The 576716-nt window shown below is 43.7% G+C and overlaps 4 protein-coding genes across 5 annotated transcripts in view; 3 read left to right on the top strand and 1 right to left on the bottom strand.

Annotated features, from left to right (window-relative positions):
- The window catches only part of PROSER1 (proline and serine rich 1), a 114844-nt gene extending 49832 nt beyond the window's left edge, over nucleotides 1-65012 (top strand). The window contains exons 6-14 of the mRNA XM_082244677.1: nucleotides 7492-7602; nucleotides 16511-16591; nucleotides 19216-19294; nucleotides 35811-35954; nucleotides 41009-41101; nucleotides 54876-54908; nucleotides 57518-59198; nucleotides 61664-61778; nucleotides 64472-65012. Coding sequence (XP_082100803.1) covers nucleotides 7492-7602; nucleotides 16511-16591; nucleotides 19216-19294; nucleotides 35811-35954; nucleotides 41009-41101; nucleotides 54876-54908; nucleotides 57518-59198; nucleotides 61664-61778; nucleotides 64472-64594 — 2460 coding nt within the window. The 3' untranslated portion in view covers nucleotides 64595-65012. The remainder of the gene's footprint in view (nucleotides 1-7491; nucleotides 7603-16510; nucleotides 16592-19215; nucleotides 19295-35810; nucleotides 35955-41008; nucleotides 41102-54875; nucleotides 54909-57517; nucleotides 59199-61663; nucleotides 61779-64471) is intronic.
- Nucleotides 65013-101258: 36246 nt separating this feature from the next.
- STOML3 (stomatin like 3) lies at nucleotides 101259-148726 on the top strand. 2 transcript variants are annotated; one of them, XM_082244596.1, is made up of 8 exons: nucleotides 101259-101439; nucleotides 107545-107611; nucleotides 124403-124506; nucleotides 124590-124662; nucleotides 129501-129583; nucleotides 134264-134467; nucleotides 143359-143493; nucleotides 148331-148726. In XM_082244596.1, the coding sequence occupies exons 2-8, from the start codon at nucleotides 107563-107565 to the stop codon at nucleotides 148517-148519; spliced, it is 837 nt and encodes a 278-aa protein (XP_082100722.1). In that variant the 5' UTR covers nucleotides 101259-101439; nucleotides 107545-107562; the 3' UTR covers nucleotides 148520-148726. The 2 variants fall into 2 exon arrangements, with proteins under 2 accessions (XP_082100722.1, XP_082100721.1); XM_082244595.1 differs by having other exon boundaries at nucleotides 101259-101445.
- A 9648-nt stretch (nucleotides 148727-158374) lies between these two features.
- Nucleotides 158375-473437, bottom strand: FREM2 (FRAS1 related extracellular matrix 2; the record flags this gene model as incomplete). Its single annotated transcript, XM_082244593.1, has 24 exons — nucleotides 158375-159855; nucleotides 161047-161193; nucleotides 161793-161980; nucleotides 164477-164603; nucleotides 169430-169564; nucleotides 171600-171727; nucleotides 174291-174395; nucleotides 180602-180794; nucleotides 205207-205538; nucleotides 209458-209589; nucleotides 211482-211785; nucleotides 215519-215677; nucleotides 218874-219004; nucleotides 223716-223898; nucleotides 223982-224146; nucleotides 225458-225655; nucleotides 226439-226648; nucleotides 232633-232782; nucleotides 283036-283287; nucleotides 299207-299332; nucleotides 315162-315392; nucleotides 341511-341657; nucleotides 429163-429252; nucleotides 468436-473437. The coding sequence occupies 24 exons, from the start codon at nucleotides 473435-473437 to the stop codon at nucleotides 159343-159345; spliced, it is 9348 nt and encodes a 3115-aa protein (XP_082100719.1). The 3' UTR covers nucleotides 158375-159342.
- Nucleotides 242516-281560, top strand: LOC309546740 (uncharacterized protein; the record flags this gene model as incomplete). The annotated part of the gene is made up of 3 exons (XM_082246436.1): nucleotides 242516-242610; nucleotides 243910-244564; nucleotides 281486-281560. 3 exons carry the CDS (start codon nucleotides 242516-242518, stop codon nucleotides 281558-281560), a joined length of 825 nt encoding a protein of 274 aa, XP_082102562.1.
- Nucleotides 473438-576716: the final 103279 nt, after the last annotated feature.

The following is a 576716-nucleotide window of genomic DNA, read 5'->3' as shown; positions in this document are numbered from 1 at the left end:
GCTACGGTCGGATCTCCTGTGTTGGCTCCGGCCGCAGTCCTTGACAGGGTCAGTCCTTCCGACCTCTTTTATGGACGATTGTCCCCACGGATGCCAGCCTGTTGGGCTAGGGAGGAGTTCTGGGCACGCTTTGCGCCCAGGGGACGTGGTCGGCGGGGGAGACTTCGCTACCGAACAACATCTTGGAGCTCTGAGCGTTCAAGCTTTGTTCCGGTGGTCATCTCAGCTTCAGGGGCGTCCGGTCCGGGTACAGACGGACAATGCCACGGCCGTGGCTTATATCAATCACCAAGGGGGCACGAGGAGTGCCCGGGCGGCCAAGGGAGTGGCCGAGATTCTGTCCTGGGCCGAATCGCATGTACCTGCGTTCTCAGCCTTTCTCATTCCGGGTGTGGAAAGCTGGCGGGCGGACTATCTGAGTCGCCAGACTTTGGACCTAGGGGAATGGTTCCTACATCCGGAAGTGGTTCACCTCCTGTGCGCCCGGTGGGGGACCCTGGGCGTGGATTTGTTTGCGTCCCGTCCCCACAAAGAGGTGGTAAGGTTCGTGGCCAGGACTCGCGATCCTCTGGCAGATGCCGCGGACGCGTTGGTGGGGCCTTGGCACCGCTGTCAGCTGCTGTATGCCTTTCCTCCGATTCAACTGTTGTCCAGGTTCCTCCGCAGGTTGGCGTCGGAACGGATGTCAGTCATTCTGGTGGCCCCGGATGGGCCTCGCTGGTCCTGGTACGCGGACGTCGTTCAGATGGTCGTCGAACCTCGCTGGCGGCTTCTGCTGCGAGACGATCTTCTGTCTCAAGGACCTATCTTCCATTCTGTTTCACAGTGTCTGGCTTTATCGGCATGGCTGTTGAAGACCAGGTCCTGAGGGATAGAGGTCTTCCTCAAGCGGTCTTCCATACCTTGTTAAGGGATCGCAAAGCCACTTTTAGGAAGTTTTCTCACCGCACCTGGAAAGCGTATATCGCTTGGTGCGAAGTGCATGGGTTTCACCCTCGTTCCTTCTCGGTGGCGAAGGTCTTGGCCTTCCTGCAGAAGGGCGTGGATCAGCATCTGGTGCTGACTACGGTCAAGGGTCAGTTGTCGGCCTTGGCCGTCCCTTTTTTCAACGACCTTTGGTGTCGCTTTCTAGGTCCGCACCTTCATTCAAGAGGTGCGACATTTGGCTCCCCCGAGGAGAGCTCTTTTGCTTCCCTGGGACCAAAATTGGTTTTGTCAGTGTTACAACAAACCTTCCTTCGAGAACATCTGAGAGATTTCTCTATCTGTGTTGTCACAGAAAGTTGCTTTTCTGGTGGCTATCACGTCGGTTCGCAAAGTGTGTGCATTGGCGGCCTTGTCCTGCCATTCTCCTTATCCGGGTACTTCATAGAGTTAAGGTAGTTCTGCGACCGACTCCGTCTTTTCCTTCCACTGTGGTTTTTTTCATTCCACCTCAATGAAGAAAATGTTGTGTGCATGATCCAAGCATCCTAAGGAGTTTGCCTTGCATTCTCTAGATGTGGTCCGGGCTGTCAAGGTCTACCTGTCCGCCACGGAGTCGATTCGGCAGTCTGATTTTCTCTTTGTTCTTTCTGAGGGACCTCGGAAGGGATCGGCCTCCTCCGCGGCGACCATTTCTGTGTAAATCAGACAGACGATTGTTCAGGCCTTTCCCATCACGGGTCCGGTTCCTCCTTTCTCGGTAAAGGCCCATTCTACTCAAGCCTTTAGTGCCTCTTGGGCTTTTCGCTATCAGGTGTCTGTGGCTCAGGAGTGCAGGTGGCTACCTGGTCGTCCGTGCACTTTTTTGAAAGTTTTCCAAACTTGCTGTTTTGGCATTTTCGGATGCTTCCTTTGGCCGCACGAGTTTGAGTGCGGCAGTTTTTTAAGGGGACATTATTTTTACTGTCCCTCCTTATGGGGTGTTCTTTTCTGGGTTTGTTCCAGTTTTTTCCTGTGGGCTCAGGTTGTTACTGGCCCGGCTATTTGCGTTACCTTCTAAATTGGTTGCGTTGCTTTCCCATCCCTCATACCTGCACTGCTTTAGGACGTCCCATTAGTGAAGGCTAATACCATCGGGCGGCAACTGTCAGAGGACGTAAGAGAAAATAGAATTTTTGTAAGAACTTGCCATAAAACATTTTCTGAGTCCTCTGACGGTTGCCGCCCCCACCTCTCTGGTTTTTGGATCTGGGGGTTGTTGCCTTATGATACTGCTTGCTACAAACTGAGGTAATATCAGATTGGGTTCTGGTAATGGCTGAGGGATGGCCCCCTAGTGGCGTACTGAGGTATAAGTTTTTTTTTTTTTTTTAATTAACCTGATAATCATCTGCCTAGCCTGCTCCTGCAGAGTGGGCCATTACCCATTAGTGAAGGCTAATACTATCGGGCCGCGACTGTCAGAGGACTCGGAGAAAAGAATTTTACGGTAAGTTCTTACAAAAATTCTATTTTTGTTTTCTAATTGAATGTCATTTGAAAATGAAGACAATGTGCTATGTCTCATCCAAATATTAATGTTTCAAAGCCTTTTTGGTCAGTGGACTTGAGCAGTAAAACGAGAACCATTTTGGTATAAGGGTTTTTCCTGCTTCAGTGGCAAAATTTGTTGTGCAACATGAGTGCTGTGTTTGGACCACCACTGATCAACTGTTTTAGAAAGGATATTATGGTTCTCTGAGGCTTCTGGGAGACAGACGATGATCTTCCATGTAGGTGTATGCAAATCTAGTAACAACTTGTGACAAGATGATCAACTTTTTTTCTTTTTTAAAGATTTAAGGCAGTTATTACTTAGTCCCCCATTAAACCTTTATTTCAATCCTACATTCTGTACTGTTGTGTTTATGAATCCTTGATTCATCTTCTAGGACTGAGAGCTGTACCACCATTATAGGAGGAGTGTAGCATATTTTTACGATATTGCAAAAAAACTTTTTATATGTGTCGAGCAGGGTTTTTCAGTCAGGGTGCCGCAAAGAGTCCACGGGGTGCCGTGACAAAATGACGCAAAGCCCTTTCTCCTTCGCTCATTGACACACAGCTCCTTCTCTCTTTCTCATTGGGTTATAATGCCCCTACAGGAGTAAGACACTAGGCAGGAAAAAGCTTGACTACGCCTATGGGGCAGTCCCTTGGGGTATACTCCCACTTCCTTCTATAGGTATTCAGTTTTTTTTTTTTCTGCCGAGTAAGGACCTAGTTCCTTGCTGGGATCTCTGATCCTGGCAATTTTTTTCCTTTTTAAAAGGACCTTTTTTTTGTTATTTTGTTCCTGTGAGAATCTACAGTCAACTGCCGGACTGGGTGATGGACTGGATAATCTAGATCCAGAGGGTCCCCCCAGTCTGGCCAGCAGGCCTCAGCTCCACACTATGATTGCCGCGTGGTGCCTTATTCTTCTTATTTTTGTAAAATATACTCTGTCATGCCACTACCATGTTATAAGTTCACAATGTCACAATATTTGCACCCGGCACGGAAAGCCCCTGTTTTTAACAGGGGTCTCTAGGAGCCAACAGGGGTACTACAATCCACACCCCAATCTGATCTCACTCGGGGACATTGGCCCAAATCTTCCGTGTAGGCGGCCAAGAAAATGTCTTGACGGCCTCCCGATGCGCACACAGCCTCGCGGCGCATGCGCAACAGGAAATCAGCCGCATGATTGACATCATGTCTAGGTACGTGCAGCGCCCAAGGCGCATGCGCGGACCGACATAAAAGGTCGGGAACCAGTGTCCATCCTCACTTCCCTTGCAGAGAGGGAGAAGGAAGGACAAAGGAGCTGCTGCCTGAAAAGTGCCAGGAAACCCCGCTAACAAAATGTGAGTTAACAATGTTCATCCACTTCACTACAAAAAGGAAAACTTTTTCCGCAACATTTATAATTATAAACCATATGGATGGATTATCCTGCATAGTCTTTTTTCCATCTTATATAGATGGATCATTTATTTCATTCCCTCTGCAGTGCCTTTGGCTAAGATGGGAATCTAGAGGCATCCCCCTCCTTTCTTTGGAGCTTCAACCAACTCTGGCTGCTCTTTTCTTTTCTTGCTTACAGCATAAATTCGTGAGTGCTTTTTTTCACACAATAATAATCCTTAATATATAACATGATCCGTTCTTAAAAAGATATACACATAACTTTAAAATATGTACCATTCCAGGACACATCCATTAAGGTTCTCGCTGCAAATAAGGGACAAAGAATTATGCATGGAACAGGCAAATAAACGTATGTATATATAAAATTACTCAGGACTGGTTCTGTCAACAAAACTGGACTAGCTTGGTCTTACCCTGGACTCAGCTTCAGCCAGTGTTTCTTTTTTGCAGGAGGCGATTCAGCTTCTGTTGACCAGCAGACGGTCATCCCTCTGAGCTTGCATGAGGGTGCTGGGCCTGTTGGTGCCTACCTTCGAGGTGGTTCTGTTTGCACAGTTCCACACGAGATTTCTGCAAAAAGAGATTCTGGTGAAATGGGACAAAAATCCACGGCCTCTAGAGGTGGCTTCGTTCTCTGGCACTTTGACAGGGAAAACCCTTCTCCCCCCCTGTACTGGACGGTTGTCACCATGGATGCCAGCCTGTCTGGTTGGGGAGGCTTTCTCGACACAGATTATTATTATTATTTCAGGTACTTGTATAGCGCTGTCAATTTACGCAGCGCTTTACATATACATTACACATTCACATCAGTCCCTGCCCTCAAGGAGCGTACAATCTAAGGTCCCTAACTCACATTCATACATACATAGTAGGGCCAATTTTATACAGGATCCAATTAACCTACCAGCATGCCTTTGGAGTGTGGGAGGAAACCGTAGTACCCGGAGGAAACCCGCACAGGGAGAACATGCAAACTCCAGGCAGGTAGTGTCGTGGTTGGGATTCGAACCAGCGACCCTCTTGCTGCTAGGTGAAAGTGCTAACCACTACACCACTGTGAATTCAATCGGACAATGCCATGGCCGTGGTCTGTGTGAATCACCAAGGGGGCACAAGAAGTTTCCTGGCGGCTTGAAAAGTAGCCGGCATTCTAAGGTGGGCAGACCGATTAGTTCCAGCTGTACACATTCCAAGGAAGGTACAGAGGTTTGTGGCACGGTCTCGGGATCCTCTGGCCGACGCCACAGATGCATTAGTGGCTCCTTAGATTAAGTATCGTCAGATTTAGGCCTCCCCCTCCCCCCCCCCCCCCTCAAACTTCTGTCAAGACTCCTCCTGTGCAGGATCAGGGTAGAAGGGATTCCAGTCATTCTTCTGGCTCCAGACTGGCCTCGCCAGTCTTGGTATGCCAATCCGATATGATGCTCCTTGGAGACTTCCTCTCAGGGAAGATCTGCCGTTCCCAAGGGACAATCTTCCATCCTGGTTTACAGTTGCTGGCTTTAACGGCTTGGCTGTTGAAAGCCAGGCGCTGAAGAGTGGAGGATTTGTCTGAATTGGTGATTCCTACGTTGTTAAAGGCTAGAAAATCTCTACCTCTAGGAAGATCTACCATCCTACGTGGAAGACGTTACATTACATGGGGTAAGTCTCTTGGGGTTCTCCCTCGCTCCTTTTCGATGACTCAGATCTTGGCTTTCCTCCAACGGGGGATGAGCAGTGCCTGGCCCTAAGTACCATCAAGGGCCAGGTTTCAGTCTTGGCAATTTTTCTTACAACGACGTCCATTGACCACACATTCTTTGGTGCGCACCTTTATCCAGGGAGTTTGACACTTTGGGGCTCCAGCGCTTCTCCATTGCCACTGTGGGACCTCAATTTGGTTGTCAGTTATCCAGAAATGTTCGGGAGGTTCCCCTCCTTACGTTGTCCCAGAAGGTGGCCTTTTTTAGGTAGCTGTTACTGCTGCGCGTAGGGTGTCGCAACTGGCAGCAGCGTCGTTCACCTTACCTGGTGGTTCACAGAGATGAGGTGGTTCTTCGTCGATGTCTGTTTTTCCTTCCGAAGGTCATCTCTAATTTCCATTTGAATTAAGACAACATTGCGTTACCTTTCCTATGTCCCAGGCCTAAACATCCTAAGGAAATTGCCTTGCATTCCCTGGATGTGGTTCGGGCAATCCGGGTGTACCTGGCAGCTTTAGGAAGTCAGACTCAGTATTTGTACTCACATATGGACCTTGGAAAGGGCTGGCCGCTTCTGCTGCGACCATTTCCAGATAGATCAGACAGTGATTCAGGCCTATTCAATTAGGGGTCCCTTTTAAGGTGCACTCTACTCGGGTGCTTAGTGCCTCCTGGACCTTCCGTCAGGCGTCAGTGATGTAGGTTTGCAAGGCGGCCACCTGGTCGTCCGTGCGCACTTTCACAAAGTTTTATAAGGTCAATGTGTTGGCATCTGCAGATGCTTCTTTTGGCCGCAAGGTTTTACAGGCTTCTATTTGGAGGACCTGGTCCTCTTTGAGGGTGTATTGTTTTTTTCAGGTGAGTTCCAGTTGTTTATGGTTGAGCTCCATGTTACCTGGTTGGCTACAGTTTAGCCTTGGGAATTTTTTATTGCTGTTCCCACCCCTCATGTTTGACACTGCTTTGGGACCTCCCAAGGGTCAAGATAAGGAGCTGTGTCCACCAATGAATGAAGATGTTCATTGACGGACACAGCACCCACCCCTCTGTGGAGTTGGCTTTCTTCTGACACTGCTTGTAACAAAACTGAGTGCCTATAGCTAAGAGTGGAAGTATACTCCCTGGGACTGCCCCATAGGCGTAGACAAGTTTTTTCCTGCCTGGTGTCCTACTCCTCTAGGGGTAGTATAACCCAATGGTCAAGAAGATAAGGAGCTTTGTCTGTCAATGAACATCAGAGAAAAGGATTTTACGGTAAGTCCAAAATCCCATTTTACCGTCCAATCATGAAAAGGTTACTCTGTTAACTTGTGTTTACAGAGCGCACGGAGAGCACACAGCCCACATCTCCTCCTGGCTCTTTCAAAACTGAAAGTTATGCAAGCCGCCTGCCCTAATCCTACCAACCAATTATGTCATCAGTTGCTAAAGTCAGGTGGGGTGCAATTTAAAAATCATGTCAGCACCTTTTTGCGTGTTATTACGAGCATAGAGCAGTCTATTAAAAAAAAAAAAAAGTAAAACCTATGGGAACACGCAAAAAAGCGCTCGGGCACACCTCCTTAATATGAATGAGCCTTCAGACTGTTGTGCCCCAGGATTGTGTGCAATTCTAAAGGGTGCTTTGAATGATTTGTACACTTTTGTGATTGGACTGTGGTTTTCTTTTACATGCTTGCGGTACTTGCCCAGGGGTCAAGTTTGCGAATGCTGTCCAGTTTGCAGTGTATGTGTTTCCTGAGGCTTTGAATTCTTTTTTGTGTATTTATACTCAGCAATCTGTTCCCAGTTCTCTTTATAAAAGAATATTTTAATACTTTGATATTAGTAATATCTGCATTTAAATATTGTTACAAGTATTGCATTAACCAACCAGTGCTGTATATTGTGTGGCTTTATTTGTTCTTTTGTGGCTTTCTTTCCTTAGGCATCGAAGAGTGGTTGCAAAGCTCCAAATGCTATGATTTCCTCCTGTGGGATGATCCCTGGAAACCCATACCCTAAGGGCAGACCTAGTCGTCATAATGGAATATTCCCCGTAAGAACACTGGGTATACTGTGTGTGTGTGCAGATCTTTTAACCATTGGCAAACTCTGGGTGCGATTGATGACTTTTCCAAATCATCCAACACCGCTTTGAAATGATCAGAAAGATTTTCCCAGTAAACTATCTGCACCAACCCAGAACTTGGGTGCATCTTTCCCTGTATTCTCTACACTACTATATACTGTATTTATAACAATACAGTATGAATCAGATCTTCACATTAAAGCATGGTTTAGGCTGTGTCATTCAGGGTGCCAGATAAGAATAACCTATTTCTGGACACATTTATTGCATTCGCTGTGCTTATCTGGCTAGTTCTGTCACTTGTTTTCAGCAGAATATATTTTTGCTGAATCTATCCAAATTCATATAAAGCCTTTCCTGTCTTGGGGTTACTGGTAACTGGCAGATACCTCCTTGATGAGTAATTAAACCTTGGCTTCTCCTTAACCACGCCAAGGTCCACTAATGTTTACTTGGCAATTCTGTTTAAAAAAAGAAGCAGCAAATGTACTTGTCCATTACTGTCATCCTCTCTAAATGAGAATGAGATGGGGATCTGCCCCATGACACGTGGAATTTCAAGCAAATTGAAAAATCTTTGTATGAGATATCAAGGCTTGAAATTGTGTGTTTTTATTCCCTAAGATGTATGTAAGCAGACTGCAACCACCACATCTAAGCTGCAACAAATTATGTTTGGAAAAATTAAAGGGGCCATATGTAGAACTATACTCCCATTTCAGAGATTTCCCTTCACTTCCTGTCCAATAGCTAAACAGGAAATGAAAGGAAATCCCTGCAAATTAAGGGAATCCCTTGGGGTCGCCCAGGTCACCAGAACTAGTGCCCCCATTGAAAGGTTTCCCCTCTATTACTTTTCTGGGGGCAACTCAAAAGTGGATCTTTTCTTTTAAGTCGGGTACACAAACTGCCGGATTGAACGGAAAAAACTGTCCACTCCGGTCAGAGCCGCTGTACTAATTATGCAAAGTTGTATAGTGATCCCCCTGCTAAGCTGTTGTGTTCTGATGGGGACCACCACCCCCGCTGCCAGAACACTCCAATCAGCGCTCTCCGACATTGGCTGAAAGTACTGATGTGGAGTCGATCGGCTGCTGGTTTTCCAGCATGCTCGTCCAACAGAAGCCTGCCAAATGGCCGGCTTTTGTCGAACAGACTGACAGTCTGACGTGTTTTTTTTTTTAAACCGGCCGATGTCTCCTGACATTCGGCCCGTGTGTACCAGGTTTTACTTTCATTTTCAATGATAATGATAAACAGGACAAACAGAGAGAGTGAATCTTTCTAATGGGGACGCAGACAGCAATAAAAGCTGACAAGTGTTCTATACATCTGCACTCTATCCAAAATTGAAAAAAAAGTTTTGACTTTTGTTCTACTTTAAGGGATAGGGGAAGGGGTTCAGAGCAGTGGAGAGGCATATGAAAAGCCCTGGTAGTGAGAGGGTGAAAAGAACAGAGTGAGGAGAAAGAAGGTTGGGTGCTTGTGTGCATAGTGGAAGATGTGCTTGAAGAAGTGTCTGGAAATTTGTGATAAGCTTGGTTGGAAAGACCTTTGTAGGTTAGTTTAAGTAGAACTATAGGCAAAAATGTTTTATTTATTTTATTTATTTTTTCAGATAGAGTAAGGGGGGGGGTTATAAATAATAACCCCTGTCAGTTTTTTTTTTCTCTTACGTCCTCTGACAGTCACCGCCCACTCATACAGTCTTCACCAATGGGTATTGACCTCTTATCCATAGGAGCAAGCTAGGCATAAGACTTGTTAGAAACAAAGCAGTTTACATAGACACACCTCTAGGGGGCTGTCCCTCTGGTCCAATACCCCCCTGCTATCAGCATTCCCAACTCAGTTTGTCTTCTGCCTAGTTAGGAGTAAGATATGCTATCCCTGTGCTGTACAGTCTCAGCCTTTCTTCTGTTTTATTACTTTTATTTTGTGCTAAGTGTTTTCTTTGCACTACTAGCTTTTTCTTTGTTCCTGCGCTTAGTCGGATCTTCGGAAGACTACAGCGTTTGCGGAGCTGGGAATCGGACTGGTTGTCCTGGTGTCCCAGGACAGAGAACCTTATGGAATCCCAGCCCGCCATCGAGCGTTTAGCAGGCTATGCGTACGCCCTGGCCTCGCAAACGACCTGTCCCTGTCCTCAGGGACAAATGCCTGCGAGGTGGCCACCTCGCTAGGATGCCTCAACTGCGGTTCCGTGCGTTGCTAGAGTCCTGTTTGGCTGACGGCACCCCCGCCACCTGTGGTGGGAGGCTTCCCGTCGCAGAGAGGCGCCCACGCCATCCTGGAACGGTGAGTACATTCTGTGTGGGGCCTCTGTCTGGGGATGACAGTCTGCTGTCTGTGCTCTCCCCTCATGTCTGTGTGTTTTGGGGCTTGCATTCCTCCTGGTCCCTGCAGGGGCACTATCGCGTCCAGTACGCTCTGTGGGGGGTTGTGGGGGTCCCTAATCCCTGTGGCACTATTACTGTGTTTTTTACTGGGGTACAGACGTGTGGGCGGCCCGCAGTGGTGAAAAACTGCGGGGCTGCCATTTTGGGTATGGGCAGCTGCTCTGGCTTCACTATGGGCACTTCAGCAGCCATTTTAGATGGTAGTGTATCGCGCCCTTCGGACGCCATCTTGTGTGTGGCGGTTTGCTTTATGCACGTGTTCGGCGACCATTTTCCCGGAGCCTCCCATTGATTCCTATGGGCAACCATTTTTCTTTAGTCCAGAGTCCTGTTTAGCCTCTAGCGGTGTGACATCACTTCCTTTCCTCATGCAGAGAGAGCGTGGTAACACTTCTGGGGGTCCTTTATTGCTGTTTTTTGGGGAATATCTCTTGGCTATTAGTCTTTATTCCTACCTGTGGGGTATTTCAGTCTAGTCCCTATTGTGGTGCATTGCGGTGGGGTTGCCGCTATTGCCATTTAAAGGGCCAGCGCCATAAAAGTTTTTATGGAGTCCCAGGACAGCAAATTTCCCCCAGCTTTGGTGGATGATTCAGGCACGTTTGAATCGTCTGCAATTACTGCTGCACTTTCGACTTTAGCGTCCAAGGTGGATCTATTGATGTCTGAAAGGGATTCTAGAAAAAGGCCTAGGCTTTCTCACTCTCTGATTCAGAGTCTGATATGGTTGCCATAAACAGTGTACCCCCTGAAGGGTCTCAATCCTCTCAGTCGGAAGGGGAGGCGGAGGATGAGGAGGGGGATGATTTTCCCCCCCTGGGACGGCCACAGAACGCGCTGCTATGTCTGCGCTTATTACAGCTGTTAAAGATATGCTACATTTAGAGGATGAGCTCAACCCACTGGGTAAACGGTCTTCCTTTGGGACCCGTAGAACCCAGAAGGCGGCACAGGTGTTTCCTTGTTCCGCTGAGTTTCACGAAACGGTGAACGAACAATGGCGCAATATGAAGCGCAATTTTGTGGTACCAAAACGGTTTCAACTCCATTATCCCTTTGCGTCTCCTACGGATTTGCGCTGGTCCGTAGCCCTAAGGTGGATCACACGGTGTCCAGATTGAACAAGGCCACTTTAATGCCCAAGGAGGATTCTCCGGTGTTCAGGGACCCTACGGATAGGCGGATGGAATCTCTTGCTCGCCATTCCTATATGGTGGCGGGTTCCTTGATGAAACCTATTTTCGCCTCAGTGATGGTCTCTCAGGCTGTGGTAGATTTGGCCAAGGTGCTCAGACGCACCCTTGTGGCTGATTCCGCCCCTCATATTACTGGTGGACCAGATTATTCAGGCTGTTCTGTACCTGTGTGACGCGGCCTTGGATGAGGCCCCTTTAGCCGCACGCCTATCTGCTGTCGCGGTGTTAACCCGTCATTTGGTATGGCTGAAGAGCTGGTCGGCTGACCAGACTTCCAGGAAGACGGTGTCTGACCTCCCTTATGCGGGGACTCGCCTTTTTGGGGACTTCCTGGACGAATTGGTTAAAGGGGTCACTGGGGGCAAGAGCACTCTGCTGCCCCAGAATCCCAAGGGTAAGTTTTTCCGCGGTAAGCGGGCCCTTCCTTTAAACCAAATCAGGGGTCCTTTCGTGCCTTCAAGGCACAGGACAAGGGCAAATCCTTCAAAGGCCATGGTGGCCAGAGGAAGCCTTGGGTGGGTAAGCCAAAAGCTGCCAACGCTGGCACGGTGGCCCAGTCCGCCTCGACCCGAAGGGACGCCCTCACCCGTTCCAGGGGTGGGGGGACGTCTGCGCGGTTTTCTCGAACCTTGGCTGCTCCGAATCCCGGACAGGTGGGTTTAGGAAATCATTCGATCAGGTTACAAGATCGAATTCCTTTCGCCGCCAGCGGACAGGTTCTTTCCCTCAAATCTTTATTTGACCCCAGATCGTTTACAAGATCTTCATCGGGCGGTTCAGGATCTTCTCACCCAGGGGGTTATCGTCCCTGTGCCGCATTGGGACAGGTTTCGGGGGTTTTGCTCAAATCTGTTCATTGTGACCAGAAAGGAGGGCAAGGTGCGTCCGATTCTGGACTTGAAAGCTTTGAACCGCTTCGTGCGGGTTCAAAAGAATCCCTCCATTCGGTGATAGCCTCCCTGAGCCCGGGAGATTTCCTGGCTTCCATCGACCTCAAGGATGCGTATTTACACATCCCCATATTCAAGGGTCATCAGAGGTACCTCCGATTCGCAATCGTGGAGGAACATTATCAGTTTGTGGCGTTACCTTTCGGTCTCACTTCGTCTCCAAGGGTGTTTACCAAAGTGCTTGCTCCTGTTCTGGCCCTGTTACAGGCGCAGGGAATTGCGATCTTGGGATATCTGGACGATCTCCTGTTAAGATCGAGTGCCAGCCCGAGTCTGTTGCGCGATCTGTCCACCACGGTTCAGACGCTTCAGGAGTTCGGGTGGACCATAAACGTTCAGATGTCGACTTTGTCCCTTTCTGTTCGACTCCCTTACTTGGGGATGGTCCTGGATTCCGCCCAAGCAAAAGTCTTTCTGCTGGAGGACAAGCTCCGGACTCTACAGAACGAGGTCAGGTCCCTCAGGGACAAGGAATCCTCATCGCTCAGGACCTGCATGCGATCCCTGGGATTGATGGTGTCAGCCTTCGAGGCAATACCGTTTGCACAGTTCCACACACGATCTCTCCAAGCGGAGATTCTAGCCAGGTGGGACAGGCTTCCTCAATCCTTGGAAATGAGGATATCTTTGAGTCGCCAAGCCAGAGAGGCTCTGTGGTGGCTCCAGTCTCCGGCTGTGACAGGGGGGAAGTCCTTCCAGCCGTTGTTGTGGACGGTGATCACCACGGACACCAGCCTGTCGGGCTGGGGTGGTGTTCTGGGCACTCTGTCTGCCCAGGGCACTTGGTCGGAGTAGGAATACTCCCTGCCGATAAACATCTTGGAACTGCGAGCGATCAGACTGTGTTTGCTCCGTTGGTCGAATCATCTTCGGTACCGCCCTGTGCTGGTGCAGACGGACAACGTCACTGTGGTGGCTTGCATCAATCACCAAGGGGGCAACAGGAGTGCCCGGGCGGCCCGGGAAGTGACCAAAATTCTGTTTTGGGCCGAGACACACGCCCCGGCGATTTCGACAGTCCACATTCCGGGTGTGGAGAATTGGCAGGCCGATTATCTGAGCCGCCAGACCTTGGACCACGGAGAATGGTCCCTGCACCTGGAGGTTTTTCAGATGCTGTGTGTGCGATGGGGATCCCCGGATGTGGATCTGTTCGCATCCCGGCTAAACAACAAGGTGGGAGTTTCGTGGCAAGAACGCGCGATCCTCCTCCAGACGCCTCGGATGCGCTGGTGGTGCCTTGGAATCAGTATCGCCTGATTTATGCCTCCCCCCCCCCCCCCCCGTTTCAGTTTTTGTCCAGGTTCCTTCGCAGGTTGGTCTTGGAACCGAAGTTGGTGATTCTGGTGGCCCCGGACTGGCCGCGCCGGTCTTGGTACGCGGACATCATACAACTGGTCGTTGAGCCTCCATGGCGGCTCCCGTTATGGGACGATCTGCTGTCTCAGGGGCCGGTCTTCCATCCTGCTTTACGGTCGCTGGCTTTAACGGCGGGGCTGTTGAAAGCCAGGTCCTGAGAGATCGGGGTCTCTCATCGGCAGTCATTCCTACCTTGCTTAAGGCTAGGAAGGCCTCGTCTGGTAAGATATATTACCGTACCTGGAAGGCTTATTTTGCCTCGTGTGAATCCAGGGGCATCCATCCTTTTCGGTGGCGAGGGTGTTAGCCTTCCTGCAAACTGGTGTGGACCAGCGTCTTGCGCTGACCACGATTAAGGGGCAGTTGTCTGCACTGGCAATCATTTTCCAGCGCCCCTTGGCATCAAAATCTCTGATACGCACCTTTGTTCAAGGAGTGCGTCATTTGGCTCCTCCTCGGAGAGCGCATTTACCTCCGTGGGACTTGAATTTGGTCCTGTCCATTTTGCAACGTCCTCCCTTTGAAAACATCAGGGAGATTTCTCTGCCTGTGCTGTCACGGAAGGTTGCCTTTCTGGTGGTGATCACATCTGCTCGCAGAGTGTCGGAGTTGACGGCTCTGTCTTGCCGCTCCCCTTACCTGGTGGTTCATAGAGATAAGGTGGTCTTGCGACCTAACCAATCCTTCCTTCCTAAGGTGGTTTCAGATTTTCGCCTTAACGAGGATATTGTCTTGCCTTTGCTGTGTGCGAATCCTAAGCATCCTAAGGAAGTTGCCTTGCATTCCTTGGATGTAGTCTGGGCGATCAGGGTGTACCTGTCGTCTACTGAATCCTTCAGAAAGTCGGATTCCCTTTTTGTCCTTCCCGAGGGCCCTCGGAAGGGTATGGCTGCGTCTGCAGCAACCATTTTGAAATGGATCAGGCAGACGATTGTACAGGCCTATTCTATTAGAGAATGGGTTCCGCCCTTCCCTGTCAAGGCGCACTCTACCAGTGCGGCGAGTGTGTCCTGGGCTTTCCGACATCAGGCATCGGTGGCCCAGGTGTGCAAGGCAGCGACTTGGTTGTCCGTACACACCTTTTCCAAATTCTAAAAACTTGATGTTTTGGCATCAGCAGATGCCTCCTTTGGCCGCAAAGTTTTGTGTGCGGCAGTGCCTTGAGGCGCCATGGTGTTGGCCGGTCCCCGTCTGTTGGGGTTGTTTTCCCCCTTGTTTGTTTGCTTTCCTGGGTTGTTTGCTCCAGTTGAGCTTTTGTTACCCAGAGTTTTTACCTTTCTGTTCAGATAAGGTACCTTTCTCTGACCTGGGTGCTGCGTTGCCTTTGTGACGGTTGCGCTTCCCACCCCTCATGTCTACACTGCTTTGGGACATCCCATTGGTGAAGACTGTATGAGTGGGCGGCGACTGTCAGCGGAACGCAAGAGAAAACTGAATTTTTGTAAATTCCCGTAAATTTACCATAAAAATCCTTTCTCTGAGTCGTCTGACAGTCACCGCCCCCGCCCTTCTTGTGGGGTTCTTTTGGACTTTTAACTGCTTGCTACCAAACTGAGTTGGGAATGCTGATAGCAGGGGGGCATTGGACCAGAGGGACAGCCCCCTAGAGGTGTGTCTATGTAAATTGCTTTGTTTCTAACAAGTCTTATGCCTAGCTTGCTCCTATGGATAAGAGGTCAATACCCATTGGTGAAGACTGTATGAGTTATTGCATTCTTTATTCTTTGTCTCATTGGAGAGATTTTCCCTTAAAGCGGAGTTCTGGCCTCAAAAAACACTTTGGGCCATCCGCTTGCTGAAAATCACCTAAAAAAGAAATGGATAGTCCTGTTTTTTTTTTTTTTTTTTTTTCAATTACTTACCTTGTTATTGAAGAAAATATACCTACCTTTCTTCCACTTCCTTCCTCTGCGGCCGCGACCCACGCCGTCTCTTCCTGCTTGCATTGACTCCTGGGAGCTGAACATCTTTGCTCCCAGGAATCAATGCGCCTGCACCGGCCCCGCTCGTCACTTCCGGTGTAGGTGCGTCATTCCCTGCTAAACAGCTTCTGGGCAGGGATGACGCACCTGCACCGGAAGTGACGAGCCGGGCCGGTGCAGGGCATTCTGGGACTGAAGAGGACACCCTGGCTTCAGCTGCCCACACCTGAGATGGCAGCGCTGGACAAGAAATTTTCAAGGTAATTTTTTCTTCTAAATGCGAAGTGCAACCTGGGACAGTTCAGAGACTATCCATTCTGAAATGCACTAGCCCAGACTGTCCCGGGGGGTATTTTTTATCTCAAAAACGTTTCCAAGGCCGGAACTCTGCTTTAATTTCTTGTCCCATTGCCAAAACGGGAAATGAGAGGAAATCCCTGCAGATTAAGGAAATCTCTTGGAATACCCCAGGTCACCAAAACTGGTGTCCCCATTGGAAGATTTACTTTTGATTACTTTTCTGGGGACAACCCAAAATTTGGGATTTTCTTTTACTTTCACTCTCAATGATGATGGTAAACAGGATAAACAGTGAGGGTGAACCCTCTCTCACAGAAGCAAAGATGGCAATAAAAACCTGACCGGTGTTCTGATCCCTCTCCACTCTATCCAAAAGTTAAAGAAAAGGTTTGGCCTTTAGTTATACTTTCAAAGAAATCATGAAACCGGATGGCAGTAATGAACACTATTATTCCATTTAGGGAAAAGAAACAGGGTCTCTTTAAAGCCCACTTCTAACTGCTCTCTTTCCGTTTTCATCACCAATACAAAACGCCATGTAAGCTCTATGCCAAATGGTGTTGGAGCTTACATAGGGTTGATCGTGTAATTCCCACTATCATAAGACAGTGTTTGGACCTGGCGATTGGCCACTCAGGCCCAAGCACTGCATCATGGTAGAAGTTCACATTGTCCCCTTTAATCAGAAGAATCTGGAAAAATAAATTTTCAAAGCCACTTTCACTGAAAAACACATTGTTATATTTTAGGGAACTCCGGTGAGAAAAGATGGAGAAGAAACAAATGAAGGAAAGGGAATTGCAGCACGGATTCTTGGACCATGTAAACCAGTAAGTAAAAAAAAAAAAAAAAATAATGCAATGAGCAGTTTGACTAATGATTGCTGACTAGATTAAGCATTGTTTTTGGTTGGGTATTCAGCAATTTATTATGATTCCTCACAGATATTTCCAATACCTTCTTGAACATCTCAGTTGGTTTTCTATAGGAAATGTTGCTATATTATTCAATCTGCTTTTGTTTTCATTTCTATTGCAAAGTGGTAGACAAGGCATCATGAGCCCTCTAAAGCACATATAATTGTGGTGTTTGCTTGTTGTTTTTTTTTCATTTCCATTTACTGACCTGTGATACCTCACAGACCTGTAAAAAGTTACTTCATTCAATGTATTTAACGTTACCAGCCATTTGCCTTCGAAAATATCAATCACTTTATGCCTGGTACACACAGGCCTAAAATCTGCAGGTATAGAACAGAAACCTGTGTGTACAGCAGCCTGTCTGACTGAAGCTGGCAAAATGAGCATGCTGGAAAAATGGCCGACCAGGGCCTGCAGCCAATGGCTGTGAGCGCTGACCGGTGTGTTCTGGCTGGGGGCAGTCCCGCTGTCAGAACACAATAGCTCAGTGGGGAGATCGCTGTACCAACATTGCATACTTAAAACAGCGAGTCCGTCCTTTTTATTTTTTAGAATCCTTGTTTATTGAGGTTTTATACAAAACAGTAATAATAAAAAAAAATAAAATAAAAAAAAAAAACATACTAAAGGCGTAGAAAAAGATCACTGTTGCAAAATCAGCCCCAGCTAAATGTGGACCAACATTAAGTCAATCTCGCTCTGGATAAAGTATAACAAAGTATCAAAGGATACATAGGACAAGGTGCAGCCAGCAAACAGCAAGGACACATAAAAGTGAAGAGTATCAAAGGAAGACCAGGTGTCATCAACCCATACATAATGTACCGTACAGCACCATATATATTAAAAAAAAAAAAAAGGTGAAAAGAAAAACAAAAGTAAATAGATGTAATAAGAGAAATTACAATAAACTATCATCATAATGGGGGTACGTCTATTAACTATCCATCGGGGAAAAACAATCCCCAAAGAATTACAGATAAGCAACTCAGTCTATAAGTATGAGATAATAAAATCAGCGCAATCTAAAGTGAAAAAAAAAACGAATATCCTAATGGCAGCATGCATTCAGTGTCTTCACTCAACACAAATAATAAACCAAATAACTAAATAATGCAGCGCCAAAGGTAAAATAGTGAATATTAGTGAATAATCAGAGTAAATACTCACATGCATAAATGAAGTGCATAAACCTTGTGACAATCACATATATAATATTAAGTGAAAAAGGTTAATAACTGGTAATAATCACAATACCATCCCCGTGCACTTAAATCTCATGAGATAACCATAACACTTAATGAATACAGAATAATAATAACTTGTGCATAAAAAGTAATGAGTCCAAAATTTAATAAAATATATCCTTCTGTGCCATGCAATAAATGGTGAAAAGTGCTGGTGCTTGACTCCACACACAAGTGCTCCGCTCACTTCACTCTCTGACTCATATATTCCAATGAGTCAGATACGCTTCTATACCCAGTGGTGTCAGGATTTATTAGGAAGACCTTCTCCCCTTTCTTATTCAAGGCTCCAAGATTTAGGTGAAATAAAGGCCAATATACCGTTCATATAAAACAAAGAAAACTGCTCTAGTGCTCTCTGAAAAACTTTTATTTATCGACAAAATCATAAGCAAAAAAAACTCACATCTCCATGCACTTAAGCAGTGTGAACTAATACAGGCTCGTCAGACAGGAAGTATGGATGACCTTCCTGGATGCGACGCCCCGTACGCGTTGTCACTGGAATGACTTTGTCAGCAGGGGTCTGCTGACGAAGAAGACGACCCCTGCTGACGAAGTCATTCCAGTGACACAACACGTAAGGGGGAGGAGCCTGCTCACAGACGTCGCATCCAGGATGGTCATCCATACTTCCTGACTCATTATTCACGAATATTCACCAATGTTTTGGTTGGCTGCTGTTTAGCCTTGGTAATTTTTTGCAGTTTCCCCACCCCTCATGTTTGACACTGTTTTGGGACGTCCCAATGATCAAGAATGACAGGAGGACAGGAGCTGTGTCCGTCAATGAACGAAAGAGAAAATGGCATTTTTGACTTACCATAAAATTTTTCTGATGTTCATTAACGGACACAGCACCCACCCCTCAGTGGAGTTATAATTCTCCTGACACTGCTTGTAACAAAACTGAGTGACTATAGCAGGAAGAGAGAGTATACCCCCTGGGACTGCCAATGGGTGTAGCTAGAAGTTTTTTTCTGGCTAGTGTCCTACTCCTGTAGGGGGCAGCATAACCCAGTGGTCTAGAATGACAGATGTGTTTGTCAGTGAACCTCAGAGAAAAGGGTTTCTTTATGGTAAGACAAAAATCCATTTTTTTTTGTTAAACAGATGACAGTTAAAATAGTTTTGCCCAGGTGCATGGAGCTAGGAAAGGAGTATAAAAATGTTTAGTATCAATTTTGATTTGCTTATTATCTGTAGAATACTTGTGTTTTAAATATGTTCTACATATGATATAGACCCTTTCATCTCATATATATTGTATTTGTTCCCCTCTTACAGGCTCCTTCTACATATAATCCGCACAAGCCAGTACCGTACCCAATACCACCTTGCCGACCTCATCCATGTATTGCTCCAAGTAAGAATAACTAATTCCAGTGTAAGCCGCAGTAAACTAAATAGGATTTTATTGTTTATACTATATCAACTAACAGAAGCAATTCTACAACCTGTATCATTTATTTCTCTCAACACGTTTTTATTATTGACAATTTGTATCTCTACTGTTCAGTAGGAGTTGCACTAAGCATGTTGCTTAGGCTTTTGGTTCATTGCCTTCCTCTTCTCCTCCTGTCGCTCTGAGTTTTCCTATATGGCACTATACCTCTCCCACTTTCTTATCTTCATTTCTATTCATTCTGCATGCTGGTTTTACTTGATATGTGTTCATCCTGCTAAAATCTTCATATCCCCCCAATAAGATATACAGTACTTCACAAATGTAGCAGAGTCAAGAAAACTGCTCCATGGTTACCATACATAACATTTAATCAGCTTGTGTTGCCTTGCTCAGAGTAAGCTCATAAAGCACTGGTTCACACCAGTGCGATTTGTCATGCAATTTGACAGTTCAAAATCGCATAAGTTCCATGCCATTGCTGGCAATAGAACTATTCAAATTGTTGCGACTCTGAAAAAGGGTTCTGTGCTACTTTTTTGCATAGACTTATGTTAAATGAAGTCACAAGCCGCAATGAAATTGGAAGTCCGCATTGCAGTGATCTGCGGCTTTGAAATCGACCTGAAGTAGTGCAATTTCAAAGCCGCACTGGTGTGAACCAGGACTAAGAGTAAGCGTGAAATAGCATCTTTCAGTTCCAGTCTTAGGACCATTTATACAAACCCAATTCCAAAAAAGTTGGGACACTGTACAAATTGTGAATATAAAAAGGGATGGACTAATTTACAAATCTCAAACTTATGTTTTATTCACAATATAATATAGATAACAAATCAAATGTTGAAAGTGAGACATTTTGAAATGTCATGCCAAATATTGGCTCATTTTGGATTTCATGAGAGCTACACATTCCAAAATAGTTGGGACAGGTAGCAATAAGAGGCAGGGAAAGTGAAATGTACATAGAAGGAACAGCTGGAGGACCAATTTGCAACTTATTAGGTCAATTGGCAACATGATTGGGTATAAAAAGAGCCCCTCATACTGGCAGTGTCACTCAGAAGTCAAGATGGGCAGAGGATCACCAATTCCCCCAATGCCACGGCAAAAAATAGTGGAGCAATATCAGAAAGGAGTTTCTCAGAGAAAAATTGCAAAGAGTTTGAAGTCATCATCAACAGTGCATAATATCATCCAAAGATTCAGAGAATCTGGAACGATCTCTGTGCGTAAGGGTCAAGGCCAGAAAACCATACTGGATGCCCGTGATCTTCGGGCCCTTAGACGGCACTGCGTCACATACAGGAATGTTACTGTAATGGAAATCACAACATGGGCTCAGGAATACTTCCAGAAAACATTGTCGGTGAACACAATCTACCGTGCCATTTGCTGTTGCCGGCTAAAACACTATAGGCCAAAAAGGAAGCCATATCTAAACATGATCTAGAAGCACAGGCATTTTCTCTGGGCCAAGGCTCATTTAAAATTGACTGTGGCAAAGTGGAAACCTGTTCTGTGGTCAGACGAATCAAAATTTGAACTTCTTTTTGAAAAACTGGGATGCCATGTTGTCCGGACTAAAGAAGACAAGGACAACCCAAGTTGTTATCAGCGCTCAGTTCAGAAGCCTGCATCTCTGATGGTATGGGGTTGCATGAGTGCTTGTGGCATGGGCAGCTTACACATCTGGAAAGGCACCATCAATGCTGAAAAGTATATCCAAGTTCTAGAACAACATATTCTCCCATCGAGACGTCGTCTCTTTCAGGGAAGACCTTGCATTTTCCAACATGACAATGCCAGACTACATACAACATCAATTACAACATCATGGCTGTGTAGAAGAAGGATCCGGGTACTGAAATGGCCAGCCTACAGTCCAGATTGTTCACCCATAGAAAACATTTGGCGCATCATAAAGAGGAAGATGCGACAAAGAAGACCTAAGACAGTTGAGCAACTAGAAGCCTGTATTAGACAAGAATGGGACAACATTCCTATTCCTAAACTTGAGCAACTTGTCTCCTCAGTCCCCAGACGTTTGCAGACTGTTATAAAAAGAAGAGGGGATCCCAACTTTTTTGAGATGTTGTGATGCCATGAAATTTAAAATCCACGTATTTTTCCCTTAAAATGATACATTTTCTCAGTTTAAACATTTAATATGTCATCTATGTTATATTCTGAATAAAATATTGAAATTTTAAACTTCCACATCATTGCATTCTGTTTTTATTCACAATTTGTACAGTGTCCCAACTTTTTTGGAATCGGTTTGTACATAAGTGCTGTGTGAACTCTTCTTGTACTTCTGGTGGGGCAGCTGAAAACTTTGAATGAGATTGAAGTCTTCAAAAGAGAATGTTCATTTATGGCCTGTGTTGAAGGGCTTTTGATCACATCAAATGGGTTTTGCATTCCCATACAAGCCTATGGGAATGCAAAGCCACTTGAAGCATGTCAAAAGGATGTCAACTACTATAGGTCAAATGCACTTCTTTTGAATGATCTTAAAAACATTTTAAACTGACATTGACATAAGACCAAAGCCCAATAACACAGACCCTTAGACAGGACATGTAAAGAGTGTATCTATAGGAAAACATCTGTATGCATGCACAGGTTTACACACAAACAACTATGTACAGCCATTCATGTCTGTGGGGAGGCTGTACACAACACCTGTGGCTCATGGGCGGGGAATATGCCCAAACTTTTTTTTTTTTTGTATGTCCCCAGGTGGCTGTGTGAATGACCCCTAGCTCTAAAGTGATGAACTGTAAAGACATTTAAAGCATTGTCTATTGATAATGTTGGTTGTTTTACGCTGTTTACTGGGCGCATGTCATTCTGAGGCTTGACATATTTGGTATCCATTACTCGACACCTCATTTTTTTTATTGCGTACCAAAAATAAAATGAGGATTATATTGTTTTGTTTATATAGATTTGATAAACCATTTCACAAATATTGGGCGGCATAAATTGTAGTTACCATCTTCTTTTTTTTTTTTTCCATTAGTCTTTTACTTTTATATATAAAAATATATATATATTTTAGGCATTTTATGTAATTTTTAAGTCAAACATGCATGCTTAAGGATGCGGGAAAAATCTTTTTTGGCAGAAAAAGGGTTAAAGCTGAACTCCAGCCTTACCTTCAGTCTCTCATAGTTGTGAAGCCTCTTCTCTTGTACTGTTACTTCTAACTTATAGATTTTTCATTTCTAGATTTTAAATTTTTTTTTTAGTTAAATTTAGATTTTAAATTTTCTAACATTTAGCTGCAAAAAGTCAGACAGAGCCCACCTTATTTCCTAGCTGGACCTCTAGCATCTAGCACTTTCCTCCCCTGATTCCCCTCTTTCATTTGTTGGAATACAGTTCTTTCTGTCATGGAAGCCCAGCCTATGTGGGTGTGTTATCTAGGGCCACTCTGCATGAAAATGTAGTCTTCCTAGAAACACCCACTCCTCACAGCTGACCACTGCCCCATGATTGCATTTTAATATTTGCAGAACTCCTCCCAAGAGCCGTATAAGAGTTTTTGACAGGAGTACGGAGGCTGAATGCAGTGATCTTTTTAAAAAGCGATATACAGCACCCTGCTGACCCCTCCCACCAGCCTTGATTCACCTGCATTGCATAGATAAGCACAAAAACCCAAAGATTACATCACTGGGTCTAAAATAAGGTATGTGAACAGTTTTATGTAAAGCAGATGATCATGTTTCATGTCCCCTTAAATAATTTGGATCAAGCTGGTCCAGATGAACGATTTGCTTCCCTAAGTGCTGCAGTGTCTCTAAGCACTGTATGTACTGCATATAACTTCAGCTACATGCAGTACACAATGCTGGGTCCCAGCTGCGAGACAGACTACCATTCTTACACCTAAATCAAAACAGAGTTTGGCTGAACGGCGCTCAGCCATTCATAGGCAGCTTCATATTCTGTGAATAAATACAAAGCTTCCTCTCATTGGCTGAGTCTGAGAGCGTGATGTCATCAGCCTGCCCCTCCCACTCAGCCAGTAGTAATGTGTCTTTACTTTTCTATAGTCTTAGGCCTTGTTCACGTGGGTGCAGTACAGCAGGCACCTGTGCGAGGGCCGTGTTTACCAGCAGAGGGATGCACAGGTGTTCCATGCTTTGTGCAGGCAGTCCCATTCATATCAGTTGGGAGGCAGCAGCTGCATGGACACAGCCGCTTCTGCCAATTTGACATCAGTGCAGGTGCATGGCCCCAAATACAGACAGTATGTATTCAGGGCCGTGCAAAAGCACTAACGTCAAGTTGAGAGTATCATCTGTGTCTGTGCAGCTGCTTTGTCCCAATTGAAATGAAAAGCACTGCCTGCAGAGGGATGCACTGAACACCTGTGCATCCCTGTGCGGGCTAACACAGCCCTCACGTGGGTGTACGCTGTAGTATGTCTGTGAGAACAAAGCCTTATTGAGGAAGAGCTAAAAGTATTGGAAATTCCTGTTGTGCAGAGCAGTTAAATATTGACCTTCTCCAGAAGTTGTAAAACTATTAGCAATGGGAATAGGGCAAGTGACTGTTCAGTGGTAGTGGAAATGCCGTACTGTATACTATGTGAGTAAAACCACTTGTATGTGCAATTCCAGAAATCAGATCAGTCAGCTGTAGGTTGCATACTATTCTCTCTACCAATGGCGTTGCTTCTATCTTTGGAATTGCAAATGGGATCATTGGAGGTACAGGCTTTTAGTTGGAGAGGTGATGGAATTGTTAATGGAGTGCAAGTGCAATGATCGCCTAATTCATGTTGCATTGAGAAGTGGTGGAATAGTTTATAGTGGAATAGTTTATTCATTCACAGCTGCTGTAAGGGAGGGGGTTCCCAATTGGCCCAAGTTAAATGTAACATGGTCCAAAAGGTGGAGTTAGACTTTAAGCCTTATAGCCTGGGCAGGTCCCTGCCTCATCCTGTTTCAGAAAGAAGAGCAGTGCATTGATGAGATCATCCTTCTGCTCCCCCTTGCTGCGTAAAGTATGTTCAGTGCTGTAATTGACAGCGCTGTGCAGTACAGCCCTAACTGGCTGCTATTGGCTCCCCTGAGTGATGCTCAGCAGGGGGTGGTTAAGATGATTCTTATACTTCTGCTAATGCCTATGTACGCATGGGTCGAATGTCCGGAGACGTTGGCCAGTTCAATAAAAATCGACCAACATTCGGTACGTGTATGGTTGGGTTCACATATGTGCGGCTGCAATTTACAGTCCGGGATCTGGTGCGTTTCTGTTCACCCGTTAAGATGCAAATTTTTCCCTAAATTCGCACCTGAACCAGGCCTAAAAACGCACAGGACACTCTTTGAAATTGCACCTCGGCCGCCCCTGACGTGTGAACTGGCTCCATTGAGAACCGGTCACACCTTTACATGTCATGTGAATTGGATGCTGTTTAAAACCCATCCATTTCGCATACATGTGAACCCAGACCTTTGTCAGTCGTTCCGATAGAGGCCGGCTTCTGTCAGACGAGCATGCTTGAAAACCAGCAGCCGACAAGTTCCCGGTCAGCGCTCTCAGCCAGTGGCTGAGAGTGCTGATTGGAGTGTTCTGGTGGGGGGCGTCCCTCCAGGTCCCCCCACGTCCCCCTGTCAGAACACAACAGTTCTGCGGGGTAGGTCGCTGTACTAACATCTGATCGATCGTTTCGTTCAACCCGCGGGGGAGAACGGAAAAAAAAACTGTTAGTGTGTACCAGGCTTTAGTCTTAAATGATGTATTTTAAATAGGTCTGGAGTTTGGCTTTAATCCTGTTGAAACGTGCAGGGGTCGAAGACTGTCTGTTTCCTTTGAGGCATTGTAGGACAGTGGGGAAGTGTTTTGTCTGTGGTTCTCATCAATGGAACACACAGGGCTAGTAAAAGGCTTTGAGCATTTGTAAATGAAGGTACTTCCTTCTCGTGCTGCATCTTTAGAATTTCAGAGCTTATACTTGTCATTAAAAGGGAACTCTCCTCACACTATCAAACAACCTGAAAGAAGGCTTTGGATGATCACGTTTTAGGTTTTGTATATTTTTCCTGCATCTTTTTTTCCTTTTATACCAAAATATATCAGATGTCATTTTATGTTCCTATTTTTACTTCACCATGATGCATAACTGCATGCTCCTGACATCATGATGAAGTCGTTATGCATGTTCCCACTGTTATCATTTACCGGGACAACAAGGAGAGGGGAAGGCAAGTCTGTATTAGGTCTCAAAGGCATGAACGCTTGAAACAAAAAAATACTTAGTGTAAAAAAAGAGGCATTTGTCATGAACTATATGTCAATATTAAAGCTTGTGCTTAAAGTAAACCTGCGCTGAAAAATATACAGCTTGGCACGACTAGCTTCCCTATGAAAATACTGGTTGCTTGTCTGATCTTAGTCAACAATGTGGAACAAGCATGCAGCTAAGAAAGTCGAAACCTATGTTCGGCAGACTTGTTCTGGTTTAGTGACTCAGAAGTATTAAATAGTATTACATACAGTGGGTACGGAAAGTATTCAGACCCCCTTAAATTTTTCACTCTTTGTTATATTGCAGCCATTTGCTAAAATCATTTAAGTTCATTCTTCTTCCTCATGAATGTACACATAGCACCCCATACTGAGAAAAACACAGAATTGTTGACATTGTTGCAGATTTATTAAAAAAGAAAAACTGAAATATCACATGGTCCTAAGTATTCAGACCCTTTGCTGTGACACTCATATATTTAACTCCCATTTCTTCTGATCATCCTTGAGATGGTTCTACACCTTCATTTGAGACCAGCTGTGTTTGATTATACTGATTGGACTTGATTAGGAAAGCCACACACCTGTCTATATAAGACCTTCCAGATCACAATGCATGTCAGAGCAAATGAGAATCATGAGGTCAAAGGAACTGCCTGAAGAGCTCAGAGACAGAATTGTGGCAAGGCACAGATCTGGCCAAGGTTACAAAAAGATTTCTGCTGCACATAAGGTTCCTAAGAGCACAGTGGCCTCCATAATCCTCAAATGGAAGACGTTTGGGACGACCAGAACCCTTCCTAGAGCTGGCCGTCCGGCCAAACTGAGCTATCGGGGGAGAAGAGCCTTGGTGAGAGAGGTCAAGAAGAACCCAAAGATCACTGTGGCTGAGCTCCAGAGATGCAGTCAGGAGATGGGAGAAAGTTGTAGAAAGTCAACCATCACTGCAGCCCTCCACCAGTCGGGGCTTTATGGCAGAGTGGCCCGACGGAAGCCTCTCCTCAGTGTAAGACACATGAAAGCCCGCATGGATTTTGCTAAAAAAACACCTGAAGGACTCCAAGATGGTGAGAAATAAGATTCTCTGGTCTGATGAGACCAAAATAGAACTTTTTGGCCTTAATTCAAAGCAGTATGTGTGGAGAAAACCAGGCACTGCTCATCACCTGTCCAATACAGTCCCAACAGTGAAGCATGGTGGTGGCAGCATCATGCTGTGGGGGTGTTTTTCAGCTGCAGGGACAGGACGACTGGTTGCAATCGAGGGAAAGATGAATGCGGCCAAGTACAGGGATATCCTGGACAAAAACCTTCTCCAGAGTGCTCTGGGCCTCAGACTGGGCCGAAGGTTTACCTTCCAACAAGACAATGACCCTAAGCACACAGCTAAAATAACGAAGGAGTGGCTTCACAACAACTCCGTGACTGTTCTTGAATGGCCCAGCCAGAGCCCTGACTTAAACCCAATTGAGCATCTCTGGAGAGACCTAAAAATGTCTGTCCACCAACGTTTACCATCCAACCTGACAGAACTGGAGAGGATCTGCAAGGAGGAATGGCAGAGGATCCCCAAATCCAGGTGTGAAAGACTTGTTGCATCTTTCCCAAAAACACCCCTTGCTGTATTATCAAAAGGGGGCTTCTACTAAATACTGAGCAAAGGGTCTGAATACTTAGGACCATGTGATATTTCAGTTTTTCTTTTTTAATAAATCTGCAACAATGTCAACAATTCTGTGTTTTTCTGTCAGTATGGGGTGCTATGTGTACATTCATGAGGCAGAAGAATGAACTTAAATGATTTTAGCAAATGGCTGCAATATAACAAAGAGTGAAAAATTTAAGGGGGTCTGAATACTTTCCGTACCCACTGTATACCCAGTGAAGTGACTGGCCTCAGGTGAAACACAGAAATGAAACAAATCCTCCTACATAAAATGTATATGTTTATCTGCAGTATTCTCTTCTCTACAACCATTCAAATTGCAGAATTTATAAAGCTCATCTGAGCATACAGAAAAAAAGGGGGCAGAGAGCTGCAGTTACATTCTGCAGAGCTCAGTGAGGAGAACTCTGAGAGCTGTCAGTCAGCTGGAGGTCTCTCCCCCGTCACTATTTTTCTGTTGGTCTCAGGAAAACTTGTCAGAAGTGATTCATGCTGATAGGTAAGGAATGAAGCAGCAGACAGAAATGACACTTAGTACTCTGTATTGGGACAAGTACACACTATAGAGGGATTTGATTTGTTCATATTTCCTGTCTGAGGTTTACAACCACTTTAAAGTGTTTGTAAAACGATCACCTTGTAAAACAACTTATTCAGTCTAAAATTTAAATAAAAGGCAAAACATTTCTATATACAGTGCATCTGGAAAGTATTCACAGTGCTTTACTTTTTCCACATTTTGGTATATTACGGTCTTATTCCAAAATTGATTCAATTCATTATTTTCCCCAAAATTCTACAAACCATACCCCATAATGACAACGTGAAAGAAATTTGTTTGAAATCTTTGCAAATTTATTAAAAATAACAACCAAAGAAAATCACATGTACTAAGGTATTCACAGCCTTTTCTCAATACTTTGTTGACGCATCTTTGGCACCAATTACAGCCTCAATCCTTTTTGAGTACGATGCTACAAACTTGGCACACCTATTTTGGGGAAGTTTCTCCCATCTGTCTTTGCAGGATATCCCAAGCTCCATCAGGTTGGATGGGGAGCTTCGGTGCACAGCCATTTACAGATCTCTCCAGAGATGTTCAATCGGGTTCAAGTCTGGGCTCTTGCTGTCCTGTTGGAAGATAAACCTTCGCCCCAGTCTGAGGTCCAAAGCGCTCTGGAGCGGGTTTTCATGAAGGATGTCTCTGTACATTGCTACATTCATCTTTCCCTCAATCCCAACTGCTGAAAAACATCCCCAAAGCATGATGCTGCCATCACCATGCTTTACTGTAGGAATGGTATTGGCCAGGTGATGGAGCGGTACCTGGTTTCCTCCAGACATGACGCTTGCCGTTCAGGCCAAAAAAGTTAAATCTTTGTTTCACCAGACCAGAGAATTTTGTTTCTCATGGTCTTGAGAGTCCTTCAGGAGCCTTTTGGCAAACTCCAGACCGGCAGTCATGTGTCTTTTACTGAGGAGTGGCTTCTGTCTGGCTGCTTTACTATACAGGTCTGATTGGTGGATTGCTGTACAGATGGTTGTTCTTCTGGAAGGTTCTCCTCTCTCTACAGAGAAACGATGGAGCCCTGTCAAAGTGACCATTGGGTTCTTGGTCACCTCTCTGACTAAGGGCCTTCTCCCCCGATCACTCAGTTTGGCCATGTGGCCCACACTAGGAAGAGTCCTGGTGGTTCCAAACTTCTTCCATTTACAGATGTTGGAGGTCACTGTGCTCATTGGGACTTTCAATGCTGTAGACATTTTTCTGTACCCTTCCCCAGTCCTGTGCCTCAATACAATCCTGTCTCTGACATGCACTGTTAACTGTGGGATTTTCTATAGACAGGTGTGTGCCTTTCCAAATTGTGTAAAATCAACTGATTTTACTACAGATGGACTCCAATCAAGTTTGTAGAAACAGCTCAAGGATGATCAGTGGAAACAGGATGCACGTGAGCTCAATTTTGAGTGTCATGGCAAAGGCTGTGAATACTTATCTACATGTGATTATTTCATTTTTTATTTTTAATACATTTGCAAAGATTTCAAACAAACTTTTCACGTTGTCATTATGGGGTATTGTTTGTAGAATTTTGAGGAAAAATAATGAAAGCGTCAACTGATCTTATCTGCAGTTGTGTACTGTGGTTTTTGAATAAAGGTGAGGATTTTTTAAGAGCTACTACTGGTGTGCGGGTCATCTTTCTATATATGCACTATATATGCACTCAGTGAAACGGCTGGGAGCTCTTTCATTGGTGAGTTGTATGGGTAGCAGCACTGTTGCTTCTGTTGTCATAATGAATTGAATCAATTTTGGAATAAAGCTGTAACCTAACAATATGTGGAAAAAGTGAAGAGCTTTCCGAATGCACTGTAGATATTATATATATATATATATATATATATGTGTGTTTTTATTATATTTATGGATTTTTCAGTTTTTATAAGAGATCACATTCTCTCTGTCCTCAGCTGCATAAGAGCTGGGGAGATGAGATACAGCAGGACACAGATCTTTACAGTGAAAGGCTGTGCAGGAGGGGCGTGTCAAGACAAGTCTGATCATTGGAGAGCAGACTGAGTTCCCAGCACAGCTAGAGAATTGACTACGGTGTGTTCTCCTGCTTAGTGTGGTCAGTTTTTAGTAGGAAAGTAGAGGGACTGGCAGGATGCCGATGGCGCCCCCCCTCTCTCCCCCTGGAGGATTTTGGGGTGGACATGGGCACCTCCATGGGACGGTTGGACCACCGGATTCCCCTCCTTCATCTGTCCCCCCATCCTACCTCCACCCCCTCTCCACTTATGCTGGGGCTGTGTGGTTGGTCTGGTCCACCTCCTAGAGTGGGGGCAGGGCGCTATGCTGGCGATGGGGGCGGGGGGATGCGCCGCCGGCGACCAGATTATCGGCTGTGGGGGGGGGGGCTCCTGCCTGGGCCTGTTCTCGAGGCCCAGGGATCCCTCCTGGGTCCCTGGTAGCCTTGTGGTGCCACCATTTTCTTCTTGTAGTCTGTGTGCTCAATGCACGGCGGCTATGTTTGTGTAGTCCGGTGGCCATGACAGTGGAGCCCTCTGGGTGGCGTTTTCGGGGCTGTCTCATGGATCCTTTCAGTTTGTGATCACCGCTCATGCAGTGCAGATTCTCCTGCGGTACCTGGTTTCTGCGGGGTGGTGAGTCTGGTGGGGTCCTCTCCCTCTCTACTGAGGATCGATTGGTGCTCTGTCACTGGCAACCAGGTGCAGCAGCAACTTTTCTGGCTCTGAGGAAGGGGGCTCGCTCCTGAAAAGCGTCAGCCCAGCCATAGCAGCCCCATGCGGCACACTGCATGCCATTCAGCTTTGTGTGGGACTTTGGCTACCTTGGAGATTTTATGTGCAATATTGGTGTGTGTATTATCACACCTGCCTTGTGAGTATACTGTATACTTTTTAATATTTTAATAAATGGTTTTAGTGGTGATGCACTAGGTCGGTGCGCCCCTTTTCTTTTGTCTTCTTTTAACCAGGTGGTCTTTCCTGAGCGGTGGGAGTTGTCCCTTAGCAGTGTTTTTTTACACTTTTTTTTTTTTGTGGGATCCCTCTGGTAACTCATGGAGTCTTTTGAGCACATCTCCCCACCTGATCCGCTCTCTGGGGCTGCGGGGCCTTCCGGGTCCCATCCATCGATGCACTGACAGAGGTCCTGGAGTCCCTTTTGTCCTGGGTGGAGGTGGCTTTTGGGCTATGGGCTGGCATAAAGCACCCCCCTTCTTCCCCTGCCTTAATCGGTCTCCTTAGATTCTCAATCTGATTGGGCCGCCGAGGACATGGCTCACCCTGCTGGGTCTTTGACCACGTGCACTGAATCCTCAGATAGTGAGGATGATCCCGCCTGCTTCTCCAACTGCGCACGAAATGGAATTGTTATCTGTGCTTGAGACTTACAGTTGGAAGCTGCGGCGGAGGCACAGGTTCCCTTTGGCACTCACAAGCCATCCAGAGCGGTAAAGAAGTTCTCTTTCCCCTCCTATTTTGACAGAATTGTCACTAAATAGTGGGGACGACCAAAGTTTCCCCTTGGGATCCCTAAGCTAGTTGCTAGGGGATACCCTTAAGAGTACCTTCTTTAGAAGTAGACTGGTCCACCGGTGGTAGACCCTCTGGTTTCCAGAATTAACAAGGCAACCATAATTCCAGTTGAAGAGTTCCCTAGTGGCTTGACTCTCTGTTTCGGCAGTGGTCTTCGGCGTGTCTTTCGGCTCAAATGCTGGTTTGTGGACCAGACTTCTAAAAAAAGGCCTTGACTGATCTTCCTTTCAAGGAGATTGCCTGTTTGGTGCTACCCTGGATGACGTCATTACTGGTCTCACAGGGGGGAAGAGTACCTTTCTTCCACAGGATACTAAGGGCAAGGACCCTCGTCGTAGACGACGTAGTCTTTGTCCCTCCGGGTTGACTGACGAGGGATCGGAGCCTTCGGGCCTCCTCTGGAGCATCCAAGTAAACTTGGTCTGAAGGATCAAGGCAGAAGTTATTCCGGTCATCTTAGTGGCCCCGGACTGGCCTCGCCAAGTTTGGTACGCCGATCTGGTGCAGCTGGTCGCTGACGTTCCTCAGAAGCTTCTTCTCAGGGAGGATCTGCTGTCCCAAGGACCAATCTTCCATCCTGCTTTACAATCGCTGGCTTTGACAACTTGGCTGTTGAATGCCAGGTGCTGATGGATAGAGGTTTGTCTTAGTCGGCGTTTCCAACGCTGTTAAAAGCTAGGAAACCTATTTCTTCCACATACGATGGTAGATCTTCCTAGAAGTACATTGCGTGGTGTTAGTATCTTGGGGTTCATCCTCACTCGTGTTCGATGGCTCAGATATTGACCTTCCTTCAACGAGAGGGTTGAGCAGAAACTGGCCTTGAGTAGTATCAAGGGTCAGATGTCGGCCTTAACGGTCTTCTTTCAATGAAGATGATGTCGGCCACGTACTCCCTGGTGCATACTTTTCCTCAGAGAATTAGGCACTTAACACCTCCAGTGCTGTCTCTGTTTCCGCCTTAGGACCTCGATTTGGTGCTCTCAGTCCTCCAGAATCCTCTTTTTGAGAATCTTCAGGAGATTCCCCTGCTTACGCTGTCCCAGAAGGCGGTCTTTTTTGGTCGCTTTCACCTCTGCACTCAGGGTTGTCGGAATTGGCGATGTTATCCTGTCGTTTACCTTACTGGTTGTTCAGTGGTTAGGTGGTTCTTCGCCCCTGTCCGCTGTCCCTTCCTCAGGTTGTCTCTAATTTTCATTTGAATGAAGATATTGTGTTTCCTTCCCTGTGTCCCAGGCACACACATCTGAAGGAAATTGCTTTGCATGCCTTGGATGTGGACTGGGCAATTAGGGTGTACCTGGCAGCTACAGCATCTTTTAGGAAGTCAGACTCACTATTCGTGCTCACGGATGGACCTCGGAAAGGGCTGTCAGTTTCCTCTGCGACCTCGGAAAGGGCTGTCAGTTTCCTCTGCGACCATTTCCAGATGGATCAGACAGGTGGTGGTTCAGGTCTATTCCATCCGGGATCAGGTTCCTCCTTTCCCTGTCAAGGCGCATTCTACTCATGCGATCAGTGCCTCCTGGGCCTTCCGTCATCAGACATCAGTGACGCAGGTTTGCAAAGCGGCCTCCTGGTCGTCGGTGCACACTTTCACAAAGTTCTATAAAGTGGATGTGTTGACACCTGCAGATGCTTCCTTTGGCCGCAAAATGTTTGCGGGCTGCTGTTTAGAGGACCTGGTCCTATTTGTGTGTGTATTGTTTTTTTTTTCAGGTGAGCTCCAGTTGTTTTGGTTGAGCTATAGTTAGCCTTTGGAGTTTCTTTTCTGCTGTTCCCACCCCCCATGTTTAACATTGCTTTGGGACGTCCCAATGGTTAAAAAGATCAGGAGCTTTGTCTGTTATTGAACAAAAGAGAAAATGGGATTTTTGACTTGCCTTAAAATCCATTTCTCTGATCATTGACACACAACACCCACCCCTCTGTGGAGTTGTAATTCTTCTGACACTGCTTGTAACGAAACGGAGTACCTATAGCAGAGAGAGGGAGTATATCCCCTGGGACTGCCCATAGGCATAGCCAGACTTTCTCTTACGTCCTCTGACAGTCACCGCCCACTCATACAATCTGCACGTCTGGGTATTGGCCTTCTCCACAGGCGTAAGCTAGGCAGAAGATTTTGTTAGAATATTCACAAAAACTTTGTATAGACACACCTACAGGGGGCTGTCCCTATGGTCAATACCCCCAGCTAGCTTCATTCCCAATTCAGTTTGCTGCTGCCTATCTTAGGAGTAGGCTGGCTTTTCTCTGGCTGGGGCTGCGGTCTCAGCTTTTTTCTTCTTTTTGTTTTGTTTTCCTGGGCTTTCGCTCCTGTTGAGCTTTCTTGTTGGCCAGTGTTTACCTTTCTGGTTCAGAAAAGGTTCTTTTCTCTGACCTGGGTGCTGCGTTGCCTTTCTTGACGGTTACGTTTTCCCACCCCTCACATCTACACTGCTTTGGGACATCCCAGATGTGCAGATTGTTTGAGTGGGCGGCAACGGTGAGGACGTAAGAGAAAATAGAGTTTTTGTAAGAACTTACCGTAAAATTCTTTTCTCTGAGTCCTCTGACAGTCGCTGCCCCCCACCCCTCTTTTGGGGTTCGTGGATCTCTATACTACTTGCTACCAAACTGAATTGGGAATGAAGCTAGCTGGGGGTATTGACCATAGGGACAGCCCCCTGTAGGTGTCTATACAAGGTTTTTGTGAATATTCTAACAAAATCTTCTGCCTAGCTTACTCCTGTGGAGAAGGCCAATACCCAGACGTGCAGATTGTATGAGTGGGCGGCGACTGTCAGAGGACTCAGAGAAAATAATTTTACGGAAAGTTCTTACAAAAATTCAATTTTTTCTGCCTTGTGTCCTGCACCTGTACGGGGCAGTATAAACCAGTGTTCAAGAAGATCAGGAGCTGTGTCCGTCAGTGAACATTGAGAAATGGATTTTATGGTAAGTCAAAAATACCATTTTTTTCTTAAAAGTACATGGTACAATAGGCACATTTCAGGAATATGAAATGCTGGGGTAGCAAACACTTGGATCAACATATCAGGTTGGCAACTAGCATTTTCAAAAGCAAGAATTTCCAATCTCAGCCGGAGTATTTTTTCAGTGCAAGTCTCTTTAATATAAAAGAATAAGTATCTAATTTTCTTGCATAGTTTCTAATTTTTTAAAGTGACCTTGTCACAAAGTTAAACAGTAGAAAAGGTTTCCCTGTAAAGGCATACAGTATTATAAAGGGATACAGTATTATACTCATCCACATTTCTCATTTTCACCACCTTTAAGATCTACAGTGCCCAGAGAAGTTTTCATCCTATACTCTTCCAGGGATATTCGATTCCTGGTCCCTGCTTAGAGCAGTTGGGTCCTTTAGTCTGCCCCTATGGCATTACAGGACAGAGTGGTGATGTAGGGGTCAGCAGAAGGAACCGTAACACTCATGGGGACCAGGAATCCAACACTTGTGAAAGTGTGTCGTACGAAGAGGATTCTGTAGGCACTGCAGCACTTGAAGGGAAGATGAGAAGTTAGTAGATTGTCCCTTCTCTAAAGTGGAACCACTTACAACAACTTTCCCCCCACTTCAGTCACTTCCTTACGATGTCCAACAGAAAAAAAAATGACTGAAAGGTGTGATTGTGTGGTCAGTGGCATCACATTCTTCTGTCCCAGAGAAGGATCTTTCAAAGTCCTGCTGTTGCTACCCATGACTGCATTATGTTGCTGTCCTTTTGCACCTTCTGCTGTATACAGTGGAGAAACAGTCCGTCCCCAAGTCCTGCATTACTTTACTGTTCCTCTATTGCAGGGATCCCCAAACTACGGCCCTACAGCTGTTGCGGAACTACACATCCCACGAGGCATTGTAAAACTCAGACATTCACAGACATGACTAGGCATGATGGGAATTGTAGTTCCTGAACAACTGGAGGGCCATAGTTTGGAGACCCCTGCTCTATTGTATACAGGAGCAGGGGGCATCTAAAACGCAATAAAGTAAGGTAAGCACTTGGTGGGCATCACTTTGAGGCATTATGCTAATTTTAGCCCAAAGAAGGTTTTCCTTTCATGAGGTCCTATATAGTAACAGGTGCAATTTAGGTTGAATGCTATGGGTAACATGGACATTTGTGTCCTACTATGATAAATGTATCAACTGAAGATCAGAAAAATTGCCTTTGTTGCTTATTTGTCCTTTTAGATTCTGAGTACACTATTCTAAATGTAATAATAGATTTACAGCTAAAAATTTGAACAGTACGGTATGGTTAGTGCCTTCGTTTCTAAAATCTGCAGCAGTTGCAAGGTATTTAATGACCGTGGTTTCCAGTGAATTTTATGCCGGTTATTTAGCCTGCCATGGGACACATTATTGTTAAGTAGGTTTTTACTGTCTAAAATGTCGAGCATGCACAGAACTGCATGAAATTGTGTCAGGGCTCTGTTTGTTTGTCTTGCTTTTCTATTTTTTAGATTACTATGGGAAGACAATGGCGGTAAAGAAGGAACAGTCAAACTTAAGTACCTCTGGAGAAGGTCAAAGTTTATCTGAAGGGGGAGGGGCAACAGCCAATAGTGCGAATTGTCGGGATTGGGCTAAGAAAAACGAGAACTACAGTAACTAAATTTATTCTGTTTACTGCAAATAATCACTGTTTTGCACAACACCAGCTACCACTGAATGTCTAGCAGATACCCCAGACACTACTGAATGATGGAAGGAAGTAGAGTGATGGGCCTTCAGAAATGAGACATCCTATTACTCTGAACCGTTTTTAGAAGATTCTATGATGCTTTCAGCTTTTAACCAATTACTTGAGTTATTTGATATTACAAATTTTCATTTGTAGGTTATTTTTACCATTTCTGGGTTATTTTTTTATTCCCTTTTGTAAATTTGGAATTAAAATGGCAATCTTGCCCTTTAATCAGATTCAGCTCAGTTCTAGCACATTCTAACAATCTGATTATTATCCAGTATCTCAAATTTACCTGTGCACTAAGTTTTGATTTATAATATGCTGTACGCAGTACTGAATTTCTATTTCTTAAAACCTAATTGATATAAGCCACAGCACTTGGTGCTCTTGGCGGTGTGACTTTTAAACTTCTTTTTTTTTTGTGGTGAGAATGGAAGAGCCTGGAGCTTTAGTGAAGAGATTTGGAATCCCAAAAATGTATCAGCATCTGGCCAGCAGTGCCCATACATAGTCGGATTGTCAGTTTTTTTGTGGACCTTTCATCATGCAAAGTGCAGTCTGTCATTGCAACATGTCACCGTTCGTGCTTTGTAGTTGTGGCTTTCCCTTACCTGATTGGTTATCATGATTGCTGCATTTTGTGCTGTTTTGTTAAATCGCAACTACTGGTAAGTTCAACATAAAAATAAAAAAAAAATAAAATTAGCATGTTACTCCCAGTATTGCACTCATCCAATTTTTGGTGAAGAACACTTGGGCATATTTATCCTGCGTTCATAAACGCTAGTCTTGCTAGTCATGCATTGTGCATTGCCTTTCCCTTACTTGATTGGTTGCCTTAAGTGCTGAATTTTGTGCTACCTTGTTAAATAGTAACTGCTGGTAAATTTGACAAAAAATATTGATCTGTGACTCTTGGATTGCATGCATCCATATTTCCAGTAGATCTAAAGTGAAGAAGAATACACAGGCATATTTAATCTAAGTTTATAAATGCTAATCTAAAGAACATCACATTCAGCAAGTGTTTCCAAAGCTTAAAACCGCTTTCTTAAAGTTCTAAAAACACGTTTTAGCTCCAGTCTGGGACTGTTGGAATACTGGCTATAATTTGAATAAACATTTAGTTGGTATCTCCTGGTGTTTGGAAAGCTTTGGGTGACTACTTGGCTCCGCTCCCCAGTTGCTTAGTAAATTCCTGTTGTTCAGACTAGCATCTTTAAGCTTAGTGGTTTAAAACTCTAAAAGTTTTTTACCTTTAAAAATATCCAACATGTTATATTTACCTGCTCTTTGCAATGGCTTTGCACAGAGCAGCTCTGATCCTCCTCTTCTCTGGTACCCCATCTGCTGGCTCCTCCTGTCCACCGAAATGCCTCCATAGCAAGCCACTTGCTATTGGGGGGGGGGGGACACACGTATGGGTTCGCTTCTAAGCCGTTCTGTGTCTGCCCCATGCTCTCTTGCCCCTGGCTGTGATTGACAATGATAGGAGCCAATGGCTCCCTCCGCTGTCTCTTCTGACCCAATGAGGAAGGAGAGAGCCGTGACTCTTGTGCACATCGCTGGCTCAAGATCAGGCTCCGGTAAGTTTAAAGGGGGGAGGGGGCTGTAGAGGCAGTTGCATGTAGAACCTTCAGCCTTTACAATCACTTGAATCCATTATCCGCATTAAAGTAAAAAAAAAATTGCTATCTCTCCCCAACCTCACCTTTACCTGACTCCTTCATTGATCCAGCACTATGCCCATGTGCAGATCTTCACTCACCTCTCCCGCTCTTACTGGCTTTGCTGGAAGCAGTGGGAGCCATTGGATCCTGCTGCTGTCAGTCAAATTGTGTAAGTAGGGGGTGGGGGCTGATACACGATGTGTGCGTCTATGGACGCACACAGCCTGGTTCGGGAGCATGCCCGCATCTGTGCCCTCTAAGCAAGTTTCTTGCCATGGGGGCACATGCTGAAGAGGAGTAGACAGCACTCAGAAGAGACCGTATGGGGCTGTTCTGTACAATACCTTTGCACAGAGTAGGTAAGTAAAAACCTGTTAATTTTTAGACTGCAGCCACTTTATATTTCCCGTGTATACTTTGAAGGGGCCAAGTTTTCTTTTCTTCCCCCCCCCCCCCTAAGCACCCTTTGCCCCTAGAATGGAAATTTCTAACACAGATAGTAAAGTACATGCAGGCTGTAGCTTTAACTGCATTTAGCAGGTTTCAGAAGAAATTTACAAAGCTCTAGCACACTGGGAGACTAACTCGGAGAGCTTATCTTTGCAGACACTTTCTGAATTCTTGGTAAATGCCTGTTAAATTGAGGCTATTCAGACTAACATTTATTGGATGAAATGCTTGTGTATATGTGGTCTTTTAAAAATATCAAACCGTTTTCTTGAAGCTCTCTAAACACCCCTCAGTTTTGTTTTTTTTCACAGATGTTAATGGAAATGCAGGCATTATTTAGCTGACATCACCAGAAGCTTTAGCAGGCACTAAACAATACTGGTTACTGGGTTGCACTATGCAGAATGACGAGGTTGTTCTTTTTAAATAATTCTTAAACATGTTAGTCAGACTTCCATTTACAAACTGAGAATGTATGTACTTAGCCTAGAAAAGGTCATGTTAAAGCACTCCGGGAAAAGAAAAATATCTTTCCTTAGTGAGCCTGCTCCTGCACTGCAAGGGTTGAATGCTCATTTTAGGTACTGGTAAGAAGCAGTTTAAATAAGTTAATCTGTCACTCCCCCAGCAGCTTGAAATTTTCTCTATTGCCCTGTGCTGTAGCTTGTGTACTGTTCCCTGGCGCCCTCATTTGCAGTGCAAGGCTACAGCCCTGCATTGTACTTGATGATGTCAGAGGATCCGAAAAAGAAGGAAAAGAAGCTGTAGGGACTAGTCTAACTGCACAAAGGGAGTTTGTAGGTGCAGAGGATTGGCCCCACTGGGAGCATTTTTATTTTCCCCCTAGAGTTCAGCTTTAGGGTCCATGTACACGGGACGTTGTTAAAAGTCCCTTTGAATGCTGGAATTTTTAGGACGTTTGAAACGTCCGTTCGGTCGCGTTTGTACCCGCGTTTAGCGGGCGTTTTGCGGGCGTTTGCATTTAGAAGCGTTCCTAGAGGTCAAAAAAATTATTCCCCTTTAAAATGTCATCGCGTTCGGTCATGTTCGAACGCGTTCGGTCGCGTTTTTGCGTTTGAAACGCTGGGAAACACACGTTCGAACGCAAATAATTGCGTTATAAAAAAAGTCCCTGAACGCAACTGCCCGCAAACGACTGCAAATGACCTGGTGTACATGGACAGATAAGATAAAATGTAGATGGGTTCAGGGGCTTCTAAAAAAAACGCCCAACTGCTCCTAAACGGCCATTTCCAGCGTCCCGTGTACATGGAGCCTTAAAGTCATATGTTTGATTTGGATAAAATACATAAATGCTATAAAGGTTTTTTTATAAGGCTTTCTGAGGCCTGTTAGAAGGAATTTCTATGTTGCAAACCCCCATAAATTGTAACTCCTTGATGTACTAACACAAATTCATTGTTGCCATAACAAATACTGAATTTAATAGTAATTTACGTTTTGAAACTAATACTGGTACGGTAAATTTATATCCTTCTGAAGATCTCAAATGTAATCATAGATAACACAAGCCTAAATAACGCAGTGCAGATTTAGTTTTAGGATAAGCAAAGATGCCTTTTATGTTTTTTTTGTATTGTCTGCCCATGTTTATGTAGCATTGGCGTGTTCATATCTTAAAGGCCAATTAAATCTGAGTGATTAAGGCTGGCCATACACGGGTTGCAGGAAAGAAATTTGCTCCATTTCTCCAATCAACAAAGACAGTGCTGATGCAGGAATCCCTCCTACCAGGCCATCATCTTCTCCCAGGGGTGAAGCTGTCTACATCGGGAGAAGAAAGTGATTATCGCTAGCGTCTGTAGCTTGGTCTACTTGGTACATTTAGTTTGCCCAATAATGGTTCGAATTTTGGCTGGTTCCTGCTGAACCAGCCGAGTTTTGAACCGTGTGGTCGGTCTAACTGTATTACTGTAATAAAGTCAGGCTACATATGCAGTGATAGCTCTGCTGTGATTTTCCTTTTTTTTTAAATTGACATGATGTATCAAGAGTTGAATGCCCTGTTTTGACAGCATGTAGGGAAGTCAGACCGGCTCTATAGCGCACTACAGCTGTGTGCCTCTCCAGCTGGCTGACATCCACCTACACTGCTCCAATCAACAGCACAGTTGCTGAGCTTTAGGCTTCTTGCACATGATACTCCTGTTTGAGCATCTACTTTTTCAGACTTTTTTTTTTTTTTTTGTATGTAGGAGTTTAAGTCGTGTATAATTGTACATTAACAATTTAGTCAATGCTTTAAAATGGCATGCTGTAGTATTTTTAAAATATAATTCTATAAAATCAACTAAATAAATGCTTATAACTTCTAAGGTTCTACAGATGTTTAGGGGACTGCCCATAGACAGTGGAGGTAACTAAATGCAAGCACCATCTGACTGCTGTCAGGACAAAAATGAAGCACTAAATGGAGTAAAAACCTGCAAGGTTGGCTCTCCTAAGGGAGAGCAGTAGCAATCGGCACAAACTGCTTAACCTCTCCAATCAGTGTTCCCTCCAAGAGCTGTTGTCCAGCAGGCTTTTGCCTGCCAACTAGGACATTGCTCAATCCAGCCCATTAGACACTCGTGGACGAATTATGTAAACGACGAGGGATAGGTCTAAATGTTCACTGTTTGTTTTTCATGTTTATTTGACATATTTCTATATAAATTCTCCATAGTACATTTCAAATTATGATTGTACTTTGTAACTTGATTTAGTAAAGTTACTTGCATAAGCATGTAAAGGCATAAATAAAGCTAGGTAGGAAATTCATAGCGTAGAACGTGAGCAAATAGAGAAATATGGAAACTAATTTTTTTTTAATGTTTTTTTCATTCTATAGGTGCATATATCAATGGTACTCATATTTCTGCTGTCAATTCTGGTACAGTTCCCCCACCCCCTTATTCTCCAAATGCTGCTTCACAGTCAACTGGTAAGATGACAACATTGGTGTGTTTTTTTATATATGTATATAAAGTGGGGGATCTTCTTAAAAGTATATGTAAACGAAACTTTCTAGTGAATGGCTGTGCAGGAGGGGGCGTGAGTAGAAATCAGATCATTGGAGGAGAACAGGCTGTTGTCTAAGCATAGTCCTGACCACTCATTGCTCTCATGCCTAATGTAGTCAGTTTTTAATAGGAAAGAAGGGGAACTGCAAGGGACACCAGGGATTTAACACAAATGAAGCAATAAAAAGAGAACCGGATACTTTTTTTTTTATACAAGCACATGGTACAGCAGGCACAAATCTGGAATATGAAATGTTGGGTTTGCATACTCTTTTTAAATAGTAACACAGTGGGGGATCTCTATACAGGCAGTCCCAGCATGCCATTTACAACACATGTTTAGACAGGATTAATAGATCATCAAATACATCAAAAATAAATTAAAAACATTAAAATGCAACCCGGAGGAGAGATGTTCCTCTAAGGATTCCTCCTGGTGTAGACAAAAATGAAGGACTAATTATTCCTGGGGATTCCCAACCTGTTTCCTCAGGGGAATGGGAAAAGGACTAAAAGTAAAAGAGAAAAATATACAATATCAAGTAAATAGAATATATACAAAACTGAACTATAGAGAAATGTTCACGAAGGACCAAAAAATAAAGCAAATCTTAGCAATGATGAACAACAGTGCTACCTTGCATATGAAGGGGCGCTCACCCAGCCAGTGGGGACAGACAACAAGGCAACGCCTCCCGGGCGGACAGGGAGGCTCCGTTGGTGCTATATAAGCAATAAACATAGAAAGTAATTGTAAAAAAAAAAAACAAAGAATGTTCTTAATGATACCTGTTCTCAATATAAATCAACCTACCGTGCAAAGGCAGTGGGTGGTTTAAAACGTGCTGCAGCGTAGAAGGACGCAAGAGATAGCCAAGGGTCAAGAGATGTCAGTGGGGAATATAAATTGCAGATAGCTTATGAGGCTCATAGCAGGCAGCTACCAACATCCATTAAAGGTCTCTTGGACTGAAGCCAGAAATATAAGCCCATGTATAGAGATTGATAGCCTTTGTAGTTCAGATTGAATCATATGGGTACATTCCAGTTCAGATTGAATCATATGGGTACATTTCTTAAGGACAAGATGGGTAGTCCTCCAAAACAGACATACTGATCTAAGATAGTAAGCAGAATGAAAGAGAGTAAAAATGTCATGTTCAAAGAATCACAGCACAGCTCCTGATCTTCTTAACCATTGGGTTATACTGCCTCATACAGGAGTAGGACACTAGGCAGAAAAAAAGTCTGACTACACCTATGGGCAGTCCCAGAGGGGTATACTCCCTCTGCTATAGGTGCTCAGTTTTTTTCTGCCTAGTCAGGAGTAAGGACCTATTTCCTTGCTGGGATCGCTGGTCCTGGCAATTCTTTCTTTCTAGATCGAATTTTTTTTCTCCTGGATTTTTTATTGTGAGATCTACAATCAACTACTGGACTGGGTGACGGGCTGGATAATCTAGATCCAGTGGTCACCCCAGTCTGGCCAGCGAGGGCGCGCGGACCTCGGCTCCGTGCTAAGTCGGCCGCGACATAGCCCCCACCGGACAAGGGCTGGCCTGCGAGTTAAACTCCTTGCGAGGATGCGTTCCTCCTGGCCAAAAGCCCTCTCATTTCGATGGAGCGGAGGTTCTGTCTGGAGCGGTGCCCGTCTGGTTCCTGGTATGGTAAGTAACTGTCCCCTCCTCTCCCCTGGAGGGTTTTGGGCTGGACTTGGGCCCCTCCATGGGACGGTCGGACCCCTGGGTTTCCCTCCTTCCTGTTAGGCACCCCCTCATCAGTCTGGTGGTCCCTGTGGGTCATTTCACCCCCATCCGCCCCCACCCCCGCCTTCACTGGCGCTAGGGCTGTGGGGCAACCTGGTCCCCTGCCTAGGGTGTGGGCAGGGTGCTGTGCTGGGGGGGGGTGCACTGGCGATCAGCTTTGGGGGGCTGCAGTTTTCTAAGGCGTAGGGAACCTCTTGGTGCTGCCATTTTCTTGTAGACTGTGTGCCTAATGCGCGGCGGCCATGTTTGTGTAGTCTGGCGGCCTTTTTCACTGGTTTGCCCTTGGAAAATTGCGGCGGCCATGACAGTGGAGACCTCTGGGCGGTGATTTTTGGCGGTGGGAACCCCTCCTTATCCCCTGGTGCTGACTACTGGATCTTTTCATTTCCTGATCTTTGTTCGTGCAGTGCAGATTCTCCTGGTAGCTGTGGTGCCTTGTTTCTGCGGTGTGGTGAGTCTGGTGGGATCCTCTCTCTACTGAGGTTCGATTGGTGCTCTGTGGCTGGCAACTGGGTGGGCTGCCAGAGAAGTGGGGGTTGTCCATTAGCAGTGTTTTACACTTTTTTGTGGGGTCCCCTGGTGACTCATGGAGTCTTTGGAGCACATCTCCCCACCTGATCCCCTCTTTGAGGCTGCGGGACCTCCCAGGTCCCATCCATCGATGCACTGACAGCAGTCCTGGAGTTCTTGGTTTCCTGGGTGGAGGTGGCTTTCGGGCGACGGGCTGGCAAAAAGTGCCCCCCGCCTTCCCCTGCCTCATCTGTCTCATCAGATCCTGAATCTGATTCGGTCGCGGCGGACATGGGTCACCCGGCTTGGTCTACGACCCCGCGCCCTAAATCCTCAGATAGTGAGGAGGATTCCTCCACTTCTGCAACTGCGTACGAAAAGGCGCTGGTGGACGCACTGATTGTAGCTGTGCGTGAGACCTTAAAGATGCAACTGAAGCTGCAGCGGAGGCCCAGGTTTCCTTTAGCAATCACAAGCCATCCATGGTGCCAAAGGTGTTCCCTTTCACCTCCTATTTTGACAGAATTGTCACTAAATAGTGGGAATGACTAAAGTTTCCCCTTGGGGTCCCTAAGCGATTTTGCTAGGCGATACTCCTATGAGGAGTCCCTTCTTAAGAATTGGACTGTTCCACCAGTGGTGGACCCTCCGGTTTCCAGATTAAACAAGGCAACCATGATTCTGGTTAAAGAGCCCCCAGGTTTTAAGGACCCTGCTGACCTGAAGGCGGAGTCTGTGGTCCGCAATATTTACACCCTGGCTGGTTTGGCACTGAGGCCGATATTTACCATTGCCCTGGTGTCGCAGACTCTGACCGAATGGGCTAGGTTTTTGTGCCGTGACCTGGAGGGGGGAGTAGCTCCCCCTGCCTTTGCTGAGCTGGCGGACCAGCTGGTCAAGGGGCTGCAGTTTTATCTGTGATGTCTCTTTGTATGCGGCTCCGATAGTGGCTCAGGCTCTCTGTTTCGGCAGTGGTCCTTCAGCATATCTTTTGGATCAAATGCTGGTTTGCAGACCAGACTTCTAAAAAGGCCTTGACTGATCTTCCCTTTCAAGGAGATTGCCTGTTTTGGTGCTACCCTGGATTACATCGTTAAAGGTCTCACAGGGAGGGAAGAGTACCTTTCTTCCGCAGGTTACTAAGGGCAAGGACCCTCCTCATAGACGTGGGCCCTTCTCGGCTCCTAAGAAGTTTTTTCGTCCCTCAGGGTCGACTGACAAGGGATCGGAGCCCTTCGGGGCCTCCTCTGGAGGATCCAAGCAAACTTGGTCTGGCAAGTCAAAAGCGGGCTTCTCCAGACCTGCGGACAAGGCCCCTTTAGCATGAAGGTGTACCCTCATCCATATCTGGGATGGGGGACTGCTTTGCTTGTTCCTGGACCCGTGGGCTCCCCTGGTACAAGTCAGGTGGGTCCACAAGCTCATTGGGTCCAGCTACAAGATCGAGTTTTTTTACTTACACTCCAGTAAGGTTCTTCCATCCAACGTGCGACTGTCCCTGGTCCGCTTACAGGCTCTTTTTGGGGCGGTGCAAGATCTTTTACGTTAAAGGGTGATGGTCCTGGTTCCAACTTCGGAACGTTTTCAGGGGTTTTTACTCATCCCTGTTTACAGTCCCCAAGAAGGAAGGCAAGGTGTGTCCAATTTAGAGCCTCAAGGTGCTGAACTGCTTTGTGCGGGTGCAAAAGTTCAGAATGGAGCTTGTTCGCACAGTGGCAGATTCCCTGCATCAGGGGGATTTTTCTTGCCTCCATTGACATCAAAGATGCTTAAATATAAAATACCACACAACACCCGCAGACAAATTGTTATGGTCCCCTGCGCTCAGGAAGGAAATGACCTAAAATGTTGGATAAACCCATTCGTTATACCATCTATTACAGATGAGTTGCTGCTACTTTAAAGGTAAAACATGAATCCTAACACACCAACTTGTCCTTAGAGAAAATATAGCATTAGTAGCGCAAACATAACATGGTCAAAATCGGCAAATTCGTTTTCCTCAAAAAGCATCCATAAAACCTAATTAACCACAGTCCATAAAAATGCAAAGTCTTGACAGAGTCTATGAGTAAATAGATGTAATATACTACAGAAGAAAGGAAACGGGTATCCCAGTGTGCAGCTGAAATAGACCACCTCACAATCCTCCACCAGTGTGTTAACTCCAGAGAAAGTGGATACTCACCAGAGGGCAATGCCTACCCACTCATGGATAAGGCACAAAAGCGTGGTTGTTTACCCCCAAGGATTCCACTAGAATGTTGCCATCACTTCCTCCTAATCTCATACACCGTGCTGGTCTCGGATTGGCATCCCCTAAGGTTTCCCCTGGATGTGCAGTCCCCTTTTTGAAGACAAACTTCACCTTGGTCGAATAGATGCCATGTTCAGTGTTTTTTATTGGGGCCTCATGCAGAGGATTCTTCTGAATCTGCAATAATGACCCTGGATGATGAACTTCAACTCTATTTGAATGATGATCTTCGTCAGTGGTGGAAAGAAAATGAGGCACGCTACAAAAGACTTGCTTCTCATGCTAGAAGATACCTTTCACTGAAATCACACTAGTGAGCATGTTTTTAGTGAAGTAACAGCGATATATAAAAAAAAAAACAGAAGCTGTTTACCTGGTGAACATGCTGAAATGTTATGCTTTCTGCACTAAAATATTGTTCTACTTAACGGAGTATTGAAAGTGAGTAGTACTAGTGTCCAGTCAACTGTCTTTTGCACTGAAGCTATTAGATTTAATCATAGCAGACAGTGAGTGCACTACTGCACCAGTTTATGTAAATGTTATTTTGGGAAGCCTTTAGTTATTATTTTCCCAGCACTTTATTTTTCACAGTTGTCTAGTGTCTACTCTGCTAGGACTCGTTCGTTCACATGATGTGAAACTGATGTACCCGCAAGTGAAAGCTGTGTGGTTTTCCTATCAGTTTTCATGCAGGTAAGGTTTAAAGAACGAGCCTTTCATGTTAAAAAATGTTAATAAACAAACATTAACATGTTCAGTACCAGATTTGTGTAAAAAATTCTTTATTTTTCAAAACTTTAAATGTACAAAATATCGGCTGATACCGAGACTTTGTGACCACTACTGCTCTGGTACCGTCCACAAAGCTGGACTGTCTGGGTCTGACTCTGGACTCGGCCTTAGCTAGAGTGCTCCTTCCTCTGGACAAACTCAGAAACTGCATGTTGTAATTCGTCTCCTGTTGTCCAGCAGATGGTTATCCCTCCGGACTTGCATGCGGTTGCTGGGCCTGAGGGTGTCTACCTTTTTTGAGGTGGTTCCTTTTGCACTGTTCAATACGAGGTCCCTGCAAGGGAGATTCTGGCCAAATGGGACAATAATCCGCAGTCTCTGGACAATCAGATTCGGCTGAGCTGGGGAACGAAATATGGTGGCTTCGTTCTCCGGGGCTTTGGCTGGGAAAATCCTTCCTACCCTTGTATTGGACAGTGGTCACCAGGAAAGCCAGCCTGTCTGGATGGTGGAGGCTTCCTCTGCAAAAATTCTGCTCAGGGGCTCTGGACACTGGAAGATTCCAGACTACCGATCAATGTCTTGGAACTCTGAGCAATCAGACTGTGCCTGGACCATTGGAGAAATCGTCTTCAAGGATGTCCAGTGAGCATTCAATCAGACAATGCCATGGCCATGGCTTATGATGTCAATCACAAGGGGGGCACAAAAAGTATCCTGGCAGCTCTGGTGGTAGCCGGCATTCTAAGGTGGGCAGAACGGGTTATTCCAGCCCTCTCCATCGTACACATTCCCGGGGTGGAAAAATGGAATGCGGATTACCTCAGTTGGAAGGCGTTGGACCAAGGGGAGTGGTCCCTTTATCTGTAGGTGTATCATCAGTTGTGTCTCCAGTGGGGCATCCTCGAGGTGGATCTGTTGGCGTCTTGGCTCAACAAAAAGGTGCAGAGGTTTGTGGCTCGGTCATGGGATCCTCTGGTGGAAGCGTTGGTGGCCCTGTTGGGTCTGTGTTGTCTGATTTACGCCTTCCCTCCTCTCCAGCTTCTGCCAAGACTTCTATGCAGGATCGAGGCAGAAGGGATTCCGGTCATCTTAGTGGCTCCAGACTGGCCACGCTAGGCTTGGTATGCCGTTTTGTTGATGCTGGTTGCCGACATTCCTTGAAAGCTTCCTCTCAGGGAGGATCTGCTGTCGCAAGGGCCAATCTTCCATTCTGCTTAATTCGCTGACTTTGATGGCTTTGCTCTTGAACGCTAGGTGCTGATAGATAGATATATAGAGCTTTGTCTGAGTCGGTGATTCCAACGCTGTTAAAAGCAAGGAAATATACATTTAGAAAATTCTACCATTCGTGGAAGTGGTACATTGCTTGGTGTGAGTCTCTTGGGGTTCATCCTCGCTCTTTCTCAGTGGCTCGGATCTTGACCTTCCTTTTACGGAGGATTTGCAGAAACTGGCCTTGAGTACTATCAGGTGTTGGCCTTAGCTGTCTTCTTTCAATGGGCTTTGGCCACATACTCCCTGGTGCGTACCTTTCTACAGGAAGTTAGGCACTTGGCCCCTCCAGTGCAGTCTCTGTTGGGACCTCAATTTAGTGCTCTGTCCTCCAGAAACCTGCTTTTGAGAATCTTCAGGAGATTCCCCTGCTTACGCTGTCCCAGAAGGTGGCCATCACCTCTGTGTACAGGATGTCGGAATTGGCGGCGTTATCCTGTCATTCACCTTACTTGGTGGTTTACAGTGATAAGGTGGTTCTTCGTCCCTGTTTGTCGTTCCTTCCAAAGGTTGTCTCTGATCTTTATTTGAATGAAGACATTGTGTTACCTTCTTGTGTCCCAGGCCAAAACATCAGATGGAAATTGCTGTGCATGCCTTGGATGTGGTCCGGCCGATTAAGGGTGTACCTGGCAGCTACGGAGTCTTTTAGGGAATCAGACTTCCTATTTGTGCTTACGGATGGGCCTCAGAAAGGGTTGTCCGCATTCCTCTGCAACCATTTCCAGATGGATCAGACAGACGATGATTCAGGTCTATTCCATCAAGGGTCAGATTTCTCCTTTCCCTGTCAGGGCGCATTCTACTCGGGCGCTCAATGCCTCCTGGGCCTTCTGTCATCAGGCGTCCGTGCACACTTTCACAAAGTTCTATAAAGTGGATGTGTTGGCATCTGCGGATGCTTCCTTTGGCCACAAGGTTTTGCAGGCTGCTGTTAAGAGGACCTGATCCTCTTTGGGGGTGTATTGTTTTTTCAGACGGGCTCCAGTTTTGGTTGAGCCCCTGTCGCCTGGTTGGCTACTGTTTAGCCTTGGGAATTTTTTGCAATTTCCCACCCCTCATGTTTGACACTGCTTTGTGACGTCCCAGTGGTCAAGAATGACAGGAGCTGTGTCCGTCAACAAATGAAAGAGAAAATGGGATTTTTGACTTACCATTAAATCCATTTATTTGATGTTCATTGTCGGACACAGCACCCACCCCTCTGTGGTGTTAGAATTCTCCTGACACTGCTTGTAACAAAACTGAATGACTATAGCAGGAAGAGGGAGTATACACCCTGGGACTGCCCATGGGTGTAGCCAGAAGTTTTTTCTGCCTAATGTCCTACTCCTGTAGGGGGCAGCATAACCCCGTCTAAGTAGGGAAGGAAGTCCCAGCGATTAGGACGCACGGTGCCAAATGCACCAATTCCAGAATTAAAAAGGTGACTAAAGTGGCACGCATGTGTTAATAATTGTCCACGTATAAATGGTACCCCTTTCCGAATAAAGGTGACACCAAGTCCCAAAAAAATCTTGCCGCTGCTCCCCATGTAGTCTTGGGGTGCTCCACATTGCTATCATTTCCCTCATAAATGCAGAAACTTCATGTAAACATGTTGCCCTGTCATATTGTCATAGAGCTTATACATCTTGACCCCATATCTGGCACGCTTGCTGGGAAGAAACTGTTTGAAAGCAAGGCGGCCAGAAAATGTAATCTGGGACTCAACGCAGACCGCTTGTTGGGGCATATACAAGGCTGCAAACTTCTGGTTGAAGTGATTTACGAGGGGCCAAATTTTGTGGAGCCGGTCATATCCAGGGTCACCCCGAGGACGACTGAGTTAATCTTCACTGAAGTGCATGAACAGCAAGATTTGCTTGTATCTAGTCCTGGCCATGGCAGGAGAAAGCAGGGGCATATAATTCTAAGTGGACCAATATCACCGCAACTCACTCTTTTTAGTAATGCCCATGAAGAGAGCTAGGCCAGAATGGTTTTCAATTTGGAAACCGTGATCAGTTTCTGTACAAATTGTCTGGCAAGAGTCAAATTTGGATTTGTGGCAATTAATTGATGGGCATATAAATTGCTTTGGTCCACAATAGATTTGTACAGATCTTCCGTGAAAGACAGCACATAAAAACCAATTGGGGTAAAATTGGCTGTTTCCACCTGAATTCCGGTTTGGTCAGTGAATGGGGGAAGTACGTGCGCTGCAGAAGTGGTGGGCTCCCAATCATGATTTGCAAGCGCATCAGGAAGGACACTATGGGCTCTGTCTTCGAATTATTGGTGCCCGCGGGACACTACTTGTGCTAGCCACCGCACCAGCTTGAATTGCACTTATGGGACTCGCCACGTCACCAAGCCTAATTCTGACAGTGAGGCTTCCCCATCACTCTCATCTCTCATGCTTCATCGTAAAGGCCTCTTCACTAGTGTACCTCTGTTTGGACATTTTGGCCAATACATTTATAGGCACCTAGTGTGACTGACAGGTAAAAAGCACCTGGTTGTCAAGGGCTGTTTGAACCGCTACCAAAAAATGTAACTGCTAGTGCTAGCAGAGATCATGCCTGACTCTGCTAATGCTGCGGTTTAGTGTGCTGTGTATTTGAAGTGACCGTAATCTGCTGATACTACACTTCTTGGGGGATGGGCAGAGGGGCTAAATGCAGGTGCTGGCAGGTGTCGGGGCTGATCCTGCAAACGCTGTGTTTTGGGAACCCTATACTAAACTATTGGGGACGCTAGTATAGTTCTGATCAGATCAGAGATATTGATCCATTTAGACACTATACAAGTAATGGAGGTGGAGGTGTTTGTGTCACTGGAAATCAAAGACTTAAAATGTATTACTAAATATGCGGCGTGCAACCTGACGCTGTCCTGTATTGGTTCTAAATGACGTTAACGCTAACTGATGTCACCTGTGACACGAATACAGTGATCAGAGAAAAGATCTGTACACTATAATAGTGACACGGCAATGAAGGGGTTAACTGGGGGTGAATCGGGGGGGTTAAATCTTTATTAGTGAAAAAAAGGCCAATGCGCTACCAGCGGGGTATAAGATGTGAGAGGGGTGGGGTTTATTTGTAGAATTGATCAAAAATAAAATCTGGAACAGACAGCCAATTCTGTAGTGTCGCCACTTACTATACAGAAATTTGAGGAGGGGGGAATCGGCACTTGTTTCACTATGTGTTCATATAAATCCAACAGGATATAGAATATATAGAAATGTGAATATTCCTACAACTGGATATGGCACATAATCCTAGCTGTGGTATGATGCAGGCTCCAATGGGTGTAAAGCAATAAGTAAAAGTAGTGGAACAAAAAAAATATACTGTGTGGCTTCAGTAAAATGATGACTCAAGCTAGTGGAGTATCAATATTGGCGAAATAATGTGTAAAACACAAGTCGCTCCGACCTAGAAAAAGGGTCCGGAGCTTCTTTGGGGCGACCAGGAGGCGACCGCCATAGACTTCAATGTTATGAAGTCCGTGGCGGCCGCTCCGAGGTCGCGGCGCGCTGCTCGCACCACGACCTTCGGAGGTCGCCACCTAAAGTAGCGTCGCGGTAGTGTGAACCGGCGCTAAGTGTTGAAGCAATATAAACACATATCCTCAGTGTATAATGCTCAAGCAATCAAATGAGTGTAATAGCATAAAAATAACAATAAATCAATAAAATATATAAATGTGGGGTGATGATCAATAAAAATAATAATAGTCCATGTGCAAAAAAGGTTGCTTCAAAGAAAAGGTGACTTTCGTGATTCTTCACAATAATCAAGTGACTTTCGCGTAACTCCAAAATGTGTCACCACAAGCTATATCCTCTTAATAGGTGTAATGGCCGCTCACCTCCAAAAACACTTTTAATCACTTGCCGACCGCTTCACGTCTATTTACTGCTGCACACCGCTTACAGGCAAAGTGACGTAGACCTACATTGCTCGCCCACGAGCCTGTAGGGGGCGAGCGCGCGCTGCCAGTGGTGCGCTCCCGCCCCCGCTCGTTCCCTGCTAAGCCAGCGCGTGTGACCGGTGGCTCTGAAGGCCGCTGGCCACTCGCGATCTCCCGCAGTAGAGGGAAAAAGACAGACGGCTGATGTAAACACAACCGTCTGTCATTTTCACTGAAGTAGGCACAGAGGCTATGCGATCCTGCTATATAGGATCGCATGGCTCTGTGGTTACTTCACTAGCCATGCCCCCTAACAGTTAGAATCACGCCCCTAGGGACACACTTAACCCCTTGATCACCAATAAAGTTAACCCATTCCCTGCCAGTGTCATTTTTACAGTAACAGTGCATATTTATAGCACTGATTACTGTAGTAATGTCACTGGTAACCCCAAAAGTGTCAAAAATGTCAGTCAGGGGTCCAATCTGTCTGCCGCAATGTTGCAGTCCCAAAAAAAACTCGCAGATCGCCGCCATTACTAGTTAAAAAAAAAAAAATCAATAAAAATTACATAAATCTTTCCCGTAGTTAGTAAACGCAATAACTTTTGCACAAACCAATCAAAATACGCTTATTGCGATTTTTATTTCATTTATTTTTTAACCAAAAATATGTAGCAGAAAACAAATTGGCCTAAAATGTCACCCGGCTCCTTCCGACGCATTGCGTCACTCAACACGTGACTTTATCAAGGGCCCTTGATAAAATCACATTGAGTGACGCAACGAGCTGGGTGACGTCACTTCCGGTCTATGGCCGAGACCAGAAGTATTGGAGCTATACCGCATTAGCGGCTGCTGACCTATTCTTACTCTGTTAAGTTTTACTTGTCTGTTCTTAAATAAATTACCCTTATATACTTCACCATGAGTACCTATTCATTTCTCTGAGTGACTGGAGGAATACTGAGAATATATGGAGGATTACTGCCCATTAGCAAACGAGGCGGCTGACATCCAATAGAAACAAAGGACATCCCAGAGGCCCCAAATAGAAGCCCCCACCTGTGGAGGAGGATTATAATATCCCAGCCCAGTGATTGATATCACAAAAGGCCTTTAAAGGTGTTTTTGGAGGTGAGCGGCCATTACACCTATTAGAGGATATAGCTCCACGAAAGTCACTTGATTATTGTGAAGAATCACGAAAGTCACCTTTTCTTTGAAGCAACCTTTTTTGCACATTTTTGGCACATGGACTATTATTATTATTTTTATTGATCATCACCCCACATTTATATATTTTATTGATTTATTGTTATTTTTATGCTATTACTTATTTGATTGCTTGAGCATTATACACTGAGGATATTTGTTTATATTGCTTCAACACTTATTGTTTTTTCATTGTATATGTTTTACACATTATTTCTTCAATATTGATACTCCACTAGCTTAAATCTTTATTAGGTTTAGGGTACCCGCCATACATCCCCTATCTGGGACTGCCGCTAACTACCACTAACTGAAGTCACAAGTGACACTAATCAGTGATCAGTAAATGATTATCTGTATACTATATGTAGTGACACTTTGACAGGGAGTGAAATGGTTAACGGGGGAGGGTGATCAGGGGGGTTAAATGTGTGCCTATGTGTACTGGTGTTAGTGTAGTGCTTGTGTACTCGCTGTCTGATGCTCTCTTCTCTCACGCTGGAACCGAAAAGGACTCCAGGAGAGAAGATTGCATCATTTCCTGTGCCTGTGTTTACATTACATTCTGCGGCGGTTGTTCAGCAACTGGGTTAAAAGGAGTCAAACAACTATGTTATAATAATGGCTTCATATTATCACTATCCTTATAAACAGAAAAAAAAATTGCCTTGATCAGTCATACTTTCATTATTAATGCCATCATTTCACAATTTCTGCCAGGGTGTGCTAACTTTTGAACACAACTGTATATCCTATCCCGTCAAGCACTAGGCTTGTGATGTGTGTGTGTGTGTGTGTGTGTGTGTGTGTGTGTGTGTGTGTGTGTGTGTGTATATGTATGTATGTATGTATTAGGCATGCACCGAAATGAAAATTTTGGACCGAAACCGAAAATGCAGAATGCCCTTGGCCGAAAACCGAAAATGACTTTTTCCCCAAAAATTTTTTAAAATGGATAGAACAGGGGCATACACCAAAAACAGGTAGTGACGTACACCTGTCGCTGCTACCCTGTCACAGTATATGTACTGTGATGGGTTGGCAAGAGGTTAATTTAATTACCAATGGTATTTGTATTATGAAGCATGAGGGGTTAATGTATTGTCACTGCTGGTCACTCATCTATTAGTGACCAACCAGTGGCAGGTAATTAAGCCCTTTGTGCTGCATTAGTGCAACCAGTATTGGTGCAACCAGTGTTAATTAACACGGATACTGGTTGCACTAATGCAACACAAAGGGGTTAATTACCTGCCACTGGTCGGTCACTAATAGATGAGTGACCAGCAGTGACAATACATTAACCCCTCATGCTTCATAATACAAATACCATTGGTAAGCTGCCTCAGCTCACCCCCCCCACTGCCTCAGCGTCCCCCTCCTCGGGTGTCCTTCATTCAAAAGTCCCGCCTCTGGCCGGCTGCACCGCCTCTAAATGACGTCCCTACTACGATCTGTGCATTAATGAATGGACATACCAGGCGGGGGGGGGGGGGGGGGGGCGGTGCGAGCGGCCGCTATAGAGAGAACTAATGTGATCCATCCCTGTTAGCTCAGCACGACTATGTGTGAATGAGAACAGAACTGACCTGACACCGGGCGGGGGGAGCGGCCGCTATTAGCTGTAACTATGTGAGAGCTTCACTTCCCTGACAGGCAAGTATCTTCGCTGACATATGGTATGTCCATTCACAATGCACAGATCGTAGTAGGGACTTCATTTAGAGGCGGACAGCCGGCCAGAGGCGGGACTTTTAAAACCTGCCCTGCGCTGCGCCCTCCTCCTTCCCCCATATTTATTTTCGGCAATGTTAACCCATTATCGGCCGAAATGAGATAGGCTCATTTTCGGCCGATAATTTCGGTGCATCCCTAGTATATGTGTGTATATGTATGTGTGTGTGTATATATATATATATATATATATATATATATATATATATATATATATGTGTGTATATATATATATATATATATATATATATATATAAAAAATTTTATAGTACTTCATGTCTTCTTTCTATGCCCATCCAGGTTCTGAAGAAACAAGAGCTACACCCACTCAAGGTAAGGATTGGAGTGTATACCGTACATTTTGTTAATTTTCTAGTTGGAATATAATCTGTTCTCTCTAATCTAATTTGAGGATGCTTTGCAAATGACAGCGTTTCACAATGTTTCATTTTTTTTGGACAAACCTGAAAACCATTTTGGTTAGAAAACATTAGAATTTTCCGAATGGTATCAGATGAAATTAAACTCTGGGGCACTTAAACTGTATTTGACAGGAGCATTAGTTCCTTTACTTTCCTTATTCCCTCAAATGTTCGAGAAGGGCTTTGCATTGGAGCTTGATCTGTTAAAGAGAAGTATGGACTTATTAAAAAAAAAAAAAAACATAATATTATACTCCCCTAGGTGAATGCAGCATCGATCCCATGCTGCATCTGTTCCCCACTGGCTCTGCAGTAACTTTGCACCTCTGATCGCTCAGTTCTCCTCTCCGCTCTGAGCAGAGCACTGACTGAGCCAGTGGCTCTCTGCTCTCCCCTCCAGCACTCAGTGGAGCGCTGGGCAGTGGAGGGGTTAGAGGTGCTGGCTCAGGCTGTCAGTGGATTACTCAGGGGCTGGGCCAGGTGCTGGTCCAGGCATCTGGGTGGATCCTAACCATATGGTCAGGATCTTTCCCCAGCCTGGACCGACTGAGTTATGTCAGCTGACAGCAAACTTTAGCCCGCTGTCAGCTGAAAACTGCGTACAGGAGTGCAGAACAAACTGCAATCATGTGACTTACAGGAGACGTATAGCCAAAATAGCTTTGGCTATACTTTAAGTTTTGAAATGTTGTCTGAGTTATACTACATTTCAAAACCCCTGCAGCATTGAAGCTCCTCTGCCACCTCCTCTACTTACAGAAGATCATTGAACCACACTACATGATGAAAATCAACATTGCAGACTTTACTTTTTTTTTTTTTTTTACCGGACTGCTGCTTTTATCTAGTCTTGGATTCTCATGCCTTAATCTGGTTTTACAAACACTTGACATGCAGTTAACCTGAGGTTACCGATATTGCCGATATTTCGGGAAAGTGCTGTACCGGAGTGATGCCTGCAGCTAGAGCCATCACCCCGGTAACGGCGTCCAAAGCCAACAGTCGGCTGTCTTGTAATGACAGCCGATGCGGCTGAGAAGCCACTCGGCTGTCATTACAAGGAGCAGGAGGGGGGACATGTCCGAAAATATCAGCCGATACCGATATCCGATGACCAAAATATCGTTATCAGAATTAAAAAAACTATATCGGTCGATCACTAATATATATATTATATATATATTCTATGTCTTTTAGTTCCTCTGAAGTGATTGTCAGAAATAGAAAGCTCATGCATGAGGGGTCATCCTTTACTGATGTTGAGACACCTAATGGAAAAGGTCACAGGTTTGCCACATTTTGAATGTTGCTTGACATATCATGTGTTGTCAGCAACATATCGCCACTACTGCAAGCGAAGGAATAACATAATACTTCATTCATATCTTCGAGTTTGACTGAGCACTGCTATTGCAAGTCTTGGTTGGAAGATCTAGCACGTTGCGTACAGTACTGTAAGTGCAAATGTATGGTTTGTAAACGATTCATCAAAAGTTAATTAACTGTAGGGTTGCACAATCCCAACATCCAGGTTGTCGTGTGCTTAAAAAAAAAAAAAAAATGGTGACCCTAATTACTATGTGAAAGCCAGTTTTGCTATGCCACATCATATAGCTTTCTGACTCCAAGATTGTTGTGAATATCTTCTGATCTGTGTTTATTGTATATTTGATTCATTTTATTTTCTGTTGCATTGTCCTCATAACTGTAGCTTGTCAGACAACCAAGTAGAGTTTAGAGTGTTAAGGCCCGTACACACGTACCGATTGTCGGCCGAAAATGTTCTGCCGCCGAACGATTGGCCGATTTTCAGCTTGTTAGTATGATGCTTCCGACAGCCGACAGCGCACTTTCGGCCGAACAGAATCTGTCGTGCAAGCATTAAAATTTTTGTATGCCGACACCAGAACAGCCGATTGTTCGCCAGTCAGTACAGAATTCGGCCGACAGACAGCAGATTTGCAAGACTGGGCATGCTCAGAAAAGAAAAAAGACCAGGAAAGTTAACCATCACATGACATCACTTCTGCAGTCGGCTGTTGTTGGCCGACAAAATTCGTGTGCAGTCTTTTGCAGTTTTCAACAGACAAGACAGCCCTCGGACAAAAGACGGCCGATCGTTCGGCCGACGATCGGTACGTGTGTACGGGGCTCAAGTCTCAGTTCACACTAGCGCGGCTTCAAAGGCGCCTGACTTTGAAGTCGACCTGCACAGCGCAACTTCATCAGGCTAGCAAACTTCTTATTTAAAAAAGTCAACAAGTCACTCTGAAGTCGCCGGCAAGTAGTGCAGGAAACTTTTTTTAAGTTAGAGTGACTTAAGTCGCTCCGATTAGAACAGTTCTATTGCACTGAATGGGGCATGCCTGCAGGAGACGAAGTCTTAGTGCTATTTTAAATATATTAGATTGTAAGCTCCTTGAGGGCAGGGACTAATGTATATGTAAAGCATTGCGTAGATTGAGGGTGCTATAAAGGTACCTGTAATAAATATAATGTGTACATTTTTTTATATTGCAGCTCCAGCAACTCCGCATCTTTCACCACATGGAACCAACACATCGGCTCCTCCAACACCATCTGCTACACCTGCTGGAACTCCAGCTCCTACAGCTTCTCCTGCTAAAGCCCTAAACCATCCCTCCACTCCTACAACACCTACCTTTTCCGCAATGAGCATGGCTGCTCCTCCGTCAGCCTTTTCAGGGCAAACCATATCCTCCATGGCATCTCCTAAACCATCTACACCAAGTCCAACTGTGATAAAAAGTGCACAGATGTCCTCCGGCACTCCCACCTCAGTTATTAGTGCACCATCCACACCAAGCCCTGCAGTTTTTCCTGGTCTTCCTTCTGCTGCTGTTACAACACAGCAGAGCTCCTCTTCTCCATATGCTACACTTGGGGCCAATGATCCTTTGCCACCTCTGTCACTTCCGGGCCTTCCATTTTCTGCCACTACCTCTACAGCCTCCATAAGCACCGCCAATATGATGCCATCACTGTTTGCTGGCCTCCCATTGTCATTAAATCCTGCTTTCCAGGGCATGGCTAGCCCAACGCTATCTGATATTGCTGGAGCTGCTGGACAGATGAATATAGGCAATCCATTGCTATCAGTCTTAAAAGGATTTTTAGCCAGTGATCCAGGATTACTGAATTCCCCTTCAATGCCTTCCATGCCTGCAGCAGGACTTTTGCCGATGTCAAGCCTCCAAAATGGTGATTCTGTCTCCGCTTTAAATAAATCATTTACTCCCCCTTGTTCTACGCCAACACCTCAAAGAACAGCTACTCCAGCTATGTCTGCATTTTCAGGGTCATCTTCTCCTTCGTTAACTAATCCCATTACTTCATCATCTACCATGCCAGGACAACCTCTTGTGCACAGCCAGTCTCCACTTAGCTGCAATCCAGTTACTCCACAGGGACAAAATCCACCCTCTTCCATGTCAGAACACAGTCTTTCATCTTCCCCTAATGCATCCACTGTGACCCCTTTATCTAAAGCGGAACAAGCTAGTCCATCGCCTTCTGCATTTAAAGGACCATCACGTTCGGCCACTCCATCCCACAGTTCCCTAGGAATACCAGGCATGCTAGGTCATGTGTTTCCACCTGGCCCTGGGAACCTGGCCAACTCCATAAACCCAGCTTTGTCAGGGCTTTCCTCTATTAACGGTAACATTGGTAGCCCAACCCTGTCTTCTTTAGGATTGGGTTCCTCCCCAGGAATTCCACCTGTATTTCCACCCTTCACTTCATTATCCAATGGATCTCCATTCGCAGGTAGTCCAGCTCTTACTCCTACTGTACCCATGTTAACATCAACAGCCACGGTTGCTTCTGCAACTCCACCTCTTACTTCTTCTGTATTTCCTGGCCTTTCTGTGTCTGCAGCTGCTGCTTCACCTTTTCCACTCAACCTATCCAATGCTCTCCCTTCGCTCTTTTCTGTACCTCAAGCACCCCTCGTATCATCAAACCCATCTTTTCCTGGTTTCCCAGTTTCTAGCACACCATCAGTCAACCCCGCTCTTCCCGCTCTCCCTTCCTTTCCCGGACTTCAGGCTCCATCAACTTTAGCAGCAGGCCCACCAGTGCCTCAAACTGTGACTGCCCCATCCCCAGCTTCTGTTCTACCTGGATTTGCTTCAGCTTTCAGCTCAAACTTCAACTCTGCTCTTGTGGCACAAGCAGGGTAAGTAGCTATGTAGACTTTGCAGCCGATTCTTATTGTAATCATAACTGTTAGCACATAGCTAATATAGCTAAGCTGTGATGCATGGAAATGCACAGAAAGACTGAGACCTTCATTGAGATGCAGAATATTACAGACGTGCTGCATTTTTCTGCAACTCTGCGCTCCTTTGTGGGTTAAATAGTTTTCTGTGTGCCCTTGCGGAGACCAGTGTTTTTCGAGTGCAGAAAAATGCACAAAGTGTGAATGAGTCCTTAACCACTTAAGCCCCGGAAAATTTTACCCCCTTCCAGGGCCTATTTTACGCTTCGGCACTGCGTGACTTTAACGGACAATTGCGCGGTCGTGCGACGCTGTACCTAAACGAATTTGACGTCCTTTTTTTTCCCCACAAACAGTGCTTTCTTTTGGTGGTATTTGATCACCTGTGCGACTTTTTTTGGTCATGCGCTATAAACAAAAAAACAGCGTAAAATTTGCAAAAATAACTTTTTCACATTTTTTTATATGAAATTCCCCAAAAAAAAAAAAGTAAAAATCTAAATATTTTAACAATTTAGGCCAATTTGTTTTATGCTACATATTTTTGGTAAAAAAAATCGCAAAAAGCGTATTTTGTTTGGTTTGCGCAAAAGTTATTGCGTTTACTAACTAAGGGAAAGATTTTTGTCATTTTTGTTGTTTTTTTTTTTAACGCGTAATGGCGGCGATCTGCAATTTTTTTTTTTTTTTTTGCGGTACTGCGACATTGCGGCGGACAGATCGGACCCTTGACTGACATTTTTGACACTTTTGGGGTTACCAGTGACATTACTACAGTAATCAGTGCTATACATATGCACTGTTACCGTAAAATGACACTGGCAGTGAAGGGGTTAACTTTTTTGAGCGGGAGGGGATAATTGTGTCCCTAGGGGCGTGCTTCTAACTGTGATTGGCTGTGGCTTGAGGTGTAGGAACAGTGATCAACGGTCCTACATAGTAGAACCGTATGATCACTATTCTTACACGGGAGAATGACAGGCGGCTTGTTTACATTAGCCGCCTGCCTTTCTCCCGCTCTAACGGACGGTCGCGAGTGACCGGCGGACATCCGGTCCGCCGGGCACACGCGCGGGGGGGGGGTGTCCGTGACCGAGCGTGAGCGCGCATCCGTTGGCGCGCGCTTGCTCCCCAGAGCCTCACAGGCTAGTGACGTACCCATACGTCACTTTGCCTGTGAGGGGCTGACCGCCGCAGTATATGTACTTGCGGCGGTCGGCAAGTGGTTAAAGTTTCTGGTACAAAGCATGGCAAAGTTATCTACAGATCAAATGTAGGCAATATTTTTAATGCAACACTAAAAGTATTTTACAAACAAAAATAAATGAAAACTAAAAACTATATATTTTTTTGGGTTACAAAAATGGAAATAAAAAATAAGCAGAGAAAAAGCTAAGGGGAGAAGGAAGCTAAGGGTTAAAGCAGAACTAAACCCTCCTATCCTTTTCAGCCAATGAAGCTGCCATCTTTGCTTCTGATTGAATTGTAACTGCCATAATTTTGAGCATGTAATCAGTTATGACACCACCCTTTTGATGGTTTGACTGTTTCGTTGAGGACACAAGCAAATGCGACAATTAGAAATTCCTGCCATACTGGCAATATAATTGTTTTTTTGAAACTGATGTGTTTAGACCTGTTCCATTTCTTTATCAGGTTTTCTTTAAACAATGTCTTACAGTATGCAGCTCAAATATCATTCCTTTTATCAGCCTTTGATTTATAATAGTAAATGCCATGTAACAAAATGTTGTTTTTTGATGAAGCTTCTGAATTGTTTAGAAGCTATAAATTTGATCACATTAGTGATCATTGCATACACGAAAGCCATTCAGAATGCTAGAATAAGGACCTAAACAATTCCATCACTGGCAGTGATACGTCAATGTATGTGTATCACATATGTATACCCAGGTACCTTTAGGGTACATAAGCTGACGTTTCCATGTAAAATTACAAAAATCCCTAGGACTCATCTGCAACTATGGAAACAATTGCAGTTGATTAGAAATGTCATCATTTTGCAATTAAAGGACCATAGGAGACATTACCAGTGGGTTGCATGTGGAATAACTAATGACCCAATAACAAGTGCTTTTGAGAATCAGACATGCTCATTGTGGCAAGTAGATATGTCTGGATGGGTGGCACAACTTCATTTTTATATAGAGGAAATTAAATGTTGAAGTAACCCTGGCGGGTAGTGACAGAGAAGAAGGAAGGGCAGACCTCTGACCACCCATTTTTCCATGTGGGGGACCTTCCCATCTACACTAGGTTCTTAATTATCTTACTAGATTGTCCAATGTGTAGCATGTTTTGGTAAGCAGGTATCATGGGTGCTATTAATACATTGGCATGTTTTCATCATGCAGCAGTTATACTTTATGTAACTCTTGTTTTTGTTTGTTGTATTTCTATAGGCCATCAGCATTTCCTCTTCTTTCTCTCTCTGGTCTTACTGGATTTCCCCAAAGTCCCTCTCAATCTCTGCAAGGACTGCAGCAGACTGCAGCAGCTCAGTCAGCATTGTTGCAGGTAGCCTACTGCTTTGTTTTCTCATGTACTTTAAAAGGATAAGTTCACCTTTTGTAAAAAAAAAAAAATAATAATGTGCATCTTTTTGCAGGTTAAAAAAAAAAAAAAATGTGCATTCATATTGTGCAGTATCCTATAACAATCAGAATTATTCTTACTTTCACGGTACCAAACAAATTAAACTAATTAAAGCGGTAGTAAACCGCAGCAAAAAAATAAATTGGGCCTTGGGCAGTTTAAGGTATAATGTGCTAGTGTGCACTGCATACTAGTGCAGAATGACAGACTTGCCTGAATTTGAAGCCCGATAGCAGCACTCTGTCACCGCTGTAGGTGCTTCCATCTTCACCAGTTCTTCCTTTCAGGTTTGTGGGCTTCAGCATTATAAATGGCTGAACCCCAATGACACTATTTACGGCACAGGGCTCCTTCAGCGCACATGCGCTGGCGACGTCACTGTCTGCGGTGCACGTTTTAGGAGATACTTACTGTAACTATAGGTAAGCTGCCTTATATAAAAATCAACTAAGGGAGTTTACTCCCACTTTAATAGTTGTGTTATGGCATTTCAAGATCTGTTTCTTGAGCGGTTTATTATTTAATTCTGAGCACAATTTAAAGTAGCACTGTATTTTAATTGTAGAAAAGAAGGGGTTTATGGTCTGGTAACATCAGTAAAACACCTCCATCCCGATACATACAAAGGAAAAATGGGAAATGGCCCGTGGGACTTTATATGAGGTGTGTACATATGGCTGGAAGTAGAAAATAAAAACCAAATGAAATAAAATAAAAGAGTAGCTTTTATTGCGGTAAATTAGAAGTGCGTAAAATACATGGTAGTAAATCACATAATGTATACATCATAATGGTACTGTATATCACAGTCTCACCAAAATAGCCATAAATACATATATCATAGTAAATGAGTATAGTGCATCCTGAACTGACGCGTTTCGCGAGCTGTACGCTCGCTTCTTCAGAGTAAATGCATAGGAATTATGTCTAAAAAGAGAGAGACATGCATATATTGGAGAAACAACAAAAAACAATGAAGTAGTAAAAATCAATGAAAAATATATATGAAAAAGTATTCTGTAAATATGAGGGACGCAAAAGGAGTGCCAAATACTTACAGGCCAATGTAACTGGAGTCATAATGGGCTAACTGAGGCGGCGGTGGGGAATGCCTGACCTGGGAGCTGAAGGGTCCAACTTGACCAAGCCAACAAGGGGGCCCATGGTAGATGGATGACAGATGAGTGTAGTAGGAGGAGATTGGACCTTCCAAATCTATCATAAACTGTAAATAAAGTAATCTAGTATATAATGTATAATTCTGGATATAGTTATCACATATATAGGTGATAAAGTATAATGTTCGATATAGGAAGGACATGTGATATGGTCAATTTGAAAGTAATAATAAGGATGAAAGATAGAAAGAATGATGCGGCAGAAGGGTGGATATGCACAGTACATAGGAATAGGTGTCAGACATGTGTTGGTCAACAATTGGTGGGGGTAGGAATGTGAGTAAACTATAAAGAGTAGAGTAACCTTCCAAATCTGTCATAGAACTATAAATAAAGTAGTATAGTATATGATATAAATTATATAGTCAATATAATTATATGGTCAGTAAATAATCATTATAAGGTAATAGTAAGAGTAAAATTGGAAGGAAAAATTAGACAAGAGGGCATTCCCCCACCGCCGCCTCAGTTAGCCCATTATGACTCCAGTTACATTGGCCTGTAAGTATTTGGCACTCCTTTTGAGTCCCTCATATTTACAGAATACTTTTTCATATATATTTTTCATTGATTTTTTCTACTTGTTTTTTGTTGTTTCTCCAATATATGCATGTCTCTCTCTTTTTAGACATAATTCCTATGCATTTACTCTGAAGAAGCGAGTGTACAGCTCGCGAAACGCGTCTGCTCAAGATGCACTATACTCATTTACTATGATATATGTATTTATGGCTATTTTGGTGAGACTGTGATATACTGTACCATTATGATGTATACATTATGTGATTTACTACCATGTATTTTACGCTTAATTTAGCTACTCTTTTATTTTATTTCATTTGGTTTTTATTTTCTACTTCCAGCCATATGTACACACCTCATATAAAGTCCCACGGGCCATTTCCCCCTTTTCCTTTGTATTTTAAATGTAAGCAGTGTAAGTCCCTGAATTTGATTTGGTATTAGTCTCTTGCATTTCTTGCACAGCAGAGCTCATAACTAGAAAAGGTAAAAGCAGCAAATACAACCAGTCAGTTGCTAGTGCCTATGTACTAACAAGGGACATACGGTTAGGAAGAGAAAGCAGAGTAACAGAAAGATGATCTCAACAGTTTGTTGCTTCACCTTTCTGCATTCAGCGACATGGTTGAGGATAGGTAGAACTGTAGCTTTAACAGAACCGAATCGTAAAAAAAAACAGGTCTTCTGCCATGGCAGGCAGGGCTGTGCTGTGGGTTAGTTGTGTAACTCTCAGAACTGGAATAAAAGAAATACAAATCCTTTAGCAGGTGAAAAGACACTCGTATATGTATTTCATTTTAGTATGCTGTTTACCTGGAGTTGTGCTTTAAGACCATTAGGTTTGTCACCTGCTATATTATGAGGTAACTATTTAGTACCCAAAGTGTGTGTTTTAACCAATTTATCTCTTTCCAGGCACATTCAGCGTCTGCTCTAGAAGGATTTGCAGCACAGGCAGATGCTTTTGCTGGTTTCCCTACTGGACCTGGAACTCCCTTTCCTCTACAGCCAGGACTGCCTCAACGTGGCTGGCAGTAATTTGAAAGCATTCAACACAAAACAAGTTCTTCCATTCACTAACACTGAGAAGCATAGCATAGTCTGTCAGTATTTTAAAACCCCTCTTAGCTTTTAGATTTCCATTTCATCCTTTGACAAAGACACATGCCTGAACATTGTGTGTTGAAACACTAGATATTTATTAGCAAATCCTGACCAAAAACCTCACAACCTTTCCATTACTGACCTTTTACAGAGGAGGATAAATCTATTTTAATAGTCTTCTTTTTTTATCACGTTTTTTCATATTTTATTGAATTGGTAGTGATTTTATATACAGTTGTGGTGCTTTTAAAGTATTATTTGTTGTGGGACATGGAAAGGCAGCAATTATGAGATAGCCCTATCCATATCCTAAGAGAGATCAGTGCAAATATCCCCAGGAAATTGAAATCTCCGTAAAATGCCCCCCCATTGTCTGACCCCACTCTGTGTGGTTTTCAGAGACCAGTTCCACCTACATTATAACTTTACTTTTAACATGATAGGTATGTTACATTTTTATATGAACTGTACAGAAATCAATTATTTTATTGTCATTTCTCATTGGATATTTTAACAAATATTACTAGATGTGATCTTTTGATTTTTTTAACTTAAGTGGAATTCCAGTTATTACCTAATGCTAAACCTTCTCCCACCCATATTCTAAAGCTATTCTATCTAGCTCTGTAATGAAAAGATCGCTATACTCACATCGCTGACAGCTCAGTCTGGGACCAGACCAGAGGGGCTTCAGTTTAGGTATACTTATACTGAAGCCGCTCCGGTCCCAGGCTGAGCTGTCAGCGGCAGCTTCTGTGTTGCAGGAGAGGCGGCCAACAACAGATGCCCCATAGTAAGTCTATTGGTGATGCTATCAGCCGTTATCCGCTTTCTCTCCTGCACAGAAGCTGCCCCAGGAGAGTGGACCCCAGAGAAGCTTCAGTATAGCAGAGTATAGCGATCTTTTCTTTACATGGTTAGATAGAATAGCTTTAGAAGGGTCTGGGAGTAGGTTTATCCTTTGTAAGGTAATGACTGAAATTCCACTTTAAATGACAACAGGTGGCATCTTTTCACATCCGTTTTCCATGTCGGAAAATGAATGCATACTTAATATTGAACTTTTGATAGTTAAAAAAAAAGTAAAAAAAAAAATTGAACTGTAATAGCTATTAGGATTGCGCAAATGATTTATCATGCAGGCTATTAAAACAATATTCAGCATGCAAAAACATATCTAGTAAAATCATTAAATTAAAATAAACATTGATCATGTGGTCATATTACCCATATTAAAAATTAATTCAGGGTAATTTTGGTGGTATAACTAGTAGCAGCCATTCAGAACATATCTTTTTATTAAAAAATACAGTGAAGTGAAATCTGATTGGTTAGTATGAGCTACTTAACGTTGCAAATCACCGCTCATGGTACAGTCTAAGCAGCATAAAGTCTAAGACAAATGTGCAAACATTCAAAAATCAATAGCAACCGATCATACCTCAGTTTAGTTTAGTCCGATCAGAAAAAAAAAAAAAGTGGTTACAATGGTTTCCTGTATTAGCAGTTTACTAGTTTTATATTGATTTACTAAACAAGCATGAGCTTTTACTAAAACACGTGAAGATAGTAATGTGCACCCAATCTGAAATCAGCCTTCATTGGACTGAAAGTGCACCCTAGTTACTATGAGCTAGTTGTGTTTATAAAACAAATTGTAGTTTACCTATAGAATCAAACTTCCAACAGTACTATTGAAAACCAAACTTATTTTGTAAAACGATGAACTTGGAATTAAATTATAAGTACAATTTTTAAATTCGATATATTTTAAATCCTTGTAATAAGCATTTTCAGAGAATGTGTATAATTGTACATCAAACGGTGTTTGTGATAGCCTTTAAAAAGGCGTAAATGGCATGGCGTGAATTGCAACCTTGTAAAATTTGATGTGTAATTAATAATTGAAAAGCAAATTTACTGAAAGGAAGATGACTACCCTTTAAACTACTGTAATTATACCTGATGTGGCCAGATAACAAAACCCTAGTTAATTTTTTAAAAAATCCCAGCCCTCCTGTGAGAGGGCTGTTATTGTTTATGGTGGCTCTATGCCTCTAGTGTCTAACTACATGGGCACTCATTTAAAAAGCTCTTTTCTCACAATGCAAGCAGGAGCATCCTCTGTTCCTATGCTGTGCAAGAGATATGGCAATGTTCCCAGACTTAATAGTCTGTAATTATCCAGTGCTGGGTTGCTTCCCCGTTGCAGGATAAAGGGCTCACTGGTTGGATCTTTGGTTTTAACAGTTTTTCATTTTAAACTAATATCATGAATTTTATTGAAATTTGACACTGTATAAATTTTCTCTTTTGCTAATGAATTGTGGGAATGACAGTGTAAACTGCTAACTATGTAACAGTTTATAGGGAATATTTAACCATTACCAACAGCCTCTACCGTTAGTAAAATCGTGGTAAATTAGAAGATCTTGCTTGTTTGCTGTAAGTTGCATCATTATTTTGTCACTACAAGCATGTTTAACTGTTTCTTAGTGAAGCATACGGGTTAGTTAAAAAAAAAGGAATCTGCTTATGGCACTCAGTCAGACCAACCAAAAGTCCTATTACTAGTATAAACTAAAGGTAGTCATCTGAATAATTGTAGTTGATGATGCCCACAGGCATAAGATGAAGGTTATCCAGTTCACCTAGTTCAGGTGACTATCTCTCGACTGTTTGTTTACAACCGAGCCTCTACTTTTGTGTGTAGGACCTATATGGTCTACCATTTTTCAAACACTTCTTAAATTGCCATCACCTTGAGCATTTTTAGAGTAGAGGGGGCATGTTGTTCAAGGTGGAGGGGTTAAAGAAGTTTTAAAGATTTGGCTACAGGAAGTAATGGTATGGATATTTTGGATAAAATGGGAGCTGTAGAAGTTGGCGATGTTAATTCTGGCGCAGGGGATATGTGGTTTAAACTCGGGGCTTTGACATTTATACTGCACTAGGATATGGGTCTGTTAAGCTACTACAAAGCTCAAATACACATTTCCATATCAGCTCAGCAAGTGCAACCAACTGTACTATAGAGTTTCTGATCTGTTAAACTTTACTTGAAAAAGGGACCAGAGAGCCCCATATACTTGTGATCAGACTGAGAACTACTGTTGAATTAAACAATCAAAAAGGACAGATCCTGCACATGCTGATATGCAACAAGTACAAAGAGGAGTACTTCACCAGCCCATGGCGCTGTCCATGTGTTCACCTCCTTTGTTTGTATGTTTTTTTGGCTGAAATGTCCTGGTTGCTGCTGCTCCTCTCTCACTCCACTGGGGGGGGCGGATCAAAACAATTCAAATCTGTAAAGAAAAGCGCACGCAACCTCGGGCAATATCGCTTTAATAAAGGACAATAACACAGTACATTGGAATTGCACTCACACTTTTCCTTTAAGACAATCGCTTTACAGCATTCCAACAGGAGCTACTCGCTCCTCCCGTCCCTCCAGATGGTGACTCTGCGGTCTCCTCATCCGCGGCTGCCACCGCTGTATCCCCGCTCTCCTTCACTTCCTGTGTTGCCTGGTCACCGGATGCCGGTTCTAGTGCGCCTGCACACTATACCAACGTGATCTCCGGCTTTGGCTGAGGCTCTCCTGAGGCGCCGTAGATCACGTTGGTATAGTGTGCAGGCGCACTAGAACCGGCATCCGGTGACCAGGCAACACAGGAAGTGAAGGAGAGCGGGGATACAGCGGTGGCAGCCGCGGATGAGGAGACCGCAGAGTCACCATCTGGAGGGACGGGAGGAGCGAGTAGCTCCTGTTGGAATGCTGTAAAGCGATTGTCTTAAAGGAAAAGTGTGAGTGCAATTCCAATGTACTGTGTTATTGTCCTTTATTAAAGCGATATTGCCCGAGGTTGCGTGCGCTTTTCTTTACAGATTTGAATTGTGTTGAATTAAACAGAATGTGTAACTGATCAACAACAGTAGAAGTATTACTATTCTCCCATTGCAGGTGTTAAAGGCATACAACATTTGTAATGTTCACAATGGTTCAGAAAGGTAAATATATGTGAAGATGTTCTGTTACTTTACCTCTATTCAGGGTATAATCTCTGAGACGTTTGTTTTACTACAATATAGGGAAACTACAGTTCTGTAAATAATCTGAGAAGCATTGTCCTTTGTAGTATTGTATATTCATTTTTAGGTTCAAGGAACAAACTGTTTTTAAATACTTTGTATGAAATAATGCCAATCTAGTAACAATATCCGATATAATAAATTTGATCAATTTGTAAACTGAAGTTTTATGTTATTTTTAAGTGATGATGGAATGGTCAAATGGAAATGTGGGGTTTATTATTATGATGATTATTTTATTCTTTATTTTACATTTTTTATTGATTTATTTATTTATTTATTTTTTTTATGTACTTTGGTTTGTTTATATTTTCCTCTCCTGCAAGAAGAGGAAGATACGTGTTTTTTTTCCCCAGTGGCCAGTCACCTGAAGGTAGCTTGCATACAACAACCTATGGTCTATAATTACGAGCCCTGTGTCCTCTAATGTACAAGATTAGGAATTTACAGGTGGGTCAAAATATCCTTTTTCTCTTTCGTTCATTGACAGACACAGCTCATGATATTCTTAACCACTGGGTTATACTGCCCCCTACAGGAGTAGGATACTAGGCAGAAAAAAAGTCTGGCTATGCCTATGGGCAGTCCTAGGGGGTATACTCCCTCTCTCTGCTATAGGTACTCAGTTTTTTTCTGCCTTGTCAGGAGTAAGGACCTAGTTCTTTGCTGGGATCTCTGGTCCTGGCAAAATTTTTATTTTAGATAGATATTTTTTCCTTTTTTCATGTGAAATCTACAATCAGATGCGATGGGCTGAATAATCTAGATCCAGTGGTCACCTCAGTCTGGTCAGCGAGCAAGCAAGTTAAATGCCTCATGAGGTCGCATACAACTGGGTCTCAGCCCGAGTCGCAATGTTCCTCCTGGCCGCCAGCCCACCCCTTTTCGATGGAGAGGGGTTCTGTCTGGAGTGGTACCAGCCTGGTTTCTGGTATGGTGAGTAGCCCCCCCCCCCTCCCCCCCTGGAGGGTTTTGGGGTGAACGCGGGCCCCTTCATGGGACGGTTGGACCCCCGGGTTCCCCTCCTTCCCGTTAGGCACCCCCTCACCTGCCATCCCATCCTACCCCCCCCTTCCACTAATGCTGGGGCTGTGTGGTTGGTCTAGTACATCTCCTGGGGTGGGAGCAGGGCGCTATGCTGGCGATATGGGGGGGTGCACCGCCGGTGACTGGACGATAGGCTGTGCAGGGGGGGATTGTACCTCATAGGGGGCTCCAGCCAGGGCCCCCCATCCTGCCTATGCCTTTCCTGAGGCCTGAGGATACCTCCTGGGAGCCTTGTAGGGCCGCCATTTTCTTGTAGCCTTTGTGCTGCAATGCACGGAGGCCATGTTTGTGTAAACCGCAGGGGCCATGACAGTGGAGCTCTATAGGCAGGGAATTCGGCAGTGGGAGCACCTCCTCATCCCCTGGTGCTGACTCCTGGATCCTTTATTTTCCTGATCGCCGTACTTGCAGTGCAGATTATCCTGGTGGCTGCGGTGCCTGGTTTCTGCGGGGTGGTGAGTCTGGTGGGGTCCTTTTCACCTTCCTCTGCTGAGTATTGATTGGGGCTCTGTGACTGGCAACCTCGTTTACTGCCAGAACGGTGAGGGTGTGCCTTAGTATTGTTTTACACCATTTTGTGGGGTCCCCCTGGTGACTCATGGAGTCTTTTAGAGCACATCTCCCAACCTGATCCCCTCTCTGAAGCCGTGGGGCCCTCCGGGTCCCAACCATCCATTGACGCACTGACAGCGGCCTGGGGTTCTTTTTTGTCCCGGATGGAGTTAGCTTTTGGGCGATGGGCTATCAAAAAAGCACCCCCACCTTCCCCTGCCTCATCTGTCCCCTCAGATCCATGCGCCCTGAATCCTCAGATAGCGAGTAAGATTCCTCCACTTCTGCAACCGTGCACGAAAAAGCGCTGGGGGATACATTGATTGTATCTGTACGTAAGACCCTAAAGATGGGAGGGAGGATGCAGCTGCGAAGGAGGCGCAGGTCCCCTTTGGCACTCACAAGCCACCCAAAGCGGCAAAGGTGTAACCTTTCCCCTCCTATTTTTTACATAATTGTCACTAAAGAGTGGGGATGACCAAAGTGTCCCCTGGGGTCCCTAAGCGTTTTGCTAGGCGATACCCCTATAAGGAGTCCCTTCTTAAGAAGTGGACCGTTCCACTGGTGGTGGACCCCCTGGTTTCCAGAATAAACAAGGCAACCATGATCCTGTTGAAGAGCTCCTGGCATTTAAGGACCCCGGCTGACAGGAAGGCGGTGGCTGTGGCCCGCAATATGTATAGCCTGGCTGGTTTGGCACTGAGGCCGGTGTTCACCGTTGCCCTGGTGTCGCAAGACTCTGACCGAGAGGGCTACGTTTTTATGCCGTGACCTGGAGGGAGAACAGCTCCCCTTGCCTTTGCTGAGCTGGCGGACCAGCTGGTCCAGGGACTGCAGTTTGTCTAATGCCTCTTTGGATGCAGCCCTAGTGGCTCGGCTCTCTGTTTCGACAGTGGTCCTTTGGAATGTCTTTTGGCTCAAATGCGAACCAGACTTCTAAAAAGGCCTTAACGGATCTTCCCATTTAAGGAGATCGGCTGTTTGGTGCTACCCTGAATGACATCATTAAAGGTCTCAGAAGAGTACCCTTCTTCCACAGGCTACTAAATGCAAGGACCCTTGTCGTAGACGTAGGCCCTCCTTCTCGACTCATAAGAAGTTTTTTTCGTTCCTCGGGGTCGACAAGGGATCGAAGCCCTTTAGGGCATCCTCTGGAGGATCCAAGTGAACTTGGTCGGGCAAGTCAAGAGCGGACTTCTCCAGACCTGAGGACTAGGCCCCTTCAGCTTGAAGGTGCGCCCTCACCCGTATCTGGGGTGGGGGGGCGGATGTCTTTGTTGGTTCCCAGACCCGTGGACTTCCCTTGTACAAGACAAGTGGGTCCACTAAGTCATACAGTCCGGCTGCAAGATCTAGTTTCCTTGTTACCTTCCGGAAAGGCTCTTTCCTTCCAACGTGCGACTGTCCCAGGGTCTGCTTATAGGCTCCCTTTCAAGACGTTTTACTTAAATGGGTGATTGTCCCGGTTCCGACTTCGGAACGCTTTTAGGGGTTTTACTCAAACCAGTTTACATTACCCAGAAATGAAGGCAAGGTGCGTCCAGTCCTGGACCTCAAGGTGCTAAACTGCTTGTGCAGGTGCAGAAGTTCTGAATGGAGTTTGTTCATATGGTGGCTTCCCTGCATCCGGGCAATTTTCTTGCCTCCATCAACGTCAAGGATGCTTACCTTCACATTCCAATATGTGTCGGTCACCAGAGCTTCCTCCGCTTTGCCGTAGGAGAGTAGCATTATCTTTTTTGGTGTTACCCTCTGGTCTCGCCTCTGCTCCTCGGGTCTTCACGAAAGTGTTGACCCCGGTGCTGGCATTGTTACTTCAGCAGGGGGTCCTGGGATACTTGGACAACCACCTTCTGTGAGCAGAGTCTCCTACTGCGCTGGTGGAATACCTGGAGATCTCCATACAGACCCTGAGGAAGTTTGGCTGGATTCTGAATCTTCAGAATCTTCAGAGGTCTGCCTTGGTTCCTTCCACGAAACTAGACTATCAGGGTCTAACTCTGGACTTGGCCTTAGCCAGAGTACTCCTTCCTCTGGACAAACTCCAGAAACTGCAGGCTGCAATTCACCTCCTGCTGTCCAGCAGATGGTCATTCCTCTGGACTTGCATGCGAGTGCTGGGCCGGAGGGTGTCTACCTTCAAAGCGGTTTGTTTGCACGGTTCCATACGAGGTCCCTGCAAGAGCGATTCTGATCAAATGGGACAAGACTCTGCAGTCTCTGGACAACCAAATCCAGCTGAGCTGGGGGTGCAAAAGGGTCCCTAATCTGGTGGCTTCATGCTCCGGCAAATCTTTCCTCCCCTTGTATTGGACGGTGGTCACCACTGATGCCAGCCTGTTGGGGTGGGGAGGCATTCTCGACAAATTCTGCTCAGGGGGTCTGAACTCCAGAAGAGTCCAGACTACCGATCAATATCCTGGAGCCCTGAGTGATCAGCCTGTGCCTGGAACATTGGACGGATTATCTCAGGGGATGTCCAGTGCGCATTCAAGCAGACAATGCCACAGCCGTGGCTTAAGTCAATCACCATGGGGGTACACAAAGTGTCCTGGTGGCTCTGGAGGTAGCCGACATACTCAGATGGGCAGAACATTTGTTCCTACCCTTACTGCCGTACATATTCCAGGAGTGGAAAACTGGCAGGCAGGTATTGGACCAGGGAGAATGGTCCGGAGGTGTTTCATCCATTGTGTCTCCAGAGAGGCACCCCCGAGGTGGATCTGTTGGCATCTCAGCTCAACAAAAAGGTGCAGAGGTTCGCGGCATGGTCACGGGATCCTCTGGAGGACACTACAGACTTGCTAGTGATCCCGTGGGATCAGTATCAGATTTACGCCTTCCCTCCCCTCAAGCTTCTGCCAAAACTTCTACGCATTCTTTGGAAGCTTCCTCTCTTGGAGGATCTGCTGTCCCAATGGTCAATTTTCACCCTGCTTTACAGTCGCTGGATTTGACAGCTTGATTGGTAAAAAGCCAGGTATTGAAAGATAGGGGTTGGTCTGAATCTGTGTTTCCAACGCTGTTAAAAGCTAGGAAAGCTACTTTTAGGAAGATCTACCATTGTATGTCGAAGATGTTCATCGCGTGGTGTGAGTCCCTTGGGGTTCATCCTCGCTCCTTCTCTTGACCTTAAAGAGGGGTTGAACAAAAATTGGCCTTGAGTACCATCAAAGGCCAGGTGTCGGCTTTGGCGGTCTTCTTTAAATTACCCTTGGCCACACACTTCCTGGTGCGTACCTTTCTTCAGGGTTTTGCCATTTGGTTCCTCCAGTGTGGTCTCTGTTGCTGCCTTGGGACGTCAATTTGGTGATTTCGGTCCTCCAGAAGTTTACCTTTGAGATTCTTCGGGAGATTCCCTTGTTTATGCTGTCTCAGAAGGTGGGAATGAAGACATTGTGTTGACTAGCAGCGTTATCCTGTTGTTCACCTTACTTGATGGTTCACAGAGTGAAGGTGGTTCTTCGCCCCTGTCCGTCATGCCTTCCAAAGGTTTTCTCTGATTTCCATTTGCATGAAGGCATTGTGTTGTCTTCCCTGAGTCCCAGGCCAAAGCATTCTAAGGAAATTGCCTTGCATGCTTTGGATGAGGTTTGGGTAATTAGGGTGTACCTGGCAGCTACAGAGTCTTTTAAGAAGTCAGACTTGCTATTTGTGCTTACGGATGGGTCTCGAACAAGGTTGTCTGCTTCCTCTGCGACCATTCCCAGATGGATCAGATACAGTGATTCAGGCCTATTCCATCAGGGGTCAGGTTCTTCCTTTCCCTATCAAGGCGCACTCTACTTGGGCGCTCCGTGCCCCCTGGGCCTTCCGTCATCAAGCGTCAGTGGGGCAGGTTTGCAAGGCGGCCACCTGGTCGTCGGTGCACACTTTCACAAAGTTCTATAAAGTGGATGTGTTGCCATCTGTGGATGCCTCCTTTGGCCACAAGGTTTTCCAGGCTCCTGTTCAGAAGACTTGGTCCTCTTGAGGGTGTATTGTTTTTTTCAGGTGGGCTTTAGTTGCTTTAGTTGAGCCTCTGTTGCCTGGTTGGCTACTGTTTTTAGCCTTGGGAATTTTTTGCTGTTCCCACCCCTCATGTTTAACACTGCTTTGGGACGTCCCAATGGTTAAGAATATCAGGAGCTGTGTCCAGCAATGAACGAAAGAGAAAATGTGATTTTTGACCTAACGTAAAATCCATTTCTCTGATGTTAATTGACGGACACAGCACCCACCCCTCTGTGGAGTTGTATTCTGACACTGCTTGTAACAAAACTGAGTACCTATAGCAGCGAGAGGGAGTATACCCCCTGGGACTGCCCATAGGCAGAGCCAGATTTTTTTTTTTCTGCCTAGTGTCCTCCTGTAGGGGGCAGTATAACCCAATGGTTAAGAATATCAGGAGCTGTGTCTGTCAATGAACATCAGAGAAATGGATTTAGACCCACACAACCCCAAGGCAAAGTGTCTCTTTTCCATTACATATGCTTTTCTGAACACAGAATATAACCTTATGTAACACTGTCTAAACCTACCTTAGAGAAGAACTTCATTAAAATAGTTTGGGCCATTCTAGAAACCAATTGCTGAGAAAGCATTTTGGTCAGAATCATGCATTGTACAGCACAGCTTGCAAACTGCAGCGGGTAAGATTATGGAATGCACAACATGACAAATAGCAGTGGTCAAGACTTTGTCTGGGGTATGCATTATACTGAGTGGTTAATGTAATGCCCTCAGCCACGTGTGCACCAGAGACCAAATAAAAATCACAGCAGTTGTTGCTCACTGTAAAAACATAATATAAATACAAGTTGTAAATTATCCATAATGCACAAGCCACTGTACAAGTGTCTCAACAGGATTTTTTTTAATGTGTTACTAGCATGCTAGATTAATGATGTAGCCACAGGCAAAGAAATGGCAAATTTCACGCTATTACAAGGAATACATGGAATAGCTCCCCCTACATTGGTATTGGTGGTTAAAGTACCCACGTTACATTGGTTTTCAGTGGTGTAGTGCCCTCATTACATTGGTTCTAGTGGTGTAAAGCTCCATGATATTGGTGGTCAATGAATTGCTTACCTGAGAGCAGAAAGGTTTTGTCTTGCCCTACAGGCTCTGGTACTGCTGAACAACATAGGCATCAGGACTATGCAGACACTGTCAGGAAGGAGATCTCTCTACCCAGCAGTATCTGTATGCTTGATGGTTCTCACTAGACCTGGGGAACATAACTTTATGAAGGGCTTGCCTGGTCTAGTGATGCCCATGCTGGGGAAGTTGTGCTAATGCTCGGGTCGATGGGTTAGACGCAAAAGAAAAGCCTTTATACGTACCTGTCCCACCACCTATTCCTTCTAGAGACTCAACAGTATCAGGTACCCTTCCTTAAATGGTCTCAAGGTGTGCACTGTGGTTCCACTTACCGATCATTATGTCACTACAGGACAGACTAATTTTAGGAATACAGTAAACCCCCCTCCATTGCGGGGGTTACGTTCCGGACCCAGCCGCGAAAAGTGAAATTCCGCGAAATAGAAAAACCCTATTAAAATGCATTGTAGGCATGATTTTTTTACTGTCACTGTACGTGTAGAAGCATTTTAAGGTCTTTAAACACACTTTTAAAACAATAGAAACTCATTTAAACACATAAAAGATACATAGAGACAGAGCAAGAGCTATGAAAAACACAAAAATCTTTAATTTTTAATGATTTATATAGTAAAATAACATTACAAAAAAAACGCGAATTACCGGGACCGCAAAAACTGAACCGCGATGTAGCGGGGCATTACTGTAGTTCACAACAAATGCAGTCCAGTGTGTTTTTTTTTTTTTTTTTTTTCTGCATCAAAAATACATACACAGTGTTTTCCATGTATTCCAATAGCCCTATTTCACACCAGTTCAGTCAGTTTATGGTGCAGGAAAAAAGTAGAACATGCTGCATTTTTTCTGCAGCGAACTGTACTGGGGCATAGCAAAACACATTACAAATGCACAAACGGAGTGTGGTGTGAACAGTAAGCAAAAACATATCCAGAACGCATCGACTGCTTTTTTTGTGGTGTGAACTGGCCCAAAGTCATATGTTAAAACTGATAAATTAAAACAGAATTTATAGTATATTTTATTAGAAATTATAGCACTTATGCCCTGCAGCACTAGGGTCCTACCTGCATCTTTTCCCTGTGCTGTTGAAACAGTGTGCAAAATCTACATAAAAACAGAGCGCAATGATTTGGAAATCTCATAAACCCATATTTTGTTCCTCATTAGAAGTAGATAAGGTAAGTTAATTTTGGAATTGATAGCACATCTCAAAGTTGGGACCGGTTCCTGTTTACCACTGTGTAGCATCACCTCTTCTTTTAATAATACTCTGTAAATGTCTTGTAACTGAGGAGACCAGTTGCTGGAGTTTTGGGGGAAGAATGTTGTCCCATTCTTGGCTGATATAGGATTGTAGTTGGTCAACAATCCTGGGTCGTCTTTGTTTTATTTTATGTTTCAAGATGCACCAACTACTTTCAGTTAATCATGGGTCTGGACTGCAGGCAGGCCAGTTAGGCACATGGACTCTTTTACTACGAAGCCATGCTGTTGTCATAGATGCAGTATTCGGTTTAGCAATGTACTGCTGTGAAATATGCAAGGCCTTCCCTGAAAGACACCATCTGGAAGGAAGCATATGCTGCTCTAGAACCTGGATATGTATTTCAATATTGATGGTACTTCTCCAGATGTGCAAGCTGTCCAGTCTATACGCACTAATGCACCCCCCCCCCCCCCCACCATCAGAGATGCAGACTTGAGAGCTGATAACAAGCCGGAAGGTCCCTCTACTCTTTAGTTTGGAGGACGTAGTGCCCATGGTTGCCAAAAAGTATTTCAGATTTCAAATCTGACCACAGAACAGTTTTCAACTTTGCAGCAGACAATTTTAAATGAGCTTTGGCCCAGATAGGATGGCGGCATTTCTGGATCATGTTCAGATATGACGACTTCTTTGCATGATATTACTTGCAAATTTGATTGGGGTTACTTACATTTTTGGCTGGCACAGCAAACTGTTCACAAAAAGTAATTTGTGGAAGTATTACTGAGCCCATGCAGTGATGTCCATCACAGAATCATAACAAAAAAGATATTGGGGGGCACACTCTAAAATGCACAATTCTCAGGTTGGTGCTGCTAAAAGACAAATATACAAATTGAACAATATAATAGCGCACACATACACAGAAAAAAATTGTTTTTCAAATTTTCCAAGGCTATTTAACCACTTTACGACCGCTCACAGTAATATTACTGCGGCAAAGTGGCTCGTTATCGTCTGACGACGTAGTACTACGTCGTCAGACACTCCCCCTTCTGGGCGGCGCTTGCGCGCCGCCGGAGGCTCGCTCCCGCTGTTTTCATTCACAGCGGGAGTCGGGCCAGGGGAGGAGCAGCGGCAATCGCCGCTGCTCTTACCCGATCGTCGGGGATCGAGTCTGGAGATATCTCCATAGTGACAGGGAGTGACAGATCGGACTGTTCAGCATAGCTGGACATCCGATCTGTCCATGACTCACTCAGTCACCTCCCCCCCCACACGTCAGTAAGCACCAGGCATACATTAACCCCTCCCTCTCCAATAAAATTAACCCCTTCCCTGCCAGTGTCATTTTTACAGTAACAGTGCATATTTATAGCACTGATTACTGTAGTAATGTCACTGGTACCCCCAAAAGTGTCAAAAATGTCAGTCAAGGGTCCGATCTGTCTGCCGCAATGTCGCAGTCCCGCAAAAAAAATCGCAGATCGCCGCCATTACGCGTTAAAAAAAAAACACCAAAAATGACAGATCTTTCCCTTTGTTAGTAAACGCAATAACTTTTGCGCAAACCAATCAAAATACGCTTATTGCGATTTTTTTTTTTACCAAACATAGGTAGCAGAAAACAAATTGGCCAAAAATTTTTAAAAAAATTGGTTTTTACATCTTTTTTGGGGGGAATTTCATATAAAAAAATGTTAAAAATATTGTTATTTTTTCAAAATAAACGCTCTTTTTTTGTTTATAGCGCAAAAAGTAAAAATCGCACAGGTGATCAAATACCACCAAAAGAAAGCTCTGTTTGTGGGAAAAAAAGGACGTAAATTTTGTTTGGGTACGGCGTCGCACGACCGCGCAATTGTCAGTTGAAGTCGCACAGCGCCGAATCGCAAAAAGTGGCCTGGACGGAAGACAGCAAAATCCTCCGGTGGTAAAGTGGTTAAAAACACCTGCTCTTATACAGTAAATATGGGGATTTGGTCACACCATATGGCCATACTGTGCTTAAGCCCACCACTATGTCAAAATACCCCATTTTCAGTGGGTCCTACACTATTCATAGAGAAGATAATCCCACTTCTTAAAACCATAGGGCATAACTCACTCCTGTCATGGGAAAAGTTTGCAGGCTGCAGACTCCTGCTGAAACTGCAATGAAGGGACACCACCTGGAACTACTCACAGGTGGACCATGCTAATGAGGTTTTGGTGTGGGAGAGTGGAGTGCTCCGCCAATAAGTCTGATCAGGACTATATATGAAACAAAAAAGATATTGGGGGGCACACCCTAAAACGCACAATTCTCAGGTTGGTGCTGCTAAAAGACCAATATACAAATTGAACAATATAATAGCCTCATTAGCATGGTCCTCCTGTGAGTAGTTCCAGGAGGTGTCCCTTCATTGCAGTTTCAGCAGAGGAGTCTGCAGTCTGCAAACTTTTCCTATGACAGGAGTGAGTAATGCTCAAGATTTCTTGATTCTTGAAATCTTTTGATGTTATATACTGTAGATGATATATTTGAAGAAGTATGGCCGAAACTATTTTGGTCCTATTTCTCTTTATGGATCACAGGAGTGCACTTCGTTAATTTAATTAATTTGTTTGACAATTTTTAGATGCACAGATTGCCAAACCTCTGCCCATCTTTACTTCTGAAACACTCTCCAAGATGCTCTTTTTTCTTTTTTTTTTTTACCCTATCAGGTTGCTGACCCTTGCCGATAAACACAATTAGTTGCAAAATGTTCTTCCAGTTTGCCCTTGTTAGTGCCACTTACTTTGCCAGCTTTTTGTTGCCCTGTCTCACCTTTTTTTAAATTGTGTTGCTGCAATCGATTTCAAAATGACCTTTTTTTTTTTTTAGTTTAAACATTTGATGTTTTTTATTATCTATGGTATGGGTTTATGAGACTTGTAAATCATTGCATTCTGTTTTTATGTAGATTTTACACCACGTCACTACTTTTTAAAAATTGGTGGTGTGATCTGTAATAAATAAAATGCGACAAGTTCACTTGATACATTCATCATGAAAGGAATTTTCACTCCGCATAACAGCCATGCAACAGGTATTTCCAAAAATAGGTCAGAAATGACAGCTCAAATCTATCATAAAATGAGACTTGCACTAACACTACTCAGAAGATGGCAGTTTGAATCTCCTAAGAATGCTGGTTGCCTGGCTTTATGCTTAATATGATTGTCAACATGACGTCAGAGCTATCATCACACATTGACATGTGATAACATACAAGCAGTAGTATATTTATGCAAAATAACGATTATGATAAGCCTTTAGAGGCATTTTAAAAGCAGTGTCATATATATATATATATATAATTTTTTTTTTTAATATATATGTTGCCATTTAGCGTTGACTTGGGTCTGGCTGCAGTTGGACGGCAGATTAGGTTAATAAACTCTGCAGGCCATATGGCCAAGCATTGGGGGAGGGGTCTGTATACATGACTGTGTCTTGATTTAAATGTCCCTATACTTCCACTGGCATCTGCTTTTCGATGGTTCTCTGCAGAAGCAGATTTTTTTTTTTATAAGATCGGAAAAATAAGGTGGATGTTCCCACAAGAGAAATATGCAAAGACTATCCTCCTCTGATGGGAGCAGCTAAGATCACTCGCAACAGGTATATTTGGCTATAAAGTAATTTACTGCAATTGTTTAATTCTCTCTTGTGTGGCTGTCTTTTTTCTTTTCCCACACATCTCTTACAATAGGCATCTAATTTTTGGTGTGCTTGTTAGGGACTCACATAGGCACTCAGCTCTGTGCAGCTCTCAAAACCATTTGTTTACTTTTTGTACTAGCGCTCAGGTGCGTGCTGGCAGCCCATATAAAATGAATAAATATGTTTCCGTTGTACGGACTCACCTGCACAGCTGAGTTTTACAAGTACGCAGGGATGGTCCTAGGATCCTGACAGACAGGCACTGAGAATTTTGATGATTCATGGCACATTGATTTTATATATTTTATTTTTATATTTTATTATATTTTATACACATTTGTGGGATAAATAGCAGTGCCACACCCATTCCCCATTACTACTTTTTTTGCACTGAGCGTCTGTCTGAATGATCCCTAAGGCCCATCCACCCATTGTAATTCAAATAGTGCAACATTTCTTACATTCTGTTTTTAAAATGGCTCTACTGTTCTTCATGCAGTTCCCGTGAAGGGCTGTTTCTTTAAAGCCACCTTACCATAACTGGTTTGGTTATATTGCTTTATTTAAAGGAGTCCCATGGTCAGAGCGTACATTTATAGTGTTAACATATAACATTAGTGTTGTAATAATAGACAATAGTTTTATTTGACAAACATAGGCTTACTTGAAAACGGTACTGTTGTGAGTTCTGCCTGTCTCCTGTTCTCCTCTTTCCACAACTTCCGGGATTCCCTGCATGCTTTGCAGCTTCTCTGCTGCTTACTTTCAATTTCCAACGATTACATATACCGTGGTACCTTGCTGGAAGTAGTGGTTCCTGTACTGACTCCGCCTACTTAAACTCCTCCTCTCATCATGTAGTTCAGAAGGCAGACTGTGTGAAATGTGTGACACAGCAGTGCCTACTCAAAGCGTATAGTAAAGACGTGCCATAGGAATTCAAGGAAGTAAATGTGTGGGGATCTTCACAAAGTAAGTTTACAATCTTCAATATTCTTCAGACTAGGAGTAGGCTAGAGATAATTGAAATACAATGTGGGACTGAATCTATGATTTTGCAATTTCATAACAGATAACACTTTAACCACTTGCCTACTGGGCACTTTTACCCCCTTCCTGCCCAGGCATATTTTCAACTTTCAGCACTGTCACACTTTGAATGACAATTGTGTGGTCATGCAACACTGTACCCAAATGACATTTTGTTCACACAAATAGAGCTTTCTTTTGGTGGTATTTCATGACCACTGTTTTTTTTTATTTTTTTTGCTAAATAAATGTTAAAAAAAAATTGTGGGGGGGGGGGGGGGGGTTCATAGCTTGTTATAAAATTTTGCAAACAGGTAATTTTTTTTCCTTCACTGATGTGGGCTGATGGGCAGCACTGTTGGGTCTGCACTCATAATCAGTGTAGATGTCCCTTTCATAGAAGCCGGTTATTGGCTCTTCTTTTCTCAGCGTGAGGAAAGGCATGTCGATAACTGGATTCTGTTTACATCGTGATTGTTGGCAATAATTCAGACTCGCATGGCCCTAGGCATCAAAGTTCAGATATCTGGGAGCACTCAATGAGACACAGAGACGGCAGGTACAATGTCACAGAATGCTCGGCTTTATTCAAACCAATGAACAACTTTTTATAGAGAGAGAAAAAGGGGAAGTCCCTTTTTCAGTATTATACATAAAAATTATATATCAATAGTTTGTGACTCTTCATCACGGGCTTCAAGTCATGTACTTGTATGCAAGCCAAAACAGATGAGATATAATTGACACTATATCGAATATGTTATCAGGGTCGTTTTGACCACAAAAGCAGAATGTTCTTGTTGAATCATTTTAAAGGGCATTTGCTTAGAAAGGCTTTTTAATTAAGCTGAGTCTAGGGTTTTAATCACAAGAGTGATGGGATTAAAATGGAGCTGAAAAAACCAAATGGAGGATAAATATTCCTTCAGTGATCAGCTGTGATTGGACACAGCTGATCACGTGGTAAAGAGCCACTGTGATTGGCTCTTTACCCCGATCTGTGATCAGCTGTGTCATGAGGACACGGCAATCGCAGAGCACTCCACAGCGGGTGCGTAGGTACTGTGATCACAGGAGGAAGTCAAATGATACCCTCCCAGCAATGTGCAATCGCGCTGTAGCTGTTCTTTGACTAAAGCATGGTCGGGAACTGGTTAAACAATGAAAAAGAACAGTTGGCGATAATAAATGCAGATCCCCTGTTCAGTCATCTTTTTTTTTTTTTTTTTTTTTAAAGGGATATGGGAAAGACAGCAGGAAGTACTTCACAGCGCCTTTGCTATACAATGTCAATTGTTCAACTGTAAGTGATTGCTTTTTTTACTGTTTTTTCTTGCTCCCAATCCCCCTAAATCTTTAAATTCCTTTTTTTTTTTTGTTTACTGCTTTGATCTGACTTCCTGTTAGAAGGTGGTTATGTTCATTCTCCATTGTCCTACTATTTGTGGGAATGTAGCCACCCTCTTTTGCTCCAAACATAGACTATGAGATTTGCTTCCAAACAAACGGAAGTGAGGGGTGAAAGGAAGAGCTTCAGGAATGGGACGGAATCTGGACACCCCGCCTGAGTATCTCCGCCAAAAACCTGCTTCCTAAGCTCTGGAACACAGGATCCGTGAATCTGGCTATAGTTACCCCAAGAACTCGACAGTACAAGTTTTGGAGTGATACCAGAATTAACTCTTTATTGAAACACATCCACAAAGGAAATATACACTCTGACAACTCCCCCCCCCCCCTTACCCAATCCACACAAACATACACATCCCATAATAAGCTTACTCAAGGCAGACAGGAACAATAGAACAATGGAATACAGGTATTCAACAATAACAAACCCCCACCCCACTAGCATGGTTCTATGAAATGCTTATGCAATATCCTAGCAATCTTCAATATAGCATCATATATTTCCTGAGGGATACTGTTCAGAAATATTGTCCCAAGTGAAAGAGCCCCTCACTCTTTCAACACAAACTCATATATAGAACCCAGGATAACTGGGGTAACACAAAAGGCTGATTCCAGTAAGGTTGTACAGCGAGTCTGATTAGTGCAGACCCAACTGGGGTTCTTGGTCACCCTGTGCCCCTACTAGACACAGGGTGACTTACACATAAGAGGGGCTGGGGAAGCTGGACAAGTAGTCTCCCAACCTCCCAGAAGCAATCTGGGTTCCACAAGCCCCCCCAACTAAAGTGACTCACATCACAAGGAGCCAATGAAGGACATTACAAAGAAGCAGAAAAGCACAGTAAAAAAACAATGTAATGAAAAGTGCATTACAGGGCCATTTAAAGAGGTTGTAAACCTTTTCTTATAACTTGTACCTATAGGTAAGCCTTTAATAAGGGCTCTTTCTCACGGTCCGCCTCTGTAGGCGGATCCGTGCTGTTCAGCAGGGGATCGTAAACACAGATCCTCGCTGAGCAGGAAGGTGACATCTCCCTCTCCGCTCTGTGTGCGGAGAGGGAGATGTCAGAGCCCCATGCATCTCTATGGGTGAATCGGATGAGAGCGGACCGCCTGTTCGCTCTCATCCGATCTGATCCCCTGGACAGATGGAAAATAGGATATCCACCAGCCCGGATTTCACGGACAGGATCGGATGCGGGTGTCAGCGGACATGTCTCCGCTGACATCCACTGCCCCATAGGGATGCACGGGGGATCCGATCAGATCCGCCTAAAAAACTGACAGGCGGATCTGATCGGATCACTTGTGTGAAAGGGGCCTAAGGCTTACCTATAGGTACTGTAAATATCTCCTAAACGTGCATTGTTTACACGATATTTACTTTTAACACATCCAATGATGTCATCGGCGCATGCGGCTACCTATGCTGTTCCAGTGCAGAGAACGGCTGCTCCGGTGCACATATACGGGAGTGATGTCATCGCACCTCTGGCCAATCAGATGGCCGGAGGACGCGAGCAGGGCGGCCGAACATGTCAGCCGTGTCCCTGCTGAGCAGGCGGCACTGTGGGGGCTTCGTTCTAAGGTAAGTATTTCATAATGAGCTAGTATGCGATGCATACTAGCTAATTATGCCTTTATCTTACAGGGATTTTTTTTTTTTGGGGGGGGGGGGGCTTTACAACCTCTTTAAGTAGTGGATATGGATTATTAGAATAAGGATATTGTTTACTTACACTTTAAGCAGTGGCCTTGCAGGGTCAAGCTTGAATACTTCAGAGTTCTGAAACAGGCTTGAAACAATTGGAATCCAGAATTTTTTTACCTTGTTCCTGACCAGTAACTCAGGAAATCTTGAAGCCAAAGCTTCGGGATAACTTACAGGTAGTTAGAACAAGTAACCGTGGTCAAAGTACAGTAACACATAGCAGTGGCTATGGGGGACGAGGCATTCGCTGTAAGCTCTGTGATTTAGTGGACCTATGGGCAAAACCAGAAATGACAAAAGTGATGAATCCTGTCACTAGCATCTACCACGGCCATTTTTTGCCATCCCTGTAAAATTGAAAAAGTTGACAAAAAAATGTAAACTCTGTGATGCATTGTAACAACACATTGTACCATCCCTACACCATCGACACCAGCCTGCAGCTTTTTTTCATGCACTCTGGTGTGAGCAAACCCTAAGATCTCGTTCACATAGGTGGCAGAGGGGTGGTAAAAAAAGGATGCTGATTGCCTTTTTTTTTTTTACTGCCCCTCACCACCATCCACCAAGTTAACAAGACTGGTGAATACGTCTGTATGTTGCCTGGCACAGCAAATTTTATATAGAACATTACTTTTGGCAGACGGTACTGGTTAAAGCTGTCTAATGCGGGCCACTTTGCCACGAGAATATGGACACTGAAGCTGGTTCTAATGGCATCTCTACCCTTTGTGGCATTTTCCCATTAGCTTGTTTGTATCATGAAATATAATTGTAAGGCTGCATTCACACCTGAGCATTTAGTGTATGCATGCAAAAGTGCTAGTTTTTCCCAGGGTTCACGAAACATGTAGAAGACATGTCATGCTTGCAGTGCTCATTGTTAATGACAATCCAAATGCAGCAATCAGACAAATTTTTTGCGCACATAGCTCAACGCAAGAAAAATTAGATACGCTGGCATGTTTCTTTGAAAAGAATGAGCTGCCTATGAATGTAGCGCAAAAAGATGTTCATGAAATGCAAGGTGTTAAAGCAGAGTTCCACCCAAAAGTGGAACTTCCGCTCATTTGCTTCCTCCCCCCCTTCGGTGCCACTTTCAGGGGGGAGGGGGGGGGTACCTGTTTTTGACAGGTACCCTTCCCCGCTTCTGGGAGATGGCACCGCGGCGCTGTCCCTCGGTAGTTGTGTCCCCTCCTCCTTCCCCCGTCACCGAGCCAATCCGAATGCGCTGTGCTCTTCACGCTGTAGGGACCCACCCGTGAAGCCGCAAGGCTTCACAGCCAGGCTACTTTACCGGCAATGGCGGCGGCAGCTCCCAACAATTGATGGAAACATCAGTTGCGGTGCCGACATCGCTGGAGTCCAGGACAGGTATGTGTCCTAATATTAAAAGTCAGCAGCTACAGTAGGTGTACAGTATTTGTAACTGCTGACTTTTTATTTTTGGAGGGGGAGGCTGGAACACCGCTTTAAGTCAGCCTAAGGCTACATTCACAACAGCAATTAAGGCCGGTGCGACTGCCAGCCCCGCTCCCCATAATCACAGGTTGCCAGGCTCTCCGCACAACCTGAATTACCTGTAGTGACCAGTGCTGGATGCACTTCATGTGCGCCCAGCAGCGATCATGGCAGCTATTTGCTGGCTCTGCGGAAAGCAGTGAATAGCTGTGGCCACCTAGGACCTATCATAGTGAATGGGGCCGACAATCGCACCTTCCCGCTTAGAGCCAAAGAGTCTCAGATTCCTGCCACTGCTATTCACACCGACTTCTATCTCTGGTGTGAATGTAGCCTAACAATTGGTGTTTATAATTTTATGACAAATGTTTATGCAGTTTAATTGGTTTTCATCATTGTATTCTCTGCATAAGCTATTTTGTATCGCCACACATCATAGCCACTTGCTGACCAGCCTATAGTAAAAATATGTCTTTACTTTGACACTAGCGGCCACAACCACGGTATTGTTTTTACGACGGCCGGTTCTCTTTCACGTAAAAGTGGTCCTATTGGCTGATTCGCCATGGGATCACTTTTAGAAGCTGCAGCCCTGCCACTTCCTGGTACTACCCAGGCTTACCTGACCCATCAGGTAAGGTAAAGCCGATGAGGAGCGGCGTCTGATGTCACTTCATCAGTGCACATCAGTGAAGGAGAAAAACCACTTATTTACAAAAAAAAAAAAAATGTTTTTTTTTCTTCAAAATTTTCGGTCTTAATTAAAAATAAACCCAGTGATTATTAAATATCACCAAAAGAAATTTCTACTTGTAGGAGCCTGGGCAGTAAGGAGGTGAAAGTGCCCATGTAGGCAAGTGGTTAAAGTGTATTTTGTTCCAAAAAATTGTGTTTGAAGGACCGCTGTGCAAATGCTGTGTGACATAAAATATTGCAATGATGGCCATTTTATTCTCTAGGGTCCCTGCTAAATAAATAAATAAATAAATATATATATATATATATATATATATATATAAATAATGTTTGGGGAATCTAAGTAATTTTCCAGCAAAAAATAATAATTTCAAACAAAAGGAGAAAAGCCAAGTGGATTTAGATTGTACAGACACAGGTCCCATTCACACAGTTCCCACTTGTGCTTTTTTATTGTGCATTTCCGTAGGTCACACATAGGGCAGCCCATTCACTTGAATGGCTGTCTTACGCACGGCAAACAGGCCACAGAGGCTCCTGCACCCTTTCAGGTGTTGAGGTTTGTGTATGTTGTTTTTTTTTTTTTTTTTTTTCCCGTGTGACAGTGTTTTTCTAGACTCAGAATGTTGGAAGGTATGCGTTGTTTAAAAAAAAAAAAAAAAAAAAAAAGTTTATACTAGCCCCTACGCTAAAGCGCATAGTACAGTCGCTTTAGGTTATTTTCTGCATGTAAAGGAATGCATACATTCTACATTTTTCTACACCACACTGCTTTGGCACCAATCAGCTTCATTGTGGTGTAAAATGGCACATAAAAAACAATGTAAAACAAGAACAGTCTGTGCTCCTTATAAGGTGATGTATGCTGTTTTCAGAAGAGCTTGTGCCAGCTATTGACTGTGGAAAATGGTGAAGGAGACTATTCAAGAACTTTGTGACATCATTGTGTACAGGGTTTGTATAGTGGCGGGTCTAAATGGACTGGAAGCCAGTATTACTATCCAGAAATTATACATTTTCATGGGAGAATGTTTTTTGTAGGCCTGGTTACAGAGATGACCACTGCTACCCCTAGCTGGCAACAAATATTTTAAAATACTAATTTGGGGCTCATTTACACAATGTATGGAGCCTGTCCTGACCTCAACCCAATAGAACACTTTTGTGATGAATTACAGTGGAGACTGCAAGCCAGGCCTTCTCGTCCAACATTGGTGCCTGACCTCACAAATGCGCTTCTGGAAGAATGGTCAGACGTTCCTATACACACTCCTAAATCTTGTGGACAGCCTTCCTAGAAGAGTTGAAGCTGTTATAGCTGCAAAGGGTGGGCCAGCTCAGTACTGAACCCCACGGACTAAGACTGGGATGCCATTAAACTTCATGTGTGTGTGTAAAGGCAGGCATGCCAATACTTTTGGCAATATAGTGTATGTGTTAAGTCATTGTAAAGGGGTTAATGTGACAGACCCAACCAGGACAGGGGCTTTTGGAGGGGACTAGGCAGGGCCGGCCCTACCATGGGTCCCGGTGGGACCATGGGACCCAGGCGGCACTAGAGAGGGGCGGCCCCCAGCCGCCTCTTCTCTTCTTCGGCTATTGTAAAAAAAAAAAAAAAAAAGGTCCGCGGATGGCCTGACATGCGCATGCGCCGCCGCTCGGGAAAGATCGCAAAAGTTCGGCTATTTCCAGGAATAGCTGAACATGTACGAGTTTTCCCCAGCGGCGGCGGCGCATGCACAGTGTGCATGTCAGGCCGGCCGCGGTGACGTGTTGGCGCTGGGCGGCGCCATTTTTAAATCCTAAGGCACCTTTGGAAACGGGTAAGTGAGACTGCTCCACAGCCACACTACTACCTGCCATTATGCGGGGCTGCAGGCATGCTACAGAAGATGCAGTGCTGCAGGCATGGTACATGCCCACAGCACTGCATCTCCTGTAGTATGCCCTCAGCCCCGCATTCTCTTGCACCATGCTCGCAGCCCTGCATTCTCCTCTACCATGCCCGCAGCACTGCATTCTCCTGCACCATGCCCACAGCCCCTGCATTCTCCTCTACCATGCCCACAGCACTGCATTCTCCTCTACCATGCCCGCAGCACTGCATTCTCTTGCACCATGCCCGCAAAAATTTTGAAAAAATAACAATATTTTTCACGTTTTTATATGAAATTCCCCCCCAAAAAAATGTAAAAATCACATTTTTTTTTAAATATTTGGCCAATTTGTTTTCTGCTATATATTTTTGGTAAAAAAAATCGCAATAAGTGTATTTTGATTGGTTTGCGCAAAAGTTATTGCGTTTACTAACTAAGGGAAAGATTTCTGTCATTTTTGGTGGTTTTTTTTTAACGCGTAATGGCGGCGATCTGCGATTTTTTTTTTGCGGGACTGCGACATTGCGGCGGACAGATCGGACCCTTGACTGACATTTTTGACACTTTTGGGGGTACCAGTGACATTACTACAGTAATCAGTGCTATAAATATGCACTGTTACTGTAAAAATGACACTGGCAGGGAAGGGGTTAATTTTATTGGAGAGGGAGGGGTTCATTTATGCCTGGTGCTTACTGACATGTGTGTGGGGAGGTGACTGAGTGACACAGGGACAGATCGCATGTTCAGCTATGCTGAACCCTGCAATCTGTCACTGCCTGTCACTTAGGAGATCCGCCCGCTTTGTTTACACAAGCAGGCGGATCTCCAAACTCGATTCCCCGACGATCGGGGAAGAGCAGTGGCGATCGCCGCTGCTCCTCCCCTGGCCCGACTCCCGCTGTGACTGAACACAGCAGGAGCGAGCCTCTGGCGGCGCGCGCGCGCCGCCCACAAGGGGAGGAGTCCAGCGACGTAGGTTTACGTCGCTGGACGATAACGAGCAACATTGCTGCAGTAGCAGCAATGTGAGCAGACGGCAAGTGGTTAATGAACGCTGAGACCGTGGTTTGGATTACTTCTCTAAATAAGAACAATAAAGCTTCCCTTCTGGAGTGGATGTAAAGAGGTAATAATATTCTTGTACAGGTGATGGTCAGGGAGAATATGGTGGCCCTACTGCAGACTGGGGTAGAGAGGCTCCTTTACTTGGGATAGAAATATTTATTAACTATGATCCTCAAGAGATCTATGAAGATAAATTATTTCACTGTATCAGACTGCTGGACTCTTGTTTGCCTTTTGAAAAAAAAATGTTATTGGACAGAATACACAAGTTTGAGTGTCTCCCATTGTTTTTTTTTTTTTTAACAGAAACGTTTTATTGATATAAAACAAATAATAAATTAACAGTGCCAACAAGGTATGGATACACAGGAAGTAAAGATAATAACAATCGATCCAAAGAGAGCAAATGCACAGTAATGAGAAACATGGCAATTGAACAGACATAGATACTGGCCTTCATCCAGAGATACAGTAGTAACAACAGGGCCTCAATAGTCCACAGTCCCCCCAGACCCTGGGTCCCCCGGGAGGGGGAGACGCCGAGGGGAGCTCCAGGAGGCCGAGCCGCGGGGGAGCAGAGACACACAAGCGCCCCTACAGCACCCCACGGCCCACAACCACACAGCAGCAACCTCACCACCTGGGCCCCAGAAGCAACGAACAACATAATGTGGTTAGATCTGCAGAGTTCTAGCTGCGATCCAAGCATCCCATATCTTCCCAAATTCTTGAGGGCATTGACGCCCCATATAGGTCAGCTTGTAGAGGGGCAGAGCCGCATCCACCAACGCCCTCCATTGTGCAACCGTGGGGGGGTCAGCACCCTTCCATTTCATCAGCAACGCCTTCCGGGCATAGAAGCAGAGAAAAAACAATAGACGCTTAGAGTATTTCGCCTGTGTCACCAGCTTCCCCATCCCCAAAAGGAGGACCCTAGGGTCTAAGGGCACCGGCACCTGCAGCACCGCGCTGAGCTCACGGACAACGCCCTTCCAATAGTCCTGAAGGAGCTGGCATTCCCATGTAACATGAAGAAAGGTGCCTACCGCCTGCTGGCATTTAGTGCACACGTCAGAGTGGGTGCTGTATATCCTAGCCAATCGCTGCGGGGTGTAGTATGCCCTATGCAAAAACTTCAATTGAATAAATCTATCTCTGGCCGAGATTACCGTGGGGATATAGTGAGGAATACATTGATTCAAATCGTCCTCCAGCAGTGCAGGAATATCCTGCCGCCACAGCTGGAGCAGACGAGGGTCATGTGCCTGCCGACCACACGTAAGTCTAAGGCCCCATACACACCTGCAGATTATCTGCAGACTTTTGTCTGCAGACTTACCTTTTCTATGTAGTGCAAGGGCCTGCCGGATTGCATACAAATTGAAAGTGTTTAGGTTTGACCTCATATTATATGGTTTTGGTAAGTCTGCAGACAAAAGTCTGCAGATAATCTGCACGTGTGTATGGGGCTTAAGGTAAATAGAGGACAGTAGTTTATCAGCATTACGCGTGGTCAAAAATCTCTCCACCACATGGGGAGCAAGTGTAGGAGACGTTGGAAACTGAGCCTGGGCAGCATGTCGAAGTTGCAAAAACCGAAACAACATACGTGACAGGAGATGAAATCTATCCCGCAGGGCCTGGAAGGTCAGCAGAGAACCCGAGGGCATTATGTGTTGTATCATAGTCACTCCATACTGCGCCCACACGACCAGATCAGGAATGGAGCGAAAATTAGGCAACCTGGGGTTACCCCACAAAGGAGTATAGGGCGAGATCGTGCCAGCCTCCTTCGTGGCCCCTAACATCTGCTCCCACACCCGCACCACCGTCCGCATAGGAAGCGTCACCTGAGGGGCAGCCCCGGCCCCCTATACACCAGGTTAGTCAACGCCGCATAGGAGCCCAAAATCGGCGCCTCAAGATTGACCGCCGGGTTGGACCTGGATTGAGCGAACCACCAGCGAACAGAGACCAGCATCGCAGCCCAGTAGTACTTCCGAAAACACGGCAGGGCCAGTCCCCCGGAGGAGAGGGGCAGCTGCAATTTCCGCTGAGAAATACGCGGAACCGACCCCGCCCAGAAGAAGGAGGAGACAACACTGTCCAGACGATGAAAAAAAGACACCGGTATGGGCACGGGGGGGTTTCTGAAAACGTACAAAAACTTGGGGAGAAAGGTCATTTTCAATAAGTTGATGCGTCCCATGGGAGTCTCATGAAGGTGAGAGGCAACCACCTCCAGATTGGTTTTGTAAAATTCTGTAGGGAGCCCGTCGGGCCCAGGCGTCTTGCCCACTGGGAGAGACTTGATAGCCTTGCGAACCTCCGTCAAAGAGATGAGGGCATCAAGGAGCCGGACCTTGGCGGGAGAGAGTGAGGGGAAATCTATACTCTCCAAGTACTCCGACAGCTCAGAGGGGGGATAAGTGACTCTGGACTCATATAGCTGAGCATAATATTCCGCAAACCGAGAATTGATTAGACCCGGGTCGGACAGTAGGGTCCGTCCCCCGCTCTGATATTGGCAATGCCCACGGTCCCCGAACGCTCCGACGCCAACCACGCCAACAGCCTACCCGACCTCTCCCCCTGCTCAAACACTCGTTGGGACTGGGAGAGGAGAAACCTATGGCAGGACTCCGCACGGATTAGCGCCACCTCCCTATAGGCCGCCTGCATGTCAGCATAAGCAACACTATCCCGCGAGGCCAGGTAACCCGCCTCAAGGGATGCCGCTGTGGACTCCGCCAAGGAGAGACGGGCTTGTGAGTCCCTCCGAACCTTAGCAATTGTGTACTGGTAACGTCCCCTGGCATATGCCTTAAACGCATCCCATACCATGGCCGGAACGGCCGTGCCATCATTGTGACCCCAGTAGGCCAGCAGCTCAGAGGATACCGGCGGCACTACCCACTCATCCGTGACCCAGAACCTAGACAGTCTCCACAGGCCCTGGCCCGCAGCCGTATCCGTCATAAAGCTCACCAGCACCGGGGCATGGTCAGAAATGCCCCGGGGCAAGATGGTAGCCTCCTCCACCTGCGACAATAGGGACGAGCCAACATAAACCACATCTATACGTGAAAATGAGGCATGCGTGGCCGAGTGGCAAGTGTATTGTCGTAGAGTGGCATGCTTCCAGCGCCATGCATCCCCCAACCCTAGGGCCTCCGCCCAAAGGGGGCCAGGGCCGAGTCAGCCGCCGGGTCACCACCTAGCCGGTCCACAGCCGGTTCTGGGGTCATATTGAAATCACCCACAAAGATCACATTAGGGGTAGGATAGCCAGCAACCACACCCTGAAGCCGATGCAAAACGGACATAGCCACAGGCGGCGGCACATACAGACCAGCGATAACAAGTTCAAGGCGATCACACATAGCATGTAAAACCACGTATCTGCCCTCAGGATCAAGATGGAGATCCAGCAGCGTGAAAGGTTGAGAACGGTGTATGAGGATACTAACACCCCGGGAGTAGGAGGAGAAGGTGGAATGATAATAGGACCCAACCCACAACCCTTTTTAAAGACATAAAGAGGGCCCCCGTGAGATGCGTCTCCTGTTGAATGCAAATGTACGGGTGATGTTTTTGCAGAAAGGAAAACACAAGGGATCTTTTAAATTTAGAGTTCAAGCCCCGCACATTCCAAGTTAAAACTCTAAACGGAGCCATAAGACAAGCAGAGGAATGAAAAACCGGGGGGCAGCTGCTGGATCACCTCTCGAGCCCGAGAACACACACCCCCCCCACCACACAGCACCCCCAAATGTAGGAGATAAGGCAGTAACAAAACAATGTGCATAATATTGACCCAGTACCCTGGTGGCAAACCTAGGAAAAAAGAGATGGTTAAACATAAAATGAGAACATTCCCAAAAGAACCCCACCCTGCCACACCCCAAAAACTCGGGTGAGCCTGAGACCCCAAAAAAAAACATAACCAGTGGTCAATGGGGGACCATGCACCAGGAAAGCGTCAACAAGTCCTGAGTCCACGAGCCTCCGCAGTGTTGCCCGGAAAATGAACAAGAAAAACAGGATAAACAAAAAAGTTTTGAAAAATAAACTATGACCATAGGAAAAAAGGACCAAGGCCACTAGTCCCCAACATAGCCCCCTCACTCCCCCACCCGCCAGTGCCCTAGGAGAATCAAAAAGATAAGGAGCATCCATCCAATGACAAGAGTCAGGGCAAAAATCCAGGGATCCCGGGTCCATCCGTCAGCCTGCCAGTCCAGGGACCAGGCCAACCAGAGGCCCCGCAAAGTCAACAAGCACCCAGGCAGGTAGGGAGGCAGCAAGGGAAGACAGGAGTAGGCATAGAGTCTAGGGGGAAGTGGCCACAAAGCGGTAGATGTAGACCAGCAGAGAACCAGCAGCCCAAAATCGTTCCAACCACCCCGCACAGCCGGACAGAAGTCCTAACGTCTGGGTAACGACTCCAGCCAGGAAGAGGCCTCCTCCGGCGAGGTAAAAAACTTGAGGGACTCACCGTCCTGAACCCGGAGGTGAGCCGGGAACAACATGCTGTATTTTAGGCCCCGCTGGCGAAGAGCCGCCTTGACCTGATCGAAGGACTTGCGCAGCTTCTGCGATTCAACCGAGAAGTCCGGAAAGATCATCAGCCTGGAACCTTCAAATCTCAAAGACTCCAGCCGCCGGCTCTCCCGGAGCACCAAGTCCCGATCCCTGAAGTTAAGCAAGCGTAGGATGAAGGTACGAGGGGGGGAGCCAGGGGGTCCCCGGTGCGCCGGCACTTCTCCGTGAAGTCTGCAGGGTGTGGATCCTCAGCGCCCTCCGGGAGACCCAGGATCCGTAAGTTGTTGCGCCGGTTCCGGTTCTCCGAGTCCTCGGCTCGGTACTCCAGGGCCTTAACTTTGACCCGCAGGGTGTGTAGAGAGGCAGAGTGGTCCTGCAGCACGTCCTCAGTATCGCTCACCCGGCGCTCCACCTCGGTCAGCCTAGTGCGGAATTTGTCCATATCTCGGCGAATCAGGCCGATGTCCATTTGGACCGAGTCAATCTTCCCCGTCAGTGTCGTTTGACAGGAGGCGATGGCTTGCATGAGGGCATTAAAATTCCTGGTCTCCCGCAGCGCCGGGTCATCCCCCTCGGTCTGAGTCGCCATGTTGGAAGGAGCACGAGGCCCCGCTTTCGCGTCAGCCGGGGTAGCCTGTTCCGTGGGCGGCTTGCGGGACACCGAAGACTGTCGGCCTCTGGTCATAGCAGTCCAGGGGGACTTGTTGGCGAACACAGGGCTAGCCAGAAGTCACAGGGCAGCATAAAAGCAGGATAAAAATCGGGCTAGGCAGCGGAGCTCTTTCCAACACGTCCTCTCAAGTCGCCATCTTGGACACGCCCCCCCGAGTGTCTCCCATTGTTAATTGGGTCAACTATTGTTTCTGTCTGTCTGCTAGTATTGTGTCCCCTCCACCTTGTTATCAAACCATTGTGAGATGTTATTTGTTTATACTTATGATAATGTGCAATGTACTTTGTTCTGAGCTTGGTACAGGGGCAGTCGCACTTCTCCCAGCCGGGCTTATGGAACTATTATAGGCCACCATTGCTACAACGCCCAGCTCATCTTTACTGTTTGCAGTATGTGTTTTCTAAGCTTGTAGACCGGGTGAGGGGGGGTTCTCCAATGTTTCTTCCTGCTGATAAGGCTGTCTACGCGCCTAGTTACTACTGATTGAATTATTTGTTGAAAAGTTGGAATGTACCTGTGTCTCATGTTACTGGATGTACAGTTTACCCCACCTTGTGTCATTATGCAAGGAAGGAGGAATTGTCCCAGAGTGTATATCTATTTGTGCCTGTGTTTCAATAAACAGTTTCATGTTTTTCACCACCCGACTAGTGACTGGGTGGGCTCCGGGATCTTTTACCAGGCAAGGGAAGCTTATACAATAGACATACTCCTCTTGAGTACCAGGGTCCATCATAGTTAACATTTGTGAGGTTTGTGCCCAAGATATCGCAATGGGCAAAAATATACCTCAATGAAAATAAAATATAAAGGTGGGAAAATAACTGTTAAAATTCAAGTTTATTAATGACCAGTGGCGGCTGGTGCTCCATGGGCCGGGGGGGGGGGGGTGGCGGTAGACGGACCGCACCATAACCCCCCCGGACCACACCAGGCCGCCGCACACCTTACCCCCCCCCGGACCACAGCGAAACAGGAGACAGGACAGGACAGGATCCCCCCGCACTCATCCTGCCTGGATGCAGCAGCAGGTGGCTTCGGTTTCTTCCCCGTCTTCTGCGTCTCCTCCCTCCTCCTGCATGCCCAATGGCATGTCTTCTCCTTTCCGCCAATCAGGAAATGGGTCTCAAAACCCGCTTCCTGATTGGCCAGGAGGATCCGTGTGACAATAGTGAATTTTAATTTGCTGTCACACAACTGGGTGGGCTTGGGGCGCACTGCTTGGAAAAGGACCATGCATGGATAAATTTACTTAAATTGATATCAAGACATTTCTTACATTTCTTATATTCAAGTGTATTTATGGCTAAACGTGTACTCCGGTATCACAAAAATGTTTGGATATAAAAAAGAAATACATCTATTTATGAATGGTCTCTTTCCATTAAGCCTTTTTTTTTTTTTTGTTACTTTTTCCTGTTATATGCCTTTATGTTTAAGGGGTGGGGATATAGCCACAGTAAACCTGGGGGAAACCCCTAAGCACTAGAACACTTTTCAGGGGATAAAGGTCTGTGACTTTTAGAGGCCATTGGAGCCATTGTGATTTCTGCGTTGGCCTTGTGTGTGTGTGTGTGTGTGTGTGTATATATATATACAGTATAATTATATATATATATATATATATATATATATATATATATATATATATATATAATCGAGCCATCCTCAGAACTCACCCTATGTGCACACTACTGTGCAATGGCAGGTGTGAAAAAATGCTGTATGTTAGAATTGCTTTCAGCAATAAAAGTGCTAATAGTTTTTTTTTTATTAATTAAAAAAATGGAAAATAAATGAACAGAAGAGAAATCCAAATTAAATCAATATTTGGTATGACCGCCCCTTGCCTTCAAAATAGCATCAGTTCTTCTAGGTACACTTAAGCCTTGTACACACGATCCGATTATCAGACAGATTTTCGTCCGTTATTTGTTGCATGCTGGTCTCACATCGAAAGTGAAGAGGTTACTTTCATAGGAAAATTCTCATATGAAAGAATTCAACTTCACAAGTAATGTCATGTGTTGATTTGTTTTGTATGTATTGTTTCTTTTCCGAGCATACGTAGTCTTGTTCCTACGATTTTTTTCAGACAAAAACTGTTCTAATTAAACGAAAATCCAGACTTGCACACGTACCATAAATATTTTATAGCCTGCACATCCAGTTTTTGTCATCCTGAAAATTCATGATCGGCTGTCGAAAGCACTATACTAATGATCCAAAAATCAGCAGATCGTTCATGGGACGAAATTTTACTTCCGATTTTCTTATATTGTGTACGGGCCTTAACACACAGTTTTTGAAGGCAGCCAGCAGGTAGGCTGTTCCAAACATCTTAGAGAACTAACCACAGATCTTCTGTGGATGTAGGCTGCCTCAAATCCCTCTGTCTCTTCATGTACTCCCAGACAGACTTGATGTTGTGATCAGGGCTCTGTGGAGGCCAAACCATCATCACTTCCAGGACTCCTTGTTTTTCTTTACACTGAAGATGGTTCTTAAAGCAGAGTTCCACCCAAAAGTGGAAGTTCTGCTTTAAGGCCGTCTCTCTGGCTCCTGTTTGTGAAATTGAGCTTTTGGTGAAGAAGGGGGAGCAGGTACCCGCTTCCACTTCCATTTCAGTCGTCTTAGGCAATCGGAAGCCGAAGTTCTCCTTTCCCCCTCCCTCCAGTCACAGAGAGTGCAGCACCGCTTGTGCATGCACAGTGGGCACACAGCGTTGAAGCCGCAAGCTGTCACGGCCAGGTGCCCATACTAAAGATGCCAGCATCGCCGAGGGAGGACATTAGGCGAAAATGGCTGGGGTGAGTGCACGGTTGGATCCTAGGCCAGGTAAGTGTGTGTTTACTAAAAGTCAGCAGCTAAAGTTTTTGGAGCCAATCACATGCCTCCCTGGTGGTATGGCATGATGGATAAGTATGTGCCTGTATTTCTCAGCATTGAGGATATTTTTGATCCTGACCAAATCTCCAACTCCATTTACAAACTTGCAACAAGCCTCCACCATGCTTCACTGTTGCCTGCAAACACTGATCATTGTACCACTCTCCAGCCCTTCACAAACAAACTGCCTCTTGCTACAGCCAAATATTTTAAATTGATCAGTCCAGAGCACCTGTTCCCATTTTTCTGCACCCCACATCCTATGTTTTTGTGCATAGTTTAGTCGCTTAGCCAGTGTTTCCATGTCAGAGGTATGACTTTTTGGCTTCAATTCTTACTTGAAGATCACTTTTGACCAGACTTCTCCAGACAGTAGATGGGTGTACCTGGGACTTACCAGTTTCCTCCAGTTCTGTGCTAATGGCAATGCTAGATATCTTCCCATGTCAAAGTGAGGTAAGCTTTATTTGTTTTTCATCTGTTACATTAAGCTTCCTTGGCCGACCACTATGTCTATGGTCCTCAATGTTGCTCGATTCTTTGTACTTCTTCAAAAGAGCTTGAACAGCGCATCTTGAAACCCCTACATTAACCACTTCTGGACCGGAAGGTTTTTCCCCTTAATGACCAGGCCATTTTTTTGTGATTCGGTACTGTTATTTTAGCTGACAATTGCGCAGTCATGCAATGCTCTACACAAATAAAATTGATGTATTTTTTCCCCCCACAAATAGAGCTTTCATTTGGTGGTATTTGATCACTTCTGCGATTTTTTTTATTTTTTTTTATAAACAAAAAAGAACAACAATTCTGAAAAAAAAAGACATTTTTTTTACTTTCTGCTATTCAACATTCCCAATAAAAAGAAAATGTACAAATCTAATTTTTTTCATAATTTTAGGCCAATTTGTATTCTGCTGCATATTTGTGGTGAAAAATCCCAATAAGTGTATATTGATTGGTTTGTGCAAAAGTTATTGCGTCTACAAACTAGGGGATAGATTTATGTCATATTTTTTTATTTATTTACTAGTTATGGCGACGATCAGCGATTTTTAGCGGGACTGCGACATTGCGAAGGACAGATAACACCTAACTGACATTTTTGACAATTTGGGGGGGGGGGACCAGTGACATTTCTTCAGTTATCAGTGTTAAAAAATATGCACTGTTACTGTACTAATGACACTGGCAGGGAAGGGGTTAACACCAGGGGAGATCAAAGGGTTAAATGTGTCCCTAGGGAGTGCTTTCTAACTTTGTGGGTGATGGGCTTGCTGCATGAACACAGAGACCTGTAATCCTAAATAAGAGGAACACAGGATCCCTGTGTTCATTACTGACAGAACAGCGGTTCTGTCTCCACAAGGAGCGATCGCAGGTATGTGCTGTGCGTTCCAGCCACCGGAAATGCTGACGAAACGCGTAGAGCGTCACTTCACTTCCGCTGTTGGTTGAAATGCATTTCCGGGAGCTGGAACGCACAGCGTTCCGGAAACATACCACAATACGAGAAAGTTGCGGCTGCTATTAATGTGATGTGAGGGATGTGTTGGAGCTGGAGAGAATCCAGAGAAGGGCAACTAAACTAATTAGGGGATTGGAGGACCTTAATTATGAAGAGCGTCTGCAATCGCTTGATTTATTCTCCTTGGAGAAGATACGCCTGAGAGGGGACATGATAGCAATTTATAAATATCTCAATGGTGATCTCGACATGGAAAAAAAGCTATTCAGTCATAGAGAGTGCATGAGGACTCGAGGGCATACATTGCGATTAGAGGAGAAGCGTTTTAACCTCAGGCAACGTGGGGGGTTCTTTACTGTTAGGGCTACAAGATTGTGGAATTCTCTACCACAAGAGGTGGTTTCTGCGGGAAGTATGGTGGCTTTCAAAAGACTCTTAGACGTACATCTCAAGGATCAGAACATTCAGGGGTATGTGAGATGATTACGGCCACATACACCTACACAGGTTGAACTGGATGGACTTTCGTCTTTATTCAACCTCACCTACTATGTAACTATGTAATTAATCCACGCTTGCCTTTTACCATTGTAATGTGAGTATATGTCTTATTTAATAAACACATTATTTGAAACAATACTTCACTATTCGAGCCCTTTCCTTCCTCCATATGGTCCGGATCCCCACTTAATCCATTACTTACTGATGCCATTTGTTTGAGTTTTATATATATATATATATATATATATATATATAGGAAAGCATTACCCTACAGCCGTGGGGGAGGATGTAACTGGAGACCTTGATTTACCATTAATGATGTCCCTGACCTGATGGAATCATTACCTTGAGTATTACTATGCCCATTACCCCTGTAGGGGTACCTATTTCTGGTGAGTGCGGTCTTTACTGAGAGGGGAGCACTATTGATTCCTCACCTGCACAAGTCACCTTTTGGATTACCTCAAGATTACCAAAATTTTGGGACTCCAACAATCATAAAATATTCAGTCACCTTATGGACTTTTGTTTATTGTGCACTTGGTCACTTTTGCACCAGTCCCTTTTAATTTATCAATCATTTATGTACTCAGTCACTATATTTTACGTCACTTGATTTATTTTGTTACTGTACTGCATTATTTATTTGAATATTTATTGCTTTTTCACTGTGATTTATCTATTATACATTAATAGAGGCACACTGTGTCACTTTCCTGATACTTTAGTGACACTGCACCTTGCACCAGTCACTTTGTTTATTTTCCAAGTCGTATACACACCCAGTCACTTTATTATAGTTAATTGAATTTATTGTATTAATTATTTTGTACATTTATTTGAGGATTTGTTTTACTGTATATTGTATTAATTATTTGTACATTTATTTATTGAGGATTTATTGATTCACTGTCCTCTGATTTATTTATTGCACCATTTACAGTGACATTTTCATAGTGATATACTTAGATAAATAATCAGCGAATGGTGAATCACTATTTATTCAGTCACTTATAGTGACACATTCACCTTACCCTTATTAACACGCATTGAGACAACTTTCAGATATCCTGATGACACTACACATTTTGTCACTTTAACAACAATATATTTAAAGCTTATCTAAATTGTATGATACCTATTTGATATAGTGATTTTTGGCAGTGCCATATACCTTCACTTTCTCCTCCATAATGTTATAAGAATCACAGACAGTTGTAGTTTCACACACAAAGTTTGACAGCTTCCCTGTGAAGAGTCAGGTTCTGTGCTTTTTTATATTTCACATTTACCTGACAAGTATTTGAATATTCTAGTTCCATGTTGTAAAGTTATCTCTGTATTTCGCAGTGAATAACGTGACTGCCTTCGATCCTATTGACGTGAAAAACCTGAAGTACAGGTTTCAGTACAGTATCATGTAAACATTTCCTTTTTGTCATCAGCACCACATTACATTAATTCTACATACAGAAGGTCACAGATTAGCCAATTAATATATTGTATTTATCATGTAACTTTTTTAGGCAATGCAATTGTTACTCTACCTTGAGAAGAGTAGAGTCTATATAGTTGGTTTATGATGCCATGGTGACTATGGTCTCTATAGAAATGAATTCCCCTATCTAAGTATGTTAAACAAACTAGAGGGCGGCTTTACTCGTGACAGCATGTTGAACCAGAGGCGGTACTACACCAAGCAAGGAAATTCTGACAGGAACAAGAGAAGTCAGATCTGCTGAACTAGAAGGTAAAGGTGAGTGCTACACTTTCTGAGGAAGTATCATTCCTCTGAAAAATTGCAATCTGTGTGCTGTTGTTCGTTTTTTTTTTATTTATAGTGTTACCCTTAAATAATTGTTATTTTTATATGTTTCCCTTTTTTAAATTGTTGAAAAAAAAATAAACTGGAAAAATTACACATTTTATTAATACTAGGAGCCTGGCACTGGTACTTTTCAGTTCATGACAAATTTGGTGAACCTGTCCGGTGGCGCAAGCATTTTTCTGTTATTACTAGATTAATAGGACTGGATATATCCATGACCCCTTAAATTGCCGTTTTGTGTATGAAACTTCCGGGCTTATTCAAAATGCTGTTTTAGCGCCTATGTTTTATTCTCTCAGTGGCGAAACAGACCCTTGGTAAAGCTTGGAAATCCCCTCTCTTTCACTTATAGAAGTGAGGTTGAAAATCACATTTAATGGGCTGAAGGACACTGATAACTGCATGGTCAGTACTTCCAATGGCAGGAATCTGGTTCAGATCAAATGTATGTGCACTGAAAGAGGTTGAAATAGATCAGCAGTACTGAAATGAAAAATAAATAATCGCATAAAAAAAGTGAAGACAGTATTTTTTGGAAAAAATAGAAGATGTTCATAATGCATAGTGTTTTGGCAAATTAAATGTCAACCAGCTAGGGTCCACACTTTGTGACAGGTCCTTTTTAAAGCCTGAACCCTATATGTTGGGGAAATAAGTAGACTGGCTATTTGTCAGTCAGGGCAGAAGAAGCGTTGGTTACTCTGGCTCTACAAGTCTCAGCTGACAGACGGGCATTTTCTTTCTGGTAGGTGCAACAACACAAAGACCCTGGTTGCCTTCCAATGGTCCTTTTCCTATCCTATTCTCACCAGCGTGCTCCTCCTCCCTCCCATACTGCACCAACCATCCACACTCATCCCAGTTCAGCATATGCTCAGCCAGGATACAATGCTGGAACCCAGAAAATACCCATAGAGAGGTGTACCTTCTGTGTATTCTCAATGCACTTTACTCTGTTTTACTCCCTAAGCTTCTAAGCAAAGCTTCCTTGGCTGATGGTACATTCCAAAGAAATGCCCCCCCCCATTGATGGATATCAATGTGCCCAATGTAAAGTACTGTAATGTTAAGTAGGTGGTCACAGTGTTATGCATTTCCATGGTGCAAGTGGGCTGACCGCCAGCACCATAACAACCAATGATGCCATGCTTCCGCCAGGCCACCAACAGCATGAAAGCACATGATGTTGTGCTTCCTGGCCACCATTGCTGACTTTTTGTTTGTGTACCTCCATATCTCTTGAAATGTATCCTCAGGTATGTAACACTGGTATTTTATTTGGAATGCATGTAGACATTTTTCTTTATATCTATACATCCCTCGGCTGGTATAAGGATTTAAAGGAGAAATATACTTTACCTTGGTAAAAGTTGCCTTTAAGGCTTGCCCCTCCGGAGTGCAGCCCACCTGGTCCAATACTTACCTCTGCCCCTCTCCAACTATCATCACTGTTAGGCTTTGCTGAGAGGCACATAGTCTTTCTCTATTCATCCTTTTCATCCTGCACTTTGACCCCATTCATTCCTATGAGGAGAATGGTTCTCTGGAGGACCACTGTAGTTCTCAATGAGTTCAGATAGAGAGAGGGGGGGAGAGATTGGCGCAAACGGACTGAGCGGGTTGCTGCAATAGGCTATGATGCGGGCAAATGGTAAAAGTCTGGTGGGATTGCTAGTACACTTTGATGGCTGCCGGCTTGTAGAGGGTGAAGCAACCCTGTATGAATCCAAAAAGAGAGAGAGAGAGAGGGCCAAGCGCCGATCTAAGTGCAGCAATATAGGCAATTTATTGGACACACATGAAGAATGTTACTCACAAAGGATCCTTTGTGAGTAACATTCTTCATGTGTGTCCAATAAATTGCCTATATTGCTGCACTTAGATCGGCGCTTGGCCCTCTCTCTCTCTCTCTCAATGAGTTCAGGTCCTCGTAGGACTGAATTGGACTGTGGCACACGTGTAGGGTAAAGAAGGCTCAGCAAGGATGCTTCCTGAAGAAAGATTGTGCAGCTTGAACAGAGTGGCTCAGTACATGGGATAGAGGTAAGTATCAGACCTGGTGTGGGGCTACATCTGGAGATGGGGAGGGGGGTGTATAACGATGGTTGCATCTCTACACATCGCAAGAAATGTTTTATTGCCCCTTTCTCTCGAATAACATGTAAATTGCAATTTTTGCTATAATGTTAATTACCAAAGTGCTATAATATTTTATTGAACTTCGATGTGACCTATGGTAGTAATAAATGTGATCCCTTAAAGAAAGATTTTACTCAATTCAGCCCTCTGTTCCTTTTGAGATCATTAGGACACACCCCTAACAACTTATTATCACTGCATGAATACTTAGAACACTAAGCTTTAAAGTCCATCTCTACCCAATTTTTTTCATTAGTCCCCCTCCCCCCATGTAGAAGGATTTCCATTTTTTTTTGTTTTTCTTTTACTTGCCTTTTTCTACAAGATCGGTAATCCCCTGGTTTGCCCCTGTGATGTCATCATAGGGGCCATAGAGTTCTTCACTCTGCCAGAACTAAGAAAATGAGTCCATGAAGGTGCCCTGCATCTGGAGGTAGTGATGCATTGCGCCCTCTAGGAAGGTGGATGAGTGGTGCCAATGCTGATAACCCTCCCCTTTAGCAGACATCAAGACAACACTGCAGTGAATTCAATACAGGCAAAATAGCATTGTCCACTTGTAGAAGAAAGCACCTTGGAGTTGCAGGATTGCAAGATATTTGAAAAGACAGAGCTTTTATTACTGGGACACACTCTCTCTCCTGTCATTATACGCCCAATTTTAAAATCTGAGTTAGAGCCATGGGCATTCTAAATTTTTGTATACAGCCTATTCCCCTCCAGATCAATTAATCAAATACAATCTAATCTCTAGTAATAGGTGAAGTAAATATTGCTCTCATTTTAATTTTCCAACTGGGAAACATTTGCTCCACTCTACCAGTACATCATCAACATACCACAGTCACTGGGCAAAATGTGCACCAAATGTCTGAAAAAACCTTGCTCCCACCAACCTAGATGGATAAAGGTATATGCTGGTACACACACCACACCCATTGCTACACCTTTGTTTTGACAATATTTTCCATGAAACAGAAAAAGATATTTGTCAAATTCCATCACACTGACCAAAATGTCCTTATGTTCCTCTAAATTCTTTCTTTCTAAGGTGATTCTACAGGCCTCTAAACCCATCCTTTGGGGGATGGATGTATATACTGACTCAGCATTCAACCCCACAAGAGTGACCTCTACCTCAATCTCAACATGCTTTCGTTTTTTTCTAAAACCTGTTTTGAATTCTGAATTTAGAGTGTCAGTGTACCTGGTGGTGGGGCCTGATGTGGAGAGAAAGTTGTGCTCTTACACCTCTGGTTTGGTGCCCTTGGTAAAGTGACAGAAGGCTCGAGAGCCTGGTGGTTCTTTTGGGGACAGCTGCAGATGAGAAGTCTGTGTGCACTCAGATGCAGGCTGGACCATAACGCAAAGCAGCAGGAACAGCAGGCTGACAGGTAACGGACTGACAGTCAGCAAGCACTTGGTGGGCTGGCAGATCACAGGCAGCAGACACTAGGCAGGCTTGCAGGTCACAGGTAACACACCGAGCAGGGTCAAGCAAGCTGGGTCGGCAAGTAGCAGGTTTGTCAAGAACAGAGCAGCAGACAAGAGAGTAGTTGGGTTCAGTCTGGAATTGGCAATGATAAGCAGGTAGGCAGAGACGTGGTCAAAGGGCAAGCCAAGGGTCAGGTCAGCCAGATTTCAAACGTGGTCAGATGGATCAGGACCGCAACAGAAAATCAGACACAGCAACAGGTATCAGATTAGCAGAACGCTGTTTATTATAAGGCAAAATCCTAGTGCAGCAGCGATGTTTAAATCATGCACAAGGTGCCAATCAAGTGGCAGACGTGCACGCATGTGCATTACCATAAGTTTGGCTAATAGATATTCTTCGTCTGCGCATAACTTTGAGCCTGGACACATTTTGCCTCTTCTGACAGTCAGCCTACTGACGGTTGTGCTTTTAAACATTAATACCTAATCTCTCAGCAAGACCCTTCAAACAATGGGGTGACCCCATGGATTCTTTGGTTGCTTGTATGACACATAAGCTATGATCTCTATCATACACATGCAACAGCTTCCTAATAACTGATGGTGCTAAAACTATACTTACAAGAATATCACACTTTAAATAAAACTTGTGGATCTCTTGGAAGGGGCTGGTGATTGGCAGTTAGGAATAGTCCTCCTCAAACCTCATTGCTAATTATACATAAAAAAACTGCATCATCTCCCATTTTTCATTTAATATTTAAGCCTGGTACACACAAATAGCTGTCAGCTCCGGTCGGAGTGGCTGTACTATAGATCTGACATTAGTAAAGTGATCTCTGCCGCTGAGCTATTGTGTTCTGACAGGGGGACGGCTCCCCCCCCCAGAATACTCCTGCCCATTGGCTGGGAGCGCTTACTGGGAGTCGGTCGGTTGCTGATTTTCCAGCATGCTTGTCCGACAGAAGCCGGCCAGATGGCCGACTTCTGTCAGACCGGCTGCCATACACACGGCCGAATGTCAAACTTTTTTTTATTATTAAACCTGCCGATGTTGCCTGGCATTTGGCTTGTGTGCACGGGGCATGACTGTATCCTTCTACACCTGTGATTACACAAGAAATATGGATGAGATGCATACCTTAAAGACTCTATGTAATCCCAAAACACATTAATAGAAACCTTCAAACTGCACACAGCTTGAGAAGACCCTTTACAACACACCAAACACTATTTGTTCATTGATGGCCAAACTCAAGGGGATAACTTCCTTTCAGCCTATATGGGCATAAAATCCAAGATGGCACAGCTGTCCTGCATCTTCCCCCTAAAGATTAATTTACATGAACTTGTTGATAAACAAATAGTACACTGGAATTCCCCCCAGCTATATTTCTGCCAGCAATGTTACCAAAACTGGATTACAAGTTGCATGTACAGGTGTCACTGAATGCATCATACCTTGTCATGTGGATTTACGTAAACCCATGTCCAATACTTTATAAGCTACCAATTCATACAAAATGTGGCCCACTGTATTCATTAAACCCTTCCTTCTCAATGTTCAGTAGCAAACATTTGCATTGCTCACATTGCCACAACGTAACATACACATATATAGTTCTCTAAATGCTGAGGTATACATCCACACCATCTGTGCAATCTTTTCAAGACTTGATATTGTTGATACGATGCACAATTTTTGCTATAGCACATCAGGCCCCTCTAGGGATTTTGCATGCCACTTCCTCCCCATACAATGTCATCTACTCCATACAATTAGCTGAAGTTAGCTTACGAATTCCAAATGGATAAACAGTGAGCTTATTGAAATGATAATCCAAGCAGTGACACCTTTTGTTTCACAGTTACTTCTAAAATTCTGCTTGGGCCACTGCATCACATCAACGCGTTTTGCTCATGAGCTTCCTCGGGATGTAGAAAGACTACCAATTTCACTTCAGTGTTCAAAACTTGGTTGCGAGGTTGATACTCAAATCCAGGAACATTTTCTTTTTGGGTACTGTCAAATTCACCTCTACTGGGCCTATCTGGAGTTGATAAATTCTTTTTACTTTTAACCCCTTAAGGGGCGTTATGGTAAGTAAAGGTAAAATGTAAAGCTACTGGACTGTTATCACTACCATAAGTAAAAGCAAAAGTGATTTTTTCTGTAAACTCAAGGATGAACTACATAGTGCCTGTGAATACAGCGAGAAGTGTATTAAAGCTTATACAGTGGTTGTTAAACATGTAAGTACTTAAATGTCTATAGCCTGGTCACCATTCGAATTGTATCTCCAAAAAGTGAAGCACACAAGCACTGTCAATATAACTGCTTTGTATGTGATATATATGCACTGATGATCTGTCACATAGCATATGTGGACATTACCATATGAGAGTTTTTATAATGTCAAGCAGCATGTAATGAATTCTCATCTAAAACAGGTAACCATTGACCTGAACATGGATAATCAAGCTCCTTCACAAAAGAGAGAATCAAAAGAACTGGTTGGTAAGTCTATACTATACTAACAGTGCAAAACTCCACTTCTACTATTATTTGTCATAAGCCAGTGCCTACATTTTACAAAATAACTTCACTTAAAGATTCTTGGTATTTTCAAAGATCCTCTGTTTCACATGATATCTCTCCGGCCATGCTTCATCTGACTTGCTATCAATTGATATTTAGTCCTACCATTTAAAGAGACCCTATCACTTTGCCCAAGCAGATGCCCGGCTTCCCTAGGCTTTTACATTTTCCCTGCCACACCTGCTCCACTGTCTGCTGCTTCTGGAGCTTAGATGGAGGTGATCTCATGCTTTCAGTATTTTGGACTGGTAAATGGCAGCTTAGGCCCAAGCAATATCACATGGGGGAGGTCAATACCTGCAAGACTCGCTTCATTAGCAAGGGCTCGACAGTGCAGGGAAGCACAGTGGGAGCATTGCTTGGAAAGCATAACTTCCTGGAGGGTATGCCCGGGTAGGTGAATTATTTTCACTGTCTTTTTGGCCTGAATGAGTTATTTAAGGTATAGAATCTCACCTGAGCCCAATCTCGATCCAGCGCTGTGCACGTCTGCAGCAGCTTTTCTCTCTCGGCTCTCATGGGCTTGACTGAGAGCAGCGGGAGCTATTGACTCCTGCTTCTGTCAGTCAAAACCTGTGAGCAGAATCTGGGAGGCGGGGTTGAACCGGACTGTGTGTCTAAATAGACGCAAACAGCCTGGCTCAAGATCAAGCACGCACAAGTGCCCCTATAAGGAAGCAGCTTCTTATGGTGACACTCAGGAGGGAGGAGGAGTCATTAGCACCAGTGGGGGACTCAAGAAGAGGAGGATCAGGACTGCTGGGTGCAAAACCATTGCACCGAACAGGTAAGTAGAACATGTTTGTAAACCTTTTTATTTTTAAAAAAAATAACAATCACTTTAAGTACTTTACCACTTTGTACATTTTAGATGTGTTTTACAAGTGAAATCTATTTACTATGTGTTTTTGTTGGAAACTGCATCAACAATACAGCAAGCAGGAGTTTTTCCTATGTACAGTACCAGACCCACAACTTGTCAGATCATTGATCTGGGTATGATGTGCTGCATGCCGGGACCTAAAGAGACGCTATTAAAGCTGAAGTTTAATCTCCTTATATTTAGTCTTCCTCCATAAAAAGCTTAAAGTGGTTGTAAACTCTTACATACACCCAGTGAAGTGACTGGCTTCAGGTGCTACACAGAAATGAAACAAATCCTCCTACATGAGTTATACCTGTTTATCCATTGCCTTGTCTTTTCTACATCCATTCAAAGTGCAGAATTTATAAAGCTTGTCTGAGCTGTCAGAAAAAGGGAAAGAGAGCTGAAGTTATACTCTGCAGAGTTCAGTGAGGAGAGCTCTGCGAGCTGATTGGAGGGAGGAGGCACACCCTCCTCCACTCAGCACACAAGGACAGAGCTGAGGATGTCAATCAGCTGCTGATCTCTCCCCCGGTCACCTTTTTTCTCTTGGTGTCAGGTAAGCTTGTCAGAAGTGACTCGTAACAAGAGCAGAGGAATGAAGCAGCAGACAGAAATTACACTTAGTGCTCTTAATTGAGACAAAGTACACACTATAGAGGGATATAATTTGTTCATATTTTATGTCTGATGTTTTCAACCACTTTAATAATAGGTTCCCCTTTTTCATTTTTTTTGGCTTGTTAACTTTTTTGTATTTAAATGAAGCTGTCCTATTACACACAGTGCAAACTTATATACACAATGGGCCAGTGGCAACAAATGGGAAGTATGTAGCATTTCTGGCAGTTCAAGTTTTAGCGAGAAATTTCTACCATGCAAATCTTTGATCCACTATTTAAAGCATGTCCAGAAAGAGAGCCAGAGAAGTAAAGCGCTGACAGAGGGTTTCTACCTTATTTATGTATTACAGGTAAAGCTGACAGCTTTACATATATATTGTACATTGACATAAGGCCCTGCCCTCAAGCAGCTTACAATCTAAGTCAAAAACTCACATTCATACCTTCACAAAATAGGGACAATTTAAACAGGAGCCAATTAACCTACCAGCATGTCTTCAGAGTGTGGGAGGAAACAGGAACACCCCGAGGAAACCCTTGCTCTAATATTTACAAGTGATACTTATAAATTATTTTATTACTCCTTTTGTGAATAAATGTGAAAATATAATGCAAAACATAATGTTTCCAACAATTGTTGTATGTTTATACATCATCTAGCCATAGAGGAGTGATGGCAGAAAAAAGACCAAGTGGTCCATTGAGTCTGCCCCATTTTTTAAAATTTTATTTACATATGTTTTTTGTTTACCGTATATACTCGAGTATAAGCCGACCCGAATATAAGCCGAGACCCCTAATTTTACCACAAACAAGTGGGAAAACTTATTGACTCGAGTATAAGCCTAGGGTGGGAAATGCAGCAGCTACTGGACCCAAATGGACCACTACAAGACACAAAACATGGGCTGCGGGCATGGTATAGGAGATGGCGCAGGTCATAGTATAGGCATTGCACAGGTCATGGTAAGGGCATGGCACAGGTCAGGGCACAGGTGATGGTATAGGCATGGCACAGGTCATGGTACAGGAGATGGTATAGGCATGGCACAGGTGATGGTATAGGCATGGCACAGTAGGTATAGGCATGGCACAGTAAGTACAGTCATGGCACAGGAGATGCAGTGCTGCGGGCATGGTACAGGAGAATGTCCTGTACAATGCCCGCAGCACTGCATGAGGAAATGCAGGGGCTGCAGAGGAGTCTCACTTACCTGTCGGTGAGCCGCTTTCGATTTAAAAATCGTGCCGCCCGGCGCCAATACTACGTCCCCGCAAATGCGCCGCGATGCTCGGGAAACCCCGAACACGTTCGGCTATTCTCGGGCATGCCGCACATGCGCAGTGACACGTTGGCGCCGAGCGGCGCCATTTTTAAAAACACAGTAAAGCCAGTGACTCGAGTATAAGCCAAGGGGGGCACTTTCAGCATGAAAAAACATGCTGAAAAACTCGGCTTATACTCGAGTATATACGGTAGATTTTTGTCTTTTTGCTACGGTTGCACAAATACCAGTATATTTTGTATCAGTGCCGATACTAAGCATTTGCACGAGTACTTGTGCAAATGCCCTGCTACCTGAAACTGATACATTTGCAGTGTTATTTGAGCCCATACAAAATGAATAAGCTCAAAACACACTGCAAAGAATTGCATGTGATTTGAAAAGGAATGCTGTGTGAACTCAGGCTTGTCATAATGACATCAGTCTAGGTTCAAGGTATGAAAGTATCAGTACTGATACTCACCGCCAAAAAATATTAGATCAGTGCAACCCTATTTTTTGTTAACTTTATATAGTATAGATCTATGTTTGTCCAAAGCATGTTTGACTCAATACCTCTGCTGGAAGTCTATTCCAAGCATCAACTACTACTTAAGATCACTACATAGTGGATGTGTATGGTTTATTTTTGGAAAATAGGGATATCATTTATTGTCACATTATTCATCTAGATCAGTCTCCTGGGCTTACACAAAAGAGAAACATTCAGACTGTTTGTGCCAGGGGGAACCCACTAAATGCGGTGTCTGTGTGAACATTCTGTAGACAACTGTGGACAAATCTTCATAGAAAAAAAATCTGACTACTGGAAAATATATGCAGTAAAACCATGGTTGCACTAAAAGTTCCTCCCATTAAAATGCCCCAAAAAAATATGAATATTAGATAGTCAACAATGTTCCAGGATATTCAGATTTAAACTCATATAGTGTATATATAGTATATTATAAAATACTACACTATATTCGTTTTTGGGTTCCACGTGTGATAAGTTGAAGATATTTGGGAAGCAAAGTTGAATAAAGGAGAAGACACACAGTTGGAGGTGGATTTACTAAAGGCAAATAGACTCTGCAAAGCAAAATGACTGTTTTATTTTTCTTGCACCTGATTGGGTATTCTTTACAAAGTGAAGCTTCACCATATTACATTTACTAGAGAAATTAGTACAACTGCACTTGCCAAGTGCAAAGTCTATTTGCCTTTATTAACCACTTGCCTACTGTGCACTTAAACACCCTTCCCATCCAGGCCAATTTTCAGCTTTCAGTGCTGTCACACTTTGAATGACAATTGCGCGGTCATGCTACACTGTACCCATATGAAATTTTTATCATTTTTTTCACACAAATAGAGCTTTATTTTGGTGGTATGTAATCACCTCTGGGTTTTTTATTTCTTACAAAAAAAAAGAATAAAGACAGAAAATTTTGGAAAAAAAAAAAAGTTTTTCTTATTTTCTGCGAGTAAATTTTGAAAATAAATTTTTCTCCTTCACTGATGTGCGCTGATGAGGCGGCACTGATGGGCACTGATAGGCTGCACTGATGGGCACTGATGAGGTGGCACTTATGGGCACTGATGAGGTGGCACTTATGGGCACTGATGAGGAGGTACTAATATGCCGCACTGATAGGCGGCACTGATAGGCGGCACTGATAGGCGGCACTGATGAGCGGCACTGATAGGCGGCACTGCTGGGCACTGAGAGGTGGCACTGCTGGGCACTGAGAGGTGGCACTGCTGGGCACTGAGAGGCGGCACTGATGGGCACTGATAGGCGGCACTGATGGGCACTGGCGGATGGCACTGGACACTGATGGGTGGCACTGATGAGCGGCACTGATGGGCAGCACCATCAGTACCCACACTCAGTGCCCATAGTGCTGCCAGTCAGTGCTCATCAGTGCCAAGATGAGCAGGCACTGATGGGCACTGACTGGCAGCACTATGGGCACTGATTGTGGGCATTGATGGGGGCACTGATGGCGGGCACTGATGGGGGGGCACTGTGTGTATGTTTTTACCTTTTAGTAATCAGGGCACTGGTGATCAGTGCCCTGATTACATCGCTGTTTGTCCCCGGCGCTGTGAGGCTCCCCCTCCTTCCTCACACTGCAGGCTCTGTGTGAGGAAGGAGCGCCGGCGACGAGAGATGATCTCATATGTTTACATATGAGATCATCGCTCATTGGACGGCCCGATCACGTGGTGAATGGCCGCTGTGATTGGCCATTCACCACGATCTGTGATCGGCCGTGTCCAAGGGACACGGCCGACACAGATTTTCCCCGCTGCGCGCTCGCGGGAGCGCGCGGGGGGGCGTGTCACTGGAGGCCGTTTAAAAACGGCCTCCCGAAAATTCGAGTCCGCGCTGCAGCCGTATATAGGCTGTAGCGCGGATGGCAGCAGGTTAAATCCAGGGCTTTTATTTCTGCCGGAACGTGGCGAAACGGCGTTCCGCCATCTCTGGCAACCCTGTCCTCTCCATGATGTCACTGTCTGAACACAGAAGGCAGTAAGGAAGTTTTTGCACTACTCGCTTCCTCCACCGACTTCTATGTTCTATTAGGCACTCAGGACATGAGTACAGCAGAGCATATGTCACTGGGTGCCCTGAGTCCCCACGTCGTGACCGCTGCATTTTTTAAAATTTCTCTGGCGCTTCCAGTGGCGGCTCCTGTCCTGTCCAGCTTTGCCCCGGCCCACCTCGCCTGTTAGATGTGTGCAGTTTAGAGCCGAATAAAGTTTTCTAAAACTCCTCCTTGGTTCTGTGCTACACACGTCTGACAGCCAGGGTGGGACGGGGCTGCACTGTGTTGTAAGAAAGCCAGCGCACAGCTGCACCAAGAGGAGGTGAGCGAAGGCTATGGCGGGAAAGGGAGAAGAGGTGGGGGAATGGTTGTGCACAGAGGCATCTGTGACAGCTGTGAACTGCAGTGGGGGTGAATTTGTGAAAAGGGAGGCGAAGTTGTAAAAATACATGACAGCTGGGGGGGGGGGGTACAAGTGCAAGAGCTGGGAAGGGGGGGTTGGCAGGTTGTTTAGAGGTGGCAGGGGGTGAAGAGGTGAAAGTTGGAGGGTTGAAGAGATGAGAGCTGTGGATTGGGGTAATCTGTAGATGGGGGTGCAGGAGTAAAATGTGCAAGGGGGGGTAAAACAAGCTGTAGTTGTGAAAAACAACAACAAAAGAAGGGCGCACCAACCTTGTGCATTACCACTAAAACGTTTATTGAAATCCAAAGACAACATACATTGTACTCACAAGCAAATGACGATGGCGCACATAAAACACAAGCCGGTCGTCTCCAAAATAGCCAGGGAGCCCCTGTGTTGGATGACGTGCTGGTGTCCGCAAACATCTAGCTGGGCTGTCTCGTTTCGAGGGAGAACCCTCCTCCTCAGAGCCAAAGCGTGCTACTCACGCGTCAGCCCAGCTAGACATTTGCGGACACCAGCACGTCATCCAACACAGGGGCTCCCTGGCTATTTTGGAGACGACCGGTTTGTGTTTTATGTGCGCTATCGTCATTTGCTTGTGAGTACAATGTATGTTGTCTTCAGATTTTAATAAACCTTTTAGTGGTAATGCACAAGGTCGGTGCGCCCTTTTTTTTTTTTTTTGTTGTTTTTCAGTGTATTTTGGATACCCTTTGTCCTGAGGGGGCGACAAGACCTAAGTGGTGCATACAAAGACCATATAAGAACACTATCCTTTGTCACACACCACCTGAGTGCAGGAGACTTTTTGTAAGCTGTAGTTGTGGACAGGGGGTGTAAGTCATGGATGGGGGGTGCAGAGTTGAGTTGTTGACAGTGTGAATAGGGGGCACAGAAGTGAACAATAGATGGTTACATTGGGGGAGAATATGTACTGCCTCTTGTGCTGATTTTCTCTTCTGTGCCCTGTGTGATACACACACCTCATCACTGCAGAGTAGTTTCCAGAGCTCTGTGTGTTATGCTCTTTTAAGTGCGGTACTGAGTGCCTTTTGGGCCTTGAGCAATACGCACATTTGGCACTGCTTTACTTCTTCCCGTGAAATTATGGGGTTGGGGGAGGGGGGGGGGGAGTTGGCTGGGGGGGGGGGTTGAGTTCCTGCACCTATTCTCTGAGAAAAAAAGAGTAGATCAACCCCTTGGTGATTTTTGGTGGTGGGTCAGTGATGGTCTGAGGAGGCATATCCATGGTGGGACGCACGGACCTCTACAGGCAAGACAATGGCACCCTGACTGCCATTTGGTATCAGGATAAAATCCTTGGACCCATTGTTAGACCATACGCTGGTGCATTGGGTCCTGGGTTCCTCCAGGTGCATAACCATGCCCGGCCCCATGTGGCGAGAGTATGCAGACAGTTCGTGGAGGATGAAGAAATTGATACCACTGAATGGCCCCCACGCTTGCCTGACCTAAATCCAATAGAACACCTCTGGGACATTGTTTCGGTCCATGCAACACCACTCAGTGATGCCCTGGTCCAGATCTGTGAAGATATACCCAAGGACACCATCTGTAGTCTCATTGGGAGCATGCCCCAAGGTTGTCAGGCATGCATACAAGCACGCGGGGGCCATGCAAACTACAAAGTACCATTTTGAGTCACTGCACAGAAATTTCAGCAAATTGGAATAGCCTTCTGCATCATTTTTTCACATTGATTTTCGGGGTGTCTTTGAATTCAGCCCTCTGTAGGTTGATAACTTTCAATTCCATCAAATGATGTGGCATCCTTTTGTTCCTAACACATTACCCAGTCCATTTCAGTAAAGAAATTCAGCATGATATTTTTCCCCATTGAGATCTAATGTGTTTTTAACGTGTTCCTTTAATTTAAAGCAGCGTATGTATGTACAGTATCTCACAAAAGTGAGTACACCCCTTACATTTTTGTAAATATTTTATTATATCTTTTCATGTGACAGCACTGAAGAAATGACATTTTGCTACAATGTAAAGTAGTGAGTGTACAGCTTGTATAACAGTGTAAATTTGCTGTCCCCTCAAAATAACTCAACGCACAGCCATTAATGTCTAAACACCTTTGTGAGATACTGTGTGTGTTTGTGTGTATATATGTGTGTGTGTATATATATATATATATATATATATATATATATATATACACACACACACACAGACACGTGTGTTTTTGAGCTTTGGGGTGCACACCCTAATGTCTCTGGGTATTATAAACCTGCTTTAAGCAAGTCAAATGTCACCTGTCAATGAACTCTAAATGATTTCAGAAGCAGCTCAAACTGATGGCATCATCACAAACCCCTAGGACAAAGAACCGGCCTCTCAAAGATTGTTGGCATTCCAGGATTCCAATAAAGGCTTGTGACATGGAAGAGCTTTTGACTTTCTATATGTTTTGTTACTAATCCCCCCATGTCTTTAAACATTTCTAGTTTAAAAATTAGATCATTTTATTGTACAGCCATGGCCAAAAGTTTTGAGAATGACACAAATATTTATTTTCACAAAGTCTGCTGCTTCAGTGTTTTTAGATATTTTTGGCAGATTTTACTATAATATGCTGAAGTATAATTACAAGCATTTCAGAAGTGTCAAAGGCTTTTATTGGCAAGTACATTAAGTTTATGCAAAGAGTCAATATTTGCAGCGTTGACCCTTCTTTTTCAAGATCTCTGCAATTTACTCTGGCATGCTGTCAATCAACTTCTGTGCCACATACTGACTGATGGCAGTCCATTCTTGCTTAATCATTGCTTGTGTCACGCATTGGCCAGGAGTCAATCTGGTGATCAGGTGTGTTCTGGGTCGTCTCCCTGCTGCCTGGGCCACTGGGTGATTCCAATTCTGGTCAAGCTTCCCATTATCAGCTACCTTTTGGTATGAAACTCTTGCTCCACCCAGTGGTCAGCTGTTGTCAGTTACCTGATCCTATGACCATAAATACCCTCTTCCACTTCCTGCTTGACTGCTGTTTGTTTTATGTCTTGTTGCTGACTTTGGCTTACCCTGACTACTCTTCCAATCACCCCTTTGGATTGTATCGACTCTGGTTATCGAACACTGCTTGCTCTTGACCTCTCTTCAGATCACACTCTTGAATTGTACTGACTCTGGTTAACAAACTTGGCTCGCTCTGGACTTCACTACCTTGGGGTCTGGCTTTTGACCTACTCCTAACCGTGAGTCTTTTTTCTCAATATTTTGGCTGCAAGACCCTATCCACTCCTCCGCCTGACTCCGGGATAACAGACTACTGGTCAGGAAAGCGGAGGAGCGTTTGGTGTCTCTGGCAGGCCTAACAGCTTGGAGTTTGTCAGAATTTGTGGGTTTTTTTTTTTTTCACCTGCCTCTTGAGGATTGACCACAAGTTTTCAATGGGATTAAGGTCTGAGGAGCTTCCTGGCCATGGACCCAAAATTTCAATGTTTTGTTCCCCAAGCTACTTAGTTATCACTTTTGCCTCATAGTAAGATGCTCCATCATGCTGGAAAAGGCATTGCTCCTCACCAAACTGTTCTTAGATTGTTGGAAGAAATTGCTCTCGGAGGATGTTTTTGTACCATTGTGTTCTTAGGTAAAATTGACCTAACTCCCTTGGCTGAGAAGTAACACATGAATGGTCTCAGGATGCTTTATTGTTGGCATGACACAGGACTGATGGTAGCGCTCCCATTGTCTTCTCCGGACAAGGTTTTTTTCCAGATATTCCAAACAATTGAGGGGATTCTTTAAAGAAAATGACTTTACTCCAGTCCTCAGCAGTCCAATCCCTGTACCTTATGCAGAATATCAGTCTGTCCCTGATGTTTTTCCTGGAGAGAAGTGGCTTCTTTGCTGCCCTTCTTGACACCAGATCATCCTCCAAAAGTCTTTGCCCCACTGTGTGTGCTGATGCATTCACACCCGCCTGCTGTCATTCCTGAGCAAGCTCTGCACTGGTGGTGCCCCAATCCCGCTGCTGAATCAACTGTGGGGGCCGGTCCTGGCGCCTGCTAGACTTTCTTGGGTGCCCTGAAGCCTTCTTCACAAATGCAGTGGGAATTCTTTTTATGGGATTAGGTTAATTTTCATGGCAAAGATTGACTTTGCAATAAATTGCAATTAATCTGATCTCTCTTAATAACATTCTGGAGTATATGCAAATTTACATCATAAAAACTGAGGCAGCAAACATTGTAAAAGTTATTTGTGTCATTCTCAAAATTTTTGGATACGGCTGTATGGGGAAAAAGTTAAATATGATGTCATCGGCTCATTAAAGCTGTACTAAAGGCAAAAGTCAAAAGTATTTGGATACCTGCCTTTAAAAACAGATGAATTTTAACTTTATTGGCAGCCCAATCTTAGTGCGTAGGGTTCAATATTGAGTTTTAAACTGTCTTTGGTGGGTGTCGGGGCAACAAGATAACTTCAACCGGAGAGGAATCACCCTGAAACATTCACAGAGCGATAGTGACTATTTATATATATATATATATATATATATATATATATATATTTAGTTTCTCACAAAAGTGAGTACACCCCTCACATTTTTGTAAATATTTTACTATATCTTTTCATGTGACAACACTGAAGAAATGACACTTTGCTACAATGTAAAGTAGTGAGTGTACAGCTTATATAACAGTGTAAGTTTGCTTTCCCCTCAAAATAACTCAACACACAGCCATTAATGTCTAAACCAAAAGTGAGTACACCCCTAAGTTAAAATGTCAATATTTTGTGTGGCCACTGTTATTTTCCAGCACTGCCTTAACCCTCTTGGGCATGGAGTTTACCAGAGCTTCACCGGTTGCCACTGGAGTCCTCTTGCACTCCCCCATGATGACATCAAGGAGCTGGTTGATGTTAGAGACCTTACGCTCCTCCAACTTCCGTTTGAGGATGCCCCACAGAGGCTCAATACGGGTTAGGTCTGGAGACATGATTGGACAGTCCATCACCTTTACCCTGAACTTCTTTAGCAAGGCATTGGTCATCTTGGAGGTGTGTTTTGGGTCGGTATTATGTTGGAATACTGCCCTGCGGCCCAGTCTCCGAAGTGAAGGGATCATGCTCTGCTTCAGTATTTAACAGTAAATGTTGGCATTCATGATTCCCTCAATGCACTATAGCTCCCCAGTGCCAGCAGCACTCATGCAGCCCCAGACCATGAAACTCCTAGCACCATGCTTGACTGTAGGCAAGACACACTTGTCTTTGTACTCCTTTCCTGGTTGCTGCCACACACGCTTGACACCATCTGAACCAAATAAGTTTATCTTGCTCTCATCAGACCACAGGACATGGTTCCAGTAATCCATGTCCTTAGTCTGCTTGTCTTCAGCAAAATGTTTGTGGGCTTTCTTTTGCATCATCTTTAGAAGAGGCTTCCTTCTGGGACGACAGCCATGCAGACCAATTTGATGCAGTGTGCGGTGTATGGTCTGAGCACTAACAGGCTAACCCCCCACCCCTTCAACCTCTGCAGCAATGCTGGCAGCACTCATATGTCTATTTTCCAAAGACAGCCTCTGGATATGACGCTGAGCACATGCACTCAACTTCCTTGGTAGACCATGGCGAGGCCTGTTCTGAGTGGTACCTGTCCTGTACACACTGCCAAACCGGAGCATAACCTAAGGATAGCTGATACTGGAGAACAGCATGGTCCCCTTCCTCTCTCTCTTATACAGAGCTACAAGGAAGCAGAGGACTCCTAGGAAATCTACCCCTATGCTGCGGTATACAGCCATAAAATACCTTGCCTAACACCCCTGTGTGGGGTTGGGCACTCTGGTGAGTGCAAATCTATTACACCCACTATTTTGAGCACTCTCCCTAGTGCACGAAGAAATCCGAACACTGCCACTAGAAGATTGAGCACCTTAATACATGGACTTTCTTTTTTTTAGCTGCTAGTTTTATAAATAGTCCTGTCTATGTGCACTTTTTATTAATTTTATTTTTACTTTGCCTCACTTAGCCCCTCCCCCACTTTTTGGATTTTTGGTATATTGGCACTATATATACCAATCACTTGTTCACTTACCAGTGTTCACACTTTGTGAAACACTGCACATCCAATCCCCCCTTTCTCTCCTTTTTATATTCCAATATATAGGAGACAAGTACTATATATATATTGGATATCAATTATCACTGTTGTCACTTGGTTTAACATATATGTACTCAGGATGTATTTATTAATATTGATATAGGTATCCTTCACCTCTTTGCACAATATCACACACTTATCGCATCTATACCACACAGCACTTTATATATTTATAAATTAATATTTATATTTTATATTGTGATAGATATTGGTGAATTTAATTTTTGATATATGAATTGATATTGGTGGTTTTATGATATTTTATTGGTGGTTTTGATATATTGATTGATATTGATGGTTTTATAATATTTATATTTGACAACTTTTATGCTTTTATATATATTTACATATTTATGATTCTGTGTACAATACGTCCCACTGATTAGATAGTAATACCACTATATATTCCCATCGGGCAACGCCAATTCCCTACCCCTCATATACTGATTCTTTTTTATACCCACTGTACATGTGTGTGTGTGTGTACAGTAAACCCCCGCTCCATCGCGGTTCAGTTTTTGCGGTCCCGGTATATTGCGTTTTTTTTTGTAATGTTATTTTACTATATAAATCATAAAAAATGAAATATTTTTGTGTTTTCCATAGCTCTTGCTATGTCTCTCAGTATCTTTTATGTGTTTAAATGAGTTTCTATTGTTTTAAAAGTGTGTTTAAAGACCTTAAAATGCTTTTACACGTACAGTGACAGTAAAAAAAACATGCCTACAATGCATTTTAATAGGGTTTTTCTATTTAGCGGATTTTCAGTTTTCGCGGCTGGGTCCGGAACGTAACCCCCGCAATGGAGGGGGGTTTACTGTATATATATATATATATATATATATACAGTATATGTGTATATATATATATATATATATATATATTGTGCGTGTGTGTGTATATATATATATATATATATATATATATATATATACACACATACTGAAAGAAGTAAGATTGAGATAATTATCAAAAATAAAAAAGACCTACTGGAGAGGGACCATGCATAGGTAATTGTCTTTTTAACTATAACAAGACGTTTCAGTGACACTTGTATTGAAGTATATTTGTATAGCCATAAATGCACTCAGGTAGAGGTATCACAGAGATGTCTTAACCACTTAAGCCCCGGAGGATTTGGCTGCTCAAAGACCAGGGCCTATTTTGCGATTCGGCACTGCGTGATTTTAATGGACAATTGCACGGTCGTGCGTTGCTGTACCCAAATTAAATTGACGTCCTTTTTTTCCCCGCAAACAGAGCTTTCTTTAGGTGGTATTTGATCACCTGTGCGATTTTTTATTTTTTGCGCTATAAACAAGAAAAAGCGTCAATTTTGAAAAAATAACAATATTTTTCACATTTTTTATATGAAATTCCCCCCAAAAAAATGTAAAAATCAAAATTTTTTTACATTTTAGGCCAATTTGTTTTCCGCTACATATTTTTGGTAAAAAAAATATCGCAATAAGCGTATTTTGATTGGTTTGCGCAAAAGTTATTAAGTTTACTAACTAAGGGAATCAAAATTTGTCATTTTTATTGTTTTTTTTTTAACTAGTATACAGATCGGACCCCTGACTAACATTTTTGACACTTTTAGGGGTACCAGTGACATTACTACAGTAATCAGTGCTATACATATGCACTGTTACTGTAAAAATGACACTGGCAGGGAAGGGGCTAACTTTATTAGAGATCCAGGGGTTAGGTGTGTCCCTAGGAGCGTGCTTCTAACTGTCAAGGGGCGTGGCTTGTGATGTAACCACAGAGACATACGATCCTACATAGCAGGATCGTATAGTCTCTGCTGTTACACAAGGGAGAATGACAGGCGGCTTTGTTTACATCAGCCGTCTGCCTTTCTCCCTCTCCAGCGAGAGATTGCGAGTGGCCGGCGGACATCAGAGCCGCCGGTCACTCGCGCGGGGATGGCCATGAACGAGCGGGGCGGGAGCGCGCCTCCGGCGGCACGCACTCGCCCCCGGCGGCGCGCGCTCGCCCCCTACAGGCTCCTGGGCGAGCAACGTAGTACTACGTCGCTTTGCCCAGGAGGGGCTGACTGCCGCAGTAAATGTACTTGCGGTTAAGGTAAATAAAAACACAACCATTCACGCGTGGTCCCTCTCCTTTATTAGCTTTTTCATTTTATTTTGTAACATGTATTTTTCCAATTTTTAAAGTTCTTTAATGTGTTTTCCTGCCTGTGATCTTGCAAGATCATGGGCACAAATCTTACCTCTAAAGCGGAACAACACATTGCAGCTATTCATTGCATATTCAACTCACTTCCCTTCTCAATCAGAGAAGAAAAGTACAAATGTTATACTATTGAAGTGATTCCAAATGTTGTAATAAAAAAAATAATAATCCTAATAAAAAATAACAATAGTTGTGCACAGAGCAGCCCTGTTTCTCTTCTTTTTGGGTCCTCCGCTGGTGGTCCTAACTTCTCCCCTACCTAGTGCTCCCAATAGCAAGCCTCTTGCCATGGGGGCACTTGAGTAGACTTGCTCCCAAGCCACATGGCTGTCAATGGATATTGTCAATTCACAAACAGAGTGGTGCTCTGCCCCGCCTCCCTGCTCTCTCCTCATTGGCTCACTGGCTGTGATTGACAGCTGCAGGAGCCAATGGCATCCACTCCTATGTGAGCCAATGAAGAGGGAGAAATCCGGGAGAGCCGCTGCTCTCATGCACATTGTTTGATTGAGATGGAGCGCAGCAAGTATAAATAAGGGAGGGCTGGGGGCAGCTGCACCCAGAAAGTTTTTTTTTTTTTACCTCAGTGCATTCTAATGCAAACCTTCTGCAATTAGAACCACTTTAAACTCAGCATTTTTGCAGCTTAATACATTGAGCACAGTAAAACCACCATTCCCCAGTAAACTATTTGTTAAGTCTTACCCCAGCATTTGCAGCTAACAACTTTCAATACTGCTGGCTAATGTTTTCTCAGTGCTGCTTCCCTGAGCTTCCAGTCTTTACAGTAAAGAGTGAACATTGTACAGCCAGTTAGCTTAGAGTAGGGAGGAGGTGCAGGGAGAGTGTCTTGTCATCCTAGACTGTGGAGTTGTGTGCTCCTATTGATGCACACAGTATATAGGGAGATACAACTCTAGTCCATACATGCAAGGGTGGCCCCATAGGATACTGCAAGAGAAAGGAGCCACCCTGAAACTGGAAAACTTGGGCAGTGGTCATGCACCAGCTTAAACTGGAATATAAGCAAGGATTAAAAAGAGAAAAAACTGCATACTTAGTAAATGATTAAATCAGCTGCTAAAAGTGCTTTAACAAAACAGGAGCTTAATTTCACTTTAAAGTGGTTCTAAAGTCAAAATATTTTTTACCCTAAGGCATTCCCTCCATTAAGGTAAAAAATGTCCCAGTAGCTGTATGTAGTTCTTGAGACCTCACTAGATCCAGCGCTGTCAAATCTGCATAAGCGCTCTCCCCTCTTTGTGCTCTCACAGGACACAGAGGCAGCAGGGGGAGCCATTGGCTCCTGCTGCTGTCAATCAAATCCTATAAACAGGGGGTGGAGCCAAGCCACACTGTGCATGTCTATGGATGCTCACAGCCCGCTCGGGAGCGTGCCCACATGTATGCCCCTATAGCACACAGCTTGCTATGGAGACACACTTAGAAGAGGAGCAGACAGTGACAGCAGGGGACTCCAGAAGAGGAGGTAAGGGGGCATTCTGTGCAATACCTGCACAGAACAGATAAGTATAACATGTTTTTTTTTTTTTTTGGTAGGCAAGAAAAAATAATTATCCTTTAGAACCACTTTTTAGTAAATAGGCTATGCTCTGAGAGCTTTATACGAAGAACAATGATGTGTAAAGGCAGGCCAGAGTTTCCCCTGGGTTTGCAAGGAAGAGGTGTTTTGCTGTTAAAAAAAACCAAGTTTTCTCAGTGGACAGTGACCTCTAAACTCCAGACAGAGTCTAATGGGGATCTAGGTGGCCTTGTTAGGTGCCATTTTTAGAAATATATTTGGAATGCATAGTGTGTGTGTGTATGTATATATATATATATATATATATATATATACATACATACACACACACAGAGAGTATATCTCCCCTTATGCTCTCTCTTATATACTACGGTATTCCTAGCTATCATGTACTGCCATCTAGTGGTGTTTTTAATAGTAAACTAGTGTGACGACGTTTACACATTTTTGCTAGTTTCTGTGTGCCTTGTTTAGAAAAGAATAGGCTCCCCAATCCATGAAAATCAAGTAAAAGAAGTGCATGCCCCTTTTTTAAAATACTTGCATTTTGGCATATGATTTTTCTTGTTTAGGTTAGCAAACTGAGTTGCTGTGCTACTAACAATGCCTTACACCTGCAAAAGAGATGCACATTTTTTGTGCATTGCGGGAACAGATACAATTTTGCACGCATTCCTGCAATGCACGAATGTGAACCTAGCCTAAAGTGTGAAGAGTCTGAACTCATATCATGCTTGATTCAAGTCAGTGACTCAATAGGTAATGTAAAAAGAAAAAGCCTTGGAGTGCACCTTCCGAAATGATTCCTCCCGTATATCTGTTATGACCAATTCCCTTTAACGTAAAATAATAATTACCTTTCCACTGGCAGGAAAAGTATATATTTTTTTACCATCATTTTATATAGATTTGTCTCTGATGACTTGTTTAAGGAGAAAGGAAAATTAAGCTACCAACTAGAATTGATTGGTGACCTGTAAGAATGACCGCCAGAGGAGGAATCAGCATGCTTTTATGACTGCGGCCTTGATTGTCTGTAATTTTTTATTCATCATGGTCTATAAGACAGTGTAAATAGTCCTTTATCAGTGGCATCTTTTCTCCTCCAGATGCCATAAAAGGTGGTATCGGTGTTTGTGGCTGGTTTCTGCTCATCTTATCTGCTTTGTTTGTGATCATAACCTTCCCGCTTTCCATCTGGTTCTGTGTTAAGGTAAGATAGTTTTGTTTTTACATAACAGTAATGGAACACCAAATGCATACAGAAAGTCACATTTTTGGTTGTGATTTTTATAGATAATTAAAGAATATGAACGGGCCGTTGTATTTCGCTTGGGTCGTATCACATCAGGAAAACCCAGTGGCCCAGGTAAGGACTATATCCATACATTCAAAGTAAAACCGCTGTAAAAAATGCCTGCAGAATTTTATTAGAGATCACATATTAATAATTATGTGTAAGTTGTACACCGCCAATTTAAAAAAAGTTGGGATGCTGTGTAAAAATAGACATAAAAACAGAATGCAATGATTTGCAAATCTCATAAACCCATATTTTATTCACAGTAGAAAATAGTAAACATATCAAATGTTTAAACTGAGAAAATGTACCAATTTAAAAAATAAATAAATAAAATACGGTAAAAAAAAAATTGGTAGCAACACATTTTCAAACAAAAAGGGCAACATAAAGCTTACAAAGTACGACCCCTAATTCCCAAAAAGTTGGGACAGGGCCATGTTTACCACGGTGTAGCATCCCCTCTTCTTTTAACAACACTCTGTAAACATCTGGGATCAGAGGAAACCAGTTGCTGGAGTGATGGGAGAGAAATGTTGTCCCATTCTTGCCTAATATAGGATTTTAACTGCTTAAAAGTCCTGGTTTCTTCTGTGTCGTATTTTTCATTTCAAGATGCACCACATATTTTCATTTGGTAAAAGGTCTGGACTACAGGCAGGCCAGTTAGGCACCCGGACTCTTTTACTACAAAGCCATGCTGTTGTCAAAGATGCAGTATTCGGTTTAACATTGTTCTGCTGAAATATGCAAGGCTTCCCTGAAAAAGATCTGGATGGGAGCATTTGCTGCTCTAAAACTAGGTTTTATTTTTCAGCTTTGATGTTGCCTTTCCAAATGTGCATGCTACCCATTCCATACGCACTAATGCACCCCTATGCCATCAGAGATGAAGGCCTTTAAACTGAGCGCTGATAACAAGCTGAAATGTCTCTCTCCTCTTTAGTCTGGAGGATGCAACGCCCGTGGTTGCCAAAAAGAATGTCAAATTTCAACTTTGCAACAGACCAATTTAAAAGAACTTTGGCCCAGAAAAGACAGCAGTGTTTCTGGATCATGTTCAGATATGTCTTCTTCTTTAGACGTTAGAGCTTTTAATTAGCATTTTTGGGTGGCATGGCGAACTGTGTTTTTTGGAAGCATATCTGAGCACATGCAGTGATGTCCATCACAGATACATGTTTTTTTTTTTCAAGAGAATTTATTCAAAGTTTTGCAAGGTACAAAAGGACCAAAAAAGTTAATCCGAATCACTGTCAATAAGAACGCACATGTACGAAAAAAAAATACATATTGGTTCCATTGAATGGCTAACCAAAAGGTGAGTTTTTAATTTACAAATACTGTGAGAGCTGGATGGATCACTATTAGGGAATGTGGGGGAGAGAATCTGCTCATGTGCTAAACACTCAGAGTGAGATACTGCAGAATGTAAACTTGTAGCTACGACCAGTCCTAAAATCCATAACTAGCTGAGATGTAAGAAAAATAAAGATGCTGAAGCCAATTAGGGCTAGGAAGGGGCCCACACAAAGGTCAAGTCAAGTGCTATCTTGATGAATGTATAGTTGTTGTAGTCCTCGAAAAATGCCTGTTTTTAATGCAGTGCTGTCTGAGGGCCCAAAGTTCACAGGCATCTCCAATATTGAGTTTCAGCCTTATACCTTGCCCACAAAGATTTATCCGAATTCTCTGAACCTTTTAATGATATGTACTGTAGATGATGATAATTTTAAAGTCATTGCAATTTTACATTGAGGAACATTATTATGAAATTCACAGTTTTTAAACGCAGCTTTTTACAGATTGGTGAGCCCATCTTTATTTCTGAGACACTTTGATTACTCTAAGATGCCCTTTTTATACCCAATCCTGTTACTAACCTGTAGCCAGTTAACCTAATTAGTTGCAAAATGTTCTTCCAGCTCTTCTTTGTTAGTACCACTTTACCAGCTTTTTTTTGCCCTATACCAACTATTTTGAGACCTGTTGCTGCCATCATTTTAACTACTTTACCACCGGAGGATTTTGCTGTCTTACGTCCAGGCCATTTTTGCGATTCGGCACTGTGCGACTTTAACTGACAATTGCACGGTCGTGCGACGCCGTACCCAAACAAAATTTACGTCCCAAATAGAGCTTTCTTTTGGTGGTATTTGATCACCTGTGTGATTTTTACTTTTTGCGCTATAAACAAAAAAAGAGCGTTTATTTTGAAAAAATAACAATATTTTTAAAATTTTTTTATATGAAATTCCTCCCAAAAAATATGTAAAAATCTAATTATTTTTAAATGTTTGGCCAATTTGTTTTCTGCTACCTATGTTTGGTAAAAAAAAATCACAATAAGCATATTTTGATTGGTTTGCGCAAAAGTTATTGCGTTTACTAACTAAGGGAAAGATTTCTGTCATTTTTGGTGTTTTTTTTAACGAGTAATGGCAGCGGTCTGCGATTTTTTTTTTTGCGGGACTGCGACATTGCGGCGGACAGATCGGACCCTTGACTGACATTTTTGACACTTTTGGGGGTACCAGTGACATTACTGCAGTAATCAGTGCTATATATATGCACTGTTACTGTAAAAATGACACTGGCAGGGAAGGGGTTAATTTTATTGGAGAGGGAGGGGTTAATGTATGCCTGGTGCTTACTGACGTGTGGGGGGGGGAGGTGACTAAGTGAGCCATGGACAGATCGGATGTTTAGCTATGCTGAACACTCCGATCTGTCACTCCATGTCACTTAGGAGATCCGCCCGCTCTGTTTACACAGGCGGGCGGATCTCCAAACTAGATTCCCCGATGATCGGGGAAGAGCCCGACTCCCGCTGTGAATGAAAACAGCGGGAGCGCGCCGCCTACAGGGGGAGGAGTCCAGTGACGTAGGTCTACGTCGCTGGACGATAACGAGCCACTGAGCCGCAGTAGCAGCACAGTGGCCGGAGGTAAAGTGGTTAAAAATTACCTTATTTTTTTTCCTAAAATGGTAAATTTTCTCAAGTTAAACAGTTAATATTTTTCTATTTTCTATTGTGAATTAAATATGGGTTTGTGAGATTTGAAAATCATTGCATTTGTTTTTTATGTAGATTTCCACAGCGTTCAAGCTTTTTTGAAATTGGGTTTGTACAAAATGTTGCAAAAATATTATAAATTAATTTAGGGCATTTTTCTGTTTTTAGTTACAACAGTTTATATATTTAGGTCAGGCTGTGCCAACATTACATATTTTATATATTTAATTAATTGAACCTTTCTGTTTACAATTGCAATTATGCATTAAAATCTAGGTACATGTCACTGGCCCAAACAAAAAAAGCAGAAAATGATGCAAATATCTTGCAGTAAAACAGCATCTACTGTCTTTCCTGTTTCTATGTTTGGTTCCTGGAAAAAGGGACACCTCTTAGTTCAACCCTACATAGTAAATGCTCTGTATAAATACTATACTTTAAATGTTATTTTAATATTTTACCCAGCACTCCCTTGTTTAAAATCTTTCTGTGTAGTACTACTTTAATTTGTGTAATCCAAGTATCTAATTTGCAAGTATCGTCCTTTAAAAGTGAAACTTTAATGCAGGGATAGGCAACCTTTGAGATGTTGAAATCAATCTGAACAACATGAAAGAGATCAAAGATCATCGGGGTGCAGCACCCCCTTTTTTTTTTTTCAGGAATTACCTAGAAAAGCCTGACTAAATAGTAAGGAAACCTAGAAAAATATAATATGAAAAAAATTCTCTCAAAAAATATAAACTTAGCCTACCTTTAATGTGGACAGTGTCCATCAGTAGAGCGGAGGACAGTGTCAGTAGGGCAGTAGATGGTGTGTGGACAGTGTCAGTAAAGCAGTTGTCAGTGTCGGTAGGGAGGTGGATAATGTCAATAGGGCAGTGAGTGGTGTCAGTCAGTAGGGCAGTGGACAGTGGCAGTAATGGCAGTAGATGGTGTGTGGACTGTGTCAGTAGTGGCAGTTGTCAGTGTCAGTAGGGAGGTGAATAATGTCAATAGGGCAGTGAGCGGTGTCAGTCAGTAGGGCAGTGTTAGTAGTTTTTCTTTTTCTTTTATTTTTGCAATTTTATTTATTTCTTTTTAAATTTTTTCTAACAGAGCTGTTGAGGGGCTTTGGTAAAATATCAGGGGTCCAAACAGACCCCTGGTGTCTCACTTTTGAGATAGAGAAAGGAGACTGAAGACTGTGTCAGCTGCACAGAATGAATGAACAGGAACTGCTCTGCGCATTCTCCCTGTTCATTCACAAAGTGAAGACAGCATGAGGTAGAGGAGGAAAAGCCAGCTCTCAGCTGCTGCAGGGGTGAACTAAAAGGGATCGGTTCCATTCAAAGGGATCAGTTCCTGCTCCTGTTCTCCTTCCTTCTGCACCGCTTTGCATATGTGGGAGGAGCAGTCCGGGGGCAGAAAGAAAAGGGCTCGATCTACCTGTCACCTACCCATGATTGACAGGTTGCCTACCCTGCTTTAATTGCTTAGAGCCAATTTTATTTGTTTTATCTGATATAATTTATTCTGTTATCTAGCTTGTATAAATTCAAACTATGTTTTACAAATAAACATTAAATACATGGCAAAGGATTACCAGAGCACTGCGGGTTAGCTAAAGAGACATTAGCTGTATGTTTTATGACTCTCTCTGGTTTCTAAAACTTCAGATTGAGCCATACAGTAGGGAATGAGTGATTTCAATATATGTGTAAATCTCAGCAAAATATTTTTTAATATGCTTTAAGGAGCCTAAAGCTTCATATGCTGGCTCAAAAGAGCAATGCAAAATACAAATATTAAACAAATATTTATTTATTTGATTCATAAAAAAGAAATGTTTTTATAGTCTTGGGATAGTATAAAATGTACATTTTACTGATAATCTTCTTTTGATATACAGGAATAATGTTCATTCTGCCCTGCACTGATACTTTCATTAAGGTGGATTTGAGGGTGATATCATTTGCAATCCCACCACAAGAAGTAAGTGTATTAATTGCCTTCAATGTATAAACATATTTCATGTTATCAATAAAATATGTCACAGCTCTGAAATCCGCAGTTATATTCCTGATGAGCTGGCCTGGTTGAGAGTATCTATAGGCTGTTGTGATTTCCTACAGGCTACTTTATCTCAGTACTAATAATAATGGCCACTGCGTAGCTTCTGGATGCAGGTTGATGTAGCTCATCAATGCTCCCCACATGGAAGGAAAAAAAGTTGCTAATACTTCAATGACATCAGTCTTCACAAAGCTTTATTACTCCAGTACTAGATCACAGGAGAGTCCACCTAGACCAGTCTTCACTCTGACATGATTCATCTAAAAAGGTCCTAATCCGAGAGTACTATGATCTGGGTTGATTCTATTGGGATCTAGTCCTGGAATAATAAAGCTTTGTGAAGGCTGACATCATTGGAGATTGGACAACTTATTTGTTGTTACTTCATCTCATTTATCAACATACACTACAGCCTGGACATAGTCTGCACTTGATATTTCCCAGTTTTTAATAGATGTATCCTATTATTAGATTTATGGAATATAATGATTTCCTAGTATATTTAAAGTTAAGACTTTTTTTGAGCTTGGACAAAGTAGGGCGGAGTTCAGACCCCTGTCAGTTTTTTCTTTATTATCTGTTACCCATTGGAGAGAATTCAGATCACTTCCTGTTGTGTGATCATTTACTTATATGGACAAAAAAAAGAAAAGGTAAACCAACATATTACACCCTTCCCACTCCCCGGTCCCCGCTGCATAGATGATTAGCTTTAACTGCACACCCAGCCGGTGCAGAGGTCCAGGAATTTGAAAGCCGAGGTCTTCTTCCCCTTCTTTCCTTAGGGATGCCAGGAGAGATAAGAACAATTTCAATTAATTATATAATCAACACACTTACATACATTAACAATAATTGAGAAAAAGCAGCTAGCACAATTCACTCGCAATAGATGGTAACAAATAAAATATACAAGTGCAACTCTTTTAAAAAAAAAGCCCATATAGGTTACTTAAGTAAAGATCAGAATAAGAGTCCAAAAGTGCAAAATCCAAATCATAGTGCCATGATAGATCCTCTACTGACACACACAGACCCTTACCATCAGGAATGGACCACTACTCCCATAGTGGTCAGATGCTCTTTGTGTGATTTACCAGGGATCACACAGCCACTGGATGGTATCAATCCTCCCGATATAAGGAACACTTCCACCACGTACACTCAGGCACATTAGGGATCAAAAATCAGCAGGAAAACTTCACAGTGTAGTAAGTAAAATTCCTTGTTTATTATGAACAAATTATATTTACCAGAGGAGCAGCATAAGTTTGCATATAAACGACTGAGTGCAATAGAATGTTTCCAACCGACAAAATGGCCAACCTCACGTGATCCAGCTCCACCCAACACGTTTCGTCATATAGACGTCATCAGGGGTGTGGTTTCGCGTACGTGCGACATCTTTATATACAATAGGAGTCAGAAATGAATCAGGTTCACTAATGATGCTTTCCAGAAATGGGAAACAACTAAACCACCAGAGACCGGAAGTGACACCACATCTAGCCCAATATAAACATACAGAATATCTCATAAATCCAAGACAGTAAGGGGTCAGCTAGTCCTGGAATATATATAGGTGTGGCCAAATGTAAACAGCACAATAAAACCAAAATAACATATACTATATTTTAGGATAATTATAAACTAAACATTGGCAGCATCGGAATTCTAATGTCATTAGCGCCGACTTGTGGTTGAAAACACTCACAACTACATAATTAAAACAATTCCTAATTCATATATTATACATTCTATTTAAACAAATTCTAATTAAGAGTGGTCACGTGCCAGTGCTGAGAAGTCAGAATCGCTCTGAAAGAAATTGCAGAAGACTGTGGCTTTCAAGTCTCTGGAATGCTGCACCAGCTGCATTGGAAGTGAAAACTGATCCTCTACGAAGGTCAATGCAGCCGGGACCATGGGGGTGGGGTGTGTGTAGTAGAGGGCTGCATTGGGTTTGGGCTCCCGCGGGAGCCAATGCAAATCTTGCGGGAGCGGGCGGTTTTACCTCTGCTGCGGGCGGTCAAAAATTTTGCGGAGACCCGCGGGTACCCCGGGAAATGGTGCAATTTGGTGTAACGTATTTTCCGGCGTATAAGACAACTTTTTTTTATAATAAAAAAGATACCCCAAAAATCAGGGGTCGTCTTATACGCCAGGTACTGTAGCTTTAGCTAGTTACAGAACATCCCTATTAAAAATGTTAGCCCGCTGGATGTGTATACAGTACCTTTGGCAACTTACAGAATGTCCCTGTGCTGTAATACTCTATGTACCGTGCTGAGCCAATCACAGCAAGCTGTGTATTCTATTAATGCATACAAAGCCTGCTCGGATTGGCTGAGTCAGAGAGGCTGCCTTATACAACCTTTGCCAATCGGAGCAGGCTTTGTATGTAATAATAGAATACACAGCTTGCCGTGATTGGCTCAGCGTGGTACATAGAGTATTACAGCACAGGGACGTTCTGTAAGTAGCCAAATCTTACTGTATACACATCCAGCGGGCTAAACTATTAATAATAGAGAAGTTCTGTATGTAGCAGAAGCTACAGTACATATTAGGGCACATCCAGCGGGCTAAAATATTTATTAGGGATGTGATGGCTCCACTGATGTTATGAAATGGTGTTGCCTCAGAAGATGGGGTAGTCTTATACGGCGAGTATAGGGCAAAACCGCAGGAGTGGACACAAACATTGTGGGTGCGGGCGGGAGTGGACACAAACATTGTGGGTGCAGGCAGGAGTGGAACACAAACATTGCGGGTGCAGGCGGTCCTGGTCATACGTTCAGCGGGTGCGGGTTTAATAAAACAGTCCCGCGCAGGGCTCTAGTGTGTAGTATGTTCACTTTTTCGTAAAAGGCAAACTTACACTTTCAACACAAAAAAGTACCTTCTACTGCTCTCTGCTTTCTCCTAATTCCTTTTTTTTTTGCAGCTGTTATCTGACTTCCTGTTAGAGGGTGGCTGCGTTCCTTCTCCATGATTCCACGTTATGTAGGAACACAGCTACCCTCTCTAGCTCACTTCTGAAATATGACTATGAGGATATGGGATTTGTAGTGTGCATAGAGGGATAAATTAGGGATAGACCGATATGGTTTTTTCAGGGCCGATACCGATATTTTAATCACAAGGTATCGGTATCGGCCGATATGGGCCGATATTGTGTACATTTAAAGTTTTGAAAAATAAAGACAATTTTTGACACAAATTTGGTACTGAACATGTTCATTTTTATTTTAATGCTTAATGGCTGGCTTGCTGGCACTCTGTGGTGGGTGGCTGGCTTTCTGGCACCCTGTGGTGGGTGGCTGGCTTTCTTGCACCCTGTGGTGGTTGGCTGGCTGTCTGGCACCCTGTGGTGGGTGGCTGGCTGTCTGGCACCCTGTGGTGGGTGGCTGGCTGGCTGGCTGGCACCCTGTGGTGGATGGCTGGCTGGCTGGCACCCTGTGGTGAATGGCTGGCTGGCACCCTGTGGTGGGTGGCTGGCTGTCTGGCAACCTGTGGTGGCTGGCTGTCTGGCAACCTGTGGTGGCTGGCTGTCTGGCAACCTGTGGTGGCTGACTGTCTGGCACCCTGTGGTTTGTGGCTGGCTGGCTGGCACCCTGTGGTGGGTGGCTGGCTGGCACCCTGTAGTAGGTGGGTGGCTGGCACAGAAGCCGTGGATAGCTGGCTGGTACAGGGCCTGTGGGTGGCAGTCTGTCTGGCACCCTGTGGGTGGCTGTCTGTCTGGCACCCTGTGGGTGGCTGTCTGTCTGGCACCTTGTCTCTGGGTGGCTGTCTGACTGGCACCCTGTCTGTGGGTGGCTGTCTGTCTGGCACCCTATGGTGGGTGGTTAGCTGTCTGGCACCCTGTGGTGGGTGGGTGGCTGGCTGGCTGGCTGGCTGGCTGGCTGGCACCCTGTGGTGGGAGGCTGGCTGTCTGGCACACTGTGGTGGGTGGGTGGGTGGATGGCTGGCACAGGGGCTGTTGGGTGGCTGGCTAGTACAGGGCCTTTGGGTGGCTGGCTGGTACAGTGCCTGTGGCTGACTGGTACAGGGCCTGTGGCTGGCTGGCTTGCTGGTACAGTGCCTGTGGCTGGCTGGTACATGGCCTGCGAATGTGGGTGGCTGGCTGGAACCGGGCTGCTGTGGGTGGGTGTATGGCTGTGATACACTCCCACGAGACAAGTCCCAACTCCAGACGAGGCTGTCCAAGGCGAGGGAGGCGGCCTAAGAAGACAGAATGACATCACAAAAATATCAGCAATATCAGCCAGTTCCGGGCCTGATACCGATATATCGGGAAAAGGGCATATCGGCCTTGCTGATAATTGGTCTATCCCTAGTGCAAATAACCACAACCAACATGCACTGCTTGTTTTCCGAAAAATCAGAAGTGAGAAAGGGAAAGGATAGGTTCAGGAGCACAGAGGATATTACAAGGACACAGAAAAACCCAGTAAGAAACATTTTCATGAAAAATAGATTACAAGGTCAATAAGAAGTGGATATGTATGGATTATTTTGGGAGAAAAAGAATATTGTATAGTGTCACTTTTAATGGTTATTTTTAGCAAAAGTTTAACTGCTTCTGCTTTCTTTTAGATCCTTACTAAAGACTCCGTTACAACAACAGTGGATGGCGTTGTGTATTATAAGATTTACAATGCGATAAAATCTGTGGCCAATGTGAACAATGTCCATGTAGCTACTGCCCAGCTGTCCCAAACCACTCTGAGGAACATTCTGGGGACACAAACTCTTTCCAGCATCTTGTCAAACCGCGAGGATATCGCCCACAATATTCAGGTAAGATTCTGCCCTCCTAATGATAAACTGTTTCTAAGTTTATTTAAGTTTTTTCTCTTTAATGGGAAAGGGTAAGAACGTCAATCAAGCTTTTTTTTTTCTTGTCCCCACTATGAAGATTTCGTGTTACTGTACCAGAGACACAAAAAGATGTGAGTAGGAATCACAGATATCCCAATTTTAACAGTTGTCACCAATACAGATGTCATAATTGGAAGATATCCCTTCTACTTCTGTGTCAGTGAAAACAGTAACATTTTAGGGTTTCCCTCACATTGTCCTGGTGACTACAAATAATTGCAATGGATCTTATATTGGTTCTAGTCCCCTGTCTAAAACTAGAAAGAAGGCTATAGATGGAGTTCTACTAAATTTTTTTAAAAAAAATTCAGTAAAGTTAGCCCAATTTTTTTGTATATTGTGAAATATGGTGATTAGATACTTAACATGTTATGCTTTAGAATTGCACTCACTCATGGAATGGCGACAAACTACAGTACTTAAAAATATTCAAAGGTGACGCTTTAAAAAAGGTTACAAGTTTACAGTTATAGAGAAGGTCTTTTGCGAGAATTATTGCTTTCGCTCTGACGATCGCAGCGATTTAAACACGGTTTACATTTTCCGGCGTTTTTTTACGTATGCATTTTCTTTGGTGCGCAAACACATGGGGACGGAGGTGCTTTAAACATTTGTTTTTCCTTTTTATTTCATTTTATTTTTTCACTATTCCTTTATAAAATCTGATCACTTTTATTGCTATCACAAGGAATGTAAACATCCCTTATGACAGTAATAGGCAGTGACAGGTACTCTTTATGGAGGGATCTTGGGTCTAAAAGACCCCAAATCCCTCCTTTGCACTTAAAAGTATTAAGAACGCCAAAATCGACGCCATTGGCAGCCGAGTAAACTGGAAGTGGCCTAGTTTCTGGGTTACTTCATCAGTGACCCAATCAAAGCTGAATCTGGATTCGTTTTGGACTCTGACCAGCCGGCCGACGTGCCAACTTGGTCGCTCGTGCCTCCCGGTGGGACAGGAAACCCAGGCAGAGCGGCGTAAGGCGGCGGGAGGGGGATGTCCCCTCCCGCCCCTTGTGATAACGACCGAGCGGCTGCTGAGCTGCATCGATTATCTCCAGAAAGCTGACCGCCTGCCCAAAAAACTGTACCACCCCACTACAACCACTTCTGCAAGCCGACGAACAGGTATGTCGGTTTGCGGGAAGTGGTTAAATGCATTTTGTGCTTTAAAGACTTCCCCAAGCATTCTATTTCACATCTCCCTTTACTGATGAGATAAAGTGCAACGTTACTTTGAAGTGTGTCAGTTTACAGTTTTGTTTAATAGTGTAATGAAAATTCAGGGTAAGAGCCCATTCACATTAGCGCGACTTGTCAGGCGACTTGTCAGCCTGACAAGTCGCGGTATGTCACGGTCCATTGAGTAGTAAAGGACCCGTTGTAATAGGAGCGACACAAGTCGCTCCGACTTAGAAAAAGGGTCCTGTACTACTTTGGGGCGACCTCGGAGCAACTTGCATAGACATCCATTATGTGAAGTCGCGCCGAAGTTGCGGCGCACGCGACTTCACAGGTCGCCCCCCGAAGTCGTTTTGCCTCAATGTCAATGGGCTCTAAGTGTCACTTTACTGAAAAGTAATTTCTAATGAGCAGACAAAAGCACAATGAGACCTCCAATTCTGATGCTTTCATCTATTGCAGGGTTTCTCAACCTTTTTACCTTCGAAGAACTCTTGGCAAAAAGTTTGAGATCTCGGGGAACCCCTGAAAATAATAATTATGGAATATTGGATCTGATCAGCAAGCTGTAGAACTACAGTAACAATAATTAACAAACAAATGCCTAACAGCGAAGGGAAGCTGTTGTAACATGCCTTTCCCCCCTTTTCCCTGCTAGCCCTGCTCTCGTCCATCCCAGGCGATATCACATACGAGAGCCTGGGACAGACAGAAGAGGAGGACCGGTGGGGAACAGCGCACTAGTTAACAGTATGCTTCCCTGCACTGCTCTGCAAATCCCTATTACAACATTTCTCAAATGGGGTTCCTCAGCAAATCAATATTGTGGCAGTGTGCATTGATACCTGATGCGTCTCCTCTGTAGTTACTGCTCCTATGAACTCAGGGGGCGGCATTGAGAGGAGTGCAGGAAGCGGGAACACGTGGCTTGATCAGGAGGGGACATCCTGTGTATGGCAGCGGTGAATGCTGACTGTAGAGATGGGGAGCAGAACGCATTAGCACGTGGCTGGATGAGTCTGAATGTAGCAGGAGGGGAGATCATAATAGCTTTAGGTACAGTTAGGACATAACATAAAGCTGTGTTCTCCCCTTCTCTGCAATCTGCATCACTGCTGCTATACACTGGATGTCATATCCTGCTTTAGCCACATTCTTCCTTTCTCTGATCAACCCTCAGTCTGTATTCACTGCTGCCTTACACATACAGTGTTCCAGCTCCCTGCCCCCCCCCCCCTCACTGTGCATCACACTGCTTCCATACACAGACTTATCAGGGGATCTCACCTCCTGATCCAGCCATGGGTTTGCACTCTGTGCACTACTGCACTACTACCGGCACCTCCCTCTGAGTTCACAGGAGCCGGACCTACAGAGGAGGCATCGGATATCAATGCACAATGACAGTACTGCACGCATTGAGATCAACACTAAAAACAACATTTGGCAGTATACAGCTTCCACAATGTTGATTTGCGGCAGAACCCAAGTTGAGAATCACCGATCTATTGTATTCAGAAGAGGTATCAAACCTGATGCTTTTACATTGCTGTTTATTCCCTTAGCAACAACAGAAAAAATACTAAAGCTAAAAGTGATTTTTTTTCCTCTTGCGGTACACATGATCTTTCTATTTGTACTACAGACCATTCTCATTTAAAGTGAAAGTTTTGGGTGGTCACTTGAACAGGAGTAAAGAGGAAATCTTCCATTGGAGACACTAGTGAGTATAGAAAAGAATCACCACCTTTAAAATAATCACATTTTGTTGCTTTGCAGCCTGAAATAGACATACACATTTTTTTTCTTTATCCAGCTGTAGTTACTCAGTGTAACCTACAACATCCAAGTGAAAGGTATAAAACCAACATGTCAGAAGAAATAGGGGAAAAAAAAAAAAAACAGAATAACTGGGTTGGAAAAAGGATCCCCCTCCTAAAAATGACTTGTAAACTCAATCAGGTGTAGCTAATCACCTTCTCAATGGCACACACAGCCATTTGACTTTCAACTGTGATCAGCTGTGTTATTTTGATTAGCTTTGATTAGAGCTTTCCTGGAGCATTTCAGTCCCTGGTAGTGCAACTGAGGTAAACAACTATGGCTTGGAACAGCACTGTCAAACGATCTCCAGGATAAAGTTGCGGACATGCACAAGTCAGGAGATGGATACAAAAAAATGTCAAAGGCTTTATCAATGCCTAGAAGCACAGTGAAGCCTATTATTAAGAAGTGGGAGCTATGTAGTACAACACAGACCCTCCCTGGATCAGGACGTCATTCCAAACTGGGTGAAAGAGCCAGGAGGAAACTGGTCAGAGAGGCTACCAAGAGGCCTATAGCAGCTCTGCAGCAAATGCAGGAATTTATGACAAAGCGTGGTCATTGTGTGAGTAAGACAACAATATCACAAATTCTCCACAAATGTGGCTTATATGGAAGGGTTGCAGGAAAAAAGCCACTCCTCAAGAAAGGCCACATGCAGTCATGACTGAGCTTTGCCAAAATGCACCTTGAAAACGATGAGGCCACATGGAAAAAGGTGTTATGTCAGATGAGACTAAAATTAAATTATTTGGCCTCAACACCAAACAATATGTCTGACGGAAATCCAATACAGCTCACCATCAAAATATCGAAATTCCTACAGTAAAGCATGGAGGTGTTGATATCCTATTATGGGGGTGTTTCTCTGCAGCAGGAAATGGAGCACTTGTCAGGATAGAAGGAAACCTGGATGGGGCAAAATGCCATTACATTCTTGAAGAAAATCTGCTGCTCTCTGCCACAAAGTTGTCAATTGGAAGAAGGTTTACCTTCCAACATGACAATGACCCAAAGCACACAGTGTTTGAAAGAGAAAAAGGTGAATGTCCTTGAATGGCTTAGTCAGATCCCAGACTTAAACACCAATGCAAATCTTTGGAATGACTTGCAGTCCACAAGCGGTCACCATCAAATTTAACTGAACTTGAGCAGTTCTGCAAAGAAGAGTGGACAAATATTGCAAAGTCTAGATGTGTAAAGTTAGTAGACAAATATCCCAACAGACTAAAAGCTGTAATTAAAGCAAAAGGTGGTCCAACAAAATACTGACATAATGGGGAGTGATCCTTTTTCCAACTCAGTGATTCTGTTTTTGAATTTTGTTTATTTTGTTTCTGACATGTTGGTGTTGTATCCTTCACTTCTCATGTTATACATTGCACTAGTAAATACAGCTGGATAAAACAAAAAACTGTGACTGTCTTCATTTCAGGCCTTTTAAAGGGGGCGATTCTTTTCTATACCCACTGTATTATGACCCTGAAGACAACTAGGGTTTTTCCTTACTTTGGAAGGATATCCTTTCTCTTCCTGTTGTGCCTATGGTACAGGAAGAGAACAGTAATCTCCCCTTTAGGACATAAATTGCAAAAAAACTGTCAGGGGTTATAACCCTCCCTTACACTATCCAAAATTAAAATATATATATTTTTCCTTCAGTTATACTTGAGAACACTACAGGCCAGTATAAAACGTGTTAGGCTTTCTACATTGTGTTGACCTGTACTGCTTCTACGTAGTCAGGTCCTTCTAGTTAACCACTTTACCCAAATGGACATTCCTGTACGTCCTTGGGTTTCAGTGGTTATATGGGGATGATGCCTGCACCTACAGACATCATCCCAGTATCATTCTTTTAAGCTTGCGATTCTGAGTAAGGCAGAATTGATCAGAGTTGGTAATAGGCCCTTTGATAACTTCTGCGAGTGGCGGAAGGTGGTCTCCTTCCCCCCCCCCCCCCCGCCACCACCGCTGCCTCTCCCGGATTCTAGCGTACGATTGTGGAGGCCGGAAAGCGAGGTGGCCTGGTACAGAGAGGAAGGAACTGATGTCGCTCCCCTCTCTCTGTAACCCTGGAAACTAGGAGCGACGAGTAGGTCGTTACTTCCGGTTCTGCCCCTTTGTTTACCTGACCACCAACAGCCACAGAAGCAGCCGATCAGACCGATCTCAGTCTGTACGGCTGCATGGGGGGGGGCCTGAGGAGAGATTTGGGGTCTAAATAAATCTCTCCTTAAAGAGGACCTGTCACGGCCCATGCTGGCACAAGGGATGTTGTTCATTTCTTGTGATAGCAATAAAGTTAGTACAAAAAAAAGTGTAAAAAAAAAACAACTTTGTATAAAATTTGTCCCACCGTTCTTACGCGAAAATGCAAAAGCATTCGCTACTCCCGCACGCATATGTAAACAGTGATCACACCACACATGTGAGGTATTGTTTCGAACATCAGAGCGAGAGCAATAATTTTAGCACCAGACCTCTTGTGCAACTCTAAACTTGTAACCTGTAAAGGCATGTAAAGCATTGCCTATGGAGAATTTTAATCACCGGAGTTTGCCCCCATTCCACGGGCAGACACAATTTTGAAGTGTAGATGAGTGTGGAGGTAATTGGCGCTGCCAAATGGATTTACACAATAAATGAATAAGTAAGGGGAGGGATGTAAAATATGTATATATGTAGTAAGCCAATATTTAACAATTATAATATGTAATACAGGATACAATGCCTAATAAAATCAATAAATAGATTAATATGTGAAATATATATATATATATGCCAATATAGTGACTTAATAATAAATTAATAAATAAGTGACTCCAACATTTCAAAAATATAATGCATACGTTTCCAATAATAGATATTACTATAATATTAAATAAATATTAAATAAGTGCAGATAAGTGAAAGTGACCATGTGCATACAAATCGGTCTTATTAAATAGATAGACCATATAAAAGGTGACTAATAAATAATTGATGGATAAATTGGATGGTGAAAAGAATGCATAAGGACTAGCCAAATACTAAAAAATAGTCAGTAAAGGTGCTCAAAAAATTATTATTACTGATAGTGGATGGGTGAGCAAGTGAATAAATTAAAAAATATATATGGGCAATATATTCTAAAATTTCACTACATAAAAGTGAAAATTATCAAATATAAAAAGACATCCAGTCAAAAGTTCATAAATAGATAAAGTCCAAGGAGGGTGGAAAAAAAGTGGGTCACGGGGTGATCCGAAGAAATGGGGGTGTTGGGTGAGGAAATCAGTGCTCCCCTCCTATTGTTCCCGCACTCACCAGAGGGCGGTACCCCTGCAGGGGTGACCAGCGTTACAGATATATCCACTGGGTCCCTCAAACGACTGACCAGATCGAGTACCTTGTGTTTTTTAACTAATAAATTGAAAAGGGGTTTACAGTACTTCACTATTGGAGTTTCTTTCTTCCTTACATTGTCTGGAACCTGCCCTAAACCTATCGAATATGGTACACTTATGAGGATTTATTGCCTACACTTAATTATACTGGAGAGTGGTAAAACTGTCTAATTGGACAAAAGTGGAATACGAGATCTGGTCAGTCGTTTGAGGGACCCAGTGGATATATCTGTAATGCTGGTCACCCCTGCAGGGGTACCGCCCTCTGGTGAGTGCGGGAACAATAGGAGGGGAGCACTGATTTCCTCACCCAGCACCCCCATTTCTTCGGATCACCCCGTGACCCACTTTTTTCCACCCTCCTTGGACTTTTTTATCTATTTATGAACTTTTGACTGGATGTCTTTTTATATTTGATAATTTTCACTTTTATGTAATGAAATTTTAGAATATATTACCCATATATATTTTTTAATTTATTCACTTGCTCACCCATCCACTATCAGTAATAATAATTTTTTGAGCACCTTTACTGACTATTTCTTAGTATTTGGCTAGTCCTTATGCATTCTTTTCACCATCCAATTTATTCATCAATTATTTATTAGTCACCTTTTATATGGTCTATCTATTTAATAAGACCGATTTGTATGCACGTGGTCACTTTCACTTATCTGCACTTATTTAATATTTATTTAATATTATAGTAATATCTATTATTGGAAACGTATGCATTATATTTTTGAAATGTTGGAGTCACTTATTTATTAATTTATTATTAAGTCACTATATTGGCATATATATATATATATATATATATATATATATATATATATATTTCACATATTTATCTATTTATTGATTTTATTGGGCATTGTATCCTGTATTACATATTATAATTGTTAAATATTGGCTTACTACATATATACATATTTTACATCCCTCCCCTTACTTATTCATTTATTGTGTAAATCCATTTGGCAGCGCCAATTACCTCCACACTCATCTACATATCGATATAGTTTCACTATATTTTGAGGTAGGCTGCAGCCATTCTTCAATTTTATTAATTTTTCCGTGGAAATCTTTGATTTATACAATTTTGAAGCGTGACATGTTCAGTATCAATTTACTCAGCAGAAAATCATCTTTTACATTATAAAAAAAAAGTGGGCTAACTTTACTGTTTTGTTTTTTTTTTTTAGTTCATGAAAGTGTTTTTTTTTCCAAAAAAATTGAGTTTGAAAACTCGCTGCGAAAATACTGTGTGACATAAAAAATTGCTACACCCACCATTTTATTCTATAGGGTCCCTGCTAAAAAAAAAGTTGATTTTTTGCATGTAGGAGCGAAGTGTCAGAATTGGCCTGGGAAGCAAGTGGTTAAAAAAAAACATTTCACTAGATCCCGTCCATATACACAATCCTATACTCAGTTAATCCAGAGGAAGGCAATAAAACCCCAAATAAAGCATGGTCCAATTCGCTCCAGTAAGGAATAACATAAAACATTAGCGCTGACTCAAAGCCTGCTAGAAGCTTGTTTAACCACCAAATCAACACTTGTTAGGCACAGATTTAATCCCTTGATTAGCCGAGATATTAATCCCTTCCCAGCCAGTATCATTAGTACAGAGACAGTCTATAGTATTATCGCTGATCTCTGTATTAATGTCAGTGGCAGCTAGTCATTTCCCACTCAGCAGCAGTTAGTGTCAGATTACTTGCTGCACTATTGCAGTCTCATTATAGGCACTGATCACTGCCATTAGTATTTCACGCAAACCGATTAACATACACTTATTAGGATTTGATTTTTTTTTTTTTTTCATTTGACCAAAAACCTAGTAAAATACATTTTGGTCAAAATTTATGAAGAAATCAGATTTTTAAAAGAGTTTTTTATTGGATATATTTTATAGCAGTAAGAAAAAATATTGTTTTTTTTTCATTCAAACTTTTCGGTCTTTTTTTAGTTTATGTAATAAAAAAAAAAATTGTGGTAATCAAATATCACCAAAAGAAAGCTCCATTTTGTGTGAAAAAATTATACAAATTCCGTTTGGGTACAGCGTTGCATTACCGCCCAATTACCAGTTAAAATAGCGCAGAGCTAAATAGCAAAAAATGGCCTGGTCATGAAGGGGGTGTAACCTTCCAGAGCTGAGCTGGTTAAGTGACAGTCAGCGCCACTATAGAATCCCAAACCAAGTCCCACAACCAAAATGGAAAAAAAAAAAAAATGCTATAGTGCTGTAACAAAAGTTATGGAAAGCCCTTGCATACATTATCTGCCATTTAGAGGTATGTACTGTATATTTTCTGTGCACATTTATACATATTTTATGGTAATAGGTTTATAAATGGAATAAAGGAATTGTGCAGCAAAGATGGACTAAATTATCCTGTCTTCTAGTCAATTCTGGATAATGCTACCCATGAATGGGGGGTGAATGTGGAACGGGTAGAAATGAGGGATGTTCGTCTACCAGTGCAGATGCAAAGAGCGATGGCGGCTGAGGCTGAAGCTGTTCGAGAGGCCAGAGCTAAGGTAACCATTACCAGTTGTTAGACAAAAAGCATGCCATTGTAAAATGTGCAGCATGGCATAGTAACATTACAAATAAAATACTGGGCTGGCATTTGTAAGCTACGTTATATACATGACATCTAAAACTGCTTCTAAGTCCTTAACTGTACAGTATGTCTGATATGTATTCAAGTAGCATGAGATGAACCCATAGTTGCCAATTTTCTAATTTTAAGTGCATGGATTGTTATGTGTAAAAAAAACTGGGTAATTGTCTTAAAGTAAGCAATTAAAATCTTAGTGGTTATGCACTAATGCTGGCCAAATATGGGTAACATTTTCGAAAGAATATTCTTTTGAAAATCCAAAATTTTGTGCGTTTTGTGATTCGATGGTGCCACCATTGATTTCGAAATTGCTACAGAAAAGAATTTCCGTGGCTGGGAATCTTCTTTTCTTTCCGGGAATTTTATTTTCTTGCAGTCATGCGCATTTCTTTTTTGATTATATTTCTCGCATGATTCTCCTATTATTGATTAGAAAATCGTTCCTTTTTTCAAAAAATTTCATTACTCAATTTCGATGACCGCACGGAAATCGGCCGTTGATGCAGCTTACTAATGGTGCAAAATTCTTAGATAAGATTTTTGACCCATGTATGGCCAGCCTTATGCTGGCCATACACTAGCTGAAAAATCAACCGAAATTCGGTCTTTTGGACAGTTGGTTTGTTCTTCAGCCAGTTAATGGGCTCAAGTCGGTAATCAGTAGTGACGTTTTTGAGCCGAAAAAAGGAAGGACAAGTTTGGAAATTTTCTGCTGAATGAACCAAACTGTTTGTACTAGGTATATGTGAAAAAACAAACAAAAACTGATTTATTTATGTCCATTGAATGATTTATCGGTCATTACATGATGGCACGGTCATCTGCTCTCACGGCCGAGAGTTCGTTTTTCGAAAATGAGTTTGAACGATTTTTCGTATAGTGTATCCGAATAACTTATGACGCCAAACTAACCCTGTGACACAATGTTTTACCTGCAACATTTACCAACACTGGTAAACTAAAACCTGAGTTATGGGTGGATGTAAAACACAAAAAATCATTGTGTATTCATTAATACCAATTTTTTTTTAAAGAGTATTAGAGGATGCTGTTTAAAATAAAAAATAAAAAACAGTTAAGTGTTCAGGGATGGGGGTGGGTGGGACAGGTAGTGAGGTGCTTTTTACCTTAATGCAGAAAATGCATTAGGTAAAAAAAACAACCCTTTTAAATCAGATTTAGTTGGGTATTTCCAAAACAAAGAGACAAACAGCTGCAAAAATATATAACACATAAGACTCTTGCTGTACAACCCCCTTTAAGTGTTGGTTCACACCAGTGCGGCTTGGAAGCCGACATCCCTGTACGACTTCATAGTGGCTTGCATGCGACTTCCTTAACAAAAGTCAATACAAGTCAATACAAGTTGTGACTTTGTCGCCTGACAACTTGCGGTACTGTGAATGAGGGCTAATAGTGCAAATGAAAAAGAAAATTAAAATATTTGAATATATCACTCAGCAGCTGGCCAGCACTGATGTGTTCCTTCATCAAAGATCAAATTCTCACTAAATGAAGTGCAGCGCTGCCTTGAATAAAGACACAACGTAATTAAGCAGTTAAAGAAAAATTCCTCAGCTTAATGGAAAATGGGTGTGAATGATCTAGTGTGTTCCAACAAAAAACAAAAAAAACTTTTTGATTTCCAACCTATATATAAACAACCATTTGGTATGTAATGGCATTTCCAATACTGAAGTGGGTGCCTGCCTTAAATAGGACCAAAATTATATTAAAGGAGGAGCAGGAGAAGTCAGTTCACTCCCAGCCAGCCGGATGTTGCAGTTGAGCAGCTGTAAAATAGATCCATGCATTCACGGCTGTGAGACCGCCTACAATTTTGGGGTACTGTAAAAACTCCGGTTTGATTCTAGGAGTTTTTGTCTTCCAAATTAAGTCTCACGAAATGGCATTCATAAAAAAAAAATGTTTCAATGGACTCCAAAGGGGAGAATTGTGCAAAAAAATATAGAAGCATCCATATCATTTTTTAACACGTTGATCCGGCCCACTACAGATAAAGGGCAATATTCAGCAGGTTTTACTTTGAACTTGGAATCTAATCAATAAAGGGAGGATATTTTGGGGATCATAATCCAAAGGGGATCAGTAGATAGTAATTCCAAGGTATTTCAAGGAAGTAACTACTTTAAAATTTGCCAAAGTAGAAGGTAGCGGCAAGAGGAAAGGGTCAAGAGGGAGCGGTATGGACTTCTCCCAGGTAATACAGAGGCCAGAGAAACACCCAAACTCATTGATGATTGAAATTACAGATGAAAGCAATGTGTGGGTATCGATGAGGAACGAGATATAACATAATCTTCTTTTTATGTGTGCCTCAGAACAAAGTGGCTGCAGAGGTCTTTTCTCCGTTTTAACTATGATTTTACTTTTTTTTTTTTTTTGTGCTGTCCTTGAGTCTATATTGCAGCTTTTTAAAAAAGTAGTATAATAATATAAATATATATATATACAGTGAGGGGAAGAAAATTATTTGATCCCCTTCTGATTTTGTACGTTTGCCCATTGACAAAGAAGTGATCAGTCTATAATTTTAATGGTAGGTTTATTTTAAAAGTGAGAGACGAACAACAAAAATATCCAGTAAAATGCATTTCAAAAAAGTTATAAATGGATTTGCATTTTAATTAGTGAAATAAGTATTTCTTAAAACATGACTTAGTACTTGGTGGCAAAACCCTTGTTGGAGGTCAGACAATTCTTGTAGTTCGCCACCACGTTTGCACACATCTCAGGTGGGATTTTATCCCACTCCTTTTTGCAGATCCCCTCCATGTCATTGAGGTTTCGAGGCTGACGTTTGGTAACTGGAACCTTCAGCTCTTACCACATACTTTCTATATGATTAAGGTCTGGAGACTGGCTAGGATACTCCAGAACCTTAATATGCTTCTTCTTGAGCCACTCCTTTGTTGCATTGGCTGTGTGTTTTGGGTCATTGTCATGCTGGAATACCCATCCACGACCCATTTTCAATGCCCTGGCTGAGGGTAGGAGGTTCTCACCCAAGATTTGACGGTACATGGCCCCATCCATAGTCCCTTTAATGCGAAGATCTGTCCCCTTAGCAGAAAAATACCCCCAAAGCTTAAGGTTTCCACCTCCATGTTTGACGGTGTGGATGGTGTTCTTGGGGTCAAAGGCAGCATTCCTCCTCCTCCTCCAAACACAGCGAGTTGAGTTGATGCCAGAGAGCTTGATTTTGGTCTCATCTGCCCACAACACTTTCACCCAGTTCTCCTCTCAATCATTCAGATGTTCATTAGCAAACTTTAGATGGGCCTGTGCATGTGCTTTCTTGAGCAGGGAGGCCTTGCGGTCACTGCAGAATTTCAGTCCTTCACGGCGTAATGTGTTTCCCATGGTTTGACAAGATTGTCCCATGTAGTTCTGGGCTGATTCCTTACGGTTCTCATGATCATTGAAACTCCACAAGGTGAGATCTTGCATGGAGCCGCAGACCAAGGCAGAATGGCAGTTATTTTGTTCCATTTGCGAAAAATTGCACGAACTGTTTTCACCCTCTCACCAAGCTGCTTGGCGATGGTCTTGTGGCCCATTCCAGCCTTTTGTAGGTCTACAATCTTGTCCCTGACATCCTTGGACAGCTCTTTGGTCTTGGCCATGGTGGAGAGATTGGAATCTGATTGATTGCATCTGTGGACAGATGTCTTTATGCAGGTGTCAAGCTGAGTTTAGGAGCACTGCCTTTAGAAGACACCTGGGAGCCAGAAATCTTGCTGATTGACAGGGGACCAAATACGTATTTCACTCATTAAAATGCAAATCAGTTTATAACTTTTTTGAAATGCATTTTTCTATCTATGGTGAATACCGGTGAAGTAGCTTGGGAGAAGCTAAGAGGTGAGTGACACTTCTTGCCCCCTGTATTGCCATGCCTTAGGCTGGTTATGCACTGATAGTTTTTTGTTTTGTTTAGCCTGCTGGATGAAAAAAAAGCAAACAGATTCTTCCACATCCACACTACACAGCATGGATTGTATTTTCTCAGCCACTGGTGGCAGCTGTCAGGATACCAGAACAGTGGCTGAATCTTTTTGTTTAGCCAACACTTTTCTGCTGGGCTCCTGTGAATCAAAATCAGAAGGGAGGGGGAGCAACAGGGCCACCAACAAAGCAAATTTTGTCTGGTTTTAGGAACTTACCAACATTTGTTTGACCAGCTTTATGGACTTCCCAGCTACTAGCTTCATGCAGGTGTGGGCTGTTAGGTCAGCGAATGTTGAAAGGGGAGCTATAATGTAGTCTGCAGCCTGTGCAGAAGAATTGAAAGGGGGTCTAGGAAGCATTCTGGCAGAGCAAGGACATATGAATTGCTATTCTGACTCTGCTAATATTTTAAATTGAGAATAGAGGGGTAGGGGGCAGTGAAATTTGGTACAAGGTACTAAGGTCCCCAAAGTACCTTGTTTCGGCATAGATTTTTGTCATGCATTGTATATAAACTCCTCGATCAGCCGGTATTGTAATGTAAAGACACAATATACAGCTGCTGCAGGTTTGTTGTGATCTTTCTAGAACTCTTTTCTCCTCTCCCCAAGTAAAAAAACTGAAACTGCTAACATATTAGGTCTGTGGTTTTACCTCTCCAGTGTGAAAAGAGCCTCCTTCCATCCTTCGTGCACTCATTCAATTGTGACTCATGCTTAAATATAACCTGTATATTATAAAGTATGTATTTTTCATATGCCTCCTTTGTTTTTTTTTAGGTAGTGGCAGCAGAAGGGGAGATGAACGCCTCTCGGGCTCTGAAGGAAGCTTCAATGGTGATCTGTGAATCTCCGGCAGCTCTACAACTGCGCTACCTCCAAACTTTAGCCACGATCGCCACCGAGAACAATTCCACCATTATATTCCCCATTCCCATTGATATGCTGCAAGGCCTTCCTAAGAAATGATTAGATCTAGTCCCAACTGTGGATTCAAGTACATTGTAAATAGTATGCTTGGCCATACCTCATAAAACAGGGATGGTAAATGGTCCCAGAAATAAGAGCTTGTATATATACATATATATAGTGTAAAAATATTGTGGAAATGTTTAATGGCTCTTGTTCAAATATTTAAATTGAGTTTACACATATAAACAGAATGGATTTGTTTCTTTAAAGCTCTCCACATTCTCCAAGTCAGTAAATTCAACAAATTGGTCTGATCCAGTAATAGTGGTTTAGATGGTGACCCTTTAAAGCAATTTATCCACATAGTTGGGTAGGTTTTTGCTAAACACTGGCAATATACACTCAGATTTTCCCCCAAATATTACATTCATTTAGTATGAGGGACTACCAAAACAATCTATATAAATGGTAAGGAAAACATTTTTCTGAAAATTTCCCTACCATTTTTGCCCTCACCCACCCCCCTTCACGAGCTAGTCAATCCCTTTCCTTTCAAACTCTCTACTTACCTAAGTCTGTTGGCGTGTCTAGCCATATCCAGTCATAATCTATTCCTTGGCCAGCCAGTCCTCTTTTTCCTGTTTTCTGTGACATCTAAGTGCCCTCTGTATGGGCCCTTTATTGCCTTGGACCACCTAAAACTTAGACAAGCAAGTTGAATCTCTTACTAGTCTGCTATCCATCAGGGTTCCCCTGGACACTGGTGGAACCATTTCCGCATCTAAGTCTCAGGCTTAGCTCATGATGTTATGAGTTACCTATCAAACCTCTGGACTGCTTTGATGACTGCATTAACAGTTATTTAAGCTCCACAGACTTTGTGCACCTAATACAAGACTTTTCCATCCAGCAGTATTCGTCAGGTTGCCTAATTTTCAAAGCCTAGCCCTAAAGTTGAGGGCTTTTAAGACCCCTAAAACTAATTGGCATGTTTTGTAGACACTTGAGTCATAACAAGGATGCAATTTTACATAAATTGACTCTTGACTTGATGCTCTCAATTTAGATTTTTGACTTAGAAAGGTGAAGAATCCGAAATACTGCATTTGAATTGCTGTGCATGCTGACTGACTATAGCAGTGGTCCCAGCATACCTGCTATGTGCTATTAGAAGACAAGCACATATCTTCCTGTCCATCATTCTCAAGAAGTTACCTGTCCATCTATACTTATACTTTACTTATAGATGATTCAAAGTTACCTGAATACTGTAGCTATCTGCAGTTTAATTATCAATAATCTCAATTTCACTGCATTTATTGATTACATTAGGACAGATTCACAGCAGAAGGCGGTGCAGGAAACCTGTGTTCCTTGTACGTTTCCTGCACTGTGTTCAAAAAGCACTGCAGTTGCGATATGCAGTCGGCGTCCATCAATGACCGTTCCGAACCGAAAAACAAGTGAAAAACCTCCTGTGCTTGAGAGCGTACCCCAGAGGTGGTAGTTGCCTAGATTTCCATCCTGATTTTTGTGGACATGCCGCGCCTTGCTGTCCTCTCAAGACCGGGGAAGTCTGGATACACTGAAACCATTAACAAGGCGGAGGGTGCACCAACCTAGTAGTGCACTATCCTTAAAAAACATGTATTTTATTATTACAAACGTTGGTAATATACTCACAAACCAACAGGTGTATCAAAGCTTGTCAAAATACAACAAATGTCCTTGATAAATCACATTTAAACTGGGCTAACGCATTTCGAGGGGCTTCCCTCTTCCTCAGGGCCTGAGAAAGAGGGAGGCCCTCAAAACATGTTAGCTGGTTGGATTCCTTTTGTCTTGCAATGAGTTGATATGTGATGTATTGAGGACGCATGGACATTTGTTGTATTATGACAAGCTCTGACACACCTGTTTATGTGTAAGTATATCACTTACCACCTTTTTAGGGACAATGCACTTGGCTGGTGCGCCCTCTGTTTTGTTAATAGTTTCAGTCAATCAATAAACCTCAAATGCAGGTTGCAATTGCAGTGCACAAGATCGCATGATACAGAAGTACCATGCGATGTGGCTGCAGTGCGTTTACAAAAGTAGTGCATGCCCTACTTTTGCTTCAGAGCGATCTCAGCCTATTCAAAATAATGGGCTGAAATCGCACCACACAGAACTGCATGTAAAATGAACAGGAACATGCAGCACATCCCTGTGCGATTCTCGGTGTGAACCTGCCCTTGTCTAGACATATATTTTGTTATAGGGTTATAAAAGATTTACAAAGGATTATATATTTTACTATTTACTATGTTGTAGAAAATAAGTTTACTAATAAAACAAATGTCCATATGTACAAACCTTAAGCGTAATTGCTAATTATAAATCTGCTGCTAATAAAGCTTTTTCATGTTTAAGATCTGTAATGAAATAAACATGAAATTTTTAATAGCAAACTATGATTCCCATTTATTTTTCTTTCAGCACATCAACTTCACAGACAACATGTTTACTTGCTGCCTAATATTTCCCAACAACGTTTACATGACATTGTAATAAAATTAATGTTATTCACCTAACCTGTCATTCATAAAGTTACCACTGATCTGTGTAAATGCCTTGTATTGTATGTGTGGCACCCTACAAGGTAGGTGCTAGGCAAAGTATAGTGGGCCTTGGCTGCCTTGGCATGCAGGGCCATGATTTTCAGCTGGGCTGTCATGTCTCCCAGGTGTGGCTGCTGAGAGGGGATTCTCCCCACTGGCTCCATGAGAGGATTCTTATTTGGTAGTGGAGGAAACCCAATCAGAGGCACACTCAGGCCTGTATCTACCCCAGAAGGCAGATTCTGCCGCAGAGGATTCTGGGAGTGGGTAGAAGTTTGAGGGGAGCGCATGATGCAGCGTCTTTGGCGGGAATCAGAGTCCCAGGAGGGAGAGTACGTCTGTCTCTCCTCCTGTCAGAAGGATCGGGTGTCTCGGGTGGCTTGCCTGAGAGTCCAGAGAGAGAGCTGAGCTGAGCTGCAGAGAGGATCCGGTGTGCCGAGGACCAGCAGAGAAAGAGGGGTTCAGTTCCAGGAAAGCATTCCAAGTTCATGAGTACTGTGAACTACCCCTAAGGGTCTGCCCAGCTTAAAGGGGACCACTCCGGTGAAGGTGCCTGTGATCCAGGAGCTAGCTAGCGGTAAAGGGGGTGCCTAGTGAGAGGACCCTGAAGTGTCAGAGGGGGTGCCCCTTAACTACTTGTCTAAAATATATCATTGAACAGCCATTGTGACCCATTATGGTTTAACTCAGTGGTTCACCCTCCCTTCATTCCACTTTGTACTACCTGGGTATTTGATAGCAGAGTCTTGTCTTTTTTTCTTCTCAATCATAATTTCAATACTGTTATCCATGACCACTAACCTAGTATACTGTACCATGCCCTGGTGCCATTATAAAATAAATGCAAATACTGTAAATGACCCTCATGGTAGATAATAACCACGCAAAAAAAAAAAAAAGAAGGGAAAAAACAGTTTATTGCAGACCACATGGTGGCTCTAGGTCCAACATACAAATTATTTTATTATAGCTTGAGTACAAACATTGGAAAACTGCTTTTTCTAAGAGAATGTTAGATATTCAGTGCTGTATGATAGAGAACACTTATGAAAACTGTTTTTATAAACATAGTTAGTACAGGACTGGATTGTATTATTACAAAAATATTCCTCAAGGTACAAAATTACATAAAAATACAAATTGAGGCACAGGTGCACTGAAAAATGTATGTGCAGTAGCTCACACATATGAAAGTATATATACAGGAAAAGCACCATTAAAAGTCAACTGTATAACAGTATTCATTGTATGGATCCATCAGGATTAAAACACATGGGGGTGGTTTTAGATATTTTGAAAGTGTAAAATGTGTCTCAGCTGTACTTAACAAACACTAGAGTCCCACATAAACCTTTAAATTGTGGCACAATTGAGGCATAGTTTTAAATGGCACCCTATGCACCTGCATTTCAGAGCACCACTATGTACCATGCGAAGCATCTGTGTGCTGTGGTACTGCCAGCTCTAAATAAATGGTCTACTGTAACCCAGAGGGCCTTAACACACATAACATCATGAGTCTGATCTAAGATCCCTTACTTTTCTATAGTTCATAAATATAATCTAACACCAGACTGGTTGGCATGAACAGTAGAGACCTTTCTTGTCTATCAGTCTTAAGACGGCCATACATGGCTTGAAATTCAGCCGATTCAGCAAGGACCGGCCCAAATTTCAATCTATGTATGGACAGGATAGTTGTACAGAAGTTGATATACTGATCACCTTTTGTTCAACCACCCTGTAGTTTTTATGCCGCCCGATCAACACCTCAGGCTATAGCCGGCAGCATTGATCAGTGTATTGTGGTAGCTTGAAAGTCTTCCCACTGTCAACATACAATAGCACAGCAGGGAGGACTCCCCCCATCCACCATGAATGTGTGGATAGGGAAATCAAGTCATTTAAAAATGGCTCATCTATAGCCAGCCTTACTGTTATCTGGGGACCCCCTGGTATTTAAAAACATAGGACGGTACAGATTTTGAGGGTGTACTAGATAAATGTAACCTATGCAGAGCTTATACCCAGGTAAATGTAAACCTGTCATCACTATACAGCTAGTAAATTGGAAGTGTACATTAAAAAGCACAGACCTGATAGGAGCCCTGAATTTTGGGGCTTTGTATTACTTAGTCACTAATTACAATTCTTGAAGTTGGAGCTTTGCCCTGTCTTCTGAGGTATTGGAAGTAGGCGGGACTTTACAGAGAATACTGGTCTGGCAGTAAATGTGCACTGGGAGGTTTCCCTAGTGTTCCATCACTACACAAATCCAAAAGGTAAGAATGCTATTTCCAGCATGTGTGGAGGTCCTATAGCTCCACAACACCACATAGAATGGGGAAAAGGTAAGTATAATAACGAAAAATGGCAAACTGTGAATTACTGGCTATGTGCTTACACTAGGCCCTGTAAGGTATTCAAATGTAACCAGGATAGAAACATTTTTCTATGCATTCTGATATTAACATTCTAACCTAAAAATACGGCACATTACATTTTTTCACTTATTCATGTAACAATGTTCCAAAATATTTGGGAAATTTTGGTAATGACATCAGCATGTGATGACTTTTCAAAATGGACAATGAGATCAGTGAGACTGCGACTTCTTTATAACCTATACCCCTGGTGCCTAACCTGTGGCCCTTTGGCTCTTATTGTGTGGCCCTCAGTGCCTCTACAGTCAGCAGTCTGTGTTTTCTTTACATAGATGCTTACTCAAACCATGGAAAGCACAATATTCTGTAGTCTTGATTCCACTATTTAAATTGTTTTGGTTTATTTCTTTCAAATTACCTTATGTTTTTTCCAAACTGTCCATCCCTTTTCTCTTTTTATGTTTATATTGTAGATCTTAAAATAGAAGTTCAGGAATACAAAGAAACAAACATTCATACTCATTTAGGGCCAATTCACACCCATGCGTTTTAGCGCAGATGTAAAATGCAGATCAACAGAAGGAGTTATGAAAAAAAATAATTTCCAATGTGTCCCATTCACACCAAAATGGTGCATTGCACTAAAATGTAAAAATTATGTCAACGGACATCGAAGTGTGTTAAAACACGACTAATATGGATGGAAATGTACATGCATTTTACAACAAGGACATAGGCGCTGAAGCCGACAGTACAAGTGGGAGGGGATGGGGGGGTACCTAGGAAAAGGGGAGGGGGTTCTTTAAAATCCAATATGCTGGGTTTTGCCTAGGACGTCCATGTGCTTAGGGCTATCCTTCTAGTGCTCTCTGTGAGAAGCCAGCTGTCACGGTGATGGAAATCCGACCAGAACGAGGCTTGGGACGCTGCAGGCGTGGGATGGTGACATCACCAATATGCGACCGGTTTCAGAGCGTGCTGCAAATGGAACGACAGCCGTGCTCCTTTTTCAAGCTCGTTCTGGTCGGATTTCCATCACCGTGACAGCCGGCTTCCCACGGAGAACACTAGAAGCTAAAGACGCCCCAGACACCGCTCTGCACGACTAAGGACTCTCTGGGATCAGACTTCTCACCACCGCCTAAAATTTGCTTGTCCACCCTTACCTTGATGTAATTTCCTATTGTTGTTTTATTTCATTAAATTGGATACCTGCACTTAGAGGTGCCTCTCTCTCCTTCAATTTTTATATGCATTTTAGTCAGTGTGAATTGGCCCTTAGGTGGCTACAGCACTGATCCCAACTGCAGCTGTCCCCCATTGCCTCTAAGACTGGGAACTGAGCAATCAAATCAAAACAGCTGATCACTCAATTCTCAGTTTTCAGTCTGTAGAAAGCCAGTAAATGTCAGTCACCAGCTCTCTACTCTGCCCTCCCAGCGCTCACTGGAGCACTGAGCTGTGGAGGGGGGTGGGAGCGGCTGGCTCAGGCTCCCAGCAGTGTGCTGGGTGACTGAGCCAGTTGCTGGTCTAGGCATATGGGTGAATCCCGACTTTAAAGTCAGGATCTTTTTAGAGCCCTATACCAGCTGAGTGACATCAGCCAACAGCAGGCTTTAGCCCGCTATTGGCTGAAAAACGGTCACAGGAATGCAGAATTATGTGCACTCCTGTGATCCATAAGAGAAGTATAGCTTTGGCCCTACTTCTCCTATAATTTATTTTATTTTAAAGGGGGCTTTGGGAAGCACAAATATGAAAGCATTAATTTTTATAAAGATCTTTTTCAGTCTCCTGTAACACGTCTCCAGTCTGACGGTCTCCTCAAGCATGTCTCTAGCCTCCAACTCTTATAGCATGTTTGGTCATGCGTGGTCTCTAACCATTTCCTGTAGTATATCTGCAGTCTTTGACACATCTCCAGTTGCATGTCTGTAGATTTTGACAACTTACTGTACTATTATATTTACTGAAAATTATGTGCATCCCTTTGGTGATGTTAGGGGCCACACTTGAGACCCCCATATCAGTAAGTTGACCACCACTACTCTATACAGACAAGGGGCTTGATTCATAAGCGCAGATAGCAATTGTGTCCTTCATCTGTTTTATTTATTCAGAGCATTATTGTCTTTTAAAGAGGACATTCAAACGGGGGTGCCTGACCTAAGTTTTAAATAGCAAGATCCTTATTTTTAACTGAATGTTTGTAGCCAAATCTAACTATGCCACTTCATGTGTTTGTCTACTTGACATTTATAGGCTTCATGGAGTGACTAAACATGTGTGGTTGGGCCAGTGATATGTTTAAAGCACATCTATACCCAACACTTTTTATTTAGCTTTGAATATATAGGGAGGGCTTAGAAATTCTGTTCCCATTGGTGAGACAGTTGGGCTTTAACAGTGTAAGACATTAAATATTCATTTTTTTTTTTTTTTTAATACCAGTGAAGAAGATAAATATGTATACAGATGGTACAATTTACATTTTCTTAATAAAAGATTAAACTAAAACAAGTGCTTACTTACTGTATGGCTATATAGACATAAATGTAGTGGACAGTGTGGCCCTATAAAATTAATGATAATGAGGGCATACTGGCTTGTTTGCTAAGTTAACATGCTAAACTTTGGACCAAACACAATTTTGCGTGACTGTCTTAAGGCATTCTACAAAAAAGCAGCTATTCTTTGTCTCCTGAGTTGCATGGGAAATGAAGGTGAATCTGTTTAGCATCGTTATGAGCAACTTCACTGCCCCAGTAATAGTTTGCAGACCATTAAATAATAGCTGCATCAACCAGAGGCTTCTCACACAAGCATTCCAGGCTATGCTATGCTCTTTAAGCAACCCTAACACAGGAGTTCCTTACAATTTACTGGTGAGTAATTAGAAGGTCCCTTTATCACACATCAAATTTTTAGTGCATTTTGGATAAGCTCCCATAGACAATGAAGTACGGTAAAGCCTAATGCTGCACTCACAACAGAGAACAATAAGGGAGTTGTGTGAAAATTTCCAATCACTTAAAGTTTTTTTAATTGATCATCTGTATTTATTCCCTGTTTTTGGCACCAAAATTGTTTGGCAACTAGACATCATGTATAGGAAGCTTTAATTACTCCTGAGACTTCCTAAATGTGTTTTGTTTAATGAGTTCCAAACAGTAAGCATAAGGTAATTCTAGAGAAAGAGTTAGTACAATCAAGGTAAGAGCTACATAACGTATAAACCAACTAGCCAAAAAAGGGAAACTACGTATTTAAGAAGAACATGAATGTCCTCAGTTATGATTTGGCCAACTGGACTTCCATACAAAGATCAAATGCCATAAATATGACTAAACAATGAAAAATGAACCTTGTATATAACAGTATGGAGAGGAACCGTAGACTTGGCACCATGCTACACAAGACCTATGCAATTCATAATATAAACTTAATGTGCACATTGTTACAAATATAATATGTTATCATTAGTTAACATATCTTTTAAGAGGCTCAATGATTTCCAAAATAATAATAAATTACTTGTTCCCAAAATGTAACTAGAAAACTCACTGGTCTTTATACAAGTATATAGAGGAACATGCAGAAGAAATTCGTTTTCATTACTCTAATTGCTAAATGTCGATTTATGATTGGTCACAATGGGATACTGCACATCATTGTTCTTTGCACTATGCTGTTAAATAAAGCCAAAATTACTAGAATGACCTGGTAATGTAATTATCAAAATTAATACAGCAATATTTTGATACAGGGAGTTGATTTGGTTGCCCTTGAGGGTCAAAAGGGAATTTGTTTCCTCCTCTGTTGCAAAATTGTTAGCAGCTGTCCATGTTAATTTCTTGTGCCTTCCTCTGGAGAAAAGTCCAGTTGCAAGAACCTGAAGCTGATAGACAACAGTCTTTTTTATTTAACACTATGTGACTACATTCCTAGTGTTGGTTCATTGGAACCTTGTCTCATGTTTATTCCTATAATTCCTACAGCATTGAGGATAACCCTGTAAAAAACCTACACATGCCTTCATCTTCCTGTACCATCATAAGCTTCTTTCCCATCATGGCCTTTATTTAGTAACATTATAGCAAAGAGCAATGGTGTACAGTAACCTAAAGCAAACACATATCTGCTTATGGCAATTTGGTATAATTGGACCAACAGGAGACGATTCCTGATTGGTTGCTAAGAGTTACTGGACCACTGTTCTTTGCCTTATCAAAGTGCACCTGCAGTTTAGCAGCAAACAACTGTATGTATGCTTTAAAGTTTCAGAGATGAGAAGACAGACACTGGCCTTTTAATTCTAGGTTTAGATGTTTTGAGTTTTTTGAGTATTTTCGAAGCATGATGATAAAGTATATCATAAAGCCATATTTTTTGGGGAAGATTTCCCCTTTACCTCATGTTCTTGGGAACTTTAGAGTTTTTCAATATCATTTTCAATTATATCACTTTCAATAACACTTTAAACCACTTCTTCCATACATTGAGCTCTAGCTGCAAAAATTAGTAATTTTTGCATCAGCATTTACTATGGGAGATCCATGGAGGTTAGGCTGTGGGAGAATTTGGTACTTTTGAGTAATTTGTTTTTTTAATGAACAATATTCTTCTACTTACATTATTACAGCATGGAGATTCAATTCTTATTCATTTGACTACTGCAAGCCTTTAGTTTTTATGGATCATTATTCTATATGCCCCCAAAAACAATTCTACTCTCCTCATTCCTCCTTACTGAAGATCAAATAGTTCCAGCCAAAAGTTAGCTGTATTATAAACAGCAAAACCCTGTGTGATCAGGTTTGTATATTTTACTTTTAACACACAAACTTCATAAAACTGATATTAGAATTTGCATGCAAAAGAATTCAGGTGGTTTGTCTAAAACAAATAGAATATTTTAAAGTTGGGAAAAAAAAAGAAAATAATGCACAGTAATGAAAATACAGTGAAGTTAATGAATTACGCTCACCTAAACGTGACATTCTAAAGTTGTGCCTGCCAAACCTAGACCTTGCCATAGAGACATGCAGGAACGGACTTGGATTGACACTGTCATAACACACACTAAATCTCTGAAGGAGCTTCTGTACATTTGTATGACATGTACCTGAGTATTTTGATGTACTAATAAAAAAAACCCTGAAAGAACCAAGTACAATGTACATCTCCTCCACTCACCTCCTTTATTCCTGAACTACAGGTGCACTTTAAAACAACCACTGTGTGAGAACAACCACATACGAAAAACTAAAATTACACTGTGAATAAGCCATGTCCTCTCCTAGACTAGCACCTTGTAGCTATTAGGAATCTTTGGCATACCATGGAACAACATGATTGTACATGTATGTGCGGTAACTGGACCATGTCATCAGTTTAAATATTGCAAAGGAAAAAATAATGAATTTAAGTATCTTCATACTCATCAAAATTCTCTTGGCAAAAACAATACTTATTTGAAATGTATAGTATCATCATTGAACCTCCAAGGTTAACTATGAATGAGCTCTCTCTCTAAGAAGACAGATGAGCTATCAGCACCTTTGCATATTTTCCATTTTTTTTAAATAATATAAAAGAAATACAATAGGATGATCCTCATTTATAGTAATAGTTCAGCGCCTCTTCATGTTCAGTGCATGAGTTCAGGTTGTCGAGTTTGTTAAACATCCATCTGTACAAAGTCAATGGTTTCATGCGCCTGTCTCATCTGTGCTCCTCATGGTCCATCCAACACATTAAATAGAGATGAGGTATTTAAGAGCAGACTGACCATGTGGCACAGGGTACGTATATGTGTTCTGGAAAGAGACCTTTACTGGAAATATAGTTATTTTGAGGCACTCTACTATGGCTTGATCAAGGCTACACAATGTCAAACCTCAGAGCTGTCGGTACTGTAACTACGATGAGGCATCATGGGCTCACTACTTCCTGATTCTTGACCTTCTTCCTTCTTTTTAGATTTCTGCTTGCGTCTAAGCAGGAAAACAATAATGGCTATTAAACAGACCACAAGTAGTAATATTGCTGCCAGGATGACCACAATGATAACCACGTTGACCTCGCTTTCATTTTTATTTAGCTCTCTGGGAATAATCCCATCAACAGTAATTTCCTTCTCTGGAGCAGTTGTCTTTCTGCTGCGTTCCAGTATTATGTGCTGAATATTGGTTCCTCTGTTATTCTCTGTGCCAATATCCTGAGCAATCGTTGGGGCTTCACTTACATCTCTTTTCTTACGTGCTGCTGAACCCCCTGAAGGACCAGCATTCAATACTGAATGGTACTGATAATCAACGCTTCTTTTTCCAATGCCTCTGTTTGCATTCTCTTTGGACCTTACAGTATATATTGTGTGTATATACCACTCTCGTCCTGTAGACACCTGTAGAACATTCAGAGAATATGCTTTTCAAAACATTTACACAAGTGATACACATTTGTCATGCATTTAGCAACAACAGACCAACAGGCACTCCAAAATTACTACTGATGTTACCACCTCAGCTACACTGTAAGGTCAAACGTTTGTTGACATCAGGCCATCACACCTCAATGAGATTGTCAAACATCCCACAAAACTATGAGCGATAATTGGGATTTAACACCTAATTTGCTGTTTTAACAGCTGCCACTCTTTAGTGAAAACTGTCCACTAGACTTTGGAGTGTGTCCGTGGTAATTGGTGCCCATTAAGCCTAAAGAACGTTTGTGAAGTCAGGTACTGATGTTGGATGAGTAGACTGGCACATGCTCCAATTAATCCCTAAGGTGTAGGTCAGGGCTCTGTGTATGCCACTTAAGTTCTTCCACACCAAACTGATTAAACCAATTATTTTCAGACCTGGCTTTGTGCATAGGGGCTAGTCTCTCCGAATTCCCCATTCCACCCACTTTGTCTTAAAAACACCCAGCTTCATTATCTTCAAAGTGGAAGTAATTATTTTTGAATTTGTCACAGCCACAACAATGCCTTGTAAAACTGACACACAAAAAAACAGCACAAATATGTTGTACATTTGGAACTGTAACCAAAACTGTTTTCATTTGGCACTGGATATTATAAAGGGAAGTTTTAATTTCAACGCCCAGTCTTGAGGAAGCGGTAAAATACAAAGCAATGTGTCAATAGGTTTGGCCATGATATCATATATGTTTTTAGAATACAATTGTACAATTTTATTATTTTGAGTACCTTTGATGGATGTTATATAAAAGTGTAAATTAAATATAATTTATTATGTCAAGTGTATAAGTCTAGTTTCTGTTGGATCTTCTCCTCTTAGGCACATTCAAAAGTCCAGCTTTTATTCGTATACTTTTTTGGGGTCTCTCTGTGTAGTCATTTTTTTATCTCCCATCCTTAAGTTGGTTGCATGCACTCAAAAAAAAGTCTAAGTAGTGAAGAGGAATAGTACCCATAAAGCCTTCATACTATGAAACTGTGAATTCCTATGATGAGGGTGGATGAGGAGGGTACAGGGGTGTATGTTTTAATGTAGAGGCTGGTTTCAGTAGTAAGATTTATACATATCAGTTCTGAGCATGACTAATGATTTTGTAAGCAACAACACACCTGGAACAAAGGAGTGGAGTCAATTTTAAATCCATCCGAACCCGGCTGTCTGACTAGAGGCAACGCCTCCGGATCATCTGCAGCAAGCCTGGCATTAAACTGCACACTGCCAAACCTGCTAGCCTGAGTTTCTGGCTGTGCTTTGTCCTGTAGGCAAAGTCAATTGACACAAATTAATACAGACATATACAAAATGTAGAAATACATAAAAATAAAAAACAAAGTAAACAGATGTAAATCTACCGCCATGAAACTACTTCTTATACCCATGACACCATATTGTATATTCTATCACTTTTTTTTTTTTTTTATATTTGTGGCTTAAAGCCAGAGGCTGAGCTTATTTACATATTAGAGTATTTTGATAATCTGTATTTTGTGTGAGGTAATTTAATTCTCAAAGCATCTACAGGGCGTATAAGTGCAGCCACACACATAAGAAGGCAGTCAGAAGGTCTGGTATGATCTTAGCACCCATATAAATAAGAATCTTATAAGCACTCATATAAATGTATTTTAGCCAGCCCTTCCAAAAACATTAGCAGACAAGTTTTTCCAACTTGTCTGAAAGATTTTGAGATGCAGTAGTGTCTGCAGTTACTCATAGACATAGGATCCACACCCAATGTAGCAGAAAACAGCTAAGAGTGACTGCAATCAATAATGTTGCTCAGTCTTATGTTACAGTAGGGAAGGTTGATAAGCCTTAAAACCAGCTTTGATAGTAAGGTTTCCATTAAACTCACCAAAATTTTAATTTGGTACAGAAGAGATGTCGAATCAGCAAGGCAGCCATATTCACCGTTGGATGGGTTATATTTTGGAACATAGCCATCTGCTCCAGTGCACAGGAAGACCTTCTCAATATTACAATAAAATGAATTACCCAGGTTTTGTACAGGGTCCACCATCACCCGACCATAAATGATGTCACCTGTAGAATAAATATTTAGTCAAGAGCTGATTTATACATTATATTAAGACAGGATCTTTACTGAAGCTCATAGGCCAACTTCAGTAATAACAACATTTTATGACATATCACATCTGTTTAATCACAGCAACAAACTGGCACTTTTTAAACAAATGAGAAAACAAATTAGACCCCTGATTTGTTTGGATCCCCTACTTAATATTTGGTCAAGTTACATCTGCTTTTGGAACTCAAAGATCAAGCCTGTCTGGAGGTATGCAAACACTAATGGCACTAAAAATGGAAATAATTTGCTGACACATGACTTATGACGATTTACGGCCTACAAAATCAACATAAAAATATCTTTACAGAGTACATAGGCCATTGGTAAATACAAATTTGATTACAAACATAGCAAGAGTGTCCAAACTCCATGCAAAGTAAATATAGGGGGAATGGAACTCAGAACCTCAACACTGTAAGGCAAGTGTTCTAAATGAACAGGGACCACGCTGTCTAAACTACTGGATTTGAGTTGGGAGGATAGCGACTGCCAGCAGAGTAATAGATGTAGTGTGATGTACTGCAGTATCCATGTCGTTATTGTTCCATAAAATCACAATGCTACTTAGTAAAATTACATTAATCAGGATGTTCTTTTGGATACCTTTTCTATTTTCTTATTTTGCTATATCCTGGGTTAGTTAGTGCTTAGAAACCTATGTAGGCTACAAATACTGATGCAGGTTTTAAATGTCTTAAAGTAATAGTGACTATGCTGCCCTAACTATTGTATAAGAGTTGGGAGGATAGCCCCAACCGGCCCAGTAGGAGGAGTAGTATGATGGGCATGCAGTATCCATGTTGTCATTGTTCCACAAAATGACAATTCCACTTTTAAAACAAACTTGTCATTAGGAAGATGCTAGACAAGTGAAATGAATACCTAAAAGCAGGTGACTTAGGTTGCCTGCTATATTTCGATGTGACCACGGACAACCAGGGCAGGGGCATAGGCCTGACTAATCTTTGTATTATTATACCAGACTACAGCCCTTCTTCATCATGACTAAATAAAGAGAACTCTGCATCTGTACCTTAGGAAGAGTACAACAATCAGGACATTCTTATGGCTTATTTCTCTGTTTTAGGATTTTTCTATATCATCGGTTACTTAAAAGATAGGTGCACCTTTGGGAACATGTTACATGTTCCCACTGCTGCAGTCACTCCCTGCTGCTCTCTCCCTGTGACAGCAGTACAGGGAGAAGTTCCCCATACTAGCTGTCACTTTTTGAAAATAGCATAGAGTTCTGTGACTGAATAAACCACAAGTCCTGACATCCATTGCAACTATCAGCTTGTAGTTCTGTAGCTGTTAAGTGCTCGGGTAGTTAATTGAGGCTTCGTTCACATATTGGCGTCTCAGATCGCGGGCAGAATCGCCATGATTCTGCCCGTGATCTTGAATCATCGCAAATCACGGGACACTCGTGCGATTCCCGTAAATTGCAATGGCACCCCGAACGTGGTGCGATTTTGCCGTGATTGTGGTAAAATCGTGGAAACAGAATCGTGGGGACGCCTGTTGCCCAAAAAAGTACAAGAACTTCTTTTGGGCAACAGGCGTCCCGTGATTATGTTTGCGCCATTTTACCGCGATTCATCGGGCCACAATCGCGGCAAAATCGCACTGCATTTGGGGTGCCATTGCAAGTCACGGGAATCTCATGGATGTCCCGCGATTTGCAATGATTCGGGATCGTGGGGAGAATCGCGGTGATTCTGCCCGCAATCTGGGACGCCAATATGTGAAAGGAGCCTGAGTCTTCCTGTCAGTGTGAAACTGCCTAGCCATATGATGTATGAGGCAGACAGCTCACACTGACAGTCTGCAGGAGATCATCTGCATCTGATCGCTGGTGCAATAAACACACATTTTTTTACTTGCAAAAACATGTACATTTATTTATTTTTTGTTAAAGTGAACTTGTCCTTTAACTTTTATGAAAACCTATATAGGTTCCAGATATCGATGTAGGTTTTAAATTTTTAAATTATTTATGTCATACCCCCTGTATAATGGGAAAAAAAACTTAGCTAGCCACAGAACATTTCATTTTTACAATAACTTCCTACAAAAAAAGATTTTAACTTTTCACAAGAAAGGGTCTTTACACATCACATGCAGTGGGACTGCATTGGGCTGCTTTTCCAGCGCAGTCAAGGCAGAATGCCTTGTCTCCTTATCTGCCTGGTTTATACCACTGTACTATGGTGGTGTGTGATGAAGTTCAAATTGAACTTCATGAAATGTCTGTGTAACATCTCAATACAGTTTAAAAAAAAGGAACTGTGCGATGGGCGCATCATTGCTGCGCTGAGCCATCCAGGCCATACTGCACAAAACGTACCCTAAGTGATTATGTACCCATTTTTAATTATACACAATACATTTAGTACATCAAAATACTGTTATTTCATCAAAAGCGTACAAGTCTACAGCTATTGTACCTTCAGAAAAGGCTATGTCACTTTCTTGGCCAAATCCCATTGATCCATCCGACAGCCAGAGAGACTTTTTAGATAGAAGTATCAGCTGGGTGTTCAAATTAAACTCTGCAGCCACTGGATCGCTGACCTAGGGAGAAATAGAAAATAATGCATCACCTGTACAAAATTCTGTGATAAGAGGCTTCTTAGGGATAGAGAGTGGTAAAGGTTCATGTCAGTAGGTAATGTATTCCTGTATTTAACATGGGTTTGAAATGCATATCAAACGCAGGTCAGCAAATTCCTAGTTGTAGGTAGGGCTTTGTTCAAGGTACCCGCTCAGGAAGAATTGCACACACAGGCCTCAGCCAATCAGAGACTTTATGGTTGTTGCTTACAGTGGACACAGTCAACCCAGCCCAACCAAGCATGTTGAATGAAAAAGAACTGACAGCTCAGACCAGAGCCGCTGTACTAACAATACGATGCTAGTAGAGCGATCATCCCTGATGTGCTATTGTGTTCTGACAGGGGACACTGCCCTCCCCCTCCAGAACACTCCGGTCAGCGTTCTCAGCTATTGGCCGAGAGCCCTGATTGAGAGCCGATCTTCTACCTTTTTCGGTCGTGACCCTTCAACAGAAGCCGGCTGAATGGGCTGCAGTACACATGTGCTGAATGTCGGCTGGTTTCTATTGAACTGGCTGATGCCGCCCGACATTCATCCCATGCGTACTAGGCTTTACACTGTCCCTACTCGTCAGGAACCTGACCCTGCACTAAGTACTGTCCCTAACCAACGGTTTCCTCTACCTAGCCTTCCACTCATTCAAAGTGCACCCAATGACATGGGATCCCCATTAAGATGGTCACCAAAACTCTCATGGGAATTGGATATCAAATCAGATATCTGCTTTCCTAGAGAGGGCTAACAGAATCCCAAGGGAACAATCTCCCTTAACAGACTCACCTTCCCCTGTAGCATCAGCATGGTCCTACCTATAGATGGAAAGAATTCCTGCACCTGCCTACACACTTACTACAATTGAGTTTTGTAGATGACACTGAAGCAATGTCAGGCCTGCTTGGTTTTGCACTGTTTCTTCACATGTAGCATGTCTACTTGAAGTGAGTTTGAACTGCAGGCAAAACAGACCAAACACAACCTTTTCTTGCCAAATGCTGAGCATTTGACAAAAACTCCTGTCAACATGAGTATTGTTCCCTGCAATGAGCTGCATATTTACTTGTGTATTCCATTATACAGTAAGTGTTACACATAATTTGAATTTTATTATTAAATGCTGTGTAACAGTATAAATGAAGAACCAGAGAAGCAGATTTGATTGTTTAAAATGCGCCTTTCATCAAAACTCTGAATTCACATTTCTCAATAGAGCACGTCAGCGGTAACAAAACACATTACTATTTTGGGCAGAAAAACACATCTTTTCTTGCTGCGAATTATAAATACCGCTGCTTGGCTTTCTTTGTAACTTATAGCCTAAGCCAGGGGTTTTCAATCTATTTTCACTAAAGGCACCCTTTAAAATCCTGCACAATCATGAGGCACCCCTATTCTAAAATATAAAACACTAAATAATAGTTTTACATATTGCAGCAGTATCCACAAACGTAGGACATCCAACATTAGAGGGGATTTATTCCTCCACCTTAGCTCATTGGTACTGACTACTATTCCAAACTTTCTCTTCTCCCTCAGTTTCTCCCCCTCACTCTATTAATACAACCCCAGTGCTGACAGAGAGCAGCAGGAAAGGGGCAAACAAGGACACCCTCAGGTGCCAAACGTCCTCATTATCAACCTATGTCGTCATCAGTTGTCATGATGCTGGCAGCTGGCACGCATGGTGCTAAAGAATGTAATTCTGCACAACAAAAATCTGTGGCTTTGTGTAAAAGGCAAACTTGATCCACCAACTAGTTTGTTGACAATTTTCAGGGCAGTTTTAGGCACCTCTAAAGAACCCAGATGGCACCTTAGGGTGCCGTGAAAAGTCTGGCATAATGCAACACAATAAATGAATGTTGCCTCTTGATAGGCATTGCTTTGCCCTGAATGTGGCGCCTCTCCTGGGGAAAATAATTTCTTTATGACGCCAACATTTTTTGGACAATTGGAAACAATTTTTAGGCATTTTGCCAAGGCACCCCTGAAAAACCCAGAAGACACACCAGTTGAAAAAGGTTGGCCTAGGCAATGATCACATGGTCTCTGGCTACCAGGAGCATTGCAAATATTTTGTGTCATTAAAGATTGCATAGAGTCTATTGTTTCAGTCAGACAGGCCCTGGATCAGCAAGATATACTACACACGTATTGAACTATTTTGGGTTACTCCTCATGCAGATACAATTGTAAACTATGCATTTACAGTGCATCCGGAAAGTATTCACAGCGCTTCACTTTTTCCACATTTTGTTATGTTACAGCCTTATTCCAAAATGTATTACATTAATTATTTTCCTCAAAATTCTAAAAACAATACCCCATAATGACAATGTGATAGAAGTTTGTTTGAAATCTTTGCAAGTTTATTAAAAATACAAAAAGAAATAATCACATGTACATAAGAACTCAAAGCCTTTGCAGTGACACTCAAAATTGAGCTCAGGTGAATCCAGTTTCCACTGATCATCCTTGAGATATTTCTACAACTTGATTGGACATCCTTGAGATATTTCTACAACTTGATTGGAGTCCACCTGTGGTAAAGTCAGTTGATTGGACATGAGTTGGAAAGGCAAATACCTATCTATATAAGGCCCCACAGTTACCAGTGCATGTCAGAGCACAAACCAAGCCATGAAGTCCAAGGAATTGTGTGTAGACCTTCGAGACAGGATTGTATTGGGGAACAGATCTGTGGAAGGGTAAAGAAAAATGTCTGCAGCATTGAAGGTCCCAATGAGCACAGTGGCCTCCATCATCTAAACAGAAGAAGTTTGAACCACCAGGACTCTTCCTAGAGTGGGCCGTCTGGTGAAACTGAGTAATCGAGGGAGAAAGGCCTTAGTCAGGAAGGTGACCAAGAACACGATGGTCACTCTGACAGAGCTCCAGTGTTTCTCTGTGGAGAAAGGAGAACCTTCCAGAAGAACAACCATCTCTGCAGCACTCCATCAATCAGGCCTGTATGGTAGAGTGGCCAGACAGAAGCCACTCCTCAGTAAAAGGTACATGAGAGCCAGCCTAGGGTTTGCCTAAAGGCACCTGAAGGACTCTCAGATGGTCAGAAACAAAATTCTCTGGTCTGATGAAACAAAGATTGAACTCTTGACTGAATGGCAAGCGTCATGTCTGGAGGAAACCAGGCACTGCTCATCGCCTGGCCAATACCATCCCTACAGTGAAGCATGGTGGTGGCAGCATCATGCTCTGGGGATGTTTTTCAGTGGCAGGAACTGGGAGACTAGTCAGGATCGAGGGAAAGATGAATGCAGCAATGTACAGAGACATGCTTGATGAAAACTTGCTCCAGAGCGCTCTGGACCTCAGACTGGGACGAAGGTTCATCTTCCAACAGGATAACAACCCTAAGCACACAGCCAAGATAACAAAGAAGTGGCTACGGGACAAATCTCTGAATGTCTTTCAGTGGCGCAGTCAGAGCCCAGACTTGAACCTGCTTGAACATCTCTGAAGGGATCTGAAATTGGTTGTACACCAACGCTCCCCATCCCTGATGGAGCTTGAGAGGTCCTGCAAAGAAGAATGGGAAAATTTGCCCAAAAATAGGTGTGCCAAGCCTGTAGCATCATACTGAAAAAGACTTGAGGCTGTAATTGGTGCCAAAGGTGCTTCAACAAAGTATTGAGCAAAGGCTGTGATTACTTATGTACATGGGATTTTTTTCCTTTTTTATTTCTAATACATATCTAAAGATCTCAATCAAACTTCTTTCATGCTGTAATTATGGGGTATTGTTTGTAGAATTTTGAGGAAAAGAATGATTTTAATCTATTTTGGAATAAGGCTGTAACATAACAAAATGTGGAATAAGTGAAGCGATGTGAATACTTTCTAGAGGTACTATATGTTCCAAAATGTTAGCAGAATATGTAATATGCTAAGAGACTTGTATCTCTTTCATATGGATATCCAAAAAACAATAAAAGACTATGGGTACCCCAATAACTGGATATGTGAAAAACAACAAAATGCTATGGATGACCTATAACTTCTTCTTATCCAATCATCATATATTTTTTTAATATGATGTATTGAATGTATGTCAGGCGATCATGTGCCAACTCTTTTTTATTGGACTGAGTATAAGCTAGGTTCACACTGACTTGGTGCGATTTGAATGGGTTTTGCATGCAATTTGGATTTATGGCCTGGGGTCTCTCTCTCTCTCTGGAAAGCAGCTCAGAAACACAGCACAGTGTTTACTGTTAGGGCTACAAGAGTGTGGAATTCTCTACCACAAGAGGTGGTCTCTGTGGAAAGTATGGTAGCTTTCAAAAGACTCTTAGACATACATCTCAAGGATCAGGACATTCAGGGCTATGTGAGATGATTACAGCCACACACACCTACACAGGTTGAACTGGATGGACTATTGTCTTTATTCAACCTCAACTACTATGTAACTATGTAACTATGTAGACTAGTACAAAACGCATTGGAATCGCATTGTCTTTTAACAGCTATGCGTTTTGCATGCAGTTTCCATTTAACTATATGGAGCACAAAATTGCACTGTATCGCTCCAAAGACGCACAGGACCCTTTTTACAATTGCATAGCGTTCGGACTGCATATATGCGAACGGCCTCTATGAAATATCATGTTATTTCACTTGTCACTTGAACACATCCAAAACTGCATCAGTGTGAACCAGGGCTAAGGGTCTATAAAAGTAGCACACAATAGTCAATTTAACCTGTGATGTCCTGAATTAGGTAACATAAGACATATAGACATATCCATAATTTTAAATGTAGAAACCTGTTGGAATCTGATGTCAACGTCGAATGTTATTGGCTCCCGAGGATTACACACGGCTGGCAGATTATATACTTGATATGGAGCTGTGGTACAGGGGATGAGTTTCACAGTGTACGTTCCAGAGTAATCCCGGACCTGTTGAGGACATTATAAAAGAGACGGTTATCATAAAGATTTTTGAAAACATATTTTTTTGTGTAACATAAGTTGCAGTTATTCTCGGTAAAAACCTTCTGGATGGAAGGCAAGTGATGGATTACTTTAAATCCTGATTCCAGCTTGCACCAAAAAAAGATATTTGATCCCTGGCAATGGCTAAAAACAAAAAAGGAGCTCTCCAGCTGCTTTACTCACCATATTTTTAGCACTGTCCTCTACAGACTCGGAGATGAAGTGATAAGGCAAAACTCCTCTAATGGGTTAAAAGCGAAGTATGGCAAAAACCTTGTTAGCTATACTTCTCTTTTGGGACACAGGAAAACTTTTGCTGGTGTACTCCTGTAACCCAAGGTGCGATATTGTCTGCTATCAGCGACGGGCCAGAGTTTTGGAAGATCATGACAATATGGTCAGGATCCACCCATTTGCCTCATTGACAGCTGGCTCTGCCTGTCAGGATGTGGCTGAGAGTCGGAGGCAACCATGTCTGTCACATCCTGGGCCTGGTTATTCAGTGAACAGAGCAGAGCCGGATGTGGTAACTGTTGCTGTTAACAGCTGCGAACAGACTGAAAGATGACTGATCATCTTAGAGCCGGCATGGGACAGCTGCAGCATCACAAACACGCTGCAGCAAAGATGACTGATCATCAATCAAATGACTGCACAGCTCTCCAGTGGCGTCACTGGGGGGGCAGAGGGGGCCATGCCCCCCCAACATTACACTGTGCCCCCCATGTGCCCCCCCAATCAAAATCCTGTTTTTATGTGTATTTTCCGGGCCAGCATCAGTGACGTCACTAGGTTGTAAGAATAGGCCCTTTCGCGGCTGCGGCGAAAGGCTTCCTCGCGGCGCCTATTCAGTCAGGGGCAGGCCAGCATAGGGAGGGTGTTCGTGTTGGAGACATGCTGGCGGCGTGACATCACGAGACGTATTAAGCAGCAGAGAAAGAGTGTGCACGCCTGAGCTGTCACAGTCTGTGCAGTGAGTGCACCAACCACCAGCCCAGGCCCAGCCCAGCCCTGCAGAGCGCCGCAGACACGAGTTGAGCAGCAGAAGAGCCAGAGCACAGGACAGGAGGAGCAGGCCCAGGGCATCCATTTTAGAGGTGGCAGTACTGGCGGGTGAGTTGAGCAGTGAGTCCACTGCACATTTACAGTCTCATACCACCCTTACACTCCTGCAAAGGACAATGTGACTTTTTTTTTTTTATTTATGTGTTATATGACATGTTAGTATGGTATTGCTTTTTGTTTTAATACTGCTTTACCACTTGTGTTGTAACATGCATCACTGCACATATCAACACGTCACTGGATCTTTATTGTCACTAAACTAAACATTAAATATTTCAGCGACTTTTATGTACAAAAGAAAATGTACATAAAATACTAAAAACCTTAAAGTGTTACTAGACCCAGGACCTTGCATTCACTATATCTGGTCTCCCACTGTAGACAGAACATGGAAAATGCAATTATTTCAGTAAATATAAATGGCTAAATACCTATAAATGCAATATATAGCAGTCTTGTGACTTCTATGAGTGTCTGGTTAAAGTTTGTAGGAAGAATTGTCATTCTAGGCTAACTGTCCTATGAGGCTGCATGACCCCTGGCCCTCTGTCTGGACATGCTGATTGGCCCTGTACTGATCACATGCACCCTACCAAGAAAAAAAAACTCTCTAGCAATACACACCAAACTGAGCATGTACAGAGTGCCCCCCCCCCCTAAGGCTTTGTACTATCAGCAGATGGATTGGGGACAGTAAAAGAATGGGAGGATCAGAGAAGATAGGATAAAACTGCCTTTTTACACAATGTGGAGGATTAACCCCCTAGGTTCCACAGTGCGTATAACAAGCATGCTTTACTACATATACAGACTGATTTTACTGTTGTGAGTTTAGTAACACTTTCAAAACATTTTGATTAGGTCAATATAAAGACAGAGTTCTGTACCTAAAATATGTATCTTTGCGTTGTAAAGAGGAAAAACCTTCTCTTACCGCAAATTCAGAAACAAAGCTCCACTGCTGAACTGGCTGGTTGAAGGTCGGTTCACTGCGTACAAGACTTAGTGTAAAGACCAGCTCAGGGTGATCAGCTGACATAACCATAGAGCTCAATGAAGTTCCTAGAATAAACAGACTTAGGTTATTACTTACATCATTTTGTATATTTACGCTCCAGCCAAAACTTTTTTCTTTTAGTTTTGTAAGGATTTTGGAAAAGTAAACACTTCTGTTAAATCAAGACTCCAGTTCATGGCCCCATTGGGGATCAGTTGTCACCAATAAAGGAACAGACAGACAGTAATGATAACCTCACAGATGTTGCAACCTTTTCCCAATTTTAATTTAAAAAGACAATTTGCAATGTGTGTCCCCACTTGGGAGATTTCTCATCACTTCCTGTCCAGACTGTCCAACTGAATGGACCAGTGTTGTTTTTGAATCTTATGAATTATGTAACTATATATTATATGTAACTGTGCACCTTGGATTCAGACTGGCACTTCAAGGGGGAGAAGACAAAAAATTAGTGATCGACCGATATCGTTTTTTTGTTGCCGATACAGATATTTTGACCAATGCGTATCGGTATCGGCCAATATGGGCCGATATTTTTGTACATTTAAAAAACATTTTTTTTTTTTTACTTTGCCTGTACTCTTGTGGAGGGATCTGGGGGCCTAAAAGACCCCAAACCCCTCCTCTGCACTTAAAATCATTCAAAACGCCAAGTTTCGCTGTTTTGAATGCTGTCATTTTTTTTAATCTGGCGCCGAGTACCCCGGAAGTGATGTCAAGGGTTTTTGCATGGAAAACCGATCAGAGCCGAATGCGGCTTTGATCAGGTCTTCGGCGGCCGTGCAGGCAGGTTGCCCGGGTCTCCTGGTTGGACAGAAGACCTGGGTGAGCCGTGGAAGGCGGTGGGAGGGGGGGACGTCCCCTCCCGCTCCTTGTAATGACAGCCGAGCGGTTTCTCCTTGTAATGACAGCCGAACATCGGCTATGGAAGCCGGTACCAGGGAGATGCCTCTAGCTGCAGACATCACTCCGGTACAAGCACTTTCCTGAAATATCGGCAATATTGGTCACCTTGGTGGCTGATTCGGATATATCGGGGAAAGTGCGAGTGTCTCACTAATGTGAGAGCTTGCATGCTTTCTCATACCCTCACAATCATCCAAAAGCCCCTCATTATTTTTCTGGGCAACTGGAAGCAAGAGGAAGCAGGCATCTTCCGTCACTACAAGGAATGTTGCAACCTATGGTTTACTGCTTCTAGCTAGGTTATTTTTTTATAGTGATAGAGTGACTTTTTATTTAAGTGAATATTTCAGATTCATTTACAGTATTTTTATGCTCCATGGGGGAATCTATACACTGTACATATAATCCTGCTTGACAAGCATTGTTTCCAGACTGAAGATTGTATATATTCCAGTTGACAAACTTTAAGCGGTTAATTTATAAAGAATTTGCCCAGTGAAAGTGCACTTACGTGTGTTCCATCTGAATGGGGCAAAACCAATTTATAAAGGCTGCATCCTGTGCTGATTGAATGTAAATTGTTGATTTAAAAAGGAAAATACTGCATTTGGCCGCTAGCTGGACCTAAGTATCATAGGAATTTCCAATGATACTTAACTCTTTCTAGTGGCTAGTTGCAGTATTTTTGTTTAAAGCGGAGTTCTGCAGCTACACATACTGTACACATACTGTAGCTGCTGACTTTTAATATTAGGACACTTACCTGTCCTGGAGTCCAGCGATGTCGGCACCACAGCCGATGTTTCCATCGGCTGTTGGGTGCTGCTGCCACCATTGCCGGTAAGGAAACCCGGCAGTGAAGCCTTGCAGCTTCACGGGTGGGTCCCTACTGTGCATGCGTGAAGCGCGCAGCGCATTCCTACTGGCTCGGCAGCGGAGCAGGGAGAAGGGGGCCGAGCTTCCGAGGGACGGCGCAACGGTGCCGTATCCCGGAAGTGGGGAAGGGTACCTGTCAAAAACAGGTACCCGTTCCCCCCTCCTGCCTGAAAGGTGCCAAATGTGGCACCGGAGGGGGGAGAGGAAACAAAAGAGCGGAAGTTCCACTTTTGGGTGGAACTCCACTTTAAGTCAATGATTTATATTTGTTTTTGCCCTTTTCAACAGAATGACTGTACCCACACTTTCACTGTGTGAATGGCTTTGTGAATTCTGTATAAATCAACTCTCTAAAGCTGGCCGGATGGAAAGAATGTCAAATAAAAATTTGTACAAAAAGTTTTAGAACATTCGTTTATCATTCGAAAGATTCTGTTTGCTTTTAACATTTGAGTTTGGAAGGAATTTACTTTACTGAATGAAAACCACTGTTAAAAATTTGTTTGATTGAGAAAAGATTTCCATTCTGTCCCTTCGAATTTTCTCGTCACTGCAGTTGAAAACGAACATCGATTTGACCCCCCTAATGATTAGAAAAATGAACAAACTTTCTTTTTCCTAAGGATTTTCTTAAGCTGGCCATAGATAAATATAATTTCTTTTAGGGATCCTTAAAAGGTTATCTTACCCAAAACTGGAAGCTCATTTTTGGTATATATTGAAAAATGAAATCACTTTCCTATGCATTGAATGCAAAGTCCTTTCCTAATGGAGAGTTAAGGTATGCAAACTGATTCTAGCTGAAGTAATTAGTTCTATTCATACCGGGATGTGACATCAAGAAAAGACCATTGAATCGAGCCTCAGTCTTAAAATTGACCACCAAGCGTCCCTCTTCATTAATACGCATGCTGGTTGGGTACAGAGAACCTGAAAAACAAACAAACAGTAGATGTAAATGTATAGTTCATTACTTTCACAGATAAAAAAACACTAGATTGAGCACTTAAACAACAGATAATGAAACCAAAACTCAACTATTTTGGCCATATAATGTGAAGGAAAGATTCATAGTAGAAAGGTCGAAACAAATAAGGACAAAACAGTAAAGGAAAGGACAGAGGGCAAGATGATAAATAGCATAAGGGCTCTTTAACACTGGTGGCAGTGCCAGTATAGCAGCAGCTGACAGGCAATAAGGAGGTGATCCTGTTTTCTCATAAATGTCCGTTATTTAAAAAAAAAAGGAAAGGGGATTTTGTATAAAGAAAACGTATGACAACCATGAACCAAGTTCTTGGCTTGCGGTTGCAGTGTGCTCCCATTGACTTCAATGGGTGAGTTTACCAGTCAGTGTCACCTGTCACACAATGCAGGCTGAGTTAAAAGTGCTGCCCCCCATTGTAGAATTTAGGTGGGTTGCCGGGTTGTTTTTACTGCCTCACAGCTGAACATGTGAAAGAGCACTTGGTAAAACAAAGAATAAGAACCTGGAAGAACACAGAGAATGGTACAACCATAAATAATACAAATTTAAGCGTTACTTCCCATAGGTTTTAATACCAATGTACGAGGAATATGCACTTGTTGTGATGTTTTTATTGTTTAACATTGTATCTATGTATAGATCAATTGGTCCCTTGTCCTTTTGTAAATTTTGATTTTTTTTCTTTTTTCCATTTTTTGGAGATATACATAATAAACTTGATGTTTTTATATATTTTTTTTGTATTTACTGGTCTCAGACGGTACCTATAAAGTCCCGACCTTTGCCCCACACTCTGTTGTATATTTTTTGCTATAGGGATGTGGTACCTTTAACTTGTTCCTTAGTTTATATAAAATGAGCCATTCTCTTTAATACACATTTAAGAAACACAGGAACTTTTATTAACTATAGGAAGCAGTGGGTTAAAATACTGGTTCACCGACAGATGGCAATGTTGCTATTCCAATAGATTCATTGGTGTACAAATGTTCACATCAACAATCTTTAACCCAAGAACATAATCAGTCTGCATGTCTCAAATCTGCCAATTAAAACCTCAAACAACATGAAGCTCTCACTAAAGTTTCTGTACATTTCTCTATGGAATAACTTTAACGGTCATAAACCGTAATAAAAAAAACATCTGAGAAATGACAAACAGAAAATTAAAATAGAAGCTTCATAAGTCTTTATAGGTCCCAAAAGATAAATGTCTCCTTATTACAATCACTATGTGTGGGTTTATTAGCATAAAACTATAGTTAAAAAAAAAAATGTTCAATTTAGTCCTCTTTTAAAATTGACAAGAAAAATATGGAACTGGCTGGAAAATGCGGTCTCAAAATACATTTTTCTTTGCTGGTTCCGGAAGGCAGAACAACCACCATTGAGGGAACTAGGGGTGATTGCTGGTTGGTATTTTGCCCCATCCTTGTCCCCTCATGGTAGCTATCAGCTCCAACAAGATCCAGTCCTGGAGATGACTTGCAAGTTCAATCCTCTGGGACTCACTATGCAGCTGTGACCAGAAGGTTTTGGTCCCAAACTAAGTATTTTAGGAAGGCTGTGATTGTCAGATTCAGGTGTGTAATCATTTGGGATAGCGGAGGTTTGAACATTTTTTATCAGGGGGCCAGGCAGGGATGACTTTGTTTGAAAGATCACATATCCTTTAAGTACTGTTTGCGTCCCCATTTAGATGTTCTCTCACTTATTTTCTGTGCACACCCATGACTGTCAAGGGGAATTACATGTTGTAGAAAGCGAAAAAAAATCACATCAACTAGTCAGACGGACTCCAAATACCGTCCTATAGAGAATGCCCTAAGAAAAGGGTCTAGGGACGAGAAGCAATAGTCAAAGGTTTTTTTTTATCCAAAAGTAAGTTCATGTATCAAAATACATAGAAAGTATAGGAATGGCAGTTTTGGGCATCCTGCACCTCCTTAAGTTCAAATATTTGTGAATGTATACATACAGTATCTCACAAAAGTGAGTACACCCCTCACATTTTTGTAAATATTTTATTATATCTTTTCATGTGACAACACTGAAGAAATGACACTTTGCTGCAATGTAAAGTAGTGAGTGTACAGCTTGTATAACAATGTAAATTTCCTGTCCCTCAAAATAACTCAAGCCACAGCCATTAATGTCTAAACCACTTGCAAAAAAATTGAGTACACCCCTAAGAGAAAATGTCCAGACTGGGCCCAATTAGCCATTTTCCATCCCCGGTGTCATGTGACTCATTAGTGTTACAAGGTCTCAGGTGTGAATGGGGAGCAGGTGTGTTAAATTTGGTGTTTTCTCTCTCATACTTGTCACTGGAAGTTCAACATGGCACCTCATGGCAAGGAACTCTCTGTGGATCTAAAAAAAAGAATTGTTGCTCTACATAAAGATGGCCTAGGCTATAAGAAGATTACCAAGATCCTGAAACTGAGCTGCAGCCTTGTGGCCAAGACCACACAGCGGTTTAACAGGACAGGTTCCATTTAGAACAGGCCTCGTCATGGTCGACCAAAGGGGTTGAGTGCACGTGCTCAGTGTCATATCCAAAGGTTGTCTTTGGGATATAGGCTATATATATGCTGCAGAGGTTGAAGGGGTGGGGGGTCAGCCTGTCAGTGCTCAGACCGTACGCCGCACACTGCATCGAATTGGGCTGCATGGCTGTCGTCCCAGAAGGAAGCCTCTTCTAAAGATGATGCACACAGCCCGCAAACAGTTTGCTGAAGACAAGCAGACTAAGGACATGGATTACTGGAACCATGTCCTGTGGTCTGATGAGACCAAGATAAACGTATTTGGTTCAGATGGTGTTAAGCATGTGTCGGCAACCAGGTGAGGTGTACAAGGACAAGTGTGTCTTGCCTATAGTCAAGCATGGTGATAAGAGTGTCATGGCCTGGGGCTGCAGGAGTGCTGCGGCACTGGGGAGCTACAGTTAATTGAGGGAACCATAAATGCCAACATGTACTGTGATATACTGAAGCAGAGCATGATCCCCTCCCTTCAGAGACTGGGCCGCAGGGCAGTATTGCAACATGATATCGACCCCAAACACACCTCCAAGACGACCACTGCCTTGCTAAAGAAACTGAGGGTAAAGTTGATGGACTGGCCAAGCATGTCTCCAGACCTAAACCCTATTGAGCATCTGTGGGGCATCCTCAAATGGAAGGTGGAGGAGCGCAAGGTCTCTAACATCCACCAGCTCTGTGAAGTCATCATGGAGGAGTGGATGAGGACTTCAGTGGCAACCTGTGAAGTACTGGTGAACTCCATGCCCAAGAGGGTTAAGGCAGTGCTGGAAAATAATGGTGGCCACATAAAATATTGACAGTTTGGGTCCAATTTGGACATTTTCACTTAGGGGTGTACTCACTTTTGTTGCCAGCAGTTTAGACATTAATGGCTGTGTGTTGAGTTATTTTGAGGGACAGGAAATTTACACTGTTATACAAGCTGTACACTCACTACTTTAAATTGTAGCAAAGTGTAATTTCTTCAGTGTTGTCACATGAAAAGGTATAATAAAATATTTACAAAAATGTGAGGGGTGTACTCACTTTTTTGAGATACTGTATATAATACAAAAGAGTGCTTGCAGTCTTTATTCCAATGGTACACAGATACTACATGAAGTGTGTACTTAATGCAGTATGTTCCTATGTACCGTTACAATTGAAATAAATGCTGCAATTTTGCAAATGAAAGGAGTTGTAAAGTTTTTTTTAGTTTAATGCTATTTATGCATTTACCTAAAAAACCTTCTATGTGCAGAAGCCCCTCTCAGCCCCCCCTAATGCTTACCTGAACCTCCTCTCGATCCAGCGATGTCCATGACTGTCTCAGCTGTCCGGGTCTCCCCTCCTCATTGGCTAAGACACAGCAGCGGCGCCATTGGCTCCTGCTGCTCTAAATGAAAGTCAGTTAGACATTGAAGAGAGAGAGAGGGCGGGGCCGAACCACAGCTCCGAGTCTGAATGGCTACACAGAGCTGTGACTCTGGTGCCCCCATAGTAAGCTGCTTGCTGTGGGGGCACTTAAAGGAAGGGAGTGGCCAGGAGCTCCCGTCAGGGACCTGAGAAGAGGAGGATCCGGGCTGGTCTGTGCAAAACCAACTGCACAGGGGAGGTAAGTATGTGATTAAAAATAATTTGCAGCTCACCCAAGTGGTGTGTGTGTTGTTATTCTCTTTAGTAAGTGTTCAACATTTCAGAGGGAGGGAATGTCACCATCACACCACAAATCTCCAAAACGGGTCCAAAGCCTTATTTAGAGATCACATCATTGTACTAGAAGCAATGTTTTGGACACCTTAGAGGATCCTTCCATCAGGCATGTGGACCTGTTCTGGAGACCTGTGGTGTGCTGCTGACATTGTCTCACTCTGAATGACTTCTGTTCCCACCGGTGGTTGCTGCAGCACTCAGTTACACTTACAGCGATTTTTCAGGAGCATGCACGTTGGGTTTAGGAAAGGAGCCAAAACATAAAAAATTAACAGTGTCCAACATTTTAGTGGGGCATGGCCCACTTTTTCAGGGCCTTGGCAGAGATAGGCTGTGTCCCACCAAAATTTCCTATATTTTTGGCTCCTTTTTAAGTCCAGCGGGTGCCTTGCTTTTCAGATGTACAGTGGGGATCGAAAGTTTGGGCACCCCAGGTAAAAATTTGTATTAATGTGCATGAAGCCAAGTCTGTGCATTTAAAACCTTTGAGATTGACACCACCTTGTCTTCCCAGACGATGATTGAGAACAATCCATGACACTGGCAGGTCTCAGCCTTGCAAAGGGGGCAGTGCATGCTATAAATTCTGCAGGGTGCCCAAACTTTTGAAAACTGCATTTTTTTGTTTTCTGTTATTTTGAAAGTGTAAATGATGGAAATAAAACTTTTGTTGACATATTATAAGAATGTATAATCTGTAATTTGATGCCTTTTGGAGATTTTTCCATCTTTCCTTGGCTTCTTTATGCACATTAATACAAAAATTTGCCTGGGGTGCCCAAACTTTCGATCCCCACTGTATATACTGTAAATATACCAATATATTTTGGGGACCATGCTTTGCTGAGGTCCCTTGGTAGTGTGCTTCATATGTACTTGTAAATATACACAACAAATTCCAACAGGTAGGCCCGGGCTCTCACCATAATGTGCAAGCACCCCCCTAGCAGAAACAGCTCCATGATTTTCATCCTCAAACACTGGACAACCACTGACGATGTAAATCATGACTTTATTCTCAGAATGCAGAGACTAAGTGGGGCCGAGGTTCCAGAGCACAAGTCTTCCACATTTGGAACCTTGGTGCCAAATGCACAGGACCCTAAATGTTGGTACCACTCCATACTGCATCCAGCTCTGCCCAGCCACAGCCTGCCATAGACTTTGAAGTGGGGCTTGGCACTGTGCCTGTCCTTTCTGGGCGCACTAAAATGCCGGGAGGGACAGACTGCAACTGGATGATTGTGTGCAATAGGCCTAAACAGAACTTTTATGCTGACTAGCTAGAGAATGTAAAACACACACACACACTCACACATACACTTATCATAGGTTGAACTGGATGGACTGTTGTCTTTTTTCAACCTCACTAACTATGTAACTATGTAATGTGGAGGAGAATCTTTTTGTTTTTTTCTGAGGGTTACATATGCACATATTCCTTTGCTAGTTATAACAAATTCTACTGGCTCCATTTTTTTCCTTATTGCTGTGTAATTCCCCATTGAAAGGCATTTCCATACAGTCCTGTTCTAGAGGACACATGTTAAATAGTTAACAAATGGGGAGACTCCCCTCCGGATCTGTCTGCTACCTGTACATGTAAACTAGAAGAAATCTGCCAAAAAAAGGACACAGACATCAATAAAATACTGACAGATCTTCTACGTCTTTCATACTCCAACCAAAATGAAGAATAAAAGTTTGTCTACAATTGGAATTTGAGACAAAGCAGAAAAATATTAGAGTGCAAGAAAAAAAAAAAAGTAGAAAATTGGAAGAGACTCCAGTCAATGCAGACAGAAAATTAAAAAAAAGATAAACAATTTATCTACAAAGTACATCTTGTTCAGCTATATGGCACATTCAATTATTTCACGGCATTCTAGAAGATAGGAAGAGGTTACCTTGTAATTCAGCTTCTGGCGGGCTACCGATACCATCCTTCCACAAGATGGCGGTGTCGTATACAAATGTGAGCCGCAGCTCAGAATGCAGATCGAAATGCTGCCAGCCACCGACTCCCACCGGAGAGTGAAACACATAGGACACGTACAGGGGCACCCGCAGGGTTACATAGGACTGTACAAGATTCAAGACCTTTAAACAGAAAACAGCACTTTAGATTTACGGCTCCCTATACGTGTAACATTACATTAACAACAACAGGTAGAAAAAATTCACCTAGTGATAGATGTAGATTTTTTATGATGAAGGATGGTTGTTACTTAGTTTCTGGAATAAATATTAAAGTTTTCTGTATAGTTTCAGTTAAACACAGCGGTGTGTTTAACTGAACATATTATTAATGACACGTTTTATTTCTGGTAATAAACCTTTCACTGCCTGCCCCAAGCTCTGCATTTCAGGTAGGTCAACCAATGTTACTATTTTTCACTTTCAAATTATACTGAAATATTTTATTAAAATTTCACAAATAAATCCCCTAACCATATATTTTCTGAAAGCACAGATCCTGGTAAATAGAAGATGATAATAGTGTTTTCGTAAGATTCCATGATAGTTATGCAAATGTTTATTAAAACAATAATTATATATATAAAAAAAAAAAAAAATTGGCCCTACTATGTATGTATGAATGTGAGTTAGGGACCTTAGATTGTACTCTCCTTGAGGGTAGGGACTGATGTGAATGTGTAATGTATATGTAAAGCGCTGCGTAAATTGACAGCGCTATATATGAACCTGAAATAATAATAATAATTTTGATTTAAACACACCAACATGTGTAAAAGATAAAAATTTCCCAAGTTAATAAATTACAAATACGTGTACATTTTAAAAGGGAAACAACCAGAAAAACACAAAATTAGAGAAGAATGTATAAATTTGCGATTTACTGATATCCGCATCCCCAAAAGACGCCTTCAAGAAAAAGCTTTATATACAATGAAATATATTTTCAGAAAAAAAACAACACAAATTAGCCATAACTTGTATAATAAGTGAATAGCATTGATTTGTCAGGGTTATTGGGGTGATTAAATAATAAAAACAATGGATATGAAAAGCCATGTATATTCCATCTTATGCATAGGGATTTTGAACAGCACAGCTTCCATCTTGTTTGGAGGTGAATGAAAGTATTCTGACAGATTATCTCACTACACTGCCAACTGAAAGTCAGTGGGATACATTAGGCAACAAGTAACCATGGTGTCTTGAAGTTGGTGTGCTGAACGCAGAAAAAATCATCATGGTTTGTTGTGTATGGGGCTGAGTAGCCACAGCCCGGTCAGGATGCCCATGCTGACCTTGTCCACAGCAAAAAGTGCCAACAATGGACACATGAGCGTCATGTGTATGGCTGGGTGCACGTTCTTCGCTTACCTGGGGAAGAAATGACACCAGGATGCAGTATGGGAGAGGCAGTGTGATCTTTTGGGCAATGTTCTGCTGGGAAACCTTGGTCCTGCCATTTATGTGGATATTACTTGACTTGTACCACCTACCTAAACATTGTTGCTGACCAAGTACACCCCTTAATGTAAACGGTATTCCCTGATGGCAGTGGCCTCTTTTAGCAGGATAATGTGCTCTGCCACACTGCAAAAATGGTTCATGGATGGTTTAAAGTACACAACAACGAGTTTGAGGTGCTACCTTGGCCTCCAATTTCACCAGATCTTAATCCAATTGAGCATTTGTGGGATGTGCTGGAAAAACAAGTCTGATCCATGGAGGCCCCACCTCTCAACTTACAGGACCCAAATGATCTGCTACTGACAGCTTGGTGGCCAGATACCACAGCATACCTTCAGAGGTCTCATGGATCCATGCCTCAATGGGTCAAGGTTGTTCTGACAGCAAAAAGGGAACCTACTCAATATTAGGTGGGTGATCATAAAATTATGATACAATTAACTCTACTAAAAGTATGCCCTTAGAAGTATTCATTAGATTATGCAGTATATATTATATTTATATATGTGCGTGTGTTATGCAGGTGTGTGTTGATTAAGTGCTGTTTTTTTTAAAATTATATTACCTTTAATTTGTTTATATATTGTTTGTCACTACAGGTCCTTTGGTGGTAATTTACGCATCAAAAAATATTTGTTTGTTTGAAATGTGCAAAACTTTTCCATGTGCACCTTGCTACAAAGGTCAGATACAAATTGGGGTGGTTTCAATCTTTTTGTATAGCTTTCTCTGCTGGATTTGGCATGGGACACAAGCTGCCATTGTGCTCTTACTGGGTGCCTAATGTGTCCCTGAGCCTTTAAGGTAAGGAGTAGTGGGCTCCCTTCAGGCACACCTGCTCTTAATTTATCCAATGTTATATACAGTATGCTCCAACTTGGAAACTCAAATTTAGAGTTAGGCCTGCAGTATACAGAGGAGCCTTGGTGAGGCACTGCGGCTATTACATATATTTGCAAATGTGTGCAACTAAGCCCCTTGTTTTTAACATGAATTGTTTGACAGGGTCAATTAGGTTTTTTTGCAGGCTGGCTGGTAAGTGTGCTGGGAATATTTTTTGTTTGTTTGAGACGGTTTACACATTGAACTGGTCCAACTTCGGGAGACATCGGGGTCTACAATAACACTAATGCCTACTTTAGGTGCAGGAGATTGGAAAAAACTCAATCTACTTTTCCTCTGGCACCATACTAAAACTAAGCTTAAAGGACAGAACCTAAAAATCCCCCAACATACTGTATGCAAAAAAAAAGTTTTGTCTAGTTTAAAGATCCAATTAATTAAACAAAATCTAGTTTACACTTTGCTCAAGCAAACTTAAAGTAATTGTAAAGTCTTGTTTAAAAATAAATAAATAAATAAACATTTTTGTGAATAAAAGAATATGGAGTGGCACTATATCAATAATACAATAATGAAAAATGCTAGTGAAGTATTGGTAAACTGCTAAAATAAATATATTAATAATTCACGTGCTTCAACACATATACCATGTATATACAAAACATATGATACAAATGTGCAAACAGATAGAACATCAAAACATGTTTAACAAATTATCTAATCAAAAATGTCAGAGTCCCAAAGTATATATAAACATCATAGGTGAAGCTCCAAAAAACATATAAAAGTATCCAAACTCCATAGCGCAATAGAGAATCAGCAAAAAATCGTTGAAGAAAAAAATTGTGAATTTCTGCCATTGGGTTAACTATGCATTCTAGAACCCCTGACTTACAGCACACATACAGAGTAATTGTACAGAGCAGTTTTATTCCGAACTGCACCCAGCAGTTTCAGGCTTGGTAGATATAATTAAAACAATATATTCGGGGGCAAGAGAGAATGATTTGCATGGCTATGCCCACTGTTCTAAAAAAATATATAAACCCCTTATTTTTTGGGATTATATTTTGTTGTAATTATATAATATATAATTATAAAGATTATGATTTGTGATTGAGGTAAGACATGCAGAAACCTTCTATTTTTTTTAATCCTTTATTTTGATGCAGACTAGAAGGCAAACACACCCACAGATATACATTAGCTACACATCATTACCAAAAGTTTGCAGGTATTAACAGGGTACAAACAGCCGGAAAAGCATCCGTAGACAAATAAACATTGTGTTTCACGTAACAGCAGAGAAACAACAGAAAAATAAAATCTGGTAAACTAGACAACTCAGTATAATAGACTAGACTTACATATAACTATGCATTGCTCCTCATCAGCTGGTAATTAATAAGGTCCCCATTTTTTTTTTAGTGGAAACAGAAAACACAAGGGGGAGTTGGGGAAAAATGAAGAAAAAAAAAAAAGAAAAAAAAAGGTGGGGTGGGGGGAGGGAGAGTTATAAAGGAGGGGAGTAAAAGGTAATAGGTTCCCCTTCCCCTCAGGTTAGAGACACTGGCCAACATTGGTTTAACCAGCATCAAGGGGAATGGTCTCCAAGAGTTCCTTATATTTATCTGGGTCCAGTAGAACCAGGACTGAGCCAAAAAAGTTTAACTATTATAAAGGTAACTATTAAAGGGGCAAAGGGTAATTTTGCCTTGACATTACCCTGCTAAGAAGATGCACATTCTGCCATAAATTTCTCCTGAAAAATATAAATGTGATTCTGCCTAAGTACTACTGTTTTTTAACCCAAGCGTGAGTTCATCTAAGATGCTGCCTTTGTTTGCTGGTCTTGTGATGAATTATTACTGTTGTGCTGCTTACTGTTCTCCTGTGAGCTTGTCGGAGAGGGGAAAGGAGGATAGCCCCTCGAAGCCGCACATCTAGGTGTTCTGTTGAGATAAATGGAGTGGTAACCTCAGCTTGGACTCCGACCAGGCCACGCCCCAACACATTTCTCTCCACCCCCGGAGCTTAGTCATGGGGAACCTTTTGGGCTTGCCAGAGAGGGGGTTGTACTTGAGGACCTACAGTGCAAGCATTTCCCTACTTCTGCGTCATTCATTCTGTGGATCTGTGCTTCCTCCACCTTTACTGCTCTTTCTTGGATATCCCCCTGCCAGTTATCAGGGAGCAGCTTTAATATGAGGAAGCAAACCCTGCTCTTCTACCAAGATAAACACCTCCACACACAGACCCATTGCAGAACTAGGCATGGTAAGCCAGTAATGAGGACAAGACCAGCCGCAGGGACAAGTCCTCTGCCCTCTCTTTGGGCACAGCTTCCACAGTACAGAACTTTAAGAGGGCTTAACTGTGCCCCATCCTGTTGGAAAACTATTTCGATATTTACAAGTTAATCAGTCATTCTGGGATCATTTTTGTACATAAATTGGCCTACAGGTTTGTTGGATGCTTGACAGAAATTTGTTCTATATATGACCAGCCTTAGACATGCAGATAAAAAAAGAAAAATGAATGTGCTGTAACATATTCTGTGATGTACAAAGTCACAGGAAAAGGAATGAATGCCCCTTTCTTTACAGTCTCAAAGATGGAAAAGTGATAAGAGTTCCTGTACCGACGCCTGGCTTATAGACACATTTATTTCCCAGTTGTTCTAGGTTTTCAGCAGTGTGAGGGCCAAAGAGAGATTAACAGGCTCTGTTGACTCTACAGTGCAGACTCCGTGGAGTCTAAGTAACTTGACTGAGCTTTGCTGCTAATCGGGGCAAGCACAGGTGCAGCGTGAACCCGTGGTAATCGCAGCTTTATGATGAGCAGTGTTAAACCATCAGCACACACACGGCTTCCTTTTCCACGAGAGAGTGTTGACATATCATGCCATACGTTATGCCCAAAGCACACAAAGGATTAATCCAACCTTGTGCATTGATATCCTGTAGTTTAACCTTAAAGGGAGTGCCGGGAAGTCACATTACCAATAAGCCAGGACAACTGGAAAAGCAGTGGGCCATGAGAATGGCACCTTTACATTCATTTCACCAGCATAGTGATGTATCTGCTAAAGCCTCCTATATTTAATAAAGTTTATTTGTTTCCCCTAGCAACTTCTCCACTGGAAACATTTATAAATCAGGAGATTCTGGACAGGTCTATATATGAGATATACAGTATATCTTTTTACAGGCTAAGGAGCCTTGCCCCTTTCAAAAAGCATTATATTAATGGCAATGCTTACCATCAACACTAGATGATGGCTAGTAGGAAGATCTGGAAGTTTTATGATTTAAAGACTGCATTAGCACAGCCCACAAATGTATTTAGTTTAAATGTCTTCATCAGCTTTACTCTACCAAAATGGGAGTGATTACCTCTGCTACTTGTCTAAGATGTTATATGTCACAATTGAACACTGCACATGTTCTTCTGAGTAACATTATAGGCTCAGGTCAGGGCCATCTTACCGAATGGGCACTCTGGGCAGTTTCCCGGGGCCCTACTTGCCCGAGGGGGACCCACCTGCCCAGCGACCCAGCCCCAGCCAAGCATTAGTCCCGATTCCCGTGTGCATCCCACCGCTGAACTTAGCAGGTGGCAAGCGCCTGTCGGCCCTGCACTGCTGTCAGGCCACTTGGGCCATGGAGGGGGAGCCCACAACTGCAGGAATGCCTGTCTGCCTCCACGGGAACAGGCACACACAGGACAGTCGAGTCTGACTCCCGTCCGTGTGTGTTCACCGGACCCAGCTGCCGAACGTGGAAGCTGTCATTAGCCTTATCGTTAATTTGCATTTTTATTCTCGTAGGTAATTGTGTAGGCACTGCATTGCCCGGGCCCTTTAATGCTCCTATGATAGCACAGGTTCAGGTGTTTAGATTTTAGGAGAGAAGCTTACATTTTGTCGGATCCAAAACCCCCAAAGGTTGGTCTGCTTGGTTTGGTGGATAATTATTATCTAAGGTATATGTAAACACTCATATTGTAAAACATCCCATTTTAAAATAGAAAGGACAGGCAAATAATTTGTGTACACATAGAAAAAAAACCCATTATAAATACCTTTTTCCCTTTTTTATAATAGTCTGCATACCCTCTGTTCTCAGCTGCATAAGAGCTAGGGGAGAAGAAACAGCATCACACTAGTCTTCCCAGTGAATTGCTGTGCAGGGGGGGACGTGTCAGGACAAGTCTGATCATTGGAGGCAAGCAGGCTGAGTTCCCAACTGACCATGCTGGACTCTCATGTAAAGCGTGGTCAGTTTTTAATAGGAAAGCAGAGGGACTGGCAGGAACACCAAGGATTTCACACAAAGGAGACAATACAAAGAGAACAGGAACTTTTTCATACAAGTGCATGGTACAGGAGGCACATATCAGGAATATTACATTTGGGTTTACATATTCTTTAACCAACAATCAGAAAGTTATTTTTTGAGTTATATTTTTTTATGCAAGGAAGACTATTTTATTATATTGGAAGAGTACATCGACTCTGAGCTTTACCCACCTAAAGAGGCTCCTGGATGTTCTAGTACGCGCGTTTAAAATAGTGTATAATAGTAGGGCCTGTTTTAAACTTTTTTTATAAGATTTGGCAACCTTAGATTGAGATTGATGAGCTAGGTAACTCAACCTGGCAAGATGATGATGGGACCATGCCCACTTCTCCCCTAGAACCAGGTTCATTTATTAAAGTGGTTTTAAAGGCTCAAGGTTTTTTACCTTCAAGCATTCTATTCTAGCAAGCTGCTTGCTTTCGGCGCACTTGAAAGGAGGGAGGGGCCAAGAGCACCAGTGAAAAGGAGGATCGGGACTGCTCTGTGCAAACCCCTGCACACGGCAGGTAAGTATGATATGTTTGTTATTTTTAAACAAAAAAAAAAAATCTGCCTTTAATATCACTTTAAATTGCATAAGTGAGCAATATGTTTTCTCTGCCTTATATGAAGGTGCAGAATGAATGGGGTGTGTTTGGGTATGTTTGGGTATGTATGAGCCCAGGTTAACACTGAGGCCATTTTGAAATTGTGCGAGTTTGGCTGAACTCACACAATTTCAAGCCAGCATTACAATCCCACTTTGGGGGTGATTTCTATGTCGGCTTCGCATCGATTCGGACGGTGTCATTGACATGTCAAATCGCATGTCAAATCTGACAAATGTTAACGTGGGCTATGTCATGTGTTGGCACACCTGCGATTGTTCAGTATTTTTGTTCTTTGGTTTGTACATACACAAATGCATAAATAAAAACACTTTTTTTTTTTTTAAATAAAGTTATACACAATAAACTACTTTTGATGGAAAAAAAAAGTATTGCTAGATTAAAATCTAACTAATATTCTAATAATCTCTGCATCATTGAACCTGAAATTGAAGTGAAGAAATCAATGACAGAGGAAATGCAAGAAACCTTATCCTCCTCCATTTCATGTTTCATTGCACATAAACAATTGCATAAATTTCACTAGGTGTAGCTAGCTTTTGCACCCATGATCTAATGTCAGACACTTCACAGCATGGGAGCCGAGTATAATCTGCGACCTGAGTAAAGGGAATGGACACACACACACCTCTACACAGTCTCACAAGGAAATATGGACAGCTGAAGCTGTCAATCACCTGCTGTGTTCTGGAGAAGGGGTTGGGCCACCCCCTGGGATCCCTTAGTGTTGGCATAAACTGTCATAAGTGACTCATGCAGATAGAAGACAGAAATTACACTAGATCAAGAGTGTCCAACCTTTTGACCTTCCTGGGCCACATTGGAAGAGGATATGGGGTTTAATGTGGAGAAGTGTAAGGTTTTGCACTTGGGGATTAAAAACATAAAAACACAATACACGTTAGGAGGGGAACCCTTGGGGGAATCAAAAATGGAGAAGGATCTGGGAGTCTTGGTTGATGATAGATTAGGCAATAGCATGCAATGTCAAGCGGCAGCTGCCAAAGCCAGCAGAATATTAGCATGCATAAAGAAAGGGATGTATTCCAGAGATAAAACTATAATCCTACCACTTTATAAAACTCTGGTCCGACCGCATCTGGAGTATTCTGTCCAGTTCTGGTCGCCAGTCCTCAGGAGGGATGTGTTGGAGCTGGAAAGAGTCCAGAGAAGGGCAACTAAACTGATTAGGGGATTGGAGGACCTTAATTATGAAGAGCGTCTGCGATCGCTTGATTTATTCTCCCTGGAAAAGAGACGCCTGAGGGGGGACATGATAGCAATTTATAAATATCTCAATGGGGATCTCAGCTTAGAAAACAAGCTGTTCAGTCGAAGGGATTGCATGAGTACTCGAGTGCATACAATGCGATTAGAGGAGAAGCGTTTTAACCTCAGGCAACGTGGGGGGTTCTTTACTGTTAGGGCTACAAGATTGTGGAATTCTCTACCACAAGAGGTGGTTTCTGCGGGAAGTATGGTGGCTTTCAAAAGACTCTTAGACATACATCTTAAGGATCAGAACATTCGGGGGTATGTGAGATGATTACGGCCACACACACCTACACAGGTTGAACTGGATGGACTATTGTCTTTTTGTCACCTACTATGTAACTATGTAACTATATGTCTTGGGCAACACACAAAATACACTAACAATAAGGATAGCTGATGAGTAGAAAAATTCAGGCAGATCACAAGTTACCGATCACTAATATAGATAATGTACATATCTGAGTAATTAAATTTATAGGGCAACATTAAACTAGTGCAATATTTCTCACTGTTTATGATAAATTAATTTGTTTTGTCCTTACGACACATTTCTTGATACGCGTCAAGGGGGTTGTAGGAGGGGGGCCTATGCCAAACACGGCATCCCTCCAGATGTGCCTGGGCCACATTCTTAGCCATTAGTTTACAATTTTGTGTTGGGCCGCATACATAGCCCTCTTGAATGTTGCAAATCACATTCGCGGTTATACACCCACAGACACTAGAGGGGAAAACTACATATCTATAATAAAAGAAATGATCAAAATATGAAACAGCTAAAATGTGAGTTGCATTAAAAGTTTGTTTTAAGTAAATTCTGCCATAATTGAAAATGTGTACTGAAAATAAAAGATGATTGCCCCCAGGGTAAAGACACTGGCAATCATTTAGGCTGGAAGAGAGTCGTCGGAGAAGAAGACCTTCTGCAAGGGACAGCTGCAGGAGACAATTCAGTAATGCTGTATTTTTATTTTTAAAATGCCTGGGCTATTTATTTACATTAAAAGGTTTGCTTTAAAGCTCCTTGTCAGAACTTTCCATTCATATCTCATGTTTTATCATTATAGTGTGTAGAAGACAAATGCAGAAGATGCAAAGAAAGCAGCACTTGGCTACATGTAACATGTCTATCTTTGGCCGATAGGTAGAAAAGAAATACCTCTGAAAACCACAAAAGATAGAAATCTGGTTCTGGAAGGCATATCAATCTTCTTATGTTATCATCAAAAAGTCACATAAATGCTTTTAAAGGTTTAACAGCCGGTCACTGATTTTGCAACTCTGATAACTGGCTTAATGAGCCGTGATATTTATTCTGAGACAACATAGGACAAAGTGCAGCCTGGACACAAAGATGTTTCACCTATGTCACAAGGTTTTCCTAGATATCTGTATTTGTAGAAGGAAGCTGAAAGTGACCCTGCGAGACATAATCTATTTGAAAAATCGACCTTCCTCTATAAAACGCAAAACAACCTTTCAACCATAATTTAAAACATTTAGAGCACTTTAAGAATAATAAACAACTCAGGCTAAATAAAAACTGTAAAAAAACATATGTATTAGCTAAGGGCCCGCTTACAGCAGGTTTTTGCAGCGATGAGCTTTAAAATGGGAACGGCACCCCGATGCACCCTCACAAAGCACCTACAGTTCCCTAGAAAAGACGTAGGCTTCACTAAATTTTCATGTTAGATGGGGTGCGCTGCAGCCTTTCATTTTGAATGAGGTGCCTGATGCAATGTGTAGCCTCTGCACATCACATTTGGTGCATGTGTGTGGTAGTGTTGGACAATTAGAAGTGAGATATTGGTGTTTTGAGGTTTGACCCAGAGTGGGTCTTCCTTCAAAGGGGTTGGCAAACAATGGCGGTGCCATGTAGAAATAGACCTTCTTCCGATTCTGGACTGCTGCCACTCTGATCGTCTCAAAATAGTACTTGCTGTAGATATCAAAGCTTTGGAGTGGGTGTAGAGAAGCATTGAGTATAAAACATTGTGACATTTAAGAGTTTCACTCCAAAATTTATTTGGCAGAGTATCAAAAGTGGCCAACACGTTTCAGGGGAAATGCCTTTCCCTTCATCAGTGCTTAAGTAGTAGATCAGAATAAGACTGTGTCTTACTAAGGGTGCTTTTTATTCAATATTTTCACTGACTTCAGTGCTATAATTATATATCAATAAGGTTGGTCTGTAAACTTTTATATACATTTCTGTGCCTATAAATTCCATGATCTTTGTTAAAGTGGAGTTCCACCCATTTTTAACAAGTTGAGCTGTATGTAATCCCCTTCAAATATGCTTTTGGCAATGTAAACTATTTTTTTTAAAGGAAATACCTTTTATCTTCTTTATTAATCTGCACTTCCGGGTCCTGCTGCTTTCGGCGATTACGTCACTCGCCGATTCGCAAGGGCTCCTGGGACATGTATCCCAGCAGCCCTTGCAATTCGCCTAGTGATCTCGTGTGATTTCCAGTTCTCAGGGATGTATTGCATTCAGTCTGCGCTCCGCCCGCCTCCTCTCAGTGACTGAAAGCATTACATCCCGTAGAGCTCACTGAGAGGAGGCGGGGCGGGGCAGTTTGTTGGATGTGTTATCCGACGATAGACAGAGAGCAGAGGGGACAGAATCATATGTCAGCTTCTGCCTCGCTCGCTGTACTACCTTTACTATCGCTGTACGGCTTCTTTTTATGGGAGATTCATAGTGAGAACTGGCGGGAATATTATCTGTTACAGGACAGTCACATTAAAGGGGCAGTCTCACCGCACGGGGACACTGATGTAAAAGAGAACTCTCATGGGGACACGGATGTAATATATGAATATTAAAGGGAAACTCTGACTGGAACATTAAAGGGGAACTCTGACTGGAACATTAAAGGGGAACGCTGACTGGAACATTAAAGGGGAACGCTGACTGGAACATTAAAGGGGAACTCTGACTGGAACATTAAAGGGGAACGCTGACTGGAACATTAAAGGGGAACTCTGACTGGAACATTAAAGGGGAACTCTGACTGGAATATTACAGGGGAACTTTGGCTGGAAAAAATAAAGGGGAACTCTGACTGGAATAATAAAGGGGAACTCTGACTGGAATAATAAAGGGGAACTCTGAGCGGGACACTGATGTAAAGGGGTACTCTGACAGGGACACTGATGTAAAGGGGCACTCTGAGCGGGACACTGATGTAAAGGGGCACTCTGACAGGGACACTGATGTAAAGGAGGACTCTGACAGGGACACATACGTGTCCCCGTCAGAGTGCTCCTTTATATCTAGTGTGTCCCGTCAGAGTCCTCCTTTACATCCATGTCCCCATCAGAGTGCCCCTTTACTTCTAGTGTGTCCCTATCAGAGTCCTCCTTTACATCTATGTCTCCGTCAGAGTGCCCCTTTACATCTAGTGTGTCCCTATCAGAGTCCTCCTTTACATCCATGTCCCCATCAGAGTGCTCCTTTACATCTAGTGTGTCCCTATCAGAGTCCTCCTTTACATCCATGTCCCCATCAGAGTGCCCCTTTACATCTAGTGTGTCCCTATCAGAGTCCTCCCTTACATCCCTTACATCCATGTCCACGTCAGAGTGCCCCTTTACATCTAGTGTGTCCCTATCAGAGTCCTCCTTTACATCTGTGTCCCCGCCAGAGTTCTCCTTTACATCCAGTGTCCCAGTCAGAGTACCCCTTTATGTGTCCCGGTCAGAGTTCCCCTTTATTATTCCAGTCAGAGTTCCCCTTTATTTTTTCCAGTCAGAGTTCCCCTTTAATATTCCGGTCTGAGCTCCCCTTTATTATTGAGGTCAGAGTTCCCCTTTATTATTCCGGTCAGAGCTCCCCTTTATTATTCCGGTCACAGTTCCCCTTTAATATTCCAGTCAGAGTTCCCCTTTAATGTTCCAGTCAGAGTTCCCCTTTAAAGCATAGTACTGCCCATGTGCGGGATTGCCTGCTGCATTCTGGGTAGCCAGAATGAACAGCAAGCAGGAAAAAGGTCACTAAGTTTTACACTGCGGCTTCAGATGCCCTTAGTAAAGATGACAACGCACAGGCAGCAATTTTAAAAGTAAGATTTTCACTAAACAAATACATTGTTCAACTCATAAATATGCAAATAGCGGTTTTGTCAAGCGAGATGTAATAATATTAATGGGCTATTTTTGTTTAAAAATGATTCTGAGGGTGGAACTCCGCTTTAATGTTACTGGCAACAAAAGTGAGTACACCCTAAGTGAAATTGTCCAAATTGTGCCCAAAGTGTCAATATTTTGTGTGGCCAAAGGGAGGGGATCATGCTCTGCTTCAATATGTCACAGTACATGTTGGCATTCATGGTTCCCTCAATGAACTGTAGCTCCCCAGTGCCGGCAGCACTCATGCAGCCCCAGACCATGACACTCCCACCACCATGCTTGACTGTAGGCAAGACACACTTGTCTTTGTACTCCTCACCTGGTTGCCGCTACACACCCTTGACACCATCTGAACCAAATACGTTTATCTTGGTCTCATCAGACCACAGGACATGGTTCCAGTAATCCATGTCCTTAGTCTGCTTGTCTTCAGCAAATTGTTTGCGGGCTTTCTTGTGCATCATATTTAGAAGAGGCTTCCTTCTGGGACGGCAGCCATGCAGACCAATTTGATGCTGTGTGCAGCGTATGGTCTGAGCACTGACAGGCTGACCCCCCACCCCTTCAACCTCTGCAACAATGCTGGCAGCACTCATATGTCTATTTCCCAAAGACAACCTCTGGATATGACGCTGAGAACATGCACTCAACTTCTTTGGTCAACCATGGCGAGGCCTGTTCTGAGTGGAACCTATCCTGTTAAACCACTGTATAGTCTTGGTCAACGTGCAGCAGCTCAGTTTCAGGGTTTTGCCAATCTTCTAATAGCCTAGGCCATCTTTATAGAGCAACAATTCTTTTTTTCAGATCCTCAGAGAGTTCTTTGCCATGAGGTGCCATGTTGAACTTCCAGTGAACAGTATGAGAGAGTGAGAGCAATAACACCAAATTTAACACACCTGCTCCCAATTCACACCTGAGACCTTGTAACACTAATGAGTCACATGACACCAGGGAGGGAAAATCACTAATTGGGCCCTATTTGGGCATTTTCACTTAGAGGTGTACTCACTTTTGTTGCCAGTGGTTTAGACATTAATGGCTGCATGTTGAGTTAACTTGAGGGGACAGCAAATTTACACTGTTATACAAGCTGTACACTCACTACTTTACATTGTAGCAAAGTGTCATTTCTTCAATGTTGTCACATGAAAAATTACTGTATTTATGTATATAATATATATATATATATATATATATATAGAGAGAGAGAGAGAGAGAGAGAGAAAGCATGAGAGAGTTATGAATAAAAGTTGTTTATAATAATTTTTTACTATATATATATATATATATATATATATATATATATATATAAATCTTTGTTTAAAAAAAAAAGTACATGACAAAGGATTCCTAGAGCACCAATGGTTAGCTTAAGATACAATACAGCAAGCACTGCTTGTTTTCGGGCCTGTTTTCGTAATGTCACTGGTCCCCCCAACAGTGTAAAAAAATGTCAGCTAGGTATACAATCTGTCCGCCGCAAAGTCGCAGTCCCGCTAAAAATAGCTGAGCTCTGCCATTACTAGTTAAAAAGAAAATAAAAAAATAATCTTTCCCCTAGTTTGTAAATGCGATAACTTTTGCGCAAACCAATCACTATACACTTATTGGGATTGTTTTACCAAAACTATGTAGCAGAATATAAATTGGCCTAAAATGATGAAAAAATTAGATTTTTACATTTTTTTTAATTGGGAATGTTTTATAGCAGAAAGTAAAAAATATTGTTTTTTTTTTTTCAGAATTGTCGCGCTTTTTTTTTTTAAATCACAAAATATAAAAAACGCAGAGGTGATCAAATACCACCAAAAGAAAGATCTATTTGTGGGAAAAAAAAGGACATGAATTTTATTTTGGTACAGTGTCGCATTTGTCAGTTAAAATAACGCAGTGCCGTATCGCACAAAATGGCCTGGTCACTAAGGGGGTAAAACCTTCTGGTCCAGAAGTGGTTAATTTTGTAGTCCTGAATATTAAAGAAAAAAATTGAAAACCACTAAACCTTTAGAATGTCCCGGCACTCAATTATCCTGTTATGTCAGATAGTTTTGCCCATGAAAATTGTTTTTGGGGGTCTATTTACAAAGGATTTACTGCATAATTCACACAGTGAATGTTTGAGGGACATTCTTTGACCCATATTTTACAGCATTCGGCTATTATTTTCTGAGGATTTAATTTGCTTTATGTGTAATAGGGCAAATGATGGACGAACCTTGATTTAATTTAAATGTCATTGGTAAACCTTGTAATTAGAATCTCTCTAGTATGTTGAATGCTGGTGGGTGAATCCTTTCAGAAAATGATGGCAGAATCCTCTGTAAGTGACAGATGCATAAGGTGAATCCTATTTATAAATGATGAGCAAATATAGCAAATTGTTTTTAAAAATGATAGCCGAATGCTGTAAAATACAGATAGAAGAATGTCCATCAAACATTCGCTGTACAGGTTGGACAGTGAATCCATTATAAATAGACCTCTATGAGTTTTTTTGTATTTATTAAAGGGTATGTTAAGCCTAACAATAAACTCCACCCACCATTTTATTCTCTAGGGCCTCTGCTTACAAAATATGTCATGTTTGAGGGTTTCTAAGTAGTTTTTTTAGCAAAAAAAATGCTGTGTTCTTACACGTAGGAGAGAAATGTTAGAATTGGCCAGGACTGGAAGTAGGTAAACACAAAGCAAAATTCAATCTGTTAATTGATCTCCTTAGAATAAATAAACCTGCTGAAGATAGTAGACTTGAGGAAAATGTTAACCCTAGAAATTTTACAGACTAGTGAAAAGCTAAGGTTTGGGCTAAACCCAATTTGCCCCAAATCCACAGGGAGTTGTCATTGATAGCAGGCCGGTGACCCAATCAGCAGGGACCGTGGAACTCCCATAGCTGCATGTAACAAGGGGCGGGAATGCTGGTGACATCATTGATATGGCTACATGGGCAAAATATGAAATATTCATTTGTGATTTTTCCCATTTACCCATTTATTTTTTATTATAAAGAACATAATAAAGACCAAAGACACAAATCACTATACATTCCATATATCACAATAGTGCTGTTAGTCTTTAAGAATGACATTAATGCCATGTGCTTGTAAATACCAACTTTGTACCTTGTACCTGCAGTGGGGTTGGCCAGGCAGCAAACACCGTCTAGTTGAGTAGGATATCTTTTGACCAGTATAGACCTCTTTTCATACTCAATAGTGGACTCATCAGTGTTGATCAGCGGGCTCGATAAAACGGATGCCCTCATCCACACTAACAAGGTGTATTGAGGAATTCTTCCCTCTGTGCCATTGTCCAGTCCAACTCAGAATACACTGATCAGTGGCGGCAGCAGATTGGCTATAGCCACTGACCGACAACAGTTCGACAGCAGTCATTAGATTGACTTCTTTCTAGTGGAAACAACCATACATGGATCAACATTTGAATTTTGATCTATCTATGGACAGCTAAAAGTTGCCTGTTGTTTGTAATGTTGGCCATGCTGATGAGAAAAAATGTGGTAGGGTCTGACCCAATGTTAATTTCATCGATGAAAATATTTTCATCATAGTTTTCGTCAACTTCGTGTTTTCAGTACCAAAATTTAAACGAAAATAAAATTCAGTTTTAATTCAGATGACTAAAATATGACTAAAACTAAAATGGCATTTTAGTCAAAAGACTAAGACTAAAAGAAATCAAAATTTGACATTGAAATTAACAATGATCACAAAGCAATATTCTTGTTTTTTTACGAAAAATTGGTTTTATTTATTAAGGTTTTACTTGATACTTGTTTTCATTATTATCAGAGAACTGTTAAAGTTTTTATATTCTGGTAATACACGTAATGGCATTACAGCTAATAGAATTTACAGTTTTTATTACTTTTTATATTTTAAAGTTGCACTTTTGTTTGTAAAAAAGCAATATTTCTGTTTGTTTATGATACTGGAGAATTTGGTTGACTAAAATACGACTAAAACGTTAACAATTCAGATGACTAAAAAAATAAGACTGAAACTAAAATGGCATTTTAGTTAAAAGACTGTCTAAAACTAAATTAAAATTTGATGTCAAAATTAACAGTGGTCAAAAAGCAATATTCTTGTTTGTTAATGAAACTTGGTTTCATTTATTACGACTTTACTTGATACTTGTTTTCATTATTAACAGAGAACTGTTAAAGTTTTTATATTCAGGTAATATGTGCAATGTCATTCAAGCTAATAGCATTTACAGGTTTTTATTTCTATTTTAAAGTTGCACTTCTGTTTGTCAAAAAGCAGTATTTTTGTTGGTGCATGATAATGTAGTAATACGACCAGAGCTGCACGATTATTCGTTAAAAAAACGTGATCTCGATTCACCCCCCCCCCCCCCCCCCCTACGATCTTAAAACGGCATTTCCTCAATTCTTACAGAGCTGTCCACTCACAGCTCTGAAAAAAAAGAAAGAGCCTCCAGCAAATGCTTATCAACATTGTTAAGGCTGCTAGATAACTATAAACACAATGTTTTACAATGTATCATTTTGTTCGTTTAGATCAAAGGAATGAACTTCCGTCTATAAGGGAGGACAGTTTAACCTCTTAAAGACTAAACGTTTTTTTGACACTTGTCACTTACAAGGTAAAATCAGTATTTTTGCTAGAAAATTATTTACAACCCCCAAACATATATTTATTTTTTCTAGCAGAGACCCTAGAGAATAAAATAGCGATCGTTGCAATCTTTTTTGTCACATTGTTTTTGCGCAGAAGTCTTTCTAATGCAGTTTTTTGGGAAAAAAATACACTGTAAAGTGGAGTTCCCCTCGTTTTTGTGTTTATTAAAATTCAGCAGCTACAAAAAGTGTAGCTGCTGACTTTTAATTATCACACACTCATCTGTCTCATGATCCAGCGATGCGGCTGCCCGAAGCCTTGCTCCTCTCCCTCTCGGTGGGGCTGGCATCTCTAGTGTGGGCACCCGGCTGTGACAGCTTGCGGCTTCACAGCCGGGTGTGCACTGCGAATGCGTGAGTCACGCTGCGCATCGTGAATGGCCAGGCAATCTTCTGGGACTTCTGACACATCCCACAAGATTGCAGGGAGGGAGGATGAAAGGAAAACTTCTGCTCGAGCTGCCTAGGCAGCCCGAGTGGAAGTGGAAGCGGGTGCCTGTCAAATCTAGGTACGCGCTACCCCCCAAAAATGACATGCCAAATGTGGCATGTCGGGGGGGTCAGGAGTATTTAAAGCGGAAATTCCACTTTTGGGTGGAACTCCGCTTTAATGAATTAAAAAAAAAAAAAAACTAAACAGTAAAGTTAGCCCAATTTTTTTGCATAATGTAAAAGATGATGTTACGCCGAGAATGGTGATATTTATTCTAAGCAAAATTGTGATTCTCATTTTATCCAGAATCCTGCAGCTCTTATTACGATTATCCAATTCAGCTCCGTAAGGTTTTACCCCCTTAATGACCAGGCAATTTTTTGCGATTCGGCACTGCGTTACTTTAACGAAAAATTGTGCGGTCGTGCAACACTGTACCCAAAAATTTTTTATTTTTTTCCCACAAATAGAGCTTTCTTTTGGTGGTATTTGATCACCTCTGCGGTTTTTAGATTTAGCGCTATAAACAAAACAAGAGCGACAAGTTTGAAAAAAACGCCAGATTTTTTAAGTTCTGCTATAAAACATTCCCAATAAAAAAAAAAATCAAATTTTTTTTATCAGTTTAGGCCAATTTGTATTCTGCTACATATTTTTGGTAAAAAAAATCCCAAAAGGCGTATTTTAATTGGTTTGCGCAAAAGTTATAGCGTTTTCAAAATATGGGATAGACTTTTGGAGTTTTTATTTATTTTTTTGTTTTTATCAGTAATGGTGGTGATCTGCATTTTTTAGCAGGACTGCGACATTGCGGCGGACAGATCGGGCCCCTAACTGACATTTTTGACACGTTTTGGGGACCAGTGACATTACTACAGTAATCAGTGCTAAATAATATGCACTGTTACTGTATAAATGAAACTGGCAGGGAAGGGGTTAACACTGGGGGTGTTTAAAGGGGTTAATGTGTGCCTAAATATGCTTAGTAACTGTGGGGGAGATGGATTCTGTGACAGGCACAGAGAGATCGGGGTTTCAGCTTAGCTGAAACTTCTGATCTCTCCTTGCTGTCTGACAGAAGACCCGCCTGCTTTGTTTACATAAGCAGGCGGGTCTTCTGTCAGTTTATCTGACAAACGCGGGAAGCCGGCAGCAATCGCCGCCGCTCCTCCCGTGCCGCCTCCCACTGTGTCTAAACACAGTGGGAGCGCGGCTCTGGCAGTGCTCGCGCGCGGCCGAGACCTCGTGCACGGAATCACGTAGTACTACGTGATTTCGTGCATGGGGTCTTGGCCACGTGCGCGTACTGCCGGAGCTGCGCTCCCACTGTGTTTAGATACAGCGTGTCTAACACGCGTGATTTTGCGCAGCCGAGCCGCCCTGCCGCAGTAATACTATGGTGGGCGGTCGGCAAGAGGTTGAAACTAAATCAATTCAGATGAATAAAATGTGACTAAAACTAAAATTGCATTTTAGCAATAGACTAACTAGAACTGAATCAAAATTTGATGTTAAAATAACACTGGTCTGACCCTTGCAACAATGACAATCAGATCTATTGCAACACAAAGCCAGTTCTTGGCAAGATTTACATATGTAAATGGAAGCCCTAAATATGGAACATTTATGTTGGTTGCTCTCTGTTTTTCCAGACACTGGCCTATAAATATCATATATTACATGCAGCTTTGCCTCCAATGTTACATAGTTAGTGAGGTTGAAAAAAGACATCAGTCCATCCAGTTCAACCTATGATGTGTGTGTGTGTTTGCTGTTAACCGTACATTGTATACCCCTGTATGTTGTGGTCTTTAAGGTGCCCATCTAATAGTTTTTTGAGACTATCGATGCTCCCTGCTGATACGACTGCTTGTGGAAGAGAATTCCACATCCTTACCGCTCTTACAGTGAAGAACCCCCTGCATATTTTAAGGTTAAACCACCTTTCCTCTAGTTTTAGTGAGTGGCCACGTGTCTTATTGTATCTCCTTTCTCTGAATAGTTTGTTCCTTATGCTCGGGTCGCCAATACAGTATTTGTACATTGATATCATATCCCCCCTCAATCGTCTCTTCTCCAGAGAGAATAGGTTCAGTGCTTGTAGTCTTTCCTCATAGCTGATGTCCTCCATTCCCCTAATTATTTTTGTTGCCCTTCTCTGGACTCTCTCCAGTTCCAGCACATCCTTCCTGAGGACCGGTGACCAATGTATGCTCATGGAAGCTGGCATGAATTCTAACATGCCCCTTTTAATCTCACATTACATTTATTTTGATCATACTCATAATCATGCTCATAATCAACTATAAAAAGGCTTTTTATTAGGTGACACATGATATTTGGACCTGTCATCTGCCAGGACTAATGTGGCACAGATCTGGCATCTATCAATACCTTTAAAAAACATTTGCCTTATTTTTATTTTTTTTGCAAACTTAGCTATGTGGATAACTGCCTTTGCCACTGCTAAGAAATACCGGGGGGGTGTCTTTGATGTTTCACATAGACGAGAGACTAAATAAAGCTCTGTCAGTAATGAGAATAAAAGAGAAGAGCCCAGCTCCCAAGACTGTGTTACCTGCTGCCACCACTTCAAAGAAAATAAACAGCATCAAATCATTTTCCATATACTGTATGTTGTGTTTCACGCATAGACATGAAGTCAGAAGCTATAAAAAGTGAAAAGAACTATATTTCTTCTCGTGTCTCTGCCTCGGGGTATGATATATTTAATCTTTCCTGTAATTTCGCAAGTAGGAACTTTTTGGACAGACTGAGGAATGTTCTCATATTGACACATCTATAATGACATGTCCCAACTAGGCATGGCGGAACACTCTTGGGAGGCCAAAGTGATTGGCCAGGAAGGTTTTTCCTAATGATTGCTATTTCCCCCTCATGTAAGCACCTCTCTGGTGCTCCATTCCTAGTAGCCACAAATGTATATATTTGCCTTAAATTGGCTGTAAACCCTCACATATTCCCAGTGAAGTGACTGGCCTCAGGTGATATACAGAGATGAAATAAAGCCTTCTTCATAAGTTATACCTGTTTATCTGCAGCAGTCTTTGCCCAACAGCCATTCAAAGTGCAGAATTTGCACAGGATCTCTCAGCTCTAAAAAGCAGGGGGCGGAGAGCTGAAGTTACAGTGAGGAGAGCTCTAAGAGCTGGTTGGAGGAAAGGGACACACCCCCATTTCACACAGCATAAAAGGAACAGAGCTGAGGCTGTCAATCAGCTGGAGCTGAAGAAAAAAGCGGGCTGGCCTCTCAGGTGAAGATGATTCCAATCAAAATCGGGTGCATGTCAGATCCATAATCTCAGCAACACAATACACACAAAGGCAAAGGTTATGAGTAAGCGAATGTAATTTCGTGAAACGCGTCAACCTCTTGTTCCATGTCCCTGATGTCTCAAGTCGTTTTTATAGAATTCTAACTGAGAATAAATTAATGTTTTTCATCATATCGGAGTGCGGTCCTTTGCCTTTGTGTGTATCAATCAGCTGGAGCTCCCTCCCTGTCACCATTTTTATCTCAATGTCAGGAAAAGGTGTCAGAAGTGACTCGTGCTTATAGCAGAGGAATGAGGCAGAGGACAGAAATTACACTTAGTGCTCTGGATTGAGACAAGTACACAATATAGAGCAGTGATGGTGAACCATGGCTTCCCAGATGTTTTGGAACTACTTTTCCCATTATTCTCCACTACACTGCAGAGTGCATGAGCATCATGGGAAATATAGTTCCAAAACATCTGGGATGCCAAGGTTCGCCATCACTGATATAGAGGGATATGCTTTGCTCTTATTTCATGTCTGAGGTTTACAACCACTTTAAGGGGAACTGTTGAAACTCTTGTTTCATCACAAAAATAATTTGGTGGCTGCATTAACTGAAGTCAAATTGAGTTATTTTTATTTTTTTCTATACAGCACAAGGAACATAACTTACATCTAATGAAGTGTGTCCCATGTCTGGCTGGCTGCTGCATAGCGTAGAAATCTTCTCCCCACTACTGCTGGGTCCTCCCCACAGCACTGATCTTCCAGCAATGCGGGGGTTACCATCAGCTGCTTCAAGTGAGTAAGAGCTGTGCCACTCACCCGTTCCCTTCTTCCTGCCTCCTCTATTCATAGAACTCATACTATTCTTTCTTAGGATGCAAGGCATTCAGTGAATAGAGAACGGTAAGTGAATGACAGGATCTGCCTCCTACAATCACAGAACACTTTGTATTTTGGGCTATAAAGCTGACCGTCGATCACTTCTACATGTGAATAAACGTTCTGCCATGATAGCAATAAAATGAAGTTAAAATAACTTTTAACAAAAATAGCAAAAAAAAAATATATTGAAAATCACCCACCTAAAAAAGCTTCCTGCCGGCTCTTACATGCACATATGAACACAAAGGTGTGTTGGGTGCGCATGTATAAAAAAAAAAGACAATTGCAACTCACATATTAGGTATTGCAGGAGTGAGAACAATAATTCTAGTTTTTCGCTGTTTTAGTGGCATGCACAATTTTTGAAGGTTGAAATATTTGTTATCTATTTACTAAATGTAAACGTATCTTTTTATTTTATCCAAAAAATTGGTATTATATTGTTATCTATTTACTGGATGTAAATGTTTTTTTTATTTTATCCAAAAAATTGATATTATTTTGTGTTTTTGTGCAATAAAAGGAATTGCTTATTTTTTACAAAAAATATAGGTTTGATAAATAATAGCACAATTATCTTTTGACATATAAAACTGCAACTACTACAGGGTCTCTGATTTCAAAACATACAATGTTTTTGGGTGTTAAGTAATATTCAGTGAGTTCAAATGTACAAATGTGAATAAAAAAAAAAAAAGGTCGGCTTTCAGCAATGAAAGTATTAAAGGTAGGGCTCAGGGTCAAGTTAAGGCCTAAGTTGTAGGATCAGGTTCAGTTTTACATTTCAGGGTTGGGTTTGATTTTAAGCTTAGCACACACTTTAGGTTTCAAGGAGGAGAGTGTTAAATATATGGGGAAGCCTAAGGGTTTAGGTCAAGCATGGCCAACCTGCGGCCCTGGGGCCACATGCGGCCCTGAACCCCAGGCAATGCGGCCCACTGCTCCCTGACAATTTTTTTTTTTTGCTGGGGAGGAAGGAAGTCGGGTCGGGGGCATGGACACAGTGGCTTCCAACTAACGGTAGGCAGAGGCTGCCTCGGAGGGGAGAGGGGGAGGCGAGCATGTGCAGTGTTTCTGACTCCTACCACCTCGACCACTTCAAATCACTGAATTGGTCATGGTGGTTAGAGTGTTCCTTTAATATCTCTCAGAAGAAGTAAACCTCTGTATACGGATTCCATTTAATTTCATCATCCTCGGTTTGTGTTAAATTAGTGCGGGGGGGGGGGGGGGGGTGGGCGCAGCGGCACGGGAAGGGCGCGGCGGCATTTTATTACTTATATACCTTAACTATAGTATATATTGCGGCCTGAGAAAATTTCTCTACACTCAATGTGGCCCAGAGAAGCCAAAAGGTTGGACACCCATGGTTTAGGTTAAAATGGTTCTAAAGTCCAAGCATTTTTTTTTTTTTTGTACCTTAACACATTCTATGCATTAAGGTAAAAAATGCTCCACTGCCTGTTCCCCATCCCCCCGACCTGTTTCTAAATACGCACCTGACTCCTCCACCGTTTCAGAATTTCCCTGTTTGCAGCCCCGCTGCTCTCTCTTCCTCTTTTCAGTCAATTCTGAGAGCAGCAGGAGGCTGTCAGCTAAATCCTAAGAGGAGGGAATGGGGGCATGGCTGAGCTGCACTGTCTGTGTCTATGGATGCGCACAGCCCAGCTCATGAGCAGATAAGTATAATATCTCTTTTATTTTAATGACTGTACCTGCATACTGCAGAGAAATTCTACCCCCTAAATCCAAGAGCACTCACAAACGAGTCACAAATATTTTATAGTCACTGTCAACTGTGGATGTTGAGTATTTTTAAATTTTATTTATGAAATGCAACTTCTAATATCAAAAGTGCTGCAGTTAAATATATTGTGTAGAACAGTGTTTCTCAACCTTTTTTCAGTCAAGGCACCCTTTAAAATTATGGGCAGTCTCAAGGCACCCCATTCTAAAATGTAAAAAACTATTCTATTAGCTTTACATAATGCAGCAACATCCACACACGTAGGATGCTCAACATTGCGTTTGCAAACTGGTACTGACTAGTATGCCAATGTTTCTCTTCTCCCTCAATTTCTCTCCATCAGTCAGCTAATGTCACCCCAGTCCTGAGGGAAAGGAGCACAGGAGGGTCAAACAAGGATGCTGTGGAGGCAACAGACATCTTCCTTATCAACTGATAACGTCATTGGCTGTTAGGATGCTAGTGTCTAGAGCAGGGGTCTTCAAACTATGGGCCTCCAGGTGTTCAGGAACTTCAATTCCCACCATGCCTAGTTATGTCTGTGAATGTCAAAGTTTTACAATGCCTCATGGGATGTGTAGTTCTGCAACATCTGGAGAGCCATAGTTTGAGGATCCATAGTCTAGAATGTTGTAATGGTGCATAATAAAAACTTGTGGCTTTGTGTAACTCAAAGGCAAGCTTCATCTAGCTGCTGGCTTGCATACAATTTTTCAGCATTTTGCCAAGGCACCCCTGAAGAAGTCTCAAGGCATCCCATGGTGCCTGGGCACCCTGGTTGAAAAAGGCTGGTGTAGAATATTAGACTATGCAGCAACATACCTGTCCATCAGTTCCAATTGTTCCTCCGCATTCAGTCAGTAGTTCAGACATATCATAATAGCTGGAAAACTCCCACAGACAGGCCTCCAGGTTCAGATTGCGGTAGAAACGCAGCGTATTGGAGCCGCGGAGCTGTGTGCTGTACTGGTAAGGTGATGTCTCGCCTATGACATTGGGGTTCTTGGTGGCATCTGTTAAAAACCCATAATTTGTTCTCACTTCATTGTAGTCTAGAAGATTGGAGCATTTGTGGTTTCCAACCCGAGTACCATCGGGGCTGAGCGTTAGCTCAAAGTTAGACATTTCCCTTGTTGAAATAACTGGCAGCATGCCTAAAATTGAAAAATACACACATATTAAATAACACATTAATTAACATTAGTAACATTATCTTGTGAATAAATAACTATCTGTTTCAAAGGATCTTATATCTTTTAGAAACAAAACTGTCCAGAACTCAATGTATGTCTGTATTCTTCCACTGGGATGGGAGATATACAAAGATAAGTCATATAAAATGCCCAGTGACAACTAGGAAGTGGGTTGTCTAGGTAAAGTCAAATAATTTAATTGTAGATTTATTGTTACTTCTGAATTGGCACAGCAAATCTACGCAACTCAAAAAGAAACAAGGCCCCAAAGTTTATTTTACAGTTGCAAGTCCACTCAAAATATAAATTTTTTTAATGGATTGAGGAAGGTTTAAGCTGTGTAGACACAAGTACAATTTTGTTTGAATGTTCCTATGGAAATTGTTCATCAGAGGACTGTATTTCGCCATCACTGAGACAATTAATTTCATTTGAAAGTTTTTAAAATCTCATCCAGACCTGCTACTTGAATGGAATCCCAGACGTATTAAATAATTTGCATTACAATATACACAATTTTTCCTGAACGAAAACCACTTTTATCGTTAGAAATTTGCTCGTTCAAGAAAAATGTTCCATCCTGATACTTCAAATTTTATTCTCGCAATGGCTGAATACGAACATCATTTTGAACCCACTAATTATGTGAAGATTGAAAAAACATTCAGTTTTCAGACAAAATTCTACTCATGTGTACCCACCATTTACCACTTGCCACCCGCCCACAGTACATTTACTGCGAGTGGGCGGCAGCTACAGGCCAGGTGATGTACTGGTACATCGGCCAGCACATGCCATGATTCTATGACCGCTGTGTTCACCAGACACAGATCACGGTTCTGCAAGGGGGGAGGGGCTGGGGTATCATGTGATCGCTATGACTAGTCACAGCGTCACAGAATACCCACAGCTATCAAATGGTATCTGGCCTAATCACTGCACCCTGTACTATGCAATTAGCTGTAGTCATTCACAGCATCACATGACAGCCACTTATGACAGGTAAAACTATTGCCTAAAATATTGATCATCACTGTTATAAGCAATAACAGTGTAAAAAAAAAAACTGATTATCCACCCAGAGTAGTAGTGTCACTATGATTAAAAATTGAATAAAAATGTATTTGTTCAATTATTTATTTATTTTACACACTGTCACCAGTCAGTATCCCCAATCACCGCCACACCAGTCATATGATGACACTGTACTGCACTGGTGACAGTATGTAAAAATTTGTGAAAAAAACAACATTTAATTTCCTAATTTTCCAAAACATTAGAACTGATCATTGTGATCATTTTTTCAAATTTATATATCATAGATGGTAGACTCTATAACTGTCACACAGACTAAATAATATACATTAATTTGGGTTATTTTTACCAAAGAATTGTAGCAGAATACATTTTGGGCTAAATTGATGAGGAAAGATTATTTGGAAACTAAGCAAAACGTGTTTTTCTTTTTTGTTTTTTTGGTATTTTTTTTTCTTTTTATAACCAAAAAAAAAAAACAGTGGTGATTAAATACCACCAAAAAAAGCTCTGTTTGTGTGAAAAAAACATTATATAAATCTAATTTGGGTACAGTGTTGCATGACCGGCAACTGCCAGTTAAAGTAGTACAGTGCTGAATAGCAAAAGAATAGGTCTGGTCATGAAGCATCTGTTAAGTTGTTATTGTTGTCAGTGTTGCAGTGTTCCCCTCACTTCCTGTCCTGGTAGCCAAGTGGGCATTCTTTCACCAGGATGAAATAGAAGGTAAATGCAGATCTCCAAATAAACTTCCCCTCTCTGCAAATAACTCATTATAGATTACTGTGTAGAATCCCCTGACGGCTCAATGACCCCCTTCACCTTAGTGTGTTCCCCTTAGAAAAATCCAGTGAATCAGAGAATCTAATCCAAACAGGGGTAACAGGAAGGTCATGATAATGCCCTAGTGGTAAGGAAGTGAGAAGAAATCTCCCCAACACAGAAACCACTAAATAATAAAACAATAAAAGCTCACATAAGCTTTAACATGTTAAAGTAATTTTAAAGTTTATTTTCTTTTAAAATAATAAACAGGTTTATACTTAGCTGCTCTGTGCAATGGTATTGCACACAGCTGCCCCAGACCTCCTTTTTTGTAGTCCCCTGTCTGGGATCTTGGCTCTCCCTCTTCTGTGTCTGCCCCATAGCAAGCCACTCGATTTCCATAGACATGCATAGTGAGGCTCAGCCCTACCCCCTGTTTTCTACTCACTGGATTTGATGTACAGCAGAAGGAGCCAATGGCTCCTGCTGTTCTCAGTAACGCCTGTGAGACCAGGAAGAGAAGGGGAGAAGACCTGTACTGAATCGATACAGGAGTCAGGTAAGTGTTAGGAAAGGGAAGACAAGAGGGGGGGGGGGCACACACACAGTGGAAGTTTCTTTTACCCTAATGCAGAGAATGCATTAACCTCCCTGGCGGTATCCCTGAGTGTGGCTCAGGATTCATTTTCAGTACCAAAAGCGGGGTAACCCCGAGCCACACTTGGGGTTACCCTGTAGTGATACTTACCTTGTCCCTACGATCCCCTGATGTCCCCCCGCTGTGTCCTCTGGCCAATGACCGCATTCGTCTTCCGGGTTCCCTTCCCTGCGAGCGCTGCAATGCAGGGGGGGGCGGAACCAGGCGGGAAATTCAAAAAGATAAACAAAACATAACATGATACATTGTAATCTGCTAGGATTACACTACTGTATCAAACCATTTCACCTCAGTTTTGTCCCTAGTGCTTTGTCCAGTGCCCTGCCTACACTTTTACTGTTTTATTCCTTTTATTTTTATTTTTTTATTTTATTTTATAAATCTATTATTTAATTTAATCATTTAATTTACTACTTCATTAATTAATAATTTATTATTAATTTTTATTCACTTTTACTGTTTTATTCCTAAGAATTACAGGCCTACAATATAAAACAACTGATTTCCATGCAAAACAATGTACTGCTTTGACATTAAAAAATACTGACATAATCAGACCGCCAGGGAGGTTAAGGTAAAAAACCTTTAGGCTTTAAACCCCTTTAATGTAATTTTGGAAGTAATTTTCAAGATGTTTAAATCTGCATCTTTCATTAAAATATTAGCTGGTGATCCTGCCATAAAGGATCCTGTGCACTTCCTGGTTTAGGGTGACAACACACTGGGGTTGGTTTAATAAGGACAAATAAACTGTGCACTTTGCAAGTGCAGTTGCACTCATTTTCCCCAGAGCTTACTTAATGTAGTGAAGATTAATTTTATTGATTATCCAATCAGGTGCAAGGAAAATAAAAAAACAGCATTTTTGCTTGCGCATGATTGGATGATGAAAATTAGCAGAGCTTCACCACATTCACTAAGCTCTGGGGAAAATGAATACAATTGCACTTGGAAAATGCCCAGCCTATTTGTCTTTAGTAAATCAACTCCTTTATCCCTCAGCGGTGCCCTGCATTGTCAGGCTTCTGCTAAACAGTACAAGCAGCCATTCCAACACTGGTATGGTTCACTGTTTTCTTCATCAAGAAACCCACCCTGAGAAACGCCATGCAGACATTGCTGGAGTGCATGCAGATAGCTGCAAAAAGGCTGCAAGAGATGGAGCACTGAGATTCAACAAATAACGAACAGTTATTAGGATAACGAAATTCTTGTGAAAACAAGAATTTTATATTAAAAAGAATGTCAATCGCTTTTGACGCAGAGTGTTGTAGCAAGCTAATTATCATTCAGTTATGGTTTACATGTGCTTTGAAAACCCTGACAAAGGATTTAACTGTATGGAGACACTTAAATGAATTATATTTCTTCCATTTTTCTATATTAAACAACTGTTACACTGAAAAATTATGTATGGCTTACCATCAATGTGAGGCAGAGTAATGGTGATTTTTATTAGATTTGGATGGTCAGGGTCATCTGGTCCTGTATATCGCATTTTAGCAGAGAATGGTTCTGCTCCGACTACCCCGGGCACTCTAGGCTGGCAAAGACCTGTGTGGGGAGAAACAACATTAAGAGATCATTCGACAATACCCAATTGAAACCTAAACTTTCCATAGACCCAATCACTGTCTAATGGATGCTGCCTCAACCTATGCAACATCTCCAAAATACACCCCTTCCTAACCAATGACAACACAAAGCTTCTAATTCACTCCCTGGTTATCTCGCACCTCAACTTCCTCCTCATTTGGTTACCTTTACATAGGATATTCCCTCTGCTGCTGCCAGACTCAACCACCTTACCACCCGCTCATTGTCTGCTACCCCTCTCTGCCCATCCCTCCACTGGCTTCCACTCACCCAACAAATTCAATTCATAATACTAACAACAAATTACAAAGCCATCCTTAACTCTGCCCCAAGCTACATCACTAACCTAGTCTCAAACTACCAACCAAACTGTTCTCTTTGTTCCTTCCAAGACCTCCTGCTCTCTATCTCTCTTGTCACCATCTCCCATGCTCACCTCCAGGACTTTTCAGAAGCCTCTCCCTTCCTACGGATCTCCCTACCAAATCTGTCTATCTCCTACTCTGTTTACATTTAGACAATACCTTAAAACCCTTCTCTTCAGAGAAGCCTATCCTGCCTCCATCTAACAACTGTACTATATTTCTTCCATCAGCTCATCTCCCACAGCTATTACCTTTTGCATCACTTGGCCCACCTTTTTAGATTGTAAGCTCTAGAGAGCAGGGCCCTCTTCTGTATTGAATTGTATAGTAACTGTACTCTCTGCCCACATGTTGTAAAGCGCTGCACAAACTGTTGCCGCTATATGAATCCTGTATAATAATATTATTATTGGACCCCGTACTGCAGTCAATTGGGTGAAAACTCCAAGCATGCTATATACATAGGTGCATAAACATCCACAATATTATTGGATTAATTAGTATGTCTGTGTATTCAGCATACATAAATGATATCCTACTTTAAAAATTATTCCATAGATCTAAACAATCGAAATAATTTTAACCTCCCAAGAATGATCTTTTGAGATCTGATTAGGCCCAGAGATATTGCAGTCATTGCCCCAGTCCAGGGCTGCTAATAGGGGGTACTACTAGGCCTCATGTAGGGGGCCCGGGCACACATTGGGGTCCGGAAAGCAGGGGGATCTGTGCAGCGGGATGGAAGGACAATTACAGAACAATGCACTGTGTCTGTGTCTCTCCCTCCAGCAGCTGAAAGTTGGTTTCTCTCCCTCTCACTGGTTTCAGCTGCTGGAAGGAGAGACACAGACACAGTGCATCATTCTGTAATTATCCTCCCATCCCACCACACTGATTCCCCTTCCTGGGCTGCCCACATCTCATTCCCCCCTGTGTGCCCTATCCCCTCCCCCCCCCCCAGCACTGCCGGCTTCCCTCTCCCGCTGGCTGCTGTGGGTGCACAGGGGGATGGAGAGCGGGGGAAGTGGCAAATAAATATATAATTTACTGGCCCCCTTCCTTTTCTGAATTGGACACAGTGAGTGGTTGTACCGATTGCTCCTGGATCCATTCATTAATGGGCATAGTTAGCTATGTATACTATGTTTCAGTTCATGAATAAACAGGAGCCTCTGTCTTCTGTTCATTCATCTTTGGTGCAACTGAGGCTACAGAGAAAAGATATGAAGCATCTGTGTCCTCAATTCCTCTTTCTCAAAGGTCAAACGTCAAAAAATAAACACAGATCGTTTTTAGAAAATGTAAAAAATGACTTTTAAAATTCGAATTTTTGTATTTCAGGTAGGGGGCCCTGTCAGGTAGGCTGTACGGGCCTCCGTGATTTCTAACTCCAGCTCTGCCCCAGTCTTCCCCTTCCAGAAACAATCATCTTGCTAGTCTCTGTAAAAAATAAAAAAATAAAAACAGTATTGCAGTATAGCTCACCATCATCTGTGCTTATTGTCACAATGGGGCTCTGAAGTTCCAGACCTTCATGTCCATCTGAGTTAACTGCACGCGCTGCGCACTGCACCCGAGAACCAGCTTGGAAATAAATAGAATCCAGAGTGATCATTTTTGAGGATGTGAAGAATGTGTCGAAGTCCACCTCTCTCATAGGACTCGTCACTCCATCCAGACCCTTGGGGGCACTGACCAGCCAGCGGTAACGGGTCAGCGTGTCATTAATATTTTCACTGGTGCATATAGAGCCCGTTTTATCATAGTCTGAATATTTAGGATTACAAGCCTGTAAGAAATAGAATATGTTCAAAGACACAAAAGAAAATAGTGCACCAAAACAGCACCTTGGTTCCTACATATGGCTAACTTGTGTAGCCTTCACGATAAAGAGGTCACTTTCAGTAGGAAGAAAGAGATCTTATAAAAAATGTGTGTTTTATTTCAATGTTTTGAGTTTACTGAGTTTTATTCTCTGAAGCAGATGTAAATTGTGAGGATAATGTTAATATTATTATACTCCTAGTTGCTAATTCTATTCTTTCTTTTAAAAAGAGGTCACATGACCGCTTTCTTTCAGTTTCTTACTGCAGTTTTTGGACGGGCATAAACAGTGCCTGGAACATTTCTAATGACATGTCATCCCTGGCATAAGAAAGAACAGCGCTCTACCATCTTACCCAATGCTATTGATAGGGGACACCAATGAAGAGCCTTGGCCTTCACAAGTCATTACAAATTCAAAGCTCCACAGCAAGAAAATCTTGCACTCCAGCATATATCCTCAAGTATGTTTTACAGCAATAGACAGCTAAAATTCAGTATGACAGGACCGCTAATGCATTTTAGCCATTAAGGCCTTACTCATAGCCACCTATTGCAATAAAACATACTTGACAATACCTACTGCAGTGCCAGTTTTTTTTTTTTTTTTTTTGTGGGAAATGTCATTAGTGCCTGGAGCTGTCACCTGTTATTGCTGGTGACAGCTCTCTACTGTACAGCTGAAGAGCAGCAGGGCTGTTATTGAAGCTGTGGCTGTAGGAGTAACCTTCTTCTTTCACAGTGGTGACAATACTAAGCCACTAGGAGAGGGAAACAAATAGTTGGAGAAGTGGGATTGCTGTTGGGAGTTGGATCATCCCTGGGATTAAATAGCACTTTGCTAATTGGCTCTTGATGACTTCTGAACATGAATTGCAAAGGCAAGCCCTGTATATACTTGTTCCTCCTGGGGTTAAGGGACGTGTGTAGGCAGATTTCTTACCCAAAATAACAGATAGTAATATATTGGTCTGCTCCTGCTCATACTGTGCATTTGCTATCAGTTTTGTCCATATTGTGCACCAACATTTTCCAACATGACAGAAAATGCCTAAGTGTTCAAACAGAAGCCCCTCAATTGCTCATGTTTGTTATTGTCTGCTTGCTACAATCAATGCTCAGATCTTAGGCCCCTTTCACACTTATGCGACCCGATTTTACGGTGCGATTTTGACGCGACTTTGCCGCGATTTTGACGCGATTTTGAAAGCAATGGCTATGGCTATGGCTCAAAAACGCAATCAAATCGTGGCAAAGTAGTGCAGGAACTACTTTGAAGTCGGTGTGACTTCAAAACGCACTGATATGCATGGGGCTCATTGAAAATAATGGAAAATGACTTGTCACGCGATTTTGCGGTCCAAAATCGTGGGACAAGTCGCACTAGTGTGAAAGGGGCCTTACTCATAACTACCACATGCAGTGAAGGTTTAGGAAGGTTCTCCAAATCCAGTTCATGTGACAGGATTCTCTTGATACTTTATAAATATTACCCAAGGACTGATTGTCAGATTATAAAAATAAAAAAGGAAAAAAACAAAGAAATATCAGACTGTGCAGGCCAGAGAGAGAGAGGAGCGTACAAAATTGATAAAATAAAAGTTTTATTTGTATCAAGTTCAAAAGAAAATGGATTGAATAGATGCTAAGCATCTATATATCTAAAAACCCCCTCCTTAGAATATTAGCATGCGGCATTATAACCAATTGTTGAGCACTATGAGTATTGGGTCTTCCAATGTTGACGCGTTTCGCCATTTGCATTATCAGGGTTGTAAAGACCACATAGTACTCATCTATGGGGAGAGACAACAACATTTACAATCATATACAGGTAACAATATTTTTATTTTATTTCATGCAGATCATATACTAAGACTGATGTCAGACACAGACTCAACCCAACTCCGATGACAAATACACATGCACATACTCTCCCTGGGTGAGTGTAGGGACCACAAGAAGAGACCTCAGATAGGGGACAACCATCCTATAATATTATAGAGTAATTATCTATTTGTTATGTAATTTAACATATGGATATGTAGTCCTATTGACAAAAAAAGGGGCACTTACTTTATAGCAACTCTCACATATGGCCATCCATTTAATCAGATTCCAAGGCAATGCGATTATTTTGTGGATTTTATCCAAACAGAAAGAGAAGCTCCTCTGTTACAGGTAAGTGTAGGCTCCTAGAACTATTACCCAAAGAGGACCCTGGAATTGTATAACGATAGGATAGGATAGGTTGTCCGACAACCAAGCTCAACAATCTTAATGGAGTAGGTAGGATATAAAGATAGACTCACGGTATGCTATTCTAATGGACTTTAGAGAAATGGCCTTACACAATTACCTATTCCATTTTGTAGTCTGCACATAGCTGAGCCTGGATGCAGTGACCCTATGTAAAAAATTTAATGGTGGATATCGACACTGACGTACCCTCTAGGGCGCATGGTGATGAGACGACTCAGCTTTTTGCTCTGAAGTTTGTGGGGCTTCATTTCAGCATGTTGGTGTATACAGACAGAATCTTAAAATGTAATTTTTGATGCTTTGAGCACATGACATATTTCATGGTGCTAAATGAATTGTATATAAATCCTTCTGTTATATAATTCCAGGGTCCTCTCTGGGTAATAGTTCTAGGAGCCTACACTTACCTGTAACAGAGGAGCTTCTCTTTCTATTTGGATAAATTCCACAAAATAATCGCATTGCCTTGGAATCTGATTAAATGGATGGCCATATATCTGATTAAATGGATGGCCATATATCTGATTAAATGGATTGGCCATATGTGAGAGTTGCTATATAGTAAGTGCCCCTTTTTGTCAATAGGTTTACATATTCATATGTTAAATTACATAACAAAGAGATAATTACTCTATAATATTATAGGATGGTTGTCCCCTATCTGAGGTCTCTTCTTTGATCCCGGTGCCCACCCAGGGAGAGTATTTGCATGTGTTTTTGTCATCGGAGATGGGTCCAGTCTGTGTCTGACATCGGTCTAAGTATATGATCTACATGAGATAAAATAAGAATATTATTACCTGTATAGGATTGTAAATGTTGTTGTCTCTCCCCATAGATGAGTACTATGTGGTCTTTACAGCCCTAAAGAAGCAATTGGTGAAACGCGTCGGTATTGGAAGGTCCAATACTCATAGTGCTCAACAATTGGTTACAATCCCCCATGCTATTATTTTATGTTTTTTTTTAGCTATATAGATGTTTTAGCACCTATTCAATCAACTTTCTTTTAAACATGATACAAATAAAACATTTATATTTTATCAATATTGTACGCTCCTGTCTCTGGCCTGCACAGTCCAATATTTCTTTGTTTTTTTTTTCCTTTTTACTTGTATATACTACAGATGATGGCCATACATGTCACAGTTATCCTTTAAATCCGATTATAAAAATGGCATAACCTCTAACTAAAACTTGTTTAGAAAGATTTCATCTAGTTGGAGTGGCCTATCTCAATACAGGACAAAAGCAGGTCAGGATCAGCACTCAAATTTGCTAGAATCTTACAGTGTAAGTGTAAGAAGTGTTTCTTACAAACAACTCCCAACTTTTATCTTGTTTAATGCAGGAATGCAAAATTATTATCTGCTTTAATGGATAAAATGCACCATTTGTTGTTTCAGACTCCTGTAAATGTCCTACATAATACTTACTGTAATGCAGGCAACGGGGTACCCAGCCACAGGGTTGGGGTTGTCTTTGGCTCTAGAGGTTTCATCATATATAAAAAGAGAAACAACCTGAGGAACTGAGGGGAACGTCACGTCTGCCATGCTGTTCATTTCCTCGATGTACACAATGGCTTTAGCCATCTAAAAATGTTAAATATCACACAACATTCAGATAAGGAAGGCACTCACAGACATTATTTGACTTTATATAAGATAAAAACAATTGCTTAGCTTGCACAGCGTGAATGGTCTACAAATTATCATAATATACCTTAAAGTCTATGTCTAACTATGTATTTGTTCTGGATAGGGTTGGAAATGGATAGAATAGTAAAGAAGCATGCTTACTTATATTAAATATACATAAATATATATAATTTTCTCTGTGTGAAGATGACTCTAGGCCCTGAAAGTTAAAGATCAAAGATCACCCGAAGTCAGACAGCTGCTGCTCCACCAACTGCTTGAGCACATGATGATAACACACGCTGTGTCCTTGATGTTCATAAAAGTATCACATTACTTAGCGCTGTAGTTAAAATGGGATGTAAACCACCACAGGGCCCAGTTTCTGATGGCGTTGTGGTTATTTAGGAGCTGGAAGACAACGTGTGTTATCAGCAGGAGTTCAGGCAGTGAACAGGGCAGTAACTGTCAGATCTCATCCAACCACTCATCCATGACTCTTCAGTCATCATATATAGAAAGTAAATAGAAGTATTTAAAACATGCAAAGTTAAAATATTGAAAGAATAAATGCTCAGATTCTTGCAAAAACCCAAGAGTGACCTTTTTTCTCTAAAGCACAACCTCAATCTAAAGAAAAGTCAACTGGCAACTCTTGCTTTTCACAAATGCCTGCCTATATGTGTGTCAGCCATGTTCAAATGAAATAAAAAAAAAAAAATGAAACTGTTTGGGGAATGGACTGAAGCAGCAATGAAAATTATATTAAAAGGTGCTTTACTCTACTGCACCAATCCCCAGTGATTTGTACTCTGCTTCAGAAATCAATACTAGTAAAAGGAAAGGCAGTTAAAAGCCATAGTTGAAGAATCTATGAAATCTGCCATGTTTTACTCATATTAGGCTTATACATATATTCTCTATTTATGACTTTTAAATTATAATTTATTTATATAAATATTTATGTGTTATGCTCATCATTTCTGTTATAAAGCATAATACAGAAAAATAAATGTTAATATTGATTCTGTATGGCCCATGCCCCTGCTGAATGACTTAAACAGCTGTCATACGAAAGATTATTCCATCAATTGTTGGAATATTCGCTGCTTATCTTAAAAGTTGAACTTACTCACTTTTTCTCTTAATCATTGCTTGTTCTCCACCCCTTTAGCAATTTGTTCATTTTTTTTTTTTTTTTTTTGTGCGGTGTAGGGGATACTTTTTTCAGCAGTGCAACCAGAACTTTAAACTTTCTGGCTCACGCCCAGGCCAGAATGATGTCCCCCACCCAAAGCCTCTTGAGATGATACATGCCATGGATCCCAGGCAGCTTTGGGTCTGTTTTTAACCCACTGTCCATGCACAGTGCAGTATCATCGAGCTGCTAAGAATCAGAAGAGACAGCCTAACTCCTAATGATGTCACTAAGATGGCATACTCTTTTTAAAATTGAAAACATCTTGGACTATTTTATCCGATTTTAATCTGGCACTCCTATCCATTTATTTCTACGGTTTGAACGACCCTTGGGTCAGAGCTATTGAGCTTGTTTAAAGTTTTCCTTCATCTGACTACTCATGCACGCCTAAAAGTTCCCAGCGCCTCCTTGAGTATGTTGTTTTGGAGACCTGGCAGTGTGGCAGCTTTAGTCCAGTGGATGAGTTCAGGACAGTGCTGGATTTGCTGTGCGGGTGAGAATGTTATTTTAGTTCACACCAGCAGAGCAGGCATGAAGGTTGTTAATAAAATTAGCAGAAAGTAAGTGGTTAAAGTGAGCGCTAGTAAAAAATAATGCATAGCTCCCATCTGTCCCTGATTTTGAGGGACTGTCCCTGATTTGGAACATTGTCCCTCTTTCCTCCTCATTTGTCCCTCATTTTGGTCTTGTCTATATAGTTGTATGTAAAATGCATTTTTTATCTTTCCAAAAAGTGTTTCTCAGTGCTAAATCTTTCATCCAGTTTCTAAATTGCTGCATTTGTAAATGTCAAAAGCCAATATAAAGGAAAAGTAGTGGTAAAAAAAAAAAAAAATGTGGATTTACCTAACCATTTTTTTGTATAATTCTCCTTTAAGGATGCGTGGCAGGGGGTGTGTCCTATGCCTATATGCTTTTACTAATAGGTGTCCCTCGTTCCCATTTCAAAAAGTTGGGAGGTATGAATAATGTGTGTAGCAGCTAACACAAAAGTAGATGTGAATATGCAACCTGCAATAAACAACGTAAAATAAAATTAAGTGCAGCGCTAATAATGACATCAGTGTTTAAACAAGTGATAATCCAGACTGTGAAAATCTTCCTCATAAGGTGATCAAAATATATTAGTTTGTGAACATGAAGTCCAAACATTGAATCCAAATGTATAATTAGCAGTCCAAAAGCAGCTCCATATATCGCTGTGTTTAGAAAAGATTCCTCAAGTGATAGACACAGAGTGCCAGAATACTCACCAGACACAAGCAAGCCGTGAAATGCAAAAAGTGAAGCACCTCATGTGTTACCAAAAGATATCTTCAATGTGCTCTCTCTCCACCATTCTGTGCACTCACCAGATGATGGAATAAATAAGCTCTGTATCGCTGTTCACCAACGATTAGACGCTGGTGGACAGCGATACATAGCTTATTCATTCCATCATCTGGTGAGTGCACAGAATGGAGGATGGAGAGCAAATTGAAGATATCTTTTGGTAACACATGAGGTGCTTCACTTTTTGCATTTCACGGCTGGCTTTTGGCTTGTGTCTGGTGAGTGTTCGGGCACTCTCTGTCTATACCTGGAGGAACCTTTTCTGAACACAACGATTTATGTAGCTGCTTTTGGACTGCTAATTATAAATTTGGATTAATTGTTTGGACTTTGTGTTCACAAACTAATATATTTTGCTCACTTTATGGGGAAGATTTTCACTGTTTGGGCTGTCACTTGTTTAAACACTGCTGTCATTATTAGCGTGCCACTTAATTTGATTTGACATTGTTAATAAAATTAACCGAGGGGGATTGAAGTTCCTCTTTAATGATTTTTCAATATGAAACATTTAAAAATACATGTGATATGTGTGGTAGTTTCTAATTACTAACTGTTTACATAAACACAGACTGAGCAACAGCAAAGAAAAGACATCTATTAATAGGGAGCAAATACCTGAATTTCCGCAACCATGTTTTCATCTGGTTTCAAATGTACAGTAAAGGCTTCCCTCATCTCTCTAACACCATCATATAGCACTTCAATCTCCACAATGTGCTGGGTTTCACCCTCCTTAAATTCAATTTCTAAAAAAGTAAAAAATAAAAAAATCAATGTAACAAGACCTCCTCCTAAAAGTGTTAATTTTTTTTTTTTGGTTAGACGGGAATAGAGGTCAAATGAGGTCATATTTTTAACATTTCCTGCCCCATTACTCCCCACCCCATGTAACATCATTTAACAATTCCAACCAAAACCTTTTTTGTTTTAGGTAATATTAAGAAACATTGAGATCCTCCATAAGGTTGTTGTTGCTGCTTGGGTGCCCATTAGGTACATTTCCTCCTACTTTCTCCCTAATGGTCAACAGGTCTCCTCTCCCAAAAGGTCAACACTTGGGTGTTTAGAGAGCAGCGCCCGATGTTCAAAAAAAATGTCCCACTTGATGATCTTTATAGTTTATTGAAGATAAAAGCATATAAGTAGAGCCAACAACAATTGCTGTCTCTGCTCCACATCGGCATACTACAGAGCCGCTGATTAAATGTACTTAACACCCTCAGAGTCTTCTGATTCTCCAAGAAATAGAGCCCTGAAGAAGGGAGAGGCAATTATCTTCAATAAACTATGAAATTTATCAAGGGAAAACAGCAGCGTTCCAAAAAGTGCAACAATATATAACATTCAGTTGTCCATACAAAGTGAAAACGTGTCCAAGTCCAAAATAAAACTTAATCTTAATAATGCAATACAAAAAATCAAAAACAGTCCAAAACTGCAAAACAATTGACCCATTGACCCATCCTCCGAATGACAAAATGCATCAAGGAGTGGCCTATCAGTGATGACATCACGCATGCCTGATCGCTTACCAGCGGTAGTGTTTGAAGCCGACAGCCTGCTCTTCACAAAATAAATGCCTTTTATGTTTTGTATGAAGGTAACTGTAGCCATATTTAAAAAAAAATACTGCTTTTTATATCATGATGGGCTTCACTATGGGAGTTTTCTTTTTGTATTATTGTGAGTCTCCCCTATACAATCTGTGATTCATAAGACGGCTACCCTCCTGGATAAACTTGCCGCTGCCTGTTTGACTATTATAATTTATGGTCCTTGGCATCTGGTAAGAAGCTTGGGTGTGAGGGTCCCGTCCTGCTGGTGACGGATCCCTTTACTTTCACTCTGCACGGATCATTCCTTCATTGGATTGTTTTGCACTTATGGACTGTTTTTGATTTTTTGTGATGCATTATTAAGATTGAGTTTTATATAGCACATAGATACTTTTTCACTTTTTATGTTTAACTGAATGTTATATATTGTTGCACTATTTGGAGCGCTGCTTTTTTTCCTTTATAATTTACTAACTGGTATCACAGTTTGCTAAGGGGCTGCTATTTTTCCCTTTTCACACCGAGCACGGATTATACATTATTTTACTTTTTATGAAAATCATCAAATGAGACTTTTTTTGGACATTGGTTGCTCCTCTCTAATCAAGTGTTCTCTGTGGTAATGCCCCCCATTGTCGTTATCAGAACCATAGCAGCCCTAGACCCCAACGGAGTCTATCACCTAACACCTACAAGTGGAATACAACCCACTAGTAGCAATTCCTTCTATACTCTCCACACAGTAATCTGCCACTAGGCAGACTCCAGTGGCACCAGTCCAGCACTGTCTTCCACTCAAATGTGATACCCACAACAAAAAGTCAGAGAAATTCCCCCAAAGTGAAGATAAAACCCACAGGTGATCCCATTGAGAGATATACTATTACAGAGACAGTGGTTAACGATGGGCTTTGCCCTTACTTTCTGTCTTGCTGAAAGCATTATCAGGACAGGAAGTCAGATCAAATGTCCACAAAAGTGACACAGAAAGCAGTAAAAGCCTGACAATAATTGCAATTATTGTCCATTCTATCAAAAAAAAAAAAAAGTTGGATGCCCACCATAAGGTATATTTTGTGTGAGGGCTCCTTTTAATGTAACATTTATAAATATTGCACCTATTCATGATATAATAAAAAAAGAGTAATTTTTTATAAGTTAACATTATTTTCAAATAACTATTAGGATTCATAATAATTATGAATAAAGAGAAACCTATTCCTTAATGTGGTTTAGTTGTTTTGTAAAATTCTTTCAAGCTTTTTAGTGGGAGTTGTTTAAACACAATAAGGATCCTAAACCTCTATCACTAGGATTATGTGTAAATATTGGGATTTCCTACAAAGAAATCGGGTCTTCAAGAATGACTTCACAAGGTCAGAAGGCTTTGTTTGGACAAGCTCCTACACAATAGGATATTTAATTTCTGACTTACGTCAGGTCTTCGACCATGGTCAAAAAGAAAAATGCTTAATCTAGCTTGCTGTTTTTCTTCTAAATGCTGACACTTTAATGTTTTAAAATAAATTCCATTCATTTGTTATATTTAGAAATACAAAAGTATTTTTTTTTCCTTTCGCCTAGTTTTTAGGAACTGCTTTAAAACAAACTACAAAAGCACTTTGATATTGAATTATTTACATTTTTTAATTGATGCTAAGTTATTTAAATGTATTCCCTCTTAAAACTTTGCTGGATCAGCAATATTACTTAGTTGCTATAAATATAAAGAAATTAAAAAGTATCAACAATCAGTATGACGTAATTGCTATTGCAATATTTTGAAGGGTTAAAGGCCATTAAACTAATTAATAAAAAAATACAAAATAATATTTAAAACACACTAAATTTAGAAGTAATAATGAATGTGAGTTAGAGACCTTAGATTGTAAGCTCCTTGAGGGCAGGGACTGATGTGAATGTATAATACTTATGTAAACTGATGGCACAATATAAGTATCTGAAACAATAAATATTATTGATAAGTAATATATTGCCCAGCTCAGTTCATTCTGATCATTACTGGGTTCAAATAGAAAGAATGTTCCCCCTGGGGGTGGGACTTTAACGGCAATCACACTTCCACGAAAAGTAAAATTAAATCATTTATTGGGTAACAACAACAAAAAAAAAAAAATAGATCAGGAAAAGATCTAATAATATACAATTTTACAATATGTACAAGGTTACAGTGTGTGGGTGTAAAACCATAATGGAATGAAAGTAATACATGTACTGTGTTCCAGATAACTACCCTCATTTTGGAAACACACACTTCGCAATTGGAGCCTTCTTCCTAACACTCCCCGGTAACCATCCGGCATACCCCACAAGGTATACCTCATCACATTCTACTATATACTCTAACTATGAACAATGGCTGCATATCATGCTAATATTAATACATATACTTCTAATCCCCCTACATATGCCAGCAGAGACGCCACTGTGGCCTCCTTGTCTGGCATCCTCGCTGAAGCCCCTTGAGAGGAGGATACCATCTGGCAGTACCCCTTGGTGCACCGACAACATCCTTCACAGCAGATCCTTCTATATTCTTCTTGATTTTATCTGTTGAGACTCTCTTGTCGCACCTCAAATATTCAATCGGTATGCACTTTATGATTACTTATGTTTGTATTGACTGACTATTATGTTATATCCTACTAAGGAGTATTATCTACATACATTACAATCTATGTAACTAACATAATACCATTTACTACGTTGTTTAGGAAATCAATATTCTCCATTTCCAGACCCCTGAAGAAAGGCTTATCCGCCTGAAATGCGTCAAGTTGGAGGATTTCCTCAATTCAGCATATACCTCACAGTATATGTATTACTTTCATTCCATTATGGTTTTACACCCACACACTATAACCTTGTACATATTGTAAAATTGTATATTATTATATCTTTTCCTGATCTATTTTTATTTTGTTGTTACCCAATAAATCATTTAATTTTACTTTTCGTGGAAGTGTGATTGCCATTAAAGTCCCACCCCCAGGGGGAACATTCTTTCTATTTGTTATGGTTCTCAGGGATGTTGGCAAACCACTTCCAGATTTTCTCTTAACTGGGGACACAATATTATTACTGGGTTTCAGAGCTTGTCTATGCAGTGCATGCAGAACGTGGCTAGTGGGATGGGCCAGCAGGATGCTGTATAAAGCTTCCGGAAAACATTACAGTACCTTGCCTCAGTAACTCCTCTCAAGAGCCCTTAGCCTTGATGTCAAAGTATCTTTTTTAGTGAATATGATCAAAAACAGACTGCATTTGCAGGCAGACTGCCCAAATTAATGCCCACATGTGATGCTGAGTCTCCAAAGACAGGACTGAAATGAAAAGGGGCAGCCCACACACCATTCGACCTGGGAACTTTCTCCAGCTAGAAGATGCTGGAAGTCCTCCAGCCAGGAAATGAGCCAGGCTCTGTCTGACTTTCTGGAGCTTATACTGCACACTGTGAGTGTACACGGAAATCAGAGTAAGCAATTTCAATTGAGGGAAGGAGGGAAGGAGCCTGCACAACTGTGCAAGACCGAAGGTAAGGCTGGAGTTTAACTTTTAGATACCAAGGCAACTTCTGTGCAATAATAAATGTAATCATTGTCTAGTGAACATATAACTGGATTAAATAGTGTCTTTTTAAATATCTTCTTGGAATTCAGCTTTAAATTAAAAGAAAAAACTTTGAAATACGTCACCAAACAGGTCAGAATTGTTCCTTAGGTTTCTGTTCTGCATTCCTGAACTATCTGTGTATTGTTACCATACCACATGCATTCACTTGTTGTATCATGAGATCAATAAGCTCATCCTGGACAAATACCAACATGTTGCTATGTGGGTGAGGAATTGATCAGCAGTCTATAAACAGAATGGAGTGTACCTTCTGACACGGGGTTGTAATCTTCTCCAGAGGTAGCAGAGCCATCCTTTGTGTGAACACGCACAATGGAGACCTTTGAAGTGTCTCCTAGACGAACAACTGGAATTTTTACAACTACGATTTGTCCGGGTTCCTTTGGCTCACTCACACTAAACTTGGTGTCTCCAAACTTTATGATTGCCTCTGAAAAATAAAACATTCATGAGTTAACCTAGCTATTATCTGCATTCTCGAAGTACCATTTTATGAGTGTCTTATGGTCTTACTGTCTGCGTCATCTTTAATCTTGATCAAAGTTTCATTGAGTTCACCAATGGATGCTCCAAAGGGGGAATCACTTTTTGGAGTGCCAAGGACTAGTCGCAGCTCTTCCTCCTCCTCGTGAATTGAATCGTCCACAAGCACAACAGTGCAAGGCCGTTCTGTTTCTCCTATAGACATGTAAAATTGTATACAATTTTAGCACAAGTAGCATGGTGTGTGTTTTCTAACTAAATATCTGTTTATAATACTAAAGATAAAATACCTTTTGCTAGTCATACAAAAAGCAATTTCAACCACTCTGACCTAGCTTTCACCCAAAAGTTTTTTAAGCCTAGGTGGCCCATAGCAAAGTCAGCATGAATCAATAACTTGATCGTAACTCTATGTAAGGACATATACGATTTTTATATGCTGCAATGTTTAATTAAACCTCTTCTTTGAATGTCATTATAGACTGACAAATGCACAAAAATGTAATGCACAGTTGTTGACACTAATTAACATACCCTTAGCATAAGCCATCGTAGGGACCATTATAGAGGAATTGTAATCTACAGATTGTTGGCAGTAAGGGGTTAAATAACCAATTACCAAACCAAACAGATCAAGTAATTATTTCATGGAAACTATAGGCGATAGGCTGGATTTTCAGATTTAAAATAGGTTAATAGAGGTAAAAAAAAAAACTGCTGTATGTTCCCACGGCAATTTTATAAATCGATCATCTAATTTGGGCCTAAAGGGTGTCAAGTCAAGCACAGCATGCTTTAATTTTTATTTATTTTTTTTAGATAAAAACTGTTTGCATCTGCATTTGAGAAATGTTTGAGCTGCATTCCCATAACCTTTTAGAGAAATAGAAAGCACTATAGGACATACAAAAACACATATAGCAGAAGCATCTAAACTAAACTAAATTACTTTTGGGTGGGTGCATACTTCCTATTAGGTGGATAATGATCCTAAGATATAAGGGGCATTACTATGTTATCTTATTTTGGACTTTAGACTATGGTTATACTATTATATGTATGCTAGGTGTTATAGGGTTTGATTTACTTAAAGGCAAATACACTGTTCACTTTAAAAGGGAAGTTGCACTTTAGAAGGGAATGTTCCCTGGAGCGGTAGGTAATGAGATGAAGGTCTTCTAACTTCTCTAATCATTTTTTTTTATTTTGCTTGCACATGGTATAAAGTGAAAATCCCCCACATTCACTAAACTCTAGGAAAAAGTCCCTTGTAAAGTGCAAATTTAGTTACAAAATGAACAGCCTAATTCTCCTTGGTAAATAAGTCCCATAGTTTATAACATCTATGACTTTGGCACTATGTAGAAATTAAGGAATCAAATATTTGTATACAGTATATCATAGTTGATAAAGAATAATCATTTTACCTCCTTTAAAGGTATGCTTTCATGTTAAAAGATCTAAATAAAGCCCCTTATCCTCCCTGTTTACCAATATACACAATACCTGGAAGGAAGGTGATGATTGAGCTATCTGTGTTTGGTCGCTCTTCAAAGTCCATCATCACTTGAGCAGATCCTTGTCGGGTGTAACAACGTACTGTAGACTTATAACTGACATCCCCACTTCTGTAGACCAGAGCTGTGATCTTCCCATCCTTTTCCTTGCCCATGTACATTGGTTCTTTGAACTGCACTTTTGGCACTTTGAAGAAGAAACATTGTTTACCTTATGTAAATCTCATATAAAAGCCTGTAATATTGTTGATTATGGTACATATACTATAGCCATATATTTGTGGAAACCTGATAATCACATGAGCTTCTTGAACATATCATTTCAAACCATGAGCATTAATATGGAGCCCCCCAAACCCATTTGTGGCTATTCTAGGAAGGCCTTCCACAAAATGTTGGAGTGTTTGTGTGGATTTGTACCCATTCGAACAAATCAACAATTGTAAGATCAGGTACTGATGTTGGAAAAAAAGTCTTTGCTCAAAATCAGTGTTCCCAAGCAAACTTGCTGAACCATGTGCTTACTGACCTGACTTTGTGAATAGAGCCAAAGGTATTCTGGAACATAAAAAGTGACTTCCTCAAATTTTTGCCACAAGGTTGGCAGCACACAACTGTCTAAAACTCCTTTGTATGCTGTAGCATTAACAGCAGCCCACACTGGAGACAGCAAACTCAATCAATTGGAGGGCAGTCAACAAGCTTTTGGCCATATAGCATATATTCCATGTTACTGAGCTATCCTCATCTATGATGCCACATAAAATGTACTACGATTAGGGCTAAAGTAGTTGCTTTGGCAAAACAAACAAATTTCTTCATGTATATTTAACTAATTCAGGATTTTCAGTTTGTTTTTAAGAGACAGCTTGTGCTTAGATAATTATACAAGGCTAAAAATGTGTAAAGTTCTACCTGGGTAAAAAATATTGATAATTTACATACATATAACATAAACAGAATCACTTACAGTCAGAGACTGTGTCATTGATGAACACTGTAGCTTTGCTGGGCTCTCCAAGGACAGCATTCATTGGCATACGCAGCACAAGCTCAAACTTCTCGATCCCCTCCAGTACTGGTTGTCCCAAGTCATCCAGAATGACCACACGGAATGTCTGCATGTTCACACCCGGTGCAAAATCCAGATTCCGACTGATACCTACATAGTCAATGCCAGCTAAAAAGAAAAACAACAAAAAAAGGTCACCAGAGTAGATTGGACAACTGTGTGAAAGTGATTAAAAATAATAAATATAAATTAACAGAAAAAATGACATGTTGACCAAAAGTGGACAGGAAATAAAAACTAAAGTTTTTCTATAACATAGTGAACATCTGGAAATTGTAATTACGCCTAAGCAGTAACTATACAAATGTACCTTTGCATTGAATTTCTTCAGAAAAATATCAGTGCACTTCCTGGTATGTGAGGGTGCCTAGTCTTGTGCACACAGTTCCAAAGCTGTATATCTGCAGTAAAATCGAATGCACTGCTGCCTGTGACCGCTCATTATCAGAGGAGCAGCTCAGACAAGAGGAAGCAAAGCCCTGCCCATCTACATGGATGGTTTGGATGCAGGTCGCCCACAGGCAGGGTCGAAACTAGCGGGGGGGCACATGTCCCACGTGCCAAATTAAGGGGCTCCAATGTCTGCAGTGCTGACACTAGCTGGGATTTGCTTGGATTGGGCTGGACTGACCCGGGTGAGCCACTGAGCTGCATTTAAGGAGAGCTGAGCTCACACACCAGCAGCTGTACTGTGAGCCCGCCCTGCCGCAGATCTCAGGGGAGTCAGGATCTGGGCTACAGGGATTCTGTCTACTACCTTGCTGCCTTAAAGACAGGGAAGGGCAGCATTTGCTAGAGCCAATCGGCTGTAGTTTCCTCCTGCAGCCGCAAAGGCAGATTCAGCAACTGCAGGCGGAAAATACAGCAGATGCCGATCGGTTCTAGTAAATGCCGCCCTCACCGCTCCTCTACTCCTCTCTTTGTGCTGCCTAGGTTCCCCATGTCCTTTTACTCCCCCCTCCTCTATGTGCTGCCAGCTCCCCCCTCTCATCTCCCTGCCTGCTGCTAAAATATGTCAGGATGGAGAGCGGGGGAAGGGGCTGGTAAATATGTAATTTACCGGCCCATTCCTTTTCTGAATGAACAGTGTGAGCAATTGGTACTGATCACTCACTCTGTTCACGAATAATTGAAGCATACTAAACTTTGTTTACTATTGTTCAATTTGTGAACGAACATAAACTGCTTAGCACAAAGCACTTTTTATTTCTTTATTGTCCAGTGTGCAGCTTAGGCTGCAGGGAAAGGAATTGAATAATCTGTGTCCTCAGTTCCTTTGCTCTGTCTCCAAGAGAAACATCAGGGGTCTGTTTAGAGCCCTGGTATTTCATCAAAGCCCCACAACGGGCTCCTACAAAATTGTAAAAAAAAAAAAATAGATCAAAATTGTAAAAAAATAAATAAAAAAATACATTGTCAAAAATAAAAACATAAATAAAAATAAAAAACTATTGACACCATCAAATGCCCCACTGACCTTAACCTACTAACACCGTCCACTGCCCTCCTGACACCAATCTCTCCTCTACTGACAGTGTCTTCTGCCCTACTGACATTGTCCACACATCATCCACTGCTCTACTGACACTGGCCACACACTGTCCACTGCCCTACTGACACTGACCAGATACCTTCCACTACTCTACTGACTGACACTGTCAACTTTTAAGGTAGGCCAAGCTCATATTTATATAATGACATTTTTTTTAGAAGTCTTAGTATATTTTATGGATACAAGAATGCTTTTGTTTATATATCCATGCTCCTTTAAGCCCCTCCAACTGTTAATGCAAATTTCCACACCCACTGTTCACTGTTTCGCGCAATGCGCTCTACATTGCTGCTCTCCTTGGGGCACCCAAAGCTGTCCCAGATCTTTTTATAATCCTATAGTGTATACTACAAAAAAATATATAAAATTGGCTTGAAGAAAAGGTGGCAACCCCAGTCGCCATGCCAGAAGAAAGCAGCAGTGCTTTACGTGGAGATTTCAAGCCTCACCCCAAGGCGTATTTGGAGGGGCGCAGCTGGGAAGGAAAGACAGACAAAGACCCGCTTTTTGGCTCACTTCTTCTTTCCTGGAGGTGCCCCTCCTAATCCCCTACAGAAGTGAGCCTTGAAATCACTATCACCAAAACTTTGAAATGACCAATTGACATATATATATATATATTCTTATTACCATTCCTACCATTCCATGGCTTATCTATGTATTTTTTTATGTATATATTACACTTTCCTTTCTGGGCAGGGGGCTGGGAGTGTGTTAATGGAGAACTTCTCTCTGGGGGGGGGGGGGGGGGCGCCGAAATGGGTCTTTGCCCCAGGTGAAAGAATGTCTAGCTTCGTCTGGTGGTCTAGCTTCTACTGGTGACTGGAACTTTGTTCTCTGTTTACTTTTTCTGGGCAGAGCTTCCAAGGTTCAGGGCTTCTTTAAAGCCAAGCACACCCAAAACAGATAATGAATCTACCACTGATTCTGAAATCTGAAGGCAAGACTGAATCTCCAGATTCATGGGTATGTTCTCATACCCAGTAACATAAGTAAGAAGGGAGCATATAGCAATGGTTTTCTATTCTGTTATTTTGAGCATGCATCAGTTTATTTTTCATGCAGATCCTGGTTTGCTTCAGCTCCTTCACATTTGTCAATTTGTATGCAACATTGCAAGGGATTCAATGTTCAGTTCCCGAGTAAAGCATTTCTAACTGTTGCTTCCAGAAGTGTAGAATAAAATAACATACAGTGAATCCAGCTAAAGAGAATATGGCACCACTACAGTACCCATGGCTGGTAGTGGAGAAGGACACTAAGGCTATATTCACACTAACCTCCTGCTTCTGGTTAAAAAAAATACAGGAGAAATTATCTGGGAAGTATAAACCAACTTTCTGCTTCCCAAATCAAGTTCTCCTGTGTTTAAATGTGCTTTGTGTTTACGTGTGTTTAGAATTTCAAAGAATCGAATATGCCCCGGAACCCACAGAATTCTATTTTTTTTAGACGGACCAACCACAGGTTGCCGGAAAGAAATTTGCTTGATTCCCCATTAATACAGACATAGGGGAATCCCCTTATATTCTCCCAGCGGGGGAAGTCGTCCCTGTTGGGAGAACACAGTGATTCTTGCATTATTTTTGATATAATCACATGTAAAATCTGGCAGGCTGGTTATATCCAAGTTGATAGATCGATCCACTTGGGTACATTCAGCCTGCCCATGCATGGTTCGAGATTCGATCCATCCATGGCAAGCTTAAATGCAGGTAAGAGCATAGTGTGAATTATACTATTAGATTATTACATGCATTTAAAAATGTTCTATAAACACATATTAATGCATTATAAACTAGTGTAAATGAGGCCTAAAACACTTAATTAAATAGTTAATCCACTTAAAGGATATGTTATTTTTAGTAACATATTACATGTTACACTCATTATATTCAGGGTGCAACATGTTATTAAAGTACCTGACCGCAGCTACCCCCCCCCCCCCCCCGGGATCCCCCCGGGATCCCCCCGGGATCCCACATTGTGACACTGTCACCATTCAAAAATGCCCACAAGTATCGTCCGCCATAGCGGCAGATGGCTTGTAGTTCTCAATGAACTGCGAGGACTCTGGTGAATGCTCTCGTAGTTCAATGATTCTTCCTGCAGTTTAGTAACTGTTTGCCTGTATGAGGTACGAGCAGACAGCTGACTGAAAGCCTGCAGGATCCTGGCATTGCACCTGCAAACTGCTGATCACTGGTTCAATGTTTTACAGGCTGCAGTGTGAAAAAATAAATGCACATTCTTTTTTACAAAAGGTGAACCTAGCCTTTAAATAGACAGCTGCATTTTTTTTTATTTCATAAAGGCTTTATTGATACTTCACAGCAATACAGATCAGCAGTGAGACATATAAAAAGAGGTGGTAAAAAAAGTTCAGAAGGACCGACCAGCCTTTGAGAAAGTGAAGTGCATAAGTATTGGAACAAATAAAACAGCAGTAATAAATATAGAAACACATAGGTTAACAAACAGAAAATTTACCAGGACATCAGGGGGTCACCCGGGTACACATGAAAGGGTAGAGACCAAGAGAGGAATGCAGTCTCCTACAGTCAAAGAGAGAGCACAGAAGACTCTCCCAGGGGTCCCGAAGTGGTTATTTTGGTCGGTATGTTGCCTTAGAGAGACGGGGTATTTGTGTTGTCAGCACATTCTCCTTGGTTGGCTATAGTAGGATTGAGTATGTCCCCATCATTAGGAAATGTGTAACGGTTGGGCACAGTGTTAGGGAAAGGTACCTAGGTAACTTTGCTAAGTCCTGTATCACTAAGAAAAAGTCAGAAGGTATAAAGAAGAATGGAGGAATGAGGGGGAGAAAAAAAAAGTGTGCGGGGGAGGGGGTAGAGGAGTGTGCACCCATCGCTCCCTCTCTGTCTCTCGACTCACACCTTAGCCTCCCAAGCATGTAATATAGTAGGAAAGCAGTGTGAGGGCCATAGGTCAGGTCCTATAATTGGTATGCCTTTATACAGCTAATTCTCTCCCCCAAGGTCCACTACTTATTCAGAGGGTTCAGTGGGTTTTGGCCATCAAGAGGGACTGATATATTGGAGTCGTGCATTTTTAAATAAAGGCATGTAATGATGTGCGAAGACCAGGAACTCATAATTACTAATTCGATTTCATTTTACTGTAACTAAATCTTTGAAATATGAAATCTGACTGATTGTCATGTATTGCTGCCTTTGTTCTCTTCTTGTAAAGATTCCCTTGTAAGCTACAGTACAGTTACAACAACAGCAAAGTGGCTTCGTGCTTTGCATACAATGGAATCTTCACAAAGCCATACTAATGTTCAAACTTGTATACACAATACTTGGTCAGGACATTTGGAAATCACCAGAAGAGGCTCTTTTGAAGTTGAAGCCCCCTGATTGCACTAACACGCAATTTCATCTTTTGACATTTATATTTACCGTGGCGAAGCAAACTCTGGTGAAAACATATGTTAATACCTCTAAAAATTAAAAAGACACAATGTGAACATTTTATTCTGTATACAATGGATGGTCTATTAGCTTATGCAAGCATAAAGAAAAGGGATGAATTGTAATAAATAGTATTTACAAAGCAGAAATTTAATTCCTTCCTAACAAAATCAAATTGAAAAAAAAAAGTGAAGTTAAATCTATATATATATTAATAATATATATATATAAATCTATATTTGTTTAACCTCCCTGGTGGTATGATTCTTTTGGATTTTAGGTGCTGAAAGCGGTACCATTATTTTGCATGTAATTCTTAAGAATGAGCAGCCCAAACCACCTGTATACATTTATTATATATATTATATTATTATATTATAAATGTATACAGTTGGTTTGGGCTGCTCATTCACAAGAATTACGTAGATATATATATATACGTATATATACGTATATATATATATATATATATATATATATATATATATATATATATACGTATATATACACACACGTATATATATTCACATACAAAAGTACAGTAAAACTGCAGGAAAGGGCACTGGGGGGCAAACTAGTGTGATTTTTTATTTTATTTTGAATGGTATCAGTGTGTTTGGTGTGTTTTTACATTTGAATTTGCCGCTGGTTCCACCCCCCTGCGAACGTCACGTCGCAGGAGACGGAAGCTGGGACACGGAGACGATCGGGAGGAGGATACGTCGCGGGACACCGCCAAGACACATCGCTGGATCCCGGTGACAAGGTAAGTAACCTCTTTTACAGGATCCAGCGATGCTTCTGGCGGTACCCCGAGTGTGGCTCGGGGTTACCGCTTTTGGCTCTGAAATGTAACCCCGAGCCACACTCGGGAATACCGCTAGGAAGGTTAAGCTTTCTATAAATCCATAAGACATTTCACAAATTAGTAGATACTTTTCGTATATTGAAAAGATAGATAGATAGATAGATAGATAGATAGATAGATAGATAGATAGATAGATAGATAGATAGATAGATAGATAGATAGATAGATAGATAGATAGATAGATAGATAGATAGATAGATAGATAAACAAGGAAATATAACTCTATGATGCTCACCAACTGCTGACACTGGTTCTGTCTTCTGTGAGCGCACGGTGACTGTGGCGGTTTTTGATAGGTCCGTACCTGTCCTCCAAACCCGCACTTCAATGTATCCCGCACTCTCATCCACGTACAACTCCACATCACCAAAGTAGAAAGCAGGTTCTAAAAAAAAAAAAAAAAGTAGAATTTGATTAAATAAACAAACAAAACAATTTATAATTGCCACTGTATTCATTTTTGCATTGCTAAATAAATGGAAATAAAAGAGTCAGAAAAATATATTCTACTAAAGTAAACAGTAAATTGATTGCTCTTCCTTGGGATGTTTGCACATCTGTAACTCTTCCACTATCTCCAAGCATATAATGCTTCATTCCTACTACAAGCGTTGGGTTGCATTGTTCAAGGCATTAAAAATGCTGAAAAAAATAATGAGAAAATACATTGCTTTTGGCTTTGTCAGTTTTCCAAAAAATATGCTGCTTTGAGGTGCACTGACAAAAAAAAAAAATCTGACATTTATTTATGGCAGGTAAACCTATAAACATCATCAAATGCTATATACTGTATATATATATATATATATATATATATATATACAGTACAACAATCTAAATCTCTCTCTCTGCACATTTTGTCATGTTACAACCAAAAACATACATTTATTTTATTGGGATTTTATGTGACTGACCAACACAAAGTGGCACTTAATTGTGAAGTAGAAGGAAAATGATAAATGGTTTTCAAAGTGCATTTGTATTCAGCCCCCCTGACAAAATGTGAAAAATTTCAAGGGGTATGAATACCTTTTCAAGGCACTGTGTATATATATTGTGTATAGATTCTATGCTACCTGGGGATAGAAACGAATGTGAATGATCTACAGACTTTGCTGCAGAAATTGTTTTAAGGTAAAACATAAGAAAAAAATATCAAATATCTGCTTGGAAAAGTATAGGGAGTGAACATCACTGTGCAGGTTTATTTTAATTTTTTTGTCTATGATTGCTTTTATGTTCCCATCATAATCCAAACTTTTGCCGAAGATGCCAAATGTCTGCATACAACTGATATGGTCAACCTCGTAGATTGGCAAGTCTATTGCAGATTAGGCCACCCACAGTTGAATATGTGATGTTGGGTGGCCTAATCTGCATATCTATGCCCGGTTTCACAGAAGGGTCATACAACAGTGTCCCGTTGCTGTGAGACCTCAGGTGTGATTGTTTATTTTATGGTACCCTAAATACCAGTTTTTAACTATTCTATTGCCAACTGCACTATTATAAAACATACCATTTTTGTCTTCATAAAAGACAATTTCTAGGACAATAGGCTGCATACATGCCAGTCAAGACACCCAAAACCAATTTGTAAGATGTGGACCCACTTCATCCGCCCTACTAGTTCATAATAGTAAAAGCAGATAGTTCCACACATACATGGTAATATTTAATTATGAATCTTGGCACTGATACATTTAAATGTCTAGAATGTTTAACCACTTTAGCCCCGAAGGATTTGGCTGCTCAAAGATCAGGCCCTATTTTGCGATTCGGCACTGCCTGACTTTAACGGACAATTGCGTGGTCGTGCGTGGTTTGTACCCAAATGAATTTGATGTCCTTTTTTTCCCCACAAACAGAGCTTTCTTTTGGTGGTATTTGATCACCTGTGCGATTTTTATTTTTTGTGCTATAAACAAAAAAAGAGCGTCAATTTTGAAAAAATATGAAATTCCCCCCCAAAAAATGTAAAAATCAAAATTTTTTAACATTTTAGGCCAATTTGTTTTCTGCTACATATTTTTGGTAAAAAAATTGCAATAAGCGTATTTCGATTGGTTCGCGCAAAAGTTATTGCGTTTACTAAGGGAAAGATTTATGTCATTTTTATTGTTTTTTTTTTTAACTAGTAATGGCGGTGATCTGCGATTTTTTTGCAGGACTGCGACATTGCGGCGGACAGATCGGACTCCTGACTGACATTTTTTACACTTTTGGGGGTACCAGTGACATTACTACAGTAATCAGTGCTAAAAATATGCACTATTACTGTAAAAATGACACTGGCAGGGAAGGGGTTAACTTTATTGGTGATCAAGGGGTTAAGTGTGTCCCTAAGGGCGTGATTCTAACTGTCAAGGGGCGTGGCTTTTGATGTAACCACAGAGACATACGATCCTACATAGCAAGGTCGTATGATCTCTGCCTTTACATCAGGGAGAATGACAGGCGGCTTTGTTTACATCAGCCGTCTGCCTTTCTCCCTCTCCAGCGGGAGATCGCGAGTGACCGACGGACATCAGAGCCGCCGGTCACTCGCGCGGGGATGGCCGTGAACGAGCGGGGGTGGGAGCGCTCCTCCGACGACGCGCGCTGGCCCCCTACAGGCTCCTGGGCGAGCGACATAGTACTATGTCAGGTTTGCCCAGGAGAGGCTGACTGCCGCAGTAAATATACTGTGGGCGGTCGCCGGTCGGCAAGTGGTTAAATGTAAAAAAGGAAAGATTCAACATTTCATTAAACTGTAGTGTATCTCCTCCATTCCATTTTTATCAGAAACCAACTGTGTTGGCTTGTGCCAACTCTAGAGAGTATGTATATATAAATATGGGAGGATTATCTCGGCACACTTACAGAAACTGATGAGTCAGTTCAATCTTTTAAATTCCTGAAATGATTCCCTAAATTCAGAAGCCAGGCTAAAAAGCAGCTGGCAAAGGCAAGGCTATTCAGCAATGCGAACCATGTTACTGCAATTAGGTGGATCTAGACAGGGATCTCCAGAAAATGGGGAGGCTAAAACGTTCACCTGTTTATAGCTAACCATGTGCATATTGTAGATTTATATTTGAATTATTCAGACGCAATCCAAGATTTCACTTACAGAGCAGCTGGGACATACTGTGGGGTTTCTGACAGAGGTCCCTATTTAATAGACCTATACAGGGATTGAGAGCCCTAACAACATATAACATATGGCTAAAAAAACATAACATATCCTATCATATGGTAAAAACATAACATATCCTATCATATGGTAAAAACATAACATATCATGCCAAGAATCAAATTTTGATTGCGCTGTGTCACTATGAGGAATCAAAAATCATCATTTTTGAGAACTTCCAACTTTATAGTTTGGAACTCTGAATCAAAAACAATTTGAACGGAATAGTTAAAGGGTTACTAAACCCAGGAGCCTGCATTCACTATATCTGGTCCCCCACAGTACACAGAACATGGAAATACAATTATTTTAGTAAATATAAACTGCTAAATACTTTTTCTCAGCAGTATATAACAGTCTTATGACTTCTATCAGTGTCTGGCTGAGCACTGGTTAAAGCTTGTAGGAGAAATTTTCATTCTACTTTGATGCTGCAGGACCCTTGACCCTCTGTCTGAACACTGCTAATTGGCCCTGGGCTGATCACCTGCACCTTCCCAAAAAAAAAAAAAACTCTCTAGCAATACACACCAAACGGAGCATTTGCAGTGTGACTCCAAAGGCTCTGTACTATCAGGAGATGGATGGGGGGAGGATTAGAGAAGACAGGATCAAACAGCCTTTTTACATAATGAGGATTAACCCCTTAGGTTCCACAGTGAGTATAACAAGCCTGCTTTACTGCATATACAGACTGATTTTACTGATGTGGGTTTAATATCACTTTAATGTAACTATGTGTTCTGCCAAAGCATTGGACATGTGGTCTCTCTCTAAGGGGTTTGTTTAACGCAGGCTTTCCGCCCGGCAGACTTGGTTTGGCTTAACGGGGATCGATCTGCCGATCCCCGCTGAGCAGGAGGATGATAGGTCTGGCTCCGCTCACTTTGCAGAGACGGACCTGTCAGATCCTCGCTCTCCTCTAGGGGAGATCGGATGAAAATGGACCAACTGTCTGTTGCCATCTGATCCTATCCTATCCGATCCTCCAGAAGGATGGAAACTAGGGTTTCCATTCATCTGGATTTCATGGACAGGATCGGATCAGATAGCAGCGGGTGTCAGCGGAGATGTCACCGCTGACTTCCGCTGCTCCATAGGGCTGCATGGAGCATCCGATCAGATCCACCTGAAAAACTGACAGGCGGACCTGATTGGAAAGCCTGTGTGAAAGGGGCCTAAAGCCCCTTTTACACAGGCGGACCGTTCAGATCCGCCTGTCCGTTTTTTTGGCGGATCTGAACGGTCCACCCATGCATCTCTATGGGGCATCGGATGTCAGCGGAGACATGTCCGCTGACACCCGATCCGTCAAATCTGGACGGATGGAAACCCTATTTTCCATGCGTACAGCGGATCGGATCGGATGAGAACGGACTGATGGTCCGTTCCCATCCGATTCCCCCATAGAGATCTATGAACAGTGCGGAGAACAGCTGTCATTCTCCTGCTCAGCGGGGGATCAGCGGATCGATCCCCCGCTGAGAAAAGCGGAGTCAGTTTGACGGACTTACTGTGTGAAATGAGCCTAAATGTTCATTCCTCCAAATCCTTTAAGAGATAGCAGGTGACTTTGTTCACATGACTAACCACCTAAGCAAGGAGTCTATTATGTCACAGCCTCATATACCATTTTGATAGTGTAACAGAGCAAGACAGGCAGGATATCTGAGGAATAATTTTTCAATTTACCTTCCATGTCTTCAAGATTGTAAGCTCTAACGAGCAGGGCATTCTAATTCCGCCTGTATTGAATTGTATTGTAACTGTATTGTCTTCCCTCATATTGCAAAGCGCTGCGCAAACTGTTGGTGCTATATAAATCCTGTATGATAAAAAAAGTCTGTACTTTTCCAAAGAGAAATCAGTTTAATTTGAGTCACCTAATATAAGTAAACCACTTTGAATTCTTCAACATAAATCCTTATTACCCACATAACCTAACCATCACTCTATTCCCAGGATTCATTCATCATGTTGCTGTGTTGAGTACTCCCCCTCAATGCCTTTTATAACACCCTGCATCATACTACTCATCAGTTACTCTAAGCATTCCAGCGGGGTTCTCTTCATTTTGAGAAAACACAGGTTCTTCTTTTATCGCTTACATTCCCTATGTGGTAGCTCTTCACCTTTACTTGTTTTTACCAGGTCTATCGCCATAAATGAAGAATATATAGTAAGTAAATGGATATTAAAGTGGAGTTCCGGCCACGGGGGTGAAATTTAGCTAAAAATACCCCCGGGACAGTCAGGGCTAGTACATTCCACAATGGATAGCGTCTGTACTGTCCCGGGTCGCACTTACCTTTTAGAAGAAATACTTACCTTGAAAATTTCTTCTCCAGCACTGCCATCTTGGATGTGGGCAGCTGAAGCCAGCGCGTCCTCTTCTGTGTCCTATTCTGTGTCCTCTTCTCCCAGAATACGCCTGCACCAGCCCCGCTCGTCACTTCCGGTGTGGGCGTGTCATCCCTCCACAGCTTCTGGGCATGCCCAGAAGCTGTTTAGCAGGGAATGAGGCGCCCGCACCGGAACTGACGTCGGGGCCGGTGCAGGCGCATTGATTCCTGGGAGCGATGACGTTCAGCTCCCAGGAATCAACGCAAAGAGGAAGTGACAGCGTGGGCCGCGGCCACAGAGGGAGGAAGTGGAAGAAAGGTGAGTATATTTTTCTTCAATAACAAGGTAAGTAAACAAAAAAAAAAAGAAATCGTAACTATCCATTTGTTTTTCAGGTGACCAATAGCAAGCGGATGGCCCAAACTCGATTATGTCGATTTTGTGGCAGGAACTCCGCTTTAAGGTGATTTATTCTGGAAAATAAGTCCTTTTTCAATGCAGAAAAGCAAAAGCCTTACAAATATACAGTATGTCTACAGCATTTATCTCTTGGCTGAATTGGAATGAGGATTTATTTTGGTGTTGGCACTGTGCAAGCCATCTGAAGAAGGATAAATGTCTCACAGCCTGTTCTTTTTTGTAATACCTTTTTCGGAGCGTGGAATAGAGGGCCTAATATAGGATTATTATTGTCTTACTTGTATATTATTATCTACAATGAATATTATTATATATACTATTACTTGTCAAAGTAGGAAACTTTCCTTGTGGTCACCACCAGACTTATAATGGAGAAGGACTGATCCCTGACCTTCCCACGAGGACCCATGAGAAAGGTTGCTATGTTCCCTGTTTCAAAGAGATCACCAGATTTCCCTAATTATGCTGAATATAGGATCGGTAACCACACTTATATGTAAATCCAAATATTAAAAGCTCATATAAGCTTAATGTGTTAATGCAATTTCAAAAGTCATTTTCAATTTCAACTTTAGACCTGCAGCTTTCATTAAAATAATACGTGGTGATCCTGGCACAAAGGACCTTGTTCCTAATATAAAGTGACAGCACATTGTCACTGTCTGCTCGTTGTGTTATTTCTGTCACATGGGCTTTTGATGGAGACCACAAGTGACCATTTCAACACACATTATGCAGTAGTGGCCCACTGTTGTCATCATGTGAAAACGTGGCCTGAGAAATGCTATGTAGTCATTGCTAGAGCACATACTTGTAGGCAAGAAGTGACTGTGAATACATTGCATGAGTTTAGCAGCACTGAGATACAATACAGGAAAAAAAATTAAGGAGGAGGGAAGTATTTTATTAAAAAAAAGAAGATGCCTGTTTAGGAGCACAGGTCCCTGTGTTTATTCCATAAGCCCTCCCACCCCCCCACACAGTTAGAAAGCAATCCCTAGGGAAACATTTAACCCTATGATCGCCCCTGGTGTTAACCTCCTTCCCTGCCAGTGTCTATATTACAGTAACAGTGCATATTTTTAGCCCTGATTACTGTAGTAATGTCACTGGTCCTCCAAAAATGTCAAAAATGTCAGGTGTGCGATCTGTCCGCTGCAACGTCGCAGTCCCGCTACAAATCGCTAATCACCGCCATTACTAGTAAAAAAAATAATCACTATCAGTGAAGCAAGCCATCATTAGGCTGAAAAAATAAAACAAACCCATCAGAGACATAGCAAAAACATTAGGTGTGGCCAAATCAACTGTTTGGAACATCCTTAAAAAGAAAGAACGCACCGGTGAGCTCAGCAACACCAAAAGACCCGGAAGACCACAGAAAACAACTGTGGTGGATGACCAAAAATTCTTTCCCTGGTGAAGAAAACACCCTTCACAACAGTTGGCCAGATCAAGAACACTCTCCAGGAGGTAGGTGTATGTGTGTCAAAGTCAACAATCAAGAGAAGACTTCACCAGAGTGAATACAGAGGGTTCCCCACAAGATGTAAACCATTGGTGAGCCTCAAAAACAGGAAGGCCAGATTAGAGTTTGCCAAACAACATCTAAAAAAGCCTTCACAGTTCTGGAACAACATCCTATGGACAGATGAGACCAAGATCAACTTGTACCAGAGTGATGGGAAGAGAAGAGTATGGAGAAGGAAAGGAACTGTTCATGATCCAAAGCATACCACCTTATCAGTGAAGCATGGTGGTGGTAGTGTCATGGTGTGGACATGTATGGCTGCCAATGGAACTGGTTCTCTTGTATTTATTGATGATTTGACTGCTGACAAAAGCAGCAGGATGAATTCTGAAGTGTTTTGGGAAATATTATCTGCTCATATTCAGCCAAATGCTTCAGAACTCATTGGGCGGCGCTTCACAGTGCAGGTGGACAATGATCCGAAGCATACTGCAAAAGCAACCAAAGAGTTTTTTAAGGGAAAGAAGTGGAATGTTATGCAATGGCCAAGTCAATCACCTGACCTGAACCCGATTGAGCATGCATTTCACTTGCTGAAGACAAAACTGAATGGAAAATGCCCCAAGAACAAGCAGGAACTGAAGACAGTTGCAGTAGAGGCCTGGCAGAGCATCACCAGGGATGAAGCCCAGTGTCTGGTGATGTCTATGCGTTCCAGACTTCAGGCTGTAATTGACTGCAAAGGATTTGCAACCAAGTATTAAAAAGTGAAAGTTTGATTTATGATTGTTGTTCTGTCACATTGATTTTGGTCCCTTAAATAGTGGGAGGCACATATACAAACTGTTGTAATTCCTACACCACACACCTGATTGGGATGTAAATACCCTCAAATTAAAGCTGAAAGTCTGTTTGTTTCAAATCCATTGTGGTGGTGTATAGAACCAAAAAGGTTAGAATTGCGTCGATGTCCCAACATTTATGGACCTGACTGTATGTAGCAGAATACATATTGGCCACATCACATCACAAAATGATGAAAAAATTAGATTTTTAAATTTTTTTTATTGGGAATGTTATAAAGCAGAAAGTGAAAAATATTGTTTTTTTTCTGGAATTGTCGCTTATTTTTGTTTATAGCGCAAAAAAAAAAAATCGCAGAGGTGATCAAATACCACCAAAAGAAAGCTCTATTTGTGGGGAAAAAAAGGACATCAATTTTATTTGGGTACAGCGGCACACAATCGTCAGTTAAGGTAACGCAGTGCCTGAATCGCAAAAAATGTCCTGGTCATTAAGGGGGGAAAACCTTCCGGTCCAGAAGTGGTTAAGTATGTAGGAAGATACTTTTTTCTGTTTTCCGTTGCCTACAAGTATTAGGAACACCCTGTATAACAGGAACACCCTGTATAACAGTGCTCACGCCGAGACCGTTGCCACGCTCTTGTTGTAGAGTTAATTTCCTGAAAGCTTCTTTAGCTGATCTCCAGGGGAAATTTAGGAGTTGTGATTAGGATAGAGTAGCATGGGTCACAAAGAGAGCAGTGTACAATGAATGTGGCTTCACAAGCACTTCATCTTTAATCTGTGAACTGTCTGGCAGCAAGAAGTTCAAATATTAATGACCTTCTTTTATAAATGTAGGAAGAAAAGCTTTATATAGTATGTAAAGTAGATTTCTTAGACAACTAGGGGGAAAAAAAAGGCAGGCTTAAGAGAAGAAGCAATTAGTAAGTTGAGAACGCCAGCATTTGGTGCACACCACGGTAAGGAACCTAAATCTCTTCTTTGTTCACTAATATCCTGTACTGATTACTTCTGAAGTTGCATCCCCTGTTCTGTACAGCATATAATCATAAAACAAACCTTTACTTATTTAGAGGTCGTGACTCCTTAAAGGGATAAAGCAACGGAAGCTCAGCGATTCTTCCTGTACCTTGTAATGACATCTGCAGGACTATCGTGCCAGTTTTAAAAGGTTCAGAATTGATAATATCCTATTGTCCTTTGGAAAATATGGATTCCAGAAGCTCTGTCTATTTATTAGGTTTAATTTAAAAAATGCTGGAACTCGCGCTTGGCTTACAGTGGTGAGACTGCTGCACAAAAAAGGTAGATAAATACTATACTACATAACTCTGTGGAAAAAATTATATTGTGGGCTATCCCAATCAATATATATTAGGATAATAAAAGGATCATAAAAAATCCTCTATGATCATGAATACCAAACCAGACATACTTAGTCCGTAGGGTTCAATATTGAGTTAGCCCACCCTTTGTAGCTATAACAGCTTCAACTCTTCTGGGAAGGCTGTCCACAAGGTTTAGGAGTGTGTCTATGGGAATGTTTGACCATTCTTCCAGAAGCGCATTTGTGAGGTCAGGCACTGATGTTGCACGAGAAGGCCTGGCTTGCAGTCTCCGCTCTAGTTCATCCTAAAGGTGTTCTATCGGGTTAGGGTTAGGATTGTGCAGGCCACCCCAAACTCGCTCATTCATGTCTTTATGGACCTTGCTTTGTGCACTGGTCCAAATGATTTGATGGAGGGGGGATTATGGTGTGAAGTCCTTTTTCAGGGGTTGAGCTTTGCTCCTTAGTTCCAGTAAAGGGAACTCTTAAGGTGTCAGCATACCAAGACATTTTGGACAATTTCATGCTCCCAACTTTGTTGGAACAGTTTGGGGATGGCCCCTTCCTGTTCCAACATGACTGCGCACCAGTGCACAAGGTTGATCCTGGACTTGGTTTCAGCCAAAGAAAGAGTGGGCAATTTCCAGGCTTTATCAATTGTTTGGCTGCCGTAAAAAACAGAAAGTAGTAATTTCATCTTGGAAATATTAAAAAATAATAATGTATATATCAATATATATTGTTTATTACCATAGGGGCCATGAAATGTTTTCTACCTGAAGAGAAAAGTTTGGAATATTTCCAGTTTATGCCATTTGAATCGTTTTTAGTGCTTTCCCCAACACTGCAGTGTTTTGAGGTTAACAGGCAGGGGGTTGCACAGGCTGGGATTGCATTGGCAACTATTATCTTGGATAAAGTATTAATATTGGATTAAGTATTACACTTCTGCTCAGCACTTTCTAAAAAGCTCTTCTCTATCCCTCCACAGGTAATCATATGCTGCTTTCTTATGCTGCTTTCAAAATCCACCTTTAACTGAAACAGAATCATTTCTCTAATGTGCTTAATGGTAATCATATGCTGCTTTCTTATGCTGCTTTCAAAATCCACCTTTAACTGAAACAGAATCATTTCTCTAATGTGCTTAATGGTAATCATATGCTGCTTTCTTATGCTGCTTTCAAAATCCACCTTTAACTGAAACAGAATCATTTCTCTAATGTGCTTAATGGTAATCATATGCTGCTTTCTTATGCTGCTTTCAAAATCCACCTTTAACTGAAACAGAATCATTTCTCTAATGTGCTTAATGGTAATCATATGCTGCTTTCTTATGCTGCTTTCAAAATCTTTTACCTCTGTCCATTGAACACTGATGTTTGTTTTGCTTTCTCTTGTCTCTACCCAAATTATGAGCTGTCCTTATCTTTATTACTCTGCCATTCTGCCCTCTTGCTATTCCTTGTAGTCTGTTTTTGGTGTGAGAAGTTTATTCTGTCAGCCATGTGTCCCTCCTATGCAATCCTAATTGATTAATTGGCAATACCTCCACCCAACTCAGTATAAATTTAAGCCCTTTCTAGGAGATGCACAGGCTGGGATTGCATTGGCAACTATTATCTTGGATAAAGTATTAATATTGGATTAAGTATTACACTTCTGCTCAGCACTTTAGCGAATGCACAAAGCATACAACTGCAAGCCAACAGACAGACTACAGGTGAGCTGAGACTCTATACTGCTTTTCCATCTCACATTCAGTTTACATCTCAATCTCACCACCCTGTATTATGCAATCCCTAATTCTCCTTCTCATGTTTGCATCCTCTCTCCTAAAACTTTCTCTCCTTCACCCCTCATCTCCGCCCCACAGCTTGTATATATCACCCTCACTCCTATCTTCACCTTTATACTGCACTCATCAACTCCTGCTGATTCTGAACCCACACACCAATAATATCTACAGGACACTGAGATGTGTCCCCCCTCATAAATCATACTCCCATATCACCTCCCTCACCCTTTTGCTTCTCCTAACCTCTGGAGATATTTCCCCAAATCCTGGACCCCCATCATTTACCTTTGGCAGACATACCCATCACCCCCTATCCTCTGACACCAGCCGAAATCCACACAATCTGGTTTCTATTCCTCTTCTGCCTCAAGCCAACCTCCCCTTCTCCTGCGCCCTCTGGAATGCCCGCTCTGTTTGCAACAAACTCACCTCTGTCCATGACCTATTTATCACAAACTCCTTCAACCTGCTTGCAATTACTGAGACCTGGCTTCAAGACTCTGACTCTCCTTCTCCTGCTGCCCTCTCCCATGGTGGCCTCCTGTGGACTCACTCTCCCAGGCCTAGTGGACGTAAAGGAGGTGGGGTTGGAATTCTGCTTTCCCCTCAAAGCACTTTTCAGGTTCTTCATCCACCGCCTTCTCTGTCTCTCTCCTCATTTGAAGCTCACTGTATTCGTCTATTTTCTCCAGTTTCGTTGAGAATTGCTGTGATCTATCGGCCTCCTGGACCGGTATCAGGCTTCCTTGATGACTTCTCTGCCTGGCTACCCTACTTTCTCTCTTCTGAAATTCCCACAATCATTCTTGGAGACTTCAACATCCCTGTTAATCTTAACACTCCTGCTACTTCTAAACTTTTGAGCTTAACCTCCTCTTTTGACCTAAAACAATGGACACATGCTTCTACTCACTCTAATGGCAACAGCCTTGACCTCATGTTCTCCTACCTATGCACCCCTCACAACCTCTCCAACATTCCATTCCCTCTCTCTGATCACCACCTCATTAGTTTCAGTCTCTCCTTGTCCTCCTCCTTACCTTCCAACTACCGAACAATTACCCGTAGAAACCTTCGCCATCTGAACCCTTCACTTCTTTTTTCTGCTACAGATGGTCTCTTCAACACAATCTCATCCCTCTCCTGCCCCAACATGGCCACTTCTGTCTACAACAGTTCACTGTCATCTACCCTGGATGCTTTGGCCCCCCTCACTACACACAGAATCAGGCCCCGACCGCTTCAACCCTGGCAGACAGACAATACCAGAAGCCTCAAAAAACGTAGTCGTGCTCTTGAGCGTCTGTGGCGTAAGACTAAGTCACAGCAAGATTTCTGTCAATATAAATCTGCCCTCCAAAAATACAGTTCCTGCCTACACACTGCCAAACAGACCTACTTTATCACTCTCATTAACACCCTCTCACACAGTCCCCGTCAACTCTTTTCTACCTTCAACGCTCTACTTCGTCCTCCATTGCCTCCACCCACTAACTTACTCACTGCCCAAGAGATTGCCAATCACTTCAAAAATAAGATCGATACAATTCGTGAAGAAATTTTTACACTAAAGATATCTCCCTCACCTTACACACCTTGTCCTCCTGCACAATCAATACTTCCCTTGTTTAACCCAACTACTGTAGAGGAAGTTACTAACATTTTTTCTAATGCCCACCTAACTTCCTGCCCTCTGGACCCTGTTCCTTCTCAAATACTACGGTCACCCTCTGACTCTATCCTACACTCTTTAACTCATATCTTCAACCTCTCCCTCTCCACTGGGATCTTCCCCAGCTCTCTAAAACATGCGCTAGTAACTCCCATACCAAAGAAAGCCTCGCTAGACCCCTCCAATCTTAATAACTTAAGACCCATCTCCTTACTCCCTTTTGCTTCCAAGCTCCTTGAACGTTTAGTCTACAACCGCCTGAGCAAGCACCTCATTGAGAATAACCTCCTTGATCCCCTTCAGTCTGGATTTCGCCGGCAACACTCCACAGAAACTTCTCTCCTAAAACTTACAAATGACTTACTAACAGCAAAGACCAATGGTCACTACTCGATACTCTTACTCTTGGACCTCTCGGCTGCCTTTGATACTGTTGACCACCCCCTCCTTCTCAAAAAACTCAGTTTGCTCGGTCTCCGTGACTGTGCTCTCCACTGGTTCGAATCTTACCTATCTCACCGCACCTTCAGTGTCACTTACAATTCCACTTACTCCTCTGCAACTCCTCTTACTGTTGGGGTCCCCCAAGGTTCTGTCCTTGGACCGCTACTATTCTCAATCTATACCTCCTCCCTGGGTCAGCTAATAGCCTCCCATGGCTTCCACTACCATTTCTATGCTGATGACACCCAAATCTACCTCTCTACCCCTCAGCTCACCCCATCAGTCTCCTCCCGCATCACTGATCTACTAACAGACATATCAGCCTGGATGTCTCACCACTTCCTCAAACTGAATCTATCTAAAACCGAGCTCATAATATTTCCTCCTCTACGTGCCTCTTCCCCAGAATTCTCTGTCAAGATCAATGGAATAACTATTAGTCCTTCCACACATGCCAGGGTGCTAGGGGTAACCCTGGACTCTGCACTGTCCTTTCAGGCTCACATCCAATCCCTGTCCAAATCATGCCGCCTTAACCTCCGCAACATCGCTAGAATACGGCCCTTTTTAACCAATGACACCACCAAGCTCTTAATTCACGCCCTGGTTATCTCTCGCCTCGACTATTGCAACTCCCTCCTCATTGGATTACCCTTACATAGATTATCCCCCCTTCAATCCATAATGAATGCAGCTGCAAGACTTATCCACCTTACCAACCGTTCAGTGTCCTCCAACCCTCTCTGCCAATCCCTTCATTGGCTTCCACTCACCCAACGAATAAAATTCAAAGTGCTAACAACAGTTTACAAAGCCATCCACAACTCTGCCCCCAGCTACATCACTAACCTGATCTCAAAATATCAACCTAGCCGCTCTCTTCGGTCCTCCCAAGACCTCCTGCTCTCTAGCTCCCTTGTCACCTCTTCCCATGCTCGCCTCCAGGATTTCTCCAGAGCTTCTCCCATTCTTTGGAACTCTCTACCCCAATCTGTCCGACTGTCCCCTAATCTATCCATCTTTAGACGATCCCTGAAAACCCTTCTCTTTAAAGAAGCCTACCCGGCTACTAACTAATAACGCTGTTTCTCTTGCTCCATCAGCGCATCCCCCACAGCTATTGCCTTTTGTATCAATTGACCCTCCCTTTTAGATTGTAAGCTCTAACGAGCAGGGCCCTCTGATTCCTTTTGTTCCAAATTGTAGTGTAACTGTAATGTCTGCCCTCATTTTGTTAAGCGCTGCGCAAACTGTTGGCGCTATATAAATCCTGTATAATAAATAATAATAATAATAATAACATATCCCCATGTGAAATAAAATTGTGAAATGCTAATGCACTAAGGTATATTGGTTTTATATATATATATATATATATATATATATATATATATATATATATGGCATTTACATTTACAAGGAAAGTAAAAATAAAAAATGTTATCCATCTATATCAGTCACAAGCGATGGCCCTAAAGCAGAGCTAAACTGTATTTGAGCCCCACAAGCCGAAAACCCTTTCATTTTTACTATTCAGAGCAAAGGAACCCATCCATCCATGTCTCCATGCTTTATTTTGTTGAGAAATCACTTTAAATAACACGGCCAAAGGGCAGATGATTCATGTAGAATTTACTACCAGGATTCCATCTGCCCTTAGCTCAGGCAATAAGACAGGAGGGTGTGCTTAGCTGAGAAAGTTCCTCCTCCAGATGGAAGAAAAAAATGTCCATGGCTCCTGGGATAAATGACAGAGTTTTGGCCTAGGCCAGAAAGCAGGAAGCAACATACCTTTTCATACCTTTCTGACCTACGATCTGCATGTAGGCAGTCTATTCATTTTATTGGGTTGCCCTAACTGCAGAAGTGTGGGGGAAAAGGTCCTGGACCCTTTTTTAAAATCATGCTGCATGGAACTGCATGGTGCAGCAGCTCCATGCGGTTTACCATGTGTGAAAACATGGGCGTTTTGCCAATGTGTGGGGGTCCCATTAGGAATTAATAACATCCATGTGCGTCTGCAAAAGAGCAGCGCATTTCAATGCACGTCAGGAACAATCGTGCGATAATGTGAAACTAACCTTAATTATGTTTGATTACATTTAATAAAAGCATGTTTTTTTTATTTTTTTTATCTGCGTTGTAGTGAATAAATAACATGTAATCACTGTGTCGTTTAAATACACGCTGTGATGTGGTGATTTGTGTAACAAAGTGTATTCTATGGTGACTCATTTTATTTTTATTAATAATAATGTAAGACTGGAAACGTTTTTTCCTCATTATTGTGTACTGCTGCATGAAGGATAAATATTTACTAAATGTGCTCCAGTTAACACCATAAATTTTAGGCAAAAAAGCAAAAAAAAAAAAAAAAAAAAAATGGTATCTGGGAAACTGCAGCAACAATTTGCTAAATCGTTCTGGCAAACTGCAGATCAGCTTAGAAAGATGTCAAACCAACTCCTTTTCACCTGATTAAGGAACGTGAGATTTTAGCAAACTAAGCATGCATAACTGTGCTATTCCTGACAAGTTATGTTGGCACATTAAGTTTTCACATTCTTGGGAAATAAATAAAAGGTTTACATTGTCTAGTAAATATAAAATATTGCACATGAGTGTGTCATATTTACCACATGTAGGCAGCAAGTGTACTCAAGTCCAGGGCTAAAAACCTAAAAACTGGGGGGGGGGGGGCAGGGAGGAATCTGCTCCGGGCACTGCATTGAGAGGGGCACTATGATACCTCACAGCCATTGGGGAACCTGCAGGACTGCACCAGGAAGCTGAACAATGTCCCGCCTTCCCGCAGATCCAAGCAGGTATCCCACAGCCAGCATACTACTGTCGCTGACATAGATCAGCTATCTCTCATCAATGCTCTGTTATTTACTATGGCTGGCCGCGTATGACAGGTAAACTCCCATTTTCATACAGTGGTTTCAGTGCTGAGTATGTGTTCTGTAACCACTCCCCTCCTCTTTCCGTTCTCTGCTTATGAGCTCACGATCATGCCTGAAGGATTTCTGCGTGCTGCCTTTGTGCAGAGTCTGGAATGGACACTCAGCTCTCCCAGCCATCAGCAGGAAGTGAGTATAGTGTAGCACCCTCTACTTGCTGGAACTTTGGAGAAAATTCAAGAAGAATGGGAGGGAGGTTAGGAGGAGCTGCCTGGAGTATTGAAGAGGACCCCAAACAATCCCTGGTCAAAGTGGCTGGCAGGGGGAGGAAACCTTCTAAATACTACAGAGGGATTCGGGAGGAAGCAGAAGATGGAGTGCTGAGGAGGCTGTCGAAGGCCCTTGAGGGGAGCCCTCTTGTCTGGAGGGGTTGACCTCAGACCTGGGGGTAGGGTGCTGGAGGGATCCTCTCAGAACACAAAGAGGAGACCTGTCCCGAGTCATGGGAGCAGAAGTGTGGACAGCAGGAGCAAGCGAGCACATCCAGGAGATCTCCAGGGAGAAGACAGCTGGCTGGCTGGTAAATGTTGCAGTCTGGGAGGACTGTGGGAAGATTAGCAAGGAGGGCTAGTGTAAGGGGCAGCTGCAGCAAGGTGAGCTGGCAGTGCTGAAGAGGTGGTGCTGGGATCAGTAGCCACAGGAAGGTAGCTGGACACTGGGACTCTTCCTAAACACCAAAGGGGCCCGCGGTCCCTGCCTGTAATAGGCTTTTGCTGAATCTGACAGAGTGCCCTGTCAGGTCACCTCTAAGTAGTGTTCAAGCTGGATCTGTAATTTTTGTTCGGCAAGCACGTTTTGTGCAGGAGGCAGAAAAGGAGTGTAAATAGAGACTGTATTTACTGTAGTTGAAGTGTCGCTAAAGAAGTTTACTCAAGTGGGCATCCCATAACGTTTCCAATCCCCATCCAAGTTCTAATCCCTCACTAAAACAAAAAACAAACAAAAACAAAGCACTGAAGTATTTTCTGCCTCAGAGTGCCTGTGAAGATGTGGTGTGCCAGGCTGTGCAGGGTAGGGGATTCTATTCTACTTGCAGCTGCTTAGGGGGTGTGCCACAAAAGTATAGTACAGCCTTCAAAATTTCAACTCGCCTGCTCAAATTTGTCGAGTGAAAATCAGCTGAGGGTGAGTGTGGAGCAGGGGAGAACTGGGCCGACAGTTTCCTGGCTGATCACCTCTTGCAGAAGCGGTGTGGCATTTTTTACAAAGGCATCAGAGTGGCCCAGGGGGGGCAATTGCCTCCCTGCCCCCTAGGCCGCTCTGATGTCCTGTAAAAAGGGCTGCACAACTTCTGCCAGAAGCGATCAGCCAGGAAAATGTTGGGAAGAGAGCTGGCCAGATGACACAGAGTGAGGATCTCCTGTTGTGCTGTGACACAGCTTGGTTCCGAAAAGCCGGCCAACTGGACCTGCTTCTATGATAGACAGCACACTGGTACATTGCAGGGAAATTGAATCAGTGTGCAGTCAGTCTCGCCGGCTCTCCTACCGTGATACCGATGCAGTGATAGGCTGCATTGATGGGCACTGATGAGGCTGCACTGATAGGCTGCATTTATGGACACTGATAAGCACTGATGAGGCTGCACTGATATATACTGATAGGATACATTGACGGGCACTGATAAGGCTGCATTGATGGGCACTGATAAGCTGCCCTGATAGGAACTGATGAGGCTGCAGTGATAAGCACTAATGAGGCTGCACTGATGGGCACTGATAAGCTGCACTATTGGGCACTGATGAGGCTGCACTGATGGGTACTGATATGCTTTATGTTAATATTGTTAAAGTTGTTGTTAATATTTATTTTTGTAACTTAATTCTGCATAAAACATTTAACAGTTTCATTTCATTTGATAATTTACAAGGGCGTGTTTAGGGGTGGAATTAGGGGCAGGGCAGGGTAGGGGTTGGCTGAGACAAATAGTGGTGAGTAACTCTTAAAGCGGTAGTAAACCGCTGGAAACCCCCCCCCCAAAAAAAAAGAAACCCGCAAGACAATAGCATAATGTGCTCGTATGCATCGCATCGTATATGAAATACTTACCTTAGAACAATGCCCCTGCAGCGGCGCCCGCTCACCACTGAGGGAGCCCTTCATTCCGGCAAGGAGCTCTGAAGTTCCGGCACGATATGACGCCAGCGGCTGCATGCAGGGTGAATATCTCCTAAACTGTGCAGGTTTTGGAGATATTAATTTTACTTACAAGTAAGCCTTATTATAGGGTACAAACGACCAAGCAGGGTATAAAACTGCTCCCTCCACAGCCCAGAGCTCCAGTGAGTGGGGGGGGGGGGGGGGGTTAGAGCAGAGAGCAGTGACTGACAGTCACCAGCTCTTTGCTCACAGAGCTCTGAAAGCCAAGCGATCAGTAGTCTTTGATTTTAGTCTTAGAAGGGGACAGATGCAGCATCAGACTTTGATTATGATTTTTGAAAAAAAAAGCACAATTTCTCTTTTAAAGTAAAGTAGTTATAAAAGTAATAAAATCAGTTATATAAAATATTAAATTAAAAACTTGTAAACAATTAAAAAAAAAGACCATTACTAGTATATTTTTTATTTAAGTCGGGGGTGTCTGCTATGATCCAAAGGGTTAACCTATATGATTAAATATATACAGTATTCTATTCTATACTGCAGGCTGATAAGACAAAACCACACATAAAATGTGTTTATCTTAAATACTATGTACAGTATATGCCAAGTTTGTCAATACTTGAAATGACTGTCAACAACTTGGGCTCATCTACTAATCAAAATTCATTTATATGACAAACTACATTAAATTAAATGTATATACTGTGTACCTACCTGAAAAGCTATTACCACATTTAGGTGCATTTGTGTAAAGTACCCTCATCTTGCTAGGAACCTGTGACCGCACTGTACATAGTATACTGAATTAAAGGTCATTACAGAAGTCTAAAGTTAGAGAGTAGAAGCTGTTTGTAATATTGCCAGCATGGTTTTGTTTGATGTGGTTTAAATTAGCTCTTGTGGTCCTGGGCAGTAATCTTAGCACCTTTCATCTTCTTTTCATTGTTGGCATAACTTGTACAATCAGAATGGAAATTAATCTTGCTGGAAGCATTGCCAGGTAGATGCAATTAAAGATCTACTTCTTTTTCTACTTGTAAAAAAAAAAAAATGTCTATTTCTAACCTCGGCACACCGCAAAATGTCGCTCAGTGAGGACATTCTACTCCCCAGTGACTTGCCAACTATTTTGTGTCTTTTGTATTGTGTAATTTATACTATTGTTTACACATCATTTACAGAAAACATTCACTATTTCCATGCTAGATTCCTGGGTTTAATTCAATCACCAAAAACCTCTGTATGAAAATTGCATGTACTTTTTGTTAGACTTCTGCAAAATTGTGTTTCATTTTCATTCGTAAAATACATATTTTCGTTGTTATATTCCTTATGTTGCATTAATTTGTTTTCAGATAATTTGTTATTTCTGTAGAGTATGTAATGTAAAGATGGTACAGCGCCACTAAATGGAATAACTAACTAAAGGAAAGGAGATGAACCAATGTCCATAAGTCCATGTGGAGGAAAAGGATTCAAATGCTGAAAATGTAGCCACAGATCCAACAAAAATTCTTGCAAATGGAGTTTCTTGGCAGAGATCACACAAATAATAAAGGATGTACCCTTACCAGACAGTTGGACCCCCTGTTAAGGAAGGTCAAACAGGCGTGTGAAGTCAGTCACCAGAAACGAATAGACAACCCAATTCCTCTCCGAACAGCCACAGAACATCCGGATAGGACCATGGGACCGGTAGACCTCAATGGACTCCAGGTGTACATAGAGGATGACATAGAAGTGGCATGACAACAGCCATGCTTACTTTCTTTCCGGATACACCACGCTGAATCAATGAAGGAAAGCGCAGTGACCAATACCAAGGCGTCAGCACAGCCTCACCACATCGAATCAAATGCGATGACTCCATGCGATGGATATTCGTTATAACGAATTGATTTGTGTTATTGTTTATTTCCTTTTTAGATAATTCTTTATTTATGACTATTTATTTGTGACAACGAATTGTATTTCTGAAAGTCGTTTGTTTATTGAATCTATTATCACCCACACACAATGACATTGTGTCTTCTGCTGCTTCTCAAAACTCATCTCCTCTGCTCAAATGCAATACAACACCCTTCTCAGCAATGCACTTTGCCAGTGGTTGTGCTGTGTCACTGCTGCTGGTACCAGGAGGAACCTGATGTTTAGAGCTTGAATCCATTAGCACAAACACACAATATCTCTTCTGCTGCTTCTCAAAACTCATCTCCTCTGCTCATATACAACACCCTTCTCACTCCATTCTCAGGAATGCACTTTGCCAGTATTAGTAATCCAACTTCCAGCACAAAATTAATCAGCTGATTGGGCTGTAAGATTTACTCAGAGTCAACCTGCTGTTTCATTAGACTCTTAACGACTTTTTGAATCATGCCAAATTAATTTGTTATTTCCGTTATAATTTATTTTATATTAGTTAAAATTCAGCCGAGTTGTGATTTGTTAAGATACAAATGGCACATGTCTACTTTTTGTGTATGCATCCCTGGTGCTACAGTTTCCTCCTACCACATATTAAAATAATAGTAGGTTACCTGGCTCCTATTCCAAATTGTGTACAGTGTGTGTGTAAGTATCTGCAGAGATGGGGGACTTAAACAAAAAGATCCTTTGGGGCATGTATTGAAGTAAGCATATGTATTTTGTAGGACATTCTACATTTGTTAGCACTGTGTTGATGTATTAAAGGCATATTGTACAAAAAAAACTGACAATGTTAAAAAATAATCATTGTTGTTTATTAGTAATCTTTATATAGTGTTGGCATATTGGAGTGTTTTGCATGAACACATGCATTTTCTTAAGTCTTTGCATCAGAGGGGATTACAATCTAACTTCCATTCAATGATCACAAACTTTATGAGGTCAAGTTATGGCACTTTTCCACTGCAAGTAACGGCTCGGCTCTACTCGGCCCTGCTTGGCCCGGTTTGCTTTTCCACTGCTGGTACCGCATGGTACGGTGTTGGAACGGTTCGGTACGGTATGGTATGGTTTGCTTTTCCACTAAAGTAGTACTAAAGTTAAGTGGGTGGGATGTGGGTGGGATAACAACGATTCTCTGACCAATCAGTGGCTAGTAGTGACTGCATGCAAAGGATTGTGGGATATGGTACCGGGTATGGTACCTATTGGAACCACAATCGAGGTGGTACTGTTTTTGAGAGCTGTACCGTTCGGTTCCATGCAGGGGAAAAGCGCCGCCGTACCGTACCGAACCGAACCGTTCCTACACCATACCATGCGGTACCAGCAGTGGAAAAGCACAAAAGCGAGCCGAACCGTTTGGTTCCATGCAATGGAAAAGCGCCATTAGAAAGAAAATCAATTAACCAAAAATTTTTTTGGACTTTGCAAAGAGTCCATGAAAGAGATTCACACCAACAACTGGAGGACAGACAGTGAAATGGCTAAGAGACCAAGATCTGCAGACCATTACTTATAACCCCAGTGCCATTTTAGTGCTACACTATATTGCCAAATGTCTGTGAACACCTGACCACCACACCTGTATGAGCTTGTTGGACATCCCTTACCAAAACCATAGACATTAAAGCTGAACTTAAATTGTGTGTTTGGACCAAGCTGGTCCAAATGAACTATTTGCTTCACTAACAGATGAACCCGCTGGGAGTGCTGTACAAACTTTATTTAGCCCTAGCTGGAATTTCTCCCCATTTGCGGCTATAACAGCCTTCACACTTCTAGAAAGGCCTTCCTCAAGATTTTGGAGTATGTATATAGGAATTGGTGTACAATCAGAGCATTTGTGAGTTTAGATATTGATATTGGATGGGAAGACCTGGGTCGCAATTGGGAGTTCCAATTTATCTTAAATGTGTTCAGTAGGGTTGAGTTTAGAATTCTGCCTAGGCCATTTCTTCACGCCAAACTCATCAAACCATTTTGGCTGGCACGCTTATTATCTGGTTCAGCGATGAGCCTATGTCACCTCTCTGCAACCAGTCTGTTCTTTGGATAATATATCAGTATCATTGCCTCCAGTGAGAAGGGAGCTGGACCAAAAAGTAGTAATGTTACACTAGGACAGTGATTGTGAACCTTGGCACCCCAGATGTTTTGGAACTACAGTTCCCATGATGCTCATGTACTCTGCAGTGTAGTTGAGCATCATATTAAATGTAGTTCCAAAACATCTGGAGTGCCAAGGTTTGCCATCACTGCACTAGGATGTACCAGAGTGATTGTGCTTAGCTTGCAGGGGTTTGTCCCACAATAATGGTTGGTCAATATAACATGACTTTTTGCAGGTAAAAACAGTAAACGTATATGTATTAGAACCGTGTACTTCTGTTTGCCTTAAGTTCCAACCTTTATTCCTTTTATTGAACATAGGAAAGTACAGGAGAAAAATGTTCTGAGGTCTTGAAATGTCATTCCCCTGTACTGTTCTATGATAAAAAAAAAAGCCTTTAAAAAGTAACTCCTGCTTATATTGTGATTGCATTCCGCTATCAGTGGAAGGGTTAAATGATTTCATGACTACATATAGATGTAGTCTGCAAATTAGGAATTTCAACTTTTAACTTTAGAGGCCATTTTGAATTCTTCTATTCTAAGTGGAAGCCCTGATCTTCTTCGTCCATTACAACTTATCTACTCTGTGATATTGAAGCACATTAACAGGATACTTATGCTGTCATCAATCAACTGTCCATGTGATGTAAAAAAGTCTGCTCATCATTCACATTATTGAAAATGTTATTTTTCAACCTGCTCATGGTAAGCTTCAATAAGCACTTAATGTTTAAACCGCTTTAACTCTTCAGTACAGTAAATTTCCTACGAAATCACTCTATGCTGAACATTTTCTTCAAAGGTTATGGTAATTGACAATAATAGAGGAGATATTAAATATAATGGACTAGTAAAGAACAAAATTATACTCTTACAGCTTGGCAGTTGGCATGGGTAATTAGAAATTCTGCTTATGCTTACATATAACTCCCAATTTCTTAAATTAAATATAATTTTTTGTTCTATGTCCACTGTCCACCTCTTAAATTGCATTTATAATAAGTTGTAAATGTCTTAACAAAAACTATATAATGTGAGGAATATATCAAAGTATTAGACTTTTTAGGGTTAACATATTACCAAAAATTGTACTTTCTTCAACAGCAATTAAAGCACTCATTGAAACTCATTATTAAATCAGGCAATATTGAAATGCCTGATCTGAAAATGCAGTATTACCCCCCCCCCCCCAAACTGTTTGCAAGAGATTGTTTTTTAACTAATCTTTAAAAGGCGTTTTCTATTTTAGAAAAAGGGGGACTCAACTTTTCAGATAATACCCCTGCTTGTTTCGCCTGTATTGCTGCCATCATATTGTGCACTTTAAAAAATAACATAATTATCAATTAAATGATTTTCTGCAGGGCTGTCATGATTATCCTTCCTTTACTTCCTGGTGAGCCACCAACCTAGACAAGTATATGTATCAGGTGTCACGTTATTATGTAAGAATGAGGATGACAGTCCTAAAGACTGCACAATCAACACCAAGGTTCTTAAATTTCTAAGCTGATAGGTTTCCTTTCAGTTATAAGAGGTCTAAAACTGGAAGAAGACCATCTCCCTATACTAAAGTACAGGACAGGAAAAAAAGGGTTGCAATAGAGAATATTACTCCCAGTATTTTTAAATCTCTTCAGATTAGATAACTTTCTACATGAAGAAAACTTGACATAAACCAATACCTTTCTCATTTATATATCAACTGCTGATGAAACCCAGAAAATTATTATCCACCCCACTCTCCCCCCAAAAATGCTGTCTTTTTCGGGTTTTTCTTCTCCTTTTGATCTGTTGCCCCCCATACATTCCTGTTTTTTTGCCTAGGCGGGGGGGGGGGGGGGGGGAGACCTACAAAAGGCAGCCTGCCACCCCTATTTCTTCTTTTTTTTTAACTTGTATTATTGTTTATGTACAAAAAAAATCACATGTACAATCACAATGCAAAGTTGTGGTACATCAAGGAGTTGACAGTATTTTCAAATGAAGTGGTATCGAGTCAAACTTCACGAGAAAAGTACAGCATATATAGGAAATGATGAACCAGTTGTGCAGAGAATACTGCTGGTGACATGTACAATTAAGTGATATATGTAAAAGAGTAATCCTACTTCAAACTATGGAGGAAAACAAAACCAAGGTAGCATCATATAATGGCACTTTTCCACTGCAAGTACCGGCTCGGCTCTACTCGGCCCTGCTGGTACCGCATGGCATAGTGTCGGAACGGTTCGGTATGGTACGGTATAGGTTTGCTTTTCCACTAAAGTAATACTAAAGTTAAGTGGGTGGGATAACAACGGGGTGGGTTGGGATTCTCTGACCAATCAGTGGCTAGTAGTGACTGCATGCAAAGGATTGTGGGATATGGTACCAGTTTGGTACCTGTTGGAACCACAATCGAGTAGGTACTGTTTTTTCAGAGACGTACCGTACCGTTCGGTTCCATGCAGTGGAAAAGCAAACCTATACCGTACCGTACCGAACCGTTCCGACCCTATACCATGCGGTACCAGCAGTGGAAAAGCACAAAAGTGTGCTGAACCGGTACGGTTCCATGCAGTGGAAAAGCGCCATAATAGTACGAAGGGACTTGCTAGATCAGGACTGTTTTCACCTGCCATCTAAACAAAAAACAAATGTAAAAAACAAGCAAAAAAAAATAAACACTTATTATAGAGCAAACTATACCCGTGTCTTGTGATTTTCATGCAATGTTTATGCTGCAACGTCATAAAAGGCAGAGTTTTCTAAAGTGGTGGGTCAGTAATCAAAGACAAAGGGAGTCGCTTGTATTTTGACTATCTAACCAGGCACTCCAAATTTGATAAACAATTTTTGGATACCCTCTAGCCTTGTAGGTTAGTTTTTTATAGAGGCACATTTTGATTTATTAGTCTCTTCCACATAGTGATATGGAGGGACTCTGTGTGTATCCATTGGAGTGCCACTATTTCTTGGCATAAGAAAGAAGAATTTGTAGAATGTTTTTGTGTGGCACTAAGATTCAAATCTTCACCCATTAAGCACTATTTGGGATTACAAATATTGAAGAGATCAAATGTGGATGAAATAAAAGCAGTAATCTGGGACCTAACTCTATCACTATCAATGTGACCTAACTCTATCACATACCCAGACCCATATGCAGAAAATCTTAAGGATGTGTAGAACATTTGTGGTAAATAGGTGTGTCTCTTTTATGCCTATGGAACAAGTGTTGTTAGGTGTAGTACATCCTGTGTAACTATCTTAATGTAATCATCTTATCTCTGGCCGAAATAACTGTATCAGAATAGGAGTTAAAGGCTTCCTGCCAATTTTCCGGAGTAATATCTGGAATATCAGCTCTCCACCGAGTCTGTACTTTAAGAAAAAGTGGTGGACATTGGCCATTCAGCAGCAGGCGGTAGAAGACAGAAGTGAGTCATGTGTGAGTAGGGTGAAGAAGGGCTCTTTCCAGTTTAGTTAGAGAGATACACTTCTCTCTTGGGATTTCTATGTCACACATCCCAAGAGGCATTCTGATATTTCTCTCCTGCACAGACATCATCTATTACGGCAATTCATTTTTTTATGTGGACTGTCCAACAAAACATGCCACCAAATCTCTTTAACTGCGCAAATACAAGAACTTCTCTTGTGTCATGGGGGGGGGGGGGGGGGGGCTGAGAAACCGTAATAGAAAGCCAAAGAAGTCAAAGCTGGATTTTGTGGTCTCCTAAATATTTTTTTTTCTTTTTCAGAATACGATGGGGAATTTTAGACGGGTTTTTATGTTTCGATTTAAAGGTGCAAGGTTTGCTTTAACACGTAGGTTAATTTTGCTAAATGCAATGTTGACTGTAAGGACAGGTATTTTTGTGCCCTATTGATTATTTTAGAATTGTACACTATATGAAGGTGCACAAAAAATAACAGGATGTGCATTTTATTTATTTCCAGGAAAAAAAAAGTCTTCTAATTAATGAGAACGTAGGATTGTAAGGAAAACCCAGCAGGCCAATTAAGGATATTACTTTCTTAGCATCAAAGAGACCTAATTTGTTTCAAACCTAAAAAGCTCAAACTGATAAACTTTCACTGGAAATCTTAACAATTAGCTACCTTATCAAATCCTAATTATATTATAAAACAGGAACTATGTAAAGAAGTATAGCTGTATTTTTAGCATGTGTACTGCTTGATTTAATCACAGGCATAGCATTGTTACCTGGAATACTAGGTACTTTTCAGGATGAGGGAAATTCCTGCATCGCTTAGGGAGAGGATTAACTGAATAAAAAAGAAATTGCATACCAGTTTTTCTTTGTGCCATTCCTAGGCAGCAAATAATAGCTAATTTAAGGTGTATTATTAATTTATAATCATTACACGCTGTCACATTAGGTATGGACCACAGGTGGCCTGTTTAAAGTGTATACCTGGGCAATAAAAAAAAAAAAAAAAAACTTTTCAGTATGACTTTACAATACAAACACATTTCCCTACCTTTTTTTTTTTTCTTTAAAAATGCTGCAAGTATAAAACATAGCTGTCAAGCTACCAAAAATCCAGTGGGCTACTTATTCCTTTAGTGAATTGACAATACTGCCTCTGTTGCACTGAAATCCCAAGCAGTGTTGTCAGCCTTGCCTGAGTTCTCAGGACTGCAGAACACTCCTCTATGTTTTGGAAAGGTGGGTAAAAGCAGTTCTGGTCAAATTTTCCAAAGCAGAGCTGAGGATTAATATTGTGATGGTGAAATAAGTAGGGGACACAGATGTGACTAGGGTACCATTACCCCATCCTTTATCCATTATCCCATCCATTATCCATTACCCCATCCCATGTGTATCTCCTACTTATTTCGGTATTACAATATTAATAATTTACTCTATTTTGTAAAGTTTCTCATGCAATCCTGCTCACAATCCCTCCTGTCTTTGCAAAGATCACCCTTCTCTTGTAGCCTATGGTCCTACTGGTCTATGGTCAGTCAATCAGGTGATTGCCCCTTTTTTGGCATGTACATTGCAAAAAGTTGTCGCATTTTGTTCAATTTGTCCCTTGTAAAGAAATATAGTCAATTGCATATTCCAACAATTTCATGAATCTGTTTCTCAGTGTTTGCACTTGCTTTTTTAAACAGCTGGGGGAAGCAAATTTCCTTAAAAAATACATATGTAATACTCAGTTATAGAACAGTCAGAAATAGCAGGAATCTTCTTAATTTACCCTCCACTGAACTTGATCATGTTCACGTCTAAGTAATAGGAGAGTGATGTGGAACAAATCTATTTATTGTTCTCCCTCCTGCTGACAGGATGAAGTTACATCACTTGTAATAGAGCAAGAGGATCGGAGAAGAGATGTAATAAATCATTGTACTGCAATCACTAGTAAGGGCTCATACTCTTATACCTCATACAGGGGTTCTTTCTATTTAATTATTATTTTGTCTTTTAAAGTAGCTGCAAAACAACACTTTTCACTCTCCTTTTTTGCGCCGGTTCACATTGCAGCGACGCTACTTCGCACCGCGACCTCCGTGGTCGCGGTGCGAGCAGCGCGCCGCGACCTCGGAGCGGCCGCCACGGACTTCATAACATTGAAGTCTATGGCGGTCGCCTCCGGGTCGCCCCAAAGAAGCTCCGGACCCTTTTTCTAGGTCGGAGCGACTTGTGTCGCTCCTATTAGAACGGGTCCGCAGCTTCCCTATGGGAGGCGACCTGCGGCGAACTGTGAGGCGACCAGGTCGCCTCACAGGTCGCCCTAGTGTGAACCGGCACTTAAGTAATTATTATTTATTAATTGTATTATTATTAATAATAATAATATCATTAACCACTTTAGCCCCAGCCCTATTTCGGACACTTTTTGTTCACAAGTTAAAACCAGTATTTTTTCCTAGAAAACTACTTAGAACCCCCAAACATTATATATATTTTTTTAGCAAAGACTCTGGAGAATAAAATGTCGGTCATTGCAAAATTTTTTGTCACGCGGTATTTGCGCAGCGGTCTTTAAAACGCCATTTTTTTGGAAAAAATTTGAAAAATCACATTTCACTGCATTTAAAAAATACTAAACAGTAAAGTTAGCCCATTTTTTTTGTATATTGTGAAAGATGATGTCACGCCGAGTAAATAGATACCAAACATGTTACGGTTTAAAATTGCGCCCCCCCGTGGGATGGCGACAAACTACGGTCAATAGAGATCTCAATCTGCGACGCTTTAAATTTATTTAACGGTTACCAGTTTAGAGTTAGAGTGTAGCTCTTTTTTTTTAATTATTGCCCACGCTCTGGCGATCGCGGCGATACCTCACATGTGTGGTTTGAACAGCGATTTAATTTGCGGCTCGACTTGCGTATACGTTTTTTTTTGTGCGCGAGCTAACGGTGACGGGGACGGCTAAATTTTTTTTTTTTTTTTTTTCCTATTTATTTTTTCTTTTTTTTTAAACTTTATTACAGGTTTTTAAAAAAAAAAAAATCTGATCACTTTTATTGCTGTCACAAGCAATGTAAACATCCCTGGTGACAGCAATATGTCGTGACAGGTACACTTTATGGAGGGATCGAGGGTCTAAAAGACCCTAGACCCCTCCACTACACTTCCCTGTATGCAAAACGCCGAAAACGGCATTTTTGCATACAGCCGTTTTTCAAATCTGCCGCCTTTTGCAGCACAGTAACCCGGACGTGACGTCATGGACGCCGCCTCCGGGTTACGTCATCGGAGACCCGATCGATGCCGTTTCCGGCATTCATCGGGACTCCATCCAGCCGGCGGACGTGCCGGCTGGGTGCTCGGGGCTCCCGGTGGGACGGTAGCCCCGAGCAAAGCCGCGGAAGGCGGCGGGAGGGGGGGGACGTCCCCTCCCGCCCCCCCGGGTAACGATCGAGCGGCTCCCGAGCCGCATCGATCGTTACCGACGGAAAGCCGACCGTCGGCTTCAAACAACGGTACCGGGATGATGCCTCTAGCTAGAGGCATCATCCCGGTATAACCACTCAAAGTCAGCCGACGTAGAGGTTACGTGACTGGTAGTAAAGTGGTTAAGGATTTATATAGTAACAACAGTTTGAGCAGAGCTTTATAATATGAAGATAGACAGTACAGTAACAATACAATTCAATGCAAGGTTAGGAAGGCCCTGCTCATGGGAGTTTACAATCTAATAGGGAGGGGAAATTGGCAAAAAAGGTAATAAATGAAAGAAATGAGAGGGAGGAAAAATTAAGTTCAGTTTTTAGGTTGAAGTTAGATAGGCTTCCCTGAATAAACTCATTTTCAAGGATCACCTAAAGGTGAACAGAGTAGGAGATAGCTGGACAGATTGGGGTAAGGAGTTCCAGAGGATGGGAGAGGCTCTAGAGAAGTCTTAAGGATGAGAAGAAGACAAGGGAGTTAGAGAGTAAAGCCTGGTACACACTATGAGTTTTTTTCTTGGTTTGAAGGAAAAAAAGAAAACCTGCCAGTTCCGGTTGGAGCCACTGTACTAACGATCCAACATTAGAACAGTGATATCCCCAGCTGAGCTGTTGTTTTCCAACAGGGGGACGCCCCAATGCCCCCCCCCCCCCTGTCAGAACACTCTGAGATCGCTGATCGGGAACCGGTCAGCTGCTGGTTTTCCAGCATGCTTGTCCGACAGAAGGCGGCCAAACTGCCAGCTTCTGTCAGGCCGGCCAGTTTTTATTGAACCGGCCGATGTCGTCTGGCATCTGGCCCATGTGTACGGGGCCTAAGAGATCTTGGGAGGATATAAGGGAATGGTTTGCTTAGCATTCTGAGATGAGATTAGTTGTGACAGTGAACACTGAGTGGTTGGTGAAGTAGATGAGTCTGCCAGCAGCATTCATGACAGACTGAACTAAAGCAAACTTTAAGAGTTACTACATAAGATTTTTATTTACTCTAAAGTAGCTAATCAAATTTCTGAAATGTCATTCCTTCTATCCAAACTACACATGACCTTAATATAAAAGAACCTAGACACAACTCTTGTAAAGTACAAAATGATATTGCAGTGTGTATACTGGCATATTGCTGTGGAGCCAACAAGAGGTTGTAAAGTGAAAAATGCTACTTTTAGCTTTGTAAATGGCTGGCTTTGATTATATTAAAATAGCTCATGTAGTAAATGAGGCACCATTTAATTTTTCATTTTTAACAGCCAATTATGTACCAGTATTATATTGCTTATCACTGATAACAGGCTCAGAAAACCATGTAGACAGTAACACTGAGATGCTCTACAACAGAGGTGTCCAACCTTTTGACCTTCCTGGGCCACACTGGAAGAAGAGGAATTGTCTTGGACCACACATAAAATACACTAACAATAAGCAAATGAGCAGGAAAAGTCGAGCAAATCACAGGTTAACAATCACTGATATAGATGACCTATCTGAGTAATAGGTAGAATCCGAGTAATAAAAATTCATTGTATTTGTAATATTTTTCACTGAAAAAAGTAAAAGAGGGCAACATAAAACTGGTGTGATATTTGACACTGTTTTTGCTAAACGAATGCATCAATATCTGGATCGATGGATTTGGTAGCAATTCCCAATCAATTTTCAGGGTGCTTATAAGATACCGTATTTTGGTTTTAATTTTCCCTTCATGTCCTTCATCTATGAATACAGTTGCTTACAAATATAGGTGCTGCCAAAAACATGAACGATGACATGAATAAGGTGTGATTGTGAAGAGTGGGATACTTTTCTTTGGGAAGATAAAACTTATAAAACTCCAGTAAAGAGAGACTATAACATTTTTTCTTCGGCCGCATGTGTTTGCTAAGTTTACGATTTTGTGTTAAGCCACATTCATAGCCCTCTTGAGATGCAGGCTAGACAACCCTGCCACCCCAATCTGATTCATTCACCATGTGCAAGACTTTTGTAAAAAGGACCTACTGTACCTACTGTGTATGATCCCTTATTCTTTGCTGATCAGGACACATTTACATATACAGACATACTTTTCTGTTAATTTCTTCTTTTTAAGTCGTTTTGAAATATTGCTTTATTTTGATTTCTTATATGGAATATAAAATTCCAAGGCTCAAACCACAGTGGCCAATGCCCTACATACCAAAGAAAATGTATTGCCTACAATTTATAACAAATCTTGTAATGAAGAGCACTCCAATCTGCTCCTTTTCAATTGCCTTGTGTATAGGAACCACAGCATAATGGCATGAATTGGGCACCTTCAATCTCCAATGTCAGAGGTTGTGCGCAATCTGAACTCAGAAATGTGAGCAGGATTGTGATTTCCATAATCCAACAAAATGACAACCAATACCCAAATTCTGCTCAGATTGATAGATTTATTGTCATTAAAGTAATTGTATTTCTTTTCCCGTTAAAATTAACAAACATGTTATACTTACCTCCTCTTTGCAGTTGGTTTTGCTAAGAGCAGCCCATATCCTCCTCTTCTCGGGTGGCTCTTCAGCTCTCCTGGCCCCTCCCTCCTGTTGAGTGCCCCCACAGAAAGCAGCTTGCTATGGGGGCACCTGAGCCAAGCCACAGCTTCCTGTGTCCATTCAGACACAGAGCCGCGGCCCGACCCCGCCCCCTTTCTCTCCTCATTGGCTGACTGACTTTGATTGACAGCAGCGGGAGCCAACGGCGCCACACTGTTGTCTCAGCCAATGTGAAGGGGAGTCCCGGGCAGCCCAGACACTCCTGCATCATTGCTGGATCTATAGGGACCTCAGGTAAGTATAAGGAGGTGCTGGGGGGGGAGAGGCTGATGCACACAGAAGGCTTTTTATCTTAATGCATAGAATGAATTAAGATACAATACCTTCTGCCTTTAAAACCACTCAATGAAGCTCCTTATATTGACAACATGATAAGATTTTCAAACCAATTATATATCTGTTTGATGGAACACCTTCCATGACAACTACCTTATTGCCTTATGATTTGACTAACACATCTATATTGATAGAAACTGCAAGCAACAATATGTTAAAGGTCATCTGCACAAACGGCTTCCTTTTTAAATTGTGAGTTAACCAACGGGCTCTTTTTCAAGCATGGAGTGTCCTTGGCTCAAAATATTTCTAAAAGGGGATTTTACTTTTTAACTTGTTACTCCCTGCTTTGCACTTTAATAAAGAGCTATATGCACTGAACAATTTGATAGATGGCCTTTGTGCGGACAACCTTTCACGTATTGTTGTTTGCAATTCCTATCATTATAGATTTGTTAATTAAATTATAGGGCAATAAGGAAACTATCATGAAATGCATAACATCAAAACAAATAAATAAGTGTCCTTAAAAATCTTGTCAAGTTGTCAATGTAAGGAGCTTTGTTGAACGACCCTGTAAATATAGTTAGTAAGATCTAAAAATCTATCAATCTGAACAACATTTGGACATTGCCTGCCATTTTGTTGGGTTATGGAAATGATTCTGCTCACACATCTGAGTTTGCAATGGGTATGAATGGTGGCTGTTATACCTACATTGACCCATCAGTGTTGAGGGATCTGTCAGTGAGCCCCTTGGAAAAGCACACATGACAAGTTGTTCCTAAAATGCATCCAATACTTATAACATGGTATAAAAAGACAAGTGTCAGCTGGCCTCAGCAGCTGGGTCATGCAAACCCTTGGAAGTGAATGGGAAGTACAGAATCAGCACAAGGTAATGCTGCAGTCCTCATTCACATAGCAAGTGCTTGGATAAATATCTGTAAATCTGCATCTATGAGCCTTAGGCTGCATGTTATGTATACAAGCAGAGCAAACCCACTTTGGAAACCATCAGACTTACTCTCCTGCTGCAGAAGAACAGGGATTCACTCCTTCTTTGTGATGGAGCCAAGAATAGGGACTAATGGCAGCTTTAGACTGCAAAGAGTCATTATGCACAAGAAATATTTCAGACCCATTCATGTCCTTCTATTTGGGCACACCTGCCAAGATGCTACATACGATTTGGGTATATTGTTTGACCAATCTGCACTGGTACTCTATATCTAAAGCCAAAATATATTTGCATTTGCGATAGATTAGGGGAGGGTTAAAACTGCTGTCAATTCTTTCCCCTTCAATTCCTGTCCTGCAGACTTAACAGAAATTAGAGGATATCTTTCCAATTTGAGGAATACCCCCCCCCCCCGACAGTTACCACACAAAATTTAATCTGGCCATACACTCATAGATCTTTGAATGAACATTCGTAAGAATATTTGTATGAAAATTCTAAGTAAATTCAAAGATTAAAGTCATTCAAAAGTACTTTACTTTAGAAATTTTTTGTTACCAATTAGTTTTATAGTGAATGGCCTTTCCTAAATAAAAATTACATTCACCGTTCGAAGTTTGTTTATTTGAGAATTGTTTTCTATCCTGTTCCTTTGAATTTTCTCATCACTGTAGTCCAAAATGAACATTCTTCTACTGTCTACTCTTTTTCTGTTCTGGTGGTAACTTACATTTTGCATTGCCCTCAGTTTCCTTCCCTGTGGTACTTGTGATCAGGGCATTTAGAGAGAGTGAACGGAATCACAGACGCCGATAAAAACTTGACAGTGGTTTAAACCCCTCACCATTTTATCTAAATCTAAAAAAAAAAGTTTTGCCTAAAGTTATCCTTTTTGTTTTGATTCCCAGCTTCAAAAAACAAGTGATCTTTTCATGGCTACTCCTACTGGGGTGTTCCTGGATCTACTATATTGCTCTTACCACCAACAGTCTTATTTGCATACCACCTTATATAGAAATGCTACAGTTTTTGGCCATAAATGCTTGAGCACCTCTTGTACTTCCCTGATGAGTCTTCTTGCACATTGTATTCCCTGTGTGGTAACACAGACAATGGGCGAGATTTACTAAAGGCAAATAAACTGAGACGTTTGCTAGAGTAGTTGCACTAATTTCCCCCAGAGCTTAGTGAATGTGCTGAAGCACAATAAGTGCAACTGCACTTGCAAAGTGCCTTTAGTAAATCAACCCCATATATGGAGGGACCAGCATGTGATTCAGCCCTCTGTCATATGCCCTACACTGAAGTACCAGGTTTAGGAGATTTTTCTCTTTAAATGTGAAGTGTATATATTGATCCAGCACGAGTTCCTTGGTTTTATAAAGACTGCCACTTAACTATTTTACAGCAATGATCTAAGCCAACATTTGGGAACTGAAATGCAACTAAATATAGTCACTGCCATTTAGGTTATATTAAAATAATTTGGCTAGATTACTTATAAACGGCTGGTGAGTTATTACACATCAAGTGCTTTCTGCTGCGTTTCACCAAGCAGAAGAAACCCAGTAAAGCTTTTCTGTTTATGGAAAGGCATTTCGGAATCCAGGGCATTTTGGAATCCATCCTCACTGGTTTGGTATGATTACTGGACTGATGGTTGCTCAGGAAGTTCATTACCAATTGGTGTACACAAAGGCCCCCAGGATATTACTTTCCACACAGTGCTAAGAATACACTGAAACTTTAGTGATCTATTTATTTCCAACCATTTAAAGGATAACAAATCGGTATATTATTTGAAAACCATTAAAGAACATTTCCAAGCAACACATGAAAGCAACCAGTGAGCTACAAATACAATCCAGCAAATGTTGCAGTTGTGCTGAATTCAGCCAATCCACTAAATTGACTTTTATCCTCTATTCCCCCCCCCCCTCCCAATTCTCCCTCCTCTCCTTTTTTTCTATCTTTCTCCTTTCCCTCTCTCCTCTCCATTCTCTCCCTCTCTCTCCTTTCTCTCTCTATTTTCCCTCCTTTCTCTCTCTCTCCTTTTCCTCTCTCCTCTCTTTTCTCTCTCTCCTCTGTTTTTTCTCTCTCCCCCTCTCTCTCTCTCTCGTTTCCCTGCCACTCTCTCTCTTTTCCCTCTCTCCTCTCCTTTTTCTCTCCCCCCTTCTCTTTCTCCTCTCCTTTTTTTCGCTCTCTCCTTTCTCTCCCTCTCCTCTCCTTTCTCTCTCTCTCTTCTTTCCCTCCTTGCTCTCCTTTCTCTCTCCCCCCCTTCTATCCTTTCCTTTCTCTCTCCCATTTATTTTCACTCTCTTTCTCTTTCCTCTCCTTTCTCCCTCTCATTGGTGCCTGTAAGAAATGAGTACTGACAACTTTATTAAATCAGGCTTTCAGCACGTGAGAGGCAGCAAGGACCTTCCGAGGCTTTGCAGCATCAAAAACAAGCATATTCTTCAGTGAGTTCAGGCATCATCCAGGGTCAACATTTACCTCCTGGTTTGTCCTTTTTGTCCTGTCTCAGAGATGACACAGTCATGTAAACCCTAAAGCCTGTGCTGTTCTTAGGTATGACATATGTCTGACATTTATCACCCCCTAATGCAGCTTCTCATTCACACTTTGTGTTTTGGGATTTCGGGCAGAACCGCAGCGATTCTCCCTGTGATCTCAAATTGCTCTGCAATCTCAAAACACAATGTTTGGGTGCCATTGGGTGCGGTTTTGCCATGATTCTCACACGATATACTGCGCAGCATTCTCAGCAAACCACAACACATGAAGCTTGTCTCCCAGAAAGGAGCAGCAGCTTCTTTGCCATTGAAAAAGAATGGGACCTGAACATGCGTTTTGCGATTGCAGTGCAATTTGAGATTGCAGGCAGAATCGCTGCGATTCTGCCCTAAACGCAAATATGAATGGAGCCTGAGAATTAATACAAAGATGTAGTCTGATCAATGGGGGTGAGGAGGCGGAGGAGATGATTTCTCCTGTCTACAAATGACAGATGGTATCATCTCAGCCTAGGTGAAGTCACTTGCTTGGAGCTTAAAGAGGAGCTTCAGTCATTTTTGTATTTACTAAAAGTCGGCAGCTACAAAAACTGTAGCTACTGACTCTTAATAAACACACACTCACCTGTCCCAGGATTCAGCAATGTGCTTATCAGAGAGGCCCTTTCTCTCCCTGGCACCAGCATCTCAACTGTGGGCACCCAGCTGTGACAACTTGCGGTTTCACAGCTGGGTGTCCACTGTGCAATACGCAAGTCGTGTTGAGCCTCCTGAATGGTCCGGCAGTCTTCTAGGACCTGTGACCTATCCCAGAAGACTGCAGGGTGGGAGGGGGAGAGGAGAACTTCTGCTCCCCCTCAAAAAAACTGCATGCTAAATGTGGCAGTGGAGGAGGTAAAATGCACTTAAAGCGGAACTTCACCTTTTGGGTGCGTGACGGAACTGTCCAGAACCCAGCTTGGGTGCTTCCGTCAAGATATATTCCTCCAGTCTGGGCCCAGGAAAATAGTAAATGGTAAAACAGCAGAATATTAATTCTGTCTAGCCGACACTAGCTTAGGTGCTCTGGAATGAGTACTTTATTGTTAACTCAAACAGGATTTATATGCCACATAGAAAGAGCTTGATCACATTATGCAAGCAGTAAAATGATCAATATAGCTAAGGAACAGCCATCATAAACATAAACAATGATCTAATTAAACCGTAAGTTGATCAACATAAACACATAACATTCCACAATGGTTCAATAACCAGGTAAGTGGTCACAATATTGATCAAGTCTCGAAGAGATGATCAGACAGACAGAAACAATAAGAGACTCAATTAACAATGGGAATGCACACCTAGGCAGCACACAATGGAACAAAGACACTGAACACATAACACCTTAAATACATTATAGCAGTAGACCTCAGAATCCGGTTACTATGAGCTGATGATATTACTATCTGCTCTGAGTATCACAATCTAAAGCAGTTATTGCTGGTTTTGGGCATAAAGGCCCTAAATATGTATCTGGGTCCTCCAGTTCCCAGAGTCTGTGTGTTTTGGGGAGACATAGACTTGAATCAGAAACAAGACCACTCCAAAGGTCCCCCAGCCACTCACCTCACAAAGAGTAGTGTTCCCTTAAAGCCAGGGCCTGTAGTCAGTAGGCAAGAGACCACCCTGCAGTCCCCTTCAAAAGCCCCTGTCCTGGTTGGGTCTGTCACAGGGTGGAGCTCTGCTTTAGGGACTTCTGTATATAGTGACCTGTCGGGAGTTCGTTCATGAAGACTTGTAAAGTTGCTGAAATCCACTTTAAGATCTTATGCACATGTATGGTGAGAGGCTGAAAATAAGCCCAGCATAAAATCATTCTCCTGAGCCCTCAGAGCCGCAGGTGCTTTGTTATACAAGTGAATGGCTGTACAAGGCCATACTTCTGGAAACGCTGATGCTTTTTTGCATCAGTGTTTCTGTGCAGTGGCATGCAACATATTTCTCTGAAGCAAAATTCATTTTCTTGAGTATCATCACATACAGCCATTCACCTGTATGGCAAGTTATATGTGGCCCCTACAGTTCCTCAGGGACCAAAATTTTACCCTGGGTGGGATAGTGATGTCACCCTGTCCACCTCATCCAATTACACTTTGCAAAGCATTTATTGAATGGCAACCATGGTGAGCGCCAACCTCCTGTGTTCAGAATGCAGCAGGTAGCAGCTTGCCATAGGACCGGGAAGAAAGTGGAGATTACTGGATTAGCGGTGTCTACTTCAGTAATTTCCAGCTTCCAGGGGCATTGGCCAGGTATGTTATATGTATTGTTACATTGGTCCAAGCTAGACCAATGACACTAGGTATAAAATATCCATACCTAGAATTCTTCTTTATATTAGTAATTTACGCACAATGCCTATAGCTACAAATTTGAATGAGGGCTTGTTACTACTTGTTTAGAATATGTTAATACTTTAATGTGCATAGTATAGGCACAGGTTCACTGTACGTGATCTGACTAAAGTAAACTATAATCTCTAATCCAAAGATTATGCCATTTTTCTTTCCTGTAACCACGGGTTGCAGGAAAGAAAATTGCTTGATTACCCCAATAAAACTGTCATTGTTGATAGGGGAATCCCTCCCGCTGAGCTACTGGGGTTGACTTACTAATGGTATAAATTTTGCAAGTGCAGTTTCTCCAGAGCTTAGTAAATGAGGTAAAGCTTCACTTTACAAAGAATCCAAAGAATCACATGCAAGGAAAATAAAAAAACAACATTATTGCATGCACATGATTGGATAATGGAATTTAACAGAGCTCTTCCTCATTAACTAAGCTCTGCAGCAACTGAACTTGCAAAAGTGCACAGATTATTTGCCTTAATTAAATCAACCCCTCTGGGTTCGGGGGGAGGGGCAGTGGCACAGGGAGCCGTCCCTACCAGAAGAGCACAATGATTACTCCTAGCAGCTATAGCCGCTGGCAATAATCGCAAGTTAAAAATCCAACATGCTGGTTGTACTTAGTTGATCGATGGATCGACTTGAGTACAAACAGCCTGCTTATAGATGGATCAAATCTCAGTCCCTGTCGAACCAGTCGAATTTGATCCATCTATGGCTAGGTTTACACTTTACACACTTCTTTTGGTTGCCTTGAAAAATGCCTGAGAGTCTCCATGGGCTTTGTTCTTCAGAGAGCTGACATTTTAGTCATCTATAATCCAGTTTCTTCAAACTCTGCCAGTTTAGCCTCCTGCCATGAAAATCTTCTACAAACTAGGGATCGGCCGATATATCGAGGGCCGATATTGACTTTTGTCGATATATCTGTATCAGCCCCGGAACTGGTCAATATTGCCGATATTCCAAATATTGCTCATGTAAGGGTAAAATGATGTCACATAGCATAATTCCATTTACAAATGTTATTGAATATGCCACACACATATGTACAATTTAAAGATATAAGCAATGAAGTGATGTCATGACTTCACTTCCAGGTACTGGCGCCAGATTAAAAAAAATGACAGCAATCAAAACAGCCAAACTTGGCGTTTTGAATGCTTTTAAGTGCTGAGCAGGGGTTTGGGGTCTTTTAGACCCCCAGATCCCTCCACAATAGTACCTGTCAAGTAAAAAAAAAAATGTTTTTTAAATGTATGAAAATTTTGGCCAATATCGGCCGATACCGATATGCATTGGCCATGAAAAACCGATATTGGTCGATCACTACTACAAACAGGTGGTTTTCCTTGTTGAAACCATTCCAAGATTTCCTAGCATTCTCTAACTGCTACAAAAAATAAGGGCAGGAATCCGATTGTTTGCTATGGACAACACCTCCAATTGTCTTCTGCCCCGCTTGCCTTATAAGAGGTCCAGAGCACTATGGGTCATATAATTTGTACAGTAAATTTGCTAGCATTGGCTTCAAGGTCAGTGCACCTGTGAAATATGTAGGGCAGTGTATTCATTTATATTATTCGTCGCCATTCAGCCTAAAAAATTTGTCTTTTGTGCTCCAGGGAAATTGGCAGCGCCTCACACGAAATGGTGAAGCGTTACACGAGACAGCGAATGTGCGGGCCACGAGAAGCACAGGAGTGTTGTACATTATCAGAAAATAAACTGCTCAAGCTTAAGCCAGCTTATTCTTTCCAAAACAGAGCAGTCGTAGGCCAAATGAATGCCATTTGTTTTATTTGACACTACATTCATGTAACAAATGTTAATTCAGCACTGCCGGAGAGCTGTGCTTGGTTTCCCAGTTTAGCAGTCTTTGCCAGCATTTCTGTGTACAGTTCATTTTCTTTGGCCCTCTTCCATCCATTGAAAAAAATTAAGTCTGTGACAGCTTGCCTAAAACGTTAATGGAACTTGTTTCACTATCTCACATCCTCTCCCTCCACTTGTTCTTTGCTCCTAATCTCACAAGGAACTATTCATAGAGATTTAATTTATAAAAAAAAAAAAAGCCCAAAGTTAAAGAGGCTGATGAAGGACGCTGCTACATTTTCAGTGAGTTTTTGTGGTAGTAGATGTTTCATTTCGCTTCAGGTGGCACTGTGGTAACCAAATAGACAGACAACAGATGAGGACCACTGTCATGTCCATGCTGACTATCACAGGATGAATCTGGCCCAATCTCTACTTTACTATACATTACTTGTTTGGGATCAATATGCCAGACAGAAAATTAATTTTTTTTAGACGGTTGGTTCAACAATGGCAGGCTAATCATTTTTTGAGAGTACAGGCTTGCTTTAAAGTGACCTTGTTAGTAGTCTAAAATAAATTTAATAGCACTGACCTGCAATGGAAAAGCTATTATACTTACCTCTTTGGTGGCTCCATTCTTCTACCTTCTGTCCATTTAAATACTATATCCTCCATCGGAGGATATTTGACACTTTCGGGAGTGACAGATGTCTGTGTCTCCCACTGCGCCAAGGTTCTCTCCTTCAATCCCTACGTCAGTGCTGTGTCCTGTAGTGATGTAAGGCCCAGATGATGGAACCAAAGGGTGCAGCCGGAAGTATAGGCATGCGACACTCCCAGAAGTGTCAAATGCTGGAGACTCTATGCATGTACAGGTGCATCTCATAAAATTAGAGTATCATCAAAAAGTTAATTTATTTAAGTAATTCAATTCAAAAAGTGAAACTTGCATATTTTATATAGATGCTGTAACGGAAACGTGACCCACACTGTGTTTGTGGGCTTCAGTCAGAATACCTCTTCCTCCAGTCTGAACATACAGTATCTCACAAAAGTGAGTACACCCCTCACATTTTTGAAAATATTTTATTATATCTTTTCGTGTGACAACACTGAAGAAATGACACTTTGCTACAATGTAAAGTAGTGAGTGTACAGCCTGTATAACAGTGCACATTTGCTGTCCCCTCAAAAAAAACTCAACACACAGCCATTAATGTCTAAACCCCTGGCAACAAAAGTGAGTACACTCCAAAGTAAAAATATCCATATTGGGCCCAATTAGCCATTTTCCCTCCCCAGTGTCATGTGACTCAGTAGTGTTACAAGGACTCAGGTGTGAATGGGGAGCTAAGTGTGTTAATTTTGGTGTTATCACTCTCACTCTCTCATACTGGTCACTGGAAGTTCAACATGGCAACTCATGGCAAAGAACTCTCTGAGGATCCAAAAAAAAAGAATTGTTGCTCTACATAAAGATGGCCTAGGCTATAAGAAGATTGCCAAGACCCTGAAACTGAGCTGTAGCACTGTGGCCAAGACTGTACAGCGGTTTAACAGGGCAGGTTCCACTCAAAACAGGCCTGCCCATGGTCGACCAAAGAGATTGAGTGCATGTGCTCAGTGTCAAATCCAGAGGTTGTCTTTGGGAAATAGATGTATGAGTGCTGCCAGTATTTCTGCAGAGGTTGAAGGGATGGGGGGGTCAGTGCTCAGACCATAGGCCACACACTGCATCAAATTGGTCTGCATGGCTGTCGTCCCAGAAGGAAGCTTCTTCTAAAGTTGATGCACAAGAAAGCCCGCAAACAGTTTGCTGAAGACAAGCAGACTAAGGACATGGATTACTGGAACCATTTAGTCTGATGAGACCAAGATAAACGTATTTGGTTCAGATGGTATCAAGCCAGGTGAGGAGTACAAAGACAAGTGTGTCTTGTCTACAGTTAAGCATGGTGGTGGGAGTGTCATGGTCTGGGGCTGCATGAGTGCTGACGGCACTGGGGAGCTACAGTTCATTGAGGGAACCATGAATGCCAACATGTACTGTGACATACTGAAGCAGAGCATGACCCCTCCCTTCGGAGACTGGGCCTCAGGACAGTATTCCAACATGATAACGACCCCAAACACACATCCAAGACGACCACTGCCTTGCTAAAGAAGCTGAGGGTAAAGGTGATGGACTGGCTAAGCATGTCTGCAGACCCAAACCCTATTAAGCATCTGTGAGGCATCCTCAAACAGAAGGTGGAGGAGCGCAAGGTCTCTAACACCCACCAACCCTGTGATGTCATCATGGAGGAGTGGAAGAGGACTCCAGTGGCAGCCTGTGAAGCTTTGGTGAACTCCATGCCCAAGAGGGTTAAGGCAGTGCTGGAAAATAATAGTGGCCACACAAAATATTGACACTTTGGGCCCAATTGGACATTTTCACTTAGGGGTGTACTCACTTTTGTTGCCAGCGGTTTAGAAAAGAATGGCTGTGTGTTGAGTTATTTTGAGGGGACAGCAAATGTAAACTGTTATACAAGCTGTACACTCACAACTTTACATTGTAGCAAAGTGTCATTTCTTCAGTGTTGTCACATAAAAAGGTATAATAAAATATTTACAAAAATGTGAAGGGTGTACTCACTTTTATGAGATACTGTAGATATCAGATATTCTAGCCGCCCCCATACAAAACTAGCCGGAACTTAGCTTCTATAGATCTGGAACAACTTTTATAGAACAGACTAACACACAATATATACCACACAGGAGGACATCCCTCACTGTGGCCAATCACAGTAGATCACATGACAATTTTACACAATGAATGGCTTTGTTACATCCCATTCATGTGTACAATTGTGATGAGCTCTGAGAATGGTCAAAAAGTGGTGCAAGAACTACTTTCAAAATCAGTGTGACTCCAAAGGAGTCAGAGTCGCACAATTTGACTGCTTCCATTGTGGACCATAGGGTGCGACTTGTCATGTGATTTTAAACTATTAAATTGCATGACATGTCGCACCGCTGTGATCAGGGACTTAGTTCTTCTTTGCTGCCCACCTACCAATAAAACCTCACTTTTGCATGAACATAACTTTTTTAAAGTGGAATCTTTTGCCCAATACAACTCTAAAAGCCCATCATGCATCTTTCAACTTTCTATCCTCTGAAGTGCTGACAACTTCAGTGGAGCAGGTGATATATAGCTAAATGTTCAACAGCTCAGGCTACATCATTTTCAGCCTTAGGAGTTGTTTGTTTGTAATAAGAAGCATTCATTGAAGACAGGAAAGTAAACATTTCAAAGAACACTACAAAGAACTGCAAATAATTGTGCTGTTTTCAGTGTCCACTCCAGCGTTCTGCTCTAATGAGCTGCACAATTTAGCTTGTCATTGATTAATATGTCTTCCCTGACAGCACATACAAATATCCTCCTCCATAGCACTCACCCTGGGTTTCAGCAATGTGCTGACTTTATAGGGTGGATCAGGTGGGAGTGGAGCTGATGTAAAGTAATGGAAAAGATCATGGAGGTACAGCTGAAAGTCAGCAAGCCCACACTTCATCTGTACAAGGAGATCAGAGACACTAATACAACCGACTGATCTTGGATATAAATGTCACATAACTACATAAAACACATAAACCAAAGACATATATATGCCTGTTCAGATATTACAGAAGCCCGGTGTTTCCAAACATAACAGGTATTCATAAAACAGAAGAAAAAGAAAACACAAATAATAGAGTAGATGCTTTGGAACGGGAGATGACTTTATGGGGGCTTTACATGCTAAATAAACAGGATTCTAGCAACTTTAAAGAAGAACTATAGACAAAACTTTTTTTTTTTTTTTTTAACATACAGAGCAAGGGAGGGTTATAACCCCTGTGTGACTTTTTTTCACCATCTGTGTCCCATTTGGGAGATTTCCCTTCACTTCCTGTCACATATCCAAAACAGGAAGTGAGAGAAAATCCCTTCAAATTAAAGGGGGGGGGGCATGGGGACCCCCAGGTCACCAGAACCAAAATTTAGGATTTTCTTATACTTTAATTTCAATGGTAAACAAGACAAATAGGGCCCTTTCTGATCAGGTCCGCCTGTCAGTTTTTCAGGTGGACTTGATCAGACCCTGTAGTTGTTATATTCTCCATGTTGTGAGAGACACAGGACTCTGATCTGGAACAACGGATGTTTATTCAGGACTCTCTGTATACTCCAACATGCATTACAGGACAGCTCTGTATATCAATGCATCTCTTACATGTCTCTAAGATGGCAACTCTGCCCCTTGACCCTTGTCATCACCCCTGGGTGGAGCCAGCCTTAAAGTAACAGTACATGTGAAACCCTTCAGGTATAACAGTAGTCTCCTCTATGGAGCAGCGGAAGTCAGTGGACACATGTCTGACGACAACCGCCGCACTCCGATCCTGCCCACAAAATCCAGACGGAGGGTGGTCCTATTTTTCACTTGTTGGATAGAATTCGATGAAAATGGACAGGCGGTCTGTTTCCACCCGATTTGCCCATAGAGGAGAGTGGGCTGCGTCTGTGTCTGCTCTGCATAGTGGAGCAGACAGAACCTGTCATTCCCCTGCTCAGTGGGGAATAGTGGAGCGATCCCCCGTTGAGTAAACGGAATATGCTGCATGGAGCTGCCCATGGGAAAGGGGCATTAAAGAGCGTGAATCTCCTTAACGAGGCACAGCCAGCAATAAAAACTGACAAGCAGTCTAACCCCTCTCCACTCTATTCAAAACTAAAAAAAAGTTTTGCCTTTAATTATACTTTAGAGAGGAAATAAAGTGTTATTTTGTAATTGTACCTACAGGTAAGCCTATAATAAAGCTTACCTGTAGGTACTGTGAATATCTCTTAAACTTGCACCGTTTAGGAGATATTCAGAGTGCACACAGCCGATGATGTCATCGGCGCATGAGCTCTGTAGGTCCGGCTTACTGCGCCAGACCTTCAGAGCCCGTGTCGCATCAGCGCGGTTTCAGCCACTCACAGCGCCGGAGCCCACAAACCCAGAAGAAACACCAGGGAAGATGTCAGCTGACTCAGCAAAGAGATCTCATGTGAAAACTGGTTCAATTGAAAGAGGAAAAAAAAATTCAAGTAGAACTATAGGTAAAACTTTTTTTTTTATTTTAGTAATGGAGGGTTATAATTCCTGTCATTTTTTTTTTTTTTTTTGCCATCTGTGTCCAATTGCGGAGATTTTCCTTCACTTCCTGTCTCATAGACAAACAGGAAGTGAGAGGAAATCCTGCAAATTGAACTAGTGTTCCCATTTGAAGATTTCCCCTCTATTACTTTTCTGGGGACAACCCAAAATGTATGATTTTCTTTACTTTCACTTTCAATGATAATGGTAAACATGACAAACTAAAACAAAGTTATAATATCAAATGTGACAGCTGGTCTGTGAAACACATTGAACATGAAAAGAGTTAACTTAAAGTGATTTTAAAGTCTTTTTTTTTTTTTTTTTACATGTTATACTTACCTGCTCTGTGCAGTTGGTTTTGCACAGAGTGGCCCGGAACCTCCTCTTCTCAGGTCCCTCTTTGGCACTCCTGGCTCCTCCCTCCTGTTGAGTGCCCCCCACAACAAGCAGCTTGCTATGGGGGCACCCGAGCTGAGCTGCAGCTCTGTGTGCCCATTCAGACACAGAACCGTGTCCTGGCCCCACCCCCTCTCTCTCCTCATCAGCTCAGTATATGTGAATGACAGCAATGGCGCCGTGCTACCATAACAGCCAATGAGGAGGGAGAGTCCTGGGCAGCCAAGACACTCCTGCAACATCGCTGGATTGAGATGGGGATCAGGTAAGCATTAGAGGGGCTGCTGCACACAGAAAGGTTTTTATCTTAATGCATAGAATGCATTAAGATAAAAAAAACTTCTTATCCTGAACTCAACTGAATTAACTGAGCTTCCTGGAGACAGAAACACAAAGCGCTGATTATATTCTAGGCAACAATCCCTAGACTGCAGGGGCTCGGGAAAATACTTAGTGAGTGTTGACATGGGTTTAGGTCATGTGATAAGGGTAGTCTTACTTGATGACAAAACCCGTTAAAAACATAGAGTTCAGAGGCACATGTCTCTTAAAATTCCTTTTTCTTTGTTTGTTTTATTGTTTGTATTTTTCTCTCTCCTTAGTTTAGATTATTATGCCATCTTAATATGTAACTCACACTGTGGATATTTTATAATGTTTGTACCAATGCTGGAATGAATCCAGTCTGTGAAAAACTCCAATAAAAACATAAAAACATTGACTTTACAACCACTTTAATATTCTGAATATTACTCTTTGTAATATATATATATATATATATATATATATATATATACACAGTATCTCATATAAGTTAGTACACCCCTCACATTTTTGTAAATATTTTATTATACCTTTTCATGTGACAACACTGAAGAAATGACACTATGCTACAATGTAAAGTAGTGAGTGTACAGCTTGTATAAGGCCTCTTTCACACGGGCGTTCCGTATGTCCGTATATCACCCCATCCGTTTGCGGGTGATATACGGACATAATGCACGTCAAAGGGATTTGCGTCCTTTCAGTTCTGTTCCGTTTTTTGGAATGGAACAGAACCCTATTTTTCTTCCATTTAAAAAATGGAAAGGACACAAAATCGGATGTCAGCGGTGTCATATTTTGTGTGGCCACCATTATTTTCCAGCACTGCCTTAACCCACTTGAGCATGGAGTTCACCAGAGCTTCACAGGTTGCCACTGGAGTCCTCTTCCACTCCTCCATGATGACATCATGGAGCTGGTGGATGTTAAAGACCTTGCGCTCCTCCACCTTGCGTTTAAGGATGCCCCACAGATGCTCAATAGGGTTTAGGTCTGGAGACATGCTTGGCCAGTCCATCACCTTTACCCTCACATTCTTTAGCAAAGCAGTGGTCATCTTGGAGGTGTGTTTGGAGTTCTTATCATGTTGGAATACTGCCCTGGAGCCCAGTCTCTGAAGGGAGGGGATCATGCTCTGCTTCAGTATGTCACAGTACATGTTGGCATTCATGGTTCCCCTAATGAACAGTAGGTTTCAAGTGCCATCAGCACTCATGCAGCCCCAGACCATGACACTCCCACCACCATACTTGACTATAGGCAAGACACACTTGTCTTTGTACTCCTCCTTGCCGGGACACACGCTTGACACCATCTGAACCAAATACGTTTATCTTGGTCTCATCAGACCACAGGACATGGTTCCAGTAATCAATGTCCTTAGTCTGCTTGTCTTCAGCAAACTGTTTAGGGCTTTCTTGTGCATCATCTTTAGAAAAGGGTTCCTTCTGGGACGACAGCCATGCAGACCAATTTGATGCAGTGTGCGGCGTATGGTCTGAGCACCGACAGGCTGACCCTCACCCCTTCAACCTCTGCAGCAATGCTGGCAGCACTCATACGTCTATTTCCCTCTGGATATGACGCTGAGCACATGCACTCAACTTCTTTGGTTGACCATGGTGAGGCCTGTTCTGAGTGGAACCTGTCCTGCTAAACCGCTGTATGGTCTTGGCCACTGTGCCGCAGCTCAGTTTCAGGGTCATGGCAATCTTCTTATAACCTAGGCCATCTTTATGTAGAGCAACAATTCTTTTTTTCAGATCCTCAGAGAGTTCTTTACCATGAGGTGCCATGTTGAACTTCCAATGACCAGTATGAAAGAATTAGAGCGATAACACCAAATTTAACACACCTGCTCCCTATTCACACCTGAGACCTTGTAACACTAATGAGTCACATGACACCGGGGAGGGAAAATGGCTAATTGGGGACAATTTGGACATTTTTTACTTAAGGGAGTACTCACTTTTGTTGCCAGCGGTTTAGATATTAATGGCGTGTTGAGTTATTTTGAGGGGACAGAAATTATACACTGTTATACAAGCTGTACACTCATTATTTTACATTGTAGCAAAGTTTCATTTCTTCAGTGTTGTCACATGAAAAGATAGAAAAAAATATATACAAAAATGTGAGGGGTGATACTGTATCTATACAAAAATGATTTGCCTTTCATCTCTACTTTAAACTGAAATGGATTGTTTTACAAGATGATCATTTACAATCATTTTAAAGTTATTAGGGATTGTTTTAATAAAACAAAAGAAAGCTACATCCTGTTCTGTAACACAGAGGGGATTTTCCTAACCATACATTTTTTGTAAGGAATGGCCTGACATTCAACCCTCAGCTATTTACAGTATATGCTTAGCAGACACTGGTAGAGCACTTAAAGGCCTGGCTCCATTCTGAGAATGGATGGTACTCGCGCTGCTCAACCCTTCACCAACTAATACCACAAATGCTAATAAGAGCAATTTGCCCTTAATAGCATAACCTTATTAGCATGGCCTTCACTCCTCTAATTCTTGTCTTCTGTGTGTCCCTCAAACCCTTCCATGCTCAATGGGGGACAGGACCTTCTCTCGTGCACTAAAACTCTGGAATTCTCTTCCTACGAACATCAGATATTCACCTTTTTCTTTCAAATCAAAGCTGAAAACTTTCTTTTTTTAGATAAGCCTTCATCTAACTGTTCCTTTTTTGCTCCTTTTGTTGTACTATATATGTTTTTATTTCTTTTGTTGCCTTTAGGTACTAAATAAAAGAAAATGTATTATTAGAATTATTATTATTTTTATACTTATACTTTGAGGGCTCCTAAACATAGCTTTTTGTTAATTCCCTGAATGGACAAGCTGAAGAGATGGGTTGGTGACATTATGACTTCTAGCTTGGCCAATCAAAGAAGGGTTTGCATTCATTGAGAAAATGCAAAGTGTTCTCTGAATGGAGCCCATTCCAAATGAGCGACCTCACATGTTCAACAAGCAGCAGGACAACTGTCCAGCACAGGACCCTGAAGCCAGAAACAATTAATATAGTAGTGGTGCCTACTAACAGCTTTCCCAGAGATCAGCCAAGTATGTTACATACTGTACATATCTACATTGGTCCAAGCCAGCTCAATGTAACTATGCAAAAACATTCATATTTAAATTTCAGCTTCATGGTGATACATCTCCATCCAGTGGAGGTGGAGACGCTATACGGGAGCACTGTGTAGGAATGTACACCTGAACAGTACTTGCTCCCCATTACCTCACTGCAAACCGCAAGGCTACCGACCACAGGTGGCAGATTATTCCTTCCTTTATGATTGGAAGATATGTATACTTAGTGCTTGGGAGTACTTTTCCATACAGTTCTCTTAAGCCAACCCGGGCTCCCGACTCCACCTTCCCTGCTGCCTCTTTCTAAACATATTAGTTGCAAGTAAACTACAGAGCATTGTATCATAAGCTCCAAACGAAGCATAGTGCGAAACATGTGAAATTGAGGGTATATATTGCGCTCAACAACAATATTCACAAAAAGTGCTTGGGTGCAAATAAATAGATAAAAACTTATATGAAAACAGTCCAACAGTGCTTAATACCATCAGTAGCAAAAGGAGGGCCACAACAATAGATAAAAGCACAACCCAGCATAAATGCATAAATAGATAAATAAGTAAAAGTCCTTTTAGTGCTTAAAAAATCATGGTGATTATGTAGTTGATGGCAGCAATGTTTAAAAGCATAGACTTTATAGAATTGATGTTAAACCTTCACACCTTCACCCAGTGCTCCTAATAAATACTCCTTACCAGAAGGATATGACCCCTAGATTATAGGGGGTCACAATCAGCATTAGTATCCACAATGACTCCGGGCCATCCACATAACTTTCCTCTCACCAGTAAAGATGTGTGACCAGGTATTGGTGGAACTCCGATTTAGAGGACATCTTGCCACCCTGGCTATTTCGACACCTATCCTTAGGCCCCATGCTCTTGGCTATGTCACGCCCGCATATGTAAACGGCGTTTAAACCACACATGTGGGGTATCGCTGCAAACGTTAGAGCAAGAGCAATAATCCAAGCCCAAGACTTCCTCTGCACCTAGCTCTAAACTGGTAGCCCGGTACTATCAGCAGCCGCCGCCATGTCCTAGTGCGAAACATGTTGAGCATTCTGGCTCAATGTATTTTTGTAACTATTTCTGATGACCACACCTACTGATCTTTTTGGGAGGACAGCCCTTACACCTGTCATCTGCAATGGATCGTGTCATTGTGGAATCCATCTATACAATTAAGCAGTTATCTAAGTAGCTTCTACTTGCTTGTTTCTTGTACCGTACCATTTTTTACTAAATCACATTCATGTTTAGTTTATTGTTCATGTATCCTTTGTTTTTAAATATATAATTAATTTAATATATAATTAATAAAATGTTGATGTTTTACCATATCCTGTGCCTTCAAAGTCCATGTTTCCCCCCCCCCATTATTAGTCTAGTTCTCTAATAGGATGTGGCACATATTAATTATTTCACGTGCTCAGAAAACCGCTATCTGGTAGTGCACACACTTTAAATAATTTTCAGCTTTAATTACTGGAAGAACCAAGCATATAACTCCCTTCCTACATTCCTCTACTACTTCAATTGCCTTGCATGCTGAAGACACTTTGAAGAATAGTATACATTTGTAGATTAGGAGGCTTCTTACCATCATCCTTGTCGGGCAGAATCACGATCTGAGCAGAAGGGAATTCAGTGCCCAGTCTTCCTCCCATAGGCATGCTTAGTGTAACATTGAAAGTCTCAGCTTCCTCGTACAATGAATCGTCTATGATCACCACACGGCACATTTTCTCCTCTTCCCCCTTATCAAACCTCAGAACGCTGTTGTGCTCCTCAGGCCTGGATATGTAATCAGAGTAGGATAAAACGGATGTTGGGATTGTTCCAGTAGCTGTACCTGAAAAACAGAGTTGGAATGAATTTAATTTTCAATTTGTCATATGTTGATGTGTCTGGGAGGCAAACATTATAATAACAAAATAAATTTTGTTAACTGACAGGATTTTTCATGTTGTTAATGTTTAGCAGGCTTATCTTTGGTAACAGGTAGCCAGGTGTTCATTTGATTGATCATAATTACCTGTAGCAATATTTGGTATTTTTACACCACTAACAGGCCTAGTTTAATGGGGATTGCTATTTTATAGTAGTACAGTTTACCAAAGTTTGGGTACCCTGATAAACCTGTGCTGTCTGTACCATAGGTTCTACATAAGTACTACAGCCTGAACTGCTATTAACAATCTGTATCCATATCTGTAGGACAAAACGCAAAGTAAAATTTGACTATTCATAACCAATTATGAGTCAGTGGTACAAGTAGGAAAATTCAGAAGAATTTATGGCCCCTTCTCCCAATGTATTTGTGTTGTAACCCACCTATAGTATGTCAAATATGTGCATTTGGATGCAATTAAGCATTAATTAAGAATGAATAGATACAATTAAGTATAAACTAATGCACACATACAGTGAGTTTCCATGGCTTGTGGTAATGCACATTATAATGCATGGCAATACTGGCATTGCAGTGCAAAAGGACCCACAGGACTAGCAATCTTACCCTTGATGCAGAGGCGTAACTAGAACCTTCAAGGCCCCAGTGCAAGAAACCATGAAGGGCCCCACGGGACCCCTGGCTGGGGTTCTTCCCTTCAAGCCTAGGGCTCTTCCTACTGATCCTGGAGCCCTTTACCCTTTATTACGGTCTAGCAATGGGACCCTTTCACAAATTCTGCAGTGGGCCCCTTTCCTGCCGTCTTGGGGCCTCCCCATAGTGGTGGAATGCCAGGGCACGGTTGCAAGTGCGATCCTGGAAGTTCACCCACTGGTGTCAGGCATTTTTATTTTTTTGGTACTTTAATTGTATTATTTTTTATCATTTTAATTTATTTTTCTTTAACAATGTCACTGACTATGACACTGTCCATTCAGAAAAGGAAGGAGCTGGTACATTACGTACTTACCGACCCCTTCCTGGTTCTCTATTGTGGGGGGGGGGGGGGGACCAGGGGAGCACACAGGGCCCAGAGACAGCAGAACACAAGTGAACTTGATAGGAGGAGTGGCGGGGGCAGCATACAGAGGAACCAATCTCCTCCATCTTCCCCCTGCAGCTGCAAGGGGAAAAAGGAGGACAGTGATTTCTCTACATACTGCCCCTGCCCCCCCCCCCCCATCCAGGTGTACAGGAGAGCTGCACAGGTCCCCTGGAGCATGGGGCCCGGTTTCAATTGCAACCCCTGTAGTTACGCCCCTGCCTTGATGACAACCTACCAGAAACAGGATAGCTAAGACCTAAGAGGAGCACTCACCTGCTCCTATGGTATCACTCACTCTCTGGCTGAAAACAGTAGTATCCTGGTCATCAGTGAGGGAGCAGTGATGAATCAATACTTAATTGGTTAGGCCAATGAGGAACAGTTGGGTTGCTCCCTAGAGATCCTGCCAGAGACCCTGTTGCTGGCACTAGGGTGGCATAGCCCTTAGAAGCAAAATATCCATATGTATACATACCATAAGAGAAAAATAAAATACCTGTTGATCTAGTTAAAAATCCTCTGAGCTCATAACTTGTGAATCTTCTGCACTAAAAATTATAAGTTGTACTATCAGCCATGCCCAGGTCACCTCTGTAAACTACAGATCTTCCCCCCGATATTATTGAGATGAGGGGAGGGATTCCATAGCCCAAATCAAGTGCAGTAAAATAAGTGAATACTGGGACCCTTGGATAAACAGCACGATCAGCAGATAAAGGAAAGAAAAAAAAAAGAAAAAGCCTAAAAAAAAAAAAAGAAAACGAATGCAGCCACCACAATTAAAGACCAGTAAACTGCAAAATATATTACATTTTTGTTCTTGGGTTTAAATATATTTTAGGTTGATATAGATAATATAGAGGTTGAAAAAGAACCAGCTTGAGCAACCCGGCACATATTTAGCAGTTGTTAATGTTTAACCACTTAAGCCCCGGAAGATTTTACCCCCATTCCGACCAGGGGGTATTTTGCGATTCGGCACTGCGTGAATTTAACGCACAATTGCGCGGTCGTGCGACGCTGTACCTAAACGAATTTGACGTCCTTTTTTTCCCACAAACAGAGCTTTCTTTTGGTGGTATTTGATCACCTGTGCGATTTTTTGATCACGCGCTATAAACAAAGAAAGAGCGTCAATTTTGCAAAAATAGCAATATTTTTCACATTTTTTTATATGAAATTCCCCCAAAAAAAAAATGTAAAAATCAAAATTTTTAAAAATTTTCGGCCAATTTATTTTATGCTACCTATGTTTGGTAAAAAAAATCGCAAAAAGCGTATTTTGATTGGTTTGCGCAAAAGTTATCGCGTTTACTAACAAAGGGAAAGATTTTTGTCATTTTTGTTGTTTTTTTTTTTAACGCGTAATGGCGGCGATCTGCGATTTTTTTTGCGGTACTGCGACATTGCGGCGGACAGATCGGACCCTTGACTGACATTTTTGACACTTTTGGGGTTACCAGTGACATTTCTACAGTAATCAGTGCTATACATATGCACTGTTACTGTAAAAATACACTGGTAGTGAAGGGGTTAACTTTATTTGGAAGGGAGGGGCTGTGTGTGTCCCTAGGGGCGTGGTTTCTACTGTGATTGGCTGTGGCTCTAGCTGTAAGGACACTGATCAACGGATCTACATACCAGATCCGTTTTATCAGTGTCTTTGCAGCGAGGAGAATGACAGGCAGTTTGTTTACACAAGCTGCCTGACATTCTCCCTCTCCCCCGCCGATCGCCGAGTGACCGGCGGACATCGGGTCCGCTGGTCACACGCGCGGGGGGGTCCGTGACCACGCGGGAGCGGGAGCGCGCCCCGGGGGGCGCGCGCTCGCTCCCTAGACCCTCACAAGCAAGCAACGTAGCCCTACGTTAGTTTGCCTGTGAGGGGCTGACCGCCGACGTAGATAGTCGTGCGGCGGTCGGCAAGTGGTTAAACCTCTAGAGCGGAGTTAAGAAGGGGCACTGTATACACCTTTAAGGCCAGCTGACCATGTAAAAAAAAAAATATCAAATAAACTTTAATAATCACTATTCCTCCCAGTGAACATGGTGGTATACCTCAGACGTGAAATATGAACAAAGCATATTCCTCTATAGTGTGTAATTGTCCCAATTAAGAGCACTAAGAGTCATTTTTCTCAGCTGCTTCGTTCCTCTGCTATCTGCACGAATCACTTCTGACAAGTTTTTCCGGAACCCAAGAGAAAAATGGTCTGTGATAACATCCACTGGGAGGGGCGAAACACGTCAACGTAGATTCTGGTCTTCAGTAACGTAATTTCCAATCTGAGTGGAACGCACACAGAAGTGTGCATGCCGCTGTGTTTCACACAGGACACGTACCAAAAAACCTCCACGGTGTCTGCGTATTTCTAAGTGTCATGAAATTGCAAATTTACATCTGGCTTTTGTAAGTGTTATTCTTTTTTACTCATAAATAAATATGAACATATTACACTATTGGAATTTTCTGTCTTTCTTACCATGAGTGATGACCAGTAGGAGACTACAGGAAGCATCAACCCTATACTTACCAGATCAAGCATTATAGACCCACATGCAACATTTCTAAGGGGTCCATACCGTCTGGTAAGTAGATTCACATTGGGGTGTGGAACACATTATATTGCATGAGAGACACGGATTGGCACGGATTTCTGGATTTCTTGTCACAGGAGCACAGTTCATGGACTTTCACTGGATACATGCTTGTCATATTTTTTTTTTTACTTTTTATAATTATTTTTGGGAATTCCTTTTTTTCTGTCATTTTGTTGTTTATCAGATCTTTTCAGATAGAGATTTTTTGTACACAAGGTTTTGTTTCACAATTCACTCACTTATTGAGTTAATCCATTTCATTTATTTCAAGGGATATGTATGTATATATATATATATATATATTATATACACTGTTTGTAAGTTAACACTTCACTGTTTTGCACTGTGTTATTTGTTTTATTTGCATTTAGTCACATAGTGATGAACGACAGCATCAGCTTGTTGAAGTGATAGACAAATAGCGCAGGGTGGATGTTCATCCATTGAATCCTAAGGCCCCTTTCACACAGGCGGACCGTTCAGATCCGCCTATCAGTTTTTTGGGCGGATCTGAACCGATCCGTCAAAACCGGACGGATGGAAACCCTATTTTCCATCCGTCTGGGGGTTCGGATCGGATGAGAACGGACAGACGGTCTGTTCCGATCCGATTCCCCCAGAGAAATGCATGGGGACCTGACAGCTGTGTCTCCGCTCCCAGCGCGGAGACACAGCTGTCATCCGCCTGCTCAGCGGGGGATCGACGGATCGATCCCCCGCTGAGAAAAACGGAGTCCGTGTGTGAAAGGGGCCTAAGAGAAAAATGGTGACAGGGGAGGGACCTCCAGCAGAATGACAGCCTCAGCTATGTTCCTATAAACAGTGTGGAGTGGTGGGGGGGGGGGGGGCGTCTCTCCTCTCCAATCAACTCTCCCCCCTGAGATCTCCAGAGTGTAACTTCAGCTCTCCGCTCCCTTTTTATGAACTATTTATCAGACCAGCTTTTTTATTCTGGACTTTGAATGGATGTAGAGAAGAGAATATTGCGGATAAACGTACAACCCACTGTATGTAGGAGAAATTGTTTTTCTCTGTGAATTGCAATTCTCTGTGTATCACCTGAAGCCAGTCACTTCACTGGGAATATGTAAGGGTTTACAACCGCTTTAACCACTTAAGCCCCGGAGGATTTGGCTGCTAAACGACCAGGGGGTATTTTGCGATTCGGCATTGCGTGAATTTAACGGACAATTGCGCGGTCGTGGGACGCTGTACCTAAACGAATTTGGCGTCCTTTTTTTCCCACAAACAGAGCTTTCTTTTGGCGGTATTTGATCACCTGTGCGATTTTTTGATCACGCGCTATAAACAAAAAAAGAGCGTCAATTTTGCAAAAATAGCAATATTTTTCCCTTTTTTTTATATGAAATTCCCCCCCAAAAAAATGTAAAAATCTAAATTTTTTAACATTTTCGTCCAATTTGTTTTATGCAACCTATGTTTGGTAAAAAAAATCGCAAAAAGCGTATTTTGATTGGTTTGCGCAAAAGTTATTGCGTTTACTGACTAAGGGAAAGATTTTTGTCATTTTTGTTGTTTTTTTTTTTAACGCGTAATGGCGGCGATCTGCGATTTTTTTTGCGGTACTGCGACATTGGGGCGGACAGATCGGACCCTTGACTGACATTTTTGACACTTTTGGGGTTACCAGTGACATTTCTACAGTAATCAGTGCTATATATATGCACTGTTACTGTAAAAATACACTGGTAGTGAAGGGGTTAACTTTATTTGAGAGGGAGGGGCTGTGTGTGTCCCTAGGGGCGTGATTCTTACTGTGATTGGCTGTGGCTTAAGCTGTATGCAGAGTGATCCATATGATCAGCTCTCATACAGAGGGGAGAATGACAGGCAGCTTGTTTACACAAGCTGCCTGACTTTCTCCCTCTCCCCCGCCGATTGCAGAGTGGCCGGCGGACATCGGGTCCGCTGGTCACACGCGCGGGGGGGTCCGTGACCACGCGGGAGCGCGCCTCCGGCGGCGCGCGCTCGCTCCCTAGACCCTCACAAGCTAGTGACGTAGCCCTACGTCACTTTGCCTGTGAGGGGCTGACCGCCGACGTAGATCGGCGTGCGGCGGTCGGCAAGTGGTTAATCTGCTTATCCACCAAAATAGATTTGAAGGCCACACACAGATGTACAGTGTTTGCAAAAATATGAACATGGACATCTAAGTGCAGCCTGTGTATTTTGGACTACCCAATTTTAAAAACGTTGCCTATTCATGCTTTACTTGGCTGATTTCCAAGCACTCTGGTATAGTAAGTAGGGAATCTGATCTAGGGACATGACATAAATACCAGTGTACATTTTACACGTACACATGCCATTCTCTCCATTTACAGCTTCCCCATTCATCCCATGGAAAAACTTTCCACTACTTGTTGTAAAACTTATCAGCCCATTATGCTCTCTCTGTGATTCTGAAGTTTCTGGAGAAATGGAAAAATAGTACTGCAGCTCATGAAAAACCAATCAGGAATGAGTTTTTATTTGTCATTTCACTGAGTAAGTAACATAAACAAAATGTCACCATTGGCCTACCGCAGTTCATTCCCTGAATCAACAAGCAAGAATGTGTGCTTTTTTTTTTTAAACAAATAATATACTTTCAGAGTGCTAGCTGTGCTGCTATATAATAGCAAACCATGTTATAACTTGTAAAACTGCTTACAGGCTATTACTGTCACAAGGCAAGGTTAAAATTTTTTCACAGGTGGCAATAAGGCAGCCATTCTCAACTAGGGTTCTGTAAAACCCTAAGATTACTCCAGAGGGTGCTAGGGGTTCTGTATGCTTTCCAATGTTTGTACGTTTTGTTTTCTAAATATTTTCAATAAAAATTATTGAATCATAAACAATGGATGACTGACCTCCCATCTCATGGTGCCTGCATAATTCTGGCTCCAATGCCACTTGGCAGATCTTTCTAGCTGTCTGTAAGGGCGGCATTCTTGACCACCACTGTAAGGAGGGCTTTCTTTCCATTGACCACCAATATAAGAGCAATTCTTCCCAGTTTTTGTTTATTAAAAGTCTTGCAATCAATAAGCATAAAATCAACATACATAAATAAATATATACACATTTACATGAAAAGGGAAAAAAAATACATAGCAAATTCTGCTCTGAAACAAAGAATGGCTTTAAAGCAAAAGCAAAACTCACATCATGAACATATCATTACCGGGGAAAATAATCTTAGTAAGACTCACACCACCACACCAGACCTCCAACCTGCAAGGTCAAGAAACAAAACCACCCACATTATGCATGCAGCCCTTCTTCAAAAAGAAGATATTAACCAACAAAAGCTAAGGGCATGAAAGAAATAGCATAGGAAAAAAGTTCCTCACCCAGAGATGGAAAGTTCACCAAAGGCAGGTCTGATATTCCTCCACGCCCTTATCCAGACCGCTCGAGGCTCCCTGCCCTTCTCAAGACCCCGAATCTTCCCAACCTCACCCAGAATATCGTACACTACCACCTCGACGGGGAGGACTTTCTTCCACAGGGTAATCTGGCACCGTGCATTCCACGTGTAGTAACGGACAACTATACTAACTAGAAAAAGTGTATCCAAATCAGAATTCCAGCGAGTCGGGAATGCCTCGAACACCCACTCCGCATAACTTATGCGATAGAAAAAGGGGGTGCCTAGAGCCCTCTCCACCCTTTTATACACCTCTATGTTAAAGGGACACTGGAGCAAAAAGTGGTCCATTGACTCCACTTTACAAACACACTCCGCTCTAGGACAATCCAGATCATCCACAGGGCGATGCTTCAGGTTCCCTCTCACATAGAGCCTTCCATGGAAAGCGAGCCAGGCTTGATCCCTAAACTTCAAAGGGATTCTTCCCAAGTTAATTAAACGCAACCCCTCCCTCATTATGGGGCCTGGGCAATCCCTTAAAGTCAGTGACACACTGAAAGCAGAGCCCAAAATCCTCTTCTCCAGAAGCTTCCTGGGGAGGGACTTGATATCCCCTACTGTCACCTGCCACTGCTAAAGTATTTTCAGACACGGGAAACACAAGCCAGAAGCTTGCCATGTCGGACTCTCAGACTTTTCACTGGCCCACCATCTTCCCAGCATCGCAGAAAAGGCCTAAACCATGATTGAAAAATAGCCACCCATCCCGGCGGGGTCTCTGCTAACATATTACCAAGATTGTATTTTAAAAAGAGCAGAGAAAAGAAAACTATAGGGTTGACCATTCCTGGACCACCCTCCCGCCTGGACAGGTAAGTTACATTGCGTTTGATCAGGTTCAGCCTATTTCCCATAACAGTTGGAAAAAGCAGCTGTACACCCTTGCATAGAGAGATTCCGGCAAGATACAGACAAAGCTGACATATAAAAAGATTGGGATCAGGTAAGTTTTAATCAAGTCAACCCTTTCCCTCAAGGAAATTTTCCATTTCTTCCAGCTTGCCACCTTGGCATTGGCATTCAACAACCTGCTTTCCCAATTTCGATGACCATAGTCACCAGGACCAAATTTGATGCCCAACACTTTAATTTCCTGCTGGGGCTCTGGGAAGGCATCCGGAAGTTCGAAGATTTCACTCTCCTCACCCATCCAGAAAACTTCACTCTTTTCATGATTGATTTTAGAGCCAGAAGCCTCCGTGTACTGTTCTATCACAGAGACCTCCTCCATCCCAGAGATAATAACAGACACATCATCGGCAAAGGCCACGACCTTTAAAGGTGGCACACCAGCAATGCCCAAATCTACAATACACCTATAAAGCTGTTGAAAGGCTCGCCCAATAAGGCATTTATCTTCAAAGGATATTCTGAAAGCGCTGTAATATTTGGCTTCTGGTGAGTGGGGGACCAAGAGGGGAGCACCTACTCGTGTACAGAGAGCACCAGCATTTTTTGTATGAGCACGCAGCACTTTGAACTTATATTTTTGCACAAAGACTGTCACGGAACAATGTTTTTTGAGCACATCATTAATTGAAAGATTAAGACAACAGTTTATATTTATTGATTTATTTTATTCATTCACGTTCATTATTTATGTATATTGATTGGCAATTTTTATTGTGCACATTAAGTTAAGCATGAGCACTGTATGTATTATATATATATATATATATATATATATATATTTATTTGTTTTGTGGAGCAGCGCGGGTAATTTCATATTTTACACTTTTTAAGGCACATCCCTTTCTTATACCAAGCAGCAGCCCACTTTATTGTATTATAAGAGCTATTTTAATCCTGAGCGCTAGCCTTTTATAAATTAAATGCCCAAAGGCACCCCGCACAACGATCCACCCTCTAACCTTCTTATGAAGGGGTCGATTGCGAATACATATAGCAGGGGGCTCAAAGGACACCCCTGGCGCACACCAGAGCCAACCTCAAAAGGCTGTCCAACCCAACCATTAACAAGTGGGAAGCTCTCAGCCCCTTTATATAATGTTTTCAGCCAATCCATAAACCTCCCCTGCAGGCCGTATCTACCAAGTAGCAAATACAGGTACTCATGATTGACTCGATCAAAAGCCTTCGCCTGATCCAATGCCAGCAAGTACTTTCTCCATCCAGCAACCCCGCTCCAAAGCCTCCTGGACAGCTAAAATTGCTGAATAGGTACTTCTGCCCTGGACCGAGCAGTGCTGATGATTGGACAACAAATCGCCTGCTACTGACGACAAGCGCCAAAAAAGAATCTTCGCCAAGATCTTTCTATCAACATTGAGAAGACTGATGGGGCGCCAGTTTTCAATTATTGAGGGGTCTTTACCTTTTGACAGAAGAATCACAGCGGATTGTCTCATGGAGGGAGGGAGAGAACCCTCTTCTAATCAGCTGTTATAAACCGCCGCTAAAAAGGGAGCCAGAATGGACTAAAAACTGTATAATTCAGCTGTCAACCCATGTGGCCCAGGCGATTTTTTGGTAGCCAGCTTCTCTATAGCACGAATTACCTCATCCGCTGAAATTGGTTCTGTCAAATCCATCAAAGGCAATGTACCATTTCCCAATCCTGGAGTAGAATCCAGAAAGCTTTCCATCCTGTCCCGACTAAGGTCCTTTCTTCCCAGAAGGTCTGCGTAATATGACCTGAAGATCTCCAGGATCCCTGATCTGGAATTCACCAGGGAACCCGTACTATCCCTCAGACCTATGACCGTCTTAACTGCTATGCCTTGCTTACAGTTCTGGTAAGGATCAGGCGATATTTTCCTGTAATCTCTCTCCAGAACCAAGCAGGCATGCCGGTCGTATTGACACTTCCTAAGAAGAAGCTTTACCTCCGAGATCTCCCCTGGATCTCCTCCATACGAGACAAGACGATCAAGCTTCCTCCGCAAATGCTGGTAGGCAATATACATACCAAGCTGCTTCTTCTTACTTATGGCCTTGAAAAGTCCAATCGCCCTTTGTTTCACAAGCTCCCACCACTCTGACTGCTGCAAAAGTCCAGAATAGAAACCTGTGCCTGAAACAAATCCTCAAAGGATTGTCTTACCTCTACATCTTCCAGGAGAGCCGAATTCAGTTTCCAGGTACCCCTTCCCCTGGGTGGAGTGTCCGAGGCATTCAGAGTCACAGACAGCATACAGTGGCCAGAGAACTCCACCGCCCTCAACTCAGGAGCCGAGAAAGCAGAGTTTTCCTTTAAAAAAAACCTGTCTATCCTACTCTGACTATTCCCTCTCTGAAACGTGAATCCCGTGCTGCCAGGGCAGTGCTTAATGTGCACATCTACCAGGCCTGCTTGTCTAACCATATCTCTAAGAAAAACGCTATCATAACCCAGCCTGTGTATGGAGACCCTCCTGTCTTCAGGCCTAATTATGGTGTTAAAGTCACCTCCAAAGACAACCTGCTGGGATGTAAAAAGGAAGGGTTTGATCTTTGTGAAGAGGCATTTCCTGCCCCATTTTGACTGCGGTCCATAGATATTGATCAGGCGCAGGTCCTGCCCCCTAACAGAGACGTCTAAGACCATGCATCTCCCCATTTCTACCTCAATTACCCGCCGGCACATTACCATATCAGTTTTTAAAAAGAACCGCAACTCCACTGCAAGGCTCAGCCGCAATAGACCAAAAGGAGGGACCGCATCTCCACTCCCTTTTTGCTAGATGGACATGGGCCAAAGTATTGAGCCAGGTCTCTTGCAAAAATAAAATCTCAGCATCAAACTCCCTGAGCAAAAATAAGGCAATATCACAAGCTCTTGCGGATTTCATGCTGGCGAAATTAATGGTCGCCACCTTTATCGGAGCGGGAACTTCCATCAGGATGATTGGGGTAGTCGTTTCTTAACCTCTACCACACTCTAATCACCCGAAACAGCTCTCTTTACACTATGTGACTCCCCCTCATCCATAGATGATAAAAAAATAGATAAATCCGACACCAACTCCTCCCCTGATAAAACAGAAAATGTGTTGCCAAGAGGAACCTCTCCTGGGTCTGACTGTAAGAAGGAAATGACCACTTTACTGGTCTTCCTCTTTTTCTTCCTCCTTATCCTCTCCCACCCCTCATCATCTGAATCCTCCACAACAGAGGGTGAGACATGGGACAACCCCATCGACCCCACCACCATCCAGCACCCCTGCACCCTCTTGGCAACGTTTGCGGTGTCGAGAGCCAGGGACTGAAGGTGGAGTAGGCCCGAGGGGGAAGATCCACTATACTCGCCCCCCCCAGAAGCTTTCGCTAGTCTGGAGGATCTATGCACAGTAGATGTAGGAACAACAACAGGAGGGACAGACTCAGGGACCACATCACCAGGGGAAACAGAATCTGACACAACAGACACTGGAGGGGCAACAACAATTTCCTCTCTAACTTCAGCTGCTTAATCTTCTTTATCAAGCCTCTGCAGCTCAGTCTCCAATCCTGGCAAGTTATGCAGTGCCTCTGGGCACTGGCTATATGGATGACCCAGCTGCTGGCACAAATTGCACCGAATCTGGGTGCATTCTCTGGTCAAATGGCCTAAATCCTGGCACAGTGAGCACTTCTTGTGGGTGCAGGATGATGCAAAGTGGCCTTTATCCCCACATTTATTACACACCTTAGGCTGACCTTGGTAGAAAAAGGTCAGCCTATCCCTTCCCAGAAAGGTTGAGCAGGGAAGGTGCTGAACTACATTGCCCAGCACCCCCAATTTTAGTGACACTGTCCAGGCCCCTGTCCATATCCCATGCTCATTAAGGACCTTCCCCAGTGGAGTGAGGACCTCGCCATATTGGCATAGCCATACTATTAAATCAGCCTCTGGTATGGATTCATTACGCGCCAAGATTGTCACCGACTTTATCAAAGGCTGCCTTGAAATCACCTTTGGCACCAAACCACTCCACTGCTGAAGGCCCTTGCACCTCCTATATCTTTCCCAAAAGAGATCCAAACTCTCAGGTTTTACAAAAGATAAATCAAATTCATAACTCCCCACCGGGCAAATCAAAGCAAAAATATCACAGGCTTTAAACCCCATTTCCAAAACCAACTCAGCCACCCTCCCCCTTACTGGTGGGGTTCCTTCCCCCTCCCACCTCAACTGAACCACATTCCTCCTCCTATACCCACTAACCAGCCCCCCACCAAACCTCCCTGAATTGTGACTATTAACAGAATTACCACCACCCACCCTGGTGCGACTCCCCAAAACTGAAGCATAGCTTCCTATATTCCTCCCAGCAGAAAATCCATCAGTTTGTTTTAAATTATCTGACACAGACTTAGCAGATAACGATTGCACAGATTCGGGATTGATCTGTACAATCAATGAATCTTTCCTCTGCTGAGCAGGGGGAGAAATGTCATTTCTATTTTTCCCAGCAACATTAACCCCTTCACCACCACCCACCACATTCATTGCTTTAACATTAATGTCATTTTTTATACTTGCTGGGATATTTATTATTCCTGTTGTCTTCACAGCAGGTAAGAGATTCAGCTGTCATCTTCTCTTCCACTAGGACAAGGTTTTCAGCTGTGGAAATGGCATTCTGTTTTAACACAGCAACAGGCGAAACATTGCAGGAGACTTCCATAGCTGCTTCCACTCCAATTGCAGCACCATGTTGATCCCCTCCCCCACCAGAAATCAGCTGGTCAATCAGCACTGGAAGACTGGGAGGCTCAGGTGAACATGAAGCAGGCTCTTTGGAGCTGGCAGCCATTTTGCTTGCTGTGGGACTACTGGTCTCAGCCAGACCAGCAAAATCCATGCTTAATGCAGGTCCATCCACATTCATCTGATGGTCCGGGGACTCCACGGTCAGGGATTTTCCTTGCATGTCTGCACTGGGTTTCTCTACAGTGGTAACTCCAATAGGCAGATGACTCATGTGGGACACCATCCACTACAGCAGGTGGGGCAGACATGCTGGAAGGCAGCATGGTGTACTGGGATTTCTCCACCAGTACTGGCTTTGCTGGCTTGAATCTCCTCTGCTCATCCTCAGGGACTTCTGATGGATCATCAGAAAAGACAAACTTGTCTGCTCTCAGGGGTGACTCCATCTCCTGGATGAATGTCAGGGATCCATGTCCACTGTCAACCCCCTGGCTGGTTGCCGCTGGTGATTCCCAGGCCTGACATGGGGGTAGAGGTGCAGAGGCAGATGGAGCCAGGTCATCCATTACCTGAGGCTGCTGATCCACAGACCTTGCTGGTGTCTGGCTGGTAAATCTCCTCTCATTATCAAACTTTTCTTTAAATGCTCCACTTCTGTCTTTCAGCTTCTCCAATAATAAAGATTGTTTCTTTACCTTTTCTTACAATTCCTGTAACTCAGGCTTCATGGCTGTGCGATTTTCCAGGCCTGGAAATACTTGGTTCTGAAGGATTTGTGTTCAGCCTTCAAAACTTTAAGTTTTTCTTCAGCTCTCCCAATCGCCCTAAAACGATTGATAATCTTCTGGCTGAAGACATCCGCATTCTCACCAGGGCCTGGACCCACAGACAGGTCCTCCACCTCCTCCTCACTAGGCCCCGTGTCATCAGGGGGATCCCTCCTAGAGCCTCCCCCAGGATCAGGCATTATTCCTGGGCCAAGCTAGCAGGCAAGGCCCAGACTTGAAAAAAGGCTGGTATTCAGAGAGAGCTCCTTCACTGTGTCCTCCTCCTTCTTCCCACTGACCTCCAATGTAAGAGGCATTCTTCCAACTGACCACCAATGTAAGAGGCATTCTTCCAACTGACCACCAATAGAAGTGCAATTCTTTCCACTGACCACCAATGTAAGAGGCATTGTTTCCACTGACCACCAATGCAAAAGGCATTCTTCCCACTAACCATCAATTTAAGAGGCATTCTTTGTACTAACCACCAAGTAAAAGGCAAGTTCCCAGAGCCCTGAAAATTATTCAAGGGATCCTCTGGAATAAAAAGAGTGCGAAAGACTGATCAACGTGCTGAATAAAGCAGGGTTCCACCCTCGCTTCCTGAGCCCACGCCTGTCTTGCTAGATACTATGCATAATTTGCAAGGGTTTATAATCTACAACGATGTACCATTTCTGCAATGCCTGCTGTAGCAACATCTACAAATGCAAGAGAATGTGGCTTACTATCAAAGTAAGGGCTTGTACCATAGCAAACAGGAGAACGGACAAAGCCAGCACAGCATGCACTAAATATTGAGGAAATCTTACTCCGTGAAGCACACTGATCAAATGTTCAATCACAACTGATGTCTTGGGGGTCACCCAAGCCTCCCTTTTGTCTTTGTCACCTTCAGGGGGCCTTTAAGTTTATGAAATATCAATTGTGTCTGTACAACTTATCAGTATGCTCAGAATATGATCTTATTGGAGATGCGTATTGGATGCATGGTGTGATGCTTTTCCTGTTCTACCATTTAAAGATGATACAAAACGTACCTACCATATAGAGGGATTTGCTACACTATATGGTTTGTGGACAGTAATCAAAATGATCTAATTCAGAAGTACAAAGCAAGATTCATAAAGTCATGGTTTGACAATTTTATTGTTGAGGAACACAAGTAGCCTACTCCGAGCCCTGACATTAACCCTTTTGAAGACTTTGGGATGATCAAGAACACTGTCTGCAAGCCAGGTCTTTTTATCCAACATCACTACCTGATCTAAAATGCTCTTTTCACTGAATATGCACAAATTCCAAAAGACACACTTCAAAATCTTGTGGAAAACTTTCCAAAAAGCTGCAAAATGGTGCCAGCCCCATAATAAAACTGGCCATATACAGTTAGATTATTGTTTGTCAGAACATTTTTTCTTGCCATCATTGAGTCAAGTAAATTTGTTGAAAAGAACTTAAAATTTAATCTAGACCAGTTATCTGAGTAGAATTTCTGATGCATGAACAGTTTTCATTACAATAAGTACGATTTTTCTGGAATGAAAATCTGGAATTTTGCTTGTGAAGTTTTCCATTCTGCTTATTTGAATTTTCTTGTCATTATGGTCAAAAAACAAACATCATTTTGATTTCATTAACCATTAGAAAATTAAACAGACGTTCAGAAAAGTAGAAGTTTCAAATAAAATGAATTGGTGTATGGCCAGGAGTTAATTTCTATTATTTTGGAATGGGATATCCAAAAAGCACATATAGGTGTGATGGACAAGGTATCCCCATAATTTAGGCAATTAGTGTATATGGAAGCCTAAAAAGAATGTAAAAAAAAAAAAAAAATTAAAAGTGAGCAGCTACAAATCCTGTAGCTGCTAACTTACCAAAAGGACACTTATCTGTCCAGGGATCCGTCCTCACCCAAGCTAGTTCTTCACCAACCTTCGTGTTCCCAGCAATGGCATCCTAACTGTGCTAACAGCTAGCTATGTGGCTTTATACCCAGCTGCCCACTGCATATGCGTGAGCCACGCTGCGCAATGTGAATGGTCCCGCAGTCTTCTGGGACCTGTGATGTGTCTCCTCCAACAAAAAGTTACACGCCAAATGTGGCATGGGAAAAGGGGAGGAGGACTTAAAGCTGAACTTCTCCTTTCGGATAGAGTTCAGCTTTAAATAGGCCAAAATTAGACAACAACTTTATATTACAACATAAATTGCCTTTGTGGCAACCAAAAATAATATTGCATATATATAGTTGCAATGGAGCCACTATGCTTGATACTTGTCAGTACACTTGTAAAAATGTGACATTTTTTTAATTACGGAAAAACTCTTACCTTGATGTGTGAAACATATCACCATCAATTCTTGACTAACATCCCCACTTCTCCTGACTGGTATAAAGAGCTCACCAATATCTTCTTCAATTTTATAGATCGACTGAGGTATAAACACGGTTGATTCTAGATAGAGGAAAAATGAAATAATCCACAATTAATACATGTATCTAAAAGTGTGCCTCAACAATAAAACATCAAGTTTTAAAATACAAAAAAACAAGCACAAAGAAATAAAAAAATAAGAAATACACCAAGATTAGCACTAAAATTACTCCAACAATCAAAGTATACATCTATTAAGAACATTTTTAGGACATACGCAACTATATATGACAGTAAAAAACAATTTAGACAGCAAATCAGAGGTTTGCAAAATTTTTATTTTTCTAACTGATCAAACTTTTCGATGTGTTCACCTCTACTATTCCTGAGTTTCAGTTACATAATCACGAGGCTGCTATTGTATTTAAAGAGAAACTGGGGTTGATTTACCAAAACTGGAGAGTGAAAAAGCTGGTGCAGCAGTGCCTAGAAACCAATCAGCTTTTAATTTCAGCTTGTTCAAATCATTTTTGACAAAAAAATCTGGAAGGTTTCTACGCAGAGCTGCACCAGATTTTGAACTTGCCAGTTTTAGAAAATCAACCCCACTTTAATGTATGACCGGCCTTAGACTTTAACACTAACTGCTGCATCTCTTCCCCAAGTAGAAGGCTAGGCAACCAAACTCAGTTAACTTACTATTGAGAAGGGCCATAGTCAAAGGAAATACACAGCTAAGGCACTGTAGGACACAAAGAACATACAAATGTATACCTTCTATGGTTTCCTGCCTACAGCAACCAACATCCAGCTGCCAGATTTATTTTTCATACTATAAAATGAAATCTGGATGCAATGGTAACAAATAGATTTTTTACCTGTCCTTTATGGTATGGTTCTCCATCTGGAGGGATAGCACTTTGCTGCCTAACAATACAAGGCAGGTGCATACAGACAGCAATCGGAAACACACATACGGATATGAACAGTATCAGACCAACTGACAGCAGAATTCCATGATCTCCATTGAGCATTAGCAGGCAATAAACAACCGGTATATGACCCGATTTTTTGAGCAGGAAGCCTGTACTATCTGACAGAACACTCTACTCTCTAATCATCCTTTATCTGAATCGGTCTCTTGCACGTAAGCCTTTGGAAATACGCGCCTCCCATTTAACATTGCACCTTGTAATTAAAGTCCAGGAAACCTTTATTGCTGGCACTGATGTCACATACCCATCAGTCAGTATGAGATTTACTCCAACCTAATGTATATCCTTGGGAAAATACTGGGGGAGATATAATACGCCTGATAGGGGGATGAATACAAACAGATCATATAAATCTGTCGTAGCCTTATCTCTATGTATGTGTAAATTCCTTAAATATGCTAAATCCATATATCATCCACCATCTGCAGAAGACAGCTCTCTGCTCTGTGCAATGTATGGGTTTATTTGGTAACCATGCCGGAGTTTGTTTAGTAGTGCAGAAAGTGCACAGGGTCTAAAGTAGTGGAAGATGCTATTAAAATTCCTGTTAATGCATTCTAAATGTATGTACATGTGTGACTACTTGAATAAATATCTTGCAAAACCAGCATAGGTATTTTTACTATTTATATATGTGTAAATGTGCTACTATTGTATCAGCTTTACATCCCACCACGTTTAAAGTGGAACATGGGCAAGAGCCCTGTAACTACCACTTTTTCGGGTACAACATTTTCTTTTTCAGTAAAGCAGATAGAAAAAGCCTAGAAAAACGTAAATGGAGCAAAGATGTCAATAAGAAATATTGATATTAATTGAGTTAAAAAGTATATATATATATATATATATATATATATATATATATATATATATCTATAAATACATACACTGCTTAAAAACATTAAAGGAACACTTTTTAATCAGAATACAGCATCAAGTCAATTAAACTCCTGGGATATTGATCTGGTCAGTTAAGTAAGTTAAGGGGGTTGTTAATCAGTTTCAGATGCTTTGGTGTTAATGAAATTAGCAACAGGTGCACTAGATGGGCAACAATGAGACAACCCGCAAAACCGGAACGGTTTTACAGGTGGAGGTCACTGAAATGTTTTTCCCTACTAATTTTTTCTGACTGTTTTTCACAAGTTTTGCATTTGGCTAGGGTCAGTGTCACTACTGGTAGTATGAGGTGATACCTGGACCCTATAGAGATTGCACAGGCAGTCCAACACCTCCAGGATGGCACATCAATACGTGCCATTGCCAGAAGGTTTTCTGTGTCTCCCAGCACAGTCTCAAGAGCATGGAGGAGATTCCAGGAGACAGGCAGTTACTCTAGGAAAGCTGGACATGGCCATAGAACCTTAACCCATCAGCAGGACCGGTAACTGCTCCTTTGTGCAAGGAGGAACAGGATGAGCACTGCCAGAGCTCTACAAAATGACCTCCAGCAGGCCACTGGTGTGAATGTCTCTGACCAAACAATCAGAAACAGACTTCATGAGGGTGGCTTGAGGGCCCAATGTCCTCTAGTGGGCCCTGCGCTCACTGCCCGGCACCGTGGAGCTCGATTGGCACTTGCCACCATTGAACGCCATACAAAATGCTGAGTACCATTTTGAGTTGCTGCAATGAAATTTCAGCAAAATGGACTAGCCTTCTGCATCATTTTTTTACTTTGATTTTTGGGGTGTCTTTGAGTTTCACCCTCTGTAGTTTGATCATTTTATTTCCATCAAACAATGTGGTATACTTTTGTTCCTAACACATTACCAAGTCCATATCAGTATAGATATAAAGCAGGGATCCTCAAACTACAGCCCTCCAGCTGTTGCGGAACTTCACATCCCATGAGGCATTGTAAAACTCTGACATTCACAGACATGATTAGGCATGATGGGAATTGTATTTCCTGAACAACTGGAGGGCCATAGTTTGAAGACCTCTGATATAAAGCATGATTTTTTTCCCAAATGAGATATTATGTGTTTTCAAAGTGTTCCTTTAATTTTTTTGATCAGTGTATATATATTAATTACACTATATTACCAAAAGTATTGGGACACCTGCTTTTACAGGCACATGAAATTTAATGGCATCCCAGTCTTAGTCCGTAGGGTTCAATGTTGAGTTGGCCCACCCTTGGCAGCTATAACAGCTTTAACTCTTCTGGGAAGGCTGTCCACAAGGTTTATGTCTATGGGAAGGTTTGACCATTCCCCCAGAAGCGCATTTGTGAGGTCAGGCACTGATGTTGTACAAGAAGGCCTGGCTCCAAAGGTGTTCTATAGGGTTGAGGTCAGGACTTTGTGCAGGCCAGTCATGTTCCTCCACCCCAAACCCACTCATCCATGTCTTTTTGGACTTCACTTTGTGCACTGGTCAATATCATGTGGAGGGGGGATTATGGTGTGAGGTTGTTCTCCAGGGGTTTGGCTTGGCCCTTTAGTTCCAATGAAGGGGACTCTTAAAGCGGAGTTCCACCCTGGATTTGTTTTTTTTTTTTAATACCCCCGGGACAGTCAGGGCTAGTGCATTCCACAATGGCTAGCCTCTGATCTGTCCCGGGTTGCACTTACCTGCAAGACGAAATACTTACCTTGCAAACGTCTTGTCCAGCGCTGCCATCTCAGATGTGGGCAGCTTGAAGCCAGCGCGTCCTCTTCGGCGTCTTCTTCCGCCTTCTGTGGTCCCACGATGCTCTGCGCCGGCCCCGACGTCACTTCCGGGTCGCGCGCGTCACCCCTCCACAGCTTCTGGGCATGCCCAGAAGCTGTTTAGAAGGGGATGACGCGCGCGACCCGGAACTGACGTCGGGGCCGGTGCAGGCGCAATGATTCCTGGGAGCTATGACGTCCAGCTCCCAGGAATCATTGCAGAGCCAGGAAGTGACGACGGGCCGCGGCCGAGGAAGGAGGAAGAAGGAAGTAAGGTAAGTATATTTTCTTCGCTACGAGGTAAGTAAAAAAAAAAAAAATATGCGATTATCCATTTCTTTTTCAGGTGACCCGGAGCGAGAAGATGGAGGTAAGTATAAAAATAGGGTGGAACTCCACTTTAAGGCGTCAGCATACCAAAACATTTTGGACAATTTCATGCTCCCAACTTTGTGGGAACAGTTTGGCTTGACTGGCCTGCACAGAGTCCTGACCTTAACCTGATAGAACACCTTTGGGATTTATTAGAATGTAAACTGCAAGCCAGGCTTTCTCGCCCCCATCAGTGCCTGACCTCACAAATGGGCTTATGGAAAAATGGTCAAACATTCCCATAGACACACTCAAAAAACTTTGTGGACAGCCTTCCCAGAAGAGTTGAAGCTGTTTTAGCTGCAAAGAGTGGGCCAACTCAATATTGAACCCTACAGACTAAGACTGGGATGTCATGAAAGTTCATGTGTGTGTAAAGGAAGGCGTCCCAATACTTTGGAAATATAGTGTATACACACACACACACACACACATATATATATATATATATATATATATATATATATATATATATATATATATATATATATTTTTTTTTAACTGTATTTTTTGTTTTAAACATAATCAATAAAGAAAGAAAATATTTACAAAAACACTATTGATTTTTTTAAGATCAAGTGAAGATCTGCTCCCACCACCCCATTGTAACAAACATTTTCTTATGCAGATACGACTCTAACAAGAACATTTACCCAACAGGTTAATTTCAAGGACAGTTTAAAGCCCAATTCTAGGAAACCTAAATATTATCCCTTGCAGTTGGTCTATGCCTGCATCTCAAGGATTAATTCTTCGTTTAGGCCTAGAGGACTTCTCTAGAGTAGTAAACTGCAGAGTAGTCTCTGCAGTTTATTCTCCCCTATGCTCCATCAGACTAAAGTCCTGAAGTCAACATGACCGACACAGGGTTTATAACTTTGCATTAGACAATCCAATGCTGGAGCATGGGGAGCGCCATCTGCTGGGGGAGTAGATATTTAGGTAAATGAAAATGCTTCTCTTCTCCCCTACATTAAGTGAGTAGTTAACCTTTGCGGGCTCAGCCCTACCGTTAGGGATCATTTTCAAATTTCTTGGAGTTGGGGTTTACTGTTACTACTGCACTTGGGCATAGGTTATTATTATGTTAGGGTAGAGGATCAGGGATATGGGTGCTGCAAGTGTTGGGGTTCACAAGGATGATGGCCTTTAGGGTTAGAATAAGGGTTGCTAAGGGGTTTAGGCTGGCCATACACTATGGTAATTTTGGTAATTTTCTGGTGAACAAGCTGAAATTCACTTGGTGGGTGGCCCTTTTGGCCACCTCCTGATCGACATCGTTCAATTGAAAAATGTTTGGGTATTTTGACAGTTGGAGGAGCTCCCAAAATACAATAGCTGCAGTGGGAGATTCGTCCATCTGTGCTGTTTAGTGTGATTGAGGAATCGGTTATATTTTTTTTCTTGCTCAGTTCCCAGGAAAGTGAAAAATCTTTAAGCATATGACCAGCTTTAGGTTTGGTTTACATCTATGCATGTTGTTAACATGCGCAAAATTGTGCACTTTCCAGACATGCACAGAAACACACTGCCCTTTAGCAGGTGCATGGTGGTGGCAATAATTGTTAATACCCACCATGCATCTGGAATCATGCACAAAAATATGGCACCATATGGTTCCAGCGCGGCACATTTTTGAAAAAGTTAGGCACTTATTTTTTGCATTTCTTACACGGAAATGAATGGGCTGCCCTAAACGCGACGATACGCAGGAAAGTGCCCGTGCTTGCCCAAATCCATACATGTGAACCAAGCCTTGGTGTGTATATTCATTCTAGGTAGGACACTGGTTGTGAGGGCAATACATGGATCATTATTGATTTTATCACAGCAAGAAAACTGTGGAATAACATTTAACATGGGTGTGGATAAATAAAAACTGGTACATAGTAGATGCTGGTGTACATCACAGCCAATCAAATTTTATCTTTCATATGCAAGGAAGTTCATCCATTTTCACTCCAACATGGCTGGCTTTGCCCCCAACGCCAGCTTCTGTAGGTCTCATTTGGAGTGGATGGAAATACATTGTTCAGCAATCCAGTGAGATTGCTGATCTTACTTTTTCTTCTGGCCACAACCCTGCACATTCCCTGCATGGCTGAAGAAAACCCCAGAGCGCAGTGAGGCTGATAGGCAGCCTATACAAGCAAACAACATTTGTCAGTTTAGTGTTACATAATAAAAATGCTTTCCAGGAACTCAGTAATAAAACTCTGCAACCACCTTTAACATCGCCTCTCCAACTTAGGATTTATTATAAACGATGTTTAAGCAAAAATTGCATTAAAAAACATGGATCTAAACACTATTTTCCCCAGAATTTGTTCTATAGCTCAAATTATGGAAGAAGGTCCATCGTGAGGGGGTCTGTATTGAGGGGGGTGGCTGAGAGGGGCGTCTGTACTGAGGGGAATTGAGGGCTTTATAAGGGAATCTGTACTGGGGAGAAATTGGGGGGGGGGGGGGGGATTTAAACTGGGAGGAGGGAGGGGCTCATATTTGGTTGTATTCTGTACCCTGAACTATTTGTGTTATGCACTCCTGAGCCCTGTCTGCATTTAGCACTCCTGACCCCTGCACTCTCTATGATAGGCACTCCTGACCCTGAAATCTCTGCATTGTGCAATCCTTACCCCTGTACTATCTGAGATATGCACTCCTAACCCCTGCGCTCTCTGTAATAAGCACTCCTGACCCCCATGTTCTCTGTGATAAGCACTCCTGGCCTTGAACTCTCTGCGTTACACATTTCTGAGCCCTACGTGCTCTGAAATACACACTCCTGACCCCTGCACTCTCTCTGATGCACACCTCTTACCCCTGCACCTTCTGCCTTACATTTCTGATCCCTGCACTCTCTGCAGTATGCACTTCTGGCCCCTGCGCTCTCTGGATTACATATTACAGAGCCCTGTGCTTTTTGTAATACATGCTCCTGCAGTCTCTGCATTGCATATTTCTGACCCCTGCACCCTCTGTGGTCTGCACTCCTGACCCCCTGCACACTCTGTGTAATATACTCCTGACCCCTGCATTCTCTGCAATATGCACCTCTGACTCCTGCAATCTCTGTGATGCGCACAACTGACCCCTGCATCTTCTGCGCTACATACTCCTGACCCCTGTAACGTCTGAGTTACACACTACTGAGCCCTGCACTGTCTGCAATATGCACTCCTGACCCCTGCCCTAGCTGTGTTATATAATCCTGAGCCCTGGGCTTTCTGCAATGCACACTCCTGCCCTCCCTGCACTGCATACTTCTGATTCCTAAACTCTCTGTGTTATATACTCCTGACCCCTGCACTCTCAGCAGTATGCACTTCTGGCCCCTGCACTCTCTGTGTTACATATTCCTGAGCCCTGAGCTTTTTGTAATACATGCTCCTGCAGTCTCTGCATTGCATATTTCTGAGCCTTGCACTCTCTGTGGTCTGCACTTCTGACACCTGCACTCTCTGTGTAATATACTCCTGACCCCTGCATTCTCTGCAATATGTACCTCTGACTCCTGCGATCTCTGTGATGCGCACAACTGACCCCTGCATCTTCTGAGCTACATACTCCTGACCCCTGCAACTTCTGAGTTGCACATTCCTGGGCCCTGCAATGTCTGCAGTATGCACTCCTGACCCCTGCCCTATCTGTGTTATTTAATCCTGAGCCCTGTGCTTTCTGCATATACACTCCTGTCCTCTCTGCACTGCATACTTCTGACCCCTGAATTCTCTGTGTTACATACTCCTAACCCCTGCACTTTCTGGGTTTCATACTCCTGACCCCTGCACTCTCTGTGTTACAAAAGCCTGAGTGCATTAAGGTAAGAAACTTTGAGCCTTTAGAACCACTTTAATTGTGGTGACTTTGAATTTTAATATTTAGGGGTTGATTTACTAAAGGCAAAAAGACTGTGCACTTTGCACTCTGTAAGTGCAATTGCGCCAGGGCTTAGTAAATGAGGTAAAGTTTCACTTTACAAAGAATACCCAATCACATGCAAGGAATATATAAAACAAAACAGCATTTTTGCTTGCATACGATTGGATGATAGAATTCAGCAGGACTTCTGCTTATTTACTAAGCTCTGGAGCAACTGCTCTTGCAGAGTGCAACTGCACAGTCTATTTGCCTTTAGTAAATCGACCCCTTAGTCTCTTCCTGTGCTCTGGAGCACATTCTTATGAGATATGAAATCATCTGAATTTTATCCATGTATTTTACTTTATTGATTATTGGAATATTAAGTTAAAAAAAAAAGATCAAAAAAAGAAAAAAAAAGAAAAAAAAGAAAAAAATTGTTCACTTGGTAAATGCACATTTCATGCAAAAGACGTGTCTATAACTAGGTGAAATTTCTGTTTGTGATTTCTGATTTTTAGGATAAAAATATAATGAGAAAAATACCTCATCCATCTTAGTGCATTGAGACTACTGATAAATGAGGTCCTTTTAAAGGGTCATATTTATCTAAATTGGACAAGTTAGTTATTTGAATGAACGATGATTTTTTAAATTCACATAAAAAAAGATAACACGTGGGGAGGGGGGTCCACAGTTAAAACCCACAACTGTCTTTTGCTCTAGTTTATAGGCAGGTGCGATGGACAACCTGGTCACAGGTGGAAAGGACTTCCCAAAGAGTAAAGTGAAAAAAAACACTAATATTATAACCATAAAAAGTCAGAATTGCACCACCGATCATTAGGTACAACCTAATAAAATAAGAACTGATAGATCCAGGAGCATCTCCTGCACATCCCACCAGCACAGCATGGAGGCACTTAATGTTCACCTCTTGAATAAGGAACAGGAATAAAAAACAGATGTTGAGCGGGACCCCTGCCAGTGCATGCCTTCTTTATCACTTATCTCTACTAAGTTACATTTAGCAATCATTTTATCACTTCTTCACTCCTAAATGAATCACCTTACACAAACCAGTTCTCCTGTCTCATTCTAAACATGACATTTTAGTCTGTGTATTCTTTTCTGGGGGTGAGAAGATAACAAGCCAGAGTAGTTTTAGCTCTCGCTGTTACATTTCTGAAGAACCAACCTGTTCCAAGTTGGCTAGAAGCAGAAAATCTGCGTTATAAATGTAAAACGTACAAATGTATGATGAGGTTGGCTACTGATATACATAAGTAATCAGTGGACTATAACAGGAATCATCTAGTTTCACAGATTTATGGAGGACTAGTACTACTTTATGCTTTGAAATAGCCTACATATGTTCCAAATGCTGGGATTTAAGAACCAAAGCCTCCTTTAACCACTTGCCTACAGTGCACTTTCACCCCCTTCCTGCCCAGACCGATTTTCAGCTTTCAGCGCTCTCACACTTTGACTGAGAATTACTCAGTCATGCAACACTGTACCCATACAAAAATTGTGTCCTTTTTTTCACACAAATAGAGCTTTCTTTTGATGGTATTTGATCAATACTGGGTTTTTTATTTTTTGTGCTATAAATAAAAAAAGACTGAAAATATCGTGAAAAAACGCATTTTTCTTTTTTTCTGTCATAAAATTTTGCAAATTAGTCATTTTTCTTCACAAATTTTGGCCAAAATTTATACTGCTACTTATCTTTGGTAAAAATAACCCAAATAAGTGTATATTATTTGGTCTTTGTGAAAGTTATAGAGTCCACAAGCTATGGTGCGAATCATTGAAAATTGATCACACTTGATCACACCTGATGTACTGAAGGCCTATCTCATTTCTTGAGACAATAAAAAGTCAGGAAAGTACAAATACCCCCCAAATGACCCCTTTTTGGAAAGTAGACATTCCAAGGTATTTAATAAGGGGCATGGTGAGTTTTTTGAAGTTGTCATTTTTTCCCACAACTCTTTGCAAAATGAAGATTTTTTTTTTTTTTTTTTTTTTTTTTTTACAAATTGCCATATTAACAGGTTATTTCTCTCACACAGCACATGTATACTTGCAACTACACCCCAAAACACATTCTACTACTCCTCCTGAGTATGGCGATACCACATGTGTGAGACTTTTTCACAGCCTGGCCACATACAGAGGCCTAACATTCAAGTAGCCCCGTCCGGCATTCTAGGAGCACAAATTACACATATAATTTCCTGACAACCTATCGCACTTTTGAAGGCCCTGGAGCACCAGGACAATGGAAACCCCCATAAAATGACCCCATTTTGGAAAGCAAACAGCCCAACGTATAATTTTTGAGGCATAATGAGTCTTTTGAATATGTCATTTTTTTCCACAAGTTTTTGGAAAATGTGGAAAGAAAATGAAAACACATTTTTTTTTACACAAAGCTGTCCATTTATGCAATATTTCTAACACATAGCATGTACATAGCAAAAATTGCACCCCAAAATACATTCTGCTATTCCTCCTGAGTATGGCGATACCACATGTGTAACACTTTTTCACAGCCTGGCCACACACATAGGCCTAACATCCAAGTAGCGCTTTACACAAAGTTGTCCATTTATCCACTTTAAGACTGGGCCTATTTTTGACACTTGGTGTTTACAAGCTAAAATCATTTTTTTTGCTAGAAAATTACTTGGAACCCCCAAACATTATATATTTTTTTTTAGCAGAGACCCTAGAGAATAAAATGGAGATCGTTGCAATATTTTTTATCACACCATATTTGCGCAGCAGTCTTCCAGATGCGATTTTTTTGAAAAAAATTCACTTTTTTGAATTAAAAAATAAGAAAAAGTAAATTTAGCACAATTTTTTTCCATAATGTGAAAGATAATGTTACGCCGAGTAATTAGATACCCAACATGTCATGCTTCAAAATTGCGCATGCTCACAGAATGGCGCCAAACATTGGTACTTAAAAATCCCCATAGGCAACATTTTAAAAATTTCTGCAGGTTACTAGCTTAGAGTTACAGAGGAGGTCTAGGGCTCAAATTATTGCTCTCGCTCTAACGATCGCGGCGATACCTCACATGTATGGTTTGAACACCGTTTACATATGTGGGCGGGACTTGCGTATGCGTTTGCTTCTGCGCGCGAGCTAACGGGGACAGGGCGCTTTAAATTTTTTTTTTTTTTTTTTTCCTATTTATTTTATTTATTATTTTTTTATTTTTACACAGTTTAAAAAAAAAAAAAAATGTTTTGATCATTTTTATTCCTATTACAAGGAATGTAAACATCCCTTGTAATAGAAATAGGCATGACAGGTCCTCTTTATTGTGAGATCTGGGGTCAAAAAGACCTCACACCTCACAACTACACTAAAAAAGAAAAGAAAAAAAAAAAATTGTTGAAAGAGGAAAAAAAAAAAAGCAAAAAAAAAAAGCGGCCCTTTAAACCGGTTGCTAGGCAACGTCTTTTGACGTAGCTCCGGTCCTCCAAGACCATAGAGTTGAGTGAGGGCCATCTTGCCCTCACTCGACTTCCTGTCTCTGAGGATCCGGGACCGGATAGTTTTCCCCGCTGCCGGCGGGTCCGGTAAGCTGGGAAAACGTCTGGGACGCGGCAGGAGGGGGGGGGGCACCTCTTCCCCTGCACCGTAAGGGTAATTCCGCGGCGAATCCGCCACTGGGACCACCCTTATCTGAAAGCCGACCGCCCGCCGTTTCAAAAAATACCGGGGTTATGGGGGCTATCTGCTGCCATAACCCCAGTATTTAGCTTTTAATGGCCGACGCATATAGTCGTTAGGCGGTCAGTAAGTGATTGCATGTATATGGCAAACAGGTGACGATGACTGATGGGGTGACAGGTGACGATGACTGATGGGGTGACAGGTGACAATGACTTATGGGGTGACAGGTGACGATGACTGATGGGGTGACAGGTGACGATGACTTATGGGGTGACAGGTGATGATGACTGATGAGGTGACAGGTGACGATGATTGATGAGGTGACAAGTGACGATGATTGATGGGGTGACAGATGACAATCACTGACGGGGTGACAGGTGACAATGATTGATGGGGTGACAAGTGACGATCACTGATGGGGTGTCAAGTGACGATGATTGATAGGGTGACAGATGACGATGACTGATGGGGTGACAGGTGACAATGACTGATGAGGGTGACAGGTGACGGTGATTGATGGGGTGACAGGTGACAGGCGATGGTCACTGATGGGTGACAGGTGACGGGCAATGGTGCACGGCGGTACTGATGGCAGTCTCTGGTGACCGGTGAACTTTAGGCTATGTTCACATGTGAGCGTAGCGATCACGGGCAGAATCACTGCGATTCTGCCCGTGATCCAGAAATCATTGCAAATTGCGGGGCGCCTGTGCGTTGCCCGTGATTTGCAATAGCACCCCAAACGCTGTGCGATGTTGCTGCGATTTCCGCCTGCCGAATCGCGGTAACATCACGCAAACAACGCATGACGCCCCAAAGAAGCTCTTGTACCTTTTTTGGGCGTCATGCGTTGTTTGCGTGATGTTACCGCGATTCGGCAGGCGGAAATGGCGGCAACATCGCACAGCGTTTGGGGTGCTATTGCAAATCACGGGCAACGCACAGGCGTCCCACAATTTGCAATGATTTCTGGATTGCGGGCAGAATCGCGGTGATTCTGCCCGCGATCGCTGCGCTCACATGTGAACGTTATGGGTATCAATTTCTGGGCACTGATGAGGTGACTGTTGGGTGACAGGTGACATTGGGGGGGGCTGAGGACTGTGTGGGGGGACCTTTATTTGTGTGATTTTACTTTTTACAGGGGTACAGAGCAGTAACTCACTATTTCTAGCTCTGCTCCCCTCACACCGGAAACTGTATGAGGGGAGAAGAGCTAGTAACACTGAGTTACTGCTCTTTGTTTACATTTTATGATCGGCTGTGAATGGATTCACAGCCGATCACATAGTAAACAGTCACTGTCAGTGACTGTTTACTACTGCCGGTGACAGCTGTGTTCCTACGGAACACAGTGCCACCGACATGACCGCGCTGCGCGCTCCCGATCGCGCATGCGCGGTCATCTCCCGGCCGCCTCCATTGTGATCGGCTGTGTCATTGGAACACAGCCGATCACGTGGGAAACAGCCACGCCCAGTGGCTGTTTCCCCCCTGCCGGTGACGGGGGGTGTCCCCGGGACACCCCGACACCGGCAGTGCACGGCGGCGCGCCCGCGATCGCGCGCCTGCCGTGCATTTCCTGGGTCACGTCATATGACGTCCGCCCAGGATAATAGCCGCACCGTCCCGCCGTCATATGACGGCGGGCGGGCGGTAAGTGGTTAAGAAGGAAAATCCTCCATATCTTTGAGGGTTAAAGAATGCGGAAATAATTTTTGCACTGTGATCTAAAATTTCCCAATGATGTTTACTTATGGCAATTATAGTGGCCATGGAAATGGTTTGATTTTATCCTGCTATTCATACAACCATTATTGTAATTGTTTAGTGGTGTGCACTGGGGCGTTATCATTCTGCAATATGGGAACATTATAACAGAACAATGTTTGCACCATAAGGTATGTACAGTAAAATGTCCTCATACTCCTTGGGCAGTATAAGAATAAAGGATAATAGTCATACCTACAAACCCCCATAAAATGGTTGTCCCTATCTTTATAGATCCCCCACCACATTTAACAGATAGCAACAGATATTGGGGGGAATTTATCAAACCTGGAGCAGATGTGCATGCCATGGCATCAGATTCTATTTTTCATTTTCAAAGCTTAAAGAAGAAGTAAAGCTTCCTCTGTACTTGTACCTACAGGTAAGCTTATGATAAGACTTACCTATAGGTACTGTAAATATCTTCTAAACGTGTACCGTTTAGGAGATATTTACTTTGCATGCAGCCAGTGACATCACTTGCGCATGTGTTCTGAAGGACCGGCCACCCGTGCTGTTTCTTCAGAGCCCTGTGTTGTGAACGACGCCACCCGTGCACATGCCCGAGAGTGATGTCATCGCGACTCCGGCCAATCAGATGGCCGGAGCACATGAACCCGTAAGGAAGACGGATAAACATGTTGTCCCATGTCAGCGGTGAGCAGGCGCCACTGCAGGGGCTTCGTTCTAAGGTAAGTATTTCATAATGAGCTAGTATGCATAGTAGCTCATTATGTCTTTCTCTTTCAGGTTTTTATTTTTTTTGGAGCTGGAGAGAGTCCAGAGAAGGGCAACTAAACTGATTAGGGGATTGGAGGACCTTAATTATGAAGAGCGTCTGCAATCGCTCGATTTATTCTCCCTGGAAAAGAGACGCCTGAGGGGGGACATGATAGCAATTTATAAATATCTCAATGGGGGATCTCAGCTTAGAAAAAAAAGCTGTTCAGTCGAAGGGATTGCATGAGGACAAGAGGGCATACAATGCGATTAGAGGAGAAGCCTTTTAACCTCAGGCAACGTGGGGGGTTCTTTACTGTTAGGGCTACAAGATTGTGGAATTCTCTACCACAAGAGGTGGTTTCTGCGGGAAGTATGGTGGCTTTCAAAAGACTCTTGGACATACATCTCAAAGATCAGGACATTCAGGGCTATGTGAGATGATTACAGCCACACACACCTACACAGGTTGAACTGGATGGACTATTGTCTTTTTTCAACCTCACCTACTATAACTATGTAACTATGACTAGTGTCCCATTATTGGTGTGAGTGGGAGGAATAGTGCCTCGAATCAGTGAAGGAAGAGTGACCAAAGGGCCAGGTAAAGGCATGCCTAGGGCCACAGTTTGGAGAACCCTGTTCTACACCAACCCAACTTAAGACACAATCAGACCCCTAGAAAAGCTCCATGGGGGACATAGCCTTTCATTTTTCTGCTCTCTTGTGGCCTCACCATACCCTCCGTTCTACTCTCTTGCACATACTGGCCTCATCATACTTTCTGTACTCCGCTTTTGGAAAACCTGGTCTCATCATACTTTTCACACTCCACACTCCTGCATAACCAGGCCTCATATACCTTCCACACTCCTCTCCTGCACATACTGGCCTCATCATACTTTCTGCACTCCTCTTGTTGAACAACTGTCCTCATCACACCTTCCACACTCCCCTTCTGCCTGTCCTGGCCTTTTCCTACTTTCCACACCCCTCCACCACATGTCCTGGCCTCATCATACCTTCCACACTCTTCTCCTGCACATATTGATCTCATCATACTTTCCACATTCCTCTCCTGCACACACTGCCTACATCATATTCTCTGCACTCCTCTCCTGCACACACTGCCTACATCATATTCTCTGCACTCCTCTCCTGCACACACTGCCTACATCATATTCTCTGCACTCCTCTCCTGCACACACTGCCTACATCATATTCTCTGCACTCCTCTCCTGCACACACTGACTCATCATATTCTCTGCACTCCTCTCCTGCACACACTGCCTACATCATATTCTCTGCACTCCTCTCCTGCACACACTGCCTACATCATATTCTCTGCACTCCTCTCCTGCACACACTGCCTACATCATATTCTCTGCACTCCTCTCCTGCACATACTGACTCATCATATTCTCTGCACTCCTCTCCTGCACATACTGACTCATCATAACCTCCACACTTCTCTCCTGCACATACTGACTCATCATATTCTCTGCACTCCTCTCCTGCACACACTGCCTACATCATATTCTCTGCACTCCTCTCCTGCACATACTGACTCATCATAACCTCCACACTTCTCTCCTGTACATACTGTCCCTGTCACCCCTCATTTTTTACATTTTTGCCCTAAAAAGAGCCCAATCATAGCTCACTAAAACAATTAATTTTTCAGTTCTTGAAGCAATTGGCAGCCTTTCAGACTTCACTTCTAACTACTCTATTTACTGAAATTTGATTGGTTGCCACAAGTTATTACAATGTACATATTATTACTGTTCCTAGTAATGCCTTACTGATTAAAACCAAATATGTACAATCCATACCATCTCCAGGGTCAATGATCTCCACCGTTGTCACTTCTGGAAACTCCAAGGCCGCCATGACAGGCTCTGACAGTACTATCTGGAAGGTTTCAGACTGTTCATACTCTCCATCAGTCAGGATGCGCACTCTCCATGTTGCTGTAGTTTGGCCTGGATTAAACTGGACTTGTTTCTGAGCCTTCCCTCTGAAGTCTTTATCCTTTTCTGCTGTGCCATCCACGGTGCCAATACCTGGAAAAGAAGTGCACATTGCAAAATGTCATAAGTCTGCCTGATTTGTTGTGACCAGAAGATTTATTTTTTCGATATATAATTAAATTGAAACCCCAGGCAGATATAAAAGACAAATGAATGTAGCTCAGTATTCAATATTAAATTATTAAATATATTTTGTGTGGCTTGATTTTAACTAGGTTTAATCCCTTTTAATGCAGAACTTAGCATGGGTAAAACTTAGAACCAATCAGAGTCAGATGAGCCATGCAAATATGCTGAGAAGGAGCAAGCTGAGAGGAGGAGAAAACGGAGTTATCAGAGAGATAACCCTATCAGTCTCCTACTGCTCCTTAACCACTTCCCACCCAAGGACGTACCCGTACATCCTTGGGTTTCAGTGGTTACACCGGGATGATGCCTGCACCTACAGACATCATCCTGGTACTATTGTTTGCAGCCGGTCCCACCCCCTTCCCGTCTCTCTCGGGCTCTCTGGTCCCATTGAGCGCTGTGGACGGCGACGATGGCTGTCTGGTACAGAGAGAGAGAAACTGACATCGTTCTCCTTTCTCTGTAACCCTGGAAACCAGGAACGACGAGTATTCGTCACTTCCAGTTCCGCCCCTTTGTTTACCTGGCCACCAGTGGCCAGGGAAGCAGCCGATCAGACGGATCTCGGTCTTATCGGCTGCATGGGGGGCCAGAGGAGAGATCTGGGGTCTAATAGACCCCAAATATCTCCATAAAGAGGACCTGTCATGGCCAATGCTTGTGAAAGCAATAAAGTTTGTACAAAAAAAAGTGTAAAAAAATTTTTTTTGTATAAAACAAATAAATAAAAGAAAAAAAAGATGTAAAGCGCCCCCACCTCACTGTGCTTACGAGCAAATGCGAACGCATACGTTACTCCCGCATGCATATGTAAACGGTGATGGCACCACACATGTGAGGTATTGTCGCGAATGTCTGAGCGAGAGCAATAATTCTAGCACCAGACCTCCTATGTCACTCTAAACTGGTAACCTGTAAAGGCGTTTAAAGCGTCGCCTATGGAGAATTTTAGGCACTGTACTTTGCCGCCATTCCACAGACAGAAGCAATTTTAAAACGTCTCATGTTAGGTTTCTATTTACTCGGTGTAACATCATCTTTCCCATTATACAAAAATATTGGGCTAACTTTACGGTTTTGTTTTTTTTTTATTCATGAATGGGGGTTTTTTTTTTCCAAAAAATTGCGTTTTTAAAACTGTTCTGCACAGTGCCTCCAGGTTGCCATATTGCATTGAATTTTGCAGATGATTACAGCACTGCAGATTGCAAAGTAAAGGTCATTTTAATGACATTCAATAACAGTATGACTTGTGTAGCAATTGTATAAGCTATATACTGTATATATTTTTTATATTTGCTATTTTTCCCCCCACGAAAGTCAAGTTACCCTCTAAGTCTGTAATCACACTTGAATGTGATGAGTTTTCATGAGCTTTGAAGAATGTATTTCACATATTTACTTGACAGGCTGGCTCGGCTGCGGGAAACGATGTAGGGGTACGTCGGTCGTGGGAGTGGTGCTGGTGGGCGAGCGCGCGCCGATTGGTGGCACGCTTCCGCTCCCACTAGGCAGCAGAAATGCCAATTCATGGGACCGCCGGCTGCGATTGCCGCCGGGCACCCGCAATCGCTCCCCGCTGAGAGAGAAGGATGGCCTGCTGTTGGAAACAAAGCTGACCGTTCTTCTCTCTGAAATGATCACAGAGCGCCTGTGATCCTTCTATATAAGATCACAGGTCTCTATGATCATTTCACAAGTCCCTCCCCCTACAGTTAGAAAACACTCACATAGGCTTACACTTAACCCTTTGATCACCCCTAGGTTAACCCCTTCCCTGCCACTGTCATTATTAAAGTATCAGTGCATATTTTTAGCACTGATTACTGTAATGTCACTGGTCCCCCCAAAAGTGTCAAAAATGTCAGTTAGGGGTCCGATCTGTCCTCCGCAATGTCGCAGTCCTGCTAAAAATAGCAGATCGCCGCCATTACTAGTAAAAAAAACAAATAAATAAAAATTACATAAATCTTTCCCCTAGTTTGTAGACGCAATAGCTTTTGCGCAAACCAATCAAAATACGCTTATTGGGATTTTTGTTACCAAAAATATGCAGCAGAATACAAATTGGCCTAAAAGGATGAAAAATTTAGATTTTTAAATTTTTTGGGGGGAATCTTATATAGCAGAATGTGAAAAAAAATTTATATATTTTTTTCAGAAATGTCGCTCCTTTTTTGTTTATAGCTCAAAAAATAAAAATCGCACAGGTGATCAAATACCTCCAAAAGAAAGCTCTATTTGGGGGAAAAAAGGACATCAATGTTATTTCGGTACAATGTCACATGACCTTGCAATTTTGCATTAAAGTAATGCAGTGCCATATTGCAAAAATGGCCGAATGGCCTGGTCATTAAGGGGGCAAATCTTTCTGGTCCAGAACTGGTTTTAAAGAAATATCCACTATATATTTTGATGCTTGCATTGAGATCAACTTCAATCTAGCAGCAATTTGATACAATTTTTTTTCTTACAGGAGGAAATATCTGCGTAACTGGCATGGCATTGCATCATGTTTGTTAGTTAATGTTCACCACAATCACTATGTTAAGAGAAAATTTCCTTACAAAGTGAACAGCATATTTTTCTATTGAAATCAATCCCATAGAATTTAGTTTCCCAAGCGCCACTGGGGACCTAGAGATAAAATTTCAGCTCACATACAAACCAGAAAAAAACGCCCCCCCCCCCCCCCCCCCAACTAAGCCAGGTAAAAGTAAACTGCCTATATTTTTGTCCCAATCTTTCAAACATTGCCAGTTGTAGAGCTTCATAGTTTAGCTATAAAACTATTCAATTACAATAGGGACCCTCATAGATATACAGAAATTGTGTATGTCAGCATACACTGCCACTATCACCCAGGCAGCGGTAAAGCATCTGTCATAGCCGGATTATACTGCATAAGCTGGACTGGTATACACTATGGTACTACAGACACAATACATTTACTTTAAAAAGCTGTCTGAAACACGCTCGAAGGTTTACTTTGACATTTTACAAAATACTTTGTAAAATCTTGCTGGAAAAAATGCTGGAATGGAATTTTCCCCAGAGATTAGTGAATGAGGTGAAGCTCTGCTGACTTTCATCATCCAATTTTCTGCAATCAAAAAGTGTTTTTTTTTTTCATGCAAGTGATTGGGTATATTTTGGGTATATTTTGCAAAGTGATTTTTAACCACACTAAGGCTCCATGTACACGGAACGTTGTTAAAAGTCCCTTTGAATGCTGGAATTTTTAGGACGTTTGAAACGTCCGTTCGGTTGCGTTTGTACCCGCGTTTAGCGGGGGTTTAGCGGCGTTTGCGTTTAGAAGCGTTCCTAGAGGTCAAAAAAATTATTCCCCTTTAAAATGGAAAAACGCGAACGCTAAACGCGGGTCATCGCGTTTGGACGCGTTCGGACGCGTTTGTGCGTTTGAAACGCCGGGAAACACACGTTTCAAACGCAAATAATTGCGTTCTAAAAACAGTCCCTGAACGCAACTGCCTGCAAATGACTGTAAACGACCTGGTGTACATGGACAGATAAGATAAAATGTAGGTGGGTTCAGGGGCTTCTGAAAAAAACGCCCAACTGCTCCTAAACGGCCATTTCCAGCGTCCCGTGTACATGGAGCCTCACTAAGCTCTGGGGAAAATTCTTACTTTATGCCGTAAATATGTAAATGTTTATGTTATTGTAACTTATTGAATTATATAGTTCGAAATGAATTTCAGTGGTGGTGCAATCATGCTTCTTTGGAGAGCTTTAACCTCCCTGGCGGTATGATTACAGTAAACCCCCCTCCATTGCGGGGGTTACGTTCCGGACCCAGCTGCGAAAAGTGAAATTCCGCGAAATAGAAAAACCCTATTAAAATGCATTGTAGACATGATTTTTTTACTGTCACTGTACGTGTAAAAGCATTTTAAGGTCTTTAAACACACTTTTAAAACAATAGAAACTAATTTAAACACATAAAAGATACTAAGAGACAGAGCAAGAGCTATGAAAAACACAAAAATCTTTCATTTTTAATGATTTATATAGCAAAATAACATTACAAAAAAAAACGCGAATTACCGGGACCGCAAAAACTGAACCGCGATGTAGCGGGGGATTACTGTATTTTAGATTTTAGGTGCTGAAAGCGATACAATTATTTTGCTAGTAATATTAAGGACGAGCAGCCCAAACCAACTATTTACTTATGATTTTTTTTTTTATTGGGCGTTCTTCTTTATAACATCTCGGGTATGATAAAGTTTGAAACACAAAATCATAAATTATAATATAATAAATAACTATAAATAAGTTAAAGTATATATATATATATATATATATATATATATATATATATATATATATATATATGTATATAAATATATATATATATATATATATATATATATATATATATATATATATATATATATAAAGTTGCATGCAAGGGCACTGGAGAAAGCACTGGGGGGCAAACTAAGATCAATTTATTTTATTTAGTAATTTATCAGTGTGTTTGTGTGTTTTACTTTTTGAATTTGCTGCGGTTCCACCCCCTTGCGATGCGACGCTCGCAGGGCACGGAAGCCGGGGCACACACCATCAGGCGGAAGATCCGGCCGCCGTACAATGCAGGAATACATCGCGGGATCCCGGAGACAAGGTAAGTAACCTCTTCCAGGATCCAGAAATTTCTCCCTGGTGGTACCCCGAGTGTGGCTCGGCGTTACCGCTAATGGTACTGAAATTCCACCCCAAGCCACACTCGGGAATACCGCCATGGAAGTTAAACAATGTGATGTTTGGGGGTTGTTAGCTCATGTGTAATGCTCACCAGTGGGTTCCGTTCATGCCAGATATGCTTCAGGGTTTGTTGGTTGCCCATAGCACCATTGCTTGGATCTCAGACTAAGACCCAGAGCCACTGACAAGGCAGTACAGCCAGCCCTCCTGTACAGGGCCTGGGCCCAGGCCCCATCAGTTTAAAAGAGGGCCCCGGGAACCTGCTGAGCCAGATTGAGAGTGACTTGTGACTGCCTTTCTTGTGGATCACCCTGCAGCGCTGCTGGCTTTCTCCCTCTGGCTGTGCTGCAGGGGGATTGCTTCTTGAAACTACACCCCGTTCCACCTGCTGTCCAGGCCCCCCTGTGTGCCCCTCCTCCTTTGCAGAGCTGCTGGCTTCCCTCATCTTCTCTCCCACCAGCAGCTACTGAGGGTACACAGCGGGGATTGTTTCAGGATCGAGAGCAGGTGGTTGGTAAATAAGTTCTATTTACCAGCCTCTTACTTTCCTGAATGAAAACAGTGAGCGATCGGTACTGATCAGTCCTGTGTCCATTCCTATCTGAACTGTGTTTACTATGCTTCAGTTTGTGAATGAACTGGAAGCCACTAAACGCAGAGCACTTCCCATTCATTCACTGCCTAGTGCAGCTGAGGGACTCGGGCATCTCTGTCCTCAGTCCCTTTCTCTGTCTCAAAAGTGAGACACCAGGGGTCTGTTTAGACCTCTGTTATTGCACCAAAACCTCCCAACAGGGCTGTTAAAAATGTAAATAAATACATAAATAATTAAAAAATAACATTATAAAAAAATATATATTTTTTTAAATTCTAAAAAATGATTAAAAAAAAAAAATAAAATAAAAAAGGCTCATTCACATGTGGTTTGTTCTCTGAAGAGCAGCCAGCATTTGGATCATTCTTTAAAGAGAATTAAGCAGGCAGTGAGGAGGCATATTACCTCCTCACCGCCTGCTTTAACCTAACTCTTTGCACATGGTTGCCGGTCTCAGCGATATTCACTTAAAATACATCATTTATTTTCTATTGGACTTCAATAAAATAAAAATAAATTGTGCAAACATAATTAACTGTATTGCAAATGGCACTGCTATTTTTTATTGATACATTACATTTACTATATAAATGACTTTATCCGTTGATAAGAAGTAGCCCATGGCATTGTTACAATGCAGAAAATTAAAAGCAATGGATAAAGTTTCATAGACCAAATGCCAACTACCTTATGACACAGAGTTATTTATATGTAGCACCGTGTGTTGTCATCTTCAAATGACCCATGGAATTTCTGGCAAACATTTAACTGAGCAAAGCTCTATAGGAAACAGATAGAGCGTGTGTGCAGCAATGTGTTTCGGACTCTATAATAAAATGCATTGTCCCAATATCTCATTCATTCCACTCCTAATGTCTGCCACTATCTCTAGTTATTTAATACTTTAGGTGTTTAGCTGCTATCTGTATTATGAGTTTAAACTAAGTTTAGGAGGATTTTTTATTCAAGTTTTTTTCTTTCGTTCTTTTTTTCTTTTTCTTTTTTTATTATATCAGGGGTGCAGCACACTGAAGTCAACTTTTTGAATTTTAATATGCCTAAATATAAGTAGAATGCACCTTTTATTTCTTCCTTTCTTTATTTTATCTCTCTTTTCCTTTTCTCAGACTTCCTGACCTAGGCAGGCTATGTTCCTTCTCTAAACAAATCAGCCAAGCGTTCACTCCAATGGGGATGACAGGCGTGCCGCTCTCCTCAGGTAGGGAACTCCAGTGTGAGCACATGAAAAAGAAAAAGGAGGCGCAAACACCTAGCACATTACCCGTGGTCACCTTAAAAATGTTTTATTAAAATACAAAAAAATACTCATAAACAAGAAGAGTAAAATCGCATTACAAGAGTCCACCACACGTGGAATGGATCATGTCCCTGTAGATAGGACCACTGATGCGTTTCGGGAGTCAAGCTCCCTTCTTCAGAGCTCTGGTGAACTCTCTTAATGCAATTCTGTTTGTGAGTATGTTTTATGTATTTTAATAAAACATTTTTAAGGTGCCCAAGGGTAATGCACTAGGTGTTTGCGCCTCCTTCTTCTTTTTCATACATTCCTTCTCTATGAACTCCTTCAGTATGTAAACGTAGCCACCCTTTCCAGCTCACACCCTGGATGGACTATACGTCTACAGGCAGACACATTCAGAGCTAGGGGAACTGTACTATGCATGGAGCTGGGTATGTGACCAGAAAGAACACACACTACTCGCTGTATGCTAGTGTAGCAGTGAAGTGCATTAGCAGAGGCACGGTAGAGCACAAAGGGCAACAAATAAGCCTGAAAACAATGGTAAGCAACCTAAAGGAGAAGTAGAGCCAAGGCTCTTTTGGCCTGAGCCAGCCTCTCCAGTGAGCCCTAGAGGGGCAGAGCAGATTGCTGGTGACTGACAATTACTGGCTCTCTGCTAAGTGAAGACAAAGAACCAAGGGATCAGTGGTCTTGATCGCTCAGTTCTCAGTCTTCGAGGAAGCAGGGAACAGATGATGCTTCCCTTTAGGTGAGTAAAAGTGTTTGTTTTTTTTTTTTTTACATTCCCGTACTTCTGTTTTAAAAAAAAAAAAAAAAACAGCAAAAGTTTACTTGATATTTTAAAGCGATTGACGTTTAGTGTCATTTCAGGGCTGAAAGAGTATATGGCTTGGTTTTCTCCCATTCAGCCTGTGGAGAGAATGAGAGCATGTCAACTGGTTCCCCCATTAATGCTAACAGTGTGGATAAAGAAGACTCCACTGCCAGCCTTTGTATTCGGACGGCTATAGCCGTAGCGCTGCTGAGCAGTAGTTACATCCAATGGGATGAGGTCGTTGTTTGGATAATTTCCCACCTGGCTCAGTCAATTTTTAAATTGACTTTTTATTGCCTAATGGTGCTTGCTGCGCCACCCATGGCTCAAATTTCAGCCAATTAAGCAGAATTGGCAGAACAGTCAAAATTCAAACTGTCTATTTCTTCACTGTTATTTGCGCGGACTTGCTGTCCCAGTGGGGGGGGGCAAAATCTTTAACAGTGATACAGAAATAAGAATAGAGGAAGGCTTTTTGTTGCTAACTTTGTACCTGCTGCAGATTTTCCCTCACTTCCTTTCTTTGAAGCAGTTGTTGCCGCAACTGTAGAAAAAGGGGAACGAAGTCCACAATAATAATAACCCGACGGGGTTCTAATCTTTGCCTGCTCCATCCAAAACCCCTGCAAAAAGCCTTGGACATACACTTTAGCTATATTTGTACAGCATACTGCATATAATGATTTTTGTATCTTTAAAAAAATAAGTAGTTATTAGCGCTAAATTGTAAATAAAATAATATTTTATTAAAAATAGATTAGGATTACTATGATTTTTTTAATCAGAATTTTTTAACCACTTGCCTAACATAAATTTACTGCCGCAAAGTGTCTGCATTGCGCAAAATCACGTACCTGTACATCATTTACTTTTAAAAGCCACTAGGTGGCAAAGGCGCGCTGCTGGAGGCATGATCACAGCTGATTGGACAGAGGGGGAGCCAATCAGTGGGTTCGGCGGACCCAATAGCCGCCAGCCAACCACGATCATTCCCAAGAGGGGCAGAACGGCGTTCTGCCTATGTAAACAAGGCAGATGGCCTTTTTGACAGGGGAGAAGATAGAGATCTTGTGTTCCTGCTAAACAGGAACATGGATCTCTGTCTTCCCCCAGGCAGAGCAACCCCCCCCCAAAACAAGCGCCCCCTAGGGACACATTTAACCATTTGATCGCCCTTGATGTTAACCCCTTCCCTGCCAGTGTCATTAGTACAGTAACAGTGCATATTTTTAGCAATTATCACTGCATTAGTGTCACTGGTCCCCAAAAAAGTGTCAAAAGTGATAGTTAGATGTCCACTGCTTATCGCCGCCTTTACTAATAAAAAATAAATATATAAATAAAAAGGCCATATAAATATCCCATAGTTTGTATACGCGATAACTTTTGTGCAAACCATTCAATATACGCTGGTTGGGATTATTTTTTATCAAAAATATGTAGCAGAATACATATTAGCCTAAATTTAAGATGAAATTAGATTTTTTACATTTTATTATTGGCTGTGTTTTATAGCAGAAAGTAAAAAATATTGTTTTTTTTTTCAAAATAGTTGCGCTTTTTTTTTGTTTACAGTGCAAAAAATAAAAACCGTAGAGGTGATCAAATACCACCAAAAGAAATCTTTATTTGTGGGGAAAAAAAGGAATTTTATTTGGGTGCAGCGTCACAATTGTCAGTTAAAGTAACGCAGTGCTCTATCACAGAAAATGGCCTGGTCATGAAGGTGATAAAACCTTCCAGGTCTGAAGTGGTTAACCACTTGCCGACCGAGTACGGTAATAGTACTGCGGCAAAGTGGTTCGTTATCGTCTGACGACGTAGTATTAACGTCGTCAGACACTCCCCCTTCTGGGCGGCGCTTGCGCGCCGCCGGAGGCTCGCTCCCGCTGTTTTCATTCACAGCGGGAGTCGGGCCAGGGGAGGAGCAGCGGCGATCGCCGCTGCTCTGCCCCGATCGCCGGGGATCTAGTGTGGAGATCCGCCCGCTGTGTGTAAACACAGCGGGCGGATCTCCATAGTGACAGGGAGTGACAGATCGGACTGTTCAGCATAGCTGGACATCCGATCTGTCCATGACTCACTCAGTCCCCTCCCCCCCTACACGTCAGTAAGCACCAGGCATACATTAACCCCTCCCTCTCCAATAAAATTAACCCCTTCCCTGCCAGTGTCATTTTTACAGTAACAGTGCATATGTATAGCACTGATTACTGCAGTCATGTCACTGGTAACCCCAAAAGTGTCAAAAATGTCAGTCAAGGGTCCGATCTGTCCGCCGCAATGTCGCAGTCCCACAAAAAAAATCGCAGATCGCCGCCATTACGCGTTAAAAAAAAAAACACCAAAAATGACAGAAATCTTTCCCTTTGTTAGTAAACGCAATAACTTTTGCGCAAACCAATCAAAATACGCTTATTGTGATTTTTTTTTACCAAACATAGGTAGCAGAAAACAAATTGGCCAAAATTTTTTTAAAAAATTGGTTTCATATAAAAAAATGTTAAAAATATTGTTATTTTTTCAAAATAAACGCTCTTTTTTTGTTTATAGCGCAAAAAGTAAAAATCGCACAGGTGATCAAATACCACCAAAAGAAAGCTCTGTTTGTGGGAAAAAAAGGACGTAAATTTCGTTTGGGTACGGCGTCGCACGACCACGCAATTGTCAGTTGAAGTCACACAGCGCCGAATCGCAAAAAGTGGCCTGGACGGAAGACAGCAAAATCCTCCGGTGGTAAAGTGGTTAATTAACATTAACTTTGGCATTTATTTTTTTTTTTTTTATTTATTTTTTTTAATCAGTGTTAACTTTACATTTAAAAACAGATCTTGGGAAACCTACATTTTTTTTTTTAATTACTGTACTGAAGTTACATTTTGCTCTATAAAATTGTAGCAAATATTGCATGTATATTATAATATCATTTTGTCTTGGTTTCTCTTGAGATCACACAGGAGATTTGGGAACTTGCATACAGCTCTCTTGTTAACAGGATCTGTTAAAAGACACAGCAGTAGCCAGGAATAAATGTCAGTGTGTAGAACAGGATAGAGCGCTCCATTTTACCTTTTGGCTCATTGGACACTGATTAGTTTTCAACACCTCTCCTATCAACTCTGACTGCCAAACAGACTGAAAAAGAAGCCCAAATCCAGGGGGGAGGAGGGTATTGGTTACAACCTGATGAAATCAACTCACAGCGGCATGGCTGGCAAGTGGTGATCTCCTGTCGGGCTTTGTTGTTTTTTTTTCTTTTCATTTGTCTTATAGCTTCATGCTTGCTCTAATGGGTTTAGTCCACAGGGAGGTTTTCATTTTTATATGGGATCATTAGAAGAAATAAAACGCATTCCAAAACAGACTGCTTAGATGATGTTTTTTTATTTACAGTAATAGAATGTCAGCTATAAGAACCAAGCATGCTTTTTGCTAAAAGGCTATTTCTACCACCATCTAACTCACTAATACATATGATGGTTTTTTTAACCTCCCTGGCGGTATGATTCTTTCCGATTTTAGGTGCTGAAAGCGGTACCATTATTTTGCATCTAATTCTTAAGGATGAGCAGCCCAAACCAACTATTTACATATGATTTTTTTTTTACTGTGCGTTCTTCTTTATAACATCTCGGGTATGATAAAGTTTGAAACACAAAATCATAAATTATAATATAATAAATAACTATAAATAAGTTAAAGTATGTATATATATATATATATATATATATATATACTTACACGTATACATTATATATATATATATATATATATATATATATATATATATATATATATATATGTGTGTGTGTAAACATATATATATATATATATATATATATATATATATATGTGTGTAAACATATATATATATATATATATATATATATACAGTAAAACCTTGGATTGCAAGCATAATTCGTTCTGGAAACATGCTTGTAATCCAACGCACTCTTATATCAAAGTGAATTTCCCCATAAGAAATAATGGAAACTCAGATGATTCGTTCCACAAGTCCTTCAGTTTATAGCCTATATACAAAGATTATAGCAATGTGATAGGTTGTGTAACCATAAAATGTTCTTTCACAATATGCAGCCTTCCCAAGGGGATTAGAAGCAAATCTAGCAGAGCTACAGAATATAAGAGAGATGAGAGGCGCCTCTAAGTGTAGCAATATGGTTACATTTAATGAAGGTTCAACATTTAGCAACTCACATGGTTGATGATTAAAAAAGGCACATCTAAGTATGCAGGCATCCGGGGTAAAGCTGTCCACATAGACCATCTTCTGAAACACCGGCTTTCACCACTGTCAGTCTGCAATCGTGACCGGGAAGAATAGCCTGCAGTAGAGTGATCTGAAAGTGAGGCTTTGAATCACTCGTGAAGTGCAGCGGGGAAGGGATGATGAAGATGGCTGTGCAGAGGATGGTCTATGGGGACAGCTTTACCCCAGATGCCTGCATACTTAGATGTGCCTGTTTTAATCATCAACCATGTAAGTTGCTAAATATTGAACCTTCATTAAATGTAACCATATTGCTACACTTTAGAGGCTCCTCTCTTCTTTTTTATACATGACGCTACTTGTATATCAAAACATCGCTTGTATATCAAGTCAAAATGTATTTTAAAAATGTGCTTGTCTTGCAAAGCGCTCTCAAACCAAGTTACTCTCAAACCAAGGTTTTACTGTATATATATATATATATATATATATATATATTTACACACACACACATATATATATATATATATATATATATATACATAAAACGTACACTAAAACTGCAGGAAAGGGCACTGGGGGGCAAACTAATGTGAATTTATTTTATTTTGTAATGTATCAGTGTGTTTTGGTGTTTTACTATTTGAATTTGCTGCTGGTTCCACCCCCCTGCTAGCGCCACGTCGCAGGAGACGGAAGCCGGGGCACACAAGCACCGCCGCCACACACCGCCGGGATACATCGCTGGATCCCAGGGACAAGGTGAGTACCCTCTCTTACAGGATCCAGCGATCTTCCCAGCGGTACCTTGAGTGTGGCTCGGGGTTACCGATTTTGGCACTGAAATTTAACCCCGGGCCACACTCGGGAATACCGCTAGGGAGGTTAAGGACTTTTCAGTTAAAAAAATAAAATAAAATAAATAAAAATCTCTTTAATTGGTGGGAAATTCCCACCATTTTAGAAAATGTTAAACTCCAGTTTTAGCTTTTTAATTTGTTATTTAAAGTGATAGTAAAGCCTAACTCTATCCTTAGAGCGGAACTAAACTTGCCCAATTGACAATAATGCTTTTTAATCTTAAGGCTCGGTTCACATTAGTGCGATGACAGACATTGCATGTGATTCGGAGCGCACTGCTCTGCAAATCACATGCGATGTCTGTGCGATGCGAATTCAGCCATCCAGATTGCATGGCTGAATTTACATCTGATTCAGGACAAACACGCACAGGACCCTTTTTTTGGTCTGCACCAGAATCAGATTACATGGTGGTTCACACTTATGCGACCTGATTCATGTCCGAATGTCAGTTCGCACTGCGATATGTGAACTGATCTGGGGGTGTCGTTAACTTTGAATTGACACCCCCAGCGATTCGCATATGGCAGTGTGAACTGCCTGCGCTGGGAATGCGATGCGGGAACCCGCAGTAAATTCTCAGGGTTCCCGCATCGCATTAGTGTGAATTGGGACTAAGGCCTCAGGCACACTCGACATTATCAAAACGCCAGAAGAAAGCTGTAGCTGTAGAAGGAGTTTTTCAGCACTGCCACAAAAGCTTATGGCTCAAAAACGCTGATAAACGCTGAATAGCTGCGCTTTTTAGCATTTTTTGGTGTTTTTTCAGTGTTTTTAAGCTTTTGTCAGAGTTAGAGCATTTTTACAGCTTAAAAACTCCTCTTAAAACCCACTTTATCAGCCTCATGCACAATGGATGTTTTCAAAACGCCAGAAGGAAGCTGCAGAGTTTTTCAGCATTTTTTCAGTAGCGCTTTTCAGCAGTAGCGTTTTTTATCAAAACTATACTCTCACAAAAGCTAATGGCTCAAAAAACGCTGATAAATGCTGAAAATCCGCATTTTTTTGCATTTTTAAGCTTTTATCAGGTAGAGCATTTATTTTTTACAGCTTACAAACAAACTCCTCTCAAAACCCACTAGTTTGGCCTCATGCACATTGGATGTTATCAAAACGGCAGCAGAAAGCTGTAGGAGTTTTTCAGCATTTTTGCAGTAGCATTTTTTTAGCAGTAGCATTTTTTAGCTTTTTCTTTAGCAAAATTATACTCTCACAAAAGCTTATGGCTTAAAAACACTGATAAACGCTGAAAAGCCTCGTTTTTCAGCATATTTTGGCATTTTTAAGCTTTTATCAGAGTTAGAGCGTTTTTACAGCTTAAAAAGTTTTTCAGCATTTTTGCAGTAGCGTTTTTCTGCAGTAGCATTTTTTTTGTAAAACTATACTCCCACAAAAGCTTATGGCTCAAAAACGCTGATAAATCCTGAATAGCCACGTTTTTCAGTATTTCTTAGTGTTTTTAAGCTGTTATGAGAGTTAGGCTACATGTACACGGGACTTTTGAAAATATTTATATATATATATATATATATATATATATATATATATACACACACACATGTATATACACATATATACATATATATATATATATATATATATATATATATTGTGACAGGAAGTCAGGTAAATCTGGGAATGTAGTCACTGAGAGGAGACACATTCCCACCTGCTTTGAAAGTTCACTGATACTATAGGGTGTTGGCTGCAGAGAGAGAGCCAGCAGGAAGTTGAAAACCATTCAGCTGTTCAGAATGAGGAGATCAAGGACTCTATAATTTGTCCAGAGAAAATCTATTGAGTGCTGCCTCCTGTCGCCGTGTAGGCTGGGAGAGGAGGACAGACATACGTGTACCTCCCGACGCCGTGTGGGCATGGGAGAAGGACTGCTGCCGCCTGTCGCCGTGTGGGCTGGGAGAGGGGGACAGTCGGATGTGTGCCTCCCGACAAGCTGGTGAGCATGGGAGAAGACCCCCTAAAGCGATGTGAAGCTAAGGAGGGTAACCACGAGTGAAGACGTCTCAAAGGTGAGAAGACAAAGTGTTCCATGTGAAGAGTGTGAAGAGAAGTGTTCCATGTGAAGAGTGTGAAGAGTAAAGGGACCTGTTAAATGAACTGTGTTCCATGTGAAGAATCTGAAGAGTAAAGGATCCTGTTATAAATGAACATGTGCTGTGTGAAAGAAAACAAAGGGACATGTTCAATGGACAATGTTTGTGCTGTGTGAAAAGCAAACAAATGGACATTTGAGTGTCTGCTGTAGGATCAGCAGTGTCGGCCCAACAGTAGGTTGGAAAGACTTCTTAGGTAGGTTCCAGCTGTGAGAAGGTAGCCGCCCACAGAGGCAAGGATTTATTTTGTCTTTTATTTTATTTTGGCTGTTTTGATGCTTGCAATTGTGTTAAGTAAATTGCATGAATAAATCAGTCTTGTTTTTCAACCTCTAATCGGCTATCTCTGTGAAAACGCACCCCCAAAGGGGTCACCCATACGCCTACCAATGAGTAATCCCTCACATATGGTGGAGGTATGCAGTGGGCATAAGCAGAGATCCCTGCAAGGAAGTGCAAATGTTTGATGAACTTTATCTGGTGCATGAGATTGCACAATCTATGTGTGCAGGAGAGAAGATCCTGACAGAAAAAAAAAAAAAAAAAAGTGTTTTAAAGAGACAGCGGTCTCAAAATTTTTTGATGAACTTTGTTGTGTCTGGTGCAAGTGACTGCACAAACTGTGTGCGCAGGAAAAGAGATCCTGCAAGAGAGAGAAAAACTACATGTGTTGAAGAGACAGTGGTCTGAAAATTGTTTGCTGGACTGTGAAAAATTTGTTTGTGGAGTTATTGAAGATGGGGCGGTCCAAACGCCTGAAAAATGCAAAGATAGATGAAATGAGAGACCGGATTCTTTGGATGGAGGGGATGTTGCCGTCTGAACCAGCCCCATCCATGCCTAAAGAGAGTCTACTAAAGAGGAAGGTTGTTGTCCCTAGCAACACTGATGAAACTGCTATGGAGACGCAGTGTGCTCAGATGAAAAGTAAACTCAAAATGGAGGAGATGTTGAAACATCTGATTATATCAAATGCAGCTCAACAGCAAGCAAATGCAGCTCAACAGCAGGCAAATGCGGATTTTCAGCGGAGCTTTGCAGCTCAGCAAAAGGCTCACCAAGAGAGCATGGCAGGCTGGAAACAGAGACGCCAGCAGCCAATGGAGGCCATCGGTTTGGAAGAAACCGAGTATGTGTGCAGGGCTGAGTTGGATGCCTTGCAATGGAAAATGGAAGAAAAGGAACAAGCCTTGGAATTGCTTAAAATGGAGCATAGAAACTTGCAGGAAATGAATGAACTACTCAAGTCTCATGTGTTACAGTGGGAAGAATCCACTGCTCTTCTTTTGGTCGAGTTGCAAAAACGCAGAGAGACTATAATGGAGAAAGATACCATCCTCATGGAAAAGGAAAGTGAAATTCAGACTTTGCAGAAGCAAAGTATGGCTGATATGTTGGAGTTGCGTAATCAGCTGGAAAAAAGTCTTCAGTGTTTGGAAGTTACAAAAATAGACCTGCAGGAGTCGCAGGAACAGAATGTTGCTCTGAAAGCGACATTGTCTCTCAACGACAAAGAGAAAAGTGAAAGAGAGGCTAAATTACTGAGTACTGTGTATGAGCTCACTACTTTAAGCAATGTGGTAAATGAATGGCGTGCGGACTGTGAAAGTTGGAAAGGGGAAGCCCAACGTGTCCAGCAGCAGTTAAAGGAGAAAGAAGCCTGTGTGGCAGAATTACATTCTTATTCCCAGATGCTAGCCAATGAGGTGAAGGCTCTTATGCAGGGAAAAGAAGATTGTGAACATAAGAGGGAAAAAGTAGAGGCACAGCTTCTGGAATCGCAAGTCAAGGTGTCAGAAGGTGACCGATTGTGTGCTAAGCTGTCAGAGAAGGCAAACCGACTGCAGGTTGAGTTGGACAATGTTACAAATCAGCTTTCTCAAGCAGACAGCAAATCTAGAGAAATTGCGGAAGATTTTTCTATCTTGGAATCGCAGCTGCAAGACACGCAGGAACTCTTACAGGAAGAGAGGTGTCAAAGGCTGAGTTTTAGCACAAAGCTCAAACAAATGGAAGATGAGAAAAATGGCTTCCTGGAACAATTAAAAAAGGAGGCGGAAGCAAAGAAAAACCTATCAGAGCAAGTCGCAACATTGCAAGCTCAGATAGCGGATATGAAAAAACGCATGGAAGAAAGCGTTGGTTCATTACAGTGTGTTGAAGATGTGAAAAAGAAGTTTGATCAGATGCTTGGTGAAGAGAAGACTGTGTCTGCAAAATATGCAGAAGAACGCGCCCGTGCAGAAACGGAGGTGCGTGATAACGAGAGCAAAGCCCTGTTCTTGGCTCGCTCTTTGGAGGAAGCTCTAGAGTGTAAGGCTGAACTAGAAAGTGTTAACAAACAGCTGCGTACAGAAATGGAAGAATTGGTCAGCTCCAAGGATGATGTTGTGAAAAGAGTTCAGGAGCTAGAAAAGTCTAAGCGAGCCTTAGAACAGCAAGTAGAAGAGATGAAGATTCCGTTGCAGGAACTGGAAGAGGAATTCCAGGCAACAGAGGATCTGTCCCAAAGAGGGGATAGTGTGCCTGATGCAGTTTTTAAAAGGATCAGTGTTTTGGGGTCTGTCCTGAGTGAGCCTCAGAAATGTGATGACATGTGGCTTGAATCACCCCTTTGGAATAAACCGTTCCTTCAAAAACTTCAAGCATTGGAAAATGTATCATTAGAGCTTCAGCAAACAAAGGAGCTGAGTAAGAAATGTGATGATTTCTCAGTTCAGGCTGAAAACCTAGTGGGGAAAACTAAGGCTGTTGGTGAAAACGTGAAGCAAATGAATAAGTGCCTTTCAGGGAGTGTTTCCAAAATGGAACTGGTGAAAGACGGGTGGCAGAAGTTTGATCGTGATCTTGAGATGCATTCCATGTGGAATTCAGATAGAGAAAAAGAACTAGGTGACCTTGAGCGGTCAAATAGTTCAGCAGAAAGTGCATTGAAGAAACCTGTAAAAGAATGTGTTGCAGTTCCATGCTTCTTCACTGATGCAGAGAGGAGGTCTATAATGGATACCACCCAGATCGCTGGGTTCAACTGTGTTGTTGCCTTTAACCCCTATGTTGGTGTAAGGAAAGTTGATGATGTTCTGGTTGACTACTTCTGTGAAGAGTTTGGCAAGAAATATAAACTGAATATCAAATCAAATAGTAGGCCTTTACTGCGACTCGCTCAGGAGGGCGAAAAGTTTAAGAAGTTGATGAGTGCAAATGCTTCCGATCTGCCTATGAATATGAAATGTTTGGTGAATGATATTGATATCTCTGGGAAAAGGAACAGGGGTCACTTTGAAGAAATGTGTGACAGCCTGTTGTCTCAATTGGAAAATCCTCTGCACAGCATCTTAGAGCAAGCAAAGCTCAAGAAGGAAGATCATTCCCTTTTACAACAAAAAGTCAATGATTGTGTACAGATGTATGGAGAGGCAACTCAAGTCACAGAGGGATGTCAAGAGTCCCTACTTGGAACAAAGCTTAGTGAAGCAAAGGTTCTCAAAGTTTTGTGGAAAACATTTATGGATTGCAGAGAGAGGCGTCTTAAGAATGTTGAAGACATTAAGACTAGCCCAATTGAGTTGCCTATGGATCACGGTCCTCCATGGTGGATTGGACAGACGGTTATGAGAGACAAGCTGTCTGACATTTATGAGAAAGCTGTCAATGAAGATGACAGAAACGAGAAGGAGCAAAATGATGCCAAAAATGCAGTTGAAGAATGTGTATATGAGATGAGAGACAAACTGTGTGGCATTTATGAGAAATCTGTCAATGAAGATGACAAAACAGTTTCATCCGGAAGCTTGAGGATAATAGGAGGCTTATCAGTGAGTCAGCAGTGCCTGACACATGCGTGCCTGGAAATATGTGTCCCAACCCTAGGGTTGAAACAAGAGGGGGGGGTATGTGACAGGAAGTCAGGTAAATCTGGGAATGTAGTCACTGAGAGGAGACACATTCCCACCTGCTTTGAAAGTTCACTGATACTATAGGGTGTTGGCTGCAGAGAGAGCCAGCAGGAAGTTGAAAACCATTCAGCTGTTCAGAATGAGGAGATCAAGGACTCTATAATTTGTCCAGAGAAAATCTATTGAGTGCTGCCTCCTGTCGCCGTGTAGGCTGGGAGAGGAGGACAGACATACGTGTACCTCCCGACGCCGTGTGGGCATGGGAGAAGGACTGCTGCCGCCTGTCGCGGTGTGGGCTGGGAGAGGGGGACAGTCGGATGTGTGCCTCCCGACAAGCTGGTGAGCATGGGAGAAGACCCCCTAAAGCGATGTGAAGCTAAGGAGGGTAACCACGAGTGAAGACGTCTCAAAGGTGAGAAGACAAAGTGTTCCATGTGAAGAGTGTGAAGAGAAGTGTTCCATGTGAAGAGTGTGAAGAGTAAAGGGACCTGTTAAATGAACTGTGTTCCATGTGAAGAATCTGAAGAGTAAAGGATCCTGTTATAAATGAACATGTGCTGTGTGAAAGAAAACAAAGGGACATGTTCAATGGACAATGTTTGTGCTGTGTGAAAAGCAAACAAATGGACATTTGAGTGTCTGCTGTAGGATCAGCAGTGTCGGCCCAACAGTAGGTTGGAAAGACTTCTTAGGTAGGTTCCAGCTGTGAGAAGGTAGCCGCCCACAGAGGCAAGGATTTATTTTGTCTTTTATTTTATTTTGGCTGTTTTGATGCTTGCAATTGTGTTAAGTAAATTGCATGAATAAATCAGTCTTGTTTTTCAACCTCTAATCGGCTATCTCTGTGAAAACGCACCCCCAAAGGGGTCACCCATACGCCTACCAATGAGTAATCCCTCACAATATATATATATATATATATATATGTATATATGTATACCCCTGACCCAAAATCTGCATAGTTGGGTCACCCTGAAATGGCAGAGTCAGGTCACCCTAACATGGCAGAGTGGGGTCACCCTGGCATGGCAGAGTCAGGTCACCCTAAACTCCGGTCACCCTGACATGGCAGAGTGGGGGTCACCCTGGCATGGCAGAGTCAGGTCACCCTTACATGGCAGCTGCATGACCCCACTCTGCCATGCCAGGGTGACTGGTGCTTAGGGTGACCTGAAAGTGGGGGGTGTCATGGCGCTCTTCTAATATCCCAAGGTGGTACAAGGAATGTGGGTGGATGGGAGGGGGGGGGGGTTATGGGGCTGCGTGGGGGGGGGGGAACAAAGTTTGGTACTGTAGGGAAGCTATAGTCCGCGGCAGCCGGCTGAAGCGTGGAGAAGCCCTTTCTTGCTTAGGGTGACCTGACTCTGCCATGCCAGGGTGACCCCACTCTGCCATGTCAGGGTGACCCCACTCTGCCATGTCAGGGTGACCGGTGTTTAGGGTGACCCCACTCTGCCATATCAGGGTGACCGGAGTTTAGGGTGACCTGACTCTGCCATGCCAGGGCGACCGTGTGTATATATATATATATGTGTGCATATATATATATATATATATATATATATATATATATACATACACAATATATATATATATATATATATATATATATATATATATATATATATATATTGTGACAGGAAGTCAGGTAAATCTGTGGGTGTTGTCACAGACGGGAGATACATTTCTGCCTTGTTTAGACAATTCACCAATTACTATCAGGTGTCGGCTGCAGAGATAGCCAGAAAGGTTTAAGGACATTGGAAAGCTTCAGCTATTCAGAATGAGGCAATTAAAAGCCTCTATAAGTTATCCAGAGGATGACTACTGATTGCTGCATCCTGAGGCTTTGTGCGTTAAGGAGAGCAGTGAGCTGAGAGACTTCTGAAGGTGAGGTTGTGTTGACTTTTTCTGTGTGAAAAGAAAACAAATAAACTATTGGTCTTCTGCTGTATGACTAGCAGTGTCTGCCCAGCAGTAGGTTGGGACAGACACCATAGGTAGGTTCCTGTGTTGTGAAGGTAGACGCCCCAAGTGGCCAGGGTTTATTTTATGTTTGTTTGATTTATGCTGTTTGGATACTTGCACTTGTTTCCAGCAAATTGGAAGAATAAACCATAGACCGTTGTTTTCAACCACTCCTCGGCTGTCTCTCTGTGTAACGAACCCACCCAAGGGGTCACCCACACCCGCTACCGAGCTAACCCCTTACAATATATATAAAAAGGCCTCCTGAAAACGCAAGCGCTAAATGCGGGTGAACGCGTTCAGTCGCGTTTTTGCGTTTGAAACGCCGGGAAACACACGTTCGAACGCAAATAATTGCTTTCCAAAAAACGTCACTGAACTCAACTGCCTGTAAATTACTGTAAACTACCCTGTGTACATGGACAGATAAGATAACAGAGGAGGGTTCAGGGGCTTCTGAAAAAAATGCCCAACTGCTCCTAAACGGCCGTTTACAAGTTGCAGTGTACATGAGCCCTTAGAGCGTTTTTATTACAGCTTACAAACTCCTTTCACAACCCACTATATCGGCCTCATGCACACTGGATGTTATCAAAATGCCAGTAGAAAGCTGTAGCTGTAGAAGGAGTTTTTCAGTATTTCTGTAGTAGCGCTTTTCAGCTTTAGGTTTTTCTTTAGCAAAACTATACTCCCACAAAAGCTTATGGCTCAAAATGCTGATAAACGCTGAATAGCTGCATTTTTTTAAGCTTTTATCAGAGTTAGAGCGTTTGTACAGCTTAACCACTTTACCACTAGAGCATTTTGCTGTCTTACGTCTGGGCCACTTTTTGCAATTCGGCGCTGTGCGACTTTAACTGACAATTGCGCGGTCATGCGACGCCGTACCCAAACAAAATTTACGTCCTTTTTTTCCCACAAACAGAGCTTTCTTTTGGTGGTATTTGATCACCTGTGCGATTTTTACTTTTTGAGCTATAAACAAAAAAAGAGCGTTTATTTTGAAAAAATAACAATATTTTTAACATTTTTTTATATGAAATTCCCCCCAAAAAAGATGTAAAAACCAATTTTTTTTTTAATTTTTGGCCAATTTGTTTTCTGCTACCCATGTTTGCTTGGTTTGCGCAAAAGTTATTGCGTTTACTAACAAAGGGAAAGATTTATGTCATTTTTGGTGTTTTTTTTTTTAACGAGTAATGGCGGCGATCTGCGATTTTTTTTGCGGGACTGCGACATTGCGGCAGACAGATCGGACCCCTGACTGACATTTTTGACACATTTGGGGGTACCAGTGACATTACTGCAGTAATCAGTGCTATAAATATGCACTGTTACTGTAAAAATGACACTGGCAGGGAAGGGGTTAATTTTATTGGAGAGGGAGGGGTTAATTTATGCCTGGTGCTTACTGACGTGTGGGGGGGAGGTGACTGTGTGAGACAGGGACAGATCGGATGTCCAGCTATGCTGAACCCTGCAATCTGTCACTCCCTGTCACTGAGGAGATCCACCCGCTCTGTTTACACAAGCGGGCGGATCTCCAAACTGGATTCCCCGACGATCGGGGCAGAGCAGCGGCGATCGCCGCTGCTCCTACCCTGGCCCGACTCCCGCTGTGAATGAAAACAGCGGGAGCGAGGCCTTGCAGTATGCTGCTAGCATTAGTAAACAGATATGAAGGTAGATTATATTCACTTGTTTTAAACTATTTTTTTTAACATTTCTATCTTTTCTTAATTTCTTCAGTTGCTTCGTTTCTGGCCTAGGCTAAAATAATGTCATACATCCCGGGAGTTTCACGGCCATTTGTTTTCTTTCATCTGGAGTAGGGTTCGAAGATCTTTCTCAGCTAAGCACACCCTCCTACACAAATAAATGATTCAGTAAATAATATGTGTTGCGCTAAATCAAACAAAGTGCATATGAAAAATATTAAAGATATTCAATCTCAAAATATTGCAACAAAAGTCCATGTGATTAAATACGTGACATGAATATTGAATAAGTCCTTTCGGAAATAACATATATAAAAATCCACGTGTATATAAAGTGCTGTGATCTCTAGATAAAGGACTCCTTGCTGAAGAAGTCGATAGCTTTGAGCGCAGATGTAACGCGTACAGGGGGGCGGAGCCGTGCTGCGGACGTCACACCCTTCCATGGAAACATTGCTGTATCGCACTTGTATACTACAGCATTTTGTGAGTACCCTGATTTTCAATTAAACGTCTGCCTGATCAAGTTATACAGAGAGCACTAGATTTCTTTGCTTTGTTCCCCTTTTTTCATCTATGGCCCTGTGATATGGATGGATGAGCTGTGCTGATCCCGGACCCTCTTGCTCATACCTTGTTGCTGATAACTGATTACCCCTGTTAGGGGACTGCTTTGTCTGACCCTGGGTGGCACCTGGGTCAGACATTAAGGTGAGAGGCTTGCACTTCTGGTGGTGGATTTTCTCACAGTCACTGAGACGTTTTGGTCACCTTTGTGTTGGAGGAGTCCTTTATCTAGAGATCACAGCACCTTATATACACGTGAATTTTTATATATGTTATTTCCGAAAGGACTTATTCAATATTCATGTCACGTATTTAATCACATGGACTTTTGTTGCAATATTTTGAGATTGAATATCTTTAATATTTTTCATATGCACTTTGTTTGATTTAGCGCAACAAATATTATTTACTGAATAATTTATTTGTGTAGCGGGATCACATTTTAGTGTTTAAAGCTGATCACATATTTTTAGGTTTCATACTGCGCTGATAGTTTTTCACATTTTAAGCACACCCTCCTGTCTGCATGCCTGAGCTAAGAACAGATGGATTCCAGGGTGTAAATGCTACAATGCTACAATATTCATCTGCCCTTACTCAAGGTGGCTGTGGCTAGAAATGGGGGGGGGGGGGGGGGGTTACGTTTCAAAGTGATTTCTCAACAAAATAAAACATAGAGACATGGAGAGATGGGTGAGTTTGCTTTGAATATATAAAATTAATTAATTAGCTTTGAGCGGGTTTGTATGTGTGGGGGTGAGGATAAGACCTCTCATCAGTGGAGGAGGCCTGCAGATTTATTTCCATTTTATATTTTCATATAGCCTTAAGGCCTTTCTTATTTTCCCATAAGGAGTTAAAGGATAAGTTCACCTTTTATTACATTGAAAGAGTTAGTCCACCATCCAGTGAATTTTGCTTGGTTTGGCTTTGGGTGATTTACTTTATAAAATCTCTAACCCTATAAATCTGCTGTGATAAGCAGAGGGGCTCTGGTAAGCCACAATCCAAAGAAATATTTTTGTATCAAATAGTAAAACTGACCAACCACCTGTATAAATTGCAAAATAGTGCCTTAATTCTCATAAAATTTGTGAAATACTCTGATATCTGCTGAAATCTGTTTTATCAAATATAATGGACCATCTCTTCAAACTAACCATGTGGTATTTCTAGCTCTTAGACGCTTCTTGGCCTTTGGATTTCTCATGCTAACACAAGTAAAATACTTTACCGGCAAAGGGACACTACTATAAAAGAAATCCTCTGTCATTGGCATTTTAGGGGCAGAGCTAGAATTTTGGGGGGGCATCTCAGACTTTGATCTCTAGGTCAATAGATGATTAGTCTACCCAAAGTTCACCCATAAGGTAACAACTTTTGTTTTTGTTTTTTGTTTTTTTAGGGCTTACTTTTTGTTTTTTCTTTGCTTTGCTAGCAATTACATTAATATTTCCAACCAAAACCATGGAACGAATTTTAGACAGAACCACAGAGGGCTTAAAGAAAGTTTAGATGGAACAATGGCTGAATGCTGCAGCTACAAAAGCCATTCAATAAAATACTTGGAAAGAAGACACTTTGTAATGGGGCAGTCTTCACCTGCACACTGGAATCAACCCAACTGGTCCTGTAAACATGTAAGATCTTGGCATTTCACATTAATTGTCAGGTCACTGGAAATGAAAATGTACCATTAGAAGAATCTAGCCCTCTAAAACAGATTGAGGGTTCTTACACACACAAAAAACACCACATTTTTTTGATGTTCAGGCTTTTTCTTTACTGATCTGAATTAAGTCCATGGCTTTCAATGGGCCTTAACAAATAAGTGCGTAAATATTAATGAAGTGCGTAAATATTAGTAAACTAATAAGTATAATAATAATAATAATAATAAGTAATTAATAGTATAAGTAATAATTAATAAGTCAATAATTATTAATTAATAATTAATAAGTAATTAATAGTATTCATAGGTAATAATAATAAGTGTAATAATAATAATAAAATAATAACTAATAAAAGCAAATAAGTGCATACATATTAGTAAACTATAGCCATGTTTAGATCAAAAAAAAAAATGAAAAAAAATATAAAAATCTGCGTTTTTTTTTTTTTTTTTTTTGGGGCAGTATTTTAGAATCATCTTAAACCAAATAAAAGTGCAGAGCAACACACCTATCAAACTTATGAAAGTACAAAATAAATTATTGTGGTGTGAAATTTTCACATTGATATTCATATTTTGTACTTGCACTTTATGTTTGATAGGTGTGTTCCTCTGCACTTTTATGTGGTTTAAGGTTATTGTGACGTGAAAGCACTTTATAGTGCTAGCATCAAATTACCCGTGTTAATTAAATGAATCTCATTCACTATAGAGATAAGGGGTTGTGCTGATTAAGATTAATTTGCATTAGTATTTTAGTATAGTAAATTTGAATAGTTAGTTAAATTAATTGAATATTTGGCATTCTGGGAGCTTGAAGAATTTTGAAGCACTTCTATATGAATATATTGTGTAAATGCATGTGTTGTTCAGACCATCCCTGCGTTTTTGCACAGGGACTTTCTACCAGGATGGTCTGGCGTTCATATTTCAGTACCGTGTGTAAGGACCCTAACTGAGGTGGTGGTTTTCATTTATCATAATGATATGCATAGGCCACAGAACCTGAGTAATAAAAAAATTATGCCCACCTTCTTTTTGGCTGATGCACGTTAGCAGCACATGCAGGTTTAAAATAAAAGGCCACTCATTCAGGAATTTTCCAACAACCTGAAAAATCTCTGGAAAAAGTAGTGAGTATAGCTGGAAGAACTTATTGGTCCATAGTCCTTCATAGCCCTCTCTATCAAATGAGGTGCTTGAATTTAGTGTACTGCTTGCAGAAATTGGATCCTTATGCCCCATACACACGTGCAGATTATCTGCAGACTTTTGTCTGCAGACTTACCAAAACCATATAATATGAGGTCAAACCTAAACACTTTCAATTTGTATGTAATCCCTTGCACTACATAGAAAAGGTAAGTCTGCAGACAAAAGTCTGCAGATAATCTGCACGTGTGTATGGGGCATTACACACATAATCCTATGCAATGAAATGGTTGCTTAGCACCTGAGCTGCAGAGAGTCTTGTTATTCCATTCTACAACAAACCCCCTGGTGATAAATGAGTTAAAAATGCCAATTGTTTTAGCAATAAATAGTTAATATTTTAATGAGCAATATTGAATAGATAAGAAATTCAACAACTTACTGACAAAGGAGGTTTCTCCCAGGTATCCTCTACGCCTCAAGATGATCTCTAAATGTTTGGCATCTTCATTCACCACATAGAACTCCTTTTCTATTGAAATCCAGGCCCAGTTCAGACGAAAGTGCTGATTCTTCAACTTGTTTCCTCCTGTGATAATAATAAAGGTAGGTTTAAATAGCAGAATAAATACTGCCAATATGACTAAAGCTGTCTTATTATAGCTGGGCATATAAAGAAATACACAGATAAATAATATATATGGGATCTTTTATCAGGATAATAAAAACAGCATTACAAATTGATCAATGTGTTATAAATGTGAACAGTGTTTATTTCCCCCTAAGAACTCAATGAAGTTCAGATCTACACTGAAAATATTAGTTGGGGAATTAAAGTTTGGATCAGATGGAGCAGAATCCTAAATTGGAACATGATTTATGAATGAAGAAGGTGGACCTTTCAATCATTCACCTGTCCTCCATTCATAGATGTCATTCTTGGGAGCTATAGTATCAGCACAAGAAAGGTGTTTCATTCCTAAAAGCTATAGTGGGCTTCTAGGGATGGCAGAGCTGAGCGGAAAGGTTGGGCATAGCTGGGCACTTTCCATGAGAGCTTGTGACAGCCCCTTAGTTCTATTAACCCCCAACACAGCAGAAGATTTCAGCAGTGGGGCCGGGGGGGGGGGGGTGCATAAACAGAAGAAGCATCAGCACAAGAGACACATTTAATTGACTGTAAGTTATGTTCCTTGTGCTGATTTTTCTGGGTTTTTTTTGGCTGCACTTAAGCCCCGTACACACGATCAGATTATCGAACGATCTGTCGTCCGTTTTTTGTGGCATGCTAGTCTGATGTGGAAAGTGAAGAGGTTATTTTCATACGAATTTTCCCGTACGACAGAATTCTACTTCAGAAGTGATGTCATGTGTTGGATTGTTTTGTATGTGTTCTTTCATCTCTGAGCATGCCTAGTCTTGCTCTTAAGATTTTTTTCCGTCGAAATCTGTACTACTGAGACGAAAATTGGACGTTGTTTTGACGGACGACAAAAATTATATAGCCTGCACATCAGGATTTTGTCGGCCGAAAGGTTGGAGTCGGCTGTCGAAAGCACCATACTAACACTCTGAAAATCGTCAGATCGGTCGTCGGACGAAATTTCCCTTCCGATTTTCTAATCGTGTGTACGGGCCTTTAGGCTTTAAATGAGTCGTAATGGCAGCAGGTTTTTTATCTTAATGCATTATGCATTAAGATAAAAAGCCTTCTGTGTGTAGAAGCCTCCTCAGCATCCCCTAATACTTACCTGTGCCCCCTCTCTATCCAGCGATGTCCACAAGTCCCTCGGCCGTCCACAACTCTCCCTCCTGAATGGCTGAGACACAGCAGTAGCACTATTGGCTCCCGCTGTTCTCAATCAAAGTCAGGTAGCCAATCAGGAGAGAGAGGGGGACCGGCCAAATGGCAGCTCCCTGTCTGAATAGACACACAGAGCTGCAGCTCGGCTCGGGTGCCCCCAGAGCTAGCTGCTTGCTGTGGGGGCATTCGACAGGAGGGAGGGGCCAGGGGCAGCGAAGAGGGACCTGAGAAGAGGAGGATCCGGGCTGCCCTATGCAAAACCAACTGCACAGAGGAGGTAAATAACATGTTTGTTATTTTTTTTAAAAACAAGACTTCACAATTACTTTAATTTAAACCCCAAACCCTTACAGGAAACCTACCCAAAGAAATAGGTTGGTTGGCATTTCACAAATGCTGGTTACATGCTGATGACATGGCTTTAAAGCGGAGTTCCACCCATTTTTAATATGTTGGAATACATAGCTGTATGTAATCCCCTTTAAAACGGCTTTTACCAATGGAAACTTTTTTTTTTTTTTTTTGCTAGTAAGTACCTTAATTTCGGCTTTATTCCTCCTCTCCTCACTTCCTGGTCCGATCGGCGATGACGTCATTCGGCGATCCGCAGTGTCTGCTGGGATGTATTCAATTCCAGAAATCTCGGAGTAGCTGTATCTGTACTGAGCCGTGCCTTCCCTGCCTCCGCCCCGCCTCCGCCCCGCCTCCTCTCATTGTGTTGCATTGTATGAATGTATTAAGGCCGTTCTCTGCCCCGCCTCCGCCCCGCCTCCTCTTACAAATCAATGAGAGGAGGCGGGGCGGAGGCGGGGCAGAGAACAGCCTTAATACATTCATACAATGAAACTCAATTAGAGGAGGCGGGGCGGAGGCGGGGCAGGCACGGCTCAGTACAGATACAGCTACTGCGAGATTTCTGGAATAGAATACATCCCAGCAGACACTGCGGATCGCCGAATGACGTCATCGCCGATCGGACCAGGAAGTGAGGAGAGGAGGAATAAAGCCAAAATTAAGGTATTTACTAGCAAAAAAAAAAAAAAAAAAGTTTCCATTGGTAAAAGCCATTTTAAAGGGGATTACATAGATCTAAAGTTCCGAAAATGGGTGGAACTCCACTTTAATACTTTAAAGAGTATGTCTACATTTGCAGTCAAATTTGAGAAACCCCCACTATATGTTATGTGCTCCTATTCACACATTAACTACACATACCCCTATGAACTCCCAACACAAAAACATGTACGATATAGTGGGGGAAATAATTATTTGATCCCCTGCAGATTTTGTAAGTTTGCCCACTTGCAATGAAATCAAGGGCCAATAATTTTTTATCAAAGGTGTATTTTAAATAATAGAGACAGAATATCAACCAAAAATCCCCCCCAAAAAAACACGATATAAATGTTATAAACTGAGTTGCAGTTCAGTGAGCAAAATACGTATTTGATCCCCAAGAAAAACATGACTTAGTACTTGGTGAAGAAAGACTTGTTGGCAAGCATAGAAGTAAGATGTTTTTGTAGTTGGTTACTAGGTTTGTATACATCTCAGGAGGAATATTGGTCCATTCTTTATGGATCTTCTCTAAATCCTTAAGGTTTCTTGGCTGTCGATTAGCAACTCCAAGTTTCAGCTCCCTCCATCAATTTTCTATAGGATTAAGGTCTGGAGACTGGCTAGCACACTCCATGACCTTAATGTGCTTCTTTTTGAGCCACTCCTTTGTTGCCTTGGCGGTATGTTTTGGATCATTGTCATATTGGAAGACCCATCCATGATCCATCTTCAGTGTTCTGGCTGAGGGAAGAAGGTTCTCATCCAAGAGTTTACAATACATGGCCCTGCCGTTGGCCCCCTCAATGGGGCAAAGTTGGCCTGTAACCTTTAGCAGAGAAACAGCCCCAAAGCATCATGTTTCCACCTCCGCGCTTGACTGTAGGGATGGTGCTTTTTAGGGTCATAGTCAGCATTTTTCTTCCTCCATACACAGCGAGTCAAGTTAATGCCAAAGAGCTCAATTTTGGCCTGATTTGACCGCAGCACTTTCTCCCAATCCTTCTCTCAATGTTCATTGGAAAACTTCAGATGGGCCTGTACATGTGCCTTCTTAAGAAAGGAGACCTTGCGGGCACTGCAGGATTTCAATCCATGGCGGCATATTGTATTGGCAATGGTTTGTTTAGTGGCTGTGGTCCCCACTGCCTTGACATAATTTACAAGCTCCTCCTGTGTAGTTCTAGGTTGATCCCTCACTTTTCTCATGATCATCTTTACCCCATGAGGCCAAATCTTGCATGGAGCTCCAGACCGAGGGCGATCAATGTTTATTTTGTATTTCTTCCATTTGCAAATAATCGCTCCAAGAGTTGTCTCCTCTCTAGGCTTCTTGCTGATGGTCTTGTAGTCAATTCCAGCCTTATGCAGGTCTACAATTTTGTCCCTGATGTCCTTTGACAGCTCTTTGGTCTTGCCCATGATGGTGGGTTTGAATGGAAGAAAGAGATTCTGTGGACAGGTGTCTTTTATATACATAACAAGTTGTCGTTAGGAGCGCCTTCCTAAATTGACAGGACTAATCTGTGTACCACATGAGCACATACTGTAGCCAGTCTGTGGGAGCCAGAATTATTGTTGGTTGGTAAGGGATCAAATACCTTTTTTACTCACTGAACTGCAGCTCAATTTATAACATTGGACTTGACTTTGCTGGTCTGACCTCTCATTCCAGATCATTGATTCAAAAATTAAGCATAACAGCCAGGCAACTAGGATTGTCAGGAGGAGCTTAGCAATGGAAAAACCCTTTTTTCCCTTATTTTAACCTAACCTCTACTATTATTTTAATCCATGGAATGCTATACTCTCTATATCAGGCACCTAAGTTGTCATTGCTGAAACCAGTCCTCAGCTCTATCAGTCAGTTTAAAGCAGAACTAAACCCTCCTATCCTTTACAGCCAATGAAGCTGCTATCTTATGGCACTTTTCTACTGCAAGTACCGGCTCGGCTCCACTCGGCCCTGCTTGGCTCGGTTTGGTTTTCCACTGCATGGTACGGTGTTGGAACGGTTCGGTATGGTTTGCTTTTCCACTAATAGTAAGTGGGTGGGATAACAACAATACACTGACCAATCAGTGGCTAGTAGTGACAAACAGTCAAGGCTGCATGCAAAGGATTGTGGGATATGGTACCGGTACTGCCCTCTTGGAACCACAACCGAGGTGGTACTGTTTAAGCGAGCTGTACCGTTCGGTTCCATGTAGTGGAAAAGCGCCGCCGTACCATACCGTATCGAACCGGTCCAACACCGTGCCATGCGGTACCATGCAGTGGAAAAGTGCAAAAGCGAGCCGAACCGTTCGGTTCCATGCAGTGGAAAAGCGCCATTAGCCTCTGTTTGATCTGCAGTTGCCACAGTGCTGAACATGTGATCAGTTGCAATACCAAACATTTGATGGCTTGACAATTCGGTTGACAGCACAAACAACTTTGACAGTTATTATTTCCAGCATGCCTTGAATGTAACTATTTTTGGTTAAAAGAGAAGTACGGGATTTTTTTTTTTTTTTTTAGAATCAAATTTATCTAGGTGCATGCAGCATCTTTCCCCGTCGGCTCTAAAGCTGAAAACAGAGCGATCAAACACCACCGATCGCTCAGTTTTCAGAGCTCCCTGAGCTGAGAGCTGGTGACTGTCAGTTACCGCTCTCTGCTCTACCGCCCCCCCTATGCTCACTGGGCTGTGGCTGTGGAGGGGGTGGGAGCGGTTAGGAGGCTGAGCTAGGTGCCCGTCCAGGCATGTGGGCGGATCCTGACCATATGGTTGTAATCTTTTCCAAGCCTTGAGCAGCTCTGTGACGTCAGCCCACAGCGGGCTTCGGCCTGCTAAAAATTGGTCACAGGAGTGCAGAAGGAACTGTACTCCTGTGATCCACAGGAGAAGAACAGCCAAAAGAGTTTTGGCTGTACTACTCCTTTAAATTGTTGGGTTTAGTTCCGCTTTACATGCTCAATTTTGGCTGGAGTGTACATGTACATTTATATCAGCAACATCACACATTTCTATCATCTGCACAAAAATACAGCTGTGAAATGAGTATTAAGTAGCTGACACCAGGGACCTTTAAATCCTTTTTATGAATTGTAGAACACCAGCACGTGTTTGTCCCTCCAAGGTCCTAAGCAGTCATGCTGAGACTTTTTGTTCCATGTTACACTTGGATTAGTTGCACTATAACACATGTATCTTTTGGAAGTAAAGGTTTAAAGACAACCCGTTAATTAGACATGCCCTATTTGTCTGCCAGCTGGCCGTGACATAGCTCTGTCCTCTGTGATCGTTGTAACGTAAAAGCTGCTTTGATAGATGAATGATGAAAAATAATCTTATCTGAGCGCTCACCATACATGAAATATGTTTCTGGATCCTAATCAATAAAAAGGTGAGATGTGCATGACTGATTTGTTTATTTTCCTCCGGAAAGAGGATTTGTAGTGTCATTTATAACTGACAGAGGGAAAAATTGTACTTATAAGGATCAGGGCATGAATCAGATGATGTGATAAGATGATTCCGTTCAAAGTTCATCTGCTGCCACAACACAATGGAGGCATCCAACGGCAAAGCTGAGGGTCACCAATACTGCTCAAACCCATACCTCCAACACCTCCCAAATCTCTGGTGGAATTGCTAAAACATGTTCAGCCAATTTTTTTTATTCGTTTTGGATAACATGAGGAAGGGTTAACTAAGGTCCATAAAAACATGAATGAGCGACTTTGGGATGGAGGAACTTGACTGGCCTGCATAGAGGCCTTGCCCTTAACCCAATAGAACATCTTGGGGATGAATTCGAGAGGAGACTGTGAGCCAGGCCTTCTCGTCCAAAGTCAGTGCTTGACCTCACCAATGTGCTTCTGGAAGAATGGTCAAATATTCCCATAGACACACCCCTAAACCTTGTGGAAACCTTCACAGAAAAGTTGAAGCTGTTATAGCTGCACAGGTTGGGCAAACTCAATAATCAACCCTACGGACTAAGACTGGAATGCCATTAAATTTCATGTGCATGTAAAAGCAGGCATCCCAATACTTTTGGTAATATAGTGTACTTGTTGGTAGATTATACAATCAGATGTGCCGAGAGCTTCAGAGAGATTTTCCCTCACTTCCTGCCCTGCCGACAACATTTTACCAAACAGGAAATAAGGGGAACTCCCCAACAGCAAGACAGACAGAAATGAAAATGCTTTCCTTTAGTAGAGGGTGGGAAGGCTAAAACTCCTGAGGGATTTTTATATTTGTCTGGGTCCCTGCTGCAGATTTTTCAGTATTTCCTGTCTGATGAAATCGTTGTCAGCAGGACAGGAAGTGAGGGTAGATCTCTCTAGCTACAGACAGAAGTAATGACCCAACAGGAATACTAATCCTTTCCAACTTTACCCGAAACATGATTTGCTTACTTATATGTGCATTATTGGTTTAATGTACAGGAAAAATATTTGGGGAAAATTTGCCCTTAATAGGGATGAGCTTGGTTTCAGCCAAACCCTGAAAGAAGCTGTCAGCTGCAAGTGGAGAATTTGTAGCTGAACGTACATAAAGCGAAGGGGGTGCATGTGACATTGTTGATCTAACATGATCACATGGTCAATATATTAAATCAATGCCATGTGCCCATACTAAGTCAATGAGGTCACAAGCATCTTTGCCCCTTTGTGTACCTACAGCTGTGTGGGGGTGGGGAATTCCCTGCCTACTGCTGATTAGCCTGGTATGGACAGTTTCCTTATGGCTTTGGTCCAGACCTAAGCTTATCCCTAGCCCTTAAAGTGTTACTAAACCCAAGACCCTGCATTCCCTATATCTGGTCTCCCACAGTACAAAGAACATGGTATTGCAATAGTTTTAGTGAATATAAACTGCTAAATACCGTTTTTTTTTTTTATCAACAGAGTCTTGTGACTTCTATCAGTGTCTGGTTAAGCTTGTAGAAGGAGTTTTTATTCTCCTCTCTCTGTCCTATGAGGCTGCAGAACTCCTGACCCTCTGTCTGGACAGTGCTGATTGGCCCTGTGCTGATCACATGCACCCTCCAAAAAAAACTCTCTAGCAATACACAGTAAACTGAGCATGTGCAGCTTGTCCCCTAGCCTCTGTTTTATCAGGAGATGGATTGGGGACAGCGAACGAAGGGGAGGAACAGAGAGAATAGTATCAAACAGCCTTTTTACACAATGCAGAGTTATAACCCCTTAGGTTCTACAGTGAGTATAACAAGCATGCTTTACTGCATATACACACTGATTTTACTGTTGTGGGTTTAGTAACACTTTAATACACCCTCAGACTATTAGCAACAAAATACCATATGTTTTTATGCTTTTGATGTTTTTGATCGATAACAGTCAACATCAGAAAAAAAGATATTGTACCAAAGTACAAACAACCTAAACACATGGATTTTCCTTATTAGTTGCTGTCTATATTAACCAAATATCTCTATGCTTCTAGAATACGTTACAAAATTAAAACAGACATTCAGTCAGTTACTTTGAGAAACATAATTTTTCCTTAAGGCCTCGTTCACACAGATGTACTTTAGTGTATGCCCGAGCGAGGGCCGTGTTTTCCCACAAAGGGATGCACAAATTCTGAATAAGGAATGGATAGGGCTAGCAGCCATTGATTAAGGCTTGTTAATACCTGTTGCCAACACATCTAAATGTACACTATATTACCAAAAGTATTGGGACGCCTGCCTTTACACGCACATGAAATTTAATGGCATTCCAGTCTTAGTCCATATGGTTCTATATTGAGTTGGCCCACCCTTTGCAGCTATAACAGCTTCAACTCTTCTGGGATGGCTGTCCACAAGGTTTAGGAGTGTATCTATGGGAATAATTGAGCATTCTTCCAGAAATGCATTTGTGAGGTCAGGCACTGATGTGGAATAGAAGGCCTGGTCACAGTCTGTGCAGACCAGTCAAGTTCCTCCACCCCAAATCCGCTCATCCAAGTCTTTATGGACCCTGCATTGTGCACTGGTTCAAATAATTTGGTGGAGGGGGGGGGGGGGGGATTATGGTGTGGGGTTGTTTTTCAGGGGTTGGGCTTGGCCCTTTAGTTCCAATGAAGGGAACTCTTAAGGCGTCAACATACCAAGACATTTCGGACAATGTCATGCTCCCAACTTTGTGGGAACAGTTTGGGAATGGTCCCTTCCTGTTTCAACATGACTATGCACCAGTGCACACAGCAAGGTCCATAAAGACACGGATGAGTGAGTCTGGGGTGGAGAAACTTGACTGGCCTGCACAGAGTCCTGACCTCAACCCGATAGAACACCTTTGGGATGAATTAGAGCAGAGACTGTGATCCAGGCCCTTTCGTCCAATATCAGTGCCTGATCTCACAAATGCGTTTCTGGAAGAATGGTCAAATATTCCCGTAGACACACTCCTAAACCTTGTGGGCAGCCTTCCCAGAAGAGATGAAGCTGTTATAGCTGCAAAGGGTGGACCAACTCAATATTGAATCCTATGGACTAAGACTGGGATGCCATTAAAGTTCATGTACGTGTAAAGGCGGGTGCCCCAATATTAATAATATAGAGTATGTCCCATGAGTTTTGATGCAATGCCATTGACTACTATGGGCCTCTCCATAAACTATATGCAGAAAAAATGTACGTTATATTTTTCTAAACACAGTTTGGCTTTACTATCACCAGCCATGCAGCAAGGTACAGTAGACCTGTAAAACAATAGGTTGCGCTGTCATTTGTCACTGGGATACACGCCTGCATTTTTTTAACTGACAAAGAAAAACACACCTGGCCAAGAAGTCTAAAAATACACACCCTGCAGCCACAAGCACCGTGCTGACACTCTGATCTATCTGCATTCTTATAATACAACTCCTAGCCTCCAGGTATGGAGTGACACGCTGGAGTGATCCCTCTGCCGGCGCCAGACGGTTTCCTGCACGCTGGCAAATGATCATTTTCTGACAAAGTGTTCAGCATAATATTGGACACTGAATAAAAATAGTGTGGGTAATAGGATTAAGCTCTGGATTGACAGCGATATGCCGGGGAATGTGTACGGATTACTTTAGTTGTTGGCCAAACTTCGCATTGTTTGCCAGAGTCTGAACAAACAACCAATACGGTCTCTGACAGCACTCAGAGTATGTGGGGGGGGGTTCCTAGAACTTTCTTTAAAATGTTTTCTAAAAAATGAAGGGAATAATGTATGTTTTTTCTTTGGAATAATGTGTCCCACTTAAAGAAGAACTCCAGTGGATACGATGCTATATTTAACCACTTTACCACCAGGGGATTTTGCTGTCTTACGTCTGGGCCACTTTTTGCGATTCGGCACTGTGCGAATTTAACTGACAATTGCGCAGTCATGCAATGCCGTACCCAAACAAAATTTACGTCCTTTTTGGTGGTATTTGATCACCTGTGCGATTTTTACTTTTTGTGCTATAAACAAAAAAAGAGCGACAATTTTGAAAAAATAACAATATTTTTCACATTTTTTTTATATGAAATTCCCCCCCCAAAAAAATATAAAAATCAAAGTTTTTTATCATTTTAGGCCAATTTGTTTTCTGCTACATATTTTTGGTAAAAAAAATCACAATAAGCGTATTTTGATTGGTTTGAGCAAAAGTTATTGCATTTACTAACTAAGGGAAAGATTTCTGTCGTTTTTGGTGTTTTTTTAACGAGTAATGGCGGCGATCTGCGATCGGACCCTTGACTGACATTTTTGACACGTTTGGGGGTACCAGTGACATTACTACAGTAATCAGTGCTATAAATATGCACTGTTACTGTAAAAATGACACTGGCAGGGAAGGGGTTAATTTTATTGGAGAGGGAGGGGTTAATGTATGCCTGGTGCTTACTGACATGTGTGGGGGGAGGTGACTGAGTGACACAGGGACAGATCACAGGTTCAGCCCTGCCTGTCACTTAGCACATCCACCCGCTTTGTTTACACAAGCGGGCGGATCTCCACACTCGATTCGCCGATGATCGGGGAAGAGCAGCGGGGATCGCCGCTGCTCCTCCCCTGGCCTGACTCCCGCTGTGACTGAATACAGCGGGAGCGAGCCTCCGGCGCCGCGCGCGCTGCCGAGAAAGGGGAGTGTCTGATGACATAGATCTACGTCACCAGACGTTATCGAGCTACTTTGCCGCAGTAGAGCTCTAGTGAGCAGTGCGGAAGTGGTTAAATACTAACACATATGTGGCTGAGATTGTAAAGTATATTATTATAGCTATAAGCTGAAAGAGGAAGAATGAGACCCCATTTACTCATTAGTGTACTTCACATTACATGGAAGTTTGTGGACATGTCCAGGGGTGGCCCAAGAGGTTGTGCTACCTGGGTCGGAGAATAAAATGCTGCCCCCCAACCCCCCCCCAAAAAAAAAATCATACCCACCAAAAGGCCTCCACAGCCATTATTTTATATACAGTAAATATAAAATTTAGAAAATATATATACTGTTATTTTCTTCCATTCTTCCATAACTCATCACTGGACTGGTCCACCAAACACCCACTGTCTGCCTCAGTCCTGCACTCCTGTGTCTGCCACGCTCACCACCCTAGATCCAGCCTGCCCTGTGGGAGATGTCTGACGTCATCGCGAACACCACGATCATGTAATGGACGTTCCCTGGAGGAAACACTCTGGCTCCTCATACTCATCAGCTTGCAGTATGAGATGGGGAATTTGCCACCCCTCTCCAAGTGCTGCCTGGGTCCCTGGACATGTCAAAGATATTAGGTCTTGAGTGAGGCTTATTCCTATGACCAACATTCATTTTACAGTTAAATAACACTTTTTTAAGCACTTTAATACAGGGTACTTCCACCCCCTTACTGCCCAGGCCAAGCTTTCAGCGCTGTCACATTTTGAATGACTATTGGGTGGTCATGCAACACCGTAACCAAATGAAATGTTTAGCATTTTTCTCACACAAATAGAGCTTTGTTTTGGTGATACTTAATTACCACTGGATTTTTTATTTTTTTTCTAAATAAACTAAAAAAAAGACTGAACATTTTGGAAAATAAATGTTTTTTTTTTTGTTTCTGTTGTAAAATTTTGCAAGTAAATAATCTTTCTTCATAAATCTAGGCCAAACTGTATTCTGCTACATTTCTTTGGTGAAAATAACCCAAATCAGTGTTTATTATTTAGTCTGTAGAAAAGTTATAGAGTCCACAATCTATAGTATATATCTGAAAATTGATCAATCCTGATGGCCCATATCATTTCCTGAGGCCCAAAATGCCAGCACAATACAAATATCACCCAAATGACCCCTTTTTGGAAAGTAGATAGTCCAAGCTATTTAGTAAGAGGCATGGGGAATTTTTTGAAGTTGTAATTTTTTGTCACACTTTTGTGAAAAATTAGGAAATTTAGAAAAATATTTTTTTTTTCACAATTTTTAAAAAATAATTTTTACATACTGTCACTAGTGCAGTACAGCGTCATCATATAACTGGTGTGGTGGTGATCAGGGACACTGACTGGTGACAGGATAAACTAAAAATGTTGTAATCATTTTATTACATTATTTATTACTGTTTTAATGTTTTTTTTTTTTACTTTTTTCTTTTTTTAACACAATGTGACTAGAGCAATATGGTGCTACCATAGTAACCCTGCACTACTCTCGGGAAGTGATCAAAATTTTTTTTATTCTTATAAATTATAAATGCTTATACCATGAATACTGGTAAAAGCAACCATTTTTACTGAATTAATCTAATTCATTCAGTGTTTACTCTTGTGGTTAGCTGTGATTGGCCACAGCTTACCACATGGTACAGATAGGCTGTGATTGGCCTTGTCTGTACCATGTGATCACGGTGACCAATCACAGCTAGCAACACAATTTCATGCATCAAAGCCATTCATTGTGTACAATTGTCATGTGATCTGCTGTGATCACATTGTACTTGGCAGCGGGCCGGTACACTGATCAGTCTTCGGCTTTGTTTGGTGAACATGCCTCTGGGGAGGAACATTACGGGAGGGTGTTATATGATGTCTAAACAGAACAACGAATGTCCCACTCAGTCATTATTTGACCATAGGCTGGGCGGGAAGTGGCTATTATAATTATAGAAGTGTAATTTCCATGTAATTAAATATGTGTGTAGCATAGCAGTTTTGTGGTCAGCACTGTAAACTTGCAGTATTGGGGGTCTTGTATTCAATTTCTCCTAGAGATCCTGGGTTCCCCATGTTTACATGGTCATCCTTAAGCCACGCTTGGTTCCTCTCAAATACATTCATTCTAGCTAGCTCTTTCTATAGGAGTGACTGATCTATGGTGGTCTATATACAACTGTAACATTCTGAAGTATAAAAACTAATAAAATCAACCCTTCTAGATCCTTATAGCTTCAAAATAGGATTACATAAAAAAGTAAAGCAATAAGGCACAGATGTCTGGATGTGAAAATTTTGCTGCCCTAAGCTTATGTGGTCTTTTCACAAAAACAGATTTCTGATTTTATATACATATTGTGATATGGGGGTTGTTGGCTCTGGGGGTAGATGCGTTTTTTTTCCTATTTATCTCTGCATGATGCTTCGGCTTCAGTCTGCCACTCCCGGCATGCAAAGGTCCCGGGGTGTCTCTGTATAAAGACGCTGCGGGCCTTTGCCTGCACAGCCCGCATGCACACCCTGCCACTTATGTCAATAGCCAGGCAACACGGTCTCTTGTTGTGTGTCGGCGGCTCTGTGACGTTGGGCGCCGCTGTGCGTGGCAGGGTCAGACACTACAGAGCCGGGGGACCGCCGACCTGCAACTTTGCAATAACGGACACGAATGGCCCTCAATTAGTCAACAGGTCTAAACCAGCTGGCAAGTACCATATTACGAGGCAATGGGAAGGGGGAGGGCTTGTACACCGGTTGTAGGCTACTGCCCGCCCCGCCTCCACCTTTTTCCCCTTTGCTCTATTCACTAGGTGAGTCCATATACTGGGATCTTGAGGGGCTTCGCACTAGACAAGCCCTATCCCAGAAAACCAGCACCTTTTGTACCATTCGACACATGTAAGTAGGTCCTGCTATGCAGAGCCAAGCTGGAAGTTTGGCCTGAGACCTCTTTAATTTTTATATATATAATGAACATACATAGTAGATATTTTTCTACATTTATCCACCCTTTTATTCCTATATGACCGATGGGTACTTTTGGCGATCCTCAAGGGTATATGATAGTCGAGGCTCATGAGCAATGCTCTATATAGAGTCCCTATTTTTCTTCCCCCACTTATTGTATTGTGGCCCACACTTCCATTGCCCCATACTGGGGGCTACAATCTGTGCTGTAACTCTGATGAGACAGGCATTCAGGACCTGAAACGTCAACTTTTGAAATTTTTGTAGGTGCATGTACCGATGTGAGTATATAGTTATTTCTGCCATTGTAACTATATAGATGTAAGTAAGATACCATATTTGACGATGTATGCATTGATATTTATACTTTGCACTTTATAGACCCAAGTACTTTTGTTCCGAATTATCCCTTGAAGAAGGAATTTTCTATGTTCTGAAACATGTTGGATATGGATATATCAGTGTGAACACTATTGGGTTGGATACTTATCCTGATTCCTGACACCCTCCTGTTCTCCCTGATTGAATCTACAGAACACCTGTACTCATACAGATGGTTTATTGTTTTGTTTTTACCATGTGAAATTGTCACTTTATTATTATGTGAAATAAATATACTGCTTTTAGTACATTTATACTCCATTCTATTTTCTATCTGCTTTTAAAGTCCCACTTGGGGGTTGTTTCCTCTTTCCATGCATTTGTAAGTGAGTCCATGTCAGACAGAACTGTGTTTAAAGTCCTGATAGTCCGCTTTTATAAAAAAAAAAAATTGAAGGTCCATTTAAGATACTAATGCCAGGGCCCATGCTACATGCCATTAATCCTTCCTCCAACCCCTGCATCACAAAAAGGATGCAGCATTGACTTTGGGGTCAGAAGACACAACCACAGTGTGTGATAGGGTACACAGGCATCTGATACTTCCAGAAGAATTCAGAAATTTTGCCTAGTACAGACTTGAAGTTTAATGTTTGATATTCTTAATATGAACTGCAACATCAGAATAGAAGATTATGAGCAACATTGTCATAGACAAGCCAAAAAACGGGTAAAATTAATCTTCCTCTGGAATTTCCGAGATATTAATTTTTTCATGGTGTTCTGGCCAAGAAACAGAAAAATACCACACTGTAGGCCCATGGAAGTATGCCACTTGCATTCTTTTTAATTTTAATTTATTTCAGATTAATTGGGAAGTGTAATCTTGGCTACTTAACTTTTAATAATCGTACGCTAGGCAAACGCCACAGAGACTGCTCACATGCCCCATTAATCTTTCCAACTAAAGCCCCTAGAGTAGTCAAAACTAAAGTCAACTAGAGTCCAACTAAACTTCCCTTTTCACATTATACCATGAAATAATGACTTTGCCCTGCTTAAAAAATGTCAAAGGTAAACTCTGGTAAAGAATAGAAAGCACCAGTTATTCCATGATTTAAAAAAAATATTTTACATTCAACTAATCTAAGTACCTTAGTTTGTTGGAATCCTGCATAACTTATTCTTCTTTACAGTAGCACTCAGACTGGGAGACAGAAGGTCACCACTAGCAGCTAATCAGGCTTAGCTAAATACACGTGTTCAGTAAGAAAACAGCATGTCAGGGGAACAAGCAAAAGCATGACCTCATCAGTTCACTGATGCTGTTTCTTCATTGTGCAGTCACAAAACTGGGAGTGTGTTTAGAAACTCGGTGGAACTTACAAGGAGTGGCACAGGCATAAAACCTGCACCCCCTCCTAATAACCAAGGGGGCACAAGCCATACAAAGCATAGAGAGCAGGAGAGTTAGAATTGTCCCTTCTGCCTCCCGACCTTAATTTGCCAGTGTTAACTGTCTGGCTTCCCCTGCCTATATGCAAGCTCTGCTCATGTAGTGTGTTCACTGCACCAGCAGAGAGAGGCATGTGAGCTTTCTTCCAGGTTACCAGCAGACAGCTCACATCCTGTATACAAGGTCTAATATTGAAAACTGCCACAATCCCTTTGTTAATTGGGTGTGAAACCTCTGCCAGTTTTTCACTTTAAAATAGAAACTGGCGAGGGTGGCATAGACCTGTATCAGGTATGTTTATCTGTTTTGTTAATATGATGCACGCCAAATTTTAACTGGAAGCTTATAGTTATACAGAAGTTACATTGTTCAGGCACTCGGCTCCATTCTCAACATCTTAAAGAGGATCTCCAGGCACCAGTCAAAAAAATAAAAGTCAGCAGTTACAAAAAGTGTAGCTGCTGACTTTTAAAAAACAGCCACTTACCTCTCCCACGGTTCAGCGGTGCACTCATGCTTGCCATCTTCATCCTCCGTCCTCCCTACCTCGGTGGTGCAGGCATTTTCACTATGGGTACCCGGCTGTGACAGCTTGTGGCTTCACAGCTGGGTGCCTATCGCGCTGCTCATCCTGACTGGTGGATGCAGTCTTCTGGGACCGGTCAGTGTCCCAGAAGACTTCCGCGGCGCTCGGAATGGAAGTGGGAGCAGGTACCTGTCAAAATCAGGTACCTGCTCCCCCCCCCCCCCCATCAAAAGTGCCAATTGTGCAAGAGGAGCAGGGGACGAGTCGTTAAAGCAGAACTTCCTCTTTTGGGTGGAGTTCCGCTTTAAGCTGGCCATACACCAGTCAAAATGTGTCTGGTTTAGCAGGAACTGGCCAAAATAAGTTCAATGAGTGGCCGCCCCTGCTTGACAGAAGTCGACAGTTTGATCAAAGGGACAATTTAGAAAAGTATCATCTATCAGAGGCTGTAGCCACTGATCAATGTATTCACTGTCAGAATACAATGTCCCAGCAGGGGGGATTCTTCCATCCGCCTCATTTATTTGGATGGAGGAATTGGTTATTTCATTTAATTTAGCCCCCAAAAAAGTAACAGTGTATGGTCAGTTTATAGATGCGGGGAATAGTCAATGCACTGGGCTGCAGGCCCAGGCCTTGTACACCAACAACAATAATGACAGCATAATAGCTAAATGGTTAGCATTTCTGTCTAGCAGCACTAGGGTCATCAGTTTGAATCCCATCCACGGCACTACCTACCTTAAGTTTGCATGTTCTCCCTGTCTCTGTGTGGGTTTCCTCCAGGTATTCTGGTTTCCTCCCACACTCCAAAAACATGCTGGTAGGTTTACTAGCTCCTGTCTAAATTGGCCGTAGTATGTATATGAGTTAGGGACCTTTGATTTTAAGCTTCTTGAGGGCAGGGACTGATATGAATGTACAATATATATGTGTAAATTGATGGGGCTATATAAGATCCTTTAATGAATAAACAATAATAATTGCTAGGTGACACGGAAGGCTTTCTTTTTTTTTAACAGAAGAAATATGCAAAAAAAAAACAAAACAAACCACACATTTCTAGCTTCACCTATACAGGGAGTGCAGAATTATTAGGCAAATGAGTATTTTTGAGGATTAATTTTATTATTGAACAACAACCATGTTTTCAATGAACCCAAAAAACTCATTAATATCAAAGCTGACTATTTTTGGAAGTAGTTTTTAGTTTGTTTTTAGTTTTAGCTATTTTAGGGGGATATCTGTGTGTGCAGGTGACTATTACTGTGCATAATTATTAGGCAACTTAACAAAAATCAAATATACAGCATACCCATTTCAATTATTTATTTTTACCAGTGAAACCAATATAACATCTCAACATTCACAAATATACATTTCTGACATTCAAAAACAAAACAAAAACAAATCAGTGACCAATATAGCCACCTTTCTTTGCAAGGACACTCAAAAGCCTGCCATCCATGGATTCTGTCAGTGTTTTGATCTGTTCACCATCAACATTGCGTGCAGCAGCAACCACAGCCACCCAGACACTGTTCAGAGAGGTGTACTGTTTTCCCTCCTTGTAAATCTCACATTTGATGATGGACCACAGGTTCTCAATGGGGTTCAGATCAGGTGAACAAGGAGGTCATGTCATTAGCTTTTCTTCTTTTATACCCTTTCTTGCCAGCCACGCTGTGGAGTACTTGGACGCGTGTGATGGAGCATTGTCCTGCATGAAAATCATGTTTTTCTTGAAGGATGCAGACTTCTTCCTGTACCACTGCTTGAAGAAGGTGTCTTCCAGAAACTGGCAGTAGGACTGGGAGTTGAGCTTGACTCCATCCTCAACCCGAAAAGGCCCCACAAGCTCATCTTTGATGATACCAGCCCAAACCAGTACTCCACCTCCACCTTGCTGGCGTCTGAGTCGGACTGGAGCTCTCTGCCCTTTACCAATCCAGCCACGGGCCCATCCATCTGGCCCATCAAGACTCACTCTCATTTCATCAGTCCATAAAACCTTTGAAAAATCAGTCTTGAGATATTTCTTGGCCCAGTCTTGACGTTTCAGCTTGTGTGTCTTGTTCAGTGGTGGTCGTCTTTCAGCCTTTCTTACCTTGGCCATGTCTCTGAGTATTGCACACCTTGTGCTTTTGGGCACTCCAGTGATGTTGCAGCTCTGAATTATGGCCAAACTGGTGGCAAGTGGCATCTTGGCAGCTGCACGCTTGACTTTTCTCAGTTCATGGGCTGTTATTTTGCGCCTTGGTTTTTCCACACGCTTCTTGCGACCCTGTTGACTATTTTGAATGAAATGCTTGATTGTTCGATGATCACGCTTCAGAAGCTTTGCAATTTTAAGAGTGCTGCATCCCTCTGCAAGATATCTCACTATTTTTGACTTTTCTGAGCCTGTCAAGTCCTTCTTTTGACCCATTTTGCCCAAGGAAAGGAAGTTGCCTAATAATTATGCACACCTGATATAGGGTGTTGATGTCATTAGACCACACCCCTTCTCATTACAGAGATGCACATCACCTAATATGCTTAATTGGTAGTAGGCTTTCGAGCCTATACAGCTTGGAGTAAGACAACATGCATAAAGAGGATGATGTGGTCAAAATACTCATTTGCCTAATAATTCTGCACTCCCTGTATATTTTTCTGCCCATAGCTCTCCATAGAGAACTGTAGACATAAGAAAACATGGCTACCAGCAAGAAGACCATTCCCAGTAGTCTTCATGGGCACTATATTTTGTAGATTGGCAATTTTACAAAATAACAACCCTAACTTAAAATTCTGCGGAATATCTGGCAAAAGCACCAGAGGTTTCAAAAAACATTGTGCTCCCCCTTCAAATTTAAGAGGAAAAGACTTTACAGCAAACATGATCTAATGACATATACACAAACAGTGCGGATGTAGAGACACGCTCAGGTGATTTCTTGGCTGCTATTATGTTTTTCTTCTATTTTTTTCCCATGTTCTGACAGCTTAATCCAGGCCTCTATTCATTTCTGCGCAAAGTGTAAGACTTTTTTCCTGACTCAGGAATTAACAAGGGAGTTCATAAAGCACTTCCAATTCCCTGCCCTGAAGTGGCTGTGGGAGTTTTCCAGCCTGACAATAATGAAATCAGACCGAGTAATGCAAGGTGTGGAATGAAGGGATGTACGAATGTTCCTTTACAAAGTATCTGGATTTAGTACATGCTGACAGGGGATTCCAAACAAATACTAAACCATGTTGTGCACTTAAGGTCATTTGGGAACGCAGAGTTGCCACGTAAATACGGTTTTGCCTTGTTTTCTGAATTTTTTTCATGCCCTTATTTATCCTACCAACTGACAATCTGCAGCAATTTGAGGATAACCAGCAAAGGAACAGATCAGGAGCTCGTTAGCTCCTGCAGGACCAATAACCTGGATTCTCATCTCTTTTTGACTTACGTTAACCTCCCTGGCGGTATGATTCTTTCTGATTTTAGGTGCTGAAAGCGGTACCATTATTTTGCATGTAATTCTTAAGAACGAGCAGCCCAAACCAACTATTTACATATGATTTTTTTTTACTGTGCGTTCTTCTTTATAACATCTCAGGTATGATAAAGTTTGAAACACAAAATCATAAATTATAATATAATAAATAACTATAAATAAGTTAAAGTATATATATATATATATATATATATATATATATATATATATATATATATATATATATATATATATACATACATACTGTATACATATATATATATATATATATATATATACACACATATACATATATTATATATATATATATAGATATATATATATATATATATATATATGTGTATTAGGGCAGCCACGACGCGTCAACGTACTCGACTACGTCGACTACTAAAAATCGTCGACGCGTCAACACGTGACGTCACACGCCCCCTGGCTGGCCGCATCACCGGCTATCCCTGGCTGTGTATATGAGCGCGTATCCCTCCGCTGGGAGCTCGGGGTGCGGAGGGGTACGGCGTTGCTAGGTGGCGCTGTGACTGTGTGAGAGGCGGCAGGAGTGGGACATGCTGGTGTAGGAGGACAGTGAGCGCTGCTGGATGGAGAAGCGGAGGATGGAGTGCCCGGCTCTGCCACCGGGCTGGAAGAAGGAGGAGGTCATTAGGCAGCTCGGGTTGAGCCATGTCTACTACTTCAGGTACCTGGGAACGAGGGGGGGGGGGGACCGAACTTTACACTGACAGGAAGCGCCACGAACTTTGCAGCGGTTTACTGATAGCGCTGAGCTGATTGGCTGCTGCTGCTTGTCTCCCTTTACTTATTGGCTGTTACGGCCTGCGCTGCCAACACAGGAATCTGGATAGCCAAGCCTTCTAGGTTTCCACGATTGGCTGGGTAACTTAATCTGTGCGCTCATTGGCTGCATTTATTCCTACTGTTTTCTGCTTCCCTCATGATTGGCTATTTATCACAGCTGAGATTGTTAACTTTTTTGAATATGGATGTGGGTGCAAATTCCTCTTCCTGTATTTTGTTTTGGGGCACTTTCTTGTTTTATTTCTATAGTTTTAACTGGGAAGAAATTATTTAAATTCTATTAACCACTTCTGGACCGGAAGGATTTGCCCGCTGAATGACCAGGCCATTTTTTGCGATCGGCACTGCGTTCTTTAACTGACATTTGCGCGGTCGTGCGACGCTGTACCCTAATAAAATGTCCTCCCCCCCCCCCACAAATAGAGCTTTCTTTTGGTGGTATTCTAGGGCTGCCACGACACGTCGGAGGGAGGGGGGGGGGGGGCTTACTAGGTGGGAGGGCTTACTGTGGGGTCTGTACTGGGAGGGGGGGCTTACTAAGTGGTCTGTACTAGGTGGGAGGGCTTACTGTGGGGTCTGTACTGGGAGGGGGGCTTACTAAGTGGTCTGTACTAGGTGGGAGGGCTTACTGTGGGGTCTGTACTGGGAGGGGGGCTTACTAAGTGGTCTGTACTAGGTGGGAGGGCTTACTGTGGGGTCTGTACTGGGAGGGGGGGCTTACTAAGTGGTCTGTACTAGGTGGGAGGGCTTACTGTGGGGTCTGTATTAATTACAGGATTAATTAGCTAATCAAAAAAACACTCAATTAAGCAAAAAAAATAAAATAAAAATAATCGTTAGATTAGTCGACTAATCGTAAAAATAATCGATAGATTAGTCGACAGACAAATTAATCGTTAGTTGCAGCCCTAATGTGTATATATATATGTATGTATATATATATATATATATATATATATATACACACATACATATATATATATATATATATATATATATATATATATATATATATATATACACCGGGAGGAAGACCGTATGCTGCAGGGACACATCGCTGGATCCCGGGGACAAGGTAAGTACCCTCTCTTACAGGATCCAGCAATCTTCCTAGCGGTACCCTGAGTGTGGCTCGGTGTTACCGCTTTTGACACTGAAATTTAACCCCGAGCCACACTCGGGAATACCGCTAGGGAGGTTAAAACCCTATTCTTGGCGTAGAAGAAGTACAAGGGATTATGCTAGGGTTGCCATTTTTTCTTTAAACCAAACCTTTAAGTTGTGCAGGGCGATTTTTTTTTTTTTTTTTCTTGTAGTATACACTATAGTAGTAATGCAGTGCAATCGATTGCACGATGATCTGATCGTTAGTACACATCTTTCGACAGCCGATCATGACATTTCGTCCAACAAAATCCAAAGGGACAAAAATGAGAACTTTTGTCGTACGATAGCCTAGCGAACGACAATCGTTTAATCAGTATAGGACACGTCCACTAAAATCGATAGACAAAGACCACGCATGATCATAAACAGGAATATAACCCAGAAAAAGCCTGGCCGCCATTGTTTTTGTTTTGCACTATCCGATACATACCTACGCAACCAGGAAGCTTTTCCAGAATCGTACGAATAAAATCCTACGTTTATATGCATTGTTGAATTCGATATTAGTATCATGAAACAAAATGCGAACGATAAGTCGTCCAATTATCTGATCGTGTGTACGAGGCATTAGACTAGGGATAGGTGAGTGATTTATTCTTTTTGCTCTCTCCCAAGAAAAATAAAAAAAACTCTCTAGCAACACACACAAAATTAAGCATGTGCAGACTGACTCCACTAACTCTCTCTTATCTGGAGCTATTTTGGGGACAATGCAAGAAGGGGAGGCTCTGTGCATACAGGATCAAACAGCCTTTTTACACAATGCAGAGGAATAATCTCTTAAGTTGCACAGTAAGTATAACAAGTATGCTTCATTTTTTTTACTGTTGTGGGTTTAGTAACACTTTAACTGTTGCCACTAACTTCACTGACACCAAACCTCCTGCATACATGAAGACTGTCCACCAGTAGTTACATTTTGCAGTAGCAAAGAGATTCAATTGGCTGAGTAGCCCTGGGTTAGGAGGCATTCATGCAGAAATTCAGGGGGTTCCCAAATTTTTCTCACCAGCTGTGATCCATGGCTTCCATTCATTCAGGTGTTCACTGCAGCTGCATGTGTGTATTTAATCATTTATGTTGTCTGGATCTATATATCAAGCACACATAGGAGGGCAGACCTTGTCTCTTCCAGATCTCTGCCCCATCCTCAGGCTACACTTTGGTTAAAAATGTCAAGAAGATATACACAGCATTTCCATTCCTGTAATTGTGACTTCTCTATACCTTGTCTGTTATTTAAAAACATTCTTCTTTTCTTTTCCTTGATAAATGTGTCTAGTCGTCGTCTCACAGCTGTGAAATTTCCTCAAAATTTAAGAAACCATTCCATACAGTTTGTGCCTGATGTAATAGTGATGGGCCCATAAGATGGTTCAGATGGATCTACCACTGTAAAAAGATTTTTCCTCAGCTTTTTGTGCTGAGCATGCTTAATTCCCCTTCAATGTTCGACATGCTCCAACTTCCTAGACCAGTGGTCTCCAAACTGTGGCCCAGGGGCCGGATGCGGCCCTTTTCTTGCCTTTTTTTTGGCCCTTGGGGCACTATTCCTCCAACTGACACCAACAACCGGGGCATATTTGTTGTCACTGACACCAATGGTGGGAACCCTTGCACCCACTGACACCAGTGATGGGGTTGTTTTCTTCCCATTGAAACAAATGATGGGGCACTATTCCTCCCACTAAAGATGCGGCATTGTGAAGGACATTTTCTTCTCCCCCTAAAGTGTGAAGGACAGTAAACTGGCCCCTTGTTTGGACAGTTTGGGGACCCCTGCCCGATACTATAGTGAAGAGGACTGCAGGAGAAGTACTATGTTACTAAACTATGGTGTAACAATATCACCTTTTTATTCCCCTTGGCCATAGTACTAATGCACAGAATGGGGCGCTGAAGACCAGCAATATTCCCCACATGTTCCTGAGCCTAGCGATTTTCTGGCGTTTTTGGGCATTTTTTTAAGGATTTTTGCAGCTTTTTACAAGCATTTTTAAAGCGTTTTAGAAGTGTATTACAAGCGTTATACAGCTTTAGGTGTTTTTCTTTAGCCAATAGAAGGCACTAGGGGGAGGAGAGGGAGAGGGAATTTTGAAGAAGAAAACGCTCAAAACACGCTCAAGTCAGGCATTTCTATTAAAGTCTATGGGGCCAAAAACACTTGCAGACTTGTATAAAGTACTCGAAATTTCTACTTGAGTAAAAGTACAAGTGCTCGATCAAAAAGTGACTTGAGTAGAAGTGGAAGTGCTCGCAGAAAAAGTTACTTAAGTAGAAGTACTAAAGTATTCAAAAATTTTTTTACTTAAGTATTGCAAGTAGTTTTTTCAAAAAATTTGCTACTTAAGTACTAAAAGTAAAAAGTACCAGTAGTTTTGAAAAAAAAATTCTACTCAAGTACTAAAAGTAGAAGTAGAAGTACTGTATTATGTAGTTATTAAAGAAAGAAGTCAAAAGTTTGAACATCATATTGTTTTTTATTATTTCAAATGATTTATTCAAATGATTAACCTGTGTTTGTTAGTAGTTTCTTGATGCACTTTAAGCGCTGTAGCACCATTTATTTGTTTGTTTCATATTTTCTTTTTATTGGAAAGATTTGGTATAGCAGCTTTTATTATACACAGCCTTTATTTTCGTATGCGCTGATTTACAAATGACATTATACACATTTTTTTGAGCTTTATGCAACTTGCCATCTACTGTTCTGGCAGTGGTCATTTTTTTAAAAGTAACGAGTAACTATGCAGCACAAAAAAAAAATACTTGAGTAGAAGTATCGAAATCATTGAAAAAATGTAGTGAAGTAAAAGTAGAAGTAGGAGAAAAAAATTATACTCTAGGAAAGTACAGATACCGCATTTCGGTACTTAAGTACGGTACTTAAGTAGTTCTACTTCGTTACTATACATCTCTGAACACTTGTAATCTGCTAAAAAGAAGCTCATGTACTTGGCGTTTTGCTTCAGGAGACAGAATGCGGAGATGGGAACAGGGGCCATTGAAATGAATGGGATTTGGCTTGTTGAGCGTTTTACAGCTGCAAGCAGAAAATTGCTCGGGTGTGAACCAAAGTGTACCACATGTGCTTAGTATAGTGTCCCTAGTGCTCTGCATTTCTCCACGTGCCTCCGTACCTGGCTTACAGCTGCTGCTATGTGTGCTGAGCATGCTGGATTCCCCTTCACTGCTGTACAGGCTCTAACTCCCCAGAATACATAGTGAAGGGGACTGCAGATAAGCATAGTATCAGTGGCAGGACACACACAGGATATATACTGTACATGTATGTATATATATATATATACATTGTACGTGATAAAAATGTATTACAGGTACTTATATGGCGCCGTCAATTTACACAGCACTTTACATATATATTGTACATTCACATCAGGCCCTGCCCTAAGGTCACTAACTCACATTCATACTAGAGCCAATTTAGACAGGAGCCAATTAACTTACCAGCATGTTTTTAGAGAGTGGGAGAAAACCTACACTGGCACAGGGAGAACATGCCATCTCCAGACACATAGGGGTTGATTTACTAAAGGCAAATAGACTGTGCACTTTACAATGTGCAGTTGCACTCTGCATGAGCAGTTGCTCCACAGCTTGGTAAATGAGCAGAAGCTCTGCTGACTTCCATCATCCAATCATGTGCAAGCAAAAATGCATTTTTTTTTAAATTTTCCTTGCATGTTTTTGGGTACTCTTTGCAAGGTGAATCTTTACCTCATTTACTGTACTAAGCTCTGGAGGGAGCCAACTGCCCTTTGCAAAGTGCACAACCTATTTGCCTTTAGTAAATCAACCCCATAGTGTCATGGTCGGGATTCAAACTGACAACCCTAGTGCTGCTAGGTGGAAGTGCTAACCACTTAGCCACTGTGCTGATATGTTACTTCTCTACTGTAGATTCAGTGCCATTCTACTTCTGCCCAAGCCACCTTCTCAGAGTGCGACTGGCAAGTGTGTAGGGTGACCTCCACATTTCATGCATGGTACCAGAGAGTGAAGGAGCTGTTTTTTGGCTGCCTAATATTAAAAGAAGAAATTAACCGAACTCTGACTTAGAAGATATGCCCTGTCCCCACTTGCCCCCTTAAACCAGAAAAATCAAGTATGATTAAGGAGATGTAGATCGAGATCTAAAAGAAAGATCACAGTACTAACTGGGTAAAAACGTAACCACTTGCTGCCAAATCACATACCTGTATATCATTGGTTTGAAGTGGTTGTACTGGAGTGATGCCTGCAGCCGCAGGCATAACTCTGGTACCATTTTTTAAAGCCGACAGTCGGCTTTCTTGTAATAACAACTGATGCGCTAAGCAGCTGCTCGGCTGTTATTACAAGCAGCAGGAGGGGACGGCCCTCCCACCGCCGCTCTGCCTGGGTCTCCCGTCTCACTAGGAGACCCGAGCAACCAGCCGCCATGTCCACTGGCTGGCCGGAGACCCAAACAAAACCGGAAATAGGTTTGATCGGGTCTCGGATGTAGTAACTCAGAAGCGACGTCAAAATGTCACTTCCGGTTTACTCGGTAGCCAACGGTGCCATTTTTAAAAAATCCAAACGCCACGATCGTTAGAGTGAGAGAATTAATTCTAGTGCAAGATCTTCTCTGTAACACTAAACAGGTAACCAATAAACATTTTTAAATCCTTGCCGGAGATTTTTAAGTACTGTAGTTTGCCGCCATTCCACGAGTGTGCGCAATTTTAAGTCGTGGCATGTGAGGTATCTATTTACTCGATGTAACATCATCTTTCACATTATACAAAAAAATTGGGCTAACTTTACTGTTTTTTTTTAATTAATTGAAGTGTATTTTTTCCAGAAAAATTGCGTATAAAAGACCGTTGTGCAAATACAGTGTGACATAAAATATTGCAACAGCCGTCATTTTATTCTCTAGGGTCACAGAGACACAGATCAGTGGCCCATTTGTGGCAGGTGGCAGATGCAGTCAAGCGGGTTGCAAAACAAGCATCTTATGGCATGAAGCTCAGCAATGTCATGAATTTAGGTGTACACTGCCCACATAATCATTTACCCTAGCTTGCTGTATTGCTGGGAACATAGACATGGCCCTCTGTGCTTATACAAACTTTAGTGAGGGCTAGCCAAATGCTGGTTCTAGAGCAGAACTGTATACTGTATACTGCACTAACCACTGTGCACTCCTTTTAGTTACTGCACATCCTGATAGGTTCCCGATAGGTTAAAGGAAAAATGCAAAAGCAAATAAAACATTTCCTTGACTCGGTTATCTCTCTGAAGCAAAAACATTTCTGTCTGTCCAATTAACTTTTCATAAATCATCCAACGCAAAACATTTTTTAAAGATTTTCTTTTTACAATTATGTATACCATAAAAACATAATGTATACCTTTCTGTGAATAATAAAGGAATGTCATGTTTGCCAAACCACCGAAGGCTACATTTTCTTTTAAACATTTGGCGTAAAGTTAATTAGGAAGCCTTCTCCTCTTTTGTCTTGGTTCCAATAAATAACAATTAATTGGGACCTCTGCTCACAGCTCAGGGGCTTCACGCTTGCATGCATAGACGAAAACACAAAAAAGGGTTTTCTAAATGTTTTGTTATGGAAACTATGTGGGTGAACTAGGTCAAATAGTCAGCAATGATTTTTAGGAGCTAGACAAGGTTCTGGCATTCCCGCTACCATGCTTTAGATTAGTATGGTGGACAAAGATAGCGATGGCTTGTAATCAGAAATTGTAGTTTTTTTTACCTTCAACACATTTCAGGCTTTACACAGAAATATTAGAGAAAAAAAGTCAAGAATATCCAAATTTGATTGTTGGTACATCACCACCTAGCTGGATTGTGTTTTAATGCTGGAGGGTGAGCTGCTTAGCACACCACTGTATACTATCATATTTGTGCACTTCTCCACAATCATTAAATACTATACAGTGAGGGAAAAAAGTATTTGAACCCCTGCTGATTTTGTATGTTTGCCCACTGACAAAGAAATGATCTGTCTATAATTTTACTGGTAGGTTTATTTTAACAGCGAGAGGCAGAATAACAACAAAAATTTCCAGAAAAACACATTTCAAAAAAGTTATAAATTAATTTGCATTTTATTGAGTGAAACTAGTATTGGATCCCCTATCAATCAGAAAGATTTCTGGCTCCCAGGTGTCTTCTATACAGATAATGAGCTGAGATTAGGAGCACTCCCTTTTCCTACGATCACACTGGTCTGATTTGGCATGTCAAATCAGAGCCAATTGCCGGCAATCGCACCGTCCTAATTGGTGCAACGCCGACTTTGCAGCGTCACACCAATTCCCAAAAGTAGTTTCTGCAACTTTGGGGGAGGGGGGGGATTTCAAAAGACATTTGTGCAGGAACCAGCACCAATTTCTGTGAAATTGACCCCGAAGTCAGACTGAAAATGCCGGTCTGAAATCATGCTGAACTTCAAACCTGCCTCAAGGTACCCAGGCTTCAAGGGAGTGCTCCTAATCTCAGCTTGTTACCTGCATAAAAGATAAATGTCCACAGAAGCAATCAGTCATTCAGATTCCAAACTCTCCATCATGGCCAAGACCAAAGAGCTGTCCAAGGATGTCAGGGACAAGATTGTAGACCTACACAAGGCTGGAATTGGCTACAAGACCATAGCACAGGCAGCTTGGTGAGAGGGTGACAACAGTTGGTGCAATTTTTCGCAAATGGAAGAAACACAAAATAACTGTCAATCTCCCTAGGTCTGGAGCTCCATGCAAGATCTCACCTTGTGGAGTTTCAATGATCATGAGAACGGTGAGGAATCAGCCCATAACTACATGGGAGAATCTTGTCAATGATCTTAAGGCAGCTGGGATCATAGTCACCAAGAAAACAATTGGTAACACTACGCCGTGAAGGACTAAAATCCTGCAGCTCCTGCAAGATCCCCCTGCTCAAGAAAGCACATGTACAGGCCCGTCTGAAGTTTGCTAATGAACATCTGAATGATTCAGAGAAGAACTGGGTAAAAGTGTTGTGGGCAGATGAGACCAAAATCGAGCTCTTTGGCATCAACTCAACTCAAAGTGTTAGGAGGAGAAGGAATGCTGCCTATGATCCCAAGAACACCATCCCTTCTGTCAAACATGTAAGTGGAAACATTATGCTTTGGGGGTGTTTTTCTGTTAAGGGGACAGGACAACTTCACTGCATCAAAGGGACGATGGACAGGGCCATTTACCTTTAAATCTTGGGCGTGAACCTCCTTCCCTCAGCCAAGGCATTTAAAATGGGTAGTGGATGGGTATTCCAGTATGACAAATATGCAAATCAAGTTATAACTTTTTTGAAATTAGTTTTTTCTGGATATTTTTGTTGTTATTCTGTCTCTCACTGTTAAAATAAACCTACATTCAATTATAGACTGATAATTTCTTTGTCAGTGGGCAAACGTACAAAATCAGCAAAAGATCAAATACTTTTTTCACTCACTGTATGTTCTGGTTGTTTTCCTAGTTCAAAGCTAAAATAATGATCCCCTGGTACTCTTGAACTATGTGATTGCTATGTACCTTGCTTAGAAAGAAGGTAACTCCATTTCTCAAGAAGGAGGTTGTGGCATCTCGGGGTGCCATTTGGGTTTCCCTGGGGTGCTGTGAACATCAGACCCAGTTTGCCCTGGATCAGAGATGGATAAAGGGACTCTATGATGGGAATAGTAGGAGACAGGAGACTGGTGACGGGGTACTCTGATGTGGTGAGGGGGGGGGGGGGTCTCATGTATAGGGAGGGCTCTAATATGATGGGGGACTCTGACATGAAGGGAGGATCCACTGACTTGATGGGGGGGGCTTCTGATGTAAAAGGGGAAGTTCAAATGTGACTCGGAGGACCTCTGATTGGAAGGAGGGCTTCTGATGTGAAGGTAATGTCATGAAGGTGGTTGTGTGCATTGTCCCCGACTCAAGTTTCCTATTGATAAGTAATAGTTACATTATTTACATTTTAAACTAGAGTGTCTTCAGATTTTTCATCATTTTAAAGGGTGCTGTGATTACAAAAAGGTTAAGAAATGCTGCTCTGTTCTATCTTTTGTGGCACGGCCTTTGGAAATGCCCACAAACCTACTATAACATGGCACCACCTTACTGCAAAGAATAGTATTCCCCAGGAGGGACCCTATTTTACTGAAACATTTTTCGCCTTGGGCAGAGTACTAAATGCACAAAATGAGGTGCTGAAGACCAGCAATTTATGGAAGTAGTGAATAGGCGGAACGTTATTGCAATATGTGTCTTTGACAGTGGCTGTGATTCAGTTTTAATAATAGTAGTACTATAAAAGCACTGGTGGCAGGCAAATTTTCACATGTTCAATGTGATTTTTCTTCTGTGACCCCCCTGTGTTCCTTCTTGGCATTCATCAAGTTTTTTTCCTTCAGTCTTTTGTTTTTAACATGTTCAGGAAGTACACACATAGAGCAATGGATATCCCAATGTGAGGACCTATCGGACTGGATAAGATGTTTTAAATAAAATGAATGTGTATTTGAGAATTTTGTATAATAGGTCGATGGGTAATGAATGGGACTTTAAATCTTCAGTGAAATCCTGTGGTGTACAAAACTTTTTTATTGCTTTGTCTTTTTACAAAAAAAATGAAAAAAAAAAATACTAATGATCACATTGAGAAAATGTACTTAGCCTGAAAAAAGAAGGAATAGTGCAGCCAGTACATCCAAGGATTAATGAGCCTCATTATATTTTATTTTTATTCTAGGTTTTTGATATAATGCAATGTGTGTTTTTTTATACAGTATCTACCTGGAATTCAGCTTTACACAAAATGTCTTGCTTTTTCGCAAAACACACAATGACCTGGAAACCCCAGTCTTATGATAATAAAATTCCAATAAATAAATCCAGTTATCTGCAAGTAAATGCTTTGAATTTCCACTGACCCATGTCGTTCCCTGAAAAGACTTTAAATTCAAATTTTAAAGAACTTATTTTAATAATGCATAGAGTGATAGGACTCTCTTTAATCCATTTCATTGTTTGACGGAATAAGTCATCGGGTAGTAAGATAATACCAATTACTAATTAATTAAAACAGGCAGCATTCTTAAAGCTCTACGCAATATGCAGTTTCCAGACTTTCCTGATGGTCTGCCTATTGAGAAATACGTACTGGCATTTCCTCTGGAGCATTGTGAAAACTCAATGAAAAGAATTGTCAGTGCCCAGATAACCCTTCTTTAAGCCTAATCCAAAGAGGCTTCATTCACCATCAGAGGACCCGAGTGAAGATGAGCTTTCATCAGACAAGCGTGGTCAGAGAAGTAAATCTCAAGATAAAATCTTCAGTCTTGGATGGGCACAAGTTATGTAAGTCTTTCCTTTGATACTGCTGTTTCTACCTAACCCTATCCACCCGTAACCATGGCTTTTCCACAGATTTGTATGACAAGATTTAGATTGACAAATACGTCCTTTTTTTTTTTTTTTTTTGAAAAGGGCCAAATTTTCAAAAGTTAAATGATTGCAACATGTACTTTTACGTATGGAAAGAAAGAGACCAAGGATAGCAAATGCAATGCTAACAAACACAAATAGAAGATCTGGACGTTGCTGCTGTCATGGAGTTTCTTAATCATGCACTTTCTTTTCTATGTTGTCAATGATCTGTCCCTGTCTCCAAACTCTTACTCCTGTGTTGTCATCCTGCTACACAGGCTTGAAATAGAGACTATTCATTTTAACACATAGCATACAGGCATACAGGCATGGTTCATTGTTGTCAGTAAACCTGGCCTAAGAGTTGCTGTGCAGCCATTGCTGGAGTGCATGCATGAAATTGCAAGTGGCTGGAAAGAGGTTGGTGGAGGTCAGCAGCATTGAGATACAACAAAGGATGAAAAAATGGAAAAATAAATATTTTATTAAAATTTTTTTTATGGTGCTTTAGAAACCTAAATGTCATCCACTTAGAGCCCATTCACACTAGCGCGACCTGTCAGGCGACTTGTCAGCCTGACAAGTCGCGATATCTCGCGGTCCATTGAGTAGTACAGGACCCGTTCTAATAGGAGCGACACAAGTCGCTCCAACTTAGAAAAAGGGTCCTGTACTACTTTGGGGCGACCTCGGAGCGACTTGCATAGACTTTCATTATGTGAAGTCCCTGCAAGTCGCGCCGAAGTCGCGGTGCACAGCGGTGCACGCGACTTCATAGGTCGCCCCCCCCCGAAGTCGGATCGCCTCAGTGTGAACCGGCTCTTATAAGGTTTATCACTGCTATGCTTTAAGCAAAAAAAAATAAATAAATAAAACATATGAAAACATATGTCAAGGCAAAAAATTATGCAGTACAATTCTGCAATACAACAAAGGATAAAAAATTGAGAAAAAAATATTTTACTTAAAAAAACTGAATTAATTTCTTTTCAATATGGTGCTTTAAAGCGGAGTTCCGGGCACGAAAACGTTTTTTCAATAAACATACCCCCGGGACAGTCAGGGCTAGTACATTCCATAATGGCTAGCCTCTGATCTGTCCCGGTTCGCACTTACCTGCAAGAAGAAATACTCACTTATAAAATTTCTTCTCCAGCGTTGCCATCTCTGTTGTGGGCAGCTGAAGCCGGCGCGATCCTCTTCTGCGTCCTCTTCCGTGTCTTCTTCTCCCAGAATGTGCCTGCACCGGCCCCGCTCGTCACTTCCGGTGCAGCATGCCCAGAAGCTGTTTAGCAGGGAATGCGGCATCGCCCCGGAAGTGACGAGCGGGGCCAGTGCCGTCGCATTGATTCCTGGGAGCGATGACGTTCAGCTCCCAGGAATCATCGCAAAGAGGAAGTGACGGCGGAGCCGCGGCACAGAGGGAGGAAGTAGAGAATAGGTGAGTATTTTCTATCTACAATTACAAGGTGAGTAAAAAAAAAAATATACCTAACTATCCAATTCCTTTTCAGGTGAAGAAGATCCAGCGGATGGGCACAAAATCGATTAGGTCGATTTTGTGCCCGGAACTCCGCTTTAACATACAAAAATGTCACCCACTTAAGATTTATCACTGCTATGCTTTAAGCAAAAATACATAAACAAATAAATAAAAACATATGAAAACTTTCGTCAAGCCAAAAAAAGTATGCAGTACAGTTCTGCAATACAACAAAGGAGAAAAAAATATTTTATTAAAAAAAACTGTATTTTCTATTTATTTATTTTTTTTAATATGGTGTTTTAGCATACTAAATGTCCCCCACTTACGATTTTTCACTAGTATGCTTTACGCAAAAAAAGAAAAAAACAACATATGTCAAGGCAAAAAAAAAAAACACACAGTACAGATCTCCAATACAAGCACATTTCTCCATGTTTTATTATTTTAAAGTGAAAAAAGATTATATAAAAAAATAAATAAATAAAAAAAAATGGTCCCCCAGGAGCTTTTTTTCCATAATGTGCAGGTATACACAGCACTCAAATGCACCCAGCCCCTAATTTCGTATTGTGGAGTGACAACACACAGCATTTTGGTGGACTGAATGGTGTCAGTCCTGGCTAGTTGACTTTTCCAAAAATGACTGAATCCCCTTTATATCACCACAACATAAGGCTCTGTAGTCCAAAATAAGAACTGGGGAGGGCTAACTAGACTCCTTGAGATACGACAGGAAGTGTGCATAGGATAAACTGTTCTTTCTAATAACTATAAATCCTATAAAAATATGACCCATTTTTAATACTAGGGAAATTTGTATTCATTCCCTAAAGGCAAATAGACTGTGCCGTTTGCAAGTGCAATTGCACTCACTTTCCTCAAGCTTAGTAGATGCAGTGAGGCTTCACTTTGTAAAGAATACCCTAATCAGGTTCAAGGAAAAAAAAAAATAGCAATTTTGCTTGCACATAATTGGCTGATGAAGGTCAGCAAAGCTTCATCACATTCACTAAGCTCGTGCACAGTTCATTTGCCTTTATTAAATCAATCCCACTATGTATTATGGGTGGCACAGTGGAGTAGTGGTTAGCACTTTCACCTAGCAGCAAGAGGGTTGCTGGTTCAAATCCCAACCACGACACTACCTGCCTGGAGTTTGCATGTTCTCCCTGTGCCTGCGTGGGTTTCCTCCCACACTCCAAAGACATGCTGGTAGGTTAATTGGATCCTGTATAAAATTGGCCCTCCTATGTGTGTATGAATGTGAGTTAGGGACCTTAGATTGTAAACTCCTTGAGGGCAGGGACTGATGTGAATGTGCAATGTATATGTAAAGCGCTGTGTAAATTGACAGCGCTATATAAGAACCTGAAATAATAATAATATTACCTATAATACTTTTTAGTGCGGCGTAAGGTAAAATCTGATCTATAGACTTCTCTTCTCCAATAAACATACTTTACTGCATTGAGTGATATACACATATATCTCACATCTTAGATTCTTTTTCTGTGATCTGGATTTTATTTTTTTCCCAGCGGAAAACTGTTTGGATTGTTTTGACTACGTTTTTGTTAAAAACATCACGAGATGTCTCAAGAACATGATCAGTAAAATCTGATATGAGAAGAAAATAGGCTGTCTTGTCATGACTTATACTTTGATCAGAAATAAGCTCATGTCACTCGTCTATAGTGCAGCTGATCACTGAGTGGGTTTATGTGTTCTATAGTATATTCCATATGAGCTGAAAATCACAATTATGTAGTGTCCACCATTAGTTAGGCTGCTAGGCTGAATTTCCTTTTTGTCTTCACTGTAGTGAGTGCACCAGTGATCTATTGGTTTTGTCTGTTCAGGGTTTCCAGGCTGGGTGTTTAATTTTTTTCACCTAATCTAATAGAAGATCCAGAATATAGGAAAGGAAGATTCAGATAGCCAGCATGAATATTTATCATCGCTCCAGCCAATCCATGGTAGGAGGTGTCCAGAAGGTGGCTGGAAAGTTGATAAATGTTTGGGAGGCCAGGGCCGAGATTTATTTTCTCTTCAGGGAGGGTTCCAGTTATCCTGGGGCCTCTGCCCCTAGGAGATGGCTAGTGAGGTAAGAAATAGCAGTTTGGGCCTCAGCAGGAGCTGGTCTGAGGGCCTGGAGATGATTGCTAATGAGTTTTTCGGGAGGGCGCTGTTCTAAAGTCCTGGTATGGAGAAGAATCTTTTATCTCCCTCACTAAGGATCTACCTGTGGATGCTGGGTGGCAGATAGCTGCTGGGATGCTGCAAGTAAGACTCTAATTTGGGACTGAAAGGATTTTTTGCTAGGAAGTTTGTCCTCCCATTGATTACTAATTGTGAAGGTCCTTGTTATCTTTCTGGCAGCCATCTTGGACATGTGCAGACTGCAGCCTCTTATAAACTCTGATTGCATCATCACTTGCCTTCGGCCTGGGTGTTGCACAGTGATGATGCTGCACAACTGACTATATCTATCATCTGATGGGTTGCAGTCCTTGCCCTTGCATTTGTGCTCCAAGGTGCATCTTTGCTAGCAGTCTTCTGTTCTCTGTGTTCCTCCGTGTATGATCTGGCTTGGCTGACGACTCTCCTGGCTCTCAACCCCGCATCGCCAGACGACCCGGCATTGGTGGACTACCCGCTTCTGGACTCGACCATGGCTTAGATGACTACCCACTTCTGGACTTGACCCTGGCTTGCTCCTGCTCTCACTTCCTCACACTTGCTGTGCGTTTATTGTTGTTTGATCTAATAAACTGCTTTATCTTACCTGCATCCCCGTGTGGTCTGGTTTCCTAGCACCCTGACAATAACTCCCTTTTACAGTATCCTGTGACCCTAAACCCCTGTCCTGTTTCAAGTTCTTTAGCAATACATTCTAAGTAAGATAACCCCTAAAGGGCCTAGACTAAATCTGTATTGTCACTGTACAAGGAACTGTGCTTGTGACATGCAGCCTCTTTAACTAATACGGGTGACTTGAGTATATTCTCAGCAGCCCCTTGGGGGATGGGTAAGAACTACAAATATATATATATATTTATACACACACACTATATTACCAAAAGTATTGGGGTGCTTGCCTTTACACGCACATGAACTTTAATGGCATCCCAGTCTTAGTCCGTAGGGTTCAATACTGAGTTGGCCCACCCTTTGCGGCTATAACCGCTTCAACTCTTCTCCGAAGGCTGTGCACAAGGTTTAGGAGTGTGTTTATGGGAATGTTTGACCATTTTCCAGAAGCACATTTGTTAGGTCAGGACGAGAACGCCTGGCTTGCAGTCTCTAATTCATTCCAAAGGTATTCTATTGGGTTGAGGTCAGGACTCTGTGCAGGCCAGTCAAGTTCCTCCACCCCAAACTCACTCATCCATGTCTTAAAGAAAAGAAAAACTAGAAGAAATGTTTTGGCTTCACAAGCACTTTAATAAGGGATTGCTTTCCAGACATTTACCTGACATGTGAATATGCACAGTATACAGGTGCATCTCACCAAATTAAAATATCATTAAAAAGTTAATTTATTTCAAATCATCACGGACTGTGGAAAATTTTGCATTTTATTTGGAAATCAAGGTCCCATAGTCTAGAGGAAGAGTGGAGAGGCACAGAATCCAAGTTGCATGAGTTCCAGTGAGACGTTTCCACAGTCAGTGATGGTTTGAAGAGAGATGTTATCTGCTGGTGTTGGTCCACTGTGTTTTATCAAGTCCAAAGTAAGTGCAGCCGTCTACCAGGAAATGCACTTCATGCTTCCCTCTGCTGAACAGCTTTATGGAGATGCTGAATTAATTTTCCAGCATGGAACCTGCACCTGCCCACACTGCCAAAAGTACCAATACCTGGTTTAATGATCAGTGTATCACTGTGCTTGATTGGCCAGCAAACTCGCCTGACCTAAACCCCATAGAGAATCTGAATTAAGAGGAAGATGAGAGACACCAGACCCAATAATGCAGATAAGCTGAAAGCCCCCATGAGAGAAACCTGGGCTTCCATAATACCTCAGCAGTGCCACAGGCTGATCGCCTTCATGCCACACCTCATTGATGCAGTCAATAATCAAAAAGGAGCTCCGTCCAAGTATTGAGTTTATACTTTACTGTACATGGACATACTTTTCAGTAAGCCAACATTTCTGTATTAAAATTCCTTTTTTTATTGGTCGTATTCAATATTCTAATTTCCCGAGATACTGAATTTTGGGTTTTCACTAGCCATAAGCCATAATCATCAAAATTAAAAGAAAGAAATGCTTGAAATATATCACTCTGTGTGTAACGCATCTATAGAAAATATATGAGTTTCACTTTTTAAATTGAATTACTGCAATAAAATAACTTTTGATATTCAAATTTTATTACATGCACCTGTATATAATATTCTATGTAGGCATACATGCAACATGCAAAGTAATGCAAAATAATATAGCCACCGCCCTGAACTATAAAGGGAATATTGATTAATAAAATACTGAAAGGGCATTTGTGGGTTAGCCATATAAAAGCATAATACCTTTATGCAGCTGAATAGCACAGCATGACTAAGCTGGCTTAAGAAAGGCCATTATGGTCTTATTGTGTTTATATAAAAGGTTAGACCGTGCTTTCAAGGGAAAAAGTGAAATCCTAGTTGTTGTGTTACATTAGTTAGGGGCCTCTTTAAGCACCTTAGTCAAACTGTGTGAGAAAGAGTATTTGCTTACTATTTCTGCAATGTCTGGAGTGGATACATTGCATTATTTGAATATTTTGCATACATAATTTGTTCAACTTTTTGTGAAAATGAAACAAGTGCATCTGTAGTTTAGCAAAACTCCTTTAAATATATTAGAGCAGTCCTGTATTTATAGAATAGATCTATAATAAAATGTAGGACTGACAAAAAGTATTTGGCATTCCATGTGCCAAACTGTAAGAAGCCAGCTAATCAACTCACATCAATCTTCTCTTGGATTGAGATTCCACAAGCAATAAAAGAAAAAAATGGCAAATTTTGACTCCAGCTTCCCAAGCTCTGATTGGGCGGTGTACTTAGTCTAAACTTTTGCATTTGTTGAGACTGTCACACCTTGCAGTTAGGGAACAATGCTTTTTATGTTGGATCTCTAGGGATCACCCGGGCATCAGTGTTTGATACTCTGCTTAACAGATGTTACAGAGATCTTGGTGCAAGACAGAGTGATTTTTCACTGGAAAATTGATGCCCAAAAAAGTACTAGTAGTTTAATTATTTTAGGGTGAATAAGCATAAAAAAATAAAGGTCCTCACTGATGTCTGTAGCTAGGGATACTGCGGAGAAATTCATCCTCAAATTTTACAGCAGAGATATACCATACCGCATGAACACAGCAGGAAGAGAGAAAGAGAATGAGTCACCCCCCTGAAGTATTTCGTTTTCAACGTGAATTAATTTGAAGCTATTGTTTTCTGTATGTGCCCTGTTTGAACATCACTAAGCGTCTGTGGCAACCACGTGATGCTTGATATGAGATGGAAGAATAACCATTCAAAGCTCCCAATTCTTCCATGTGTATGGCTGTCAAATGAATGGGGTGCCAATAAACTGTTACATAGTTACATAGTTTGTGAGGTTGAAAAAAAACATCAGTCCATCCAGTTCAACCTATGATGTGTGTGTTTGCTGTTAACCGTACATTGTATAACCCTCTATGTTGTGGTCTTTAAGGTGCCCATCTAATAGTTTTTTTAAACTATCGATGCTCCCTGTTGATACTATTTCTTGTGGAAGAGAATTCCACATTCTTACTGCTCTGACAGTAAAGAACCCCTTACGTATTTTAAGGTTAAACCGCCTTTCCTCTAGTTTTAGTGAGTGGCCACGTGTCTTATTGTATTCCCTTTCTCTGAAAAGTTTGTTCCTTATGCTAGGGTCCTCACCAGTACAGTATTTGCTTATTGATATCATATCCCCTCTCAAGCATCTCTTCTCCAGAGAGAATAAGTTCAGTGCTTGTAGTCTTTCCTCATAGCTGATGCCCTCCATTCCCCTAATTATTTTTGTTGACCTTCTCTGGACTCTCTCCAATTCCAGCACATCCTTTCTGAGGACCGGTGCCCAGAACTGGACAGCATACTCCAGGTGTGGCCGGACCAGAGTCATGTAGAGTGGGAGAATAATCTCTTTATTTCTGGAGTGAATCCCCTTTTTTATACATGCCAGTATTCTGTTGGCTTTGCTTGCAGCGGCTTGGCATTGCATGCCACTGCCAAGCCTGTTGTCCACTAGGACCCCCAGGTCCTTTTCCATCCTAGACTCACCCAAAGGTTCCCCCCCCCCCCCCTAGTGAGTTGCTTGCTTTCGTATTTCTGACACCCAAGTGCATTACTTTACATTTTTCAACATTAAACCTCATCTGCCATGTAGTTGCCCACCCCATTATTTTGTTCAGGTCTGCTTGTAAGGTTTCCACATCCTGCATAGAAGATATTGGCATGCTTAGTTTAGTATCATCCGTAAATACCAAGATTGCGCTAGATATCCCCTCCTCTAGGTTGTTTATGAATAAATTAAACAGGATTGGTCCCAGGACAGAACCTTGGGGGACCCCACTTTCCACACCCGCCCAATCCGAGTACTCCCCATTAATCACCACCCTCTGGACTCTCCCCTGGAGCCAGTTCTATATCCAGGTACTCACCCTATGGTCCATACCTATGTACCTTAATTTGTACAGTAAGCGTTTTGCAAAGTCCAGATACACCACATCCACAGGCTTTCCCTTATCTAGATGGCAACTCACTTCATTGTAGAAGGTTAATAGATTATTTTTTTTGGTTTTAAAAAGAGATGTAGCTTTTTTGGGATAACATCTGATATCAGTGAAGATGTAGAGAATGCCTAGCAGAGTTCTTTAAATGAAAATCAGGAGAGAAATGTATTGGCTTTTTTTTTTTTAATGATAATCTCTCTGACCAACTGATCCAGAACAGAAGAAGAAGTCACAACTCTGGGTCAGTGAATCAGAAAGCACCAAAGCAAACAGATAACCATAACAAGCAGGTCGTTTTCTGAAGGAGGACAGCAAGGGCATTCTATACATTTTTCTCATGACTGGTATCCATTACTGATGTAATGGTGTTGATGGGTCGGCACTTACACCCGAGTAACAGCCTAAGCAGTGCACCAAAACTGACTGCCTACTGGTATGTGGGGAGAACCATGTAACAGGTCCATGAAACATAAGCTGGGCAGTTTTTCAGAAAAGCTGCTCTGACACTAACTAAATAACTAGCTAAACATTAACAGGCTCTAAATCTATAGGAGCCACAGAGCTTCTGAGAAACAGAGTTCTGTCCCTGCACACAATTCTTCAGATCAACTGCTTTGAAAGATGGAGAAACATCTCTGCTGCTCCAAAGAGGACAAAGGACACTTGACTGATAATGTCACATTTAGGCTCCTATTACACTTTTATGACTTCAAAGTTGCGCTGACTTTAGAGTGCAACTTATGTGCATCTTTGGAGGAGTGAGACTTGGATACGGCTTTGGCCAGTGATAATGGATAACTGTTGCACTGTATAACATTCAGGTACAACTTTCATGCAACTTTTGAAGGTTAAAGCGGAGTTCCAGTCATTTTATTTGTTTATTAAAAGTCATCAGCTACAAAAAGTGTAGCTGCTAACTTTTAATAAACAGCCACTCACCTGTCTCACGATCCAGAGGTGTACTCACCTCAGCCGTGTTCTCCCAGTGTCATCCCTTTGGTGGTGCCTGAATCTCTACTATGGGCACCCGGCTATGACAGCTTGTGGCTTGACAGCCGGGTGCCCACTGCGCATGCGTGAGCGGCGCTGCACTCTGTGACTGGTCCCGAAGTCTTCTAGCACCTGTCATGTGTCCCAGAAGACATCAGGAAGGAGAACCTACTCTTCCGATCGCTTGAGGCGACCGGAACAGAAGTGCGAGCTGGTACCTGTCAAAATCAGGTACCTGCTCTCACCCCCCCCCCCCTCCCCAAAAGCTCAGTTTTACAAACAGGAGTCGGGAAGGAGGCCCTCAAAGCAGAAGTTCCACTTTTGGGTGGAACTCAGCTTTAACATTGAAGTCTATGCCCCTCAAGTTGCATGAAAGTCGGACAAAAGTAGTTCATGAACTACTTTGAAGTCGATACAACTTTAAGTCGCACACATATGAATGATCATCATTGGAAAACATGGGGAAAGACTTGCCATGAGATGTCCAAAGTTGCATGACAAGTCAGACAAGCGTGAATGGAGCCTTAAGAGACTGCATCAGCCAAAGGCATAACTACAGATCATAAGTCCCCCATAGCAAAATTTTAATGGGGTTCCCCTAGACACTTTCCTACTGTCTCTGATCTTAACATAAATTGTTTTTTTTTTTTTGTTGCCTTCCACTTGATCAACTGTGGGTCTAAGATTGTATATATATATATATATATATATATATATATATATATATATATATATAGGATTGTATATATGTGTGTATATTTTTTTTCCTCTATTGGTTGAACTAGATGGACTTGTGTCTTTCTTCAGCCAGACTAACTATGTAACTATTTATAATTCTACTTTCCAAAAAGGGTTCCTTTGTGGGATATCTGTACTGTCCTGACATTTTTGGACCTCAAGAAATGAGATAGGCCATCAGTACATCAGGATTGATCAATTACTAGATATACAGTATCTCATAAAAGTCAGTACACCCCTCACATTTTTGTAAATATTGTATGATATCTTTTCATGTGACAACACTGAAGAAATTACACTTTGCTACAATGTGAAGTAGTGAGTGTACAGCTTGTATAACAGTTTAAATTTTCTGTCCCCTCAAAATAACAACACACAGCCATTAATGTCTAAACTGCTGGCAACAAAAGTGAGTACACCCCTAAGTGAAAATGTTTAAATTGGGCCCAAATAGCCATTTTCTCTTCCCGGTGTCATATGACTCATTAGTGTTAGAAGGTCTCAGGTGTGAATGGGGAGCAGGTGTGTTCAATTTGGTGTTATCTCTCTGACTCTGACTCAGGTATTGCAAAAAATACTAATACCCTGGCTGCCAGCGGCGTTAATACTTTCTAAGTCACTGACCTAAGAAAATGGTTTGCCATTTAGGTTCTCTGATGTCACACTGACTTTCCTAATGCACACACCTGTTGCAGGCGAGTGTCTGATATTAAAATCATTAAAAGCAGTCATTCAGGTCAGAAGTGGTAGCCCCGTATTTATCTCAGCAGCTTTTTTTTTTTTCAAAATCAACTCAAATCTGAAAAAAATCCTAGATGCTGAATGTAGGAGAGATTTATGTTACAAAGCAAGGCGTTTTGACGCACTAAACACTTCTGCGATGTTGCAACTGGATTTGCAAGTCTACTAATATATAACTAGTTTAAACATTATCTCTCATCTTGCATTCTTTAGTATGCAGCTTGACCATAAAGCTGGAAGTAAGTGATAACATAACTAGTCACACACCAGAAATCCACTAATCACTAAACATGCTATTTCCACTGGGCCTGTGACGTCATTCTGGGTGGAAGACACCTGATCTGTTCAGTATGCAGGTTTTATCTGTTTCCAACTGAAACAATCCACCAGCAGACTATACAAAGAACTCTTAGTAAAGAAAGAATTATTAGTAAAGAGAAAAGCAGGCATAAAAGCAACGATAAATTGTAAATGGTAAAGACAGGATTCCTAAGTAAAAATAATTTTCGATATGAAATTCCTGGGATGATTATATTATAAATATTTTATCCAATGTAGAAGAAAATCTTTTGTTTGAAGTTCTATTTTAAATCTGAAATCTGATCAGCTTTAAAAAAAAAATTCCAAGTGGGCACACCCCCTCTTTAATATTAGGAAAAAATTCCTATATAATCCAGTGGGCATGCATTAGGACAAATACTTATATTACTCCTTTGTCTGGCAAGCTTCCCATCTGTTGGTTACAGTGTGGGTGACAGCTTCCACAAAGCTGCTCTACTTCTCTGGTTGTGTGGTCAACCCAGCATCAACATCATCACATACATAATGACATCAAGAGCCCATCCACATTCTGGGGCTGGGGTGGGAGTGAGGAAGAGCAATAGCTGCCATGGTAGCAAGGAATAGGGTGAGTAGTTCTCTGCATTACACTCCCCTAGACCAAGGGTCTCCAAACTTTTCAAGCAAAAGGCCAGTTTACTGTCCTTCAGACTTTAGGAGGGCCAGATTGTGGCCAACAGGAGTAGAAAATGCCCTTGGCCCAGCATCAGTGAAAATAAATATGGCCTCAGGGTTTGTGGTCAGTGGGGGGAGGAGGAGTGCCCCTATTAGTAGGAGGAACAGTATTCCATCAAATAGTGCCCCCTTGTTTGTGTCAGCAGGAGGAATAGCGCCTCATATCAGTGGTAGGAATACAGCCCCAAAGGGCTGAATAAAGGCTGACAAAGGGCCACATCTGTCCATTGGGCCACAGTTGGAGACCCCTGCCTTTGACTAAACAAGCAATTAATCATGCATGTATAGGAGTGGAACAGAATTGTTGTTTCCATAGCTGTCCAGAGTTAATAAAATATGCATTTTACTTTCTACGAAGGGATGTGTAATTTCTACTTCTAAACTTCATAAGCTCTATCAGCCCACTATGGCTAATGCAGTTAAAAGCACTGGGTTCAATAGTGCTAGAAAATTAGATTAACATTTAATACCTCTGTAATTTCACCTCATTAGTGCAATTACCACATGACAGCTGACAGAATTCAATCCATCTACTGGAGATAGTAACTACAGTTTGCATTGTCAGGCACTTAGTAAATCCTTCTTATCCTTATGCTGTGTGAAGCTTTACACTAACTGAAAACCTATATATTCTGCATATTGCAGTAGGATTGTGTATGTCTGGAAGCAAAGCAAAAGCCAAAAAGGTAACAAAGAATAGATCCTCACATGTCTATGGCTAACCTGAGGGGTTCTTTCATCATGGTGGTTACAGCAGTATGAATACAGAGGAGGAACTATAGAACCCCCTACAGGTAAGTGGATACCAACACTGGTGTATTTAAGGATGTAGGAACTTGCAATTTGTGCAGTGGGTCCCCCATTCATGGTTGCCCAACCTCATTTGCCTCTTTTATTGCTTCTCTCAGCACTTAAATGCCCCACATGTTTTAGTAATAAGCTTTACAATTATGCATAGCATGCCAACAGCAGACATGTCAACTTATTTACCACCTCCTAGAGCAACCATTCTTAACCAGGGTTCCCTGCAACCCTAGGGTTTTTTCTACAGTTTGCTTTGAGAGGGTTCCTCCAGAGGTCAAAGAGTTGACTGAGGCAGGATGGGATGATGTCAACTCTGGGAGTTTTTCAGCCAGGATTCAGTAAGTAAGCAAGGTCATTATCCAACTTTAGTCAAAGCTGCAGAGTTTGTTTTTATCTACAGGTGCCTCTGATCTGCAAAGGCAGTTTTTTGGCAAAGGTGAACTAACTCTTTAAGCACCTTCAAAAAACTTTTGGCTACAGTACGTCTACAGTTCATTGATGATGGGGCTGGATGAGCTGGGCAAGGTATACTTTAAAAAGGTATACATGCTCCCCTTGTACATGCTCATATGACAACACAGATCACATGGTACTGTGCAGGGGACATATGGGAAAGTGTCACTTTGCTGGTCATCAGCTGCTACCCTGTTTGACTCATAGGGTAGTCATAGGGCTTGCCATGACTCACAGCAGGAATGACCCAGTTCATTAAAACATCTATCCTTCTTGCTAACTACTTAGCACAGTATACCTAAATGCTACATAGCATGACTGATCCCAGTCTGGGCTGAGGCCAAACATGCTATCATACAGGCTTTGGAAATTTAGAGAGGACATGATAAGATTTTGCAATCATTAACCACTGTACATGTGGCAGCTGAATATTAAATTTACTCTTTTGCTCTTTTACTCAAAACATCTGTCCCAGCAAAAGAAGAATGTACTTACCTGTCCTGCTGCCTGTGCCACTAAATAGCAGAGAAATTGTCTGATGAAGTCTCTTCAGAAACTGACACTTCCGGGAGTGTCAATCTTCTGGCCCTTTGCTGCACTCAGTGGTTTCTGCCACCAGCCCCTCTGTCACCGCAGTAATAACATAAGAGTTGAGAAGAGAAATCGCTCAGCTCAGCAGGGGCCCACAAACGTGGTTCCTGAAGAGACTAGAGTAGAGAATTTCTATGCACCAGAGCAGTGTATGGCAGCACAGACAGCAGGAGAGGTGAATCTTATATTCTTTTGTAGAGGCAGGTGTTTGGATGCTTTGATTTTAGGGTCACATTTTAAAAGGCCTAGTCCACCTTTCTACCTTAAAAAAGTCCCCCTGCCTTCTATTACTCCCAGCACTGTTCGCATTCTAAAAAGCTGCCTCTTTCATATTGCATGCTTCTATGCCCTGTAAATCCTGTCTGAAAAAGGAGGGTGGGTCGACCACCTAAAGCTTTTTGCAGACAGGCTTTACATTGCATAGATGTATGCAATGGACAGGAGCAGCCTTTTCAAATCAGAACTGTATTGTAATGTGCTGGAGGTGATGAAAAGCAGAGGATTTTGGGAAAAAAAAGGTGAACTAACCCTTTATGTTTTTAATCAAAGAAACACTTTATGTAACTATATTCAGTGTGGAAGAAAATGTTAGAGCACAAAACAAAGATTAGTAATCCCAGGATGACAAGAGACTGTAAATAATCCATTTTCTTTTACGCCCAAGGGTAAGGAAAGTTTCATGTCATGCATTTTAAGTCTTAACATACTTTACATCATCCCTCATATAAACTGCATGACAGCTGTGAGGAGTTAATGCATAAAATTGTCCTGGAATGTAAAGTGAATATCCAGCAGAGTATAAATAAATCAGTCTTCAGGTTGTAAGAGGTGTCTGCTTTGTGCCTGAAAGTTTCACAACATCTCAGGTTTTAAAGTGAACCTGTAGTAATGGCAGACAAAACAAAGTCATAGAACTTATATCTATAATGCAAGTCAGCCTTATATTCCAAACAAGGGTTTCTCAACTAGGGTTCCTCCAGAGGTTACCAGGGGTTCCTTGAGCAATGAGCAATTTCTGCCTCTCAGATAAGTTCCCACTGACGCCATTGATCTTTTTAGCTATCTATAGCTAAGGGGGTAATCAATCCCAATGGCCACAAGTGTAAGGAGCTTTCTTCCCACTGACAATCACACTAATGTATCATGAGTTACAGATACAGTCATTTTTAGCAGGGGTTCCCTGAGACTGGAAAGTTATTTCAAGGGTTTCTCTGTATTGGAAAGGTTTGAGAAAGGCTGTTCCAAACAATGCCATTATTTTTCACCAAACCCCCCAGCATTAATCATGGACAAACAGTGACTGACATTCTAGGTCATTAGTGGGGAAGGAGTGGAGACGGAAGAAAAGACTCTCCATTTTCCCTGAAGACGTCTACTTTGATGAAACGCATAGGGGTGGAGCTTTGGAGCTGATGTCACCCTGCATGTGCGCTGGGACGGGTGGCATGCTGTATTGTATCAGCTATACTTACTCAATAAATAGGCAATATTATATGGCGATAATCCACTATGAATCCTCTTCTTTTCTGTGGTAATGTGGGCTTACTGTGAGAATGTGACCATGGCTTTGGATCGCCTTATTGGCAGCTATTAACCATTGTTTCCCTGGAAGCAGAGTTGTTTATGTGGTGGCTTGATCTGGTGATCACTGTGTTAAACCTAATCCCAAGCGCATTAGACCTCTTACATTTGGGGGGGTCTGACGTATTGGTAAGCGAATAGAGCTTATGTTTAGTGGAGTAGCATGGGCACCATAAGGATTGCTGGCACTTGTAGTCCACATCTTACAAGGACTTATTTGCTTCATATTTGCTGTTAAAGTGGATGTTCTTGCATGTTTTGTGTGGAACATTCACTATTGTATTAGTGTACTGCGTATCACATAATTCACTTTTGATTGCATTCATTTATTCTTTATGGTATTTAAAGAGACAGCCCACCCTTATTTATATACAATTATTTTATGTTGTCTATCCTAGAATTTAGGTGTGCAGTGTCTTTTGTCTGGAAAGACTGGTTTTCAAAAGTAGATTCAGCACAATTTACATAATTGTTTACTTTTACAGTAAGGGCGAAGGTGATATTCATTTATTTAGACTTAAAATTATGATGCATGTTCCATCTTTTTTTAATCATCTTTATCTCCATAAAATTCTTTAAACAAAAAATTTATATTTTATAAAAATTCTTCATGAGCCTGGTAGGGATGTGTCCTTTGCCTATACAATTTGTGCTAAAAGTGGTCCTTCTTTCTCATCTCAGAAAGTTGTGAGGGGTGCTCAGAATGGTAGTGAACGTCACACCATGGTCCAATGCTCCTTTTCCTAGGACAGGGATCTCCCCACTTTCTAAACAAAGGGCCAGTTTATTGTCCTTCAGACTTTAGAGCAGGTATCCTCAAACTATGGCACACAGACATGACTAGGCATGATGGGAATTGTGGTTCCCGAACAACTGGAGGGCTATATTTTGAAGACCCCTGCTTTAGAGGGATTGGACTGTGGCCAGAGAGAGTAGATAATGCATCAGGCTTAGTGTTTATTTAGAGTATATGGGCTATAAAGTTTACATAGCACCCCTGTGGTCAGTAGGAGGACTAGTGACCCATTATTGGTATTAGTGGTAGTGGGAGGAATAGTGTCCCCTTAATTGGTGTCCATGGGAGGAATAGTGCCCCACCGTTGGTGTCAGTGGCAGGAATAGTGCCTCAACATTGGTGTCAGGGGGAGCAATAGTTCCCCATCATTGGTGTCATAGGGAAAAAATATTCCCCACTATTAGTGTCAGTGGGAGGAATAGTGCCTCATATTAGTAAGAGGAATAGTGTTCTAAGGGCTGGATAAAGACAAGCAAAGGGTTGCATGTTGCCTGCCGACCACAGCTTGGAGACCACTGTCTTAGAGGATCAGCAGACTGTAAACTTCAACAATAACTCCAGTCCCTGATGAATGCAGTTCTCATAAAGCTCACAAAATAGCAGGCTTGACTATGTGTAGGCCAAGAACGCATCTATGATGCTGCTAAGAACAGGAAGTTTTAGATGCTAGACAGATAGTTGTCAACATTTAAAAAACAAATTCAAGGAACACCTTTTACTGAGCGTTAATCAAGCCATTGTAGGTACACAAAGGTCTTTAGTTTGGGGTGAGACATTTATTTAAATAAGGCGTGTGGCATCCCCCCCCCCCCCCCCCCCGATTGAATTCTACTGACCTATTGAGGGCATCTGTAGGGTAATGCAGATTAGGTGGTGCCTTTTTTGTTTACGCCTATACCAATAAGCTGTATTCAAATCCGACATCTTGGTTGCCAAGAGAATAGTTTATAGTTTTCTTTTTTTTTTTTCTTTTTTATGTCTTCTTGGTTTACCTTATAAGCCTGGGTATTCCCAATGGGTTTTGTTTTGTACCTTAACTTCAAAATATCTAATAAAGAATGTTTTTACAAAAAAAAAAAAAAAAATTAGGAGCGGGGCTGCAAGAAGCATATCATTAACCTATTGTACAAATTAACTTCAGTACAGACGGGTAGATTTACCATAAAAAATACATTTCTGAACCCCTCCCATCTTCAAATCTCTTGCTATATTTAGCTACAAATAGGGACTAATCAGAGAAATGAGCAAACATTTTCGCAGTTTTTGTCATTTCTAACCCCACTGGTCTGGGCACTTGTCCACTAAGGTCAGCACTGCCCTTAAAGCGGAGTTCCACCCTGGGAAAGTTTTTTTTTATAAAAATACCCCCGGGACAGTCAGGGCTAGTGCATTCCACAATGGTTAGCCTCTGATCTGTCCCGGGTTGCACTTACCTTTTAGAAGAAATACTTACCTTGAAAATGTATTGTCCAGCGCTGCCATCTCAGGTGTGGGCAGCTTGAAGCCAGCACGATCCTCTTCTGTGTCCTCTTCCATCTTCTTCGGTCCCAGGATGCACTGCACCGGCCCCGCCGTCACTTCCGGTGCCGCAGCGTCATCCCTGCACAGCTTCTGGGCATGCCCAGAAGCTGTTTTGCAAGGTATGATGGCGCCTGCACCGGAACTGACATCGGGGCCGGTGCAGGCGCATTGATTCCTGGGAGCGATGATGTTCAGCTCCCAGGAATCATTGCAAGCCAGGAAGTGACGAATCGCCGTGGCCGCCGAGGGGAGGAAGAGGAAGTAAGGTAAGTATATTTTCTTCTAAAGTCTAAGTAAAAAAAAAATAAAAATTGCGATTATCCATTTGTTTTTCCGGTGACCCGGAGCGAGAAGATGGAGGTAAGTATAATTTTAGGGTGGAACTCCGCTTTAATACATAGTTAATGACATTCAGTATCTGTACAGGATCTGACTGTGTCACGACTGTGTATGACTGTGTCAGCTCGCACTATATGTCGTCATCTAAATGAAAAGGGACACTATGGTAGTAGACCCCAATGCTGACACAGATACATAAAAAAGCCAGATTGGAGTTTGCCAAAACTTACCTGGGGAAGTCAAAATCAGCTTAGGAGAATGTGCTGTAGACAGATGAAACTAAATTACAGCTGTTTGGTAAAGCTCATTTTTCTACTATTTTCAGAAAAAGAAATTAGGCCTTTAAAGAAAAGTATACAGTCCCTACAATCAAACATGGTGGAGGTTCACTGATGTTTTGGGGTTGCTTTGCTGTCTCAGGCACTGGATGTCTTGACCGTGTGCATGTCATTGTGAAATCTGAAGACTACCTAAGAATTTTGGGGTGTAATGTAGGGCCCAGTGTCAGAAAGTTGGGTCTTTGTCAGAGGTCATGAGTCTTAAAGCAGGACAATGACCCAAAGCACACGTCAAAAAGCACCCAGAAATGGTTTAAGGCAAAGCACTGGAGAGTACTAAACTGGTCAGCAATGAGTCCAAATCCCAATCCCATAGAGCACCTGTGGAAAGATCTCAAAACAGCAGTTGGGAAAAGGAACCCTTCTAATCAGAGAGACCTGGAGCAGTTGGAGAAAGAAAAGTGGTCCAAAATTCCAGTAGAGAGGTGTAAGAAGCTCATTGATAGTTAGAGGAAGAGATTGATTTTAGTTATTTTTTCCAAGGGGTGTGTTACCAAGTATTTAATTGAGGGTGCCAATAATTTCATTCAGTCCATTTTTGGAGTTTTACATGGAATGTGTCAGATTTGGCTTTTTGTTTCTCCTCTTTTTTTGTGTCATACCAATGCAAACAAACAAAATAAACACGAGAATGCCTAAATATTTGTAATTGCAACAATTTTCTGGGCAAAGTGGATGCATAAGCCCCCGTTCACACTGGGGCGACCTGGTCGCCTGACAGGTCGCCGTAGTTCGCCTGCCATACAGAAGCCATGGACCCGTTCTAATAGGAGCGACACAAGTCGCTCCGACTTAGAAAAAGGGTCCGGAGCTTCTTTGGGGCGACCCGGAGCGACCTGCATAGACTTTAATGTTATGAAGTCTGTGCCGGCCGCTCCGAAGTCGCGGTGCGAGCAGCGCGCGCGACCTGTGTGGTCGCCGCGGGGAAGTCGGATCGCCCCAGTGTGAACGGGGCCTTATCTGACAGAAATGCAGGGGTGCCAATATTTGTGTCCATGACTGTAGAACTATAAAGATGAAGGGTGCATCCAACAGTGGACCTCTATCCATGCTGCATGCAAATTTGACCAGCACTCACAGCTGCTACAAAGCATGGTGGAAGCGAGGTACCCAGGTGAAAGCTGTGAACTTTGAGCGGAAGGAGGTCTTCTACTGACGCTAGATCCTAAAGTGACTGTCACTGTAAAAATGAAGAGCGTGTTTGATAGTTAAAGTATAGGTGGCCCTGAGCATGCCAAATATTGTGATCCTGGGACACAGAATGGCACACAGTTGTTGTGGAGTAAGGGCTCTTTCACACGGTCCGCCTCCCTGGCGGATCCGTGCTGCTCAGCGGGGATCGATCCGCCGATCCCCGCTGAGCCGGCAGATGACAGCTCCGTCTCCGCTTGCAATGCGGAGAGGGAGGTGTCACAGCTCCCGCTGCTCTCTATGGGATATCGGATGAGAGCGGACCGCCGAAAATAGTGTTTCACGGACAGGATCGGATACGGATGGCAGCGGAGGTGTCTCCGCTGACATGCGCTGCCCCATAGAGCTGCATGGAGTATCCGATCAGATCCGCCTAAAAAACTGACAGGCGGATCTGATCGGATCGCCCGTGTGAAAGAGCCCTTAAGGAGTAAAAAGTGAGACTGTCCCAGAAAATCCAGGACAGATGCAAGTATGTACATGTAGCTCTCATAAAACATACATAATGGCTGACTTGACTGTATATAGGCCAGTAATGCACCTCTGCTGCTAGTAACTGGAAGTAGGAGATGTAACATAAATCTACTTTTATATACATGCTCATTCAACACGCCAGTGGAAAATTGAAATTGTAAAACTAACAGTCATTTATATGCTCTGCTGAAGTATGGCAATGTATATGGAAACATGGCAAGGATTAACAGTGAGCACAGGATTCCATGGAATATATACACGCAAAACACAAACTTTCTACAGAATAGAATAAAGAAGGAAGATCCATCATGGAAGGAGATATGGTAACATTTATAGATCCAAGAGTAAACACCTTGACGGGATCTGCTATGTTTAAAAATTCCAAAAATCACGAAAAATAAAGTTATACAAAACATCTGAAAAAGTTTACAGTACTATATATGGTCTATGTATCGGTATATAAAAATCTGGAGAAACCAAATAAATTACTTATTATTTATTTTGTGCATAATAAATATGTTCTGCAGCACTTTACAAATAGCACTGATCCATTCACTTTACATCTCGCATCTCTAAGAGCTTACAATCTACTAAAGTCTGACAGGAACAAATGTACAAGGAACGATTGGGGCAGGAGATGTAGAAGGGGGAAAAAACGAAATATATCCAAAGGAAAATCACAGGGGCAGTTATAGCTGAAATCCAGGTATCTCAATTTTTACAAAGTCCAGCTTTCACCAGTTCAAGTATGTATGTGCTATACCTGCGGGATCCAAGTGGAAGCTGGAAATCAATGTAGTAGTCACTACTACTATAGTGACCTCCCTTAGCTTCTGAGTCACGAGCCAAGCAGCTGCCTTGCTGCATTGTGAACACAGAAGGTTGCTCACTTGGCATGGGTGCAATTCAGAGAACACTTTGCATTCTGGGTGCCATTCAGAGAACACTTTGCATTTTGGGTGCCATTCAGAGAACACTTTGCATTTTGGGTGCCATTCAGAGAACACTTTGCATTCTGGGTGCCATTCAGAGAACATTTTGCATTTTCTCAATTAATGCAAAGCGTTCCTTAACCACTTCTGGACCGGAAGGTTTATCTTAATGACCAGGCCATTTTTTGAGATACGGCACTGCGTTACTTTAACTGACAATTGCACAGTCCTGCAACGCTGTGCCCAAGTAAAATTGATGTCCTTTTTTCCCCCATAAATAGAACTTTATTTTGGTGGTATTTGATCACCTTTGTGGTTTTTATTTTTTGCGCTAGATTAAAAAAAAGACTGACAATTTTGAAAAAAATATATATATTTTTTTACTTTCTGCTATAAAACAAACAAATCCAATAAAAAAGAAATGTAAAAAAATCAAATGTCTTCATCAGTTTAGGCCAATGTGTATTCTGCTACATGTTTTTGGTAAGAAAATCCCAATAAACATATATCGATTGGTTTACGCAAAAGTTATTGAGTCTACAAACTAGGGGATATTTTTATGGCATTTTTATTTATTCATTTTTACTAGTAATGGCGGTGATCAGAAATTTTTAGCAGGACTGCTAAAAACTGTGCTGGGAACTCAGTGTACTCTCCTCCATCGATCAGACTTGTCCTGACACGCCCCCGCTGCACAGCCTGTCACTGGCAAGCTCAGTGTGCTGCTGCTTCTCATCCCCCAGCTCTTATGCAGCTGAGAACAAAAGGAATGTGATCACTTATTGACAAAATGGGAAAAAAGGTATTTATGTTTTTTATTAAATCTATACAAAAATGTTTAACCTTTCATTTCTATTTTAAAGTGAATGGGTTGTCTTACAAGGTGATCGTTTACAATCACTTTAGGTTTGTGTTAGCTTGTCACAACAGAGAGAAAAGGCTCAAAGCAAACCACAGGATCAACAAGCTATTGGAATAGCAGATTACCAGTGATTGTAATTCATTTTGATGCTAAGCTGCCATCAAACAACATTGCTCAATATCGGACCTGTGTCCACAGTGGATTTTAGCTTCCAATATATCCCTAAAAGCATGTATGCAGATTACTTCTGTAGGTTTTGTTGGAAACACACACCACAGCAGATTTTGTGTCCTGGTCCAGCACAGGACAAAATTCTAATGGAAGGACTTTAAATAAACTCAGGGTTTAAAAAAAAAAAAATATATATATATATATATATATATATATATATATATATATATATATATATATATATATATATATATATATATAATTATTATTATTATACAGGATTTATATAGCGCCAACAGTTTGCGCAGCGCTTTACAATGTGTGGGAAGACAATACGGTTACAGTACAATTCAATACAGGTGGAATTAGAGGGCCCTGCTCATTAGAGCTTACTATATATATATATATATATAGATATATATCTATATCTATATCTATATATATATATACACTTATAAATGCACCCTTAGACCCACCCCAGGATCATTTCGGTTTTGGGGCTCCCAGGGCACTCTGCCAAGCGTGTAAGAGTACATTATAGCAGAACATATAGAGTACAATATAGCCGCTCCAGTAGACGTCTGATGATGAAACGCGTAGGGCAGAGCTACATACGCCATATGTCACTTCAGGTTTAGTGGTTCGGAGCCGTGGAACGTGGAAGCGGAAGCATCCCGGCGTCCATTCTTTGAAGCTGAAGTGATCAGTCCGAATGTGAGTTTTTCTTATACTTGCCACTGTACTACAATTGTATACTACGCCATTGGGGTCCCTATTTTCTGCTTGAGCACCACAGATCCGTCCAATCGGAGAGAGGCAGCTCCCAGAGTGGCTCGCTTTAGCCTGAAGGAACCCCGGACCCATAGAAAACCCCCCTCTCTGTGGCTATCTTCCATACACCTGGCCCAGAAGAGGGAAAGAGGGTGAGAGTGTTACCTATTGGTATCACATTTTGCAGACATTTCTACCTCTCTTTTTAACAGAGATGTATAGTAACTAAGTAGAACTACTTCACTAATGTACTCAAGTACCGAAAGGCGGTATCTGTACTTTCCTAGAGTAAAATTTTTTTCTCCTACTTCCACTTTTACTTCACTACATTTTTTCGATGATTTCAATACTTCTACTCTGAAATTTTTTTTTTTGTGCTGCATAGTTACTCGTTACTATTATAAAAATTACCACTGCCAGAACAGTAGATGGCAGGTTTCATGAAGCTCAAAACATGTGTATTATCAGCGCATACGAAAATAAATGCTACTGTATGTATAAATAAAAGCTGCATTTGAAATAATAAAAGACAATATGATGTTCAAACTTTTGACTTCTTTCTTTAATAACTACATAACACAGTACTTGTACTTTTACTTTCAGTACTTGAGTAGCAATTTTTTTTTTGATCGAGCACTTCCACTTCTACTCAAGTCACTTTTTGATCGAGCACTTGTACTTTTACTAAAGTATGGGTTTCGAGAACTTTATACAACTCTGCTTTTTAAGTATCACCTAATCACGGTTTTATACTCCATTTGCAAGGTGTTTTTTTACTTCTTTTATCTATTGTCAGTGACATATTTTAAAACACTATTGTTCACCGTTATTGTATATCATTTGTGTTTCACTGGCACCGCCATCAGGCATTAAAATATTTATGACACTTTTTGTGCACCTTTTTTATTTTATGATTTTATATATATGAGCAGTCATTTATAATATTTATTCTGCACTGAGCACTTTATTCCTAAGGGGTGTTTGTCAATCCACCCCTCTCACGAGTCTCCTTTGCACTTCACTTATCACTGAGACTTTTTTCCTTTGTGCACATATAATTTATGTGGGGGTTTTTTTACCCTTCTTTTTTTGGAAAAGCTGCTCAAACAGGTAGCGCCTTATACAAACATTTCTCCCTTCTTCCATATAGCAGAACATCACTCTCTCAATAAACATTGACTATTTTTAGTAAATAGATAGGGAAGTATATCATATTTACTTGTTTTAAACTTTTTTTTTTTTACATATCTTCAGTTATTTCCTGTTTTCCAGGCCTAAGCAAATGATGTCATACATCCCAGGAGTCTTCGGGAGGGGAGGAGGTTCTTTTATAAGCTAAGCACCCCCTCCTGTCTACATGCTGGAGCCAAGGGCAGATGAATTCCAGGAAGTAAATGCTACATGAATCATCTGGCCTTACTCAAGATGATCACAGCCAGAAATGCAAGGGGTGTTTATCTTTCAAAGTGATTTCTCAGGGAAAAAAAGCATGTAAACATGAATAGATGGGGGAGCTTTCTATAATAAAAATGAATTAAATACTGTAGTGTGCTTTGATTTGTGGTGCTCAGATACAGTGTAGTTTTGCCTTAACCACTCTACTACCGCTCACGGTAATAGTACTGCGGCAGAGTGGCTCGTTCCCGTCCAGTCACGTAGTATTAACGTGACTGGACTCCTCCCCTTCTGGGCGGCGCTTGCGCGCCGCCGGAGGCTCGCTCCCGCTGTTTTCATTCACAGCGGGAGTCGGGCCAGGGGAGGAGCAGTGGCGATCGCCGCTGCTCTTACCCGATCGTCGGGGATCGAGTCTGGAGATCCGCCCGCTGTGTGTAAACACAGCGGGCGGATCTCCATAGTGACAGGGAGTGACAGATCGGACTGTTCAGCATAGCTGGACATCCGATCTGTCCATGAATCACATAGTCACCTCCCCCCCTACACGTCAGTAAGCACCAGGCATACATTAACCCCTCCCTCTCCAATAAAATTAACCCCTTCCCTGCCAGTGTCATTTTTACAGTAACAGTGCATATATATAGCACTGATTACTGCAGTAATGTCACTGGTACCCCCAAAAGTGTCAAAAATGTCAGTCAGGGGTCCGGTCTGTCCGCCGCAATGTCGCAGTCCCGCAAAAAAAATCGCAGATCGCCGCCATTACGCGTTAAAAAAAAAACACCAAAAATGACAGAAATCTTTCCCTTTGTTAGTAAACGCAATAACTTTTGCGCAAACCAATCAAAATACGCTTATTGCGATTTTTTTTACCAAACATATGTAGCATAAAACAAATTGGCCAAAAACTTTTAAAAAAATTGGTTTTTACATCTTTTTTGGGGGGAATTTCATATAAAAAAATGTGAAAAATATTGTTATTTTTTCAAAATAAACGCTCTTTTTTTGTTTATAGCGCAAAAAGTAAAAATCGCACAGGTGATCAAATACCACCAAAAGAAAGCTCTGTTTGTGGGAGAAAAAGGACGTAAATTTCGTTTGAGTACGGCGTCGCACGACCGCGCAATTGTCAGTTGAAGTCGCACAGCGCCGAATCGCAAAAAGTGGCCTGGACGGAAGACAGCAAAATCCTCCGGTTGTAAAGTGGTTAAAGTGTATGTACAGCCACAACCAGGGCCATCTTACCGAATGGGCAGTTGCCCGGGGGCCCCACTTGCCCAGGGGGTCCCACCTGCTCAGCCCCAGCCAAGCATCTGTTCCGATTCCCGTGTGCATCCTGCCGCCGAACGTAGCAGGTGGCAAGCGCCTGTCGGCCCTGCGCTGCTGTCAGGCCACTTGGACCATGGAGGGGGAGCCCACAACTGCAGGAATGCCTGTCCGCCTCCACTGAAACAGACACACACAGGAGAGTCAAGTTACCGTCCGTGTGTGTGTTTATCAGACCCAGCCGCCGAACTTGGAAGCTGTCATTAGTCTTGCACTGCTGTACCAATAAATATCGCCTTATCGATAATTTGCATTTTTATTCTCGTGGGTGACTGTGTGGGCAGGGCCCAGTGCACTGCATTGCCCGGGCCCTTTAATGCTCTTAAGATGGCACTGGCCACAACTGGTATTCCTAATTCTGGATGGTGGGGAGGGATCCTGCTGGTGTGAGGAATAAGGTAAGTATTTTACTATATTCCTGCACCACTAAGCAAAAACTAGCATTTAACCCTTGCAGCATTAGAGGCCCCACTGCAAGGATAATTTTATTTCTTGTACCTGGAGTTGGGCTTTAAAGTGGCTAGTGGTATCCATGTTCCATACATATCCACTCATGTCATGTAATACCAGTTACAGACTGGACAGACACCAAGCTTTACTAACACATTACTGGAGCAGATATTCTTTTCCTGGTCCATGTAATCAGACATAACCAAGGCCACCCTAACATTCCAGATCACATGACTGTCCCATATGAAGGTCGGGCATCCATTAAAGGATCTGTGAGCTCCTCTCTCAAGATGAAAAATGTCTGGCTTTGACAGTCACTTACGAACCAAAATTAAACAAAACTACACTGACTTGACTTCAATCCTCAGACCAGCAATAACAAGTCAAGGCCACTTACTTGTGATTTATAACCATTTACTTAGCTGTAATCCTTCCAGCAACTTCAAATAAAAAGTCTCACTCTGCAGTCTTCTAGGCTGACAGTAATCCATCACCAACAACCAGTTTTATTTCTGCTCAAATTACTTTTTAAATTGCCTTATGAAAAAAATTACTTATAGATTAATTAGCCATGATTCAGTTTTCAAAGGATCTAATTACTAATGCAGCTAAAAATTTGTGTGCATTGGGAAAAATACTACAAATAAAAATGATTCCTTTTTCTAAGTCTGGGATCTGGTACAAGGGCCACATTGTATATGTTCAAGGGTCAGAAAAATATCTGAATATATATATATATGAATAAATAACATTTAAATAAATGAATAAGTCTCCCCCCCCCCCCCTGCATTCAGGAGTGCCCAGTAGAGTCCTCACATCCTGAAGTACCCAGCCGAGTCCTCCTTTCCATCCAGGAATGCCCAATAGAGTCCCCCCTGAGTCTGAGTGCCCAACAGAGTTTTCCTTTACATCCAGGAGTGCCTAACAGAGTCTGAGTGCCCAACAGAGTCTGAGTGCCCAGCAGAGTCTTCCCTTACATCCAGGAGTGCCCAACAGAGTTTGAGTGCCCAACAGAGTTTTCCCTTACATCCAGGAGTGCCTAACAGAGTCCTAGTGCCCAGCAAAGTCTTCCCTTACATCCAGGAGTGTCCAACAGAGTCTGAGTGCCCTACAGAGTCTTCCCTTACATCCAGGAGTGCCCAACAGAGTCTGAGTGCCCAACAGAGCCTTCCCTTACATCCAGGAGTGCCCAACAGAGTCTGAGTGCCCAACAGAGTTTCCCTTACATTCAGGAGTGCCTAACAGAGTCTGAGTGCCCAGCAGAGTCTTCCCTTACATCCAGAAGTGCCCGACAGAGTCTGAGTGCCCAACAGAGTTTTACCTTACATCCAGGAGTGTCTAACAGAGTCTGAGTGCCCAGCAGAGTCTTCCCTTACATCCAGGAGTTCCCAACAGAGTCTGAGTGCCCCACAGAGTCTGAGTGCCCAACAGAGTCTTCCCTTACATCCCGGAGTGCCCAATAGAGTCTGAGTGTCCAACAGAGTTTTCCCTTAGATCCAGGAGTGCCTAACAGAGTCTGAGTGCCCAGCAGAGTCTTCCCTTACATCCAGGAGTGCCCAACAGAGTCTGAGTGCCCAACAAAGTCTTCCCTTACATTCAGGAGTTCCCAACAGAGTCTGAGTGCCCAACAGAGTCTTCCCTTACATCCAGGAGTGCCCAATAGAGTCTGAGTGCCCAACAGAGTTTTCCCTTAGATCCAGGAGTGCCTAACAGAGTCTGAGTGCCCAGCAGAGTCTGAGTGCCCAACAGAGCCTTCCCTTACATCCAGGAGTGCCCAACAGAGTCTGACTGCCCTACAGATCCTTCCCTTACATCCAGGAGTGTCCAACAGAGTCTTCCCTTACATCCAGGAGTGCCCAACAGAGTCCCCCCCATACATCCAGCAGTGCCCAGTTGAGCTTTACTGTACATCCAGGGGTGTCCAGTAGACTCCCCCGCCCCCCTTACATCAAGCAGTGCAGTGCCCAACAGAGTCTGAGTGCAAAACAGAGTTCACCCTTACATCCAGGAGTGCCCAGCAGAGTCCTCCCTTACATCCAGGAGTGCCCAGCAGAGTCCTCCCTTACATCCAGGAGTGCCCAGCAGAGTCCTCCCTTACATCCAGGAGTGCCCAACAGAGTCCTCCCTTACATCCAGGAGTGCCCAACAGAGTCCTCCCTTACACCCAGGTGTGCCCAGCAGAGCCCCCACCTTACATCCAGGAGTGTCCAGCAGAGTCCTCCCTTACATCCAGAAGTGCCCAGCAGAGTCAACCCCCTACACCCAAGAGTGCCCAGCAGAGCTCTCCATTACATCCAGGAGTGCTCAACAGAGTCTCAGTGCCCAACTGAGTCCCCCCGTACATCCAGGAGTGCCCAGCAGAGTCTCCCCTTGCATCCAGGAGTGCACAGCAGAGCCCCCCTTACATCCAGGAGTGGATGATAGAAAAGAAAAGGCAAATTGACAGAGGGATGAGGTGATCAGTCTTTTGTTTCTCCTTTTACTGTCCAATCACAGGCTAGAGTAGGAAAAGACCTGTAAGTTTAACTTAAAGTGGAGCTAAAATCCAAAAAAAATAAAAAATTTCAAGCAGGTAGCCCTTTATAGCAGAAGAGGCATGCAATGTCTGCAATAAAAAAACGTACACTGAGTTGCGCACACAAAGTTCAGTTTACATTTACTGGCACGGTGATGTAATCCCAGCCAATCAAACAAGACAGCCAACTACCCAACACCTGGAAAAATCTGGGGAGATAGTCCTCTGATACTTAGTGCCATCTGGTGGTCAACTGAGGTATCCTCTGTTTAAATCAATGAAAAAACATTCAACCAGCACAGGAAATAGCCTAATAACATTCATTTTTTATTGCCCCATTCGCACAAAACAAGTGTACATGCAGTTTCACTGGGCGACCTACTATGGTAAGTTTTTATAAATACAACTTAAGGTGCATTATAAGCATAAGAGTCCTTTCGCATTGATCAGCCCTTGTTGCACTTTCGGCTTTTTTTAAAAGTGGAACAAAAACGAATGAAGAATATTATCCATTAAATCCTATGGAATTTTCACACCAATGCGCTGCGGGTGTGTTGGATTTTTAAAAGACCTGCACGCTGCATTTTCTATGAATGTTTAAAAAGCGCACCAAAAACGCAACTCCCCATTGAAATTAATGGAAATGGCAAAATGAGTTTGTGGTGCATTCTTCGAGTCACATGTCCAGGTTTCACAAGTCCATGTTGGGAGTCAGTAATCCAAAAAACCAGCTGAAAACGCGTAAAAAAAAAATCGATACCACGTTTTTTAAGCATGCTTGTATGAAAGGGCCCTGACTGACAATGTTTTATGTTTATGTACCGATACGATCGATACAAGTTAATGTTTTTTTTTTTATTCTCAGACATAAAACATCTTCCCATAGAAAAGATGATTAATAAGACTGGAGCGGTGTTTCATTAACCCAGGGGCCAGGGGAAGCTCAGTAGTTTATATGCCGAGCTGAGCTTTCCAGAAGATGATTTGCTTATCGGCAGGTAGAACACTACTAGTTGAGGCATGCAAAGAATTCAAGTGCAGAATAGAAACATTTAAAACAAAAGCAAACATGTTAAGCTTTCAACTGAAACATCCAGGAATCATTAAATCACAGCCCAGTCTCCTGGCATCTTTTACAAGGACCTGTACAGTCCCCATAAAGAGGTCAGGTCTGGAGAGAAGAATATCATAGGGATCCCCCGTCCATTGATAATGACAGCATTGCACTTGGTGACAATAACGTGTGACGAGGCAGGAACGTGCTAAAGCCAGGGAGGTGTTTTCATGTGATAGGAACCTTGCAGCCCCAGGCATGCCATTCTTGTGTTACATAGGTTAAAGTCAATTACTTACACTCCCTAGGGTCACCTGAACTCCCAGGTGTACAGTTTAATGGAGCTCCGCACGTGTTGCAAAAATGTCCTTTGGGTAAAGGTCTCTACATGAAATGAGCTAAGGTCCAGAAAAAGAATAGAAGCACTGTGCACAACCAGAACACGCGCTAAATCTGATGCTTAGGCCAGTTTTCGATTTTTAAAGAACTGAAATCTTTAGTTTTTTACATTAAAGCAAGAAAGTAAACAGCCGAATGTAAATAATTCTAAAAACCTTCCTACTGTTAGATTGTAAGCTCTTATGGGTATGACCTTCCTGTATTGAATTGTACTGTAACTGTATTGTCTTCCTTATATTGTAAATAGCTGTGAAAACTGTTAGTGCTATATATTATAAATATATATAAATATATATATATATATATATATATATATACACACGTATATATATACAGGGCTTTTTTTCTCAGAGAATAGGTGCAGGAACTCCTCCCTTCTGAGTCACCCCTTGACTCCGTCCCCTACTATACCTCCGAGCATTGTTCCTAGGTTTCACCTCTTACCCACCTCCCAGTACCACCCCTTTTAGAGCATTAATGATAATAAGAAAGGCAATATAATAGATCTAGAAACAATGGACACCCCAGCAACAATAGAGCCAACCCTGCAACAATGGACTTCCAACATCCAGCCTCAATAGATTCTCCAGCAGCATTAGACCCATCCCTCAACATTAGATCCCTTCCATCAATGATTGATTCCCGGCAACATGATACCCCACCAGAAACAAAAGACTTCCCCAGCAACAATAGACCCTCTGCGCAAACAGATCCCCTCCAGCCGCTAATAGATCCCCTCCAGCAACACTAGATTCCCCAGTAGCCAGCATCAATAGACCATCCAGCAGCCAGCAACATAGACCCCTACCTCAACAATAAATCCCTCCCAGCAACAACTGATCACCAGCAACATAAGACCCACCCCAGCAACAATAAATCCCCCATGAGCAACAGAAGACCTCCCCAGTACTAATAGACCCCCATCCTCTGCAAAAATAGATCCCCTCCAGCAACAATGGATTCCCTATTAGCCAGCATCAATAGACCCTCCAGCACACCCCAGCACCCCTCGCCATTACATACATTCAGTTCTGGAGGTGCCGGAACTGCGTTCCCCCGCGTTCCCGCTGAAAAAAAGCCCTGTATGTGTGTATATATATATATATATATATATATATATATATATATATATATATATATATATATTATGATTATTATTTTATTGCTTTTAAAGCCCCACAAAAAAATAAAAAATAAATAAATAAAGTTTTTAGCCATAATGTGCTGCTAGTATGCATGACATTTTAGCACTCTATGGGAGACTTACCTGGCAAGCGATCCCTTCCAGCACTGCGCTTTAAAGTACTGCCTTTAGGGCAACCGCGTGGACGTTTTGTGGTGGGAGTATTTAAAAATTAAAGTGATTGTAAAGTCTCGTTTTTTTTTTTTTTTTTTTCAATAAAAATAACAAACATGTTATACTTACCTCCTCTGTACAGTGGTTTTGCACAGAGCAGCCTGGATCCTCCTTTTCTCGAGTCCTTCTTCTGCTCTCCTGACACCTCCCTTTGAGTGTTCCCACAGCAAGCAGCTTGCTAGGGGGGGCACCCGATCAGAGGCACAGCTCCATTGATCCATTCAGGCACAGAGCTGCAGTTTGGCCCTGCCCCTTCTCTCTCCTCATTGGCTAACTGACTTTGATTGGCAGCAATGGGAGCTAATGGCGCCGCTTCTGTGTCTTAGCCAATGAGGAGGGGAGTCCCAGACAGCTGAGACAGTAATGGACATCACTGGATCAAGTGGGGGCCCAGGTAAGTATTAGGGGGGGCTGAGGGAGGCTGCTGCACACAGAAGGTTTTTTATCTTAATGCATACAATGCATTAAGATAATAAAAAAACTTTCTGGCTTTGCAACCTCTTTAAGGACTCAAGATGGTCATGGGAATTCCCATCTTCTCCTGGTCTTCCTTCCCAGCTCCATCTGTTCAGCTGCTGGAGTGGCTGGGCTGCGGTGACATCACTCTGGCACATGGGAATTAGGGTGACTACGTGTCCCGGATTGCCCGGGACAGTCCTGCATTTTGCAGGTCTGTCCTGGGTCCTGGACACCTTCTTTCTAGGACAAAACAGTGTCCCAGAATACAGTGGGAATCTGAGCTGTCACTGGAGATAAGGCTGAGGGGCCGCCCGCTGTGTGTCAGCCCGCGGTAGAACTATTATTTCTCTACAAAATACATGTAATTGACACAGAGTAGCCGCACAATCCTGCCCAGGACACACCCTTCGCTCACACCCCCTCTCCAGCCGCAGGAGAGCCGCCGTCCCACTGTTAAATAACTCACAGCCCGCCGGTCTCACCCCCAGTGCTGTCCACCCCTGTTTGTGTGTGTTGGTGCAGCACAGCTGAGCCCACTTTTTCCATGGGGCTTCCTGAAATGGGCATAGATTCTGGGGGTGAGGCCCCTGATTTACTACTGAAAATAGAAAGGTGTCGCTAGACTGCCAGACGTCACTCCAGATGTCAACAGAAATTAGACAGGAAGAAAGAGAATTCTTTCAAAACCTCCATTTTAGGGAGAATAGTGACACTGGAACTTGTAGTCCTTCACTTTTGGGGGATGTAACCCCCAAAAGTGAAAGACTAAAGGAACCCCTCAGAGCTGAACATGTGACCCCCCCCTAATAGAGAACTACAGGTCATAGCATGAACCTGTGAATTCTATGGGGTCACACCCTTAGATCTCAGGGGTTCATGCTGGGACTTGTAAGCCATCACTTTTTTGGGGGGGGGGGGTGTCACATCCTTAGCTATAAGGGGTTCATGCTGAAACTTGTAGTCCTTCAATTTTGGGGGATGTAAACCCCAAAAGTGAAAGACTAAAGGAACCCCTTAGAGCTGAACATGTGACACCCCCCCCCCCCCTAATAGAGAACTACAGGTCCCAGCATGAACCTGTGAATTCTATGGGGTCACACCCTTAGATCTCAGGGGTTCATGCTGGGACTTGTAAGCCATCACTTTTGGGGGGGGGGGTCACATCCTTAGCTATAAGGGGTTCATGCTGAAACTTGTAGTCCTTCAATTTTGGGGGATGTAAACCCCAAAAGTGAAAGACTAAAGGAACCCCTTAGAGCTGAACATGTGACACCCCCCCCCCTAATTGAGAACTACAGGTCCCAGCATGAACCTGTGAAATCTACAGGGTCACACCCTTAGATCTCAGGGGTTCGTGCTGGGACTTGTAGGCCATCACTTTTTGGGGGGGGGGGGGGTCACGTCCTTAGATATAAGGGGTTCATGCTGGAACTTGTAGTCCTTCAATTTTGGGGGGAGTCACATCCTTAAATATCAGGGGTTCATGCTGGGAAAGTGAAGGACTGCAGGTCCCAGCATGAACCCCCTCATAGCTGGAGATGTGACACCCAAAAGATTAAGAAATCATCTTTTTTTTGGGGGGGGGTGTCCCTGAATGGGAGTTTGAAAATGTGGTCACCCTAACGGGAATCACATAATCTTGGCACAGCGCCGTGACGTAAATGTTCACTGTGCTGTGCATGCGGAACTCAATGTACACAAATATAAACAATCAGGGAGAAGGGAATATCACAGAAGTGATCAATGAGGTCTCTTCTGTCATATAAATCCTACCTGATGGCATTTTTTTTAGATTCGTAGGTTTATTTCCACTTTAAGGCCTCGTTCACACGGGGTTACAGCGTATGCCATGTAAGAGCTGTGTTTACCCGCACTCGGATGCACAGGTGTTATCTGCATTACCTTCCAGGCAGTTTCATTGATGTTGATTGAGATGCAGCATCTGTATGGACATATCTTCTGCATAGACCCAGCACCTGCTTCCAATCTGACATACGTGTTAGTGCGGGTACAAGACCCCGGGCGCAGACATCTACACGGATGTCAAATTGGGTGCAGGGGTGTATCCAAGCAGCCACTGCGTCCCAACTGACATAAATGGCTTTAGTACGCCCACGTGCACAAGGCCTAATTATTTATGAAGGTGAAGGCAGCTATACTGGCTCATTATAAATACAGGGTTTGTTTCCTACTATGAAGTGTTGCATAGTAACCAATCAGCTTCTAACTTAGGCTTGTTTAACTACTTGCCATATACTGCGGCAGGTTGGCTCTGTCCCACGAAACAACATAACTGTACGTCACTTCGCAGGACCACTAGTGGGGACCATCCATTCGCCACAGGGGGAGCCAATCAGCGGGTCCGGTGGCAGTGATTGCAGCCGGGTACCTGTGATCGCTCCCCATGGGACAGAACGGCGGTCTGCCATTGTAAACACGGCAGACCGCTGTTCTGTAAGTAATGAACACAGGGATCCTGTGTTCCTCTTACTTAGGAATACAGGTCCCTGTGTTCATTCAGCAAATACACCCCCCCCCCCCCACAGTTAGAAAGCACCCTCTAGGCACACATTTAACCTTTTGATCGCCCCTGGTGTTAACCCCTTCCCTGCCAGTGTCATTAGTACAGTAAGTGCATATTTTTAGCATTGATTACTGTAGTAATGTCACTGGTTCCCCCCAAAAGTGCCAAAAATGTCAGTTAGGGGTCCTATCTTTCCGCCACAATGTTGCAGTCCTGCTAAAAATCGCTGATCACCACCATTACTAGTAAAAAAATAAATAAAAATTACATAAATCTTTCCCCTAGTTTGTAACTTTTGCGCAAACCGTTCAATATACACTTATTGGGATTTTTTTTTACCAAAAATATGTAGCAGAATACAAATTGGCCTAAAATAATGGAAAAATTTAGATTTTTTTTATTTTTTTATTGGGAATGTTATATAGCAAAAAGTAAAAAATATTGTTTTTTTTTCAGAATTGTCACTCTTTTTTTGTTTATAACGCAAAAAATAAAATCGCAAAGGTGATCAAAGACCACCAATAGAAAGCTCTATTTGTGGGGGGAAAAAGACATCAATTTTATTTGGGTATAGTGTCACACGACTGTGCAATTGTCCGTTAAAGTCACGCAGTGCCGAATCGCAAAATAGGGCCTGGTCAGGAAGGGGGTAAAATCTTCCGGGGCTTAAGTGGTTAAAAGAAGATTTGGATAGGTAACTGTTTGAACTTTGCATTGACATTATATGAAAAGTATTTTTTTTCCCATTCTATATAATAAAACTAAATCATGAAGTGGTAGGTCTGTAAATAATTTGTTTTTGAATCCTGAAGAAGCCTCTGTGATACCCAAACAATTGGGATCTCTATAGACAAACTGGTGCTGAGTATACTGGTCCCAATGAGGACTATTAGATAAACCAGATAGTTCTGTAAGCACCAATAACAGCAGCAAAGCAAACCCTGACGTCAGCGCTACAGTTGAATACGTTTCTGAAATAAAATGTTGCCCTGGAGCATCTTCTTGTCTTTTGACCCTTCCTGTTCCCCAGCAGCCAGGTGCAAACGACACCTGCCATTTTATTGGAGTAAGCCCTTCAGCCATGTTACACATATCTAGCGAGGATCTAGACATTGCTAACATCAGCTTTAAGTATTCTATCAGACCAGCTGAACATTGTAACATTCTTCAAGATAAATCTGCTAAACAAGACCTCTCTGCCAGGGCCAAGGATCTTCACCCTTGCTGTATCCACAAAGTCCACCACTTCTTAAATCAACATCTCCGAGTTTAACTCACATCTATAGACTGCAATACCCCTTCCAATCTACTGTACCCATATCCCTATATGTATTGTACTCACCTGTCTACAGAGCCCGGTATTCTTTGTCTCCTACTTGACCCACGGTCATAGTACCCATGTGCCCTAAATTCACTACATCCACAAAGGCTTACCGTACCAGGCTGCCAATGACCTATCTTACCCAATTTTGAAACTCACTGAAAAAAAAAACAACCCACCAGTTTTACTCCATTTGCTACAGCCACCAACCCTATATATCTAATGTATCCAGAATCACTTAAAGTCCAGAACAGCCTTTCTCAACCTTTTCAACAGAGAGGAACCCTTGAAATAAATTTCTGGTCTCGGGGAACCCCTGCTAAAAATTAAAAATCTACAACTCATGACACATTAGTGTGACAGCCAGTGGGAAGAATGCTCCTTACTCTTGTCATCATTGGGAAGAATTACCCCCTTACAGATAGCTAAAAGGAACAATGGTGTCATTGGGAACTTATCGCAGAAGCAGAAATTGCCCATTGCTCAAGGAACCCCTTCAACCTCAGGAGGAAACTTAGGGTTCCACGAAACCCTGGTTGAGAAACCCCGGTCTAGAGGGTGGTCTAAACCACCCTCACAGAGCAATGCGCCCTGAGCCCACCTAGTTGTGTGACAATAGCGAATGAATATTTGCTATTATCACACTGATTCTCCTCCTGGCCAATCAGGAAGCGGGACCTGAGACCCGTTTCCTGATTGGCCAAAAGCAGAAGCCATACCATTGGCCGAGGAGGAGGAGGGAGGAGACGCAGGAGACCGAGCGAGGGGGAAGCCCCTGCCGCTGCTGACTGCTGAGACGCAGGAGACCGAGCAAGGGGGAAGCTGCCACCACCGCCCCTGCTGCTGACTGCCGACTGCTCTCCACCCTCCACATGTCCAGGGTGAGTGAGCCGGTGACCGTGTGTGGGCTGGTGTGGTCTATATGGTGTGGTCCGTCTGCCGTCCCCCCTGGCCCATGAAGCACCAGCCGCCACTGCCCACAGTTATTTAGCAAGAAAACATAGTTGTTTTAAAGCTGAATCTTGGAAATTATGCAAAATTTTATAATGCTGTGCCCGCCCCACCACTACACACATCACAAGCGTTAAATTCTCGTTAGTAAGATGCAGCATTACTTTTGTTAACCCCTGCTGGTTTTGGCGCTACCCCCTTCCCTGAATCTCTGACCTGCGTGCAGTCCCTCTGTGTCATCATGTACAATGAAGGGTTTTTAACACCACACTGTAGAGGAGGCTGGAGTACAACCATTGCTGGGAGTACATTACAAAGGAGGCAGCATTGGACCAGTCACACAGATTGAGGGAACCTACAGGAGTAGGGAATAAGGTAGGTACGAGTATTCTGACAACCCTAGAATTTAAGTGCAGGATATAAAAAAATATATATTTATATACTCGCCTATGTGGCTGCAGAATCAATGCGATACTGCAGCTGTCCCCCGCCGGCTCTAAGACTGAGAACTGAGCGATCACATAACCACTGATTGCTTAGTTCCAGGTCATCACTTATCAGAGCGTGTTGACTATCAGTACCGCTCTGTGCTTCTGCCCCTTCGGCACTCACTGGAGCACTGGACTGTGGAGGGGGTGGAAGTGGCTGGCTCAGTCATTCAGCAGCCAAGGTGGATCCCGACATTAAAGTCAGGATTCTTGCAGAGCCTGGACTGGCTCTGTGACGTCAACTGAGAATGGATTTTAGCCCGCTGTTGACTGAATCTGGGTCATAGGAGTGCAGAAGTAAGTGCACTCCTGTGACCCAGAAAGGAGGTATGAGCTTTGTCCGTACATCTCCATTAATAAGCAGTTAACCCTTGCAGTGCGGGGGACCCCACTACAAGGGTACATTATGACTAATTCCCAGATTTCAGCTTTAACCACTTGCCGACCAGGCACCGTAGCTTTACGGCGGCAGGTCGGCTCTGTCCCGCGAAACAACGTACCTGTACATCGCTTCGCAAGACTGCTAGTGGGGGTTTTAGTTGGCTACAGGGGGAGCCAATCAGCGGGCCTGGCGGTCGTGATGTTCGCCGGCCACCTGTGATCGCTCCCCGTGGAGACAGAATGACGGTCAGTAATGTCAGTCATGTAAGTAATGTCAGTAATGAACACAGGGATCCTGTGCTCCTCTTATTTAGGAACACAGGTCTCTGTGTTCATGCAGCAAGCCCATCCCCCACATAGTTAGAAAGCACCCCCTAGGGACACATTTAACTTTTTGATCACCCTTAGCGTTAACCCCTTCCCTGCCAGTGTCCTTAGTACAGTAACAGTGCATATTTTTAGCACTGATTACTGTAGTAATGTCACTGGTACCCCCAAAAGTGTAAAAAATGTCAGTTATCTGTCCGATCTGTCCTCTGCAATGTTGTGGTTCCGCTAAAAATCGCTGATCGCCGCCATTACTAGTAGAAAGAAATAAGATAAATAGAAATGATATAAGTCTTTCCCCTAGTTTGTAGATGCTAAATCGTTTGCGCAAACCAATCAATATACATTTATTGGGATTTTTTTAACCAAAAATATGTAGCAGAATACAAATTGGCCTAAAATGATGAAAAAAATTGATTTACACATTTTTTTTTTTTTATTGGGAATGTTAGCAGAAAGTAAAAAATATTATTTTTTTTTCAGAATTGTTAATGTTTTTTTGTTTATATCGCAAAAAATAAAAATTGCAGAGGTGATCAAATACCACAGAAAAAAAGCTCTATTTGTGGGAAAAAAGGACATTGATTTTATTTGGGTACGGCGACGCACGACCGCGCAATTGTCAGTTAAAGTAACGCAGTACCAAATCGCAAAAAACGGCCTGGTCATTAAGGGGGTAAAACCTTCATAAAATCCCAATCTCTAGGAAGAGTGTGACAATGGCATAGCACAGCTCTATCACAAGATGCCGAGTTTGAAAGCATGTTTAGTCAGTGCATTTTTTCCTGTTCTCTTCATATGATTTATGTTAAACAACTAGGCCAGATAGAGTTGATACAGGAGCACGGCAAGCAGTGGGAACATATCAGTATAGTCCTGGTGATAACCCTGGGGAGGGTGGGATTGGCATTCACATAGGCTGCAGTTCACATGCATTCTAATGCACTATAGCATGAAAAAGGTGATAGTTCTTTGTTCAGCACTTGTGTATACTGTCATTCAACGCACTTTATCTTTTGTTCCTCATGCCTTGGGAATGCTCATTATATGTCAGGAATGCATACTGTGTGCCCCATTTCACCCCCCATGTGTTCAGACCCTTCTGTTAAATACTTATTAATACACCTGTTTTTTTTTACCTGGAAATGTGGAATACGTGACCAAAGCTGACCTTCAACAACTGAAATATAACAAAGCAGGAAGGGGTCATACTTTATTGCTGTTCCCAGGCAGTGCAGATAACATATCTTTTTTTTCTGGCTGCTTGCAAAAAATCAAAGCAGGACTGCTCAGTAGGAGGGAAACTGCTCAGCTTCTGTTTTCCAATGGTTTGGGGAATCCTGTTTGAAATACGGTAACCCCACACTTAAGCAGTCCATAGATTATAGAATTTGCTTGGGTGGAAGGAAAGAGAACTGCTCAATTTCCCCATCAACACAGTCAGTGGTAATGGGCTAATCCCCCACACTGTGCTATTGTGTTCTGCCAGCAGCACAACACAATGATCACTGCTTGTGGCTATAGCCGCCGGCAGCGATGGCATAACAAAATCCAACAGGCTGTTGTACAACCAGCCTGCCCATAGATGGACCCTGCTGAACCAACTGAGATTCAATCCATCTACGGCCGGATTTAGAGGCAAATCCCACTAAAGTCTATGGGGGGGGGTTCCTGTTATTGTATTCTGGTTAAGGCTAATAGGCAATCTACTGTAATAAAAAATGGCAAAGCAAGCTGGACACTGCCATGGCGGAGAAAAAAACAAAACAAATGAAATATCGCACAGCTGGAAGTAGGTATTTTCTTTTCTTTGAGAAATGAATTAAATCCTTAAAGCAACATGCTTTGGGGGGGGGGGGTTCGTACGCTTGTGTTATGGAACAGACAAAGCGACCATACAGTGGTAGCTCATATTTAGCTGTGGAAATTATTTTATCTCTATCCTGATCTACTTCTTTTAAGGTACAATTCTGTTCCTGCTGTGTATATATCTATACTGTAGTGCAGTGGTCTCCAAACTGCCGACGGGGGCAGATATCGCTCTTTGCTTGCCTTTATCAGGTCCTCTGGACACTATTCCTCCCCTTGATACAAGGCTCTATTCCTTCTACACCAACAATGGGGCATAATTCACTCCAAAGACATGCTGGTAGGTTAATTGGATCCTGTATAAAAAAAAAAAAAAAAAATGGCCCTACTGTGTATGAATATGAGTTAGGGACCTTAGATTGTAAGCTCCTTGAGGGCAGGGACTGATGTGAACGTGCAATGTATATGTAAAGCGCTGCGTAAATTGACAGCGCTATATAAGTACCTGAAATAATAATAATAATAATAATTCCTGTCACTGCTTTCAACAATAGGGCACAATTCATACCACTGACCCCAACAATGGGGTACTTCTTTTCCTACTGACACCAATGATGGGACACTACTCCTTTCACTGGCACCAACTGCAGGTTCCTATTCTTCACACTGACACCATTGCTGGGGCACTATCCCTTGCCCTGATACCAACAATGCTGGGGCACTATATCTCCCACTGACCCCAATGCTGGGGCACTTTGCCTCCCACTGACACCAATGCTGGGGCACTATGAATCCCACCGACACCAATGCTGAGGCACTATGGCTCTCACTGACACCAATGATGGGGCACTATACCTCCCACTGAGACACCAATGCTGGGGCACTATTTCTCCCACTGACACCAATGCTGGGCACTATTCCTCCCACTGACACCAATGATGGGGCACTGTTCCTCCCACTGACACCAATGATGGGGCACTGTTCCTCCCACTGACACCAATGATGGGGCACTATTCCTCACACTGACACCAATGATGGGGCACTGTTCCTCCCACTGATACCAATGCTGGGGCACTGTTCCTCCCACTGACACCAATGATGAGACACTATTCCTCCCACTGACACCAATGATGGGCCATTATTCCTCCCACTGACACCAATGATGGGGCACTATTCCTCCCACTGACACCAATGATGGGACACTACTTCTTCCACTGGCACCAGTTGCAGAGCCCTATTCTTCACACTGACACCAATGCAGGGACACTATCCCTTGCCCTGATACCAACAATGCTGGGGCACAATACCTCCCACTAGCCCCAATGCTGGGGCACTATTCCTCCCACTGACACCAATGATGAGGAACTATTCCTCCCACTGACACCAGTGATGAGGAACTATTCCTCCCACTGACACCAATGCTGGAGCACTATTCCTTCCCCTGACACCAATGCTGAGGCACTATTCCGCCCACTGATACAAATGATGGGGCATTCTTTATTCCCATTGACGCCAAGGCATTTCCTACTTACACTGGCCACAGTCTGGCTCCCTCAAAGTGTAAAGGACAGTAAACTGGTTCTTTGTTCAAAAAGTTTGGAGACCCCTGCTGTAGTGTATTGCAGAGAAAAACCCTGCCCGAGAATTAGCATATGTTGTATGAAAACCTGGAATCAGATGGAGGACTCTTCTAGCTGTGATATATTGTATTCACTTTCCAACTTAATGTCCATACTACACTCTAAAACAGCACAGGAATCTCATATACTGGGGTAGATTTACTAAATGCAAGTAGACTGTGCACTTTGCAAATGTGTTTGCACTCATTTTCCCTAGAGCTTAGTAAATGTGGTAAAGCTCTGCTAATTTCCATCATCTGCAATCAAAAATGCTCTTTTTTATTTTCTTTGCACCTGATTGGGTATTCTTTACAAAGTGAAGCTTTACCGATGTAGCACCCTCCTAGGTAGGTGCTAGGAAAGAGCATATGGGTGTCCTTGTCTACATATCAGGGGGGGCAAGATCATTTAGTTAGGCTGTCACATGCTTCCAGGTGTGACCTGTTGAGCCTGGGGAGTCTCCCCACTGTTTCCAATGAGGGCTCTTATGGCTTTCTCAATGGGTGGAGTTTGCCGCAATGCACCCTGGGATGGGCTATAAGTCTGCGGGGAACATGTGACAGGGTGTCTTTGGCGGGAAGCAGAGTCCCAGGAGGAGGGTGACTGCTGTCTCTCCTCCTGTCAGCGTGAGAAAAGTGTCCTGGGCAGTCGGCCTAGAGAACGAAGGTTGAGCTGAGCTGCAGAGAGGGATCCAGAGTGCTGTGGACCGAGCGGAGCTGCTGGGCAGAAGTTTTGGGGAAAAACAGTGTCGTGAGTACTCGAAACCACCCAAGGGTCTGCCTAGGAGAAGGGACAACTTCAGAAGGTCAGAGGGTGCCAGCTAACCAGTAGAGGAAGGCTTAGAGAAAGGGGATGCCAGTGTCTAAGCCCTGAAGATAAGTGAGTAAAAGGGGGCACCAGTGTGGGCCCTGAAGTGTTCAGCACTGCTTAAGGGAGCTCAAAGAGGACTTCTTTATGCAAGAAAGCAGTCCAAAGTCAGTTTGAAGTTAACAGACAGCAAGCCAGCGTTAACCAGCGTCAACTGGCGTTGACCGGCATTTAGCCAGCTTCAACTCAGCGCCAATCAGCATTTTTCAGTTGTCCCCAGCAAGTTGTGCATAGTTGAGCCAAAGGAGTATCCCACTCATTCTCTTCTCCCATCCAAGTTCTCAAAAAATACAAAAACCCCAAAGATACTGGACTGGTCATTATCTCAGCGCTCACACTTGGGGGATCATGCATAAAGGTACTTTTATTGCACCCGGTGACCCAGGGGGACCCATATCCAGCAAAACGGCTGGAAATTCTGTTACGCCACATTTACTAAGCTCTGGGGAAAATGAATGCAACTGCACTTGCAAAGTGCACAGTCAATTTGCCTTTAGTAAATCCACCCCACTTTGTGACAACTCTAGACTGGGCCTGCTAGCTGGGAAACATTATATCCGTATTCCTGTGGTTTTATCCTCTTATTTTCAAAGCATGTCATAAAGAAAGACAGCGCAGAGCATGCACGGCCCTGGAGACGGAGGAGCGTTTCCAAGACCAACAGGGTTCAAAAAGGAACATTCTGCTGCTTTCTGCACACATTACTGGATGTCATGTTAAAGCAAGCATAAGTAATCTCAATCTAATGAAAAATTCACTGTGAAGGTACAGTCCAAACAAACATGAACATTTTGTATTTGCAATGACTCAATGGACAGAGCTTGGTTAGGTTGTTTTAACTGCACTCCGCCATTATTTTCAGCACCTGGCTACTCAAGTTATTGTTGGCAGAACCTTAATGATCTGAAGGACCCTTACATACCTTAGCGATTTGTAGCTTGAAGCTCCAAAACAGTGGAGAAAAAAAATAAATGATTCGCTATGGAGATGGTTCACATCTCCACTACATGTCACCTGAAGCTCAAAAAAGTTCTGGAGCTTTTATTGCAACTCGAATCGAGCAGATTGGTTTGTTTTTGAAGTATTTTTTGTTCCATAGAAATGCATAGAAATGCTTGCGGTTTTGAGTATGTTAGTATGTTTTGTTGCGCATTTCTGAGCTGTTTTCTGCTCAAATGCAATAATTAAATGAAAAGAAAAAAAATAACAATAATGAATAAATAAATAACAAATATAATAAATAAATAAATAATACAAATAATTAAAAATAAACAAATAAAGTAACCCTAAGGCCCCGTTCACACTGGGGCGATCCGACTTCCCGGGGCGACCTCCGAGGTCGCGGTGCGAGCAGCGCCCCGCGACCTCGGAGGGGCCGGCACGGACTTCATAACATTGAAGTCTATGACGGTCGCTCCGGGTCGCCCCAAAGAAGCTCCGGACGCTTTTTCTAAGTCGGAGCGACTTGTGTCGCTCCTATTAGAACGGGTCCGCAGCTTCCCTATGGAAGGCGACCTACGGCGACCTGTGAGGTGACCTGGTCGCCTCACAGGTCGCCCCCAGTGTGAACGGGGACTCAGTCTCCGTTCACACTAGGTCGGATCCGACCTCGGGGCGACTTGTGAAGTCGCGTGCAGCACGACTTCGTCGCGACTTGCACGGACTTCATAAAATGAATGTCTATGCAAGTCGCTCCAGGTCACCCCGAAGTAGTACAGGACTCTTTTTCTAAGTCGGAGCAACTTGTGTCGCTCCTATTAGAACCAGTCCTGTACTACACTATGGGACGTGACGGTGCGTGACTTGTCAGGCTGACCAAGTCGCCTGACAAGTCGTACCAGTGTGAATGGAGACTTACCCCAATCCCTAATCCTAATATTAACACCTAATAATAAACCCTAACACCTAAACCTAACCCTAATATTAACCCATTGCCCTAATATTACCCCTAATCTTACCATGTAACCCTAACCCTTAACCTAACAAAATAAATAATAATATGAAATGAAATACATAAATTAGCCCTTAACCATAACCTTTAACCCCTAACCCCTTACAAAAAAAAGTAAACAAATTTAAAAATAAGTAATAATAAATAAAAGTGGATGAAAAGCTAAAAAAAAAAAACATAGCAACAAATGATGAAACAGATAATATTTTTCTATATTGGCTAATAAGGGCTTTAGGGAGATATCCCTTTATTTCCTGTCCCATAGCCAAAACAGGAAGTGAGAGGAAATCTCTGCAAAGTAAGGGAATTCCTTGGGGATCCCCAAGTCACCAGAACTAGTGCCCCCATTAGAAGATTTACCCTCTATTACTTTTTTGGGGATAACCCAAAATTTGGGATTTTCTTTTACTTTCACATTTAATGATAATGTTAAACAGGACAAATAGATAGGGTGAATCTCCTTAAAGGGGTACAGACAGCAATAAAAACTGAGAAGCATTCTAATCCCTCTCCAGTCTATCCAAAATGAATAGAAAAGTTTTGCCTTTTAGTCAGTGTTAATTTCGTCGACTAAAACCGACTAAAACGTTTTCGTCGACTAAATTAACACAATTTTAGTCGACTAAAATACGACTAAAACTAAAACAATTCAGATGACTAAAATACGACTAAAACTAAAATGGCATTTTAGTCTTAAGATTAAAATACGACTAAAACTAAAATGGCATTTTAGTCAAAAGACTATAACTAAAACTAAATCGAAATTAACACTGGTGCATGCTCCAAGCTTAATACCGCCATAAATAATAACATATTAGATTTTTCACTCCAGGACCAGCAGTAGTATATAATGAGTTTGGAAATTGTAGAGAAATGCTTAAATAATGCATTACAAATCACAATTGAACTACACCCATTCGATTATAGATGACTAAAATGAGTTTTAGTCGACTAAAATGTACTGGAGTTTTAGTCGACTAAATAAGACTAAAACTAAAACACTTGCAGAAGACTAAAATGGGACTAAAACTAAAATGCCATTTTAGTCCTAAGACTAAGACTAAAACTAATTTGAAATTTGTTGCCAAAATTAACACTGCCTTTAGTTATACTTTCACCGTCTTATGATTTTTGATAGTTGCACTTGACATTTCAGGCCCCAATTCACACTTGAGTATTTTCCAGCCTGTCTCCCTATGCTTGACTATGCCTTCATTTGCAGAATCCTATTCTTTCTAGTTGCCCCCGAACACCCTTGCACACTCAGTTGTCCTATGCTCAAAAAAAGTACGAGCTTTTTATAGATGTATTCAGTCATTTTTGGCCCCATAGACTTCAGTGAGAGCACCTGTTGTGCTATCTTCATCGGTTGTCTGTTCTGTTTAACCACTTCTGGACCAGAAGATTTTTCCCCTTAATGACCAGCCCATTTTTTGCTATTCGGCACTGCATTAATTTAACAGACAACTGCGCGGTTGTGCAACGCTGTACCCAAATAAAATTGATCACCTGTGCGATTTTTATTTTTTGCACTATAAACAAAAAAAGAGCGACAATTCTGAAAAAAAAAAAAAACAACAACATTTTTTACTTTCTGCTATATAACATTCCCAATAAAATGTAAAAAACAAAATTTTTCATCATTTTAGGCCAATTTGTATTCTGCCACATATTCCAATAAGTGTATATTGATTGGTTTGCACAAAAGTCATCGTGTCTACAAACTAGGGGAAAGATTCATGTCATTTTTATTTATTTATTTTTTACTAGTAATGGCGGCGATCAGCAATTTTTAGCGGGACTGCGACATTCATCAGATCGGACACCTAACTGATCTTTTTGACACTTTTGGGGGACCAATGAAATTATTACAGCAATTAGTGCTAAAAATATGCACTGTTACTGTACTGACACTGGCAGGGAAGAGTTAACTGTGTCCCTAGGGGGTGCTTTCTGTGTGGGGGATGGGCTTATGGAATGAACACAGGGACCAGTGTTCCTAAGTAGCAGGAACACAGGAGCCCTGTGTTCACTGCTGACAAAACAGCGGTCTGCAGTGTTTACTCACTCAGGCCGCTGGACCCGCAGTTCAGCTTCCTATGTGGCGGTTGGGGGCACGTGTGCGCCTCCGGGGGTGCACGCGCATGCGCCCCCACTCGCGGTCACACGAAGCGACCTACAGGTACATCGTTTCGCAGAAACGAGCCGACCTACCGCAGTATATGTGCGGCGGCTGGTCGACAAGTGGTTAAGGACCATCAAATGACGGGTCATTGGGTGCACATAAACACCACTGTATGTGCAAGCCCTAACTCCGGCCATAGCACTCATAGTAATCCCACGTATGATAATGTTTTTCAAAGCCTTTATCTGTCACCATTCCAGGAAATAAGACAAGCACTATTAATCCATTCCACATAATGTAGTAGCATTAGGGAAGGAAATGTCACACAGGTCTCTTTGCCAAAAGAAAAGGCCAGAGGTAGGTTTTACTGAATGCAGCCAACATTTGGTTAAAACAAGCCACTATGTTCACTTGTACCTTAGCACTGCCCTGTGTTTGTGCTCCATTCAAATGTAGGGATGTAAACTGGCTTGAAGCTCAGCTAGATAAACCCAAAGACAATTGATATCTGAGATCAGTTTTATATACCGTACATATTTATAAAGAAACGGTGTATTATTTTATTTATATAGTTGTAGAACCCTCCTAGGTAGGTTGCTAGAATGTACATAGCTAATATAGTGTGGTCTCCTGCCTAACAGGAGACTGTGAGATAAAAATATAGAAGCTTTCCTGCCTAACAGGAAAGCTAACAGAAAGTGCAGGGTCTGGAGGAGGATCAGAGGAGGGCTGAGTCAGCTGCTGAAGTCTGTTGAATGCTGAGACTATGAGAATAGGAGACAAGGGGTTGCTGTGGCTGCAAAGAGAGGAGCAGTATCTGTAGGAGGAGCTCTGTCTTCCTCTCTGCTGCCAACTGCTGAGATGCAGGAGAGGTGCAAGGGCCACATGAAATGGCCTGGCGGGCCTGATTCAGACCGTGGGCCTTATGTTTGACACGTGAGCTAGAGAAACCTGTGTATTTCACAATGCTGCTGTATCTGTATTGGATTCTCTGTATCCAGGCAGCTTTGGAAAGTGCTGAATGAATAGGAGTGACTCATGGAGATCTTCTCAGCCCCTATGCATGCTGGAAAGTGGTGTTTATATTCAGTGGGACACACAGAAAGGGGTCTTTGCCCAGAGCGGAGAGTCCTCCTCAGTGCCTGCTGCCATGTGGCCTCAGGTGGGAGGTCGGGAAGTTGGATTGCTGGCCCAAGTGTTCTGAGGAGCTAACTGAGGGGGCCTTCCCTGTGGAGATCTGTCTGGGATCACTGGAGGGTGCTGCTGGAAGACTGGAAGGAGGCTGCCATTCAGTCCAGAGGCCTTGTGAGTACAGACTTTAGAGATCTTGGGGTCTGGTTCTTTAGGCTACCCCCCTTGTGCTAGGAAAGTCAACTACTGGGCTAAACAGAAAAAGGATACTGGCTAGCGTCCTGGAGGAGCAACAGTCCATTACTCCTATACAAGGACTTGTTCAAAAGTGCACCAAGCAGGAAATCCACAGTTCAGTTAAGGAAGCTGTCCTCATTGTTAATAGTTGAATCTGGAGTATCCCATTACTACATTATCATCCCTATCCAAGTTTTACAATAAAATACCAAAAAACAACAGTTAAATGGTTGTGACGCCCGGAACTGAGCATGAGCACTTCCAGTCTGGAGCAGGCTGAGGCCAAACAAGTACCTGCTACAGTGTGTTCCGGCAGTGCCAATGGGGAACGGATCTGGCAGAGGTGGTGCCTGAGCGTGTCGTGTGATGTCATGGTACAAGGGAGCCAAAGCCTTGTGTGCGGGTCTGCAGGATGGGAGCAAGGCAAGCTGGGAGCGGGACTATCAGTGCTTTTTGGACTTGAGTAGACTGACGGGCCCACCTTGCATGGACAGAGACTGTCACTGTGACTCAGGAGGAGACGCGTTGTGTCGGTGAGGTGTCACCATCTGTGTTGCTGCACACTGTTGTCAGTGTCACTGTGAGAGTCAACTTCATGTGTGTGCCTGCCCATTCTAATTTATTGCCCTCCTGAGCCCTGTCCCTGAGCTGTTTACTTACTATATTGAAAATAAAATCGGAAATATGTTTTTTTGCCTTAACCGGTTGCCGACCGCCGCACGACTATATACTGCGGCGGTCAGCCCCGGCCAGGCAGAGTGACGTATCGGTACGTCACTCGCCTGTCACTGACTTGCGAGCCTATCGCGGGCGGGCGCGCGCCCGCCGAGGCGCGCGCCCGCCGCGGCTCGTTCACAGGCAAGTCAGTGCGTGTGACCGGCGGACTCGATGTCCGCCAGTCACACTGCGATCGCTCCTGTGAAGGGAGAAAGACAGAGCAGCTTGTGTAAACAAGCTGCCTGTCAGTTCTCCCTGTGTAAAAGTAAAGATCTGACCGTTCTACTATGTAGAACGGTTGATCTTTGCTTTTACACCAATAGGAATGTCCCTACACAGTAGAAAGCACGCCCCTAGGACACACTTAACCCCTCCCTGTCCAATAAAGTTAACCCCTTCCCTGCCAGTGTCATTTTTGCAGTAACAGTGCATATGTATAGCACTGATTACTGCAGTAATGTCACTGGTAACCCCAAAAGTGTCAAAAATGTCAGTCAAGGGTCCGATCTGTCTGCCGCAATGTCGCAGTACCGAAAAAAAAATCGCAGATCGCCGCCATTACGCGTTAAAAAAAAAAACACCAAAAATGACAAAAATCTTTCTCTTTGTTAGTAAACGCGATAACTTTTGCGCAAACCAATCAAAATACGCTTTTTGCGATTTTTTTTACCAAACATAGGTAGCATAAAACAAATTGGCCGAAAAATGTTAAAAAATTTTGATTTTTACTTTTTTTTTTGGGGAATTTCATATAAAAAAAATGTGAAAAATATTGTTATTTTTGCAAAATTTACGCTCTTTTTTTGTTTATAGCGCGTGATCAAAAAATCGCACAGGTGATCAAATACCACCAAAAGAAAGCTCTGTTTGTGGGAAAAAAAGGACGTCAAATTCGTTTAGGTACAGCGTCGCACGACCGCGCAATTGTCCGTTAAAGTCACGCAGTAAAAAATCGCAAAAAAACCCCTGGTCCTTTAGCAGCCAAATCCTCCGGGGTTTAAGTGGTTAATATCTATCTTATATCACATTGCTAATTGCATATCGTACTTGTTTGTAGCCTAAATACTGAAATTTGCACTTTTCGTAAATTTTTGGAAATGTCAGTAAAAACTTGTCTGTGGCAGTAAATTTTGGGTGTCGTGTCAGTAAATTTCCGTCTGCTAGGTTGGCAACACTGCTTCAGATTAGTCTTCTGGCAGTGCCCACGGTGCTCCAGATAGTTTGCAAGGGTTTCTTTGAGACATCTGGGCACAGCATTGCACAGGTGGGCAGCTCTGTAGACTTCTTACTTTCTACACATGGATTCATTGCCGCCAGAATGCTGGGCAGCCTATAGAAGTCTATGAAGTCTTCATGCTTGCACAAAATTATGCCCAGCCAGCTTAGAATGTGCAGTCATTATATATAACAATTTCTTTTAACAAAGCCAATAAATATGTCTCATTTGATCTATACTTTTATTAAACGCAACCAGGTGTGACTAGTCACCACTCGAAACAAACCAGAATTTTAAGTTATATTGATTTAACGGGTTTGTCCAGGTGCAAGTACAGCCACATCCAACCTAATCCAGCTCACCGTGCCAAGCAGAACCATCAATTATATCACTTAGAATAAAACAGTTTTCCAGCTACTTTGGCATGTGCAAACGCTGAAGTAAATATTAGTTGTTCATCGCTTAAATGAAATCAGAAACAAATTGCTCGTTGCCAGTATGTTGCCAACATGTTCCTCTCTATGCCCCAAAACACTACCATACAATGGAAACAATACCTGTGGACTGAAATAACCTGCGGCAGCTGAACAGAGGCAGACAACCAAAACATGGCAGTGTGTGCATTTTCAACATTAGGAAATAGGGCCGAGCACAAGAGGTAATGCCAAGCCATTCTAGAGTAGTTTTCATACCCTGAAAAGAGTCCTTGAATCCTCTTAGTGATGTGTTTATTCATCTGGAACTTGGAACCTGCCCAGAAATGTAGGGATAAAAGTTGGCAATGTACATCTGTAGCCAGAATCTACCTGAACTAAGCAAAGCAATGCTTTGATGTCGGATGTCTGTCGAAGGGAGGTGAACAATGTGACCGGGAAGAGATAAGCATTGTATTCCAACATGAAATAGCAGACTGGAAAGTGGCTGCAACAATGACTGACTGGTTGCTCTGAAGAAGCCCATATACAAGCAGATCCCATCAAGTTGTGTTAAGAATGTAGTTTGTTAGGATGTAAAATGGAAAAAATAGTTATATACTGGAGTATATGCATGTGACGAGATGAAGGTATTTTTGTACAGAGATAAATAATGATCACATATATATGCATTGATGGATGTACATAGATTTGTTGCGATACTGGTATATACAGTATATATATATATATATATATATATATATATATATGTGTGTTTGAGTTCTGATTATTGTACCTATCTTGTTGTAGTGTTAATTTTTTCTTTAATAAAAATTATCTGATTGAAAAAAGTCTAATAAAAAAAAAAATGATATTAAAGTATGTATGCACTGAATTCATGAAGCTATTAAGATTTAAAGCTGAAGTAAAACCCATCCATTTAACAGTTTCAAAAAACAGTTACATTTCCGGCATGTGCCAGGAATGTAACACTCCCATTGGTTGTGTGCTCAACCAAACTGTCAAACCATCCAATGGCTGGTGTCATAACTGATCACATGTGCAGCATCATGGCAGTTGTAAATTAAACAGAGCCCAAGATGGCGGCTTCCTTGGCTGAAAAAGATTGGAGGGTTTACTTCCACTTTAAGGAACAGTGGCAGGTAAGCATTATTATTAGGGTTGCATCGATACCGTCTTTTTTAACGGCGAGTACGAGTACCGATGCTTTCAGTCAAGTACTTGCCGATACCGAGCACCGATATTTTTCGGTGCCATTTGCGCAATACAAAACGAATGGGCGCAAATTGCACTGCAAAGAGTTACATGCGATTTGAACAGGAATGTGGTGTGATTCCTGTCCAAATTGCATGCGATTTCCCCGCCCGCTCCTGTGTGTGTGAACCCAGTATAGAAAGAGAAACATCATCTAGTGGGCAGTTTATTAAAAATGTTATAACTCACATTAAAGTACATATCTATTCTAATCCAACAATGCGTTGTGTCCCTGTCCCATTTATGGTAGAAATCAAGGCCATTGGAGGTGCTCACAGGGCTGGAGGAAGAATTCCAAGACCCCTGTGGGTATAAGGCGGATGCGATGTCAGCTTACGGGCGGCCCACCTTTACATCTCCCCCAGCCCTGTGATCACCTCCAGAGGCTGTGGTTTTCTATCATCGACACGACAGGAAAGCAGAAGGACTGGCAGGAACACCAAGGAAGCAAAACAAAGAGAACAGAATACGTTTTCATACAAGTACATGGTACAGCAGTCACATATCAGGAATATGAAATGTCGGGTTTACATATTCTTCAAAGCAGAACTTTCCCACCTACACTCAAAGCTTCAAAAAGAGCAGCAAATGGTTGTCTAATTTAAACCGTTATAAAGTCACTTCCTGGTTTCTACTTCCTGGTTTAGTGAGGCACTGGTGACGTAGCTCTGGCCACCCAGGAAGTTCCCATCACCAATGCCTTCCAGGGAGATTTCATCTGTAAACTCTGAGATCCTGCCAGATTTTACAAAATCTCGCAAGATCTTAAGGAAAGTGTCTTCATCTGTTATTGCTTATATCAGCCTTTCTCAACCTTTTCAACACAGAGGAACCCTTGAAATAAATATCTTACTCGGGGGAACCCCTGCTAAAAATTAAAAATCTACAACTCATGATACATTAGTGTTACAGTCAGTGAGAAGAATGCTCCTTACTCTTGTCATCATTGGGAAGAATTACCCCCTTACAGATAGCTAAAAGGAACAATGGTTTCATTGGGAACTTATCTGAGAGGCAGAGATTGCTCATTGCTCAAGGAACCCCTGGCAACCTTAGGAGGAACTCTGCCCTGGTTGAGAAATCCTAGTTTATAAGGGGACATGGGTTCAGCAACATAAACGAGTAATGTCGTCTACATTGCCATAGTCATTACAATGTATGTAAGACAGCACCAGATCTCATACAAGGCATGTATAAGATCTGACCTGATGACATCATTGGTTGGCAAGCAGAAAAAAAATGAGGATGAAGAAGCCAGCTACAGATGATGTCTATTATTCAAGATGGCAACATGGAGGGCAAGAGCAGTATTGGCATCTGCCATCCCAGAATCCAAGGAGGCAAGCAATTATAACTAGATGTCTTTATTTTGGTATAGTAAGCACAGTAATGGTGGCAGTTTCGTATAAGGGGGAGGGGGGAAGGCCCGCTTTAGGTTCTAATAAGAGTTATGCAAGAGAACAACACAAGAATGAAGAAACAGTAGAATAAACTGTGAAATCACCAAAATGTTACAAGATCTGCACAGTGAATTAGAATACCTAGGAAATGGAGAACTTCCCAGGTACAGTCAGGTGAAAGTACAAAATCAGCTTGCTATAAGAAGAGTAACTGCCATAAATAAAAGGGGTCCTGGACAATTTTGTTCTTCAAATATGCAGGGATTGTTTCTTCTTATATGGAAATGAAGAAACCATTGTTCTACTGATTAGCCATCTGTTATCTTTTCCAACAAAGAAGAACAAAGAATTTGAATTGTTTCCTAGCAAAATACATTAAATTACCAAAAGTATTGGGACGCCTGCCTTTACACGCACATGAACTTTAATGGCCTCCCAGTCTTTGTCCGTAGGGTTAAATATTGAGTTGGCCCACCCTTTGCAGCTATAACAGCTTCACCTCCTCTGGGAAGGTTGTCGAAAAAGGTTTAGGAGTGTGTCTATGGGAATGTTTGACCATTCTTCCAGAAGCGCATTTGTGAGGTCAGGCACTGATGTGGACGAGAAGGCCTGGCTGGCAGTCTCCACTTTAATACACTCCAAAAGTGTTCTGTTGGGTTGAGGTCAGGACAATGTGCAGTCCAGTCAAGTTCCTCCACCCCAAACTTGCTCATCCATATCTTTATGGACCTTGCTTTGTGCACTGGTGCGCAGTCATGTTGGAACAGGAAGGAGCCATCCCCTAACTGTTCCCACAAATTTGGGAGCATGAAATTGTCCAAAATGTCTTGGTATGCTGAGGCCTTAAGAGTTACTGTTACTGAAACTAAGGGGCCAAGCCAACCCTTGAAAAACAACCCCACACCATAATCCCCCCTTCCCCAAAATGATTTGGATCAGTGCACAAAACAAGGTCCATAAAGACATGGATGAGCGAGTTTGGGGTAAAGGAACTTGACTGGCCTGCACAGAGTCCTTACCTCAATCAGATAAAACACCTTTGGGATGAATTTGAGCAGAAACTCGCTTTCTCGTCCACATCAGTGCCTGACCTCACAAATGCACATCTGGAAGAATGGTCAAACATTCCAATAGACACATTCCCAAACCTTGTGGACAGCCTTCCCAGAAGAGTTTAGGCAGTTAAAGCTGCAAGGGGTGGGCCAACTCAATATTGAACCCTACAGATTAAGACTGGGAAGTCATTAAAGTTTATGTGTGTGTAAAGGCAGGCGTCCCAATACTTTTGGTAATTTAGTGTATGTCTATGGCTACTTTGGAAAGGAAATTGAGTAGACGCTACCTGAAGATGGAGTCAAATGGCATGTGTGTGACATCATTCCAGACTGATTCTTTACAGGAATGTCAGAGAGCAGACTGGGGATAACATGCCTGAACAGAGAGAGGCAAGATCCCATGTCAGCCCCAGTGTCAGGTGGCATAGGGTGTTATTGATGCGCTGTGACAGAGAAGATTATGGCCCCTAAGCACACTTGCCAATCAAGACCCTGAATAGATACTTAGCATTTGTGCTGAAATAGTGAGAATCTGTCATTTTATCCAGTGCTACAACTTTATCTGCATGCTGTATTCCGAAATGAAAGTATGATATTACTGGATTATATATCAAACACAAAAACATAGGTATGGACTACTTGCTATAGCATCAGGGCTTATATATAATACTAAAAACAAGAAAATTATACTGACAGCAGCATGGTGCCTAGTAGCCCTTAGATGGAACAGCACTGAACATATCTCCCAAACAGGTCTCAATACAAGGATCAGGGATGTCAAATGGATAAAATAACTTACAGCATGGGTGCTCAACCTGTGGCGTTCCAGCTGTTGCAGAACTACAAGTCCCAGGAGGCATTGCAAGGCTGGCAGTTATTATCATGACTCCAAAAAGGCAAAGGAATGATGGGACGTGTAGTTCCGCAACAGCTGGAGCAGGTTGAGCACCCATGCCTTACAGCTTCTTTGACGGACTCAGTGGAAAAATACAATAAATTCTGCCAGTTATGGCACATTATGGAAAGTTCCATATGTTTTTCATAAGCTTCTATATTGGTCCATGCAGGGACTGGGGATGGGGGGTGCCGTGGCTCTGGTCCCGTGAGGAGACTCTTAATGATTCTTCATCCTATATCACATATTTTTTTTTCTGTGTCCTTTTCTTTTCCCATCTCTTTCTCTTCTTTTTCCTCTCTCTTTTTTTTTAGGTGCTTTCCTCCTTTTTCCTTTTTGATGCCATGTGTTTTAGAAGATGATGTTACTACCACTGACTATACCCACCCATTGGTGGCACTAAACCTCTTGGTGGCACTTCTTTATTGCCTGTTAGGATGTAATAGCAGCCGATCCTCTTTGATCCGATTTGATTTACAAGTCCTCCTCTCACTCTAGCTGGGATGATTTATAGAGACTTCTTTTCCCTGCTAGCCACCCCATGGAATACATATTCCAAAAGCTAAAATATACCTAAAAATCACCTTTATGTTGTTATTACTTGTTTTTTTTTCTGTTAAATTTAGTTTTCTTTTAAACACATCTCTTAGATTAAGAGCTCTAACCATCAGGGCCCTCTGATTCCTACTGTATTGAAGTGTATTGTATTTGTACTGTTAACCCTTAAGTTGTAAAGCGATGTGTAAAGTGTCGGTTCACACTAGGGCGACACGACTTCGGGTGAGTTATGCCGTCGCCCGTGCACCGCGACTTCGGCGAGGCTTCCAACGACTTCACATAATGGAAGTCAATGCAAGTTGCTCCGATGTCGCCCCCGAAGTAGTGCAGGAACCTTTTTCTAAGTCGGAGCGACTTGAGTCGCTCCTATTAGAACGGTTCCAATTGCACAGCACAGTACGCTACTTGTAAGGCGACCAAGTCGCCTGAAAAGTCGGAACAGTGTGAACCGGCACAAACTGTCAGGGCTATATAAATTCTATATAATAATAATAACCGCAACTGTGCCAATTAGCACATGGAACTGACATTTTTTAGCTGAGTCATCAGAATCATAAGATGGCGGAAGCATTCTGTATGTCTCAGTGCTGGTCAGGCAGGCATTGAAAGAGGCGTTTGCTGCTTGACACCACTTGGATACTAAAAACTTAGAGCATGGGTAGGGCAGCATGGAGAAAGGCTCTCACTTCTCACTTGTCCTAGAAGTGATCTTTGTCCAAGTATACTTGTCAATAGAAAGTGATTTCCAGCATTTGCTGTACCCAAACTGAACACAAATAAGCCCTTAAGTTTCACAGAGACCTTACACAGTTGCACAATCTTCACAAATGTTCTGCTGTCCGTGACTTCAGGCACCGAACCTGGTGCTACCCTACATATGTGACCATTTCTGGTCCTCTGAAAAGTGAGAACTAGAGCCATGGTACAGATCTAGCATTATGCCATGTGTTTAGAGGAGCAGTTGGGGTGAGAGCGAGGAAAGAGTTGAGATAAGAGTCTTTCCTCATGATACCCCCCAGGGAGGGCAACCAAAGACCCTTTCCATCAATCATTACTGAAGATACAATCCAATGTGGGTGGCTCCCAATGGAAATCAATCATGGACAAGAATGAAGTAAGGAGGCTCCCAATTTATATGTCACATCACATCGCCTTAGAAAGACCTGAATAATAACTACCATAAATGCCTGGGAAGTATAAGCATTATTAGTACACCAGGGCTTCAGCAAAATTATCTTCCCCCAACTTATAACAAGGACCGTAGGGCGCTGTTTTGTGGACAATAGCCGGGTTATCATCCAGACAAGCCACTTAATTTTGACTAATTATGTATATGGTCTACTTACACCTATGAATCCCCTTATGTAATGTATCCATTTTTCTTGTTTCCTCCCCCCCCCCCCTTTTTTTTTTTTTGTATTGTGTTTGATTTTATAATTATATTTAATAAAATTTAAATGATTTTATATATAAATTGTCAACTTTTGATCTCTATTCGGTACCCGTAAAGTCCCATTCTGGTCTTCTAGCCCTCTCCAAACCTCACTATGGCGAGAGCTCTGAGGTCTCAGAGCAATGTCGTTTTAAATATTGAATACAGGGACGTTGGTACCATTTGTATTGTTCTGTCTATTTATCGATACCCACATAGACACACTTCAATTTATTTATAACAAGGACCAGCTGATTAACAAAAAAAACACAAAGGGGTTGATTTACTAAAACTGGAGAATGCAAAATCTGGTGCAGCTCTGCAAAGAAACCAATCAGCTTCCAGGTTTTATTGTCCAAGCCTTATTGAACAAGCTGAAGTTAGAAGCTGATTGGCTACCGTGCAGAGCTGCACCAGATTTGGCACTTTCCAGTTTTAGAAAATCAACCCCAACAAGACAAAAGGCATGGAAGGACAAAGCTTATCACGGAATGCTTCCATACCCAATAAAAACAGAACCTTGAAGTGGAGGTCCAGCTATAACTTATACATTTAGTTTTTGGATACAGTGAATAGAGTGTCCCTGCTTGGAAAAACAAAAAGATTTGCCAGGAGTTGCACTTTCCAGCAGCATTTGCCCATTATCTGGATGATTGGCTAGACATTCTGAGAGAAGAACAAGCACTGTACTCACCGCTGTCTTCCACAGTAAAATAGAAGATATCACTAGTCGCGTTTTCTTTGTCTCGTAAAACGTAGCAGATTTTCATATCATCGATGTCCGCTGCAATCATAAAAAAAAAAGAGTTTAGTTCGGAATGGAACTGAGACAGCTAAGCAAGTTACACCATGTGCCTGTGACAATGTGCAAACCCATTGTCTATAAATAATGACTATTAGAAAAAAGTCTAGATTTTTAATTCCTGTAACTTCAAGTCAGGAGAGTAAATTTCTGAAGTAAAGCTGGTCATTTATTTGTAGATCTTGTTTCTAAACCCCAATTGTCATCTAGGTGGATCAGAGTTGATCATAGAAGCCTATGACAGCATGGTGGCTAAATGGGTAACTGGTTCCCTTGTAAGCTAGAGTCTTGTATTTGATTTACACCAATTGTCTTTAACCTCCCTGGCAGTATGATTCTTTCCGATTTTAGGTGCTGAAAGCGGTACCATTATTTTGCATGTAATTCTTAGGCTCCATGTACACGGGACGCTGGAAATGGCCGTTTAGGAGCAGTTGGGCGTTTTTTTCAGAAGCCCCTGAACCCATCTACATTTTATCTTATCTGTCCATGTAAACCAGGTCGTTTACAGTCATTTGCAGGCAGTTGCGTTCAGGGACTGTTTTTAGAACGCAATTATTTGCGTTCGAACGTGTGTTTCCCGGCGTTTCAAACGCACAAACGCGTCCGAACGCGTCTGAACGCGTCTGAACGCGTCTAAACGCGATGACCCGCGTTTAGCGTTCGCGTTTTTCCATTATAAAGGGGAATAATTTTTTTGACCTCTAGGAACGCTTCTAAACGCAAACGCCCGCAAACGCTGCTAAACGCCTGCTAAACGCGGGTACAAACGCGACCGCACGGACGTTTAAAACGTCCTAAAAATTCCAGCATTCAAAGGGACTTTTAACAACGTCCCGTGTACATGGAGCCTTAAGGATGAGCAGCCAAAACCATCTATTTACATATGATTTTTTTTTTTTTACTGTGCGTTCTTCTTTATAACATCTTGGGTATGATAAAGTTTGAAACACAAAATCATAAATTATAATATAATAAATAACTATAAATAAGTTAAAGTATGTATGTATATATATACATATATATATATATATATATATATATATATATATATATATATATACTGTATATATACACACACATATATATGTATATATATATATATATATATATATATATATATATATATATATATATACACACAGTATATACATAAAAAGTACAGTAAAACTGCAGGAAAGGGCACTGGGGGGCAAACTAATGTGAATTTATTTTATTTTGCAATGTATCAGTGTGTTTTACTGTTTGAATTTGCCGCCGGTTCCACCCCCCCTGCGAGCGTCACGTCGCAGGAGATGGAAGCTGGGGCACAGAGCATCAGGAGGAAGATCCGCCGCTAGACACTACCGGGATACATTGCTGGATCCAGGGGACTAGGTAAGTACCCTCTTTTACAGGATCCAGCGATCTTCCTAGCGGTCCCCCGAGTGTGGCTCGGGGTTACCGCTTTTGGCACTGAAATTTAACCCCGAGCCACACTCGGGAATACCGCTAGGATGGTTAACGTGGACTAATCATGAATATAAAAGACATTTATATCCACTTAAACCAGTATGGGAGACATTAATGTTTCCATATTACACTATGGTTTAGATCAAGGTTCTCCAAACTCTCTATGCAAACGGCTAGCTTAAAGTCCTTAAATGTTTATGGGGCCCTACTGTGGCCATTAGGAGTACATACTGCCTCATTGTTAGTTTTAATGCAAGGGATAGTGCCTCATCATTGCTGTCAATGGGAGGAATAGTGCCCCATCAATGGTGTCAGTGCGAGGAATAGTGCCTCATCATTGATGTCAGTGGGAGGAATAGTGCCTCATCATTGGTGTCAGTGGGAGGAATAGTGCCCCATCATTGGTTTCAGTGGAAGGAATGGTATCCCATCATTGGTGTCAGTGGGAGGAATAGTGCCTCATCATTGATGTCAGTGGGAGGAATAGTGCCCCATCATTGGTTTCAGTGGAAGGAATGGTATCCCATCATTGGTGTCAGTGGGAGGAATAGTGCCCCATCATTGCTGTCAGTGGGAGGAGTAGTTTCCCATCATTCAGCTTCGGGTGTGGCTGCTGGAAGGTTCTCTGGCTGTGTGTCTGTTGCTGCTCCAGGTGATCTGTGTAAGAGGGTGTGAGGTGAAATCCCTCCCTGCTCTCCTGGCCCCCTTCTGGGGAAGCCATGGAGGCCAGCAGGGCCTCTCCTGCTGGAGGCTCTCAGACATCCCCTGGGCGGATGGATGGCACCCCTGCTCCTGTGCAGCCCGTGGTTGGTGATCTCTCTGCACCTGGTGAGGATGAAGATGCTGGATCCATTCGGGAGCGAGTGGTGGCCGGGATCAAAGTCCTCAATAAGGAGAGAGACAAGCTCTACAAGCTTAGAGCGGATTTGAAACGCCTGAGAAAGCAGCGTGAAGGCTTGTTCAGCAAGAACCGTGGATCAATGGATTCAGAGGTCCAATTAGCGAAAGTCCGTGTGGATCATCAAGAAACTATCGTGGCCATGATGGAAGGCAGGGATGGTCCCTTCAGGGAGAAGTTTTGCAATGAACGGAGGTTTGCAAAGATGGAGGTGGAGGAGGAGACCCCCGGTTCTGACCCCCTTCCCCCTCAAGGTGAGGTAAGCAGCCCATTGCCATCTCAGGGCTCAGGAGGCATGTTGAAAGTTATACAGGTAATGGAGTCTCCAATGCAAGAAGATCAGCTGGTGTTTGGTGATGTGGAGGACTTACCTGAGAGTGTGCCTGATAAAGTAAAGTATATAAAGCCCCAGCTTACAGATAAAACAGTTTTTGTGCCTTTTAGCACCTTGCCTAATGATGGGTTTCCTAATGACACTCCAGGTGATTCCCCTATGCTCAGCAATGTTGTGCCTGCTGCTGATGTCTCTAAACAGGAAAAGTTGTGTTTAAAAAATTACATTTCTGCTGAAGAACCACAAAACCCAGAAGAGCCGATTAACCCCCCTTCTGCTGAGCTTAAAACTATTTCAGTCACTGTTGAACAGGACTCTACAGCGCAGCAGCAGGAAACATCTGGTACTGCATCAGAAACAGTTATCCCTAATAACATTGCAGGCATGGTGGATCCCACCATTATATGTGGAACTGATAATGCTGCTTGTTTAGGCCAAGCTGGTAAAAATAATAATAGTAGTGTACCTGATAATGTGACATCAGTGTGGGGTCTTGGCCCTAAAAAACCTACATTTGCACAGGTGGTAAGCTGTGCTCCTGGCAATATCACCAAGCCAGGGTTACAATCAAGGAGGAGCTCTGCTTCTAATCAGGGTTTTCCCTCGCGGGCTGCCACTGTGAGCGCCATTGGATCTGGTATTGGATCTATGGCTTCTGCTGGGGGTCCAAGGCGGAACGTAGTCCTCCTTAAATGGGAAGGTGGTGCAGTCCCTCTAGCAAGGCGTATGGTGGTGGACCTGATCTTAGATATGGGTTTTGGGGCTAATGACCTATATGCCCTGATACATGTGGCTGGAAGCCGGGAATACACAGTTAGTTTCACCAGACCAGAGGGTCTTGACTTGTTCTGGGAACGATATATGGCTCGGTGCAGGTCAAGACCCGAATGGGAAGGTCTGGTTCCAGTGGCAGTTTCCCAAAGGTCAACAGTGAAGAAAATTACTATTGTCCTTACAAATGAGAGTGTTCCTGCTCGGGACTTAGAGGTCTGGTTGAGAAATTATGGGGATGTTTTGACCAGGCCGGATAAAATTCATGATGAGCGTGGCATCTGGACCGGGGGTTGGTCGGTAACGGTCAGGTTGGCTAGGGATGGGAATGTTGTCCGTCACCTGCCCTCCTCTGCTTTTATAGGGAGGGATAGGATGACTATTTTTTATCCCGGTCAGCCAAAACTGTGTCACCGCTGTGGAGAAAAGGGGCATTTTAGCTCCTCTTGTTCAGCACTGATCTGTTCAGTGTGTCGGGGACAGGGTCATGTGGCCAGGGACTGCACCCAGGCGATAAGGTGCAACCTGTGCCTGCGCCTTGGCCACCCCTACAGCCGATGTCCTGAAGCCTGGCATAATATGGATAGAGAGGTGATAGATGATCTGTTAAGGCTGGACAGGATGGAGGATGAGGCCCCTGGTCTACCACCCTCCTCTGCGGTGACTGACTCCCCTGGTCTTGTTCAGGATCCCTCCCCAGTCCCTGTGCCCACCCCTCCTGTATCTGTAAGTATTCCTTCTGTGTCTGTCCCTGTGTCCCCTCAGCCTACTGTACCGGCTCCTCTTGTGTCAGAATCTGCCAAGTCTGTGCCCCCTGAGTCAGTTATTCCCGATCAGTCTTCCCTTCCTAAGTGTGACCCTAAAGAAGCCCCCCACCCACCAGGAGTGGTAGAGGGTACCAAAAAGGGTGCTGCTGCGGCTTCCTCTGTAAAGAAGTCTTCTGTGAAGACTTCAAAGAAGAAGAAGAAAACAAGAGATGAAAGCATCTCTGAATCTGACCTTCAGTACCTGGAGGAGAGAAGGAAGGTTGTGAGGCGGAAGAGACAGACGGTGAGGACGGAACAGGGACAGGATGCCTCAGTGACTGTCTCCAACCGTTCTAGGGCTTCTGCTTGGGATATCTCCTCATCTGGGGATTCTTCTGAGCAGAATTCAGAAATTGAAATGGAGTTGGAGGAGGCTTCAAGAAAGAGAGAGGCTTCTGGTGATGAGCAGCAGAGGGGAGCTAAGAAGCAATCCACCCAATAACCCAAATGGCGGTTCCCCCTCCGTTAAAAGTGGTGACAATAAATGTCGCCAGTATTAAGTCAGTAAGAGCTCGTTCTATGGCCTTCTTTTTGTTCAGCCAATTAGATGCTGAAATTTTATTTTTGCAGGAGACTAGGCTCACCTCCTTGGCAGATATTCATATGGCCAAGAGAGAGTGGAGGTATGGTCCATCTTACTGGTCTCTTGCGGCCGAGCCTTACGGCGGGGTGGCGGTGTTGTTTAAAACCGGCATGGTAACTGTCCGGCGGGTTATTGAGGTGGAGATTGGGAGATGTATGGTCTTAGACGTTCTTGTGGGAGGGCAGGACCTGCGCCTAATTAATATTTATGGGCCGCACACAAAGTGGGACAGGAAATGCCTTTTTACAAGGATCAAGCCATTTCTTTTTACATCCCGGCAAGTGGTTTTTGGAGGTGACTTTAATACTGTGACTAGGCCCAAGGACAGGAAGGACTTCAATGACCGGCTGGGATATGATAGCGTTTTTTTAAATAGTATGGTTAGGGATGCTGGTCTTGTGGATGTGCACATTAACCACTTGCCGACCGCCGCACGACTATCTACGGCGGCGGTCAGCCCCTCACAGGCAAAGTGACGTAGGTCTACGTCGCTCGCCTGTGAGGGTTTAGGGAGCGAGCGCGCGCCGCCGGAGGCGCGCTCCCGCTCCCGCGTGGTCACGGACCCCCCCGCGCGTGTGACCGGCGGACCCGATCGCCGCCGGCCACTCTGCGATCGGCGGGGGAGAGGGAGAAAGTCAGGCAGCTTGTGTAAACAAGCTGCCTGTCATTCTCCTCTCTGTATGAGAGATGATCACATGGATCTACTATGTAGATCCATTGATCACTCTGCATACAGTTGAAGCCACAGCCAATCACAGTTAGAATCACGCCCCTAGGGACACACACAGCCCCTCCCTCTCAAATAAAGTTAACCCTTTCACTACCAGTGTATTTTTACAGTAACAGTGCATATATATAGCACTGATTACTGTAGAAATGTCACTGGTAACCCCAAAAGTGTCAAAAATGTCAGTCAAGGGTCCGATCTGTCCGCCGCAATGTCGCAGTACCGCAAAAAAAATCGCAGATCGCCGCCATTACGCGTTAAAAAAAAAAACAACAAAAATGACAAAAATCTTTCCCTTTGTTAGTAAACGCGATAACTTTTGCGCAAACCAATCAAAATACGCTTTTTGCGATTTTTTTTACCAAACATAGGTAGCATAAAACAAATTGGCCGAAAATATTAAAAAATTTTGATTTTTACATTTTTTTTGGGGGGAATTTCATATAAAAAAAAGGGAAAAATATTGCTATTTTTGCAAAATTTACGCTCTTTTTTTGTTTATAGCGCGTGATCAAAAAATCGCACAGGTGATCAAATACCGCCAAAAGAAAGCTCTGTTTGTGGGAAAAAAAGGACGCCAAATTCGTTTAGGTACATCGTCGCACGACCGCGCAATTGTCCGTTAAAGTCACGCAGTGCCGAATCGCAAAATACCCTCTGGTCGTTTAGCAGCCAAATCCTCCGGGGCTTAAGTGGTTAAGCACCTCCCGGATGACACAGGGTTCACCTTTCATCGAGGTAATAGTCAGAGTAGGATAGATAGGTTTTTTTTGAAGGAGGCCTCTGCTTTCTCACCCCCAGTGGTGCAGGCGGTGGAGTTCTCTGATCACTGTATGCTATCTGTGGTCTTGAATGCTTCAGATTTCCCTCAGAGGGGCAAAGGCATCTGGAGATTAAATTCGACTCTCCTTGAGGAAGAACATGTTAGACAATCCTTTGAGGAATTCTTTCAGGCACAGGTGACCATCCTGGACTTTTGTAGCAGCAAGGCTGAGTGGTGGGAGCTGACCAAAAAGAGAATTGCTGGATTCTTCAGGGGCCTAGCCAATAAAAAAGTTTAATAGATACATGACCTACCAACGTTTGCGGAGGAAGCTGGATATTCTTGTCTCGAGAGGAGGAGATCCTGGGGCAATCTCTGAAGTGAAAATCCTCCTCAGGAAGTGTCAATATGACCGGCATACCTCTTTGGTTCTGGAGCGGGACTATGGGAAATACCACTCTCCTGACCCTTACCAGAACTGCAAACAGGGTGTAGCTGTTAAGATGGTCGTTGGCCTTAAGGATAGTACAGGTTCCTTGACAAAGTCCAGGTCAGGGATCCTGGAGGTCGTGAGGTCTTTTTATGCTGAACTTCTTGGGAGGAAGGAGCTTGACCGAGACAAGATGGAAAGCTTTTTGGACTCTATTCCAGGTCTAAATGGTGGAGATGTCCCTTTGATGAATTTGACAGAAGAGATCACAGTTGAAGAGGTGACGAGGGCAATTGAACAGCTTGCCATCAAGAAGTCACCTGGACCGGATGGTCTGACGGCTGAGTTTTACAAAGCCTTTAAGTCTATTCTGGCCCCACATTTGGTAGAGATTTTTAACAGTTGTCTTGCTGAGGGGGTGCTTCCCCCTTCCATGAGACACTCAGCTGTGATTCTTCTTTCAAAAGGTAAAGATCCTTCGATGATTGAGAATTGGCGCCCCATCAGCCTTCTCAATGTCGATAGAAAGGTGCTGGCGAAGATACTTTTCTGGCGCCTATCGGCAGTAGCAGAGTCTTTGCTTTCTCGCCATCAGCACTGTTCGATCCAGGGTAGGAGCACCTTCACAGCGGTTTTAGCTGTCCGGGAGGCCTTGGAGCAGTGCAGGGCTGCTGGCTGGGGAAAGTATCTACTGGCATTGGATCAGGCAAAGGCTTTCGATCGTGTCAACCATGAGTACCTGTGGTTGCTCTTTAGTAAGTACGGTCTGCCGGGTGGTTTTGTCGATTGGTTAAAAGTTTTGTATAAGGGGGCAGAAAGCTTCCCTCTTGTTAATGGTTGGGTTGGACAGTCCTTTGAGGTTGGTTCTGGGGTGCGCCAGGGTTGTCCGCTGAGTCCCCTGCTCTATGTGTTTGCAATCGACCCCTTCATCAGGAGGCTAGAGAGCAGCATGTTGTGTGGGGTACCAGTGGGAATCCCGGGTGAGCCGCCTTTGAGGGTTGTTGCCTATGCGGATGATGTGTCAGTGATTGTCACTGGGACAGATGAAGCGGAGGAGGTGGTCTCTCTGACATCACGGTACTCTGAAGCATCAGGCTCCAAGATCAATCAGGAAAAGAGTGAAGTTTTTTGGATGGGAAAGGAAGGTGAGGGGTTTGATCTCCCGGACACTTTTCCAGTGCCCCAGGAAAAAATTAAGATATTAGGCATTGAATTTGGACCTGGCGATTATGGCCTCAAAAACTGGGAAGGCAGGCTGGAAGTTGCCAATACTAAGGTGGTCAGCTGGAAGAGATGGAAGTTATCTCTGAGGGAAAGGGTTGATCTGATTAAGACTTACCTGATACCGATCTTCTTGTATGTCAGCCCTGTCTGCATCTTGCCAGTGTCTCTCTATGCTAGGATCTATAGTGTGTTCTTCCAGATGCTGTGGGGGAACAGACTGAACCCCATCAAGAGGAATGTCACCTATCTATCCAGGAGGGAGGGTGGCTTAGGTATGGTCAACCCCGTTCTTTTCTTTTCACTGCTATTTCTCAAGTTTAACATTGGTAGTATGCTTGCAGTGGAACCTCCTGGATGGGCAGGCATGTTTAGATCTTGGTTTAGGCCTTTTCTGCGACTTTGGGAAGAAGGTGGCCAAGTGAAGAATCTCAGGGGTCATCGTGGTCAGCTCCCAGCCTATGTCGCTCCGTGTCTGAAGTTGCTGCGGCAGTGGCGACTGTCGGCTGAAGATCTCAGATCCGCTCCGAGGAAAGTCCTTATGAGCCGAGTCTTGAGTGAAGTCTTTCATGACCCACTGGCCTTAAGGGATTGCCCAGGCCCAATTTTGAGGGAAGGGTTAAGATTGATTAATTTGGCTAGAGTCCCCCTTAAATTCAGGGATCTGGCCTGGTTGTGCTTCCACGGGAGGCTCTATGTTCGGGGCAATTTGAAATTCCGCAGTGGGATGGATCGTGGTTGTCCTCGGGAGGAATGTGCAGGTGAGGAGGAGACTATGGACCATTTTCTGCTTCGTTGCCCTTTTAACATAGAGGTATACAAACAGGTGGGGCGGGTCCTCGGTGTTCCTTTCCTCTCCAGGCTGGGTTATGCTGAGTGGGTGTACGGAGCATTCAATACTGGTGGGGGCTTTTGTTTGGATACACTTTTTTTAGTTAGTTTAGTAGTCCGTTATTACACATGGAACGCACGGTGTCAGGTCACCCTTCGGCGTAAAATCCTTCCTGTTCAGGTGGTGGTGTGTGACATTCTGCATGAGGTGGAGAAGATTCGGGCGCTTGAGAGAGACAAGTGGGGTCAGAGGGCTTGGCTGAAGGCGTGGAGGGGTTTCAAGCCTCCCTGACTGCCAGGAGTCTCTTTCCCGGGTGTGGCTTTCTGTCTCTTATCACCCTAGATTTTTTTTCTTAATGCTTAGTTTTTGATAAATGGCTGCATACATAGGTGATGGGTTGTGCCTCTTAGGCCCTCTCTGCTGCTTTATGTAAATAGTTTTCTAAGAATGTTGGAAGTGGATTATGTATATATTGTATATATTCTGCACATGGATGTGAATTCCTTTGTTTTTTTTTTGTTGGAATATTGTACTATAGTTCTGTTTTTTACTTTTGTATAAAATATGTTGCTTGATTCTTTTCAATAAAAGATCAATAGTGCCTCATCATTGATGTCAGTGGGAGGAATAGTGCCCCATCATTGGTTTCAGTGGAAGGAATGGTATCCCATCATTGGTGTCAATGGAAAAAATGGTATCCTATCATTGGTGTCAGTGAAAGGAATGGTATCCCATCATTGGTGTCAGTGGGGCGAATGGTATCCCATCATTGGTGTCAGTAAAAGGAATGGTATCCCATCATTGGTGTCAGTAAAAGGAGTAGTGCCCCAAGGGCTGGATAAAGGCAAGCAAAGACCACACATCCAGCCCTCAGGCCACCCTTTAGAAACCACTGGTTTAGATTAGTAAGAAATGGTTTTTCTTACTTTTCCTTTTCCAGAAGGGAGCATCAGATCAAAAACAGGTGAAAGAGTCCAAGATCCTTTGACTTGTTAGTATTGATGTCATAAAGAAAACAGCCAATGCTTTTCAGGGGCAACATCGCTCTCCTTCTTCAAGGCTCAACACAGGATAAAAGTTTAAGGCTGGCTCAGAGAAAATCTACATTAGAACCAGTATTGAACTCTCCATATGGAGTAACAAGTTGCCGAGTAGCAATGGAGAATTTTGCTTTTTGACTTGACTGAGAGAGAGGATCAGTAAGGCAAAACAATTGTACAGCACTACGAAGCAGGAAGTACAGCCTGCATCTATAATAAACAGATACTGCTGTGCATGTCCTCCGTGTCATTGCTTGATACAGCTTGGGGAATGCTGCTCAAAAAAATTACCCAAAAGTTAAAGTGATTCTAAATATGAAGGTAAAAAACCTTCTGCATGCAGCCCCCCCTATACTTACCTGAGCCCGATCTCGATCCAGCAATGTGCATAGGAGCCGAGGCTCTCTCTATTCTCTCTCTCCTCATTGACTCAGCCAGAAGTAGGAGCCGTTGTCTCCTGCTGCTGTCAATTAAAGCCAATGTGGAGGGAGCAGGGCCAACCCTTGCTCTGTGTGTCAATGGACACAAAGAGGCGGCTCTGGAGCAAGCACACGAGTACCCCCATATCAAGAAGCTTGCTAAGGGGGCACTCGGCAGGGGGGAGGAGCCAGGAGCGTTGGCAGGGGACCCGAGAAGAGAAGGATCTGGGCTGATCTGTGCAAAACCAACTGCACAGAGCAGGTATGTATAACATGTTTGTTATTTAAAAAAAATAAAATGTAATTTTTTACAATCACTTTAACCACTTGCCAACCAGCCGCCGTAGTTTTACTGTAGTTTTACGGCAGCAGGTCGGCTCTATTACGCGAAACGATGTACCTGTACGTCAATTCATGTAACAGATAGTGGGGGTGAGTGCGCGCCGCCGGAGGCATGCACTTGCTCTGATTGGCCAGAGGGGAAGTCAATCAGTGGGTCTGGCGGACGCAATGTCTGCCGGGCACCTGCAATCACTCCCCATGGAGACAGAACGGCGGTCTGCGGATGTAAACAAGGCTGACCGCTATTCTGTCAGAGATAAACACAGGGATCCTGTATTCCTCTTATTTAGGAACATCGGTCGATGTGTTCATCCAGTGAGTCGATCCCCCACACAGTTAGAAAGCATCCCCTAGGAGCACACTTAACCCATTGATCATACCTGGTGTTAACCTCTTCCCTGCCAGTGTCATTAGTACAGTGATTGTGCATATTTTTAGCACTGGTCACTATATTAGTGCCACTGGTCCCCTCAAAAGTGTCAGTTAGGTGTCCGATCTGTCCGCCACAATGTTGCAGTCTCACTAAGTGTCCATTCACATTGATCTGACTTGTCAGGCGACTTGTCAGCCTGACAAGTCGCGGTCCTCACGCTCCCACTGTGTAAGAGCCATTCTAATAGGAGCGACACAAATCGCTCCGACTTAGAAAAAGGGTCCTGTACTACTTCGGGGCGACCTCGGAGCGACTTGCATAGACTTCCATTATATGAAGTCCGTGCAAGTCGCGCCGAAGTCGCGCTGCACGCGACTTTACAGGTCGCCCCCTAAGTTGGAGCGACATAATGTGAACGGGGGCTAAAAATCGCTGATTGCCGCCATTATTATTATAAAAAAACATAAATAAATAAAAATGACATAAATATTTCCCCTAGTTTGTAGACACGATAACTTTTGCACAAACCAATCAATATACACTTATTGTTTTTTTTTTTACCAAAAATAAGAAGCAGAATACATATTGGCCTAAACTGATAAAAAAAATAAGATTTTTTTTATTTTTTTTTTTTATTGATAAGGTTTAATTGCAGAAAGTAAAAAATATATATATTTTTTTCAGAATTGTCGGTCTTTTTTTTTTTATTTTAGCGCAAAAAATAAAAACCACAGAGGTGATTAAATACCACTAAAAGAAAGCTCTATTTTTGGTGGAAAAAGGACATCAATTTTATTAGGGTGCAGGGTCGCGCGACTGTGCAATTGTCAGTTAAAGTAACGCATTAAGGGGGAAAACCTTCCGGTCCTTAAGTCAATAGCGTCTATCAAAGACTGGTTCTGATGGGACCTGATTCTCATGTGTGACTGAATGAGTAATGAACAGGTGATGGATTGTCGGATCCACTGATGTGTATTGAGGTGTGCTGGAAGCATTGAGGAATACGGTAGCTTTAAAGCCCCCCTCCAGGAAAAGTAAAAACTCTCTCATATGTTCATTTCTATTAGTCTCAGTCACACTGGTGCGACTTGTCCTGTAATTTGATCGTTTCAAATTGCATGACAAGTCGCACCCTATTGTCCGCAATGGAAGCGGTCAAATTGGTGTCACTCCGACTCCATCAAAGTCACACTGATTTTGAAAGTAGTTCCAGCACTACTTTTTGCAAGTTCAGGTGTGACTTGTATAGACATCTGGGCATGAAGTCGCACAGATGTCTTCCAAGTCGCACCGAAAGTTGCACTGACATGCGACTTTGAAATTGTACAGCTTCAAATGAATTCGCACGATTTCAAATTCGGATTCAGTGTGACCGAAGACTCAGGGAAATGCGAAAATCCCTTTTACGTACCAGATCATCCATTCCCCTGACAGATGTCATTCACCTATGCTCTGGCAGTGCACTTTATCTAAGCATCCTCACAACCAGTACAGGGCGTTGGGCCCCACATCGGTTTGATGACACCAGGGGACCTTGGACTGCCGGAATGAAAAGAAGAGGATTCCAGGACCAATCTAGCAGCACAGAGTAGCCAGCTGGAGGACAACAGCTATCAGAAAATCATAAAAAGTGTCCAATAGTCCCTCAAGTACAGCAATTAATGACTGCAATCAGGCCGGAGTCATGTAAAGTCTATGTGTGTATTTACAGGGTATATAGACTGACCTGGGACACACAGAATATGTAAAGCTAAACCCCAAAAAAAAAAAACCCGTTATGTAAAAAAAAAAAAAATACTTGTATTGATGGGTGTCCCATATATGGATGATTTCATTAAAACTCTTACTTTTATTCAACCGGTTATCCCACCGCTATCAGAATACACCGATCAGTGGTTGCAGCCAAAAAAAGTTCCAACATGTTTCTTCCACAGGCACCATTTAACCACTTAAGCCCCGGAAGATTTTACCCCCTTCCTGACCAGGGGCGATTTTTTACTGCGTGATTTTAACGGACAATTGCGCGGTCGTGCAACGCTGTACCAAAACAAATTTGACGTCCTTTTTTTCCCACAAACAGAGCTTTCTTTTGGTGGTATTTGATCACCTGTGCGATTTTTTGATCATGCGCTATAAACAAAAAAAGAGCGTAAATTTAGCAAAAATACCAATATTTTTCAAATTTTTTATATGAAATTCCCCAAAAAAAATGTAAAAATCAAAATTTATTTAACATTTTCGGCCAATTTGTTTTATGCTACATATGTTTAGTAAAAAAAAAAAGGGTATTTTGATTGGTTTGCGCAAAAGTTGTCGCGTTTACTAACAAAGGGAAAGATTTTTGTCATTTTTGGTGTTTTTTTTTTTAACGAGTAATGGCGGCGATCTGCGATTTTTTTTGCGGTACTGCAACATTGCGGCAGACAGATCGGACCCTTGACTGACATTTTTGACACTTTTGGGGTTACCAGTGACATTACTGCAGTAATCAGTGCTATACATATGCACTGTTACTGTAAAAATGACACTGGCAGGGAAGGGGTTAACTGTATTGGGGAAGGAGGGGTTAAGTGTGTCCTAGGGGCGTGTTTCTAACTGTGATTGGACATGGCTACTAGTGTAAAAACAGAGATCAACGGTCCTACATAGTAGAACCGTCTGATCTCCATTTTTACACAGGGGAGAATGACAGGCGGCTTGTTTACATTAGCCGCCTGCCTTTCTCCCTTCCCGGCGAACAATTGCGAGTGATCGGCGGACATCGGGTCCGCCGGTCACACGCACTGACTTGTTAGGGAACGAGCCGGGGCGGGCGCGCGCCTCAACGGGCGCGCGCTCGCCCGCTATTGGCTCGCAGGCCAGTGACAGGCTAGTGACGTACGTTACTTTGCCTGGCCGGGGCTGACCGCCGCAGTATATGTACTTGCGGCGGTCGGCAACCGGTTAAGCAACCAAATGGTGTATGGCCAGTTTTACAATACCAGCGCCAGTACAGTGATGATTGTGGGTTGCTGACTCTGCACCATCCTCTCCCGTTGTCCATTCCTAAAATATCTTGTATTCTTTTCACACAATACTAGGCATTCTGTGAATAAAAGAGTAGAGAACTGGGCTGGATAAACACTATGGTCTCCCATCATCCATATACAGGATGCCTTGCATACTGTGAAAAGAGTACAAGATGTTTTGTGAACGGATGAGGGGGGAGGAAGGTGGAGAGTAATGCCTCGTACACACGTTCAGATAATCGGACGACTTATCGTTCGCATTTTGTTGCATGATACTAACATTGAATTCAACAATGCGTACAAACCGTATGATTTTTGTCGTACGATTCGGGAAAAGCTTCCTGGTTGCTTAGCTACGTATCAGATGGTGCAAAACAAAAACAATGGCAGCCAGGCTTTTTCCGTGCTATTTTAGTGTTTCTGATCATGCGCTGTCTTTGTCGATCGATTTTTAGCTGACGCATACTGTACTGATTAAACGATTGTCGTTCGCAAGGGCTGTCGTAGGACAGAAGTTTTCCTGTTTGTCCCTTCGGATTTTGTTGGATGAACTGTCATGATCGGCTGTCAAAAGCTGTGTACTAACAATCAGATTATCATGCGATCAGGTCGAAAGCGAGTTTTATCGTACGATTATCGGAACGTGTGTACGGGGCATAAAGTGGGGTACACACTAGTAGAAAATCTGCCGGAAATTCCCATCCGAGGTAAAATCGTACGATTTTCGGCTAGTGTGTACACAACTTTCAGCAGCCGATGCCGACATTTTCAAGAAAAAAAAAAACGGAGGGATGAACACCAAAATTGTTATCGTCCGTCCCCAGACGACCAATTTTCCTTTAATGTGTACGCAGTACATCCGTGAAAAATCCGATACGAAAGATCGCGCATGATCTGAAGTTGCTGACAACCCGGAAGTCTGGGAACAAATGTCCCAAAAAAAAAAAAAAAACGGACGAGAAATTTCGTGAACACTTATGCACTGTCACCTAAAAACGGTAATAAACGCTGAGAAGACAGAGAAAATCGGAGGATATTTTGTCCGCTTTCCGTCAAGTGTGTACGGCCCTTAAGGGTCCCATTATCAGCACTGTATTAAAGCCAGTATTGTAAGTTCAGAACTTATAGAAGTGCACAGTTTGAATGAGCAGCCATCCGCACGTGGGACACCTTTCATTAGATAATGTATTTTTACATGGCAATGTCTATTTTTATTTATTTTTTTTTATACGAGTTCAGCATGAGGCTTCATTCACATGTCAGCGTAGCGATCGCGGGCAGAATCACTGCGATTCTGCCCGCGATCCGGAAATCATTGCAAATCGCGGGACGCCTGTGCGTTGCCCGTGATTTGCAATAGCACCCCAAACGCTGTGCGATGTTGCCGCAAATTTGCGCCTGTTGAATCGCGGTAACATCGCGCAAAAAAAACCGCGGGACGCATGACGCCCAAAAAAGGTACAAGAGCTTCTTTGGGGCGTCATGAGTCCCGCGATTTTTTTGGCGCGCTGTTACTGCGATTCGGCAGGCGCAAATTCGCGGCAACATCGCACAGCGTTTGGGGTGCTATTGCAAATCACGGGCAACGCACAGGCGTCCCGCGATTTGCAATGATTTCCGGATCGCGGGCAGAATCTGCCGCGATCGCTACGCTGACATGTGAATGAAGCCTTAAGAAGAAATTAAGAGAATATTTGGAAATGACCAGAATCTAAACCTAACAAATAAAAGGAAGAGAGATTCCGGAAACAAGGGCTAAGGGAACTTTATTCTGGGAGATAGATGAACGCTGTCACTGCTGACCTCCTAAAAATTCTAGTTGCCTATCTGCCATGCTGACATTCAAAGGCTTTAACAAGTGTGGGGATCAATTCTGAATGTACAGTATCTCACAAAAGTCAGTACACCCCTCACATTTCTGTAAATATTTTATTATATCTTTTCATGTGACAACACTGAAGAAATGACACTTTGCTACAATGTAAAGTAGGGAGTGTACAGCTTGTATAACAGTGTAAATTTGCTGTCCCCTCAAAATAACTCAACACACAGCTATTAATGTCTAAACCGCTGGCAACAAAAGTAAGTACACCCCTAAGTGAAAATGTCCAAATTTGGCCCAAAGTGTCAATATCTTCTACTCATCACGTATTGAGTATGCAGCTTCTTTTAATCATTCTCTATGTTGCAGTTTAAACTGCTGCCATGCCTACTGCCCAGGTTTTCTTTTTCAGAGTGGCTCCTTTTTCTTGCAGCATTCTATGTAGTCACCCTTGCATGCAGGGACTAGAGCTGTGTCTCCCTATGCTGTGTGCATCAATAGAAACACACAGCCCTCTAAAACCCTAGGCTGGCAAGGCACTCTACTGATCCTCCCTCATCCTCCTTCACCTGACTGCACTGTCCACTGTTAACACTTTCCTGTGAAGACCAGAAGTTCAGGAAAGAAGCACCAAGAGGGGAGGAGTCAGCAGCATTAAGTTGTACACTGCAAGTTCTGGGGTAAGAATTTTAACAAATAGTTAACTGGGGAAAATTTAGGTTAAACTTTAAAATGGTAAGGGTTTATTGCGGCTTTAACTTTGGAATATTACTGAATTCTCTGCATCCCGTGTGTTTTATTTGCATGCACTGTAGGAACTGAAATCAATACACGTTGAAAGGACAAGAAAATGGTTATTTCTCCAACTAATGGCACTTATGGTAACCCAGACGTCTGATTTCCTGATAACAAGTGATTTCCTGGTATTAAGTGGAAAATGCCAGAACAGGAGGTTAAGGACGGTGACAAGTATTTATGATCTTAACTTTTTAACTCATGGATTGCCTGAGGCAGGGGGGACTCATCACTGGGGAATTTCAACTAAAAAAAATAAATACTGTTTAACAACCACTGCATTATATTTGTCATTATTGTGCTATGGTCTGTCTGATTGCCCCTGGGTATATCTGCCTTGTAGATGTCCATTTGATAGCAGAAATCAATAAGATCACCATTATCACGGATCAACAGAGAGGCATTGGGGGAGAAGATACAAAAAAAAAAACTTAAAGTGGAGCTCCACCCAAAAGGGGACACTCCCCCCTCCACTGCCACATTTGGCACTTTTTTGTGGGGGGGTACCTGATTTTGACCCCACTTCCGGCTCAGATCGCCACGGCAAACTGAGCTGGAAGTCTGCCCCCACTCCCCTACAGGGAGACATCATAGGTCCCAGAAGACTACGGGGCTATTCAAAATGCACAGCGCGACTCACGCATGCGCAGTAGGAAACTGATTGTGAAGGTGCAAGGCTTCACTTCCTGGTTCCTGGCGCCTGCACCTGAAGCCAATTAAAGACTAGGCTCAGGTGAGGACATCACTGGATCCAGGGGCGGGTAAGTTTCCTTATACTAAATGTCAGCAGCTTCAGTATTTGAAGCTGCTGACTTTGCTTTTTTTTTGTGGGTGGGGGGGGAGCCTGGAGCTCTGCTTTAAATAAAAAACACCCCAACACTGCTTCTAGTCCTATTGGGTTTTCAAACTACCTGAGCTTTTCTGATGGCAAAAATACAGCTATCCAGCCAACTTTTCCGAATCCAAGCTACACCCATCAGAATAGAACCTCAGAAGGCAAAAACACTACTAAACTTCAAAAAAGACTTGACTTTAGGACTTCACTTTAGATCAGTAGTCTCCGAACTGCAGCCCAAGAGTTGGCTCTTGGCTAGCCTTTATCTGGCCTTTGGGGCAATATTCCTTCTAATGATAGGAGACACTATTTCTTCCAATGACACCAACAGCAGGGCATAATTCCTACCACTGACACCAACAGTGGGGAATTATTCCTCCCACTAATATCAGTGATGGGGCACTGTTATACACAGTGACACCAACTGTGGGACATAATTCCTGCCACTGACACCAGTGATGGGTCATCATTATTCCTCCCACTAATATCAACATTAAGGCACTATTCTTCCCACTGACACAAACAATTGAGCACTACTTCTTCCACTGACACCAACAATAGCATCCTCCATAAATTTTCTATAGGATTATGGTCTGGAGACTGGCTAGGCAACTCCATGACCTTAATGTGCTTCTTCTTAAGCCACACATTTGTTGCCTTGGTGGTATGTTTTGGGTCATTGTCATGCTGGATTACCCATCAACGACCCATCTTCAGTGTTCTGGTTGAGGGAAAAGGGTACTCATCCAAGAATACATGGACCATTCTTTGGCCCCTCAATGTGGCAAAGTCGGCCTGTACCTTTAGCAGAGAAACATCCCCAAAGCATCATGTTTACACCTCCATGCTGGACTGTAGGGATGGTGTTCTTAGGGTCATAGTCAGCATTTTTCTTACTCCAAACACAGCGAGTCGAGTTAATGCCAAAGAGCTCAATTTTGGTCTCATTCGACCACAGCACTTTGCCCCAATCCTTTTCTGAATCATTTAGCTGTTCATTGGCATGAGTGTACATGTGCCTTCTTGAGGAGGGTAATTCGCCATATTTGGAGGAAGATAAATGCTGACTATTACCCTAAGAACACCATCCCTACGGTCAAGCATGGAGGTGGAAACATTCTGTTTTGGAGCTGTTTCAGCTAAAGGTACAGACCGACTTTGCTGCATTGAGGGGCCAATGGATGAGGCCATGTATTGTAAAATCTTGGATGAGAACTTTCTTCCCTCAGCCAGAACACTGAAGATGGGTCATTGATGGGTCTTTCAGCATGAAAATGACCCAAAACATACCACCAAGATAACAAAGGAGTGGCTCAAGAAGAAGCACATTAAAGTCATGGAGTGGCCTAGCCAGTCTTTAGACCTTAATCCTATAGACATTTTATGGAGGCAGCAGAAACTTCCAGTTGCCAAGCGACAGCCAAGAAACCTTAAGGATTTAGAGAAGATCTGTAAAGAAGAGTAGACCAAAATCCCTCCTGAGATGTGTGCAAACCTGGTAACCAACTACAAGAAACGTCTTACCTCTGTGCTTGCCAACAAGGGGTTCTCCACCAATTACTAAGAGCTCTTTCACACGGGCGGTCCGATCAGATCCGCCTGTCAGTTTTTTAGGCGGATCTGATCGGATGCCCCATTCAGCCCTATGGAGCAGTGGATGTCAGCGGAGACATGTCCGCTGACACCCGCTGCCATCCGCATCCGATCCTGTCCGTGAAATCTGGACGGATGGAAACCCTATTTTCCATCCGTCCTGGGGATCGGATCGGATGGGATCGGATGAGAGCGGACAGGCGGTCCGCACTCATCCGATTCCCCATAGAGAGCAGCGGGGGCTGTGACACCTCCCTCTCCACACTGCAAGTGGAGACGGAGCTGTCATCCGCCGGCTCAGCGGGGATCGCGGATCGATCCCCGCTGAGCAGCACGGATCCGCCTACGGAGGCGGACCGTGTGAAAGAGCCCTAAGTCATGTTTTGCCTATTTTACTCACTGAACTCCATTTATAACATTTGTATTGTGCTTTTCTGGCTTTTTGGTTGATATTCTGTCTCTATTATTTAAAATACACCTATGATAAAATTGATAGACCCTAAATTTATTTGTAAGTGGGCAAACTTACAAAATCTGCAGGGGATCAAATCCTTATTTTCCCCACTGTACATGTGACGGCTGCAATGCTTTGCATTAGAGTCCAAGTAAAAGAGAAGGTGAGGAGCAACCTCTGATCCTCTGATCCACCACGGACTGCTTTTCAGAGAGGCAGCAAGTATAACCTAAGCCTTACTATCCATCCCTAATTTTATCACAGCAGCCTTTAAGAATAAATCACATTTGGATTATACCTCTAGCAATGATTCCGGTACCACAGAAACCTGGGTTTCCTGGAACTGAACAGGTTTCTATTATGTTTCCTCTACTAACATTACATTGATCAATCCCGATCTGACATCATTAGAACAGCTATTAATTAGAAGATACATTTTGGCTCAGCACTTTTATCCAGCTTGTAACATAACCCTGCAGGGAATACGCACCAGTCCAGGCTTGAGTCTGGGAGGGGGAAAACCACCGTTCTCCACCACATTTAAGGCTAAACCTCCAACTGTGGCTTTTCCTAACAACTTTCTTCTGGAATGAGTCCAGTAGAAAATGGGTTAAGAATTGTACAAGATTGTTCATGCCAGGAGATGAAAGTCAATACAAGATCAATTAGACACTGCAGATTGTTACAATGCTAAAGACTGAATAAAAAATGAATTATGTCAAACTTTAGGGAACCCTTTACAGTGCTGGGTGCCGGTACTACATACAAGTTCCAGGGATAATAACCACTTGCCAACTGGGCACTTTCACCCCCTTCCTGCCCAGGCCAATTTTCCGCTTTAGCGCGGTCACACGTTGAAGGACATTTGCACGGTCATGCAGCACTGTACCCATATGAAATGTTATCATTTTTTTTGAGACAGACAGAGCTTTCCTTTGGTGGTATTTAACCACTTAACCACTTGCCGACCGCCTGCCGTAAATATACTGCGGCAGACTGGCTCAGCTGCGCAAATTGCTGTACCTGTATGGTGGTTCGCAGCAGCGTTCCTAGGGGCAAGCGCGCGTCACCGGCGATGCGCACCTGCCATCACTATGCAGCGGGGAAGTGGATCCACAGGGCTGGAGGCCGTGATTGCCGCCGGGCACTCGCGATCCGATCACTCCCCACTGAGAGAGAACACCGGTCAGCTGTTGTAAACACAGCCGACCGTTGTTCTCTCTGAAATGATCACTGAACCCCTGTAATCCTTCTATATAGGATCACAGGTCTCCGTGTTCATTTCACAAGTCCCTCCCCCATACAGTTAGTTATCACTCCCCTAGGCTCACACTTAATCCTTTGAGCACCCCTGGGTTAACCCCTTCCCTGCCAGTGTCATTATTACAGTAACAGTGCATATTTTTAGCACTGATTACTGTAGTAATGTCACTGGTCCCCCCAAAAGTGTCAAAAAGGTCAGTTAGGGGTCCAATCTGTCCGCTGCAATGCCGCAGCCCCGCTAAATTTCACAGATCGCTGCCATTACTAGTAAAAAAATTACACATTTTTCCCTTAGTTTGTAGATGCGATAACTTTTGCGTAAACCAATCAAAATACACTTATTTCTGGGGGGTTTTGTTTTACCAAAAATGTAGCAGAATACAAATTGGCCTAAAATGATGAAAAAAATAGATTTTAATTTTTTTTTTTTTTGGGAATGTTATATAGCAGAAAGTGAAAAATATTGTTTTTTTTTTTCTTTTTTTTTCAGGATTGTCGCTCTTTTTTTGTTTATAGCGCAAAAAATAAAAATCGCAGAGGTGATCAAATACCACCAAATGAAAGCTCTATTTTTGGGGGAAAAAAGACAACAATTTTATTTAGGAACAGCATTGCACGACCGCGCAATTGTCAGTTAAATTAACACAGTGCCAAATCACAAAAAATGGCCTGGTCATTAAAGCAGTAGTATACTCCGCTTTTTAACTTTTACCTACAGGTAAGCCTATAATAAGTCTTACCTGTAGGTAAAATTAATGTCTCCTAAACCTGCACGGTTTAGGAGATATTCGCCCTGCATGCAGCCGCTGACACCAGCGGCACATGCGCTCTGAAGGTTCGGCGGACCTTCAGAGCGCCTTGCCGGCTCCTTGCCGGAAAGTGAACTCCCACGCGCATGCGCGGGAGTGACGTCATCGCGGCTCCGGGCCATTCACAGCGCCGGAGCCGCCGAATCAGGAAGAGACGCCAAGGGAAGATGTCAGCTGCCTCAGCGGTGTCTAGGCGACTGTGTCAGGGCTTCGTTCTAAGGTAAGTATTTCATAATGAGCTAGTATGCAATGCATACTAGCTCATTATGCCTTTGTCTTGCAGGTTTTTTTTTTTTGTTTTTTTTTTGAGGATACAACCGCTTTAAGGGGGCAAATCCTTCCAGTCCAGAAGTGGTTAAGGACCAGGCCTATTTCTGACACATGTTGTTTACAAGATAAAATCAGTATTTTTCCCTGGAAAATTACTTAGAACTCCAAAACATTATATATATATTTTTTAGCAGAGACTCCAGAGCAGGGATCCTCAAACTATGGCCCTTCAGCTGTTGCGGAACTACACATCCCATGAGGCATTGTAAAACTCTGACATTCACAGACATGACTAGGCATGATGGGAACTGTAGTTCCTGAACAACTGGAGGGCCATAGTTTGAAGACCCCTGCTCTAGAGAATAAAATGGAGATTCTAACAGTATACATTGCTTTTTCTTCTTCATTTTCTGAGGATTAGGCTTATTCCCTGAATGCTGGCCTGCCTTCAAGTTCTAGGGGGACTCCTTTTCTCTGCAGGGTCCTCTGAAGCCACCCTTTCATACATGCACTCAGAAGTGGACTACTGGCGAACGCTCTAATACTGCCTTTGCCTACATAAGCAGGCAGCACAGGGCTACCACCATAAAAAAAAAAAAACACAGGGGCATGTGTTCTGGGGCAAGCCATGATAGGACCTGTAGTCCTGCTGAATAACTCAGGGTCCAGTAAAGACGTAGTCAGTGCAGCTCTCCCTGACAGGAAGTTCAGGGAAGCAGCGCACAGAAGAATGGACGATGGAGCAGTACACTAATAAGAAAGTACATTTTAATGAATTATTTTTGTGCTGTACTTAGCCAAAGAGTATAATTAGGTTGCTGAAGAATACAATGAAGTTTTATATAGTGGGCCACAATAAAATGGTACTGTATGTGTTTTTTGTGCACTGAGGTGTGGGTATGTCAGCACCAAGCCTACTATGTGCTGGGGCGCCATTCCCAATCAAGTGCCCTACATTGCCCTACAAAGCATTACCACAATGCATAAGGTCAGGGCTTGCCAAATTTGCTTAGAATCTAGGAATCAGAAAAAAAAAGGTAGGAGCCAGTGTTTTTAAATCCACTGCCCAGCTCCCAGAACTGCATGTCTGGGGCGTCTGGCAATAAGAATTGCTCACGCCTGGTGCCAAGTGATAAAAAAAATGAGATTTAAAAAAAAAAAAGTGGCACTGACGAGGCTGCGCTGATGGGCAATGATGGGGTGGCAACCTGGGAAGATGATGTCGGGGGTGGACAGGCAGTGAGAGCAAACCGCGCTCAATAAAGCACCATCTACCAGCTGGCGCCAGCTTTTACATAGGAGCATGTATCCCACTCCAGCAGGCCGCAAAGCCGCGGCCTCAATTATCAGCCAGCACGACGCAAGTCCACGCACCCACGGGTGGGCCATATGGGAGGATGCCGACCACTGCTGCGGTGTAACCCAGGCGCCAGGATGCAATTTCCAGTCGCCATTGCGACCTGACGCCAGGATTTTGTCAAGCCCTGGCATAAGAGTGAAGCCAGCCTTAATGGGTAACATCACTTGCATGGGGGAAAAAAATAGCAAATAAAAAAAGATATATTATAACATATACTGTACAATTGCTACACAAGTTTCATCCCCTCTCACATGCACTCTCTCTTTCCTGATTCAGTAGAGCTCAGCATATGAGAGGCGGGAGCTCTCACACCCTAAACTCCGAGCTACCGAATCAGCAAAGAGAAAGCGCATGTGAGAGGGGTTGGGCCAGAGAAAGAGCGCCCTCCGGTGATGGTGGATGTAAACAGTAACAGCTAGGAGTCTCTTAGCAACGTCTGATCAACAAGGCAGGATGAGATGATGCAATCTGTGGGAGTTTTTCAGCCAGGCTTCAGGAAGCACCTAAATGGCCGTCACTTATAGCCAGGGCATTATTCAATTGTGCTCAAAGCTGCACAGTAGTTTTCATCTACAGGTGCCCTGCTCTGTGTAACAATATAGCACATAGCAGTCTCTTATTTAGTGGTCCCTGACCAGCGCTCTCCTTTCCTTCTCTTGCCTGAGTGCCCCATTTGCAAGAAGTGTGCTATGGGGGGGACACGAGTGGGCGCGCTCCCGAGCCGGGCTGTGTGCATCCATAGACATGCACAACATGGCTCTTCCACGCCCCCCCACTCCTTACAGGATTTGACTGACAGCAGCAGGAGCCTATGTCTGACAAGTTTGAATGTACAGTATATACGTGAAACATTTACCCTTTTAAAGGACTTGTGATTGTGTTATTTCTTGTAAATAAGACCGGCCATACACAGTTATAGTGTCTACAAACTATGGGATATATATTTTTTTACTAGTAATGGTAGCGATCAGCGACTTTTTGCGGGACTGCAATATTGCGGCGGATAAATCGGACAGTAACTGACACTTTTTGGGAACCAGTGACTATAATACAGAGATCAGTGCTAAAAATATGCACTGTCACTGTACTAATGACACTGACAGGGAAGGGGTTAACACCTAGGGCGATTAAAGGGTTAAATGCATGCCTACAGAAACACAGGATCCATGCCTTCCATACTAACAGAACGGCGATCTACCTTGTTTACATAGACACACTGTCGTTCTGCCTGTGTACTGAACGATCAGCGGGTGCCGGCGGACATCGGGTCCAAGGGACCGGCTGATCAGCTGCTGATGTGTAAAATTACAGCAGGAGAGAGCTGCCGCCGACACGCACTCGCACCCTATACCTGGAAGTGCAGGATCGCATATATATATATATACTGTATATATAACAAAGTTCATCAAAGATAATTCCAAAGAATCTTTTTTTCTTTATATACATCATATATGTTTCCTTTGTGTTCCAGGTGACACCGTGCAATGTACTACCTCCGGGGTGCCGTCTGCTTGTCCTCTCAATGAAATCCATCTGGCACTGGTCACATCTATCACTGACACAGACTTCACTTAGCAACCTGGACTATTTAAAGGGATTGCTTTTTTTATAATCTACATGCAGCTGTTTATCTTCATCTAAATGTGACCATAATACAAGAGAGTAAGGGGAGCCGAGTACACAATGGAATAATCAGCACTCGACCTCGGAAAGATTTACCCCCCTTCATGACCAGGCCATTTCTTGCCCACAAATAGAGCTTTCTTTTGGTGGTATTTGATCACCTCTGCATTTTTTTCTTTTTTGCGCCATAAAAAAAGGCCGACATTTTTGAAAAAAAAAAATTATATATATATTTTTTTTTTTTTTGCTATATTTAATATATATTTAATTAAAAAAATAAAATTTCTTGATAAATTTAGCCCAATATATATTCTGCTTCATGTTTTTGTTAAAAAACAACAAACGTATATTGATTGGTTTGCGCAAAAGTTAATAGCGTCTACAAACTATGTGATATATATTGGAATTTAACATTTTTTTTTTTTTATACTAGTAATGGTGGCAATTATTGTGGCGGACAATTTGACATTAAGGGGTTTATTTACTACAGCTACAGAGGGCAAAATTAGTTACAATTCTCCAGAGAAACCAATCAGCTTCCAGGTTTTATTGCTAAAGCTTAATTAAACAAGCTGAGGTTAGAAGCTGATTGGTTTCTCTCCAGAATTATGTCTCATTTTTCCCTCTCTAGCTTTAGTAAATAAACCCCTAACTGACACTTTTGACACTTTGTGGGAACCAGTGACACCAATACAGTGCTCAATGCTAAAAATATGCACTGTCGCTGTATTGACACTGTCTAGGAAGGGGATAAACATCTAGGGCAATCAAAGGGTTAAATGTGTGCCTAGCCAGTGTTTTTGTGGTGCTTTTACTAAGGGAAGAATTTAATTTTATTTCCTGCTTTGCAGGGAAGGAAAATCTATGACATCCCTGCTGTCAGGACGGAACTCTCTCACTCTGTCCAGCCTCTGTTCCTGATGACCAGCGGGTGCCAGTGGACATCCATTTGCTAGCACCTGATGATCGGCTTCTGCTGTGACTAATAACAGCAGGAATGGCACGTGTGCGCACCCCCTAGGCAGAGGTGCAGAATCTTGTAAATACACGTGATTCTGCATGGAATGGCTGCCCTGTAGCAGTAAATCTGCTATAGGGTGGTCAGCAAGTGGTTGAAGTGGTTGTAAACCCCCCCATGTGACTGCCCGCCGTTCCCTTTGTTCCCTCTCCTGATCTGACAGCTACAGCGGGGAGGGCCCCACTGACGTTAGTCGGGAGGAGGGGAGGAGAGCAGCAAGCAGTCACGTGAGCGCCGAGCAGCGCTCTAAAATATAGTATACAACAGCATTTTGTTAATAAAGCACATGCAGTGGAGACATTGCATTATAAAGTTATTTCAGCAGCAGGGGGGGAGGGGGCGGGCAATGGCACGAGATGACAGGCAGGGAGAGGAGGAGGATAGAGGAGAGAGCAGATGACAGAGGCAGGTAGACAGACCACGGTGTCAGGGCTCAGCAGCCATGATAAACTGTGGTCAGTTTACAGGGGGGAGGGCAGTACCAGGCAGGATCAGCCAGGTTTTTTTATATGATACAGGGGGACAAATTACACAGAACAAGCACTGTGCTGTTATTCATGCTTTAACCACTTAACGACCGCCCACCGCAGTTTTACTGTGGCAGGTCGGCTCTGTGCTGTGAAATGACGTAACTGTACGTCGCTTCGTGGGACTGTTAGCGGGGGCACGCGCACCCATTTGTCACAGGCGAAGCTGATCAGCATAAAACATTGTAAACACAGCAGACCGCTGTTCTGTCAGTTATGAACACAGGGATCCTGTGTTCCTCCTATTTAGGAACACAGATCTCTGTGTTCATTCAGCAAGCCCATCCCCCACAGAGTTAGAAAGCACCCCCTAGGGACACATTTAACCTTTTGATCGCCCCTGGTGTTAACCCCTTCCCTGCCAGTGTCATTATTACAGTAAAAGTGTATATTTTTACCACTGATTACTGTAGTAATGTCACTGGTCCCCCCAAAAGTGTCAAAAATGTTAGTTAGGGGTCCAATCTGTCCACCGAAATGTCGCAGTCCTGCTAAAAATCGCTGATCACTGCCAGTACTAGTAAAAAAATGAATAAATAAATAATTAAAAATGACATAAATCTTTCCCCTAGTTTGTAGATGCAACATTTTTTTACGCAAACTAATCAATATATACTTATTGGGATTTTTTTTTACCAAAAGTATGTAGCAGAATACTAGCTGGCCTAAAATTATGAAAAAATTGTATTTTTAATTTTTTTTTTATTGGGAATGTTATATAGCAGAAAGTAAAAAACACTGTTTGTTTTTTTTTTTCTTTTCAAAATTGTCGCTCTTTTTATGTTTATAGCGGAAAAAAAATAAATAAATCACACAGGTAATCAGATACCAGCAAAAGAAAACTCTATTTGTGGGAAAAAAAATGTATCAATTTTATTTGGGTACATCGTCATACGACCGCGCAATTGTCAGTTAAAGTAACACCGTCGTATCGCAAAAAATGGCCTGGTCATTAAAGGGGTAAAACCTTCCGGTCCAAAAATGGTAAAAGGGAACAGGATCAGGATCAGTTTTTCAGGCAGACCTGATGGGACCTTCCATGTACCCCTATGGAGCGGTGGATGTCAGCGTGACATGCCTGCTGACACCCGCCGTTATCCAATCCTGCCAAATCCAGACGGATGGTGACCCTATTTCCATCCATCTGGAGGATTGGATAAGATCGGGTGAAAACAGACAAGCGGTCAGTTTTCACCCAATTTCCCCAGGATTCTGTCTGCACAGTGAGCGGGGGCGCACCTATCATCCACCTGCTCAGCGCGGATCAGCGGAGCGATCCCCCACTGGGCAAAGCGGAGTCCACCGAGCAGACCGCTTGTGTGAAAGGATCCTTAGGGTAACAAACGCTTAAACTACAGTCAGATATATTTAAGTGCAGCAACATAACTCATATATTGTTACATTAAACTTACATTCCACCAAGTATAGAAAAATGTAAGGGCCGGTTCACACCTAAATCGTACGAGAACGAGGTCTGCATTCCTTTGTAATTCCCACACCGTGCGATTTTGCAGCCTATTTATTTGAATGGGCTGCAAATCACCCCAGAACACAGTAAAATTAGTACATGCACTACTTTTTCAAAAAAATTTACCTCACCACTGCAATTTTGTGCCTGCAAACGCACTGTATTTGAGGTGCTGTTAATAAAGCACTGTATTTGAGGTGCTGTTAATAAAGCACTGTATTTGAGGTGCTGTTAATAAAGCACTGTATTTGAGGTGCTGTTAATAAAGCACTGTATTTGAGGTGCTGTTAATAAAGCACTGTATTTGAGGTGCTGTTAATAATGCACTGTATTTGAGGTGCTGTTAATAAAGCACTGTATTTGAGGTGCTGTTAATAAAGCACTGTATTTGAGGTGCTGTTAATAATGCACTGTATTTGAGGTGCTGTTAATAACGCACTGTATTAAAGGTGCTGATAATAACGCACTGTATTAGAGGTGCTGTTAATAACGCACTGTATTTGAGGTGCTGTTAATAACGCACTGTATTTGAGGTGCTGTTAATAACGCATTGTATTTGAGGTGCTGTTAATAATGCACTGTATTTGAGGTGCTGTTAATAACGCACTGTATTTGATGTGCTGTTAATAATGCACTGTATTTGAGGTGCTGGTAATAATGCACTGTATTTGAGGTGCTGTTAATAACGCACTGTATTAAAGGTGCTGATAATAACGCACTGTATTAGAGGTGCTGTTAATAACGCACTGTATTTGAGGTGCTGTTAATAACGCACTGTATTTGATGTGCTGTTAATAATGCACTGTATTTGAGGTGCTGTTAATAATGCACTGTATTTGAGGTGCTGTTAATAACGCACTGTATTAAAGGTGCTGATAATAACGCACTGTATTTGAGGTGCTGTTAATAACGCACTGTATTTGATGTGCTGTTAATAATGCACTGTATTTGAGGTGCTGTTAATAATGCACTGTATTTGAGGTGCTGTTAATAACGCACTGTATTAAAGGTGCTGATAATAACGCACTGTATTAGAGGTGCTGTTAATAACGCACTGTATTTGAGGTGCTGATAATAACGCACTGTATTTGAGGTGCTGTTAATAACGCACTGTATTTGAGGTGCTGTTAATAACGCACTGTATTAGAGGTGCTGTTAATAACGCACTGTATTAGAGGTGCTGTTAATAACGCACTGTATTTGAGGTGCTGTTAATAACGCACTGTATTTGATGTGCTGTTAATAATGCACTGTATTTGAGGTGCTGTTAATAACGCACTGTATTTGATGTGCTGTTAATAATGCACTGTATTTGAGGTGCTGTTAATAATGCACTGTATTTGAGGTGCTGTTAATAACGCACTGTATTAAAGGTGCTGATAATAACGCACTGTATTAGAGGTGCTGTTAATAACGCACTGTATTTGAGGTGCTGATAATAACGCACTGTATTTGAGGTGCTGATAATAACGCACTGTATTAGAGGTGCTGTTAATAACGCACTGTATTTAAGGTGCTGTTAATAACGCACTGTATTTGAGGTGCTGTTAATAACGCACTGTATTTGAGGTGCTGTTAATAACGCACTGTATTTGAGGTGCTGGTAATAATGCACTGTATTTGAGGTGCTGGTAATAACGCACTGTATTTGAGGTGCTGTTAATAACGCACTGTATTTGAGGTGCTGTTAATAACGCACTGTATTTGAGGTGCTGGTAATAACGCACTGTATTTGAGGTGCTGGTAATAACGCACTGTATTTGAGGTGCTGGTAATAATGCACTGTATTTGAGGTGCTGTTAATAACGCACTGTATTAAAGGTGCTGATAATAATGCACTGTATTAGAGGTGCTGTTAATAATGCACTGTATTTGAGGTGCTGATAATAACGCACTGTATTTGAGGTGCTGATAATAACACACTGTATTTGAGGTGCTGGTAATAACACACTGTATTTGAGGTGCTGATAATAACACACTGTATTTGAGGTGCTGGTAATAACGCACTGTATTTGAGGTGCTGATAATAACGCACTGTATTTGAGGTGCTGTTAATAATGCATTGGCACCCGTAGCAGATCGCAAAGGCAGTGAATTTTAAATGTGGTGCAGGAAACGCGCGTGGAACATGCCTTATCCGCACAGTGTAAGATATAGCTACTGGGCCAAATATAAAAATACTTCAGTATTCTAGAATGTTAGTATATACATATTGCTAATAATTATTTCAGCCTGTCTCATCCAATAAACCACCTACAGACTCTAATCAAGTTTCCTCAATAAGCGATTTTAAGCTGAACTAAAGGCACTAAAAATGTTGAAATACATTCCTCAATGGTCCTAAATGATATAAATCCATTCTGTGGGCAGCAAATGCCTCTGCAAACTCAGATTTTACCTTGTAAAAGTAGCCGTGACATCATCACTGTGCTGCACATTGCCGATGCAGAGATCAGAGCCGTTGCTCCTCCCAATACAGGCTGATTACAAAAAAACTACAGGAGGGGGCGGAGACAAGACCAGTCACCCTACATAAAAGGAGTGAGCAGCAGTGACGGGTCTTTATTACAAAAAACTCCTGCACAGAGGCAAATGTGTTGATTTACTAAAGGCAAATAGACTGTGCACTTGCGGTTGCATTCTGCAAGAGCAGTTGCTCCAGAGCTTAGTAAATGAGCAGAAGCTCAGCTGACTTCCATCATCCAATCATGCGCAAGGAAAAAATGCTGTTTTTTTTTTTTTCCTTGCATGCGATTGGGTACTCTTTGCAAAGAGAATCTTTACCCTTTATTTACTAAGCTCTAGAGCAACTGCCCTCTGCAAAGTGCACAGTCTATTTGACTTTAGTAAATCAAGCCCTAAGTCTCATGCTGGATTACTGCACAGATCTGGAGGAAATACAGAAAGCACACTAAATGCCACTTTAAAAACAGTGCTATTTCCCTTGAAGCAGAACGATTCCAAAGCTGCAGGTCAGTGTTATTTCACACTAAAATAGCCAAAAATAGTGCAGGAACCTTTTTTTCGAATCAGTGCGGCAACGCAAAGTCGCAGTCGTACCAATTTTAACAGTTCCATTGCCTACAAACGGAACTGTCAAATCGCATGACAAGTCGCACTGGTGTGAACAAGGGCTGAGATTCAAGGAGGAATATTGTATTTAGACTATATTTTGCTTATCCTGGAGTTCCGCTTTAAAGAAAAACTATATAAAAATGATAACAACTCCCTAGCAACAAATCAGTAGTTTGACTGAAGTGAGACCAATTAAAACATGATCTCTGATTGGCTGCTACAGGTGACCGAGCTTGAGACACCATACTACTTTTTCTGCTTCTTTCATTAAGTGATTCCAAACAGCATCGTACTATTTTTTAACAACATTCTGAATGTTTGAATTCATAAATCTAAGGGTCCTTTCACACAGGCGCACCGCCCGACGGAGCCCGTTCTGCTCAGCGGGGATCGATCCGCCGATCCCCACTGAGCAGGCAGATGACCTCTCCATGTGTGCAGAGACAGAGCTGTCCTCTATGGGAGATCAGATGAGAATGGACCACTTGTCCGTCCTCATCCGATCCGATCCGCCAGACAGATGGAAAATAGGGTCTCCATCCGTCCGGATTTCAGGGACAGGATCGGATGCAGATGGCAGCGAGTGTCAGCGGACATGTCTCTGCTGACATCCGCTGCCCCATAGGGATGCATGGAGTATCCGATCCGGTCCCCCTGAAAAACTGACAGGTGGGTCAGATCGGATCGCCTGTGTGAAAGGGGCCTAATGCTTTTTATAAAGTTTTAACATGCAAAAAAGCTTAAGGCCCCTTTCCCACTTGTGCGACTTGTCATGCGATTTGACCCTGCAAAATCGCATGACAAGTTGTTCTCCGTTATTTCCAATGAGCCCCATTCATATCCGTGCGACTTGAAGTCGCACTGACTTCAAAGTAGTCCCTGCACTACTTTTGGCAGGATTTTGATGCATTTGGAGGAAAAGACATTATAAGCCCAGTCAAACTCGCATCGAAATTGCGGCAACAAAGTCGCATCAAAATCGCTGTAAAATCGTGCGACTTTGAAGTCGCACAAGTGTGAATGGGGCCTCAAGCTAAAACTTTTTAGATTTTGGTAATGTCAGCAGGAAAGAAAGTGAGGGCTAAACCCACAATTCTGAGTTGCTACCAGAACAGCAAAAGAGGGGAAGCGCCGGTTCACATATCTGCGATGTCAGACATTGCATGTGATTCGGAGCGCACTGCTCTGCAAATCACATGCGATGTCTCTGCGTTGTGAATTCAGCCATACAGATTGTATACAGATTGTACGGCTGAATTTGCATTCTATTTGGACACAACTCACACAGGACCCTTTTTTGGGTCCGCACCAAAATCGAATCACATGGGCGTTCACACCAATGCGATCCGATTCATGTCCGAACTGACATTTCACACTGCGATATGCGAACTGATGTGGGGGTGTCATTAGCTTTGTATTGACACCCCCAGTGTGAACTGCCTGCAAGTTGAATGAATTTCGGGAACCCGCAGTGGATTCGCAGGGTTTCCGCATCGCATATGTGTGAACTGGAATGAAATCTTCCACTGGGGACACTTGTTATCATCACTGTGTAAGAGGGGGGATATCCCCTACAATGGGGAGATATTCTCTCACTTCCTGTTGAGTGTACAGGACAGGAAGTGAAGGGAAATCTTCCCAATGGGAGAGAAGGAAGAAAAAAACAATGATTGGTTTTAACCCTATCCTATCCAAAATGAAAAAAAAAATTGCCTTTAGATACTAGGGCAGGCTACAAACTGTATAACCTTGATCAATATGATCTTATATTGTTTTATAGTATTAACGTTTTTTTTTTTAACTTAAAGCAATTGTAAAGGTAAAAAAACAAATAAACAAAAAAAAAAAAAAAAAACATGTCTATACTTACCTGCTCTGTGCAATGGAATTGTACACAGCGGCCACGAACCTCCTTTTCTTGGGTCCCCCGCCGGCACTCCTGGCTCCTCCTCTATGTCCAGTACCCCCATAATACTGAGCTGCATCCATTGACACAGACAGCAGGGCTCGGCTCCACCCACCGCTCCCTCGTCACTGGCTTTGATTGACAGCACTCAGAGCCCAGCAAAGCCAGTGAGACCTGGAAGTGAGGGCAGAGAAGAGCTGCAAGCGTGCACGGCGCTGGACCGAATGAGGGCTCAGGTAAGTAAAAGGAATGCAGTAGGGTAAAAAATGTTTAGGCTTAACGGCCACTTTAACCACTTGCCGACCAGCCGCTGCCTATATACGGCGGCAGGTTCCCGCGAATCGCCGTACCTGTACAACGGTTTTCCAGAGCGATCCATGGCACGTGTGCCCACTCACCATTGGTGAAGCTGATCCAAGGGGCTGGTGGCCGCAGTAGCCTCCAGGCACCTGTGATCGCTCCCCGTAAAGAGAGAACGGTGGTCCGTTGTTCTCTCAGAAATCAGTGTTACTCCTATATAGGATCGCAGGTCTCTATTTTGATTTCACAAGCCCATGCCCCTCACAGTTAGAAAACACCCCCTAGGCTCACAGTTAACCCTTGGTATCGCCCCTGGGTTAACCCCTTCCCTGCCAATGTCATTAGTACAGTAACAGTGCATATTTTTAGCACTGATTACTGTAGTAATGTCACTGGTTCCCCCCAAAAAGTGTAAAAAATGTCAGTTAGGGGTCCGATCTGTCTGCCTCAATATCGCAGCCCCACTAAAAATCGCTGATCGCCGCTATTACTAGTAAAGAAAATAAATTAATAAAAATGACAGAAATCTTTCCCCTAGTTTGTAGACGGGATAACTTTTGCGCAAACCAATCAAAATACACTTATTGCGATTTTTTATTACCAAAAAAAAAAAAAAAACTGGCTTAAATGATGAAAAAAAGTTTGTTTTTAAATTCTTTTTTACATGTTATATAGCAGAAAGTGAAAAATATTGTTTTTTTTCTTCAGAATCGTCGCTCGTTTTTTTGTTTATAGCGCAAAAAATAAAAATCGCAGAGGTGATCAAATACCACCAAAAGAAAGCTCTATTTGCGGGGAAAAAAGGACGTCAATTTTATTAGGATATGGCGTCGCATGACCTCGCAATTGTCCATTAAATTACCACAGTGCCGAATCGCAAAAAATGGTCTGGTCATTAAGGGGGAAAATCTTCCGGTCCAGAAGTGGTTAATGTATTCTGTGTATTAGGGTAAAAAAATGCCCCACTACTTGTCCTATCCTTTCTGTCCCTAAACACTTACCTGGCTCCATGTCACCATTCCAGCGCTGTCTCTGGCTCCAGCACCGCTCTCCTAATTCCTGCTTTCACAGGAGAAACAGAGGGGAGCTGAACCCATAAGCTCCTATTGCCATCAGTTCAACTCCTATGAGAAGGGAGCAGGGTGTTTCTTAATGGCGCTGTGTGTGTGTATGGATGCACACAGCCCAGAACACTATGAGAAGGGAGCAGGGTGTTTCTTAATGGCGCCGTGTGTGTGTATAGATGCACACAGCCCAGAACACTATGAGAAGGGAGCAGGGTGTTTATTAATGGTGCTGTGTGTGTGTATGGATGCACACAGCCCAGAACACTATGAGAAGGGAGCAGGGTGTTTCTTAATGGCGCTGTGTGTGTGTATGGATGCACACAGCCCAGAACACTATGAGAAGGGAGCAGGGTGTTTCTTAATGGCGCCGTGTGTGTGTATAGATGCACACAGCCCAGAACACTATGAGAAGGGAGCAGGGTGTTTCTTAATGGCGCTGTGTGTGTGTATGGATGCACACAGCCCAGAACAGGGGAGCGCACAAGGACAGTTGCCTCCCCAGCACTTGGCTTGCTATAGGTGGCAGCCAAAGAAGAGAAAAACTGACACCACCAGCGAGGACTGCCAGAAAAGGAGGTAAGCAACCATTCTGTGCAATATCCAGAAAAGGTAAATATAACCTCTTTTTTATTAATTTTTTCATGCCTTTAGAATCACCTTAAATTATTTTAACTGGACATAACTCAGGATAAAAAAAGCAATTTTCCACATACAAATATGATTGAGTGCCGGTTCACACATACACAATGTGAGACATTGCATGTGATTTGCACCGCACTGCGGTGCAAATCACATGCGATATCTGTGCAATGTGAATTCAGCCATGCAGATTGCATGGCTGAATTCACATCACATTCGGACTAAAGTCGCGCAGGACCCTTTTTTTGATCCGCACCAGAATCAGATGGCATGGGTGTTCACACCAATGCGATCCGATTCCTGTCCGAACTGACAGTTCACACTGCGATATGCAAACTGATCTGGGGGTGTCGGTAACTTTATATTGACACTCCCAGCCGTTCGCCATTGTGGGCTGTCTGCGAGTCGGGTGCGATGCGGGAACCCGCAGTGGATTTGCAGGGTTCCCGTATCACACCAATGTGAACCGGCACTTAGTGATAATGACCACGTCTGTGGGGGAAAAAATGTCACAACAATCATAATCAGGGAATAATAGACTATACTATCAATCAAGAATAAAACAAAATGACTTGGCTCTGTTACATTATGTGGTGCAAAGAGCCAGAATATTCTATACTGACCCCATACTGGCCATTCTGACCCCTTTCCACTTTGAATGTTAATATTCAAGGTGTCTCCAACAACAATTGTTTGAATGGCCCCATAACCACCAATCAGACGGCGTTCTGAACTGGAAGCCAAAGGCGGTGAGTGAAGTGTATATAGGCCAATTCACACTTAGGCCTCATGCATGCTTGTTTATTGGAAACGCTGTTTCTCCTGACAGGAAAAAATCTGCATTTTAGTCCGGGATCACACATATGCGATGTGGGAACCCTGTGAATCAACTGCCGGTTCACGCATCGCATTCAACTCGCAGGCAGTTCACACTGCCATATACCAATCGCATATCGCAGTGCGAACTGTCAGTTCCGACATGAATCGGATCACATTGGTGTGAACACTCAAAAAAGGGTCCTGTGTGAGTTGTGTCCGAATCTGATGAAGTGCGCTCCGAATCACATGCGATGTCTGTCATCGTATATATGTGAACCGGGACTAAAATGCATTTTTCAAACCAGTTTACGCGAGTTTGGCAGAGTTTAGCAGCATTTGGTGTTTGGGCGTTTATTTTATTTCACTGACCACATTTTTAATGTAATCTGGCCACTGAAATGAATAAACGCTGAGGTGCTAAACGTGCCTAGTGCTCCGGTGCGTTTAGCCGCATTTATCGTTTTTATGCCCAAAATCTCCTCTCCTGAATGTGATTCTTCTGCAAGAGAAGAAGCTTTGACTGCCTCTAAACTTTGCAACTCCTGAACATAGAGGCTGATTTGCTAAAGGCAAATAGACTGTGCACTTTACAAAGTGCAGTTGCCCTCTGCAAGTGCAGTTGCGCCCGAGCTTAGTAAATTAAGTAAGGCTTCACTTCGCAAAGAATACCCAATCACGTGCAAAGAAAAAATTAAAAAAACAGAATTTCTGCTTGCGCGTAATTGGATGATGGAAGTCAGCAGAGCTTCTGCTCTTTACTAATCTCTGGAGCAACTGCACTTTGCAAAGTGCGCAGTCTTTTTCTCTTTAGTAAATTAACCTCAAAGTCTTTTATTAAGGTGCATTTAGGGGCAAAAATGCCCAAAGCCCCAGGAGCAGCCAAAAGCCTCCGGTGTGGTGCATCAATGTACATGCATTAGGGCACACCTTACCATGCGTTGCATTAAAGCAGCCTATCATTATGAGTGGACTGCCTTTCGCTCCACGATGAATGAAAAAAATGTGCATTATTTTTTCAAAATGCACCCCAATGCATATACCATGTGCTCCGCTGTACAATGTGTTGGTGTGTTTTGCAATAAATGGCACATGAATACGCAAAAAGCTTATGCGCCGCCGCTGCCATGCGTTTTGGCACGCGTTTTAGTTCAGGTTTCCACAACGCATACATGTGAATGGGCCTTGTATGATTGACAGCGGTACGGCAATAAGGACAAGTTTGTTTCGCTTTCCCCAGATCAGAAGTATATATTAATGTATATATGACGCAAAACCTTTTTTCTTTCAATTCTGTGTAGGGTATACAAGGGTTAAAGGCACTGACAGGGCTTCATTGATGTTTGTGTCCCCACTAAGGTGATTTTTTCCAGTCTATTTGTCCTGGGAATCACTTTCACTAGAATAAAAAGAGATGAAAAAACAAAAATTGTATAATTGTCACCAGAACTGGAATAGGATGGAATTTTAACGGGGACACCTTTTCTGGTGACAACTGACCTAGAGGGGGTTGCCTCTCACTTTGGGAAATGAAGGGAAATCATCTCAACAGGACACAGCATACAAAAAAAAAAGTTTAAAAACACTCTCAAGCAGGGGGTCTTCAAACTATGGGTGTCCAGTTGTTCAGGAACTACAATTCCCATCATGCCTAGTCATGTCTGTAAATGTCAGAGTTTAAAATGCCTCATGGGACTTGTAGTTCTGCAACAGCTGGAGGGCTGTAGTTTGAAGATCCCTGCTCTAGACGGTAGGCCCCTTTCACACTTGTGCGACTTAAAAGTCGCACGATTTTGTTTCCTGCGATTTTCCTGCAATTTTGTCTGGACTTGAAGCAATGCCTATGTCTTTGGACCTCAAAATGCATTGAAATCGGCCAAAAGTAGTGCAGGGACTACTTTGAAGACTTGCGACTTGAAGTCATACAGATATGAACGGTACTCATTGGAAATCATGTAGAACGACTTGTCATGCGACTTTGCAGTTCCAAATCGCAGGACAAGTCACACAAGTGTGAAAGGGTCCTAAAAAATTCAGGCTTTGTTTTATATATACTTACTTTCAGACCAGTTGTCTGTAGTTTTAATTATTGATCGACCGATATCGTTTTTTTAAAGCCGATACGGATATTTTGGTCATCGGATATCGGTATCGGCCGATATTTTCGGATATTAAAATTTTTTTTTATGTCTTCAGGTACTGTTGTGGAGGTATCTGGGGATCTAAAAGACCCCAAACCCCTCCTCTACACTGAAAAGCATTCAAAATGGCAAGTTTGGCTGTTTTGAATGCTGTAAGTTTTTTGATTTCCGCGCCGCCAGTACCCGGAAGTGATGTAATGTCATGACATCACTTCCGGGTACTCGGCGGCGCCAAATTCAAAGAAATGGAGAGCCGGTCAGATGGCAATGGTGAAGGTAGGATGCCCGGGTCTCCCGGTGGGACGGGAGACCCGGGCAAACCGCAGAAGGCGGCGGGAGGGGGGGGGGACGTCCCCTCCCGCTCCTTGGAATGACAGCCAAGCGGCTTCTCAGCCGCATCAGTTGTCATTACAAGACAGCCAACCGTCGGCTATGGACACCGATACCGGGGTGATGCCTCTAGCTGCAGGCATCACCCTGGTACAAGCACTTAAATCAAAAGGCTGATTCCGATATATCAGGCAAAGTGCATATCGGCCCTCAATATATCGGCTTTGCCGATAATCGGTCAATCACTAGTTTTAATGAATTTTGATAGAGCAGTAGAAGACTTGGTGGCAGCTACTGTGTGCATCTCCTACAAAGCAGCTTTTAATTTCCTTGAACTGAAATTGTACGCTGTGGTGGGTAGCACATCCCTACTGTCATTTCTGGAAAGTGTCCAAACAAATTAACAGCTTCTCAATGTTACATTTAGGAAAAGAAATGTTTCAATTTGTTTCAACTTCAAGGCTATCTAGGCTGTGGTGGCTTAGAGCATATCACTAGATACTTATGTGGAATGTATCCAAACAAAATGTTGCAATATTGTATATATAAAGTCTAAGAACCGAAAAAAAATGGCACTTTTCCACTGCTAGTACCGACTCGGCTCTACTCGGCCCTGCTTGGCCCGGTTTGCTTTTCCACTGCTGGTACCGCATGGTACGGTGTTGGAACGCTTCGGTACGATACGGTATGGTTTGCTTTTCCACTAAAGTAGTACTAAAGTTAACTGGGTGGGATAACAACGGGGTGGCTGGGATTCTCTGACCAATCAGTGGCTAGTAGTGACTGCATGCAAAGGATTGTGGGATATGGTACTTGGTATGGTACCTCTTGGAACCACAATCGAGGTGGTACTGTTTTTGAGAGCCGTACCGTTCGGTTCCATGCAGTGGAAAAGCGCCGCCGTACCGTACCGTACCGTTCCTACACCGTACCATGCGGTACCAGCAGTGGAAAAGCACAAAAGCGAGCCGAACCGTTCGGTTCCATGCAGTGGAAAAGCGAAAAAAAGTGACTACCCATAACTAAATCTGCATTATCAACAAAAGGACACTTACCTTGAGAAAACTGGGTTATGGTATGGTTTCCCTTGTCCGTATTGATGAGGAATCCATGGCTGGGACCTTGTGTGACTCGGATACGGAGTGAAATTTGGGTACTGTCCCTGTCCTCAGCTTTAAGGACCTTGTTGGTAATCAAAAATCCCAAATGGCCAGTACTCAGGATTCGGAGAGTTGGGGCGCCCTTGTTTATGATAATCTGTGGTACCCCATTATCCACTGCAATTATGCGTATTTTCATCATCTGGGGCTGCCTTGTCTCATAGACAGTATCTGGGAACACATAAAAGTCAGTATGGATGCCATCGGTGACAGTGAAGGAGAAGCTGTCCTCTGTAGTCTCTGTGCCATCATGCTTATAACTGATCAGGTTATCATTAAGGTCTTGCTTTGTAAAAGAGGTCACAGTTCTACTATTGTTATAGAGGATCTTCCCATGGACTGGTACTTGGGTTATAACAAATCTCAGCCTTTTGTCTGGAGTGTCCCTGTCCTCTACTGTAAGTTCAAAGGGGGTGATGAGTTTATTTTCACTCTCTCTCGCTGTTAATTCATGGATAGTCAGGACCGGCTTCTTGTTATCCACATCAGTGATGGATATTCTGAATGTGCGAAAAACTGGATTATATCCGTCAGTGACCTCAAATTCAAAGCTGTCCATTTTTACTTCATCATCAGATGTGTGTGTGTAGTAGACTTTATTACCCGCCAACTGGAGCTGGGTGAAGGATGTGATGGGCACCCCTGGAAAGTCAGTGCACTCCAAGTGCCCACGCACTGGGGCCCTTGTGATTGTAAAAACCAAGTGTTCATCTGGGCTATTGAGATCACTAGTACTAAGTAAGTCAGTAGTAAGGGTTACTTTGCCTCCTTCTTTTAAAGACACTCCTTTACTAACCACATCTGGAAAGACCATGTCAATACCACCCACTGTAACATAAAAGTATCTATCAATAAGGGGATTAATGCCATCAGTGACATCAAACTTGAACAAATCTCGAATGCCCTCTTGGCCAAAGTGCTGGTATTGTATTAATTCTCTGTCCACCTCATCCTGAGTAAAATTCATTCCTATTGTTATATTTTCTAGTCCACCATTTGGCTTTCTTCTTTGAAGTAATCCTTGTCCGGGTCCATAGCGTAAAACGAAGGTTAAAATTTTGTCATCGGAATCCAAATCTGTGGCCTTAAGGACTTTATTAGTGATCAGTTTTGTTTCTTCTATCTCTATCTCTAATCCATCATTGATGGTCATTCTAGGGGTCTCGTCATCCACAGGTATAATCATAATCAGAACGGTTTTCACCACTGAATGTTTTCCATCACTAAGTTTTATTTCAAAACTGTCCTCTTTGGTCTCTGAGTCATCATGCTCATAAAGGATGGTGGAGCTCTCTTTGATGTCTTCTAGGTTGAAGCTGTTGACTATCACGGTACCATTGGTGAACTGATTGACAATATTCCCGTGTTTGGGTGGCTTTGTGATAAAAAAGACAAGTTCATCTGTTGGAATATCAGCATCTGCCCCATTAAGTATAGGAATATCGATAACAAGACTCATTCCTTCCATAACTACGAATTCTCTCATGAAGATTTCTGGCTTTTCATCATTGGTTGGAATGATAACAATAGGAAAGAAGTGCTTCTGGGAAAAGTTGATGCCATCAGAGCAGTGGAATGTCAACCTATCTTCCACGGGTTCCACGCCCTTATGGATGCTTTGTACATAATAGATATGACCCAATCTAATATCTTTCAATGTAAATGCACTAATAGCAGTTCCAGCTCTAGATTTTTCCGATCCTGGTGCAGGGGAGATATTTTCTAGGTATCCAGATGTGGGTTGGACAACGATAGTGCACAGAATGTCATCGTTGGGGGTGTCTGTATCTTGTGCTCTTAAATTCGATGAGGTTATAACGTTTTTTTCACCTTCGATAACTGTGAACTGGTCACCTACTGTAACTAGGGGGGCCTGGTTATCAATGGGCAGAATGGTCACTTGAACTCGTACTCCGGTAACTCTATTACCGCCAACAGTCCATTCCTCTGAAAGGTCAGATAATGTTAAATTGAAAGAGTCTTCCATTTTTTGTAGCCCGATTTCTCCTGCAATGTGGGAATAAATAACGGCTCCATCAATGATGTCTCTCTGGGAAAACCTTTCAGCAGGTAACCCATTGACTAGAATTTCTCCAAGACCAGGTGGGTCTTCAACGATGAATGTTAGCATGAGGTCATCCGTGTCTGCATCTGTGCCTTGGATAACATTAGCTGTGATTTCAGCTGAACCACCTTCCAAAACATCAAGATAGGAGCCAATGGTTCCAGCTGGCAGCATGATCCTGGGCACTTCGTCATCCACCAGCCGCACAGTGATTTTAATGATTATAGTGAGGACATGCACCCCATCACTGACATCCAAAGTGAAAGAGTCACTGGCAGATTCTTCACCACTGTGCATGTAGCTTATTTTCCCATTTCGGATGTCATCCAACACAAATGATTCACCCACATCCATTACTTGGTTAGAGTATAGCACTTGCCCATGTCTTGGGGACTGTGTGAGGGTGAAAGTTATTTTATCTCTGCCAGTGTCAGCATCAGTGGCATCGAGCTCTGCTGCTGTGATGGCATGGGTTCCCCTTTCAAACACTGTAAAGCCTGTATTTATTATATTTGGGGGCTTGTTATCCACTGGCTGCAGAAAGATGGTAAAATCCCCTTCCGCTAAATTGCCAGACATGTCCTCTACTGTGTAATGAAATTGTACAACACGAGGGGTGATGCCAAGTTCTAGGTCTGGCGGTTTGTAGGAAATCTTATGATGGTTTATCTGAGCTTGAGTGAACTCTGTGACCACTTGATCTGGGTTTTCGGTAAGGACTATGAAGCCCATAATAGCAGGGTTGTTCTCATCTGTATCTGATGGAGGGATGGTCACGGTGTATTTTAGGTCCCTGTCATCAGAATCTAAGTCAGTATAACGGAGAAATTTCTTTCTAAAGTAGGTCAGATGGTATTCCTGCACTACCATCTTGAGGGTGGTACCTGGGTAGAGTTCTGGAGGTAAGTCGTCTATGGGGTTAATTTTCACAACAAAGGTGTGCTCCCCAGATTGGTTTGGGGGATCATTGTCATCTTGGACTCTAAAAACAAGCTGGTCCATGACTGGGACAGTACTATGGGGCCCAATATGTTTGTAATATAATTTTCCATCCAATATATCTTGCTGAGTCCATTCACTTACCACCTTCTCGTACATCTTTAGATCGGGGATGAACTGCCATTCAGAAGGATCTTGCGGTATCTCCGATTGGCGCAGCACCATTTGCCCCAGGATGGAGTATGGTAACTCTAAAATAAAACGTATGGTGGAGTCCTCTGAGTCTATATCGGTAGCACTTAACACTAGAGGAGTCACGGGGGCCACTTCTTTTTCTGAAAGCATCAAACCAGTGTTGGCATTCACTATAGGGGGCTCATCGTCAGTTGGCACCACTGTGATTGGAAAAAGGAATTCCACTTCATGCTTCCCATCAGTCATCCGGAAAATGATGTTGTCACTGTAGGTGTCACTGCCATCATGTTGATAGATAACCCTACCCTGGTCCAGGTCGGAGGCTGTAAAAAACTTGGAGTTCTCAGGAGGGGATCCTAAGAGATACAGCTGTCCATGCCTTAAACCATCCAACACACTGACTCTAACCTCATCCAGGTTGTCCTCGTCACTGATCTGCAGGTTCTGGGCACTGAATAAAGGTCTAGATTGTCCTTCAAACAAAAGCTGACCTGTGTTTCTGGTAACCACAGGAGCCATCGTGTTCATGGGTTTGACAACAATCATAAAGGAAAAGGGTTCTGACACGGCGCCCTCCGAATCCACCACCTCCAGCTCCACTTCAAAGATGCGCTCAGTATCCGAGTCTTCAGGGGGGGGCTTGTAGGCAATCCTCAGCTCCTGCAGGTCCCTCTGGTAAAAGGAGGTGATGGGTAAATTGCGGTCATCGGTGCTGACAATCTGCCCCTGCCCAGGGCCAAAACTGGAGGTGACATTAAAGATGAGGTCCCCAGGGTCAGATTCTAAGTCCTCAGCGGCCAGCATATCTGGGGTGATGGCTGTCATGACAAACTGATCCACCTCCATCATCATCATGGCTATGAAGCTAGGCTTAGGCTGGGTGTTCTCCAAGCCTTCCTTAATACGGACCAGGACCTGGAAATGTTCCTGTTTCAGCAGGTTCCCTACTTTGTCATGCAGCTCCACCAGCATGGGTATAAAGTCCTTGTTGGGGGACTGGGTGGATGCTGTGTGTTGGTATCGGACACCTTGTTGGAGGAACTCCCCACAGTCCATCATATGGCTGGGACTTTGCAGTAATCTCCCATACCTGGGCAGTCCTCCCAGTCCCACCAGTGGGGTGATCCTGCACACCTCAAACGTCCTGTCATAGGAGAAGTCAAGGACTTTCTTGTCTATGGGGTTGCTGGTCCCCAGGAGCTTCTCCACGGTGAGTGGCATGTTCCTGGTGATGACCTCCAGCTGGGTGAAGAGGACCTCCACCTCGATCATGAATGGGACAATGACAGTCCTTGTCTGGGTGTCATAGCGGAGCTGCAGCTTCACCCGGTCCTTGGAGGGACTCCGGGCCCCCAGGTGGGAATATTTCACTTCTCTGGCCCCGAACTCACAGGGGAACCTATTGGGGGAGAGTTGTCCCGGTCCCTGGGACAGGGGGTCATTGCTCAGCACGCTGATGTGACATTTGTCTCCGGGCTGGACTTGGATCACCAGATCTAGAACCGGGTCCAGGTAGACAGATCTGCCGAAGGGAACCCGGATCCCATGGTTGGCCACCAGGATCTCCTCTTCCAGGGGCCCATAGGATAGGTGAGAGTCGTCCGGGGCCCCCCGCTGGGTCTCCGCGGTGGCGATCAGCAGTAATATCTCCAGCAGTGGCAGCAGCGCAGTCCTGACAGCAGGGACCCGGCTCGTCATAGTGACCGATCTGTGTGTGAGCGGCAATGCCAGAGAGATCAGCGGAGCTCCTCACCTGCCGCCTGCGGTCATTGAATCAGCAGCGCAGCCTCCCTCCCCTCCGCCCGATCACCGGGCTTCTCGCTGTGAGGCTGCCCTTTAATCTTCGGGGAGTCCTACAGCAACACGTGGGCGGAGCCTGGGACTTTCCTGGAAGGCGATTGGTGGGATGGGGAGCAAGGGGAACGAAGAGCGCTCTGTGAGTGGCCGGCTGGGACGTCAATCAGGCCGATTGGAGCCGCCGCTAACAGGTTGTCAGAGAGGTGACCTGACCTGCACAGCGAGAGGACGGAGAGGAGTGCGGGGAGAGAGAAGAGTGCGGGGAGAGAGAAGAGTGCGGGGAGAGAGAAGAGTGCGGGGAGAGAAGAGTGCGGGGAGAGGAGAGTGCGGGGAGAGGAGAGTGCGGGGAGAGAAGAGAAGAGTGCGGGGAGAGAGGAGTGCGGGGAGAGAGGACAGAGAAGAGTGCGGGGAGAGAGGAGTGCGGGGAGAGAAGAGTGCGGGGAGAGAAGAGTGCGGAGAGAGAGGACAGAGAGGAGTGCGGGGAGAGAAGAGTGCGGGGAGAGAAGAGTGCGGGGAGAGAAGAGTGCGGGGAGAGAGGAGTGCGGGGAGAGAGGAGTGCGGGGAGAGAAGAGTGCAGGGAGAGAGGAGTGCAGGGAGAGAAGAGTGCGGGCAGAGAGGAGTGCGGGGAGAGAGGAGTGCGGAGAGAGAAGAGTGCGGGGAGAGAAGAGTGCGGGGAGAGAAGAGTGCGGGGAGAGAGGAGTGCGGGGAGAGAGGAGTGCGGGGAGAGAAGAGTGCAGGGAGAGAGGAGTGCGGGGAGAGAAGAGCGCGGGGAGAGAAGAGTGCGGAGAGAGAAGAGTGCGGGGAGAGAAGAGTGCGGGGAGAGAGGAGTGCGGGGAGAGAGGAGTGCGGGGAGAGAAGAGTGCAGGGAGAGAGGAGTGCGGGGAGAGAAGAGCGCGGGGAGAGAAGAGTGCGGAGAGAGAGGACAGAGAGGAGTGCGGGGAGAGAAGAGTGCGGGGAGAGAGGAGTGCGGGGAGAGAAGAGCGCGGGGAGAGAAGAGTGCGGAGAGAGAGGACAGAGAGGAGTGCGGGGAGAGAAGAGTGCGGGGAGAGAAGAGTGCGGGGAGAGAAGAGTGCGGGGAGAGAGGAGTGCGGGGAGAGAAGAGTGCGGGCAGAGAAGAGTGTGAGGAGAGAGGAGTGCGGGGAGAGAAGAGTGCAGGGAGAGAGGAGTGCAGGGAGAGAAGAGTGCGGGGAGAGAGGAGTGCGGGGAGAGAAGAGCGCGGGGAGAGAAGAGTGCGGAGAGAGAGGACAGAGAGGAGTGCGGGGAGAGAAGAGTGCGGGGAGAGAAGAGTGCGGGGAGAGAAGAGTGCGGGGAGAGAGGAGTGCGGGGAGAGAAGAGTGCGGGCAGAGAAGAGTGCGGGGAGAGAGGAGTGCGGGGAGAGAAGAGTGCGGGGAGAGAGGAGTGCGGGGAGAGAGGAGTGCGGGGAGAGAAGAGTGCGGGGAGAGAAGAGTGCAGGGAGAGAGGAGTGCAGGGAGAGAAGAGTGCGGGGAGAGAGGAGTGCGGGGAGAGAAGAGTGCGGGGAGAGAAGAGCGCGGGGAGAGAAGAGTGCGGAGAGAGAGGACAGAGAGGAGTGCGGGGAGAGAAGAGTGCGGGGAGAGAAGAGTGCGGGGAGAGAAGAGTGCGGGGAGAGAGGAGTGCGGGGAGAGGAGTGCGGGGAGAGAAGAGTGCGGGGAGAGGACAGAGAAGAGTGCGGGGAGAGGAGTGCGGGGAGAGAGGAGTGCGGGGAGAGGAGAGTGCGGGGAGAGAAGAGTGCGGAGAGAGAAGAGTGCGGGTAGAGAAGATTGCGGGGAGAGGAGTGTGCGGGGAGAGAAGAGTGCGGGGAGAGAGGAGTGCGGGGAGAGAAGAGTGCGGAGAGAGGACAGAGAAGAGTGTGAGGAGAGAGGAGTGCGGGGAGAGAAGAGTGCGGGGAGAGAGGAGTGCGGGGAGAGAAGAGTGCGGGGAGAGAGGAGTGCGGGGAGAGAAGAGTGCGGGGAGAGAAGAGCGCGGGGAGAGAAGAGTGCGGGGAGAGAGGACAGAGAGGAGTGCGGGGAGAGAAGAGCGCGGGGAGAGAAGAGTGCGGGGAGAGAGGACAGAGAGGAGTGCGGGGAGAGAAGAGTGCGGGGAGAGGACAGAGAAGAGTGTGGGGAGAGGAGTGCGGGGAGAGAAGAGGGCGGGGAGAGAGGAGTGCGGAGAGAGAAGAGTGCGGGTAGAGAAGAGTGCGGGGAGAGTGCGGGGAGAGAGGAGTGCGGGGAGAGAGGAATGCGGGGAGAGAGGACAGAGAGGAGTGCGGAGAGAGAGGACAGAGAGGAGTGCGGGGAGAGAAGAGTGCGGGGAGAGGACAGAGAAGAGTGCGGGGAGAGGAGTGCGGGGAGAGAGGAGTGCGGGGAGAGGAGAGTGCGGGGAGAGAAGAGTGTGGGGAGAGAGGAGTGCGGAGAGAGAAGAGTGCGGGTAGAGAAGAGTGCGGGGAGAGGAGAGTGCGGGGAGAGAAGAGTGCGGGGAGAGAGGAGTGCGGGGAGAGAAGAGTGCGGGGAGAGAGGAGTGCGGAGAGAGAAGAGTGCGGGTAGAGAAGAGTGCGGGGAGAGGAGAGTGTGGGGAGAGAAGAGTGCGGGGAGAGAGGAGTGCGGGGAGAGGAGAGTGCGGGGAGAGAAGAGTGCGGGGAGAGAAGAGCGCGGGGAGAGAAGAGTGCGGAGAGAGAGGACAGAGAGGAGTGCGGGGAGAGAAGAGTGCGGGGAGAGAAGAGTGCGGGGAGAGAACAGAGAAGAGTGCGGGGAGAGGAGTGCGGGGAGAGAAGAGTGCGGGGAGAGAAGAGTGCGGGCAGAGAAGAGTGCGGGGAGAGAGGAGTGCGGAGAGAGAAGAGTGCGGGGAGAGAGGAGTGCGGGGAGAGAGGACAGAGAGGAGTGCGGAGAGAGAGGACAGAGAGGAGTGCGGGGAGAGAAGAGTGCGGGGAGAGGACAGAGAAGAGTGCGGGGAGAGGAGTGCGGGGAGAGAGGAGTGCGGGGAGAGGAGAGTGCGGGGAGAGAAGAGTGCGGAGAGAGAAGAGTGCGGGTAGAGAAGAGTGCGGGGAGAGGAGAGTGCGGGGAGAGAAGAGTGCGGGGAGAGAGGAGTGCGGGGAGAGAAGAGTGCGGAGAGAGGACAGAGAAGAGTGTGGGGAGAGAGGAGTGCGGGGAGAGAAGAGTGCGGGGAGAGAGGAGTGCGGGGAGAGAAGAGTGCGGGGAGAGAGGAGTGCGGGGAGAGAGAAGAGTGCGGGGAGAGAGGAGTGCGGAGAGAGAAGAGTGCGGGGAGAGAAGAGTGCGGGGAGAGAGGAGTGCGGGGAGAGAGGAGTGCGGGGAGAGAAGAGTGCGGGGAGAGAAGAGTGCAGGGAGAGAGGAGTGCAGGGAGAGAAGAGTGCGGGGAGAGAGGAGTGCGGGGAGAGAAGAGTGCGGGGAGAGAAGAGCGCGGGGAGAGAAGAGTGCGGAGAGAGAGGACAGAGAGGAGTGCGGGGAGAGAAGAGTGCGGGGAGAGAAGAGTGCGGGGAGAGAGGAGTGCGGGCAGAGAAGAGTGCGGGCAGAGAAGAGTGCGGGCAGAGAGGAGTGCGGAGAGAGAAGAGTGCGGGGAGAGAGGAGTGCGGGGAGAGAGGACAGAGAGGAGTGCGGAGAGAGAGGACAGAGAGGAGTGCGGGGAGAGAAGAGTGCGGGGAGAGGACAGAGAAGAGTGCGGGGAGAGGAGTGCGGGGAGAGAGGAGTGCGGGGAGAGAAGAGTGCGGGGAGAGAGGAGTGCGGGGAGAGAAGAGTGCAGGGAGAGGACAGAGAAGAGTGTGAGGAGAGAGGAGTGCGGGGAGAGAAGAGTGCGGGGAGAGAGGAGTGCGGGGAGAGAAGAGTGCGGGGAGAGAGGAGTGCGGGGAGAGAGAAGAGTGCGGGGAGAGAAGAGTGCGGGGAGAGAAGAGCGCGGGGAGAGAAGAGTGCGGGGAGAGAGGACAGAGAGGAGTGCGGGGAGAGAAGAGCGCGGGGAGAGAAGAGTGCGGGGAGAGAGGACAGAGAGGAGTGCGGGGAGAGAAGAGTGCGGGGAGAGGACAGAGAAGAGTGTGGGGAGAGGAGTGCGGGGAGAGAAGAGGGCGGGGAGAGAGGAGTGCGGAGAGAGAAGAGTGCGGGTAGAGAAGAGTGCGGGGAGAGGAGAGTGCGGGGAGAGGAGAGTGCGGGGAGAGAGGAGTGCGGGGAGAGAGGAGTGCGGGGAGAGAGGACAGAGAGGAGTGCGGAGAGAGAGGACAGAGAGGAGTGCGGGGAGAGAAGAGTGCGGGGAGAGGACAGAGAAGAGTGCGGGGAGAGGAGTGCGGGGAGAGAGGAGTGCGGGGAGAGGAGAGTGCGGGGAGGGAAGAGTGCGGGGAGAGAGGAGTGCGGAGAGAGAAGAGTGCGGGTAGAGAAGAGTGCGGGGAGAGGAGAGTGTGGGGAGAGAAGAGTGCGGGGAGAGAGGAGTGCGGGGGGAGAAGAGTGCGGGGAGAGAGGAGTGCGGAGAGAGAAGAGTGCGGGTAGAGAAGAGTGCGGGGAGAGGAGAGTGTGGGGAGAGAAGAGTGCGGGGAGAGAGGAGTGCGGGGAGAGGAGAGTGCGGGGAGAGAAGAGTGCGGGGAGAGAAGAGCGCGGGGAGAGAAGAGTGCGGAGAGAGAGGACAGAGAGGAGTGCGGGGAGAGAAGAGTGCGGGGAGAGAAGAGTGCGGGGAGAGAACAGAGAAGAGTGCGGGGAGAGGAGTGCGGGGAGAGAAGAGTGCGGGCAGAGAAGAGTGCGGGGAGAGAGGAGTGCGGAGAGAGAAGAGTGCGGGGAGAGAGGAGTGCGGGGAGAGAGGACAGAGAGGAGTGCGGAGAGAGAGGACAGAGAGGAGTGCGGGGAGAGAAGAGTGCGGGGAGAGGACAGAGAAGAGTGCGGGGAGAGGAGTGCGGGGAGAGAGGAGTGCGGGGAGAGGAGAGTGCGGGGAGAGAAGAGTGCGGAGAGAGAAAAGTGCGGGTAGAGAAGAGTGCGGGGAGAGGAGAGTGCGGGGAGAGAAGAGTGCGGGGAGAGAGGAGTGCGGGGAGAGAAGAGTGCGGAGAGAGGACAGAGAAGAGTGTGGGGAGAGAGGAGTGCGGGGAGAGAAGAGTGCGGGGAGAGAGGAGTGCGGGGAGAGAAGAGTGCGGGGAGAGAGGAGTGCGGGGAGAGAGAAGAGTGCGGGGAGAGAAGAGTGCGGGGAGAGAAGAGCGCGGGGAGAGAAGAGTGCGGGGTGAGAGGACAGAGAGGAGTGCGGGGAGAGAAGAGCGCGGGGAGAGAAGAGTGCGGGGAGAGAGGACAGAGAGGAGTGCGGAGAGAGAGGACAGAGAGGAGTGCGGGGAGAGAAGAGTGCGGGGAGAGGACAGAGAAGAGTGCGGGGAGAGGAGTGCGGGGAGAGAAGAGGGCGGGGAGAGAGGAGTGCGGAGAGAGAAGAGTGCGGGTAGAGAGGAGTGCGGGGAGAGAGGAGTGCGGGGAGAGAGGACAGAGAGGAGTGCGGAGAGAGAGGACAGAGAGGAGTGCGGGGAGAGAAGAGTGCGGGGAGAGGACAGAGAAGAGTGCGGGGAGAGGAGTGCGGGGAGAGAGGAGTGCGGGGAGAGAGGAGTGCGGAGAGAGAAGAGTGCGGGTAGAGAAGAGTGCGGGGAGAGGAGAGTGCGGGGAGAGAAGAGTGCGGGGAGAGAGGAGTGCGGGGAGAGAAGAGTGCGGGGAGAGAAGAGTGCGGAGAGAGAGGACAGAGAGGAGTGCGGGGAGAGAAGAGTGCGGGGAGAGAAGAGTGCGGGGAGAGAAGAGTGCGGGGAGAGAGGAGTGCGGGGAGAGAGGAGTGCGGGGAGAGAAGAGTGCAGGGAGAGAGGAGTGCAGGGAGAGAAGAGTGCGGGGAGAGAAGAGTGCGGGCAGAGAGGAGTGCGGGGAGAGAGGAGTGCGGAGAGAGAAGAGTGCGGGGAGAGAAGAGTGCGGGGAGAGAAGAGTGCGGGGAGAGAGGAGTGCGGGGAGAGAGGAGTGCGGGGAGAGAAGAGTGCAGGGAGAGAGGAGTGCGGGGAGAGAAGAGCGCGGGGAGAGAAGAGTGCGGGGAGAGAGGAGTGCGGAGAGAGAAGAGTGCGGGGAGAGAAGAGTGCGGGGAGAGAGGAGTGCGGGGAGAGAGGAGTGCGGGGAGAGAAGAGTGCAGGGAGAGAGGAGTGCGGGGAGAGAAGAGCGCGGGGAGAGAAGAGTGCGGAGAGAGAGGACAGAGAGGAGTGCGGGGAGAGAAGAGTGCGGGGAGAGAGGAGTGCGGGGAGAGAAGAGCGCGGGGAGAGAAGAGTGCGGAGAGAGAGGACAGAGAGGAGTGCGGGGAGAGAAGAGTGCGGGGAGAGAAGAGTGCGGGGAGAGAAGAGTGCGGGGAGAGAGGAGTGCGGGGAGAGAAGAGTGCGGGCAGAGAAGAGTGTGAGGAGAGAGGAGTGCGGGGAGAGAAGAGTGCAGGGAGAGAGGAGTGCAGGGAGAGAAGAGTGCGGGGAGAGAGGAGTGCGGGGAGAGAAGAGCGCGGGGAGAGAAGAGTGCGGAGAGAGAGGACAGAGAGGAGTGCGGGGAGAGAAGAGTGCGGGGAGAGAAGAGTGCGGGGAGAGAAGAGTGCGGGGAGAGAGGAGTGCGGGGAGAGAAGAGTGCGGGCAGAGAAGAGTGCGGGGAGAGAGGAGTGCGGAGAGAGAAGAGTGCGGGGAGAGAAGAGTGCGGGGAGAGAGGAGTGCGGGGAGAGAGGAGTGCGGGGAGAGAAGAGTGCGGGGAGAGAAGAGTGCAGGGAGAGAGGAGTGCAGGGAGAGAAGAGTGCGGGGAGAGAGGAGTGCGGGGAGAGAAGAGTGCGGGGAGAGAAGAGCGCGGGGAGAGAAGAGTGCGGAGAGAGAGGACAGAGAGGAGTGCGGGGAGAGAAGAGTGCGGGGAGAGAAGAGTGCGGGGAGAGAAGAGTGCGGGGAGAGAGGAGTGCGGGGAGAGGAGTGCGGGGAGAGAAGAGTGCGGGGAGAGAAGAGTGCGGGGAGAGGACAGAGAAGAGTGCGGGGAGAGGAGTGCGGGGAGAGAGGAGTGCGGGGAGAGGAGAGTGCGGGGAGAGAAGAGTGCGGAGAGAGAAGAGTGCGGGTAGAGAAGAGTGCGGGGAGAGGAGTGTGCGGGGAGAGAAGAGTGCGGGGAGAGAGGAGTGCGGGGAGAGAAGAGTGCGGAGAGAGGACAGAGAAGAGTGTGAGGAGAGAGGAGTGCGGGGAGAGAAGAGTGCGGGGAGAGAGGAGTGCGGGGAGAGAGAAGAGTGCGGGGAGAGAAGAGTGCGGGGAGAGAAGAGCGCGGGGAGAGAAGAGTGCGGGGAGAGAGGACAGAGAGGAGTGCGGGGAGAGAAGAGCGCGGGGAGAGAAGAGTGCGGGGAGAGAGGACAGAGAGGAGTGCGGGGAGAGAAGAGTGCGGGGAGAGGACAGAGAAGAGTGCGGGGAGAGGAGTGCGGGGAGAGAGGAGTGCGGGGAGAGGAGAGTGCGGGGAGAGAAGAGTGCGGAGAGAGAAGAGTGCGGGTAGAGAAGAGTGCGGGGAGAGGAGTGTGCGGGGAGAGAAGAGTGCGGGGAGAGAGGAGTGCGGGGAGAGAAGAGTGCGGAGAGAGGACAGAGAAGAGTGTGAGGAGAGAGGAGTGCGGGGAGAGAAGAGTGCGGGGAGAGAGGAGTGCGGGGAGAGAAGAGTGCGGGGAGAGAGGAGTGCGGGGAGAGAGAAGAGTGCGGGGAGAGAAGAGTGCGGGGAGAGAAGAGCGCGGGGAGAGAAGAGCGCGGGGAGAGAGGACAGAGAGGAGTGCGGGGAGAGAAGAGCGCGGGGAGAGAAGAGTGCGGGGAGAGAGGACAGAGAGGAGTGCGGGGAGAGAAGAGTGCGGGGAGAGGACAGAGAAGAGTGTGGGGAGAGGAGTGCGGGGAGAGAAGAGGGCGGGGAGAGAGGAGTGCGGAGAGAGAAGAGTGCGGGTAGAGAAGAGTGCGGGGAGAGTGCGGGGAGAGAGGAGTGCGGGGAGAGAGGAATGCGGGGAGAGAGGACAGAGAGGAGTGCGGAGAGAGAGGACAGAGAGGAGTGCGGGGAGAGAAGAGTGCGGGGAGAGGACAGAGAAGAGTGCGGGGAGAGGAGTGCGGGGAGAGAGGAGTGCGGGGAGAGGAGAGTGCGGGGAGAGAAGAGTGCGGGGAGAGAGGAGTGCGGAGAGAGAAGAGTGCGGGTAGAGAAGAGTGCGGGGAGAGGAGAGTGCGGGGAGAGAAGAGTGCGGGGAGAGAGGAGTGCGGGGAGAGAAGAGTGCGGGGAGAGAGGAGTGCGGAGAGAGAAGAGTGCGGGTAGAGAAGAGTGCGGGGAGAGGAGAGTGTGGGGAGAGAAGAGTGCGGGGAGAGAGGAGTGCGGGGAGAGGAGAGTGCGGGGAGAGAAGAGTGCGGGGAGAGAAGAGCGCGGGGAGAGAAGAGTGCGGAGAGAGAGGACAGAGAGGAGTGCGGGGAGAGAAGAGTGCGGGGAGAGAAGAGTGCGGGGAGAGAACAGAGAAGAGTGCGGGGAGAGGAGTGCGGGGAGAGAAGAGTGCGGGGAGGGAAGAGTGCGGGCAGAGAAGAGTGCGGGGAGAGAGGAGTGCGGAGAGAGAAGAGTGCGGGGAGAGAGGAGTGCGGGGAGAGAGGACAGAGAGGAGTGCGGAGAGAGAGGACAGAGAGGAGTGCGGGGAGAGAAGAGTGCGGGGAGAGGACAGAGAAGAGTGCGGGGAGAGGAGTGCGGGGAGAGAGGAGTGCGGGGAGAGGAGAGTGCGGGGAGAGAAGAGTGCGGAGAGAGAAGAGTGCGGGTAGAGAAGAGTGCGGGGAGAGGAGAGTGCGGGGAGAGAAGAGTGCGGGGAGAGAGGAGTGCGGGGAGAGAAGAGTGCGGAGAGAGGACAGAGAAGAGTGTGGGGAGAGAGGAGTGCGGGGAGAGAAGAGTGCGGGGAGAGAGGAGTGCGGGGAGAGAAGAGTGCGGGGAGAGAGGAGTGCGGGGAGAGAGAAGAGTGCGGGGAGAGAGGAGTGCGGAGAGAGAAGAGTGCGGGGAGAGAAGAGTGCGGGGAGAGAGGAGTGCGGGGAGAGAGGAGTGCGGGTAGAGAAAAGTGTGCGGGGAGAGAAGAGTGCAGGGAGAGAGGAGTGCAGGGAGAGAAGAGTGCGGGGAGAGAGGAGTGCGGGGAGAGAAGAGTGCGGGGAGAGAAGAGCGCGGGGAGAGAAGAGTGCGGAGAGAGAGGACAGAGAGGAGTGCGGGGAGAGAAGAGTGCGGGGAGAGAAGAGTGCGGGGAGAGAGGAGTGCGGGGAGAGGAGTGCGGGGAGAAGAGTGCGGGCAGAGAAGAGTGCGGGGAGAGAGGAGTGCGGAGAGAGAAGAGTGCGGGGAGAGAGGAGTGCGGGGAGAGAGGACAGAGAGGAGTGCGGAGAGAGAGGACAGAGAGGAGTGCGGGGAGAGAAGAGTGCGGGGAGAGGACAGAGAAGAGTGCGGGGAGAGGAGTGCGGGGAGAGAGGAGTGCGGGGAGAGGAGAGTGCGGGGAGAGAAGAGTGCGGAGAGAGAAGAGTGCGGGTAGAGAAGAGTGCGGGGAGAGGAGAGTGCGGGGAGAGAAGAGTGCGGGGAGAGAGGAGTGCGGGGAGAGAAGAGTGCGGAGAGAGGACAGAGAAGAGTGTGAGGAGAGAGGAGTGCGGGGAGAGAAGAGTGCGGGGAGAGAGGAGTGCGGGGAGAGAAGAGTGCGGGGAGAGAGGAGTGCGGGGAGAGAGAAGAGTGCGGGGAGAGAAGAGTGCGGGGAGAGAAGAGCGCGGGGAGAGAAGAGTGCGGGGAGAGAGGACAGAGAGGAGTGCGGGGAGAGAAGAGCGCGGGGAGAGAAGAGTGCGGGGAGAGAGGACAGAGAGGAGTGCGGGGAGAGAAGAGTGCGGGGAGAGGACAGAGAAGAGTGTGGGGAGAGGAGTGCGGGGAGAGAAGAGGGCGGGGAGAGAGGAGTGCGGAGAGAGAAGAGTGCGGGTAGAGAAGAGTGCGGGGAGAGGAGAGTGCGGGGAGAGAGGAGTGCGGGGAGAGAGGAGTGCGGGGAGAGAGGACAGAGAGGAGTGCGGAGAGAGAGGACAGAGAGGAGTGCGGGGAGAGAAGAGTGCGGGGAGAGGACAGAGAAGAGTGCGGGGAGAGGAGTGCGGGGAGAGAGGAGTGCGGGGAGAGGAGAGTGCGGGGAGGGAAGAGTGCGGGGAGAGAGGAGTGCGGAGAGAGAAGAGTGCGGGTAGAGAAGAGTGCGGGGAGAGGAGAGTGTGGGGAGAGAAGAGTGCGGGGAGAGAGGAGTGCGGGGGGAGAAGAGTGCGGGGAGAGAGGAGTGCGGAGAGAGAAGAGTGCGGGTAGAGAAGAGTGCGGGGAGAGGAGAGTGTGGGGAGAGAAGAGTGCGGGGAGAGAGGAGTGCGGGGAGAGGAGAGTGCGGGGAGAGAAGAGTGCGGGGAGAGAAGAGCGCGGGGAGAGAAGAGTGCGGAGAGAGAGGACAGAGAGGAGTGCGGGGAGAGAAGAGTGCGGGGAGAGAACAGAGAAGAGTGCGGGGAGAGGAGTGCGGGGAGAGAAGAGTGCGGGCAGAGAAGAGTGCGGGGAGAGAGGAGTGCGGAGAGAGAAGAGTGCGGGGAGAGAGGAGTGCGGGGAGAGAGGACAGAGAGGAGTGCGGAGAGAGAGGACAGAGAGGAGTGCGGGGAGAGAAGAGTGCGGGGAGAGGACAGAGAAGAGTGCGGGGAGAGGAGTGCGGGGAGAGAGGAGTGCGGGGAGAGGAGAGTGCGGGGAGAGAAGAGTGCGGAGAGAGAAGAGTGCGGGTAGAGAAGAGTGCGGGGAGAGGAGAGTGCGGGGAGAGAAGAGTGCGGGGAGAGAGGAGTGCGGGGAGAGAAGAGTGCGGAGAGAGGACAGAGAAGAGTGTGGGGAGAGAGGAGTGCGGGGAGAGAAGAGTGCGGGGAGAGAGGAGTGCGGGGAGAGAAGAGTGCGGGGAGAGAGGAGTGCGGGGAGAGAGAAGAGTGCGGGGAGAGAAGAGTGCGGGGAGAGAAGAGCGCGGGGAGAGAAGAGTGCGGGGTGAGAGGACAGAGAGGAGTGCGGGGAGAGAAGAGCGCGGGGAGAGAAGAGTGCGGGGAGAGAGGACAGAGAGGAGTGCGGAGAGAGAGGACAGAGAGGAGTGCGGGGAGAGAAGAGTGCGGGGAGAGGACAGAGAAGAGTGCGGGGAGAGGAGTGCGGGGAGAGAAGAGGGCGGGGAGAGAGGAGTGCGGAGAGAGAAGAGTGCGGGTAGAGAGGAGTGCGGGGAGAGAGGAGTGCGGGGAGAGAGGACAGAGAGGAGTGCGGAGAGAGAGGACAGAGAGGAGTGCGGGGAGAGAAGAGTGCGGGGAGAGGACAGAGAAGAGTGCGGGGAGAGGAGTGCGGGGAGAGAGGAGTGCGGGGAGAGAGGAGTGCGGAGAGAGAAGAGTGCGGGTAGAGAAGAGTGCGGGGAGAGGAGAGTGCGGGGAGAGAAGAGTGCGGGGAGAGAGGAGTGCGGGGAGAGAAGAGTGCGGGGAGAGAGGAGTGCGGAGAGAGAAGAGTAAGGGTAGAGAAGAGTGCGGGGAGAGGAGAGTGCGGGGAGAGAAGAGTGCGGGGAGAGAGGAGTGCGGGGAGAGGAGAGTGCGGGGAGAGGAGAGTGCGGGGAGAGGAGAGTGCGGGGAGAGAGGAGTGCGGAGAGAGAACAGTGCGGGTAGAGAACAGTGCGGGGAGAGAGGAGTGCGGGGAGAGAGGAGTGCGGGGAGAGAGGACAGAGAGGAGTGCGGTGAGAGGACAGAGAAGAGTGCGGGGAGAGAGGACAGAGAAGAATTTGGGGAGAGAGGAGTGCGGAGAGAGAAGAGTGCGGGGAGAGAGGAGTGTGGGGAGAGAAGAATGCGGGGAGAGGAGAGTGCGGGGAGAGAAGAGTGCGGAGAGAGAGGACAGAGAGGAGTGCGGGGAGAGAAGAGTGCGGGGAGAGGATAGTGCGGGGAGAGAAGAGTGCGGGGAGAGAAGAGTGCGGTGAGAGGACAGAGAAGAGTGCGGGGAGAGAGGACAGAGAAGAATTTGGGGAGAGAGGAGTGCGGAGAGAGAAGAGTGCGGGGAGAGAGGAGTGTGGGGAGAGAAGAATGCGGGGAGAGGAGAGTGCGGGGAAAGAAGAGTGCGGAGAGAGAGGACAGAGAGGAGTGCGGGGAGAGAAGAGTGCGGGGAGAGGATAGTGCGGGGAGAGAAGAGTGCGGGGAGAGAAGAGTGCGGGGAGAGAGGACAGAGAAGAGTGCGGAGAGAGAGGACAGAGAGGAGTGCGGGGAGAGGAGTGCGGAGAAAGAAAAGTGCGGGGAGAGAGGAGTGCGGGGAGAGGAGAGTGCGGGGAGAGAGGACAGAGAAGAGTGCGGAGAGAGGAGTGCAGAGAGAGAAGAGTGCGGGGAGAGAAGAGTGCGGGGAGGGAAGAGTGCGGGGAGAGAAGAGTGCGGGGAGAGAGGAGTGCGGGGAGAGAGGAGTGCGGGGAGAGAAGAGTGCAGGGAGAGAGGAGTGCGGGGAGAGAAGAGCGCGGGGAGAGAAGAGTGCGGGGAGAGAGGAGTGCGGAGAGAGAAGAGTGCGGGGAGAGAAGAGTGCGGGGAGAGAGGAGTGCGGGGAGAGAAGAGTGCGGGGAGAGAAGAGTGCGGGGAGAGAGGAGTGCGGGGAGAGAAGAGTGCGGGCAGAGAAGAGTGTGAGGAGAGAGGAGTGCGGGGAGAGAAGAGTGCAGGGAGAGAGGAGTGCAGGGAGAGAAGAGTGCGGGGAGAGAGGAGTGCGGGGAGAGAAGAGCGCGGGGAGAGAAGAGTGCGGAGAGAGAGGACAGAGAGGAGTGCGGGGAGAGAAGAGTGCGGGGAGAGAAGAGTGCGGGGAGAGAAGAGTGCGGGGAGAGAGGAGTGCGGGGAGAGAAGAGTGCGGGCAGAGAAGAGTGCGGGGAGAGAGGAGTGCGGGGAGAGAAGAGTGCAGGGAGAGAGGAGTGCAGGGAGAGAAGAGTGCGGGCAGAGAGGAGTGCGGGGAGAGAGGAGTGCGGAGAGAGAAGAGTGCGGGGAGAGAAGAGTGCGGGGAGAGAAGAGTGCGGGGAGAGAGGAGTGCGGGGAGAGAGGAGTGCGGGGAGAGAAGAGTGCAGGGAGAGAGGAGTGCGGGGAGAGAAGAGCGCGGGGAGAGAAGAGTGCGGGGAGAGAAGAGTGCGGGGAGAGAGGAGTGCGGAGAGAGAAGAGTGCGGGGAGAGAAGAGTGCGGGGAGAGAGGAGTGCGGGGAGAGAGGAGTGCGGGGAGAGAAGAGTGCAGGGAGAGAGGAGTGCGGGGAGAGAAGAGCGCGGGGAGAGAAGAGTGCGGAGAGAGAGGACAGAGAGGAGTGCGGGGAGAGAAGAGTGCGGGGAGAGAGGAGTGCGGGGAGAGAAGAGCGCGGGGAGAGAAGAGTGCGGAGAGAGAGGACAGAGAGGAGTGCGGGGAGAGAAGAGTGCGGGGAGAGAAGAGTGCGGGGAGAGAGGAGTGCGGGGAGAGAAGAGTGCGGGCAGAGAAGAGTGTGAGGAGAGAGGAGTGCGGGGAGAGAAGAGTGCAGGGAGAGAGGAGTGCAGGGAGAGAAGAGTGCGGGGAGAGAGGAGTGCGGGGAGAGAAGAGCGCGGGGAGAGAAGAGTGCGGAGAGAGAGGACAGAGAGGAGTGCGGGGAGAGAAGAGTGCGGGGAGAGAAGAGTGCGGGGAGAGAAGAGTGCGGGGAGAGAGGAGTGCGGGGAGAGAAGAGTGCGGGCAGAGAAGAGTGCGGGGAGAGAGGAGTGCGGGGAGAGAAGAGTGCGGGGAGAGAGGAGTGCGGGGAGAGAGGAGTGCGGGGAGAGAAGAGTGCGGGGAGAGAAGAGTGCAGGGAGAGAGGAGTGCAGGGAGAGAAGAGTGCGGGGAGAGAGGAGTGCGGGGAGAGAAGAGTGCGGGGAGAGAAGAGCGCGGGGAGAGAAGAGTGCGGAGAGAGAGGACAGAGAGGAGTGCGGGGAGAGAAGAGTGCGGGGAGAGAAGAGTGCGGGGAGAGAAGAGTGCGGGGAGAGAGGAGTGCGGGGAGAGGAGTGCGGGGAGAGAAGAGTGCGGGGAGAGAAGAGTGCGGGGAGAGGACAGAGAAGAGTGCGGGGAGAGGAGTGCGGGGAGAGAGGAGTGCGGGGAGAGGAGAGTGCGGGGAGAGAAGAGTGCGGAGAGAGAAGAGTGCGGGTAGAGAAGATTGCGGGGAGAGGAGTGTGCGGGGAGAGAAGAGTGCGGGGAGAGAGGAGTGCGGGGAGAGAAGAGTGCGGAGAGAGGACAGAGAAGAGTGTGAGGAGAGAGGAGTGCGGGGAGAGAAGAGTGCGGGGAGAGAGGAGTGCGGGGAGAGAGGAGTGCGGGGAGAGAGGAGTGCGGGGAGAGAGAAGAGTGCGGGGAGAGAAGAGTGCGGGGAGAGAAGAGCGCGGGGAGAGAAGAGTGCGGGGAGAGAGGACAGAGAGGAGTGCGGGGAGAGAAGAGCGCGGGGAGAGAAGAGTGCGGGGAGAGAGGACAGAGAGGAGTGCGGGGAGAGAAGAGTGCGGGGAGAGGACAGAGAAGAGTGCGGGGAGAGGAGTGCGGGGAGAGAGGAGTGCGGGGAGAGGAGAGTGCGGGGAGAGAAGAGTGCGGAGAGAGAAGAGTGCGGGTAGAGAAGAGTGCGGGGAGAGGAGTGTGCGGGGAGAGAAGAGTGCGGGGAGAGAGGAGTGCGGGGAGAGAAGAGTGCGGAGAGAGGACAGAGAAGAGTGTGAGGAGAGAGGAGTGCGGGGAGAGAAGAGTGCGGGGAGAGAGGAGTGCGGGGAGAGAAGAGTGCGGGGAGAGAGGAGTGCGGGGAGAGAGAAGAGTGCGGGGAGAGAAGAGTGCGGGGAGAGAAGAGCGCGGGGAGAGAAGAGTGCGGGGAGAGAGGACAGAGAGGAGTGCGGGGAGAGAAGAGCGCGGGGAGAGAAGAGTGCGGGGAGAGAGGACAGAGAGGAGTGCGGGGAGAGAAGAGTGCGGGGAGAGGACAGAGAAGAGTGTGGGGAGAGGAGTGCGGGGAGAGAAGAGGGCGGGGAGAGAGGAGTGCGGAGAGAGAAGAGTGCGGGTAGAGAAGAGTGCGGGGAGAGTGCGGGGAGAGAGGAGTGCGGGGAGAGAGGAATGCGGGGAGAGAGGACAGAGAGGAGTGCGGAGAGAGAGGACAGAGAGGAGTGCGGGGAGAGAAGAGTGCGGGGAGAGGACAGAGAAGAGTGCGGGGAGAGGAGTGCGGGGAGAGAGGAGTGCGGGGAGAGGAGAGTGCGGGGAGAGAAGAGTGTGGGGAGAGAGGAGTGCGGAGAGAGAAGAGTGCGGGTAGAGAAGAGTGCGGGGAGAGGAGAGTGCGGGGAGAGAAGAGTGCGGGGAGAGAGGAGTGCGGGGAGAGAAGAGTGCGGGGAGAGAGGAGTGCGGAGAGAGAAGAGTGCGGGTAGAGAAGAGTGCGGGGAGAGGAGAGTGTGGGGAGAGAAGAGTGCGGGGAGAGAGGAGTGCGGGGAGAGGAGAGTGCGGGGAGAGAAGAGTGCGGGGAGAGAAGAGCGCGGGGAGAGAAGAGTGCGGAGAGAGAGGACAGAGAGGAGTGCGGGGAGAGAAGAGTGCGGGGAGAGAAGAGTGCGGGGAGAGAACAGAGAAGAGTGCGGGGAGAGGAGTGCGGGGAGAGAAGAGTGCGGGGAGAGAAGAGTGCGGGCAGAGAAGAGTGCGGGGAGAGAGGAGTGCGGAGAGAGAAGAGTGCGGGGAGAGAGGAGTGCGGGGAGAGAGGACAGAGAGGAGTGCGGAGAGAGAGGACAGAGAGGAGTGCGGGGAGAGAAGAGTGCGGGGAGAGGACAGAGAAGAGTGCGGGGAGAGGAGTGCGGGGAGAGAGGAGTGCGGGGAGAGGAGAGTGCGGGGAGAGAAGAGTGCGGAGAGAGAAGAGTGCGGGTAGAGAAGAGTGCGGGGAGAGGAGAGTGCGGGGAGAGAAGAGTGCGGGGAGAGAGGAGTGCGGGGAGAGAAGAGTGCGGAGAGAGGACAGAGAAGAGTGTGGGGAGAGAGGAGTGCGGGGAGAGAAGAGTGCGGGGAGAGAGGAGTGCGGGGAGAGAAGAGTGCGGGGAGAGAGGAGTGCGGGGAGAGAGAAGAGTGCGGGGAGAGAGGAGTGCGGAGAGAGAAGAGTGCGGGGAGAGAAGAGTGCGGGGAGAGAGGAGTGCGGGGAGAGAGGAGTGCGGGGAGAGAAGAGTGCGGGGAGAGAAGAGTGCAGGGAGAGAGGAGTGCAGGGAGAGAAGAGTGCGGGGAGAGAGGAGTGCGGGGAGAGAAGAGTGCGGGGAGAGAAGAGCGCGGGGAGAGAAGAGTGCGGAGAGAGAGGACAGAGAGGAGTGCGGGGAGAGAAGAGTGCGGGGAGAGAAGAGTGCGGGGAGAGAGGAGTGCGGGGAGAAGAGTGCGGGCAGAGAAGAGTGCGGGCAGAGAAGAGTGCGGGGAGAGAGGAGTGCGGAGAGAGAAGAGTGCGGGGAGAGAGGAGTGCGGGGAGAGAGGACAGAGAGGAGTGCGGAGAGAGAGGACAGAGAGGAGTGCGGGGAGAGAAGAGTGCGGGGAGAGGACAGAGAAGAGTGCGGGGAGAGGAGTGCGGGGAGAGAGGAGTGCGGGGAGAGAAGAGTGCGGGGAGAGAGGAGTGCGGGGAGAGAAGAGTGCAGGGAGAGGACAGAGAAGAGTGTGAGGAGAGAGGAGTGCGGGGAGAGAAGAGTGCGGGGAGAGAGGAGTGCGGGGAGAGAAGAGTGCGGGGAGAGAGGAGTGCGGGGAGAGAGAAGAGTGCGGGGAGAGAAGAGTGCGGGGAGAGAAGAGCGCGGGGAGAGAAGAGTGCGGGGAGAGAGGACAGAGAGGAGTGCGGGGAGAGAAGAGCGCGGGGAGAGAAGAGTGCGGGGAGAGAGGACAGAGAGGAGTGCGGGGAGAGAAGAGTGCGGGGAGAGGACAGAGAAGAGTGTGGGGAGAGGAGTGCGGGGAGAGAAGAGGGCGGGGAGAGAGGAGTGCGGAGAGAGAAGAGTGCGGGTAGAGAAGAGTGCGGGGAGAGGAGAGTGCGGGGAGAGGAGAGTGCGGGGAGAGAGGAGTGCGGGGAGAGAGGAGTGCGGGGAGAGAGGACAGAGAGGAGTGCGGAGAGAGAGGACAGAGAGGAGTGCGGGGAGAGAAGAGTGCGGGGAGAGGACAGAGAAGAGTGCGGGGAGAGGAGTGCGGGGAGAGAGGAGTGCGGGGAGAGGAGAGTGCGGGGAGAGAAGAGTGCGGAGAGAGAAGAGTGCGGGTAGAGAAGAGTGCGGGGAGAGGAGAGTGCGGGGAGAGAAGAGTGCGGGGAGAGAGGAGTGCGGGGAGAGAAGAGTGCGGAGAGAGGACAGAGAAGAGTGTGAGGAGAGAGGAGTGCGGGGAGAGAAGAGTGCGGGGAGAGAGGAGTGCGGGGAGAGAAGAGTGCGGGGAGAGAGGAGTGCGGGGAGAGAGAAGAGTGCGGGGAGAGAAGAGTGCGGGGAGAGAAGAGCGCGGGGAGAGAAGAGTGCTGGGAGAGAGGACAGAGAGGAGTGCGGGGAGAGAAGAGCGCGGGGAGAGAAGAGTGCGGGGAGAGAGGACAGAGAGGAGTGCGGGGAGAGAAGAGTGCGGGGAGAGGACAGAGAAGAGTGTGGGGAGAGGAGTGCGGGGAGAGAAGAGGGCGGGGAGAGAGGAGTGCGGAGAGAGAAGAGTGCGGGTAGAGAAGAGTGCGGGGAGAGGAGAGTGCGGGGAGAGAGGAGTGCGGGGAGAGAGGAGTGCGGGGAGAGAGGACAGAGAGGAGTGCGGAGAGAGAGGACAGAGAGGAGTGCGGGGAGAGAAGAGTGCGGGGAGAGGACAGAGAAGAGTGCGGGGAGAGGAGTGCGGGGAGAGAGGAGTGCGGGGAGAGGAGAGTGCGGGGAGGGAAGAGTGCGGGGAGAGAGGAGTGCGGAGAGAGAAGAGTGCGGGTAGAGAAGAGTGCGGGGAGAGGAGAGTGTGGGGAGAGAAGAGTGCGGGGAGAGAGGAGTGCGGGGGGAGAAGAGTGCGGGGAGAGAGGAGTGCGGAGAGAGAAGAGTGCGGGTAGAGAAGAGTGCGGGGAGAGGAGAGTGTGGGGAGAGAAGAGTGCGGGGAGAGAGGAGTGCGGGGAGAGGAGAGTGCGGGGAGAGAAGAGTGCGGGGAGAGAAGAGCGCGGGGAGAGAAGAGTGCGGAGAGAGAGGACAGAGAGGAGTGCGGGGAGAGAAGAGTGCGGGGAGAGAACAGAGAAGAGTGCGGGGAGAGGAGTGCGGGGAGAGAAGAGTGCGGGCAGAGAAGAGTGCGGGGAGAGAGGAGTGCGGAGAGAGAAGAGTGCGGGGAGAGAGGAGTGCGGGGAGAGAGGACAGAGAGGAGTGCGGAGAGAGAGGACAGAGAGGAGTGCGGGGAGAGAAGAGTGCGGGGAGAGGACAGAGAAGAGTGCGGGGAGAGGAGTGCGGGGAGAGAGGAGTGCGGGGAGAGGAGAGTGCGGGGAGAGAAGAGTGCGGAGAGAGAAGAGTGCGGGTAGAGAAGAGTGCGGGGAGAGGAGAGTGCGGGGAGAGAAGAGTGCGGGGAGAGAGGAGTGCGGGGAGAGAAGAGTGCGGAGAGAGGACAGAGAAGAGTGTGGGGAGAGAGGAGTGCGGGGAGAGAGGAGTGCGGGGAGAGAGGAGTGCGGGGAGAGAAGAGTGCGGGGAGAGAGGAGTGCGGGGAGAGAGAAGAGTGCGGGGAGAGAAGAGTGCGGGGAGAGAAGAGCGCGGGGAGAGAAGAGTGCGGGGTGAGAGGACAGAGAGGAGTGCGGGGAGAGAAGAGCGCGGGGAGAGAAGAGTGCGGGGAGAGAGGACAGAGAGGAGTGCGGAGAGAGAGGACAGAGAGGAGTGCGGGGAGAGAAGAGTGCGGGGAGAGGACAGAGAAGAGTGCGGGGAGAGGAGTGCGGGGAGAGAAGAGGGCGGGGAGAGAGGAGTGCGGAGAGAGAAGAGTGCGGGTAGAGAGGAGTGCGGGGAGAGAGGAGTGCGGGGAGAGAGGACAGAGAGGAGTGCGGAGAGAGAGGACAGAGAGGAGTGCGGGGAGAGAAGAGTGCGGGGAGAGGACAGAGAAGAGTGCGGGGAGAGGAGTGCGGGGAGAGAGGAGTGCGGGGAGAGAGGAGTGCGGAGAGAGAAGAGTGCGGGTAGAGAAGAGTGCGGGGAGAGGAGAGTGCGGGGAGAGAAGAGTGCGGGGAGAGAGGAGTGCGGGGAGAGAAGAGTGCGGGGAGAGAGGAGTGCGGAGAGAGAAGAGTAAGGGTAGAGAAGAGTGCGGGGAGAGGAGAGTGCGGGGAGAGAAGAGTGCGGGGAGAGAGGAGTGCGGGGAGAGGAGAGTGCGGGGAGAGGAGAGTGCGGGGAGAGGAGAGTGCGGGGAGAGAGGAGTGCGGAGAGAGAACAGTGCGGGTAGAGAACAGTGCGGGGAGAGAGGAGTGCGGGGAGAGAGGAGTGCGGGGAGAGAGGACAGAGAGGAGTGCGGTGAGAGGACAGAGAAGAGTGCGGGGAGAGAGGACAGAGAAGAATTTGGGGAGAGAGGAGTGCGGAGAGAGAAGAGTGCGGGGAGAGAGGAGTGTGGGGAGAGAAGAATGCGGGGAGAGGAGAGTGCGGGGAGAGAAGAGTGCGGAGAGAGAGGGCAGAGAGGAGTGCGGGGAGAGAAGAGTGCGGGGAGAGGATAGTGCGGGGAGAGAAGAGTGCGGGGAGAGAAGAGTGCGGTGAGAGGACAGAGAAGAGTGCGGGGAGAGAGGACAGAGAAGAATTTGGGGAGAGAGGAGTGCGGAGAGAGAAGAGTGCGGGGAGAGAGGAGTGTGGGGAGAGAAGAATGCGGGGAGAGGAGAGTGCGGGGAGAGAAGAGTGCGGAGAGAGAGGACAGAGAGGAGTGCGGGGAGAGAAGAGTGCGGGGAGAGGATAGTGCGGGGAGAGAAGAGTGCGGGGAGAGAAGAGTGCGGGGAGAGAGGACAGAGAAGAGTGCGGAGAGAGAGGACAGAGAGGAGTGCGGGGAGAGGAGTGCGGAGAAAGAAAAGTGCGGGGAGAGAGGAGTGCGGGGAGAGGAGAGTGCGGGGAGAGAGGACAGAGAAGAGTGCGGAGAGAGGAGTGCAGAGAGAGAAGAGTGCGGGGAGAGAAGAGTGCGGGGAGGGAAGAGTGCGGGGAGAGAAGAGTGCGGGGAGAGAGGAGTGCGGGGAGAGAGGAGTTCGGGGAGAGAAGAGTGCAGGGAGAGAGGAGTGCGGGGAGAGAAGAGCGCGGGGAGAGAAGAGTGCGGGGAGAGAGGAGTGCGGAGAGAGAAGAGTGCGGGGAGAGAAGAGTGCGGGGAGAGAGGAGTGCGGGGAGAGAAGAGTGCGGGGAGAGAAGAGTGCGGGGAGAGAGGAGTGCGGGGAGAGAAGAGTGCGGGCAGAGAAGAGTGTGAGGAGAGAGGAGTGCGGGGAGAGAAGAGTGCAGGGAGAGAGGAGTGCAGGGAGAGAAGAGTGCGGGGAGAGAGGAGTGCGGGGAGAGAAGAGCGCGGGGAGAGAAGAGTGCGGAGAGAGAGGACAGAGAGGAGTGCGGGGAGAGAAGAGTGCGGGGAGAGAAGAGTGCGGGGAGAGAAGAGTGCGGGGAGAGAGGAGTGCGGGGAGAGAAGAGTGCGGGCAGAGAAGAGTGCGGGGAGAGAGGAGTGCGGAGAGAGAAGAGTGCGGGGAGAGAAGAGTGCGGGGAGAGAGGAGTGCGGGGAGAGAGGAGTGCGGGGAGAGAAGAGTGCGGGGAGAGAAGAGTGCAGGGAGAGAGGAGTGCAGGGAGAGAAGAGTGCGGGGAGAGAGGAGTGCGGGGAGAGAAGAGTGCGGGGAGAGAAGAGCGCGGGGAGAGAAGAGTGCGGAGAGAGAGGACAGAGAGGAGTGCGGGGAGAGAAGAGTGCGGGGAGAGAAGAGTGCGGGGAGAGAAGAGTGCGGGGAGAGAGGAGTGCGGGGAGAGGAGTGCGGGGAGAGAAGAGTGCGGGGAGAGAAGAGTGCGGGGAGAGGACAGAGAAGAGTGCGGGGAGAGGAGTGCGGGGAGAGAGGAGTGCGGGGAGAGGAGAGTGCGGGGAGAGAAGAGTGCGGAGAGAGAAGAGTGCGGGTAGAGAAGAGTGCGGGGAGAGGAGAGTGCGGGGAGAGAAGAGTGCGGGGAGAGAAGAGTGCGGGGAGAGAGGAGTGCGGGGAGAGAAGAGTGCGGAGAGAGGACAGAGAAGAGTGTGAGGAGAGAGGAGTGCGGGGAGAGAAGAGTGCGGGGAGAGAGGAGTGCGGGGAGAGAAGAGTGCGGGGAGAGAGGAGTGCGGGGAGAGAGAAGAGTGCGGGGAGAGAAGAGTGCGGGGAGAGAAGAGCGCGGGGAGAGAAGAGTGCGGGGAGAGAGGACAGAGAGGAGTGCGGGGAGAGAAGAGCGCGGGGAGAGAAGAGTGCGGGGAGAGAGGACAGAGAGGAGTGCGGGGAGAGAAGAGTGCGGGGAGAGGACAGAGAAGAGTGTGGGGAGAGGAGTGCGGGGAGAGAAGAGGGCGGGGAGAGAGGAGTGCGGAGAGAGAAGAGTGCGGGTAGAGAAGAGTGCGGGGAGAGTGCGGGGAGAGAGGAGTGCGGGGAGAGAGGAGTGCGGGGAGAGGAGAGTGCGGGGAGAGAAGAGTGCGGGGAGAGAGGAGTGCGGAGAGAGAAGAGTGCGGGTAGAGAAGAGTGCGGGGAGAGGAGAGTGCGGGGAGAGAAGAGTGCGGGGAGAGAGGAGTGCGGGGAGAGAAGAGTGCGGGGAGAGAGGAGTGCGGAGAGAGAAGAGTGCGGGTAGAGAAGAGTGCGGGGAGAGGAGAGTGTGGGGAGAGAAGAGTGCGGGGAGAGAGGAGTGCGGGGAGAGGAGAGTGCGGGGAGAGAAGAGTGCGGGGAGAGAAGAGCGCGGGGAGAGAAGAGTGCGGAGAGAGAGGACAGATAGGAGTGCGGGGAGAGAAGAGTGCGGGGAGAGAAGAGTGCGGGGAGAGAACAGAGAAGAGTGCGGGGAGAGAAGAGTGCGGGGAGAGAAGAGTGCGGGGAGAGAAGAGTGCGGGCAGAGAAGAGTGCGGGGAGAGAGGAGTGCGGAGAGAGAAGAGTGCGGGGAGAGAGGAGTGCGGGGAGAGAGGACAGAGAGGAGTGCGGAGAGAGAGGACAGAGAGGAGTGCGGGGAGAGAAGAGTGCGGGGAGAGGACAGAGAAGAGTGCGGGGAGAGGAGTGCGGGGAGAGAGGAGTGCGGGGAGAGGAGAGTGCGGGGAGAGAAGAGTGCGGAGAGAGAAGAGTGCGGGTAGAGAAGAGTGCGGGGAGAGGAGAGTGCGGGGAGAGAAGAGTGCGGGGAGAGAGGAGTGCGGGGAGAGAAGAGTGCGGAGAGAGGACAGAGAAGAGTGTGGGGAGAGAGGAGTGCGGGGAGAGAAGAGTGCGGGGAGAGAGGAGTGCGGGGAGAGAAGAGTGCGGGGAGAGAGGAGTGCGGGGAGAGAGAAGAGTGCGGGGAGAGAGGAGTGCGGAGAGAGAAGAGTGCGGGGAGAGAAGAGTGCGGGGAGAGAGGAGTGCGGGGAGAGAGGAGTGCAGGGAGAGAAGAGTGCGGGGAGAGAGGAGTGCAGGGAGAGAAGAGTGCGGGGAGAGAGGAGTGCGGGGAGAGAAGAGTGCGGGGAGAGAAGAGCGCGGGGAGAGAAGAGCGCGGGGAGAGAAGAGTGCGGAGAGAGAGGACAGAGAGGAGTGCGGGGAGAGAAGAGTGCGGGGAGAGAAGAGTGCGGGGAGAGAGGAGTGCGGGGAGAGGAGTGCGGGGAGAAGAGTGCGGGCAGAGAAGAGTGCGGGGAGAGAGGAGTGCGGAGAGAGAAGAGTGCGGGGAGAGAGGAGTGCGGGGAAAGAGGACAGAGAGGAGTGCGGAGAGAGAGGACAGAGAGGAGTGCGGGGAGAGAAGAGTGCGGGGAGAGGACAGAGAAGAGTGCGGGGAGAGGAGTGCGGGGAGAGAGGAGTGCGGGGAGAGGAGAGTGCGGGGAGAGAAGAGTGCGGAGAGAGAAGAGTGCGGGTAGAGAAGAGTGCGGGGAGAGGAGAGTGCGGGGAGAGAAGAGTGCGGGGAGAGAGGAGTGCGGGGAGAGAAGAGTGCGGAGAGAGGACAGAGAAGAGTGTGAGGAGAGAGGAGTGCGGGGAGAGAAGAGTGCGGGGAGAGAGGAGTGCGGGGAGAGAGGAGTGCGGGGAGAGAGAAGAGTGCGGGGAGAGAAGAGTGCGGGGAGAGAAGAGTGCGGGGAGAGAAGAGCGCGGGGAGAGAAGAGTGCGGGGAGAGAGGACAGAGAGGAGTGCGGGGAGAGAAGAGCGCGGGGAGAGAAGAGTGCGGGGAGAGAGGACAGAGAGGAGTGCGGGGAGAGAAGAGTGCGGGGAGAGGACAGAGAAGAGTGTGGGGAGAGGAGTGCGGGGAGAGAAGAGGGCGGGGAGAGAGGAGTGCGGAGAGAGAAGAGTGCGGGTAGAGAAGAGTGCGGGGAGAGGAGAGTGCGGGGAGAGAGGAGTGCGGGGAGAGAGGAGTGCGGGGAGAGAGGACAGAGAGGAGTGCGGAGAGAGAGGACAGAGAGGAGTGCGGGGAGAGAAGAGTGCGGGGAGAGGACAGAGAAGAGTGCGGGGAGAGGAGTGCGGGGAGAGAGGAGTGCGGGGAGAGGAGAGTGCGGGGAGAGAAGAGTGCGGGGAGAGAGGAGTGCGGAGAGAGAAGAGTGCGGGTAGAGAAGAGTGCGGGGAGAGAGGAGTGCGGAGAGAGAAGAGTGCGGGTAGAGAAGAGTGCGGGGAGAGGAGAGTGTGGGGAGAGAAGAGTGCGGGGAGAGAGGAGTGCGGGGGGAGAAGAGTGCGGGGAGAGAGGAGTGCGGAGAGAGAAGAGTGCGGGTAGAGAAGAGTGCGGGGAGAGGAGAGTGTGGGGAGAGAAGAGTGCGGGGAGAGGAGAGTGTGGGGAGAGAAGAGTGCGGGGAGAGAGGAGTGCGGGGAGAGGAGAGTGCGGGGAGAGAAGAGTGCGGGGAGAGAAGAGCGCGGGGAGAGAAGAGTGCGGAGAGAGAGGACAGAGAGGAGTGCGGGGAGAGAAGAGTGCGGGGAGAGAAGAGTGCGGGGAGAGAACAGAGAAGAGTGCGGGGAGAGGAGTGCGGGGAGAGAAGAGTGCGGGCAGAGAAGAGTGCGGGGAGAGAGGAGTGCGGAGAGAGAAGAGTGCGGGGAGAGAGGAGTGCGGGGAGAGAGGACAGAGAGGAGTGCGGAGAGAGAGGACAGAGAGGAGTGCGGGGAGAGAAGAGTGCGGGGAGAGGACAGAGAAGAGTGCGGGGAGAGGAGTGCGGGGAGAGAGGAGTGCGGGGAGAGGAGAGTGCGGGGAGAGAAGAGTGCGGAGAGAGAAGAGTGCGGAGAGAGAAGAGTGCGGGGAGAGGAGAGTGCGGGGAGAGAAGAGTGCGGGGAGAGAGGAGTGCGGGGAGAGAAGAGTGCGGAGAGAGGACAGAGAAGAGTGTGGGGAGAGAGGAGTGCGGGGAGAGAAGAGTGCGGGGAGAGAGGAGTGCGGGGAGAGAAGAGTGCGGGGAGAGAGGAGTGCGGGGAGAGAGAAGAGTGCGGGGAGAGAAGAGTGCGGGGAGAGAAGAGCGCGGGGAGAGAAGAGTGCGGGGTGAGAGGACAGAGAGGAGTGCGGGGAGAGAAGAGCGCGGGGAGAGAAGAGTGCGGGGAGAGAGGACAGAGAGGAGTGCGGAGAGAGAGGACAGAGAGGAGTGCGGGGAGAGGAGAGTGCGGGGAGAGAGGAGTGCGGAGAGAGAACAGTGCGGGTAGAGAACAGTGCGGGGAGAGAGGAGTGCGGGGAGAGAGGAGTGCGGGGAGAGAGGACAGAGAGGAGTGCGGTGAGAGGACAGAGAAGAGTGCGGGGAGAGAGGACAGAGAAGAATTTGGGGAGAGAGGAGTGCGGAGAGAGAAGAGTGCGGGGAGAGAGGAGTGTGGGGAGAGAAGAATGCGGGGAGAGGAGAGTGCGGGGAGAGAAGAGTGCGGAGAGAGAGGACAGAGAGGAGTGCGGGGAGAGAAGAGTGCGGGGAGAGGATAGTGCGGGGAGAGAAGAGTGCGGGGTGAGAAGAGTGCGGGGAGAGAGGACAGAGAAGAGTGCGGAGAGAGAGGACAGAGAGGAGTGCGGGGAGAGGAGTGCGGAGAAAGAAAAGTGCGGGGAGAGAGGAGTGCGGGGAGAGGAGAGTGCGGGGAGAGAGGACAGAGAAGAGTGCTGAGAGAGGAGTGCGGGGAGAGGAGAGTGCGGGGAGAGAGGACAGAGAAGAGTGCGGAGAGAGGAGTGCAGAGAGAGAAGAGTGCGGGGAGAGAAGAGTGCGGGGAGGGAAGAGTGCGGGGAGAGAAGAGTGCAGGGAGAGAGGAGTGCGGGGAGAGAGGAGTGCAGGGAGAGAAGAGTGCAGGGAGAGAAGAGTGCGGGGAGAGAGGAGTGCGTGCGGAGAGAGAAGAGTGCGGGGAGAGAAGAGTGCGGGGAGAGGAGAAAAAGCACAATATTGAAGCCCTAAAACCCAATAAATGCCCCTAAGAAGTGCCTAGGGTTCTGGGTCATGCCCCAGGGACTATTAATCACACAAAATAAGTTCTTAAAAATTGTCATTTTTGATAGAGAGCCAATTATTGAAAAAATTATTGGGAAAAAAAATGAGATTTCTTTGGATTTAGTATCTGGGGGGGTCTAAAACATGTACCTGTGAAGTTTCAGTTCTGTAGCATGTCCAGAACCAGAAAAAAAAAGATTGTTTGTATTAGAATTGCAGCAGAGCAGGATAGTGGCTCCGCTATTTTCACACCCGGCCGTTTTTGTTGCAGGCGTTTGTTGGGCTTTTTTGTGGACGTCTTTGGAGGCAGGCATGACATCTGAACTTCTGTGTAGGGGTATATATACACACACACATATATGTATATATACACATACACATATATAGGTGTGAAAGTATCAGAACCCTATGCCTGCGCTAATGAAATAATTTGCAGGCATAGGGCTACGCTCCTATCACACCTATATGTGTGTATGTGTATAAATACATATAAGAGTGTGTGTATATATACCCCTATACAGAAGTTCTGGGTATGAAAACCAGACATGGAAAAAATTACATACCAGCCCCATAGCATTGCGTTGTCATACCAGCACAACGTCAATTTCTTGTTCATAAAAGGTAAAATCATGCATTGCGTGCCCCCTTTCAATGCAGACTGACCACAGCATTCCACCTTTCAATGCAGACTGACCACAGCGTGCCCCCATCCTATGCAGACTGACCACAGCGTGCCCCCTTTCAATGCAGACTGACCACAGCTTGCCCCCTTTCTATGCAGACTGACCACAGCGTGCCCCCTTTCAATGAAGACTGATCACAGCGTGCCCCCTTTCAATGCAGACTGACCACTGCGTGCCCCCTTTCAATGCAGACTGACTACTGCGTGCCCCCTTTCAATGCAGACTGACCACAGTGTGCCCCCTTTCAATGCAGACTGACTACTGCGTGCCCCCTTTCAATGCAGACTGACCACAGCTTGCCCCCTTTCTATGCAGACTGACCACAGCGTGCCCCCTTTCAATGAAGACTGATCACAGCGTGCCCCCTTTCAATGCAGACTGACCACAGCGTGCCCCCTTTCAATGCAGACTGACCACAGCGTGCCCCCTTTCAATGCAGACTGACCACAGCTTGCCCCCTTTCAATGCAGACTGACTACTGCGTGCCCCCTTTCAATGCAGACTGACCACAGCGTGCCCCCTTTCAATGCAGACTGACTACTGCGTGCCCCCTTTCAATGCAGACTGACCACAGCGTGCCCCCTTTCAATGCAGACTGACCACAGCGTGCCCCCTTTCAATGCGGACTGACCACAGCGTGCCCCCTTTCAATGCAGACTGACCACTGCGTGCCCCCTTTCAATGCAGACTGACCACAGCGTGCCCCCTTTCAATGCAGACTGACCACAGCGTCCCCCCTTTCAATGCAGACTGACCACAGCGTGCCTCCTTTCAATGCAGACTGACCACAGCGTGCCCCCCTTTCATTGCAGACTGACCACAGCGTGCCCCCTTTCAATGCAGACTGACCACAGCGTGCCCCTTTCAATGAAGACTGACCACAGCTTGCCCCCTTTCAATGCAGACTGACCACTGCGTGCCCCCTTTCAATGCAGACTGACCAAGGCGTGCCCCCTTTCAATGCAGACTCACCACAGCGTGCCCCCTTTCAATGCAAAGAGACCACAGCGTGCCCCCTTTCAATGCAGACCAACCACAGCGTGCCCCCTTTCAATGCAGACTGACCACAGCGTGCCCCCTTTCAATGCAGACTGACCACAGCGTGCCCCTTTCAATGCAGACTGACCACAGCGTGCGCCCTTTTAATGCAGAGAGACCACAGCGTGCCCCTTTCAATGCAGACTGACCACAGCCTGCCCCCTTTCAATGCAGATTGACCACAGGGTGCCCCCTTTCAATGCAGACTCACCACAGCGTGCCCCCTTTCAATGCAAAGAGACCACAGCGTGCCCCCTTTCAATGCAGACCGACCACAGCGTGCCCCCTTTCAATGCAGACTGACCACAGCGTGCCCCCTTTCAATGCAGACTGACCACAGCGTGCCCCCTTTCAATGCAGACTGACCACAGCGTGCCCCCTTTCAATGCAGACTGACCACAGCGTGCGCCCTTTTAATGCAGAGAGACCACAGCGTGCCCCCTTTTAATGCAGACTGACCACAGCATGCCCCCTTTTAATGCAGAAAGCCAGTGCACTCATCTGCAGCGGTGGCTTCTCCTCAAGTCCTCCCGCCTCCTCCTCGACCAATGGCATGAGTTCGCCTTTCGGCCAATCAGGAAGCGGGTCTCGGACCCGCTTCCTGATTGGCCAGGAGGAGGATCCGTGTGACAATAGCGAATTTTCATTTGTCACACAAATGGGTGGACCCAGGGCGCACTGCTCTGCTCCCCAGGTCCACCCTTTTCTGAAGCTTTTCTGTGACTCACACTGTCAGGACGGAGCCATCGGCTCCTTCTGACAGCTACACAGGCTCAGCGGCACGGGGGGGGGGGGGGGGCCAGGCGCGACGATCGTGCGGGCCGCCCACCCCTGTATTAGGGGGAGAGTGCCGGGGGGGGGGGGGAGTCAGCATTGTATGTGACTAGGGTCACTGGAACTCATGTCCCCATTGAAAGATGTTCCTTCTTTTCCTATTCTGGCGACTTTTTCTTCACTCTCAGTGATAACGGTAAACAGTAGAAGGTGAATCGCCATAACGAGGGCACAAACATCAAATAAAACACGACAGGAGTTTTAATCCCTCTCTGCCTTATCCATAGCTTAAAAAAAAATGCCTTTAGTTATGCTTTAAATAATTGCCAGGTTCTTTTTAACACAAGACCATGTCTCTCTTCTTGTTCAGGAAGTGGATAAGATTTTATTTAGTGTTATTTGTTAAGCAATGAGATCAGGAGCAGGTATTGGATTCATGTCTTGTTACACAACTCTGCATCCTAAATATAGGAAATAGCTGCTTGTTATTTTTTAACTGTCACGGCTATTTCAGTTTATTCTGTTTTTGGAAATTGCTATACAAGCCCATCAAGCTTTCCATAATTAAAATAACGTCCTCAGATGCTCTGGGTCAGTTTTGGTGGTCCTAGTGCCTGTTCATAAGATCAAAAACCTTAGTGCCTCTTCAGTTTTCCAGAAACACATCAGGGATGAAAAAAAGTATTTATGGTATGTGAAGCACATGGGAATCCTACTTATTCAGATTCAAGAACCAAGATCTAGAGGTGGACAGTTTCACACCCTTTAATATTATCACTATTTAGGCTGACCATAGTAGTCAATCTTTACTCCCCTTCCGCTCTGTAGTCAATCTCTACTCCCCTCCCGTCCTATAGACAATCTCTACTCCCCTCCCGCTCTGTAGTCAATCTCGACTCCCCTTCTGCTTTGTAGTCAATTTCTACTCCCCTCCCGTTCTATAGTCAACCTCTACTCCCCTCCCGTTCTATAGTCAATCTCTACTCCCCTCCCGTTCTATAGTCAATCTCTACTCCCCTTCCGCTCTGTAGTCAATCTCTATTCTCCTCCCGTTCTATAGACAATCTCTACTCCCCTCCCGCTCTGTAGTCAATCTCTACTCCCCTCCCGCTCTGTAGCCAATCTCTATTCCCCTTCCGCTCTGTAGTCAATCTCTACTCCCCTCCCGTTCTATAGACAATCTCTACTCCCCTCCCGCTCTGTAGCCAATCTCTATTCCCCTTCCGCTCTGTAGTCAATCTCTACTCCCCTCCCGCTCTATAGTCAATCTCTACTCCCCTCCCGCTCTGTAGCCAATCTCTATTCCCCTTCCGCTCTGTAGTCAATCTCTACTCCCCTCCCGCTCTATAGTCAATCTCTACTCCCCTCCCGCTCTGTAGCCAATCTCTATTCCCCTTCCACTCTGTAGTCAATCTCTACTCCCCTCCCGTTCTATAGACAATCTCTACTCCCCTCCCGCTCTGTAGTCAATCTCTACTCCCCTCCCGCTCTGTAGTCAATCTCTACTCCCCTTCCTCTCTGTAGTCAATCTCTACTCCCCTTCCGCTTTGTAGTCAATCTCTACTTCCCTCCCGCTCTGTAGTCAATCTCTACTCCCCTCCCGCTCTGTAGTCAATCTCTACTCCCCTTCCGCCCTGTAGTCAATTTTTACTCCCCTCCCGTTCTTCGGAGCTTCTAATTCACTTCCTGGTCATCTCTCATCTCAATTACTGCAACTCCCTTCTAATTGGCTTATGTTTAAATAGGCTATCCCCCCATCATGAATGCTGCTGCCAGGCTCATCCACCCTACAAACCGCTCAGTGTCTGCTACCCCTCTTTGCCAATCCCTCCATTGGCTACCACTTAACCTGCAAATTAAATTCAAGATACTAACCATAACTTACAAAGCCATCTATAACTTAGCCTCCAGCTACATCACTAACTTGGTCTCAAAATATCAACCAAACCGTTCTCTTTGTTTCTCCCTGGACCTCCTGCTGTCTAGCTTCCAAGTCACCTCTTCCCATGCTCGCCTCCAGGACTTCTCCCGAGCCTCTTCTATCCTCTGGAATGCTCTTCCCCAATCTGTCCGACTATCCCCTACTTTGTCCACTTTCAGACAATCACATCTGGAAATACATCTCTTCAGAGAAGCCTATCTGGCCCCCACCTAACAACTGTACATTTATTTTCTCCATCAGCAAATCCCCCCACAGTTATTACCTCTTGTATCTCCTGACCCTCCCTCTTAGATTGTAAGCTTTAACAAGCAAGACCCTCTGATTCCTACTGTATTAAAGTATATTGTAGTTGTACTGTCTACATGCACGTTGTAAAGCTCTGCGTAAACTGTCGGCGCTATATTAATCCTATATAATAATAATAATCCTCACCTGTCTTGCTTCCGGGTTTGCGGACTCCAGCTCATGCACGCGGGAGCTGTCGATTGCTGTTCCTTCGGAGTGCATGCACCAGTGATGTCACGGTGCGCGTTTAGGAGATATTTACACTACCTATAGGTAAGCCTTATTATAGGCTTTCCTATATGTTAAAGTTACTTATGGATGTTTACTTCCTCTTTAAACCAAAATATTACAGTGAAAAAAACAGAATACCTACTCAAAAGTTACTACCGTATGCAGCCACATTACTAATGTATGCAGTCAAGTCCCAAGTTGTTCATTACCACTCTTCACACCTTACATGTGACTATCCTGTGATGTAAAAGACAAAAAGTTCCTACAAATCCACCTGGGGTAATATCTACAGAGACTGAAGCCAAAGGAGTCCACTTATTAACCATAAAATGTTATTGGAAAACCCTCATGTGTCCAGAAAAACTGCTGAGTCCACTAAAATAGGTACAATGTGTATACTTATCCAATCCTGAGGGTGCTCTGGTCTGGTCACATGATCTCGTTAGCAGCTGGCTTCAATAAAGAGGAGAGATTACAGAGCCTGATCCCTCATTCACATTGTCAAATGATTTGGCAGGTCAAATTGCAGGACAAATCGCATCCTATTGTTGGCAATGACCATGTGCAAATTGATGCGACGCCACTTTGTGGTGCCACTTCAATTTAAAAAGGTAGTTCCTACACTACTTTGGTGATTTTGCATGCGGCTTGAATAAACATCTGTGCATGAAGCTGCACAGATTTCTTCAAAGTTGCAACTGAAGTCGCGCTGACATGCGGCTTTGAAATGGTGCGATTTCAGGTAAAGTTGCATGATTTCAAAGCCGCATTCAATGTGAATGAGGGCTGAATGATGAGGTCACCCTTTAGCTTACTATGGGGTGTCCATTGTCAGCTGTCCCTCCTCTGCACTAAAGTCAGCTCTGGGAGACGATCATGTGACTGGACCAGAGCACCCAGAGAATTGGTAAGTATAGACTTCTTTCCTTTACAGGGTAGATAGAATAGGCTAAAGCTGGATACACACTATCCAACTTTTGTGGTTAGATTTCCTTCAGATTTACCTTTTCTATTTAGTGCGAGGGCCGGCCAGATTGCATACACATTGAAAGTGTTTAGGTTTGACCTCCTATTATATGGTTTTGGTAAATCTAAAGGAAAAAGTCTTCCGAAAATCTTATAGTGTGTATGGCCCATTAGAATGGAGGTGGGAGCAGGTTAAGGTGTAGTTAGTATGTGACTGGAATTCTACTTTAAATTCTCAAATGCAGTGTACAGCTAGTCTTAGAAATCTAAAAACTTTGCTTTGCCATGAGACTGCACTAGTATAATAATGTACTCTAAAACTACAGGCATGTAGTATTTTGCTTTAGCAGAAAATAGTTTTTCAAACAAGAAAACTTTGCACAGGAACTGATGAATGTGGGAATTGCCTGTGCTCTGTAGTGACACCCAAAGGTAAGAATATACAATGACATAATTCTACTGTGATATTTCTTCTCAGTTCTGATTAGAGGGTTGAAAAAAAATCTCTCAGGTCTATTCTCTCTATTCCTGTAGATTTATACCGGCTTTCCTAAGATTCTCAAAGATATTCACTTATACTGTAATAGCGCTGATTTTAAAACAATGTTAAGATCACTTCACTACTATGTTTATTGCGTTTACCATACAAATAATATTCCCCAAAAATTTTAAATTTACAAGCATAACCATTGCATATGTTTGGAGCCTTTATGTTTCACATAAAAAAATTAAAACTGAACTCTACCTAAAAATAAAATAATAGAGCCTCCAGAGGGAAGGAGAAATGACCAATGACCTCACTGGGCCAGCCAGAAGACCCTCAGAAAAATGATCTGTATTTTTTTTTCAATTGAAGGTTTATTTTAAAGTAGATCAAAAGTGTTAAAGCCCATTTCTGGGATAACACTAGCTAGCAGAGAGGTTATTTTAGAAGGCCGCTGATATCAGGGTGAAAGGGATCAGACCATGAGGGTTAACGTATAGCACTGGACTAGTGCCCCGAGCAGACAGAAATGGCATCAGCTATGGACCTAGAAGACCACAGGTGAGTATAACAGACTTCACCATGTAAGGAAAATGGAAAAACTGTCAGGATGGGTTGGAGGGGGTGGGAGGGATTAGGGAAATTATAGATTTTGCCCGAAATTGAGAAAAAGAAATTGAAAGTAGGGATGATCTAACTTTTCAAAAGTTCGGTTCGACCAGAACACTCGAACTTCCAGAAAGTTCGGCCCGGATTTCAGAACCCCATTGAAATCAATGGGACCCGAACTTCTGGAACCAAAAAACACAATTTTGAAGCTCTAAAACCCAATAAATGCCCCTAAAAAGTGCCTAGGGTTCTGGGTCATGCCCCAGGGACTATTAATCACACAAAAAAAAGTTCTTAAAAATTGTAATTTTTGATAGAGAACCAATTACTGAAAAAATAAAAAAATAAAAAAAAGAGATTTCTTTGGATTTAGTGTCTGTGGGTCTAAAAGGTGTACCTGTGAAGTTTCAGCTCTGTAGCATGTCTAGAACCAGAAAAAAAGGTTGTTTGTATTAGAATTAATATAGAACAGGGATATGGCTCCGCTATTTTCACACCTTGTCGGTTTTGTAGCAAGCCTTTTTTTGGGCATTTTTTGGGGGTTATTGGAGGCAGGCATAACATCAGAACTTCTGTTCAGGGGTATATATACACACACACTTATATGTATATATACACCTACACATATATAGGTGTGAAAGTAGCAGAACACTATCCTTGCGCTAATAAAATAATTAACAGGCATATGGCTCTGCTCCTATCACACCTATATATGTGTATGTGTATATATACATATAAGTTTGTGTGTATATATATACCCCTATACAGAAGTTCAGATGTTTTGCCTGCCTCCAAAGATCCCAAAAAATGCCCAAAAAAACGCCTGTGCCAAAAAAAAAAAAAACCGCCCAGGTGTGTTATTGCAGGCTTTTTTTTTTGGGCATTTTTTGGGGGTTATTGGAGGCAGGCATAACATCAGAACTTCTGTGTAGTGGTATATATACACACACACTTATATGTATATATACACCTGCACATATATAGGTGTGAAAGTAGCAGAACACTATACTTGCGCTAATAAAATAATTAACAGGCATATGGCTCCGCTCCTATCACACCTATATATGTGTATGTGTATATATACATATAAGTGTGTGTATATATACCCCTATACAGAAGTTCAGATGTTTTGCCTGCCTCCAAAGACCCCAAAAAAACACCTGCGCCAAAAAAAAAAAAAAAAACGCCCAGGTGTGTTATTGCAGGCTTTTTTTTGGGCATTTTTTTGGGGTCTTTGGAGGCAGGCATGACATCTGAACTTCTGTATAAGGGTATATATACGCACACATGTATGTATATATACACCTGCACATATATAGGTGTGAAAGTAGCAGAACACTATGCTTGCACTATGAAATAATTACCAGGCATATGGCTCCACTCCTATCACACCTATATATGTGTATGTGTATAATACATATAAGTGTGTGTGTATATATACCCCTATACAGAAGTTCAGATGTTTTGCCTCCAAAGACCCCAAAAAAATGCCCAAAAAAAAAACGCCTGCAATAACACACGTGGGCGTTTTTTTTTGGCGTAGGCGTTTTTTTGGGCATTTTTTTGGGGTCTTTGGAGGCAGGCAAAACATCTGAACTTCTGTATAGGGGTATATATACACACAAACTTATATGTATTATACACATACACATATATAGGTGTGATAGGAGTGGAGCCATATGCCTGTTAATTATTTCATTAGCGCAAGCATAGTGTTCTGCTACTTTCTTTCAAATATTTTATTTTAATAATACAAAAGCAAGAACATAAAGAAGATAACAATCGAAACATTTGCAATCTGGGTTACATAAGATTGTTGTACAATAAAGCAGATCCAACATTGATGACAATGCGTAGATGAAGCTAGAGTGAGAAATACAACAGAGATGTATCTGGGAGCTGTGATACCAAATACGCACCAACTAAGTTAACAATAAGGAGAAGGACTGACTGCATAGAGTAATTACAGTCTAAGTTGTGGCTAAAGAGTCCAAGCTCCCTCATAGCTGAGTAGGTGGGAGGAATCTACAGCATCGTCGGATGAGTCAGGGACTGCATAGAATAATGGTACAAATTTGGACCTATCTAAGATAAAACTGACCCAGACTGCTGAACATAAGGAAGAAGAAAAGAACAGAGAGAGTGAAGCGAGAAAGGAAAGGTGAGGGAAGTAGAAAAAGGAAGAGAGAAAAAGGGGGAGGGGGAAGCAGCCGAACTCCAGAGAGGCACGCCCCAACCTCATGGCCTAAGTCAATCCCGGAACAAGGGATATTCCCACATAAGCTGCCCATGGTTCCCAAATCTTTTCAAATGTAGTTACCGTGTCTGTCAGGGATGCCACCATCTTTTCTTGGGACATAATCCACGTGATTTTGTTTCTGATTTGTCTCATGGGCACCTTTCGTTGCTTCCAGGCTGCGGCAATAGTCATTTTTGTGCCCAGAAAAATAAAAAATATTAGTTGTTGCAGGTGTTTAGAAATCTTGGGCACTCTAGATCCCAGCAGGGCATAAGCCGCTCGTCTGGGGATTCTAAGTTCAGTGACTTTGAATATCATGTGGTGTACTCTATTCCATGTGCTCCGTAACCTCGGGCAATCCCACCACACGTGGGGCATGTCGCCAGGAACCCGGCATCCTCGGAAACATAGTGGAGAGGAGGAGGGAAACATTTTATGGACTCGCGTGGGTATTAAGTACCAGCGAGTTAAAACTTTTATATTTGCTTCTATCAAGGATATGTTTCTGATGCCCTTGAAAGAGCGGAAAAACATGTTTCCCCACTCCTCCACCCCCTACGCCTCCGCCAGATCCCTTTCCCATGCTTCCATGTAGGGTAGTTTGGAGTCTTCCGACATTAATGCTAAATATATAAGAGATATGCCACCCCTTTGTCCCGCCGAGTTTCCGCACCACATCTCATAGGCCGTAAAAGTAAATGGGGGAGTCATCCCTGTAGAGATCGAGCGCAGAAAATTAGAAATTTGCAGAAACCTATATGTTTCCAAGGCGGGCATCTGCAGTTTATCGTGACAATGTTTCAGAGTGTATGGGCCCTTAGTGGTGAAAAACTGCCCTATGCGGTAGAGGCCTTTGTCGAGCCACCATTGAAATGCTTTGATGTTCAGGCCCGGAGGGAATTGTGGATTGTTGAATATATGTGAGAGCGGTTGGAGAGAGGATGTCAGAGCCGGCAGGGTTCGCAGAGAATCCCAGAGTGCAAAAGACGCTGAGAGTGTGGGGGACAGTATGGGTGGTCTTTGTCTAGGGGAGGCCCAGAGGAGGAAGTCCAGAGTGTATGTCGGGACCGTCTGCCTCTCCATTTGAACCCAGTCCGGTTTTTCGTATCGGGAATATACTATTGAAAGTTGCGCTAGCCTCGCCGCCCGGTAATATGCCCAAAAATTTGGTACGCCCAAACCCCCTTGTTTTCTAGGCCGGAACAAAACCTTGCGGTGCAGCCTATGCCCCGTTTTGCCCCAGATAAATTTAATTACTGTGTTTTGAAATTTTTTGTGCTGGTCCCTGATTATGGGAACAGGTAAAGCTCTAAATAGGTACAGGAGTCTGGGGAGTACATTCATCTTAATTGAGTTAATTCTGCCAAGCCAGGATAGGTTATAGGAAGACCAGTCCGTCAAGTCCCTCCCCAGGGATTGATAGATTGCTGTGTAGTTCAATTTGTGAAGGTGTTCAATTCTGGAAGGTAAATTTATGCCTAAATATTTAATGTGAGAGTTGCTCCACTTAAACTTAAATGAGGGCTGGAGACAAAGAGCTTCTTGGGGATTGATGGATACATTAAGGATGGAAGATTTCGTGAAGTTCACCCGTAGGCCTGAGATTTTTTCAAATTTGTCTAATAAGGAGCAAATGTTCGGAAGAGAAGTAGTGGGAGACGTAACAAATAGCAAGAGGTCGTCTGCGAAAAGAGCACACTTATGTTCTGAGGGTCCGCAGGAAACCCCTTTGATGTTGGGATCCGCTCGGATAGCCAACGCCAAAGTTTCTATTGCTATTGCAAAAAGTAATGGTGAGAGGGGACATCCCTGTCTCGTGCCTTTGGAAATAGGGAAGGGGTCAGAATAGAACCCCTGGTACCTAATCTTGGCTGTGGGTGTAGAATACAGGGAGTGCATGACACCTAGGAATTTGGGACCAAAGCCCCATTTGGACAGTATCGCAAAGAGGTAAGGCCACTCGACTGAGTCGGAAGCCTTCTGCAGGTCCACTGAAAGCAGGAGTCCTTCCTGACTCCCGAGCCTTCCCAGCCTGATCTAAGTAGGGTGACAATGTCTATCGCTCTTCTAATTTGATCCGGGCCTTGCCTGCCTGGCATGAAGCCAACCTGGTCCTTGTGAATGTACGTTGTGATAAAAGAAGCCATCCTATTAGCTAAAATTTTGGTTAGTATTTTCAAGTCATTGTTAATCAATGATATCGGTCTGTAATTGCTCACCTCTCCAGGATCTGTGTTGGGCTTGGGGAGCACTGAGATGAAGGCTGAGTTACTATCTTTATCCAGCGGGTTGCCTGAATGAGTCATGTTGAAGTACCTGGCCAGGTGAGGAGTTAAAGATTCTCGGAAGGTTTTATAGTAGATATTAGAAAACCCATCCGGGCCAGGAGCCGAGCCCAGCTTTAGTGATTTAATCACCAATGCAATCTCCGCCTCCGTGAAGGGTGCATCTAGTAAGTCTTTATGTTCGGTGGCTATGGCAGGGATACGGAGATCACAGAGGAAACTTTCTAAATCAGGGTCAGCCTCTGTTCTGTCAGAAGTATATAGTTTTTTGAAGAAATCCGCAAAGGCCGGCAGTATGCGTTTGGGGTTCTGTGATTTCTGGCCCCCTGGAATAGAAAATTTAGGAATGTGGATCGAGCGAAATTGGGGACGCAGTTTAGAGGCTAGCATGGAACCTATTTTATCCTTATGATGGTAAAATTTGGCTCCCTGCCATCTCAGGTACTTTTTGGCCGAGCCGGTGAGAGCCAGGTTAAGAGTAGCTCTAGTTTCGTCTAAGACGCGCATGGAGACCGAGGTAGGATCAGCTTTGTGATTGGAGAGAAGGGTAGAGTACTCTTGTTCCAATTTAGCGATATGAGCCCGTCTATCTCGTTTAAGTTTGGAAGACATTTGAATTAGTTTACCCCTAATAGTGGATTTGTGAGCTGCCCAAATAACCTCTGGGGAAACGTCTCCTGTGTCGTTAAGAAGAAAGTATTCAGAAAGCGTCTTTTCAATCTCGGAGACTCTGCAAGGTTCGCTAAGTAGAGATTCGTTGAGTTTCCAGTGGAAGGCTGTATTAGTGGGGTGGGCTCGAGTTATCGTGGCCGCCACCATCGAGTGGTCCGACCAGACCGTGTCTTTAATGGAAGCGGACTGAACATACAGGAGAATAGAAGAGGATACAAGGATGTGATCAATACGCGCGTACGTCTGGTGTGGATGGGAGAAGTGAGTAAAATCTTTGGTCGTGGGATTCATTTCCCTCCAGCAATCTATCAATCCCGTTTGGTTAAGCAATTTTGCCAGTTTCACACTATGTGTTGGGGGTCTTAGTGACTGGGAACCCGGCGGTCTGGACTTATCCAAGCTAAAGTCAAAGGCCGTGTTGGAGTCACCACCAAAGATTAAGTGGCCCTCCAGATGCGGGAGGAGCTGTTGGAACATGGATTGAAAAAATTTAACCTGATTGAGATTAGGGGCGTAATAAGATACAAAAGAGAATAGTTGCCCGTCGATCGTGCCTTTAACAAGCAGAAATCTACCGTCCGCATCTGCAAATTCCGAGATCAGGTTGAATCTACAAGATTTAGCGAATAAAACAGCCACGCCACGTGTTTTGTTGTCTGCATTTGCTAAGAAGAACGTGGGAAACTTGGCATGGAGGAATTTGGGTCTATGCGTCTTCGGGAAGTGCGTTTCCTGAAGCATAAGAACATCAATTTTCCTATGATGCATTTCCTGGAACGCTTTCCTGCGTTTCACAGGGGAATTAAGACCCTGAGCGTTATGAGTGGCTATGCGGAGGCGTGGAGCGGGAACCTTAGAAGAAGACATTCTGTTTGGAGGAAGGAAGCCCATGGAACAGTAAACCACTTACCCCCAGTGTGTCCACAACACGAGAGACATTGGGAATCCGAAACGGAGTAGCTTTAGGGATGTTGAAAGATGTTGGCCCACCCCTCTGGAGCTCGGGCTGCAATGGAAGAAGGGAAGAGAGAGATGAGAAAAAAGTAGAAAAGTAAAAGTAGAGGTGGCAGACCATCGTCCAAATAGGACCTGAGTGCGCGGATTGTGGTCTGCATCAATCCGTTCCGAGGCATAGAAAAGTGCCCGACACCCAGTCCTGGGTGACGGGGAGCTGTCACGCAGGAGACAACCAGTAAAGGGAATCTCCCGGCGACAGGTGGAGGCGGCACGAGACCACCCCGACAGGGCTCCCGCCCATCTAAAACATGCTGAAAAAGAAAAATAATACCAAAGCATGCATGCAAGGTGACCAACATTACATTAAAGTGAACTTGAAGGCAGTACAAACTTATAAAAAGCCCGGAATGAAAACAATAGCGGCTTAGCCAAAAATATGGTTACTGCGAGAATGTTAAAAGGCAGTGAGAAACTCGACGGAAACATTAGACGTTCCTGGCCCCTCATAAAAATTTGTGACCAAGGGAAAAAGAAGTCCAAAAACAGGAGTCCGTTTCCAAAAGGAAGGAAAAAAAAAAAAGCGGGCAAGACAACCGGTGTAGCAGGTTAATTGACAAATTGGGAAGTCAGGTGGGACCTGATTGACAACAAACTTCAGAGAGAAGTAACTGTAGAGAACCACGTCCTCGTGGAGGGAAGATGCTGGGGAGATCATGGAGGATTACAGTCTTTGGAGCGTTTGAACTTGGCCTTGGTCCACACAGGTGTCAGAGGGCTCGTCGGGATCGGGCGCTTAGATGAGCTTGAGCTGGTGGATGGACTCTGTCGTTCTGGCAGCTGTGGTAGAAGATTAAGGTGAAGGAGTAGTCTTTCACCCTCATGAAGACTGGAAAAGGAGTGGGTTTTGTTCTTGTGGGAGAACTTAAGAGCAAATGGGAAGGCCCACCAGTACTTTATTTCTTTTTGCGAGAGGACGGTTAGCAATGGTTTCAGTGCTCTTCGTCTTTGAATAGTGGATGGGGCTAGATCCGTAAAGATTTGGACTGGATGACCCATACAGGTGAGCTGAGGGGCATTCCTGGACCTTTTGATGATCTCCTCCTTCACCGAGTAAAAGTTTAACAACCGCATCTTTAGGGCTGCCGTCCTTTCTGGGGAGGCCTAGGGCCCTGTGGGCTCTGTCCAGTTCTAGCTTGTGGTCCGGGATCCCCGGAATAAGGTCCTTGATCAGGCTGTGAATAGCTGCGGGAATGTCAGTGACCGTGTCGGGAAGACCCCTCAGTCTGAAATTTTCCCTACACGATCTGTTTTCCAAGTCCTCAACTTTGAATAAGGCAGAGTCCAGTTGTTCTTGGAGTGTTTGGATCAGACCGGTATGCTGGTTGGTCTTAGCTACAGTCATGTCTAATTTGTTTTCAATCAGCTCCATGCGCGACCCCAGGTTCTGGAGGTCTACCCTAAGGTCAGAAGTGATTTTGAAAGCTACCTGAGCTAGTCCTGAATCCAGAAGGGCCGCCATCATCTGGCAGTGGGGATGCAGGCCCGGCAGCGTCACACGGGCCGGGACGGTCCTGGCGCGCAGTGGGTGAGGCACAGGCCGGGGACAGTGAGTATTCATCCGTCCCAACAGAGATTCTGTGGATGCTGGGGATGGGGTAAGGAGCAAGTGTGTACTCACTGTGCCCCGTGGAGTGAGGTGCTGAAAGCCTTCTGTGGTCGGGACGTCCGGAGTCGGATCTCCCTCCTCCATGTCTGTCATCTGAGTCGCCGGATCCGCCATCTTGAAAGGAGCGGTCTCCGCTATCGCTGCCTGGTACTGTGGTCTGAGGTCCCTCTTGGCTCGGTTGTGGGACATGTACTGGGTCCTTAAGTCTAGGGGCTGCCGATCCTGCGTTTCTCGGCGCTGGGAGTGGTTGGTCACCGGCTTGGGGCTGAGACAATGTCGGGGTGCCACGTAGCTCCGGGCTTATTCGGCCATCTTGGAGAGCTCCATCCCCTGGGTAAGTTTCAATGTCATGGGTGGGGCGGAGGTTGCATCGGCTGGCTGGCCTTTGGTGGTGTCTTAGGGTAGCCTAGGGTATATGTAAGAGGTGGCCTCACCAAATCCCCAACCTCGGCTGGCTGCCGATCCGTGGAGGTCCGCGGCCGGATGCCTCTCTAAGCGAGACCCCGGCTTCTGGGCCCGACTAGGCCGCAAATACCGATCCGCTCCTGGGAGTCCGTTTGGGAAGATTTTTGGCCAGGCAGGACCCTTAGGGCCTAGGGGTGCTTGGTAGCTGGCGATTCCTTGAGAGAAGTTACCGGGCCAGCCGCTTCGTGGACGTCCGCGGCCGGATGCCGCGCTAATCGAGGTCCCGGCTTTAAGTCGCGACTAGGCCGCAACCGCCGATCCGCCCACGCTGGTTTAATTTCAAAAATTTTAGGCCAGATAGTGTCCAACAGGGTTGGGGATGCTCTGTGGGTAATGATAGCCCCCCAGATGCAGCCAAGACGGAGGATTGCTGTGGAGTAGAATGTGGAACCGGCGGAGCTCCTGTTCCACACGTCCGTCTTGGTTCCCTTCCGGACGCGCCCCTCGTGTTCTGCTACTTTCACACCTATATATGTGCAGGTGTATATATACATACATGTGTGTGTATATATACCCCTATACAGAAGTTCAGATGCCATATCCCTGTTCTGTAAGTGACCTAAGAGAAACAATCTTTTCTCTATAGCGGTCACCCTGACATGGAAGGGTTTGGTCACCCTGCTATAGCAGTCAGAGTCAGTTCACCCTACACTACACTACGGTCACCCTGGCACTTAACACTTTCCCTACAGAAACTAGATTTTTGAATCTAAATATAGTGGAAAATAGCACTCTAACTACACTAGATATCCCTTTCCTCACACTAATAATTGCTAAATGACACTTTTGAAGCAGAAGTAACAGAACTGTTTCCACTCTCTTCCACGTCCCTGTATTACAATGCTAGGAATTTGGCGGGGCTATGTTATATACTGGGGGGGCGTATTCAGTGGTGGGATTCAGCCGGTTCGCACCGGTTCCATAGAACCGGTTACTAACGTTCTGCGAGTTCGCAGACCCGGCTGAATCCCTCTGCGCGTCCGAGCACAGTACAATTGAATGTCCCGCGCTCGGACCGCGCAGCCGCAGACGTGGCGGCCAAGGAGCAGAGCAGGGCGCCCCGACCCGCCCATTCTGTGACAATAGCGAATGAGAATTCGCTATTGTCACACGGATCCTCCTCCTGGCCAATCAGGGAGCGGGTCCTCCCGCTTCCTGATTGGCCGAAAGGCAAACACCGTGCCATTGGACGAGGAGGAGGCGCCGCGGGAGGACTGAAGACTCGGAGACGCGGGGAGCGGGGGACTGAAGAGAAGCTGCGAGAGAGGTAAGTGCGGGGTGATCGCTGGCACTCTGCAATCATTGAGGGCAATGTGTGGCTGGCACTCTGCAATCATTGGGGGCAATGTGTGGCTGGCACTCTGCAATCATTGGGGGCAATGTGTGTCTGGCACTCTGCAATCATTGGGGGCAATGTGTGGCTGGCACTCTGCAATCATTGGGGGCAATGCTGTGTTCTGGCACTCTGCAATCATTGGGGGCAATGCTGTGGCTGGCACTCTGCAATCATTGGGGGCAATGTGTGGCTGGCACTCTGCAATCATTGGGGGCAATGTGTGGCTGGCACTCTGCAATCATTGGGGGCAATGTGTGGCTGGCACTCTGCAATCATTGGGGGCAATGTGTGGCTGGCACTCTGCAATCATTGGGGGCAATGCTGTGTTCTGGCATTCTGCAATCATTGAGGGCAATGCTGTGTTCTGGCATTCTGCAATTATTGAGGGCAATGCTGTGTTCTGGCACTCTGCAATCATTGGGGGCAATGCTGTGTTCTGGCACTCTGCAATCATTGGGGGCAATGCTGTGTTCTGGCACTCTGCAATCATTGGGGGCAATGCTGTGTTCTGGCACTCTGCAATCATTGGGGGCAATGCTGTGGCTGGCACTCTGCAATCATTGGGGGCAATGCTGTGGCTGGCACTCGGCAATCATTAGGGGCAATGCGGTGGCTGGCACTCTGCAATCATTGGGGGCAATGCTGTGGCTGGCACTCTGCAGTCATTGGGGGCAATGCTGTGGCTGGCACTCTGCAATCATTAGGGGCAATGCTGTGGCTGGCACTCTGCAATCATTGAGGGCAATGCTGTGGCTGGCACTCTGCAATGATTGGGGGCAATGCTGTGGCTGGCACTCTGCAATCATTAGGGGCAATGCTGTGGCTGGCACTCTGCAATCATTGGGGGCAATGCTGTGGCTGGCACTCTGCAATCATTGAGGACAATGCTGTGGCTGGCACTCTGCAATCATTGGGGGCAATGTGCATTGAAAGGGGGCATGCTGGTCTCTCTGCATTGAAAGGGGGGCACGCTGGTCACTGTGCATTGAAAGGGGGCACGCTGGTCTCTGTGCATTTAAAGGGGGCACGCTGGTCATTCTGCTGGGAAAGTCGGAACTGGTTACTAAAATTTTTGAATCCCACCACTGGGCGTATTCTCTAATGATTGGCCTCCTAGTCACTCCAATCACATTCCTAGCATTCTCCTGCCCCCTCAATTGGCTTTTACTAATGGTTCTGGTCCAATCACGGGCTTTTAAAGCCCATTTCCTGTCCCATTGCATTTTGGTCGGTTCTGGTTACCGAATTCCGAACTTTTTCAGCAAAAAGTGCGGAATTCGGCCGAATTTCGAACACCCAACGTTCGATCATCCCTAATTGAAAGCAGACAGGCTTTATATATTACAGAAGACACTTGCTATGTCTCATCTGCAAATAATCAAATTTGCACATGTGTCCCTCAGGATACGTTCTCAGCACAGTGCTGGGATGAATGAAGCTCCAGCCTAACAAAATGGCCGAAGACCGGGCACCTGAAAGAAGCCGGGGTGAAGATGTCAGTGCTAAAGAAGGACCTCATGGATGCTGGATCATGGGAGCAGAGGTAAGTTTAGTTCTACTTTAAGGACAGGAAGGTTTGGGCCACAAATGGAAGAGACTGCACTTGCTCAAGGCTCCTTTGTGAGGTGAAACATTGGATGTGTGTAAGCGGGCATGTCTGTACCCGGGTCAGAATCACATTGATATGTGGTGAAAGCCCAAAAATACACCTTGCCAAGTAGATAAACCCTTGAAACATACTCCATTAGATGCTGATCCCTACACCATATGTGTAAGGATCTTCTTTCTAGAGCAACCTAGGCCTAAATAATCGTTGTTTTAGCTTATTGGAACATAGTTAAAGTGTTTTAATAGGCAAGTGAGTGCTGGGTCATGAAAACATGACCACAAGATGTTTTATTGGTGTATATCTACAGAGCAGGCAACATGGCAGCTGCTTGCCAAAGTGGTGGCCTAGCAAACAGTATGGCAGTACTTATGGGAATGGCAGTCAAGATGTACACCTTACATAAATAAATTACCTAAACATCATAAATATAAATAAATAAATAAATAAAACGCCAGACATCGTTTGGAGATAAAAAAGGCTGCGGCTGCTTTAATTAATGGCTTAAATTACAATAATTAAAACTTCAGACTTTGTTGACATTAAAACTTCAAATCACATAAAATAGCAACCCAGCCATACGGCTCGGGTTGACAACCTGACATAAACTTTACAGCCATTATCCACATGACCTAAAATAAAAACACATAAAAATAACTTTCATCCACCCTAGCACTTAGCTAGGGCGATCGAAATAGCCAAATAATTAATAGCGGGCCGCGACAACCACAAAGGGGAGGGAGGGAGGGGGATCTTGACAGGACGTCCTGAGGTAAGAAAGTGACCCGGAGCCCCGCGGCCACCTGAATAAATAGCCCTACTGGAACCAGAACAGACTGGATTTCTGGTCAAAGAGCGGGCTAATTGAGCGGGAGATGACCCTCCGCGCGCTAAACTGCCCAGAGACAACTAGGGAAAAGGCGGGAAGGACCCCTACTATTTCAAAACTGCCTGGATACACACTGAAAAAACAGGCGGGAAGTTTAAAACCCAATGACCTAGGTCAAAAGTTCAACAACTCACTTTACTTGGAAATTGAAATAACAGGCCCTAGCTATAATTCAATAGTATAATACATTTTTTTTTTTTTTTTAATTTTCTATCAATACCCTTGCCACCATCCCATAAAGAAGTGGGGTTCATGAAGCACCCCCTTTCTTATTATTCTGTAAAGCTTGTAACGTGAAGATCTGTTGTAAATGTACATATAAATAGCAATAGAAAAAACATCTGTAGAGGGGTTTTCAGTAGCAGAGGGGGTATCACATGTGCAAAACGGTACCGCAAATATTGCAGTAAGCTACTCACAGTAAACACTAACAAAATCTAACTAAATATAGGTAAAGTATTTAGAACATGTACTGGTATGTTACACACTCTTTAAAGTGGTTCATAGTAATCCCAATGCCTTCGGCTCTCATTGATGTCTCATATTGGTTTACAGCACAACCTAAGAAACAAAATCCTCTACGTGAATACATTTTTATGTTCCAACTGTGTAAAAAGGGCTTATTTCCTCATGAGTAGACACTGGGCTGCAAGCATTTTTATAAACAGACCTACATAAATTGGTATATGTATAGGTTCAACATGTGCATTTATTCAGTCAACAGTACCTATACCTGGATATCCAAAAAACAAAACAATGTTGACACATAACTCTGGTTTCAAAAAAGAAAATTCCTTTAAAGCAAGTATTTTTAACTCAAAATAAGTTGCTTCTATTGTTCTCAGACTCTATCAAATCTCTAAATTTGTTTTTTTTTTTTTTACTGCTGTGATTTGGCTTCCTGTTGGAGGGTGACTATGTTCGTTCAACATTGTATGCCTATACCACATTCCTATATACAATGGGACCATGGAGAATGAAGCCACTCTCTAAAACTGGGGTGGGGAACCTTTTTTCTGCCAAGGGCCATTTGGGTAAAAATAAAATCATTTGGGGGCCGTACAAAATTATCAACTTAAATTAGCCTGTAATATTTGGTCAAACATTTAATTAACTCACCCCTAATGTGATGGCTGCAACTGCTTCTCTTTGGTGAGGTGTGTGATGTTAGCTGGTATTGATGATGTTGCTACTCGCAACTGGTTTTCCAGGTTTGCGTCGGTTAGTCTGGAGCGCAGTTGACTCTCTGTGTTGGTAAGTTTTGAAAAGAACTGCTCATGGGTACTGCTGGTGGGTATAGCTGGCTGGTACTGCTGGTGGGTACAGCTGGCTGGTACTGCTGGTGGGTACAGCTGGCTGGTACTGCTGGTGGGTACAGCTGGCTGGTACTGCTGGTGGGTACTGCTGGCTCTGGCTGGTACTGCTGTGTGTGCTTCTGGTGGGAAATGCTGGCTAGCAGTGGCGCCGCGCTGGAGGAAGAGGCGATGTTTCCTGTATTGGTCACAGGCGGAGTGCATTTGATATCACTCCGCCTGTGACTCACTCAGACTGTCAGAACAGAGTCGAAACTATACAGGAAGCATCGGCTCCATTCTGACAGATCAGCTGAGAGACACAGACTCAGCTGCACGGGGGGCCAGGCCAAATGACTTCGAGGGCCGCATACGCCCCCCCAGCCATAGGTTCCCCACCCCTGCTCTAAAAGGAAATCATATCACAGCAGCAAAGAGAAAAAAAAAAGGAATTCTGGGTGCAATAGAATACTTTTCTGAGTAGATTTTTTTTTTAAACAGAGTTTAGCATCACCTTACAATGGATCTAAAACCAAGACATTGTTTTACCCTAATTCATTCCTTGCATTTGGGGAAATAAATGTCCCAGTAGTTGGTTGTATTGCCCCCCAGCTTCCTATATACTATCTTGATCCAGCGCTGTGCCCGCCTCCTCATTGGACATAGAGGCAGCAGTGAGAGCCATTGGCTATGGATGCACACAGCTTGGCTTGGGAGCAAGCCTACAAATGTGTTTGCTAGCGGCTTGCTATGGGGGCACACACAGAAGAGGAGGAGCTGAGAGTGCCGGTGGGAGACCCTAAAAGGGGCGTTTGGGGACATTCTGGGCAATAGCATTGCACAGAGCCGGTAAGTTTAACATGTTTATTTTATTTTTTAAATGATCCTTTACAACTGCTTTAATTGCAGACCTAAAACTGGTGTAAGTTATCCCACGCTCTCTATTCTATTTCTAAAATTTCTGCATAGTAATCAAAAGGCCAGTGATGGCGAACCTTGGCACCCCAGATGATTTTGAACTACATTTCCCATGATGCTCATGTACTCTGCAGTGGAGTTGAGCATCATGGGAAATGTAGTTCCAAAACATCTGGGGAGCCAAGGTTCTCCATCACTGCAATAGGCAGTAAACCAAAAAATTGTGTTCCCACAACTGAAAAGTAAATCAAGAGTGCAAATTGGCTGTGCCTAACAATAAATTAAATCAATTTATAAACTTTAATGATAAGTATCCAAGTGTGAACATTCAGCGACATAATTATTCAAGTGATAAAATGATCAAAATATAGTAATCAAAAACAGCAAATTATAATGTACATACTAGATGTGCTCCTTATATTACACTGTTCTTCACCCTTCTGGGTCTTATAAAATAAGATATTAATAATATTATATAAGACTCACAAGGGTATAGAACAGTGTAATATAAGGAGCACATCTAGTATGTACATTATAATTTGCTGTTTTTGATCAATATATTTTGTTTTATATATATGTAATCTCTCCTGAACCAACTAGCAGCATTCAATCACACTCAGCAGCGCTTCAATCTAGTTCATATATGAACATAATGTCCATAAATCCAAGTGTCCTTATAGGGTTAAAAGGTGGTTTCAAATAGTTTTCAAAACTGCAGTAGATCACCCTGGTGTTCCTTTAGGCGTATACTGTTTTCACCATCACCACACCTTCTGTGCTCCCCATAGAAATGGACACTCACCAGAAACAAAATATTTTATGCCTGTATGCTTTTGGCTGCATGAGCCCTTTTCCCCGGACATCCAATAATCCCAGGCGCTTCAGATCAGGATAGACAGCAATTTTCTCCCAGTACCAGGATAAGGGATCATAAGCCTCCAATACCATGTAAGCAAAACAAAGGCACAGGGATAGTGTAATATTGCTTATACCTTTATTTCCATATATGACACTGAAACCCCCACACCCCTATTCAGATCTGCTTACATTAAAAATAAGCCAACAGAGCATAAGTGTATATAGTGACTGGGAGTACCGCTGCTCGCCGTCTGCGAGCGAGATGTAGATCCGTGCTGACCGCTGGCCTCGGCGGTTCCTGGAACTAGCCGCAGTAGCGTCTCCGGTTACTCTGGAAACAACGTATGTATGTGCATCCAGACGCGTTTCGTCACATGCACTTCGACTGAGGACACCCATACGCTGTCTTGTGTTTCCTTATGAATACCTCATAGGACCTCCCCCATCTAGTCAGTTAACCACTGGGTGGCCGGACCAGACTTAATAGCGCCATCCAGACCGAGCTTGCCATCCTTTATTGAGGGCAATTACTTTTATTGGCAAACCCACCGTTCCAGGAAGCATTGTTCGTACCATACCCGGACAGATTTAACCTATGATAACCCAGCGGGGCATCCCCACCGACCAACTCACTTGCCGATCAGTTCCTAATCGCATTATGTATGGGTGACAATATTATCATATCGTACCAACGATACCACATACTTTCCAATGAATGTGAATACTGGTCAGAATCATTAGGTTCATTAATGGTGGGTTTGGTCCTGAGGTAAATTTTCTATATATTGCACATAACAAATAAATAGCAATATAAATTAAAATTATTCCTTAAAACTAATATAAACCATAATTCTTTGGCAATAAATAGCAAATCCATAAAAAATTCCTAAATCAAATTGATAAGCTTAAATAAATTCAATAAAATTAATCATGCTAATACGCTTCATAATAAATCACTAGCTTATATGATGATTTGTAAAAATTATTATGAGAATTTGCAATATATAACAATATATAACAATAATATAACAATAATAAAATCTTCACATATACTTCACCGGTACAGAAGTAAAATATTATAAAAGTACAATAAATTCCCACCATGCCAAGGTTCAAAATTAATCACTACCCCATCCATTATCAGTAAATAGGATAGATATATAAACCTATAGATAAAACTGTTAATAATTACTTAAAAAACAATTCAAATTTAGGTCTATATTCAACCCATTAGGCGTTAACGAATTAGTCATGTAGATCCATTGGGTTTCTTTTTTTGAAAGTGCCTTTGTTTTGCTTCCATTGTATTGGAGGCTTATGATCCCTTATCCTGGTACTGGGAGAAAATTGCTGTCTATCCTGATCTGAAGCGCCTGGGATTATTGGATGTCAGGGGAAAAGGGCTCATGCAGCCAAAAGCATACAGGCATAAAAGATTTTGTTTCTGGTGAGTGTCCATTTCTATGGGAAGCACAGAAGTTGTGGTGATGGTGATAATAGGATACGCCTAAAGGAACACCAGGGTGATCTACTGCAGTTTTGAAAACTATTTGAAACCACCTTTTAATCCTATAAGGACACTTGAAATTATGTACATTATGTTCATATATGAACTAGATTGAAGCGCTGCTGAGTGTGATTGAATGCTGCTAGTTTGTGCAGGAGAGATTACATATATATAACCATTTTGGATATTTCTATACAGCGGCTGCTAACGCATGATTGAAGTGCTTACTGTTTGCAATTTTGCACATTTGAACTGTTTTATATATTTTATATATTTTATTCATTTTAAACAATATTATTTCTGTGGCCACCAGCGCCGGGCGGGTATTTGAGGATTTTATCTCCAGATACTTTGTTACACATTTTACTATATTTTGTTTATTTCGATCATTTATCACTTGATGAATTCTAGAAAGAAATATACATGTAGAAGAAAGAAAATCAGATATATATGAACTTTATTTTCAAAGAAAAATGTACATTATAATCTGCCCTTTTTTGATCACCATATTTTTTTTATTTTAATCATTTATCAGTGGAAGAATTATGTCACTGAATGTTCACATTGGGGTGCTTATCATTGAAGTTTATGAATTAATTTAATTTATTGTTAAGCACAGCCAATTCACACTCCTAATTGCAGACCTACAAATAATTAGAGTTGAGTATGAGGGAGATAATCTGAAAAAAAATGACATTGTAGTGGAGCATAACTGTAAACCACTTAAGGACCGGAAGGTTTTACCGCCTTAATGACCAGGCCATTATTTGTGATTCGGCACTGTGTTACTTTAATTGAAAAATGCGCGGTTGTGCGACGCTTTACACAAATAAAATTGATTTTCTTTTTTCCCACAAATAGAGCTTTCTTTTGGTGGTATTTGATCACGCCTGCAATTTTTTTCATTTTCTGCGCTATAAACAAAAAAATGCGACAATTTTGAAAAAAAAAAGAAAACAATATTTTTTACTTACTGATATACAACATTCCCAAAAAAAATAAAATAAATAAAAAACAAAAACAAATTTTTTCATCATTTTAGGCCATTTATGTTCTGCCACATATTTTTGGTAAAAAAAAATCCCAATAAGGATTTGTTGGTTTTTGCAAAAGTTATTGTGCCTACAAACTAGGGGAAAGATTTATGTCATTTTTATTGATTTTTTTTTCAAGTAATAGCGGCAATCGGCGAATTTTAGCATGACTGCGACATTGCAGGGGACAAATCGGACACCTAAATGACATTTTTGACAGTTTTGCGGGGACCAGTGACATTACTACAGCAATCAGTGCTAAAAATATGCACTGTTACTGTACTAATGACACTGGCAGAGAAGGGGTTAACACCAGGGGCGATCAAAGGGTTAAATGTGCTCCTAGGTGGTGTTTTATAACTGTGTGGGGGATAGGCTTATGGAATCAACACAGGGACCTGTGTTCCTAAATAGGTGGAACACAGGAGCCCCTGTGTTGATTGCAGACAGAACAACGGTCTGCCGTGTTTATAACGGCAGACCGCCGTTCTGTCTCCCCAGAGGAGTGATTGCGGGTGCCCGGCGGCAATTGTGCACGCCAGCCCCGCAGATCAGCCTCCCCTTTGTCGAATCACAGTGTGCCCCCACTATCGCTCCTGAGGAGTGACGTTAGGGTACGGCGATTGCCGCAGTTTATCTGCAGGGGGTGGTCTGGAAGAGGTTAAAAATGGGGTTTAGGCTGTTAGGCCTCATGTACACTGCAACTGGTAAACGGATGTTTAGAAACATTTGGGGCGTTTTTTTTTTTTTTTTTCAGCAGCCCTTGAACTTTACCCAATGTTATATTATGGGTGCATGTACACTCAGGCGTTTGTGGTAGTTTAGAAGCAGTTGAGGTTAGAATAATTTTTCTGAAAACAAAAAATCACGTTCAGGACGGTAGTTTAGTGGTATTGAAACGCCAAATGCTTGTAACAGCGTGTAAACGAGTCTAAACGCGATAACCCGCGTTTATAAGCGTTTTCATTTATAGGCGTTTTGAACGGGGAAACATTTCTGATCATTTACAATGGGAAAAAGCAGACTTTCGAGACCCTTGTGGAGAGAGGGGAGAGGGAGAGAGAAAGAGAGAGAGAGAGATAGAGAGAGAGCAATATCTTAGGCATTTGGGAGACTCTACTGAGGTTATCTGCAAAAAACGCTTCTAAACGCAAACGGTCCTAAACACCGCTAAACTCAGTGTGTAAATGTGGCAAAATGGATGATTTTAATCGTCGTTTTTTAGCTGTCAAGTACATGAAGCCTTAAATGTACACATTATCCACTGCCTGTTACATACTGTATCTACAAGTTATAAGAGAGTGCTGCCATGGCATATAAAGACTGCCATGGTATTATGTTAGAGACTAATGCCTCGTACACACGCAATGATTGTTGGCCGTGAATTTTCAGCCAACGTCCGATCGGCCGATTATCGGCTTGTTAGTATGATGATTCCGACAACCGACTGCGACTTTTCGGCCGAACAAAATCTGGTGTGCATGCTATAAACTTTTTGTTGGCCGTCAACAGAACGGCCGATTTTCCGTCAGTCAGTACAGATTTCGGCAGACAAAAATCAGATGAGCAAGACTGGGCATGCTCAGAGAAGAAAAAGCACACGGAAAGTAAACCAGCACATGACATCACTTCTGAAGTTGGTTGTTGTTGGCCGAGAAAATTCGTGTGCAGTCTAGAGCACATTTCAACCAACACAACAACACTGGACAAAAGACGGCCGATCGGTCGGCCAACAATCGCTGCGTGTGTACGAGGCATTAGGCCCCTTTCACACAGGGAGTCCGTTCAGATCCGCCTGTCTGTTTTTTTGGTGGATCTGAACGGATGCCCCATGCATCCCTATGGGGCAGCGGATGTCAGCGGAGACATGTACGTTGACATCAGATCCATCAAAACCGGACAGATGGAAACCCTATCTTCCATCCATCTGGCGGATCCGATCGAATGAAATCGGACAGACGGTCTGTTCTCATCCGATTCCCTCATAGAGATGCATGGGGACCTGATAGCTCTGTCTCTGCACACAGCGTGGAGACAAAGCTGCCATCCTCCTGCTCAGCGGGGGATGGGCGGATCCACACCCCCCCCCCCCCCCCCTGAGACAAACGGAGTACGTCTGACGGACCGGACTGTGTGAAAGGGGCCTTAAGTGTCTGGAAAATTAGTGAGAGAAACGACTATATAATAGACCGCCATGATACCCAAATATTATGTGTGGTGGACTAATCTTGAGGCCCCCTGTTAACTACCACTGATTTACTTCTGACATGGGTTCTATAGCATAACTAGTCTAGTTTACTTGTTGCCAGAGGTCTCACATCTCTAGACAGTCCATAGATTTTATCAATTAGATTTTTTTGATTAAATGAATTATTAATTTTTTTATTAGATCACACAATCCATTAGATTTTGCATCTAACATTATCACACAACCATCAGGGCCGTTATCAGTTTAGATTGCTGTACACAGAAGAGAGCTAGCAGTTTACTTTATATACTGTCTCTGTAGCCGAAATCTTGCTGAGGGACCCATGGCAGGTTTTCTCTATCCTTAAAGCAATGAAATTAAGATATTTGAAAAGAAGGCTGTATTGTCTTTTTAAGTCAGGAAATTCTTTCTGGGTGGTTTGCATTTGGGGATTGCGATAACCATTACTTCGGCACAAAACAACACCCAAGGATTCTGTTTGTCAAAACATAAGCTAGGTATCAAGAAAGTCAGCAATGTTTAGCATGCCTTGGGTTTTCAATCAAATTCTGAAATACCACAACATTACCAATCTAGTGTTCTTCTTCTTCTTTATTGAATACAAAAAAAAAACAATAGTGGAAGGTGCCCAATGGCAACCGAACAAACATTTTATTCATATGCTCATGAAAGTTGTTGCAAAGAGATTTCTGGTTGATGTCACTGCAGATCATTGCTCTCTACACTGTGTTTATATGTAAGTGTATTCTTATGTTGGTAAAAAAAAATCATACTTTGATGATTTTCTATTTATTTAAGGAGCTTTAGAGTAAAAAAGAAGAAACTAGCTTCCAAACTTCCTGCATTAATCGATGATGAATACGGTACAATACTACTTGTGAAGCTGTGTGTAATATTGGCCAAATAGGAACCAATTTTCCCACAAAGAACTCTACATTATTTTTTAAAGAATGAATGGAAAAGGGTAAGCATTTTATATGCCCCCTTTTCCACATGGGAGAAGTGGCAGGGAGAGCTAGGGTTAAATAGGGTCAGTATCAGGTCAGTGGGTCTTCCCGGGTTTTTTCCTCAGGGAAGAAAAGGCGGGATGAGCTACCTGAGGTGAGTAACTGGTAGCTGCAGGTGATTGGATTCACCTGCAGTGGCGGGAAGCTCTGTGGGGAGAAGCTAGGCGGGAAGTTAGGGTATAAATAGGTGAGCCCAGCTGTGAGGGGCTCATTCACCTCAGGAGCAGCAGCAGAAGAGGTTCCCCAACCCCCCCTCCCTTGTCGCGGCTGTTGTTACGTGGTGGTGTTGCCTTTGTGTGACAAAGGTGGACAATTGTTTATTACTGGATGTTTTTAATAAAATTTGCTGAATTTTATTGATTGATAAAGCCTGAGCCGTAGTGGCTGGGCTGGTTTTAATTTATTGATATGGCCTGAGCTGTAAGGGCTGGGCTGGTTTTTAATTTTATTTATTGATATTTATTGAGTTAACAAGTTTTAAACCAGTAATAAACGGCCGCGGCCATAATTTTTCCACAATTTTGTGTCTGCATTATTTATTTAATATTTAATTAATATTTATATTGAGATATGGTGTTTTATGATAAGAAGGAGTATACACTGCCTACTCTCCCATACCTTTTTATTACTGGTGACACATATGCATAAGTATACAGTACAAACAGCTTCTTTAACCATATCAGAAAAAAAGTTGGTTACTATCTTCCATGGGTTGCCCATAAAAAAATGTGATGCACTATCTAATAAAGTGCATAAACAATTCATACCGTAATTTATAAACTAATAAATAACTTTATATACAAAATAAATAAATTAGCCAATATTTGTGAAATTGCCTCAAGTATGAAAGATTCACCTGACTGTAAAAATCCAATTTTTAAATGTATGCTGCCATTGTCCACTAATCAGCAATTGTAAAAGTTAGAGGATTTAGAACCTTTAGTTAAAATTGTAGCATGTTTGTAGAGAACAGACTACCACCTGCCTAAAAGATAAGTGGAATTGGGCTATTTGACAGACTGTGCTGTGACTGGATATTGCACAAAAGTATTTGCTATGGATGCACACAGGGTGAATTTTTTAACACCAATCTAGATGCTCACAGTTTGCCCAAACATGGTGTTGCCTTGCCTAATTAAAGAAATCCTGCATGTCAAACTGTTCTTTTATAGGTTTTTAGATCTCTTTACATCCTAAATACATTTTTAAATTAAATGCAGGCATGATGATTTATGCCATAAATAAATGAATGAATGAATGAATAAATAAATAAATAATCCCAAAATGTATAAGGTTCATAAAAAGCGAAAAATCAATGCCAGTGAAATTGCTGAAAGAATCAAGGTGCCCCATATGTGCACCAAAAGAACATCCAAAAATTCTTGTGCTTCCAGTGATCACCAAAATGTGCTCCACCAAGGGATATCAAAGCCTCTTACCAGATTCTAAAGGCCCGTACACACGTACCGATTGTCGGCCGAAAATGTTCGGCCGCCGAACGATCGGCCGATTTTCGGCTTGTTAGTATGATGCTTCCGACAGCTGACAGCGCACTTTCGGCCGAACAGAATCTGTCGTGCAAGCATTAAAATTTTTGTATGCCGACACCAGAACGGTCGATTGTTCGCCAGTCAGTACAGATTTCGGCCGACAGATAGCAGATTTGCAAGACTGAGCATGCTCAGAAAAGAAAAAAGACAAGGAAAGTTAACCATCACATGACATCACTTCTGCAGTCGGCTGTTGTTGGCCGACAAAATTCGTGTGCAGTCTTTTGCACTTTTCAACAGACAAGACAGCCCTCGGACAAAAGACGGCCGATCGTTCAGCCGACGATCGGTACGTGTGTACGGGGCATTAGACCTCCAAAAACGGTCTGACTGGGCTGAATGAAGAAAGCCCTTAAATGGATGGATAGATTGGATACAACTCAGCTCCAGTCTAGGTTCAGCCAGTGCACGAAACAGCCACACATGTCTCTAATGAATGCTTCTAAAGCATCACACACTCGAAGAAAGGCAATGTACTCACCAGACAAATTAATTCAGGTGCTCACATACAAAAGGAAAGGGATTGCTCATTGTGCAGTATTAAAGACCAAATGTAATAAAAAATGTGGTATCTACTCACATAGAAGAGAAGTAGAAAAGGCATGACAAAGCACTGAGCGACCCGATGGGCGTGATGAAGTCACCGCTGAACCACCCCCATTTGTTGTTATACCTTCCATGGGTAATAGAAAACATCACATATATGAACCCTGAAGGAAATGGGCACAAATGCAATAAAGATGTTGGGCTCAAGCGTCCCCTTGATCAGTATAAGTGTATAGTTTGAAGTGGATTCCATAAAGAAGGGTCAGGCCAGGCACTAACACTGGCTCTAATTTTGCAAGGAAGAAATTATGTGCTTAACCTGCCCAGCCCTAGTGTCCCTTTATTGGGCTACTATACCCGCGGAGCTGGGTGGTCTGTCTGATCACGTGACCACTGTCATTGGCTGTCATTACTACAGACTGGAAGCTGTCTTTGACAGCTCAGTCTCTGTTCAGGCAGGGACCAATAAGCATGCTCGGAGCACAGACATCTCTGCTGTCCATATGTGCATCTTGTGGGTGTTAAAGCCCTCCTTTGTGTTACAGGGGTAGCAAGAAGTTAAAGAATCGTTCACACAGTGTGTGCAGATCTGTATATTTCTGTGCTTGTTCAATGCAGGTCTCTGCAAGCAGGGGATGACTGGGCCAGAGGGGAGGGGGGCAATTGCCCCCTGGGCTTCTCTGGTGCCCTGTAAAAAGGCTGCAACGCTTCTGCCACAGACATGCCTGAAGGATTCCTGGTGAAGAGAAGTAAATAGTCTCCGCTACTGACCTACTGAGTGCGAGTTGAAGACAAGAACAGAGCACAGGCCCCCCTCCCCAGCATGGATGGTGTAAACTGAGGCCAGTTCCATGTCCCACTGGAGGCTCTCCTCCACTGGCAAGCCCCAACCAAGCTATCCCAGCTCCCACCAACTGCCCCCTGCTGGCCAGGTTGGGAACCTTGATTCAGCCGGTGATTAGAGAGTACCTGGAGCAGGGCTTCAGCCTCGAATGGGGGTCAGAAGGAGGACGGGAAGAGGGCTGAGTCGCTGCACCATGGGCCTCTGGTTTGTATTTGTCCCCTGGGCCGAAAGTTGCCAGTCTGCCCCTGTTTGCAAGATTACATAGAAAACAATTGTTCACACCATACGGAACGGACATTGGCTGGTATAAACAAGCCTTTGATGTAGTGAAAGTGACAAAAAATATATGTAGTGTGCGCTAAGGAAAGGGAACTAAGCTAAGGGAATCCTCCAGGTAGTTGGAACATTTATTAGTTATGACAAAACTCAAAAAAGTTTGAGAAGCATTTGTCAATGATTTACATCACAGCTATTATTTGCATAGATTTTGTACAAATATTGTAAATCTTGCCTAATCAGTAAAAGGCACTAAAACAAAGAAAGGTGTAGATTGATAACGGCGGGTAGGAGTACACATGTAAAAAATTAATATATTTCCATATACCTCTTTTGAAGTGTGAATATATCTGAGCATATGTCTATACTTAACTTTTCCTCAGGGTAGTATAATAATGATAGATTAGCTGGTGTCCTCTCCACCAATTCTATTTTTTGTATTGATCAGTCGGCTTTGAAGGGTTTGTTGTTTATTGGTTATATATATATATATATATATATATATATATATATATATATATATATATAGAGATTTTTTTTGCTGGAGGTGTCATTGGTTTGTGTCCCTGAATGACCGTTGATTCCCAGCAAAATCTCATGCTGATATTGCCAGCATAATAGGGCTGAGCACTTTCCTGCTCTGTGTTGGCTAAGAGGGGTAACTGCCAGGAAAAGTGTTGGTGGTTTTCTTTGACAAAGGTGTGAATCATGCTCAAACACCACAAATCCCTCTTTTAAAAGAAACACAAGACAAAGATAGCTTCACTTGGCAGCTCGGCATATTGTGAATTTCAGAATTCCAGACATGTTGTGTATTTATTAACCATGTCCCTGCCTTACCGTGACCCAGGAAGGGAAGACAATGAATGACACCCCTGGTATTTTTTTTATAAAGAAAGTCTTCTGCAGCTCACATAGCTGTTAGGGCTATATTTGTTGAAACTTATCAGATTTTGTGCACATTTCAGCAGGTATTGTTAAATGATCCAAGTCAACAATTGCTTAAATCAGTATGCATGCTTGATATTGGACATGAAATTGTATACTATTTTGGCATAACATATCATATTCCTTAACAATAATTGTATTGCATTAGCTGCAGTGTTTTTCTATCAAAACAACATATATATAGAAAGTAACCAATGGGAACAGTAGCATTTCATGGTTCAACCTCTTGCCAACTTTAACGACCAGCCACCACACATATATGCCTACGGTAGGATGTGATAAGTGTGCTGAGAGCATGCTCACTGTGAGCTGCCAGCACTCTTACCGAACAGTCACTGACAGCTATAGGTCAAGGTTTCTGATTGAAAGCCAGAAGAACAGGGTCCCGATCACGTGACCACTATGTCGCGTGATGCAAAAGCCGCTCACCTCTGGGGCATTAAAGCCCACTCAAAGGGCTGTTGGGAGGTGGTGTTCAGGGGTTAATTATTTTCTTATTTCAACTCGAATTGCTCACAGTGTAGCAGCCAATTTCTCTCTGCCACTAACAAGAGTTTGGAGGTGGGTTTTTATTTTGGCCTGTGTTCACAGGCTTTTGTTTGCTTCCAACAGGTTTTGCATACGAGCATATTGGAATTCAAACCCCTTCTTGAAGCATGTAAAGGTATCTCAGGTAGGGAAATAGGCTGCTCCTCCCAATAGTTTGGGTGAGTTGCAGTTTCCTATTCTCCCCCTACGGGTCCCCCTCTTCCCCTGGAGTAGAGTATAGGTTGCTTGGAGTAGTGAGTGGCATACTGCAAGTAAGGGGTGCAGTGTAATTGTAATGGGCCCCTATAGTGTCATCTTGGGCCTTCAATGCCATGAAGCGTGTTTTAAACTGACATCACTGACACAAGGCCTTCTGCAGGTACAGTTGGGTTATCCTACTAGCAATAAATGAATATTTGAAATTGGAGAGCAGTTTTTCAATCAACTCCTTTTTTTAGGAATATTTTCAACTTTTGAAATTTCTGGAATGTTCTGGGGTGGGGGGGGGGGGACGTTCTGGTGGCCTTAAATGACCTATCCTGGAGGCTTACGACTAGGGCTGTCTTGTGCCCATGGTAAAGCATGGTGGTGGCACAATCATAGTTTGGGCAGCCATATCTTGGCATTCTGCAGGCCCCATCATCAACTTGAAAGGTAGAGTCACTGCCAGTGACTATGTATATGTGGCCAATCATATGCATGCCATGGTGCAGATATTGTTTCCTGAAGACAGCACCATTTACCAAGACAATAATGCTCCAATTCACACAGTAGGCGTTGTCAAATCATAGTTTCCCTTGTCCTTGCGCCACAGTCGCTGAACCTCTATATTATAGAGTCACTATGGTCAATTTTGGAGAACAAGTTTCGGACTCATTTTCTACCTCAGGCTTCTCTGCGAGAACTGAAACGATTTTTGCATGAAGAGTGGTATCAGATTCCATTATCCACCATCCAAGATGTATATTTGTCAATTCCCAGGAGAATTCAGGCTGTTTTGGATGCCAAAGGTTGTCCAACGCCATATTAGGTAAATATTTTGTTCTTTTACAATACTTGTTTCCAAAATTTTGTCCAACCCCTGTAGTTGAGATATAGCTCCTCTTTAATTCTGAATGTCTACCTAAGCACCCTCTTTGTCCTCCCCCAGTGCCTAAAACAAAAGACAGTCTGAGCTTTGGTCGAGGAATTTATCAACATTGAGAAATAGGTGATTGAATGAATTGATCACTCCTGTTCTTTGCTGCATGAATACACCTCCTCCATCACAATATATAGCAACAGTATAATTTTTCAGAAAAGCTCCACCTTGAGCACCAGCTTGGTTATGTCATCAGCCTGTTGCAAACAGGAGAAGGTATTTCCTTAGTCTTTTTCTGCACAATAATCAGGTTGCAACCTTGTAAATTTGTAGGAGTTTGCAAGGTAAGAGCCTGCAGCAGGGAGTTGATAAATGACATGTGAACACAGCCAAGAAGAGGTTGACCCAAGGTGACACATGAACAAAGATGGCACTGTCCTTCTGTAGGAAAAATAAGATAAAGGCATTGTCAGGGGCATACCCATATAAAGTAATAAATACATGTGACATATTAGCTAATGTGCATGCACTTAACATGGAAATAATATCAGATGTTTGGTCTAGTTTAAACTGTAAAGATAACTGAAAACATGATTATGGACAACAATCAGCCTCAACAGACAGCCCTAAGTGAGAAGACAGCCTGGTGCAATGGTTAATCCACTGTTAAAAAGCTGGTATAGCTGTGGTGGTACCACTTCCTGGCTGCCCAGCTGGAAGTTGACATAGCTACCAAACTTGTTGGTACATGAATCTGTGATCACGGTGCAGCAAAAAGTTTACCACAGGTTGTGTTTGGTGGGCAGCCCCGCCATCAAAAGTTAACTATTCAAGTGAATTGGGCTGTGCTGCAACCACATTTAATGCATGTGGTTGCAGTGCAGTGCTGCAGGCTTTTACTGCAGAACATAATTCCTCTATCACAAACAGTGAGCAGGCAGGCTCTTTTTTGCAGAAGACATTAAATTCTGCAGTGTGGCGCTACTTCCATAGGAGCCGCAGTCCAGGTCTTCCCCACAGGCTTTGCCCCCCGCAGCCAGGCACACAGTCTCATTCACACTTTTTTTCAATAACCAATCTATGGGTATTGTTTTATGGTTTTTATTTTTGAAGAACTTGGATAGGGTTGAGGGTAGTGGTGGGACACTCCTAAAATAAGAACTATGTACAACTGAGGACTTATGTATTTTTCAGGACAAGCTATATTATAGTCTGGGCTTCAAACAAACAATAGACTTCAGCTTGATAGTAATAATTAGAGCCACAAGAGCAGAGTCCTTTTTAGTAGGAGATTAGGTGGACAAAGCTCTTCAGAACACCAGCTGGTGTCACCTTTAAATAGACCCACGACTGACTATAGAGTACCAGAGGGGTAGCAAAAGCACAAAGGTCCCCAAGATCTCTGAAGCGTCTGTACTCACAAGGACCAAGGGCAGCTGGTATGAACAATAGGCTATTTGGGACTTTGAGTGAGACACCAGCAGGTAATGCCCAGCATCTCCATCCCTGTATCAGAAAAACTGAAAATTGAAAGGATTAAAAGAGGTGCCAGCCAGCCCCCAGTCTGATGTACTCACCCTCCAGTCTGCCAACCAACCAAGTAGACCTGTCTCACCATATAAATCGCTACAACACAGCTATTTAGAGCTATGACACATTAGACCAGTCATAGATGGGAGCAGGTTGGGGGAGGTTTGGGTTGTCTCCCTCTCACCTGTCTCCCATCTGTCCATTAGCAGCCATGTGCTTCCATTGTGGAGACACTCAAAATAGTCAGTGTTAGGACTGCAAGTAACACAGGGTGCCGTGTAGAGGCCTTGCAGCTTACAAATGCGTTTGCAAATGCATATCAACGAAACCCCTGTTTTTTATTGATATGGTGAGACAGGTCTACTTGATTGGTTGGCAGACTGGAGGGTGAGTACATTAGACTGGGGGCTGGCTGGCTTCCATGCACCTCTTTTAATCCTTTCAATTTCCAGTTTTTCTGATCAAGGGCAGCTGGTAGACTCCATCCAACTTCCAAGCGAAACATTTCCGTGATACCAGACAAGATCTTCAGCAGACAGCCTCCCTAAGTCAGCACTCTTTAGCTCCCAGGTCTCAGCATTCAAGTCCCTCAGGTCACCCACCTGAGGTATCACCCACAGCAGCTTCCACCTGGAAGGTCAGCATGCCCCCCAGGCTGGACTAATGCACTCTTGGAAAATACCCTGGGCTTAGTATGCTCACATAATATATACTGTCTCCCAGCATGCCATCAAAGGCTACCTCTCTGGGATAGATTGGAGCTGCATCAATATTCATGCTGCAATCTGCATAGCTCCATTCTTATCACCATGAAACTTCTCAAGTTCCCTGGATACAGAGGAAGCTATAGACCAGAATGTAAACAATGAAAAAATGTCACTAACAGAATGCAATAAACTAAGAGTCACTATTAAAGAGTCCATTAACCAATTCCAGACCAGAAGGTTTTACCCCCTTAATTACCAGGCCATTTTTTGCAATACGGCACTGCATTATTTTAACTGGCAATTGCGCGGTCATGCTACACTGTACCCAAATAAAATTGATCTCCTTTTTTCCTCCTACAAATAAAGCTTTCTTTTGGTGGTATTTGATCACGTCTGCGTTTTTTTTTTTTTTTTTTTTTGAGCTGTAAATTCTGAAAAAAAACAAAAAAAACAATATTTTTTACTTTCTGCTATAAAAGACATCCAATAAAAAAAATGTAAAAATCAAAATGGTTTCATCAATTTAGGCAAATATGTATTCTGCCACATATTTTTTGGTAAAAAAAAAATTCCCAAAAAGTGTATATTGATTGGTTTGCGCAAAAGTTACCACGTCTACAAACTAGGGGATAGATTTATGTAATCTTTATTTATTTTATTTTTTTACTAGTAATGGCGGCAATCAGTGATTTATGGCGGGACTGCAACATTGGGGCATGCAGATCGGACACCTAGCTGACACATTTGAGGGTACTAGTGACATTATTACAGTAATCAGTGCTAAAAATATGCACTGTTACTGTACTAATGATACTGGCAGGGAAGTGGTTAACACTAGGGGCGATCAAAGGGTTATGTGTGTCCCCTTGGGAGTGCTTTCTAACAGTGTGGGGGTTGTACTTACTAGATGAACACAGAGACCTGTGTTCCTAAATAGCAGGAACACAGGATCCCTGTGTTCATCTCTGACAGAATGGTGGTCTGCCTTGTTTACATAGGCAGACCACCATTCTGTCTCTATGGGAAGCTATCGCGGGTGGCCAGCAGATATCGCGTCCGCCGGACCCGCTGATTGGCTCCCCCTCTGGCCAATCACTCCCCCAATGGCTATTACACGAAACAACCTACAGGTATGTTGTTTTGCATAATAGAGCTGACCTGCCGCAGTAAAAGAGCGGCGGCTGGTCGGCAAGTGGTTAAAGTCCAACATGGTACAGAATATAGAAATGGCAGGCTGGTGATGAACCTCAGCACCCTTAGGAGCAAAGCAAGAACTCTGTAGGCATGTAAAGGAAACACAAGAGGGGCACCAGACTGGCAACAGCTGAATACACTGAGCAGACCATACTGGTAGCAGCTGAACACACTGAGCAGACCTGACTAGCAGATAGCACCTTTAGTGAGTACAGTAAGTAGAATATGCTTTTACCTACAAAACCCATACAGCCACACAGACTACAGTGTGGCAACTAGTTTTACCTATCAAAAACACAACTAATACTAAGTTATTTAATTCCTAGCACCTATCAAGGAGGGTGCTACTGCAGTAAAAAAAAAAACACCTACCTGCCTGCTGTCTTTTGGACATGTAAACTGAGATTCGCATGTGCAGCAGAGCTTACATCACCAGCCAATTAAGACAGCTGAAGGCTCTCACACAGCTGAAGATGCCAGTGAGGGACAGGACAGTTGAAGGAAAGGTAATTTTAGGTCTTCTTTAAGGTAGGGTGACCAGACGGTGTCCCCGATCCAAGTTTGTCCCCGGTTTTGTCCCCGGATTCAGGGCCGGATTAACGTGGACGGGGCATCCCATGCTGGCTGAGAAACAGCCTGGTGGCTCAGATGCAGACGCCCCCTGCAGGACGATCTCACTGTGGCTCCTGCTGCTGTTCAGTGGAGGAGCGGCAGAGTCAAAAATTGACTGTGTGGAGGGCTGAGACCGGGAGGTGAGTAGATGGGGGTGGGGTGGGTCTGTTTGTACAAAGGTGAGGACAGTGGGGGAGCAGGGGACAGAGCTGGTGCCGCTGCATGGAGAGATAGAGAGTTTAGCTGTTGTGGGGGAAGGGCTAAAATGTGGCTGCAGAGATAATCTGTGAGAAGGGTCCTGTATATTAGGCAGTCCTGTGCCCAGCGCTCTGTGTAATATGTAGTAGTCCTGTGTTCAGCACTCTGTGTATTATGCAGTCTTGTGCCCAGTGCTCTGTGTATTATGTAGTCCTGCGCCCAGCACTCTGTGTATTGTGTAGTCCTGCGCCCAGCGCTCTGTGTATTATGCAGTCCTGTGCCCAGCTCTCTGTGTATTATGCAGTCCTGTGCCCAGCGCTCTGTGTATTATGCAGTCCTGTGCCCAGCTCTCTGTGTATTATGCAGTCCTGTGCCCAGCTCTCTGTGTATTATGCAGTCCTGTGCCCAGCTCTCTGTGTATTATGCAGTCCTGTGCCCAGCTCTCTGTGTATTATGCAGTCCTGTGCCCAGCGCTCTGTGTATTATGTAGTCCTGCACCCAGCGCTCTGTGTATTATGTAGTCCTGCGCCCAGCGCTCTGTGTATTATGCAGTCCTGTGCCCAGCGCTCCGTGTATTATGCAGTCCTGTGCCCAGCTCTCTGTGTATTATGCAGTCCTGTGCCCAGCGCTCTGTGTATTATGCAGTCCTGTGCCCAGCTCTCTGTGTATTATGCAGTCCTGTGCCCAGCTCTCTGTGTATTATGCAGTCCTGTGCCCAGCGCTCTGTGTATTATGTAGTCCTGCACCCAGCGCTCTGTGTATTATGTAGTCCTGCGCCCAGCGCTCTGTGTATTATGTAGTCCTGCACCCAGCGCTCTGTGTATTATGTAGTCCTGCGCCCAGCACTCTGTGTATTGTGTAGTCCTGCGCCCAGCGCTCTGTGTATTATGCAGTCCTGTGCCCAGCTCTCTGTGTATTATGCAGTCCTGTGCCCAGCGCTCTGTGTATTATGCAGTCCTGTGCCCAGCTCTCTGTGTATTATGCAGTCCTGTGCCCAGCTCTCTGTGTATTATGCAGTCCTGTGCCCAGCTCTCTGTGTATTATGCAGTCCTGTGCCCAGCTCTCTGTGTATTATGCAGTCCTGTGCCCAGCGCTCTGTGTATTATGTAGTCCTGCACCCAGCGCTCTGTGTATTATGTAGTCCTGCGCCCAGCGCTCTGTGTATTATGCAGTCCTGTGCCCAGCGCTCCGTGTATTATGCAGTCCTGTGCCCAGTGCTCTGTGTATTATGTAGTCCTGCGCCCAGCGCTCTGTGTATTATGCAGTCCTGTGCCCAGCGCTCTGTGTATTATGCAGTCCCGTGCCCAGCGCTCTGTGTATTATGTGGTCCTGTGCCCAGTGCTCTGTGTATTATGCAGTCCTGTGCCCAGCGCTCTGTGTATTATGCAGTCCTGTGCCCAGCGCTTTGTGTATTATGCAGTCCTGTGCCCAGTGCTCTGTGTGTTATGTAGTCCTGCGCCCAGCACTCTGTGTATTATGCAGTCCTGTGCCCAGCGCTTTGTGTATTATGCAGTCCTGTGTCCAGTGCTCTGTGTATTATGCAGTCCTGTGCCATTTGCCATTAAAAAAAAATATGTCCCTGGATTTCATTTTAAAAATCTGGTCTTACTTTAAGGGTTGAAAAAGGTGATGAGGAAGTGACATATTGCTTCTAAGCCTGTAAAAGGCCTCTATTAGCTGTACTTACCACTGAAGAGCTCAGATGATGGTGGTCAGATCCTAACATTTTGATTAACCACTTAACCTCCCTGGCGGTATTCCCGATTGTGGCTCAAGGTTAATTTTCAGTACCAAAAGTGGTAACCCCGAGCCACACTTGGTATTACCCCGCAATGTTACTCACCTTCCCTGCGCTCCCCCGCCGTCCTCCCCGCCATCCTCCCCGTCCTCCTCACAGTCTCTCCCCGCTCAGTGCATGGCCGATTGCCGGCACTTGCCTTCCGGTTCCCTCCCTGTGAGGTGGAACCAGCGGCAAATTCAAAAAGTGTAAAAACATTAAATGACATGATACAAAGCTGTGATCCTACGGATAATACTGTATCATGCCATTTCACCACAGGATTGCACCTGGTGATTTTTCCAGTGCCCTGCGTGTACTTTTCCAGTGCTTTGTGCCTGGAAAATTTTGAACGACCCTGGCGTCGAAAAAGCGTTTTTTTGGCGCAAAAGCACTTTTAGACGAACTGGAAAACAGCGACAGCGTAACTGAGTTACTTGAAGAACTGAGCGATAGCGATTCATAGGAAAAGTCGTCATCAGGTACGGAAAGTGACGACAGTGACAATTCTGATGTCTCTTACTGGCACATAGCTTGTGGAATTTGGGAAGAATATCAAATGATTCTTCAGAATTTCCAACGGAGCGATGTGCCAGAAAGAGACATCAGAATCGTCGCTGTCATCACTTTCCATACCTGATGACAAATTTTCCCACGAATTGCTATCGCCCAGTTCTTCAAGAAACACAGTTTCACTGTCGCTGTTTTCCAGTTCTTCTAAAAGCGCTTTTGTGCAAAAAGGACGCTTTTTGGACACCATGGTCGTTCTAGATTTTCCAGGCACAAAGAACTGGAAAAGCACAGGCAGGGCACTGGAAAAGTATCCAGGTGCAATCCTGTGCTGAAATGGCATGATACAGTGTAATCAGTTAGGATAACAACTTTGTATCATAACATTTAGTGTATTTACAATTTGGTAATTGTCTCCGGTTCCACCTTCCCTGCGTCGCAACCCTCGCAGGGAAGGGAACCGGAAAACAGGTGTCAGCATTGGCCGAGCACAGAGCGGGAGGACGGTGGGGGAGGACGGAGGGGGATCGCAGGGGAAGGTGAGTTTTGAAATGTAAAACAACAGATTTCCATGCAAAACAATGTACCGCTTTTAGCACAGAAACCTGGACATAATCAGATCGCCAGGGAGGTTAAGGGCCAGGCCTATTTCTGACACTTGAAGTTAAAATCAGTATTTTTTGCTAGAAAATTACTTAGAACCCCCAAACATTATATATATATATATATTTTTAGCAAAGACTCTGAAAAATAAAATGGCGGTTAATGCAATATTTTTTCTCACGCAGTATTTGCGTAGCAGCCTTTCAAACTCAATTTTTTGGAAATAAAATACATTTTACTGCAATTAAAAAAAAAAATAAACAGTAAAGTTAGCCTAATTGTTTTTCATATTATAAAAGATGATGCAACGCTGAGTAAATAGATACATAATATGTTACGGTTTAAAATTGCGCACACTCCTGGAATGGCGACAAACTACAGTACTTAAAAATATCCATAGGCGAAGCTTTAAAATTTTTAATGTTTACAAGTTTAGACTTACAGAGAAAGCCTTTTTTTAGAATTATTTCTCTTGCTTTGGTGATCGCGGCGATACCTCACTTGTGTGGTTGTAACACCCTTTTCATTTGCGGTGGTGACATACGTATGCGGTTTCTTTCTTGAGCGAGCTCACGGCGACGGGGGTGCTTTAAATGTTTTTCCTTTGTTATTTTTAGCGCTGTCACAAGGAATGTAAACCACCCTTGTGACAGTAATAGGCAGTGACAGGTACTCTTTATGGAGGGATCGGGGGTCTAAATGACCCCAGACCCCTCCACTGCAATGTATTCAAAATGACAAAATCTGCATTTTTGAATACTGACAGTTTTTTTTTTAAATCAGTGCCGTTAGCAGCCGAGTAAACCGGAAAGTGATGTTATGACTTCTCTTCCGGGTTACTACATTGGATACCCGATCAAAGCCAAATCTGGCTTTGTTCGGGACTCCAACCAGTTGGCGGACGTGCTGGCTGGTTGCATATCATCATGGTACAACCACGTCTGCAAGTTGACATACAGGTACGTCGGTTTGCGGGAAGTGGTTAAGTACCGAATAAGGGCTATAGGTAGCTTCACTACAAATCTGATTTGAAATTTCAGCTTGTATTCAAGAGATGAATATAGTAAAAATTCTAAACTATTATATTTTTAAATGGTGTTCCAAAGATTATATGGTGAAGTGCAAACATTATCTCATGTCAATGCAGTCCTTGTTATGTACATAGCCATGAGCGCCCAAACTCTTTTGGTAGGAAAAAGTAGAACTTTCTGCTGTAGTGAGCTGGGATCATCCATATTTCTATTGAGGAGGGTCTTACAACAATGGCCTTTGTTCCTGCATGCCTGAAATAGATTTCATGTAAGGAATTTTCTTTACTCTGGATCTTTGGTGAAGAAAGAGAAGATTAACTGAGGGGCCTTTCCCAGACATTACAGGCACAGTCACTAATATAGTGACAAACCCAAAAGGCAGCTGCTTTCACAAAACTATTTCAGGGAAGGAACTCCTGTTTTGCACTTCATTATATCATTCTTTAGAGGTGCAATATAGGTTGGTGATGGTTCAGATCAAGTTCTAATGAAAAAAACTACTGTCACTGCTGTGTACAGTATGGACAGAGAGCAAACCCACCCAATTCTACTAATAAGTGCAACTGTTTTGTATCTAAGAATAGAAAAGAAAGAGCTGAATCAACCAGCTCAGGTTCAACCTGCACACATATGCTACTGGTGCTTGATTTACTATTAGTAACACTACAAATTCATTCATCCTATTTAGACATATTTACACAGTCTCAATTACATAGTAAGGCTCCATGCACACTGGGCTTAAAAAATGGCAGTACCCTTGGCAGAAGAAAAAATACTCATATAAAGCATTTAAGTTTAGGAGAGCTTAAGGCCCATACACACGAGTGGAAATTCGGCCGGGAATTTTCATCCGACGACCAATCTGCCGATTTTCGGCTTTTTAGTATGATGCTTTCGACAACCGACTCCGACTTTTCGGGCGAAAAAATCCTGGTGTGCAGGCTATAAAATTTTTGTTGACCATCAAAACACGTCTGATTTTCCTCTCATTAGTACAGATTTCGATGGGGAAAAATCTTATAAGCAAGACTAGGCATGCTCAGAGATGAAAGAACACAAAGAAAGCAATCCAACACATGACATCACTTCTGAAGTAGAATTCTGTCGTGCGGCAAAATTCATGTACAGTCTAGAGCACATTCCAACCAACAGACACGACTCTGGACAAAAGACGGATGACCGGTCGGTGGAAATTCGTTGCGTGTGTACGAGGCTTTAGGAGTGTTTAGCATTTTTTTCTGCCAGAAAGCTCCAAGAAGGGTTTTTTTTTCTTGCCTATAAATGCTGAGCTTAAAATATGCCTGTAAATGTCCTAATGTGCAAGACACATAGGACAACATTGAGCTGCTTCTACAGGCAAAATACAAAACTCCTGTCAAAGCAGGGATTTTTAAGCCAGTGTGCATGGAACCTAAAAAATATATTGAGTAATAGAGGTGATAATAGCAGAGACAGGGGGGTGGCTGGTTGTTTGAGTACTAAGCAGTGGGGGCTGGTGTATATGGGACGCCGCCCCCCCTATCCATGCGTCCGGCCCCCTAATCTACATGCGGGGAGCTGGACGCATGGAGTTTAATGGGGCTTTTTTTCTTTTTTTAACCATGTGATTAGAGCCAGAGGCTCTCACAGGCTAAAAAAAATAGTGGGCTCGGGGTGCAGAGCACTGTGCCCCAAGCCCACCCAGTTGTGTCACAATAGCAAATTAAAATTCGCTATTGTCACACAGATCCTCCTCCTGGCCAATCAGGAAGCTGGTTCTGAGACCTGTTTCCCGATTGGCCGAAAGGAGAAGCCATGCCTTAGGAAGGAGGGAGGAGACGCAGAAGACAGGGGGAAGAAGCCGCCGTCGCGGTCACTGTCGCTGATGTCCAGGCAGGGTGAGTGATCCTGTCCTGCTGGGGGTCCTGTCCTGCTGTGGTCCGGGGGTGTGTGGCCTGGTGTGATCCGGGGGGGGGGGTGTATGGTGCATGGTGCGGTCTGTCTGACGCCCCCCGGCCCATGGAGCACCAGCCGCCACTGGTGCTAAGGCTGCATATATATTTAGATGTAGACCTTACCCCCACTCACGCTGACATCACTCTTGTCTTCACCCCCTACCTACCTCCCAGCAGAAAATGTGGCCACGGGATTTCTCTGCTGTTTGTTGCCGCAGGTCTGCGCTGATGAGAGGAAAGGGGACACAGCTTAGCTAAAGGGCGACCACTGCAACTGCCCTAGAGTGGTGTAGCATACACCTTGCATGCCCTGCCTGCCAGACCCTAGATACCCCACTGCCAGTACATAAAACAATGTCCTAATTATACATACCAGGAAAATTAGGAAAAGTTTTACACCGAATTACATGAGCGTATAGTGCTATCATACACACACATGTAGCACTACCCTGTAGGGGCTACTAACACCTGAATGTACTGAAATCACATGCGGAATCAGGTGATTCTGCTCACAATTCCAGAATCCCGGTAAAAAATGGGACACATTTGCGATGCCATTATTTCTTAATTACACCTCAAATGCGATTCCATTTTTTTTACAATTGCAGAGGGATTAAAAGCATTTTTGGAGCAGAGGGAAGCCCATTTAAATGAATAGAGCAACTCCAAAAATGCACCACAAAAACACAGAAAAAAGCTTAACTACGCTTAGGTGTGAATGGAGCCTAAGGGGATGCAGACCCTGCAGCTTTCCTCATTAGAGCCCAGCAGGTGCAGCAGCTGATTGATAATTATAAAACCACTCCCATACAGATTCACTTACCACATGGATACAGACAAACAAAAAACAGGGATTTCTTCAGAATAACAAAAGGTAGGAATCTGCAACAAAGTTTGTGAAAATCCCTGCAATGTACAGAGAGGGAATGTTTTTTTCTCAACAAAAGTGGAGTTACTCTTTAACTACTTGCCTAGCGAGCACTTTTACCCCCTTCCTGCCCAGGCCAATTTTCAGCTTTCAGTACTGTCGCACTTTGAATGACAATTGTGCGGTCATGCAATGCTGTACCCAAACAAATTTTTTATCATTTTTTTTTAGACAGACAGAGCTTTCTTTTGGTGGTATTTAATCACCACTAGGTTTTTTAAAAAACGAAAAAAGACAGAAGATTTTGAAAAAAAAAAAAAAGTTTTTCTTAGTTTCTGTTATAAAGTTTTGTAAATAAATAATTTTTCTCCTTCACTGATGTGCGCTGATAAGGCAGCACTGATGAGGTGGCACTGATGAGGAGGAACTAATATGCAGCACTGTTGGGCATCACTGATGGGCACTGATAGGCAGCATGGATAGGCGGCAGTGATGGGCAATGATTGGCGGCACTGATGAGCACTGAAAGGCAGCACTCCTGGGCACAGTTGGGGCTGCACTGATAATCAGGGCACTGATGATCAGTTCCCTGATTATCTGTGCAGATCTCCTCCGTTAGAAAATGCAGCTAATTGGCTCTCTTCACCTCACACGCTGTCAGTGTGAAGAGAGGAATGCTGATACCCGGCATTTCCTTGTTTTCATGTAATCAGCTGTGATTGGACACAGCTGCTCACATGGGTAAAGAGCCTTGACATCGGCTTTTTGCTGAGATTGGCGATGCGCCGTTGCCCCAGTGACAGAGTGGGACGATGTCATATCAAGTCATCCCAGAACGAGAGAGTCACCTTGTGCCCATCATTTCTCTATATGTGGGTGGGAGGTGCTTAAGGAACTTACAATCTAAGATTCCTAACTCACATTTATACAGTACACATACTAGGGCCAATTTAGACAGGAGCCAATTAATCTACATGTCTTTGGAGTGTGGGAGGAAACCAGGGTACTGAGAGGAAACCCACGCAGGTACAAGGAGTCATGCAAACTCCAGGCAGGTAGTGCCGTAGTTGGGATTTGAACTGACGATCCTGGTGCTGCTAGGCAGAAATGCTAACCACTTAGTCACTGTGCTGCCCCTTGAGATCTGGTTACCTTGCACCACTGCACAGCTATTGGTACCCAGTGCAATCTAAGGGACACTGCACAGTACAGGAGGGCACTCTTCTCTAAGCTCACAGCCCAGGACTTTGGTGAGGACAGTTAGTATCTGAAACCCTATGAGAGCAGTCTAGGACCAAGCAACTTTTGGTACTTATATCCCAAAAGCACACAGTCACAAGGAATCAATTCAGGGTAATTACTCACAAGTCCCCAGGACAGCTGCCACCTTCCACCTTCCTCCAGACATGGCCCAGTGAGTGGGACAGTCCTTCTCTATACCAGATCCCTTTGATTAATTATTGCAGTCAGTTCTAGATCAATTCCAAGTCCCAGCTCTGCCACCGCTGGGACCTCAAAGAACGGAATCACGGTCCACAGGCTGCCTGAGGGGCAATAGCTCCCTGAAGTTTGGAACTCCCCTTGCTAGGGAAATACAATCTCTTCAGGGTTCCAGACAATTTATCAGCTTCCCAGCCTCCATATGGGCACAACTCCCCAGGGATTGGCTAGGTCCTTATCAATATTCAGGCAGGTTCTTTGAATTCTCCCTCCCTAAGTTCTAGAAACTTCTTCTAGAGACAGGGGAAAGCAATCAAACTCCCAGCCTGTAAAACCCTGAACAGACCAGACCAAACAATCACTGCTCCCTTGATTACAGAAGGAGCCAAAAACTAGATTTGAAGAGAGTGCGCTAATGAAACCTAAAGTGACAATAACTTTACTGCATGGTTGTAATTGAGTGAATAATTATATTTTGTATGGTATTTTCTATGAATTGTATCTGTGTTGTCTCAGTATGAATCAGATATAATACTGACTATTGTTCTGCTGTTACATTGCTGTTTGTTGGAAGACCTCACCCATTGTGTTCTTTTTAATTTTGCACAGCCGGTAAGCCTCTAATGATCTGGTTGTTGTTGTTGGTGAAGTAAACTGTAATTGAAACAAAGCAATACTTTCCTTCATTACCACTCTCAGAAATGCATAGTTAGATCATGGTAAGACAAGTATCTGTTTAGATCAACGTAACACTCAAGTTCTTTTGCAGATTTCTTTGCCAGCCATTTATTGGACGTCTTACCACTTGCCTAGTCTTGTGATGATAAGAATTCCTCCCTTGATATGGAAACATACTGACAGGATAACCAGTTTGTTACCAAATTTGGCCTGGATTTTGTATACTGTATATATGTTTATGTGATGGTGGAAGGCACGCAGGTCATGCTTTGGATCAAATTTGGCTGTGCTGGAGATCTCTGGCCGCTGCAGGTATCTGACGCTTACAGGTGTGAATACCTGCTTCCCCACTGCACGTTGTAATTCCCCCTGTCATTCCCTGTGTCCTGTATGGGCTCATTTACGCAAGCTTTGATGATATGCATATTCATTTTGGTCACTCTTCAAAGGGCATTTGGCAGGAGGCAAGGAGGCGTTGCTTTAACCCCTTGATTGCTGTAGCGACGCAACCATGTGCATTGCAAGGGGTTGCAGGGTGTAACTGAGCCGCGACCCACACTGTACTTGTGGACTTCCATCAGTATACGGCTTCCTCCCAGCCATGAACATAGATATCAGATTTTCCAGCCGCCCTCATACAAAGCAAGCCGACAACTTAGCTTTTACTGGAATCTTCTCTTTTATTGAACAGTTTCACACTCAATATATGCACAGATGAGCACATCCCCTCCTGATCAAATTATCCCATCAGGTCAGGGCTTGCCTGATCACATTATCATATGCAGATGAAGTTGTATACAGAAATAGAATTAACCTGTACTAATTATCTAGCCATCTGGACAGACACAATATGCAAGTTCATTAACATTTAACAATGGAACAGACAGGCTTAACAGAATCCACAACACATCTCAATACACAAACTATAGGGAAAGCCTGTCTCTGCCATTGAAGTACAATACACATTAGCATAAGTGTAAATACAGACCCCATTTGCAGCAATCCAAGCCATATTCTCAGTGTCCATTAGGTATCTGTCACATAGTGTCTGTCTTTCACTCCCAGTGACGGTGAGTACTGTCAAACAGAGTGCTTGCAGAGTAGCCCCTATCACTTGTGTTTGGCAACAGTAGATATAATTCCCGCCGTGGTCACCTTTGGAGCTAAAGGGGGTAGCAGTTGTGGGACAGTAAAAGAATGGCTCAACTGTGGGATTTAACTGCCCCCTCCCAACCATAAGTGTAAATGAGTCCTTAAAACATGGGAGCTGGTGCGATGAACTACAGCACACAGTTCGGGACAGGTATCTGGCATACCCAGAAGTGTCAGTTTATTGCAGCAGGTGAAGATCTTCAGCACAGCAGAGATTTAAGATGCAGGCTGCTAGAAAGGTAAGTATTTATTTTATTAATATATTTACTATTGGTATTTATATAGCACTGACAATTTACATAATGTTCATTTACAACATTCACATCAGTCCCTGCCCTCAAGAAGCTTACACTCTAAGGTCCCTATCTCAAATTCATACATACACATGCTAGGGCCGATTTAGACAAGAGCCAATTTGCCCACCAGGATGTCTTTGGAGTGTGCTAGGAAACCCACGCAAGCACAGGGAGAGCATGCAAACTCCATGCAGCTAGTGTTCTCACAGGGATTCCAACCGATACACCTTCTTTTCTGGGCTGGGTTTAGTTTAGATTGGAGATCCTAATAACAGGGTCACTTTAGGCTACATATAGAGTACAACTTTGCGTTCAGCCAGATGTGCATGAAATGTGTACTTTGTAAGTAATTTCCTAAACTAGTCTGAATGAGGACAGCACACCTGTTTTACTCGACTCCTGTTCTACTCGACTTAAGAAGAAGCATGGTGTATTGTCAGTGAACACATATTTGAGTTACTATTTAAAGTGTATGCGCAGGCGTAAAACAAACATTGTCTATGTCACAGTGACAGCCCAATATGTTTCTTTTACCGAGGGGCACTTTGCAGCTGCAGTCAGTTTCTTAGCTCCATACCTGTTGTTCCTACCAGTGATAGGACTTAAAGGGAAAAGTCATGAGTGAAACGCTACTATTGGCCTCCCTTTTGAGAATGCTATTCCCTTCATGCTGATGCTTTGGCTAAATATTGTTGAGTAGTTGACCTGAACAAGTTCAGAGATAAGGAATTTGAACACCTTTCTGATACTCATTTACAGCTTTCTTGTTTAGGGTCTGTAACTTTAAAAATACCAACATTTTCAGAAGTTGGACAGCAATGGCAACCCTGTACTTCTCTCATGACAGGTTTACATAAGAGACAACTCCAGGGTGAAGTTATTATTGAAGATGATGACATCATGGTTAGACATGCGCAATTTGTTTTGGTCGGAATACAAATTCGGACAAATTTTTGGTTATTTGGAGATTCGGTTGTACTTGAATCTCCGAATGAAATAGTAATGAATTTAGGTAAAATTAGTTTAGTTTTTTCTTTTTCTAATAAATTCCAAACTTTTGGAACGATTCGAATTCAGATCGGTTGAAAAATGATTGACCAATTCGAATTCTGAGTGAAGAGCAGCTAGTTGTTAAGCAGCAGGCAGGGAAGCTGGCCGCCGCATCCTTACCAACCAATGACTCATCAACTGTCAGCGGGCTTCCCCACTGACAGCTGAAAATGTAAATAAGAGAATGCCAGCAATAGAAAAGTCAGAAAAAAAACAGCATGGGCCCCCCCCCCTCCAGTCCTTACCAGGCCCTTCGAGTCTGCAATGGATTTTAAGGGGAGCCCATACCAAGATTTAAAAAAAGCAAAAAAAGGCCCCCAAAATCCTTACCAGACTCTTACCTGAGCATGCAGTCTGGCTGGCCAGGAAAGGGGGAGGACAAGCAAGCACCCCCCCCCCCCTCCTGAACCATACAAGGCCACATGCCCTCAACATGGGGTGGGTGCTTTGGGGCAGGGGAGCTCTTGTCTGCCCAAAAAAAAAAAAACAACAATAAAAAGAACACCCTGGTTTTTGAAGAGAAGAGTGATAGTGCCTGGCTGTGGGGCAATCCACTGGGAAAGAACCTGGGCAAACTTCCAGCGGCAACTTGGCGAATAAGTGCTACACATGTTTTTGCACCAAAGTCTAAGCATGGTAGCGTTTAGAAATACAAAGCCCATTCTAGTCAAATACAAGCTGTTCACATCTCTACACTCACAAGTGCAAACTCGAAACTCTACACACGTGCAAACTCGAACACGTCCGAGCCCATCTCTACTTTTTGGAGCTGTGTCACACCATTTTCGGCCCCATAAACTTCAATAGATGCACTTGTAATCACGCAACACAGTGAGGTTTGCGTGTTTTTGTGCTGGAATAACTGTTCTCCTCTCTCTCCCCTGCTTCTTCCACACAGGAGCTTGCATAAACATGCAAACATGCTTGTAAAACACTTAAAAAAAAACAACTTGTTTATGTGTGCAAAAATGCACAACAAAAACGCTGGTATAAGCGATTCTATAAGTGGTTACTAGGTGTAAATGGAGGCACAAGCTCATAAAGCAGCTATATTTTCCTGTCATTGTGGAGGACTGGTGCTCCTATGCAGATGCATCATGCTCAGCACTATCCTTCCTTAGGCCTTGTTCACACAGGCGTATGTAAAGTGGTTGTAAACTTCAATCTTTGACTTGTACCTATAGATAAGCCTATAATAAGGCTTACATATAGGTACTGTAAATATCTCCTAAACGTGCCTTTTTTAGGAGATAATTTACTATATACAGTATCTCACAAAAGTGAGTACACCCCTCACATTCTTGTAAATATTTTATTATATCTTTTCATGTGACAACACTGAAGAAATGACACTTTGCTACAATGTAAGGTAGTGAGTGTACAGCTTGTATAACAGTGTAAATTTGCTGTCCCCTCAAAATAACTCAACACACAGCCATTAATGTCTAAACCGGTGGCAACAAAAGTGAGTTTTGGGCCCAATATGGACACTTTGACTTAGGGGTGTACTCACTTTTGTTGCCAGTGCTTTAGACATTAATGGCTGTGTGTTGAGTTATTTTGAGAAGACAGCAAATTTACACTGTTATACAAGCTGTACATTCACTACTTTACATTGTAGCAAAGTGTAATTTCTTCAGTGGTGTTACATGAAAATATATAATAACATTTTTACAAAAATGTAAGGGGTGTACTCACTTATGTGAGATACTGTATATGCAGCCAATGACGTCATCGGAACATGCGCTCTGAAGGAACGGCCACCCGGGCTGTTCCTTTAGAATCCTGTGCCATGCATGCTCAGGAGTGACGTCATCGCGGCTCTGGCCAGTCAGACAGCCGGAGTCCACGGACCAGGAAGGCGAAGATGAAAACGGCCTCCAGTAAAGACAGCGCATCGCAGGAATGCTTCGTTTTCAGGTAAGTTTTATATAATGTGCTGGTATGCGATGCATACTAGCACATTATGGCTTTACCTTGCAGGGCCATGTTTCCACGTATGGAATGCAGGTGTTTGTCTGTATGGGTGGGCAGTTCCATTCATATCTATTTGAAGAAACAGCTGCACAGACACAGGACATCTGTGCGGATTAGTTTCTCAAAATGCAGGCAGTGCGAGTTTGGGTCTGCGCACCTGCATGGATGTCAAATTGGAAACAGCGATTGTGTCCGTGCAGCCGCTACTCCCAATAGACATGAATGGGAGTGCCTGTGCATAGCTAGATGGAACAGTTGTGCATCCCATACGGGCAAACACAGCCCTTGTGTTGGTGTACGCTTAAAATGATTGTAAAGGATCACCTTGTAAAACAATCCATTCAGTTTAAAAATAGGAATGAAAGGCAAAACATTTTGGTATAGAAATAAAGAAACTTTATAAACACTCCCCCCCCCCCCATTTTTATAAGTGATCACATTCCCTCTGTTCTCAGCTGCATAAGAGCTGGGGGAGGAGCAGCAACAGTACAAGCCTCCCAGTGAAAGGTTGTGCAAACGAGGCTTGTCAGGACAAGTCTGATTATTGGAGGAGAGCAGGCCAAGTTCCCAGCATAGTTAGAGAACTGACCACGATGTGTTCTTCTGCTCAGTGAGGTCAGTTTTTAATAGGGGACTGGCAGGAAAACCAAGGAATTCACTCAAAGGAAGCAATACAAAAAGAAAAGGATACAGTACTTTTTCATACAAGTGCATTAGGCACATATCAGGAATACGAGATGTTGGGCTAACATACACTTTAAGTATGCCCATGTCGACGAGCCCTTACAGCTGATTGACAGCAGCTGCAAATTGTGGCAGAAGTTCCCCTCCTGGAATGTCACAGGAAGTCATACTCTTTGCCCCTCCCCCCCAGCCACAGCTTCAATCCCTTAAGAATACGGGGAGCAGCCACGTGACCCCTGAAGAACAGGTTGCCTTTAAAAGGTACAAATCAACGAGTCTTATTTTCTGTGTGGTGTAATATAGAACAGGTGATGTATTTTGGTTACACTGTTTTTAAAACTGCTTTAAAGTACAAACCCAATTCCAAAAAAGTTGGGACACTGTACAAATTGTGAATAAAAACAGAATGCAATGATGTGGAAGTTTCAATATTTTATTCAGAATACAACATACTGTAGATGACATATCAAATGTTTAAACTGAGAAAATGTATCCTTTTAAGGGAAAAATAAGTTGATTTTAAATTTCATGGCATCAACACATCTCAAAAAAGCTTGGACAAGGCCATGTTTACCACTGTGTGACCTCCCACTTCTTTTTATAACAGTCTGCAAACGTCTGGGGACTTAGGAGACAAGTTGCTCAAGTTTAGGAATAGGAATGTTGTCCCATTCTTGTCTAATACAGGCTTCTAGTTGCTCAACTGTCTTAGGTCTTCTTTGTCGCATCTTCCTCTTTATGATGGGCCAAATGTTTTCTATGGGTGAAAGATGTGGACTGCAGGCTGGCCAATTCAGTACCCGGATCCTTCTTCTATGCAGCCATGATGTTGTAATTGATGCAGTATGTGGTCTGGCATTGTCATGTTGGAAAATGCAAGGTCTTCCATGAAAGAAACAAAAAAGGGGAACAAAAAATCCCGAGGTCAAAAATCTACAGGAGTAAATGGAGAAGATAGCCTTGAAATGTCTAAGGATAGCACACAGACAATGGGTGACATTAAAATAGGAAGAGAGGATGAACCAAGGTTAAAAGATCAACAACCCACTAAATCAGAGATGATGGAAATGTTTGCAAACCTGGAGAGATCAATTGAAACTGAAATGGCTACCCTACACGGAGACCTAGGGCATATTCTGACGAGAGTAGAAGAAACAGAAACGAAAATAGACACCAATGGAAAAGAGATAAAAAAACTGAAAGATCAAATGAAGAAAACACAGTTAGAACAGAGAAATATGCTATACAAAATAGAAGACCAAGAGAATAGAAATAGAAGAAAAAACCTAAGGATCAGAGGTCTGCCATAGAGGGAAAAAAAAGAAAAGCTGGAAGAAATGTTGAAAAGTGTGTTCAATCCCCTTCTGGGAAAAGCAGTCACAGAAAAAATAGAATTCGAAAGGGTTCATAGAATAAGGAAACCACAGAATATCCCAAGAGAAAAAACAAGAGACGTTATAGTCAGGTTCCATAGGTATGAAGTCAGAGCTCAGGTCTGGGAAAAACTGAGAGATAGGCCTACACTGAGATATGAAGGAGCAGACCTACTGGCATTCTTAGACCTTTCACAGGAAACAATTAATAGAAAACGTATCCTGAAACCCGTAGTGGAAGTCCTAAGGCAACAAAATATTCAGTACTTTTGGGGCCACCCAGCTGGTCTTTGAGTTCGGAAAGAGGGGAGGACAGTGATGTTAAGATTCCCAGAAGATATCCAAGTATTCGGTGATACCCTAAATATACCAGTTATGAAGATACCCGGGGGACAGACCAAGAGGAATCAGGGGGGGAAACGGAGGAAGAAGATCAGTGGCAAGAGAGAACCAAGAAGAACCCGATAATGAAAAAGAAACCAAGAAATTAAATATGGGACTGTGAGGAATCTGAGTTAGGGGGGGGGGGGGGGGGTCGTGTGGGGGGGGGGGGGGGTAAGAGGTGAAGGAAGAGTGAGGTCGAAATCGGACGGGACCCCGAAGGCTGGGGTATGCACCAACCAACGTCCCATAATAGGGGAGAAGGGAGGAGCAGGCGAGCAAAGACAGAGCTCGACCCCAGGGCAATGTTGATTAAAGGTGGGAGGAAGTATATTGACTATCCTAGCTAGGGGAGGTGGAGAAGCTAGGTACCCATTGTCTAGAGGGATGCGGATTGGGATAATTGGGGGAGGGAGGGAGGAGGGGAGGAGGGAGGGAAGAGGAAGGGAAGGAGGAAATAATAAATTGCAAAAAGTAACTCGTACCCATATCAAGCAGAATTGGCTTGAGAGACCTCTGGCCCCTCTTGAGGAATCAGACCCCCGGGGACCCCAGCCTAACAAATATAAGATTAGCAAGGATGAAAAAAGGAGGACAAAAGACAAGGAAAGGAACAACAGAGAAGAGAGTAAAATAAGGAGATGACAGTAGTAAATTTTATGTCTTATAATGTCCGAGGGATGAATTCACCAGTAAAGAGACAAAAAATTCTGGGGGAAATTAAAAATTTAAAAGCAGATATAATACTTTTTACAGGAGACTCATATCACCCATTCATCAAATATCAGATTGTATTCCCGAAACCACCCCATGTGGTACTATGTGGTACTATGCAGACTCATTCAAGAAAAAATCAAAGGGAGCGGCCATTGGTTTTGCTAGAGGAGTAAGGTTTGTTTTGGAAGAAAGGCTGGCAGACCCGGAGGGAAGATTCCTCTTTCTGAAAGGGAAGTTATACGATGAGGAAGTTACATTAGTGAACATATATAGTCCTAATGAGGGGCAGGTGGATTACTTGGGGAAGGTTTTGGGGGAATTAATGAATTTCAAAAGGGGAGGGGTGATTCTGGTGGGGGACCTCAACCTGAGCCTCGATCCAAAAAATAGATAGTACCTCGCAGTCCCAAAGGAGTAGAAGCCACCAGATAAAAAGGATTAGGAACAAATTATATCAATGTCAATTGGCGGACATATGGAGAATTCTCCATCCAAAAGAAAGGGACTATACCTGTTATTCAGCTGTACATGGGACATACTCGATAATTGACTATGTATTGATAGAACATAGATGGATTGAAAGGGTAATCAAGGTGAGGGTTGGGATTAGGACCTGGTCAGATCACACCCCTATTACAGTAAAGATTAAAATGATAAGAGAGCAACCAAAAATTAATACATGGAAAATTAATGAAGAATTGATAAAGGATAAAAAGTGGGGAAAGGAAATAGAGAAAGAACTGGAACTTTACTTCCAAATTAATGACACTGAGGAATCGCCGAAAAATATTATATGGGAATTTTAATTTCTAAAGGAGCACAAAGGAAAAAAGAAAGAACTAAAAATAAAGATAGACTGATAAAGGAGGTCTTTGAATTAGAACAAAAACATAAAAGAGCCCTAGATGGAGATCTAAATACTCTACTAGAGGAGAAAAGAGAGAAACTAAAGGAGTTGTTAGAACAAGAAACCAGACAGGAATTCAATAGGATAGCAAAAGAGAAATATGTTGAGAGTAACAAAATTGGGAAAAATTTGGCAAGGATCCTGAAAAAAAAGAAAGCTGTGCATTTCATAGATAAGATCAAGAGTAAAAATGGGGAAATAGTACATGCAACGACTGAGATAGCAAGGGAATTTCAAAAATACTACGGTAAACTATACGCAGTAAGAGGAGAGGACAAACAGGAGATTGATCTAGTTAGGAACGAGAAGATTAAAGAGTACCTAGGAAAGGCTAAAATTACAAGGGTAGAAGAGGAAAAACTGACACTATTGGATGTCACCATTATTTTAAAAGATGAGAAAGACCCAGTACTGTGCTCTGGCTATAGACCTATTTCACTCCTAAATGTGGACACAAAATTATTTACAAAAATTTTAGCAACAAGGATGAAAGGGCTGATGAAGGAGTGGGTCCATAGTGACCAAGTGGGATTCATACCCGGGAGACAGGGAAGAGATAATGGGGCTAGAACAATCCTCTTGTTGAAACAGATGCTAAAAAATAGGCCCCCAGGTTTGATACTGTCAATAGATGCTGAAAAAGCATTCGACGGGGTCAACTGGGAGTTTATGATAAGAACTTTAGAGGAGTTGGGAATAGGACCTAGAATGATGGCATGGATTAGAACACTCTATAGTCACCCTACAGCAAGAGTAAAAATTAACGGGATACTCTCTGAACCATTTGAGATGTACAACGGAACGAGACAAGGATTCCCCTTGTCTCCAATGTTGTTTGTACTCTCTCTGAAACCTCTCTTAGCAACAATAAGAGGAAGCTCGGATGTTAAAGGGGTGGATGTTGGGGAGGTGGAGCATAAAGTCACAGCCTTTGCAGACGATGTGTTGCTCTACATATCAGAGCCATAACTAGAACCTTCAGGGCCCCGGTGCAAGAAACCATAAAGGGCCCCCCGGACCCCTGTCGGGGGCCCTTCCCTTCAAGCCTGGGGCTCTTCCCACTGATCCTGGGGCCCTTTACTCTCGTTGCAGGGCCCTTTATTACAGTCCCCGAGCAGGACCCTTTCACAAGTTCTGCAGTGGGCCCCCTTCCTGTCATCTTGGGGTCTCCCCACAGTGGTGGAATGCCAGGGCCCGGTCGCAAGTGTGACCTTTGTGATCCTGGAATTTCACCCACTGGTGTCAGTATTTTATTTTTCGGTATTTTAATCATTTTATTCTATTTTTTTACAATGTCACTGACTATGACTCTGTCCATTCAAAAAAGGAAGGAGCTGGTAAATTACATATTTACCAACTCCTTCCTGGTTCTCTATTGTGACACATGCCCTGCAGCAGCCGGCAGGAGAGGGAAGGGAGCACAGTGGGGGAGGGGCAGCACAGTAGGGGGGGGGGGACCAGAGGAGCATACAGGGGCCCAGAGATAGCAGAACACAAGTGAACTGGATAGGAGGAGTGGCGGGGGCAGCATACAGAGGAACCAATCACCTCCATTTTCCTCATGCAGCTACAGGAGGAAAAAGGAGGACAGTGATTTCTCTACATGCTGCCCCCCCCCCCCGCCCCTCCTATCCAGGTGTACAGGGGAGCCACACAGGCCCCCTGGAGCATGGGGCACAGTTGCAATTGCAACCCCTGCAACCCCTGTAGTTACGCCCCTGCTACATATCCAACCCAAGGATTACCTTGCCAAATATAATCAAAATCCTAAAACAATATGGAGAATTGTCAAACTTAAAAATTAATCAAACAAAATCTGAGATATTGAGTATAAATATGAGCAAACAAGAGAGAGAGAGGCTAAAAGGTGAATTCCCCTTTGTGTGGAGAAAGGATGAACTAAAATACCTAGGAATTAAATTAACACCTACACCAGAAAAATTGTATAAGGCTAATTTTTTACCACTATTAAATGAAATAAGAACAGAGATCAATAAATTAACACCAAGGGCTTTATCATGGATGGGGAGAATAAATATCATAAAGATGGCAATACTTCCAAAAATATCGTATAAATTCCAAATGATACCAATACCAATCCCACAGGCATTTTTCAAGACATTAAAATCATTAATAACTCGGTTTATATGGAAAAATAAAAACCAAGGATAGAATATGCAACATTAAGTAAAAGTAAACCGCAAGTGGGATTAGCGTTACCCGATTTAAAAAAATATTACCAAGCTTCAGTTATTACACGGGTGATGGAATGGGGTAAAGAAGAGAGTGGAAAATGTTGGGTAAAATAGAAAACACTATGACTGACACGTATTTAGGGAAAATTATGTGGATCCCACGACAGTATAGAAAGTTGAATGTCAATACTCATATAATTACACGTCAGGCACTGAAAATCTGGGATATGATACACACTAGAGAAAAATGGAAATATAATTCACCATTGATACCATTACAAGACACAACATTTTTTGCACCAGGGGAGGGAGTATGGTAAATGGATTGGAGATGAAGATGTACGGTTAAAAGATATACTGGAGAAGGGAAAAATTATCACTTTTTTAGATTTAAAACAAAAAAAAAATGAACTGGAAAGTAAATGAGTGGAGTGAAGCACTTTGTTGCCTCTTTGCCTCAGCCAATAAGGGATATGAAAGAGCTGTTGCCTTATGAACAAATGTGTGTCTCGGAGAAGATAGTAAATAACATTTCAAATATCTATAAAATTATGATTGCAGAGATGAAGCTGACAGGACCCCCACTCATAGAAAAATAGGAAAGGGAATTGGGTTCACGCAGTGAGGGGTTTCAATGGGAAAAACGTATGAAGCTTGAACACAACTCAGCAATAGATATAAATACAGCAGAAATTAATTATAAACTTATCTCCAGATGGTATAACACCCCGGACAAAGTTGGGAGATACCAACTGGAGAGCTTGAAATATTGCTGGCGGGGATGTAAGGTAGTAGGTATAATAGCACATATATGGTGGGATTGCCCGAAAATTAAAAAATATTGGAGAGATGTGTTAATCTTGATTAAAAAAATTACAAATATATATATCCCAGAAGACCCCTGGATCTGTTTGTTTCACGGTACAAAAATGTCGGCAAAACAATATAAACAAAACATTAATTCCTCATTTGTTAAATTCGGCAAAAAGTTTAATACCCCTAAATTGGCAAAAAGAAGACCCCCCCTCATGTAAAGATTGGATTAAGAAGGTGGAAAAAACGAGAAAACTAGAATCTCTAAGAAGCTGGGGGGAAGAGGAACAAGGGGAATGGGAAGAGATCTGGAAGGAATGGCGAGAATTTAAAGAAACAGGGGATTACACAATGATACAGGGAGAGTAAGTAGACGTGGGGAGGGTGAGGAAGGGGAAGGGAGGGAAGGGGAGATTAGCATAACTTTAGTTCTGAGAAGGAAAATGCATAGATCAGATAGGAATATTTAGATAAATGTGATGGGATTAATAACATATTTAAAATGAAATGTATGTAATAAATTTTATATGAGAAAAAAATAACCAATAAAGAAATATTAAAAAAAAAAAAATACCCCCTCCTTCGGGTGTGGCTACGAGGGAGACACGTGTAGGAGAGAGGAACATGGCGTTTGTAAGAGAACAGAAGAATGTGACTGCTATTGCCACCGCCATCGGCGGAGACTCTGCTAGGCAGACACCGGAGCAGATCCACCAGCCCAATCCATCCCTTGTGTGGGACACAGGCATCTGGATGGTGCCTTAAGGCGGACTTGCGCTGTGCACGGGGGGTGGCCTGGAGTACCTAGGAGCAGTATGTCCTCAATGTGCTAACATAAAGTTAAAGGTGCAAGCGTGGGTTCAATGTGGGCAATGTGGCTATCTGCTGCTGCAGGCAGAGAGAAGAGAGGGCCGGCCCAAGAAGTTGTATGTCACTTGGGAGTCAGGACTCCCTCAGGAGGTGACCGGGACAGAATCCAAGTTTCTCCGCGGAGGCGGGAGGGGCATGTTGCGTTTGCTGTTGAAGCTAGAGGCTATGCCAGCAGACAGTGGGCCCTCCTTATCTGTAAGGGGGGCTCGGTTGCAGAGCTCCCTAAGAAGGGGTTGCATGCCAGAACCAGCGGCCGGAGGGTGGCCGGAAAATGCATCTACCACAGCAGTAGTGGCAGGATCTGCTCCTATCCCTATTCAGCAGCAAAACGGCCTGCAGCTATTCAAGTCTCACCCACTAGTACTAGTGGTGAGGAGGAAGCAGGAGTTGTACCCATAGGATCCCCATACTTCCAGTGCAGATATGGTTACATAGAGGAGGGGATTGACGACTGGGGATCGGCTGATGAGACAGAGTGGGACTGGGGGTCAGAAGCTGGGAGCAGCTCCCCAGGTCCTGAAGTTGCAGTGACAATCGATAAAGAGGCCAAGGAAGCTATGGAGAGAGGGGATTTAGCTCAAAAGCTGGGATTCTGTGAAACTTCAGAATGAAGAATGCCGCATATGAGAATATGATTCAGCGGGTGATAACCCCATTTTCTCCCCCTGGGAGAGGTAACAGGAAGACTCTTCCCCGGCTGTCCCGTATGCAAAGGTGGATACAACGAAAGGTGGCGCTAAAATATGGGTACGACTGCCCCTATGCTCCAAGAGAGGTAATGCTACTAATCAAAAAATACAGAGACTTCTGGTGTGATGAGGTCATATGGGACTTTTTATTCATTCCTAAGCCATATGGCCATCACAACTGACCAAAAGGACTGTGGAAGAGAAAAATGTAATGCTGAATTCTACAAGTTTCCTGTTGAGAATGTTTAAGTTTGCAGAGCTCTTGGACCATCAGGCCAGGGTCTTAAGAAGAATGTTTGCTATGCCAGATCCCTTGGGCCACCGGGCCAGGATCTATGTGTGGATTACAAATACTGTTTGAGAGATTTTCAGTTCAAGCAAGAAGAAGAAACAGATGACCAACACAAGTTCAAGTGTGTATCTAGGAACTTTGGTGGGGGGTGCCCTGAGGGACCCCTGTTGCTACTTCCCTGACTCAGCAGGACTGCAGGCCATCCAGGTTTCAGTGGCTTGCCCTGTTTCCTCAAGTACTTTGAGAAACAGCAAGGAGGCGCTGTGTTTTACTTCAAAGAAAGGACTTTGCATAGTTAGCCAGTGTTAGGGCACTGTCAGAGAAACGGCCATGCTGCAACTGGCAACTCCGCCAGTACTTCCAATGGCCGCAATGGACTCAGGCCATAGACTCATTGTCAGTGAAATGGCTGTGCTGCAACTGGCAACTTTGCCAGTACTTCCCATGGCCGCAATGGACTCAGGCCTTAGACTAATTCACTGGCCTATAAAAGGACTCTGCTCAGCCCATCAGATTGTTGGATTGTCTTCAGCTCTTCCTGTTTCCTGAGCATTACTACTTCCTGGATTCCAGTTTGACCAGGCTTGTTCCTGACCTGTCTGCCCTCTCTCCTGGCTTTGACCCCCGGCTTCGTCTGACCATCCCTGCTCCAGTTTGGCTCTCCCGTTATCTGATCTCGGCTTGGCTCACAGACTTGCTTCCTGTCTACCTGCCCTCCAGTATCTGATCTTGGCTTTCCCACGGACTTATCTGCTTCTGGCCTTCCTGCTATACCTTTGGCTTGCACCTGTTGCAGCTTCCTGCCGAGCCCTGTGTTTGAACCCCGGCCGGTCTTACACCTACTGCCTGGTTGTTCCTGGTTCCTCCTTGGACTGTCCGGTGTATTCCTGCCCAGCACTCTGCTAGAGACCGCCTGTCTACCATCAGGACCCTGCCGGCAACTAGTGCTACACCCTCTGTCTCAACCCCAGGGGTGTGCCGCACTCAGCCGCAAGGGGAGCCCTCTCTGCATCTCGGCCTCGGATCAGGTACGTGACAGGCACAGACTTCTTACCCGGAAGGAGTGGACCCAGCGAGTCAAGACACTGGTCAGCAGAGGTAGTCAGGGAAGGGAGTGAAAAGGTCGCCCTGAGTGGGAGGGTCTTCTCACTCAACTGTACAGTCAGTTAGTCTTGTGTTTTCTTAATGTATGCAGTTGACTAAATTTTTCTTCCCTATCTCTATAGATGGGCTCATCATAGAGATAGTCAGTGAGGGAGTGTAAATTGTGTTTGCTTGGAATCCCCACCAAACGAGTTTGTTTGGTGGGGGGTGCATCATCTTTATGCACCTAAATTATTTGTATATTTGTAAACCAGAGTAATGTATAGCTATATTTTTCTACATAATTTATTTGTACATTCGTTCCTTCCCTTTTCCCCCTTTTCCAGGTATGTGGGATACTCCTGAGTTTTTGGCTGAAGTTTTTGATAGGAGGCGGCTGCCTCGGAGTCAATGGGGACATGACTCAGTTTGATGTGGGGTGGAAGTAGCACCCTACAAGGTAGGTGCTAGGTAAAGTGTAATAGGCCTTGTCTGCTTATCAGAGGGGCCATGATTTTCAGATAGGTTGTCATGGTTCCCAGGTGTGGCTGTTGGGACTGGGGAGTCTCCACGCTGTGCTCAATGAGGGCTCTCATTGGGCAGTGGAGGAAACCTGGCCAATGGCACACCCAGGCTTTATCTACCCCAAAAAGGCAGATTCTGCCACATAGCATTCTGAGAGTGGGTAGAGCAGTGGAGAGAGCACATGACGCAGCGTCTTTGGCGGGAAGCAGAGTCCCAGGAGGGAGAGTACGGCTGTCTCTCCTCCTGTCAAGAGGAATCGGGTGTCCCGGACGGCTTGCCTGATTGGGACTGAGGGCTGAGCTGAGCTGCAGAGAGGATCCGGTGTGCTGAGGACCAGCGGAGCTGAGAGGGGTCGAGTTTTAGGAAAGCATTCCCAGGTCGTGAGTACTGCAAACTGCCCCTGGGGGTCTGCTTAGTGAGAGGGGACCACTCCGGAGAAGGTCATAGGGATCCGGGAGCTAGCTAGCCGATGCAGGAAGAGTAAAGGGGGTGCCAGTGGTTGGGCCCTGAAGTATTCAGTGTACGGTGGAAGTGTACAGTGAAAGTGTAAAGCATGCAGTGTACAGTGTTGAGAGTTGCAGCAACAGTAGTGTTACTAAAGGCTACCTCAGTCAGGAAGGACTGGAGGGAGCAGTGGCGTAGCGTGGGGGGTGCAGAGGGGACCACTGGCACCGGGCGCAACATTTAGGGGGGCGCATCTTACGCCCGCCATCTGCGGGATAATAGTGTCCCCCTTCTCTTTATTGTGACAATGCCCCGTCCGGCGGCCCGCCCGCTGTTTCCTGCATTTGGCTCTGTCTCTTTGTGCAGGACGAACGGTGGACACTGAAGGTGTCACGTGCGGCCAGGGGGCGGGGCTGGTCGTAGGTGAAGATGGCAGCACCGCTTTTGGAGCCTCTCCTGTCTGTCCACGCTGGCTGCCTCCATGCTCGCTGCCTCCATGCTGGCTGCTGCTGGCACGCTGTGTCTCTCCTCCCCTCCAGATCGCCTCCTCAAGTCCCCAGTGTCTGGACACAGAAAGACAGAAAGAGGTGAGTAATGTGCTGCCTGCCCCAGGGGCCCAGGGAAGTGGACATGGGAGGGGGATAGGTCAGTGTAGGGGGTTGTCATTGTAGGTGTCAGTGTATGGGGGGGGGGGTCAGTGTAGGGGGGGTCAGTGTGTGGGGTCAGTGTATGGGTGGGGGTCAGTGTAGGGGGTGTCAGTGTAGGTGTCAGTGTATGGGGGGGGGGGTCAGTGTAGGTGTCAGTGTATGGGGGGGGGGGGGTCAGTGTAGGTGTCAGTGTATGGGGGGGGGTCAGTGTGTGGGGTCAGTGTAGGTTTCAGTGAAGTTGTCAGTGTAAGGGGGGTCAGTGTAGGTGTCAGTGTATGGGGGGTCAGTGTATGGGGGGGTCAGTGTATGGGGGGGTCAGTGTAGGTGTCAGTGTATGCGGGGTCAGTGTATGGGGGGTCAATGTAGGTGTCCGTGTAGGGGGGGGTCAGTGTAGGTGTCAGTGTATGGGGGGTCAGTGTATGGGGGGGGGTCAGTGTAGGTGTCAGTGTATGGGGGGCGGTCAGTGTAGGTGTCAGTGTATGGGGGGGGTCAGTGTAGGTGTCAGTGTATGGGGGGGTCAGTGTAGGTGTCAGTGTATGGGTGGGGGTCAGTGTGTGGGGTCAGTGTAGGTGTCAGTGAAGTTGTCAGTGTAAGGGGGGTCAGTGTAGGTGTCAGTGTATGGGGGGTCAGTGTATGGGGGGGGGGGGGTCAGTGTAGGTGTCAGTGTATGCGGGGTCAGTGTATGGGGGGTCAATGTAGGTGTCAGTGTAGGGGGGGTCGGTGTGTGGGGGGTCAGTATAGGGGGGGTCAGTGTATGGGGGGTCAGTGTAGGTGTCAGTGTATGGGGGTCAGTGTATGGGTGGGGGTCAGTGTAGGGGGTGTCAGTGTATGGGGGGTCAGTGTAGGTGTCAGTGTATGGGTGGGGGTCAGTGTGTGGGGTCAGTGTAGGTGTCAGTGAAGTGGTCAGTGTAAGGGGGGTTCAGTGTAGGAGTCAGTGTAGGGGTGTCAGTGTATGGGGGGGGGTCAGTGTAGGTGTCAGTGTATGGGGGGTCAGTGTATGGGGGGGTCAGTGTAGGTGTCAGTGTATGGGGGGTCAGTGTATGGGGGGGGTCAGTGTAGGTGTCAGTGTATGGGAGGGGTCAGTGTAGTTGTCAGTGTATGGGGGGGGGGGTCAGTGTATGGGGGGTCAGTGTAGGTGTCAGTGTAGGAGGTGTCAGTGTATGGGGGGGGTCAGTGTAGGTGTCAGTGTATGGGGGGTCAATGTAGGTGTCAGTGTAGGGGGGGTCAGTGTGTGGGGTCAGTGTAGGTGTCAGTGTATGGGTGGGGGTCAGTGTATGGGGGGTCAGTGTATGGGTGGGGGTCAGTGTAGGTGTCAGTGTAGGGGGTGTCAGTGTATGGGGGGTCAGTGTAGGTGTCAGTGTATGGGTAGGGGTCAGTGTAGGTGTCAGTGAAGTTGTCAGTGTAAGGGGGGTTCAGTGTAGGAGTCAGTGTAGGGGTGTCAGTGTATGGGGGGGGGGTCAGTGTATGGGGGGGTCAGTGTAGGTGTCAGTGTATGGGTGGGGGTCAGTGTATGGGGGGGTCAGTGTAGGTGTCAGTGTATGGGTGGGGGTCAGTGTGTGGGGTCAGTGTAGGTGTCAGTGAAGTTGTCAGTGTAAGGGGGGTTCAGTGTAGGGGTGTCAGTGTATGGGGGGGGTCAGTGTAGGTGTCAGTGTATGGGTGGGGGTCAGTGTAGGTCTCAGTGTAGGGGAGTCAGTGTGTGGTGTCAGTGTAGGGGGGTCAGTGTGTGGTGTCAGTGTGTGGGGTCAGTGTAGGGGGGTCAGTGTATGGGGTCATTGTAGGGGGGTCAGTGTAGGTGTCAGTGAAGTTGTCAGTGTAAGGGGGGTTCAGTGTAGGGGTGTCAGTGTATGGGGGGGGTCAGTGTAGGTGTCAGTGTATGGGTGGGGGTCAGTGTAGGTCTCAGTGTAGGGGAGTCAGTGTGTGGTGTCAGTGTAGGGGGGGGTCAGTGTGTGGGGTCAGTGTAGGTGTCAGTGTATGGGGGGTCAGTGTAGGTGTCAGTGAAGTTGTCAGTGTAGGAGTCAGTGTATGGGGGGTCAGTGTAGGTGTCAGTGTGGGGGTCAGTGTATGGGTGGGGGTCAGTGTGTGGGGTCAGTGTAGGTGTCAGTGAAGTTGTCAGTGTAAGGGGGGTTCAGTGTAGGGGTGTCAGTGTAGGGGTGTCAGTGTATGGGGGGGGGTCAGTGTATGGGTGGGGGTCAGTGTAGGTCTCAGTGTAGGGGAGTCAGTGTGTGGTGTCAGTGCAGGGGGGGGGGTCAGTGTAGGGGGGTCAGTGTATGGGGTCATTGTAGGGGGGTCAATGTAGGTGTCAGTGAAGTTGTTAGTGTAAGGGGGGTCAGTGTAGGTATAAGGTAGGTCTCTGTAGAGGTCAGCTAGGTCAGTGTAGGAGTCAGTGTATGGGGGGTCAGTGTGGGGGTCAGTGTAGGTGTCAGTAAAGTTGTCAGTGTAGGAGTCAGTGTATGGGGGGTCAGTGTACGGGGTGTCAGTGTATGGGGGGGTCAGTGTAGGAGGTGTCAGTGTATGGGGGGGGGGGTCAGTGTAGGGGTCAGCGTAGGTGTCAGTGTAGGGGTCAGTGTAGGGGAGTCAGTGTGTGGTGTTAGTGTAGGGGGGGTCAATGTAGGTGTCAGTGAAGTTGGTAGTGTAAGGGGTGTCAGTGTAGGTGTCCGTGTATGGGGGGTGTCAGTGTAGGTATAAGGTAGGTCTCTGTAGTGGTCAGCTAGGTCAGTGTATGGGGGGTCAGTGTAGGTGTCAGTGTAAGGGGGGTCAGTGTAGGAATAAGGTAGGTCTGTGTAGTGGTCAGCTAGGTCAGTGTAGGTGTCTGTGTAGTGGTCTTTGTGTAGGGGGCGCAAATTACTTACCTTGCCCCGGGTGCTGACAACCCACGCTACGCCACTGGGAGGGAGTAGTGTCAAGGACTTTTGAGCTAACCAGAGTGTCAGAAGTCAGCCTTCAGTTCAGTCAAGGACTTTTGAGCTAACCAGAGTGTCAGAAGTCAATCTTCAGTACAGTACCACAAGTCAGTGATCTCATGCGCCAGCAAGCGTTGCTCTGCATTCAGCCGGCGTCAAGTCAGCGCTGAAAGTGTCCCAGTTTGTACCTAGTTGAGCCAGAGGAGTATCCCACTTATTCCCTTCTCCCATCCCCATATAAAATAAACAAAACAAACCAAAGATGCCGGACTGTTCCTTGACTCAGATCTCACACTTGGGCAATCAGCCTAAATGTGCTGTTGGTGTTACCGGTGACCATGGCAGACCCACCTCAGGCCCAATGCCTGGAAATCCTGCTACATTTGGGGGCTCGTCTGGGATTTTGCCATTGGTTACAGGGCCCATTGCCCCTGGCAACGGCATAAGAAAAAGTCGGAAAAGTCAATTTTTGCGCCCAGAACTGTTATTCAAAAGTCAAGCCAAGTGTGAGGCCGGATCTGCGGGAGGCAGGGAGAGTGGGATGAAGATAAAAGTGCACATGGAAGGTTGCCCATGGCAATGCAAGTGTCCAAGTAAAGTTTTCAAAATGATAGGAACCTTCCACATGGACTATGACATGTACTCTGCTGTCAGATATTGGAAAGCAGAGGGAAAAGGAGTGAAAGTGTACAAATGCTGCAACTGCTTAACAGGGAGAGGTCCCAGTGGGGACGGAGAAGATGGCGCCAGGGGTCCTGGTGGGTACAGAGAAGATGGCATCAGAGGTCCCAGTGGAGTTGGAGAAGATGGCGGCCGGGGGCACGGAGAGCAAGGTGCCATTGGCAAGGTGTGTGTGCAGGCTATATGGACTGATGTTGACCGTGCTTGTGACAGCAGGACATTTATTTTGTATAGTGAGTGCACGGATACTGTGAGGATTGCAGTCGGCCATGCCGGGAGAGGCAGTGGGACTAACCTCGGAGACAGTATGGAGGATCTTATTTGCACATGTGTGGCTGGGGAGAGAACTATCGACCGTGCGTCTGACAGCGGGATATTACTCTTGCCTAGCAAGGAGGGACAGCTCGCTTCAGGAGAAGAAAGTGCAGTTGTGCCCCTGGTGAAAATAAGGAGAGTGGATGCATGTCTGGCAAGTGACATGGTCAGCATTGCAGCAACTTCCCTATGGACTAAAGTGAGGAAGCATGGCAGGGGGAAGAGTAACTGTACCGCGCGGGAAAGCGCGCTTCACACAGACCTACCTAGCAGGAGGAGTTACCGCCCAACATGGCGAAAGAGTGGAGATAGCTGGAACATCCAGCCAATCAGGATTGACCAAGGGAGTCCTATTAATACTCCCTCCTTCGGGTGTGGCTGCGAGGGAGACACGTGTAGGAAAGAGGAACATGGGGTTTGTAAGAGAACAGAAGAAGGTGACCGCTATTTACGCTGCCATCTGCGGAGACTCTGCTAGGCAGACACCGGAGCAGATCCACCAGTCCAATCCATCCCTTGTGTGGGACACAGGCATCAGGTTTAGATACTTTAGCTTTAGATACACTTAAACTCATAGTCCACCTCTTTGTAAAAAAAAGTAAATAAAAAAACATGTAATAAATTCCTCCACATTAATAAAAAGAAAAAAAAAAAAAACGTGCATTTGTTACATTTTTGCATTGAAGCCTGCAACTGTGATCACTGCATTTTGGGTGCAATGCATGGGCTTCTGCACTGTTGACATCCCAACCCCAGACCATAAAGATATTCAGACGTACAGTTATGTAGCTGGAGGAAAAAAACAATGTACTACAAGTGCTGAGACACTTACTGTGTGCTCCATTGAGTCTTTCCGTAGCTATAGAAGATGGGACCTATAGTCTTTCATTTACAGATCTCTGTGAATGGATGATGTTGAATTCCAAAACAAATAGGACACTCCAAGGAGGATTACTTTGTGAATCGGGGGGGGGGGGGGGGGGGGGGAAGGAGTACGAAGGCAATTTGAGGGTGGAGGGTTGGGGAATGTGACTATTTTTTTGTGTTACACCCCAAATACGGGATAAAATGAAACATGGTCACAAAGAAGGACATAGCCTTTAAAGCTGAACTCCAATTCCATCTTTGGATCAATGTAAGTATGCATATTCAAAACCTGTGAGGCCACTGTGGAAGTGGAGAATCACTGTAGTAGTCACCGCAGTCGTCACGGCATTCTTTGGGGTCATGTGCAGAACAGCTGCTCTACTTCAAAGTAACCACAAAGGGTCACTTGCTCTGCATGACTGCCATTCAGAGAACACCTTGCATTTTTCTCAATGAATGCAAAGTGTTCTCTGATTGGACGTTTGTTGAGTAGGGGAGGGATAAAGCTGTTTTTTTTTTTTTTGCCGTGTCTCTATAGGGGGATTTCCCTTTACTCCCTATCCTGTAGACTTTAAAAGGGAGTTAGGGGTATCTACAATTTGAGAGATATCCTTTCTTAGACAGTTGTCACAGGAACAAGTGTGTCCATTGGAACATGTCCCCTTTATTCTTGTTCTGGTGGTAACTCTAAATGTTGGATCTACCCTCACTTACATTCCTGATGGCATTGGTGATTAGGACAAATATAGAGGGGGAACCTCCCTAAGGCAGGCCATACAATAACCAATCTTATTTCCTTTACCATGGGTTGAAGGGAAGAAATTTGCTTATAAAAACCAATGAACACATTCAGTGTTGATGGGGAAATCCATCCCGCAGAGCCATTGTATTCTGTCGGTGGCAGGATACCCAGTCTAAATAAAAACCAACAGGCTGGTTGTAATGAAGTCGATCGTGAGACAGACTTCAGTACAATCAGCAAGCCCATACGTGGATCAAAATTCCATTGAACAGGTTACATTTCGATCTGTCTATGGCCGGCTTTACAGGAACATTGCAAAAAACTGACAATAGAGAGAGGGAACCTCCCTAAGGCAGGCCACACAATAACCAATTTTCTTTCCTTTACCATGGGTTGAAGGGAAGAAATTTGCTTGATTTCCCAGTCGACACATTCATTGTTAATGGGGGAATCCCTCCCGCAGAGCCATTGTATTCTGACGGTGGCAGGTTTCCCAGTCGATATAAAAACCAACAGGCTGGTTGTAATGAAGTCGATTGTGAGATCGACTTCAGTACAACCAGCCAGCCCATACGTGGATCAAAATTTCTGTTGAACAGGTTACATTTTGATCTGTCTATGGCCGGCTTTACAGGAACATAGCAAAAAAACATGACAAAAGTTCCTATACCACCACCGAATACAAAAAAAAAAAAAAATTGCCTTTAGTTTTACTTTAAATATATTTGTTATTTAGGCAAGAATATAAAACTTTGCAGCCACTAGATCACCTTTACTTTACCAGGAGGAGGAGGAATATCAAAGGAAACGCAGGTGATAACACTGCAGAGCCGCCGTATCCCTCATTCCTTTGCCTTCAGTTGAAAAATGTGAGATGATCTCCTGTCATAACAAAGCGTTGTATATTCTGCACTCCTACGCAGTACAATTCACAGGAGACCAAACCATCTTCACAATGTAGGCATTTTTGTTTTGTTTAACAAGTATTTGGTAGAAGACTCATTGAGATTTAATTAAAACTGCCGGTTGTTGCTAAATCTAAACTAACTAACTAAAAGTACAACTCCGGCCAAAACTTCTTTTAGTTCAGGATAAAATGTGGAAGTGTGAGAAAGTCATCTTTTTATTGCTGTCTTTGTCTCCATTTTGGAAGCTTCTCTTCATTTCCTCTTTTGTGATGGGTGTCAGAATAACAGGAAATGAGAGGAAATTATCACAATGGAGATTTTTTGTTGTTGTTGGGGATGATAGTGATTGAACCTCTGTAAAGTATTTATGGGTCCCCATTGTAAAGTTTTACGTTCACGTTATTCCAGATGCAAGTATCAGACAAAAAAATAGAGGATCTAGGTGGTATTTGAAGATTTGACATGCTGGAAAGGTAAGCATTAAGCCTCTTTGTTCTACAATTTATCACTTTCCAAAGTTTTATTGAATAATGCCAAAAAATATATATTTATGTATATGCGCATCATATATTAGGCAATGTCTATTAACTTTTCTGCGAGGTTGATGGTTCTTCTTAGTTGTCCGCCATTTAGGCAAAAAAAAAAAAAAAAACTAAAGCTACTTTTATTGTGATGTGGCACACATTCACCATTGAAAGATTTTTTAGAACAAAAAGGATTGTGAATGTTTTAGAGGAAAAGTGTGGACCTGGAGTAGTGGTGATTACTACAGTGATTTATATCTTCCACGGACATCCAACAGGTATATAATTAGCTACTGTGCATTGGTCCTAACTGGAGTAAAAATATCTATAAAATAAATAAAGTGCAGCGCTAATAATAGTGACTGAACAAGTCCATACACAGAAGAATTCACCAACCATGGTGAATAAATAGGTAAATAAGTCCCATGTGAGTGGTGCAGGAAACAATCCAAGAGTGGTAAGTGTGGTCACAGTGGCAGCCAGACCCTAACACCATCAGAGGAGAAATATTAATGCGCTCACCGGAGACTTTGGACCCAAAATACCATACAGCAAACAGATCAGATAAGTTGATATATTGAATCCTTAGTAACTCCAAATGCCAGTAGTAACCTCGGATATTCCAATCGGTGGTCATAAAATGGATTTGAGGGAGAAGAAGTCATAGCCCACAGATGACATAAGGGATAAACCAGAGGAGACAAACATAGTGTAAATCCGCTAAACAAATTTATTTAAAAGGGGAAGTACACTTACAGACATCCAGAGGTACAAGCATATAGCAAGCAAGCAAATCAGGCTGTCCTAGGTATCGTTCTGACGTGTTTCGTTAGAGATAACTTTCTCAAAGGATATTGCCTGGAATTCTTCTTTAAAGCAGTAGTATACTGAAAAAAAAAAAATTGGACCCCTGCAACATAATGTCATAATGTGCTAGTAGGCATCACATACTAGCACATTATGGCAGACTTACCACTTCAGCCCCGGAAGATTTGGCTGCTCAAAGACCAGGCCCTATTTTGCGATTCGGCACTGCGTGACTTTAACGGACAATTGCGCGGTTGTGCGACACTGTACCTAAATGAAATTTTTTTCCCCACAAATAGAGCTTTCTTTTGGTGGTATTTGATCACCTGTGCAATTTTTATTTTTTGTGCTATAAACAAAAAAAGAGTGACAATTTTGAAAAAATAACAATATTTTTCACATTTTTATATGAAATTCTGAAAAAAAAATGTAAAAATCGAAATTTTTTAACATTTTAGGCCAATTTGTTTTCTGCTACATATTTTTGGTAAATAAGCGTATTTTGATTGGTTTGCGCAAAAGTTATTGCGTTTAATAGCTATTGTTTTTTTTTAAACTAGTAATGGCGGCGATCTGTGATTTTTTTTGTGGGACTGCGACATTGCGGTGGACAGATCGGACCCCTGACTGACATTTTTGACACTTTTGGGGGTACCAGTGACATAACTACAGTAATCAGTGCTATACATATGCACTGTTACTGTAAAAATTACACTGACAGGGAAGGGGTTAACTTTATTGGTGATCAAGGGGTTAAGTGTGTCCCTAGGGGCGTGAGTCTAACTGTTAGGGGGCGTGGCTAGTGAAATAACTACAGAGACATGTGATCCTACATAGCAGGATCGTATGGCCTCTGTGCCTACTTCAGTGAGAATGACAGATGGCTGTGTTTACATCAGCCGTCTGTCTTTCTCCCTCTCCTGCGGGAGATCGCGAGTGGCCGGTGGCCATCAGAGCCGCCAGTCACACGCGCTGGCTAGGCAGGGAATGAGCGGGGCGGGAGCGCGCCGCTGGCAGCACGCGCTCGTCCCCTACAGGCCCCTCACTTTGCCTGTAAGCGACTGAGTGCCGCAGTAGATAGTCGTTAGGCGGTCAGCAAGTGGTTAAAGCTTAGCCCTCAAGCTGTGCGCTGATAGGGCTTCCATCTTCACCTGGTCTTCCTTCTCTTCGCAGACTCCGGCTGTTTGAATGGCCGTGCCACAATGACGTCATTGTGATGAATTACAGCCACGGCACAGCTTTTTCAATAGATGGCATGCTGTCCATTAACAGCGCAGCTGCTACTAAAGGGAATATCTCCTGAACAGAGCATGTTTAGGAGATATTTACTGTACCGAAAGGTATACCTTATTATAAGCTTACCTGTAGGTATAAATAAAAAAGCAGACTTTACTAATACTTTAAGCAATAATGTTGATTGAACTTGACCTGCAATTTCACACAGTTCAGAGGTATTGGACAGCAGACTGACAGATAGCACTGAAAGAAGATTAAAGACCCTGAAACACTCTTTACTTCTGTGAGAACAATGTTTTAATGACTTCCCATAATTTGCTCTTTTGGCAAGTCTGTAGACTATACAATATAAAGGATCCTTCTTTTTTTTTTTTACTAATAACAGAGAACTTGTAAATAACACGTTTCTTACTCTACTTGGTTCTAAAGCTGTTATTAGCTAAACAACTGTTTGAACTTCACTTAGAAGAACTAAAGAACGTTTGCCATTTCATTAGTCATGATGATCATCTGCTTGAGCAAGATGAAAATGCAGGATGGCTGAGGCAGTTCCTTTCAAATTCAGTCCTCAAATGTCTCTGACAGGTCATGCTTCAGATAGAACAGCTGTGGTATTTAACTGATGCTGACTAAATTACCTACAAATAATAAGTCAATTCCACCTTTAATTTTTATACCCCCCCCCCCCATCTAAAAACAAAAAAAACTTTGCAAGCATTTTTTTTCACCAAGAACCTCCCTGTGGTCCAGCACACTTCCAGGTTCAGTCCATTCCAAACCCACTTGAGTGATCCCATCAGGAAGCTGTCACCACACTGGACCAATCTTAAAGTGGAGTTCCACCCTAAATTTATACTTACCTCCATCTTCTCGCTCCGGGTCACCTGAAAAACAAATGGATAATCGCAATTTTTATTTTTTTTACTTACCTCGTATAGAAGAAAATATACTCACCTTACTTCCTTCTTCATCCCCTCGGCGGCCGTCCCTCTCTGTCGTCACTTCCTGGCTTTGCAATGATTCCTGGGAGCTGAACGTCATCGCTCCCAGGAATCAATGCGCTTGCACCGGCCCCGACGTCAGTTCCGGTGCGCGCGCGTCATTTCCCTTCTAAACAGCTTCTGGGCATGCCCACAAGCCGTGGAGGGATTACGCGCGTGCACCTTAAGTGACGCCGGGCCGGTGCAGTGCATCGTGGGACCGAAGAAGACGGAAGAGGACGCAGAAGAGAATCGCGCTGGCTTCAAGCTGCTCACACCTGAGATGGCAGCGCTGGACAATACTTTTTCAAGGTAAGTATTACTTCTAAAAGGTAAGTGCAACCCGGGACAGATCAGTGGCTAGCCATTGTGGAATGTACTAGCCCTGACTGTCCCGGGGTATTTTTATTAAAAAAAAAAAGGGTGGAACTCCGCTTTAAGTGGCTGGGGCATTACAAGCCCCACAGCTGCACATATATACACCCCTTAGTGTGTTGCAGGGCAGGGAATGCCTCAGCAAAGTACAAATGACAGCTTCCTGGTGGGATCACTATTGTGGGTTTAGACTAGGATGGGAACATGCCTGAGCTCATTCCTACTTAGAAGTCATCAAAATGTACTGGACTCACAGAAGAGCAGAACTGGGCACCCAAGACAGTAAACAAGAGCCCAGTGGATGTCCAGGAAGGCCAGCTACAAACACTAATTTTCCTGTGGTAAACTGGGCAAATAGATTAATTGGCCAAGGTTGTGCACATGCCTGGCATTTCAGGATTCACTTATAGGCAGCTGGTGATAGATGTTTCTGGTTATTCCAGTACAGACAAATCAACAGGGCAGCATCAACCTGCATCTTACAACCCTTATTAATGCCACTCAAAGCGATAGGGGAAACCAGAGCTGCCACCTAGCCTCAGGACCGTATTGTCCCTTAATAGTCCATCTCTGCTCCTGAGTGCTATCTAAAGTGACCCTGGTGCTAAAACAATTAAATTACAAACACCCTATACTTACCTTCTTGGCAGGCAGGGAGACAATTTTTCGCTTTCGCAAAGAACTGCGAGTGCCTCTGGGATCCAACACTTCCAGGTGTGTTAGATACCTGGACCCCTGCTGGGCACTGTGGTTGCTCCCATTGGACACAACATCACTGCAGCACACAGTAGTAACATAGCAGCTGGTGGAGGAACCACAGCTTCCAGAGGGGGGAAACACACAAATGTATTGGATACCAGAAACACCTGAAGCTCTACAACGGAATGAAGAGTTGAACCACCACCAGCTGTAAAGGTAAATATCTCCTTTTCCAGGGTGCATTTACTTTAATTTTTTCCCTTTCACAACAGTCTCTTTAAAGTAGATCTAAACCCAAACACTATTATGTTTATTAAAAGTCTTACAAACATACAACATAATAAAAACATATTTACATATATACAAAAAATAAATAAACATGAATAAATACATACAGTGGGTACGGAAAGTATTCAGACCCCCTTAAATTTTTCACTCTTTGTTATATTGCAGCCATTTGCTAAAATCATTTAGGTTCATTCTTCTTCCTCATGAATGTACACATAGCACCCCATACTGACAGAAAAACACAGAATTGTTGACATTGTTGCAGATTTATTAAAAAAGAAAAACTGAAATATCACATGGTCCTAAGTATTCAGACCCTTTGCTGTGACACTCATATATTTAACTCAGGTGCTTTCCATTTCTTCTGATCATCCTTGAGATGGTTCTACACCTTCATTTGAGTCCAGCTGTGTTTTATTATACTGATTGGACTTGATTAGGAAAGCCACACACCTGTCTATATAAGACCTTCCAGATCACAATGCATGTCAGAGCAAATGAGAATCATGAGGTCAAAGGAACTGCCTGAAGAGCTCAGAGACAGAATTGTGGCAAGGCACAGATCTGGCCAAGGTTACAAAAAGATTTCTGCTGCACTTAAGGTTCCTAAGAGCACAGTGGCCTCCATAATCCTCAAATGGAAGACGTTTGGGATGACCAGAACCCTTCCTAGAGCTGGCCGTCCGGCCAAACTGAGCTATCGGGGGAGAAGAGCCTTGGTGAGAGAGGTAAAGAAGAACCCAAAGATCACTGTGGCTGAGCTCCAGAGATGCAGTCAGGAGATGGGAGAAAGTTGTAGAAAGTCAACCATCACTGCAGCCCTCCACCAGTCGGGGCTTTATGGCAGAGTGGCCCGACGGAAGCCTCTCCTCAGTGTAAGACACATGAAAGCCCGCATGGAGTTTGCTAAAAAACACCTGAAGGACTCCAAGATGGTGAGAAATAAGATTCTCTGGTCTGATGAGACCAAAATAGAACTTTTTGGCCTTAATTCTAAGCGGTATGTGTGGAGAAAACCAGGCACTGCTCATCACCTGTCCAATACAGTCCCAACAGTGAAGCATGGTGGTGGCAGCATCATGCTGTGGGGGTGTTTTTCAGCTGCAGGGACAGGACGACTGGTTGCAATCGAGGGAAAGATGAATGCGGCCAAGTACAGGGATATCCTGGACAAAAACCTTCTCCAGAGTGCTCTGGACCTCACACTGGGCCGAAGGTTTACCTTCCAACAAGACAATGACCCTAAGCACACAGCTAAAATAACGAAGGAGTGGCTTCACAACTCCGTGACTGTTCTTGAATGGCCCAGCCAGAGCCCTGACTTAAACCCAATTGAGCATCTCTGGAGAGACCTAAAAATGGCTGTCCACCAACGTTTACCATCCAACCTGACAGAACCGGAGAGGATCTGCAAGGAGGAATGGCAGAGGATCCCCAAATCCAGGTGTGAAAGACTTGTTGCATCTTTCCCAAAAAGACTCCTGGCTGTATTAGATCAAAAGGGGGCTTCTACTAAATACTGAGCAAAGGGTCTGAATACTTAGGACCATGTGATATTTCAGTTTTTCTTTTTTAATAAATCTGCAACAATGTCAACAATTCTGTGTTTTTCTGTCAGTATGGGGTGCTATGTGTACATTCATGAGGAAGAAGAATGAACTTAAATGATTTTAGCAAATGGCTGCAATATAACAAAGAGTGAAAAATTTAAGGGGATCTGAATACTTTCCGTACCCACTGTAAATAAACAAAAACAAACAAGCTTAGATCAGCAAATAACAGAAAAGAAAATGTATTTTTCCCCCCAAAAATAATATAACTAGAACTATATATAAAGGAAAAAAATGTTATTATCTGTAAGCTACTAAATTATGCAAAACTGACCCTACTTCAACCTAAACATACCCTCAGGCTTAGAAATGATTACACATTTATCCCATGCATTAAAAAAAAAAAAAAAAAAACAAGAAATCATAACAAAATGTAGGGGGTGTGAAAGGACAGAAAGAAAAGCACCCAGAGACTGACAGACAGCAGCTACGGGGACCTGACATTCCTCCATGCCTTTCTCCAGGCCCCCAGCTGCCACCTGTCCCACTCAAGACCCCTCTTCCCAACCTCACCCAGAATGTTGTGCACCACCACCTCGACAGGAAGAACTTTTGTCCGAGTGGAAACCTGATCCCGTGCATTCCACCCGAAGTAATGGACTACTAAGCTAACTAGAAAAAGTGTCTCGAAATCAAAATCCCAGTGTGTTTTGAAAGGCTCCATATGACCACTCCATTTACTCAAGAGGGAAAGGAAAGAGATACCCAGAGCCCAACCTACCCGCTTATAGACTTCTATATTGAAGGGGCACTGAAGCAAGAAATGGCCCATCATTTCCTCCACCCCGCCACATTCATATAAGTGTAGCAACCTCCCAGGTAGGTTGCTAGAATGTACATAGTTTAGTATAGTGTGGTCTCCTGCTTAACAGGAGACTGTAAGGTAAAACATAGCAGCTTTCCTGCCTAACAGGAAAGCTACATTATTAGCTATGAAATCCTGTGTGTTTCACATTGTTGCTGTTTCTGTATTGGTTCCTTTGTATCCAGGCAACTTTGGAAGTTGCTGGATGAATAGGAATGATTTGTGCAGGTCAGCAGCATGAATAGGGATGCCATCTCAGCCAATTACAAGCATAGGGGCCCTATGCATGCTCAGAAGGGTATTTATATTCGGTGGAACACACAGGAAAGGGCCTTTGCCTGGAGAGGAAAGTCCAGCTGAGGAGGGGGCACTCTGCCCTCCTCAGCACCTTCTGCCATGTGGCCTCAAGTGGGAGGCTGAGACGTTAGAGTGCTGGCCAAGGTGTTCTCAAGAGCTGACTGAGGGGGTGCTGTCTCTGTTAAGATCTGTTTGGGATCACCGGAGGGTGCTGCTGGAAGATTGGAAGGAGGCTACCATTCGGTCCAGAGGCCTTGTGAGTACAGACTGTAAAGATCTTGGGTCCTGGTTCTGTGTCTACCCCCCTCTGTGCTAGGAAATTCACCTACTGTTTTCAGCAGAAGATGGGTACTGGCTAGTATCCTGATGAGCAACAGCCCATTGTCCCTGTAGAGGACTTGATCAAGAGGGCATAGTGCTTCAAGCAGGAAATCCACAGTTCGGTTGAATAAGCTGTCCTCATTGTAACTCGTTGAATATGGAGTATCCCACAACATTCCCCTTCTTAACCAAGTTCTACAATAAAATACCAAAAACAACCAAAACCCCTAGACTGATTATTGAAGAAACAAGCATAAATTGGCTACCTGGATATGGGCAATTCTGTGTGCCTGGCTGAAAAGTTGAAACAAGGGCAAATACTAGTGGCTCCTATGGGGGTAGCGCTACAAAAGCTTTAACATGCTAATGTAATTTCATAAGTTGCTTTTAATCCTATCAAATATGCAGCTTTTATTATATTTAATACCTGGTGTTCCTGCCATGAAGGCCCTTGTTTGGGGGTGACTCCCAGTTGTGCATCTGCATTGTCACGATGTCATATGTGCCAATGGTGGAGACTGCAAGAT

This window comes from Pelophylax lessonae (genome assembly GCF_965119305.1).
Source record: "Pelophylax lessonae genome assembly, chromosome: 2".
NCBI lineage: Eukaryota > Metazoa > Chordata > Amphibia > Anura > Ranidae > Pelophylax > Pelophylax lessonae.
This window is presented reverse-complemented; position numbering and strand designations above follow the sequence as displayed.

Excerpts from the sequence above, each read along its gene's own strand:
- STOML3 (XM_082244596.1), top strand. The coding sequence starts at position 107,563 with ATGGATAATCAAGCTCCTTCACAAAAGAGAGAATCAAAAGAACTGGTT. Across the intron at positions 124,663-129,500 it reads AGGAAAACCCAGTGGCCCAG|GAATAATGTTCATTCTGCCC; the intron begins GTAAGGACTATA and ends TTTGATATACAG. Across the intron at positions 143,494-148,330 it reads TTCGAGAGGCCAGAGCTAAG|GTAGTGGCAGCAGAAGGGGA; the intron begins GTAACCATTACC and ends GTTTTTTTTTAG.